This window comes from Anabas testudineus, chromosome 6 (assembly GCF_900324465.2).
Source record: "Anabas testudineus chromosome 6, fAnaTes1.2, whole genome shotgun sequence".
Lineage (NCBI taxonomy): Eukaryota > Metazoa > Chordata > Actinopteri > Anabantiformes > Anabantidae > Anabas > Anabas testudineus.
This window is the reverse complement of record NC_046615.1, coordinates 7,518,217-8,020,176: the sequence shown is the minus strand read 5'-3', so window position 1 is coordinate 8,020,176 and position 501,960 is coordinate 7,518,217. Positions and strand designations below refer to the sequence as shown.

Sequence of the window (501,960 nt, the reverse complement as noted above, 5' to 3'; positions counted from 1 at the left end):
GTGAACAGTCTCAGTTTGACCTCAGGGGTCAGGCTCTGCTCTCCAGCTATCTCTGTGTTCTCTGAAATAAACTGCCTAATATATTCACATGACGGACTGTTGTTTGAGAGGCATCTATATCTGTTTGTCTCTGTTAACACACTGAATATTGTTTTAACATAACGAGCACATTTTTGAGGTTTTAACCGCGACAACATGTTTGTAAAGTTATTTGGCAAATTGCAGGTTTCGGTTAACGTTAGCTGCTTAGCTAGCTAGCATTCTTGAATTAGCAACATAGACGCTTTCAGGAGCTGTTTTTAATGTTTGTCGCTGCACACGGTAATATACCAAGAAAAAGCTACATCTCTAAATATTACAAAGCCCATTCGTCTAATCTCCAAGCAGTTAAACAACTAACTCAGGGGGTGTTCAGCTGCCTATGGTCTGCCGGTGTTTCCACACGACTGAAAAATAGTGTCGGACAAAAGTTTCTTTGACCTCCTGAAAACGGGAAACACAACCTGCGTTCCGCTCAAAAGGTTCCTACATGGTGTGTTTAAATTTCACTTTACTATTTTATAAGGAAATAGAAAATCTATATATAACCAATACATATTTTAGAATTATGTGCACTGTAGAGATTAATATACAGTAAATTTTCACATTTTCCCTGGAAACATTTGTCTTCTTTTTATTAAAAGATCAATAGTATTACACACTAATTATAGCTATAACAGTAATAATGGCTACCATAATCCCTCAGAACAGTTTAACACATATTAAAGATTCACATTTCTTTATCATTACAATGTCACAAAATATTATATTATTTTCAACTGATTCCTATGTAAATGATTTCTACTTGATTTAATATCATGTTGTATAAATATGTAATCATTTAAAGAATTGAACTGAATATTGGACATGTTTGTTGGCAAAGACATAAAACAAAATACAAACAAATGTGTGTGTGACTGGAGCCTAACGTTGTAATCACAAGACTGATCTCATCACATACAAAGGTATTGCTTTTTGATGGAGGATGTGGAGGTGTCCTAATGAATAATTTCCTTCCTGTCATTGATGTTACCCAGAGCTGACCCCTGTGGCTTGGACCAGCACATTCACAAACCTGCTCAGAGATTGTTTTTATAAATGGTTACTGTCTGTCAGGGCCAATTGCTGTTGTTACTTGACTTCATGGGAATGGCAATTGCAACCTTGAGCCCCCTGGTGACCCCCTCTTCAATGTGGATGAGTGCAACAGTGTGTAGACCCTTTGCAGAAGATCAAATTCAGATACAGACCTTGGTCCTATATTATGCTGATTGTACTTCAGGCATCCTTTTATAGCGCCACATATGATTTGCTCATACCTCAGGCCTGAAATGTAACACTTCAAAAGTAATTTAAAGTTCAGGGCTGCTGAGACAGGAAGGTGACTATACTGAGCACATGAAAGTTGTGATTTAAACTAAATGACACATGACAGAAATGACACATGCAGAAGAAAAAAACAAAACAAAACAAACAAACAAAAAAACATTATGTTTTATGTCTTGCCCCTGCTACACACAATCAATGACATCAGCGAGGGAACTAATCTGCCACCCCCTTTACTCCAATGCATTTTCTCTGTGTCCTCTAGTTCTACATCCCACGGTTTACAGAAATGCAAACTGCAGAAACGAAGCACTCTATGTTCTATTTTAGTCTCTATCCACTTTCCCCTTTTAGAAAAAATAGTGCATTGGTTCGTCAAAATGTCGTCAGTAAGCCACTGGGACAAAGAGATAAAAATAATAGCGTTTTCACTTCTCTGTATTTTCCACAATAACCTTTAGAGGTCAGTGTTGTGAATCTTTTGTAAAGGAGCTCCCAGAATTAATGTAAATCAACAAATTAGCAAATAAACATGAAACCATGAAAACATGAAAACATCATGATCCATTTTTGGGAAACAGAATAAGAACGTGCAGCTGCACTTCTCTATGTTTTTTTCTCTAAACCTTAGATGGCTCATCACACTGTGTTTTTGATTCTTCCGAGAATGAACAACTCTCAAATTGACATGGAAGTATCTTCACAACATGATCATTCTTTCACAACATAAGAGTCATTCTCACTGGGTGATTTTTTTATTGTCAGAAGGTGAAAACTAATGATTTTCTCTTTGGGTTTTTGAATGAGATATTATTAGTAGTACTATTACTATTATTAGTACTAATCTACTGCTATTCTGTTAATAGAATATTCAAATCAAAATAGCAAAATCTATATCATAGGACTGTTTCTTATAAAATTGGCATGTTAATATCAGATTTCAAGAGATTTTAATTATATAATTATAGAAAAAAATACAGTATTTCCCTTTATAGTAGGAAGAATAGAATAATTAAGTAGAAATAGTAAATAGTATAACATAATTGAATTAAGTATTTCACAGTAATTAATTCTGTACCTCATAACACATTTTATTAGGCTAATCTGTACATGGATGTTTTTCATTCTCTGTATTACTTTGTGGCTGGTTTAGCATGATATAGTTTGTTGGAGCAGCTCTGTAACAGAAGTGTTTCTTCCAGGCTTGTGGGTGAATAATAACAAAGGAGGAAAACTTGATGTTTGTCTTTGAGGTTTTTCTGCGTTATGAGCAATATGATAATAAAAATTTAATCTGCGTACCTTCTCTTAGAGCCAGCAGGCATTTTACTGTCTGTGTATGTTGACTGGTTTCCGTTGAGTCTACAGTCACTCTTGCTTTTCCTGATTTCACCACTAGAGGATATTGTTGGTCATGAAACCTGAAGCTGCATCACAAGCTCAACCTCAGGCAAACACAAGGACTGCGCTCCTTCATTCACAGAGTGCTCACTATGATGGCAAATTTTATAATATGATTTTATATTATCTAGGCTACTATTCAACATGTAGACCTTAGACTAACTTCGCGTGATCTGTATGTTACCACAATATAAGATATTATAAGCGTTGTTGTAACTTGAGCATCAAACATAAAAGGCATTTACTATTTTGATGAGGCGTCCTGTTTTCACGCCCAGCAGCAAGCTTGGCTGTCAGGTTTGCTATGATATGATTAATTATGACACTGAGGTAGATCACTCCTACGATAGAGCTCTGTTTTTCTTCTTTCAATTTAAGGAAGACGGTAGATCTGCAATGTGACAGATAATCAGAGACTATTGAGAGAGGATTAGGGAGCAAAATGAGAACTATTCTTTTAACAGGGATGTATGATGGCTGTATCTGGATATACATACACACAACAACATGATGAATGTTCTTGAGACATGGAATGCACTGTGAAGTAGACATGACTATGCATTGGATGGATAATGTCTGTCTGTACAGTATGCCTATTGAATGCAGTAAAGGAGATTAATGCTGCCTAATGCTTGTTTGTATCCCACCTGTACCGGAGTAACAGTTTATTTTTCTACCACTCTCATTATATCCAACATGTAGATAACAAGACTCAAGGTTTTACATCAATGTCAAGACATAGCCTACTGCAGATGAATGTTTTCAGATTGCTGAAGGGGTTCAGGGACGCTGAAGCTTTTCTCCAGGCATTTATGGACACGCTGATCTTTATCATAGATGCAACATGAAAAATCTGTGTGTTAGCTGAGGAACAGCCATTGTTCATTTGTCAGAAGGCCGGAGCGCAGGAAGAGAAACATACTGGGTTCGAGAGATCAGGCTTTGGTGTGTTAATTCTTGTGCTGCACATGTTGAAATATATATGTGATGTATCAGGAATTGTTTTTTTAACGCTTATGCTAGAATTAATGCATACTTAATGAAAAGAAGAAGATATTGTCCTTGAACTGAAATGTACTGACGGGGAATCATAACAACTGTTTGTTTGTTGCCTGACAGTCAAACTCTAAGATAAGATAAAAACATCTGATGAATTTCAGGAACGGTGCAGCATTTTGGAAAATAGGCACTGGAAAGTCAATTTATTTTACAGGACTGTTATTCAATAATAAGGTTGTTTAGTTTGAAGAACTATATCATTTGATGGGAATGACAGGGGAAATGAAATACAAAGCTCAGAGGTACTTAATTGTGCTGAATTGTAAGCTAGACTGTCGATCTCCTGTGCGCAGACTTAAACACTTAAAGTGATGCCAACAATTTATTGGAATTAATTAAGTGCAGACTATAAATTGCATATTGTCTCCATATAACGTAGAATGAGAATGAAATTATACAGTTTTCAATTAAATCTTCTGTTATATTGCAGTTGAAGGAGAGGGAACCATGGGACCACTAAAGCAGTGTCTCCATATGAGTTATATGAGAAGGCTCATTACAGTTTCATCTCTGTGTGTTTCCACTGCAGAAATTGGATCACAGTGGAGATGTAGCTTTACTACAGTATTATTAGGAAATGATGGACATGTAAAATAAAGCCTGACTGTTTAATTTCCCAGCATTAGAGTCTAATCGCTGGCTGAAGGCTCCATACATACTGCCAGCAATACAATAAACCCAATGTCCATAGTGGTAGCTGCTGTCCTTGGTGACAGATGATGGTGTTGCACTAGCAAGCTGCAACTTAGATTAAACCTACATATGATGATGCCACACGGATGCATAAAGTACCACTTTTAAAGTCATTGTACTCCCATAAAACTTAGTTTTCCCTCTTGGTTTGAAGAAAGCATTTTCAGCTGGTCTCTGTTTGGCTCAGTTGACAAATATACACAACAGGGTTCTCGCACAAATACTTGCCAGGAAATTGAGAAAGCATAACTTATTTAGTGCGCTCACTCTTTGATTAATACAGATCAAAACAATGAGTTGTACTGAATTGATTTTCCTCCTTTTAATTATTACTGCATGCGACTGGGGGAAGAGCAAAATAATCAAACAATATGCTGAAGCTGGAACTGAAATGCATTTACAAGCATTACCACTGGACTGATTGTTTTCGCAGAATGACATGCTCCACTGTCAAAGAGGACTGATAAAGAATACAACAACACAATGGCATTGCTTTGCTGTGCTTGTATTACCAAAAACGTCCAGCTACGCATATACCCCAATTAATATGCTTCTGCAGGTTTCAGTTCAACAACATCCTCTGAAGAGGGAACAGTATATCTGTGTTATAAGAAACTCCCAGCACACCATCTCTCCCTGTTGATTTTGGAGACAAAGACTCACAGTAACAAGAAACAATTACTTGTGATTTTTGCAGATCTTTCTCTTGTATTGGTTGCTGTGTTTAAGTAATTTGCTAAAAATGTCCAATGTTTTGTTTGGCTAAAGTGTCAGCATGTGTGCAGTGGATGGCATGGAAACACGTTCATGAAAGAACGCGAAGTGCACGTGAGAACAAGGCGATCAGATCTGCTTTAAGGTGTAAAATACACTCTTTAAATAGATGTTTACATGCATGCTGTTGCGATGTGTGAGCTACGTGACATGTGGTGAAATAAGCATGAAATCTGCTCCGAATAGTAAATGTTTATAAATGATAGTTTATTTAATTCAGAAAAATTTAGATGCAGTTGTTTTTATTCTGTCTTGTTTGTATTATGGAAGTCATGGCAACCCCCCCCCCCCCCCCAAAAAAAAAAATAAATAAATAAATAAAATGAAAAGCACACTTGTCTAAATCAGGGGATTATTTTCTTTTTAAAGAAGGGAACCATGGGAACAGCACAAAATGATCGATTTTCACACACACGTCGCTGAATGCATGGCGTGTGGCAGCCCATGTGTTTGTGTCACTGCTTATGCCTCTGTCACACTGTCAGTCAAGTGACAGTTAGATCACAGCACTAAGTATTACAGTAAACAGGATGTAAGTCTCATTAAACGGGTCACAAGTGCTGATTGAAACAGGAATAAAGGAAGAAATAGCCCTTTTCATCCTAGCCCTTTCTCCTGCCACACAGCTGGCAGAAGAAACGTATCACTGATATCACTGATATATCAGTTTCAGTCAAATAGCGTCGTTTATACTGGCAAAGAAATTAACTGTCTTGGTCTTGTAGATTATCTCCAAAAACTAAATTAAAGTAGTGTCGTTCTCTAGTTTTTAATTCACAGCGTTGGACTGACTTGAAACCAGTCATAGACGGTGACTGTGTTTAAGTGGTCACACAGAGGCAGAGTCCCGGTGGAGCAGGGTGTGTGTGTGTGTGTGTGTGTGTGTGTGTGTGTGTGTGTGTGTGTGTGTGCGCGTGTGTGTGGCGAAGGCTTTGTAACATCAGCCACAGTGACACACAGCTTGCAGGGAAATGGAGAGAAATGAGACTAAACAGACAGAGTAGAGAGTGATAGAGAAGAGAGGGGAGTTTAAGAGTAGACACACACACACACACACACAAACACAGGGGAGTGTGTCTTTAGTCTTTAGTTCTTATCTGTGATATGAAAACCCACCTCCATTAGAAAGTTTTTGGCACAATACACCGAGCTGAAGCTACCACTCCCCTGAGAGCTGCACACTCATAAAAATGTCACTACAAAACAGAACAAAATAGGCCGTTTCTCCTGAAAATGCGTGTTTCAAAGGCAGTTCTGAGATGTGAAGCAGGAGGAGGCAGTAGGGCTCCCCGGTGGATAGCACTTACAGAAGATAAGGGGGGTTGGGGGTGGTGGGGGGGGCGGTTGGTGGAGACTGAAGATGGAGCACACATGCAGGCAGCACCGTCTCTAAATGCTCCTTATGTCAACCAGTTTGAGCCACCAGCAGGCGGCCATGTTTAACATCCCGGGGGAGCATTTGGAGAGCGGGTCACCGCTCAGTGCACTGCTTGATCTCAAAGGTTTCTTTGTACCGAAAGAGAAAATAAACAGAGCGCAGTGGGGAGGGTTTCCAGGTATTTCAAGGTTAAAGAGGTGCAGGTTTCTGTTGTGCTGCGACAAGAACCGTGGGCTGCCGAGAAAGCTGAGAGGATGTTGACGCTGTAATTAGAAACTCAGGGGAGAAATTTAATAGGGTTTTTTTATTTTAGACAAAATCATTAATCTCAATAACACACATTTCTCTTCACTTGTGTTTTTGACACCAACTGAAAATACGTTTCCAGTGGGTCTGAGATGATAAAGAACCATTTCCACCATGCAGCACGGAACCTATTCAAGAAGTGAGGAGCTCAGTTAGCTCGTTCCTCTGCAGAGAGGCACTGTGTTTTATCTCCATCTTCTGTGGCAGGTTTTGAAGCTCCTCTGCCGTGGAGATGTTGGCAGGGGATGATGTTTGCTTTACTTCTGTGAGAACTCTTCCTTTATTTCCTCCGGCATGCTGAGACACAGGGATTGTCTTAGAGATCTTTCTTTACCGAGACGCTTCCTGGAAGCAGACTTGCCGGAGGGCTTTAAGAGCTGCAGCACACACCACCAGACACCACACAATTTGTTACAAGGAGCTCTATTACGTTCACAGGATGACTTCAACCTTTGACCTGTCATCTATATCGGGGACAGTAAGTGGTTAAGATCAGAATGCTTTTCACCATTTTACCATCATTACACTGCATACACCTTCCTCACAGAACTGTGCTATATGCAGGTGTCACTTCTCCAAGATAACCGTGAACCTGTGTATCAACAAAGTTTAGCTCTCAATACATAACAGCCCTCTTTTCTGCGTGAGTCAGTACTTCATCTGTTATTGGTCTCTGTGCTGATGAGGCATAACAACATCATTTATAAGTGATGAGATCAAATAATTACACCAAATATATCGCTATATTCCAGATGACACCATATGTACATTAACACACAACTATTATGCGAAGACTAATTTACATCTGGGGCTGCTGATTCTGCACACATCCTGTTTTTTGTATTGCTCTGTAGAAAAAGTCGAATACAGTACATGATACATACAGTATAATCTAATGATTCCTAATGATTTTCTAGATCAATTTCATTTGTGTTATATGGAAGAATAGCACGAGATGTGCAGTCTGGGGATCTAACCCTAACATTAACATACTACATTCAGTGGCAACAAGAATCAGAACCTATTGAATGTAATTGCTGTTGAGAGCGAGCACCACTCAGCAGGTAGTACTAAATCTATTTTCCAGGAACTTGTGAGGGGGAAGGGGTGGATGTCACCTGTGATTGGTTAAAAGTTAAAAGCTGTCTACTCTCAAGCATTAGCATAAGAAACACAATGTGAGAACTCACATCACATGCATGTAAAGAGCAAGCAACACAAGAGAAACGCACAGCATCGTTTGCATAAAGTTGAGGTTTCTTCAGCTTTTTCTGCTCATGTTGCTGCGAGATTCTTTGTTTTATTCACGTCCACGGTGTCCGTGGACCAGCCATAGCATGGCGATAATGAAAATGCTCAGCTGAGCTAAGCTAAGGAGAACTGCTGTTGGATGATAATCCTCTGTTGGTTTGTTACTAGGCTGTATGATTGGACCCCTTCACATTACATTTAGTCACTTGATCCATTGTTAATATAAAAGTATTGATTTCATGGCTCCCATCAGACCACTTTCTCTGTGCTACAGAGAGACATATAGATATGTAACCTTAATACATAAGTTACTCTGCTTTAAAGATTTGCAGCCCTGCAGCCTCCTGCTCTGTTTTTTCGTTTACATTAATTATTACCATTCCCATCAAACTGCTCTCACAGCACAGAACGGATTACATTTATAAAGATTGTTTTTTCAGGTAGTTAGATTATTCCTGTGTGGTGTCCTTGTGATGATGAGCACTGTTATAATAGGTGTAATACTAATTAGGATTTATATTGGAGCAATCTATCCTGGGAACCTCTGAAGCCCTCAGAAAGGTAACACACAAACAGGGTTGTGTAAATGTGAATGATGCACTAGTGACAGGTTGATGCAGGACGGTGAGGGATGTGCAGGTTCTCATAGAGAAGATTAGGTTTTTCAACCTCGGAGTCCAGACAATGAAACCGTCAGTCTTTTAGACCTGTTGCAGATCCTCAGGTCTTTTCAGCACCGAAAGCAATGGCCAAATGACCAAATGTATCTTAGTAAGGGTCTTTTTTAAAGATCTTTTTTACCAGTTACTCAATACTGAGTCCAAATTGTGCAGTCGAGTGTCTCCATTAGTGAAGGAATGATGGATTTTTACAGCTTAAAAGGCTCAAACCTGGAGCACCAGAAGAAACTAACTAAAATACATCAACTCAGGATGCTCCAACCAGGCTGAACATTCATTTTTAACAGGATGTGAGGTTTGAATATTCAAGGTTTGGTCTTTTTTATTTTCAAATGGTTGTAACAATATTTGTCTGACCTGGTTCTTTAGGGATCAATCACTCAAAGCGTCTAAAGCTCAGAGCGTTGAAAAATGACATTTTAAACACTCAACAGTAGCGTGACTTTCTAGTTACTCAGGATAATTCACAATTCAAATCGTGAAAAGCGTAACACAGTCAATTATCCAGCCGAAATGAAATGAAATGAAAGATATGATACTGGATGCTCTTTGGATTAAAAAAGGATACGTCTTGTGTCGTCTCCTCCCTGAGGAGTCACCTTCACTGCTCATATCTGTACATCACTGGATGAATTATTCATTCATATGCCACATATATTGCCCACTAATACAATTCAAGTACAAATACTTAATTTGCTTTATTGCAGTACTCTAAATTTTGTGAATGATGTCTACAGGCATTAGCCATTATTGTATGTCTACTGTCAAGTGTTTGTTTCCTTGTTGTCTTTCATCAGATGTGTGTCAGCTTGATTATTGCTCTGTTTGTCATTATGTTGAGCACCAGCATCTCAGCTCGAACACTGACCTATGTTCTGCTGTGTATTTCTTACACTTTTCATTACTCTGCCTTTCGTTTGAAAATGTAGAGTTGAATTTGTGCTGCTTGTGGATGTAGTTGATACTTTATGGCTCCTGGTGTTGCATAGTTTAATTTTCAGTGAAAGTTATTTGTTCATTGTTTGTTAATGTCTATAAATAACTGGTCCCAGCACTCAGTGCAGGTCTTTGTAAAGACTTATTTTACTAAGATTTCCATAAAGCTGAAATAAACAAGGTTAAAAAAAAAAAAAACTTTCCTCCACTTTGGTCCCACAGCCATTTATAGTGGAAATACTTAAAACAGCAAGGGCGCACAGACTACATCTTTTTCAAGTTAAAAGTAGGTCATATACTTAATAATGATGGGAACTGAAAACATACACAAGGTTGATGTTGAAGGAGTTGTTGGAGATTTAGAAGGGTGAAGGATCCAAGGATACTTGGTCCCCAGGCTGGAAACGAGGCAGCAGTTGTCAGACATGACCGGACCAGACTGGCACCATGAACTGGTAAAATCTTGCAGAGCACGAGCCTCTTTACCCTTGACCACGTGTAGTGTTTGTGCTCTCCATCTGTGGTTTAAAGAAACTGGTTTAAGAAGGAACCGTCTGCCCAAGGTTCAGACAGACAGAGATTGATGGAGCCACACTCTTGTGCTATTTTGTCTCTCTCCTTGACTAAAGTACATTCATGAGCTAAACTGAAGCATTAACACACAATGTTTTTGTGCTTTAAGGTTGTTTAATTCACAGATAAGAGTCAACTGCTTTATGTTGCTAACACTCTTAAAAGAACATTTCTATTTTGAGCTTAAAGAAATAGTGGAATTTTCTTCCTTGCTTAGAAATTACAGCAGATCAAGTGTGTGAAACAGGGTCTTACACACCCTAATTAACACCAAGGTTCCTCCATGAATGTCAAAATCAAATACTGTGGATATCCAAACGACAAGCTGAAAATAAAAGAGAACTGACGTGGCGCAGCCAACATGCAGCAGATGTAGCCTGCATTGGTGCTGCAACTGCATGAGGTACAGTATGTGAGTTTATTTGACCTCAGTAATACCAGTAGCAGGTTTTAGTACCCTATTATTTTTTTTTATCCAGGCTAATGGGCAGCTTTCATGTCTTTTTTTTGTGCAGATATGTGTTTTAGTATTTATTCATTCACATGGATTTGGTGTCAGACCAGTGATTCTCAACAGTCACCCAAAGAAGAAAAAGTCCATAAATCTAACTACTGTATTTTCTTTTTATCTAAATGATATTATTAAAAAATACTGTACTATACAGTAAGTGTCCCTCCCCAAACAGTCAAACTATCACTTACTTCACACTTAACAAAAATAATATTGGTATTTAGAAACCTCATTCCTTTGAAAATAAATTTAAAGTAACGTGTTTTAAAATACATTCCATGCTCTATTTAGTTATTTATATTATATTCCTCAGATACAACCCCTCTAACATTTGGGAAATAAATAGAAGGTATTCTCTATATACCTTCCACCAGGAAACACGCATATTTGTCAGCGTGCTCTAGTGTTTTCTATTTCCAGATCTCGCCTGTATAATCTGTCTTTCCTGAAAAAGCCCCTTGCTCCTCTGCTAATGCTTCCTGGTTGTGAACGGTGTCCAGCTCTTGAGTGATCAGATTGCAGATATCCCATTAGACATGTCATCCCACTCCGCAAACCACGAATGTTAAGAGGTCTGGGCTCCAAGCAAAGAGGGGCAACACAATGTGGTAGCATAGCAACTGTTCAATATAGAAATGGAAAACAGGTATCTCCTTACTTATTTATTCTATGGGTGTGTGAAGAGACGATGCTCAGATGGAGAGTGCTTGGCCATTTCATGAGGCTGCTGGGTGTCTTAATCCTCCTTACGTCAAGTTACAGTGCCCATTTTATGACAATTAATGCAGAAACCCACTTTTTCTTGCCACTGTTTCATCCAAGCTTTGCGATTTGGTAATATGAAGAAAAAGCATCATCACTCTTGTTTATTACAACTGGTTTCCATATGTCCCGTCTGCAGGTCTTCCTGTCTTCGTTTCAGTACACTGAATTAGTGGCAAGCTTCTGCAATCATGAGGTTTTTCTGTGGACCAGCAGGTGGCCAGAGAGACTGGGTGGCTCTAATTGGGGTTGAGCAGCAGGGTTCCCCCTCCATCAAAGTCACAGCCACCCTGGTGGTGGGTCGCAAACTGGCATACTCTTCGTTACCCCGGACAAACCCTGAGGAGGCTGCTTGGCCACACAGGCCACAAAACAATTTAAGGGAAATGGGGAAGCAACAGCAACAAGAGGCTGGTGAGGACGTATCACTTTTTTTAGTGATTAGTTGATACAACCGATTTACATTGGATTTAATGCTGTGATAGCCTCTATTTCTGCATTGAGGATAAATTAAATGTGTGTGTATGAAGGGGGTTTATCTGTAGCAACAAACCCTCAGAGAATTACCATGTCATCACACTTTGTACTTCCCTTCAGCTTTTAGGAGTTTTCTGTGTCTTTTCACTCATCAGTTTAGTTTTGATTGAGTGTTTCTGAAACGCCACTGTAACTTAAAGGCAGACAAGATTAGAGATTAGCTTGTTAAACAGCGGCAGATGAAACCTCACATATTTCCCTGAGGAGTTGGAGGAGACCAAAGCGCACTTCAAAGACATGCTAATAAAATGCACATTCACCTTGCAATCATCAAGTGGCCAGTAACACAACTCAGAATGAATGATAATGCTGCTCCTTAAATAAATAAAATATATAAATACACTTTGCCAATACAGTGGTTGGATCAAGTCAGGTATAAGTCGGGTAAGCACAGTGTTAGATTCAGTTATTTCTGTTTTGGATGTAGGCTACAGATGTGTATGTATCCTGTGCAGACTCTTCTTTTGCCGCCCCACAAACACGGCTCTTAGTTTCATAAAGCATTGTTAGAATCATATTATCTCTGCACCACTTTATTTTCCACAGTTTTTGCCTTTCTTAGAACCAGACAACAGATTATATAAGATTAATAAGATACAAGATTTCCCGCTGTGGCAGCGTAACTCGGAGCTCTACTCGCAACATGAGCCTCCCTTTCAGTCAATTTTTGGTGGATCTTTGGTGTTTATCAAAATAATGGAAAGTCTTTCATGTGCTCCATGGCTGACACAGTCTGTATTCATCTTTCAGTGGCAATGAACAAGAGATTTGTTGTGGTTCTATCCATCTTTCCAAAACCCCTTTATGTTATTATATTGCTAAGGAAAGGGTCAAAGCCTGTCTGACCATACTGGATACTGTTTATCTGATGGACAGTTTCGTGAATTCATTATTTCCAGAGAATGAACGTCATGCTCAGCAAAAGATAAGGAAATGCAGGCCACTGTATTCTTCAGTTATTCTCTGCTTTTGTTCATGCAGGTTTACAGTGAATCTGAATTTAAAAAACCTATATTTGAAGAATATTATTGCTTTGAGCCATATTCGTGTCATCTTCTTTAAAAATCACTCATGAATGATCTCACACTGCCACCCTCTTGATGGCTGGATTACCCACTTTTGTTTCACAGTGAATAGCTTGTCAGGTTGTTTCCTGACATTGGGGTCAGTCGATAATGACGGAGCGCTGTGCTGGCCCTCCAATCAATGCTGTTTTCTTACATGTCCTCAGGGCGGGCTGATTTGATAACTCAAAGAGGTCGCATATTACATTGCTCTGTTAAATATAGCTGTCATGTTGTCAGATGGAGAGTGATGATATTTGTTTTTTTGTGCTCACTACACTGACTCTCCTCTTGTTGAATTTGTGATTCGGTGCACAGCTGAAACTCTGGAACACCAGAGGGAAGAACAAAATGATATTAAACTTTTTTTTCCCCCCCATAAAATCTCAATATTTCATTGCCTTTCTATTTCGGGGTACTTTGTAAATTCAGCACTCAGATTCACTCAGTTCACACCAAAGGCAGAATGGTGTTAAAGCTTAATGCTTTGCCTACAAGTCTGGACATATATTATTTGGCAATTTTCATCTCTCTAATGCAAATAATGTCCACCTTTTAATTTCTAAATGATGGCTTGTTTCACTTGCTTGCACTTTGTGTAAGCCAGTGAGGGACTTATCTTGCCAGCAGGCACAGGGCTCAGTCATCTTAATCACATTTTCACAAAGCCATGTGCACGAGCCAATGCCTTTTAGTATTTTATTTGAAATATATATATATATTTTCTTTTTTATTTCACAAGCTCTCCCATTTTAGACAAGACTGTTTTGTTTATCCCGTTACAGACAGGAGCCTGCTCAAAAATGTGATTTGTCCCGATAAGCCAATAAATGCTCTGATGATCAGTTTAGCGTTCAAATCCATTAAAGGAGCACTCTCCTTAGCAGAACAGAGGGGAAAAAAATGACTGAGTACAAACAGCATCTTGTAAGACATTCATTGATCTGGGGAATCTGAGAAATAAGCCCCTTCATCTCGTCTGAATGTTAGGGACTGAATCTCAAAAATGACAAAAATCAAATTTCAAGTTGTTTTTCTGCATGTTGAGAGAATGTATTTCACGCAGACAACTTCTTTTTCTTGCAACTTCAACGCTCAAGTTGCCAGTTTTGCGTGGAGGCATGTGAAACACAAGCAGACGTAGGCAGAGAGCATACTAATTAAATCACTATGGTGAACCCAACAGAGTGAACTGGTCTGGAAATACCTGTGATTCAAATCAACACAGGGATTTTGCAGGGTCTACCAGGTCTAAACTGCAGGGAGGCAGATGAGTAGATGGTTTACATTAATTAAATCTGCCATATGCCTGCACTCTCCTCACATCCTGGGCTGCACGTCCCACAGCACAGCAGATGGGACAAACTATCAATTGTTTTTTTTGAAATGAAATCTATCAGGACTTGAACATGAGAGAGTGGGCCAATCAGCCAATCGCTGCCTCTGTCCTCTTCCAGGCAGGTGTTGCAGCTTGGCATACATCACAGTCTCAAATCCAAATGCTTGTCATTGAGAGCCAGTAACATGTGGTCACCTGTCCTATATACTTATTGTTTTGATCTTTGCATTACAATATTGGGCCAAAGAGAAATTAAAAGTAATTAATCTTTTTTTTTTTTTAGAGGTTTGTTTTCCCGTTGGGGTGCTGAATGAAACCTTGAAGGCTACAGATCCATGAGCTGGATCAAAGATAACTTCAGATGGATTGTTACAGGTTTTAATTTGTTTCTGGGTGCAGTCATTTCATGTGTCTCACAGAAGCTACTTACAGTGGCATCAGGAGAGTCTTGATCTCTGCTGCTCTGCTCTCTCCAGCCTGGAAGGGAGATAATCTCCGCTGAGAGCGCCGTCGTCAAAGGAGTTTTTGAGGACTTTATTGCCATTAATTAGTTCATCGTCTTGAGAACCCCTGAAGGCCTTGTCAGTTTACTCTTTGTTGTGATTATCTGTGTGCGGAGTTTCTATTTTTTTAATCCTCCATAGTAAGTTTGCAGTTCGAGTGGAGGGACTGTGGGTGCTTTCGTCAATAGTATCCTCATAGAGTAAAGCTTAATGGGCCTTTGGATCAATAATTCCTCAAACTGCATCAACAGGGATTAACTACCCCTCTGAGGGAGCTTCTCAGGTCAAAGCTCGGCTCATTTAACAGCTAATTAGATGCTTTCTATTGAGCATATGGTTTTCAAGAAGCATCTGTTTCAGCAGAACATACAGTTAATGCTGATTTTGCACATGCTGGTCTTTGGGAATACTGCAGCTCTGTTTTGGCTAATAATGAGTAAGATTTATGCTTTCGAGCCTGTTTGCCTTCAGTCGTTTCGGAGTTCTCTGTTTTATTTTTGTTTTGATCAACTATGGCAGGTTGCCTGCAGCATATTAATTCACTTGAGTAATGTCAAATTGTCTAGTGGAGTTTTTAAACACAATTCCATTTTCAGATCACAGCAAATCACTATGGTGCCCGAGTGGCAAATCATTTGTCCCTCCACTACCCGATCAAACCAGCATGTCTCTGGTAACTTCCTCTTCCTATTAGACTTAGAGAAAAAGAGTGCAGCAGATTCTCTGTTCATTACTCGTTGGATGCGAAACTAACATCTTTCTGTGTGTTGCAGTAATCATGCCTGTGCTCCATGCAGACGGTGTCTGTTGTGTGTGGAATAATACACAGCCATGATGCAGAGGAGACCAGACTACAGGTCCCTTCATAACAGCCCCCTCTTATTATATTTATAAAATTGAATTACTCTGACACAGACAGATGGACTTGCTGTCAGTGGGGACGCTCGTCATTTGTTAGCATCAGTGGACATGTCAGCCCTGAGGTACTGATGGGACTGAGGCTGTGTGAGTGAAAACAAAAGAAAGGACGGAAAGAGAGAGAGAGAGAGAGGAGGATAGAGGGGGAGGAACGGTGATCTAGGTTTACAAGCTAGCTGTCATATTGTAGTCCTGAAGAGTCTGCAGCTATGTAAAGGAAAATGACTTTTTTTTTTTCTTTTTGAGAGTAAGACAGTCAATCTCACGCCTGTGTTGTACACAAAGCTGGAGTCAGGATGAGGTTAGTGCAGCTGGGCATAAAGACTGGAGGTAGGGGGATAAAGCTAGACTGACTGTTTATTAAATTATCATTAATTGTTAGAATTATATATAGACATGTTGTTGTTTTAGTTGATGTTGATGTGGCTTGTTTTAAACAAGCCACATCACAGCGAGTCATGTTTATTTTAATGAATGTTGTATCTGATAATGTTAATTAAACAAAAGCAAATTAAACAAATACAACATGGTGTTTAGTGAGCTTTATCTGGGGTGTGTTAGACTAACTAGCTAAGCTACCCGGCTGTTAACGGGAGCTTGAGATTTATCTCACCTACCACTTACCTTATCCTTAAGAGAAATAACTTATCTAACTTATCATCCTACTCAGTGAGCTAGTTAGGCTTCCATCTAATGAAAGAAGCCATTGAATTATGGGAATTGTAGGATTCAGCACACAGTAACTCATACTAAGGGCTAAAAGTAAGGATACCTTGTACTCTGGAGCACCAATTTCTTACCATTCTTCTTGTAATCTCCTAAACCTTATAGAAAAAACACCACTGACTGACTGATTAAATACACATTTAAGATGACCTATTCCAAATTAAATAAAGATTTTGCATGATTCGGAAAAGGCAGCTAATCGCCTTGTATCAGCAGCAGCCTCAGGACACCCAAAACTAGCTCCCAGCCATTCATGCTGATGTTTTTGAAGTCTGGGTCCATCTCCCTGCAGTCTCTGCTCCATCCTGTCTATTCCTTTTCCTTTTCAACATATTAAACTTGGACGTCTCTTATGCCGTTTCAATGAAAATGAAATCTATTCAAATTAAACTGAAAGGAAAAGATACAGGACTTGGGCCTTTAATCCAACTAGATGCTGCTCTATTCGGTGCCCTCTGTTGGTGAATTATGGATGAGTCTGAAAATTAAAGCTGGTTGGGAATTTATTAAGGAACTGCTGACAGTGTTGGTATACCTTTATCTAGACCGTGGGAGCTGTGGATGGTTGCAGGCGGGACAGTGTTTCAATGCAAAGTGTGTTAGGTAAAAGCTAGACAAAAGAAAACAGAAACCACATGAGCCTTTGTGTTTCAAACATATCCAAAAACCTTCAGCTGCTGCAAGCTGGGATGAGTGGGCTGGCAAAATGGAGGCCAAACCAAACTCACAGACCAGGGCTGAAAAGCATGACGTATGATCCGATGTGAGCCTGCAGGGTTGTGATCACACCTTCCTCCTACAGGCTCTGTGATACTGCAGCCCACGTCTCATACTGTGCTTTAGTGCTCCTTGTGTAAAAGACTTCCATAAGGGAGAAGAGAAAGTAAAATACAAATAAAAATCACGCCTACTGTTTTCTGAAAGTGGAGCTGGGAATGAAAGGAAGAAAGAAAGAGGACAAACAAGAGGGAGGAAGTGGCGGGAGATTGGAGGGATGTGGGGGAGGCAGAGATGGGGCAACAGACCAGTACCCACATCTAACACATCTGAGTGCTGCTCACTTGAAAAACATTTGGACTGGATTTTTGAAAACTGTTCCGGAAGAAAGACTCCTTGGGGTGAGATCCTTTGGAAGAGCTCAGGATCTGGCTGGTGAGGGGTGTGAAAGGGGTTTATGATTGAACCACAGATAAACTGATCTACTGTATTCTACGGAGAGCACCCCCGAGGAGACCAAAGAGAAACAGAACTATTGCATCGCTCCAAGCTACAGCATCAGCAGTGATCTCACCCACTATGTCGTCTCTTTTAAACATCATCTCGCTAATGGAGTCATAAAGTATTTGAACCAAATCTAGGTTTCAATTGTAAATACTGTAGTGTCCCGCAAGAAATAGGCATGTCAGGACACCCCTGGGTACCGTGGCGATGAGCCTGTGGACATTAAGCTACTGCTTATTTGCTTTTCGTGTCGGTTTGGGTGGAGCAGAGCAGACTGGATTTGAATCTCGTGCCAAGGCCAGCTTAAGATGTATGTTGTAGCTTTAAGTGGGATTTTAATATTAAGACTTGCTTGTAATGGCACATTTTTTACATTAGGGCATTTGTACTTCAGTTTAGTATCTGAATGATTTTTTCACTATTGCTATTTGAGCAGAGAAAGTCAGTTATACACCCACCGAGGAGCTGCAGCAGTGGTCTGTTGTTACTCGCCTCGTCATTTTGTTATCTCCATAGATGAACTCTTTCTTTTGCTTGCCACAGCTCCTGCCCCTGCTTCTTTGCGCATTGTGATAAAAAAAAAAAAAGGCTTAACATAGTCCTGGTGTTAAGATGTTTCCTAAAATTAAAAATATATATAATGCCTATTACCTCAGGTTGTAATATGCCTAATTACACTTTGCAGTATCACAGCAGTTTAGAAATCACCAGATGTCCTGGCTGACTGTGTTTTCCAGCCAATAGAGCAATAAAGGATGAGATCAATTGAGCATTTAATTGTTGTAAGGATGTAAATTCACGATTTAGATCCTGCTGACAGTTAAGAAAGAATCCCAATAATAAATGCATCTGTTGCTTCAAATGGGCTGTTGGAGCATATTCATCGGTACACAAAATAGTTGTTGTACAGGCTCAAGTGTTTGTGTGATACTGCTGACGGTGCTAAGTTTGACGGCGGCCTGATTGCATTTACCTTGAGGAGCTCTACCCAAGATGCAGCTCTGCCAGCTGCTCTTTTGATGTTCGCTGTGAAAGCCCCTTATTAGGATCAGTGGAAAACACAATAAATAATCTGGGAGCGAACTTCCACTGGAAACAATCACTGGGGAGAGATGTCATAAAAATGCAACTTTGATTTTTTCGTAAAAGGAGGCAAACATATTTCAGACAGCGTGAAAAGAGAGAGCAGAACAGAGAGAGACGGAGAAGTAAAGATGGTCAGTGCAGAAGCACATGGAGGGCTCGCGTGAGCTACTGTGCGCATGTGGGGAAATAACCATATTTGAATGATGGGTGTGACAGAGGCTGATGTTTGCTCAGGGCCTATGTGGCTCCAGTAATAAAGATACTGTGGCTCAAAGTGGTTTCATTCAGTCTTAAATGCTCCTTAATCTCACCATAAATGACATGTTTGGCTCCCAGTAAGTAGAGTGAAAAATGAAAACTGTTTGTGCCAGAGCCACTGGGATCTTAATGGTTGTGTCAATATAAAAATGGCTGCTGGGCTTAAATGTCAGGAGGGCTCAGTGTATTTTGTCATCGCTCTTAAACATTTTTGCATAAAAAACATCCAGCTGTGATACACTATACTTATAAGAGCCTGCAGAGGCTCTAAAAAGACTGGAAGAACTGGTGAAATGTAGTGTGCAGTGATGGTGACGCTTCTCCAGTTGTCAACACAACTTTTCACATGTCGTTTTAAGTAAACTGTCAATATCCTGTGTGTGTTCTGCCGTCACCAGACTCTGACCTTTCTTAAATCAATGCTTTTCTATGAGGAAGGAAGGCGGTTTACATGGCGAGAGCTGATTTTAACTGAAACTGACAGTAATGCTTAAAGGTGAGGAAGGTGCATCCTCAAAACATTCAGAGGTGTGTGTTTGATTTTTTTTTTTTCCCATCTAATTCATGTCAGGCGAAAGAAAAAGGACTCGTGTCTGTTGAGTGTGGGTCTAATAAACATCACTTTTCCCTGCAGGAAAACACTCTTTTTGCTTGCTGCGTTTCCCTCTGTAGATCAGAACGCAGCAAGCTTTGAACCTTAAACCACTCAACGTGAGGGTGATCGTCCTCCTCTTCCCTGCCAGCAAGCCAAGTTTATCGTGCTATTTGTCTGTGTTATGCTGATAGAAAGAAAAACAAAAAGAAAAAACATCTTCCAATTTAAAGTCAATCTCTCTCCATCCCTCTGTTATACACGCACACATGCATATCACCCAGTTCATCACCACCCAGCTGCTTTCATATTTCAAACCCTCAACACAAGCTGATGCAAGAGGAGCTCACGCTTACACATAAAAGAGAAAACACAAAAACAACTGAACAACTGAAAATAACTTTCACACTGAAACATGTTTGCCTGATACCAAAAAAAAAGCAAAAAGAAGAAAGTCAAAGTGCTGCCCTGCATGCTACCAGAGACCTGTCAGTGTGACCGATGTCTGCATGCCCCCACTCCACATGACCACAAACCATTTACAGAATAAAAATGGTTGCTATACATTTTAACATCCTGGCTTGAGCGTTGGTTTTATTGCAGAAATTGTGTATGTGCTCCTCTTGCACTATGATTTCTGCACCACGTCCAGACAGAACAGAATAGATCAGTATTTCTGACGAAAGAGGGTTACTGAACTTGAAGTATCTACGCACTGGGTCAGCTATAACAATAAACATGTTCACAGTGTGTGAAAACAGTTACCTAAAAATATTAGGTACATTAAAAAAGATAGATGAATAGACATATAGCTTACAATAATGGATAAATAGCTGAAGTAATTAACAAAATGAATCCATAAGCTGATAGTATAGATAATAGATAAGTAGAATTAGTATAAATAATGGATAAATAAATAATTGAATAAATGAAAAATGTAATTGACATGTAATGCTAAAATAACTTCAAGCACTGAAAAAACTGTTAATAAAAACATTATCTAAAAATAATGGATAATGGCGGAAATAAAGAGGGTACTTGAGTTCATCAGTAAGGGCTGTGGGACACACCTAACAATAAAGACTGAGAACCACTGGAGTAGATTAACTGTATGCTATTTTGCATTTCCCAATATCAGCATGCACCTCATATTTGTTACTACTATTGACAAAACCTAAACTTGTCAGCACAGTTAAGGAGACAAGAAAGGATTGCCAGTATTGAGTGCAAAGAAATGGGTAATTAGCTGACAGCTGACTCAGGCCACTTGCAGCTTTGTGTGTTAGGGTGGGGATGGAAAAACCGATGAAGCACATCTCCCTGGGTGTCATAAAGCTTTGCTTTATGGCCCGTTTGTGTAGCCTTGCAGATTAAGTTCAAAGGAAGACGGCCGCTCTTTTCTCCATGCATCTTAAATCCTGTTTCTCCTCAGCTGGGTGTAGATCAATTCTTTGGGCTGCACTGAGATATCCCTGGTGTCAGCAGCTATAGGACGGCTACAGGAAGGATGGGGAGGACTGGGTGTCTAAAAATACATTATTAAAGAGACAATTTCACCTCAGATTTAATAGTGCTCACAGAGCAGCATGACCGTTCCACTTAAATTGCAAACTTTGCTTCACTGTGGAGTGGCTTTCTTCGGCAGCATAAGTATTAAAGCTCATAGTTCCCAGCGGGCGACAATTGGAGTCTACATAGGAAGATGCAATGCGTGCATTTGAAAGGCAAGAAAATCACAGTCAATCAGCGGCTCAGCTGTGATTCATGCAATGAGTTCTTCCTCAGAAACTACTTGCAGCATTTATCTCAAGAGAGCAGCTCTACACGGAAATAAATGGGCTGGTGTCTGGAGATGACACACTTCCTTTCTCTGTTTAGACACAAAGGCCAATTTCAAATGGTGGAACTGGCAGAGAACCTGCAGCTGTCTGGTCTCTGACTATACTCCACTGCAGACAGATGGTACCGCTGAATGATCCTGGTGTTATTCTTCAGGTTCAAAGTTAAATCAGAATGAAACAGGGTGTGCAGCATGTGTTCTCTTGAGTCAAAAACATATCTGTTACTGCAGACACATCAGCAGGATTAAAATTTGACAGAAGGGGTAAAAAAAAAACAAATACAGAGGGATTACAACTTAAAAGACAATGAATTTGCACCATTTAGTGTTTTTCAGCACTAAAATTCAAACACATTTCCTCCAAGTCCAGGATTAAATTAAATCAAATCCACATTAAACAAATATGTTTGCGGTATGGCAGGTATTATATGAATATTTTATTTTAAAAAGTCTAAAAAAGATAAACAGTATAGGTATAATGACAAAATACTGACACATCCAGCACATGACATTTGGCACACTTGCATTGCAACAGATAATTGGAATTTATAGTATTTACTCTACTTATTTACAGTGAAGCCAAAACAAATATGTTCTCATATTCTCACCGTCCTCACACAGAAAACAGATCTGCTTTGTGGAGAATTGCACCAGAGGAGATTTTCTACCTACCACGTGTGACATTTTAATCCTTTTCCAAAACGCATTAGAGACACCTGGAAGACAAGCCCTATAATTTTTTGTTCTTCTTCTTTTTTAAACAAATAAATCCCCCTCACTTGTGTGTCTCACCTTCAGAAACATCACTTTTTGTCTGACTTAAGGTCAGATTTACTGTGAAACAGTACCTGGAGTTTTTAAGTGGTTTTTTCTTGTTTTAACTCTGTAAACATAAAAATTATGAAGAAATTCAAGCACGAAAAAAAGAAAAAAGAAAAACTGCATACTAATTTAATGCCATCAGTTTTCTATGAACACATACAACAGTATAAACTTTATTATGGATCATTATTTTTTCCAGCATCACATCATTTTGGCACTTGTAATGTCTCTAGCAAAACCACAACAAGTGAAAATACAAGTAATATTAAATAACTGTAGGCATTATTCAAAAACTGGATAAATTACATTCATTTTTATCATCAAGACAATGAAAATAAATAAATAAATTAATAAATGGTCTGGTCAAATCTGTGGTCTGTGTTCCACTAAACTATGGGACAAGTTTCTGAGTTCAGCTGCAGAGTGAACCTGCTTGTATCCCAGCAGTGCCAGCGTGTTATTACACAGATTCTGCACGGCCCTCACGATGTCGAAACCCAGACGAAGCCTCCAGCTCTCTGCTGTTGCTCTGGAGTCTCTGGTAGTTGAGTACCTGTAGTTCCACTCGGATGGAGACGACAAGTTTGTGTTGGTGTTCTTTGCGATCCACATCTGCACCCTGTCCTCCATCTCCAGCCCGACGAACTTGTAAATTTCTGTGGCCTTTTCCGTTGGGTTCAGTGCCAGGTCCTCATACCGGACCAGCAGGTAACGGCCCCGCAGCCAAACTGGTCTCTGCATACCTGTTTCCACAGATGCTGCCATGTCCTTACAGGTACTGGTGATCTGTGACAGGTCCACGTATCGAGGTTGCCGCCCTGTCGCATTCCATATTTTCCATGCGCGAAACTGATCCGAGAACGCCATCATGCGCGAGGCAAGGATGGCTCTGGGGTCCCTCACCAGGTGGATGATCTTCAGGTCCAACCGTGGATCTTCACTCAGCGTGCGCAGGTCCCTCACCTCAGGAACTCTCACAGTCTTTATGGCTACATGTCCTCTTGACAGACACGACACAGAGGCTAGGGTGAGGTTTAGAGCCCCACATTTCTTAGGACACCAGGTTTCATCAGGTTGATCAGAGGCTGCTCCATCCCCTCCCTCCAAGCACACAGGAGGGGAACACAGGGCGTGACTGGAGCTTCGGCGGAAAAAGGAGCTCGTTACATGGTCCTGGGGCTCTGGACGGATGTAATTCTCCATGAAGTGAAGGTCGCAAGTGTACAGATTGAGGAGGAGGTCCCTGTACGCTCCCAGCAGGGCGCGGCGGTCCAGGGTGCGACGCAGTCGTGTGCTGGAGTTAGTGAAGGCCTGCTGGACATGATAGAGAGGCTCGAACACGTAGAAGACACCTGAGTGCTGGTTGAGAAGCTGCCCAGTGAAAGACGAACCACTGCGAGTGGTGGCAAATAGCAGGATGTGCTTCCGAGGCGACTCGACAGGCACCCAACTATCATCACACAAGGCCCTCCACCTGGAGTCTTGACGAAAAACAAATCCATAAATGTCATGCTGAAAACAGCGTCATCATGGTTTCTAACGCTAAGTAAAGCATTAGACAATCCATTGTTTCCCAATTTTAGCTACTAGCACATAAGAGTTTTGTCCATTTATTTCAGACGAATTATTTCAGCTTGTAAAAGTGAAAGTCAGTTTTTCATCCTAACTTCTGTCCAGGAGAAAGTAAACTGAATCAAGCCAATAAAGCTTAAATAATTTAGAGGGTAAACATGCATGAGTAAGTTGCTTGTCTGCTGGTAGTTACTGAGGGGGCTTATGAAATGGTGGATCTCTAAATATAGCGCAAATAGCTAACGTGTAATTACTGCTGATGAGGAGTTGATTGCAAAGGGGATGTTACTTTTGTACACAGAAGCTCTGCGCCTGCGAGCTACAGCTGCACTATGAGAGAGGATTAATGGAGATAAATTGGAGGATAATTGTAAAATGAAATCACACATATTTTCATTTCTCCATCTTCCCCACTTCTTGGGAGTTCCCTCGTTTAATGAGCTGCAGCTTGATGCTTAATGCCTTCTCTTCTTTTACTGAGTCTCTTTGCATGAGGCTCTCCTCCAAACTGCTAAAATATAACTGATATTACGAATAAAGAATGGCGTATGCATTTGTGTATGCCCTCTGCAGGTGCTCCTGCTGTTCTTTCCATAAATGTAAGCATACTGCTTGTAGCGAGCCACACATTGTGTTTTCTTGTGATAGGGATTTGCATTATGTGGGACTGTTTGTTGTGGCTGTTCAGACGTACCTCTGTAGTGTCTCGTTTGGCAGCGGTAGGCTCCCTGACAGGGTCCAGACAACGAGTCCCTCAGGGTGCGGATTGCCGTGTACTGGACCCCTAGAGACGCACACACCAGCAGCAGCACCGTCTTCCAGGAGCACTCCATCCTGCCCCCACCTCTGGCTCTACATCCTTTACGCTGACGCCACCGGGGAGGCACAGAGACACACACAAAGTGAGATTTCATTTTGATGCATTTTTTACAGCTTTGTGCATGTGCACCTTTCAACACATGTATGCCTGCAGCCGTCTACTGATGGCCACTGATTAGCTCTTGCTGCAGCAGGTGGGAGTCTTGCTTTTCCCCATTCAGGCTTCACGTGACAGGGCAGAACCTTTGTCCTTCACATTGGTAAAAGCAGTTTTGGAAATAGGGCAACAGGCAGCTATGTCTATCTATAACAAATCATACGTCACTAAATAACAAAAAACATATAGAAAAATGTCTGTTTTTCCAGGCTTTGTGTTGAGCTAAGCTAACCACCTGCTGGCTGCTGCAATCAAAATGTCAATCTATTCCTTGAGCACACATACAGTTCAGTCCAGATTCCACAGATCAACAGGCAGCTCATTTCAACATAAGTAGTTGAAATACTTTGAAGAAGCTGTTTTAATGGTTCAGGATTTACAGCATCTACAGATGTTTTCAGCAGAAAGACGTGACTAAAAGGTCAGACCTTCGATGGAAAATGGTAGCAGTAATGCCCCCATCTACAATAGCTCCACTAGTCAAGATACTGCGCACACAGTTGCATAATTGCATTTCATTTTTGCTTTCCTCTCTTCTGGGTAATTAAGTCTCTAAGCCCAGCAGAGCTACATACCCAGATAAATATAGCTGTCCTCACATAGATGCAAAGTTTCCTTTGTATACTTCCAAGTTCTTTGCCACTGGGCATGACAGAGCAAAGGGAGCTGTGATTTTCCAAATGGATTTAAAAAAAAAAAAAAAGGTGCTGCCATCCATTTGTCCCTATGCGCCAAACTGATGGTGGGTAATCACATGAGATCCCTGGGCACAAAGTGTCTCTCCATCACTCAGTGGCTGTGCAGAGGCAATCATCATCAAAACCACAGGTAAATATACATCATATTACTGACAAAAATAAATATTGCATTCCTGTTTGCTTCCTTACACTCTTTCCACCACTCGGTCTCTCTCCAGTATGCCTCTTGTTCATTAATGATGTTTATGTGTCCCTGGCAGACTCATATCCTCAGGAATGTATCACACTGAGCCGAGATCGGCTTTTGATGTTCCATTAATCACAAACAGCGCAAAACCAAAGACATTTACTCTATGGATGATGGGAAAAGAAATCGAGCTGACATCATGAGCCATTCTGTTTGAATACAGCTAAAAACAGCAATGGCAGAATGAACTCATCAGGGGGAGAAACTTCTTTCTTACTGGTAGTTGCAGACAGGATGACAGAAATGGAGACAATGTGCTGTTTGTATCTTGTTTCAGAGGAACTTTAAAGCTGCTTGATCTGCTTTTAGATTTGTTGAAGGACATGGGATACAGTACAAAAGGCAGAGAAACATAAGCACAAATGACGACTGATAATGACAAACTTTGGCCAAGCTCTGACAAAGGAAGAAAGTCTGTCAATTTGACAGTCCTGCCATCCGTACTCGTACACGTTCGGCACAGCTGGCTGACCAAGGAACATCATATGATTCCACAGTGGCAGGTTTTGTTTTTCTTTCCTGCCATGATCAGGGCTCAGTGTTCCTCTGCTCCACACCCTGCTGCCCTCTGGAGAATGAAGACAGATGCTTCAGTGGATTAAAGCAATTTGATTTGCAAGTCCTCCGTTGTTTATGATTCCTCCTGCATCAAGACTCACACCAGGAATAATAGACACTCTGTCAACAGCTGGAAGAGGACTGCAGGCTTCAGATGGCCTCTGATTTTATATCCCTCATACAATAATAGTGCTTACGGGGGATAAAAGCCTGGGGGACAGGATCAACCAAAGATTACACTGTGTGGTGCATGCTCTTCAGGCAGGTTCGAGCTGTAAATTCAGTGAGCACAGGCATTGCTGCTGTTGAGATAACATAGCTAGCAGCAAAAGTGTTGGAGATAATGACATTTGTGCATGGTGCAGAAGAGGCAATTGCCTCTGTGGAAAATAAAGGCAACAAATAAGGTTAGAAGTTAGCGATGAGGGTGGGAGTCAGGGATTTGGGATGCAAGTGATTGAGGGATGTGACAGAGCTAAAGATTTTTCTATTAAAGCACCTCGGTGTGTTCGCAGGTCCTCCGAGTGAAGCTGTTTATTGGCAATGCCTCATGATCAATCCTGGAAAAACAGAGAGAGAGCAACAGTGGCAACAATCTTTCTCTCTCTACACCAACACACACATACACACACATGCAGAGTGCTACAGGCAGACAACAGAGGAGCTGCATCTGACCCCGGGGCTACAGAGGAGCTGCTCCTGTGATCGGAGAGAAGATGAATCTTGTCCTACATGACTCCACCAGCACACACACACACACACACACACACACACACACACACACACACACACACAGACGAAGCAGAACTACTGAGAGGAGAGGAAGGAAAGAAATGAAGAAAAAGGTCAAAGCTTGACTTGATCTTGTCCGTCGATGAATATCTGCTTTATGGGATGGCAGGTGCATATGAGTGTGTGTGGTTCATTCTCTAGCATTACAGAGAGACAGCGACTGAGGACAGTGCCATTGTTAAGGTTTAAGCACAGACCAGGACTGAGAAAAGTTTGATGAAGAGGAAATTTAGAAATAAATAATAAGATGCGTAGATCAGGTGAAGAAGAGCTGCAACTCCTGAGCTTGTCCCATCAATTTTCATCTGAATTAATACCATTACAATGTTGTTCAACACTTATATGCGTATGATAAATATTGGAAGAATAAATTAAGCAGATATCTCCACACAACTGAGTCCATGTGGCCGTAAAGTAGGACGAGATGACTATAAACTCACCACAGAGGACGGCAGACTCACTTAAAGTCGCTGTATAAAGAAGTCATTGTCGTATTTACAGATTTTTCTCCTCATACACTCGCTGTAATCTGCACAATGTCACACCTTGCTTGTTAGATAACAGCTCGTCTGCGGTTCGCTACGCGTAAAAAAGCCCAACAGATGAATATAAAATGTGTCCTTACCATCAACGCACTCGATCAGATGGGATTTCTCCGTCCGGTCCTCTGCGCTGCATTTGGAAAAAAAAAAAAAGTGTGTGTCCGCGCGTGTGCGTGTGTGAGAGTGTGTGAGTGTGAGTGTGTACGAGGCGGAGGGATGGAGCGCTGCCGCCGGGGTCCAGAGCCCGAAGTGGATTCAGAGCTGGAGACGCGCCATGGTTGGAGAGCAGCGAGAGGCTGAGAGAGGAGGCATGTCTCACCCCTCCTGAGACCACACAGGCTACTGGAACCGAGTCTCTAGATTGGATGCAGGATTGCCTTGCCAAGCATTGCGCTTTGGTGCCGTAGGGTGCGTTTCATTACGTCTTGGAAATGCATGTTCTCCTACAGGCAGCGAATGTGCTAGAACCCAGTGAGATCTAAACGCGACCCTGCCTGCACCGCCATCTGGAAGTTAATCTGTTTACAGGTGTAAGAGGAACAGAAAATGTTCTCATATTTCGTGCTGGCAAGTGGCATCAGCTATCACTTCATGAACGTGAGTGCCATACCTTCCTCTCTGTCACTGTCTCTGCAGGGATTCACACACCCTCAGATGGACGCACTACACTGATGGACGCACGCGTCCTCCACGAGATTACGGTCACACGGTGACCTCCATTTCTTTCAGGTCCCAGTGAGGATGACTGCTATCATCCTATGTGTGGCCCACACTCCCTCACTCTGCTGCTGACTCCCTCTGGTATGGAGGGATGGGTGCAATATCATTACCCCTAGGGGGTTACAGTGAGGTCAGATGTGACCAGTGGCAACTCCATTACTCCTGGGAATGGGGGTCAGCTCTGTTTGTGGTTCTGCAGACCTATCTCCCACTGTGACAGAGTTGTACGGTCTGTACAGAGATTCACATGGGGAGTGATGGAGCAACACTGCTGTCTTTAAAGTGTATCACTTGAACAATTTTCGATTAGTTGCCAAAACATCTAAAGCCTTAAACCCTCTATCATAAGTTGTTCCAGCTTTTCTGCCCTATATGTAACCTGTGCTTAAACCGTTCAGGCAGCACAAGTGAACACACCAAAACAAAAGGCGGGCAGAGTTTATCTCAGAATTGGGAACCAGAGGGCTGGAAGTCTACACAGATACAGAACAAGCTTCTTTTTTCTAGTGTTACAGACCTCAGACATAAAAACAGCAAAGGTTTTTTTTTTTTTTTTACCACACAAAGGAAGACAAGCTGCCAAGGATGCTCAGCGAGTGATACGAGAGTGTCCTGTCCTCCACGCCTCTGTGAGCTGATCCCTCGCTCTGCCTGCCTACAGCGCCGATTCCCTGGCTCTGAGCAGCCAAACGCCCCCACACGTTCTTGGTCGAGATGTGAAACACGCAATAAGAAAAAGTTGATTTTTCTATTAGCGGAAGCTGAACCCTCCGTGGGCCTCCCTGTTTAGGTGTACCCACACACCACGCACATATGCAAAGAGCACAGAATCACATGTGCTTTGGAGTTTCAAAGTGCTTTGTCTTTTTTTCTCTTCCAACCATCATCAGCAATCTTCGCTGTTTCTTCGCCATGATGTACCCCTTATCTGATCTTTAACATGACAGCACTGTTTCATCATAAAGTGGATGGAAATGACAGCTGAAATCTCTCCACCGTTGAAGATAACCTTGTCTCCTAAGCTCGCCGACTGATTTTCTATATCGGGGCTTGCTTGGCAACTTGTGCACCTTCCACTTTCTTTTAAAGATGCCAACCGTCAATCAGATTATCTGTCAGTCAGCTTGTCACAAGGGGAAAGCAGGTCTCACAAAGTTATCTAAGGGAGGAATTTTCTCTGTGCAGGAAAGCTGGTGTTTCTATTCATTTCTTCTCAATCATATGAGGGAGCGAGAGCAAAAAAGCAGTCCCTTTATTCAGCCCTCTCTCGCTACAAGTGCAATAAACAGGTGAAAAGAAATCTCATTTCACCCACTAGTATGCCAGGAGAGCGTGCTAAATTTAATTCAGCAAACAACCAGAGAGGGCACACCAGCACACTTTCTCTGTCTGGCATTGCACTGGCAGCATCTAAGAACTCCAAAGTTAATATTGTTCGGACGGTAATAACACCGTGCATGCACACAGTTTTGTATTTAAAAGACACAGTTTGACATTTTGGAAAATAATATAAGCAAAAATATGCTCATTTGCTTTCTTGAAAAGACTGGTGCCACTCTTGCTGAGAGAGCCAAAGTAAAGATTTTATTTGTGCTCTGGACGTAAGAAAAGTTCTTTAACATAACTACAGATCGTTGTGGAAGAGGCCAGTTTTGGATTAGATGGCCTAATATAACTTAGCGTAAAGACTAGAAACAGGGATAAACAGCTTTATTCACTGTGTTTAAATGTAACAAAATCCACCCAGTGGCATTTCTAATGTGCGTTTAGATGGAAAACAAAGCTAATGTTTCACCTTGTATTATTTGTGTGCAGTTTGGATTTATTTAGACCGACTGACTAAACTCAGTGTTGCCTTCGGTCATTGTCAGATTATCTGCTTGCATTTCAGCTCATACTAACTAGTGGCTAACTGCAGCTTTGCAATTCTAATATTATCCAAAAGGGAATAAGCATGCTCACCAGATTGTATATACAAAGCTCCAGATTATTTTTGTGTAGTCTTTTTTTAATTTAAACTGCAAAGCTCCATTAAAATAGGCTTTTATCTATTTTTACTAATAGATCTGAAGTTAGTTTCCTTTGACTCTTAATGGGAGGTCAAAAATGAATTCTTCAATGCTGACCCCAATCAGACTTTGTGTCTGAGTCCGTTTGATTGCTTGTTATCCTGAAGCTCACAGAACTCCTGACCCGGATAGCCTTGGATGTCGCTCTTCTGTCCTGTTCAGTGAGCCATTTATAGAGACGAGGAAGCAATAAATTTGTCTCACCCTTAGACAATCCCATCATTGGCTGCTTTCTATAAAAACCCCAAATTACAGAACCAAAGATTTCAGCTAACATTTACCCAGCCTTGGCGTTCCCACCTCGCTTGCCAATTTCACAAGGCTTCATTTATTAAATTTAGGCGGGACAGGTTGTGAGCCAAGGTGCTTTGCTCTGGCAGTGTGAGAGAAATCCGTTGAGTGACATGCAGGATGATGATGACAGGAAGGAGGAATATGGGACATGGGGGGATGAGAAAGACAGAGAAAGAGAGAGATTACAGCGGCGAGGAAGAGCGGGAGGGGGGAAAGGCAAAGTTTACATGTGCCATCTGTGCATCAAAGGTGTGGCTGTGCTGGCTCGTGTTCACATGGCACGTCTGCGTGATTGTTTTTGAACGAGCGATCTCTTGAATATAAATGGTCTAATTTTCGCTCCGCTGTTGACTGAGATCTCCCCTTTGTCGAAATTTCAGCTTTAATCTAACAGTATCTGCACATGAGTGAACAAGTCGGCTCGGCTGTTGTGTTGTTGAATCCTGCTTTGTGGGAAAAAAAAAAAAAAAAAATCTGCTTCAGAGCAAACACTTGTAATTATCTGCTGTATGCATGCGGGGATCTCATCCAGTGAAATTAAAACTTTTTCCTCTTTTTTTTTTTTTTTTCTAGCTTTAAAGTTTTTCTCCTGGCACCCATCAAGACTTTCACAGATGTCTCTTTCGCTTCTTACAAAGCAGAAGAGCCAATTACATGACTAATAATTTTCTAGTCTAACCAGTTGATAGCTCTTTTTGTTTGTGAGAAGATTCTCCTCGCAAAATGTTCCCTTATGATGCATCACGCCAATATACGAAAGTGTTAGATGCAGTCATTTTTGCTTGTACGCACCACCGAATAGGACACACGACCATTCCAGGAGATTAAAAACTGAATAATCACTTGTGAGGCTCCGCCTACTCGGTGACAGTTTTATTGGTCAGGACAGTGGAAGTTTTCTCTGACAGTGAGCAAGTATTGCAGCGTCTCGGCCTCACGCCCACAACTTTCTAGGTTATAGACTTCAAATCAAATCTACTCAAAGTCTTTGAGACTTCCAGGGGGAAGTCACTTTTATTGAGAGTGTTTGATTGGCCCTGGTCTCGCTTGGATTGCCCCTGTGAAAATAACAGACATAAATTCCTGCATGGCTGCGATCCAACCAGACACCTCCACATGTCTGGGTAGTGAGCAGACTGCTATTAGGAAAGAAAATCCCCCAGGGGCTCGTCTGCCTCCTGTTTCTAACTTTGTTTTTTTTTTTTTTTTTTTTTTTTATTTTGGGGTTTTTTTTTTTTCTCCACTATTGCTTTTGGACCAAAAGGCCTCCCTCTGCACCCCACCCTCCCTTCCCCCCAGCTTTTTCGAGAGTGCTCCCTGGTGCATAATTGGTGCCATTAGCACGACGCATCACACACTTTCAGACACTGTGGCTAGACGGCAGCAATAGCGAGATACCTTGCTCTCTCCCTCTCCCTCTCTCTCTCTCTCTCTCTCTCTCTGTACCACTCTTTCTCTTTATCCCACCAACTGTTTCACACTCGCAGGGCTCACAGCCATCACATTTGTGGGAGTAATGGGCCCGGAAAATTACGGCAGATCGGGCCTCAGCAGGCTCAGTCTGGTCGCCACCAGGGAGCACCGGGGGGACGTGCAGATTCTACAGAACATGGCCTCCTGACAGATCGAGGTGCCCTGGGAACAGAAGGATCATGTTAACACCCACCGGCTGTGATTTTGATTGTTGCACTGGTGAGAGAAATGGACCTGTGTGCGTACATGTGTGTGTGTGAGACAAACAGACAACTTTGGATAATCTTCAAATTGGGAGTCTAGTCACACGTCTTGGTGTGTTTTGCAGAGGTTGTACAAGTGCACACAAGAGACTTTGAGTAACAACATGTCTAAACACAATTTCCTGGCTGATTTAATTGATTATTTTTCCAATTTTAGTTCTGCTCTGTCACAGCGATGGCCTAAAATTTGCTTAAACACAAACGCACATGCAGCCCAGACCAAGACGTACATGCGCTCACAGCTCGAACACGCCCTCCCACACACGCAGATGGTCTGAGAGGTGCCTCGACGATTAAGCTCATCCATTTAAAGTCTCTCACTGTAACAAGCTGAAGGAAGCCTGCTGCTGGATCTTGCCGTTCTCCGAGGCATGGTGATTCCTCTGTGCTGTGGGGCCTCCAGGGGCCTTTCTCTGTGACCGTGCCTTTTCTTAATTACACCTGAGAGTGCCGAACAGCTGCTTCTTCTCTATATCCGTGTCTCCATCAGCCTGTGAAGGAGAGTATGTAAAGCCAACTGGCAAATATGAAAGGCTTTCTTTCCCTCAGCCTCCCGCCCTTCTCTTTTATTCACGGTAAAAACAAATGTCTGACAAAATCCTTGATCACATTAAATTGTGTTTCCTCTGGCAACACAGATCTTTGTCCTGAGAGTATTCATGATCACCGTTGTTAAAAGAAAAATAAATTTTAAAAAACAAAGCATGACCTCGAGGGCAGAAAGTCCAAATTCATCCTCTAACTCCGAACTATTGTGGTTAATTCATAGCTCAGCTCTGCAAATATGACACTTTTCATAAAATTGCCTGGTTTTTAGCCCATGTATTTTTAACATTTGCGATGCATTTTTAATGGAACTGTTTCATCCCAGGGTTTTAAAACTGAGCTAGGAGACAATGATAGCAAAGAGCACAGAGAAACAAGGTCAAGGAAAGACAAACATTGCAATTTGTCGATGGCTTTTTATAGAAACAAAAAGGGAACAGATAATATAATCAACAGTTAAATGACTGTTTAGGATTTTTCATTGTTTTCCACAAAGGCCACCTGTTCACTGCAGCTGCAGCACCAGAGATTGGCCCAACATCAAATTAAGAACAAGCCCTGACTAAAATGTAGTCTTTTACATAAATAAGCTTTCTTAAGAGACATCATATCTCTTCTTAGGATGTATTGGCACTGTGTGGAACATAAATATTTATCAGGGCTCCAAAAGGTTAGGTGTGTGGGAGTAATAGAATCTGGCAGCTGAAAATATTGCTGAGACCCAACATCTCCATCTCAAGATGGAGAGCTTCAGCGTGGCCTTTGCGTCACCAAACACCACTAACACGTGCCTGGTTTGTTTTTTGGTTGTTGTTGTTTGTTTGTTTTTTACTTGGCTCTTTGTGTCCAATATGTTGAATACAGTCAAAGAGCAAAGTAATCGATAAATAAAAAGCAGGTGTTTTAAAAGCAGGAAGCTGTTGTGTGTGTGTGTGGCACAGAAAAACAACACAGATGGAGGATGTGCAAACAAGATAGTGAGTGAGTTTCAATGAAATGTTGAAGCCAGAGTGCTTCAAGGCTGCTCGTGGCACAACTTCGCCACATATAATGCTGTTTTGTGTCGGTTTTAGAGCTGAGGATATTTTTGCACAATGCATGGTTTTTGCATGAAGCTACAGAAAAGTATTATTTAGTCAAGGTAGAAATGTTCTCTTATCAATATTTCAGCTTGTTGCTACTTCTGTGGTTGCATTTTGGGTATCCAGGAGTGCAGGCTGTGATTTGGCATCAGCTTCTCCCTCCCTGGATCCTCTGGACTTTGCCCCTCTGGGTTTTGGACATTAGTTACTTGTTTTCTGTGAGTTGTTTTCCTGCCATTGAGCAGTGGTTTTCTGTTGTACTGTGGTTTCTTGTTTTGTTACTTTGTCCTCGTGTCCTTTGACATCTCTCTTGGTTCCTCATTTTTGTGTTCTTTTCTATAATTAAATCTAGTTTCCGTTCATCCTAGCCTCGTCCCTTCCCCTACTTGTGACAGACCAGGGCCCATACTGTTTAAATGTGTTCAATAATTTGCTGCCTTAGTGAAAAATGTCCTGATTTTGAAAGCACGGTGGTGGAACAACTAGCACTGAAATTATTATTACATTATCTATAGAGATTTGTTAAATGTATAAAGGCTGAAGGCATATACATCATAAAAAACATGTTACAAACACAAAATTCATGAGACTCAGTCAATAAAAACCTTATGTCAGTATAAACCAAAATCTATTAGTTAGCAAAGTGCATTAAGATTCACTCTGTATGCAGGACTGTAGGTGATTCTGGAGACCTCATATTATATTGATTTGTGGAGTGCACTTGGTGTAATTAAAAATAATAAAATGAAGTTGTTGTTTTTTTTTATATTTCTGATGATGTCATGGACAGGTTTGTAGCATACATGATATACATACTCTATGTAAAACAGTGAACCATAGAGTACAGTGGCTAAGTATAGCGAGGGGATAAAAGAGTTTATCCTGTCGCCCGTGTTACTGAGAACCTGACGGAGAGCAGTCTTTCAGTGGCCTCACTGTGGAGGAGCTCAAGGCTTTCCTTCTGCAGCTAAACAACCTGCTGTTAACGGCAGCGAATTAACTTATCGATTAAACGGAAAATCACAGTCTAGTGAAAAGCAAGGATAAAAAACACGTCTCCTTCTAACTGAAGCATGTAGATTACATGCTGATAACCCATTTTCCAGATTGTTGGACTGTCAAAGCTGAAAATATCTGTTCAGGTTTTGAAAAAAAGAGACTTTAAGCTGCTCTTTGTGACAAGCTGACGCTGTGGCACGTGCTCATATTTTGTTAAAACATAAACTGTACATTCTTCTGTATATTATCAAGTATAATAAAATAACACAGTTGAATCAATACAAACACAGTCAGGTAGTCAATAACACATATAATTACTTTACATACTGTATCTCATTTTGTATTTTGCAAACATAAACTGCAATATTGGATCAATAGTGATTCACTCTGCTGCAGTGTGCTGCTAAACTTTCCCAGTACTCAGGAGCTACAGCAGATATTGATTCAGTATTGCAGTTTGTGTTGTGTTTGATGAGAGAGCCTAAGGTACCTTTTGATTGATCAAATATAGGAGAAGTTGTACACAGAAATCAGACATAATTGAACGTACGGATTGTGCATTGTTTGCCTTGCTGCTTGCTCTTCATAGCTGAAAATCCCATTTGAGCTTTTTGGAAACATCAAATAAGTGGTGACATCCTGTATCTGTTTTTTATTACATTGAATCTATTTGGTTTTTGGTTCACAAGAGATTTTTGCGATTTATTTAAAACAAAATCTTGTTTGGGAAGAGGTGTTCATCAACATATTTTTGCATTTGCTTGATTTGTGGAACTTTTGCAAACTGGGGTAATTTTGAATACAAATCTATCAACACACCTCCAGTAATGTGCACTTCGGTTTCACTGCTCTCATCAATCTTGTTTCTAGCTACAGCTGTTTTCAGCACAAAAGCTTTTCCACACTCTACACAACCCATTCAGCACCAAATGGCATATAAACAAAGTTCACAACTAACCAGTGAACACATTCGAATATTAAGCAGCTTAAGAACCATACTTTTCAGGAAGTGGTAGAGACCAAAGACTGAGCTAAAAGAGAGAGAATACTGACAGAGAAAATACTCATATTTATTTTTAGATATATTTATGAGTCTAGTGATGCCAGATGTCTAGTTGATAAGACCTTTATTCCATGATATTTAAATAAGCAACGTTTGGCTTACAGTCGTTCATGTGTTGTGCACTGTGCTTCATTAATGCACTTCAAAGCAGTTTTTATTACATTTCAAAACTATTAAAAACTTTCTAATGCCTCTTTTTGTTCTATTTACAGTTATGTAATATATTACATGCTTATGAGTGGCCAGGAGGACGCAAATTGTCTTACCCACTCAGCAAAACCATCAACCACACTAGTAAAGGAGATGTCGCAAGCCTTTATAATGTTTTATTAGAATAAGCAGCCAACTCTCATTAATGTATGGCTGCTAGACCTATTACCTTTCAAACTACTGCAGACATTCATTGGCAGTCAGCATGGTCACATCATTTCATCTAGAAATTTGGATCATCAAATGATTCACTTTAAATTTTAATAGATTTTATTTTGCATTTGAGATAATGGCAACTCGGGAACATTTATATATACATAATGTGCAATTGTCAAGATGTGAAAGATTTTTGGAGAATGGTTTGTGACAATCTCTCTGTTACTGTTGTTGTAAATGTATGTTGCTGTTGATTCAAGTGTACGACAAAAAAGAATAATAGCCTGTAGATGGAAACCACCATCATTCTTGGATATAGCGTCCCTTGAGGGTTTCACAGCAAAACATCATGCTGCAAAAAAATTAATGTAGAATTCTGGGCCCATAACTGAGGAACATTTTCTGACCCATGTTGCATTATCTATAAAAGGGACTTTTTGTCTCCTGCACTCTGCCTTCCTGGCACATAGCAATCTGTTGACAGGAGACAGGCTAGACTGGTTTTTAGTCATTTAAGTCACCGTGCAGTCAAACAACATTTCAGGCAATCAAAGTACAAATGAAGTATACAAAGCATACTGTCTAGTGTGTAAAATACAGACTTTATATTTAAAATGTATTAAAAAAACAACAACTTTGCAGCAGGGCTGAAGCGTATTGGTTTTTAAAAGCATTGATATTTTCAGCAACAAGCAAAATGAGGTTTAAAAGAAAGAAAGTACTTGTTATCAAATTTTATACAGTGTCATGAGCTTTTGTCATGGAGAGAAATGGCACGACTGTGAAACTGAAAGTATAAACGACCATTTCATAAAAACTAACTGATGAAAACAGACAGATAACTTCAGCAGATCATTTATGGACACATTTCTCAGAGTGGTTTATGTCTGTTGGGTATAAAATACCATGCTGCAATTTTACAAAAGCTGTTCTTCAACATTCATTAGTTAGCATCTTGGTGCTGGGATCATCTTTTTTTGTACTTCCGTCCTTCTGTGTATCCAGTTCATCAGATTTTCTCTGCCCTTGTGAGTTTTTTCTCTTCCTCTTTATAGCAATCACTATGACTATCACTACAATCAGTAGTACGACAATAACTGCCACAGCAGATCCAATAATGTGAGCAGCTGCTGGTGGGTTAGCTCTGGGTGAGGTTCCAGGTACTTGGTCTTTTACGATTAAAATGGTCCCTTGTTTAAAGATGCACCTCTCTGACTCACTCCAGTATTGGTCAACACTGAGGTCATCACCTCCAGTGGTGTCCTCAATATCAGTATACTCATCAACTGGATAGTTCTCCAGGATGTTCAGGTCTCGTAAAACAACACAAAAGTACTCCCCTGCATCATTCATCATCAAGTTGGAGATTTGCAGAGAGGAACCCTTCTTAGACGCAGTCAGCCTGTCGATCAGATCCTCTGGGATGGAAACCATAGGGTCACTTGAGTAATGGATAAGTTCTGTTATATGTTTCTTTGATTTTAGTCGTCGGTACCAGTGCACTGTTTGGTCCTCTTGGTCAACATCACAGTTTAACGAGAGGTTCCTGCCTTCAAACTCTGTTTTTTGGTGTGGTGAGGAGGTCTTTACGGGACAGAGAACAAGGTAGTACTGCATCTCACGTGAAGAGGAGATACACGAATATTCCCCAGTATATTCATCAGTGACCTTAGGAATTACCAGGGAGAAGTCTTTGTCCTCAGTTGTTATGTACACCTCATTTTGCATCTGGCTGCTACTGTTGAATTTCCCAAATGGTGTCTCCCAGTACTGATTATAACCCTCAGAGGAGCAATGTAGCACCATTCTTTCATCTTGTGAGGCAAAAACATCCCTATTCTCACTCCGATCTGGTAGATGCATGTTTTGCATAGTGAGGCAATTCTTACCTTTGAACACAAAGCAATAAAGATGCAGGTTATTTTTTAACACGCTGTTGTCAATCACAAGCAACGCCCCTTTGTCTTTGACCTTTACGAAACTCTGCAGTTCCTCCACCAGAGGCTCCAACGAAACACTGGTGTCCAAGAAGAGGGTGAGCTTATAATTTGGATACATTTCATGGTACCAGCGCACAGAGGTCCCCTCCAGTCTCATAGAAGGGCTGTTGCACAGAAGCTCAGTTCCTGCATCTTCTTCCTTCACAATGATCTCTTCAGATTCAATCTCCTCATTGCAAACAAAGAGCTGCTGTGTGAGCTGGCTGACTAGAGTCTGGTTCTGCCAGCACTCCTTCCTGTAAATGGCAGAGTCCATGGGTGTGAGGCCGTGGATCTGAAGCCCGAGCAAGAACTCTTGTTTGTTGATTTTTATGCGACCCTGCAAATCTGCAGGAGGAGTGACAGGTGTCGTGTCTGCAGAGGAGTTTCCAAGTAGTTGATCTCCCTCCGGAGAGGATCTATACACAACAATATAGTCCGCTCCAAAACAGTAGCCCATTTCAATAGTGTTGTCCTGTATTCTGAACACAGGCTCTGGCTTCTCACTGTAGACATGGTGGAAGAGCAGGAATAGCAAAAACTCAAGAGACCGAATGGAGGTCATGTCGCCTGACTGCACTGGTGAAAATGTTTGTTAGCCTCTGGGAAGAGTGATTACAGTAAGTCCTTTTTCACTGTGGCTTGTGACTTAGGTTCCGCCTCTAGCTAATATCAGTTTCACATTCGAAAGGCAAACTCTCAGCCCCAGTTGCAGAGAAAGGAAAACACATGCAAGCAAACATATCCACACTGGCATGCAGGGTTACCCGGGCACACACACTCACACACACACACACACACACACAGAAAAAAAGAAACACATGCCAAGTTATTCAGTGTGTGACAGAAGTGGGTGTAAAATCATTATAGTCATTCATTTAGCGAGGAGACGGGCTATAAAAATAAATACTGTGCCCAGGTGATACGGTAAGAGATGAGTTGTTGGACAGGTTTTCACCACGCTGTGGGTGTCATCCCACATCGAGCTAGGTTGCTTGACAACACTTAAAGGTGAGTTTGGTGCAAAAAATGTTTTCTCTATCACCATGATCTTGTTCAGCACAATAATTTGAACTACATCTAATAAGTATCAGGTAATCTGTTTTTGTTAGCTGGCAGCTATTGTATTATTTCACTTGTTGCTGTGATTCAATGCCAAATGTTCATTCAGTTCTGTGCTATCATTCATCATAGAAATGATAAAAATAAATATTCTTGCTCATCACTCTTTTTACCAGTGGTCTTGTAATTCTGAACTTTGCATTGTCATGAACAATTGAGTTATCTGATCAGTATGATGATTTTTAAATCACAACCTTCATTGTTAATTATTGATGTGCAATCTATTTTAATCACACAGCACAGTGGGGGGAGATGTGTGTAATCTGTTAATAATAAACTGCTCAGTTTCATGGTTAATAAGATTTTTGTTTGGCAGACCTTCTACCCAATGTGTCAATATGTCTACTATAAAACAACATGAAGCATGTTCTATGTTCCTTGGCATTTTACTCAAGTCTTTCACTTTACAAATTTTCATATTTTCAAGGTGACTGGTGCATCTAAATTACAAATAAGGAAATTGCAAAGTGGGAAAACACAAGGTTAAAGCTGTGGCATACAATGCAGCAAGGACAAAGACTATTAGCTGTTTGCTGTGGTATCAGGGTAACAGAGGACAATGGCTGGGAAATCTCCCTACTTTAGAAACCTGCGCAGTAAATGATTGAAATATTGGCTTGGGGTTATCTAGTTAAATATTTGTTAGATTAGATAATGTTCTTCCACGTAAAATAATAGACAATCAAATAGATGCACAATGGGATAACATCCTGTCTCTACCTGAAAGGAAGGTGGTGAGGATATGGAGCCAGTGTGTGCCAGTGCATGACACCTCTTAATGATGCAAGAGGCCAACTAAAACAACTTCTGCACATTATTACTGTGCACAGGGAATACTTGACCAGAGGCTCTATAGGAGGCGAAAAAAAGAGATATGATGTGTTCACAGTAAGAAACAAAATGAGCATACAGAGACAAACCAACTACACAGAGATAAAACAAAATTACCACAGACAAAAGGTTATCATAAAGAGGCATAATAAAGTACCATTAAGAGACACAAAACGAGCACAGAGCAAAGTGTTGTAGTAGCTGTTAGTAGCTGTATTATGCCTCTTTCAGTCTAAGGGTTGAGTGGTGTGGTGCCTTTTATGATCAGGGCCTTGGGGTAAGTTTCTTCTTAATCAGTCGATGTCTTCACACCTTTAAAACCACACCAAGAGTGTGAGCGTTTGCAAGAGATCTGTGAAATGTTGGACTGCGGCTCAATCTACTAGCAAAACTCTCTTCTATGTGACAGCCAAGTCAAGCCAAGTAGGAGGAGATGTTTCAGTCTCAAGTTATCAGTTTATTTAGCAATCAATTAATATAGTAAATCAATATTAGGACCAAAATGAATAAAGCATACAGAGCTCTGGGCCTAGGTCTTCTTATCCTTGACAAACAACAAGGTGTGTCAGTTCACAAAGTCTGACTGACTATCTGTCCCTGACCCAGTCCTTTTGTACAAAACAAGTGTTTGCATAGACATTTGCGCAATCTTCATCCTTGTTGGTCCGCAGATCTGACACGCTTTACTTTCACATCCATTGTTGCGTTATCCGGCTCCTTGACCTTCACCATCATTAGTCCAACTGCTGCTCTCCCATCCGTTGTTATCCAGTTCCATGTAGCTGTAGCCTTTCATCATCAGCTGCCAGTTCCCGTGATAAACCCTGGACTCTGAAAACACAATACAAGAGACACCTTGTGCCTAGCCCCCTCGGGACCATGTCACTCCCATGTTTTGTAGCTTAATTGTAACCATCCCTCTCGTAACATTCATCATATGCTTATCAGTTGTTTTTCACATTGTGGTTGTCTCTGCCCATCTCCATTGATGTGTCCTAAGTGCTTTTTCATTAACTCCGCTGTAAATAATGGTTAACAGTGAATCATACTTGTGCATACTACTCATGTCTTTATAAAACATGCTATTCAACTATTAATGCTAGATGAGTGCAAATGAAAGTATTAATCAACTACTACTGCTAAATGAGTACAAGTTAAAACATTGGTTAAGCATCACATCATATCATATATTTACAGAAACCTTCTGGAAATTTAGACTGCTCATTCTTTCCTTTTTCAGTTCGTTGCCTTTGTTACCGTTTTTGTGTCAACATCTTGTCACTCTCCATTTTGACTCCTGTTGATGCTGTTGTTCTGGTTTTGTTAGTTTTGGTTAGTGACTGTTGCTGCTTTAACATCTTTTCCCAAGAACAACATTAATGTGCAAACATAACAAACTTACTGTATGTACAGGATGGCAGTCTGACAATATGTGGCAGTATGTCAATGTTTCAAGTCTTGACAAGTTAAACCACCAGATGTTGGGTTACAGTACTATGCAGTTTAGGAGACTGGGGGTTGATGTTAATTCATATTCTATAGACATGTATAAAGCTACACACACCCACACACACACACACACACACACACACACACACACACATATATATATATATATATATATATATATATATATATATATATATATATATATTCAGGAATACATCTGTAGATATTCCTGAATTTCTCTTTGGGGTTTAATAAATCTTATTGCATGTTACTCCTCTTTGTTCAGTCTTTACTCATTTTGTCGTGCACATACCATAGACATACCAGTTTCTCAGTATTGCTTCTTTTTCTTTTTTTTTTTTTTTGCCTTGTAAGTTCCTCATTCTTGTAGGAAAGGGCAAACTGATTGCATGAGTTTGATAATGCTGTGACAAAAGCAGAGAAAAAAGTGGGTTGACTGCATATAGAAGAAGAGTGAAAGACACTGTTCACTCTGAAGGCACATATGTTGTTTTTTATCCGTGATCCTGCTTAAAGAAGGTTGTTTTCCATGAAACAGATTCGACTCACTGAAGAGTCCAACATATGTCCCTCTTTTCTGTATTTGTGCTTGGACGTGAAACATAAACCGTAACAAGATCAGTGCAGTCTAATGACCAGCTCACTCCCATCAACATTTGGTATATTTAAAAATAAAGAAACACCAACCTGTTTTCCTTTGGGGCATATCATCTGTTTACTAGTACATAGACTGTAATAAACGCAGCTACCCACTCAGCAGCAGCAGTTCCCGTACTGCTGAAGGAACAGCTTGCAGAGCTGGTGATCAAGCATCATGATTAAGCACCAACTGCGAGAAAACTCTCCGTGTGTTCGGTCCAATTCAGTCCTGCGCTGATTACACTCATCAGAGCCCCGTATGCTGCAGGGTTTGGAGGCACACGAACTGCTGTTTGAGATGCAGATTTTTGCCAAAATTATTTAATTACTGGACATATGGGCTGCAATAAAAGAGCAGGGCTTTGAAAATGGGGAGCCAATTGAGGCAAAGGGAGCATAAAATCAAATAACACTGCATTGTGAATGTAAATGTATTATTATCATTATTATTATTATATTTATAGTTTATTTATTTGCTACTAGGTTATCTAGGGTCATTTTAGTCTTTGTTTTGCAGTAGTCACCACTGCCTCTGCGTGTCGCTGTGGTAAACAAAACAAATAAACAGTAGAACAAGAGGGGCTTCAACATGACGTCACATCCGGTGACCGCTGCTGCAGGTAAATTATTATTTAACATTTACACGTGTTTTGTAAAATATATTATATATATTCACGCATAGTAATCTGACGATACGGGACAGTTATATCCAATCTAGGAGTTAAATTGCATGACGATGTCCAGTGAAGCGTGACTGCTTGTGTGTCTTTTTATCGGTTAGCTAGCACGCTTGAGGTAAATCCAGGGCGACCTTTATTTTGAAATGTTGTGCTGCATGTTATTTTAGCAGCCTGGGAAACATAAAAAGATGTTTTACTGCGTGGAGAATAAAATGATGCAAATACCGAAGAGGTGATTTATGTTGTTGCTTTTGAATGCGCTGTCTAAATGTGATTGACAGTTCGCCACTGACCGTGACAGATGTTTCGGTACATCGTTCATGTCGGCTCGTGTTTTTCCTCGTTCACCTATGAAACAGCTGTGCAGAAAAACTATTATCTGTCGTTAAGTGAGCTGTGTTGTGAAAACAACGCTGTGATGAGTGTCACCGCTCAACAAGTGGGTTAGTCCGTGAATCAAAGCTGGAAGTACAACAATAGAGTCAGTTTAGAAATAAACTAACATTTAAAGTGTTGCTGTTTTAAAATGCATCATCAATTTTGACATTTTTAAAACTTTCATGTAAATTGCAACATGCTCAGATTTGTATGTTTCATTGCTAAGTTAACAGGACGCTTCAGAAATATCCTCTTCCTGTGCACATTGTCAGGAACATGTTTACTAAATAACAATGTATGTGGCTAATAGAACAAACATTATAATGATGGGAATCCTGATGGTCCGTCTCTAACTTCCCTGGCTATGCTAGATCTCGGTCTTCATTGTCTGCTCTCTCTCTCTCACTCTCTGCTACTGCAGAAGTTTGCAATGTGATTTTAGTAACTACTTTTGTTAGCTATCTGCTTGCTTGTCACCCACTGCAGTTCCTTCTTTTCTCATTCCCATAGGTGATCAGCCTCATTTCACTTCACGCTGCCTCAATGTTGCGCTTGATAGCAGCATCCCTGTGCCTCCGGTGCCAACGTGTTGCAGCTTTACCTTTAAATCTCAGGCCGTGTTCAACACTGAACTCAGCAGAAAACCAGCAGACAGTGGAGGCTCTCTATGAGCTCTCTGTGGACATCCAGAAGATCCGGAAACTTAAGGGCTGGGTCCTCCATCGGAGTCCATCCTATACTAAAGAGGTAGCTGAGCTGCTGAAGGACATGGGGGCGTCGGGCTCCACAATTGCTCAGATATTTCTTGTTCATCCTGAGGCGGTTCTCTGTCACCCGGAGCAAATGCAGACTCAGAAGGAACTGTGGATGTCTGTATGTCCAAACCATAAACAACTGATTAGTATCATTGAGAAATTCCCAGCCTCCTTCTTCACCTGCTCCAGCTACCATGACAACCAACGGGACAACATCGCTTACTTTCAGAGCTTAAACCTCAACAAGCGAATCGTCACCAAACTCATGGCCAGCGCTCCCCAAAGCTTCAGCCGTCCAGTCGAGCAGGACGAGGTGATGGTGCGCACCCTCCAGCAGGCCTACCAGGAGCTTGGTGGGGAGGAGGCCAATATGAAAATCTGGCTTCAGAAACTACTGAGCCAGAACCCGTTTGTTCTCCTCAAGTCCCCTGATGTGCTGAGGGAGAACCTGTGCTTTCTGAAAGACAAGGGCTTCAGCACAGCAGAGCTCCTGCACCTTCTCTCCAAGCTCAGGGGCTTTGTTACCGAACTGAACCCGCACAGCATGAGCCGCACCTTGCAGTACTCCCAGGACACGATGGGCTGCTCTGAAACCCAGCTGCGGGACATCATCCTCAGATGTCCGGCCGTGCTTTACTACCCTGAATCTACGCTGGCCGAACGTTTCAAGGGCCTCCTCGGCGCAGGCATCAGCATGTCTCAAATCGTAGAGACTCCAACTGTCCTCGAGCTCACCACGCAGATAGTGAATTACCGCATCCAGCGACTGCGGGCGCTTGGTTATGACATCAGGAAAGGAAGTCTAGCCGTGTTAAATGGCACTAAGAAGGACTTTGAGGTGAGCTGTGGAAAACTACAGCTACGCAGGGAGAGGCCACTTTTTAACCCTGTTGCTCCTTTAAATGCAGATGACTGACAATGATATATGGGCTGTTACAAGTGCTTTAAAGTCTGTTGGGAAGCACTCCCTCCCTACAAACATGCTGCGGCCTTTTGTTGTAAAGGGGTTGAGATTGTTAAATATGTTGTTTGTTTTTTTAGGACACGATATTGTGTTTAGCATTAGAATGAAGTTTTTGTGGAAGAAGGCGGGTTTTGAAATTTGATTGGTTAGAGGATTTATGATGAAATCTAAGGTTAATTAAGATTACTATTGTAAGATCTACACATAATGTGTTTTTTTGAATGTTCAGTGTCTACACCAAAATGTTGAGTAATAAAATGAGACCACCATTCAACAATATATACATAGAAGCAGATTTATACGTTTATTACTTTATTGGACAACTTACAATCATAGCCGAACAGAAAACAGTCTCAAAATGCAAGATTGAATAGATGTAAAGACTGACCTAGGGGGTTGTTTCTTAACATGCTCAAAACTGGAGTGAGAAATCACACTCAGGCAGAGTGACTATCAAGAGAATTAGTTTTTCCCACGACCAAAATCCAACAAACTACACTACTTATGAGCAGCTGTATGTGACAAAGCTTTTCATGTCTCTGGTTTTTCATCATTTGTTAGAATCTTAACACTAAATGTAAAAATGTATCAAAGTGACAAGTCTGACTTGTAGAAACCTGTGATCACACCCTAAGGTTCAGTATTCAGCTGTGAGTCTAATGGTACCATCATGAAAAGCAGGACGCTTCAATCCAGGTGTTAATTCATGTCAGACAGAATGAGCACGGGCATGTAACGCCTTCCCAGAGCCACGTGCAAACTTTGGACAAATGTATCGGCATCTTTTACAGAAGATGAAGCCCCTCATCAGGCGAGAAATGCATTACATCTATTTACAAGTTATCACAATGACTTCACATAAAATGCCGCGTGACGTAAGTGTGCGATGACAGACGTGCTGACTCGTCTAACAAATATATTACTGAGTAAAAGTGAGGACAAACAAAGCTTTCCAAACCATTTTATTTACTGCCTGTGCAAGAGTCTCATTTTCACACAATGTTCTTGGCAGCACGACTGTTCCCCTCAGGGAGGAAATCTAACCGTGTCTCAGGTTTTTATTGTTACTTTACAGATGGAGACACTTTATTATAAGCTATTTCACTACTGCCATGCCACTTCATTATCATTTCAAATGAATTCAAATGTACCCACACAATGAGTTTTTTATAATAAAAAAAAAAAGGAGGGGAAATGAAGTTCCTTTGATTTGAGTTAGAAGTGGTTTATTTAAGCACACGCTGCAATCTTTATTCAAAAAGCAGTGAAGTTTCAGCCCATTTATGCAAAATTGATTTTCCATTATGATTGCTCCTTTTTAATAAGGTTTTCATGTCTGTGTGCATCACACGGAGGTAAAGAGGTTAGCGGCCACATTTATTTCAGTGTAAGCCACAAAATCAATATACAATCTTATTGAGCATTGTCTAAACCAAGAGAGGGCATTGTCAAATGTTCTCTTGCTTTCACTGTGCCTTATTGTTTGGAAGCCAGCAAAAGCCCTTAAAGCATGCTTAAGAGTAGCTTTTAATGGGACTGAGCTTCATCGCTAATGAAACCACGGCTTTATGCCTCGAGGGTCCCTCACTGTAGTAATGTGGACGACGGGGGTCACAACAAAGAGAGAGAGAGAGAGAGAGAGGACTAGTGTGTCCAGAGGGACGAAGAGGAGGAGGGGGAGGTATATACGTTAACAACTTCCACATCCCATCTGCTGCTGTCTGTATCACTCAGCATGGTCCCGTAGTCATGGCAATAGCCACTGGGCAGATGATGCAAATGCAAGTGCATCTGGTAATGAATTTGAGCTCAGCAGATGGATGCCTGACTAGAGTTCATTTTCCATTCACAACCTGGAACCCCAGAAGCACTACAGCCCTACCTCAAGTGCACTGCAGCTGGATGGGTTGCTAATCTTACACACGTGACGTTTTCCTTTAAGTCGTCATGTCGCAAGGCTGTGTCTTCTTCACCAGTTTCTCAGGAGGACTCAAGGTTGAAGCACACCAGACGAGGCCTCAGGTGTACTGAATAAGTGCAAGTCACCTCTATTTCTTAGAGTGTCCTCTTGTCCTCTGTTGACTTGCGCTGTGCTCTTGAATTACACAGACAAGCCAGAGAGGTTAATAAAAGGGAGCATAAATTGTCCCTTTTCATTTCAAACGCCACACTGGTTGATATTAGCCTAACATATTGCTTTTATGGGTCATACCTCAGCAGAAACCGACGACATGTGCAATTAAAAGCTATGATTTCCAGCTTGAAGGGAAGAGTGTGGACGACCACTGCTGCAGTAAATATTCCTTTTTTTTAGGTTAGTGTGAGTCAAGCTCAAGTTTAAAAGCACATCCTTCAAAAGCAGCTAATGTACTTGTAACTTAAATATTCCTTTTCTCCCCCTCAAATAATAAAAGAGATTCAGTGTGTTCACGGCAAGGAAGACCTAAAATTACAATAATTTTAAATCCATGCTTGGTTTTTCTACATACTAGTGTTATTCCACAAGCCACTTTCAGGCTTAAAATCATCTTTATCTACATTGCGAGTGGCTCTTGTCTCATTCAAAGTGTATGTGTGCACTCTCTTTCCGCCCACACCAAAAAGTTAGTTTCCTGTCATTACTTTGTCTCTGAAGCCAACTGGCACCCTGATGGCACAGCACAAACAATACTGTACATGCTGCAGGAGGCAAATAAATGTCACATTGATGGATGCCGGACGCACGAAAGGTAAATAACTTTCTGTATTGAACATTTCATCTGAGATTCACAGCGCTTAAACGTGGGCTCGTCTGTCATTACTTGTGATTTCACTTGTGGGGAAGCATGGCCTGCTGGGATTATAGCACGGGCTGTGTCATTCATTTATGACTGAGTTCATAACGTTATCAACCATTATAAGTGGTTTGTCAGCGTGCGTTGAGACTCAGGGTGCTGCTCCTTCTCAAATCTAATGTTTCAGGCTCCTTGATTTGAGTGTAGTGGCATGCTTCACCTACATTCAAAGACATTCTTATCATCCTTAATGGTATTATTCACACCCATATTTTATAGTATCTGCTGTGAGAACGGCCTCTTTGTGTCATCACTGGAGTGCACATTAAATGTTTATCCATTCCTCATTTGCACTAGATTTTTTACAGTGCATGTCTTTCTGTTTCAGTACGTTTGAAAATTAATGTTAATTAAAAATCTTTCCCATACACCTGCACACGCTGCCGTCTTCTCATGTCAAGGTTTAGCGGAGCTCCATGTAATAATAAGGACGCCTGTGCTCGAGAAACCCACTGAAATAGAGTGGGGATAGAACGTGAGTTGACAAGCACGCGTTTGTATGTCAGTTTCGGGCAGCCTGGCTGGAATGCAAAACAGCTCCACACCTTTTCCATGGGTTCAGATTTCACAGCATGCCCACTGACAAAAGTGAAAGTTGTCCATCCAGTTGTCTAAAGTCTATTAAAACCTGTTCTGGGGGAGAAAAGGGAGCCAGAGATTCAAATGAATCTCAGATTTAGTTCAGTGATTTGAAAGTAAAATTTATTTTGCAGTTGAACTGGATGGTGTTTTTTTTTTTTGTTATCTAACCACAGCAGTGCAAAGATAAAAAAAAAAAGACACATAAAACATCCTTAACATATTTCACTCTGTATGTTTCAGAGGTAAACTTTATTTCACTTAATGTTATTGTTCTAATATTTAGTCAGCGAATGTATCTGTAGAGCAAGTTTAACATGCACCTCATTACAGTGAGGTACAATTTTGTAGTGAGTGAACTTTTAATAAAGTTCCTTCCTTCCTTGCAGATCTGTCACTTTTCTTGTGTGTATTCTGGGTATAATTCTTTTAATTGTACTATTTTATATAATTTACATTTATCACAATTAGCCCACCTGTGTGTAATTGAAATGAAAATAAGCTTGTGGTAAAATGTGGGATAGGTTGCTGACGCTGGCAGCTAAAAAGCAGATTTTCTGCCCCTTCTTGTATTGTTGTTCCTCCATCTAGTGGTCAAATGCATCACATACAACAAATGAATAAAAATACTTTTATTGAAACAAAAGATTAATTCACAGAATATCAGTTTCTTTTTTTTTTTTTTTTATTTAAAAGCTGTTAAAAATGCAGAGTAAAGACCAAAATATGACAAACATGAGTCACAAATCAGTTAATATGTAACATTTCTCCATGTATTTAAAGACAAGATTTATTATAGCATCAAAGCAAACAAGTAGGATCATTACCTAATCATTTACTAAAGTGGAGTTTTCCATCTTGTCTTAGAAAAGAACCAGATTGTCTGTGATAGCACAGGCTGTCACTGATGTAGGCTGCTAACTGACTCACTGACAAGCATATTTTCTGTGCAGCTGCAATATTACTGAGGAGGAGGACAAGATGGGAACGCTGACAAGGAGACAGCGGATGGTGGCAGGAGAGTTTTTCCACCACAGCAGATCATAATATCTATCTATCAACGAGCTGCAATGGGAAAATAATGTAAATAAAGTCAGATCTAAATAAACACAAGAAGATTAATAAGACAGCTGTTAAAGTGTCCAGTGCTCACTGTGTTTTGGTTTTCATGGTATAAAAAAGAGTGTACGGGCCTATTTACCCGAGCTGGAATGCTCAATTTTATAAAGAGTGTTTGAAAGAGTTTTTTCCTCCACATTTCAAGTGTTTTCTGATAATGTCTCCATTTTCTTCGCCGTTTACACCGCGTCACCGATCTCCTTCTTGTATACTTGGAATTTGTACTTGATGCCGTTCTCCTCTTGAATTACACTTGGAACACCAGGAAACCTTGTTTGGAAAGAGTAGAAAAAAAAGATTTAGTGGGTTCATTAGAGGACAACAACTGCTGAATGTGAGAATTAAATGGAGAAACTTAAAAAAAAAATGAGAGGGGACATAGATGAGCTTGAGTGGTGGAAGGAAACATACAGACATACTGTAAACCAATAAAATGCCTTAAACAAGTGGACACTATTTACTATTCAAAGTTATTGTAATTAAAACAACGTTGGTCCTCAGTGTAATGACACAGACGCAGCAGACAGGCGATGGCTTCCTATCGTATTACTGACCAGTGAAGTCAGCAGATCCTTTTGTGCTGAATGACAACTCAGTCTGACAAACAGCGCTGATGTTTGCTTTTTAACAAAAAAACAAAGATCCCCGTCTCATGTTGCACCAGTGAGGCTGGATATGTTAAACACAACTCTGCATTTTAATAAAGGGACTTTAAAACCCAGATGTTTAGATATGGGGGAAACAGCCTCCAGGTAAGAGTGGCCAAACCACAATACCCTGAGGATAAGATCAACACGTACCTTTCTTGAACTTTGAATAGTTCTCTGTCAAACTCAGGGAAGAAAACGTTGCAGTCAAAGTCGGCCATGATGTCTGTGAGGTAAACCAAGTCGCACCATGGATGCTTCAACGCTTCCTGATCAAAAAGAAGAAGAAAGAAAGAAACATATTCTGGTCACATTAACAGTATTGTCAGCTGGAAGCTGTTGATGTGAGACTGAATTAAAGACTTATACTGCAGTATAGGAGGCTGTTGATCTGTCAGCAGGGGAGGTTCTGGACCCTTTTTAGGGGGACAAAGATTTTTGTCCATTAAAATAACATTGAAGTGATCACAAGCATAGTGTAGATATAGTTAATGTTGTAAATGGCTACCGTGGCTGTGAACAGCTGTTTTGTAAAGTAATATTTGCACAGGTGTACAGAGAGTCTTTATTGGCAAACATAAATCAACATAAAACAAATTAAGTTTGTTTGTTATGTTTGACATGTCAGAAATGATCAAGAAACCAAAGGTCTCCCACAACACTATGTACACCTTCTCAGCGCAGCACAAACTGGCTGTAAACGGAAAACGGAAAACAGAAAGAAAAGCGTGAAGCCCCGGGTCACAGGGTAAACACATTAGAGAGAAACAGATGCCTGTCAATTGGCCATAGCCAAGACTGGTCAATAACAAGATTAGATTAAGATGGAGACTGGGCAGGAGGAACACAATGGATAAAAACTAAAAAATAGTTCATTTATCTGTCACTAGAGGCATCCTTAACTTATCAGTCCAACAACACCTGCTTCAAATGAGCTGAACTAGTCAAGGTAGGTAAAGTACAGTACTAGTACAAGTGCTGAAGTAGACCATGACAGTAAAGTAGAATGACAATAGTAGCACCTAGAAACTCAATCAGCTAAATGGAGCTCAGCCATTCTGTAGTTTATTATTTACACCCTTACTACTGTCCTACTGTGACACAACATTTTGCCTTTGGTTCAAACTTTCAAGCATATTACATATTACATATGCAATGTCGCAATCAGTGATTCAGAGCAGTTCACACGTTGCCTTCACATGCTGGTCCAGAGTGGGAATACTGGTTTAATGACCACAGGTCAGGTTTCCCCGGGGGATCCCTAACTGGTTTATTTGGTCTTGATGTCTTATTTCAGTGAGACACTAAGACCAGCTCACCTGGTAGACCTGCGTTCCACCAACAATCCAAATGGTTTCTATTAAGTCTGCGAGGGGGGGCTCTGCAGCCAGGCGGACGGCGCTCTCAAAGTCTTGACACAAGAAGTGTGCATGATCTGGAACGGTGCTGTAGGAAAAGAGATGAAACTAGAAATGATTGATGGATCACCACAAAGTTATTGCTCTCTTTGTTGATGCTGAAGTTTGTGTATGTGTGGGAGAGACAGAGATACTCACTTCAGTGTGGTACTAAGTACCACATGTAGAACATTGGTCAAAGGAAACAAATTTTCTGGGTTGGAGTACCAGCACAGTTTGCCCCAGATCATCATGTTCATTTTTCCTGCAATAGACAGAATCTACATCTCAGCTGTGGTGGTGTTTGAGTGTGTGGGGGCCGGGCGGTGACACTTTATAATACTTTAGTACCAAATGAATTGTGTCAGCAGCACAGAATTTGAAAAACGACTTCCATCCTGGAGGCCTGGATAATGTAATTAATATTTATATCTTGAGATTTAGTACACGTTCTGAATATTCATTTGAGAAACTGTTGAGAAAACTTTTGGCTAATCCAGGGAGTTACCTTTCTGAAACATCACTAAGTGCATCATAGTTTTTAAAGTTTTGTGAATATCAAAGTCAGGAGGTGTCACTCTGAACTAGAAACCAAACACAGATGTGGTTTTGACATGAGCTATAAAAAGGTGTCAATGATACACAGCCCTATGTGATAGCTATAACGTGACATAATATTGGCGGTGAGGAAATACCTGGTCTCGACACCCTCGTCACCGTGTTCAGAAAGTACTGGAATTCAGACCTGTGGAAATCAAGCAAAAATCAGCTGGTATTACAAGCAGTAATTCATTAAGTACACTACTAACGGTTTCTACACGGGGCAAAGAATGTCCTAATGAATGATGACACTGTGTAGCTACATAACACATGAGAACACATGGTCTTTTCTTCTTATTCCCCTCCAGGCATCACTCTCATAACTCTTGCTCTCACTACTGTCTACTGCTTAGAGAATTAACTATTACTACTGCACCTAATGCAGCTGTGGCCACTGCTGCAACTTAATATGACTGGACATTTAACCAGATACTGCTAAAAGTGCTGCAACAAGTGCTACTGTAGCTGCTCTGACCCATTTAAAATCATTAAATAAACATTTATACACACTATAATGTAGTTATTGGTGTCCACAGAAGGAGTTATAGTTGTAAAATAGGTATTTATTAGTTTACAGGTACATTATAAACCAGCTTTTACTGATTCTACTGAATCAATAAGGGAATGTAAAATGTTTTATATACATTATACATAGATTGTTGAACCAGTTGATTCACTAAAAAATAATCCTTATTGGACTGAGAAAATACACAGATGAGCCACAACAAGTGCCAAGTAAATAGTTGGGAAATTTGAGGCAGGAGGTCGCTTCTTGAAGCTGATGTGTTGGAAGCATGAGAAACAAGAATCTGTGGGACTTTGACAGTGACCACATTTTGTGAGCTGTATTCTTGACTAGTTTTACTCTGTAATATGTCGACATGTAGACCTTCAAAATAAAAGTGCACTGGTGTGACACAAATGTAAGCTCAAATCCTCATAGTAATCTGGCAGTCGCCCACACAGTGGGCTCCCCTCATTGTTAACAGGTACAGCATTCATCTGTCCATACAAATGGGTTTGATCTCTTACGGTAAATGCCAGGGCAGCTTTCCATCTTTCCCGATCCCCATGTTATTGCAAACTGCTGCAATGAGGCGAACTGGTTTCTTCTTCTTCTGCGTCGTGATCCGGCTCTTTTCCATCTCCATCTCTAACAGAGGAACCAGGCGCAGGGAGCAGGAGCGCGATGTGCGGCAGGAGCCGGGGTCCGTGTGCCTGAGGTCCGAACCTATAACCGCCCACCGGCCGACGGCTGCGATTGGACGCAGGGGAGAGTCGGTGCATCCTGCATGTTGGAGCCTCCACCAGCTCCTCCACCCCCACCCCCACAGCCAGAGGCCGTCAAACAGCAACGTGACTCACGATTATAAGAGCGAAAACAGACCGCACTTTGATTTAGGCTGCGAAATGAATTACAGCAGGAACCATAGTTGAAGACAAATCCGTCCAATTCAAGCAGGAAAACCTCTGACATGGCACAAAATAAATAAATAAATAGATAAATTGAAACCAAGAAGGACTTGTCACCTTGTATAAGCGAATATTGGTAATAAATCAATAAAATGTGATGAATGTGTATAATTCTTATTAATAAAACGATTTGTTTACACATGTCGATCATTTTCTAATCTACTTTATAACAACTACCTCGAAGTATCTGCGTGTTTTGTGGAAACTAGATAAAAGGTTAAAACCTACTGATAATTAGGTCTATGTGATAAAGAGCACACTATCTCAAATTCTTAGGTTCAAAGTTCACAGCTGGGACACAGTGTCAATAAAAATGTAGCACCCCCCTGGACTTTTATTGTTTAATAGATTTCACACTGTACAATATTAGAAAACCAGATTAAGACCAGCTTGGCCATGTATTCACACCGTATTAATAGAGGGAAGACTTACACAGTGTTCACTATATTGCTGGTTTTCTTGAAGCGCGACTGTGAGCACCAGGATTATGTGGTATGAGGTGTTAGTCTTTGGACTTAGTGGAGCACCATGTTTTCAAAACTCAGCTGTAGGTTGGTTCAAGATTTTCTTTGAGGCCATGCAGATGAGAAACAAGTGAGATCACAACGGATTTCTGTGTTGGCCTTTGTTTCTGGCTCATATTGAATCGGTGAACTCAAAATGCCTCACACCAATGTAAAACCACTATTCCTATTTACAATAATTCCGCTTTCTCTTCTTCAGCAATTTAAATACCAGCCATGAGAAAGGTGTCTCACATACCACTGATAAATGCCATCAATCTGCAAAGGTGAGAATTTAATTCTAGTTGTGTTATGTTGCTAAGAACAATAAAGATTCAAAAAGGTTTTCATATTTTATTGTCATTTCAATACAGTTAAAATTTGTTATTCTTTATACAAAAATAATAGATTTATGATCACATGGGAGACAAAGCGCATGCGTTTACGGGAGAACTTTTGAGCTTTGGTAACACATTATTTACAAAAGCAGCTGTTCCAAATATACAAAAGTTGGAAATCAAAAACAATAAATATCTGCAAAATATGACTGTAGGAATGACAGTCATGCTCCTGATTTTTTTACTACCACACATCACACCTTTGTCATAAATCCTTGAAAAAAAAAAAAGTACATACATTATTGTACATGAATGAGAGTGTGACTTATCCTTGTTATGAAACATTTAGGGGCTTGTCCTTGAGTAAAGATAAATCGGTCGCCCATCCAGGTTAATGGATATCACAGGGTGAGCTGTACACGTTTCACAGTCTCTTCAGTGTGTTATGGGTTCCTGTCACTCAGATGGTGGAGTCCAGATTTTTTTCTTTTCACATTCAAGTTTGGAGACTGAAGCAGTAAAGGTATTAGAACACGGTTCACATCACCACTGACTGCTGAATGGACTGTGTTTTGCCTCCTTATAATTTTTTAACCCTGTGATGTGTGAGGGGAATAATCATGGTGATTTCATCACTTGTGCAGTGACATGCTGCAGTGGAAGACAACAGGTGGTTTCACAACACCCTGATGCGAAGACTTTGTTGATCAGCTCTTAAAGGGTTCATCCACTCAAATATGACCACCTTCTCTCATTTCCTTCTGTTCTTTCTGAGATGTGTGATGTGTCTAACAGTATCTGGAGACCAAGACTCGATACCAGCTCACTGTCTAGTCCAAATTCTGACAGTCTTCACTCATTACAAATATCATGTACTATAGAGAGATAGACAAACATCCAACAAGTTGGATCCAACATCCTGATCTTGTGTCCTCTGTGGTTATTAGAGTTATTTCTGTGTGTTAGCTGAGGGTGCTGCAGAAGAGGATGCTACCACACTGACTATAGACTGACTGAGGGACCCTTTGTATTTTGTCTTTTGCAGGCTACTTGCTCTGCCTCCAGCATTTAGAGCTGATTTCAGGTGGAGTGTCTTCATGGCGCCGCTTCTGCGTGGAATGCCTTTCTGCATAAAAATACACAGAACATACATCAATTTTATTTAGTATCAACTGGTGATGTTATGCTTCATAATAAAGCCCTAATAAAGCCCTACTATTCAGATACCAGTTCTCACACCCCAGATAAATCCCACTGGTCAATAATATCAAATATTGGATATCAAGCTGTCAGCTTAGTCAAATCTTATGGGAATTAATCTTAGCCATGACTGTGAAGACTTCAGTAAATAAAAAAGTATCTTGTCTGCATTGTACTAAAACATATGCAAAGATGCATACCGGTTCGAGGGGTTCCTTCTCTTATGGATGGGTCTTCAGAAGACCCTCCTGGACTTAGATGGGTCTCTGTGTTGACTCCTGCGACATTACCACAATTATTGGGGTTGGAAGGTACTGTTGCCAGCAGACCTAGAGAGAGAGCAAAAGCTTTTTAATTTACCCACAACATGAAACTCATTTGTGTAAATAATAAAGAAACATTCATTTCTTCTTTGACATTAAGTGAAAAAGGGTCTTTAGAGAAAAGACCCCAACACTGAAAGCATATAAAGTTGCTGATTGGTGGTAATGTTGTTGTGGTAATTATTGAAGAACCAAATCACTGCAATTTTCTGCACCAAGGTCAAGGAACGGTGCGACACCAATTAACACTGCGATATGTGAAAACTATTAATACACCATGCCAACATCAAGCTGTTATGAGTGGAGTGTGATCTAGTGAAGTTGACACAGATGCGTATGAATAATATTTGCAGAGGGCAGAATGTGACAATTACATTTCACATATTATTCTTACAAACTGTTTTAGACTTGTTCAGTTGCTAATGTGGTCAATAAAATATCAGCATTACTTCATGCATGTTGTCTGTCCCCTGCCAAATTTGAGTCAGTCACAGCAATGCAGTAGTGATTGATGTTCATAAGTTTGAAGGAAACAGAATGTGAGCCTTTTGTGTTGTATGAGGTTGGATCTAATTACACAGCCATCAAGGGGAATGTTGGCATTGATAAAAATATGTATATGGCAAAATAAAATAATTCATTAACAATATATTACAATTCTAGATATTAAAAATTAAGTTTTTATATAACTGTATTTATCTGGGTGTGTGTTGTATCAGTTTCTGGGCCATGTGCCTACCCAGTCCTCTGTAGCAAGAGAGCTGCTGGTAGATTTGCTTCATCCGCTCTATGTTGATGCGGCTGGCCTCAGCGTGGTTGGCCATAGGCTTGGGATAGTGGACACCTATTATACACTTGGCTGCCTTCTGCACTTCCTCCGGGGCATTCCATGGATCATAGATGTATCTGGCTGGAAAACCCCTCAATATGGGCAAATAACGACTAGAAACATAGAAAAATAATGGCATGATGTAAGTTACTACATAATAATATAGTACACTACACCAATATGTGAAAACCTTGTCTGAGATGTTACAGATGAATGTGCCTAATTAGATATGCTGGTGTTCAAATACCATTAAAAGTGTGAAATGCCCATTTTTTATTACTGTCACTAGAAATAAAGTTGCTCAGTTTTCATTGCTATTTACCATTTACCACACATGATCACATTTCACATTTAGGAAAGCCTCTGTGGTGTGACACAGATAGACTTTAAACAGAAGTTATCAAACAAAAACAAACAAACAAAAATGATACACAATTTTAAACAATTTGTTGATATTTTGGGATTTAAGGTGCAACTATGACAAAATAATTTCTACAAAATGAGGTTACAACAGAGCACAAGTTAACCATGACATAATATTTCCCCAATAGTGGGATCCTGAAAACCCAGTGTTTTTTATTTCGCTGACGGAGATATACACTGACTGACCGTATGTAGTCTCCGTTGGGGTCAGTGCGTCGTCCAAATCCCACTGGGCAATAGCAGTGGAAAAACTGCTGGAAAAATGAACTGCACGAGAGCCACATCCAGCTGCCAGCATTTACACTCCAGTCTGCATCCAACAGCAGTTCTTCAAAGACCTGTACGTTGGAAAGTTGCAACAATGCATGGAATTAATGGTAATATAAGTAAGAAGCATCTTGATGTGCACATATTTGACTGATTCTTTCTTTTCTTACCTTCATGCCCTCCTCCCAGCTGATCCAGAGGTCTCCTCTGGTGAGGAAACAGGCCACAGCATGCCTCGCCAAGTGATGGATCCAGCCTTCCTGTCTCAGCTGAGTCATAATGGCGTCTATCCAAGGGAACCCTGTCCGTCCCTCTGCCCACTTGGCCAATGCCTCTGGGTTTCGGTCCCAGGGGATCTGGACACACACAGGGTTTCCCTCCATCTTGTCAAAGCAGGGGTTGTTGGCAGCAGTCGTATAGAAGAATTCCCTCCACAACAGCTGGCCATACAAGGAAAGTGGTGGGGTGCTGTTCTTCTTGACCTGACAGAATAGAGCACACAAAGATAGCGGGATTACTCAACTTTATCATCTGCATGATAAACTTGACTTTGACTCCTTCACAATCACGCAATCTCCAACCATTAAAATTTAAACAGAAAAAAAATAGTTGTGGAGATCATGACATCAAAATTCAACGGACAAAGTCAATTAACTTGTATCATAGTGTACTGCATAGGCTTATGAATCAAACATAGATTTATAGATCTCAGCAAAACAAAACATAATGAAAAGTAAAATACCTCGTTCCAAATATACAGTAAATGGTTCATGTTGTGTGTATGGTTAATTATACCTTTCTGTACAGATCAGTGAGTTTGAAATAAAAGAGCCGACAGGAGAGACATCCAAAGCGCAGGTAGGGACTGAGGCCTGTGGGACTAGCCAACAGGGAGTTGGCGTTCATACGTGGGCGCTCAAAGTTTGCCACCCATGCCTGTAAAAAGATGGTCAGTTAGCATCAACTGTGATTGTTGAGAAACTGAATAAATGGTGAAGAAGCAGTCCATCACCTATTTCTGGAATAAACAGGGTCTCTGCAAATGTTGTTCTATTTTTAATCTATCTTTAGGTGTTTTGAGGTAGTATTTGAATTTCCACTGAACGCAGATAGTATGAAAGCAATTCGATGAATGGACCACAGCATTACAGCTAATAAACTGGCCTGGGTGTTTGTGGAGACAAAGCCAAAAGCAATTTTAACTTGATTTATTTATTGATTTGTTCATAAAAATTTCCTATCACCTTTCTCTCCAGGTGCCGCTCTAGTCTCATGAGGCCTTCTGTTTCTCCGCCTGGCCATACTGCTGTGGTCAGGCCCTCTGTCTCAAAACCTGAAAAGGCACAATATACAAATAGATATTCAAACATTCTTCAAATGTTGTGACTGCCACTCAAATATTCATTTCTTTTGTCTTTGGGATCTCTCTGATTTTAGCTTGATATTAAAGAAGTGGACAGCAGCTTAGTTAGACTGAAATTAGGTGATTGATTGGGTTAGTTGAAATATTCCACCTCTTTACTCTGAAAATCTCTACGGTTGCTGTGGGTGTATATAGCCACAACAACTGGAAGGATTTCATTACATCTGGACCATTATGTAAACTACAACATCACTGGTGAGAAGAGAAATACACCCGCCATGTAGTAATTCTGGTGATTCTAGACAATAAGAGTCTATATTTTACGTCAGACAACATTTGAGCTATACAAAAAAAACAGTAAACTAATGCAAATACACTACACACAACTTACCAAGCTCTTCCAAGGAGGGTACACCAAACTTCTCATCATGGTCTTCACTGATGGGTGTGGCACATGTTTTAAGGATTTCAGATGTGATTGTCTCTGCAGGCAGCTCAACGGCATCCATGCGGTTGATGAGTGCCTGGAAGTGCTTGTATGTAAGAGGAGGTTGCCCACCATTGAGTTCTATGATCCTTAGAGTAAAGAGAAGAGAAAAATGATTTACAGGCAATCAATACATGTCTACAGTAATACACTGACCAGGCAGTCACAATCCACAGAATCAGATTTGTTACTATGGGACATTAAGGGAAAGTATTGTCTCAACTAATGCCTTCACTCACTTGTCCAGATTGTAGAGGGTGTGTGAAATCCGCACCATGACCTCTACACCAGCCTCACTGGCTAGTTTTTGGATGGCAGCATCACGCTCCCTGCCAAATGGCTCAGAGTCATATTCATAAGATAAATGGGTGATTTGCCATTCCTGAAAAAGAATGCAATACACACACATTAGTGTATTATTCTGAACAGAAACATATATAAAAAGATGGCCCGACATGTCCATCTCCTATTAAAATGTTGTAAGCAACAAATTATAGTTATTAACGTAAAAGCATGTTCAGGACCATATGCAAGACCATACTGTGTCTATGTAACTGTAGTTACATATACAAGTTTGTTGGAGTATCAAAGTGCTGTTTTTCACTGTTTGTTAACCGATTTATATTCAAGCGCAGCGTAGCAAATGAAATTGTAAGATTTTATCTTCCATTTTATTTTAGCTTTCATACCTTAAAAAGACGAGGGAAGACATCTGTAGGCTGGCCTCTGATGACAAACAAGCGAGAGTTGAGTTTGCGCAGGCTGGCATCCAAATCCTCTAAACATTGCAACAAAAACCTGGAACAGACAGAAGGATCAACTAAGTGATTGTACATGCCAGATAAGCATGGTTAGATAAAATACAATCATGAGACCACTAATCATAGCCATAGCTAATCTGGTAACATGAAAGATGACAGGGATGTCTAAACTGCCACTGCTGCATCAAGCAAGAAAACAAGCGTTACATGGGTGACATATCACAAGACTCCCAGTTTAACAAGAAAAATAGAAATAGACTCCTAAAGTGTCTTAAAAACTAATAATTTTTATATTCTCCATTTTTTGCTGAAAGCTACCTGTCAGCAACTGCTCCACAATATTTGGCAGCTGTAACTATGGCTAAGTTTGGGAAGACGCAGACAGAATGCACTTCCTTAGTTTAAAATTTAATGCCCTATAACTTGCAGAATTATTGTTTTCACAACTAAAGTTTGCCGTGTTAATACCAACATATCAATTGTGCAAGTTTGGCAGGGGGCAGGATGATAATCCCTAATTGTTTGTTTTTTGTCTGCATATGTTTCAAGTTAGTGTGTGCTGTCAGCTGTTACTGATAGCTACAAGTGTGTCCATGTGAAAGACCCAGAGTTACGTGTCATGCACATACATAATAGTGCACATGCTTGCACATGTGTCACTAGTCCGCTGATGCACATACTATTATAATATAACATTACTGCGTACTCGCAGTAGCATATTAGTAATATGCTAAGAACCAACATAGAAGTGAAGGATGGGCAAAAGGTTTTTGTTTTTTTTTGTTTTTTTAAATCTAAAATGCAATTGTTAAAAAGGAATTCAAAGTGCTTCACATCTGCATAAATGCAAATTTTTCAGTATTATAAGACCACATCAACTACAATTAGCACAAAATGTCAAATGTGGACTTTGTCTTGGTGGACTTTACAAACCGCTCCACACCTACATCTTCCATGCTAAGACCCTCAAATCGGATAGGGACCATATTATTAATGAACAAAGTGCATGAATCAGAAAATTCAAGTTTGTTGAAAAGGAACAGGCAAAAATATGAAAAAATATGCCTTTTGAGCCTCTTAATGGCTCCTAAGTTTAGACTTTTTCTACTTTGCTTTAAAACTATAAGGTGCAGGTGTGGATAATAAGCTCCTGTCTCAAACACTGTGATGTTCTTATAATCAATACAACTGTTGCAAGAAAGGATTGTCTGATAATTAAACTCTGCATATTCCTGCAAAGGTTTTTTAGAATCCCCATCTGAAATCTAAATAAACTATCAAACTATAATTTGTATTTTCTTGTGTTATTTTCCAACATTTGTTATTATCCATGAACAATCTTTTGTTGTTTTGTTACAAATGTGATAATTCTACTCTTATTATGTTTATTACTGAGGTTATAGTTGGTGGTGGAGAAGTTGAGTGCAATATATTAGGGTGTGTTTCTAAAAACAAACACTTTGTAATATAATGTCTCTAATATGACTCTACCACCCACTTTGACCTCAATAATAAAGTTATTGTGAATGTAAGTGTCGCTATTGTACAGTATGTAAAAAACTGGGCGGTTATTTCGTCTAGCAGCTCACTTTAGAAAGCTGCAAAACAATATGGTATGTATGTAACGATCTACAAACGGTGTGTACATAGCAAATGAAATGTAACTGACTAAATGGGTGGGGTTGTGCAGTCTGGTGAGGGTGTGTGTTTAATGTAGGTCAAAGCTGTGAGGGGGTGTGATGTAATGGCCATAACACACTGACCCAATTTCTCAGGCTTCCATTCAGAGCTGAACAGTCGAGTTAGTAAGTGGGAAAAATGACCTATATATTTGTGGTGGTTAGATACCATGCTTGCTGCCGACAGCTTTTACGTGTCTTAACATCTTGCTTTCACTTTTGTGATTGGCATGATATACTGTACTGGATAATGATGTTTATTAGACATCTGAGCCTTTAAATCAGGATTTATGAGGCTAATCAAAACCATGAGAACATACGATGAAGGAATCCTGATTGTTTATGGGTGGATTTGCAAAATTATCTAGTAGTTAAGCAGTTGGCCCATAAGAAAACAGTCATTTTGTACTGCTTCTTTCCGTCTTTATCTGGATTTCCCATCATTTTTTCTATGTACAATAAAAATATATAAAATATATATATAAAATATACACTATATGAGCAGCGTTTCATGTCTAGGCCATTGATTCTGATATTTCTGTCTAATAAAGTAGATCAACCCCACAAGTAGAGATAAAGCAAAAGCAAACAAGTTCAATCATGCCTTATGGATGACGCTACATTGTGTGCATGGTTTTCAAACAACTAAAAACAGGCCACAGTCTAAAGCCTGAAGAACTGAAGGCATAATTCTCTGTACAGTGAAGTGAGTTTGGAAACCACAGATTATATAGTGATGGTTCAACAGTTTTTTTTTTTCAATTAGACGTACAATGGCAAGAAAAAAGTACATGAACCTTTTGGAATTTCATGTTTCTGTCATCTGTCAAAAAATGTGATTTGATCTTCATCTAAGTGAAAAGTATTAACAAATATAATGTACCTAAAATAATGACCAAAAAAAAAAATCTTATCTTTCATGCCTTTATTGAGAACAACCATAAAATAGTAATAGTGGAAAAACTATGTGAAGCCTTGGAATTAATAACCTGTGGATCCCCCTTGGCAGCAATAACCTCAACCAAGTGCTTTCTGTAGCTGTGGATCAGACCTGCACATTGTTCAGGAGGATTTTTTGTCCATTTTTCCTGCAGAACTGCTTTAGCTCTGTCATATTCTTTGTCTTATGTGTGGCTCTCTTAAAGTCTTCCATAGCATCTCTATTGGGGTTAGGTCTGGGCTCTTACTTGGCTGCTCCAGTGGGCAGATTTTGTTTTTCTGAAGCCATTCTGTTGTGTGTTTTGTGTCATTGTTCTGTTGCATCACCCAACTTCTACAGAGTTTCAGCTGACTTACAGACATTTTCACATTATACTGAAGGATTTTTTGATACACTTGGGAATTCATCTTTCTCTCAATCACTACAAGTTGGTCAGACCCTGATGCATCAAACCAGGCCCAAATCATGATATTTCCTCTACCTTACTTTATGATTGGGATGATGTTTTTGTGATGATGTGCATTGCCCCTTTTACACTAAATGTAGTGCTGTGGGTTCTTTCAAAATAGTTTAATATAGTTTCATCAGTCCACAAAACATTTTCCAGTACTGCAGTGAAGTGTAGCTTTGGCAAACTTTAGGCATGCAGCAATGTTCTTTTTAGTAAGCAACAACTTCCTTTATGTCTTTATGGTGTCCTTGTTGCATGTTTTTCCTACTGTAGACTCATGAACACAGATGTTAGCCAGTTCCAATGATGCTTTCAAATTTTTGGTTGTCACTCAGCGTTGCTTCTTTACCTCAAGAAGACCTTGTTGTGCTCGTGGGATCATTTTGACTGGCCGCCCACTTCTTGGTAGAGTAGCCACAGTCCCAAAGTGTCTCCATTTGTAGATTATTTGCCTAACTGTAGACTGGTGAATTTCTAGAGTCTTCGACATTACTTTGTAACCCATTCCAGCTTTTTGTAAATCAACTATTCTTAACCATAGATCCTCTGAAAGCTACTTTTGGTGAGGCATAATAACATAAGCGTATTCTTTTGTCAGTCAAAGTAGCTCTAGTCCACACTTCCAAACTAATTTTCCTAACTTATACCAACACCTGACTTCAATTCATTTGTATGAGGTCATTATTCAATGGGTTCACATTCTTTTTCCACTCACACTGTGAGTTTTTTTAATGGTTGTGTCAAAGACATGATAGATCAGATTTTAGTGTTATTCATTTAGGCACATTATTTTTGTTTATACCATTGAGTAAGATAAGGCTCAGATCAAATTTTCTGATAAATTATTGCAGAAAACCATGAAATTCACAGAGGTTCACACACTTTTTCTTGCCAGTGTGTATGGATTAAATAGATTTAGAATTGACAGCAGGTAATAATACACAGTCAGTTAATCCTGTCACGTCTTAGCACACACATGATCAACTTCTGACATCCCTTCCTTTCCCTTACCTCCACCTGTTGATGCCCACATTGGAGGATCCTGCGAACCAGGGGTCCAGGATGTAGATGCAGCGCAAGGTATCCGCTCCCCTGATAGAGTCCCTCAGAGACGGATTGTCGTGCAGTCGAAGTCCCTTCCTGAACCAGTGGATGGTGTTGACCACCATGTTTCCAGTCTTATTTATTTGTCCTAGTTGGAGTTGTTTTCCCAAAACAACAAAAGACGCCCTCTTACGTTGTTTTGGTAGCGAAAACAGTCAAGTGTCCATTTACATCCGAGTAGGCAGTAATGTTATCGTTGTACGGGGTTTCGTTGGGTTTCGTGAAGAGGTTTTCTGACCTTATCCCTGCTCCATGAATGTGTCCACAGAGTTTGGCGTCCTGAGCAGCGGTGACTGCATGTGTGGACAACAGATGACCACAGAAGACGAAAGATAATAACAACACAGCTCCTGCCTCGACGACTAACAACGATAAAGTCAACACATGTTGTGGAAATAAACCGATCACGTATCCGTTTCCTGTCAATACAGATAATTTAGCTCGGTTGTTTTGATTTTCGTCAGCGACCGCACGAGGCGCGGGTGAAGCCCGTGTTAGCTCGAGGAACGCACAATCCCGCAAATGGTTTCCGGTTTGTTTCCACGTGTAGCGTCAATCTACCCGGACACCTACACAAAGTAAACACACAGTGGACTCACCGGCGCCTTAAACCGTGCGTATGTTATGTAGTCGTCGGCCGTGCGAGCTGTTCTCTGCGTGTCTCCAGATCCTCCTCGAGTAACACTGGGGGAGGAGCGCGGCGCTCGGATTGGTCGGAGCCAGCTGTTATGAAACCGCGTCTCTGTCACGGTTCCGTAATGTGCCGTGTTTAGCTCGCTAACGCGTCGTCCACGGCCATTTAAAACGAGCCAAACGTCGATATTCTGCTGTATTCCCTCATAAACACACACCCGAGTTCGCTTTTCGGAGAGAATAAACCACAAAGTAGCATTAAAAAGTCTAATACAGGCAGCTAATCAGGGGCTTTGGATTGACTTACGTGGGACGCCTGCAAGTGCCCGGATGAGCACATGCACCGCGGCGAGGCGGGTCAAGGCGCGAGCTCTGCCTCTGGTCAGGTGTACCTGTGGTCAGCTCAGCCAAGCCCCGCCCCCCCCCGTCATCTGCAACCAATGACAGAAACACTAAGCTCCACTAATATATAACCACGCTGAGACTGCACGGTCACAGCACCACTAGAATATATGGTAGAGTTTAATCTGCTTTGTTCAATGTTGTTTTATTTACAGTAAAACGTCAACAGACTCACACATTATTATTAACATCTGCAGCTTTAAATGATGTTATCAGCTGAATTTGTGTCTGACTCCATGTTATCATTTATTTGTTAGAGACAATCCAGTGGAGCTTTATCTTAACAGGACCACAGATTGTAAACAGGGCGTTGTGCGTACAGGTTTCACACGATGGATGGAGTTTTGTGAGCTATTTATCTTCTTCATACAAACAGTGTGTGAGAGGGATTTGAGAGATATGAACTCTCCTGGGCTTCTGCAAGCAACAAGCTTGTCATAAGGAAGTCAAGTCTGTGACTGTGGTTATAGTAACTACTTGCATATTCATCAGATGGGTTCTTACACATTTCTAACCCTGACAGGCATTTTCAGCTGCTTTGGTAACTACCTCTGTGACTTCCTCTTCTCTGATCACATATTCTTCACTTCTGGAGTAAATTATAAAGGATGCACCAATAAACCCACAACACACAAGTAAAGTGATCCAAAATAGGAGGAGGTGATAGATTAAAATATGACTCACCTACTACCTGATGAATGTTTTCTGACACAATTGAACCTTTAGAAATAGTTTAAGGATTAATTTTTTGTCATGGTCTGTGTGAAGGACAACTTCAGTCTGGTTAATGTTAAACCTCTGTTACTGGTCATGGCAGTAAGAGCTGCGTTTGCATGTAACTTTATAAATGTACACCAGATGGCAGCCTTAACCAGGGGTTGTTTATAAAAAGCTTCCAAATCAACTAGACACATTTTTAACAGTTCCATTTTTATTAGTTTACTTTTAGAGTTTTCTGATATTTTACCAATGTTTTACTTTTCTTTATTTTGTGGCACCATAGCGTTGCGCGCGCATTAACTATGACACCAACTGCGGCTTTTAACGAATCGTTTTACTGTCCAATGTTGTTCAACATCCTATCCTCATGATAAATTAGAACTATTCTGATAAATGTTACAGTACATGTTTATAAAGCTATGTAAATATTAATAATAAGCAGTCTAACTGAGCAGAACAGGATATCCTCTGTCATTGATCAGCACCTTAATTTAGTGCCTTTGCATTGAAAACACTATTTGCACATGCCACAAAGTAGATACAGCTCAGATTGAGAGGAATGTCATTTATTTTGTTCACTTTAGCTAAATCTGACGTGGTGGTGTTAGACTACATGGTTTCAGGATCACCAAAATTATAAGAATGCAATGGGACAAATTTGAAATAAGACTAGTTGCAGTGTAGTGTGGTGCATTACACTAGTGCAGTATATTAGACCAACCAGGGTTTTAACGGGAAAAACACTTTTGCCACAAAGCACTTTTCTCTGTCTCATTCTGAGTTGTGCTCTTTCTGACATGTTGCTCTCCCCAAATTACATTTGATTAAAGCAGTCCCTCAGCTGGAAGGACTAATTTGCACCAAATGTAGATTTGAAGCTGTGATATTAAATTATCCTCCAGGATTACAAAAGACCTTCGAGACCTACCTGCTTCAGTGACAATGACTCCAAAGTTCTTGGCTTCCTAATTATTATAGGATTTTGTTTCTCAAAGGATTGAGCTGTCAAAGAGCAACCAGTGAGGTAACTGAGATAAATTAATGGGATTCATTTATTTTATAATTTAAACGGAGAGAGAGAGAGAGAGAGAGAGCTGCAAGTTTGACTTCACAACACCAGGGTTCACTGTTGCTCCAGAGATTCCTCCAACTGAACAAACTACAGTCTCACTGCATATGAGATGAAAACTCAGCTCCACTCAGCCAGATCAGTAAGCAATCGTCAGATGTTCAAGTAATTATTTTTACCAGCAGTTTAGATTATTTGCACCCCTCAGGGAATAAAAGACCTAAACGTTTCAGACTCATTTGCACTAAACTGGTTTTGTCAGTATTACAGTAAGACTGCAGTTATTTTAAGTTTCATTCAAATTAAACCACATACCTCACTTTTAAATTGCACTTGCTCATGTACATCTTGGCTTCAATTGAAATTATTGCAGCAAATGTGGACGAGGATTCATGCGGATCCCACAGAGCCAGAGGCTAAGGCTTTATAGGGAAAAACAAAACGGCTGTAGACCACGTGAGTGATCCCAGCAAATGACCTTGAAAGTAATTCAGATCTTTTCAATGACTTCTCCTCTGGTGGAACAGAGAAGGATACATTATGCATGCAATCTATTATTAATGGTCTTGAGTCATGTTACCATCAGACATGGGCCCTCAGAAAATATCTGAAAAGCATGATCTTCTGGAGTCCTGTAAACAAGGTTATGTAAACGCAGCTAATTCCACATGATGAGTGATTTATTATTTACAGTAATCTCTGTTTTTTTTTTTTACATAGCTTTACAGCACTTGAAGAAGTGATTCCAAAGTTCTGAGAAGTTTAGTTTTTCCAAACGAAGGTTATAGAGAATAAAAAAAAAAGCAGCATTGTGCTGTTCACTGTTTACATGACCTTTTATTAATAAGCCTTATGATGAGCGATACCATTGATTTTTATTGATTCACTGAAGCCATCCAATTAAAACTCCTTGCTGCTTCATCCCGAGAAGCCATTGGCTGACAGCTGCTCTCGGTTCACCTCAGCCCCACCTCCATCTGTCAGGCACTGCGCTTGCACGGCAGTGTGCGACTGTTGATGCGCTGTAGTGACACACTACTCTCTAACTTTATAGGACAACGTTGGATTTACTTTTCCTAAAAAAAAAAAACCTCTCTATTTATTAGCACTGCTCGTGCGAATACGCCACTGTTTTTTTAATATTTTCCTCCACTTTTCCCAAGCCCTCTTCTACAGTATGAAGTGCAGTTATGGCAAGGAGTAGCAAGTCAGCAGCGAGGACCCTGGAGGATTTGACGCTAGACTCTGGTTATGGTGGAGCCGCTGACTCCTTCAGGTCTTCCAGTGCGTCGCTGTGCTGCTCAGATGCACATGGAGCGAATTACTGGCATTTAACCGACTCGATGCACAGTCGACACAACAGTCTGGACACTGTTAACACGGTCCTGGTCGAAGACGCCGAGATCCTGGAGTGCACCGTGCAGTGCGCTAAACTACCCGAGCTAGAGGATGTGCCGTGGAGCCTCGGGGAAGTGGCGAGCGCACTGAGCAGGGACGAGGAGATGAGCATCCCGACAGCCCCGCAGGACGTCCTGCTGAGGCTCTCAGTGCTGGTCAGCAGGGCCCTAGTCAGGGTCGCCAAGGAGGCGCAGCGCCTGAGCCTGCGTTACGCCAAGTGCACCAAATATGAGATCCAAAGTGCCATAAAGATCGTCCTGTCCTGGACCGTCTCGATGAACTGCATCAGCGCGGCCCTCGGTGCCTTGTCCCTGTACAACATGAGCACGGAAGAGGACAAGTACAGCCGCGGCAAGTCGGTGCGTTGCGGGCTCACCTTCAACGTCGGGAAGTTCTTCAGGTGGATGGTCGACAGCAGGGTTGCGGTCAGGATCCACGAGCACGCCGCGATCTACCTGGCGGCGTGCATGGAGAGCATCTTCCGCGAGGTGTACGCGCGGGTGCTTCGTAGCGCGCTGCTGGAGCGGGATAACGGCATCCCCAAGTTCACTGTAGAGACCCTGGAGCAGGCTGTCAACAGCGACGCAGAGATATGGGGGTCTCTGCAGCCCTGGCAACACCTGATCTGTGGGAAAAATGCAGGCGGTGAGTTATGAATACTGTAAGTCACTGCAACAGGGTCGCTCCCCACTCCACATCCTTTCCTGGCATTCACTAAATTTCAACTGCTATGCTTAGTCCCTCACTTGTAGAGATCCCTTCTCCTATATCTCCTATTCACTCCTCAATTATAAACGAGCATCTCACCTGTTAGCAGGTCAGTTAAAGGTTACACCACAATCTCAGAATTGCTCTTTTGTTGACTAACTGTTTACTCTAAATGGAAGAAATCAACCAAAGAGCATTTCTGAAACTGAAATATCTGCAAAGAGCTGCAGGCAGGTGATGACTGACTGAGTAGATATTACCTCTTGGGTCTTCTGTGCAGTGCATATTGTCATCACTATTCTCTCACATTTGGCTTTCACTTCATTCTACACTGTATGTGGCTTTTTTTTAAATATACAAAATGGTGACGCAGGGCTTTATATCCCGAGGCTTAATGCCTCACCCTGAGAGCTTTCAGTGAAAGGAGCTCTCTCTGTAGGTTTCCTTCAATGGGCCTGAAGAGGTGAGTTTATTCTTTTCACCCAAAGAGGAGGGAGTCGTTCATTTCTGTGTCCATTTGCACATACGAGTATGGACAGTACCTCCCTGGTAGTTTTCACACTGGCTGCCCAAGTGCTAAGGAATACTTTTTGGGGTGTGCTTGTAATTGTATTCAGACTTCTCCACCGCTTAACCAGCAATAAATCACGAACCACTCCAACGCATGCTTGCCCCCTGTTTTGATGGATGTTGTAAAAGTGCTGCTGTGGCTCCTCTTGCAACAGGTTTACGTAATGAAAGGCCTTGGGGGACCTATGTGCTATCATGCATTATGCAGAGTGATGTGAATAAAACTGAGTTATAGAGTGAAGGAGAGAAAGCGAGACACAGAGAGAAAAAGTTAGTTAAGACTCTGCGACCGTATTGATGAATCACCAACAGAAGCCTGCCACCATGAGAAGAGCACTTCACATAACTGTAGCTCTTTGTTTCAGAGCTGCTGTGAAACCTTTTATTGAGCATACATGCCAGTTTGTTTACTCTCTCCATGCTTTTATTCTTAGAACACAGTATGATCGTAAGACTTCAGCTGCACAGTCAGAATCAAACGTGCACAAATGTGTTAACAGCATATGGTTTGCAATATGATCACATAGTGTGCTGTAATAAATGCCAATGTTCGGTCACTCTGCACACTCAGCCTGCTTGGTATGCAGTAAACTTCAGCTTCAGAAGAGGTGTGGTGAGTTTTTCAGTGGTGCGTTGGACCTGTCAATAGGAAGAGAAGCGAGAAAAACAGCTGGAGCATGTGGAATATTCATGTAATGCCGAAGGCTAGAAAATGAACTTGAGTCCATTTTGAGAAGTACAGTATAATGTTGTTCAATCATACTTGAGGAATGAGTAGTAGCTCCAAGCAAGACTTTTAAAGGGGCTATAATATTACTTAATACTGTATTACTCATAATATAAACATTATAGTGAAAATAGTGGGCTAAATGATGATATGTTTGAGTGTTGTTATGTGTTATTAGAAGGAAGTTTGTGGAAGATTTCATCCTCCACCACATTTCTTACTGTGACACTGCGGGACCTCTAAACCTCAAGATACCCTCTATCTGCAGCGACAGATAAGGCCAGGACACAAGCACATTATTTGATGTCTTCCCAGTGAAATCAAACAGTCAGTTAATCTGAGGGTGGGTTGACCTTAACCGAGCCTCCGCCCGCATCGCTCCATCCATCCTCTCTGCCAAGTCAGAGTAATTGAGGCGATTTTTCCATATTATATATACTAATGCTAGTAGCCCGGCTTTGTCAGGGACCCTTTATGAATATCCTTATTACATCTCCTCCATCACAGCTGATTTGCTTTTTGTAAACTTTATTGAACCTTTTAGCATCTACAGGATCCCTGAATAACAACTACAGTAAATAAATCTAAGGAGCTTTTTGGATTCCACAAAATATTAAAGCTATAATAATAGTTTTACATTTTTGGAGCAAGTTAGCTGAAAGGCCGATGCCAGTCTCATACCTGCATGTTAATTATAAAGGTACAGTATCAAGACTAATAGAAATATTTAGCCTGGCTCTGTCCAAAGAGAGACAAAATCTGCCCACCAGCACTGATAAAGATTACTAATTACCACGCTATGTCATGTCTGTTTCTTGTAAAAACATAGGGATAAAAACAACACTTGTAGTGTTACAGGGGATTATGTGCCAAACAATTTCTTGGCTGGGAGCTGAAGCATTCCAACTATTTCAAACAAGACCAGCTTTCAGGAAGTTATGGCCTCTGGTTAAGAAAGGTATAAGCTAATGCAGCTTCTCACCGTAGCCATAAATGTATCGTTCAGACATGAGTATCAGTCATTTAGTCATGTGACTTGCGTGGAGCCCTGGAGGGCAGAAAATGCTGAACACAATCATATAACTGCAGCACAGGTCTGTTAATTTTCCAGCTTTTCCAAGCAACAAAAATTTAGATCGTATATCAACAGAAGAAAAAAAAAAAAGATATGTGAATGAACTGCACTTGCGATATACAGCCCTATACCCACTGCAATATTTCAGACACAAAAAACTGCCAGGGCTTCACTTTCGCAGTGTCTAATGTTACACATGCGAGTCCCTCCCCCTTCTGCTGCTGCCAGGATGAAGTACAGGCAACTATATGTATTTTAATGTGAATGGGCTAATACTGCTGCCATTTGGCAGGTGAAGGACACACAGTACTGTGCAAAAGTCCTAGGCCACCATTACATTTATTTGATTTGGAAGTCCTTTTATAACTATATACATATTTATTTCTTAGTCTCTTTATTACAATACAATTAGAGCACATAGGAAACATGTACACAGTAATAAAAAACAGCTTCTGTAGGCTAAAGTGACAAATATTGAGTGTGACCTCTGTAGAGTAACCCGAAGAGGTCAATGACAAAAACAGGAGTGGAAGACCTGATAAGAAATGATGAGAATTATCTCAGAGTTTCTTTTTTGAGAGACCACATGAAATCCAGCAGGGACCTGGATCAGCATCTCGCTGCTTTATCTGGGCGCCAAGTTGATCCTTCCACAGTCTGAAGAAGCTCAAACAGGAATGTTTTTTTGTGGAAGGACAGCAGTCAACCATTTTTTGTGTTTCTAGTTGTTCTAATGTAAAAAAAAAACAACCACAGCTGATAAAGTGCCTAAGACTGTTGCACAGTGCTGTAAACCTTTACCCAGTGTCAGGTAAACCATTGCTACAGCTTAAATGACCCACCGCTGACAGTCTGGGTTACTGTGGAGACGATGGGCTGGGGATATTTAGTATCACTTGCATGTAATGGTTTGGAGAAGTGTGTTCACATGTAGTTCCCATAGACACGCTCTCTGAGAGTGATGCCATGTGAAAGCTATGATTTGGTAACAATCATAGATGGTAAATAAGTGATCTATGGCAATGCAAATAAGTATTTCCAAAACTGTTGCTTTAAGAAAAATCACAGAAGAGCAGTTCAATATGTACAGGAGGCTTTGCAGTTTTAGGTCTAAATATAGCATAGAGTGTGTGTTATGCATAGTGCATGGATTTATTTCATCAGTTTATTCAAACATTTGGAAAAAAGGCCCGTTGTTGCTTGTTTCGTTAACTGATATGTCAGTCCTCCAAACACAACAACACATCCCATGCTACATTTCCTATTCACGCCTACTGCAGCTCAGTTCGGCACTGGCACATCTAGCATATGGCAAGCCTCCCACACACACGCCCAACACACACACACACACACACATAGTCACTCACACATGCACATACTTCAAGATGTCAGGGGCTCCTTTCACCATGTCTGACTCAGTGTTATGTGCAGGTGGGTGTTGGGTTTCCCTTCCTCAACTATGGTATCCTGTCAGAACAGGAAACTACTCTACATGATGGAATATTTCTTATGGCTCCCACTAGACCCAGGAATACAGTGATTCTTTGATTTCCTTACATATGTATGTCTAGAGGAACATGATATCCAGTGCTCAAGGACTTATACCACCTTGAGGACAAGTTTCTAATCACACTTAGGTGTGAAATGACTTTCATGTCTGGGCAGAGCTGATTTGGATGAAAGATTTAAAGGAAATGGTTACCTTGAAGTCTGTTGTGGGTAATGTACATTGAAATTCAAGCCTAATTTTGTTTTGTGATGGTATTTTTTTTTCTTTTTAACATCATCAAGAAGCCAAACATGTATGACTTGATTCTGAAATATTTCCAATGCAGCTACAGATGACTTTCAGGACCTTTTTAGTAAAAGATCCACCATTTGGATAAGGTAATATGGTATTTGATTCTGATCAGATCAGTCATAAAGAGTTGTCGAGTCAATGAAGCCACAACTTACATCTTTGTGGTGCTGCTGCCAGTAACATTTTAAATAAGACACTGTTGAGGGATAATTTGAGATAATTTGAACAACTGGGCATTCTGCTCTGAGGCATTGTTCTCTCTTCTTACTCTTACCTTTTCTTGCTTGGAAAATATTCTTCACTATCACTGTCAGTAATCCACACCTCTTTTAGTCATGTCAAAAAACACTCTGGTAAATGTGGAAAATCACCAGCTGCACAGGCAAATTTGGGAAAAGTGCATACATAGAAATAGTAAATTACAGCAGTGTAACACATCCCCAGAGACCACTGCATTACACTGTGAAGTGTGTAACTGAGGTGGGATTTTCCATTTAAAGCCTTAAGTGTAAGGGCCAACCGTATCACATCACACTTTTGATTTAACATTCAGAAGTGAGAAATTGCTTTTCCCAGATACAGACATGATGTGTAAAAACCAGAACAAACCCTGCACTTGTTCAGAATATGATGTGTTTGCTATTACAACAGTGACACTTCACTGTTCTTGTACGACGTATCCTCGTGCTGTTATAGTAAGGCTGCACGGGGGGTGAGGGAGTGCAAATCCCATTCTGTTCTCAGGTCTTTTGTTCCTTAGATGATGTGTGAGGTCGGTGCCTGGTGCACACATGCTGTGGTGAAGGCAGACAGACAGGAATGACTGCCGCCTGCAGTGGTACCACTCTGCGCCGATGGAGAGCAGTCCCCATTATGTCTGGGAGCGGGAAAACAGCATAACTGTGTCAGGGAAACCCTTACACAGCAGTATACGCATTTAAAACAGGAATAGGCACATTCATGCCCACAGAGTCGGACAAAAGAAACAGTAGTGGTGGAGGGTAATGCTGATATGACATGGAACCTGGTCCAGCAGAAGAGCTCTAACAACGTCTACTGCTGTTGATTAAGACGAGACAGGTGATAGAAGTCTGTTAATTCTGCACGCAGCTGGCAGCACCTGTGATAGATCGGGTGTCTTTTCTTCTTGTGCAATCATCCTTTTTTCTTATCTTAACAGGCTTGTATAGAAAGTTTTAGTTACACTTACTTGTGTCGCTTGAGTTCTGCCATTCAGCTGCTGTGTATGTTGATAGATACAGTTGGTAGACGGGCATTAAGCTCCATATCATACCAGCTAGAGGGTGTGAGCATGAGTGCAGCCATAGTACATAGTAAAACTGACAAAAAAGTGATTCATGTTTAAGGCAGAATGGGTGAAAGTATCCCCTGTTATTTAAATATTTAAAGAAAAACAACAGAATATTAGCATCTGGGCCAGTTTAATCAATATTTATGAACTCTCTCTTCAAGGCTGAGCACCACAGCTCACTTCTGTGATGTCAGTGAAGAAAACACTGCTGGAGCTGCAGCTTGAACTAATTTAGTGGGTTTTTCTAATTTTCATGCTTGACCTTTTACACCATAATGAGATTTACTCCATTATAGACCTGACAGTGTCAACCCGGAGAGTGTGCCCTTATTGCTTTAAAATCACTCTGAATAATGTGTTTTACTTTACCATCAGTGGAACTGTTTCAATATTTTTATCTGTGGCTCACATTATCGAGGGAGCTGCAATTGCCTTATTTCTTTGGGAGAAAATTGTTTCTCTCTGGACAAAATCTTCTAGGTTATTTCTTAGGAGGTTTTTATAGAACACACATATTATATTCACCTTTACCGCTCTCAGTATTCTGTATTAGCCCTGGGTTAGGCAGCCTATAAGATGACAATATCTCCCGTTGGTAGACCAGAATAGGTTAACAATTAATCTGCACTATCCACTGAAGCCGTGGCTAAGAATGAATTGTTCATGATGTCAACTTTGGAAGAAAAGCAGAGGCAGAGAAAGAGGCACAGATGGCAGGGATCAAAACAGGAAAATCCATAAGAGAAGCTGCGGGTGACAGATGAGACCCAGACAAGCAATGTCTTATTCTTATTATAGAAGGAAGAGGAGTCTGAGCAAACAAGTACCAGCAAGTGGATTAGCTAGGTGAAGCATCAGTATTTACTGCACTGTTGTTTTTTTTTTTAATTTCAGCTCTGAAGCCCTGTTGTCATATAGGCGGTGGTTATCCTGCTTAAATAAGAGGCAGTCTGGCTGGAAATTATGAAGAATATACTGTTAAACAAGCTTTTGACTTGTTGACTTTGAAGTGAGCTGAGTGCTGGGCTCAATTCAAAGAACAGTGTTCTCACTATTAAGTGAGCTACGTGCAAAGCATGTGAATTTACAGTTGGTGATCTGTGAACTGAATTTCCTGAGTATTTTGCACCAACTTGTAGAGAAAGTTTCCACATTACCTAGAAAAAAGTCCTGGCACATTGTGGCCGGCACCAGTAACAAGGAGCAGTATGCTAATCCAGTTTGGCCTACACCGTCTACACCTGTTGTTTAATCACACTAATACAAAAATGACAGTCAAATGACGTGCCAGGGGCCACATCGCTAATAAGTTAATTACTTGTGAGAAAACCATCTGCAGTGACAGTTAGCCTCCTCTGGGTGTGTGTAATAATTCTCAGTTGATAATACTGTCATATCAGGAGATCATTTTCCCAAATCAACCAGCAGGCCAGCACCACGCGAAGCCAGTCAGTCAGTGAATCACGGTGCAGAAGAGCTCTTATCTGCCCAGAGCACCATTCAAGTCCTATTTGAGAACAGCTTAGATGAGTTCTTTGGGGTGCATGGAAGAGCTCCCAGTTTTCCTATTTTTTTGATAAACCAAACTGAAAATAAAAAAAATAAAAAAAATAAAAAAAACGTGCAGTGAAAGGGAATGAGTCACTTTGATTTCTTACTGAGATTGAGATGAGATTAAAACTACTCTTAAATTCATTATTGAAATTAAATTAAAGGACCACAGTAATCAAAAGACAAAAAATGAACATTTTCTGCCTTCAAACAGAGACAGTTGTTTCCCACTGTTTTGTTTCTTTATGCTGAGATAAGCGAACTGCAGCCTTATTTTTAACTGACAGACAAACCAGAGACAAGAAGAAGAACAAGTGTATTTTCCAAAATGTCAGCTACATCTTTAGGGATTATTAGTCATATTTTATCTCTTCCTTCTCGCTTGGTATCCTGAACATTCGCTGGGGATTAGTCAAGGTGAAGAAAAAAAAAAGTTCCCATTCTCTCTAAGCAGCAAATGTTAAACTTTCCTGCAGTTTCCTGCTATTGCTAGAGTACACTAATCTGCAGTTGCTGGGGAGGGGGGGGGGGGGGGGGGGTCGTATGGAGCTGAACTTCTATTATTTCCGTCTTCTGTAAACCACTTTGTGTGCGTTTTCCCAGCACATGACAAATGCAGAGCCATCAGCTGTATAAACGCAGAATAGATGCAGTTCATATGACAGAAATAAACACACTCGGTTTTTTACATGTCAGCATTCCCATGGACTAAACATATACTTCTACTGGAGGACATACAGTAATTATCCTTGAATATATGAATAGCCTATATACACTGGTATGTGCTGGTCACTGCTGCTGTCTGTTGTGCCACTACTGGCTGCTCTGTGGTTTGTGATTGTGTGTGGACGTTTTCAGTGTCAGAGGATTAAAAAAAAAACACCTGAAAAACATTATTACATTGATATGAATACGGCCACTTTGTCGCAGTCTGTCTCATTTCAGCCTGTTTTCCCACAGTGCCTTTCAGCAATCCTGTGGATGTGCTTGAACTTGTTTCTCTCAGTTGCACAGCCAACGATAAATGTGAAAAGCAATAGACCCAGTTTTTCTAGTGGAGGAAGCCTCAAGAGTCACACCTCCATCACATTTGACTTGTGGCTGCAGTGCATTCAGATCTGTTGAGGCGTATTTAGGTTTTAAAAAAAGGTATACGCAATAAACAACAAATACCGAGGCCTGTAGAAGTTCTCAGGTTCCAAATTCTCCACGTGCATTCAAGAAAACTTTAGTTTTCTGTATTTTCTGCAGGAAATCTTGCAAGTTTAGTGTTATAACTAATAAATATTATTACCATTAATGTTCAAAATAACTCATAAATAATAAAACATTAATTGCTCTGTAGTAGCTTTCAGTGGCCTGAACTTAATAAACCTTTTATACATTGGGCTACAGGTCCTGGAATCAGTAAAGAGGCAATGAAACGCTCACTACATGTATGTTTTGTAATGAGAATCCCCAAATGCCTGGAAACAAAAAGAAAGGATATGACCTTATAGATTTCTTCGTTTGATTTGAATCCTTCTAACAACTGTTATGTTTTAGATTGGATTTGTGTTTTTTATTACGTTTTGTGTAGGCTTTGCTTGTAAATGATGAAGCGACATAAAGGAAGGTGCTGGTGGGGCTTGGTAGATGCTCAAGGGCCTCGTGGATTTGCTGATTCAGTACTGATTCTGTTCCACTAGACCAATATCCCATTACCTCTCATGAGATCTCAGTGCACTGACCTTCGGACTGTGTGTGTGTGTCTGCATATATACCGTATGTATGTATGTTTGAGTGAAGTGAATGCGTTTCTCCTTCTATTTCCCAGTTGCCTTAATCAGAGTGCATGACCTTAAAGATTTTTCCAGATGATTCCAGTTGTCTCTCCTCGTTCCCCCACTGCCTTTGACCCTCATTTCACAGCTCTTTTTCTCTCCTCTGTTTCAGTCCAGCTTTTTTTTTTTAAATCCAAGCGCAGAAATAATGAGTTCATATTCTGCCTCTGCCGTGGGGGAGCGATCACCATTGTTCCTTCCGACATGTCTGGCAGGGCTCTAATAGTTCTGTCAAATCATACTTGGAAGGTCCCACTGGGGAGCCGCTGCTCATGTGTCCGTACCATGACAGATCTCTTTCAGCTTGAACCACAAATCTCTAACTGTACCGTGGAGTGGACGGGACTGCATGTGAGTGATGATGAGACATGCTACAGCCAACAGTGCTTTATTTTATGTTTATTTTAGCATTAGTATATAAATGAACATTGGACATCTTTAACTGACTGAGTCTGTTGAACCCCCAGCTGAACTAGGACCATATGGTACAGATTACTAAAGGAGAAGGTATATGTCCATTTTGTTCGTGACATGTTTTATTACTAACATATGCTGGTTCCTGCTTTACTTCCATTTCATTCTCAAAGTGGATCAGAGACTGGCAGCATAACAACTACTCTGTGAAAAGACAGATGGTGGCAGCGACTGCAACTTATGCCTTTCAGACATTTCACCATAGGTTTTGTTATGGCAGACATTAGCAGTGTACAGTAATTTAAGCTCAAAAGATAAATATCGTCTCACAGTAGTGTATGTTAATCAAAGCACTGGATATTGTATTCACCGTTCCTCTAACTTTCCTATAGGGAAAATTCCTTTATTGGCATATTCTGGTCCCAATTTTATCCAATTTTAAAAAAAGACTTTTACGATTTAAGTCTTCAAATGAGGTCAGTAAATAATGACACACTTGAATCAAGTAGATCTTTGCAAAATATGACTTACTTGAGATTTTGAGGAAACCTGAGTAGAAAAACATTAAAAGTTAAATATCCTTTTGGAAACTTCAACTGCCTTGTTAAATTTTATAAGTCCAAGTGTATCTACTTCTTAACTACATGGTATAATTAAATATTGGGTAATTTGAGACGAGCGTACACTGATATTGTTAGTATCACGTTTTTCTTATCATGTGCACAAGAATTACAGTGGGGAAATTAGATTACTGTACCACTTTGACATTTTAGATGTTTAGCTTTAGGTTGGTGTAATTTCTTTAACAACATGCTCCACAATGTGAAGGATATCACATCAAAGTCCAAGACTCCAGTTCCATTTTGGTCCTTGGTCACGTTGGCTCAACTATTTTACCAGGAGTGGATGTGGAGGATGTGAGTCATTTCAAAACTACCTGTGATTGATTATGTAGTGATGTCATCACTTTTGCTGAGTAATTTTAATTAGCAGTATGGACAACAAGTAAACAAAACCTTTTTTAGTTAGGAGTGAGTTGTCCACACTGTTAATTTCTAGGAAACACCTACACTTCTACCACACTACAATAGTGATGAAAAGCCACTATAAGTGACTCAGCCTTGTTATTATGCACCGGCTAATGTTTTTGTTCAGACACCATCTCTCTTTAAACAGATAGTCATTCAGAATGCTCCCTGAGTCACAGTATGAGGGGGGTTGAGAGGATGACACATTGTTGGTGAGACAGGTCTGTCTATCAGTTTTATACCTGACTTGATGTTGCATCAGCTCAGGAACTCAGCTCTGATCCACATAACGCCACTTACAGATGGAAGTCTGTTCACTTCCAGACCGTTTCCAAACCTTAAAAATAAATGAGGCAAAGAATAGTCTTCATTCTACACACTGCATGAATATTTTTATTCAAGGATATGCCTCCCACAAAATATTCTATTACTCTGATAAATGCTGATTTATTATGTGTCAGCTCTCATTTTCTGCTGGATGAGAGCCCAAGTTCTCTCCCCCACCATTAAAGGCCACGTGTTGTTCAGTGAGTCTGATTAACAAGTTCAGACCTTTATGTCTGGGGTAGGAAGAGACTCATCCAGCTGAGTCCAGGTGCACCACCGGTTGTCTGAGTGTACCACTATAATCATGAGCCTTCAATACAGAATATTTATAAAAGGAGGAGCAAGACACCGGAGAGGGGCAAAGTAAAGCGAGAGACTCACAAAGTCCCATCTCAGAAAATGTCAAACTCTAGCTCATTCTTCATCCGGGATATAAATTATTGATGGTCTCCTGGTAATGATGACTGATTGCAAAACGAGTTTCTGCTATTGTAACCTTTTGCACACCTGCAGAACCTAGTGAATGAAATGATATTCAATCTCTGCTGCACTCCCACAGCAACCCACGGTGTATTTGTGCAGCGTGTGCGATCACACACATACACACACACACACATACACACACACACACACCACGGACACACCACACACACACAAAGCGTTATTGAAAGTGAGAGGGAGAGAGGAGGAGAGAGCAGTGTATGAAAACAAGGTGAATAACGCGGGGTCTGAGAGCTTGAAAACAACAGCCTGGGCTTGTTTCAGTGAGTGTGTATGTGACAGATGAGAGAGGACCGAGCTGAGATCTGAAGTGAACTATTAGAGCTGGCTCTGCTGGCGGGGGGAAGCTGGATCCTTCTTATTTGGTCTGTTTGCCTGCCTGTCAATGACTCGAACCAAGTAGGCAAGGCAGCACCTAAAGCAGAGCTGCCACTGTGACTGTATAGTGTGAATGGCAACAGCTCAGTAAAGAGCCAGGAGGTGCAGCAGCACACACTGAACCACTGAGGAGTAGGGTCTTTGGGGGGGTTGGTAATCAAAGAGGGTTAGTCAAAAGAAGAACTTTTAAGCTTTTGGTAATTATAACCACGACACTAAGGTTATATTTTAGTTTTAGTTTTTCTTCCAAGAACTAGTAATTCAGTAATTAGTTGGAATAATGTTGGAATAAATAACACATTATGAGTATTTTTACTTTTTAATATTTTATCCTGTTTTGATGATTTTTACATCTTTCTATGATTTAATTTGAAAAACAGCATAATTCCTGACTTAAAATCTTAATCTTGGGGCTCTAGATCATCGCTGCACAGAAATGAGATAAACTTAATAGTCTTCTCCAAACTTCTCCTGCTTTCCTTTAAGCTTCTGTGTTGCTTGCCTGTGTTTCTATCGTGACTGATGATGCCTTCTGACACCCTAACTGCAGCTGCTGCTGGGTGACGCTTTAAGGCAGATTCCTCTGTAAAAATGGTTTGGGGGGCGTAAAGATAAAGACCCTGCCCTTTGCCCTCTCCCACCACTTTTGGCTGTTTGATAAGGACAACAGAGGCAAAAACAGGGTGCCTCTGGAGAGACGAATGATGTTGACCCAAGTGTCGCCCCTAATGGGGGCAGAAAGATTATCACTTGGACATCACAGTGTCTGTTTCTGCTGCTGCAGCTGAGTGGAGCTGGGAGGGATGTTGAGTAACTGAGGGAGCTTCAGGAAATGACAGAATCCATACAAACCAGAGCGTCAGTGGCAGTGCTCTCTGCTCCCGCGCTTCTTTGCTCTTTGCTGCCCCAAAGTGCAGAGCATACAATATAAAGCTAGCATTGATTTTCAGACTGATTTCAGGTTTAATGGATGAAATGATGAGGTCCGATTCAGCGTGATAAGAGGGCGACTGCATTCCTCATGTCACCTCTGGGAAGTTAGACAGAAGAGAGCGAAGAGAGTGGCACACCATATCTACTCATGTATTGAAATACATCATTATACATCTATAGCTGGGAGGTGAAATGTCCTCCTATCTGCCATGTTGTTTGCCGCAGTGGGGACGGCTAATCCCTGCCTCACAATGACTGATATGGGTGATAGCACAGCGCAGCATGTTGTTCTTACGACACACATTGGCACTGCTGCTCTAAAGTCGTACCATACAGTACATTGTGATAAGCCAAGGAGATAAAGCGCTCGAAGACGCTGCGGGATTTGATAGTCAAGAATGACTACTGGAGATTCAAAACAGATTGAAGATATTTGCATATTCATTCTGCCAGGATGAGAGCTGACCTGCCCCATCCAATCTATTTCCATCAAAAGGCCTATCGGTTTTCTGATTTGAGGGATAACACAATTGATTGTACTCAGATTCTTATTTAGGGGAGACATTGTGAAGGTTGAGAGTGAATGTGTGGAGGCTGACGTTCGACAGAGAAGGTCATTTGACAAATAATCTGAGTTGGGGAACCATGGGCTGTGAAATCTGTGTGCAGATATTTGAAACGTCTTTGTCTTTGTGATGGAAACTCAAGCAAATAAATCATATCTTGATTTATCACAAGAGGCATTCCTCTGAAGGCCTGATTGTCAGCAGGAGCAAAATGAGAATATAGCAAGGATGAGTTTGATCTGCTCTGGGACCCCCCGGGACAGATAAATCATTCAGTTACCTCTAGTTGACATAGTCACGTTTGCATGAGTTTTTGTTTTCCTTACTAGAAATCTTTACATTGGATAAGCAGCTCCAATATTAGCATGTGATTAGCTTTAATGATTAGCTCTAATGCAGATTTGAAGAGTTCAGTGTTGCTGAAATATCTTATGTATTGTTATGTAAACAGCTACGATGAGGGAATACCCACGGGAATCTTAGCTGTGAAACAAATGAGAACACAGGACAAGTTTTGATCTGTTCTTGTCTCGGGGAGAATCACCATAAAGGTGACATTGTGTTTATTTGGCTTTCACTCCTCTGTTTCAGAAAATCAAAGACAGTGGTAGACTCTTGGAAACTGTCAGTTTAATAATGAAACAAGTCATAGATGTTCATCAGGCTCCACTACTTTCCCTTTTATAGCTCATTCTCCTGGACAGTTTATGCATTAGAGGATACGATTCTGTTTTTCTGAGCTCTTTTATGTCTTTAGGGCACTTGCACCATTTTTCTCTCACCACTTGTATAAAATAAAAGCTTCTCCGTGCAGTTTGTCTCCAAAATCATACAAGATCCATAGATCATGAGCACAAATCTCACGTCACGGAGAAATGATTCAAGATATATTTATTGGATCTGTGAAGCTTTTTATTTTCTGTTGGATTCACTTTCCACTACTGGCAGAGCTTCAGTGGAATTTAAGCATCATTAAGGAATCATTAAGATATGCTTTGCTGTGACAAGCCAACCCGCTCTGTTTCTCTGCACATGGAAATTAGAAAATGTGGCTGGATCTCATGCTCGGCTTTGTTGTGCTTTGCTCATGTAACAGTGGAGCGTGTGTTGAACTGGAGCTGCTCTGACAGAAATTATGAAGTGTCTTGTTTGAGTGTGGTCTAATACTTGCTGTACGTTGTGTACGAAGCCAGCTGGATCTCAGTGGTGAAAATCCTCCCCAGTCAATGTGTGATACAAAAATTCAGCATATATTACAAAAAAAAAAGAAGACTGTAAAACAAGTGGACACAGGCACAAGGTCGCGTTTTACAGGGCATGTGTTCTCTAGTGCTGCTTTGCATTCAGTGGAAATGTTAGCTGAGCTTTATGCGGATTTACAAACTCACCGAATGTGCTTTTGATTTTGTAGTGGATAGCTCTGCAGCCTATAATGATGGGTTTTTAACAGTATGTAACAGCTCATCGCTGGGGGCCCAGACCACTACAGTGATATCACTGTGAACGCAGCTCAAGAGGAAGGAGATTTAAAGCACCCTCATTTTTACACAAGTGTGTCAAAGCAGATTATGTGATCAGTGTTTATGAAATGAACTCCTCTCAGTCATTTCCGCCATCCGCAGTGACATGCACACTCAGCTCCTCCTTCACAGTATCAACATGGGACAGTGTTCATTCATAATCATTGATTGCTCATCTGTGTCTGGACTTGCACGGATTTAACATATTCACAAGGAGCTTTGGTAATGAAAAGTACTCCATGACATCACGCCACACAGCGCCTCGGTGGACCTATTTGGATGATACAGCATGCTGAACAGGACCCACATGGTTGGGGCTGAGGATATGGTGGTTTTGGGGGTTTAAGGCCCATAGTGTAATGAAGGAAAGATGGCAGAGAGCCACATGAAGAAACATGAACATTCTCTGGTTTACAAGCAACAATCCCCCGAGCACACTTCACGAAGACAACATGCTGTTGTCATTTATTTCAGTCATTTTAGTGAGTTATCAAAATGTGTAAACAAACACATACAAAATAAAAATATTTCGTCAGGAGTTCAACACTTGCGCAACATGGAAATCCGTCTCATGTCTTATGGGAGACACATGCCTCTACAGTACAGGAAGATCTATGTGTTCTCCTCTTGCATTAAAGAAATAGTTTGACATTTTGGCATATACTATATATATTACCTGTTTTTTGTTATGTACAGATTGATATTAGTGTTATTGGACATATCTGTGAGTTATCATTGATGACTGTTTGCTTCTGTGTCTTGATACTAATAAAAGTCATGTCCAAATCCTTATATACAGACATGAGATGCAAATTTTCCAGCATACAGAACTGTAAGAACAAGGCTACAGCAAGCTTATATGTTGGTGCTGCTATTAAATAACATACAGTACATTTATGTTTAAGCTAAGCTGAGATCATGTAAGAGATCATACCATTTGCATAACTTACATATTGTATGAAATGGTGGTAGATCGGCCACCAAAACCCGTGCTGACACCTGCAAACTGAATTGTCACTCTAACCTGTTGTGTTCTGGTGGTGTCAGGTTCCCAGCGGAGAAGGAGATTAATATGTCATACTGTGTCTCTGATCCCTCGCCCTGTGTGCCCTCATTACAGTCTCTGCTGTCGCCTTTGCCCACATCCTCAGTCTGATCCAGCTTTTGACTGAACTCAGCAACCTCCGAACAGCCCTGAACAATAGCACTTTTCCATGTGCAAAGTAAAATCCCCACTGTTAGCTGTTACTTTACACTTTTTATCACTCTCATTGACAGTCTCCCCACCAACCTTGTTTGCGTCCCATGAGGGCATAATTTGGCTGACGCATCAGTGAGCAGTTTAGGATGAAAGAGGAATCAGTGAAAAAACACGGTTTGTTTGGTTGGAATCCATTGTTGCAGGAGGAGTTGTAGAAAAAAGAGAAACTCGGGGCTTATGGGAGACACATGCCTCTACAGTACAGGAAGATCTATGTGTTCTGAGGCCGCTGAACACCATCCAGATGGCTAATGGCTCCCTGTATCTCTCCTGCAATCGTGAACTGTCATCTCGTTAAACCACTGGCACAGCTGGTGGATAGCCAACACACTTCTGAATCCATAAAGAAAAAGTCAAACTAAAAAAATCCCATCCATGATTAACAGAGTCAAACTGTAGAAGTGGCTACACAGAGACGTTTGATCAGTGTGTGTCAGATCAGTGAGGGATCATCCTGTGAGTGTTCAGCTGTGAGGGGATCTGAACAATGATGACAGCATGCAGGCCACGTGACTCTCGAACTGAGTCAACGCTGGGACTACACGGATGCACCATGCACCATGCAGCGACACGGTAACACAAACCCTATACGACATAATAAAACCCAATACAACAACTTTAACCTCTGTGAGCTGAACTCCTCTGTGAATACCGCTCAAAAATAGCACGTGATAACCTTTGCAAAGGTGATATTTGTGTTATTATTTTCAGTTTTATTGCACAGTTGTTTTTGGTTTTGGGTTGACTCCCTGTGGAGACAGCTCTGTTTGCTTGTTGCAAGTGTCATTACAGATATAAGACAAGGAACAGAGCAAGAAGGGAAAGAAGAGGTACATTTCTTACCTATCACATAAAACACTCATTGTGTTGTATACAGCACTTCATCAGCCTTATAATTATTGTGAGAACATGGACATCATATGAAAACAGCACATATACTGTATCACTCGTTTGTATTCATGCCAGACAATGCAAAGAAGCAGCAAGAAGACACTTCTTCGATAATTATGCAAATCGTCCCTGATTATGTAAGCACGGTGAGGTGGGATTTTCAACAGTGAAGGTGAAAGCTCCCACCTGTCTCAAACATGCTGTATCATCCTGCCCTCTTCCACAGCCGAGGCCTGCAGGACATTTTTCCTTTTATGTTTGATTAAGGGCAAGAGCTGCTTTTTATGGACACCTGGACACCTGCGAGTCAGAAACCGTACACGCCTACAAAGAGAATCAGTGCGTAACCCCTTTGAACTGGTTTATTCCCCCCTCTGGTCGTCCACTGCTATCCCTTCTGCTCTGACTCTGTTATTGCTTTTTGTCTTTGCCAGTCTGAGCAAAAAAAACAAAACAAAAAAACCCCAGCCTGGCTGGCAGGTGTACCGGCCAGTATTAGATATCATTCTTCCTGCCAGATAGTTTAGACAAGCACTCAATTAATTTCACAGATAAAGAGTGAACATCCAACAGAAAGGTCATCTCTATTCTTTAACAGTAGCTGTTAAAGCAGCATTAACACCATCCTGTTGTCTGTAGCATTAACGTTGGCATTTGATTTCAAAATGAAACACAGGATTTGTGTTCTTTCCTTTTTTTTCTCGTGTGTTCGTGTGTGGAGAGATGAGAGGGAGAGATTTTTCCCAAGGTCTTTGTGGAAAAAAAAAAAAAAGATGGAGAGGGAGGGACTGCGCCCTGCAGTTCGCATGCTGTAGTCATTAGTTTGTGTGGTGGGGAACTTTTATTGCTTCCCACTCGTGTTAAGTCAATCCAACAATTTACTCTGCTGCCCTTGCTCCCTCTCCCCTGTCAGTTTCATGTACGACTGTTATGTCTATGGACGTCTCTGCTCAATCAGTGCAATGTTTTGGATGGGTGAGCCAGCGGTCTGTCAGCCTTCTGGTTGAGGCCTTTCAGTTCCTCGAGGCAACATGAGGGTGGGTGGAGATCTTCATCTTGGAGCCGTTAACCGGATGGCTGCAGGCCAGTGGCTAGGACAGCCTCCAGCTATTGATGTCATCATGGCTTTTCTGGTATCTACACCCTCAGGATGTGTGCTCAGCCATGGTTGTTTGTTTCTGTAGGACAACAGCAAGTCGCAGGATTTTTCAAGGCTTCCTTTGTTCCCGCGTATCTATTTTAGCCCATGTCTAGCTGCTACGTGCCAAACATAGGAGCAGCTAAACAGGCAACAAAAGCTATACGAACTGTAATACACAGATTACAGGGGTCGACAGCAAAGGCCTATTTTGGTGCTGTAAAAGTTGCTGACCTGGAGCTGACGGGGACGATTGTGTTTCACATGCTCCTGCGGGCGGTTCTGTCCTGCTCACACAGCCCGGGGGCAGACACACAATAACACTTTGCACCAAAGTGCATCTGCGACTGCACTCCAACCTTCACTTTGTATTTTTGTCTCTTCTACATCAGAGCCCGAGCATCGCAAGGTTATCGCAAGAGACGGCCGAAGCCTTTTTGCAGTTGATGGATAGCCACGTCTTGGCAGGTTGTGTCTCTGTAATATTTGATGACACGGGAAGTGACTGTCAGTTGCTGGCCATGTCAACTCAAAATCTGCTCAAGTCTATTGACTGTCCATCGCTGTCTCCCTGATTTCATTGATTTTCTCTTCCTGCACACAATTTGTCACTCTTCAGTGCCTTTGTTACATCTGTGTACATCTGTCTTTTGATCCTTGTGGACTCACTTGGTTTCCCAAAAGGTAAATATGTGTAATTGTCTAAGTGAGGTGAACAAAAAAAAAATCCTATTCTATCCTATTCTAACCACTCCAGCTTGTAAACTTTGTAAACTCAACTCTGCAATTATCTCTAAAATAATGTCAGGCATATCAATGTGAATAAACCCTTTAAAGGGGTATATGTGAATGTTATATAGAGCCTGTATCACATAATATTTATTAGCACTGGATGCTTTAATGTTTCATGGAACCATAGAGTCATTTTCATCCAGCCAGAGTGAATTATTAACAATTGTAGTTTTTTGTAGGAGAAAAAGCACAGATCTTTTTTTTTTTCTTGTCTGCAAATGCATGTTTTCTCACCTACACACACACACACACACACACATACACACACACACACATGCACAGACACGCACAGAACATGGAGCTTGAGTGCTGTCTGGTGCAAAGGCGTCTTCTGCGGAGTCAGATTACCTGTCATTCAGGGAGTTGCCACGTCTGATGAGTAGCTGAATCCTGCTTCAGTAGCAAATGAAAAAAACAAACAAAAAAAAAAAAACCAGAGTGCTATTTTCTGCTCACAGGCCTAAAGGTGTGCTGTGGTGACTTTATCAGTGATTTTCTTTTGTTTTGACGTAGAGTAAATAACTGCATCGCGATCACCACCCCCTCAGGAAGGATTTGAATGACTTGCCAGTCATTCTTTGGCAAATAGAAATTCTCTGGCAAATAGAAACTGCCTACAGGGGCCCAGTGGCACCGGTGTAGCACAAGCTGCTGTTCTGACATGTCCGCTGATTTCATATCTATTCCTAAGCTCAGTGTCCGCTTCATTCCTGGTATATTCAGTAAACCATTCATCTGTAGTTACTCTACGGGCCTCTCCTTTATTTGGGACACTCATACATGCGATGGGCCATTAAAATAGTGCTTTAAAGAGCAGACACTAGCACATTGTTCTCTAGTTAATTTAGGGTGCAAATGTAAAGCAGCATCGAAGTCTCACTTTAATTAACTTTATTGATCACAGGGATATTAGTTACGTATTTTCACACACCATGCTGTTTGGCCTCTTCAGTCACACAACTGGATAATTAACAATGTGGTTCTTTTTTTATCGGGTTTTTTTCCCCTTCTGTGCATGAGTATGTGTGTTTTCGTTTTCATTTCACCAAAATCGAAACTTAATTAAAAGCAAAGTGGCTCAGAGTTTTAGGAGCTCATGTTTTGCTTGTTTTTTCCCTTCTTCTTGATTAGTTAAATGTAAAGCATTAATGGACCAGCATTTACCCTCACTACGCTCCATCCATGATATGAAATCTAAATAAGTGATATGTAAAAATACATTGTTAATGACTTTGATACTTCTTTATATACTTGAATTGTGACTTTCGTCACATGTTGTACATAACTTATCGTCAGTGTTTAGGCAAGACATACACATACAGAGTGTGGCTAAAGAGACTGAAAATGATTTAGTCTTTTAGCGAATAGGAAAATTTTGTTTTAGCTTTAATATGAAAAAATGATGAGCAAGTATGAAATAATTTAAATATGACTCGCATAATTTATTATTTAAACAAACTGGAGCATCAGTTTTGTCCCTATTCCAGCATGTCTTGTTAGAACAAGGTTAAATCAACTTCTATTTTAAAAGTAAATATGTGAATAAAATTGTGCATCTTCTACACAACATAAAGGCTAAAAATATAAGGTGGCGAGGCCATTTCCACCAGCAAGTCAATCACACTTAATTCTGAATGCTCTGTCTTGTCTAAGATGTCTGTGTATCATTGCTGTGTGGCAGCATTATCAGTTTGGACAGAAGGAAAATAAATCAATAATTAATAATAATTTATTTTGTCGTTATTCAGAACCCAAGGGCTTTTCTCTTTGAATGACCAGAGGTGTTACTTTAAGGAAACAGTAGCTACATAACACAGATGTTATGTTAACAGCACAAAATGTACATACATTATTGTTCTTGATCCTAAAATGCTGGATTTGTCTAAAGAAACAAAAACTTTCTAATCTAATATCTCCTATCTCAGTTAACCCATCCAAGCAGCACAGTTAATTAGACACCAAGTTAATATTTGTAAGTGCAGGTATGTCACTGAAGGCAACAGTTGAGCTCCAGGTAAGCTATAAACTAGCTTTTATTTATCTAATAAACATTAAATTAACTTTAGTACAACAAAATGCATACTGTGTAAGTTAGTGAGGCAGAAACATCTATTGAGATTTGATTGCACCCACCAGCTGGAAGCCAAACCAGTCATCAGCTGAGGGACAAAACAACATGCATTGTGAAGTTAACATTTTTTTATCAATTTGAAAACAGACGTTGTTAAAGTTCCAGGTTTCCCAGTTTAAAACCTGGAGAAAAACACAATAACTACTTAGTAAGTGGCTTGTTTGTCTGCTCCAGGGAGGATTCATAATTCATTTTTAGTAAGTGTGCAGAAGAAAAACCTGAACATTTATTTCCTAAAGTGTTGAACTATTGATTTAAAGACTGATACAGTCACCTGCAAAGTAGTCTACACCCTGTGTGCTCTAATTTGCAATAACCAAACAACCCCAATGCAAACAACTTAATGCGTCACATTAAGGAACACACTGTACATCAACTACATATTATACTTTCAGACATTGCATAAGTGCTTCAGTCAAACAAGCCGCTCCTTTACTGTTTAACACAGAAATATCCCCTAGTCGACTTTAGCCTCCTGCAAGAACTGCTTGAAATCTCCTGCTGATCTGACACACGTCATCTGCTTTGACCTCCACTCGGGAGTTTCTAAGTCATCATCAGAGTTGACTTTGCAACAAACTGTTGCCATTCAGTTTTCAAGCCCCGCTGCTTTACCTCTGATGCACACTAACTATGCCTCAGCATTTTCCTTTCATACGCCTCATCTGCAGCATCCTCCCATCACACTGAGCTCCTCCAAATACGCAGCCTGTCGTGCTGTCTGACCACACCATCAAGTCTGACTTTGATTTTGATCAGACGTTCTACAGGAGGGGCAGCTGTCATAACACGCAGATTATCATTTTCCTGTTCACCAACATCCCTAATAAATCACTGCCTCCTTGAACCTTCATGAACAAAGTTATATATTTTTTCCTGTGGGCTAACAAATTAATTTTCTCTCATTCGTGGCTGCTCACAGTTATATTGCTTGGTGTAATGGGACAGACAAAATGCAGCATATCTAACTGTAGCTGCACAGCAACAGGCAAGTCCTCACCTACAGGACCTTACCACTGGGACATTGGAGTAAGTGGGCAATATACTGTATTTTATATTTAAAATGATTTATTGAAATGTACCTGTTTCACTGCACTGCATGTGTCTGCTGCTTACAGTATGAGTTTTGGTTTCTAGAAACAGGAAGTGAGAGTTTCCCTTACATGTAATTCACTTTCACTTGTGGGAACAAAAAACAGGAGGTGGAAAGATGATCTTCCTGTCTCAGCACTGTGGACACCACTCAGGTCACTTTGCATGTCTCAGGCCGTCTGTATCATTAACTGAAGGAAACAATCCTCTCACATTCAGAAGAGGTGGGAAAGTATCACCCACTGTTTAAAGCTTTTCCACCGTTTTGCCTGGTGCTTAATATTTTAACGTAGAGGATAGTATACAGTATAATGCACAGAGGATAGTATAGATGATTTTGTTTATCTAACTCTTAGCAAGAAAGCAAATAAACAAATGTCCTAAACGTTCATGCTCTTCCTATAAAGAGCCTGTATCGTACAAAACCCATTGTTAAGTGTTAATGGAGAATCTTGCACTGCTACCTGGACAAGGCAAATGGCTTCCTAAACAGCATCTCCCATAATCTCCTCAAAGGAAGGGCTCTTAAGTTTGAGAAATTTCAGTATGATTGTCAAGATGTGAGTGTGAGGCACTCAGTGTAATTTTGCTGTTTGTTTTGAAGGCGGCACTATGACTGTATTTAGATGCACTGCGGCTAAGGACAAATTTTTCTCTCTGTCTTCTGTATTTTGATTCCACGTCAATCTGTTTGGGCCAGACAGGTCCCTCCAGAGGTTCAGGATGAATCTCAAATAATGAAAAAAGAAAAAGAAGTTGAACAAATGTAGCGGAGCTCCAGTATGTAGGCGGACTTTTAGGGAAGCTGTGCTGAAGATATACTGAATTTGAGGGAGTGGGTTGAAGTCATTTCATTTCATAGCATTCTTATGTTATGTTTATTTATTTGTTTTTACCACTACCACAACATGTTTCTTGATTTTCTTATACCAATTCCTAACATAGAGTAAAGCTAAATGTACACACAGCAGGATATATCCGACCTCAACCATATTTTGCATCAGTGTAGAGGAGCTCCCTTGCAATGCTGTGGAAGCCTTGTCCTTCTACAATAGTGAAGGGTTTTAGGGGCACATGTGAGCAGTCTTGTTGGTAAGGTGAAACTTGTCCACCTCTGACATGTTACATTTCATAAAAGGGGTGATTTTCAGGTGAAGGCCATTCGACTCCAAGTCAGTCAAGGCTCTGGTAGTGTTATAGGTGGGTCACTTCACTCCGCGCTTCTCTGACTTCTCTGACTTCTCTGCCTTCGACTGAATGGTTTTATTTATCTATTTATTTTCCAGTGTTTTGGCAGCTGCATGTAAAGAGACAACAGAACCACTAGCTGTATGCTCAAAACAAAGAAAATAGCATTTAGTCATATTATAATATAATTATAGATAAAAACTGATTTATTGTTATTGTAATTCCCATCCAACCTGCTCTTATTGATTTTTTAAATTGTGAAATCGATTCCCATACAAATCAGGGAATCCCCCTGAAAATAACGCAGCCTCTGGTTTGAATGCTAACCTTTAATACCCTTTTTATTTTAGAAGAGAAGAGTCTGCTTTATGCTTCACCGTGTCCTTCAGATCAAACCGTCCAATTTACCACTGTCGGTTGTTTAGTGCAGTGACTCACACTCAGAATGAAATACATTTGCCTTCTTAGTTAGAAAATGATTTGATTTCATCCACATATATGGTGGAAAATTCTGTTGATGACTCCTGACATATTTAAAGGCTGCGTCGCTGTCATACATCCTTCATTTTGACGTGGCTTGGGGAACGGGGGGACAGCACGACCCAGCATGGAAAACATTAAGGTAGCTAATGTGACATGGCATAAACTGATTCATATAGACTACTAACACACTTTGGAATCATCATACATGAAAGGAGTTAAAGGACGATTAGCGACCTTGTGCACCGACGTGCAGCCTCGTGTCTAGCAAAGGCAGAAAACATCCACGCTTACAGAGGCAGCTCCTATGCTCTAAGGCACTTCATCGCCATGGCACGCTTTACTGTCGCTGAGCACAAACATGAGCTAATACCAAACATACACACAAGGGTCAGTCATGGGTAAACTCCTAGAGGGCCCATTTGGGAGATAAAAAGAAAATACGCAAAGACCAAAACTGTAATGGCCACACTGTAGCGTGAGCCAGAGCTTTAACTGGGATTGAGCCTCTGATTGGAACAGGCGTGTTTTGGAAAACTCTAGAAGGCAGATTTTACTCCGAGGCGTAGGCCCTCTTTTCATATAAATACCCTCCATCAAGAACTTGGCTGCAATACCCCTGGCAGCCTAGTCAGCATTATATAATGAGAGTGTCTATTGTGAAAAGAGAAGAGACTGCTCATAATGGCTTAAAGGCACTAAGTAACGCAAACAGAGAAAATCAATTATGGAAGGCATTACTTGCAAGCGAAGCCACAATAAGAAGAATGGATGGCAGTTCGAGCAAAAATCACAGGCCTATTAATACCAGTGTGGAAACTTTGCCACGAGACTGTTGACAGCATGATATTAAACTGCGACAGGTCTGTGGGTATTTGTGCTCTCATTTTGATGAACAAGACACAGGATTCATAAGCCTGGCACAAGGCTTATAACTCCTTGAATTCTCATGTCATTTGCCCACCCAGTGCAATTAATAATGACTGCCTAAAAGATTTCTTGGGCAATAGCAGTCAACCAGTCATGCATTGAATAATGCTGGTTTTTGGCGTCTTCTTGCTAATCTTGACTGAAACTCTCTGTACTTCACTTGCATTTATGCCCCACTGACTTTCGGGATCATAGAAGTTGGCCTCAAGTGGAGAACTGAGGCAAGCAGAACATTTGGAAAACAAGTTAACACTACACCCATTTGGCATCATAGGTTGCCATACTTAATGTGGAGCCTTCATTCATAACTTCTCAGAACTACCTTGAGACGGGTAAATGAACAGCAGTGGTTTAGAAAGCGACGTGCTCGCTTTACTTTAAAGTTACGACTACCATTTTTAAAGAAGCTCTCATGTATACAGAATATGTGACTTCGCTTTGAAGAGGTCTTTTTTTTCTTCTCTCTGTGATTGGCTAATTTCCAGCTGAGGCTATGCAGCCAAGTCCATTAAGCTGCACAGATGAAGTGCCACAGCCAACCAAGCAGAAAAACAACTTGTACTTGCTTCGGCTGGTTTGGGTGGGGCCAGCCTGGGTTAGATTTGGACTCCATAGCGCCCAGGGCAGTGTGGGACTTGGCCACCATTAATTACTGCTAATGAGTTGAGCATGAGTGACCTGATGATGATGGACTGTACATCCCCTTCACAGACCCGGGAGGGGATATGGGATGCAACGTTGTGATGGGACATGAAGCCATGTTGGTTAGAGGGGTGTAACAGCAATGATGCATTTTGATGTTGAAGATGATTCACTGAGGGAAGAAGGGTAAAAAACATGATGAGGAGAAGTGCTAGTTTCCTGATTTATTATGCTTGAAGGATCAAGAAGAGTTTCTCAAGAGATCTTTTTCTTTTTGAACGGACTGCGAGTGTGAGGTCAGAACACACACATCACCACACAGTTTGCATCTTGTGCCACTTGTGTCTCTGAAAGACTTGAGTATGTGTGTTCTGCTATTTTAAACTTTTAGGTGAACTCCACCTCGAGAACTGAGGAGAGAGTTGAACACTCAGCTTGGCCAAGTCAACAATGACTCTCTTTTTGCTTTTATATTCCTGGCTCGCACTGTGTATGAATCTCGCAACTCTGCAGCGTGAAACAGGAACAGAGGAAAGGAGGGATATTGCGTGCGCGCGTGTCTGTGGGTATGGTTGCATGTGCACATGCCACAGATGTGTATGGCCGTGTGTGAGCGTAGCGTGCATGTTCCAGTTTCATGTCATGTGTATTTGGATTTGAAGTGGCTGCTCCCTGCCAGCCAGTTTCCTCCACCCTCTGTGCTTCTCACAGCAGAACCAGTGTGTGCCTGAGGGAGAAGCTGGGAAAACATGTGGGGGAGAACCTGGAGGAGCTGGAGGGAGACCCAGTCTGCAGTACCTGCTGCTCGCAGCTGACTGGAGTCAGTTGGTGCAGGGCAGACTCCCAAAATATTATGCCCTCAGTATTTGCTTTGGCTTGGTTTGTGTGTTTCGTTAAAGGATGTACCGTTGGCGCAGGCTGCAACAGTTTGAACCTGCAATAACAATCCTGCTAACAGAACGAGTCCCTGTTTGAGACCTCGTATGTTGTATGGATTTTGTTTTGTTCATTTCTGTCTTTGATGCTTGCAACACTTAAATCACTCAACTTTGACGTGTTACAAGTGTACGAGGGCATGTTTTGAACGATGAGCCTGCATGACTAATTGTAGTGAGTTATACTGCAGATTGTTTCAATTACTGCTTGACCAGTGTTCACCCCTAAATATGAGAGCAATTGTTCACTCAGAGAACTTAACAAAGGATAGTGTGTTATTCAATAATTAGCAATACAGTTGAGGTCCCTTGGGTTGAATGATAACATTTCTGACACACGTGACAAGGCTATTTGCTAACAGACACCTTGAACAGTGAGGGTCATTCCCCTAGAGGAGGGGGCGGTGGGGTGTGAGGAGGGGCGGGATGGGATGCTACAGGGACACAGCCCCTCGCCTCATCACTCTCTGCCAGGCATGGCCCACTTCCAGTCAATGTCTGTGCTACAAGGAGCCACTTTGCAAAGTCAGAATGATAGATTGCACTAGGTGAGTTAAACAATTACGGAGCGATTTGGAGCTCTATGCCTCATAAATTTCTAGTCCTCCATCCTGAAGCAACTCGGGGAAGAGTAATGAATCAACATTCGGAAAAGAAACTCGGATAAGTCGCTCAAGCTCTTCTTTGATGTTAATAATAACAATATTCAGGTAAAGAATGGTGTTTTTACTGTCAAAGACGTGCTGCTGTGCTGTTTTGCCTTATCTACTTTTAGTATACTGAATGGTTTAAAAAAGGGGATTAGAAAGTAACAAACATGCATAATTAAGGACATGCACAGATGCATTAGGGCAGACATAAAGAGTAGGAAAATACACATTCACCTGACTTTGCAAACACACATACACAACACAGTGACATTCTGTTTTTATCCTCATATGAACAGGAGCGCGGTGAGGGGGGGTTTTAAACCGTGCTGCGTGTTATCATGCAGTTGACTGATAACTGACTCGTCTGCCTACAGTCGATGTAACAAACCAGCATTTAGAGAGTAAATGAGGTACGAGGGAGCGAGGCATGTGCTTGATGTGACTCTGTAGTGACGCACAAGACAGCGGGGCTCTGGCCTGTCTGCTGGGATGGTACCAGTTATCAGATTATTTCTGCCAGCTTGCAGACACGAGACTCCTGGGGGAGGCAGGGGGAAAATGGAGATACATTTTGTGACTAGCAATTAGGTGTCTGTGTATTAGATGGCTGTTACACATACAGTGTCTTACACGTGTGAAAGTGTAACATATAAAACCTAGGAGAAAGGGCAATTGAGGAAAAACATTAGAGTCTGGTGCAGGATTCAGATGAAAACCAGAAAGTGCTATTTTTTTGTAGACTGCCTGTGTGAATGGTTAGTGTGAATCACACCAGCCACAGGAAAACGCTGGACCTAAATGATGACCACATTTGAAAGGATTAGTCTGATTTGATTTTGTTTTTCTTATTATCAATAAAACCCATAAAAAACCCAAACCAACAATGCATTCGTCGGCCTCTCATTACTTTCCCACTTGTCTGTAGCACTCAAGTCCATTTGTTCCGTCTTAAGACAAATAAATAATTTCAGTTTTTTAAAAAGGCTGTTTCCTAAAACAAAGGGTTGTTTTTGCTAAATGTACAGAGCTGTCGCCCAGACTGTTATTGTGCTCTATTTTCAGCTGTGGATTAATAGACATTTGGTGCTTGAGCGAATATTTACAGCACAATGTCTGTGCTGCAGCTAGAGTTTGTCGCGATAAAGCAACATGTCACCAAATGGTAAGTAAGTATTTTAGATATCCTTCATGTTACACCAGCTCCACCAAACAGACCGAGCCGTGTATTACAAATTCCAGTGTCACCATTCATCATCGTTACTAACAACCAGCACTTTCTGAAATACTGTATTTAGATCTGAATACTTTGAATCATGCTCTGTTTCCCTTATTGCAAAGGTCTTCCTCCTCTTTTATGGTGAATCCTCCACTTTGAATACTGACATATACTCACATGACATTTGCAGTATCAATGCGAAGAGGAAAAAATACCAATAGTAGCAGCTGCGGTGTCGGTTTCCTCACAAGAAAATGTACTGCAGAGTCTATAGGGCGTAGATTCAGATAAATGTGCAGCACAGAAATATTCATTAAACTGCAGCTACTGTAAAAATGTTGGTAAACACTATTAATAGTGTATGAGTTGGGATTTGTTTTATTTTTGACCAGCAATTCAGATGCATGCCACTTCCTGGGAATACCTTCATCTGTCTCTCTCTCTTTCTCACACACACACGCAGATTTAGGAGACATTCAAACACGCACATATTGCACACAGGCAGTGACTGTACCTTTGCTGCCTTAAGGATTTACCGTCTTATCTACTTGCTTTGCTTCATATTTATGGTGCTGGGTTTTTATGTCCAAGAGCGTCTTCACTTAAAAGTTCCCTGTCTTTAGAAGCAGCTCGACATGACGTCACCCCTATAAAATGACCCGGAGGGAAATAATCCTATACAGCAAATCTCATTTTATGACATTAGTCATGTCCTCCAGCGCCCCCGGTGCTAAATGAGCAATTACTTCAGAACATTGTTCCTTTTTTCAGAGTTGTAATTCACAGCAACAGATCTCACTGAAACACAAAAAAACCACACACACCCACTTTGTACACTCTCCATATCTGATTATTAGATGAAATAATTGTAATGGAGAAAATACCGCAGCCCTGCTTCGACTATCCCAAAAAGCTCATAGAGAGGTAATGCAGGGTGAGCGGAGAGATTACGGCTCAGTGACTTCAGATTTTTCCCTGCTGCTGATGATCGCCAGTATTGTCTGGAAAGCATCCTGCGGGATGTGTGCAACTCATGGATATTACATGCAGACTTATTACCCTTGACAGAAGAAATGAGATGAAAAGAGAGAAATAATGGTGAGAGAGCTGCTTCCTCAGGGTGGAATAACACACAGCCTGCAGGAAAGCTGGTTTCCCTCTGATTTTAGAAGATTGCGTAATGCTAGTTGTGCCCTTGTTGTGCGTCGGTCACCCATCACAAGTCCTCCGTCTGTGTGTGTGTGTGTGTGTGTGTGTGCCTATTGTATGACGGGAACTTGTATAGTAAGTACTTGAGTGTGTGTTCTAGCTTGACTTATTTATGTCTGTCTCCTTTTTAGCCTTTAGTCCTTGTTCGTTGCTTTCACACATTTCCATCCATATGTCACAAATTGGGCCTTTAAAGCTGCCTTAATAGATTTGTTTTGCCCATTAGAGAGCAGCAGAAACAAGCTGCTAAATGCTCCTCTGCGTTCATGTAAGTTTACTGAAAACAACTTGAAATTTGCTTAGAGAGCGTGGTGTGACTGAAAACACAACATTAAAGTTCTGGGCCTTAAAACTGAAACCATAAATTAAAGGAGGCAAACAAGTTATGAAGAGGGATGGGGAGCTATTAAGTGAGCTGAGTTGTATGTTAGGAATTACCTGTAGCCATTCTAGCCACTGTTAATGTAAAAATATTGATTACTGCAGCTTTATGGAGCTATTTAATCAATTAGATAGGCAGTGCTGTAGAAAACAGTGCTTAACTATAATTAAGCCGCTTTGTAATCGAAGGGCTGCCAAACAAGGGCGATCGAAAACAGAATGGACTGAATGAGTATGGGAGCGCTGTCTGTTTGTTTCTTGATCTTTTCATTATCTAATGGGCTCGTTGAATGAACCTGAAATGTGCACCTGAAATAGAACAAAGCGAACCGCAACGTAGCAGAGGGCACCGACGTAATAAAATGATTGGCTTGATTGTGTGCCTACTGATGTGAGATAGTGATTTCCTGTCTGCCCTAAGTGACACTGTTCTGACCTCTGACCTCCATCTGGAAGACTAAGTATCCCATTCATACTGCAGAGCTCTCTGCAGAGCATGTCACACTTCAACTAGACAAGTGCCTGGGATTGAAACTTTTTAATTACTAATAATTAACTCTGTGCATCTGTTTTCTTTGGTGTTTCATGCGACTTGACTTGTTATTTACTTCTTCTTGACTGTATTTATGTGTGTCCATATGTTTGTGGTTCATCCAGTGTTCATGTCTTCCCCCTCTGCCATGCAGTTTCCTAATTCAACCAGACTTTTGCATGTGTACATGTATTTTCTCACTCACATGTTTTTCACCACATTTGTGGTTGCACAGTGTTTCTTTCTATCCCTGTCTCTGGCACAGGACTAACCCCTTAAAAACTTGTGGCTGCCTCAGACCATACTGTGGTCACCTGAGAACCCAAACTGAGATCGTACCTCTGGAGATTTACAGTCTACCGAGGCGCACCTTCGCTACATCTAAAAAAACACAGTTTCAAATTCACACCTCTACTTCTAGAACTGGACACACAGCGGAGATTATTCAGAATGAATAAAGTAGCCATTTACAGTTGGAAAGGCATTTAAACACATTTTAACACACGTCACTACTCCGTTTCCTGCTTTCCATCTCACTACGTCTCCCTCTATGATTATTCGCTTGGTATACATATGGCAGCCATCTGGCCTGGCAGAACAGAGCCGGAGCCTAGAGTGGGGCAGCACTACTGTGATCCATGTACAATAACAACATGATTAACCCTTTAGAGCCATAATGGCGCAAAAAAACAGTCACATATCTTGTGCTTTCTGCTGTTTTCTGCTTTAAGCATGTTTGCATCAAGCTGCTCATATTTTGCTTTGATTCTTTCAGTACCTGTTTGTGCAGTACATTTATGATTTGCCAACTGAAAGCTCGACTCTGCCGTCTCTGTATCTTATCTGTGTGAAACCCAAAGCCTGGATTACTGCAGTGTAGCAGTCTTTTTGGGGAAGCGCACATCTCTGGGTGTTTATCCGAAATAGATTTAAGTGCAGGGTAGGAGCCACAGCGAGGTCAGCATTCCTGCCCCACTGCTCTAGTTAACTTTGTGACAAGTAAGCGTGGATCCAAAGTACAGTAGCCCTCTGACAGACAGACGTGTAAAAGATAAATAAGGGACATTATAACGCTTGCTGATTCAAAATTAGACTAAAGCAAAAGTTTGATCAGCTTGAGGCTGCGGCAACAGCAAAGACTGCACAGTGGTCAAATAACTTTTCATCTGGCCAATATTATGTTTTATTTTTTGTTTTTGGTATGCAAATGATATATAAGATCATAATTAGTTGTTGTTGTTAAGTTGTAGAATATGTGTCCAGCAGCCTATACAGAATATGACTAAGGTGCATTTGGTGACGTCCTAATAGCAACTCCTGTACTCATTACTTGTCTTGCCCGGAGCATCATTCATCCTCTTTCGTCTACTACTCTGTTCTTGTCAACACTGAAAAGATGCTATACACAAAACATGGTGGTCCACTTAAAGAGAGCTGCCCAGTATCATCTCTTGCACTAAATGTCATATGGCTATCATTATTATGGCCAAATAATCAGCTCAAAACTATTTTCCAGTTGTTTTGTATGTGTACCTGAGAACATTGCATTTACTGGGAGATTTTTGGTGCAGCGCCAATCAAAAGGAAAATACAGACAGGAGTTATCATCACACACACACACACACACACACACACACACACACACACACACACACACACACACACACACACAGAAAGAGAAAGAAAGAGTGACTACACTCACTCGCTGGCTGGCTGGAATGTAAGAGTTCCATCAGCTCCTCCCTAAGGGAAGACAGTGCCTTGCATTAGGACACAGAGAGCCAGTGAGTCACCTTGCCTTGGTCCATCCTGAGAGCTGTCAGCTGGTCCTGTTAGTCCCTTGAACCAAGGTTAAGGAGCTGGAGAGTTAAAAGCTGATGTGTGACCATAAGGCCATTTCTATATAGATACTGTACCCAGTATATGTTGTATATCAAGCAATATTACCTAACAAATACATATGAGGTAAACACATGTTAATTTGATTATTAGGTTGACTGTGTTGCTCTATTTTTTACCTCAGTGATTAGATGAGTTTCATGATTGCAGTAACACCGCTAATGAACATATTAGGCGTGTTGCATTAAGCATGTGATTCATCAGAGGAAATGACATGTGAACTTTTGCTGGAAATAAAAATGTGGCGACAGCTTTGATGGCGCTAGACTCATCCTGAGCTCAGCATGATTTCACTGCAGATTATGTGGTTGCTGTGCAAAAAGGCATGTACTAAGTCCAGGGTAGCTACAAATAATTAATTAAGTTACAGCCACTATGCCACTTGCATAAAATGTACACAGCCCGTTCTTAATCTGCAGATACACATATCAATCCTGCTGCTGGATGATGGCCACAGAGATTTATTTAAGTCAAAATGAGTGAGCTACATTTAACATTTGTTGGTCAGAGTGAGAAAGTGAAAGCAGTGTGATCTTGCATCCTACATCCTACATTTCCTCTTATGTTACCGATGCTACTATGAGCCAGCATGAGCGATACAAGGGCCCTGAAACTGAAGCAGCTAAATGCAGTTCAGCCATCATTCATTCTATTATTTTTAACCTGAGCTTTTCCTACTGTGACATGTCCAAATATCTTCAATGAAAAAGCTATGTTACTCATCTTGGTAGTAGTTGCCTTTTTAAAATTTTATTATTATTATTATCATTATTTTGGTTTGTTTTCTTTTGTTTGCTGTTGTTTTTTAATAGATGGTTTTTAATTGAGGCTACATTTTTGCATGGAAAATTCAGATAACAACTGTAACCACATCCAACAGAAAATCTGGTGAAGTCAAATATATAAATAAATAAATGAGCAAAGCCTACGGAAAGTGATGACAGGGCCAGGTTTAAAGTTAAGGAGACATTTTTATTTTTTAGCCAATTATAAAAAATTATGGCGCCTGCAGTTCAATATTCTGCCAAATCACACCCGGGGGCCTTTGGTCTGGGCTCAGTAATAGAGGTGGATCATGAATCCTGTAGTCACACTTGAGTGGGCTATTTACTTTGGTATAGAACTGTTAGAGATGAAAGTGAGCCTGAGGTGCCAGGAAAGCCCTCCTGCTGCTTTAAATGGTTAAAGATGGATTTCCTGGAGTTTGCACAACTGCTCACAAAGGAGGAGACATTGTAAGCAGTAAAAGCAATAAAGAGGTGTTTTACAGTAATCCCTAAAGACAAATTCTTCAGAAACAAAACCAGCCTTTTCTTCATAACTGATCTTGCTGATTTTTCTGGGGCATTGGCTACAAATTGTGCTGGCTTTGGATCTGACAGTGTTGCAGGACGTGGTGTCTCCAGCTCTTAGTTCTGAGGTGGTGCAGGGCAGCTGTGACTGATCAAGAAATCTACTTCCAGATGTTTTTGGGTTGCATAAACTATACCTTCAGTCTCCTGAGGTACCTACTGAAAATCTGACATATCTTTTGTGTTTAAGGGCTACAAGTTTAAGATAAAAAAAATCCTCACTGTTAGAGGATAGGTGCTCCATTAGCCACTATTAGCATAACCCACAAACGTCTCCAACTTAAAGCTAAATTTGAATCTGGAATCTTTATAATGCAACTTAAGCTAATATAAATCAGTTCCCTCTGCTTTGCCCAGCTCCCCCTGTCCCTGCTCTGCCGTGCTCTGTTACTGTGTGCTGCACTCTGCCATGCTTTGCACAACCCTTTAGCTATTGATCATCAAATCACAATAAATAAGATGCTGTGAAATGATCTGACTGACTTGAAGGGTGAGCCTCACACAAAACCTTTTAGAAGTGAATATATCTGCAAACTAAAGCTGCGGAGTGTAGCCTTAATTGGTTGTGATATTGTGGGTAATTTAGGGGTCAGGTTTGACACAGCCCTCTTCCTTTTCTCCATCCCCCCTAATCATTTTTATACAGACCCTTAGTTTTGATTTCCCTTCGTCTCATTGGAGAAAATTGAAATGAATTGCCCTATAAGCAACCGTCTGCTCCCACAAGATGAATGAAAAGTGTCACCTTTGGCACGGGCAGCATGTGCATTAAATTAGCAGCACAGTGTAGCAGAAAAGCCATTAAAATCAAAGCTGCTTTTTAAAAATATTTCGATTAGGGGCCCTAAGCAGAGAGTCATCGCTTTCAACCATTTCATCAGTTGGCACCCTTCATACAGTAAAAGGGGTGCAGAGGAATAAGAAACTGTTAGCAGAGAGAAATGGAGAGCAGTCTGCCTCGTCACTCCCAGAGTGAGGAAGAGTAACTAAGACATATAGTCTGAAAAGAGAAAACACCTTTGAAATATTGCACTATATTACCATACTGTTATCATTTTCCTCACAACTATGACAAATATATGAAGGGAAACAATGAGAGATACTCATACTGAAATTTCAGAGTGAGTGAGTGAGTGTATATTTTTACTGTCCTCATGTCCTGTATTGACCAAACCGCATAAATAGTAAAATCTCTCTCGCCCTCCCTCTCAGGTGTGCTCAGCCTACCTGAGGGTCTGACTCTTCACAGGGATCAGCAGCAGCAGCAGCGAGCGGGGAAGAGCGGAGATGGAAACGCCTACAGTCAGTCTGAGCTGCGCTCCATTGAACAGTGTTTACTGGCCACAAGAGTGGGCAGCATCTCTGAACTCAGTGAGTCTTCTTTGTGTGTGTGTGTGTGTGTGTGTGTGTGTGTGTGTGTGTGTGTGTGTGTGCTGGCTGTTGGCCCCTGATGTAATCTTCACTTTAGTCAGTGTGCCCCTGAGCAAGGTAATTACCCACCCAGCTGCTCTGGACGAGCTGCTCACTGGTCACCGGTGTCTGTTGAGGGATACCCTTTCCTGTTTCAACATGACAGTGTCTTCATGCACAGAAGGAGCTCCACAGAAAATTGTTTTATTTGGTGTGGAAGAATTTGTGTGGCCTGCAAAACTGTAACTTCAAACTCATTCACCTTTGGGACGAAGGTGAACATGAGTGTGCGCCAGGTCTTATCGTCCACCACCAGCACAGTGTCTGGCCTCACTAATAGGCTCACAGGAGACATTTTGACTTGTCATAGCAGTAGAAGCACAGATGTAACTAATAATGTTCACAATAGCTCCGTTCTGTTACGTGACAATGTGACAGTGAGACTTTTCTTGAAAAAAGGTCCGTAGGTTGCTGTGTATGTTTTTGTGGATGGGAATGAAGTAGTGAGGCCAGGTTATAAAATCATGTGGAGGCTGTTATAGAAGCATATTAATGACTGTGTGAGGCAGGACACCACTTTTCAAAGACTTAAGTTTTGCTTTAGTGTTGTGTATTAGGGTTTGATCAATATGGCTGAAAGCTAGTGGCTGTACCTAAAGCCTGAAATCACTGACACCTGCTATTTTGGGCGGTTAATCAAGTGCTCAGCCATTTTAATGCCAAACATACTCCATGTTCAATACTTGGTGCTTCCAGTTGGAGTTTTTGGCTTAGACATCCTATTATTTTTGTTGTTTGTAACTCATCACCACTTATTATATATTTAGAGTGCTATTTAGTCATGTTAGCAACATGGCTCTAGAGATGGCAATGTCAGCCTGTCAGTTGATCTGTTGGTCGACCACTTTGGTTACGACTTAAAAAGACCGGCAATTTAATGAATTACAGTGAAATTTTGTTCAGATATTTATGTTCTGATGATGAATAATATTAACTTTGACAGCCCCTTTACTTTTCTTCTAGCACCAAATTGAATCTTTTCATTTATTATTCGTTTATGATCAAATACGTGGAACACCTGAAATTATCACCACCAACAGCACACATTGTTTGTTTACAACACATTTTCATTTACTTGTGTAGTGTTTCATTGTGCATTTACTTAAAAAAGCTCTCTATAAATACAGTTTCTGGTCAGCTGGAAGTCTCCTTCACATTTGAGTTGGATGACATTATTGGCTGATGTGATAAAGTGATGTTTAGTAACTCACAAATACTGTCCCACTTTATCAGTAAAATCACTGTATCATAATCCTGCTGTGCATGTGCCCATTTAAATGAGCATGAATTAGTGGGAGTTGCACTGTCAATGAGCATAATTCTAATGAGGCGTAGCTATTCATTAAAAAATCATTTTAGCTTATAAGTTTGCAAGCCCCCTAAATCTTAATTGAATGTCTGTCCACTCACAATGTACTCATTATTCAAAGAATAATTGGCGTCAGAATGATTTTCTGAATACATTTATACATTACGATGCTATTTACTTTAGGAGCCAGTTTTATATAATAATAATAGATTTTCTGCATCATTTCAGAAATCACATGCTGATTATGTCTTACCCTCTTGTCCTCACTCACAAAAAATTACAATACACAAAGCAAAGTTCAACATGAGTCCTTTCAGTGGCAAGCTGCGATGCAAACCACTGAGTACATAACTTCCCGTGTGACCCTACAACCCTCAACTTCTGGGTCTGTTTCTATTGTCATGACAACTGTATGTCAAGAGGAAGAAGAAGGAAACATATTTCCTGCAGCTTATATCTAGGGTAAACATTTATTATGTGAATAAACAGCAAACCAATTCTCCTCACTCTGTATTTTCACAGGACTGAGGTGGGAGGGGTGGGGCACAGTGCTGAGGCAAAGCGCCAGCAGCCTCCTCTCCGTGTTGAATTGATGAGGTCAAGCAAGGACTCATTCTGTTATGTTGACACTGTAAGCACACTCTGAGACAACAGAGCGGCAGATGGATAATAGAAGAGCTCAGTCCAGTGGTAATATAATCACCTCTGGTGAGATATTCTGTAGATAGCTATAGGATTTGCAAAGAGTCACACAAGCTGAAGATAAAAACAGGTAACTGAGAAAAGCAGGTTATTTGACGATAAAGTCACAGTTGAGCTGTCACATATGTGAAATAGAACATAAATGATAAAAGATGGAAGGATAGCGAGAAACCCAGATAAGGGTTTAACTGTCTAAAATAAATTTGACAGCTCCAGCGCAATAAAATTTGCACGGACATGCAGGGACTTTTTTTTTTTCCGCTGGCATTTAGACTCAGTTTTAGAGGTTTGCCGCTGATTTACCTCTTTGTATTTTCTCATTTTCTTTTCTGCCAAATGCCAAATTAGCATATTAGAAATGACAGCCCCTGAAATACTGCAATTATTAGGACCGTGTTATCATCACTCAGTCATGTTGGACAACATCCTGCTTCAAATATGTCGCACAGTCGCAGTGTTGTTTGTGTTACTCAGTATGTTACTGAATCTGTTCTTAGTAAAGCCATTGGATGGAGGTTATAAAATAGTTTAACTATTAACTGTAGCTGAAAAATAACATCATAACAAAAGGGAAACAAGGACAAATGACCCCAGCTTTATTCTTAGATTAGGGAGAGCATATGCAATATTCTGCTATTCTGTAGATTTAAAAACCATAAAGTATCAGAAAGTAAATTGAGGTCAAACGACATAACTGCCAGTTGTAACTTTAAAGGGATAGTTTGACATTTTGAGAAATGTGTATATGCAAAGAGAGTGCAAAATGCCCAACTATGGGTTTAATTTGGAAGATGTTTTAGGTGGAAGAACAATATTTTTCCATTTAAAATTTACAAACACTATTCTGCCATGAAATTATTACGCAGTTTCAATAAATTGCTACTGTTTTGTCTTTTATTGTTGTAGTGTATTCCCACTCAAAGCATCCCTCAGCCAAGCCTTGCTAAACCACAAAATGAAAAGAGCTGTTTTTACTCTGTAATACCTTTAAAATTTCATTTCCTGTCTCTGTGTCTGCTCTAATGGTTGGTCATTTGCAGCTGTATTTTAGACTTGACTGCTGTGTCACATTTATCATGGGCTTTTAACCTCTTTGCAAATTTCATTATCTTCAACAGGTATATTTAGCACTAAAATATTAATGCCACTATTAATAATTTATCTTTAGTCTTATGTTCCCCAGTGAGTACTTTGTCATACAATATTAGATATTAATGGTAAAAAAAAGCAAAAATCTAATCTTCAGATACTAAAAACACTTTTTTACACATTTACATTTAGTCAGTCATGTATTTTTATATGATGAAAGCAGTAATATTGTTAGTGTCTGTGTTTTTCTCAGTGTTGGTGGCTCAGTGGGTTTATATCATGAAATCCTTGTTAGACATCCTGCAAGAATTAGTACAATTTGCCTGTGTCTATGTGATTATTTTGCTTGTATTCGACAATAAAAGTCCTTTGTGTAACAGTGCGCTGAGAGCCAACATGTGCAATCTAACCAGTCGTGATTATTTAGCATTAGATAGAGCAGCGCCGTAAAGCCTCCATGTTATCTGATATGTGTGGTGGATGGTGGTTACAAGCTTGGCTGTTTTCAAATGGACAAAACTAATAGCAGGAAGAATAGCGTAGCATCTTGTTGAGTCAGGATGGCCACAGGCAGCCATTAAACGTAATCACAGCTGCATACTGTAGCAGCTAATAACTGAAACACACAGAAACAGCGATGATGGCAGCAGCTGCACGGTGCGGCAACAGCCCATTTATCAACACCCAAGGAAAAGCTGGTTACCGTGTATTTATTTCCCTATGAAAGCTTAAATATAATCGTTCCATCAGAATGAAAGTGGATTGCAACATTTCCAAAGAGTATAGTTTCTCTCGCACTATTAAACAGCATTCACATTTTCTAAAGTAATGACTAGATTGGTTGTTATGTGGCTGCTGCATTGTCGGTTACTGACCTTAAAGGTGCCACCACTCACAAATTCCCTTGTAAATCAAAGCAACACCATTAGACTTTGGAAACTGGACTGTTTGTGTGACTTTGTTTTTCTAAAGGCATTTTAAAGCTTTGAAAAAAGAAAGAGTGCATTACAGGAACTGCTAAAAGGTAATCGCTGAGATACCAGAGGAGCACGGTCTGCTGTGTGTGTCCTCTTCTTCCTAACATAAAGAATTGATTAAAGGCTCGAATCATATAACGAAAAGACGGCCGATGTTTAATGCGGCATCTCTCATCCAGTCTGTGCCCATATAGGGTCGCTGAGGAGACAATGAGGAGACACTTCAGCAGGTGTTTTCAGCAGCTATTTCTATACACACCCGCTGAAGCGGCAGCAGTAAGCTCCTGCTACATTACTGTTGCTCTCTTTGAGTGTTAGAAATAAGCTTCTTCCTCAGCACTGCCAGCCTCCTCTGCCAGCACAGGAAATGTCACCAGGCCAGTATAAATAAGACATGAGAACTGGCTGTTGCTGACCATCGCGGCTCCGCTCACCAAGCTGGAGAGGGCACTGTTACAAGCGTATCTGTATTCCCATTGGTACAATTAAAAGAAAGACGAAGGAGGAGCTACAGATAGCGACAGAGACACCTCTGACTTAATGTATGTAGAAGGGGTGGTCATTCCTGGCATAATGTTTCCTGCTTGTTGCATCAGTGGACGATGTGCAGCACATTTCTCTATCAGCACAGCGGCACTCTTCCCAAAGGACAGTCGAGAGATTGACTGTTTTATTGCATGAATGCTCTTCCCTCATTCAGGCGTCCTTTTCACAGTTGCCTCTCACATTGTTGAGGCTAAATTAAATCTTGGCAAGCACCAAATAGCACAATTTTGATGTTAAACAAACCCTTTTGTCCACGGGAATGTCTGTTTGTTCCCGCTCTGCATTTTACTGTACCATATTGTCCATTTAGACTGGGAAACTAAGTGCCATCATGTTCTCTTACTTTCTTTTTAAGTAGTATCCAATTGACCATACAATAACAATATGACACACTGTTTTCTTTTTGTTGTTTTTATGTTTTTTTAGGTTGACCACACTTCAGAATTTCATTACATTTTCTCATAGTGCTGTGGGTCTAGACAGGAAGGAGACACGACACAAACCTGACAGCATTCAGTGAAATGGGATTTGAGTCCATGCTGTAATAATAAAGGGTTGTTTTCAAGGAAGCACACTGCCACTCAATACAATAACTCAGATGACACATTTAAGATATTTTTGTGGAGCGGATGGCCTTCTTAATAATTTTGACTGGATGTGAAAGCGTCTTTCAATTCATCTTTCAGTCTTGGATTAACTGAAGTTGCTTCACTAAAAGTTAATCAGTCTTGTTTTTAAGAATAAAAAAAGGAGCCGAACATGCTTTTCCAAGAACTATTTAGCCACCCAGAGAATATTCAGATTTTCTTAGGAGTCCTTTTAAGCTTTGATTTCTTTTTAAATGAATGACTTTAAAGTACTGACAAATTATGTAGAAGAAATATCCTGGAGTAGCTAATATTTATGCATAAATATTCATTCTTTACACAGTTCAGTCCTGAGCATGCAAATTCTCCTTCCTGGGATGAACCCTGTCTCCTTCCTGACTGTGGTGCATAGAAACTCTCGATTTCCCCTGACAGAGTAAGCTCTAAGGGGGTCGGCAGAAATGAGGATGATTCCCCAACCTCTTCTGAAAGGCCGTGTGTTTAGAATATTCCTGTCTTTTCTCTTTTGTCACTGAGCACGGCTGCATATGAATCCCTTTCTCACTGCCCCTGTGTGTATTGCCATTCCCTGTACAGTATATGGTTCACGTGTGTTTATGTGCAGGTGACCTGGTGTCCCGAGCCATGCACCACCTACAGCCGCTGTATACGAAGAACCACAACAACGGAACGCCAATCCACCACAAGAGCTGTGTGATTCAGTGGTCGCCTGAGGCGATCTACACACTGTGTTACTTCATGCACTGCCCTCAGATGGAGTGGGAGAACCCCAATGTGGAGCCCTCCAAGGTTACCTTACAAACAGAGAGGTGAGAAACAATCATCATTTTTTATTGTATTTTATAGAGAAAGAAAATAATCAGTTGCAATTTCCAGATGTTTACTTGCACCTCACATCATATTTGAGCCGTGAACAATGTTTTGTGTTTTTATAGAGTGAGGCTTTTTATAACCAGCTTCCGAACAAGGCAAAGTAATAGAAGCATCCGATACTGATTAATCCATCAGACCTCTGCACCTCATTCTGTAATATGAGACAAAAAAAAAAACAGTGCACCTTTAATGTTCACCATGACAATAATAAAAAAAAGACACCATAAAACCACAGTGAGACAAAGTGGAAGCTCGCTTTACTTATCCACAATTTACACTCCTATTCTGTTGTGCTTTTCACCTCAGTATACGACTTTATAGACACAGTCCAGCGGTAATGTTCCTTCTGTAGAGATCATTCTGCTGTAACTGCACGCCTCTGGAGACTGTTTCTTTTCTTACAATTCTGGCTGTCTGCATCGCCCCTGAAATGGCACACCAGATGTTTTCTGGTGGAAAGAAAGTACAGTTTTATATAAGTCAACTGTCAACTTACTGGCTACTCAAGTGAGCCCTCTGGGTGACCTGAGCGTCAGCAGGAAGGGGCTGCTGGAGCAGGCATCCACAGGACCCAGTGAGTACTGATAATTACTGTCACTGACGTAGTGGGACATTCAGCGTTTAGCCAGCAGCTGTAGGACTTTGGTAGTGACTTATGTGTGAATGTCAGTAGGATTAGGCAATGTTTCCATGTTGCTAAGCCCCTAATACTTCATCTTGTAGTTTTTGAACATACATTCATACATTTCCCACACTTTGTTAAAGGAAAGCGTTTGGAAAACAGTCCACACAGTCTTTGCTGTTTTAACTCACAAAACACCTTTCCGCTGGATCTGTGAGCGATTTCTATTCATTTTTTAACTAATTTGTAGCATTAGTATGTTGAGCTGTTCAGTTTTTCCTATAATTTGGTGCAAACCACGTATAAAGCAAAACAGTTGAGCCTAAGCAGGCCTCATCTGGTGCGTCCACACTTTTCCGGCAGTGGAGAAAATTATCGGCTAATGTGCGTCCTAGGTGTTCTTAGCTCTAATGGCAATTTGTAAAGAAAATTACATTTATTCATGTTTGTTTTAGTTAATGTGTAAACACATTACTGGAGCCAATCTTAAAGAAAGCCCCGAGATTGCAGCAGCCTCCTCAGGAATGTCTGCACTCTTCTTCAAAGAGGTTCACATGGAAGCAGCAAGACCTTGAACTTCCTGTGAACTAATGTTTCTGCGGGGTTTGTGAGAGAACGCATTGCCACTATAGGTGCCCTGCCTCTCGACTGGGTGCTGTGTACTGACTTAATGAATCTGTGAACCCAATAATGTCACGTGGCTATAGGTCAGACTCCTTTTGAAGTGAGAAAAATAAGAGTGGTTTGCATTTCTCAGCAGATTAGACTGCTGATAAATGATTTTCCCATCAAGACAGAGTAGCTTTGATGAATGACTAATTCCAAATGAGTGACAGGTACGGACCGACGCGTGTGTGAAGGACAGTGCAGGTTAACATTAAGACACACTTGATGTGCTAGTGATGTGTTGAATGTAAATACCAGAACTAAATAATGTCTAATCCAGGAAACACAACTTATATATAAGATGTGACAGAATTTAATATTAATAATAATTGTTTTTATAATTACTGATCCACAGTATATATGAAAAGCTACAATCTTATGGATATCATGGTGCTTTTTTTATCTTTAAGGGTCAGAGCTTCTCAGTATGTATTTGTGACAGCTTATTGTTTAGTTTATATGAAGGTTTATATGCATAACGCGATGTCAGAACAGTGGTAGTGAAGGTCAAAGCGTAACATCATGCATATGTATATTCACGCGTATGGAATCATAGAAAACCTTTGCATTGTTTTTATTGCTACCGTCTGTGGCAGATACGCTTGCTCAGTTTAGAATTCCTCACATTCCTTTCAAATATCAAAATCTCTAAAATAACATATACAAATTTTCTATTAGGTTGATTTTTCTTGCAAGTGCCTGCACACACCGAGTACAGCAACCTATTCCTCTATCTCCCCCTACAGACCGTTTCTGGTGCTGCCTCCTCTGATGGAGTGGGTACGTGTGGCCGTGGTTCACACTGAACACAGGCGCAGCTTCTCCGTGGACAGCGATGATGTTCGGCAGGCTGCCAGACTGCTGCTGCCCGGAGTGGACTGTGAGCCCCGCCAGCTCCGGTACGGCTGTAAGCAGCGTACTTGCCTTCAGGCTGCAGAGAATGTGAACTCGCAGACAAGCACACACATCAGAGACACACGGAAGAAAAGTCCCCTAAACTCAGACCCTGTGTGGTGTTAAAAAATAAAACTCCCCAGGTGTTTAGGGAAAATATGGCACACTGCAAACGTTCCAAACAGTCACCTTGTGCTGTGAATCACTTTGTATGCTTTGTCCTTCAGAACGGATGACTGCTTCTGTGGCTCAAGGAAACTGGATGCTGCCTCTACTGAGGCAAAGTTCCTGCAGGACCTGGGTTTCCGTATGCTTAGCTGTGGACGAACAGACCTGGTGAAGCAGGCTGTCAGCCTGCTAGGGCCGGATGGTATCAACAGCATGAGCGAGCAGGTTAGAGACACAGTCAACATATTAAATAATGCATATGCAGGCACATTTACACTCTCACACACACGCACACACACACCAGCGCCGACACACACATACAGCACACAGCCTGTGGAGGAGAAAGTTTTGTTTGCTTGGTAAACTGCGGCTCTCTCACCTTTGAGTACTGTGCACTCCTGTGAGCAAAAAACAGTCATACATATTAAAGCTTATTCTGACGTATATTTCCTGCAGCTTGCCGATGAAGGAGCTCTTTATTATAGCATGACTAACCACTTACAGTACAGCAAATTAACAAGGGGACACTGCAAATGTAACTCATATGACTTGCCATGTGAGATCGACATTTAGTTTGGGGCCGAACTAAGCAGAAGTTATTGATTCATATAGTATCTTTCAAAACTCAGTAGTGCAACATTACGTTGTCAAATAAGTAAAGTATGAGTCATCCTGTTGTTTATGTTATTGGGTGCTTTAATGAAATGATGTATCTTTTGTAGGGGATGACCCCGCTGATGTACGCTTGTGTCCGTGGAGATGAGGCTATGGTACAGATGCTTCTGGATGCAGGAGCTGATATTAATAGGGAGGTCAGTGGTGATGAAGTTTCTTTTATTCTGTTGTCTAGAGTGAGGATAATTGTTGCAAAGACAAACAAACAACAGAATGGGGTCCTCGTTGCCTTTATCAGCGCATAATTTACTTTTTTTTTTTTTTAATTGCATCTTTCACAGTGCAATTTTATTTCAGAAGGATTTTAAAAGCATAGTCTTAGTATCATGTATCATTGTGTGTGTGTGTGTGTGTGTGTGTGTGTGTGTGTGTGTGTGTGTGTGTGTGTGTGTGTGTGTGTGTGTGTGTGTGTGCATTTAGGTAGCTTTTTGTGTCATTGAATTAGAGAAAAATGAACATGTCCAACCTCATCTCTCCCTCATCTGTTCTGACCTGTGTGTCATGTTGGTAAATGTATAAGATCTGAGGATCATGAGGCACTGACTGACCTGCCACCTTAGATGATTTGTAGCAGTATATAAACAGAGGGAAATAATGTGGTGAAGCTCACTTCTGTTTCAGTGTTTAGACAGTGTTTAAAACATGACGCAGACCTTTGTTTCTTTATCTGAACAAAAAAATGTTAATATGAGCAAACTGAATTTCTCAAAGTCTGCAGAGAATTGAGCTGGCGTCCTTTGACTCTGCAAAGACGTCAGAGAGGACGTTCAGTTAGAGTCTTGTGATCCTTGTCTTTGTTAGTCACCTCAGCAACAACATATCCCATCAGCCATTGTGTCAGAGTGGATTTGCTCTGCACCGTATTCATAACTTCTGGCCAAAGCACAAAGCACTGTCGACTAAAAAATAAAGCCCTTCAGATTTATTTTATGCATCTGTTGTGTTAGCAGATGATGGTATCTGCATGTGCACCTCTGACTCCCCTTTCCCCAAATCATCCTGAGAGAAAGGTATGCCTTGTGCTTTGTTTATGTGACTATGTCTCATGTATGTCGTGCTTCAATCTGGCTCATAGTTATTCATTGCAGCATAACCAGAGAGATGAGCATTAGAGAGGTCGGGTCAGAGCTCCATTAAAGAAAACCCACGGAGGAGGTTGAAGAGATTAGAGAGAAACTATTACAATGAGGCCTAACTAAACAGATCAATCTATTGTGTTCATTACAAGGCAAACACAGTAATCTGTCCCCACTCTCTCCTACTTGAAGCTGCTTGTCCTGTGCTCCGTAGGCCATGTAGAGGTTTTAATGGCTTCATATCTCTTTCCCTCACCCTTTCCTCCCTCCTACCTACCCATCCCACCTACCTGTGTCCCTTTCCCAGGTGCCAAACTCAGTGCACAAGCACCCCTCAGTCTTTCCCGAAACACGGCAGGCGACGTCCCTCACTTTCGCCGTGTTACACGGACATGTGCCTGTGGTGCAGGTAGTGACGTCCTTTCTCACCTGTGATTCTCTCATCGTGACCTCTCATTGTGCTTCACCTCATGGTTGGTCATCATTGTCATTTTTGTCATCAAAGCTTCTTGGTGGTGATGATGATAATGGTTCTCCACTATGAATTTTCACCTGTCTATCTTCTTTATTTTCATTTTTCTGAATTACTGAGATGCTATTTGTTTGATGTGCCACTTTAATCCTTGTATCATTAAAGGCGACATTTGCTCAGTCAATCTTTGGGTCTGAACATTTGCGTCGAACATGGCCTCTTCCTGTCAATTAACATTTTTGAGCAGATGGATCAGACTGCATTTAGGGATTAAAAAGTGGAAACACAGCAGCCTAATTGTTATCGAACTCATTTAACTAATTCAGTTTGCCCTCTAAATGCTCTGTCGATTGGATTTTGAATCATTAAATTCCACTGGTGATGATTCAGCCACTTCACAGTTTAATCTCTGAGGACATTAGATAAAAGACAGAATGAAGTCAAAAAGCTTACATTTGGAGTAGAAGTTATCAAGTGCATTGTCATTATGTCCTCATTCCCACTTTTGGCTTCCCAAGATATTCATTTGAAGTGCAAATAATTTTTCACCTTATTAGATGAGAGACCTTTGAGATTAACGAGCTTGTTGACATCATTCTCTCACTTACAGAAAATATTGTTCCCCAAAATATTTCTGGTGCATCATTTGTCAGTTAGAAATGTCTTTCTGCCAGAGGGTATGCAGTGTTACCATGTTAACTTTTGATATAAATAATAAATTAAACAGTCAAATAAATGAGTGAGACTGTTGATCTTGCTGTCAGATTGTTGCTCACAGTATCTTTTTTTGTTTAATCCTAATCCTACCTTCTCCCCCCTCCCCGTCCTGTGATGCCTTTCGCCGTCTCCATCTGAACTCTGCAGCTACTGTTGGATGCCAAAGCCAACGTAGAGGGGTCCCTGCAGGAAGGGATGGAGAACTACGCAGAGACCCCGCTGCAGCTGGCTGCTGCTGCAGGTACAGAGAAACACTGTAACTCCCCCATTGGCTTCCACCTGTCCAGCTTTAGTGTGCCATGCTGACAGCACCAGCTGCCCATCTTTAACTAGCTGATGACAACACCTGACTGTCAGCGTGGTCGCTGGATAACTCATGGCTTTAGAGTCGTAGTCTTCCTGGAAACTGTTAAAATAAAGGCAGATGCAAGACAAATGATTCTTGTTGTTGTCCTTCTCTCTGCTTAATCTTATTGGGTGTTTTCTGTATTTGAACTGGGCCAATTGTTTTTCATGCACAGGTAACTTTGAGCTGGTGAGTTTGCTGCTGGAGAGGGGGGCAGACCCCATGGTGGGAACCATGTACCGCAATGGCATCTCCACTGCGCCACAGGGAGACATGAACTCGTACAGCCTGGCAGCAGCTCACGGACACAGGTGGGTAATACGCACAGTCATGTTTAATCACAAATACACACATGGGTGAAAGAACATGATATGCACAAACAGCCCGGCCGGTTCAAACTGAGTATTCAGCAAATAATGTTGTTTATGCACAAACACACACTAAGCAGAGCATGTCCATGTCTAATTTTGATGTACTAGATAGTAGATTGTAAGCCTTTCAAGACAGGCAAGCATCTTTTCGCGCATAATAAGCTTTTTTCCTTTAGGCCTTTTTCGTTTGCAGCTATGCATATAACATTTCTTTATCCAACCATATCTGTAAATTAAAATCCCCCTTTATGCAGAAATAACTGTGAACTGTGATATACTTGCCAGTGGCAACTAATGATCATAACGCAAATGCTACTATACAAATGTATCTGTTTCCTCTAACATTGTAAAAGGAGAGGACTTTTATTTTCTATCTTGTGCTTCTTTCTTGTTTTTTCTTTTAGAAACGTGTTTCAAAAGCTGTTGTCCCATACCGAGAAGGGAAAAGCGGATGTCTTGTCCCTAGAGGAGATCCTGGCAGAAGGTTCAGAGCTGGAAGGTAGAAGTCCATCTCAGGTTGACCTGATTCGAACAGGGAAGGCCAAACTTAAGGCCCTGAAAGAAGCCATGTACCACAGTTCAGAACATGGACACGTAGACATCACCATAGATATAAGGAGCCTCGGTTAGTTGCTGTAAAAAATGTCTTAAACGCCACTTTATTTCTGCATGTTTGTATGTGTTTCATGCCTGGACTGTGTTTACGTCTCTCTCAGGGGTCCCCTGGACTTTGCACACATGGTTGGAGTCTCTGCGTACATGTTTCCATCAACACCGCCGGCCTCTGATCCAGGGTCTTCTAAAAGAGTTCAGCTGCATCGAGGAGGAGGAGTACACCGAGGAGCTCATCACACATGGGCTGCCTCTCATGTTCCAGATCCTCAGAGCCAGCAAGGTATCGCACTCTGTATCACCTGATAAATCACTTTGGTCTTTCATTTTTCTCATGTGTGACTTTAGTCCGGGTCATTGTTGCAAGATGAACGTTCATTGTGAGCTCTGTCTTCACAATGTTTACATCTTCATTCAGTACTTTAAAATACATCTGATTTGTTTACTGAGCTCCTTCGTGTGTGTCTGACATTAAATAGTCATGTTATCAGCTTCACAGACACTGACAGAGCCCCAGAGGCCTACTCAATATCAATTTCCTAAAATGATCATGATTTATGATATGCCCCCACTCTTCTCTGTTGCTTCTCATTAGATCAAGGCCGTGTCTCATTACTCAAGCTTACGATCCCCCAGCACATCATCGTCCCGTCTGGCACCTCTGTTTGTTTTGTCTTCTCTGCCTCGACTTAGCACTGCCTTGTCGGCATGTCAGCGCTGACATGAGAAATAAACACTCCAATAAAGTAGACCAGCAGAGACTGACATGCGTGTGCAGTTCCAAACGAAGTGTCCCCCTTGCTCACACACACACACACTTAGTCCATCCCAGCCTTCAGTGGATTGCTGCAGTGTCAGACTGTGTCACTGTCTTGGCTGATGTACAGTATAGTGGGGGGAGCGACCCTCATCTCTATATGGGCCTCAGGGATCCTCTGGTCACTGTTTTTGCCACCATGACATCAAGGTACCAGTCGTCCATCTTTCCTCTGCAACATAGTCTGCTAGCCTTGGCCTACTGAAACCTTCACTCAGCAATGTAGTTTATCTGTCTATCACACCTTGTGTCTGGCTAGTGAATGTGAAGGAAATTACACAAACATATATTTGTTCCTGGTGGAATAGGAAGCTGTTAAAGCTGGTTGTTGGCGTCATGCTTCACTGAAAGCCATCAGCCTGACTGCACATGTGGGGCTAATAGTGTTGCGCACCGCTGCTGCAGCCGAATGGCACTGCCGCTCCTTTCTGCTGTGGTTTTAGCAACATAAACACAAAAACACAAGTGGAAAGTTTGATGTGAGGGTAAGAAGCTTTCAGTCTTCTGTCTTTTTCCCCTTTTGTCACACTCCGGTAAGCTGTGGTCTGTTATAGTGTTGGTCTGTGTTGCCCATTGCATTAGTCTCTGAGGAACTGTGGGTGTAAGAAGTAAGATGCATCTGATTGCATTTCAAAAGAGTGAGATATTCATGAACATGTGGCTTAGTGGAACACGCTTCAATGCTAAACTTGATAAGAGTCTGCAGACGTTTAACCTCTCTCACTGTTCTCGTAATTGTGTTGGTCATGTTTGTGTAGGAGAGGAGTAAGTGCTTATGTTCTTGCATAACATGGAGTCCTGGCTGTTGGCTGAGCACTGCCCACCCAACCAGCTCTTCTCACCACCTAATGTCTTTTTGCTCTGTCTGTGTTTTGTCAGAATGAAGTGATCAGCCAGCAGCTCTCCGCAATCTTCACTCAGTGTTATGGCCCTTACCCCATCCCCAAACTGGCAGAGATCAAGAGGAAGCAGTCGTCACGCCTGGGTGAGGGGGGTGCCTTTGTCGTTTCGCTTTTGTTAATGAAAAATCTCACATTACGGCATTGCACAAATCACAGCACTGCACTGATGCGTATTTTTGATTCCACCGTGAGTAGTGCTGTATTCTCAATCTGCTGGGAAGAGCATGTGATGCCATCTAATGTTCAGGCGCTGCAATGGAAAAGGAAAAAAGTAAATTCCTGTGATGTGTAATTTAAATTCTGTCTGGAGTCGGTAGTAAGGTTACATTGTACACGCAGTTTGTATTTTGATGACAATCAGAAAAACATCAAGGTTTTCTGGCCATCTGTGATCTTTCAGATCCTCACTTCCTGAACAATAAAGAGATGTCAGATGTAACCTTTCTGGTGGAGGGGAAGCCGTTTTACGCCCACAAAGTCCTGCTCTTCACAGCTTCCAGCAGGTAATTGTACACGTCGACTTTCAAAATGCACAAGTACAAGAGATATGGATATACAGTAAATAGGACTCTGCTGGATGTGGTGACCTGTGGAGGGTCTGGATTGTGTAACTGGGCACATTTTAATAGGAGGAGGTATATAATTTATGCAAACCCATGTGTGTAGAGTTTCAGGTTTATCATAATCTATTTCAGTGTCAGTGTTGTGTTATTAAGATTTATTTCCATTGAACAATGTGAACATTTCCAATGTGAACAAAATACATAGGACTTATTCTTATCTCTGATGTGTTTGTATGACTTCTCTCTTTTCATGTACTTCTCTCTCTCAAGGTTCAAATCTCTTCTAGCAAACAGACCTTGTGGTGAAAACACATGCATTGAAATCAGCAATGTCAAATATCACATTTTTCAGGTAGCATAACTACTTTTATTAAGACAAACATTAAAATTACACTTAAATCACATAAACATTCTACATAATTCTGTTTATCCATTTCAGCTGGTTATGCAGTATCTCTACTGTGGAGGGACTGAAGCTCTGCACATCAGGAACACTGATGTTATGGAGGTAAAGTCCTGAAAGTTGCACTATATACTGTGAAAGAAGAAGCTCAAACTCTTTCTGCTATAACCCATTTCATGATCTCTAAGCTCACTGTGTAATCAATGTAACTTATAAGTTTTAATATTAGCTCATTAAAATGACTTGTGGTTTTGGTTGCAGCTTCTGTCTGCAGCCAAGTTCTTCCAGCTGGAGGCGCTACAGAGGCACTGCGAGATTATCTGCTCCAAGAACATCAACACAGAAACTTGTGTGGAGATCTACAGTCATGCCAAGGTCCAGGCAGAATTTAAAATCAATTTACAGAAAATGTATATGGAGCCTAGCTCCAAAGGTATACCATTATCAGCATACAAAAACAACAACTCTCACTGTTTCCTACAGTTTCTTGATGCTCCAGACCTGGCATCCTATATAGAGGGCTATTTCCTGAAGAACATGGTAATCCTGATCGAGTTGGAGCCGTTCAAGCAGCTGCTGTATGATGCACCTCCAGACAGCCCCAGCTGTGACATCCTGCAGGACCTGGAGAAAACCTTGGCCATCCGCATCCAGTCTATCCACTTGTCCTCCTCCAAGGGATCCATCGTCTGAGAAATGTCTGAAATTTCTGAACAAAGGCACAGAGAATATTTATCAGATGGCTATCAGGGACACGGCACTGTAATGAGATGTATCTGATTGACGGATTGTTTTAAGTAAAAGAAAAAGAAATAGGACTCATCAGCTGCAATCTTTGTCTCTGTGAAGCTCATCAGTTGCTAATATGCTTTGTGTTATCTGAGCACAGATGGGTACAAGTCTGTCTGTCTGCCTTGCTGTGTCGACTAGGAATTAACATACAATAACTGTCATAAGATAGTTGTATTATACCACAATTTGCCAATGACATATTGTAAATCACTGTAACAATGTCCCTTGTTCAGCGGGAATTCCTCAGCTAAGTAGTGCACTGTGTGTGTTAATCTGAAAAGATCAGGTGGGACTATGGAAGCTCAGAGGAATAGATGCAAGCACCTGCAGTCAGAGCATCTGACTTCAGATGCTTTATGTTATAAGCCATCAGTGCATCACTTCCTGGTTGTGAGAAAGAAGCGCTGCCTCATGTTGTGATTATTTGCTTAGACATATGGACTTGTACAGAGTAATGAATTTGTATAAATGTCAGTAACTTATAATTATCTGTGCTGATTACTCTTTAAAGCCAAACAACTGTCAAGAATCTATAATGTAAAACAGGGACTTTTGTCAGCTGACCTTCGACAACTGGCTGGGAAAAGACTTTTAATTTCTCCAGTACCATGTAAATATTGTTCATATAAAACAGAGCTATTGATAATGTAAGTTAATGTACATATATATATATATATATATATATATATAATATCCACAGATGTTTTCTCATGTGTCTTACTGTTGAGTATTGCTGTAAAAACAACAAGTTCATCTTTTAATATCTGTGTTGAATGTTGCATGTCAGAGGGGTGATGGTGTTTTGTTTTGGGTTTATCTTTCTTTTGATCTGTTGAAAGATTATGTTGAAAAGCTGCGTTCACGCTCTGTGAGACTAGTTTTGTCATCAGCATGGGTCACTATAAATGTGTAGCAGTCAAACGGTGTCGTCATTTCATGTGAGAGACTGTGAAACAACATAGCTTGTACTGGATATGTGTGTTGGGTATGCACTCACTGGCCACGTTATTAGGTACAGCTGTACAAGCTATGAATTCTACTGCAGACTGCAGTAGATTGTACAAATGAATATAAAGAGTTCTATGAATCCGCTCCCAGATTGTCCAGGTGCAGTCTCCAGCTCAAAAAGGCATCTATTATTCTGTTTCATATGAACTTTTGAAGGCCGTCCTGTTATTTTTTTGTTCTCTGCAGCTAAAAGGTTAGATCTCAGCTGGGAGGTGCTTTAATATGGCACCCAGCTGCTCACAAGCCAATACTGCGTTGGTTAAATAGCCTAAAATCACTGATAAAAGCAATTGAAGACGTACCTTATTCACAGCACACTCATTTTTGGAGGCCACAAACATGCTGTAGCCAAATCATTTTAATAGGCAAAAAGTTAACTCGCTTATTTTCATCTTCATCAATGGAAGTTTTGTGCTCTATAGAGTCATCCATGTTGGTCAATGCTAAAATGTTTTACTTACTCTTACAGTTTAAAGGGCAACATATCTTACAGTAAAGGAATAAGAAACATTAGGTCGACTAGTTGGAGAAAATTACCCTCAACTGTGCATCTACTGTAGCTGAACAGACAGGTTGTTGTTTGCTACTAATGTTTTCAGCTAAGCTAGTCTCAAATACCTCTAGATTACCAAATTACTCCAAAACCCTGGACCAATCAGTGCTCGGCATATGATTGAACACACCCATCTAAATGTGTGAGGACAAGAAAAGGAAAGATAAATTATAGCTGTGGCAAAAACCCTAATGAGTGCTAGTGTAAAGAAACAGGATGCAGTCCTATTGACCCTCAATTCTTCTTATTATTTACAGACATGCTGTGATGTATTTATGACTCGTCTCATTACTTTTTACTACATTTTGTCAGTAACTGTGTAAATTTAACAGATTATAGCAAATGTGGAATAAAGGCTTTTAAGTAAAAACCTATTGGTACGAGTAGAAAGACAGGATCAAAGCTGTGAACAGCTGAAGCCTTGTTCTGTTTTTTTTTTTTTTTATCGTCCACTCTTGAAAGAAGAAGGTAAAAGCAGAGCAGTGAGAACAATGTGTGCCGAACATCTGTACAGCTGCTGTCCATAAGACGCAGCTGATTCTTACTTTGTATCTGGTTAAAATAACCATTAGATGACATTTGATTTTGTTGTAGTCATTTTTGCCCCAGGATCAGTGACACTCAATTGCCAACATGATACTGATATAAATTTTTCTTGATGTGACTTTTGTAGATGTCAAATTAGTTAAAGTAAACAAACTAGCGCAGACATATTTTTGTAACTTTCAGGTTCTGAACTGAATTATTTCTTGTCTAATTGGTGATTATCCTCTTTTCCTCTTTGGTGTTGCACTATATGTTTCTCTCTTTGAATGTGCATGATATTTGCAGACTGTGTGTGTGTGTGTGTGTGTGTGTGTGTGTGTTGGGGCTGAGACATTACAATGGCCATAGACATGGTGACAGCAGTTGTTAAGGAGTCACTATGGTTACCGGCGCCCAGGAACAATGTTAAGCAGGGCATGCGTCGCTGTGTTAGAGGCTGAATGGAGTCCTGAGGTGCACATACATGTACATGCTCATACGCTGACACAATAAACACAAGATGTCGTAAATCCAGCGTTTACTCCTGAATGAGCAGCTGGGAAATTCTTATTTGGAGCGCAAATTATCCATCATCAGATTAGCTGTGTCAGACAAGAGACCATGTGATTAAGTCATGGACATGTCTCTGTTGCCTCTCTTTTCTAAAGCACTGCTGGGCATCTTAATTTACTGGGCTGTGAACTGCAAGTAGCACACCAAGAGAAGGTGTGAGGGGAGGTGTGCAGGGGGATGGTACACAAGCAGAAAGCAGCTGTTTGACACTGGACCTGATGGAATTTGTGGGTTTGTGGTCGTTTTATTTCTTGCTCTGAAGTGGAATTTCTAAACACATACGTTGTGTGTTGCCATGTGCACAGTTCTCTCAGTTTTGTGAGTGAATCAATGCGCGGTTTTGTGTTGTGGGAGAGCAAAGAGGAGGGTGAAAAAAGGGGGTTTGCCCTAGTAACTCTGTCCCCAGCTCGAGCCCCTTCGTCCTCCCCTTGTTGTCATGCACAGGCGTTCTTCCTTTTGGCACAACGTAGGCTGGCAGCACAAGAGCCATGTGTTTTAGCTCCACGCTTTGAAGGCCTCAAAAAAAAAAAAAACTTTTCAGAAACACAGCGTAAAGGGAGAGAGAGTAGGAAAAAAAAGGAGGACAGTGGGGGAGAAACAGAGTGCAAGTGTGAGGGAGAGAGAGAGCGAGAGGCAGAAGGGGCTGCAGACAAAAACAAGTTGTCTCCAATGTGGTGGTTTGATCTCAGTGGTTGAATGAGACCTTCGTTGAACAGTATTTAGAAGTTCTGCAAGAGACTCAGCACAACAACAGGTGAGTGTGGAAGGAGAAATATGTGAAAAGAAGCAGCGACAAAGAGAAAGATGGAGCTTCTCTTGGCTTTAGCAAATGAAAAAGGAGGGGGTTGTTTTTGTATCGCTGCAGGATGAGTAGTAGACTTTTTTGTTTTTTAGTTTAATGCACTTTCCATTGATTTTTCCTTCAGGTCTCATGTTGGAATACTCTATTCATGTGGAGATAATAATGTTGATTTCACTTGTTGCCCTCTTGTTACATCTTTTCCCTGTTTCCCAGTAGCTGTAATACCATCCCGAGTAAATCACCACCTGTTTCAGTGATGCAGCGTGAGGAACTATCAGCCAGAGAGGAGTTCACCTACAGCCACATGCCCACTCTGGAGAGGGATGGCGGGACCCTGGGACGACGGGGAGACAGGGGAGCAGAGAGAAAGCCAGACAGGGGGGAGCGGGATAGACCTGAGCGGGACAGCTACACAGTGGACGTGAGGGCCAGTGACCTGCAGCTGGCCCAGCCGGAGCCTCTAAAGCACCCATGCTTCAGCTACAGGGCCTGGCTCTACAGCGTCCTCATAGGGGTGAGAGGATAGATGATCAGGGAGAGTTTCAAAGGAGACACACTACAGGATTGACCTATTTTCATCCATAACACACAAATGAAAAGTTTGGGGTTATCCTCTTGTGATCAGAGGAGCATCCCAACCTTAAAAGTTTGAGTGCAATGGCAACAAGAAATCTTGATTTGTGTTTCCACATTTATGGGAAAGAAACCTGGTACAACTCCCAAAACTTTTAAAAGTACATAGGAATTCATCAGGAGTTTGTCTTTGAACATGCACATTGTGTTATATTTGAGACAGACTTAAGTATGAGAGTGAGGGAGATGGTGAAGGCATTCTTGTGCAGCCTTACCTGTTGAATGCATTTATGAATGTCTGTGTTGTATTTGCATATTTGCATGCATATCTGTGTGTGTGTGTGTGTGTGTGTGTGTGTTTGTGTGTGTGTTTGTGTGTGTGTGTGTGTGTGTGCGTTCAGGGGAGTCTGCTCATCACATCCGGCTTCTCTCTGTACCTGGGAAACCTGTTTCCTGTTGCCATGGACTACCTGCGCTGTGCCGCAGGCTCTGTAAGTGTCCATCATGTAAACAGTCACTTTCATATGCTGATACTGCCTCGCTACCTCACACATTACTTAGATTAAAATTAGATTACACTGTCATGTGAAGCACATAATTTTCAGATACCATCTGCCAGGCAGATCAGCGCAGCAGCTCATTTGTTGCCATTCTTCACAGGGCCTCCCTGCAGCGATCGCTAGCTTTGCCATTGCCAAGAACAGACAGGTTGCAGTGAGTAAACAGTGAACATGCTAGAGATGATTAAGATTATGTTTTAATTGATTTTTAATTAACGTTCTGTGAAGCAATTTTTGGCCAGGTTTGATACTAATGCAGGTGCCACGTTGTCTTGTTGCTTGTTTTTTTCAAGGTGTCAGATTTCCAGGTGGTGTACGTGTCCACGTTTGCTGTGACAACCACTTGCCTGGTTTGGTTTGGTTGTAAACTGGTCCTGAACCCTTCAGCCGTCAATGTAAACCGTTCCTATTAACACAATGAACAAATATGCAATATAAACAAATGCATGATAGCATATGATGAATTTTTCACAATTGATTTTCTCACACTGTAGCTCTGCTCGTCCTTCTGCTCTGTTTTCTCAGATCAACTTTAACCTCATCTTGATGATTTTGCTGGAGGTGCTGATGGCCAGCACTGTCATCCTGTCAGCCCGCTCCGCAGAGGATTGCTGCTGCCATAGAAAGGTGTGTGTATGTGCATGGCTGTGTGTGTGTGTGTGTGTGTGTACATGCATGAATGATTGATTGCTCTTGTTCCCTCAACTGCCCTCTTGCTCTCCCTCCAGCTTTCACTCTTCCATCCTAACTCACATCAATCTTTCCATCTGTCTTCCAGCCAGTGACGTATGACAGACCTGTGGTTATAACGCCCGCAGTCTTCCCAACTCGACTCCTCAAGGCATATTCTGTGAGTTGTTTTCTTTGCATACATTACACGCCCGTTCCAAAAGTGTCGAAATGTCACGTTCAATCATGAACGTCTCTAATAGGTCATAGAAGTGATTGTGGGAATCTCTGCTGTATTTGGAGGCATTATTGCCCTGAACATGGACGCTTTGCTACCTGGCCCCTACTTGTCTGTCACATTTTTCTGGATCCTCGTGGCTGTAAGTTTTTCTTCACTAAAACTCTTTCATCACAACAGAGATTGCACTTCAAAATGCTAACTTGGATTATGTTCATCACTGATCTGATCTTTAATCCTTTGCAGTGTTTTCCCAGTGCTATAGCAAGTCATGTGGTGTCAGAATACCCCAACAAATGTCTGGTGAGTGCCAAACAACAGTATAGCTGTTGTATAACCTGTACTACACAAAGAATATAGACTGTCAGTCTCCAATGATATCTTGATGTGTAATGCTCTCCAGTAGGTCTCTAAGGGTTTGTTGCCTTTTTCATAGACCGCTTTTCACATTGTAGTCTCTAAACCTTGAAATACTCTTGGATTTAAGTGGTCACTGTGGACTCAATCTGTTTAGCTTTTACTTTAAATACTAATCCCCATTAATTATAACCAAATCTCTCTGTTATAAAAGCTAAGTCTCTTTCCTTTTTCTTTCTGGCTCTAACAACCTTTTATCCTCTCCTCTCCGTTCCTCTGTTTTCTCTCTTCCTGGTGTCTCCCAGGTGGAGGTGCTGATTGCCATCAGCAGTGTGACGTCTCCCCTGCTCTTTTCTGCCTCCGGCTTCCTCTCTTGCAGTGTGATCAGCATTATTGAAATTTTTCTGCATGACGTGCCCACAGCCAAGGTGAGTCTAATTAAGTGAAAATGCACCGGTGATATGCAATGTGTTTGTTTTACCTCATTTAGCACAAATAATAAAGTTTGTATAATTTTGTGTAAAGAAATTTAACTTGGATTCATCTCATTTGATCTGTGTGGGGCTGTGTGTTCCAGCAATCCTACGACATCCTGTTGCTGATTCTGATGGTGCTGCTGCTTGTGCAGGCAGTTCTAACGTCAGCCACTGTGGTGCACTGTGCCTCCTACAAGAGTCAGCTCCGCATGGGGGCTCCAGAGTGCAATGACAGCATGCACAGCCATTTCTGTGAGGTAAGGCAGGTAGAGTTTTCCTCCGTTTGTCCGTCTCCCCACCTTTGAAGAAATAATTGTGAATATGGAAATCTGATAATTACTGTTCTGATTCAGGTGTTCACCTCATTAGCTATGCACACAAAAAATGGCATTTAAATAAAATGAATGACCGAGTCACGGATGCAAAAATGATGCTGAGCTGCTCATTCTTCACACATCATTTATTTCAAAATAGTCACCTTCATCCTCCCACATCCCTCTTCTTCTCCCCTTTCCTGTTTTACTTCCTCAGCAGCAAACACCCAATGGAACGCTGCAGGACTTCGACAAGGACAGAGCCTGGAAGGCAGTCGTGGTTCAAATGGCCCAATGAAAAGCCCTCGAGTACATTTAACAAAAAGTAGAAAAAGAAAGAGAAACAACTTTGGAAGCTGCAGAGACAGAGTGAGAACGTCAGATGAAATAAAAAGATGTATTCACAGGAAACAAGGGGGGGGGGATTGAAAGATAAGTAATCAATGAAAAAAACAAACAAAGACAATGTAAGAATATAATTTTTTTGTTTGTTTTTGTTTTAAATATTTGCATAGATAATGCTCCAAGCACTTTTCTTTGATGTACATGTTCTAGGTTTTTATAAATGTGGCCTACTTACTGTAGTCAGGAGCGATATATGAGTATATATTAATATATAAAGACACCATTACTGTAGTAGTGCAGTAATTGTACTGTTACTGTAGGTACAATCATCAGTGAATCATGTAATCCAGTGTTCAGTAATACACAAATGCTCTGAGCACTCAGAATAAACACAAAGGTTTATGGTGTGTCCAAATGTTTAACACAGTATATGCATACTGGTTTTAATAGATATTGCAAGTTGGTCAGCTATATTGTCAAAGTTGCACTGTAGCATTAAAAACAAATCATTTTGTATAGGATTACACCTACAGTATATCTAACTCAGTAGCCCCTATGAGCTGCAAAAAAATTGTCTAAAAAAAATAATAAATATATGTGCTACATAACTTACACGTGCTGTGTCGTGTCACCTGACTGTATTACAGTAGAAGGAAACATCTTCCTTAGATGTTAAAGGTCCTAAAACAGGAAGCATGTTTACATTTGCAGTACAGTTCTCATTAAGGGGATTATTTTATGCCCAAGATGCATATAGCCAGAGGCCCAAAGCTGGAGGTACACCTATGTTTGCATGTTAATTGCTAGTGAAATGTCTAGGTCGGTGTTCAATTGTCTTTTTTCTCTTTTTCAAAATGCTGCATTGAATGACTTAAAGTGTTGTGGAAATCTAAACTATCTGTTCTGGCATCCTACACCCAGTAAGTACACTGCCCCACGGTCTACAGTCTAATGTAATGCGAAAACAAATAATCTACCATCAAGTCTATTTTGATGCCTAACCTCTCTGTTTTTATACTGTCTTAAAACACAGGGACTTGAATGGAGTTTTATATATGTATGTATGGGCTATTATACAGTACACAGTATGTGTTTTTTTACACAGATGCTGTTGTACTGAACTGTATATGTAGTTATATGCATGAGTATTTCTAACAATCTGCTGACTTTATGCACAGTGGGTAACATTTCATTAAATTCACTACAACATTAACAACTAGAATAAAAACGGACCACTGGAAATTTATGGCAGAGCTGTTGTTTTGAAATGTATGTGTTTCTTTTGTCCTCCCCAAAGGCTGTTGCATTCTTTTGCATTTTTCATCCTGACAGGAGGCAGGAAGCTGCATCACATCTCATACATGAACATCACCAAGATCTCAGCAGCAAACAGAGAGAGAGAGAGAGAGAGAGAGAGAGAGAGAGAGAGAGAGAGAGAGAGAGACTATATTTGGAAACAAACGTAGTGAGGAGCGGTTTCCCTAACCGGCAGAAACCGGCTTGGGGAAAAACTGACTTGTCGGTCCAGCAGCTGACGAACATCGGGGGCGCGCTCACCGGGAGAGCCAGAGGGTGCTGGAGCCCACAGGCTGCAGCTCCATGCGCTGCTGTGATGATGAGAATCTGGGTCATTATCAGACAACACGTCTAACAACTGTAGAGAGTTATACTTTAATAAACCTAGTAATTTAGTCATGCTCTCTGTAATATACAAGTGCAATTAAAAGATGAGAGTTGTCGGTCTGTGTTGGGTTTATCATGCACCTGCTTTTTTTTTTTCCATGCTCATAAAAGTGAGCTCCGACGCTCACCACACCCACTGGGTTTAAATGTCATTCACTGGTAGCGTGTGTGTGGCCAGTCCCATTGATGGGCAGGCTGGATGAACCTATCAATGTGAAAGCAAAAGCCTCTCCGTGCCTCGTAGTTTGTTTGTAGACAGAAGGGAAAGGAGGATTTGATTAAAGATAGACGCTGTGTGGTTATTCACAAAAATCTTATAGACAACTCCCAAACAGTGGAGATAGTTCCTTAGATTTGGTGCAACAGCAAAATATTGTGTATTTCACCATCGCTGGAGCAAAACTGTAATTCATACAGGTCTAAATATGCAATATTTTAATGACAAACCTGCAGACATGCAAATGATATTCTTAATTCTTAATTTGGATACGTGCAGCATAACTCCCCCCCCGTCGAATAGCTGTGCCCTTGTGAGTCACGCTCCCAGTCCTGCGTTAACTCAGTTAACCGCAGGGAGAAGATGATGTGATGAACTAGAGAATCTCAATGTGTTATCTCATCTCTTGTTTCCGAGGAAGAGGCAGGCCAGGGAGGGGAGAGGAGGAGAGAGGAGAGGAGTTGAGTTGGGTGGAAGGGTGGGGGGGGGGGGGGGGTGGAGGCGGAACAAACCGGTGTTCTCGGATACATGCTGTAGCTGCTCGCCCGCACTGCAGATTAACTCTTCCTGTGCCGGCAGATGCAGCGAGACATGGTGAGTGAATTTCTGTCGTTTTACCCCTCTGCATGCTCGCATCTCCTTTATTTATTTAGCTTCCAGAGGAGGAAGAGTGCTGTTTGCAGCGTTAGTGTCGCCAACTGACAGCTGGTGCGGGTGCTGAGCATCTTAGAGGAGCTCCTTGTCGCTCCTGCACTGACACACACACACACACACAGACAGAGAGACACAGGGTAAAAGCACACACACTCATTCACTCAATCACTCTCTCTCTCTCACACACACACACACACACACACACACACACAGTCAGTCGTTTCACTTGCTGCTTAGCAGGTCGTCCCCGGCTGGCTACCCGGGAGCTATCCACTGCTCCGGTGCTGAAACGCGTCGTCTTGTGCAGGCAGCCGCGACTCACTGCATGGCAAATGAATCAGGAGTCTGATGGAAGTCCTCCCGGTTGCGATTCTCCCAGTGTCCTGGAGACAGCAGTGAGAAGTGTCTTAGCTCAAGAGAAGCTAACTAGGACATGATGATCTTCTCACCCTAACTAAATGTTCCTGCAGTGTCCCCACAGTGAGCTCGGATACTTATGTGAGAATGCACTGAAGACACTTGTTCTGCTGTCTAAGATAGTTCACTTGCTAATTCTGTCATTGGACTGTTGGTATCCAGTAAGATTTGTGCATGAACAAGAGGTATGTGCACTAAAAGTTCTCCCCTCCTCAGCCATTGTCTAATTCCTAATGAATGGGAAGAGCTCTTTCTGCTGTTGTCCAGGAGTCTACATCTTTGCAGCCAGCTACACTGGTCCCAGTCAAACAGGCTGCTGTTGTAGCCAAGGAATGTGGGATTCCCTCTCTAAATACCGGTAGCATAGCCCAGCTGAGAGGCATAATCTGTTAGACTGGAGCAGTGCCAGTACCTCACAGACAGCAGTGCAGCCTCAAACAAAAATGTGACGCTGCCCCTTTAAATTTGAATTATGCAAAGTTTATTTCCTCTCTGATCTATCCTGAAACAGTCCTTGACCATTTGGACAAAGTTACCCCGACTGACACCAGGCACTAGATCCAAAAACGAATAAAAGATCTGTGTATTTGTTGTAATCGCTCCCTTTTTCCTGTGCAGCCTCAATTACCCCGCTGTGTCAGTTTTAACATGTGTAGCCACTTTCTCACCACTTGAGTGGAGGAACTGCAACGCTCACCAGAACTCGCTAATTGCCCCCTGTACCGTTGAAAGCGCAGCCTCAAGGTTTCACTCTCTGCGATGTTAAGTATACTTTGCAGCCCTGGACTAGAAGGCTCGGCTTTTAAGGATTTAATAGATGAGCTGCATGTGTTTTTTGCGTAATGAGAGGAAACTGAGAGGAGGACAGAGGGAGTAATGGAGAGAGAAAGAGGAAGACAGAGAGCAGGAGGGTGAAGGGTTGTTGATGAGATGGGGTGATATATTCTTGCTGCTCATGAAGGACAACCACATAACCTTCAAGTGAAATAAGCATGCAGCTGCTGTTGATCCTCCCTGCACGATTACACTGCAAGCGTATGCATGTTATGTTAATGCACACACACACACACACACACACTCACACACACAGCAGTGTCTGTGTTCACCTGTCCTAGTGTGAACATGCTGGTCCACAGAGATAATGACCATCAGGTGTCCAGAGAGGAGGATCCCTGCCTAAAGGAATAAGGTTTTTATTTCTCAAGAGACGTAGAGCATGTGTTGAAATCATTGGAATACACTCCAGCTTTTATTCAATTTCTTTAAAGCCACATGACTGTATTATCAAGGACAATCGTTGGAAACAGGGAGCTTTTCCTCAGGAGGTGTGTGGTTTCTTTCTGAAAGACAGTTGCACTAATTATCTAGCATGTATACATGCTCTTGGATTACGTGTGTATTGGCCTAACTGCTTATTAATCTTTCAGGAAAGGACTGGCCAGAGCTTCTCCCGACTGAAGCTCACGTAACAACTATTCAGGCAGCAATCGCTCTCTCTGGGGATCACAAGGACGTCTCCTAAGCACAGCTCATTCCTCAACCTGCCACACAGTGTCGGGACTGAGGCCAGGCACTGTAGAGACGGAGGGGTGCACGCTTAAACCTTCAAAGAACACGAGCATCCAGTATGTCCCACTTCTTCGCCACACATGGTGACAGAGGCTGAAGTCGGCCACACATTTCATTGTGTGGAGGCTTGTGTTGAGGAGTGTTTAACTACAGCTGGGAGCGTCTGGCCTCCCCTCCATTCCAGAGGGGGGTTGTAGTGTGTCCTTTGTGTTCCGGATGCAGAACATCCTTGATCAAAACTTAGACATGGCCACAGCTCTACTTGCTGGCGAGAAGCTGAAGGAGCTCATCCTGCCGGGCTCCTCTCAGGATGAGAAGGGCGGGGCACTGGCCGGCCTTATGGTGCAGCTCAAACTGGAGCTGCCCTTTGATCGTGTTGTAACTATAGGGACAGTCATCATCCCCATCCTGCTGGTCACACTTGTCTTCACCAGGAACTTTGCAGGTGAGATACTCTGCCACTTAAAGAGGTTCATTGCCAGTGACAGATTTGTCTAAGTTACAGCAGCAGCAGGTATATTCTCATGTCATTTTGGACCAGAGTAGACCAAATGTCCGGTAAGGTTTTGAAAATTACACTACACCTCACTTAGGTTTTTTGGACAACAGCAAAACTCACTTCCGTGTGCTAAGAAGTGTAATTATGAAATTGGGTAATGTAGGAAAAGGAGCAGTGCGCTAAAGGAGCAAAAGAGAGATCTAGAAAGGGCTTAAGAGTGAGGGCGACATACTGGAGATGTGGAAGGATTTGAAGGGTGGAGGTTTGCGGGGGGAGTGTTTGGTTTGAAGGCAGAGTGGAAGCAATGGACAGGAGGAATAAATTGCTGAGTCAGACTCTCTGCAGAGCAGCAACTACCCAGCTGGGACTGAGTGTTTAACTTTAGCAGCAGAAAGACGTGGGTGTTTAGACAACTCGGATTAGTTTTTTTCTAATGATATCTAAGTGTGTTTGAATCAATCAATAGATGGTAAACCATAAGGCTAGTCTTAAAAGCTGAAACAGAGATGAGGAAAATATAAGATGTTACGTGGAGAATATAAAAAGATCTTTGCTTGTTCCACCATTGAAATGATACATACAAAAAGAAGTTCTGAAACTCTATTTATATTATAATGAAGCTATATTCCCTTAACGTCTGGCTTGGAAGAGATAATGTCAGGTATGTTGAACTATGCAGAATTACTGAATGGTTCAATTTTCAATAATCACAGAAGCTACAGTACTCCCATGTGTGTTCATGCTGTTTTGGATCTTTATGTTTTTTATTCACTTTTAAACAGGTGGTTTAGATAAATTGTCAAACAGTAATTTTTAAAGCAGGTTGTCCTTTTGCTCCCATGTTGTTCATAAAATTGGGCTGTTCAATAGTGCCTTGCAGAGTTTTTTCATTGATATTACTGGTCAGAAAATGAAGACTCAGCATGTAGCATTTAAGAATTTGTCTTTTAGCTACTACAGTGGCAAGAAAATAGTAATAATGACTGAATCTAAGCGGTTCTGTGGGGAAACAATGATTAAATTCCTCCTGGATGTTGTGCAGCTACTGGAGGTGTTTTCTTGAGGTTATTGCTGCAAAGGGTGGTTCAACTGGTTATTAAAACGCTGTTGCCATTACTTTTTCCACCATTACTCTGTGTGTTTAATGAGTCTATTAAATAAAGACCTGAAAGACTGTGACTGTTTCTGTTTTATCAGCTGCGTTTGTTGATATTTGTGACAATAGTGAAGATCAGATGACATTTCATAACTGATGAAGGTGTCTATGGAGAAAACCATGAAACAGTGCCTTTACATTTCCTTGCCACTGTATCGACATTACGAGATACAATCATCATAAGTATTAAAGTTAGGTTGGAACTGATGCTTTCTTTCTCTTCTTTCCTCAGAGGAGTCCATATACTGTTACACACCGCACAACTTCACCAGAGACCAGGCATTGTATGCAAGAGGCTACTGCTGGACAGAGCTGCGTGACGCCCTGCCTGGTGTGGAGCCACACCTCTGGCCGTCACTGTTTGAACACAAGTTTTTGCCCTATGCCCTGCTGGCCTTTGCTGGAATCATGTACATTCCTGCCTTGAGCTGGGAGTTCCTTGCCTCTACTCGGCTCACTTCAGAGCTCAATTTTCTACTTCAAGAGATTGATAACTGCTATCATCGAGCAGCTGAGGGGCGAGCCCCAAAGATCGAGAAGCAGATCCAATCCAAAGGACCTGGCATAACCGAGCGAGAGAGGAGAGAGATTATAGAGAACGCGGAGAAGGAGAAGAGCCCTGAGCAGAACCTCTTTGAGAAATATTTAGAGAGGCGAGGCCAGAGTAACTTTCTGGCTAAACTATACCTGGCACGCCACCTGGCTATTATCTGCCTCAGTTCCATTCCCATTTCCTACCTGAGCGCCTACTACGCCCGCCAAAGGCAGAATGAGTTCACCTGTGCGCTGGGTGAACCCCCAGACATCAGCAGCTATCAAGAGCTGAAGCTCAGGGTCAACTGTAAACTACCTGCTGTGCAGCTGCAGCGCATCATGGCAGCCGTGGATATATCTCTGCTCTGCACTGTGAACCTCATCATTCTGGTTAATTTGTTGCATTTGTTTGTGGTTCGAAAGTCCAACTTTGTTTTTGACAAACTGCATAAAGTTGGTATCAAAACACGCCGCCGCTGGCAGAAGTCTCAGTTCTGTGATATCAACATCCTGGCCATGTTCTGCAACGAGAACAGGGACCACATCAAGTCACTCAACCGGCTGGACTTCATCACTAATGAGAGTGACCTCATGTATGACAATGTGGTGAGGCAGTTGCTGGCGGCACTTGCACAGTCAAACCACGATGCTACACCCACTGTAAGGGACTCTGGGATACAAACAATTGATCCCAATATGGACCCGTCTGATCTAGGAGTAGGGGAGATAGGTGCGGAGCCACTGGTCATCAAACGGCCGCGCAAGAAGATTAAATGGATGCCAAGTTCAAATCCTCTTCCTCAGTCATTCAAGGTAAGGCTTTTACTCACAAATACTCGCTAAATTTTTCAACAGTACCAGTAACTACAGAAGCACATGTATCACGCTGAAATTGATGAATAAAGCGTCTTTCATTTAGCACTTCTTATAATATGTAGAAGTATTTCTTTGCTGCTTTAATTGTTGCTTTTTGCCACCTGGACTGTAGTTAAGCTATGATACAACTACCTGTTTTTGTGTCTGCTGTAAAGGAACCCCTTACTTTGACACGTCTGGAAAATAACACCAAGCCTGAAAAACCCAAACCACTCAGACGAAAGACAGTGGCTGACAGCTTCATGGCTCCACTTCTGGATAACAAAAGCACACAAAATCCTTCACCGAAAGGTATGAAAAATCACGAAGAGCAAGTCAAGCAAGACATGTTAAGAAACAAATTTTATTTTAGTGTAATTGAATTTATTTTTTATTGCTTTATTGTATTTGCTTTTCTCAGTGTAGTTTCCAATTGCAGACAAGATGCCCCAATAAACCCTTAGTAAGAAACAGCAAACAACAACAGTGAACAACAGTGAAGAATTCATCTAAATAGCCAGTTACACCGATCAGCCATAACACTGGTAGTTGTTGTGATAGACAGGGGTCAGCACGGAAAAAATTGATGCTGGCCATGATTGACAGCTGTCACACAGTACATTGCATTTTGCTGTGTATGTAACATCAAAACCACCAGATAAATTTAAGGTTGTGAAAAATCCACAGATGCACCAAAATCCACTACTCAGCCATACACACACACATACACACACACACACGCACACACACACACACACACACACACACACACACACACACACACACACCTGTGCACATCAGTGCTTTGATTTGCAATGCGAAACAACATACATCTGAATACAAAAGATACTGTAATAAGAAAAATAGAATTGGCTCAAAATACAAGCTTACATGTCACAGACAGTTAGGTTTGCACACATTGTGCATAAACTTGTGCATGGATCAATTGAAAGTAGTCCTGGGAGAAGTTGACATGTTTGCCCTGTGCCTGCATGGGTACAGTTTCCTCCCACAGTCCAAAGACATGCAGATTACTTGGCGATTCTTAATTGCCCTTCAGTGTGAATGTCAGTATGAATGGTTTTCTATGCGTCAGGCCTGTGACAGACTGGAGATCTGTCCATGATGTGCTCCTCCTCTTGCCAAAAGACAGCTGGGACTGGCTCCAGCCCCCCTGATCCTTATGGGCAGTAAGAGAGTGGATAGACTGATGGTTGGATGTGCTGTCACTTGCAGAATCTCTAGCCTGTTTGATCACAGTTACTGTCACTGTGAGATTTTCAAGTTCGGAGCATCCACTTAATTATAATGAATGTCATTGAAACCTGTTAACAAACCATATTGTAGGCACATCTCTTCAGATGATCCATTTTTAATAAGTGTATGCCAGTTATGTCAATGTACAGGTGGATGTCGACTCAAAGCAAACTTTTAAGTTCAAGTTCATTTAGAGCCCTTATTAACTGTTAAAAATAGCAGTGATAAATACAGCAAGTTTTTTTTCCGATTAAATAGAGCCTGATTTAATTAAGCTGGATTTGTTTACTATTCTCTCTATTTAGAATTACAGAAACAAACTGCTGATGTTTAAAACTATTAGATTAAGTGAATTTTCTTCCACATTTTTAATATTTACTTAAATAATTGCCTCAAGATCAAGCACAAATTTAGATGAATATATATTTTGTATAATGAATGTTTAATGTAATGTATACTTAACACTTATCTATTATACAGATAAGTGTTGTGTTCAGTGATGTTGTTGCTGCATCCAAGAAGCCTGTAATTCATTTCAGGTTGAGAAAAGACAAATCACTTTTCTGCTGTTTTAATTTAATTTGTGCCCCTTTTTAAACTGCAGATCTAAGTGGGATGGAGAAAAAGCACACTCGGAACTTCTCTCTCGATGTCCACCCGTACATGCTGACCATTCGTAAACCCAAGGTGGAGGCAACAACCGCAGAACCTCTCCAGTCAGAGCACAACATGGATACAGTGTACCTTGAGGGCACACACACTATTGTTCACGTGTCTGGTGCAATAACAGGTAGGCCCGACTACTTTTGACTATAGTCATTTTGTGATATGTGTTCAGTTGCCTGTGGCTAATGCTGCACACCTTTATTAATATACAAAAGGTGGAATCTGCTTAAATAGTTAGGTTATGTTTTAGAAAGGCAAATAGTAAAATGGAAAACACATGATTTTACCTTATAGCTGAATGTAAGGTGAGTTTTTTAGGCTACAAAATGAGACATGTCAAAGTGTAATTTCTGTTGAATACCTTTAACATAACACAAGATACTTTTTTTAAATGAACATAAAACATATATTTTTTCCTTTAGCTGATTTGATTTTATCTGTTGTTTCTCTCCTCTCTTCCTCTTTGCTCTCTGGTACTTCCTGCTTATTTTCTCAGAAACTAAGGTTTGCTCGCCAGAGTCAACCACCACTGCCTTTTCTAAAATGACCCTGCCCACCACTACGTATGTAAATGGTGTAAGCCCAAACCCACCATCCAGTGAGGATGCACTCAGTCCCAAGTCCTCTCCTCCTCCAGAGGAGCCTCTCACCCAGCCAGAAAACCCTGAGTCTCAGCCTCCACCCCTGACCAGAGCACCCACACACCAGCTGCTGAGTATACATCACACTCTGTTTGAGCAGGAGGAGGATGAGCAAAATCGTAGAGACAGACTGGCAGAGAGACCTGGGGAGCTCATCGCTGCTGGGGAATGCTGAAGAAGGGGAAGATGGGGGCTGAGATTCCTCTCGCTCAATCTCTACTTGACGCACATGACCACTATGTCAATCACCTCCTATCAACAGCCACCTCTAGTCTATCTTTGAACTAACTCCCACTTCTGTGTGTGAGTGGATTGGGCTGACTGACGAGTAGAAATGGGACAACAGGAAAACTACATGAAGAACTATTGTTCAACACAAAACAAAAAAAAAAAACAACCCTCGACTTTTAGATGTTGCTCAAGGAGGGAAAATATAGAAACTGTGTGTATTTGATTGTGTTGATCAGAGTATTACTGTAGGAAATGATGTCACATTCATGTCTCAGGATGACTGTGCACAGTAATTCACCCTCCAATGAAAACCAGCAGTGATATAATTCTACAGGGTGCTACAGAGCAGGGTCAAATAGCTAAATATCGATAAGGCATAACGAAAGTCTGAGAGATGAGTGAGTTTCTTTTAAAAATACATATTTGCAAAGAGGACTGCATTATGGCTTCAAACTAAATGTATCTTAAACACATATGATAATGCGTAGTCCCTTTATCCCAATAGCCAAGTAGAAAGGTAGCTCACATAATACAGTTGTTGAGATCTGCACAATTATTATGCAAAAGATCACAATATATTTGTGGCAATAATGTATGTGCTTACAGCATCATATTTCACAGGAAGCTATACATGTATAGACACTGTATATGACTCAGTGTTTGTGGGGTGCTTAAAGTATAACACATTTCATGGCTTTATCATTGCTTTTTCACCACTGATTAGGAAAGTGTATCAGATCTTGCCTCCACTATCTTTCCAGGACATTAATAATAAGTAAATTGGATTTTTTTTTTTATAAAGGAGTGGCATACTCTATGACAAAAGTGTGGTTTTGTGAGAGAACATCAAACACAAGCTACCAGTTCTAGTTTATATAATTAAGTGGATGCTCCAAACTTGTTGTTTTTCATGTTGGTTCCTGTGGAAAGAATGAAGCTGCACTCTAGGAAAATTATATGACTTTTGTGCATCTTCTTGCGAGAGTGCTGTAGTGTGAAGTGAAAGATGCACTGAGCAGATGTTAAATGGTTCCTCACTGGAAGGTTTACAACTCAGTAGCTGTAGGCCTTTGATTGTCATCTGCCCGTCTGACACAATCTAAATTTCTTTCAGTGGTTCCTCAGTCGGTCTCACATTGTGCAACACCCATCATGAGGCACACAAAGAAACCGATACAGTAGTTGCTCTGTTATTTCTTATAATCATCCATATGGGGCAAGTTAGCGCTTTTCACAGGAGAGAAGCCAGTGGACAAGGTGATGCCATAACCTCTACATTTCTTGCAGCTGCAAACATCACTACAGGACTACAGAGAATGAGCTTTCTGTATTAATATACCAACATGACATTTACTGTAGAACACTTTTATCCTTTGGCAGGGGCCCGCCTGTGTTATAAGTGGACCTATGCTGAGTACACTTTTCTTCTGGGGCATTCAAATAAACAAATAGTTCAAGACTTTTTCAACATCAGCACATCAGCTTCATAGTAGTCCATCTCACTGTCACGAACGTAGGCTCACAATCCCCTAGTTTGACTAGTCAAGCACACAAAACACATCTGAGAGCACTTTAAGACTAGTTGCACGAGTGTGTAGAGCATGTATATGTTGTAACACAGCTCTGCACACAGCCTTGAGTTTCTTTGTAGATTTTCACATTTAGACAGTCCTGGAGATGAATCTCTGAGTCTTAATGCTAATGAGAGAATCCAGACTTTGATTGTAATGTGTAAAATCATATAATGAAAACTGATTAAAAAACACTGTCTTTATAACAAATACATGTGCGTGTCCTAACCTTCACTTACTACATGTCCCACAATGCATCGCGGCTGTCAGTTTCAGTTGCTCTGCCGTACCGACGAAGAGCTCACCGACAGCGGGGCTGGCTTGTTCTGTGAGTTGACATTTGTTTTTAAACAACTAACGAGTATATTACTACACATGCTGCGTCTGAAAGAGGGAATATTTCCTGTTAAATTATTCAGTTTGAACGTGTGTGATTTTGCCAAATTCCTAAGGGGGTTTGCTAAGCTAGCCTACGTTAGCTTGGTTAGCCGTTGCTAGCCAAACTGATGAGTAAACGCATAGCAGCCCCGTGCCTGGAAGTAACGTCAGCTAGCCGATAGACCTGTCCCTGGTAAGTCACTTTTTCTCCAGCTGCGCAACTTGAGCCTCCAGTGTGGCAAAGCTTTAGTAGTAATGATGACCTCGTTAGATATAATTGTACCTAAAGCACTGGCAGTCGCTACTTTTTCCAGTAACGTTACAGAGTTTTAACTGTTAGCTGCGTTTGGACAAGTCAGCGCCGCGTCAACCCATAAATCAGCATAAGCAGGAGGTAGAAACGCTGCACTGTAGTGAGCTGTCAGTGAACGCCTCACGGTTCAGACTGTATGGTTTTAGCGGATTGTCTTTATTCTGCTCTCTGTCACAGCTCCCAGCGCTTCAGACATGGACCAAGACAACAAATCAGAGGTGTGAATACTCTTAATTTTGTGTCAGAGAGGAGGGTTGTTTTTTTTTTTTTTTTGAGTGATGCGTTGGCAGTACGTTAGTCTTGTGCAAAAACACATATGTTGTGCTGCTGTTAACTTCTTTAAGTTGTTCAACCACAGCGATTGTAATTTACCCTGTGGTCTTAAGATGTGAAATCACCCTGTCTTTCTCAAATTGGCTAGACGTGGTCAGACAGAAGGTTTATACTTCAATGCCTTCTGTCTGAGCTGTTGTTTGCTGTTTTGATGTCTGATAGGATGAGTCAGTCGGCCCATCAGAGGATCCTTCAGACGAGGAACTGCCATGCATACCCCCTGGGCTGGGTAAGCTGTTGTTTCTCATACACTTTGCTGTATTTTGGTAATGGTGCATTACCTCCTTTTTTTTTTTTTTTAAAGCACAGCCTAATAGTTTATTGCAATTTTCCATTTTTTTCTTTCTCCTTCTGCCGGATATAATAATAAAAACGTTTTTATTCTATAATGACATAATTGGGTTTATCCCAACCTTTTGTTGAGTACTTAATGTTGCTACCTAGAGCAGCCAGAGATCATCTCTACATTAACACCTCATACATTTGGAATGCAGTTTTCCGCATGCAGATTAATGTGTCAATGGTTTTGTTGCAGTTGCACAACAGTCACAGACTTTTTTGAAATATCTGCTAAACCCACACACCTTTCTTCTGTGTTCTCTGTATTTTTATCTAGTTCTTATTAAATTGCCATAATGTCATTAGTTTTCAGTTGAGATGTTTAGAAGAATTTTGTTTCTGTTGTTACTGTCTAGCGGATGGTGAAACAATGGAGCTCCTTTGGCAGTTGCGAGCTCAGCGGCGCCAATTATCCCCTGATCTGCCAGAGACGGTGACCCGCCTTACTGCCCCAGATGGCAGCATTCTGTACCTGGTGGGGACTGCCCACTTCAGTGACAGTAGCAAAAAGGATGTAGCCATGGTGAGCTATAGTTGCAAAAGCTAGTAATATCACTATTTACAATTTCCTGGTTTTCTGAATAAATTGGTCAAGACATGTGATCTCATCTTCAACAAGGAAGAGCTTCTTATTACTATGGATTAGACCTGCACAATGTCCAGGAGGAATTTTGGACCCTTCTTTTTTGCAGAACTCCTGTGGCCTTAAGATGTAAGATGTAAGATGTGAGATCATTCCACACCAGCTTGCTGTTGGGCTGACATCTGGGTTCTTACTGGGCCACTGGAGATGTTGTCCCATTCTGTAATAGATTTACTAAACTAAAGTGTTGAAGGTCATTGTCTTGCAGCATCACCCAAATTTAGTTTTTCTTCCATCCATCAATTTTTAATGAATGTATGAAATAAAGAGAGAAAGACCATGATTGTTTTTGTTTCATCAGCTTAGTTATATTGTGTTTGTTGATATCTGTGACTTGGATGAAGATTAGATCACATTTGGTAACATGCAGAAAATCAGAGAATTGCAACCAGTGTCATTATTTTTTCTTGAGATAGTAATGAGAATTTACAGCAGGTTTTGTACTGTGCGCAGTGCCGTTTACACCCTTTTAAGATGTGATACACTGTGAGCTATCTGTGAAATAATTGAGTTATTTTGCAAATATGGAAAAGAGCTGTAGAGTAGCACCTTGAAATGATGATGAGCTGGCTTGCCTCCATATAAAGAAATTACTGTAGATTGGCATTACTGTTTTGCCAAGCTTTTCTTGCTCTCCTTTTTATACATTGATTGTTTTGTCTTTGCTTCCCTCACTGCTCATTTACTGTTTGTCGTTTTCTTGCTTTCATGTGGTATCCTATTCCTTCTGTTTCCTATCGTATATACCCACTGCTCTTTCTTTCCTGCACACAGACAATCCGCGCTGTGCAACCAGATGTTGTGGTGGTGGAACTGTGCCAGTACAGGGTGTCTATGTTGAAGATGGATGAGAATACACTGCTGAGGGAAGCCAAAGACATCAACCTGGAGAAGGTTCAGCAGGCCATCAAACAGGTCAGGCTCTCAGAATGATGGGTATTAACAGTGGTAGTCATATGAAAGAGCCAAAGCAAGATCCACATATAGAAAGGAGGAGAAGGAGAGAGAAAGGAAGAAATGGAAAAAGTTATAATACCGTGACTGTGTAAGTGAGTATAAATATCACTGATGCATGCTGGTCAGACAGGAATAAATGTCAGTAAAAAGCTATTAGTCAGTTCTGTACTTTTTGTTTTCTTAATTTCTCTAAACTGTGATTATATAAATATCTTAAACTAAAACACTGGTAGTAATATAAATATAGTTAAATACTAAATAGTTTAAATAGTTTTATAAAATAAAAAAAGCGACCACTGAATGCATTTCTCTTTTTCTTCAATTTCTTACTTCTCCCCTTTGTGTTTGGCAGAATGGGCTGATGTCTGGCCTGATGCAGATTCTCTTGCTCAAAGTTTCAGCTCATATAACAGAGCAACTAGGCATGGCTCCTGGAGGAGAGTTCAGAGAGGCCTTCAAAGAGGTAATAGATACACAATAAAAGAGCTAAAGTTGACAGTAATTTCCTTTTTTTGTTTTCTTATTCTTGATTATTTGTATTTATTTATTTTTCACTCACAGGCTGGACGTGTGCCGTTCTGTAAATTTCACCTTGGGGACAGGCCTATTCCAGTGACTTTCAAGAGGGCCATTGCTGCTCTCAGTCTTTGGCAGAAGGCCCGTTTAGCCTGGGGTCTTTGTTTCCTGTCAGATCCAATCAGGTATAAATTCTTCGTAATAACTTTTTGTTGTGTTCCCTTGTCTATTATTATACACCATTGTTTGAAAAAGAATAGACACATGTTGTATTTATCTAGATTTGTGAAATGTAAATGATCCACTTCTACATCCCTGATTGAATTGCCACAAAATACTAGATATCAAAGGACTGTTATATTGGAAAATATTGTTTAAGCAGAGGAAAACATTTTAGAATTGCAATTACAGGGAAAATTAAATTATAGTATATGCAAGAGTATCATGGCTATCTGACTAACTGGTTGTTCTGTTTAGAACTAGGGAATGTGCGCCCACACATATTATCCAAAGTACATGCAACTCTGCCAATTTTAAAACTGTCACGGTCTGTGAGATCTGATTGGTAACTGTGTGATTGTATGTCCATCTTTCAGATTGAGCTTTAAAATTACCTTTCTGTTCTCTGGTGTATAAAATGCCAGTGCCCCAGTGGGACCTAATACATAATACAAAACATAATTCATACAAATACAAGTATGTTTTTAAAGCATTTTAAGACACTTACTACTCACAACAGCTGTCTTCCAATCCAGGAAATTATGGTTTGGCACAAAATAGGTATTTCTAGTATGAATATAGTTTGACAATGCTGTAGTGTTTAGTTAATACAACAATAATACAATAATTTTGTTTAATGCAACATGTCTGTTATATTACTATTACTAATAGTTATGCACACCTGAATACTACATTTTTAGTTGTTGTTTAAACAATTCCGTAGATTCTTAATTAAGATGATCAACACAAAGAGTGATTTTATTTATGGAGTAGAAAACAATATTGTTATTATTATTATTATTTATGGCTTATGTTTCAAAAACTTAAATGCAAAATGTTGTTATTTTAAAATGACTTGCAGATCTTATCAGACCATACACATTAGATCCTCTTTCTCAAGCCGGCTGTGTCATATTTCAGTAAGGAGGATGTTGAGAAGTGCAAACAGAAGGACCTACTGGAGCAGACCATGTCTGAGATGATCGGAGAGTTTCCAGCCCTTCACCAGACCATTGTGGCTGAAAGAGATATCTACCTCACACATACGCTCCGCCAGGCTACACGCTGTGTGGAAGCCCCCCCTGATGACCAGAGTATGTATTACAATGCACAGTAAACAAGAAAATGTTTTTGCTTTCTTGTAATTCACCATAATAATTTAATCTATCTATCTATTCTAATCTTCATATTTTATATATGTATATTATATTTAGGATGTATTTCATCACGTTATACTATTTTGTCTGTTTATTTTGTTTATACATAAAATAGTTAATTTTAAAATAATTTTGAACATTTAAATGATTGACTTGTTAAGTTTCCTTTAAGAAGTCCACACCCTTGTGTATCTGTCATCATATTTGTTGTTGTCTATGTTATTGCATAATAAATAGACCAGAAATGTGGTTTAAGTGCTACAGAGAATGAAAATGCTTAGTCATATTCAATGTGAACAGCATAAAATTTTGAATCATACTCCACAGAAATGGTACAGGAAAGTCTTTTCACGTTGTTTCTACACTTCTTTTTATCAACTACAATACACACGCACACATACAATATATATATATATATATATTATAGTAAAAGTTATAGTGTATTTGTATGCTGTTATAGTGTATTTGTATGTGTTGTTAAAGTGGCACTTAGTGGCGCTCAGTCTTACAAGATCTAACCTGTTGTTTCACATATGACAGTATAAATGTAAAGAATATGAGGTTATAGGATTGTTTACATAACAGAACCTTTCACACTGTTTTGTAGAAGTGCCTGCTGTGGTGGTAGGAGTTGTGGGGATGGGTCATGTCCCTGGCATAGAAAAAAACTGGGAGAAACAGCTCAACATTAATGAAATCATGAGGTATGTTTGTCTTGTTGTTTCTTACATATTATGGATAATTAGTAACAGAACATTTATACCCCCTGCTCTGTGTCTTTTCCATCTCTTTCTCAGTGTGGCCCCTCCTTCACGCTTTGGCTGGGTGCTGCGCATGGTTTTAAAGGGTGTCATGATGGGAATGCTGGGATATGCCTGCTACCGTGCTGGAGGGAGTTTAGGTAGAACCCTACTGTCTTTACCTACAGTCCAGTCTATACTGGAGACTCTGCGCCCCCCCCATGCTTGACCCCACTGGTGTTTTCTAAGCCATCAGTGACATGACCGTTGATTTATGAAAACAATGCATCACCAGTGGCCTTAAACCAGGAGGTGAGGCTGGAGGAAGGGGTTCTCCAGCCCTACAGTATGAACTAACAAGGACCTCAGGGGACTAAGAAGCCCCACCTCATATTGATGTCCCTGTAGTCACAGCAGGGCTGTACTGCCAAAGAAACCACGACAGTACGCTTCAATTGATTTAATATTTTGTGCAAATCATACATTTTGTAAGGTTTACAAATGCCAGTAATTCCTTTTGAATAGATTTACATTTCCCCTCCATTCCTTTTAATGACTCGGGCTAGATTCACACAGACATTTGCCCTACACATGTTGTTTCATGTACCAGTGAGAGATTATAATACAATACAAAGTCCAGTTGGATGAATGCATTCGTGTGTTTAAAGCTTATTAGACATCTAAACACAGCACAAGAGGTTGCAACTCAGGATTACACAACTCTTATCTTTGGTGGTGACCATCTTGAGCTAAACAGTAGAAATTCAGCTCTCACATTACAAAGTAATCCACTGGAAATGCAAACACTTGCTTATATGTGAATGCCCAACACAGAGCCTTGTTTGACAATGTTTTGTTGGGTTTCAGGAAAGGTTTAACCATACTTTTCTATTTTGGATGCCTCCATTGCTGCGTCAGTGCACCTCCCCCACTACCAGTGAATGACTGTGTTTTTCCACGCAGGGTGAACGTCTGTGTGAATGCAGCCGTACACACAGAGATTTTAAACATTGGAATTATCTTTGGTCAACTGTCCTGATATGACTGAGCCATTTTTCTGAGGCACACTTTTCTACTGCAGTCTCCTCATTCCTTTCTCCTTTCTGGTGCCAGCCAGTATTTTTTGGAAACTGGCACATTTCAAGTCCAGCACTTTATGAGAGACTAGAGGAGTCTTGCAGTCTGTAGGGAAGAGAAAGGAAAATATTAGGTCAACTATAACAAATAATCAAATTTGAAAAATATAATATATAGTGACCCTCATAGTATGAGGTAAATGTGAAGAGAGGAAAAAAAAAAGATTAACTACTAAATCCATTTAAAATGCATCTTCAAGACTCGTATATAGGATTAGAGGAGGCAACACTGGCATGCACAGTCTTGCCTGCATCAATAGAAGTGCCTCATTGCAGCTGTAAGGGCTAATGGTGAACTAAATGATAAGGCAAAAAAATGTGTTATATGCATCTTACACATACTGAAACCAAATGGTCAGTGCAACTTAAAATCTGAGACATATTTTATAAATACTGATTCCCCAAATATGGACATTTAATTAGCAATTTCCTGGTTTTAATTGAAATTGTATTTTATGGCCACTCACACATTCAGCTAAGGTTTAACAGGATAGATGTAAATGTGTCTCAGGATGAGCAATGCATTAATTAAGTGATTTGCGTATTTGATTGTATTTTGAATATGAGAATCTGTCATGTTTTGGCCATAACTGGTTCCATCTCTAAGTAAAGGTTCATACTTGATAGAAGAATATGCATCATATACAGAGAGCCATTTCTAAAAACATAGACAAGAGAACATTCAGCACAGCAGCTGTTTGTACTTTTATGATATATGCATTATCACTTCCCAGTCTGAACATAACATGGGAACAGGGATTAGGATGATTAAAAATGAAATTGGGGTGGTTTACCTCAAATTTAGGATTGAACTTTACTGTAATGATTTCCCAAGGGAGATTTGGTATAGACTTTTTGCTTATAGTAAAGTAAACTGACAGTTCGATCAGAGTTGGGAGGTAAAGCCTTACACTGCTCTCACTGCTGCCTTTCTAAATGGGTTCAGGTATGAACAACATTATTAAATGGTTACAAGGCTATAAAACATCACTGGTTTTCAGGTTTTCCAAGTCTTAACTTAATTTAAAGTAATTTATGTACAATATCTACATTATTTAGCTGTATTTCTAAGGATTGTGAAATGATCCAGTAAATTGATATGTGATTTGAGTAATTGAAACACTGTCTTGTCATTTTACAAACATAATTAGATCCCATGAAAATTTTCCACACATTCAACTATATCACATAATCAGTCTTCCAACTCAAATAAATTTTCTGAAGATGTATAACAGTAGTGAGAATACACAGGATATTAGTTACGTAGTCTTGCCTCTGACTCCATCAACAGTATAATACAGTCAAACATTGTGTTTTATGTCTCCTTCCTGCATAATTTCCAAAGATTTAATGTTTGCAAATTGCCAAGAAAATTGTATGACTCAAACTGTATTAGTTTCCCCACATCCTTTTGTTGTATTGTCATTGTTAACAATCCAAACAGTGAATCCTAAATTCTGTAATGAATTATAAAAACATATTAAGTAAAGATAAACTATATTTGCTTCAAACATGTTGTTTTCTTTCTGCTCTTTGGAAGCTGCAGAGATGTAAATGCGCATATCACTATGCTCTATTTTGCCCAGGAAAAAAATCAGTGTTATGAAAATGCTGGATGTAGCTAAATAATGAGTATTATTATCTTATTTAGATAACTGTTTGGGTTTCGGGCTATGTAGTTCCGTTGTTGTTTCCTGTCGGACACATAACGCTGTTACACTGCCAGTCTCGCAAACATCCGTTGTTGTATTGAGCAGGATTATGAAAGCATGAGTTGCAACTCTCGTCTAACTGGGCCACTGGACATTAGCAGACACATGGCCCTAGTTGAATGGCTTATTTAGGACCTCGGCTGGGATTGTCACGCATCTTTGTCCCCGGTGTGTCCGTGTCCAGACTTTTCGGCTCGGTCGGGATGGACGACATGGGTCTGGTTGTGAGTCGTTCTCCGCTAGAGCGACTCAAGTTTGACAACTTCGCCCTCAGGAAACTTCCCCTGGACCCGTCTGAGGACCCGGGGGTGCGGCTGGTCAAAGGCGCGTGTTTCTCCCGGGTGAAGCCGCAGCCGCTGACCGACCCCCGGTTCGTGGCTGTCTCGCATGAAGCCCTGACGCTGCTGGGGCTGGACGGAGAGGAGGTGGCGAACGATCCGCTCGGAGCGGAGTATCTCAGTGGCTCCAAAGTGATGCCTGGATCCGAGCCCGCCGCACACTGCTACTGTGGCCACCAGTTCGGCCAGTTTGCCGGTCAGCTGGGCGACGGGGCGGCCTGCTACCTGGGGGAGGTGAAGGTGCCACCTGGCCAAGACCCCGAGCTGCTGCGGGAAAACCCGAGCGGAAGGTGGGAGATACAGGTGAAAGGGGCGGGACTGACTCCTTATTCCAGGTAGGTACGTTTGTTTTTTTTGTTTTTTTGTGGCAGTAGCAAGTTTTTTTCCTCACTCATTTGAGTTAGATAAATAGTTAACCAGCTGCCAAAAAGACCTTTATAAGTTTTAGAAGAACTGCAATACAGTTGAGATGTGTATAAGTCAAAAACCATTTACTGCATGTGTTGCATGCTCTGTCCCCCACAGACAAGCTGATGGCCGCAAGGTTCTACGCTCCAGTATAAGAGAGTTCCTGTGCAGCGAGGCAATGTTCTTCCTGGGTGTGCCCACCACCAGAGCAGGCTCTGTAGTGACCTCGGACAGCAGGGTCATACGGGATATATACTATAGTGGGAACCCTCGCCATGAGAGATGCTCTGTGGTTCTCCGCATTGCTCCCACCTTCCTCAGGTGAGTCTCTACCACCAGAGCAGACTTTTTTCATCTGTCATGGTTCTCTGAGCTTCGTTTGTTTTGTGTACAGGTTTGGATCATTTGAAATCTTCAAGCAGGCAGATGAGTTCACAGGCCGTCAGGGTCCTAGTTATGGACGAGATGAGATCCGAGGCCAGATGATGGACTATGTCATTGAGATGTTTTACCCTGAGATCCAGCAGAATTACCCAGACCGAGTGGAAAGGAACGTGGCTTTCTTCAGAGAGGTCAGAGCACCTGAGTAACAATCTCCATCATTCCAATGTAAACCGAGAGCCAGTGAAACAGCACTTTGGCAATAACTGTACAACTACAGTGTACTAAAAAGTTTAGAGAGGTCAGCATGTAGCTGATTTAAGGTCTGGCATTACAGTTCAAAGCCAAGAACATTTGGATCCTCTTATCCTGTTAAGCTGTTGTAGATGGTTCAGTGCCTGCATGTGCTGAGTCACTGTGCCTTTTGCTTGATATGATCAGTAGACAGACCTTTGATGTTTCCTTCATCTAATCAGAAAGGGCTCATATCGTTCATATTGCTCGGGGCTTGTTTGTCAGATTCAGTAATTGTGAGTCTATGCTGTATACGTTTTCTCTCCCTGTTTGCAGGTGATGCTTCGTACTGCTCGGCTTGTTGCACAGTGGCAGTGTGTAGGTTTCTGTCATGGAGTCCTGAATACAGACAACATGAGCATTCTGGGACTCACACTAGACTATGGTCCATATGGCTTTATGGACAGGTGTGTTTATGACCAACTACTCAAAATGACCCCATACTCATTCTAAAGGGCCTGTATGGTTTCTTGTGTTCTGTTCTGGAGCATTTGCAACATTAGATTATACAAATCACATTTCTTTATCTTTTTAAGATTTGATCCAGATTTCATTTGCAATGCCTCCGACAACTCTGGCCGTTACTCCTACCAGGCCCAGCCGGCTATCTGCAAGTGGAACCTGGTGAAGCTAGCAGAGGCTCTTGCTCCAGAGCTGCCACCAGACAGGGCTAAGGCTGTTATGGACGAGTACTTAGGTCTATTCAATGGCTTCTACCTAGAGAACATGAGGAAGAAACTGGGCTTATTGAAGAAGGAGGAGCCTGAGGATGAAATCCTGATCACTGAGCTGCTGAAGACCATGCACAACACAGGTGGGGTGAGAGTCATTGAGCATTAATTGTCAGTGCTGAGAGCATTTTTTATATAAAAAACTGGAGGATACAACTTTTATATAAGTTACTGCTTATAAAACATGAACATTTCATGAATCACTTTTTCCCCCTCCTGCAGGTGCTGACTTTACCAACACATTCCGCAGTTTGAGTCAGATTTCCTGTTCCGCTGAGGCAGAAAGCGAGGAAGAAGAGGACCATGTCAAACAAGCCACAGACCTGCTGTTGGAGCAGTGTGCATCCTTAGAGGAACTCAAGGCTGCTAACAAACCCACTATGGATCCACGGTGAGCTAGTCAGCACTAGTGCTTGATGACCACCATAAGTTCTGGTGGACTGTTCATATTTTATACACAAACAGAGCTTAACCTTAACATCCTGGCTGGCCACCATTGTCAGATCCAAAATTTAAACATTAACATTTTGTTCCACGATAAGATACAGTTGCTATATTCTAACTGAACACAATGCTGTTTACTGCCACCCTGGGAACAAATGGGGTATTTATAGCAGGCCTCTTGTGAAGTAAAAACAAAATTGTTAATATTATGTTCAAACTGCCCCAACTTTTGTTTGTGTGTTTACCCTGTCAAAGTTTCTGGGTTCCACTATTTCATATAATATTTCATATTATTTGTGTTTTTTTTTTTTACTTGTTTTTATTTTTTGGACAGGAGAACAAGTTGTAAACAAAACACTGCAGACACTGTCATATAGTACCGGTAGTTTTAAGTTATGACAGAGACAGTGTCAGCAACTCATAGCAAACATGATGAATCCAACTGACATGGATGATGCATTCATGTGGTTTGTGTGTGGTTTCTGACCACCTAGTGATTTGTACGTCAGTCTGAGTCAAAGCAATAAAGTTGTGAGCCTCAAACCCTAAGAAAGAACTGAAAGATGATAAAAAAGCTCAGTACAGCTGAGTGGAACTACTATTTAGTTATGACTCAGTTACAGTCACAGTGAGGACAGTTGTTATTTTAAAACTATGAATAATTGAATAATATCTTGTAGGTATCTACCAATAATCTGACGGCCTTAAATAGGAAATACCAGTCAGCTGTAATGGCAAAGTCATATTTGTGAATCTGGGACATACTTCTAATTATATATGTTCCTGCTTTTTGAGGAGTATTTTAGAGGGGAAATCAGATAACATTTAAATTTAAACATGTTATCTGATAAATAAACTAAGCCAGTGGGAGCCATAAACATAATATCCGTCTGCTTTTTTTTTTTTATCTTGCTACATCATTTTCCCCATAAACAGTTTAACAAAATATAAAACCTAGATTGATTACACTGGCAGCACTGGTCCTCTGCTTTCTCCAACATGACAATGAAGATTATAACTGTTATTTTCCTGTCTTGTGTTGACAGTGAACTGGCAATGCTGCTCTCTATGGCTCAGAGCAACCCAGCACTGTTCCAGATGATCTCAGACAGGATGACATTAGCGAGGCAATTAGACAGACTCAACAGACTGAAAGACCTGATGGAGACCAGTCAGGAAATGCTGAAAGCTAAACATGCTGAGGAGTGGACCCAGTGGATCAAATGCTACAGGTGAGATAGAGGGAGAAAAGGTAAGAAATAAAAAGAATGAACTGTAATGTAAAACAAGAAGTGGGCTAGAAACAGCATAGACCGGATGTGAGATTTATTTTGGGCAGACGGTGATGGGTGGAAGTGTTGCTGATAAAAGGGGTGGACAGAGAGAAAGAGGAGGAAATGGGGTTGTTGGGTCTCACAATGTTCCATTACCGTAATGTTCTGACTGAGGGTTTGCGTTATCGCTGCCACAGGAAGCGTCTGGCTCGCGAGCTGGAGGCCCAGAGTGATGTGCAGGCCGTGCAGGAGGAGAGGGTGAGGGTGATGGACAGCAGCAACCCTCGCGTGGTGCTCAGGAACTACATTGCTCAGAACGCGATAGAGGCTGCAGAGAATGGAGACTTCTCTGAGGTCAGGATCTCATGCGCAGTGGCACATCTTGTGCTTTTTTTTTTTTTCATCCTTATTTTCCGTTATCCAATGTCAGTGTTTTTTTTGTTTTTTTTTGACTGCTGCACATCTTGGTGAGGAAAAAAAATCTAAATCTAACCTGAAAGTGTTTCCATAGCGCTGAGTTTTGCATTGAATCAATTCAAAATTAATATTAGAGAGTTGAACTCAATTCCTTTTTTGCCATCTTTAGCATTTTCCCTTCCACTTTCACTGTTTCCCCCTGCTCTCACTTCCCCTCTGCGCTGCAGGTCCAGCGGGTCCTCGAGGTTCTGAAGAAGCCTTATTCTTCGCAGCCGGGTCTGGAGCTTCCTGCATGGGTGGTTGGAGGTGGCACCACTGAACAGGGATTGAGAGATGAAGCGGAGGAGCAACAACAAGACGTCCCATCTACGTCTACAGCCAGAAACCCTGTCCCCTATGACAGCAAGCCCCCAGCTTGGGCCCACGAAATCTGTGTCACTTGATCTTCATAATGGCTTCCTGAGCGTTAGCTGACCTGCTTCAAATGATGAGAGAGTATACTGGTCTTATTGCGCACCTTTATCTCTCTTTTATTCAACGACTGTACAACTCTCCATCACTTTGGCAGGCAGCAACCAGGAAGACAGCATGAGGCTCGACATCCCACAGGCAACCTAACCAAAACAAAACAGACAAGGAACAAAATGAGTTTGATGGTAGAAAAACGTAGCGTGGCACGCATAATGATGCCATGTATGTTAAGAAGCTTGGAGCCGTGTGTGAAATGGTTTGACCTTTCCATCTCAATATTGGTTGTTAACATCAAGAGTGACTTGATGATTGGGTTTTCATTGAAGAGGGGTTAGTATTGTTACTCCTCAAATCCATGGGTGAAGATTATACACAAACTCAGTTAATTAAAAAACTTTTATTTCCTATGCAGCTTTGCAAGAGAGACCCTTGTTCTCTGTCTGTTTAGGGCCTGGTTAGCTATTAATGATGAGTCAGACAAAAAGTCCTTCACTGACCTGTCTGACTCTGACAAACTGTTGGATGTCACCTCATCATATACCAAATATTATTATATGTGTATGTGTGTTTGTGAGAGAGAGAGATAATGTTCTAGTCATGTTTGTGTGTGAAAGGCAGTGACTGCACTTGATCTAATAAGCCGCAGTAGATAAAAACGCACAATATATTCTCCTGTAAGGGAAAATGTCCTTTTGCAATGTCATGGAACCACTTTATATAATCACAGTGTCACAAGAATAACTTGTTTGTTTGTGTTATCTCATGTGCTCAGTAAGCATCCAGATGACGGTAGTAGTGGAGTAAAGAAGAGTGTGTGTGGGGGGAACTACAGTTTTGACTAGTTTAGTTTAGTTTAGACCAGGCGAACGCCTTTGCAGAAGTTTAAACTAGATTGTGTCATATTTGTGACACAATCAAGCTCGATTCTGTAGTAAAGGAGGAAAAAACATTCATACCCATTCATGAATTAGTTTGAACTGTGATGCCTCTTCATAGGATCAGCAGCATTCCTAACTTCCTCCATGTGACCCTGTCTCCTGAAAATGGTGTTTCTCTGCATCTGAACTGGAACCAAGATTCAGTTTCAGTTTGACACATCAATTCAGATTTAGTGTCAAATTTAAGCTTTAACAACTGGACTTCCAGAGAAAAACATGAAGTGAGATTATGTATCAGAGTTATATTTTTATGTGACAAATATGAAATATATTGTAGTCATAAATGATCCTAATAAACAGTCAAAAGCTAGTGTGTCTTTTGTATTTCGTTCCAAACGCATGCCTAACACAGCTGCCTTTTTATTTAAAGAGCTTCCGTTGACATTACGCTTACATGTCTCACAGACCGAGGTGACACAACGCAAAATTCCTGTTTGTATATTTAACTTCGGTTTCCTTGTTCAGTTTCCTGGAGACGTCACAGCATCTACCACTTCTCTAAGCGCAGTCTACCCTCAAGGTGCTGCAGGAACTATTTTCTTAACCGGTGTGCGTCAGTGACGCTCATGTCCCAGCAAGCCCCAGACATGTGCTTGCCCAACTCTTGCACTAAGTATGAAGGCACAATGCCGGAGCAAGCGCTCCACGGAGCTCATCCAGCGTGTGTAGCCCGGTTAAAGCGTTTTGCTCACTTTAAGACTGTCATCCAAATCATCCGCATCCACGAATTGCATTTTAAAGTCAGGTCACCTCGGCCGTACTTTCACATTTCACTCTCCTTTTCACCTTTCGTTGCATGGCTTCAGCAGAACTCGGGAGTGGCTTTGGTAACCTCAGGGTGCGTCCTGAGCGGCTGACACGCCAAGCTGCGCAATGATCGAGGGTGAGCGCATAGGTGGGATCTGGAACAATGGGTGTGTAGCGACGGAAGAGACAAAACAACCAAAGGACAACCTCTCCTGGACTTATATTATTCTTTAAATAGATAACATGTCTAAGCGAGGCAGACCCGGTTATTACCGTCAAGACATCAACAAAACCGCGTGGGAAGTACCGGAGCGGTACCGGGATCTGAAGCAGGTGGGAACCGGGGCGTACGGGACGGTATGGTAAGTAAAAAAAAAAAAAAAAAACACAAAACACACACACACACACGACACCCCGACGAGCCGTAACCCTGATCCCACCGCTGGGTTTTTAGCTGGAGCGCGGTGACAAAGGCGTCAGCGGGACAGATGGTGCCATAAACAAAAGAAAAGCAAAAAAACCCAAGTGTGTGCGCTCCGCTGAGCGCATGCTGCTTCACTTCCTCATACGGTATGATGGAGACACTTTCACGACACCTTCGCTTCGGCACAATCGTCCCCTGCTTTCATCAAATGCTTCCATTATAGAGAGCTGATGTGAGGTGGTGCGTGAGACGGGAGCGCTCACAGCCACGTTTGTGAAACACAGCAAAGAAATAAAATAAAACAAAACAAAAGAAAAGCACATTTATGGGTCCCGCAGCATGCGGCTCCTTTGTTATCACTGATTAACTCTGTAGGCGGGTACTGAAGTGCACCTTAAAACACTGCAACAACAAGTGGGATTGATAGGGCTCGGATACAAGGTGGAGATGGAGCTGCCTGCTACAGCAAGAGATAGTCTGCTGGATGTAGGAGATGATAAAAATAGATGAGTGTGTGTGTTTGTGTGTAAACATAGGGTTACACTTAGATTTCCAGTTACATCTGAGTCGGATCATTACATTTCCCTGAATCACAGGGAAGTTCCAGGACTAGATAAGGCTTTTATTTCCTTGTAGTGGTCATGTTACATTCAGGCTGACCTTCTTTACATGTTGACATAGTTTTTGTTACCCCGTCCTCCTGTAACGTGTCCTGTCTTACAGCTCTGCTGTGGACTACAGAACAGGAGTCAAAGTGGCAATCAAGAAACTCTACAGGCCTTTCCAGTCTGAGCTCTTTGCCAAGCGGGCGTACAGGGAGCTGAGGCTTCTCAAACACATGAAACATGAAAATGTAAGTCACAACAGGATCAGTGCATACAGTAGAGGGTCCAGGCCCTCGTAGGCTGTGGGACTGTTTCTTTCTGTTCAGATATTATAAGGATGAGATGTTATATTTCTGTGTGCTGCAGGTGATCGGTCTGTTAGATGCGTTCACGGCTGACCTCTCCCTGGACAGATTCCAGGATTTGTAAGTACAGTGCAGCATTAACTTCTTCAACTATGGAGTAATACTTTTATTATTAAAGTTGCAGTAAGTTTCCCCCTTTGCTGTTTTGTTGTTGTTTTTTTTTAAGTTATCTGGTGATGCCCTTCATGGGGACAGATTTAGGGAAGCTGATGAAGTTGCAGAGACTGTCTGAAGAGAAAGTTCAGTATTTGGTTTATCAGATGCTCAAAGGGCTTAAGGTAAAGAACTCCACTCTGATTATATTTATAATTTTATCACTTGGGTGGAATTGTTCCATTGAATAAATCACTGATATATTATTTTATTGTCTACAGTACATTCATTCTGCTGGTATAATTCATAGGGTAAGTTGTTTTTCTATGTGTATATTTATACTGTATTTCCACAATGTATGTGTGAGATAAATATTGTATTCACACGTTCGTATCTCATAGATAAAAACAGCTGGTGTTTCTTGCCTACCCTCCTAAAACACATTATGCTGTTATGACTGGGTTTTAGTTTTCCTCTTGCTGCAGACACTGTGTCATAATCATGGTTCCATCTACTACTATGAACTTTTGCAGGACCTGAAACCAGGAAATCTCGCTATCAACCAAGACTGTGAGCTCAAGGTACAGCTGAGCACACCCTGATAACTCAAACAAATACAACCCACCACGTGTCTTAGAGTAAAAAAAAAAAAAAACTGTAGTAGTAAAATCATTGTGGCGCTGCCCAGAGTTTCAGGGCCACTTCGATGTTTGTAGGTCATTTGCTGAATGCAGATTTGCACATTTTGCTTTGCTTAGCTGCACCCTGTTTCCTTTCATGTCCTGTCAGATCTTGGACTTTGGTTTGGCACGACAAGCAGACAGTGAGATGACGGGGTACGTTGTGACTCGCTGGTACAGAGCCCCAGAGGTCATCCTGAACTGGATGCACTACACTCAAACCGGTAATCGAGAGCTAATTGAAGGAAAAAATGTGTTAACTTACCCTCAGCTCAGGGCCCCAGCTTAAAGCTTAGACACGCTGAGTCTTGTTTCTGTCTTACATTTTTTGAAAATTTCTTGCACTTGTCTTGGAGTTGCAGGGCATTCTGAGTGCTTATTCCTCTCCTGTGACAGATTTCTATCTTTATTACCGTGAATGGTGGGTCTAGAAAGCAGAATAAAACACATAGAAAGACACCGTACACATGATAAATAAACAGAATGCCCAGAATTGTTGAACTAGGAGTCAAACAATGGTACAGTAGCCTACCAACCCGGTTCCAGTGATACCAGATGATAATGAGCATTGCACGCTGGGTTCGCTCCCTCACTGTAACAACTTGCTTTGTATCACAAATTTATAATATGTTGTGTTAATCAGCTGTATTATCTGTGTCTCTCCATCAGTGGACATTTGGTCTGTGGGCTGCATCATGGCAGAGATGCTACAAGGGAAACCTCTTTTTAAAGGCAGCGACCGTATCCTTTAACTGTCTGACTTTTTCCTTGAACAAGTTCAGGACATCTTCACAATGTGCTCTTAATCCATTTGAAAGAACTTCCCTGAGTATACGTGTTTTGACTCTTGACCCCTGCTGTTCAGACTTAGATCAGCTGACTGAGATCATGAAGGTCACAGGAACACCAACTCAGGAATTTATATCGAAACTAGAATCTGAGGATGTGAGTGCACAATATGCAACATACTGAAGAACTTAGAGATACACTCCTTGGTTTTGTTGTAGCGTTTTGATGTCCCTCCACATGCTCTAAGGTTTAGACACTGGAGGCACAATATGGCAAAACAGCAAAATCCATAAGTGTGTCTTGTATACCCCTTTCATACTACTGTGAAAATAATTTGTTCCAGAGTTAAAAGTACAGATTTTCTCTCTTAGGCCAAGAACTACATCAGAAGTCTTCCAAAAGTGGAAAAGAAAGACCTCCAGAAATTGTTTGCCACTACTAATCCACAAGGTAGAACATACTGAATATAGTCCTTTAACATTTACATTCCTCTTTATTTTTAGTGAAATGTTTACTTCCTGTTTCTGCCCTTTACTCATTCTGTTTTTCCTCCTCTCTCAGCTGTGTCAGTGCTCGAGCGTATGTTACTGCTGGATCCACAGAACAGGGTAACTGCTGCAGCGGCTCTCGAGTTGCCTTACTTCACCGAGTTCAGAGAACCAGAGGAGGAGACGGAAGCACAACCGTACGACCACTCACTAGAAAACACAGACCTGCCGCTGGACCAGTGGAAACGTAAGGAGGACACTGTGGTCAATAAATCATTGAGGGTGTAACGTGAGAAGGGAAAGTAGAAGACAGTATGATCATGTTTTATTGATCGGTGTCCTGCTGTGCTTCATTCTTCAGGTCACACCTTCACAGAGATCTTGACCTTCAAACCAGTTGTGGCAGAATCCAAGGAAACTTCACTGTAGCCGGCAAATAGTTGACTGTGCAGCCTCGAGCCAAAACAAACTGTGTCTTTGTATCTTGGTCTCAGCTGTGAAAGTTTTCAGTCACAAGACGAAACATTAGTCCATGACTTCCATCCTCTTAGGTACAAGCTGCTGTGTTTATGATGACCTCTCACTTGTGAATACGTTTTTGTCGTCACAAAAATTAGATTTACTTTTCTTTTTTTTTCGGGACACTTGATCCAGTAGCTTGCTTCTCGAATCTGGCATTAAGGCTTCTGAGCACTACCTGTAGTGATGAAGATGCCAGCTCAGAAACATAATTGATTTAAGTCCAGTAATAATAATATAATTGGATAAGTAACTGGGCGCTCAAGTTATTGCATTAAAAATGGGTTGTTTAGTTTGTTTAATTTAAGCATGTACTTCCTAAGTGCAGTTCAAGGAACGATAATTGACACATTTTACTGTAGAGGAAACTGAAATTCTGTAGTGACAATAATACTGAAATGGGTGACTTGCATTGTTTGAATTGTAGGCGTAATTTCTAACGGTGGTAACTGATGCATTATGCTGTGAAACAAACTATGTGTCTCTGAGACACATTTCAATACATTTATTGAGGCTTCCTTGTGTGTGTGTGGGTGTGTGGTTTGACCTTGTCAGTCTGTCACTCTGATGCCGAAATACCCCAGAAGGGTATGCACAAGCTTTCACATGTTAGTTTCAATCCAAGCCCACCAAATTTAGATTTTTTTTTTTTATAGAGTTGCACACAACACATTTTCTACATTTTCTATATTGATTTTTGAATTGTTTTTAAGACACTGATACAGTTTTATTAATAAAGAATCTCTGAAAATGATGCACATATATGTTTTTTTTTTACATTATTATCTTTTTTCTTTATCTTTATGTTGGTTATTTAGTTTATTAACACTTGTGCTGTGCAAACCAACTATTGCCTATTTTCCCTGTGTTCTTAAAGAGGCATTTTAGCAGTAATGTTGTGTATTTTAGTAAAGTTGGGGGATTTACAAGAGACTGACTTTTATGGCCAGTTTCAGGGATCTGTCAAGTTGTGAAAAGATAGATCCTACATGTCCCATAATGCAACAGAGTCAATAAACCGCAGGTGGGGGCATTTCTAGTTTGTCTTTCACCTGTAAACTAACACTAGGTGGCAGCATGTAAACAACAATCTCAACCACCTGACACATCTCTTCAGTCATCCATCTAATTGTCTGAATTAGTATTAGTATGAGATTTTATACCGACTTTTGTTCTTGTACAAGAGTAATAATATGAACTGGGTCAGAACTTCATGGTTATACTAGGTTTATGTTGCCTGCAGAACCAATAACTTTCTTGTCACACTGTGTTTGTGTCCAGTGTAAATTAGTAACGTTAGGATGATAATAAGCTAAACTATGGCGTTAGCATTTCATTTTTCTTTGTTTTTCTTTTGGAAAGTTAACCCCGTCACAGATGAGCTGCCATAGTGATGGTTGCAGTGCAAAAAGCACTGACAGCCTCACTTTTGTATTTAGCGTGATGGATGGCTTCTGCTAACGAATGTTTAAACATTCCTGCAGAACGCTGTTTGCTTTTAGATTCTGCTCATCCCTCCACACACAGGACATTCCCCACCGCTGGGTGTTGAATTTAACAAGCTTGTCTTGAGTAACCTCCAGATCCCTGACTCCCAGGGGCGACTCCCCCGAGGAAGAGCTTCCTTTCTGGTCCTGAGCTCCTATAAACCAAAACCAGGGTGTGTGTTGTGTCCTCGACTCTCTCTAACACACACACAAACACACAGACAGACATACAGGCGGAGGGGTCTGCTGGATAGTTCACTGAAAAGTCACCGAGTTCTGTTCCTGCTACGACAGGAAAACGGAGGGGAAAGCACATTTTTTACCCCACAACCCTCTCGCACACAAACAGCAGCAGCGAATGGACACCCTCCCTCTCCCTGTCTTGTTTGTTGACCCTGTGCTGAGATTTATTTTCAGAATGCATTGCATTCCTCTTATTTCCTAAGACACACACATACGGTAGAGTTTATTAGTGTGAATACGCCTCGTGTGTTTGATGCCCGCGCACACATCCATTTTAGATGATACCGTCTCAGGAGGGAGGACGTGTGGAATGGCAGTGATGCCCAAACACTGATCTGACCCCGTTCGCTCTCTTAAAGTGGAATATTAGTTATTACTGTGTTTATTTGAAATGTCAGTAGAAGGCACATCACTGTGGATCTCACCATGGTGAGAGGGTCAACACTGTCTTTGCCCTGATTCTCCATCTTGTACACTGCTCGGAGCTAATTTTTGTTCCTGTGAATGAGACATTGAACTTTTTGCCAGTGGTTGAGCCGGGGGAACTTTTCACTTTGTCTTATTTGTCTTAGCAGGATTTCTGAGAACTAATGAATTTGATAAGTAAGAGCCAACACTGCCAGTAAAGGGAAAAATATCTGGTCTTTATTTCCATCTAAGCTAATCAGTTATAATTGAAATCCACACCACCAGAGCATCATCGGTTACAGTGTTGATTCTCCAAACAGCTTGTGTTGTTACGTCCTTCCTGGAGATCAAATAAACAGGGTTTTTACCAGGAGGTGAAATAAAAATCTGTCAACTCCCGTAATGTCCTTGTCTTTGCAGGCACTTACATAGATTTCTATTTTTATTAAGGATTAAGTATTTCAACATGTGACTGTTTACTTGGTTCCAGATGTCAGTTTGGGTCTGTGCTGCTGCTGCTGCTGCTCCGTGGCAAGTTTACAGACTTCTGCTTTTCCTCATACATGGCTACACATGTCAGGGATGTTGTCACAGACAGAAGATGAATTCTGGAGGAGAGCAGCAACAGTCACATGTTTCTGCGTCTGTGTAACTGTGCACCAAATGTGGCTTTGGGTTCATTTTTTGGAGGGTTTGCACACACTACTGTTCAACAAGCCTATTAAAAAAAAATATTTTCCACATTTAAAAGAGAGGAAATTATGTTTAATCATTTCCCAAGGATGGTAAATTTATGTTTTCTATTAGTTTGCCTTAGTTCATGAATTCTTGTGTGTATACTTTTCCAGCTTCAGGATTATTTTGTTTGTGTATCTGCCCCAGGGTTTGTTGGTGCGTATGTACGTGTTTGAGGAGGTCAAACGGAACTCGCAATAAAGGGAGTCACGTGGCCCGTGTATTAGAGCTGAATGTCCTCTGTCTTGGTCTCTGTTTAACTTGTTTACCCTTATCCCCCTCATTTTTTTGCCTGTGCTGTATCTCTGCTGATCTTGACGTAGACAGAAGCACACAAGTCTGTGGGATCCTGCTGGTCAAACTACAGAGGAAATTCAACAGGCTTTCAAGGAGCTGGTGAATCCACTGGAGGGAGCAGGACTTCAGTGGTGGGTCAAAAAAAGGAGACTAGACCCGGGAACGGCAGGGAAGTGAAACAAAGTGAAGAACATGGAGATGTCAGATTAGAAGTGGAGAACAGGCAAGAAAAGATGGGTGGATGAAAGCAAAGGAAGGGAAGATGAAAAGATAGACAGAAAGAGATGCCGAGGGCTCAAGGGAGAGCAGGAAGGGCCAGTATAATTTACATTAGCTCATTCATTACCCGTCCACCCCTTGTTTAAAGACCTCTGTGGAATATGCAGAGTGCATGCCACAGATTGTGATCCCTCTCCCAGGACAACTCTGTGTCCATCTGTGATGTGTTGATGTATGTGGTGTTGGCGTGTCACGTTTAGAGAGGCTTTACACGGCCGAAGAGCACTCAAGCTCAGGAGCGATGGGAGCCAGCTGCTGATCCAAGACTTGTTTTAAACTGAACGTGTAGCCTATTAAAGGCTCCTGTGGATCTAACAAGCCCTGGATCTCCCATGCACGGCTCCCATATTTGAACACTTATCAAAAGAGACAATACACCTGACTTATCATGATTTAGATTGTATTATTTCATGCTGAAATGAAAAGCTGAAAAAAACAATGCAGATTAGATACAGTGCAAGCAGTAGTAAAGACACTGGCTTTGTGAGAACACAGCAGTTGAATTACTTATTACTACTACTATTACTTATTTTCCAGTTTCTTTTAGCACTTCCATTACCCATCAGTGTAGCGCACTCTTGACTTAAGCCATCCAACAACAATAGTCAACAGACTACACCGCAAACATAATGCTACAAGTACAACGTTTTAAACGATCAGCCCGTGTTGGCTTGAGACGTGACTGTTAGAAGTTTGTCGTTTCCTCGCAGGCAGAGAACAGCAGCTCGAATTCATTGTGCTGAACTGGTGACATGCTTTCATGATGGAAAAAAAATGTATCAAAACACCCACAGGAATTTCTCAAACATGTTGTATAATCCATTTCTGCTGTTAGTCTGCATGCTCAGTTTTGTCCTTTTTGCCTGCATGAGCTCGATAAAGTTATTCTCTTATTGTAAAAAAAAAAAAAAAAGTCCTTACAGTCCTGCAGGTGAGCTCGTCATGAGATGGCTTACGTAACCTTCAGACCAGACTCAACCTGAGATTAAAAGTCACGATTGATTTTATGGTCAAGTGGGTACATGACCTCAGCCATGACCTCACCACTGACTTCACTCGGGATTCACAGCTTCCTGAATGTTATCCTTCACTACGGGTGATAAACCAGGAAAGACGAGGGCTCTGGCTGAATCATGGGTAGGACCTGGCTCCTGGGTGAGAGATCACAGTATATCATAAGGCCTGTGTTTCTCTTTTTGTAGCCGAGGGAGTTGGTTTCTGTGTCTGGAGCAAGGTTAGAAGGAGCAGGAAATACAGAGGGAGCACGGAGAGCTGGAAAAAACAGGCAGGTTCCCACCTTGTTGCCTTGTATAACTTGAGTTTTACAATATAACACCTAATGCTATCCAGATTTCAATGACTGCATCTGCGAGCCGAGTACAAGTCAGATTGCTTTTATTGTGTTTGCCCCGCTAATGAAATGAAAATGAAAATTTTCCTCTAATCTCTTGTATGGATGAGGTGAAACACAGCCTGAAAAATGAACAGGCTTTATCGCGCAAGGGTGGATGAGAATGTACCCAGGAGTCAAAGCCCTTCAGTTCAGTTATATAAGCCTTCAGTATCTTCTGAGTCCCTCCAGCTTGATGTGTTTAGGGCTGATGATTGCTTTCAGTTGTACGGCCCTTACAGAGAAAGTGCGGCGAAACAGAATCGGTTGCATTTTTTCCTCACTAAAACCCATCCTGGCTCAATTAAGGGAACTCTTGCAGACACACATGCAGTGGTATGGCAGAGAACAGACCCGTTTTTTTTTTTTTCGAGTGAGGTTGATGGTGACGGTGAGGAATGTCAGCATCTGTGTTTGGGGGATATTTTCTTTTTTTTATAGCTGTTTTCTCAGAGATGCCAGTGAGTGCTGTGGTGAGAACACAGGGACTGGGCTGCAGTCCCAGTCTCTCCACCTCATGTCTGTCCACGTGGGCAGGAGATACCAAACCAGACATAGTTTCTAACTCCAGTCACCACAAGTTAATAAAAAAGACAGTATAGTTACATTTTCGTTGTGTTATTCTCAGGTTTCGTTTTGCTCCTACAGTATTCATGTTTCTGACTATGAGAAGTATGAACACATTGTGCAGTGGCTTTTCGAGTGCACTTTACTGACACAAACCACGGGGAATAAAAGCAGAGGAAACAGTGCGGTGAAAGAAGGACACTCTGAATTATGGAAAAGAATATGTTTTTCTGACCAGACTTGCTCTGTTTGCTGACACGGGCTGCAGTTTCAGACTTTCCCATGCAGCAGAGTGGATGCTCTCCTGGGAAAAAACACAGAGGAAGGTGTGTGGCAATTATGCAGGACTGTGACTTCAGTTGACCATACGTAGATATGATTCAAATACATAAAACCCTTGTGGCCTCTCCCTTTCATGATGAATGGGCTGGATTAGGCTTGACAGTTAAAACCACAACTAGCCTTTGCATTGTCTTATTGCACAACAAGTAAGGTTAATTAGTTCAAATCCCACATATCTCCAAATTACATGAACCTATTTAAATAAAATTATTCAAAAGATATTGAGGAATATGAGTATCCAGTGTCTTGCTGAGAATTTAATTCGATTAGATGCAGTTAAAAGAAAAAGCAAAGGCACTGTTTACAATTTCCTGGTTTTCTGCATACCTACTGTATGTGTAATCTTCACCAAAGTCACAAATATCAAGAAACATTGTGTTTCTAAGTGGATAAAACACAAATAGTCATGATCTGTCATCTTTATTGAACTCATGCATTAAAGGAAACCAAGAACCACCATCATCCTAAAGGTGAAGTAAGTAGATGGAGGATGATGACTTGTGGGGAAGTGAGTTCCCAGGTTTATCAATGACAATGTCAGCGTGGCTGTCTGAAAACTGAAGCTCAGTAGAAGTTGGGGAATGCATGAATGGTCTCAGAGACACATAATGTGCTTTTTAAAGTGAGGCAGTAGGAGCCCACGTCTCAGAGATGCTGACCTCAAGAGGCCTGTTCGCACCTGATGTCCCAAGAACATGAGTGAACTGAAGCACTTCTGTGAGGATGAATGGTCTAAATAACACCTGGATGCAGGTTCAGGAAGTATAAGTATATTGCTGCCAAAAGGTGTTCAATCACTTATTAAAACATTGTTGCCAATAATCTTTCCACCATCACTCTGTATGTTAAATAACACACACACACATACACACGCTCCGCGCTTCATCCAGCAGTCCAATGGAAAGCTACGCTTCACTTTTGTTTGCATGGGGTTTGGAGGGAGGGGACGAGAAAGGGGGTGTTCCCCTGTGTTCCCTCCTCCTGTGTGAAGAAACAACACTTGGCCACCCCCACACACACCCGTTCCCATTCCCATGGATCGTATTACGGGAGACTCCAGCTCCGAGACATCTGCTCCGCTGCTAACAACGGAGCGCGTCCCCGCGTCTCAGACCTACCACCGATCCCATCTCCCGCGGTGCCCCTTCCTCCTCCTCCTCCTCCTCCTCCTCCTCTTCTTGCCCTCTACCCCTCAGTGGTGATCTCTCCGTTATATGCGTTAACGCGGTGATTATGACGAGCCACGGTGCATGTGCCCTCCACGTTTTCCGGCTGTAGCTCCCCCCCCCCCCCCACCCCGGGTCCCTGCTCCATCACCCTCTCCCGTGCGTACGAGAGGCGAGTAGCGGCGGCGGAGAGCGCAGCGGTGCCACCGAGCGGCACATTTCTTTTTGTCCGTGCGCTCCGCAGGCTGCTGGCTGAGGGCTTTTGCGGCTTCGCATCCTCTCCGCTGCTGGCTGCGCTGTCGTGGGAGAGGACGACGGAGGGCGGACGATAGGAACGACGATCCCCATGACTCGCGTTTGAAAAGCCTTCAGTAGTCGGATATTTAATCGGTTTTTTTTTTTTTTTTTTTAATCTTTCCACGATCTTTGTTTGTTTGTTTTGACCCCATGGAGTCGGTGGAGAAAGAGTGCGGAGCGCTGGGTGGATTATTCCAGGCCATCGTGAACGATATGAAGGTAACACACGAATTAAAGTAGACAGGGCTTTTATCTGACCTTTGCGCTTTGTGCACAGTGTCTGATCAGACCAATATTTCTTTCTTTCCTTTTTTTTTTTTTTACTGCCTTTGTCTTTGACCGGGTCCACCCCCACTGAAAACACCGCTGCAGGACAAATTGAGAGATGAAACATGTTTCCCTTTGTGTTATTTGCATAATGTGCAGCAGGTCTATCAAGGCACTCCTCACATTCAGCAAGACTTAAGCCTTTGTGTCAGTGTGTATACCAACTGTTTACATGGAGATATAACCATTAGTTCCTTTATTAAAAATGTATTTTTTTTTAGTTGACAAACTCCAGGGATCAAAATCGAACCCCATTTCTCTAGAACTGCTTCATAAGAGCATAAAAAAGAAGAAATAACAATCAAAGATGGCAGGTACATTAACACTTGTACCATTGTCCCACTACACATCTTGTGTGCTGCCATTTGACCCCAAACAACTGTTCCTCTTTAATCCCATCTTGCAAGATTTTCTAGGTTAAATATCAGACACTGAAGAGTGCTCTAAAAGAAAATATCAGGCTCCAACACACTGGAAAACAAACAGAAAAGGTTATGGACTCTGCTTCTTGATGTTTGGCCTTGTGGCATGGACTCACTCTGTGTACACTACACATTAGATACACGCCTGACCTCACCTGGAACGGCCTTGTTTTGCAGCTTATGGAGTACAGAGCATGTTTGTTTTCCGTCTCTCGAGATAATTGATAATAATTTCTCATGCAGGAACTGGATGTCCTTCGTGTGTATGCTTTCTGTGTGTTGGGGGAGGGGGTCACGTCAAGGAAGTTGAGCCAGGGTGGTCTGTTGTTGTTCATGACAACAGATGGAAAGTGTGAACGTATTCATCAGGCCCGGAGGCAGCTCCCTGTCTTCTCATTGTTCAGGACGCTCATGCTACACTGCATTTCGTGCATCACGCTGCACTTTCCATCTAACAGATTTCTTATTGATCACCGGCTGTGGTGCCTTCGGAAAAGACTATTTATGGACTCTCATGTGCCAGGCTCCAATGAAATCAGCTCTCAGCTATTGCTAGTGTGGTTTCATCCTGCTCACGCTGAGGTCAGAGAGAGAGAGAGAGAGAGAGAGAGCTCTTAGAAAAAGCAGTCTATGTATTGATAAGCAGGACAGATGAATAAGGCTGAATCCCTGAGTCAGCACAGTGTCGATGTCCACTGTCTGAAACAGACATCTGACCTCATTCCTGCCGCCTGGCTTGGCCAGACCAGCTTTACCCCCCGGGAGCAACGCAGCAGCATGGATTTCCTGTGCTGATCTCACTGATTGTGAACAATGTTACAGTTTAGTGCACAGTTACCTACACGGTGCACTGTAAGCGGACTTAGGGAACTTAGCCTCTTGCAGGCAGCGCAGACACATTGCGTTGATACAAGTGGCACCTGTTGCTTATGTAACTGGCCGATGAAGCTAGAGGCAAGACATAAAAGAGTTGGTGGTGGTGGAGGGTGGAAGGAAATGGAGTGATTCAGCTGGATTAGATCAGCAATCAAGAATGAGATCAGCACAGAAAGATGTAGGCTGCAATTTCTGCGCTCAGTGTTTGGTAAAGCCTTGACCTCACCCTCCAGTGAATGGCGAGGTGTGGGTGGGAGGAAGAGCTTTTCTCTCCATCCTTCACTCCTTTCATCCAGCCTCAACCTCCCTGGGCGCTGCTGGGTGTGGATGAAGAGAGAAACGTACACCCCCACCGCCCCCCTTCGCCGTTTCCCTGCCCGCTTCTTCACCCTCCTCCCTCAGCTGTCTTGGCAGTGCATCCCTCCTGCCCTTGGGAGTCACAGGCCACACAAGCTAATTAGACACCTGTTGGAGTCAAGTGCAGACAGAGAGACTGGGAGCTTCAAGGCAAACATTTTTGTAAGGGATGATGGCTCCTCAATCCTCAATCACTTCTGAAGGATGTTGTTGTTAGAATTGAGATTGTACATCAGCAAGACTGTTTCCAGACAACATGTTGACCGTATTTAGTCAGGATGTAGGGTCACTTTTGGCTCCTCTTCATGAAAGAGGCACCTTTAGGTTATGCCCTTCCTCCCCTTTCACCGAGGCTCAAGCTCCTGCTCTAATGGGATCTAGCCTTCAATGTGTTTTATGTTTGGCTCCAGCTCCTATAGCTCAAGGCACAGTGTGATGGTCTCGGGGTAAATGTAGTCCAGATTTTTCAGAAACCATCTATGCTACCTTCCCTGTGCACTCATGGCAGATCATGCACGCACATGCACAGACAAGACAACATGTGAACACCACATACCTGCTCACAGCAAAGAACCGGACGAGAGAGCGTTTAGGCTGATTGAGGACAGCAATAACACAAGTGAAAACCTTTTTAAAAGCATGTCAGAGCACAGAGCTTATGCACCAACCGGCGTCTAACCTCGCAGTGAGAGGACATGCTTGCATGAGCTATTGCAGCCTTATTTTGAACTCACTCGCTATCTTCACAGCGCATTGACGGGGAATAAAGCTGGCATTGAAATTTTATCAAGCTGTCTACATTCTGTCCTGTTTGAGGGAACATTATGTCTAGTGCTTTGTTTGATGGGCTATGCTTGTGCACTTAAATGTGGTGATAAGTTTATTTAACTAATTTCTTTTCACTTCTTCTATCAGAGCTCTTACCCCATGTGGGAAGATTTCAGTGCCAAGGCCACGAAGCTGCACTCTCAACTCAGGTGAGAAGTAGTTGAACGGTGAATGTGGATGAAAATAAAATCTTGTGCAATATTTACAGACTCTTTAATGCAGACTTGACGCTGTGAACATGTGCCAATTTATTTACAGGACTACCATTCTGGCAGCAGTGGCCTTTTTAGATGCCTTTCAGAAGGTGGCAGACATGGCTACCAACTCTAGAGGTAAGGGGGATTTATGTGTGTCTTTCCACTACTTCGTAATCCATTTGTATCTAGTTAATGGCTACGACATCCACTGAAAGAGTCCCTCGTCATCTTAGACAGAAACAAGTAGTGGACGGACAATTGGAATGCACATTTCTGCCACAATATAATGACCAAAGTAGGCATAGCTGTGGGAGGAGGCGGCACGTAGAAGTGAAAATCTAAGCTTATTGTTTCTTTCATCTTAATGAGGTCTGCTGATCTGCTTTGTCGCCCTGCTAGTGGCAGCAGACAGGCTGGCCAGAGAGGCAGCTGATTAACACAGATTTCTTTGGAGTTGATCGTCGAGAGCAGTATGTAGGTCAAAAACCCCTGTAAACCCGAGAGAGCGTGCAAAGGCTCCTGACTTATGCACAAACAAGCGTAGAAACACGCGCGCACATACATACACAGATAGTCAAAGAGCGACAGCTGGTAGCCGACCACCTGACCTTACAGGTCACATACCAACATGCTTTAAACTGTTACTGCTACAGCCCTTCACTGGCCACTTAGTGCTGGAGAAAATAACTAAAGAGGCATTTCTTCAACAGTGTTCACACGTTGTCACCAGTTTTGCTGCCAAAGTCTCTCCAATAACAGCGGAGTGTATTGCCATGGTGATACATCAATTTTCCTTAAACCATTTCTGATGTGACTGTGCATGAGCTCCACAAAATGAAGCAAGGTGGCCTAGGGTCAACCAGTTAGCTGCTAACACCTGGCAGCCTGCTTCAGGACAGCATAGGTATAGAGCATGGCAGGGGAGGACTTCAAAGGAGAAGTGTGTGTGCAGTAAAAGTAGAGAAAACAGCAGAATGATGGATGGTCCAGAGAGAGATGAGAGAGAACAGCGAATTGAGTTTCACAGCTATAGATGCATCAAATCCCTGTAAGTGTGTCACTCATACACCCACTCAGTCCTCTGCTCCTCTCCCAGGGACATTAACTTTAGGATTGATGTCATCCTTCTCAGTCCACAGACTGTAGGAGGGAGGCAGGGCACGCTATCAGATGAGAGACAATTAAAAGGGAACTAATGCAACATGAGACTAATGTTAATGATCTGATGGGCAGAAGATTAACATCTTACACATCTGAAATATTAATATTTTTGCTTGAATCTTTTTATATGATTCAAAATCAGAATCAGTCTGGTTTCTAGCTACGGGGTTGCTCTGTGGATTTCAATGTTCCATCACATTGGTCCAGAATATCTGAAGAACTATTCTATGTACTGCCATGGAATTTATTACAGATATGCATCACATCCAGATGACGAATCCCAATAACTCTGGAGATCATCTCACTTTTTTTCCACCCTCATCAGGTCAAAGATTTCATGATTATTGTGACCTAATACCTGCAAAACAGACACTCTCATCAACCTAAACTGTGGTGTGTGTGTGTGTGTGTGTGTGTGTGTGTGTGTGTGTGTGTGTGTGTGTCTGTATACAGAAGTGGATGAAAAACAAACTAATCAACCTGTCCAGGACAAAAATGATCCCCTAGAAAGATGTTAAATAATTGGACCATAGGGACATGTTAAACAAAAGTGTATCCTGTAATTAGCATCACAGGTGTCTTCAAACTAAAGACAGAGTAAAAAAGAGGTAGAAGGTAAAGGCTGTAAGACCATCTCCAAGCAGCTTGATGTTCTGTGACTACAGTCGCACATATTAGGTTAGTTTAAGGTCCATAGGGCTGTAGCCAACCTCCCTGAACGTGGCCACAAGAGGACAGTGCAGAAGTCTCATTGACAGTTACAGAAGTCGTTCGATTGCAGCTATTGCCTCAAAAGGTTGTGCAACAAAATATTAAGTTAAGGGTATCGTCCAGGCCAGTTTCATTAGTTCTTTTCAGTCATTTTTATTTATTATTACTTTCGTCAGTGTCAGTCCCATTCCTGTGTTGCTTGCTCTTAACCATGGTCAATTATTGTACTGGGGGAATGTCGATATTTACTTCAGCTGGCTCCTGATGGACCTTGGGCTGAAGGTGGCACGGGCCTAGTTTAGAAGCTGCAATATTAAAAGTTAATGTGAAATTTATTGGCATCCATATTTTCCCCCTCCTCTTGGCTGTATATTTGCTAACTCCAGATTGTTCAACACGTGGTGCACAAATAGAATCCAGAGATGACTTGCTCACCATTTCGTAAGTCTCTATTTCTGTCCCTGTGGCTCGTTCTCTCTCTCTCTCTTTCTCGTTTTGTCTGTTTCTCATCATGAGTGTGTGGGTCTGTCTGCCTGCAGTGATCAAGTTTGCCTCAGCGTCTACACAGCCATATAGGGCTGATTACACCACAGGGGGCCAGCCCTTGGCTATGAACTGTTGACCGTCATTGCTGTCACCCCAGTTCCCCTCTCGTGTTCAGGGAAGAGCTGCAGCTGCTGGCACAGCTGGGTGTTTCATCACATTCTTCTTGTGCTTCCTTTAATCTACCTTTGACACACTCACCCTGTCACCCCTGTAACTCTTGCACACATTCCTCAGACTGTACATGTTTCCCTGCCGAGGAAAGCATCATCTCTCTTCTCGTCTAGGGTGAGAGGACAGTAAATGAAAGAGGATCCTTATGATTAGGATTCTTATGATACTGATGTTCGTGTTTGTTTTGTGTCTTTTACTTGCAGCTTTTTATGTAAACCAATAGTAATCATAATCACATCCCCCATTCTGTGCCCTCCTCTTTTATGTGTCAAACTGCCTTGCTCTGCGTTTGTGCTCAGGTTTCCTCTTGCCCATGTTGGCCATTTTTAGAGTTTATGGTCGCGATCGTGGCATCAGCGTCAGTGTTTTTATGAAGCAGCTGGATGAGTGGACTGCCAGGCCTTTTGGCACTATGTCTGACAGCGCTGTTTCTCTAAGCTGTGTTGATGGATCTGTGTCTGAAGGCATGTCTGTCTCAGCGAACAGGCGGCTCACATCTGGATTCAATGAAGGCCCCCCCCCCCCAACCACAAAGTCTACATTAGATGGATGTATTTGGAGAATTTTAGCCCTTTAAAGATAAATGTTTCACGTTTCAACACCCATCTTTCCTGGGACTTAGGTTGAGGCCCTGAAGCTCTCTGGTGGGCTTTACTGTTAAAATGGTCAGCCTAATGGTTTTTTGTATGTTGCATAGAAGTTTCTTTTGTCAGTCATTGACGTTAAATTGCGGTGTGATGCATTTAAGCGGTCCAGACTTATCTGAAGGCTCCATGTTTGGTGTTTTGTTGTTGCTAGGCTGGAGTGTTTTGGTGTGGAGTGTTTTTCCATTTTTGGACATGGTTGAATTAGATGGAGGTCAAAGAGCTGGTAGTGCGGGGTTCATCAGGGTATGCAATAGGAGCTCCATATTTTCACATGTGAGACGAGTCTAGTGGTGGGGCGGTTAGGCCTGGGTGGGGGTAGAGATTGCAGTGGGATTTCCACAGCTCTGGGTATCCAGGCTAGGCAGAGGCGTTTAGCTAATCCTCTTAGCCCCACTCTGTAACACACAGACTCAGGCTGCCTTCCCTTCCTGATCAGCCACCACTAGCTTTGAAAATTCACACTCTGGGTCCACCGGCCAGACTGCGATGCACTGCAAAGATATGTTAAACACAGATAACTCTCTTTACATCTGCGTGCCACAGCCTGTAGAGCAAACACACCGTTACATATAGACACATGCACAGACGTAATGCTCTAGTGGTTCGTTGCAAGTCCTGTTTGTCTGTCTGTCTGTCGTTCTTCTCTTTCTTACTCATACTGTTCATATTCAGCGGAGCTATGCTAGTAGATCAGTATGTCAGCAAAGCGGTAATCTGCTTGGCCGCTGTGCTTCTCTAGGTTGGCAGATGGGGTGGATATCCCTGCCCGCCATCTGGACAGCCTGGTATGAAGGAGATGTGGCCGTGGCCTAGTGCAGAGGGAGATCAGGGGATTACAGTCCTCCCCTCTATCCTAGCAGCGCAGCTATTTTTACGGACATGTCAAATAATGAGAGTGTGCCCATGTGACCAGCAGTGACATCCATCAAGCTTGTCATTTCATGTTCCAGCCTGGCATGAGCCTGTATTGTATTCGACCAGAAGGTTAGATCCGCCTGCTGTGATAAAATAAGTTTATAGGTTTGAAAAATATTTTAGACATACAAGTACAGTACACGCAGTCGGATTGATGATGCACTAAGGTCTGCTTTGTCATTCTGTTGTTTGTTTTCTGGGCTCCTCAGGAATTTCATGACCTATAGCAGAGAGGTCACAATAAGAATCGACAAGAGCATCTTATTTTTTCCTTGAGATGTTTGTCTTGTTTCTCAGATGGAACTAAACAGCTCTCTCTCTCTCTCTCTCTCTCTCTCTCTCTCTCTCTCTCTCTTTTTAAATTTCCTGAGTTTATATGCTTTAACCTCAAAACTCAAGTTGGTCTCCCCACAAATTAATGTTTTCCAGCTATTATAATGACTACATGCAAAAAGTAAAGGGTGAAGTGGCTGGAACAATGATGTGAAGAACAGATGAAGGGGGGGAATAATAATGGCAGAGAAAACAAACCTTTTGGCTCTGCCTTACTTAGAGTCTGAGGATGAATACCAAACTAAGTAGACAAACACGAGGCTCGAGGAGAACACTGTGTTCAGCTATATCCTGGACACGAAGCCGGCGTGGAAGGAGCTGGAGAGGGGAGGGAAAATACACACGAGAGAAAGCCTGATAGAGGAATGTAGGGGAGGACATTAAAAGAGGGAATGAAAGGGATACATGGATAGTTTTAATCGACTGAGGCAGACTGAGAACTGAAAACCTGCTGAGTTGAGTTTAATTCTGAATTTACTTAAGTTCATGTATTATTTTAAGCACAACTCTGACTATTTTAATCTGAACTTTGTTATTTTTCTTTTTGTGATATACCATTTTACTGATAATATGTGGCCCAAATGCCGTTGCATGCCTTCACAGATGGCAGCATTGGCATGAACATATAAACATAAAAAAAGTTGTGTGCCAAGTTTAGTGATTGGTTTAGAAAGTAGACCGAGTTGTGGCTAATGTTGAGTACTCTTTTAAGACTTTACACAGCTCCAGTAAAACGGTTTTGAGCAAAACATGAGTCATCCAACTCACACGGATGAAGCCGAGTTATTATGTGAACATAAATTATGTTTATATTTGTCTTCACTGATCCTACGCACACGTCAAGCAAAGTGCAGAGGACAATGGGGAGTGGTGGTAATGACTCATTACTCCCTTTTTGGACCGTCATTCTACCTTTTTTTTGTTGTTGTTGTTGTTTGGAGCTTGGATACATCTTGGGACTTTTCCCTTGCATATAGGATCATCCAATGTCTATTTCGCAGCTGCAGGTGAAGACAGTCCCCTGTGTGCTTTCTGTTCTTTCCATTAATTGCATGACGCGTCACTTCTCTCTCACCCTGTGTGGTACATCGTCTTGTTTTCTCTATGTGTGTCCCTTTTTCATCTCCAGTGAAAAGCACATCTGGACAAGGGGCAGTGTTTATTTTTAGCACCATTTATGTCCCGCAACAGGAAGCTCCACCGGCAGAAAAATATCACTTCCTCCTCCTCCTGGAGTCTCGTCTTAATGTACTACAGAACACGTTTACACCACATGAAGACAAGTCTGTCTGCGTCTGTGGGTGTTTCTGGTTGAGAGGTGAAACTTGCTGTGCGTACTGTGCGTCCAGACAACAATGGGATAAGTGTGTGTTTGACTCTGTGTGTGTCACCAAAACAATTGATCTCAAGGCCGTTTCCTCTGCCTTTCATTAGTGTTGTTGTTGGTAAGAAGAGACATCCCATATGTGAGGAAGTGGCACAAAGGCTCTGAATGCTGTTTTGACTTCTATTGCAGAAACACAGCTCCTATAGAACATACCTAACATTTTATTGTACATGTCAGATTAAACAAATAACTGAATAATCCAGAAAATCCCTTATTTTCATGAAACGTTGCGTTTGGGGGTTCTGGAAAGCTTGGGCCTACAAAAACATAATAACATAGTTTTATCATATGTCATGCCATGACTTTACCAAATTAACATTTTGAACGTATTACGGATTTAGTTAAGACTGCAGCTGTAAAACTATGATATCATTTTACAATCAAGATTTAAGTTGATTTAACTGATGGTTTTAAAATGAAATTTGCAACATGCACTCAGAAATCATTAGGTCAGAAATACACAAACCAAGCTTAATTATGAATTTTAAACATGAAGTAGTGGCGTCTATGGGACCCCAGAACAACGAGGTAAAGTAAACAGTAGTTGCATTTTCAGCATAACACAAGAGTAGAAGTAAATTTAGATTTTTGGAGCCAGAATTTGATGTGAAGATGTGTTTCAGACCAATATTTAATTTATATTATTATTATTAATATTTTTGAGCTGATAAAATATTGATAGGGCAACAGACTTTGTTTTGAATTACAGTGATTAACAAAGAAACTTTGTAAAAAAAAAAAAGCAGTTCATGAGGATGTAACTAAAGCCATATTTTAAATTAAATATTAGATTAAATTAGAGAGATATTGTAGAGAGAGAGATTTTCAAGACCTGCACATGTCGTGTCTGTAATTCCCAATTTATCTAACTTTAGTTAGATGTGTAACACTCTCTTGCTGCAGGCAGGCAGCTCTTCACTCTTGCTTCACAATCAATATCCACACGTGGCCGTTTTATCCACCACTCTTCGATCAGAGGCTATTGCTCCCCATCCAGCAGAACCAAGGGGATCCTGCTTTATTTATAATGCTGACTGCTCCCACTGGGCCACATCTCGGATCCAGAACCTCAGCTGTGTTTTGAAGTGAATGTTGCATGATGTGCATTGACGATGTATCGTCAGGTTTTGAATTCAGAAATCTCAGCTGTGTATTTGATCTATTAGTAACTAAACAAGACTAATGAAAGAAACAAAAATCAAAGTAAAAGCTCCTGGTTCCTTCTTTATTCTTTCCCTCACTTAACTTATATGGATGATATTTTGATCATATTGGAAAACATCACATAAATCTGTTCACTTGTATTTAATGGGTAATGTGGGAAACTTTGTCCCAGCAGCTCGTTTTGCACCTGCAGCAGCAAGAAAACACTTCCTCTGCCCCCCCTGACTGGCTGAACCCAGTCGGCATCTCTGCAGTGTATACCCTCTTTCATCCTCGCCTCTCCTCCCTTCTCACCCCACAGCACTTTTCATCCATCAGTGACCTTCGCTGTGTCCCTGCCAGTTCACGTTCTTCAACACTTAAAAGGGGTGAGCAAGGGTAAAGGCGGGCAGCTTAACTGTCTACGCCAGCTGCAGGCAGCTCCGCAGCCAAGGTGCCAACGTGAGGAATAACTGTTGTCTCACAGATGATGGAATTTCCTCGGCGCTGACTGTAGGAGAGCTTAACAAATAAAAGGGACCTCGTATTTCTGGAAGCATAACCGTGAGGATATTCTGTACCTTTTCGCTCTGTAGCCCATATAAACATGCTTTATTGACACAGAAAGCAAAGAGACAGAGCACCCACTTGTCTCAGGGGGACAGGATTCAACTTCAGTACCGGTTAAGTGTAACTGCTGCACTCCGGCTCAGTAGTCGTAAGTGCGAATGAAACTCGAGCTGAGGAGCAGGCTTTAAATGCTGAAAGAGGCAGATAGTTAAGCTAAGCTCTCATGTTGAAGACATCAGGGAATGAGGCTCCTGCCAGGAGCCGGGAGCCAGGCTCCTGGCAGGAGCCCCTTATAAAGAAGGCCTATTAAACTCTCCTCCTTCCCCTGAGGAGTCAGGGGAGTTAAACAAAACCAGAGCTCTGGATTGAACTACTCACTAAATGCTTCGACCAAAGTACACCGGTTGGGGATACTGCAGCTTTACAGTCCCAACAAAACTGAACTTGGGGACTTGACCTTCCCAACAACAAACCCATGTACAACTCTACAGCACAGCAGATCTGTATTTATGGTCAGGAGCATACAGTATATTGAAACAAGCACCAGGTGTTGCTGCACTGTTGGGTTGCTTCCAGTTGTTTGTTCCATGTACGAAGATATATGGCTGGGTTGCATAACTGCTCTCTTCCATCCTGGTCTGTATTTCACTTCCATTCATGCATGTGTGGGTGTCTGCTCCCTGTAAAGCCCCAGAGGTCCAGGCCAGCTTAATAATCACTTTCCCAGCTCTTACACACTTTTAGCCAATGAGCTACTACACAGCCAAACGTTCTAGATGGAGTTCAGTGATTTTTATTTATATAGCGCAAATCGACAAATTTATCCAAAAGAGACTAAATACGAAAAAGAAAATCCTCTTCCTGAGGAAGAAACCTCAGGAAGAGCAACCAAAAGTAACCCCTCTTCAAGGAGAGAGAGAGATTATGTAAACTCCAGTAAAACCTGTCTTTCTAGTCAGTCTAGGCCCTCCTGTCACCTTGTATATGTCACATGCCTGTGTGCATGCAGGGTGCTGTGGGAGTGAATCACTCCGTCCCTGTCCATCCGGTCGGGGCTAGAGGCCAGCAGGTCTCGTGGACATGGGCAGGAAGCCTCTAGACCTCCCCAGGATGTAGCTGTCAGCTGATCTCCCCTTTGGGAGGGGAAGGGAGGAGAGGAAGGGATATTGGCAGGTGTGGATGGGACAGGGGAGTAGGGGCCGACATTGACATTGGGAAAGTCTGTTATTGAGATAAAAGTCCCAACATCACACTCTCTCTGTCTCCTTCAGCCTGTGTCATGCTTTACTCGCAAGAGTCACAGCTGTGCACGCTTCCTGTCATGCTTTCAAGATTAGAAATAACCTGTGCACGTGTCCTTTGCCAACATCTGTATTTCTCATATTTCTTTTGCACTGGTTTATGAAGCACTAAACCAGTGTCAATAGAAGCACTTATAGGACAGTTACTCAACACCAGTCCTTTAAAGTCGCAGGCCTATTTTTTTATTTCTAGCAAAGCCTCAACGTATAGGTTCCACGTGTTAATTCGCTCACATCCTGCTGGTATTTTATGGCTGTATGTGATACAGCTGGATGACCTTTTACCTCTAACCCTTCCCTCAGAAACCTAGAAAATGCAGACACGGAACAACCCTCCCTTCCTCTCCCCATCACACAAACGCACTGAAGTTATTCTAAAGCTGACGAAAAAGGTCTCCGTGAGACGTAGTCCAGATCTGTTCCTTTGGTGTCTTTGAACTGTTTCAGCAGTCACTTAAGTTGACAGCCTAGAGGTGCAGTGAAATGGTCTTTGTCTGACAGTGTGACGTGATATTGACTGGAGACAGTAACCTAGTTTCTTTATGTGATATCTGGAAAAGAGCGCAGGTCTCAGCGGACAACCATCTGGAGCCTTCTTTACGTATTGTCTGATTTCATCGCCTGCCATATTAGTCATGTTGTTCTTCCTCTTTTATTCTGTACATCACTCTTTCTTTCTGCTTGTTTTGCAGTGCGGGTTAGAACCAGTTTCTCTTTCTTTCTTTCTCTCTCTCTCCCTGTCGGCCCAGCATGAATGGTGTTTATGACACAGAAAGAACAGGAAAGGCAGAGCAGGCAGGGAAGAATAGAGGGATATCCCCTTACAGGGTTCCCTCCTTTTCCCTCCAGGATAGAGGGGGTGAGAGCTTCGGAAAGGGTGGGGGTTTGGTAAATCACACCACCTGTCCAACCACACACGCACGAACACGCACACACACACACACTAACCTGTGCATCTCACTCGAAAAATCATTCATGGACACAAATACAGTCAGCAGCATTCATCAACTCTGTTAGGCCTGCTTAGAGCTGAGAGATGTCCTCTCTCCTTCCTCTTGTACAGTGTGTGTGTGTGTATGTGTGTGTATGTATGTGTGTGTGTGGCGAGACCCTCAGATTAGCCCTATGTGGCCCAGATTACAGCAGGATCAGTGCTGCCACATATTACACTGGCATGTGAACCGTCAGTGAGACAGGGCACCAGCCTGGGCTTTAGGGGCTTAAGACCCCATTTAATTACACTTCTGCAGAGAGGAAAAGTACAGTAACCAATTCCCACAAGCTGTTATTTACACTGTGATGGAGGATCTTGTGCGCATGTGTCACAGCGGAAGAAAACACACCTATTTTGTAAAGAGGGAAGAGAGGCGTCTAGGGTTTTAGTTAAGGGATTGACTTTAGTTTTAGTTTAGTTCCCCAAACACATTTGACATTTATGTGTTCCGTTTTAACAAGCAACACTTGTCCCTCTAGTGGCTGCAGCTGGGAACGCCTCTCCGGCAGTGGAGGGGGAAATATCCTCCTGATAAATCCATCTGACAGGAGAGAATTAGGCCTTTCAAAATCCTCTCCTAGATGTGTTATGTCTCGTTTTGGAAAACCATATTTTTCTCGACCAAGAGGCACGTCTGTGATTTGTAATGCCCGGCTCTTATATCGAAGGTGACAATTTGTTTGCTTTTCATATCCAAGGTGCCACCAGGGACATCGGCTCAGCACTGACAAGGATGTGTATGCGACACCGCAGCATTGAGGCAAAATTGCGCCACTTTACCAAGTAAGTGTCACCTGTGCTTTTTTTGTATTTTTCCCTCCACTGCAATTTTCTCTTTTCCATTACTTTGATGCCATTATTGTGTTTGCAGTTCCCATTCACTTTCTGCCGACCTCTCTCTCATTCCTCTGTTCTTCTCTGAGTGTTTTGCATGTGGTGGACACTAAGCTCTCTCTCTCTCGCTCTGTGCTCTCATGTCGTGTCTCCTTGTCACTGCAGTGTTCTTATGGAAGGCCTAGTTACGCCACTCCAGGAGAAAATAGAGGAATGGAAGAAGACGGCTAATCAGCTGGACAAAGACCATGCCAAAGGTGAACATCCAGGAATCACCAGTTTTATATTGAATGCACATTGGACAGATATCGATATCTCTGTGGCTTTGATTTGTTCTCCACAGAATACAAGCGGTCTCGTCAGGAAATCAAAAGGAAGTCGCTGGATACGATAAAACTACAGAAAAAAGCAAGAAAAGGTGAGAGAACTTGTTGATGTAAGAGCCTGGGATCATTATAGAGCTGATCATAATGAAGTCTGCTGGGCTGCAGGCCCTTTAGCTGTAGCACTGGTTCAGATTGAGCTGGCACCATCTAGAGGAAAAGCTGTAAATAACAGCTCATTCAATAATGTCTGACACACTTATAAAGGCTCTTTTCCAACTTTGGGTGATCTGTCAGCTTCTACCTTTATAAATCAAAGGAATGATCATCTTGCTTGCATTAGCCCCCACTGCTGGCTGTAATCAAACTCCTGTTCACACACAGGACTTACAACAGTAGTACGGGCTAGTCTCAAACTTGCAATGTGCTTGATTTGATACAGCTAACAGTGCCTGTGTTTCTGTCCCCCCCCCCCCCCCCCCCCCCCGCCTGTTGCATCCCCTCCTCTATTTCTTTCTGGCTATTTCCCATGGCTGTAGAGCTTCTAGGTATGTCTGCTCTGTTTTGCTCTGAATGAAAACATCACTTCATCTTTACATCCAACTGCCAGTCAAAGATTTTGCCAATCTAGATATGAAGTTCCAGCAGCATGTTTAAGCGAAACAGTAGCGGATAAATGACCTGCTGCTGTTGCTTTTTACCCCTTTTTTCAGTTTTTGTGTTGAGCTAAGCTGACTGGTTGCGAACGCTGACATTATATAAGGTGGACAGATGTGGTAACGTTGTCAGTCTCAATTTATAACTCTCAAAACAGGGAGTAAGTGTATTTCACAAAATCTGTATCTGTTTAAACTAGTACTACTTTACTGTGCCTTTATTGTAAATATCCTCGTATTAAAGAATGTGAAGTTAATAGGCCTTTATTTTAATGATGCCGCTGTTCTATACAAACCTCGCAGTAATCTGTGACAGTGAGTCGGCAGAGCTCCTGTTGTGAAATCTCAGATGACTTCTAACAAATGCTTATTGATAGCACATAACACAAATGCTACTGTGTATTTTTCTGACATTTGTTCACAGAGCACATTAGTCATTTGCAGACCTGTTTCGCAGTTTGCCAAATGCAGCCTTTCCATTTTATACTGATAAGAAACTGTCAATTTATTTGGCAACTTTGTTTGGCTACCAAGAGTCAGTCTTTGATTCCTTCTGTCAGGATCTATGGTCAGATCCTAATAGAGCTCATAGTTTAATTACTGCCTTGCTTTAGATATGTAGGAATATTAACAGTATTAGGATTATTTAAAATGTGATGTCCATTATAGGCAACACAGTGCTCATATAATAAGTAAATGCAAACATAGCAAGTCACAAATTACATTTGAAATACAGTAAATGCAGAGAGCGCATTGCTTGTGAATGAAAATAAACTGCTCACATTCAGTATAACTCAGGGGATTGGGAAACATTTTACTGGCAGTGTCTGTTAATCATGTATTCATAGCAACAGTCAGTGTTTGTCTTCATCTCATCCTGCTTCCATTCTTTTGCCTTCTTGCATCTGTCATCTAGTTTCATCGTGGTATGCAGTCTTGACTGACCCGTGATATCTTGTGCAGTGCTATTTGTGTAATCACATCCATTTCAGGACCTCCAAGTCACCACCAGCTGCTTTGCATCAACTCATGATCGATGACATTCTTCGATGTTCTGTCATTCCCATGAACATGATCCATGAGTGTAATGTTTGTCAGTGTATTGACCTCTAGTACGCAAGCAGTTTATCATTTTGTGTTCTAATTATCTCTCATTTTTACTCTGTCCCTCCTCCCTGCGCTTTGCATTATCACCCTCCCTTCCGATTCTCAACATCCTTTCACTCCTCCTCCTTTCCCCTACACATCTCCGTCCTTTCTCGTTGTGCCATCCCTCTCCTGTGTCCCTGCACCCTTGCTTTGCCTTGCACAGGCCGGGGAAACCTGCGTCCTCAGTTGGACAGTGCCATGCAGGATGTCAGTGACTTGTACCTGCTCATGGAGGAGACGGAGAAGCAGGCAGTGCGCAGAGCCCTCCTGGAGGAGAGAGGGCGCTACTGTACATTCATTAACCTACTGCAGCCTGTGGTGGTGAGGAACAGTTAGACTTTGTACACCTGAGAATTGTAAAACAAGTGAACCCAGATAGCATTGATGGGACAAAGAACACTCTCATCATTGATGGGGTGGCTTCTTAATTTGATCCACCCTATTTCTTTCTTCCAGAATGTAGAGATTGCCATGCTGGGAGAAATAACACATTTACAACCTATTGTTGATGACCTTACTGTGTTAACCGAAGACCCACACAAGTTGCCACCAGCTAGTGAGCAGGTAACAGGTTTAATTGCTATTTATCCACAGTCCAAAAATTGTTAAACAACTGCTAACATCCGATCCTTCTCCAATTCACCATCCTGCTGCTATAATACTCCCTAAAGAGTTTACTTCCCACAAAAGCACACCGTTTACTTCCATTAATTAGAAATGACAGAGCCCTGCTGTTTAAGAAAACATGTACCTTTTTTCTAAAAATGATTTGTTGTCTAAACTGATCAATTTATAAATCATGACCATTTTTTAAAGATTTATCTCAGATTCAGTGGAAGAATTTCGGGGTTTGAGACTAAAAATTCTTGTGATGAAGCTTGTTGTCAAATGTGTTTTTTTTCAACAAAGTGAACCAGATCAATTTCAGAATATATCCAGCCACGTGTCCCTTGAAAAAAACAAAACAAAACAAACCAACATTCTTTGGGGAATGACAGGACAAACCATAGTTAGCAGTAATTTATTATAATCTATTCCATTATGTCTCGTCACAGGTGATCAGAGACCTGAAAGGCTCAGACTACAGCTGGTCCTACCAGACCCCTCCCTCCTCCCCCAGCAGCACCAGCTCCAGGAAGAGCAGCATGTGCAGGTGTGCTCTCCGTGCGCACACACACACACACACACACACACACACACACACACACACACACACACACACACACACACACACACACACACAGAGTTTTGTGCAATGTTGTGCAGTGTTCATACACAAACATGTCATATGTGTGTTGTGTTCAATGTCAACGTGTTAATTTCAAACCACTTATTCACACAATAGCAAAGGAATGAAATATCAATAAGCTAACGGTTACGGTTGACATGCACTACATGGGATATCTTTTGAGCTTCTCAGCTCTTGCTCCTGGCAGATGACTAGCCTACACGAGAAGCAAAATCCACATATTCTAAAGCTAATGGTGAAATTGGTTTTAACAATTTATTTAAAAATATGCTTAAAAAAAAGATTGTGAACATTTATTATAGCCTATTTTTAGATTTTCTTGGCCTGTATTTATTCACATAACACCAATTGACTATATGTCATTATAGAAAAAAACATGACCGTGTACTTCTATAAAGACACCGAGGGACGTGAAAACGTGTTGTACTTGTAAAGGATCACATTGTTTAATTTGTCATTTTTAATTTAGTATTCCCCTTTAATGTTCATCCTAGATAAAATGATAACTTCAGATATATTCCAGGGGGAGATTGGGAGGGAGGAGTGGGAGAGCAGTGTAGAAGGAGTCTGAGAAGTACAAGCGGCGCATTTTAAAATGTGTGGGTGACAAAGAGAAGCGATGCTGAGTGAGAATGACAGAGCAGAAGACGAAAAGCACAAAGACAGCTGTTAATGTTCAGAGGGAAAGAAAAATCAAAGAAGGAATAACTTTTTAATGCTCTTTGATGCCCCAAAATTAAAAGAATAGCATCATTTAGAATTTTCACATCACACTGCCTTCATGTTCACAGCTTTTGTGATCAATTTTTCATTTAGATTTTTTTTTTTTACCATGGGCTCTACTTAAATTCTCCTAAAAAACAAGATTCAGGACAAAACAAGAGACAAAAAAAAAAAAAAAAAAAAAACTGTGCTAGAATCTTGATCACAGTCCTGTTTTATATTCATATTGTATGCTGAGTTTTGTACTGTACTGATGTGATATCCTGTCTACAGTCTCCTCCAGATGCCCTCTGCAGGAGCCCATAGGCTCAGCAGCGTCTCCTCCCACGACTCGGGCTTCGTCTCCCAGGACGCCAACACCCACTCTAAGCCCCCATCGCCCATGCCCTCTGACATCACCAGCCAGGTAACAGTCTCGACAACAACACAACACTTTTGTTGGTTTGTTGTTCGTCTTCTTTGATGAGAGGAAATAAGTAATTTTATCACAACCGGGAAGAATAGCAGACGTGCAAGCTCCAGGGATTCCTGCAGCAGGGCAAAAGGACACAGTAACAACACACTTTCTTATCAGCGTAGCTTCATAATAATTCTCTGCTTTTAAAAACAATCCATTTCTGTCTGACATGTCTAGTCTGGTGTGAAATACATATATATTTCTGTTTGCATTTCACACATAACCCCATAGTTGTAATAAGATGTTGACAGTCAAACTCCGACAGCTTTCTTGAGTGATTTTTTTTTGCTGCAATAGAGCTTTATCCGTTGCAAATGTTGAATCCTTATCCCAGTGGACTGATAAAGTTATTCAGACTCCCACAGCTTCATCAGATTGCAGTGTACGGCAGCACACCAACTGATGCAATGCTCCTTTTCTGAATAAATGATCTCACAGGCTACTTTATTTTCGATCTAAGCTGTGGTTCATAGATCTCCTCGGAAAGGAAACTACCTACCTCTTTCTAAAGCTCATCAACACTATTCTAAAACTTTCACCCTATTCCTATGCATTTCTCATCTCTAACACCTGCCTCTCACTCCCCCCCCCCCCCCCCCCCTGCCATTTCCCCTTCCCCTCCACTGTCTTTACTGCATCTTCCCTTTCCCAGAAATCTACAAGCTCAGCCTCCTCTGAGGCCTCAGAAACCTGCCAGTCTGTCAGCGAGTGCAACTCTCCTACAGCGGTTAGTACTGCATGCATCTCAGCAATCTATTTGCTTTATTGGACACACACACACACACACACACAGACAATGTGCAGTGCATTTCACTCATTACTATCTATAGCTTAAAGAGCGCTGGGGGTTCTTGACAGCCGCAGTGCGGTTTGACGTGGACTATTCATGGATGTTGAGCACTCTGACTCAGACTTGTCTGTCCGTTTCGCAGTTTGGCTCATGCTCATCCTTCGGTACCTTCCGCCCTGCTTTCTCACACACTGGCACCATCAGGCCTCTTTCTGTCATACTTCCTGCGTCCCCCACATTTAACCACCCCCCTGGATCCAACACTCCCTCACCCACATCAAAGGTTCCTAGCTGGAAGGTTTGTTTTCATTTGCAAATTTACTTTTGTTGTTTTTTTTTTCCTCTGTTTAAACTTTGTTGCTTCTTTGCTTCTTGTGTTTAATTGCCTTCATGCACATTAATCAGCATAAAGATTAACCTTGCTATCATCGTTTTGCTGTTGCTCGTTAAGTTCAGTTTTGCAATCTTTCCTCACAACACTGACATAGCCTACTCTAGTCTTTCCATATCTTACTTGGCCTCTAACTAGTTCATGAGCCGAATCAGTGGCATCCATGTTGACACGACTGTTGGAAAACTCTGGTGATGCTCAGTTGGAAGACGGCCTCAGTCTCATTGTTGCATCTCCTACTGCAGGACTGGGCCAAACTGAGTTCCTGTGAGCCAGCTTTGGCCAGCACTCTGCAGCGTAGGAGGGGGTCTGTGGATAGGATGAGAGAATTGGAGGCTCCACCTAGTCCACAGGGGTATTCTGGTATTCAACCCGATGATCTGCATCGAGCGAGAATTGGCCCAGGAAACATTGCAGCCAAGGTAAGGAGTCCTAAGGGAGGAAAATGTATATGCCACTTAATCCATTTGTATGCAGTGGGAATTGTAGTGTGTTGAATAGTATATGCAAATATGTGCAAATCTTCATGCATCTCCTACCTGACTGTATCACTTTGTGTGCTGCAGCATGGTGAGCCCCTCTCTTCAGCAGCCAGTACTCTAGCCATGGTTCTAACCAGAGGCTTGAGCATGGAGCAGCAGAAGAGCAGCAGGGACTCTTTGCAATATTCCAGTGGCTACAGTACCCAGACCAACACCCCCTCCTGCTCGGAGGACACCATACCCTCACAAGGTAACACTCACTCTTCAGTACACATATACAACACAGAAGAGAGTTTTCCTGTTGTTTATCCATGTAATTGATGTAAATTATGATGTAAAAAATCATCTCCAAAATGACGTTTCACTGCATTGTTGTCAGTATTTTTATGTTTTATCGTATTCACTACTCACTGTCCCTTCTAGGTTCAGATTATGAATGCTACTCTCTCAATGGGGATGCTGACAGTGAAGGGCAGGCAGACTTTGACAAGTCCTCCACCATTCCACGCCACAGTAACATTGGCCAGAGCTACCGCCGCATGATTCAAACCAAAAGACCTGCTAGCACTGCAGGTCTGCCCGGAGGTAAGACTCTGCAGGGAATCCCAAATGATGTAGGGGGAAGTGGCTCTGGAGCCATTGCCTCGGGAACAGCCACCATTCGCAGGACTCCATCATCCAAAACTGGTGTGAGACGCACGCCATCCACATCTGGCCCCATCCCCATCCGGCCCCCGATCGTGCCAGTAAAGACCCCCTCAGTACCAGACTCTCCGGGGTACGCCAGCCCATCCCCACATCATGCATGTACTGAGGAGTTTTTGTATGGCGATGACCCATCTGCTCCTGACTACATGAGGGCTTCTCCAAAGCGGATGAGCCTCCCTGACACAACCTGGGGATGTGGCGGAGGTGGGGTGGACAGGGCTGTGTATGCCCAGCAGACCCCCGGCATGGCCGCCCACGGTGCGGAGGAAGACCCTCTGCTCGCTGCCAACCGCCACAGCCTGGTGGAGAAGATAGGAGAGCTGGCAGCCAGCGCCCACGCCCTCGGTGAGGGTCAGTTCCCCTTCCCCAGCTCACTGCCAGAGGATCCAGCTCAGTTCACCCCCCAGGAGCTATCCTCTGCGACCCAGGATGATGTAGATATGCTGGTGTCGATACGACGGGGGGTGAGGCTCCGCAAGACAGTAACTGATGACCGATCGGGTCCGAGGATCCTGCGGTAGCTGAGGGAGAGGAGGGCTGTGACGAAGCAGCTGGTGTCCCTTTGATTAACTGAAACTTTGTAGTGAAATGCAACAGCACTCATGTCATACATGAACAAAGGCACAGCAACACGTAACAAACAGGATGTAACATGTGGTGAATGAAGGCCAGTTGATTAGTGAGTGACCATGGACAATGTCAAGTCATTTCATGTTATGTATGTATCGCATACATACAAAGTAACCCATATATTTTGGTTTTTATTCTTCCGTTTCGTTTGTTTTGTTTGCGTCTCTGTGTGTGAGCTCTGTGGCTGTGCATTACTGCTCCCCGTGTGACCAGGTGTTTCAGCCCAGTTTGTCCCTTTTAGACCCAGTGATGAGCCATCACTCGCGTGGGGATCAAACGCTCTGCGTCCTTGTTCTTGCTCTTATGATTAGTATAATATTGTGCATCTCTAAATTAACGCAGCCACCTGTCCGTGGAAAGCGATGGGCGTGTCTGTATGTTGTGTTTTTCCTCATTTCTGTACATGTACCGTATTACTGTTTGGTTTCATAAAGCTGTGCAGCTGTGTAAGTCATGTAAAATAGAAGCAATATGGCAGTGTTTTTATTGCTGTACTGTATTGTCAATATATTCTGCAATTAAACACGCTTTTTACTGTTAAATGGATTGATGGTCTTTGTCAGAAAATGTAGTGTCCTTATTAATTAATAGACAATTCTACATCAGTACTGCCAGGGAATAAAATCTATTGCATTTGTCAGCGTATATGTCGTTGACATGTAGTCTGTTGCTACAGTCGCAGTAGCAACTGGTGCCTGTACCAAGATTTGTAATATCTAATATGATCTTCAGCTATTTTCCTCTACCATTTGATGTTTCATTTCGCCTTTTTTTGTTTTATTAAATTGTAGTTTGTAGTTTTCCGTCAATATTTGGCTATTACAGGTTTTACAGCGGTTTATGTGCTGAAAACCAATTTAAAGTTGGACTATTTTGCGTGGAAGAGTTAGTTTTCTATAACGGTCCTACGATTGTCTACAGCGTTGCAGTCCCCTAAAGTGACAGAGGAGGGCGCCAAAGGCCCTTCACTGTGGCTGAGCGGACTCTGTGGTCAGTAAATATGTTTATAGGACAATAAAGAGGAGAAGAAGGTAAGGACAGCATCCATGTTGTGCAAAAGAAAGAATCAAAACATTTGCCAGCCTACATCTATCTAGTGTTACATGGGAAAAAACAACAACAACAGCAACAAAACAGCTACTGCTTCTTTTTCTCCTGAATAAAAATGACTATAATGTAACTAATGTCACATAAGCTGTTGAGTTAGTTTTTCAGCAGCGTACGGGGTACAATATTTACAGTTCGTTAAATCTAGTCTGTAGCTTCACTATATTTTGGCTCCTAACAAAGTGCTGTGGCTGTGGCTGTGTGAAATTTATGTTTGTGGGAGCTGGTGAAAATCCCTCTCATTATTCTTTAACTTATCGCTCCTGCTGGAAAACAACTCCTAAACTGACTGTATAAAGCCTTTTCCCTCTTGCACAACAAGATGATAAACCGCAGGTTTTGCCTGCACATGGGACCTCTATTGCAAGCCACAATATGATAAATGAGCATGAAGTCCATTTAGAGCTACTTTTATTAAGAGGCCACTTAACAGTGTACCCTGGAAAGAAAATAGGAACAATAGCGTTCATATTAGTAGAAGTCAGGGGGATGAGGCAGGGTTGAGTGTGGTTTGGAGACAGACATGAATTGTGCAGATCTATTTTGTTCCCTGACACTGAGTCATCGCTGATATTCTCAATGATGTGAAAAGAAAATGGAGACTGAATGAAGGCCTGAGAGAAGATCAGACAGCCGTGATTAAACTAGGGGGTGATCGTCTTTGGGTACGGCCACATGTGTAAATCATGTGAAATGCTGCAGGACCACCACGAATGCAGAAATAATTAGTCCTGCGCAGCTCAGGAAGCCTTCTGTGTTTTTCATACTCTCCCCAAATGGGTCCCTCATAATCCTCTCAGCTTCATAAATAGCACATTATTGAATTTGCACTATTAGTTCATAGCCTTGAACTGGTCGAGTAATAGAAACCTGCCTAATGGCTGGGTCTTGCTGGGATAATTAACTGAGAAAAAGAACTGAGCAGTTTCATTGTGCATCCGAGGTAATGTTCTCACTGTCTAAACTGTGCTTCACAGGGAACATTATAACTGCTTGCTTCTTAAGTCCCACCTCTTAGTTAGGCAGAGTGAGAGAGGACACAGAGTTGTGCTCATTTTCATTTTCTTTTATTTTCCAATTACTATCTCCTGTGTCTTTTGATGATGTGAGAAGTCTTTCACTGTGGAAGTCGTGATTGTTCGCGGCTACACCGATATACCGTTCAAATCAATGCTCTTTTCTCACTGTGCTAATCACTGAGGCAACCCCGGGCTCCTCTAATCACAATGTAGATATAATAAAAGCGCTCCTCAGACAAGATGTGGCCCTGAAGTTGCGCGTTTTGTTTATATCAAAACAACAGGCCTTGCATTAATCATGAAATTATTTTGGGCATTTTCATTTCAAAGTGGATGTTGTTGTTGTTTTCATTTTATTATACTTATTGAATCTTTCAGTGAACAAAACATGAGTTTTAGGCGCCTTCTGAGCAAGAAGGCTAAACAGATGCACGCTAATGAGATGGTTTTGCTGCTTTTTTTTTTTTTTTTTCTTTATTTCTGGCACAACTGATGTTTTTAAGATGGTACCTCCACTGCATGGTTATTGGAGAAAGGTAAATTCTGAATTGCAAGCGTTGCTCCATAATAAAAACCTCTATTAATAAACTGTTATGGTTTCTACAGCACAGCTTAAATACTACAGTACGTGGTGGAAGCCTTAAGGGGATCACAGATCAAATCTAATTAGCTGTACCTAACACACGAGGGAAATGTCTTTATATTTATCCAGCTCCTCTCTGCTTTTTGCCTTCAGGGTTGTGATGAGGGAAAATGTCCTGAGGGGACCATAGATGCAGGAACACTACAATGAAAGGTGCTACAGAGCTGCTGCTCCTGTCAAGTGTCATGGTGTTTCCAGAAATGGCTCTTTGCAGCTTCCAGGGAATCGTAGGGTAGGGGTTTCCATAAATCTTCCCTGTTAATATTCACACATGAATAGGAACCGGAGAGCTGGATGCTTAGTCATCTCTTTTAATTGTCCTGTCATCCTTTAATAAACTTGTGCGTTTCAGCCAATTATTTTATTGACTTTGGTTTATTTTAAGACATTTTAAACACTCTACTTACTCCGTGGCATAAACTGCCTATTAACTGATGTTACTGCCTAGTCCTAAAATTACCCTCCGTAATTTCCTGTTTTTAAACTAGCTTTTCCAGGAAGAATAATAGACAAGCTGCAACTCACAGGATGTCTATTATTGCTCAAGTGACATTATGGGAACTCCACTCCCATCATTTCTTGTCTCTGAGGGGCACAGAAGCAAACGTACAATGGTTTAAATGTTACAAGGCTACAACCTCTGCCTACTGAAGCTGCGTCTGGCTCTGTTTGAGTGAAGGGAATGGATTCAGTCAATTATTCATTAAATGAGCATGAAGCTTTCTAATGTTTGTCGGCTGCTTTCTTCACTGGGATTCTTTTTCCTTTAATGCCCTGCAGCTCTCGGTTATTTGTTGGAGAGGAAGGATGATGAGACGATTTCATGATTTTCTTTTTTTCCAATTCATTACAGTGCTGTTTTTTACTTGGTGTACGTTGGCGTTTCATCTCTGTAGATTACTGCTGCAACCTTCAAGTAAGCTATCCCTCACACTCTGGCCTGGGCCCGTGATTGAATTAGCCTTTGCTATAGCTATCTCCCATGCTGGCAGTCACAGTGAATTTCACCATGTGAGACAACATGATAAAAGACAGGGTTTGATTTGCATTCATGAAGCACTTAGGAAGTTCAAAGAGAAGTTACAGAGCAGAATGGAGCGTGCAGGGTCCCCTCAGACAGTTCAGACAGTGTCTGTTTTAGATATCACGGTTTCACCTTAAATGACAACGTCACATGAGGTCACTTTCTATCAATTACCTCCCTGTCATGTTTTGGTCGTGCTTAATTTTAAAATGCCCGCCTCAGGTCAGAGATTGTAGAAACCCTCGTGTGAGTGCGGGACGGCTCATGTGTCCTGGTGACGCAGTCCTCAGCTTGTGCCACGGAAAGGAATGCAGCCATCAACCAATATGAGCTCTGGACTCCAGCTGCAGGCTGCGTTTCAAAATTGTCTTGGGGCTCACTGCCAGTTACCAGAGTTATTGCCTGAAAAGAACAGTTTACTGCAGAGAGTGGATTCAGATAAAATTGCAGTGATGGATTGTGGTTCCAAATTGATACGGATCTGTCAGCGGGACCTTTGATGAATTTTCAAAGTGAATACGGATGTAGCCTACAGTATGCATGGATAGATAAAGAACATCACATCCCATCGACTTATATATCCACCATAAGATTGAGCAGCCAACAAAACATATGAATATTGATCCAAGCAAGTAAATAAAGGTGTAAAACTCAACAGAGCGTACAACCGTGCTCTCCTGCCCATTATTCCCTCATCTCTTTGACAATTCAGAGCCTTTCGTTACATGTAATATTTAGTCTTCTGTCTTGACACATACAGAGAGGTGAGGGCGGTTGGGAAGTGTGCAGTGTGTGGCAATTAGCAGTAGCCACCTCCAGATTATGTTTGGAGAGTTCTGGGTGCTTGGCATGCTATCAGAGTGGGAAGGGAAAAGGAAGAGCAGTCAGGGTGTTAATTTGAACCCTGGTGTGCATATTCCACTGCCTGCAAAGACATATGGAAGGATGCGGTGTAGGCTGGTTTAAATCATCATGTTTACCCAGTTTAACAGCTCAGATCCCTGCATTTGCATTTATATTGGTGAAGTTTTGTAGTTTCTTCAAGATATGAATGAAACATGATTTTGTGGGCACCGTATTGCAGAAATGCAGTGCATTATAGGAGGTGTGAGCTGAAGTTTAGGTAGGAGAGAATACGGTTCCTAAGGCAGACAGAGAGATGGTGAGTGCAGTGCATGCGTGATCCCTGCTTCAGCAGCCGTGAAAGTGTTCATGTCTAACTGCTTCACCGGCGCCACTACTGTGGAGACTCTCTTCCAGACACAGCAATGCTTGGAAGAGGCGCATATGTGTTCGCTCGACTTTCTCTGGAGAGATAGGATGAGTGATTTTCAATCCACCAGCACCCGCTTACGCCGAGAGCTCAGGGAGGCTGTCGCTGCGTGTGCACACGCTCAGCGGGGACCTTCCTCTGACCATCACACAGGGTGGGGTTCACTGTGGAGCTCCGTCCCCGTGCGCCGCCACGCCCCCGCGCTTGGCGCTGTCCGGTGCTCTGGTGCTGAACGCCGGGTACGAATACAGCCAGCTGCCTGCAGCGCTGTGGTCTGCCCGCACACAGACGTGCTGCATGGAGCCAAGAGAGGATCTCCAAGGATGAAAACGGCTAAAGTTCAGAGAGGTCTCCTGGAAGGAACACGCCGCGGATAACCATGAGGGAAATGTTTCTCAAGTGCTTCGCTTTTCTTTTTTAATGCGTTTCTACCTGAGTTGCTTGGAGCTACAGAACTTGCCACCAACATGATTTGGGGTGTTTTGTTATGCTGCCTTCTGAGGCTGTCTGATGGATCTCAAACGCAGGAGCGGCTGCCTTTCTTTCACGGGCATGTTTTTGAGAACTCGCCGACGGCTTCCAAAGTAAGCGGACTGAGCATTCCGGTGAGGCGCATCAACGCGCAAAAATGGTGCCCAGTCACCGGGATGCACTTCAAACTGTACGGGAACGGCAGCGAAGATTTTCGCGCCTTAGCCCACCACAAACGGGGGAATATATTGTTAAAAACTTCCAGGGTTTTAGACAGAGAGGCTCGCTCAGAATACCTGCTGAGCGTCGGTCTGTGCTGCAAGACCTGCTCGTCGGAGTCGTTCGTCTTCGAGGTGGCCTCGGTAAAAGTGGACGTTTTGGACACCAACGACCACGAGCCGACTTTTCGCAGTGCAGACGCGGTTCACATAACTTTAGATGACACCACTGCTCTCCGTAGTGTGGTTTACAGGCTGGAGGCTGCTGACGCAGACAGCGGCAAGAACGCAGAGTTGACATATATTTCTGTCCCCAAAAATGGCAGTTTCTATGTTGTCCCCAAAACAGGAGAAGTTCTGCTGGTTGACTCCATCCTGGGGCTGCCCTCTAAAGTCAAATTCAGTGTTTTTGCCAGGGACCACGGCTGGCCCCCTTTGACCAGTAAAGGTGTAGTGGTCACTATTGCTCCACAGCGGTGGGCCGTGCGTCCTGCTGAGTTAGCGGGGCCAAGAAGGGCAGGGCGGTCTCCGAGAGCTTTACTTGACCCTGGCACCGTGGTTAACCTCAACGTGTCTGAAGACGCCAGCATCGGATCGGTCATCACGAGCCTGAGTCCCGCCAGATTTCAGTCACCCGCCTACGAGTTGATTTACCCGGAGTCGGAGAGCTCTCCAGTCGCCGTGGGGCGCGACAGTGGCGACATCACGATAACCAGGAGGCTGGACAGGGAGACGGAGCCTTTCGTCGAGCTCACCGTTAAGATTCAGGACAAGCAAGGTGTGTAGAAAATAATGAAATCTACGAATCTGCACTTAAGTAGGGTCAAGTCCCCCCTCATCCTCCTCCTCCCTCCCCCCCAGGCATTATTTGCATTGTGGCGATCGTGCCCTATTTTAATGGATTGCTGCACATTGTAAAACTGTGCTGCCATCTGGACACTTCACCCTTCATCAGTGGAGCCCCACAACAGGCCTGGCATACCCATCACATTCATATAAGGCCGCTGGTGTAGCCCTAGAGGATTGGCTCATTCCACAGGTGTGCCTGCATCATCATCATCATCATCATCATCATCTGTCCACATACCTGAAACATATTCCCAGCTGTGAAACATCCAGTGGGGAGATTTTTAATGTACTCTGATATTTGCCCAATTTATTATGATATGCATGAGATATTTCAATTATGACTGGATGTTACAAGCTTGTGTGCAGCAGGGAGAAGATGAATTTTCCAGTTTATTTTTTAAGGGTCTTTGTGAAGTGCTTGAATTATGTCCTTGATTGACATAGTTTTCGACTGTGAAGTTGTTTTCAGAGCTAATCCTTGCAGAGTGGCAAACCACTGCGACCCTTTCTCTCTCATCTACTGGCATTACCCCTCTAATCCTCCTCTCATTCACTCTCTAGTCACAGGGATTTGAAGTAGCACTGTCACATTCTGGCAACCCCTCAGTTTTGCAGAGGAAAAAGGTGACGCTCCTGTGTAGCACTTGTTCAAGTTTTGTTTTTGCTCCTCCAAAAGTTCAAGTTCAAGCGTGGAAACAGAGGGAAAATAAATCTAAATGATTTGCTTTGTAATTGAGCTGCATGGTGCGCAGGAAGCAGCGTGTGTTGTTCTCAGCTGAATTTCCTGCCGCTGTTACATTGCACAGCATGTTCTAGATTGTAATTGCGCACCTGATTGGGGCACGTTCTTGCAAAGGGGTGTCTGGATGGTTTTTCTTTTTTTCCAGAGAGAGCAAAAATAGTCAGAATTCTGACATTTTTCTTTTTTCCGCACAGATGCGAAGCAGAAATAAGCTGCTCTACCCTGACAGATATTCAGATACCTTCCTCCATTTTACCTCTCTCACCTGTAAAACTCTCCTCTCCTGATCAAAGGCATGGCATGTCCTTTATCCTGTGACTAGAGCTTTCCAGACAGAATCCTGACGGGAGTCTGGGAGGACAGGCCTTTCTTCTGCTTGTCTAATTCCCAATCCTTACGTACACGTCTCTGTGAGTGAAGGAGTCAATTTGAGTTGGGGTTCTTTTTTTTTTTTTTTTGAGATTTTACCTAATCTCTCATGTGAATTTGCTTCCTGCCGTTGCATGTGGGTTTGCTCGAATGTTGCAATAAATTTGTGGTCTGTCTCGCAGATAAAGCTCACAGACACACTGGAGGAGGAGAAAGGATGAATGAGATGCTTTGTATGTGTGCATCTGCCTTTGTAGGTGTTTGCATGCAAGTGCGAGACTGCGTGCTCCTGAAAGCTGACCCCAGGTACAATAACAACAGTTTTAATAAGGCCCAATGTGTTGCCACGTCTTTCCTTATTTTACCACGGTGAACTCTCTGTAGCACAGAGCTGTCCGTGGTGCTGACAGTCACCTGCTGAATGTCAAACAGAAACCACTGCCAGGCAACTGTCTACCAGCAGTTCAAAGAACACTCAAGTCAGCAGCATGCAGAGCTAGGCTTGAAAGTATTTACTACATTATTCACAAACACGGGGTGGACAAAATAATAGGCGTGCTCAAGCACAATCCAGTGTGACAGCATGACAAAGCAAAAACCAGTAGCAGAGATAGTTACAAAGGTACAGTACTTCCTGTCCCTTTGTAATAGTACAGGTTGTTCTTATTGCAGCATCACTGTACACCTTTTGAATTTCCTTTCATTTCGTCGGCACTGTCTGCTCAATGGGTCTGTCACTTTCATTTTAACACTGAGTTACCATTTGCTGATAAAAGTCTGGCTTCAGATCGTCTTCTTCTACTACACTAATATTGCTGCTACCCATACTTGCACTGTGCATACTGAACTGCTATTAGCACTATTACTATACAGCCACGACTTCCAGCTTACATGTGAATGTGTAATTACACATCAGTTTTCTGCACAACTCAAGGTTTGCTCTCCTACATGTTTTCAAGGATATGTTCATATTCATTACAGTCTATGTGGAAGAGAAGTCACATGTGCCTATTAACTAGTAAATGCACTAAGTGTGCAGTGAAAATGTTCATTAACTGATTAATGCAGGGCTGCAGTGGCTATCACGCTGTTGCAAGGCTTTCTCATGTTAATATATTTGCTATGGGTACAGCGTTATGATTAGAGCCATCAGAGAAGCTGTTATTTGTGCTGTTCAAAATGGAGATTAAAAAGTCTAGTTTGACACTCAGATATCTCAGATAAATTATTTTGGCACACTGCAGATAAGGGGGAGAAGGAACAGCAGTCTTGGATTACTCTCAGCATGGGGTCCATCCTCATTGACATACTTACCTGAAAGAAATCCTCTGTTCTCCCCCCATGACTCCAAGACGTGACATGTTTGAATACCGTCTTTGCAGTCTCTTGTAGACAATGTTTGTAAAGGTTTATTTTTTTTTATGTGGTAAATGTGGAATAATAAAATCCTAATTTGTATGTGTCAATAAGATATTTTACTATAGTGCTGTTGAGCAACAGTAGTTCGGACAGTTTAGACAAAGGAAATGCACCATGTTTGATCCAAACACATAGGCCAACATTCACTATGCACACACCATAATTTACCATAACTCTTATATCTGCTGCTGCTGATTTCATTAGTTACTGTTGCGAATTTCAGCATTAAAATAGAAATTGATCCTTAATGTAATTATGCAACATACTGTCACATATCACTGCTCAGCGTTATCCATTCGATTATTTAACCAGTTTGGGTTTATTCGTCTCTGCTCTTACTAATTTCTGTAGTTATATTCCTATATTACATTCTGACATTGTACCACTGTGATGCATTACTCTCCTTGCTTTTTAATTTCAACCCAAAAGTTAGGAATTACTTTTTGTTTTGCAAACACTAAATAAAGATTTCACCTCATTTCTTTCGGTTCTTCTCTATCCAATATTTTGTTCAGTTTGATGAGGAAATTAGGTTGTGTAACTCTTCATCACAATGTAGGAAAGATTATTTTTACATAGCAGTATCTACACTGAGATCATAATAAGGCATGTGGGGAGATTGGGATCTAATTAGGACTTTACTGCATGTACATAATTTTAGGACCCCTGACAAGCTTTGACACTGTTCCTGCATCAGATTTAGCACACAGTCGTCTCACCTTGTTTATCTAAGGAGTCTGTTCTTGCTCAGGACCCTGTGAAAGCATTCCTCCCTTCTCCTTGACTAGATCCCCTGGTAATGTTGGAGAAATATTTACCTTCCAAACTATATTCAGTACACCAGAAATCCCCAGAGAAAACAACGAAGTGATATTTTTCTGACATAGCCTCTGTGTATCAAACCAGCAGTATAAGAAAAAAAAAAGGTAAAAAGCAATGGAAGTAGGCCATGACTCATGACTCACAGAAACTGGTTATGTGGTGTTGTTTTGAGGAGAGGGAGTGAGGGACCTCTGAATTGCTTCCTGTAAAGGATTTTCACTGGCCCACAGAGGACGTCAGTTTAGATTTGTATAGGTGGGGAATTTTTCGCTCTTGGTTGTCCCACTCAAAGAATCCTTTTCTCTGCACCCGAGTAAGAATCTGTTAATGTTATTTGGCGGGTTAGAAGGAGTATTGAGCACGTGGTGCAGCCCTTTGTGAATTGATATCGGAGTGGTTTCTCTCTGTCTTTTAGGTATCTGTGGGCAGGATGGTATTCAGCTTGTGCTAATCACCTCTTCCCAGCCTGTTTTGTCAGGCAACCTTCTTCTGCTCTCTCTCCCGATACTCCTCTCTCTTCCTTACTCTGTCTTGTAGTCAGCATCTTGCCTCATGCTGTCTTTAATCCAATTTCCCCTTTCCTACTCATTTTTTTTTCCCCCACACTATGTTTGCATATTCCCCTTGTGATGTGAAATGAATTGAGAAGAGACCCGATCTCATTTTTGTTTGTAATTTGTGACTGTGGGGCTGTTAGCTTAAGTAGAAAACAATTTAACGAAAAGCTGTCTGCATTTATTCAATTTAGTAAAAAATGTGCCTGTGGTGATTAAGCTTTATCTTCTGCGTGATAGTGAGCATGCGTGCATGCATGTGTTTTTACTTTTCCATCCCATCCTTGTTGAAGTCTGTGCATGTGTTAAGCATTTTTTTCCTTTCAATATCCAGATTCCCCATGGCAGATTTTCAAATGTGTTGCTTCTGACTACATGCTAAGAAACTGTAACATGCTGCAGCATTTTGATTTCTGCTCTGTGGTCTCACAGATATCACATTGATGCTTCTATGCAACATCCCCGCAGTCCCCTCTTCTCTAGAGTCCTAATATGTATCTGATGGCACGGAGGTGGGTGGAGTGTTTGCCACAGCTTTTAAAGATTGGATTGAGAGAACGAGAACAAGAAGAAGACAGACAGTGTCTCTCTTGTACGTGAAGAAGAGATATTTAAAATGGATATGAGACACTACTATCAGGGGCACAGAATGGTCAGGATAATCGGTGTGGTCACAGAGTGTGGCTTTAAGATCCAGAGGGTTAAGTGAGGCAAAGGTAAGAAACCTGAGGAGGAATGAAAAAAGACAGGGAAGGATGAAGTTAGTCAAAGATGGGAGGAATGCATTAATGCATGTCTGCGTGTGAAATATTTTTTCCCTGCTAAGCTTTACTGAGATAAGTAAAGGGCAGCTAGATCAGAGGTATGGAGTAGTAGACTGCTGATGAGAGGTCAGCCAGCTGAAGCATAATTGTTAGATGGTTAGAGGGCAAAAGTGAGAAACTATAGGGGTGGCAGGAGGGGAATAAGGTGTGCGTGTACTCTAGCCTGTAGTGCAGAGTGGATGTCTACAGGTCACAAGGGGGTGGGAAGAAATATAGCACCATACAGCTGTGTAAAGGGCAGTCTGCGCAAGTATTTGTCTGAAGACTGTTGGGGGGCAAATGGAGGGAAGATGATAAAAATGTATGACCTGCCCTTTGGAATGAAGGCAGAAAACAAGAAAGATTGAAAGCAGAATAGCGCGCGTCATCCAGCACATTGGGACGTAACCATCCGATTCTTCTCTCTCAATATCAATTCAGATACTGTAACTCAGGGTGCTTGCCGATCATGAGTATTGATCCGAGCTGTCTTTTTTTTTTTTTTCGATTGCACCTAACTTCTACTGAGCTTCAGCTACTGGACAGTAACCCCGACATCATCCAGTAGGACAGTATGATACGTTGATAAACTGGGAAATTCATCATGGGGGGGGAAAAATGTCCCCCCATGATAACAGGCTGTGCATCTCTGAGGCAGCTTTTTCCCCTTGAATATAAACCTGTGTTGTTAAGAACGCATGCTGCAGTCGCCAGACACTGTTGTGGCACAAAAAAAAAAAAAACAGAGTTGACTTAACAAATAGAACTGATAGCAGAAAAAACATCATAACAACATAATAGTGTCAATTGCAGAAATTGCACTTACTCTGACCAATAATCCGCTTTATCGTGTCATTATTGGCGCTGATATCACATCACTGCTTTCCCATTACCAGAACAAGAAGGAGTGAGTGGGAAGGAAGATATTTGTTTGTGTATTCTGTATAAGTTCACTTAATTTGCCAAAAAAAAAAAAAAAACATAATTACGGAGTTGAAGTATGAGTGAGAATGTGTGGATCTGTCATTCTGTTTACTCGGCTGTGTATACAGCACCTCATTACAGCAGAAACATCAACACTTGACCCACATACTGTAAATTACCCAAGTGTCTTGTGTGAGGTGCAGTGGAAGATGTGAGTGCTGCATTTGGCATAGTGCTGTGAGGACAGTCATGGCGACAGGGAGTTTTTATCTGGCCAAGGGTCTGCATTATTGATGCCCATTACCACAGACATTGTCAACTCCAGACATTGCACGGAGGCAGGCACTGTCAGGTAAATGTCTCGCTGACCTCCAACTGCAGAGTTTCCCAGAATTCCTCTGTGCAGCCTGGTGTCTGCTTGTGTGATAAATGAACACGGCTCGTACATTGTACAAGGAGCTTATCACCAGTGGAGAAGGTTTTGTTTTATTAAATCTAATCCGTGATGCACTGACACCAGCTTAGTGGGAGGCACGTGTTCGAGTTTCACTGTTTTGTTGACATAATTAAATTTCCTGCTGTTGCGTTTGCTGTGATTACCTACGTTTGGAATGCTTTGTCCTTTGCACACCTGCCACTTTCCCACCCCCCCATCCATCTGAAACTTTTCTTTCTGCTCCACCTTTGCATGCTGGATAGCCTCTCTGTGGCATTTCCCCAGTGAGAGCAGAATTGATTTTGTGCTATTGATTAACCAGGAGCTGTTTTGCTCCCAGTCACAAAACATCACTTTAAACAACAATTTATATGTCGCAGAATAGACTGTGACAGACTGTTGCTGATAGTTTACAAACTCACAGAGAGGTAGGTGTGTGATTGAGTCCATTGGCTGATAGAGCGGTCCTGAAGCACTCTAATGAATTAGCCTTTCAGACAAGCCAGTCTGTAGGCTAGACTGAGCAAGGGAAAATTGGAGCTAGTGCCTGGATATGTTGTGGGAATTCAGTGGTTGTGCTTATTTATCTATTTGGTCTTGAATTTCTCAACCTTTTGTACCCAGAGGTCCAATTAACTGAGCATAAGAATGGTTGCGGCTTCACTCTCGGTGGCCCAAGAAGGCACTGATAAACACACAGGACACAGACAGCTTTGAAAGCTTTGCTGACTGAACTGTGAACAAGGAGATTTTTAATGCAGGAAAAAAGATCTCATGGTTGGCCAAGTTGCCTAGTGAGATATTTTGACATGCCATGAACTTTGCTTTGGAGTAAAGTGCAGAAATTGTAGAAATTGCAGTAATTGCGCAAGACCAATTTGCACAGCAAGAGTGCAGCTTTTGTTGAAAAGATGAAAATGACTGCCATGCAAAAAAAAAAAAAAAAAGATGGTGGAATGAAGAAAAAAGGACTTTTACTAAATTCTAGTTTGACTTGTGATCAAAAAGGCTACGTAGAGGGCAAATGGAGCTCAGATTAGAGAATGTGTTTGAAGATGATGTGCCGCTCGTGGTTCAGTTATTTAATAATAATTAATTCTAGGAAACAGAGAGATAGTCTCCGACTACAACAGCCAGAGTTTGGGTGATTACAGTGGCTGATGAGCATCTGGAAATAACATGGGAAACATGTTGAAATTTGAGTTTGGGTGTGTTTTTGTGTAAGAGAGCAGCAGATATATATATATATAGACATATGCAAACAGAGGATCTAAACAGCACAAAGGAGGACGTACAAAAGGACGGTTTTGTTCCTGCTTGTCTTGTGATCTGGATTGACGGTCTCTTGTATGCTTTTGTTACGTTCATCCCATCTGTATTTGGGCATTTCTATTATGTCTGTTCCAAGCTTGGCTCATGTGCATGTGGAGCATGTGTGTGAATGTTTTTTTTTTTTTGTTTTTGTTTTCCAGCTACCAGTTTGTGTCTGTGTCTCAGTCGCCATGTATGGCTTTCTTTCTGTCTTTTTATCTCTGTCTCTCTGCCTCGAAAGTGTAGGGCTTAATTCTGCGGACTAATCACACCATATGGTCTCCACAGTCTTATGATGTGCTGAGAAGGATGGGATAGGGATGCTGCTGTGTTGTTAGTAGTGCCGACCTTGCTTGGAAACACACAGCCACGGACCACTGCCACACATTCAGGATCAATACACGGAACCGAGAGATCAGAGTTTCCTGCAGCCCTCATAACCCTTTTTTAAACAAAGGAAATGAAAGAAAGTAGTGCATTGAAAAGTGAGAACTGAAAGTTTTTCTTGTCCTTTAGCGCGTGAACCGCATACCGAATTTGTAGACGAGCCTCTGTCCACAGCTTTGCATTTCTCATTTTCATTATTATTGACTCATAATTACTGCTGCCCTTTCTGCCCCAACACCACAGCTGCTATTTAAGCGAGTCATTTTTAATAATTAATTGTGTGAGTGTGTTAACTTGGTTTTGATGGATATCTCTGACTGAGAAATGGCCATGTCTGTCAAACACTAAATGGAGGATCTTTCCCTAAACGTTTGGTTAGCGCCTGGAATAATTGTGCCTGCAAAGTTACAAATATGTCACTCAGCTTGAATTTGGATTGAGTGTGAGATCACCATATATTTACACTAAATCCTACTGATGGAGCTGTACTTTCTAAAACATTAATATGAGATCATGTTGATCAGATTTGGGGCATTAAAGTTGATTAATATTGCTTTTTACTACATATGTTAAATATAATCATAGATTTCGGATCTTAACGTTGCAGTGATAGCAGCTTTAGCAATAAACCGTGATGAGGTTGGGGAGTTTAACACTTGGTTTCTCTTGAACGCAGTGGGTGATAAACATTGATCTTGTTTAATCTTGCCGGCCTGCTGCTAATGACGGGAGATGATGGTCCACACAGGACAGACTGCTCACTGGATTAGATATCTAAATGAGGTCTTTATCCTCATCCTCTCTTCCTCTTCCCCCATCACCAATAAGCCAAACTGCAGTCACATGCTGCGTTACAGTTTAATGCATCTGCTTGTGTAGTGTGTTTTGTGTGTGTGTGTGTGTGTGTGTGTGTGTGCGGTGCAGTGCAGACAATGGCCGAACTATGTCAATGTGTGTTTTGTCAGTGTAAATTTATGCGAGCGGGCAGCATTTGCATTGGAGGAACACTCTCTGTGCTCGACTCCATCCTCACACTGGTGCTCCATACTAATCTGCCATACTTCTGTGGGAATACATTTGCATTCTAAGGCATTATTCTTCCGTTGGACAACAACAGATAGTGATAGGGTGTTCCCCGAATGCCTCCCTCTCTGGTGTGCTAAACAAATACAGACCCAGGTTCTGGTTTCAGTGATAGATTAATGTTGTCTCACCCACACACTGTGGCTTGTTTTCCCATTAAACCTGCGTGGCTCCCTCTGTTGCTTCTGCCTGGCCCTGGTATGTGTTTGTGTTTGTTGGCATCTCCAGCCGTGCATGGGCTGTGTCTGTTTGCCTATATATGTGTTTCTATGGAAGGATATCGAAAGGGCTCTGTGGACAACCCACATCAATCACCAACTCAGAAGGAAATGAGGAGAAGGATGTAGGATGGAAAGAGAGATGGAGGTCGCCACGGGAAGCAGCATTTGGAGAAGAGGAGAGGGGGAGACAGAGCAAAAGTGGATGAATGGATGGAGCAGTCCGGGCTGGCTCTGATTGAGCTGGGTAGTGTAGTTTATATCCTTTAGAGATAAGGCCAAGGAGCACTGCTCAGCAGCTTCCTCCCCCTGTAGCTTGAACTGAGCGTGATAATAAGAAAGCGTGAATGGGGCAAATTGAATTAATGCCGCGGCACACCATAAAAGCCCTAACTATAATGCATTTTAAAATCCTATAATGAGCAGAGAGCTAAAATAATTTCACAGTCCAGTGAAGAAGATGGCCCTCTAACAGATTTTTGGGCGCAGCTTACACTGCCAGGGCTTTTGTCATTTAATGTGACTCTAGGTGCTATGGCGAATGATAGTTACTCTTACTTCCTGGGGCACAACAGTGTGGGGCAAACTTAGCAAACAAGCCATTCAAATTCCCAAAGCGCATGCAGAGCTTAATCGGAGAATGGGGTGGCTGCTTGCCTGCTGGTCCCCTGCTTGGGTCAGTTTTAGTGTCTCAGGGTAAAAAACACAGTGGCAGAAAGGGCACATCTGCCATGAAAGTACTCCCTCATTACTCTCCATTTACAGCCCATTCAGTGATGGGGACAGCGGCAGGAGTTGGATCCCATTCCACTTGTATCCACGAATGTGGGCACGCTTACACGCATGCGTGTACACAAAGAGCGACAGGGAGAGAAAAAACATATCCTGTGCTTTTGTATGTACACAGTCAGAAACCCTTTTTTTTTTTTTTTATCCCTGCCCTCACATGCTCTCATCTCTCCCATCCTCGTCATTAGAGTCTTACCATCATAAAGCTGAAATTACCTTGCTATCATCAAACCAGGAAAAGGGAGAAAGATAGCTCTCTGACACACACACCCACACTAACACTAACAGACGGGCGCTGATAGAGACTAATGACCAAATGAAAGGCTCTGGTATGAACAATACACCTTTGGCTTGAATGGAAAAGAGCAATGTGGTATCAACTCTTATTTCCTCTTCTAAAATCGAATTGAATCGAACTGAATCTAATCGAACCGGACAAACCCAACGCTGCTTCTTCAAGAATACTTTATTTTTGGAGAGACACTGGGTTTCGTGGAATGTCTTACATTTTCGCCTTAACCCCAGGCAACAAGTGAGCTTTAGGGATGCAGAGAACCATCATCTTCTGTCGACTGAAAACACGTGTGCACAGCTACTGTTTTACATTAGTAACAAACAACACACTGAACATCACATCCACGCATGCACACTGTTCAATAAAACTTCAATACACACAAATGAGAGGCTGTACACACCACATGTTCTCTGCCGTTGGCAGGGAAAACGAAAACCCTAGAAAGAGGCGCGAGGAAGGGGAGCGAGAGGCCAAACAACAATTTATATCTGTACGTTAGATCCTCTTACTAAGAGATTGGACTGGAATATTTCATCTTGCAATGTCACTTAGATTAACTCTCCTTGTCGCCTTTCCAAAAGACTGGCGTTTGCTGTGTGATAGGGCGCGCATGTGTCCTGTTGTGGTGTAGCGGGTTGGTGAGTGAGAAGACGGACGAGTGCCTCGTATGCTTCAAATATGCTTATCCAAGTGCATCATTTTTCTACTTAAGATGCCTGTTTTGTATAGCAGGGACATCAGGAATTTGAGAACAGAAAGCACACTTCACACACTAATCATGCAGGATATCACAGATAGTTGCGAAGGTACAATACTTGACTGCTAATGTAGTGCTTATGTAAATGAAAGCTAATACCTGCCTGTACGGTTATTTCACCCTAGTTTAATTTGAGAAGAATAAAGGAATCCCACACGCTGTCAATCACCAGGAGTCACTTTAATTTCATTTTGAAATTTCCACCCACAAAGCTCCAATTGTTTGTGTGTTTTTTTGTTTGTTTTTTACCTGCCCATAAAAAAACTCCAAGAAAACACACAGACCTTCACAGAACAGAGAGCTGCTGTAGCTCAATGCCCATTTTAGCTACTTATGTTGCCTTACAATCAATTCTTAAGCTTTAAGATCTTATTCTTACACAACAAATGGGCCGTCTCCAGCCTTTGTTACAGAGCTTTTAACTCTGGGTCCTCAGTAATCTTGCAGAATACCTTCTGATAACGCTGTGTTGTTTAGACTGTTTCAAAGCCAAGATAAGAGACTAAAGGCGATCAAGCATTTTTTTAATCAGGGACTTGAAACTTTGAAGTCACTTGCCTTAAGAAGTGGAAACATCAACATGTCTTCTTTTTAACAGCGGAGAATTGTATTATCCTGCATGCAACAGTCAACCTGTTACTGGCCTCGTTCTGCTGTAGGACTAATATTGATTTGTTGGGAACAATGAGCCATGGTAGCTGCAGACATGAGTATTTAGAGGTATTTAGCATTTGCGGAAATGTTTGTAACTCCTTTGTTGTGTGGTTCTTGATGTGAAAGCGTAGTTTTTGCTAATATTGTTTGTTTGGCAGCAATTTTATTATCTGACTTAAATCAGTTATACACTGATTTACACTGTGGGGAAATTAATATCCACATGTTCTTATTTGGGCAAATAAGAATGTCAACACATGTAGGCTACATACTGTACATGTATATGCATATATACCCATATCATATCATCAAGGATAGGCATGCTGAATTCAGGGATGTGTGTTGTTGTCTTAGCACAAAGGCTGTGGAAAACACAGCTTTTCAAAAGCTTTATATCCTCAACAGGTGTAGGAACAAAAAATGAGTCATTGTGGTTCAAGGAGATGTTAGCCTATAGTATTAACGTCCTACTGAAGCTGCCAGCGTTTTACAACATCATAAACCAAATCAAACTCAGCTACATGTTGGACGATGGACCACAGATGACTAACTTGTTGTCTAAAAAGCTAGGGTATGTTTAAATGAGAAAATATATGATCTGTTGGAAAGCAAATTATCTATTTTGCTTTCTTTATTGCTTCCAGGCTCAAGCTAATGTCCATAAGCATTCTGTGGATGAACTGGGATGAAAATCCTGACACCATCACACTCTACATAATGTAACAAACACATACATCCACTCATGGAGCGAGTTTAAGCTGCAACTAAGCACTTATTGAACAGTTCAGTCCCTACATTTACCATTGTGGTTCATTCTCACTGCTGTTTTAGTCATTGTCAGTTAAGACAGGCAGGTGTTTTCAGTGAAGACCCCTGTGTACACCAAACACAGAGGAGAATTTGGCAGATAAAGAGACAGATTTTCCCCCTGAGGAGTTGGTAAAAATAAAAAAACAGAGCTAAATGTAAGTGAATAATGGACCAAGGCTCCATCTGAAAGCGAGCATTTCCACCGTCGTGACTGACTGTTCGTAAGTGGCTACTGCTATCTTCATACTTGTCTAGTACAAGTTAGATAATAATTCTTTTCTCTGCAAAAAGAACCCATTCACACCCTTGAGTTGTTTTAAAAAACAATGTATGTCTAATATCAGACAACAGGGTACATTTAGTGTTTTTTATTTTCCGCCAGCGATCCCACAATGCAACGTGCCTAGTTTAACAGAATGAAAATTATAATCTGACAATACATCTGTATTAATTGCAATAAAACAGTGTAATAAATCTTAGTTTTGTGTTCACTATAGAGTCAACTGTGTATCATCAGTTAAGATGGAGTGCACAGTTTTTCTGGACACATGGCGCATCTACCTGTGAAAAAATCCTTTTACATTTCCTCTGGGTGGAGAACACTGCATTCAACTACTCAGTAAATAATAAAGCAATGAAAGGCAGAACATAAGAGTACATAAAGTACACACAGCCTGTTTCTACTTTCAGTAATTTGATGGACATCTCTCTGAGTCAGAATCTTCAAATCAGTCTGGCTACAGCATCGAACGCCGCGTACACAGTCATGTATCACTAATCATGAGCTAATAATGATGTATGACAGACAGAGTTTGTTTGTCTAGCAAGGCCTTTTTTCTAACAGAGCATTGTTTTACATGGAAGTGTGGGTACATTTACTCAACTAGAAGAATAAAATAGGGTTTCATCCACCTCTGTCTAAAGCAAGCAATAATATTAGTCCATGAGTTTTACAGTTAAATATCTTATATCTTTAACCAGGAGCTAAATGTATAACAGTAATCAAGAAGTAATTCTCTGTGGTTTTGCTGGTTTCTGAGAGCATTTCCTTTCCATCTTTCTTCATGCACCTGTTCTGATAAGTGTGAGATAAAACTAATATATGCTTGGTCGATCAACACTCTTGAAGTTTTCCTCCGGTGATGCAAATGATTTTTATTTTAAGTAGAAAGGGGCATACCAGGAGAGTGCAATAACTGCTGCCACACACACATGTGATTTTTATTTTATTTTATTTTTTATGTGGTTTGCAAAGTCAAGGACCATTAAGGAATTGTTCTGAGAAATATGACACCCTCAAATATAAAATTAGATTTTATTTTAAAACATTTAGCTGCTCGTCCGTGAGTGGAAATGACAGCTCTCGTATGGAAGATGCTGCCAGCTGTGTGATTAATCATCTCTCTTTATTGCAGTGTGTGGCCATGGCAAACGTGGGATGAGGTGCTAAAGTAACCTTTAGGCAAATGTCAGGGGCGTTGAGTGACAAAGCAGAATTTAAGCCTAATGTTTGTACCTTGAAGTTTGTGTGTCAAGGGAAATGTGATCACTCGTGTAAAAGCAAAGGGGGCTTGCTTATACTGTGGGTTTGAAGAAAAGACCTTTGTTTGGGAGCTGGTGTGAAGGTTAGAAGTGTGTTTTCCTTGGAGGGAATTCAGTGAATAAGTATTTGTGAAAAAAACAATTAGTCCCATTGTAGGCTTTCAGACCTAATCAGGCCTTTTTCAGCCTTATATTGATGATCTGGAATCAAAGAATCAATAGTGTCGTACGAAGGACGCGAAAAAGAGGGCGAGAAAGAGTTTAATTTCTAAGAGAGCAAATAAAACTTCAGGCATTAAATCATTCAGCACTTTTTTTTACCAATAAAAAAAATATTATATTTGAATCCTGTCAACAAAAAAATCAACCATAACAACAAAAGTAACCATGGATATTCTCATGGCACTGACTCCTTTGTGTGTTGGACTTTGCTGTGTGACGAATATAACAACATGACTAAAAAGATCCAAGACAGGATGACTCATTTTCCTTTTAAAATCAAGCCAAGCATTTTGGTGGGATGGAAATTGGAACTGCCTCAATTGACAGCTATTGACTTGAAAGTCATCTCGCCCCTTTAAATAAATAACTATTTGAAGATTGTACATCAGAAACGTAAACAGATTTTTAGGAGATGGTATGAAATTTTTATCTCACAGGTGCAGAATATAAGATTGCCTGCCTCACAGCACAAAATACCCTTAAACTATCAGAAGGGGGTTGGTAGAGTTTCTGATCAATTCAGATGATTCAGTCATACTTCTTGAAGATTTCTGCCTGTCGAAACTCATTTTCAACCTGTACATAGATTAGATACAGGTACTGTAGGGCTCCATGACTCCTAGACTGACACCATTGATGGACTGGATTGCATGTATTATTTTGCATAGACACCCCTACAGAATCATACAGTATAGTCATTTATTACAACAAACATTGGATGAGTAATATCATATGTTTTATTAATTATTTTTTTATTTTTTAACCTAAGCACAATTTCAGTGCTTTGAGATTGATTTAATGATTTTATATGATAATAATTCAGTGCTTGTAAAATAGACTAATTTTAATATAGATATACGTTATTAGATATTTCCAATTTTCTGATTTTTAATTCGCTTACATTTAGCTTTTCAACCTCAAATTGATACATCATTTGTTTACACTCTTAGTAGCTGTCTGTGCTATAATAATTTGGCTGAGGGATGCTGAGCTAAAACCTGAAAAGTTTCAACACAAAAAGGAAGTTTTTTTTTTGTTTTTCAGTTCAGATATGACATTTTGATTACCCCAGTTGAGCAAATTTGTATCCTCATCTTTATGGCTAGCAGGGGTTTGATGAGTCACTTTCAAAGTGACTAACATTTCCGTCATGAATGTATTTTTTGCTTTTCCTTCTGTCAGTTCATGTTCAAATGATGTCTGGTTAGCATGTTGCTGCAGCAAGTCACAACTTAGAAGCTTAATATCACACAATCTCTGTGTTGGTAGTAAGTAAAGCAGTGCTTGTTCTAATGCGTGTTTTGTTCAGAATGCAAATGCTACATCGTAATTTTCACACAGTAGACTCTTGTCACAGCATTGACATTTTTGGCTTGACACAACAAGAAAATAAAAAATGAATAATGATGTAATTACATTTACTGTAAGTGAATCCGTTTCAGGGCTTATTGGGAGTGTTGAAATGGAACCATCATAATTGTTATTATTTACTTGCATTTCCTCTTTGACAAGTCCAAATGTCTGCTTTGACCATCTATTCACTGTAAAGACCCATTTAACTTCAAATGCATCAACAGAAACACTCAGTGTCAGAATGGAGCTAAAGCTGTATGGTACAAACTATTTAAAGCAACCTTTCAAATCAACAAGGGGTCAGTGTTTCAAAGTCATAAGATTTATTTATTTTTATATATTTTTTTTACAGTGTTTTGTTTTGGATCCAGTCGATATTTGACACTAGAGACAGTCATGAAACTGAGAGACGGGGAGAAGGATGACAAGCGGTAAAGGTGCCTAGTTGGAGTCAAAGGAACGCTGCAGTTATACAGCATCAGCCTTAAACCGCAAGGGTGCCCCCAGGATTTTTCTTTAACGCATTTTTTTCTTTAACATCACTTTTGCCTGAACTCAAAGTTCCTGCACGTATGGGGTAGGGTAACTGTGTGTGTGTGTGTGTGTGTGTGTGTGTGTGAGCAGTGCATGCAGTGCACAATCTTACTGGGACCCTGGAGTTATGGAGGATGAGAGAAGACAATAATGCACATGCTCCAAGTTGTTGTAGCTGCTTGTCTGGCCTTGTCTCGTGGAGAACTGTAAGCTAAGATGTGGGAGGAGGTGGAGGTGGGGGTGGGGTAGTGGGGGGGATAATACGGTGCTGTAGCTCTGCAGTTAAAAAACAACACCCAGGCACTGGCAGTTATTGATTTCAAATCATTGGTCAACTGTTTGAGCCAATAACAAACATGTTTTTTCACGACTAGCTATTTTCATTAATTGATTGACGGTTGTGATTCAACACAGAGCAAAGTTGTTGCATTAACTATTGAATGTGTGGGAAAAATGATGGGAAATATCTCACAGATATGAAAGCGTGCGGCAGAAGTGAATATACTTTAACTATTTAACATGTCAACATTTTGACAAGTGAAGCAAAATAGTAAATCATAGGTCGGAGTTGTTTTAAAGGGAATTTCAACTATTTCAACTAAATGTAACTTTTATTTTCTTTCTCTTCAGCCTGTTCAGTACCAGCATAGTATCTCCATTCAACACTCGCTCCTCTCTAAATCCTCTTTCATGTGAGTGAATAGAAGTGAATAGGGCACATTTTTCTCTGCTCAAAGCAATAAAACAAAAGGGATTGAATGAGTTTTGTAATTCCTTCGTCTGAACCACAAAGAAATAGGAGCCCACCAGAAAAAGAGGCTGCTGCTGTCCACGCTCTGTTGGGAAATAGCCATCCTAACCATACTGGGTCATACGGGGTTTAAGCATACTTTTGCAAAAAACAGTTAATTCTGTAAATACCATAGTGTGAAGACCAGAGTTTAGGGCTTATTGTAGATGTACAACAGAAATCAGCGCTGCTTATTCTCTGTTCCCTTCTTGGCTCCCTGTTGCCAATTGGAGGCTTTGCTTCTTGTGGAATCATGAGTCACACAGTCATCTATACATGGATTATCTACATCTCCCTGCATTTTGATATCTCACTGCTGTGGAGGTACAGTAGTTGGTGAGTCACTAGCACAGTGGAGGTGGGGTGGTCTTCAGGTGAGATTGAAGTTCATGGCACTTAAACAGTCTGTGTGAAAGGAAATATTTCTGTTCAGAGAATCCAGAGTTGGATTGAACTGAGGAACTAAAATTTCTAACTGAGCAGACTGAGGCTTCTCATATGAAAAGATAAAGTGTTGAACATTTAGGTTTTTCTCATGTGTTGGAATCCATTTTGAAAATTGTTCTATCTAATACATAAAAAATTAAAACAAGCAATGTTTGGTGGCTGAAATGGCTGCATGCTAAGATGACGGACTCAAATGGCTCCTCTGTAATGTGTGTGGTCACGCCTTCCTATCTGTCTTTTTTAAAGTGTGTATTACGCGCAGCTATATGCTTTTACAGATATACCGTAGCTGTTACAAGCAACCAACAAAAAAACGACTTCATTGAATATTTTAAAGTGAATTCTGTGCAGCGGTGCAGATTTGATGTGAAAAATTGTGCAGAACTTAAAAACATCCACCATTTGTAATTGTTCTGGGCTGAAAATGCCAGCTTGTGTGTTTGCATGGTTAGTGTGTCAGCCATTCTGAGCCTCCGGAGAATCCAAGGTGCGTGGTGTTTGGATCCTTGAGTTAATAGATTTTTGCTCCCAGTGCTCTTAGCATGTTGATCTCCTGCTGACGGCTTCACACTCTGATTTAAGCACAGAGATGTGGGGTGGGCGGCTTAGAATAGAGCCTCTTTAACACTGCAAACATTTGGCTAATGTACCTTATTACACCCCCATTGAGCTGATTTTCACTTTCCATTCACTTGCAGCAAAAAAAAAAAGCACCCCTGAAATTCCATGTCTCACACGGGCCATTGAGATTTATGCTTGCAGACACAATTTGTTTAATTCCACACAGAAATATTTGTATCTTAATTTCCTTCCTCAGAAGATGTGGGAGGAACAAGGGATCCATAAGAAAAACCCAGTGTTATTAATTATACTGTGTGTTCTATGATCTTAATTGTCTCCTCTTGTGGTCTGCATTCTGCTACTGTATGTTTTCTTTCCAAACACGAATACTCGACGCATCGACTGATGTGCTACGCTGTTTGCCGTGCTTCCCTTGCGCTCTTGTGTCTGTAATGTTATTTCACGTTCTCTGCTAAGCATCACACAATACTCTCTTTTCCACGCTGCCTGCCTCTTCCACCTCTCTGTCTCTCTCCCTCCCTCTGTAGATATTTGCGTTTCCGTATCTGTGCCTCTCTCCTTCACTTCCTTTCCTCTCATCCCCTTCCCACACACACACACACACACACGCGAGTGTCCTTGTACTGTGGGCAGTGTATATGTGCACAGAAGCACTTGAGACAACTTTTTTTTTTTTTTTCTCGAGCCACTTAGCAGCTTTATATAGCAACTACCCAAGGAGAGGATTAACAGCAGGAAACATCAACAGAATGGCTTGCAGTGATATAGAACACACACTCATGCACAACTGGCACACACGCACATGCACACATGCAAATGCACCACACTCATTGTACTCACTGAGCCTTGGCCAACCACACAGTGCACCCCTGTCATCCACCTTTTTATGACACATTATTATGTTAGTCATCCGGCAGATGCTCTTATCCTTACGGGATTGTAGCATAGAGTATAGACCAGCTTTTCATCACACACAGCACAGAAAGCATATTTAACTTTTCACCCAGTGGAACCTGTGAGCTTCTGCCTTGCCCAGTTATCTGATCTCTCCTTTTGTCTCGGTCAGGTGAGGCAAGTTGTGTCAGTCTGGCGCTCGTGGAGCTTCTCCCGCAGCTGCTCTCTACTTAAGTCACCGCATCTGAGAGAAACCGTGCACGCTTGCAGCCTCAGAACACGCCGGGCGCACTCTCGCTTGCCAGCGCACGCAAGCGGCCTCTCACCTCACAAACATGCACACGCACATTAGTACATTCTTCATTATCATTCCAGAGCTGATAGGCTCTAATTATCTGCCTTGGCTCTGATTAGTCTCTATGTAACAAGCTAATTAGATGGAGCCTTGTAAAATCATCACCACCATTACCACAGAGACATGGCTGGGAAAGACACCAACAAGCAGGAGGCAGGGAATGTGTCTTGCACCACACCCCGCAAAGATTTGATAATCAACCAAATGTTAAGTGCTGGAGCTCTGATTTCTTTTTGATTAAGTGCCTTTTAAACCCCTCTACTTTGCAATAGAATCTTTATCCTTTCTCATTATTCATCACGAAAGGATTGTTCCGTCTTGCAGAGCAGGATGAGCTGGCTTAAACTGCATAAACTGCTGCTGTCGACATTTTAGGAGATAGCATCTTAACATTGATTAGTTTCTCTGCCCCCACGATACAGTGGCTATTTATCCAAAACGAAATATCGTCAGATCCGAGTCAGAACTTTGCTCTCCGCAGAGCAACTTTAAAGCCTGAGCAGAAAGCTAGATTAATTCTCTCTCCTAGCTTCTTCCTCCCTGTGTTATTATCCTTCTAACAATCCTTTTAGGAGCTGTCACACACTTTATAGCTATTGTGTTTCAGTTGTGAACACTCCAGAGCCAGTCTGGAATGCAAGACTTTGTATTTTCCATCAATATGCATCTTAAGTATAAACCAGTTAAAAAAGAAATAGAAATTGTGATCTCAGCATCTGTTGTCTGCATTCCAGTTCATTTGAGCGAACACAAGGTGCTGCAAGAGATTTATTACAGCATTTCATACAGTTTGAAGACTTTATACCATTTGCTGTACGCATGTATTGTTCATTACTAATGTATAGTTTTCCATTATCAGCTATAATCGACTTTAGAGAGACATTATGTTGCTGAATATTAGGGAAACCAGCAAAGTAGAACTGTTTTTTACAGAACATCTGTTGAGTTAGCCCTCGGGTAGTGAAAGGATGCATCGCAAACTCCTGCTGCTTTTGTCTTGGATTAAAAAGTACATATATAGCCTGGGGTCACACGCAGGATACCTTACCGTAATGGGATTTGAAATCTATAGTTACTTTTAGCCCTTAGGTAGCTCCCCTCTCTGCGTTACTGTGCGCTGGCGTGTGTCTTGTGTGTGTAAAAGAAACAGAAAGACAGAAGAAGACATGTTGACGTCAACTACGTCAAGTGTGCAATCAAGTGTCTGGGGTGCAGTGGGATAACTTGCCTGCGTCTCAGATCTTTGTGCTCGTGTTCATATCAGTCCGTGCATGTGTTTGTGTGTGTGTGTGTGTGTTTGTCCTGGCAGGGGGCTCTTCTTCTCTGGGGTGAGGCAGATGGCCTCTGTGGATCGCAGCCTGCTGAACTGGTTGGCAGCTCTTCTGACATTCCTTCATGCCACGTTGACACAAGATCACAGCCAATATTTGTGGAAATAGTGTCTTAGCGCACAATTCTGTTACTTGCTCTACTTTGCAGGAATATATTCTGCACAAGAAGCTGCCCTAGATTGGGCCTGTGACAGTGTCAGGAGTTTTTTGTGCACATTGTTTCCAGATTGTGTCATGGCACTTAATGTGGATAATGATCCGCTACTATCAGTTCCAGCAAAAGGCGCGTTATGCTCCTGTCATAAAGACAGCAACGCACTTACACGCCTTATGTCTCCTTGGGCACTACTGTGCACTCTTGCTGTCTGCCCCGGCTCAGGGTGAGCGAGTTAGTAATTGGATTCCTGGAATCTTCTTATTCACTCCAGTGAGGCAGTGTGCAGGCGACAGAATGCCTGCAGCCATGAGGCCTCATCCGTAGGCCCCCTTAGGGAAGATCAAGGTAGCTTTACGCACACTTGGTAGATGAGACTGTGGCTGAGACTTTTTCTCATGGGAACGTGGGTGTCTCGAAGCCTGGCTGCAAGCCCTGATGGGCTGAATGGATGGATGACATCACATCCACCATGGGCCCAAACAGCCCTCTTGACATCCACTTACAACAATCTCCCAAACCCAGTAGCTATTGCACGGCCCAAAGAAGTGGAAAGATAGTGGTGAAATTGACACATTATAGATTGGCTTTGACCACAACTCGAGTGGAATCAAGACTGTATTGATATCACTTACACTGTAGAATCCCTGAGATTGCTTTACGTTTTTACCCATCTACCTGAGAAGATTTATGTCTTACATACCTTTACCCTTAGTTGACTCGCAGCTTGGCGTTGCTTCAGATTCCCTGGCTGCTTGTCTCTTCTCTACACACATACTTACATGACAGCTGTCACTTTCAGTAACCACAGCTCCGTCACTATCTCTGCACTATCCCCCAGGCCAAGACTGGTACCTGAACAAGGTGAAGCTGAAGATCACTGATGTCAACGACAACGTTCCTGAGTGGAATATGAAGCCGTACCCATACCTGGCTGTAGTGTCCCCCGAGGCCCCGGCGGGAACGTTTGTCTACCAGCTCCAAGCTCACGATGGGGATGAGGGCAAAAGCGGAGAGGTGGAATACTTTTTGTCAGACGGTAAGCTTCCTGCTGTTCATACACACACACACACACTACGCACACTAGGTGTATAGGAAGGAAGCGGTATTAAAATAGGTTGTGCTGTTAAAATAGGTTGACAGGCTATAAAGCCTCGGAAATAAACACAACTAGTCGGACACCAGCACATTTGCTCAGACAGACAGCCACAGGCATTCACACATTCATTCATGCATTCATACACTGTTTAGGTGTCCATTAGTTTCTCTGTCTCTCTGTCACCCTGTCTCTCTCTGCCTCTGTCTCCCTGTCCTCCTCTCTCTCTGTCCTACACACACACATACACACCATCACTCACACAGCCAGAGGCTTTCACACGTTTGTTTATGCACTTATCGTGCACTCTTGTCTATCTGTCTGCTTCTCTCTTTTTCATACACACACAGAATCATGCAAACATACACACACACACACAGAAACACTTACAGTGGGCTGTAGGAAGTCTGCCAGAGTAGTAGACCCCCTGGTGGTTGAGGGGATAGAGGTTTGTTGGCATGTCAGAGATGGCGGGGCTGTGCTAATCTTGCCACTGGGGTTTTACAAAACACTAAAGACTTCCCTCTGACTTGCATCAGTCCATCCCACAGCTCCCTGATGTGAGTTAAACCACAGTTACCTCAAGGTACCTATAGTCTATGTGACCATACCAGGAACTCAGGCACAGACTAAATAGTTTCCATTTAAAGTAATCAAGACCCAATTTCAAGATTTCCAATGCATTAAACAACCCCCGTATTCTGCTCAACTTTTAAGAGGATGAGAATAGTTACCCTTTTGATGAACCAGGTCAGTCGGTCTGACCCAATTTTTTTTTAGAAGTGGAAAATTTATTTTGATCTTTTATTTAAAAGTGCCCTGTGGAGTATTCTTATAAAGCAAAGTTAGTGTCAAACAAAAGTGTAAAGTGCATTTCCTTTCTTATTAAACATTTACAAAACTCTTTCAGAACCCTGTATTGTTTAAATTCAAGTAAATCACTATTTATAATTATAGTAACTATAGTTTTTTGACTTTATAGTTTTATAAAACTGTGTTTTATTCTCTGCATTTTGAATTTTGTTGTTCATGGTGCAATGACGATAAAGATATTCTGATTATGATCATGATTAAGACGCGTGCCAGCAGACATGTCCTTCAATGGTTGCACAACAGAAACTCGTAAAATTGGCTTCATATAACTCCTAAATATTATGGTCTCATTTGAACTCACATGTACAGTAAATTTACTTTATTCCACGAAAAGCTCCTAAAGTCCTGTAAGATGGAGTATCAAAAGTAACAGTATTGTATATAACTGTACCGCGTTCAAAAGTAAATCTTGTGTCTGACAGTTAACCACATTGTGCACAGTTTATACGTTTCAGATGGTTTATGATAGACACTTCATATAAAAGGAGGATTATTACAAAGAGGACTTTGTTGGAGGTCACAGTCATAGAGTTCAAAGGCACAATACAATCCTTCCTGTCTTGTCTGAATAGTTAAGTGAATAATCCTTACACATATGACCTTCCTTTTTCTACAAGCTTTTTGCATTAAGTAAAAATGTTTTATAGTTTAAAGCACATGTATATATATTTATATTATTCTGTACACAACAGCCCCAGCTTCTCTGGATTTTCTATATCCAGTTATATGCTCACATTTCTCTTACCACTACTACACTATGCTGATGATGCCCAGCTATTTTGTTATTCTCACCAGGCAACCTCACTTGTAGCTGTATATCTTAAAATAGAAAAACGAATACGCCACATTAAACTTGCGCTCTCCAAGTCTGCACTCATTGGGAGATCTGCCACTTTTTGAGTTCAGCACATTTGTAGTATCCTGTTGTTGTGCCTTGTCTTCTCTGGAAATCTGGCCATCATGACTGATGAACAACTAACTTTCTCTGAGCATGTTACTTATTCCTGTTGTATCGCTATACTGTATAACACCAGGGAGACTACATCCCTATTTTTCCAGCACTTGGGATGTCCAACCTCAAAATAAAACAGGTAGCTTTAGACATATAATCTTAAAAATTAAATATTTGTCCATTTGCTTGTAAAATAAAATTATATACGCCCAAAAGATATTTCACCTCAACTACTACATATACAGTACTACACTTATTGGGTGAAATATGGACCTAACCTTTAAGTCACTTATTCTCCTCCTTCTCCTTGATCTGCTGGGGCTAAGATTGTACCTAATTTGTATGTCCCTTTGGACAAAAGCATCTGCCAAAAGGAAGAAATGTAAATTCAGCTTTAAGTCACTGTTGAAGGTCTATCATTCTGCCTGCATAGCAATTAAAGTGTCATTTTTAATATGCAGTAGCTGCTTTAAATGTCTTAAGCCATTTAGTGTTATATCAAAGTCTGTATTAGAATGATAACAGCTGGGTGAAAATTGATCAAACTATCAAGACACTCTGATTGTAGCAAAAACTATTACTGTATCTTCTGAATAAAAGCTGTTGCCTTGTGGCACAAAACTGAACATTTTGTTTAAACTCGCCCAGTGTGTTTGAGAGTTCCTATGTCCATGTGAGTCTTTATGTGTTGTGGCCCTTGACTTAACAAACCCATTTTGGTTTTTGAATTTGTATTCAAACCAGGATTTTCAGTGTGAGAATATAATATCATTCTATTCCCCCCTGTAGGCGGTGACGGCTGCTTTGCAGTGGACAAGAAGACAGGCCAGGTGGTGACCACAGGGCTAGTGCTTCAGAGGGACAGAGAGTACTTGTTAAGCGTGGTGGCCCTTGATGGCCTGGGCAGCAGAAGTGCCCCTGCCATGCTCTCTGTGGTAGCAGGAGCCAGAGCGCCGCAGTTCACCAACACTAGCTACACCATCTCCATACCTGAGAACACGCCTGAAGGACAAGCGTGAGTAGTGCATGTCTTGACTTCCACTCAGAAATACATATGCAGGAAAAAAGTAGGGCCGTGCGATGCATGCAAAACATCACTACATATACACTCACTGGCCATTTTATTAGATACACCTGTACAATCTAATGCAATCCACAGGTGTGCCTAATAAAGTAGCCAGCGAGTATAGATTTTGTTTGTATTTCTAACATTGTGTGGCTGTATGAGTAGAAATTACATTCATGTAATATCTATCTGAAGTCTTTTCTTTTATTCAAATGTCTACTCTAATGCAGCTATAACCAAACACTGTCAGATTCTCTATTATTTCCTCAATAGGTATAATTGCCTGATTACAGAATAAGCATACCATATCATAAAGTACAGTGCAACAAATACAATAGTATTGAAAAGGTGTTATCAGGTGTTATCTCATATCTGTAAAAAAAACACTAGGACACATGCATGCATGTTATTCACTTATTCCCTAAAGTACACACACAAGGAGAGTTATGCAAATATGACACAGTGTAACAATAAAAAAACTGAAATCCAAACACAAACAGTGCATCTCAGCAAAAACAAATGCTACATCAACTAATGTGGGCATGCATAAAAAGACACACTTGTCCAGGGTGTAGATTTACAAACACTACCTGTGAAGACCTGTGTTGATGAATATTAATTTTGTCACACCAGCGCACTCAAGCATAAATTGACGCATCATCATCATCACACACCATTAGAGAACACAAACTCCCTTAACCATAAAAAACAAACATTGATATCTGCATAATAGTATTACATTATTACACAGAAGTGACAAGTACTGATTGACCGCGGTTATGCACATAGTCAATGGACCATACAGTAATTGATTGCATTACACCACAATGCTGATGTGGGCAAAGAGGATTTCGATTTTAATTCAACATGTGTGCAGCTCAAATCGAACAGTAAATACTGTTTTTCCTTTTCTTTTAATAACTCTCTCTTTATTCTACAGCTTCCTGGTGGTGTTTGCCATTTCCTTCCAGAGGCAGCCAATCAGCTACAGCCTGCTGATTAATCCCAGTAGCCTTTTCAACATAAGGCAGGAGACAGGGGAGATTAGTCTAACCAGGACACTGGATTATGAGAGTGACCAGCGACGCTACCTGTTGATGGTGCGCGCCAGCGAGGAGCCCGGCAGCCTCAGCACCGCCACAGAGGTGGGTTTAATTAGAGAGCGATACACAGGCAAACATGAGTCATGTAGGAGTTCATGCACTCAGGTCAACTAATCCCAAACTTGACGTCTACTGTGATGTTTTATTATTGCATCTGTCACACAAGCACTTACTTTTACTGCTGAATTAAACTGAAATATATCATTGCTGAGATTTGCTGCCTTGTGCTCTCCCACTGGACTTTTAGGCAGACCAGTTTTCACCTAAATATTATGGCTCATATCGGCCGATTGAGGCTGCATTAACAGCAATGACCTGATCTCAACGCCGACCTATTGACATCAGACCGCTTGGAGATAACCACAAAGGAGAAAAGCTGAGTTTGTGTTTGTCTACAGCACTGCCATGGTTGAACAATTTTGAAATGTTAACAAGTGAACTGTGTGGCCCAAGTGTTTTTTTTTTTTTTTTTTGTTATTTTTCTACGGTTTGTTTCACGCTTTTGTTTCTGAGGCTCAGTAAGTGCCTTTTTTTTTTTTTTTAAAGAGTGTGATCTGAAAATGAACTGTGTAAAATATAGAACACACTGTGATTCACTTGGCGTAAGAACTCAAAATCCCCAAACTTAATCTACAAACGAATATTTCTCCATAAACTATTCATGAATTCAGTATCATTTAAATTATTAATTCCAAGATTTTGTTACCTAATTATCATGTCAGGCGCTCACTTCATGCCACAGATTTAGCAGGCAAAATCTCCTTCTGCTCAGCTGCATGTTGTGGAGTACGAGATGGAGACTGGGAAAACCTATCCCAGCTATTTCAGGACTATTACTCAGCTGTCACTTCACACTTTACACACAGTGGTGACATGGAGCTTGTAGGGCGCAGGGCGGCTAAGGGCCTTTGTTGAAAACACACAGTGAGGCACACACATGCTCAGAACGTTTCTATTTTTGACTCAGGAAAATCATGAAGTGGAAGATAAAGGATGTGTTGAACTGGCAACTTGAGAAACTATAAAATGCAATTTAGATTAAGTTTTGAGGTCAGCTTCCTGTACTGGGAATTTCATACTGTATGGTTGTCTCCTGCATTTGAGAGTTATCAAAGAGAGGCTAATTTTGTATACTTCTACACTGATTTTGTCTCTCCTCTCCTCTCCTCTCCTCTCCTCTCCTCTCCTCTCCTCTCCTCTCCTCTCCTCTCCTCTCCTCTCCTCTTGCTGGTCCTAATCAGGTTCAGGTGTTGATAACGGATGAGAACGATTGTGTCCCAGAGTTCCTCCAGTCCATCTACAGTGTGGATGGAGTCCCTGAGACTGTAACCACGGCAACGTCTCTGCTACAGGGTGAGACTCCCTGACCCCGTATTTCACATCCATCTGTTTCTTTTTGAAGTAGGGAGAGAAGCTATCAAAAAGTCACTTTTTTCACAGGAAAACAACAGATGTATTTTGTGAGGAAGCCAAAATTGCAGTTCAGACCTCGAGTCATTGTTTTGCTTATACATCCATAATGCTCCCAGTGTTGCTGAGCTAAGAGCTCTTTCTACAGTCATAATCTCAGTTGTAGTGAACCAAAGAAGCTGCTGCTAAGACACAACTCCTGATGTGTTCATATATGATATGCTGTATACTTCATGGCATGCCAGTTGCTCTATCGCTGGAGGCCACCTTATAATGAACAGTTATGAGGCTGAAGGTGTATCTATTGCCTTCACCATCACCACCTAACCTAGGTGAAAATGCACAACCAATTAAAAGAATGTTTTGGCAATATGATTCCTCACTTAAGGAATTTGTAGTCATTGAATGTACTGTGTCTTTTAATTAGGTCTAGATGTTTGTTTTATAATGTGGGATAAATAAAACCACTGACATTTTTTTGGCATTTGCTACTTATAAAAAATTACCCTCCCGATCACACTCATGAGATTCAGGTTTGTTAAGGCTGTACTTTAGAGATCTCTTTGCTATTTCTAGCTACACTCTTAGAAAGAAAAGCACCTCAGCAGGGTTTTATCATTTGCCACAGTCTGTTAGACCCATGAATTAACAGGTGCTCAAGGAAACATGTTCTTAAGAGTTCAAATAATAGACATTAAATACAGCAAATACTCCATTAATTAACTTTTTGTTGTGGTTATTTATCTGTTAAACTTCTGTCAAATCTATCTGCACATGTGGAACTTTTGCCCCTGCTGGGTTATGAAAGGCGATTTGTGAAAATCTCTGCCTGCACACTTTTTTTCTTTCAATTTTTTTTTTTCTGTACATTCTGGCTGAAAAAATGGAACAAATTTAATCTGAAAACATTCAAATACACAGCCTGGAGGGGTAGAAATTGTTGGCACAGCAGAGGCAACTCTAGAAGAAAATGGCAAACCAAAATATCAACAAGAAATAAGACAACCAGTGTGGAAGGAAAAACTCAGCAGAGGTGGGATCAAAGGACCGAGCTGCCAATGGGAAAGTTACATCTTTATGCTACAAATGGAATATAGCTGATACACCATGCAAATATATACGTTTATTATAAAATAAAATCGTCCAACGACAGTCCAGAAGCCACCGAAAATTTGGGTTAATGGGCCAAAAAAAATCAGAAACAAGAGTAAAAAGAGTTCATCTGGTGTCAAAGTTGTGACACATCAAGGGCGTGAAATTCTCTTTACACCATCACACTTTACTTCTACTGGGCAAAGACACAGATTAATACTTAACAGCGAGGCTAGTACTTGAATTTCACACACTGAGGTTGATGGTAAAAAAGGCATAAACTGCAACATTAGTGACTCTAAGATTTAAGCAAAAGTTACTTCTTCAGATTTCTAAAACATTTAATGGGTTTGGCAGATCATACAGGATACACAAAGAGTGTATAGCAAATTGCCAAGTTTTAAATAAATTCCCTTGAAATGGAAGAAGAATGAAACACTGGGACGTGTGTGCTGCTAGTGATGCTTGACACCAAGGAAATAAACACATCAAAAGAATATGTAAGTGCTCAAAGTTTGAGGGGCTGTGGATGAAACGAATTGAAGTTACATTTACCCAACATTAAAGCAAAGATGTATAGATGGAGCATAAGAAACAAATCTATAGTTCTTTATGTAATTACCTCAGAATAAAGTTATCACAAAACACTACTGAATATACAACTCATTCATTTCACTGGGTCCATTTTTGCAAATAATGGGGATCATTCTGAATGAGGCACTGTGCAGTCTGTGTGCTAGTAATTGTGGCTGTCTGAGCTTATGATCTATTACATGTTTAGCCTCATCGACTCATTTCGGTTAACTGTTAATTAATGCCCATTATGTGTTGTTTTCCCTCCTGTCAGTTTTGGCCACGGATTGTGACTCGGGATTAAACGCTGAGCTCACCTATTACACTCTCAGCCCGGACTTCAGCATTTCAGCCCATGGGACCGTTTTCCCTGCAGGGCGGCTGGACTATGAGAGACCCAACCATCTGTATGAATTTGTGGTGATGGCAGTGGACAGCGGCGATGAGCCTCACTCCGGCACTGCCACAGTCCGTGTGAGGATGGCAAATGTCAACGATGAGGCACCTGAATTCTCCCAGCTTGTGTGAGCAGCTTTATCACTAATTCCCTTCACGTCATTCTTGCAGTATACTGCTATTTACTCCATCGTCATATTTTTGTTCGTTTGTTTTTCTCCATTTTGCACCAAAGAGCTATGGTTTACCATAAAACATACCCTTAAAAATGTTGTTTCCTCAACATGAAATCCTGACCAAGTTGTGAACTTTAAGAGAAAGTTGATATTGATAATAGTACATGCTTACTGCGCACTCAGTTATTGGAATTAAAAACTGTGCAAGGCCAAGACACAAACATGCTTTGAGTAGATCAATAATCCATTACAAAAACTATTCAGTGTGTGCCTTTGTGCGTGTGAATGATTCTGAAAACACAACAATGTGCCTATTTGCACCAAAGATGCCCAAGGTGCTACACTAGTTAAGCTATATACATTGTTACTTCTGGCATTCAAGTGGAAAAAAAGTAAAAATCGGAGTTTTAGCCATGACCAGCGTTCAGCTGCAAAGATCAAAGTTTGTCACCACGATGACAAGTTTAAATAATGTTCCTCCTGCTGGCACTGTTTTAACTCTGATCCACCAGCTGATCACATTTCATTATATTGAAGCTTTGCTCTTTGAACAGACAAGGTAGTTGCATCATAAATATATAGGTCGTTACATCACACATCACAGCCCTGCCTTCCTTCGGGCTATTCATCACAGTAATATTTGATGCTGGGAGTCCTGCCATGAATAGTGGCCAACTTGCATCAACACTGCTGTAGTAAAACCTCTACCAATGAAACAAACTCAATATATTTTACTAAGACTGTTAATCACAACCACCTCGTATGGGTTGCTTAATCTCACTTCTCATGGATTAAGCACAAAATATGGCATTGTCGCTGTCATAGCTTGTTCTTAAGGTTTGCTTAAAGTGTTCTTTTTTTCAGTACTGTGGTAAAATGGAGCATTCACACCGCACTCTCTGAGGGTTATTTTTGGCCTTCTCTGAAGGTATGCAGTAAACTGTCATACAGACGCAGTCCAGTGTGAGTCCTCGACCACCATTTTGGCAAAGCCGTGTGAGTGGGTGGGCCAAAACTGTCACTATTGCTCTGCTGCATTTATTCCCCCAAATGAGTAAGAGGCTTGTTCTGTCAGTCATGTTTCAGTGACCTTCACAGAAGACTGTTGCAGACCTTTGTTACCCGCTCTTGTTGCATTGTCAGGTGTCAGTCTCGGTGGGTGGCTAGACACTGAGCCAAACAAACAGGCGGGCAGAGAGGTTGAGATGTTGGCAGACAAACATAAAACTGAGGAGGAAAACACACACTGAAACATGGTTGCAGGGCAAGCAAGTAGAGAATACCAAAACATACACGGCAAATAGACAGGAGACAACCAGTCAGATATGCAGATAAACAGAGAAGCCTGGCGGCACTCAGACAAATATTCTTGCCAGACCAGCAGACAGATAGAAATTCAGGCATCTTGCCAGGTAGGGTACGTTGGGCGCTTCGCCATACTTTGGTTTACTGCTACTACGAGGTGCAGAAGAGGACAGAGTGTCCATAAACAGCATTTAGACAAACATGCACTGTCGAGGTAGACTGATTCATACGTTGACATTTATTAAATTAGTTTTGAATCTGTCTAATTTAGATACTTGGATGTGTGATTGGACGGGCTGATGTTCCCTGGCATGTCCTCTCACTTCACATCTGAATGAGTTGTAGAGAGGCTAAAAGTGATTGAAGTGTGGGACGGACAGGCAAAGAGCTTACGGAAATGCAAATAGCCAGACTTGCAGTCCAGCAGACAGACAGGCGTACTCTGTTTGAGTATAACTTCACAGTTCAGTGAGATGCAGGGAGATGCTTGAAGAAGAAAAGCCGAGGGAGTGTATATGTCTCATCCCACAGAGCTGCAGAGAGGTGGCCTCTGAGCCGGGTGACAGATTACAGGTCACTCATGTTGCCACGGAGACTGCCGCGTCTGGCGGAGATGAATCACCCATCAGCGTTCTTCTGTAAACCATCAATCACCTCTGACTTCTCACCATAGACACTGACACCCCCTCACAGGCACACATACTTGCACACGCACATTAGAAGAGGATACAGCAGAAAATCTCACCGGGGATGAGTTCTGCTGACGAATCAACTCAAACTCTGAGAGAACACCGCCCCCTGTTATATCCTGCGCCTCTCTGTCTATGAGCCGTCTGCTTTTCCTCATGCGCTTCTCTCTCTCTCTCTCTCGCTCCCACATATCAGTTCACCTGTCATTGCAGTGCCAGCCTTCCTTTTTGTCACCTGCTCCTCTCTCACTTGTTTGGCTCTTTTTTTTCCATTTCTCTTCATCTCCGTGTCGTACAAGTCACGCAGTTCATCTCCGCCCCATTGTGCGGTGTACCACAGTGGTACATCAGTCTCTTGTGTCTTGCAGGGCAACTTGCTGCCCAGCACCACAGAGCAAGCAAATCACTGTTGACATTTTAAAAGGCACCGGATCAAATGGCCCACAGTGGGCTGGCTATGTGGAAGCTCCATTTGTTCAATGACTTCAACATCCCCATAGACATTATCATTTGTCTCTGGTCTGGCCAGTAGGAGGACAGGTTAAATCATAGCGACAAGCAAAAGCCACAACCATACGTCTAATCAGCCTGCTGATGCTTTGGACTGTTGAAATGATTCATATCTCCGGTCTGAGAGTGTTTCCATCATTGACCTGTGACTTCCGAGTGTCTAGTCTTGCTTTCTCACACTTGTTCAACTTTGCAGATATCGAACCTTTGTTTCCGAGGATGCAGGACCCAACACCCTCGTCGCCACTGTTCTGGCCAAGGACCCAGATGGTGACGGTATAATCTACTCCATAACGGCGGGCAATGAGGAAGGAAACTTCGTCATTGACAGCCAGAAAGGTGATATATCTTAATTTTCCGACCAGGCCTTGCAGTTGTAGCTCTTGCTCTAATTGACAGGCTTTCGGTCAAATCACACATTCAATTTTCTCTAACACATTCCTGCCACAGTGGTGTGCGCTGAACACCCATTGCTTTCAAAGTCAATGTGGAATTATAGTGAAAGTTGATATTAAAAGGTGTAATTTCAATATGAGTGGCACTTTTTCTTTGTCGTAAGTATAAATGATGACATTATTTCGGAAGTTTTCACACACGGTTTTATATTTGCAAATACAAAAAGAGGAATGTTCCCCATCTTTCTGAGCTTTCTAGAAGTAGTGACTGCACAGTTTATCTTTTTTATTTACCCTTTGATCCGAAACCAGTGGCAATCGCTGTGACATTTGTCACCCAACCCTTTCAATTCAATTTCACAACAACTGCTCTATCATAGCTGACAATCTTCAGGCTGCGCTCCACCGGCTCCTCTTTCTTTTGTGTCATCTTTTTCTATTCCTTTCCACCCTTTCTGTGTATTCTCAGAGCAAGAAAATGCTAAAGCTGATACGCAGGGGGAAACACTATGCAGCTTCCTATTTACTGTATATGCAAAGCTCATTGAATAGCTGCTGGAGCTCTTGTCACATGTGTAAACAAGGTTGACATTTAAGCTGGAAGAATTACCGTGTACATCCCACAGTTCACTTATTTTAATGTAGTGCTGCGGTGCTGTCAACATCACACATTGCTATTAGGAGCTAGGACCCTCCTCTGCTCTGTGGGCATCCAGGCTCCCAAGTAAATTGGGAAAGAGGAAAGCCAGGCACTCACATCTGTGTGTATCAGCATGCTGTGTTGTCTTTAATCAAGAGCATTGAAAGAGATGAATAGAAACGCAACAAGAAAACAAAAACCCTCCCCATGCTCACACTTCAATGAGTTTCCCCCACATCACAAGGTTCTTGCTTGTCCTGCAACCTCAGATTTTTTGTAATGCTGTTGACGAGAAAGATGTTGACTCAGATGCTGCATCCTTTTATCCCACCTTTTATCTTGACTGTTACATGAAAGCAGACAAAGGGGAAGAGAGGAACAGCTAATAGGCATCTGCTGAGCTTGGTTAACTTCTAACCTGAGTCACTTACCACCTTATGTTTTTGCACAAGCACTTGAGCTGGATGGGCATCTTTATATAGGAGCGCATGAAACTATTAGATTAGAAAAATGAGAAAATCGCCACTGTGAAATTGTTTTTAAAATTTTTGTCTGCATATCAGAGTTTTACCTTGCTGTGGACTTCTGAGGTGAATATCTTCCACTAGAACAATAACATGCAGTATTGCATTTTCTTCTTTGTTTTATTAATAGCACATCCTTCACCATGCAAGGCCACACTGGCAGTAACATCCTGCTTCATAATGAAATGGTTGTACTTGCTCTGTTAGGACCAGCCATGTTTTATAATGTGTAATATAATAGGAGTGTGTTCTTTGTAGGTTTGATTCGACTCCGCTCGACTCCCCTGCCTAAGCTTCAAGGCCTGGAATACATCCTGAACGTAACGGCCACAGACGACAATGCATCAGGCGGGCCACAGCCTCTCTCTTCCACCGCTCTGGTCATTGTTGGGGTTGATGATGTCAACAACAACAAACCTGTATTTGAGGAGGTGAGGATTGTTTTTAAGGAAGACTACTACTAGTCAACCTGGATCATGGTAGCTAATCATGGGGAATGCTATATGTGTTTAGTTTTCAGTCAGTGCAGTTCAAAGGCTTTGGGATGTCTTGTTTTTTGCAGCAGTGGTTACAAACTTAGTAATTCATTTTCCAAATGAAAACATTAACTATCCAAATGGACTGTTATTGTCCAAATGAATTATGAAAATAACACTCAAGTTTAAAAGAAATTGGATTAATTAGAGTTAGTTTTAAAGGCATGGTCTGTCATTTGAGTATTATTTTCTCACTAAGGGTTAGATAAGACGACTAATACTACTCCTAATATCTGCATAAAGAAATGGTGGAAAAGAAACTCTTAATGCTAAGCTATGCTAACTAACTACTTCCTCTAAGCACACTTTTCGAGTTGCTGTAGTGTTATCAATCTTCTCATCTAATCATCAGCAAAAGAGTGCAGCAGTGTGTTTGCAAAAGCTCTAAACTATTCTTTCAAGAGCTATTTCTTTTGTTGTTGTTTCAATCAATCTTTCCTAATTGATGTAATAGCTGACGATCAATCATTTGTCTTCTAATCAAAGAAATGTGTTCACACAATATTGTTACATTTTCATCTCTTCTACCTCGTCTGTCTCCTCCTCTCAGTGCTCTTCAGTTATTCCTCTGTCTATCACTCCTTCTTCCCTCACCAGCTCTTTTTTTTTTTGCCCCGGCTTTCTCATTTCCCTGGCCTCCATCTCTTTCCGTTCTGTTTTCCCGCGAGTTCTGATTAGCCCGCACACCCACTCTATCTTTAGGCGCTCCATGGGGATTTCAATTAATTTATGAAAAAAAGTGCAATATCATCACAATATACTATACCTGTTTAATTAACTTCCACCTTAATTAGGAATGACTTGAACTCCAGCACATACATACTCCTGAGGTCTTTCGGGTTGGCTGGAAGTTTTGGTAACTAGACGTTGAAGTTACACCTCAGAACCATCTGGGCTACCGTGACCTTATGTTTGATATTATGGGATTTTTATGAACAGCTACCTACAGGCCATACTGTCTGTGTTATCATGTTTCATGAATCCTTGCATTATTCTTCTGCCTATCGCTCCCTCACATCCTTTCATCCATCTCCCTCCTTCTGATTCACTCCTATTCCTCCTTGTCTGTTTTTCTATTGTCATTCTGTTGAAATAATATATCTGATTACAAAAAAGAAAGACTCCAGAGAGCGGCTCTTTATCTGGGGCATATGTTCATTAGGAGGAATGGGTTGAATTCACGGCTACAGCAAAGCTGTTGCTGTCTGTACAAAAGAAATCAGTTCAAGTGTTTTTGTTTCCATAAACGTACTCTACTGTATCTGTGCATTCTGCTTCATGCACGTACTTCCCTGTGCGCGTGTAGTGACCATCTACTTAATGAGTCTATTTTCTTTGATCCTTGTGTTCTCATTAATGTAATATATTCTGACAATATATCCTCATATATGAGAATTGCTTTTTGTATTTGTGTGTCTCCTTTCTTTCTCTCCCTCTTCTTCCCTCTATCTCAGTGCCAGCAATATCGTGAGCAGGCTTCAGTGCTGGAGAACCAGCCAACGGGGACTTTTGTGTTGCAAGTGCATGCTGTGGATGCAGATGAGGGAGCAAATGGAAAAGTCAAATATGGCTTAATGCACAGAGACAGCGCCATGCCTGCCTTCAGAATTCATCCAGACACAGGTAGTGCAGTCACAGATTGTCGGGGATAAACTAGGTCTCAATCAGATATAGAGCAGAGAGTTTACTATTTTAAATGGTAATTCACATCTATAATAGTGACTGCAGTTAAACTGTGATCTGAGAGGAGAGGAAATGTTTCTACAGATATTTCAAATAGCTGTTCTCAGGAATAAATGCCAAACCTGTCTGTGATCATCATTTCATTTATTCTGGCAAAACTCAGTGTGACCACTCAGTGTAAAGAGGTAGAGAACACTAAGCTCAACCAAAGACAAAAGGATACTGCATATAAAACTGATTCTACATAATAAAGGGAAAAGCAAAAAAGCCGTCCTGAAATCCTAACATGTGTAGTCAATATGATATTCTATCAGTCATTTTTAGTCAGGCTTGCGTTTTATCTTCTTCATCTCAAGATTTAATAACAAAGTCACTGCACTTGAAAGGAAGGCTCAGCTTACGGTGCTTAAAATACATTTATGATTCCTTACTCATTAAGATGTAGAGATAGAAGTATGGATAGGTGGATTGGATTCTTGCTGAATATATTAATCGATGTATTCGTGTGTGTGTGTCTTTGGTGGGGTTCAGAGAGTGGGTTAACTATTGTTATGTATTTACAGGAGTGATTGTGACAGCGAGACGATTCGACAGGGAGCGGCAGAGAGAATATTCGGTTACGGTAACAGCGACTGATTGGGCAGAGGAGCCGCTCATCGGCATCTGTCAGCTCACCGTGCAAATACTGGACCAGAATGATAACAGCCCCAAGTTTGAGAATTTGCGCTATGAGTGTAAGTGGTGTCAAAAAAATATACAGGTATATGCTGGAATCCAAATGAAATGAATGAAGCCGGCCATAATCAGGACCTGTAAAAAAAGTTAACAGGGGGAGATGGAGTTGCAGAGAGTTTTTTTTTTTGTAATTTAATTTAATTGAGGATGTTTTTGAATGTTAATGCAACAAATATGTCTTTAGACTGAGTTTAATTAAAAAAAAATGTGAAATGCCATTAATTCCCCTGCTTGATTTACTGCTTCTTGATAGAAAATTGGAAACAGGCATTAAAAATACTTTGGTGTCCCCAATGGTAATAACCTAAATTATTTTTGCATTATAACAATTCAGAACATCCATCATATTTGACCTTTACCATCCTTTGCTTTCAGCCTTATTTATTTTCCCTTTGACCAACAACCAACTGAGTACACATACTTTATTTCTATCCTCTGTAGACTTTCTAAGAGAAGACACTTTGGTTGGCACAAGTTTCCTGCGCGTTGCAGCTCACGATGATGACTTCGGCACTAATGCGGCTATCACTTACTCCATGTCCCTGGAGCAGCCAGAGTATCTGCGTGTCAACCCTGTGACTGGATGGGTCTACGTTAACCAGCCTATATCACAGGTCAGTCAGCAGTTTTTATCAGGTTCTCTGTCAGGTAGCACGCACACACACACACACACAGATGTACACACGCAGAGGTACACACTCAGTCAGTATCAAATGGCAGCCTGTGGGTCTATGTCAACAAAGTTAATGAATGAGCCACCTTAAAGTGCCTCTGTCTGCTACTTCTAATCTGAGCTATGTGTACTCCCAGCGGTGCTGCATTTGGAAAGACCACAGAGAGAGAAGATGGAAGGTCTAATTCAGGCTAAACAAATTATTAAAATAGATTTTAGCAGCTTTGGATTCCTGTGGTTATATTTGATGACTAGAGATTTGTTTATTGGTCTGTTACTAAAGGCTATCCTTTAAATGTGCATTAGAATACTGTCAACCAACCTGCAGTAGCTGTCACAGAAGACGTGCTGTTTTTAAATGGAGGGCACAGGCTTTGAAGAATATAATTATCACAAAGCAAGAGATGTGTTGGATTCAAGAGCTTTTATTTTATTACTGTCGATTGACAGTATGCAAGCACATAAGATGAGCCCTGCATTTTGAGGCTATTAACAGAAATATTGTATCGATAGCTCAAGGTTACTTCAGCGCTAACAGCTTCTCAAAAAGTCAAATGCTCAGCCATATGCTGGGGAAGAGAGATACAAAGATCGTTTCCTTCAAGATAAATGAACCATATTTTTTTTTTAAGGTGAATTATTTTACAACTATCTGTAAGGATTAGCTGCTCTTCACCAGTTGATGTCTGGTAACTAATTGATGTTCTGTAATTGATTTACCGATGCTGAAGTTTGGCTGGAGACTAGTGATCGCTCTATAGAGCCATTTATTATTTAGCTTTTACTTTTTAGCATGCTGGTGTTAGACGTCTCGGGCAATTTTGCTGCTAAGTTCATGCAAAATTGAAAATGTTAAATTCAAACCTCGCTGAACAAAGCTGTTGCATATTTCAGAATGGTTTCAGAAGCTATCTGAATCTTCCACAATCTTTGCGATGTAACTAAGATGATAAAAGGCCTTTATTAAATGTTAAATGTGTTGACTGGTGTGAGACATTGTTCTGTTCTGTTACGATTTTCACCATCTCTGATTACGTTAAACAAGTATTAAGGCCAGATTTTCAAACCACACTGCACGGTAAAAGATGCAGCCCAGCACCCAGCTGACATCCAGCATTTGAGTGGAGCGTGAGGCAAATAGTCCATTGAACAACAGCAGATATTCCCGTGCAAGACAGTTCAGCCAGTGCCAAACTCATGCAGTGCCAAGACACTGTACAGCAAAGCTTTGTGGAAAATTAAGTAGAGAAGATGGGAAAAAGGTTGCTGTGACCGTATCCGGAAGATTTTATGGATATTTCTTGCTGTGGATATGACACTATTATTTCAAATCTAATTTTAAACCTTGGTTTGATGTTACACAAAAGCAGTCAGTCACTCGTTTTTTTTTTTGTAAAAGCAGCTACTGCTGGGTGCAGATTTGACATCACAGACTGCAATTTTTGTTCTGTGGTTTCAAGCTTTGGAAAAGAATTCATAAATACTAATTGAATTGTCCCAGGAATAGAAGATGTAATTTTGAAGTTAAGTGAGATTTCTTTTTATCTGGCTACTGCAGCACAATAATGGGTCACTAGGCCATGATTTGCATTGATAGAGTAATGCAGCTGGTGGGTGAAATGTTACATCTGAACAATTGAATTCTTATTTGAGCAATTTTTTCATTAACAAAGTGGTATAACAAAGATTTACATTATGTTTTACTGAGAGTGCTTAGAATGAAATAAATTACCTTGTGTGGGTGAAAAGAGGCCTTTTAGAGGATGTTATTTAATTCACTCTGGTGCGTGTAATGTTGATTTTACACATTGTCTAATTTAGATAAACAGAATCAAACACTTTAATGACCTCTTAAGGAGATTTTCAGCTTTCCCATCAGTGTAGACTTTGATGAAACGCAGTTTGCTAGTCAAATTTACCCCCTCATTTCCTACTGTAGCTGTTCAATTATAGCACAATAACAAAAAGTAGAGGAGCTTTTTTGCAACTTAAATTAAAGCTTAAATCATCTTTGTAAAGCTCACATTGCTCCGTCTGTTGTTCTTGGCCTAATTAAATCATTTCCTCCATGGAGTTCATAGAACAACTTTAGGTTCATGCAGAAGATGAAAAAGGAGAAAAAGACAAACATGAAGTCGCTACTGCCAGTCAGCCGATCATGAGCTGATTACTCTGAGCTTCAGATGCTCACCTATTCACATAACGGAGAGCTCTATTTGGACACACGTTTAAGAGAGTTGTTATCAGCCAGTTTCCATCAGCTCACTGCAGGAAAGACACTGAAGCTATATTAAGATGATTCAAGGACGTTTAGTCAGTTGTATTGACACAAGAGTTTGTGTATACTGTATTTTTTTACTCACTACTCAGTAAAGTGAATGTTTGAAATTAATTGTTTTGTCTCACTGGGGGTCTAATTAGCCAAAAATATTTATATTTAATGTTACTCGAATTTCAGGCAAGGAAAAACAGCCATTTCTCACTTTTGAAAACAGAAATGAATTTATGCTGGGCCTTTTTTTTTATTAAAAAAAAAAAAAAAAAGATTTATTAAAATGGTGTTCTCTGTGGGTCTTCCAACAACAAGCAGCGAGATCAGATGCTTCCCAGATCAAGGACATCAAACATTTTGAAATGGAAAAGACTGGAGCGCACTGACAATTTTACAGTTTTTAATGGTTAGATTAGACAACAGTGCAGATTTTTTGTCTGTGAATGAAATAATTGAGTAATCATTCAATCAACTATTTGTGGCAGCGCTGTCGTGACACATTCACTAACTGAACTGCTACTGTTCACCACAGAGGACCTATATCACACGAGACATCATAGCAACTGACGGAGGAAACCGAAGCACGTCTGTGGAGCTGGCGGTCACCATCACCAACGTGAAGAACCAACCTCCGCAGTGGGAGAAGGAGAGCTACAGCGTTGTCATCCCTGAGAACACTGCCAGGGATGCACCGATAGTGGTATGTGTGCATGTTACTATAAATGCAGTTACCATATACCATAACATCCTATATACACCATGCTGTTTCTCTACTGTAGGAAAATCAGCTCAATGTTTGTTTGCTTACTTCTCCGGATTAGTGCACTGTATGAATGTTATTCTGACACTGTGTTCTCTTTGTGCTCAAAATACACCTTTGAAAGCTTGTCAGTGTGCTGACAAATCTATAAATGTGTTTTAGTTTGATGTTGTAGGTGAAAGCTGACATTGGATCTCATGCGCTAAGCAAGTTTAATAACCACAGACTAATTAAATCCCTTCAAATAGTCTTCTTGGGTATGAAAATGATAAGCCATCCATGTGAAGAGCAAAACATTTTTCCCAAGGTCTTCACAAGGGGGTTCACTTTGAGAAAAGACATTTTTTTTCAGGGCTCAAAGAACAGGTTGGATTTTTAATCTGCACAGGTTCTCACTTAAATTATCAATGATCACATCAATCAAAATGTGACCTGTGCTTCATTCAGACTGGTAAAACTCTTGTCAGAGCAATAGTTTGAGATTTCTGGAAAATACACTTAGCTGCTTTCACCAAAATTTAAATAAGAAGATTGATGGCGCTCTGAAATCTAGACATTAATTATGAAGCTGTTAGCAACAGTCTGTTAGATTAATTCAGCATCAAGGCTGGAAGCAGGGAGAAACAACTGGCTTGCCTCTTTCTGAATTTTTAAAAACATGCCCTGTAGCAGCAGAGTTCACTAGTTAACATGTTGCCAAACACAATTTGTTTTGCCAAACTATTTTTGCATTTCCATTTTTGCAGATGCTAAGCTAAGCTAATCGTCCCGTAGGTCTTGCCTTTCATTTAGGACAGTGATAAGCAAAATAAGCAAATTCCCTCCCTGTAAAACCATTTATTTGTGCCAAGAATAAAAAACCTTCTTTTTGGTGGGTTAGTTTGAATCAAAGGCCAGAAGATGTCTAGCATAGACACTTGACACTTGAAAATCATGATGTAATTTCTCATCTCATCCTATTCAGACAATCAAAGCCACATCTCATTTGGGTGACCCGAGGGTGACATACAACCTGGAGGATGGGATGGTCCCCGAAACCAACATGCCGGTTCGTTTCTATCTGTCCCCCAACCGTGAAGATGGCTCTGCGTCCATCCTGGTGTCTGAGCCTCTGGACTATGAGACAACACCCTTTTTTTCTCTCCGGGTCCGAGCGCAGAACGTGGCCGCAGTTCCTCTTGCAGCTTTCACTACAGTATATGTGAATATTACCGGTAAGATTTGTACTTTTGCCTCTTTTAACTATTTTCATTCTTTGACAGCATATTGACATCAACATGCAGCACTTAATTAATCCATTAGCAGGTTTTATTAATGTTTTTAATGTTTTAGCATGTTTTCAGCTTTGTGTCTTTTTTTTAATTTTCAGTTGTATTTTATCTAGAAGTAATTATATAATTACATGTAGCAAGTGATAATTAAATGTTGGGTATTAAAATGATGAGTCAATAGTAGCTGGTTGAAATGGTAAGAAAATATGTGTATGTATGAATGTTTTTAGCCATTAATTTTAGTTTGAGTTTAAGTGTAGGTGGGGAATTCCTTACTATTATTATTATTATAATTACTATGCAGAATTTAACGCATTATCAATGTGCTTCTAATTCTCTTCTTGCTCCTAAAGATGTGAACGACAACGTGCCCTTTTTCACTTCTTCCATCTACGAGGCCTCAGTAACCGAAGGAGCAGAGATAGGGACACTAGTTCTCCAAGTGTCTGCTCATGACAAGGACCTGGGCCTTAACGGAGAGGTTTGTGCTGATCTACAGTGCATTCAGAAAGTGCTCAGACGCCCTTCACTTTTTCGACTTTGTTATGTTGTAGGCACTCTTCCATAAAGCCCAGATTGGTGGAGGGTGGAGGGCTGCAGTGATGGGTGTCCTCCAGGGTCTCTGGAGCTCAGTCAGAATGACCATTGGGTTCTTGCTCACCTCTCGTACTAAGGCCCTTCTCCCACGATTGCTCATCGTGACTGGGTGACCAGCTCTTAGAAGAGTCCTGGTTCTAATAAACTTCCTCCATTTGAGAATTATGAAGGCCGCTGTGCTTGTGGGAACATTCAGTGCAGAAGAAAGTTTATTTTTCTGTGCCTTTGTCATTATGGGGTACTTAATAAGATCAATGAATTTAAACAATTAATATCATGCTTCAACATAACAAAACTGAAAGAAAGTGAAGGGGGTCTGAACACTTTATGAGTGCTGCACTTTTGTGGTTTTGCTTGTTATACCGTCCATGTAATGCTAGAAAGAGGATGTTGTAACATCACACCACGAGTGTGTGTAGTGTGGAAGGTTTTTGTCAACTTGTGGTGGAGAAAGTCTTGGGAACCATTCCACCGCAGCTGTGTGATTGACTGTGACAATATTGGTGGGGCAGAGTATATCGATCTGGGTTTGCCTGTAATGAGACGATACACTCTGGGAGTGTAATAGAGAAGTCTTGACATTTTCAGCTCCAAAGCCTTTAATTTTTACTGTTTCTTTAGGTTATTGCTTAAAATAGTAACTTCATTTTTAAATCCCCTGTGCTCAACAGATCACTTACTCTCTGCTGAGTGACAGCAGTGGCGATCACCGTCTGTTCCGCATTGATCCCGAACTTGGAATCATCTACTCTGAAGCTGTGTTTGATCGTGAGGCTCGCAGCTCCTATTTGTTGGAAGTTCAGTCAGAAGATGGCCAGGAGTCCGCCCGACCCGGCAAGAACAAACAGCCCAACTCAGGCAAGAATTAGGAGTTTAATGTTGACATAAGATACTGATCATGATTTTATATGCTGCTTCATTTCATTTGCAGTATTTTGGCCCCATGTTAGACTCATTAATGTTCAGTTATCTGAGTGAGTGTCTTCAGATTTAGTGTTTTCTTGATAGGTAGAGTTATATTCCATTGTTATTCGTCTTTAATGAACTATATAAGTTAGCTGAGTTAACTTGAAAGTGACCTCTGCCCTGGTGCAGTGTCCTATTCATAAAAATCAGCACTGTTCTTTCTCTGTAAGTCTATAGGGCAATATTGAAAACTCAACAATGAGGAGTGCTTCCACTGTGCTCTGTGTTTTAAACAGACTGCATTGGCATTACATTATATCGTTTACACGTTGGGATTGACTTTGTAAAGTGAATCTTAATTTGATTTATTCCTCTGCCATGACCAGACAGCTTCAATCTCTTCCATGTGAAAATAGCTCAGAGATTTCTTGGCAATCTTTTTTTTTGTTACAACCCCTTTTTTTCTCTGTTTTGAATTGTCATTGTTCAATATTTAACCAGTACGGCCTGTGCTTGTTTACCATGCTCTCTTTGTGACATTTTGGCAGTCATAATGCCTTGTTATATATCTAGAGCTATGGGATATGACGTATGTGTACAGAAATTAGTCTTTTTCTAATGTTTGTGGAAGACGTATTAGGGGTAAAGAGTGATGTTTGGGAGCAACAAAGCCTTCTCTCCAGGGTTGCCAGGGATGCTTAGCATTTACAATGAGCCTTTGCTGTGTCTTGCAAAGCATATCTCCCACATCCAGAAGGGCATCATCTCCTCTGCAAACATTACCTGTCTCTTTGCGTCTCCCTTGGGAAACACCAAGGGGAGGAGGAAAATGTAAAAACAAGCCACGAAAGTAGGGCCACCTTCCACCACCATCATCTCTTACTGCTGCAGCTTGAAATTAACATGTCACCCATGCATTCTGGGAGCAGATAATTTACTCTTTCTAACTAAAGAAATAAACAGTATAATGAGGGGGGCACAGATAAGACACAAACACTTGTCATCTTATAAATATTTAACCTTCCCAGTAGAGAGGTTCTTTATCTAGTCTCAGCAAAAAAAAAAAGCAGCTTGTTGAAGAGGTTTAGCCCCATTGCCGTTGTTCTTTTTGTCGAAAACTGTTACCACAGTTAAACCAATAAACTCCTGACAAAATGAATAATTTATGTAATTTACTGCACTTCTTTGTGAATAATGTTTTGTCTGATTTCCATGTCAATGAGGCACATTGCGTCGGGTTAAGTGCCTCTTCCTCACTAAACAATGACAATGAATTGTAGAATCAATAAACAGATGGAAGGAGAATGCACCCATACAGTGTTCAACTGACTGCGTGTGTTTGTGTGCTTTTGTTGCTTAATCGTCTGCCACTCTGTCATTCTTGCAGACACAGCCTATGTGAGGGTTTTCATCAGCGACGTTAACGACAACAAGCCAGTCTTTGCTCAGCGGCTCTATGAAGTCGGTGTCGACGAGAATGCAGATGTGGGCCTGGCTGTTGTCACCGTTAGCGCTAATGATGAGGATGAAGGTGCGTTTGATGAGGCAGTACACTGAGCAGATCCCAAAGAGATTTTACTGATGGCACTTTCTAGAAATAAAGGTCAAAGAAGCTAGCCAACCAGAACCAATATAAAGTTTCTGTGATGTACTTTGAAACTTTCCAGCACATATTGTAGGCAAATTGTAACCGTCTACAACTCATTCTTCCAAGCAGTGAGTTGTGTGCCAAGTAGACACTTTTTTGCAAGATGGCATGCATTTGTAGCAGTATGCATAAAGTGACCCTGTGGGCAGTCTTTCCCAATCTGGGCTGAGCAGCTCTGCCGAAACCATGCAGTGTGCTAGATTTAGCAGTAGCCATTTGAGTGCTTAGTAATGCACTGTAGCACATATGTTCCAAAAAGAGTGACACGCTCCCACACAGTAGGTGGGCGGGATTTAAGCAATAAAGCAGTTGCTCATCCTGTGTTCAGCAGTAGTCTAAGATCTCTTCATCAGACATGTTTAGGTCCGTTAATCAAGTATTTATGTTGAGAGGGGGTGCAGCTTAAAGGCCGAGTTGCAGCACTAATGATGAATAGCACCAACCCCCAACATTAAAGTTACAATACTGTTGCACTTGTGCCTGAGAGGCCACGCTCAATCTGTCTTGTTTAAAAAAACTCCACCCAGGGCTTGACTGCTGTAAGCCTACCAGATCTCAGTGGGAGGTAGAGAGCACTTTGTCAGCAAGGGCTGTGTTAATAGTACAGATTAGTGTATTTAAATGGGATTGTAGCTACTTTAACCCAACAGTACGATTGAAAGCAAACTGTAGATTCCAGGAGATTATCTTATCTATTCCAATGTTAAACCACTAGATTGGATGGTCTCCATGGAGACACAGTAGATACATTCAGATATTGACTTCCCCTCCACTCAGCTTCATCCCCCATCTTCTCTTAGACCTCAAAATCATTCCCTTGAGAGCACTATCAGAGTGAATTTTGCTCTCTTCACTCTCACTCTCCCTTTTACTTTATTGGTATGCTTTTTTTTTTAATTAGTATCTGATTAAAGCCAAGGTACCAAAGTTTCCTTATAATTAAGTAATCAGAACAAGAAAGGGATACTTGAAAACCTTCTAATGCTCAGGTCTTGGAGGAAATGAGGCGTTTTACCCCTGTGTTTATGTCCTGCTGTTGTTGTTGGAATTGTGGTACTGCTGCTAAAAGTAAGAAGGGGATAATATTGAAGTATTTAGGATACAGTTATTGAAGGAATGAAGTCTGTTACACTTAATGCTTACATTTACATTTCAGTAATCTCATCTGAAAACTGTCATTTGCAGAGCCAGGTCTGTTTTATCACATTCCCAATTATGCAATTTGTTTTTCCTCTAACAGGAGCCAATGCCAAGCTACGCTACCAGATAACATCTGGCAACAAGGGTGGTGTTTTTGATATTGAGCCAGAGGTGGGAACGATCTTTATTGCGCAGCCACTAGATTATGAGCAGCAAAAGAGATACAAGCTATTGGTCCTTGCTTCTGATGGGAAATGGGAAGACTACGCCGCTGTGGTAGTTACTGTGGTTAATAAGAATGATGAGGCACCTGTGTTCTCCATGAATGAATACTATGGATCTGTCACAGAAGAGCTTGATGGGTCGCCCGTGTTTGTACTACAGGTGAGAGTCTCAAAGAAGTTCTACCCAGCAGCTTTTCAGTAATGACAGTAATTATGTCTAGATAGTACTTTTTTAGTCAATGTCTTAGATGTAATGTGTGTTTAAGTATTGCTTATATAACATAGCATATTTTTTTCTCCATCTACTGTATCTACTGTTGGTTATTAATTGTACAGTTTCACAGTTTGAAAGATTATAGAATTATCATTCCAGTGAGACGGTAGAGATGAATCTCAGCAGGCAGGCTGTCAGATCCAGTCTTAGGCCAGATGCAAGAAACATGCCTGATCAGACATCATTGCTTTAATGTAGGTGGTCAGGAAAAAAGTGCTTAAATGAGCTCTCTAAGTAAAAAAAGAAAAAAGACTGACAACTGAAAAAAAAAAAAAAAGAATACGTAAAGGTGGGTTTGACTGGATGAATGGGTGTCCATTTTATTTATTTATTGTCACCTGGCAGGTGACAGCCACTGACCCAGACAAAGATGCAGACCAGGGTGCCATCCGGTATTCCATTCATGGCCAAGGTGCAGAGTCACACTTCATGATCAACGACATCACGGGAGAGATGTATGCTCAGCGCACCATGGACAGAGAAGAGCGTGCCGTCTGGCGCTTTGTTGTGATGGCAACAGACGAGGAAGGCGAGGGACTGACTGGCTTTACAGATGTTATTATCAATGTGTGGGACATCAATGACAATGCCCCCACCTTCTCGTGTGCGCCTGATAATTGTCATAGTAACGTGGTGGAGAACTCCCCTCCTGGGACATTTGTAGTGGAAATGACAGCAGTAGACCTTGACGATGCAGCTGTAGGTCAGAACGCAATCCTTACCTACCAAATTACTGAGAATGTGCAGAACGTAAACAATGCAGACCTTTTTACTATTGACTCCAGCACGGGCACCATATCTGTGGCAGCAGAGGGACTCGATCGGGAGTTTGCTGACAACCACCGGCTGGTAGTGGAGGCCCGGGACGGTGGGGGTATGACAGGAACCGCTACTGTCACTATAGTAGTGACAGACATCAACGACCACGTCCCAAAGTTTAGAACAGACCGGTGTGGGGCTCGTGTACCAGAGAACACTAATGAAGATGCTACAATTCTGGAGTTGAGTGCTGTGGATCCTGATACTGGCACATATGGACAGCTGACCTTCAATGTAGTGGCAGGAGACCCGCAGCAACAGTTCTACATGGTCAGCCGCCGACTGAACCAGACGGGCACTCTGAGACTAAAGAAGAAGCTGGACTTTGAGAAGCCAGGGGAACAGCGGTTCAACCTTACCATCAAGGTGGAGGACTCCGATTTCTCCAGCCTTATCCACTGTGTGGTTCTAGTAGAAGATGAGAATGATAATGCCCCCGTATTTTCCCCAATCTCCCACATGCTCTCCGCTTTGCCTGAGGACATACCTGCAGGAACCAGCGTCATTCAGGTTGTGGCAACTGACTCTGACTCAGGCTTGAATGGGGACATTGTGTACAGCATCCTCCCTCAGTCTGACCCATATGGACATTTTACAGTCAGCCAAGCTGGTGTGGTCACAGTTGCCAGGCCGCTGGACAGAGAGACAGTGGCGGGTTATGAACTGGTCGTCATGGCGATAGACCGGGGTACCCCAGCACTGACTGGCAGTGTCACGGTTCACTTGCCACTGCTAGACATGAATGACAATGGGCCAGAGCTGGAGACAGCCTATACCCCTCTGCTATGGGAAAACAGTCCAGCACCTCAGGTGGTTTGGCTCAACAGGAGCTCAACTCTGCTTCACGTTGTGGACAGAGACTCCCCAGAGCACGGGCCTCCTTTCTTTCTCTCCTTGCCCTCAATTTACTCCATTGACTTCCACCTGCAGGATCATGGGAACAGCTCTGCTACACTTACTGCCCTGCGGAGATTCGACAGGGAAAGGCAGCGCGAGTTCCACCTGCCGGTGATTATGAGTGACAGTGGCAATCCGCCAATGACAGCCACAAACACACTCACCATAACCATCGGCGACCAGAATGACAACGCCCATCAGGCGGGAGAGAAAGATGTCTATGTGCAAAACCACAAGGGTGAGTTTGTGGCTTCCCCTTATTTAATTCTTTTGCTCCCCTGTTGCTGCAACAGAGCTTTTCACTGCAGGCAGAGCTTGAGTGAAGATGGAAAGCTGAGACTACAGCTGAGGGGAAAAGTTTTCACTCCCGTACCTGCTCAGTGGAGTCTGGAATTCATAATTGCGCTCTTCCTATTGCATTTTAACACTGTTTTCTTATGGTAATATTGTTGTCAAATCCTTTCTCAAGCCCTCAGCACAGTCTTCCTTTGCCAGCTGTACGCCTGTAGCTCATCTAAACATTATGATAGAGATCACGATTTTTTCTTTTTTCTTTCATTTTATCCTCCAGGTAAGTTGGTTAGGCATGTTGGCTTGTTAGTGTTTTGATTGCGCACGACACGTTTGGTAATTGTTGAAAACAGGAGCGCTGTGACTCATCTAGGCTGCCATTGTTTACCCAGCTGCAGTACTCTGGCACTGCAGGTCGATAATAACATAATCCATACTGAGATAGCCTTGCTTCCTTAAGCTCCATGCTGTCTGAAGTAGAGCACTGAGAGCCTATTCATTCCAGCAGTGGGGCTACACAGTTATGAGCATAATAAGTAGAACAGAACACAAGAATGCAAGATAAGGAGAAGAGAGGGACGAAAAGATAAGTGTTGGCATCAGCAGATTCGGTCCAGACGGAATCAATGTGCGTTTGTGTGTCTGCGCATGGGTGTGTGTTTGTGTGCGCGCATGTGTGTGTGTGTGTGTTTTCCTTGAACAGGAAGGATGGCAAATGCAGCACTGGGAAAGGTGTATGCCCCAGATCCCGATGACTGGGACAACAAGACCTACACTCTGGAGACAAGTGCAGCCAAGTAAGAGCTCACTGTGTAATGCATATAACTTTAGCATAATTCATGCAGATCTCCAAATGTGCAGCAAAGGTACAGTACCATTCCTAAAGCAAGACCGTACCAGAAGAACTGCCAACAGTGTGGAATTTGAAAAAGAAAGGGGATATGGCTATACCTCTGTAGCAAGGCTTGCAACATGTCCAACAGGTACTTCACGTAAGAGCACATCTGACTCCAACGGAGACCTTGTGCAGCTATTCAGTATTCACATCGACAAGATCAGATTAGAAATACCAATTGCACATTTGTTTTATTCATATAATAAATTCTGACAGTTGCCATGACAACTATCAAGATCTTTTAGGAGCTTTTTTAGAGCAAAATAATTTTTTTTCATGTTCTTGCTCTTTGTGGCATTTTTTGTGTTTGTGTTTCTTGCTTTTCAAAATTAATTTCCATCCACCTCCTGCCAGAGGAAAAGCAGGTACTGCTGACCATTTCTCCACCATCTGTCAGTTATTCCTCCTCTGAACAAGAGCTCAGAAACAAAAGCAGATAGTTGTCATCTCTTTTTTTTTTTTATTCGCTCATCTTCCTGCTCAGCCGTCCTCTCCTACCTAACGCCTCCTCTGCTTTTCCTTTTTAGATACTTCAGCCTGAACCAGAGCACAGGTGTGCTGACTGTCCGACAGAACACTCCAGCAGGCAGCTACTGGTTGAGGGTCTGGGTGTCAGATGGGGTGTGGCCCGATGTGATGTCAGGTGTCAGAGTTCATGTCCGCGAGCTGGAGGATAAGGCCATCTGGTCATCCGCCTCACTGCGTTTGAAAGGTAATTCTAATAGAATTACTGACTCACCTAATGACATAACCACTGTTAATTTTGAATCGCAGAGGGGGCAATAATCATCCACCTCTCTACAGGTGGATGTTTATTTCTGTGAATCCCTTTACCATTTATGTTTCTACATGACCCACAGAACTATTAGTTAAAATGTTTAGTAAAATAGTTTTTCAATCAGATTCCCTGTCTCAGTCATCCTCCACACACTCGAAAGCTCTTTGTTTCTGCTGTTGTTGTTTAAATCCTTTTTAAAGCTAATGTTGAAAGAGACAGCATCTGCCACAGGCATGAATAAATTGGTACTTTTCATTGAATGATTATCAGGTTGTCAATCCAGTTAATGCTGAAATAATGGGCTGTCAGGAGAATTTTTTTTTACGTGCATTATTTAACATTTCTAAGCATTGTAAAGCAGCTATTCACACTGCATATTGGTAATAGTTTCCTTTTTGTTATTATTCTTCAACCCTCTGAAGTTTGTGTTAGAGTGTTCATTTTTCTGTCAGTCTTTCAGAGCAAATCAGAGACATAAAGGTCAATTTGGAAGTGTCAGGTAAAGTCCTTGACATTTAAAAAGTCGTTCGGCGAACACAGTCGAAGGCTATTATGGAAGCCTCTGACTGCAAGTCATTATCATTTTGAAGATTAAAGATGAATACTCACCTTCTTCAGATGTTATTGGGAGGTGGCACCACAAATGTGATTGATTTCCCCCTCATTAAAATATTTTGTAGAAGGCAGTTCCTCAAGACCTCTAACTTTATTTCAGTTAAGAAATAAAAGATTTTTATTCAACTATATTACGTCGTGGATGATTCAGTAAGGACATGGATCAATAGGGGGAGATGTTAGATTACCTCGTGGGCTAATGCAATGAGGAGCTCGGTAGACTTTGATCAACTCTGTAGTTGTCATTGACGAGTCAGTAGTTCTTACTGCACGAACCCCTGCTCTCTTTGTCTCCTGAAGGCATTACCGCAGGAGATTTTATCGACTCGAGCGTTGAAGGGAAGAGTCGGCTGGAGACGTTCTGGGACTTCCTGTCTGAAACCTTGTCTGTCAGACCAGGGAGTATCAACATTTTCAGCATAGCAGATAGAGAGGAGAAAACAGTGGACATCCATTTCTATGTGCTAACTGATAATGGCTACCTGCGCCCAGAGAAACTGCACGGCGTCCTCGCTGAACATAAAAAAAAGGTAAATGCACCATTGTCTGATAGATAGAAATCAATGCTCATATATTACATGATACACTTGGGAGCTTAAGGGGAAGCGATAAGAGAGCTTTTTATCTGCCCTTTTATTTTCACACCAACTTGTGCCTGTTTACTGCCTGGCCCTGTCATGTCTTTTTGTCTCTCCCATTCATTAGTTGTCTATGTCCCTTCCCCTCTTTTTTTTAGTTCCTTTCTTCCATGTTTTAATTGCAAATCATTTTGAATCATCCGTCATGATGAACACTGGATCTCACTCACTTTTCAGTTAGAAATTTGAAAGTATTTATGTAGATTAGGCCTTGCCTTCCTCTTTTGCATTACTTGTTTTTCTCTTTCAAACATCTCTGTTTACCCCCGTGTACTGTATCGTCACTGACAGTTATTGTAATTTGTATTTTTGTCTCCCTCATCTCCTCCCTTCTTCCCTTTTCTGATTCTCTGCAGCTGCAGTCATTGCTGCGTGTGAATGTGAGCCAGGTGCAGATAGATGAGTGTATGCACACAGACTGCAAGACATCCGGTGGCTGCTTCACTCAGTTAAGCATCGGTGACTCGCCCACACTGGCAGACTCAGGTGTTTTATCCTTGGTCTCAGTAAAGGTGACATCCTTGGCTGTGTGTGGTTGTGCTGCCAGGGAAATGACCCACCACCTCTGCTCCTCCTACCCCAGTAACCCCTGCCTTAATGGGGGGACCTGTGTCGACACCCAGAATGGATACAGGTAAGAGAAGCGCATGTGGATGTTCAGGACTAGAGTTAGAAAATAAACCAAAACTCTTCTTAGAGTCACTGTACAAGTGAAATCAATAAAAATATCCTTCACCTTGAACTTCAGCTAACCTGCCAGAGCTCAGCTTAGTTTTCAGCTGAATATCGAGTACTGGTCTTTAGAACCAACCTACGTGTGTGTGTGTATCTTCCCCAAATTTTTCAATTAGGGCTACAGGTTTAAAATTTTAAAGTCCTGGTGCTGTTTGCAGAACAGTGCATAATACAGCAGATAATGTGCACAGCCTTTAAACATTACTTTCAACATTAACCTATCAATAAATGTCTGGAGCCAAAATGAAGGCCTTCACCACCAAATGATTAGGTCCCTGCAGGATTCACCCAAGAAACAGCATGCAGTTTTTTTTCAAGCACATACTAATGCCCAGATTAAACAAATATAGGGCAAGGGGATTAGTACAACTCTGGCCCCCCTCTATGCTCACAACGTCTCAAAATCTAGTTTAATGCCGTTTACATGAACATGCAAGTTTGTCAAAAGCATAGTCTCCAGCAAGAGGATGTAGAAGACTTGTTTTTTTTTTTTCACTTTTATCTTTTAAATTGTCTCAGCAGAAGTTGATCTGCACACTGCTGGGCGAATCTCTTGCTCTGTGAGAAGAATATCTCCCCATATATGCCATATGTGCCTCCATGTGAATGCATACAACAACCATAAAGAATTCAATTTTTGGTTCTTTCCTCTGTTGAAGAAGCTTAACAGGCAACCTCAGACAGCAGTTAATCAGATGTTGTCAGTCAGAAGTGAGAAAAACATGCCCTGCACTGCTTGATTTGGATTGGCATTGCTCTCATGAATCACATGAAAGAGTGGTGAAGGAGTGAGGTGTTATGCTTGTCACATACATGCATATGTATGCATAAGGCTGTACTGAGGCTAAGCCGTCCCTTTTGCAGTGTATAGATCAGTATTCCTGACATGTGTTGCCCCTCTGCAGAATAAACAGCAATGGGGAGAAACAGCCCCTAACAGCCTCAGTACACACACCGTTCCTCATACACTGCATGAAAATAGATGGCTTTGACATTATCAGGAAAGCCAGCTTGTCTCACATGTCTGCAGTGGAGGGGACTGGTTGAGATCAACCGGTCCTTTCCATCCTCGCCATTCCAGTGATTGAACGGGCTCTTTTTCATCTCTGCTTGTATCCGTGTTTTATGCAGTTTTTGTATGATTATTAATATTTACGATTATGGTCTCATACACAAGCGCTCTGAGTAGAGCTATGAAAAACATTTAATTTTCAGTCCCTAAAAGAGCAATGATCCTTAACACTCAAGCTCTAATCAAAGTAGATAAGTACAAGAGGAGGCAGTTGCAAAGATTTCAACTAGAGTGTGTAATACCTTAAGAATGAGAAAGGGGGTGGGTGGGGATAATTGAGAAAACGTCCAGGAAATCAGCAGTGGTGCAGCACATAGAAAAGTGAGAGGAATAGAATTAATTAAAGCCTAACAAAGGAGATGTAATGTGTAGAGCAGAAACAGTCTCCAGAGGGTTCAGCTTGGGCAGCTGTGATAGATAAAGAATAGACAGGAGCAATGTTGTGTTCGTAGCTAATTGATTTCATGTAAAACTGAAAATTCTGGGTTTCGTGGCTCATGGAAGTAGCTGATTGATAAAAGCATTTTCCTAGCAGTCCATTGAAAGCTGGTGTGTCAGGAACATAGTCCAACACTGTCACATTTGCCGGAGAAAAATCCCCATGCACAGATTCAAAGACTGAACAGTGTGAAGATTTGTCAAAGCACAAAACATGAACAACACTGATTGGTCCTGTCCCCATGTTTTGCTTTCATTTCCCTCACTTTTCCCCCCTCTGTGCTACAGGTGCCACTGCCCTCCACAGCTTGAGGGGCCAGACTGTCAGCAAACGAGACTTAGTTTCCTTGGTAACGGCTATGCCTGGTTTCCCCCCATAAGGCCGTGCTTTGATAGCCATCTTTCACTGGAGTTTATGACAGAGGAAGATGACGGACTGCTTCTGTATGCCGGCCCATTGGCCACTCTTCTGCCTGGGGACACTGAGGACTACATGGCCATTGGTAAAGAACAAGTCTGGATAATTAGATGTGCACCAAGGGGCCTCTGTGCCTTTATTGCACTAAAACCTGGAACTTAATTTTGTGTGTTTAATTACTAGGTGGTAGCTAATCAGATATATGAGGCAAATTTCTGTTCGTTAGTGTAGTCCTGAGGGATGTGAGCACTCGTGGTACTGCGTTATACAGTAAGTACTTAATGTGGTGCTACATGAGCAACCCAGCTTTAATGTTTAATGTGTATGTAATACTTTATGGTGTGCCAGAAGGAATTCAGTTTTTGCTTACCCCATATTTCAGTGTCAGAGCTTCTTAACAGACTGGATAGTAGATAGTCAGTGTCTTTCTCAAAAACACATGAGCAGGCTTCACTCTCGCTGATACAAAGGTTTGAAGGACAGTAGTTAAATTGGTGATTGTGTAGTTTCATACTTTCAATATATGTACGTATGAATAGTAAATGAGTGTTATGAGGATAAGATTATTTAAAATCAAATTCAATCTTGAGAATCTCTATCTCTCTCCAGAATGAGTCGTGTTACTAATTTAACCAAATACCATCTGTTTCTCTGGGAAATGACTAGAAGAAAATCTGTGTTGAAACAATGGCCATATGATGATGAAGATGAAATAATGGGATTTTTATGGTCTGTGTTAATTCACATAGAAACCATTCACAATAATGTGTGTTTCGGTGATTGTAGTGTAGCTATCCTGGTCTCAAGCTGTCAGACACACTTCTACGTACATACAGTACAGTTTCCAATTACCATTCTATTTACTGAAGTGACACAAATATGTATTTCTAATTTATCACTATCTAGTCACGCAGATGCTCTTAATTATTTGTTCAGATTTTGCGATATCTGTGTACCCAAATATGATAAAGATGAATTCAGTGTTGTTTGTGGGGCTCTGTACACAGTACTGAACCGCTAACTTAATGATTTGCATTGATCATCATCACATGTAACTGTTTTCTGTCACCTTGTTTCTGGTGTTGTTCAGATTCCCAGCTACAATCCGACAGAGCTGTAGTCCCATATTGTGTTTTTTGTTCATACTGTGTATTTGTTTTGAGGTGAGATGTTTTAGTTTGTCCCTTGGGTTTTCTCCCATGTGTACACAAAGCAGTTATTTGCATCTTGCCAGTTTTTGCTTCTTTTGCAATGCATTTCATCACCGTTGTTTTTCCCCTTGCCTACACATTTTTTTTTCTATGCAAGCAAGACAAGCAGTTTTTTCTCTGTACACCTCTTTAGGACTTGTCCTAACAATTTTCTTTTAACAACATCTTATTTCAGTCTAATAACATTTTTTCTCTTTTCCTCAGAACTGATTGGTGGGACACCTAGTCTGAAAATCAACCATGGCTCTGGGACACTGGTTCTCCAGTTAACAAATAATGTTGGGGTGGCTGACAGACGCTGGCATCGCCTCGATGTGAGGAGCAACAGCAAAGTAAGAGCAGTGCATAGTAGCTTTGCATGCCATTGTTTCTTTCTCTCTGGGTATGAAGAGGATACAGCATACTTGCACATTCACACATGCAGCAGTACTGACCTCTCTCTCCACCCGCTCCCAATTTAAAGGAAGTGCGCTTCATTCTCGATCAATGCTCCACTGCAATTGTAATGGAGACAGAAGGCGTGGACTCATGGGCAATGACAGAGGACCGCTCGTCCTGTGAAATCCGAGGGGTCACACCCAACAGAGACAAGTAAGTTGAATAATGTAATGATCTGAGTCTGACAAAGACTTATGAAAGAAACAAGCAGCCCTTGATTCTCTGAATCCTAAAGGAAGCCAGAGAGCTAGTGAGCCCTCTAGTACTAAATCACATTATAAATATTACATTTTATGTGTTATATTTTATTAAAATATAAATAAATTAACATAAAAAAATAAATGTGGCTACATATTCTAAAGAACCCCATACAAGTGGCAAGAAAAAGTGTGTGGAATTTCATGGTTTTCTGCATTAATTTGTCAGAAATGGTGATCTGATCTTCATCTAGGTCAAAAGTATTAACAATTACAATGTGCCTAAAATAAGAACCCCCCCGAAAATTCTGATCTTTTATGCCTACATTGCGAACAACCATAAAAACTGCATAGTGCTAGTGGAAAAAGTATGTGAACCCTTAGAATTAATAACCGGTTGACCCCCTTTGGCAGCAATAACTTCAACCAGACACTTTCTGTAGCTGTGGATCAGACCTGCACATTGTCCAGGAGGAATTTTAGTCCATTCTTCCTGCAGAACTGCTTTAGCTCTTTCATATTTCATTGGATGTCTCGCGTGTGACCCTCTTCAAGTTGTTCCATGGCATCTCTTTTGGTTTGAGGTCTGGGCTCTGATTTGACCACTCCAAAAGCAGATTTTGTTTTTCTGAAGCTATTCAGTTGTGTTCTTGCTCTGGCGTTTTATGCCAGATGTAGTGTTGTGTGTTCTTTCCAAAGTTCCATCCTAGTTTCATCAGTCCACAAAACATTTTGCCAATACTTCAGTAGAGTGTCAATGTGCTCTTTGGCAAACTTCAGGCGTGTAGCAATGTTGTTTTTAGTAAGCAGCAACTTCCTTTGTGGTGTCCTGTCATAGACACCCTGCTTGTTCAATGTTTTACTTACTGTAGACTTATGAACATGGATGTTAGCCAGTTCCAATGATGCCTTCAAATCTTTGGCTGTCACTCAGGGTTGTTTGTTTACCTCATTAATGAGTGTTTGTTGTGCTTATTTTGACTATCTGCCCACTTCTTGGTAGAGTAGCCACAGTCAAGTGTCTCCACTTGTTGACTGTTTGTCTAACTGTAGACTGGTGAGTCTTTGATATCAATTTGTAACGCTGTCCAGCTTCATGTCACTCAGCTATTCTTGATTTACAGAAATTTCTCTCAAAGCTTCTTTTGGTGAGGTATGGCTCACATAAAGACTTCTTCTTGTCCAGTTAGTTAGTTAGTTTCGAAAACTAATAGCAAGCATGGCCCATAGGACAGTGTCCTAAATGCCCTGTGCTCCCACAGGAGTGAACAATCCTCCATAGAGCAGAAAATCAGTAGACAGAGTAACAGCTCCCCCAGCACAAAACAAAACACACCGGTATATTACAGGAAAGTGCATAGTCTGATAGTTCATGTTCAGTAAATAGTCTCTCAAATGGTGTTTATGTAGAAGTTGCGTCATTTATCAAAATCACATCAGAGTGACTCAGGCTGTGTTAGGCTCAGACTGTTCAGTTTCTTTATGTACCAGTCTGTCCGCTCTTGAGGGAGGAAACTGTTGATCAAATTGTAAGATATAAAACACCAACTAATCTTTTTGACTATGAGTCTGTGCATAATCAGATTTAGCTTTGCCGCAACTGAGATTGTTTTCCCTCACTGAGGGTTAGACTTGCCACTTTGGTCATTGTCCTATGCTGGTTAGTTAAGCTATGACTTCAGTTCATTACATTTCTAATGGTGTTACCACTATTATTATCTGGAAAAAAAAAATTACAAATAACCTGTTACTGTATTTGAGTGTTGTAGCTAAATTAAGTGTATTGTAATTAAACAACTAGTTAACAAGCTAAAAGTAGCACTGGCTGCCATTCTGTGATTCATCTCCTGCTGTCTAGACAGTTTCAGTTTTGACAATATAAGAGTTGCTATGCTGGATCCGTATATGTTTTGGTGATTTCAATTTTACCCATCATGCATATATTTTCAAGATAAATTGAAAAGAACAAGAATAAAATGCCATATTTGTTGTCAGGAGGCTGTAAAATGATGACATCCTGACCAGGAAAAGAATGAAGCTATGAATTTTTAACCTCAACATCTCATATGGTGGATGTGGATGTGTGTTCCCTTTCTTATGCTTTCATTCTGGGTTTCTTTATAGTGAGAGGTCTGTTTTGAATTGTGACCTTGAGAACTTACATGGTGCCTGCTTCCTTTTCTTCTTTTCGCATTCTTCTCTGTTTTTGTTGTATATTGAAAGTTACTTTTCTTTCCCAGGTATCTGAATGGAAGTCATGTATTGCAGCTCGGAGGCGTCAACGAGAACATATCATATGAATACCCACAGCTGCAGCACAAACACTATACTGGATGTATAAGGAACTTACATGTGGACAGCAAGGTATGGAGCAAGCTGTGTTTTGCCAAGTTTTACTTCCATGCTCACCGCACTTGCTAGCGACCTCTTTTTCTTCTCATTGTTCACTGCATTTTGTTGTAGCTTCACTTTGTTCTCTGACTGACACCTGATTTAGGTGGAACTATGTAAAACCTCTGAGAGCAATGGGTATTCTCACACAATCTTGTGCATCCTTGTCCTCAGGCACCTGTACCAGACAAACAGAATGGGCACCCACTTGTAAAAGCACAGCACCAGCTACAGGGTAGTAGTTTGGGAGTGGGAGTAATATCACTATCACCAAAACATTCTTGAGTTACAAAAGTACTTATTAAGCAGCAGAATAGTATCTGTTACATCTATTGTATTATGTGTATAACTGACACATAGGAGAGTTTCCGAGGAAGGGTTTGCTGCAGTATGTTACAATATGTAAGCATCTTCTTGGAGTCACAGCTTACCCTTGATTTGTGGAAATCTACACAGAAGTCTTTTGTACATATTTTTAGATTTAGACAAGACTTGCACTACCCAAAGATATAAAATCTCTAATGTTCATCATGAATAGATGCACAAACCTGCACAGAAAAACAAACCACTCTCCTTATAATGCCAGATATTGCCTGACAATGCAGTGTCTAACATTTTTACATTTTCTTTAGCATCAACGTGAGGAAGTGATAATTGTGTACGTCCGTAGATACACTGTAAATGAGAACAGCTAAAATTGTAGCTACTAGATGTGGATAGTTGAGTCATTTTACAAAAATATAACAGTGAGTCTTTATTCAGCAAGTAACTCTTCTTTTTTTACTATGCTCCAAAAATCTTATTGTGGAAATGTGTTCATGCAACAATGCTGCCAGGAGTCAGAGATATTCACTTTTACAGTTTCTTTCTCGCGTCTTATTTTTGCATGATTAGTATGTTTTGGAGCATTATCATCTGTTGTAATTTCATAATGACGACTACCTAAAGCACACAGCGGCGGGGCGTAGAGCATGGAGAGGGAACGCTGGGCAGAGCAGATTGGTTTCGATTGATTTCTCTTGCTAGTGCGGGCTTAAGTTAATTTCTATCATATTGCTGTCAGTATTTTTTGGCAGTGGTGTTGGTGTGGGGTGGGAGTCAAACCCCTATCTAACAATATAAAGCTAGATTTAATCTATAACAGTATACATTTTCTAAACTTATAATGATGCTACCTACCTGTTACCTTTTGTAACCTTAAGGCTTATGAAGACCGGCCGCTCAATACCACAATTTTGTATTTCTTTGGTACAGCTTACCGCAGTTATTTTGTGACATTATTTGTGTTTCAAAAATACCCAGTCAATATACCTATTTAATGGTGTATGGATATTTTTTTAGATTGTGTTTCTTAGTTTGTACTTTGTTGTTGTTGCACTTCCCTTTGTGGGAAAGTTATTTAAGTTTAAGTTTAAGTTATTACGTTGCAGTAAAAGTTGTATTTTTCAGAAAGCATAAGTGCTGATGATATGATTAAACAATGGGACGTAAATTTATAGTATTTTACATTTCATGGAAAGATGCTATTCTCTGTAATCAAATTTCCTTTCCTCCTGATAACAAGGGCAGAGACGAACAGTCTTTCATTTTCCTCACATCGCTGAGGTCATATTTTTTGTGATGTTTTTTCTTCTTCTTTCATTCAGCTCTATGACCTTGGTTCCCCAGCTGAATCCTCCAACACTGTGCCAGGTTGTTCTTTTGTTGATGGCCAGTGTACCAACATGGAGCAGCTCCCTTCCTGTGGCAAAAGGGGTCACTGTCATGGCGAGTGGGGCTCTTTCAGTTGCACGTGTCAACCCGGCTTTGTAGGGCCACAGTGTGATCAAGGTAAACCTATAAAATCGCTTGTACTTAGCTATGACGTTTTCAGTACAGTGAGATCTCTGCGGAGCATGGGATGTCAAGGTTCACAAAGTGCAGACCAAATGGTAAATTATATGTTCCAAAAGATGGCTTTTCTTCATCTGCTTTATCTCCTGTAGGAAGATAAGTTTGCCTTACATAATTTGCTTTGACAGAACAGTACGCCCTCTCTGTGATAGCCCCGTGTGTTTCCCATATGACAGCTGAATTAATTGAACTGTGTTTTCGATTGACAAGTGGCTCCAGAGTTCTCCTTTGACGGGCGGAGTCACATTCAGTTCCAGCTCTTGTGGTCCCTTCCTGCACGACAAACGAGAATCCAAGTCGGAGTTCGGACGCGCGCCGCCACAGGTGTGATCCTCGGCCTGCTCTCCCAGGAGCAGAATGAATACCTGCGTTTGGAGGTGAGTCATCGCTGGTCGCTCCCCTCCACCTTGACAGCGCTGATTGTATTGTTTATGAGCCTTAAAATGATGATAAGGGCCAAGACAATGATTGCTGCAAATGCCTGTCAAGAAGAGAGTGAGTAATATTAGGGTTGGAGACACATGGGTGGATACTGAGTGGGCTGGTGATTGACACATGTATGTTCTCGACAAGGTCTTTCAGTAAGTCTGCACATTGTTGCTATTGAGAGGCAGCTATTTAAAAATTAGGCATCTTTTATTCAAGGTTATTTCTATCTTTGGTTGGTGTTTCAAGCAAAGTTCAGTATGGCAAGATAGCAAATGTGTGCATGGTAATTCAAGGGCAGAGTGCTCTTAAGTGAAGGTCAGATCCCCTGGTCTGCACTTGAGGGTTTTGACACAGCTTGCTCCAAGTGGTGAGCTCAAACTCACATCTGCATGCATGCTGCTCGCTTGGCAGCAGCTGGGGTGGAGTGGTGCTCACGCAGCGCATTTCTTCAGGAGACAAGTCTACTTCACTTTCCCAGACCTCCATAATAGCACGCCTCTTCTGCCCCGACACATTCGCGAGTGGATATGAAGCTAGTGTTTCTTGTCAAAGGCTTTCATCTCAATGACAGACAGACCGAGAGAGAGCAGCACCTGGAAGTGAATGTCTCTGTTCGGACTGTCACTATTGGCTAACTCACGGGTCAGCTTTGCGGTGAACCTGTCTCCGTTGTGGTATATTCCACGCCACTGGTCTGTCTTTGAAAACATATTGTCTCTGCTTGTGCTTGTTATTTGTTAGACAGCACTGTTTAAAGCATCACCCTCGATTCTTGTTCTTCTTTGGGTCTTTAGACAACATGAGGAAAAACAATGTTGTCCTCTTCTCTTGTTGCAACCCCACAGTGACAGTAAAAGGAAAAGGCTGTAGCCTTCACTGTATGTGGGCCGCGAAGCTCCTCTCTGTGAAAACCTCTCTGGAGCTGAGTTGGTGAGCTGTATAAAACATCTGATGTCTGTTTGCAGCAGCACGCTGAAGCATTTTCAGCCTGGTTGTCTCAAAGCTCTTAGAAACACTTGAGCACAAGCATGGTGTGTTTGGCGACAACAAGCCCTAATTTAAAGGGCTGTCTCTCTCCCCCTTTTTTCTTAGGAGTAGATACGGGATAGAGTGCACACTGAATAAATAACCACACTTTCACACAAAGGTTACCAGGGGCTAGCTGGGTATAAACAGCATGCTGCTCTCCAAGGAGTATGGTGTATCTGTAAAGAAAACATTTATCTAATACAGCCTATGAAGGATTCTTTCATGGAACGACTGTCAGACACCACTTTGTCAAAAACCACTAACCCTTAAGAGCAGTGAAAGTAAAAACAAAGCTTTTCATTTTAATCTTTTATATTAAATGTTAGTTGAGTTTGAAAAATATGCTTGAACATTTTGTGCTTAATGGTGACTGTGTCAATCTCTAGGGAAACTGCAGAAATTCCATATAATCAGATTTTTTTAAGAGTATTGATTAAGTCTTTGTCCTTCGTTCATTTTTGTTGTGGACTTCAGGGCAGGCTGAGGGTGAGAGCACAGTCAGCTTTTACTGTATGTGTGTGCGTGTGTGTGTGCGTGTGTGTGTGCGCACGCGCTTGCCCTGTGTTTGAGACGCATTTAAGATGCCCATGCTGAGGGAGCAATAGTTAACACAAGCTGGGCTGAACGTGAATTATCTTGCCCCACTGTTTCCAATTAAGCTTTGGACATGTACAAGCTGCAGTTATGAGGGTCCCTCACTGGTTGAATCCATTGTGTTCTCTCATCCTTAACTGCTAAAGATAATTGTTGTTTCCACTATACCTTCCCTTCGGGATGACTCCGGCTACAGCCACACGGTGCTGTGTACGGCATCGTCGCAAAGCGCCAACTGCTGAATTAATTTTTATCACTGAAATTGTCGTGTCATTTTCTGGCGGGTTCACCTCAGATATTTTTTCCCCTGTAGTTAGATTTTACAGTTCTTGCATGGCCCAACCTTTGCTGCCTTTTCTCCACCATGGGATCTGGCCTACTTCTTATAATGTTGTTATGCTCAAGATCTGTTTGCTCATCAACACAGCACAATATGGTAGGAGTTGAGGTTTATCAGTGTAGAATGTGTGTCACCTCCTTTTATCCAGACAACTACTAGTATGGTGTTACTGCATCTAATGGCAACCTGGTTTACCACAGTGCATTCCTCTTCTGTTTGAATGTTTTCATTTCAAACATGTTAAGCCCAACTACATATCTCAGGTTATTCAGGGTCTGCTGGCTGTTTTCTACAACCTTGGCGATGGTGACTACAACATCACACTGCCCCACTATCGCCTTGATGATGGAGATTGGCACGAGGTGGAGCTGGATCGTTACGGCAGAGAGTTCACCCTGCGACTGGACGGCGGTGGAGGATGGCGAGAGGTTACAGCCTCTCCCGGCCAGAGTCAGGAGATCATTATTGACCCCTCAGTGGTGATGCTTGGAAACTCTTTTCCGCCAGGGCTCAACCAGAGCTTCCTCGGTAGGTGGCTGTTTATGTATTTTTGTCAGGATGTGCGTGAATGAATATATTAACTTAAGATGAGTGAAAGGATAAATTGTAGAGTAGCAAAAAGAAACAGGGTAAATTATTATTTAGGTCAATTTAAAAATAGACTGTCAAATTGTCAAACACACAAGTGGACATATACTGTAAATGATTCAGTGCTCTTCTTCTTCACTTACTGGTAGGTTTGCATTTCTCAAGCTGACCTAAAGGTGTTTTTGATCCCTTAGTTTCAAGCAGATGAGAGAAAGTGAGTCATTAGAGCTGATTGGTATTTACATGACGTGTTACGCCTCATGCTTCCCGCAGAGTGAGCAAAATAACCAGTAGAGAAATATCCTGTAAAAAAAACGGTCAGTCCATGCTGACAGCTTAGCCTCAGGCTATTTGTGTATTGGGTGCAGGGGAGCTTGCATGTGCATTGGTCTGCAAGTGACTCCGTTTGTGTGTGTCAATTCATACGTCTCTCTTCTTGAGTATCCACCCCTGCCGTGGCATAAATGTGTCCATAAAAGATTTTGCCTGAGGACTGGTGTCTTAGTGCATCTTCTGGCATTATGGCAAGTTTTTTTTCATATTCCTCTTCCTCTTCTCTCTCTGTACCAGGTTGTTTGCGGGATGTAAGGTTTAACAGCCGCGCTATCCACCTGGATCTGGAACAGACTTCAGAGGGGCTTCAGGTGGTCACTTCTCAAGGTGTCTCTGTTGGCTGCTCCTCCGAAGCCTGCAGGAAACATCATTGCTCCCCTCCCTTGGTCTGTGTGGACCTCTGGAGACATCACGAGTGCAGGTGCTGCAAATATACAGAATAAATAACCCAGGAAGTTAATGAGGCCTTACAGTTGGCAGGCACATTCTGTATATATTTGCACGCGTACATCCTGAGACAAGAAATGCATACCACAGCTCTGCTTATAATAAACTTAACAACACCAGCACCCAGTTCACAAATTGCATTAGCAAATAATGTCAAGAAGAGCACATTGCTATTTTGCAGGTTTATTGCAGAGGTTAATAATACAATAAAATCATTTATCCAGCCTAAGGTTAACAAAAGGTTGAATATAAATCACCTGTTAAATGTGCAGGTTTTCAAAGAAACATGACACAAAACAAATTCAACAGAGACAAATCATCTCTGACCAAAGTGCAGGTGCACTGGACCAAAAAAAAACCTTAAAAAACTGACATAATCTTTTAAGTACTTTATTTTATGTTGTCTTTTATACACGAAATGCTGCCCAAAGTTACAAGACATCATAATATAATAGTCAACAACTTTACTTCAGGAGTAATAGGATGAAACAGTCAACAATGATTAGTTATTTAAAGGAGAACTCTGTAGTTCACCATTACTCAGTTTACATTTGTGATTAAATGATTTGAGCTTTATACTGAGTTTCAGCCCATTGTTCACTCTTGCTGCTCTTTTGTTGTTTTCAGCTACAGCAGGCAGTTTGTTTTTAGTTTTTTAGAAAAGGCTGTAAAAACCCACTGAGTGCTACCTGCTCAGCATTAAATGGCAAACAAACAGCTGACTAGTTGGTGAACATAATGGGGCATTAAGCAGAGAAAAGGACCAGATATTTCCCCTATGAGTCCAAATGCAGAGCTAAAGGAGAGTGAATGTTGAATTTACATTTGCAAGATAATCATAAATGTGACTGAAAATGATTTTTGCTCTTTTTTGTAAAACGAGCATTTGCATCATAACTATTTCGCCAACATCAACTTAAATGCCGATGAAATGTAAATATTGTGTTCCCACTGCCCTGAAGTGGCCATAAAATCAGTGATTGGTTCAAATAAAGTTTTATACTCCTCTAATAATGTATTATATGTTGTAAGTAAGACTTTAACTGTAACTGTTCATCAATAAGAACTTTGATTCAATGCAGTACTACTGATCAGTTAAGCGTTAGTAAGCATATTATGTAATTTACTAATAATGTAGTCATATAGTTTAGGTTTCAAATTATAAAACCAACTGGTGTCTTATTAAGAGATTGTACTTAGATATACCATGATTTTTACATTACAGTACATTCCAATTTAAAAAAGGGTGCAAAAGATGAAAAATGGAATAACTTTATATTGACTGATTCATAAAGGTGTCTACCAGATGGCAGCTAGGCTGAGTTTACCCAAATGCTTAACACTGTGTCAAGCTGAGTGAAATGCGAGGACCAGCAGCGATTGTCAGCGCTTCGGTTGCCCCTTTAAACTCTGCAGGACAGCTAACTTTCCTGGTTGTTATTTCAGCACTCAGAACCTGTGTGGGACTTTTGAATGCGGCCGAATATCCATATTCTGTGATTGCAGCACAGCCTCAGGATACAAAGCACTGAGAGAAGCAGGGGCAGGGGTGAATAATATTCAGGGGATATTTTGTACAAATATACTAAGGGACTGCTGCTGCAAAGTCAATCTCGGCTCATTGGTTTCTTTTTCAGTGTTTTCTTGCAATACAGTCGACACCATATAACCTTCAAAGAGCGTATCTTTGAATTTGATATAAGAGGTGTAACTCCGGAGAGATTTATTTTTACACTGTCAGCTTTGGTTTCATAGCTCTGTAGAATTCAGCGTTCCTTTTTATCTAACAGTTTCCCAAGTGTCTCTCGTCTGTGGTTTACAGTACAGTCTCTCCTCTGCACAGGTGCCCTCCAGGCCATCTGACCAAAGAGAGCTCTTTGGGCAAAGTGTGTGTCTACACTCTGTGCGCCAGCCGGCCATGTCGCCACGGCACCTGCGTGGCGCACTCTCCGTCTCGCTACTCGTGCCACTGCAGCGAGGGCTACCGAGGACGGCACTGTGAGGTGACACTCGCCATGTTCCACAATGAGGAGAGCAACAGCCTCAGCATGAGCTCCATGTTCGCCATCAGCATCTGTGTCATGGCCTTTTTAGGTAGCTATGTCGACTATGTCATCTTTTATCTGTGGTAACAGCGCCGTCATCATCTTTTCTTGTGTTTCTTTATGCCTTTTTGATGTTTTTGTCTCACGATTTGTTTTGTTTTTTTCTTATTTAATACATTGATGTTCATCTTGTTTATTTATTTTTGTTTGTTGTCATCTTCATGGCATAATTCTCCATTATGTTTGGTTTTATCTGTTTCATCCAGGATTTGTATTTGCTTTCCGCCCATGTTTGCTTCTGTGAAATCTATTCATACACATCTCTTGTAGCTGTATTGATCTCTTGAGTTGTGCCAGGATGTGATTTCTCCATGGGAGGCTGGTGAAAGCGTGAAACAAATATTTGCAATGGAACAAAAAAGCAGGGAGGGAGACATTGTATGTCTTAATTTGTGATTCACATGGAAGCTGTAAAAGTCCCTTGGGAAATGGGGAGTTTCTTTATGTGTTTTTCTATATTTCTCATTATGTTTGTGTCCCCTGTCTCTTCCAATGTTACGCTCTGACTTCAGAAGTCAATTTCACTCTCTGCCTTATTTTTTATCTGTCCAACTTATTTTATATCCCACCATCCACTCATTTTACTCCCTTGATGTGTTTTTTCCTTCCGTTTCTGTGTACATTTCAAGTCTCCCAAATGTGTCCATATTGTGCACTTTAGTGTTATGTGCAGTTTGAAAAACTGTACATCACACACATCTGAAAAAAAACCTCCAAGGTACGGACAGGTAATTCCGAGTTTATTGTTACTAAAGGTTATTTTAGGTTCAGAGGTTTCATTAAGTATTTTTATCATAATCACTTTCAGAGTAAAGTTAGGGCGTAAACAGTTATAACTAAGAGTTTGTATATTAAGTGGATGGTTTTGATTTGACCCCAGAGTTATGAGTTACTCTGTCATAGTAACAGAGATGCATTGAAATACACTGATTGCTGGATTGTAGTGATCAGCATGCAAGAAAAGACAAGACAACAGTCTTCTTGAAGTAAATTTTGTGCCAAAATGCAAGATCTTAGACGGTTTAACCACTTGCGACAACAAACACAATTTGAAAGCGTGATCGCTGAAGCTCTGCTCATGTATTTAATGTTGAGGTGTTTTAAAATTAAATCACATTAATGCTTTACATATCTTTTGAGTAAATGTACAACCAACCACAATCTCACAGAACATTCCCATTTATAGGTCAACGTTCAGTCAGCACTATAGAGAGTTGGCTGCACAGCTTGAGTGTATGGTTTGTTTGGTCAGTTCGTGTTATAAATTATGAAGGCTGACTAGTGAAAATATTATATCATAATTGTAGCATAGGGATTTGATGAAAAGTATATTTGTTTATTCAGAAGAGCTTGTTTTTATAATGAATTTTTGTCATGTACTCATGAATCAAGAAATATTTAAATGCAGATTTATTCAGTAATATTGGTAGGATAGTGTGCAAAATAGAACTGGCATTAAACAGATATAAATAAAAACAACATAAGATTCAATTAGTAATTCAGCTCACATGAGTTTTATATGAGATAAAAAAAAGTTAGATACAATACAAGTGAGGTTTTATATTTATTATATGTATTCTAAAAGTAAAAATCGAATTGCCAAGTCTTGGTATGGGATTCTGAGGACCTTCACTGGCTTTGAAGACTTTGACTTGTCAGTTCATCTAAGCCTGCACTCTGACATATGAGAGGTCATAAGTTCAGAAATGTATACCAGAGCCCCACTGCTGGCTGCTTTGTAGGTGAAGAATACAATCTTAAAATCAATAAGTTTAAGATTTATCTAGGCTCTCTGGTTTCTTCTTTGTGCCTGTTGAGAGTACAGCTGCTGAATTTTGAAGTTGTTTTGACTAATGCCTGAATACATAGTATTACTAAAGCAAGAAGGTATTAATGCATGGATGGCCTTTCCCAAGTATGTAGTAGAAAAATATTAGGATATACTCATATACTGAGGATATCAGACTGATGAGACCAGTTGCCATGGTGTAACGTTCAGATTAGCATACAGGGTGTTTCTCAACTGAAAAAGCATGCTTTTTTATTTTTTTATGTGTCAAATTTTATTAAACATGTCAATGTAAATTGACATAGCAGGGACAATATTTCTGCAATGAAGAAAGAATTTGTGAGTCAAAAGGTTTTGCTGTTGTTTAGGTGCACTAAACACCAACAGCTACAGCTTCTGTGATAAAATAAGAATAAATGTCCCAGCTCTAAACCTGATTTGAGAAGATAATCTACTAGTGTAAATGTGTACACACTTAATAAAGAAAACAGGGTTGGGTGTGTGACAGGCTTTGTTAATATTTAATGGCATCAATATTCAATATAAAGTACACACTTCACACACAAAAACAACTCAAATCATGGTCAGACATGCAGGTTCTGTTTATTTGGACGACTGTAGTTTTATAACTGTGTCATCTTTTTCTCTAGCCATATGTATGTGTATGTCTGTGTGTGTATGTGTGCACATGCATGTTGTTGCACTCACTACCCTCAGTAGGGCCACATCGCTGTTTATGAGTCTTTCTGTCAGAGACAGGCTTATAAAATGCTTGGGCAATTCAATACACTGTCCCTGCCTCTATAACTGACTCAACATTCCCTCCAGGGCATGTGGCTAGTATTGGGACATCATTTATTCTGACACTTGAGAGTGAAACATATAAAGCGGTCTTCAATATTTGATAATGAATTCAAAGATGATAAAGTATGGCCTTGGCATCATTCATGAAAATGTATGTGTTGTTTGCATGCTAACTAAAAGAAAGTGCAGTCTATTTGAAGTGGCTTTCCTACCTTCACAGTCACAAATGAGGTATTTATATTCAAGGCTCAAACCTTTCACCTCAACAAGAATCACACGCTATAATACAGATTAAAAGAGCATTCTATTACAGTATTTATACTAAACTGTATTATATATACTGTATTTTTACTTCTTGAACGTTTTAGTAAATCTTTTTTTTTTTTTTTTGCTTAAAGCAAAAAGAAAAACAGGTTTTGCCTCATGATGAACAGTCCTGAATGTAGAAATAAAACAAGTCTAGTGGTTGGGTTTTATGAAAGATCCATTATTCACTATACAGTTGTTCAACAGTGACCCTCATCACCACAGGAACGACTACCATAAATACACACTCACACTCTGCACACTCACTGCACCAAGCAAGACTACTGGCTGGGTGCTAAATTAAAGGGGGACTCCGACTCTGCCTCAAAGTGCATTAAAAGTTAAAACGATCATCCATTATTAAGTTTTACATAAGCCATCACAGGCCGACTAGTCTGTGAGTTCAGCGCACGTTATTGACAGAGCCAGATGAGCTGGTGTCTGACCAAGCTTCATTAGTCCAGCATCAAATCTGGCATCTTGTTTTTGAAGAATTGGGGGGAAAAAAAAAAATAGCTTCCCCATATGGGCTCGTAGATGCCAGGCGATCATGTAAAGTGCCTGTTCTTTTTATTCCCTAAGAGATTTATAAATAAATAATTTCTTCAACTCTTCCCCATCTCTCACCTGTCTCATTTCCTTCTGCTCGTTTGTCTTCTTCTCTGCCAAATCTCGTTTCATCCATCTCACGGCTCATTTTTTCTCATTAACTTCAGACTGGAGCTACAGTTGAAGGGTTAAGTGTTTTGATCAAGTTATGTTGTAGTTGTTTACTTGACAACTCATTCATAATGCACCGTCTGGCCCAGGCTAACAACATAATACCCTGTTTACAGTAACAGTTAGAGGGCAAAGAGGTAGCAGCATTATGGATTGATGAATCACTACGATGTTTGTTCTCCACCCAGAGTGATATTGATCTCAGTGGAACATAGGTGCACACACATGCACATACACACACACACACACACACACACAGAGACAACTCCAGGCACCAGTGGCTGCAGGTGTAAGGGGCAACCACTGTGCACAAGTATGTGTTTACTTGTGGCTGATGTGATTGTGGTGGTGGTGGGGGTTGTGCATCAGCCCCACTGTGATGCGTATCGAACTCCTCCCCTGCCAAGATGTGTTTTATACCAGCTCAGGTGATGTTGAGGGGCGAGGTGATTGTGGTGCTTCAGGCACCAACTCAGAGTAGGTCATTCTGGAGGAGGGGGAGGGGGTGGGGGTCATCGGGTAGGTGCAGGGCCTCATCGAGATTCTGGTGTTTTCTGTGAGGGCTCTCGGGTGCAGTAGTGAAGGAGCGGGGTCAGCTGATCAATATATCTCTCCCCCCCTGCCCCATGCCGAGGACAGCCGGCTGAGAAGCGAGGAGGAGGGAGCTTACAATCCCTGTTTTTTTCCATACGATATGAGAGCAGCATAGAAATGTGCAGGAGCTGATGTGTTAAAGATGTTCCAGACACTTAATAAAGACGTAATGATTGCTAATTGTGATGTTGCTTTTTTAGCAGGATTAGCTTCCGGGGAGTTGTTTTTCTGTTTTTGTTTATGAATATATGCCTGTTAGTGTGACCCCAAAGAGCTCTTGGCGCATTAGTCGCTTTCGAAGCAATTACTTTAAAACTCCAGACTAATGTGATTTGCCCACATTTCTCAGAAGATTTCCAATTAAACTAATACTTAGAAAATAACATATCAACTATTCTGGTTGAAATGGATCCTATCTGGTGTGAGAAATAAAAGCGGGGGCCAGACAGGGGCCAGAGACAGACTGAAAAATAGGAACAGTCGGTGGCTTAATGAGTGAGGAAGAGAAGAGAAAAGACACAGTTCCAGTATATGGAGACAAGAAAAAAAAGAATTACAAAGATAAAATAAAGAGAGTCAAAGTGTGAACTAGTAAAAACAGATAGTGAGGAAGAGAAAAAGAGAAACAGGGATGGCAGATGGAAAAAAAAAATATTGGTGGAGATTAATGGACTTTAAAGGTCAGTCCAGCATGTTGTATAATTCAGCACACAATAGCTGTGATTGATGTCTATGCTTTAGGACCTTTCCTGTTCTGCTCCTGCAGCATTCCTCTCCACGCTCATCCGAGCCACTAAGGCATTGAGTTTAAGCTGGGTGGAGTACAAATTCTGTTAATAGGTTTCCAAGGAACTGTGGCCTTTGATAAGACAGGAAACAGAGGCAACATCAAAGGGAATAGGTGGAAAGTTGGTGCCTCAGTTTCCATGTATGTTCCATTAGTGTGTCTTAAGTGTACAGTCAGTGCAACTAACAGGACTTCCAGGACCAATCAGTGTGATGGAAAATCCATTAACAGTTAAATACTATAAGCATTTAGAAGGATGTTGGGTCTTGTGTTACATCTGATGAAAACTACATACAGTATATTCACAGTGCAGTTACATCATCAGTTTCTGCTCACGTTGTCAGTTTTATTTACACCCAAAGAAATGTTGTTTTTCTGCTCAGAATCTCATTTTAATTACGTGAAAGTGCTCCTGCTGTGTTAACATGCTCTCTGGCACCCCTCAGTGTTGATGCTGGGCCTGTTTCTCTACTCCTGCTGGAGGAGACACAAGGGGCTGAAGGAGGGAGTGTACCATGTGTCTGCGCACCACGGCGAGTGGGAGGATATCCGAGAAAACGTGCTCAACTACGACGAGGAAGGAGGAGGGGAGCAGGACCAGGTAAACATGCACACGGTGATTGTCAGGCAGGCACTGAAAGACAACGTGACACGGCTTTTAGTTCTCATTTCCGTGATTGTGCATTTAAAATGTCATCGCGCAATACTCAAGGATCTTTTTAAAAACCATACAAACAAGCAGGCTACAAAAAGGTACAGACATTAACATTTGATTGAGAGCAGTGTTTGTTGGTACCTTGAAATGAAAACCAAATATCAGTTCCCTGGAGATCCACGGTGTGAGTCAATTAGCTGAAATTAGGCAAGCAGACAGCAATTGCTCTTAATGTCTCTGTTGTAATAGTGCTGGAAATAGCAGACCCCACAGCAATCAGATAATTAATTACTTGGGTAATCAATAGTGTTGTTGTTGCCACATCTCTTCCTGCGTGGTTGGATGTGTTGGCCTGAAGAACAGCTCCATTGGCTATAGCAGAGCCATTAGCTGAGCTACACTGCTCTGAGCACAGATTGGTGTCATGTGGTAATGTTGTTTTTCATTATCTCCTAAATCCAAAAAAAGATTACACAGGACTTCTCTTCTGTCCTTTCATTCCCTGCTCCTCTGTGCCTCTCTCTCTCTGTTGGTTTCTCAGAATGCCTTTAATATGGTGGAGCTGCAGCGTTCCCTTCAGCCCAGCCCGGCACAGTCTCTGCGCTACAGCTATCCTCAAAGCATGATCTCCTACCCGCAGACTAAGCTTCCCCAGGACGACAATAAGAAGCCGGCGTCTAATGGAAACGGCAGTGCAGCCATCGCCCTGCGCCTGGCCATCCCCCCCTCAGAAACAGAAACCCTGCCGTCTCCTCTGACCTTCCGCCGCTCCCAGAAAACTCTTTCCTTCTCCAGCCAGGACTTGGCCCGCTACTTGTGTGAGGTCATCAGGGACATGGAGCAGCCAGGGGAGCCTGTTGGCACCATGACCACGCCACGGCGTTCCTCTGAAAAGGAGCGTGGCCTGACAGCGGTGCACTCCCTCAGCTCCCTCAGTGGATCTCAGGGTTCAGAGGTCAGGCTTCAGGGGGCCCAGAACACCCGGCTGGACAGGTTCAAAACCCTCCGAGCTGTGGTGAGCGATTTAAGAGGAGACTCCAAGGCTCCAGAGGACCAGAGAGACAAACTGAAGGAGAGCAGAGGGCCGCTGAACTGCAAGAAGAGTGGGTGAAGCCGCTCAGAGAAACAGAACTGAAGGTTGCAGAAAAGCAACACTAATCAGAAGACGGCGGAGGAATTCCAAAGGGAGATCATTAAATGTGAAATACTCTGAGACTGGGAGATTCCCAGGGTGTATGTGAAGTCTGCTCTAAATGTACTGTATTGATAAAACTTTGAACATTTAAGTTCTTTGATATAAAAGATGTTTACCAATGAATGACCAGATGTGACGTATTGTTTACTTGACATTGCACTGTACAGTATTTAATCCACAGAAAGCGCTTTTTTTGGAAACGCTCTGTGTCACAACTACTCGTGTCATAAAACTCTGCAAGTAGGACAGCAAATGAGTTTCCTGTGAGCGAAGTGGATTTTCTTTTCTGGTAATGACTCATGAAACCATTTATGTGACATAATTATTTTGTTTCATTTGTATTATCTATTTCCTTTTAAATAAATTAATATCTTTGATAATATTTCGAGCTTGATCTTGTTCAAACACCAGTCCACATTAGTGATCATCAAATCTCCCACTTTTGATGTTCAAGCCAACTTTCATCATCAAATGTTGCCCAAGCTGTTTTTTTTTTGTTTTTTTTTTTCTGGTCAGCAGTCACAAAGAAAAGATGTCTTTCTTATTACCTTCACATGAATAATCCTGGCTGTGTAGTTCCATTTTATCTGTCTTCATTTATTTCTGGCAGTGATTAGGATGAATCGTGACTCAGAAATAAACTGGAACATCTGTTCTTGTTTTATTCAGCTAACTATTACCAGCAACAATGCTCTGATGTGAAGAACAAAGTCAATTTCAGGATTAATCATTCATGTCCAGAGCCTGTAGCCCTCTGACCGGAGCTTCTGGGAGTCTGCAGTATGAACTTAGAAGTGTGGGGGCCCCAGCAGGCCGCCCTACACTACACTTAATTGGACGGCATTACTGGAGTTAAACAGCTGTGACACTGGAGTGAGCCGCTGGGGAAGCACACGCTGTTGCTGCACGTGCAGCTGATGGTCCTGATGCTGGCGTCTGGCCCATCTACACACCCACGTGAAAAGCAAAACGGATGGTTTCACCTTTCTTTATTTTTTATTTTATTTTTTTTCTAAGGATTTTCTATTCCTGGGTCTTGAGTAGTGAACAAGGGTCCAAAGATCTTCAACACAGCAATGTTACATCTCTATATCTGATTCTCTCCTCGTCCTCCTCAGTGAGCTCTGAGGTCATCTTTACATGAATGCACACTGCCACCTATTGACGAGATGTTTGCACTACATTTGAGACAAACAACTGCTCATTATTTCAGTTCAGCTCTGCAGCACAAGAGGGATTTCCAATGGTGGGATAATGTATTACAATTTATCTCAGATATTATTACATTTATTAAAAGTAGAGCAAGTGCTGTATACACGATTAGTGTGAACTTAAAATGCAAATTCCTATACTGCTATATTTACTACCAAATTACAGTGCAAGCATTTGCGTCAATTTAAAGTCAATCTAAATTTGAATTGAAAAATTGAAGCTGAAATAAAATTGTAAATGAACACCGTGTGCTGCATGCAAATCTGTTTCCAAGTATTTAGCTTCATAAAAACATTACTTGAAATCCTGGATCAAGACTCTGACCCCCAGCTGTGTGGCTGGAGGTCGTCCAGGTCAGGATACTCTTTAAAAACAGTAGTACTCAACAAAACTACCATAAAGAAACAGAGATATTTTATGTAGAAGGATGTAGTTTACTTTGTAGCCATCAGAGGTCACTGTAAGTCTGCAAACATGCCATTCCATCACAGGAACAACCTGAATAAATGAGAGGACTTAAGCTCAGTGGGTGTTTTAATTAGTGCAAAAATGTTGTGAATCATATGCCAGAAGTCACCAGAAGTCAACCTAACTGAACACCCACAGGCTTTGGAGCAACTTGTTTGACACTGCTGTCCCCCACACCAACATCAAAACATCAAACGTGTTCAGATCTTTTAATACAGCAATAAAAGCACCAACACTGCCACGTAAAGATGTAGTTTCTGTATGTTATTATTCAATATAAGATTAATAAGACTTTTAAATTCTATATTACTGTAGCTGGTGGTGGCTTTATGTTTTTTTTTTAAATGTCAGTCTAGTGTTTTGCAACCCTCACTAGCCTTCAGGAGTGGAAAGTGTTTCACAAATCTCTACTTAACACGTCTAAATTTTTCTTTTATAGATTTTGTGAAATATTGGATAATTGTACTACTTTGAAGTTTGACCTTTGTGCTTCACCACAAATGAGACCATCTGTGAAGTCTAAAAGGAAAAATCATTCTTTGATGGAACAGAACAAAACCAATCATCTTTAACATTGTACACTATGTGTGTGTTAACTAGTAAAATAAATGTTTTTTTTTTTTTGTACTTTTGCTCCACTATATTGTACTTACAATACTTTTCTACAACACTACTACTATACTACAGTTACCTGAGAGCTTTATGCCAGTTACTTTACGTTTAGAAATCCAGATGGACAACATTTGTGAAGAACTTGAAATCAACTCTTAAACTTTTGCAGGCTCAATAACCACAACAGTAAAATGCATAAAATTAAGAAAATCTCATGAAACAGGCCACAAAACAGTCACAGGGAGCATTTGATCAGCGTCAGATCTTTTTTTATGATACGTAAAATCTGATTATAAAGTACCAACATGCTTCTATTAAAATCTGTTCTGTTAAAAATGTAAAAATACAGAACTTTACTTATAATTAAGTACATTATAGTACTTTTACTTAAATACAGGATCTAAATACTTTCTTCGCCTGTGTCTTTCATCATATGTAGTGTAGTGAAACCTTAAAAGATACAGAATGCAATGGTCTGGAATTCACTAAAGCCTTTTTTCACTAAGACTTTTTTCCCCAAATATCTTCTTATTTTGAATTTAATTCCAGCGAAACATTACAGCTAACTGGGGCAGGCACGTGTTTACCAGGATGTTGCATCACCTCTGTGAGGGTTTGGGAACTGAGGAGAACGATTGCTTTAGTTTTTTAAAGCAAATGTTTTTCCATCCATTTTCCAGCTGCCCAACAGTTTAAGCTCTCCTTAGTCATCTCCTTTCACTTCATAATGTTTTAATGAGTGACAGGTCTGGAATGCATCAGGCCAGTTTAGCACCGGGACTCTACGGAGCCACGCTGTTGGAATATGCGTCCAGTGTGGTTTGGCATTGTCACGCTGAAACAAGCAAGGCCTTTTCCTGATTGCTTCAAAACCTGTAAATACATATCAATGGCGTCCTCACTGATGTGCAAGCAGCTCATTTTGTGCGCTCTAATGCACCCACCACCATCATGTAAAGTCAGTCCCTTCAGATAAACCTATGAAAATCACAAACACGCTTATCAAACCTTATTCAAAGATTGTTTTCAGGTCGTCATCAGTGTACCACCCTGAAGAAGGGTGGGTCTTATTTGACCTACATTGGTCTGCACCTGACAGTGTGTCCATCGTCAAAAGAAAGACACTCCCTACTCTTCACGACATCTGAGTTGTTGAATTATATTTAAAGATGACACAGACGTGTTGATCATTAGCTAAAGCTGTGAGATGTTCTAGCAGTTGGCTGTTTTTAGCATTGCACAACTTTCTCAGATTTTGCCCCTGACAAACATGTTGCTGGCATCTAAGCAAGTGAAGTAAATAGAGGAAAGTAAAAAGCAATAGACCATTAGAAATTGTACAAGGTAATTTTCCATCACTGCTAAACACCACACAATGGCATGTGCCATTCATTCTCTCAGTGGGGCTCTGTGAGTAGTATTTTATAGTATAGTGTGATCACTATTTTCAAGATTTTAAACATAACAGAATAAACCTAATGAAATCACATTTACACGGGAACCGTCAGGACGACACTGAGTCTTGTGTCTTTCTTCATGAGAGGATACATTTGATGAAATCTCAGTACAGAGGATGGGGGTATAAGAAGGTGGTGGTGGTGGTGGTTGGGGTTGAGTCTAGAGGCAGAGCAACACAGGAGCAGAGTGTTTGATGTGACAGCTGGAGATTGTAGGAATGAGGGGTGACACAGAGCTGCAGCATCCTCAGCCCTGGCCGGTCATCCAGTCAGGCTGTCAGTCAGTCACTCTCTGAGATTCCAGCTCTGTTTACTCTTGTGTTATTAATGTGTGTGTGTGTGTGTGTGTGTGTGTGTGTGTGTGTGTGTGTGTGTGTCCATGTTTATCCTCAGGCAATAGATCTGGGAGAAGTGACAGTGTGGTGTGGCCCTCTGTCAGTCGCCCAGCAAAGTGGCATGCATGTCAGCTCTCCTGACAGGCGCTCTCATCCTGCTGGTCAACGATGGCGGTTGCAAATGTGGGACATGTCTTGTGACAGAGCGACACAGCATACACGACAACTCAGCGTGCAGACAGGACACGAGCAGTCAAGTTTGATGCGAGGAGAGGGGGGGTCACCGCAGAGGGCCCGGGCTCTCGGGGGTGAGTGAAAGCTGCCGTGATCTCTGCACAGCTGGAGATACAGCAACTGCGCTACACCTCGCCAACAGTCCTGGGTGTAAGACAAACCTGTATTTGTCAGAGATGAGCTGACGTGGTCCCTAAATGCACCACATGCAGCATGTTAACGTTAATATGTCTATTCAGCATGTCCTGGGACTTTACAGCTAACACTTAAGTCCATCGCTGGGAGAATTGGCAGCCTCTACCTGTCTCCACACTCTATGTGAATGTGGGATTTCCTTTACATTATGAGATTAGTGGTTTAGTGCACACAACAGAATTTACATGCAAAGGGAATTAAAACTTTTAGAGATTCTCACAAGGACAGATGGTGTCTCCAACACAGGGAGCCAAAGTGTTTGACTATAGTTTTCGTTTTGTATATGTTTATTGTATCATGGGACAAATAACAACCACACAAACAAGCACATCACATTTATAATAGTAGCAACAATGACCTCACTGGTAAATGAAAAAAATCCATTTGTGCAATTTCCACATGTATTAGAGAGGAAACTACTTAAATTACTCACTTTGTGGACTGGCAACAATTACAAAGAGGACAGAAAAGCAAAGATGTCCCTTGAGTATGATCAAACTACCACTAGAGGTAGAAGGGAGTTTTTGTCTAACAAATTGAATTACATTTGGCAGAACTACATTTTTTCAACTGAGGGGGGATGAGAACAGTTCACACAACACAAAGTTTAAAGCTACAGTGGGTCATAAAAGTGTTTTATGCAGCCATATGTAACTGGCTCCAGTCCTGCTCTTTGACCTTCCTCTGCATCATTACAGTTTAAATCATGTGATATGTAACACGGCTCCAGACAAACTACTAAATACATGTAGACCTCTCCATTGCTGCTTCAATAAAGGACTTTAAATCTCAGCGGTAGAAGCAGTTTTTGGATGTGACTACTGCCGACTGTGATTTTCTTTCAGTTGATGTCATCCACCCACAGATGGCACTGTTCGCCACACCTGGGCTCTTATCACACCACTGCTCTGTGCTCACATCAAGATCCTCAGGTTTCTTTTCAGACAGTTAGATACTTTATCCTCTTCCTGTGTGGTTCAGCACTCCGACTCCGCTCTTCAAGGATGCCACCCACCCCCTTCCAGAAATGTGTGGGCTCCACTTTATCATTGACTGTATTGGGAGCATTTAATGGCACAATCGTGATGGATTCTGTGAGTAGTTGACTTATTGATCACTGTCCTGGGCTGTGAATACTCAAATAGTTACCAATCACCTCCAGAAATCACCTTCCCACACAGTTCAAAAGTTGTAAATGGTTGTTGTTCTCCGCCACAGGTGACTTTGAGACAATAATTGATCAAATATCTGAGGGGGATTACATAACAGCAAGTGAACCTGGGAGGTGTTTTTGTGTTGAATGTGGCCATTCGAGGCTGTCAAGGACTGTATCCATCCATCACTGAGGAAGAGGAGGGTTGAGCTGAACAGCAGTAGTGGGGAGGAAGCGGGGAGAAACAGAGGGCACCTGACAGATGGGCTTAGTGAGTGAATCATTGACAGGGGCCTGCTAACGGATGCTGGCTCCATCAATAGCTCGAGCCCATGTGATGAATTACTGCAGACAAACAATGCTGAGTAAGCAAATGTGTTTTTAACAAAGCCAGGTGAAAATATTACAGCTTCTTTTATAGGGCTTCAGACATTAAAATAGCATCTTTATTCCTGTGCATATCTTTTTTTTTTTTTTTTTCAGGTATAAGTGGACACACAGCCAAGAAATAGCATAGTATGCAGCAGCATCATTTAAATATTGACTTTACATAAACAAATATTATTATATTTCTATCATATTATTATTATATTTCTTATTTAATTGTTAATTTTTATGTTTATTCTAAATGAATACATTTAAGCACAGCTTGAAATCAGTGCCACCCTGCACTTCACTGCACAGTTTCTAGTAGCTATTAAAAGTTATCTTTAGGTTTAATGTATTTCTTTTTTTTTTAGTTTTTGGACTTCTTTTTACATAAGGATATGATTTAAAGTATACCATAAAGATACAGTTTGTCTGTCTAAGTAGTATCAGGGGATGCACACTTGCATCTATAGTCAATGTAATTTACTTTTTCATTTAACTTAATGTTACATTATAATAATAACGATAATAGCAGTAACTATCATCATTATCGACAACAGCATCATCATAATTATAATGATTTGAATACAATTTCAACTTGTCAAGTTAAAATGTACTTGTTTAACTTCACTTCACTAATCTTTACTGTATATGTATTCTATGTATTTAATTCATTCATCCATTCATTCATTCATCATTGGTGGACTGACAGAGCTGATGAAGCCTTCTGGGTAGAAAGTGAAATGTCTATATATATATATATATATATATATATATATATATATATGCAAATGTACACATATAGAACTACAAAATCAGAGTGCACTAATAAAATGTATCTGAACTACCAAAGCAGTCAACTAATATTAAAACTTTTGTTTCCAGTTTTCTGCTACTTAAAAAGAATAGCCTAGAAACCGTTAACACCCTTTCCAAAATAATCCTCTCCCCTCTTTGTGTCGCCTCCTCCCCATTACTGCAGACAGAACTCCACCAGGTGCTGCTGGAAACAATGGCTGGCCCATACAGGGATCAATGCCAGGCCACTGATGGGCTCTCATTCCTTCACCAGCAGACGTGATAAATGACATGGCCCATATGTTTCAGCAGCCCAGACTCTAGCCGCCAGCCTCCTTTGTCTCTACATCTAAAGGGAGTTATGCTGTGAAAAATGTAGTGCACACACACACACACACACACACACAAACAAAGCACACACACACAAACAAACCTCACTTATACACACGTGGTTTTGTCGAAAGCCAGGTTATGCTGTATTAACTGTACTGTGTGTCTTTGTTTAGACAAGAATTGATGACAAAGACTCACTAATTGGAGACAAATCCCTATTGTTTATAATAATAGATTTGAGCTGCTCCACTATGTGATCCTTTATGTGCGTGTCCAGTATATGTGTCTCTCTTTCCTCCTCCTCCTCCTCCTCCTCCCACCACTCTTCTTTCTTCTCTTTTCCTTGGCAGCAGTAAATCCTGATGTCTATACAGGTAGCAGTGCTCTGGCCCCTGCCTGCCGAGTCCCAGGTGTCTTGTCAGCTGTCAGAGACGTCCGACAGCAGACAGGGATGGCATGACCAGCGGGCCGGGCCGTGTTGGACGGGTCAGCCGTCAGCATCGTGGACAGACAGGCATGTGGCAGTGATCTCCCTGTGACAGGCTGTCAGTGCCGCCGGAGAGCCACCAACCAGCACTCGCCCCCTGTCATCCCACCTGACTACAGACAGAGGGGAAGCACTGAATTCTCAACTTGGCATCCGGACTCCACTGCTTCCTCCCCCCTCCGCTGTACAGTACTTCCATTGTGGCTTCTAAATTCAGTAGGCTTCGTTATCTGTGAAATGCACTGGCTCAGTAATAGTGTTGCTCTGTATTAGATATTCCAATTAAACGGTTACTCAAAGGTTGATTCAGTGCAAGCGCTTCAACCTGCTTCGCTTCTTGAGAATGTATCCCTGCAGGAGAGATGTAGGGAGGTAGACAAAGGCCTATAGGAGGAAGAAACGCGAGCCTGTCAAATGATGTAATTTCCACTTTATAACAAGAGACTTCTCCGCAGTTTGTGATCGTTCACTGTGATAGTAGTGTATGCTTGAGACTTTGTGTTTACCCCAAACCACTCTCTGCCCCCCTTTCTCTGTGCTCCTGTGTGACAGGTGACATTTGGAGCAGTTCGGGAGATGTATGTGCCATTTGTATCCATGGCAAGGTCAGAGCATGTTACATGACCTGCAGGACAGAGAGCTAGAAAAAAGATACTAATCTCGCCCGAGGATCAATACAGCACAGGGAGGCTCTGATAATTGAGTGCTGTCAATCAATCAATGCTGTGTTTGTGCAGCCAATAAATGTCTCTGTGGACCGACGAGATACTGTTAGTCAACTGAGGAAAACCTTAAAGAATAAAAGCTTGGAACTTTTTTATCTCAACATTTATGGTGTCAGAGTCTGCAGTGGTGAGGGGATGTATTCAGATCCCTTACTGAATTACAAGCAGAAATACTGATACATAAAGCTATTCCATTACAATGAGTCCTGCACAGAAAATGTTATGTAAGTAAAAGTTGTATTAGTAACAAAATGTATATAAAGTAAAATAAGTTAAAGTACTCATCATGCAGAAAAATTACCCATGTGAGTGTTATAATTGGATCATTGGATTATTAGAGTTAGAGTCATTTGTAAATAGCATTTAGCTGTTTTATTTTAATTATTATAATTAAACTTTCTCTTTTACTTTTATTTTTATTGTATATTTTCTTCTTTTTCATTTCTATCACAGAAAACGTAATGCATCTGTGGCTTGAAAAGGCACGTGCAATTTATAGCTTTTCTCAAGGAAATCTCACTTCTGTTGTCACTGTACACGTGTTGTGAAAGAGTCGCAGTAAAACATCAGTAGTTCAGTTGAAAACAAGATTTTTAACACTTCAAATCCTCTGTAACTTGCACTGGGAATTTTACAAAACAGTTACAGCAGTCTTGGGTTTTTCTAAACACCATTTTTCACTGTTGGATTTGGTGACATTGTGTAGGACAGAATCTCAATCGGGGGCAGGGGGGGGTCATCGCTAATTATCTGAGGAAAGATGCTGCATATACACTCTGCAATCATGAAGGCATTAGTTATATAAACAAGAGTATTTCCATAAACATGTCTGTGACAAGAGTAATTGAACACCACTCTGTTAGAGCTAGCATGTCTGCACGACTGTGTTAATGGGTGGTGTAGTTAGCTGCATGAGGAGTGGTGGTGCACCACAGAAGCACAGAGAACATACACATATGTAGACTGCACAACTATAAATGTATGCACGTGGACATGCACACACAATCAGGCACACACACACACACACACACCAGAGACATAGAGTACAAATGCATGTGATGTTCAGAGAGGAGGTGACATCAGAATATGCAAAAAAGACTTTGCCGCAGGCCAAAGATTTTTAATGATGAATCCATTCATTATAGAATAAGGTCATTATGCTTTTGTTGTCATGAAATGTACACATTCATCATCGGTCCACCCAGGACCGAGTCCATTGTCCCTCTTCTGCGGACGACCTTGGATGGAAAATTTATAAAGTGAAAAAAATAAATAAATAACAAACACACACAAATACAAACACAGGCTGGCGCAAACAGGCATACTAGTGCACACACCGACATCCCCAAGGACAGCAAACATACACACCGTGAAATATTTTCTCTGAACCGTGTTCATTTCATTGCATTTATAAAGCGAGAGTGGAAATGCAGCAAAACGATGCTTTTTTTTTTTTTTTTTTTTTGGTGCGTGTTGTTCAGCTGTTTCATATCCTAACCAGAGACTCAACCAGATATATGAGCCTGTAATGAAACATTTTATGCTAATTGTATTTGTTTATGAGCAAATTAATGGCAGCCGTGCAAAACGGATGATGATGTGAGCACATACACAACATGATAGGATTCCTGAGGAATTCATTAGCTGTTTGCAGGTAATTAGAGGAAATAATTAAGGTGATTAGAGTGCGTCACGTGCGCGCGCACACACACAAACACACACTAACACACTGGTACAGTATACATCAAAAGATCTCCCCTACCGCCCTCCCTGGTTTCCTGCAACTCTTTGTGGAAAGTGCTGACAGTGCTGTCTAGAATAACCCAGTCACTGACTACAGAGAGATTTTGATCCCTTTTTCTCCCCTCATCTTCTTCATTCTCATAGGTCTCCTGTTAGCAGGGTCCCCCTCCAGTCACAAATCCCTCATAGCAAGCCTGGCCACAATCTGACACATGCAGAGGTGGCATATTGGTGCACCACATATACAATCAAGAAGAGAGCTCAGGCAACAGAATGCAGGAGTGATAAATCAACAAGCTGGAGCTCCTCAATATAGACAGCACAGCATCACAGACAATAGCACAGAGACAATGCGCACGCATACATAGAAATATAAATGCATCCCCCCCCAGCTCACGCACGTCCTGCAAAAATCAAATGTTCATGTGTGTAGCAGGAGCTGTAACATGGAGGGTAAAACCCGCTGATTATCTGAGTGTAATAAGCAAGCGGCCTCGTTCTCCAGTGTAATTGGTCTGCAGTGGATCTGCAGCCGAAGCTCGTTAGTGTCACAGCAGAAATAATCACGCAGTAAAAACCCCTCCTGTGACTGATCACCATATATCATGCACATACACACATACAGATGCATGAATGATTCCCACACACACACACACACACACACACACACACACACACACACACGCAAACTCTTGATAGGTGGAGCTTTCTGTTATAATGCACATTTGTGCATTAATGCAGGATCTAGAGAGGGAGCATAATAGGTTGTCATGTGGATTGGAGGCGCTTTTGATTTATTTGGACAAATCTCTGTTGCCATTTTGTGTTACAAAATACTGTAGTTTAAAATGTCTGCTCTGCGTCTATCTTCTTGGATCTAAAACAGCAGAAACGTGCCCGTGCAAATTGTAATTTTCCATCTCGTCTTTTTCATCTTCTCCTAATAATATACTGTACATATGATTCTCGGAAAACGTTCCAATCAAATATCATCCGTCATTCAAATCATTCAAGTTCAGGAATATGAGATTTTGTTGATGTATGACTTGACACAGCCACATTTTACACCAAAACAAAGATTTATTTCTGTGACGTGTCTCTTTTTTTTTTAACTTTCTTTCAAATTCTTATTCTCAGTGGGAAAACCATTTTGGCGTGGCCGTGTTGTTTATGAATATCATTTATATCTGTAAGAAGGAGAATGATACATATGCAAGTCATGTATGATTGGTTTTAGAGAAATCCATTCCAATAAGATTATTTTTTATTTCTTTTCTTACATCTCAAATGAAAGAAAATAAATAATGTGTTATGGGGTTATGAGTGATAATCCTACTGTATATGTGTGTTGTGTCTGCAGGTTGATCAAGATATGGGAACAATAAGAAAAAGCCCCAGTGATTTCAGTACTAGAGACATTTGCAGAAAATATGACTGAAGCCACTGATGTGCCTTAGAGAGAGAGAAGCAGTTCAACACGACTCCCGCTATGAGGAGAAATACTGAGTAGATGGCACTGGGACTATTACAGTTAAAGAGCAGAGTGTTTCATTGTTTAAGATGAAGGTGAAAAGCAGTGTGATTGTACGTGCGCGCGCGTGTCTGTGTGTGTGTGTGTATATGTGTGGGTGGTGACTGATGATCCCGATTCAGAAAGGGGACCTACACACTGTCTGAAACAGAATCAAACTCTGACACCCAGGTATACACCACCTGCACCAGAAGTCATTTAAATGTCCTCCTGGGCCATCGTAACATCAGGAAAATTCAATCACCCTGTCTGCTGTTGGATGGGGGACAACGTTCTCTGAGATTACTTGCAAAGAAACTTAATAGCTAAGAGCATTAAATGCTGGTTGTTGCTAGCTCTGCTGCCAATAGTGAATAAATGATTTTGGCAGTGTATACAGACGGGGAAATCAATACCAGAGGGTTTTATGTGGTGCTGGTCTTCTGTATTCATGTAAACATGGGAAGTGGTTTTCTTCACACCTCAGAGCAAGATTACCTCTCACCACTGGAGGCCTGCCTGGGTGCAGAGGAAGAGGCAGCTTGAGTCTGTCACTGGCAGGAAGATGATATTTGAACATCACCCAATCCAATATGATACACACATAGGCAATCTTTTTTGTTTGTTTTTTTTTTTTTTTGGGTGGCCCACGCTACATGTCAATGCAGGAAAAATCTCTGCTTTGATGAGCGAGTGCTCAAGCAGAATAACTGTTGCGCATTTAGTGGCAGTCGAGTAGAGGGCTTGAAATCGTGTGATCAGTGATAAGCTGAGGCAATATTTCATGAAATGTCTTGTTGTGTTTAGGCTAAACTGTCTACATTTTTGCTCTTTTGCTGTCCCGTCCCCTGTCGTGACCCCCCCCCCCCCCCCCCCCTCCCTCCATATCGGCATCCAGACTTCAGTTAGGGGGCAAATAGAGAGACGGAGACGGGAGACTCAGACTGGAGGGGAGGAGGCGCTGGTGTGAGAGGGCTACTGCTCAGCCATAGTGACCGGGTGAAAAGGCAGTGCAGATGTAATTTGTCCTCAATGGCTGTTTGGGAAGAGTAATTGTGGTGACATTGGCGGGTCGATAGTATGGATTTTTTGTTTGGAGTGCCCTGTGTGTGTGGTGCTAAGGGGAGGCCAGGAAATATAACACTGCTGCTCAAATACAATAAAAATGGATCGAGGGTGTGGTGGTTGTTTGCAGAGCTAGTAGCCATCGTTTGGCTGTGGATGTCATACTGTAGCTGCTGTGGTTATCAAATACACCCCGCCGTTCTGCCCTATTAACACCAAATGTTCAAGCTTTCAAACAGGTCTTTGAAACAGCTTTAAATGCTGGAACAAGACCATCAGTTAAGAGGTGTTTCACTGGAGCAAATATGTGTCCAACTAAACTGTAGTAAAGAGCGGCCATGTGGTGAAACAAAAAACACATTTTTTATGGTTTTAATAATACTACTAATTCTCAAAAACAATTACAAATAAAAAAAAATGCTAAGGTATGTTGCATTTTACTGCTAATGTACAGAACAATATGTTGATTTTCAAGGGGGTTGGGTTTGGTTTGGACTGACCCTTGTCCAAGTGATTGTACAGTGGCAGTGGGGGATTAAAAAAACAGAAGCCTCAGGGAGAGGCCAGTGGACGCCAGCTCTGGTGCCCCGGTCAACACTAACGTGATCAGGCAATGGTGTGTGAGCACGATGTGTTTTGTCCACCCTATGAAATGTAATGAGGGAGAACAAAAGGGGTTATGACGTGGTGAAAAGACATGTAGTATCTGTCTGGCTTTAGGTGCTGCATGGATGCTGTCTTAAAGACCTCAAAGCTGAGATGAACATGCAGGTTCATCAAGTCTGTTTGAGTCTCTGTTTTCGAAGTGAGGTATAGCCTATAATCACATACTAAATGTTCAACAATCTGTGCCACTGCCTGTACATGTGCAGGGTACGTTTGTGTGTGATCAGCCTGGTGCACGTGTGGTAATATGACTGTACCTCTCTGTTGCCTTCTTAATGCCCTTTGTCCGAGGTGTCAGAAACACATACGCACATGCACAAACACGCCATTTCTTTGGCGTTCTTCCTGGAATCTTCTGTCCACCACGCTGATAATGAACAGCGTGTCCCGTCGTTCACCGTGCCAGGGCCACCTCATCGAACGCAGCCAGGCTCTGTCTGTGTCACCCCTGTCATCACACATCATCTCCCGTTTCACTCCAAAGCGGTGCTCTTTGGGTAAAACCATTAACAGAGTCAACAGACACAAACAGGACCACATTTTGACACTCTGCCGCCACCCTGACGTAACGGAGCACGACATCTGACGTGGGGAAAAGGTCACAAGACTCGTCAAAGAGACAGGGGTGCCTCTGATGGAGGACGCGAGGACTCCAAAATGGACGCCTCCCGACGGTGATGATGGACACATGGCTGAAACATGGCCTTCTGGGAGCGGTGGTAGGAGTGGACGTCCTGCCGGGAACTGTCCCTTCCGGTTCCTCCTTCCCGCTGACGATTAGTGTCCTCGCCGATCTCACATGATGAGGCTCACGCTAAGAAGGCAAATCAAATGTGGTTAAGTGTGAACAGTTTCACATGTAATCAGGGCAGGCGTGACTTTAGTGCTGGATGATGTTTTAGTAAATGTTCACGTGTTGTTTTTTGTTTGTTTGTTTTTTGAGTGGATGGATTTTGAGTTTTAGAATATTCGGATACTTTTACCATACAGTATTGTTTTTAATGTTGTTCTGCCTAGGACAGGACTCACTCCAGGTCCACTGTATTAATGTTGGTTAGCTTAATGCAAACACTGGAAATGAAAAGCCTGGTTCTGTCCGAAGGTAAGTTAACCCACCTGCGAGCACCTGTGCAGCTCACAGATTATTAAACCAGCCTGGCTGTTACCCCCTGTTGCACGTTATTGTGCTAAATTATCCCGTTTGTAGTGATACCTTTAAACTTTGGGTAACGTACAAGGAAAAGAGTATGAAGCAAAACATTTTCTTAAAATATCAAACAGTTCCTATCTTTATCCAAGTCATGATAAAGTCTGACTCTTGCTAGAATGTAAAAAATATTTCACTCTAGTTGTCTTAGATGAAACTTGGATTGAAATTATAGTCTTGTCGTGGTGGCACCTGTGCAGGTGGACTTTTCACTTGCGTAATTTACACATGTGACAGTAGATTTGCAATGTGTAGTAGGAGCAGAATGCCAGGGGCAGAAAGACACGGATAGATAGAGATTGGCTATAGAGAGCCAGTGAGGCAGGAAAAGAAAAAGGGAGAGGGCGAAAAAGAGATAGAGAGTCTCTGGGGCCCCATTAGAGGCAGTTCTGAGGGCCTGTGACATCTGACTGGATCAGTGTTGTTCAGTCAGAGGCTCTCCTCTTATCCACTCCTCTACTGGAGTCAATAAACACATCACCTACGCACAAACACATACACACACAGTAACAGAGCCTCTAGGGTGAACACCAGATTAGTTCATTTAGAGAGGGTTTGATTCTTTCTCCTTGAAGGTACACAGCTTACTAAGGACCTAATGAGACTGTCAGTGCTGTTGCATATACAGTAAGTTCTGCACTTGCACACAAACTGGACATTTTAAAGACACAGTCTCTGTGGAAAGTGATGTCATTTCTTCACTTTCTGGTCTACAAAACAGATCTGTTTGTGTGCTGTAGAGGATGTAAATTTTTTTTTCAAGGAATCGAAAACTTTTTAGTGTGAAGAAGAGGCTGTTATCATGGCCAACTTGACAGAAAAACCGACTGACTAGCCGTAAACACTTTTCTCTCCACACTGCCAGCGCGGTGGCACCAAGCAGGGCGAAACTTTGAAAGTCAAGCGGTCCTTTATCCATCCCTGCTCTGACCTTTCTGCTAGGCTGCCCTGTATTCACTGGCTGTCAGTGTGAGTTTGTCAGGAGCCATCCGTCTCTGTCCACCTCCACCCCCATCCCCAAATCCCTGCCGACCCATTAGCTGGTAGGATCCGGGGGAGCGGCGGCATGGCCAGCCTATGGGGGCCTTTCCTCCCTCCCTCCTGCCTCCCCCTCAGTCCTGGTATCCACATTGCACACAGCTCATCCAGGTACCCAAGAGAGGCAGAGCTAGCTGGCTATATATATATAAAAATATATATATAAATATATACAGTATGTAGCAAAAGCATCAACACAGCACTACTGTCTGACGTGTGGCCCATGGGAGCTGCAGCGAGGCTGATAGCTGCTGGGACAGAAGGAGAGCTGGTGGCATCACTGAAGGGGTAATGCTGCTGCTCCACACTGATCTGTAGAGTTTCAACCAAGGACTGTATGGTCTCAGCTCCGACAGTTTGAATGTTTATGGACCTGGAGCTAGATGCTTTTTAAGCCTAGTTGTACTGTCTCAACGAGTTGACTAAATTAAAAGTAGACAGCTGTTATGAAATGTTTAGACCTAAAACGTGCCAGGTGTAGGCTCATTGTTGTGTAACAAACTGGCAAAGCTAACATTAGATTAGATGAAATCCATCCCAAAATGGACATAAATAGGGCGACCAAAACATTGAAAACCCCTCCTGCCATAATGGACTCCAGTTCGACTCCACCAGCTGCTATTAAAAATTTAGTACAGTTATCACCTCTCTGACAGTTCCAACAAAAACTGAGAAATGATAACCTAGTAAAAGTAGAATTCCAAGCAGAGCTGTTGGATTGCATTAAATTATACAGGAGTACCTAATAAAGTGGTTGGTGAGTTTATGTCTGTTTTGGTACCATTCCCTGGAAAAAGTGTGGCAGGCTATCCAGAGGTACCTGTTCAGGTTTATCCACTCTGAGGTCATCTAGCACAGCTAGTCCAGGATGTGAGCTTGGAGAAGGAAGGTAACAGACTCACAACTGCAAACAGAGAAGGTGGGAGAGGTGGCCCAGCGCCCACCGATGGAAATAACATCAATGCTAGTTCTCGTTACATTAGAATCCACAGACCTGTTGGCTATAGCTGAGTCTTGTAGTGTGTCTGCACCTGCTGAACGACCATCCTCGTTAAACGCTCTCCATAAATGGGGCAAGAAAGTTAAGGATAAAATGACATGTGCGTGAAAGAAAGTAGTCAGCTGATGGTAGTAAACAACAACCAGATAAATCAATGATCACAATATCAATAATAATGCTGATTTCTTTATGGGCTGGCCTATGGGCCCGTCCATGTACCAACAAATTACTCATAAAATGAATGTTTGGGACATTTCATCCTGCAACCAGTGAACCAAAATCCAAACTATTTGCCTCACAAATCACAAGTTTACACTGGCTAGTAGTCACTAAGAACTCATTTCGTAGATTTACAAAATGCTAGTGCAGCCCAAACCTACAGAAGAGAACACTCTTGTTTACGCTGTATGCATTTCATATGTGAAAAATCTTTTTCTTACGCAACCAACCACAATCTGACAATCAAATCTGTTTTGGTGTCAAGACTTCAAGAATAGGGAGTGAGTGGCAAATTTGAGACAAACAACGCCCCAATAGGATGATTGAGAGGGGGCGTGAGAGAGGGAAAGCAAGCAAGAGTTTGGAAAAAGTGATGCAATTGTGAACGATAGAAGGATGGATGATAGCTGAGAGATGAGGGAGGAGTAGAAAGGTGGAGGGAGGAGAAATACACAGTTGAGAGAGGGAGGGAGGAGGCAGTAACGTGATTAATGGACGAGTGGTAGTGGAGAGGTTGAGGCAGACTGGGAGAGAGCAGAGTGACAGTAATAAAGTGAACCTGCCTCCCATTCATCTCCCTCAACACGTCTCCCGTCTGACTGGTAGGGCTTTACACACTCTGACTAATGCCACGCTCTGCATGCGGGCACAGACAGGAGTGCCACACACTGCTTTTGGCTGCTATACGCCACCACATAAATGAACACGCACCTTCTCATGGCCTCCCGTTGTCGGCTTCATGCCCGTCCGGAGCTCAATCATTCATCAGCAGCGATAGCTGTCTGAGAGATCAACACTACCTCATCTCTTTTTATGGCTTCTAAATCATATTGTGTATCAGACTCATCTGGCGTGAAACAATTGCCAGCAACGCTTTAACAACAGGTCAAACATGGTGGTCGTGTTCGCCGTGGGACAAAAACACACGACCTTTTCCAAGTGCAACGCGAGCTTTCACTATCCGAGTCATTCCACAACAATGCGATGATTTGCTGGTGTTTTGGTACACGTTGCCCTGCTTTTCAAAGATGACTCTGTTCAGCAGTGAGCTACCGTAAACAGTAGTGTTTAGTGACCTTCCCTCTGGCTGTCATAATGAGATGTATATCCCAAATGTAGCCTCATTAACCTGTCCTGAGCTGTTTCAGGTCACGTGTTTTGCACTGGGGAAATGTAACCCCTCTGTGATAAGGTTATGTTAGGGTTGTTACCTCTGCTCATAACACACTGCCTTCACTCAGACTTTCTGTAATTATAATAAATTAAACATGGCTCACAGTGGAGAAGATGAACCTAAATATTCATCCTTCTGGGATTGTGCATTGCATTTAAAGTGAACCTTCCCTGACCTTGCTAGTGAGTCAAGAGCCTCAAACCTCCCTCCCCTTCCCAAATGAATATCTTATTAGAGTCACTCCTGCATATGTGCAGGTGAATGTGCTGTTGAAATAACTTGTAGATGAGCGATCGTTCATCTTTTAGTCAACTTTCGCTGTGCACCAGTAAATCACAGTGTTTGAAACTCTGAAGCCTGCAGCAAAAATAAAATGTATGACTAAATTGGCTTAAATTACTTTGGCACTGACTTGATAAAAGACCCTCTGTGTTATTTCAATCATTAGTGGTTTTAATTGCTCCAAGGTATAATGAACACATTACTAATTGATAAGGAAACCAGTAACAGTAAAAATCCCTCTCCAATGCGCCCCACCTGCATGGGGTAAATCTGTCTTCATATCAGCCACATGACTTTTGCCCGGGCAGACAATAGATTAAACAATGAATGAATGATTTATTAGCTGTCGTTGTCATGCTATTTAGATGGATGGGTGTACACGCGGCATGACCTCACTTCCTTGTATTCTGCCTTGTATTCGAGGGTATGAAGAGAGGAGGGGGGTGGACGGGGTGATGTTGGCAGGGCGGGGTGGGTCAGGCACACCACTGGCCAGTGACAGGACCCAGCCACTTGATCAATGATCCCTGGATTCAATGTTGTGCCGAGGTGTGAGGCAGCTGAGTCTGAACTTCAAACACATATGGAGGGACAAAGGTGTGTGTCTGTACACTGTATCTGTCTTTGTGTTTCTGAGTGTGTGTGTGTGTGCATGTGGGATGGAGTGCAAAGCCAGAAAAGTAACTACCTTTACTCTCTCCAACCTTACCTCCTCTCTCTTCCTCTTTCTCCCTCTCTCAAATGGGTTATTCTGGCGATGGCCCTGACAGGCCATGGTTTGGATTTTGATTTATGTTCCTGTGAAGCTCAAATCAAAGATTCCATCTACTGCTGCTTTATGGCAGCTGGGATGATGAATGGTGCAGTCTCTCGGTCAAACCAAGCCTCTGTGTCTTTGCCCCACATTTTAATTGCTAAAGTAGCCAGTCATCGCTCAGCCCTCCTACCCTCTCCCTGCCTCTCAACCTCATCCTTTCTCTGCTTTTCAGCCCATTGTCTCTCACCCTCTCTCTTATTCACACTCAATAATGCACCTTTATCTCCTCAAAATGTCTGGATGGCATAACTTTTCTTGATAAAACATCAAATTAGCATCTAGAGAGTGGCCGTGATTAAGAAAAAACTAATAATAATAACATTTATAATCACTCCCAGGTTATCCAGTTATTTAACCAATGAAGTCTTTCAGATGTATCCCGTAATATTTCAAAACAGAATCTGTCATTTCATTTCTCCCACATTATCTTACACCTCCAGCTTTAGTACATGATATACAGCAAACAAGTCTGATGAAGGAGAAAATTCATTCCTGCATCAACATAAAAAGCCACTTTATTTGGAGGAAGAATGCGTAGATGTCAAGCTCTGATAGAGTTTATGTTTTCTCACTATTTTTCAAAAGTAAACACATTCTGCGGTACATGACATTACTAAGTAGGTTAAGCATAGCCCCGGGCCATCATCCATCAGTACAGAATGAAGCGAGCATATTCTGCTCGATGAGAGGTGAAAGTTTTCCACTGTGCCACGATGACATTTAATTTTTCACATCTCCTGCGTGTTCCTGGGATGAATTTTGGCAGACCTGGTGCAATTTAGCTGCTTGGCAGTTTGAAATTGGGCGATGAATCACAACGTGGATTCAATGGGAGCCAGTCAGTGTACAATATTTTCTCTGTGTCAGAATGGAAAGAGAGAGAGTGAGATACAGAGAAAAAACACAGAGAGAAGGAGGGAGTGGGAGCTGCTGAGGCTTTAGATTGTGTTCTCCAATCATCTTCCGCTCACACGGCCTATCATCCCTTCCTCCTCCTCCCCCCCCTTCAAAAAACAAAGTACTGGAGTCGACCATTAGAAGAGGAGTCGTGTGTGGCTTCAGATGTCGAGCGATGGTGGAGGTCTTTAAGGTCCGCAGTTGGATATTTTGACAAAGAGCAGTGAAGAAAGAAATCAATAAAGTCAGGACTTTGCCAGTCACTGAGCAGAGTGGCAGAGAATGCAAAGCTCCTCTCCAACCCCCAGACAAACTCAAAATGAGCAACCAATAGACTGACACTGCCTCTGACATAAGCCATTTATTAGCCTGGCAGCAGAATATGGTGGATTGCGCAGCTGATGGTCTGTATCTGGGAGGACCACACCTGAAGAGGAGATGCGTGTGGCAGCACCGGACTACTGTCAAACTGAGCTATAACACAGTGCATACGGCGTCTAAAGGAGATTTTAGATCTACTGCATAACGTATATTACTAAGCACGGCTACGCACTATATCCTCTGACATGCTGAATTGTGTTGAGGCCCCATGTTTGCATCATCTGCTTCGCTGAGCACTGAAAAATTACCACCTCTAGTGGCGCTGCTGTGTGTGCACTTTGACCTCCCTGTGGAAAGGGCGAGAAAAAGCAGCAGACCTTTTCTCCAGTGATCACAGCTATTTGAATGTTCCTCTGCCACATGCCAGAGATGTTGAGAGAAAAAACAAACAACTAATGTATAACTGAAATAACATTTTTTCAGTTAAAACTTTAAAGCAAATTTTTATTCCTCATTGTGAGAATAGCCAAGATAATCCCTCTTAAAAACTAGCTAGACGCTTTATTACTTCCTGTGTCACTGTAAGCATAGTTTTCATGCAACTATATTTAGTACATACATTTTAAGTGGGATATATTTAAACTACAACAGTTGCAAATGTTGCTCAGGTGTTTGCTGATGTTGGATACTGTCAGACCTGAACTGCACAGACCTGATGAAGCAAGTTTTTTTTTAGTGATAAAAAATTATTCTCATGTAGATTTCAGACGCGAGTTGTCTTTCTGACTAAATGCCCTCTACTGTGATCCAGTTAATATTTACTTCTTTCAGTAACTCAAATGGACGTGCAGTTTTTTACTTATTTCCTAAACCAAACATTAAACTGGCTTATTAAATTCTGTTTGAAGACATTAGTATTACTTTTTGCATGCCTCTCAAAGAGCGTCATATATAAGGTAACCACAGTACGTATGGGGCTAGACCCCACTGTTATGCTGGCCTGTCTTCTCAACTCACTGATCCCCCCCATCCTGGATGTGCGAGAGCCTCCACTTCCACTGTGTAAAATCACATTACCCTAAAGGGGAAGGCAAATGAAAGGATAGTGTCGCCGAATGGCCATAGACCAGTGAGTCGTCAAAACCATTTATGTTTGGGCGGGAAAGACAGAAAGGGTGAGTGAATAATGGAGCGAGGAGCGAGGAGTGCAGAGTGTGGTGTCTTTCTGCCTTACAGATGTGGCCATCTTTTCGATTCACCTGCCTCTTTTTCCCTCCTTTGAGTGCTTGCGTAATGATTGACGAACAAGTCATGTCCCCCCTCTTACAAAGTGACCCCGTGTCTCCTCTTCACCTCTTGTATTTGCATACTTTATTTGACGCCGGGCTGGAAAATGTGAAGTGAAATCTCTGCTCGCGTGCGTGTGTGCTTGGATGTGTTTGTGCGTGTCATTGTGCGTACACGTTCGAGGCGTGAGGCTGATTCAAAGTGCCATTCAGTTGTGTGAGGACAGCCTTCACATACACACTCGTCATGCAGAAGATGTTGTCATCCTCCGCCTCATTGTTTGTGTACGGGATGTCTCCAGTCACCATCAAACACGTGGAGGTTTCACCCTCCCTCTGTCACTCGCGTTCTCTGCCTTCTCCTCCGATTGAACAAATTGTCCCATCGTCCTTCTGCTCCTGCAGACTCCCATCTCTTTTATCTCCGCTCAAGAGGTTCAGCTCAAAGGGACTCGCAGATAGAAACAAATACAGAAAAACAGTGATGTACAGTATGCCAGACCATTAGTTTCAATCTTTTTCTGACAAATGCCTGCTCTGAGAGGCCTGCAAAAACTGAGATTACTTGGGCTGCGACTCCTGATGACAGACATTCACAAGTACAGTCCACTTCATGCACGTTTGGATTACAGAATGAGACAAAGGTGAACAAATGACACACAGAAATACATGTCCTGAAGTTCACGTGTGGTTATTTATACAAAAAACACACGGTACCTTTAGAATTTCCTTATTTTCTGCATCAATATATAGAAAATGTCATCAGATTTCTTAAACAAGATAAAAGGAATTTTCATTTTATTTATTGCGGAAATGTATCCAATCATTCATATTTGTTGGTGGCGGAAGTATGTGAAGCCATGTTTTTAGTGAATGTTTGTGAAAAGCTTTTGATCACATTCATGCAGAAACAGAGAAAATCCACATAACGTTCCCAACCTTTAAGCACCACTGTAGAAGAAACTGAATAAACTGAAGGAATGAGTGATTTGACAAGAATAAAAAAGGATTATAAATGTTTCTTAACGGTTTTTAACTTGGATTTAACATTTTAAATACTACTGTTAGTCGTAAAATGTGACTAAGCGTGTTTATTCAAGTGTGTAAATACAATTTTGAAGGGGCTTTAGTAGCCCGTGGAATCAAAAAAACAATCTGATGGGAAGCATATTTACATGCATTTGGAATAAGCATATGCCTTTTGTTGTCCTCCTACAACTCTGGGGTCTCGGTGAGGCCTAATAATGAAAAGATCAACAAAAGATCTGAGGGTCGTGTTGTGAGCAGTGTCTGGGAACATCAGCCTAATTACTAAAGAAGAAAACACTTGTTATTTATTAGCTGTCAGTGATGACAGTTAATAAATAACAAGTGTTTTAAAAGTAAAACCAAAAGATTGAAACGGTTCCCGCGCCTCTGCTCCTTTTTCTTTTGTGTGTGTGTGTAACTTAACTTTTATGTAAAAATATTTAAAGTGTATTCAAACTTTTGGAGTTTGCGCCACACAAGAAGAGCCATGCCAAAAGGAACTTTCAGAGAATTTAAGATCAAGAATTGTTGATTTACAAAAAGCTGGAAAGGGTTGCAAAGTGACACATACATATATTTTGGACATATGTAAACTATTTTTTGGAAGTTATTTATTATATAGGATATTTATAGGATAGTTAAAAACATATTATGTCACTGAAAAATGACCTCCCCATAATGCTGTCACACATTCCTCTTTTCCATGTGATGGTGGGAAAATGATTTTCGAAAAATAATATAAAAATCTCCGTCTTGTGCCTTCGTGTGGTTGGGCAAACCTGATGTTTCAAAAGGCTTAGGTACGGCTGTCATGTGATCTCAGACGCTTGACTGTCATGTGATCTGTTGCTGAAAATCTTGCTGGCGTTTTGAAAGCTGCTTGGTAAGGCTTGGCTGAAGCTATTTGCTCAAATGGCCTGTGTGTGTGTGTCCAACAGAGGAGATTTGAGCATTTGTTTGACGTGTTGACATTTTGATGTGAATGGCAAAATTCAAGGTAACATTTTGGAGATACAAGCGTGAGCGGCAAAACTTTTGACACATAAACAGTGGTTTTAAAAAGCATCTGCATTAGTGCGAACATGGCCTTTGACACCTTCAAATGGGACTAAAGTTAATTGGCATTGCAAACACATTTGCAGCAAAAGAGGAAAAACATTCCAGTTGCATGCTGTTGATTTTCACTGTAGCTGTTTTGAATCTCTGTATAGGTGAGTACTCCATTAGTGCTGTCTCTAGCTGTTATAATGGAGCCAGTGAAGGCTTTTGGCAGGCCCATTACAGCACCAGTCCCCCACCTCTCCACACCCCACCACCCAAATATCTCTTCTCATTACCTGATCGACCTGTTAGCATTCGTTACCAAAAGATGTAGCCGTTCCCCACAGAGTACTTCAGATAGATTTCCCATTTTAGATCACAGCAAAGTGGAGTCAGCTTCGATTGGAGCCGACATCGGAGGAGTTCTTCAGGGCAAACCAGCTGTGACTGGGCTGATGTGTAGCTGTCACTGTGTCGTGACATGATATAATATGAAATGATATTGAACAACGCCGGTTTGGCACTAAATTGTTAGCAGGGCTTCAGGTCTGACAGCAGCCAGTTTATGGCTTTAATCCCAAGGTCCTTTAAACCTTGTTTGACATAAATTGAGTTTGTCTTCTTGACTGTGGAAAAAAGAGCAATGACAGAGAAAACACTTTCCGTTCTTCTGTCTTGTTTGGTTCAATTGGAAAGTTTCTGTGCCTGTGAAGTTCCTCTGACGCCTGGGCCGCAGTAAATAAAAATGTTAATGTCAGAGCAGCGCAGCGGAGGATTGAGTAATTTTGACACTATTTTCTACACCATATAGTTATCATTAAACTGAAACCACCTCACAGAGCACGTGCTCGCAGCCGCGGACTGAATCATCAAGGCCTTAAATTACAATACTCCACCTAAACAGCTTTAGGCGGTCATCTCATCTCATTGTTAGGACGTTGACATCAGCTAGTGATCTGTGATAAATCTGCAATGTAAAGCGCAATGAAAACCCTGAACACAGGTCTGAGGCACCTGTTACCATGACTAATGCCCTGACTGACAGCGAAAGATAAGAGTCATCCTTCACCTCAGTCGAGCCCATTTCTCAGCAATAATGTTCATAATGGAGTGCTCTGCTGTCGTTACTGTGTGAATAATTTAAATGGTGATTTAGGTTATTGGGCACTGAGGTCACAGCCATAACACCTACCAGATTCTGCCTGATCCATTCGAGATCCAGCTTTACTGTGCACTTCTGAGAGACACTCTCTGATACGGAAGCAAAATGGCTGGTAATGACCGAGAGGTGACAATTTGATGTGTTGCTTAATTAGATGTTCTGGCGACATCTGTTTTTAAGAAGAAACTGCAACTCTGGCACATTAATTTACTTTGTAATGAATGACTGAATGTCAGCGCAGGCCGTGAAATCACCAAGAGGGAAGTATGTGTGTGTGCAACACAGTGATGCTTTTCCATCTGTTTGGCAAAAACATTTTCCCTCCAACACTGGCACCGTCACTGCGCAGTAGCCAGAACGAGGAGGGATTCAAGATGGCCTAACGCTGATTGGAATGCCTTTTGAACGGAAAAAATGAAACAAAGATGGAGTGGACATCGTGCTGCTGAATCTTAGTTAAGGACCCTTTACAAGTGTGTGACAGTGCCATTAATCTCGTGAAATTACAGACAGAGAAACCGATACAACAGAATCACAGGCTGTTAGCAGAAGATGTACATAGAAAGATCCACTTTTTGCTGTATTGAAGTCATGTAAAAATGCGTTCACAGAAGGACGCACAGTACATAGCACAAGCGGAGACATATTAGTGTAGAACAGTCTTTTTACATTGCCAAAAAAAAGTTTTCTGTGCTAAAATCTGGTAAACTCCACTAAATATCCATTTCTGTCTTCCAGATGGAACTAATGGAACTAACCATGTTTTTCTCTCCAGCAGGATAAAAATGGGATGCTGCTTTCTCCCTGCGAGTGACTGACTGCAGTCCAAGGAGACCACTTGGCACCTGGAGTGACAGGCTGCCATCAGCGTGTAAAGATGCTAATATGAATTCTGATCACTCACTCATACAGTCAAGGGAATTACTGCCCATCACCAGCGTCTAGTGATTCTCCACACATGGCAAAGTCAAGGGGCATGCTGTAAAACCCAGGCAAATGGAGTTGGCACGACAGTCAAAGCCAGATTCAGCTTGACACTTCTTTCCTAAGTGATAGTGCTACAAGATGTGCTCTATAATGTAATAAATTGGGAGCTCTGCCCTCAAGATTTCAGACTGATGAGAAATTTCTATGACAAATCCATCGCTTAAACTATCTCTGTCCTTCAATCTTCACGCCTGCACGAGCCCAGGGGGGTCAAAGGCTAATTACCAAACAGGATAAGAGGCAGAGCAAGAGAAAGACAGAACATTCACATTTTTAAAAGGTGTAAATTTATGCAGATTATTTCTGAAGCCGGAATGTCTTTCAGCTGAAATTCAAGAAGAATAGGCACCTCACCGAATATGTTCACAGATATGTTCAAGTTTGCCTGTTTTGGCACTTATCTTTGGTTTATCTCATGGAATGAACGGATAAAACAAAGACGAATTGTTCCCTAAGAGGTGTGTTTTTGCCAGGGGTTAGGTGTTTATATGTAAGGCTACAGTCATCAGCCAGTTGCTGCTTAATGCCTGGCAAGGTCATAATGATGACATGACTTCAGGAAATCACTGCACCCAGCCAAGAAAGAGTCCAGCACATAACCTCTTATGTGTTTTTTATGCTTTTTTTCTGTAGTGTTATTACAATAACTAGATGTAACTAGATATAGCTTTAGAGGTGCCGCTAACTAGATTAGTTACCTTTGTATAAAACTGTAATAGCACATAAAGCACATAAATCATCAGCATCATTACCAATTTTACTTTGGTTTTATCCAAAGTAAAACAAAAAAAAAAACTGCTGCTGTTTAAAATTACACATGGAATAGCCGTTACAAGTTAAAACTAATGCAATACTACATACTGCCAGAACTCTCCAGATTAGGAGAAAGAGCTTGATGATAAAGAAAAAAAAAGGCCAACCTGACAGAAAAGTCAGGCCAACATGGCTGAGACGTCGCCCGCTCTGCACCACTGTCCCTCCACTTCTCTCCTCCCCTGCGAATTCTTGCTTCTCTCGGGAGAGTGATGATACTGTCTACTCTGCTAAGACTCCCCCTGCTTGACATCCCGACATGAGGAGAAGGATGTTCCTGTCTGTCTCGTCACATCACAGCCGTGCTGATTCGGATCCCTCCCATCCAACACCCTGTGATGCTTCTCTTTAAAAAGCTGCCCGTCCATCATAAACATCCTCCCTTTTATGTTCCCCGCCTGAGAAGGAAGGGGAAAGAGAGAAATCAGCCTTCTCTCAAACACAAGCTGACAGCACTAAGCAGACTGACGTGACATCAGAGGAGCAATGTGCCAGACGTAGCTTTGAATTTCCATAACAAGGTAACGCCACAATTATTAGTCACTCAGAGACCACAGCTCATAAAACTTATTGAAATATCCCTGAATTTGCTCAGAATTGCACATGTGACCAAAGCCCAGCATACTCACACTGATCCTGTGTTAAACTTTTTTTCTGTAAAAAAGAGTTAATCATATAAATCACTGTTCTTTCATCAGTCTTTGACTAAATATTCTGAGCAGTTCTGCGAGAGTCTTAAATTAAATCTCTCACCTTGACTCCATATAAATGTAATTCTGTCAATAAAGGAGATAAAAATAGATAGGGGTGTAACCATTCATAATCTACCTGAATATTTAAAAAGGGTCTTTTGGGCAATGAGGAAGGGAAAAGAGAAGAACAGAGAGAGACTTGATCAATCGTCTGAGTTCTGCCTCTACAATCAGAAGTGTGCTAATTGAAACAGCGTGGACTCATCTACCACCCCTAAAAAATGAACCTTATCAGATTTCTCATAATAATTTACTTCTAAATCTAACTTCATCTCACATACTGACTGCTTCTCCTCTCCTGTGCGGACAGTGATTGAGAAAAGAGAAAGTGCTTGTTGGCTGTCAGGGGAGATGCCCTAAGAAATGTTAAGGAGACCTTTTCTGTCTGACCCACTCAGTTTGTGAATGTTAATGTTTTTTTAATGAAGACACAAAGTGAAAACTGAACTATACAGCTTGATAACAAGGGAGAGGGTTGAAAACCGAGGGGAGAGTGACAACATTGCAGCCGAAAAGTCATTATTTACTGTGAGCAGCTGGTGCTTTAGGGCACAAATGGCCCAAAAGAGAAATATGTAGCACGTCAAAGGTTTAAAGAAAGATCATCAGTGTTTAAGGTGGAGTGCTGGACATATTTTAAAGGTGCTTACTCTCAGACTTCATCACATGTCCACCTTTCCTTGAGCTTTTCTATTTTCAGTTTGAAGCTAATGAATTGGGATGTGGAAAAGGTTTCTCTGCAGGCTCACAATGAGAAATGATAAGAGATTATTTTAGAATGAAGATCAATGACAAAGTGCAAACGGTATGAGGAGCAGCAGCAGAGGGAGGAGGAAGGAACAGGAGAAGTGCTGTATGTGCCCTAATGTAAGATGAGTGTAATGTGCAACCCAAGGCCAAAGGCAAGAACTTCATCTCGCCAATTCTCTTTACAGGAGTGGAAATTACTGGGTGCCATACATAGCTGATTTACACAAATTAATCACCTGGGTTATTAATAGGCAGAGATGCATATATTAAACACTATGAGTAAAGGTAGCTTTAATTATGCATTCTTTATAAAACCTGTTTGACTTCAGAGTCTGGCGTGTAGGTGCATTTTCAAAATTAATCCCTTTTTTGAATAATGAGAGTTAATATAGCAATTGGGCCTCCTTTCCCCTTCTGAATCATCATTTGTGTCTGATATATGTCTTCTGCACTCTTTAAACAGCGACGATACATTAAGAAAATGTGTATTCAAACAGATAATAGAAAAAGAGTTGGACATTATTTATTTTTATGGCTTGATTTAGCTGCATTGTCAGCCAATGCACTCGCATTGGTCTTTTTTATTTTCACATTATTTTCAGGGAAGATATTCTTTGAGCTTCGCTGTGGATATTCACACGAACGCTGTTCACTTCTGGCTGGACACTTTGGGGCCACCATATAAGCGAGAGTTCCTGCCCTGCCCCTTCTGTTGTCCGAGGGGACCGCTGCACTGACAATGGTGTCACCTCTCCCCTGGGGGGGGTGAGAGAGGGGGGACACCTCAGAGTGATTTGTGGTTGGGGAAGACTGATGAACTGCTATTGCCACCCTGTTTCTTTGCAAGATCAATTCTACATGTAGGAGTGTGCTTTATGAATGATGGAGACCTCCTCAAGCCATCCATACAGCTGCCCAAAGCCACGGCCCCGGCCCCCATAGCACCTACAAGGCAGGAATAAAGCAATCACTCTTCTCAACAGGGCCATGCATTACACACCCACTCCCACACATGAACATACCCACATGAATACACAGATAAGTCAACAAAGCATGCACACAGACACCCGCGTGTTTCTGTATGCAGGAAATAAATGGAAACCCTGTTCAAAGTCATTTCACTGTGTTTTGCGTTTTATTCTGAAGTATTTTCAACAAAGCAGCGAAACTTTGCCGTATAATGGAAGACCGGTCCGTAGATTGGAGCAAAGAGGTGCGGAGTGGGACTCTCGTGAGAAAAGAACTGTCAGTTTGCACTCTGACACTGTTGTGTTGCTTTTCTGGACAGGCCCATAACTGGTATCATGCCAATAAGAGCGATCTGATGGTATTGAGGGATCACTTGCAGCACACATCTGAAGGCTGAATAGCATCATGAATAGGAGCAGCATACATAGATGTCATGAGTCCTGCCTCCCGCAGAGAGGTTGAAAGCGAAAAGTAGAGCGCAATGAATACTTGAGTGTTCTGGAGGCTATGAAATTGAAAGGCCTCTCTCTTTTTGCCAAAAGATTTCAATAGAAAAATAGAAGCAGCTCGCGCTTTTTAATCGCAACTTTGAGATTGATTGGGCGAACTTGTGTGCAAATCAATGCAGGCTTGACAGACGTACCTCTTTTATGATAATCCTGGTGTCAAGAGCAAGAAGAAGGGAATAATGCAGCATGGCTACCTGACATAAGAGAAAATCACACATAGTCCTGTACTGAAAAGAATCTGAATATATTTTTTTTAATATGCACACTTCCTGTATCAAATTGCATATTTTAAAACAGTGGCATAATACAGTCTGTAAAAATTGTGGGCTCAAAAACTTCACATTCTACTTTCATCACAACAATAATTTTAAAGCGCTACAAGCATGCATGATATAGTTTGCAATTAACTAATGATATGCATAAGATGCTATTTTCATCATGTACTAAACAGCCAAACATGTTTGACGCAGTCTCTAGATATCAGGGTTTTAATGCACGCAGGGAAGCAAGACACAGCTGAGACAACTTCCATTTACAGTGTAAGCCTGGGAGAGACACAGTGTAGAGGCCATATACTGTTTATGGGTTAATCGATACAGTAGCTGGATGACACCATGTCCCTGCTACTTTCTGTCACGATGATGGCTCACTAATTTTGGAATGGCTTCTTTCTCCTCCTGGCTTCTGAAGACTGCAAGACGGTTTAATTTGGCTGTAAAAACGCCAATCACCTGGTTACTTCTTGTTCCTTGGGGGAGGTCATGATGGGGGCAAGTCCATAGGAGGAAATATATTCACATAGTTGTCTTAGAGACATGGCTAACCCCTGACATTCCATTTGGGTTGTAATTTCAAGTTGTTAAAATGACAGGGGACAGAGCCTCTGTGCTCTTAGAAACAGGGAAGCAGGGGCGAGTCCAGATCAGGAAGGCCTTTAATACTGATGATCGTGCATATGTGCAAATGTGTGTGTGTGTGTGTGTGTGTGTGTGTGTGTGTGTCTGAGTGAAAGAGACAGACGGAGAAAAGGGGTGTATGTATGTTACCATTTGTGTGCAGTCTTTGGGATTTCTGAGAGAGTGAGGCTGAATACTCGCCTCTTCATTTGTGTGCGTGCTGAACTTGTGTGTGTGGCATCAAGCACCCACACACAACATGTTTTGCTATTGGTATGTATCGTTTCGCTGGCAGGGGTCAGCACACATCAGAGGCACAATGGGAGACCCGGGACCGTCCCAGTCTGCAGAGATAGCCTACCGCCGGCTGGAGAAAAAAAAGAGAGACAAATGGTGAAAAAACCACCTCGGCACTAAGACTTAATGCTCCTTCCTTGAACTGGCTTTGATCTCTACCTAATGTGGATATACGGGAGAATTGATGCTTTTACTGTGATGAAAGCTAACGTTTAACTGCTCACATTAAATTAGCATCAGGCATGTTTGCATTTTCGGGGTAGTGAGGAGGGGGGATTGCTGAGTAGATTTTTACATCACTTATAAGCTTTATGCTGTAGCCAACCTGAGCATATATTTCTAATGAAAACACGTTTTTGGAAACGTGTAAAGGCCACTGGCTCCAGGGCTCACTGTGTTTTACTTTTTCACTTCCTGGTACATACATGTACATTACATTTAGCACACTGTATTTCACTCAACCGTGTTCAACTGTACATTTTTCTCATTTAAATTATATAATTATATTACTAAGGTTGCTGTAAGTACTACATACAACATAATCTGTCTGCGTGTGTGTGTTTATTTGTTTGTTTTTGTTAATACATTACATTTGACAAACACTGCCCCTTTTGGTTTGTTGTTCATTTCCCACCTTTGTTTATCTTAAACATATATAAAAATCTATATCAACTTTCTAAAATGAGAGTTAAGCTGAATCTAATGTGATGTAATATTATATAAAGAGGATATAGAAAAGAAAAAGGTTTATTATTAGAAGTTTGATAATAAGTACAATGTTAAGTCCAATAGATCTGTAAGAAATACTGTTCTATAGTAGTTTCAGAGACTCGGTGAAATCTAATTATAATCATGAATCTAAAAAGCTTTAAGAAGAGTTCGTTTTATCAAAAATGATTATGAGTTGTTATTTTATGTAGTTTATTTACATATTAAAACAAAAAAAAAAGTGTTTTTTCACTATACCAATCACGATCTCTAAAAAAAATGTAAGGATCGCGGGTAAAACTCAAATAATACAGAGAAAGATCAAACTCACTGACGATGAATCCACACACACACACACACACACACACACACGACACATATCCGATGACATTATCGGAATAGGATTCCAAGACGCTTTGTGGTTTGTTTTTTTTGTTCTTTTGTGTGTGTGTGGCTGGTAATGATCACCCTACAGTGTGTAATAATCAACTAATAGCGCATGAGCCGTGACTCATGTGAGAGCGGAGGTGGGAGGACACTCGGAGTGCGGCGTCTGCCCCTCTCCGACGCCTAAAGAGTTAACGGAGCGGTGGGTTTGCCCATTCTCCTGCTGTGAGTGACGCGATCATCTCTCTTATCCCTCAACTTTGCCTGTTGCCAGACCAGGCAGCCGAGGTGGACGCTGGCTCTCACCGCTGACATTCTTAACGCGATCACACACACACACACACACACACACACATATAAACACGCGCGCAGACACACACACACAAGAAAAACATTTTGCCCCCACCTCGCTTATTTATTTTTCCGCTGACTTTTCACCGCATGCTGCTGCTCTGTAACGATGATTTTGAGTTTTTCCTTCCATCGGACTCCCCGATGTTGTGCAGTCTACTACACGAAGGCGTGAATCTGTTTTTTTTTTTTGTGTGTGTGTGTGTGTGTGTGTGAGTAGAGGTGGATCTTCCCGGATACGGCGAGGGAGTATATGAAATAAAAAAAAAAAAAAGAAAAAGAAGAAGACTTTCGCGGAAATTCCCACAAATTAAAAAATGCCACGAAGGAAACAGGAGGCACCCAAGCGCGCAGCAGGTACGTGTGTGTGTGTGTGTTCGCGGATGTAACCAGAATGTGCGTAAAAAGCAGCTTTAGTGGCACAAAGCTGCGGATGTTACCTTTTGTTTTGTAAAGCTCACTTTACAGTCACTGCATTTCCGTTTCCACTTTGTGTTTGCTAACGATGCGCTTTGTCACTCTTGTGTTCCCCCCCCCCCCCTCATAGAAACTGTTACCTTCTTTCCCCCTTTTCTCGTGTTGTGTTCAATGACCTGCTCTCTTGGTGTTTTCGCTCTCCACGCCACAATCGGATGAGTTGGCCGCTGTAAACTTTCACTTCCTATTATTCCCAAATTGAAATCCCTGATAGTTTACGGTTCCTAAATGGCATCCGCGTTTGCTCGTTGACAGTAAACTCTCTAGAAATAAGCTGTGTTTTCGTAATGGTGAGCGCCCCGAGGCGTACGTCCCATAAAGTGTGTGTGTGTGTGTGGGGGGGGGGCACAAGGGCTTTGTGCGCATTTGATCCGAGCGCATAACTTCTTTGCACAAGCGGCAAAAAAAAAGCCTTACCTCTGAGCTTTTTTTCTTTTCTTTTCTTGGGATTAGATAAACAATTTGAGAGCAGACAATGGGGTTTCGTGGGCTGGAAGGAGCCATAATCGACAGTTGCCATGTCTGATTTGACGGTTGATTGATTGGCTGTCATGCGGCTTTGATCTGATCCTTCCCGATTTGCATCAGAAAATCACTTCCCACCATGTGCTGCAGGCACCTGACGTCACGTTTAAACCACTTTGAAAGGCCCTGTGTACTTTTTAACACACACACACACACATTTACACACTCTTCCTGTCTCACTCTGATGGTCAACTGACTCACCAAAAAGTGAAAGAAGGAGAGACAAAGTGCTTTCACAGTGAGGCATCACACACACACATATACACACACACACGTCCAGTAGAGAACATCACACTTCCATGTGCACATGCTCACTTGTTCACTTTGCACACACACACACACACACACACACACTCTCTGTGGCTAGAGGAGGTGGGAGGAGTGGGTTAGGGGTTGTAAAAGGAGCCGTGTGCTATGTAATGGAGGGGAGGAATGGGTTTGCTCTGTCAGACCGGGCCGTCACAACGGCTTTGTTTCATGTTTGATTTAATTGTCTCTCCCCTGACAGGCCCATTCATCAATGGCTTTAATGGTCAATCAGAGACAGGCTGAGTGAGTGCTCCCATTCTGTTTAGCCATAAGCTGGCCTGGGCTTTTATTTCATCAAAATGCCCCAGCCTAATGTACATGCTCACTGGCTCAGAGTGGCCGCGGGGAGCACATAAAGAATGACTGAAAGCTTTCTGATTTCAGATCAGTGAGAAGGATGTTTCTTTTTTTTTTTTCCCTTCTTCTTCTTTTCCCATCTCCTCCTCTTCTCTCTCCTCCCTGCTACACTGCTGTTTCTCTGTTGACGAAAGGGAATAAAAGGCTGTAATATAGATCGTTTTGTGTTTTTAGAAAACAACTTTTTCTCCCTGAAAACCACGCTTCTTTGTTCATTCATTCATCTATTCATTTCTTCATTTTTTCATGCTCCCCTTCCACCCCTGTCAGTCAGCTTGTGCAGCTGCAAGTTATAAAGTTGTCAACTGTTCAGTGGCACACAAAGGGTGATGATGAATTGATTGCAGCACAGAGCATGGTGATAGAGAGAGCAAAGAAAAGGATGACAGATGATGGGCCTTGATTAGGGACTTAGGGGGAGAGTCGGCCCACTGCAACCTTGAGACTTGCATGAAAAATCTACCCCCCCACACACACATACACACACCCACCCCACTTTGCTCTCTCATTGTCTCTCAAACACACAGTCTCTCCGCTTCTCGCTCTCTTTCTTTCCTTCCTCTGTCTGAGAGGGTTCCTCTCTCCACAGTAGAAAACTTGTTTTGCCTGCTTCATTAGCGTTGGTCCAATTAGCCGTGAGGCTGATGGAGTCCTGACAGGCTCTGTGATTGGAGATGACAAGCTCGGGGTGCCCAGCCCAATGAGGTTTGCCACCACTTTGATGTAATCAACTTGATATTACACAGAGCCGCCCGCCTTTGGTTGTGCTGTAACTCAATTTTCCGCTGCAGGTGACAAATGGGCCTGCGTACCTGGGTCAGGTCTGAGTGCTCTTAACAACCAAGGGCAGCTGGCCACGTAAACAGCCGAGCAAACATGAGAGAGAGAGACTCTCCCAGCTGTGGAAATACAGACCTCCTTCCTATGGGGCTGCTGATTAACTTTACCACAAGCCCGAGGCCTGGAGCGGTTGAAATGGCAGCAGAAAGTTGAAATACTCGACTACTTAACAGAGAGTCTGCGTTGGCTTTACAGCATGTGGGCAGTGACGCGGCTATTTCACTGGAACGTCTAAACTGTACAGCATGTCCGCAGAAGGGTGTCAGCGTATTTACAGTATCCAGAGCGTTGCATGTGGAGTGCACTTGCAGGCCACACTAGAGAAAGACACTCACTCCCTTTAACTTGTAGTTTGCCATTTGTACATGAGTGTGTACGAGAGAGTCTGACACAGAAGGAGACGAGTGGGGGAGTCTTATTTGGACCAGGCTCCGCAGCAACAGTTTCTTCTTTCTGCAGGGTCAGGATTATAGCTGCCAGACTGGCAGCCATCACTCATGTCGTGCATTGGTGCGTGTGTGTGTGTGTGTGTGTGTGCGCGCGCGCACGCTCAGATTAGATTGGGTAAGCACTGATTTGTTGGGTTGGAGTGTGTATGTGCGGTTTAGCTTGTGATAGTGATGAAAGAAGCTGTAACTGTAGACCACCTGCTGGGTCAGGCCATACACGTAATTCCCTGAGCCCTGTAGTTTCTTCTTCTCTTCCCTTCCCTTCTCTCTGTCTTCACACATTGCCGCATACTGTATACTGTATGCCAACTCAGAATCACAACATATAGTACACAGGCAGGCACTGTTGATGCTAGTAAAGATACGAGCGTTCGCGGCACACATTGCAGACACATGTACACATATTGTGACTGGGCTATAAAAGCAGCACGTTAAATGAATGTAAGCTGTTTTTCTTTTATATATATATATATATATATATATATATATATATATATACATATCTGTCTGCCTTCCTGTTGTTTATGTGTGAAAAGCATGCCCTTACGGAAGCAGCAGGGGAGCACGAGCAGGGACTTAATTGTTCTACCGACATGCGGACTGACAGCGTTAGCGAGAATTAACAACAACACGCCTCCACTAGTGCTGTTTTCAGGTGTGAGTGCGGCGAATGTTTTGGCCCTCGCAGGCCCCGTTGCTAATGAAAGTTCTGTGGCAGGATTCCGGTGAGGTTGAGTCACGTCTGTGATCTATGTGTCTGATAAGTGCATACCTAATGAGGCTGTGAGCACCAGTGGAAGGAGGAGGAGGAAAGCTGACAGAGTGTTTCCCACAGGTATTGACAGATGCCTTTTTGTTTTTGCCATAGGCCCTGACTCCATAAATCCTGCCTGTGTAAAGATAACAGTGCCACCCTGCCAGCAAGTGAGTGAAAGAGAGAGTGTAAGAGAAGAGAAAGAGGGCAGAGGAGGAGGAAGAGGAGGTGGTGCTGGTGGTGGGGATGATGAGGAGTAGAAGCGCGGGGGCGGTGAAATGGGCCTTCTTTTCTTTTTAACACACACTTGGCAGATGTCAAGCCACAGGGTTGGGCTTCAGGAGAAAAAGAGGAGTGTAAGTGCTGTAGTAGTGTCACACACTGAAAACCGCCATCCACTCTTCCCTTTCAGCTCTCGGTGTGCTCACAGCCGGGACTGCTGTCTGGGCACTGAGTCGGAGGCTTTGTAAAAATAGTCCCATCGCTGTTGTGATAGATCCAGCTGCACTGTGGCGACAATTGGGACAGACTGGATCCCTCCAACCCCACCTCCCATCCACCCTCTCCCTCAGTCTCCCACCCCTCCCAGAGGCAGAGAGCGTCAGAGCCTAGTGGGATGTGTGCTCTTTTCGGGGGAAACTGAGCCGCTCCGGTCTTCAGGGGTCCTGAAACCCAATCCAGGAGGAGAATAGCCCAGCCATGCCAGAGAGCCGATTTCCTTTTCAACAGAGTCATTTATCACTGACCCACCCTTCGCTTCTGACACGGTGACGTGTGTCATTTATCAAAGAGGCTTTACCAGACACACAGAGAAGGGAGGTGGATAGGGGGCAGAGAGGAAGAGAAAGAGAGAGTGAAAGAGGGGAAAACAAGGCAGAAAGTGGACTGAGAGAAACAAAGAGGAGGACAGAAATGGAGTAGACAGAGAAAGAGAGAGGCAGAGAAAAGAGACGGTCATCCTTAGTGTCTGGGTGAGAGAGAGAGTTTTTCCAGGGAAGAGTGAGTTTTCCTGAAACCCTTAAGGAGAAGTGTTTGGGTGGGGAGATTTTTTCGAGATGACAGGGAGGATTGAGTTACACTGACTTGTGTTTTGATGAGTGACAGAATGTTCTTCCGTGGCACGTCTCTAGATGTCTGAATGAAGAGAAGGGGAGAAATATGCTTTGTGAGTATACAAGTCCGACAAGTGTGTTGGTGTTGGTGCACTCATGATGTATGCGCAAGGAAAATGCATAGACACCATGGAGACGTGTGTACTACACATGTGCACACATGGGTGGCCATATGGCGTCAATGTTTAATATGTGTGTGTGTGTGTGTGTGTGTGTGAGCTACTCCCTGATGAACAGGGCTGACAGGTATCACTCATGTAGCAGCCTGGCCTTTAAATGAACCCGAGCTGCTCTGCTCTCCCGTGGCCCTAACAGGCTCTCTCCAAGATGGATGCTTCTTTAAAAATCAGATTAATGATGGATACCAGGCTTATAGTGCCATTTATCATGAAGAATATTATTTAGGCCGGCCATGTATGGCTGTAACTGGAGAGCCAGGACGAGAAGAAGCAGGGTGGAAAGCCTTAGACAGACACTCACTGTGTGATGGATGACTGAGCGCTCTCTCTGAGTGTTACTAGACACCAGTGCCGCAGCAGTAGGCCATAATCAGATAGCCCAGGGATGTTTATGCCACAACTACACTACCCAGATTGCCTTGCCTGAAGGGTTACTTTATGAAAGGTGTAGTGTGTCATTATTATCATCTTCAAAAAAAGTTAGTGGAATCGTGAAAGGCTCTAGACACTTAAGGGCATGTGAAAGACAGCACAGCTTATTTTAGATTATTTAAAAAATATCTATTGGATCCAACATAACTGCCTGTAATGATTACCTAGAAGTTTCCATTTAGCTTTGCCCAAAAGAATCTCCAACCTTGCATCATCCCCCCCCAAATCATGATAAAAGAGTACAGTGAGAGGTCAAGGCAAGGCCAGATGTGCCTGTGCTACAGAAAAGTGAACAAACTGTTGTTTTGTTTTTGTCCTCGTCTCGGTCCCTCTATCTGTCTCCAACCTCCTCCTCCTCCTACACACTACTGTGATTTATGGTGGCCATCCATCTTCAGGCTGCGTCCATCACCTCTTCGTTGCTAGGCAATCATGGCAGCAGCTGTGCATTGTGAGTAGGGTTTGGTTGTCCCACTCCTAGCCCCGACTTTATTAGACCCGATATCAGACCTGTCCTGTGTTGTAGGCAACTTACAGGAATTGTAAAAAAAAAAGAAAAAGACAGCAGCAGCAGAAATGTACCCAGCTACACGGCCAACATGATAGTAACTGAGTCAGCTTTACTATTAAGTTCATGTAGCAAAGAAACGCTAAGTGGCTCAGACGAGGTTTTACATTCAAACTGGAGCTGAACAGATATATGAACATTCACATTATTACTTGAGCTGGCTGTTGAATCGAATCTGTTTAATCTGTTCTTCCTACCATAGTTTTAGTGCATGCCGTTTTCGCAAGACAGTGATAAGGACAGTCTGATGGATTCCTAAATAGTTTAGTTGAGATTAAATTTGAAATGTTCAAAATCACTTTCAGACTTCTGTCCTCCTGTTGAGCCTCCCTCATGGAACCTGGTGACCTTTTAACATCACTGTCATTTGAGGCCTAAACAGTTAAAGGAATGGGAAAATAAACAGTGGTTCTGCTTCACGGAGCTTCGTTTGAGAAATGCTCGAGTAAGACCTGTAGAGAGAAAGACGAAAACAAAGAGGCAGAGATGAGGGATAGGGAAGTTTGACTGACTACATATCATCAGATGAGACGGGCTTGATGTGGTCGTCAAACTGGAACATCGCCTTCCCGCGGACTCCTGATCCTTATTACTGCCCTTGGATCTGCACCTGTGGAAAAGTTCTTCATTTAGTTTGTTTCCATTATGTTTATCACTTATTGTGGCTGCATCAAGTTTCAAACCAACACTTTATGAGATCGGTCGCCTGGTGTCAGCGTTAGTAACACACGCATGTGTTCGTGTCTCATGTGAGATAAACAAGATGAATTTTCAATTCCTGAAGGTCTCTATGTGCAGCTGGCAGCTTTGAGGTCCAGTCATAACAGCGCAATCGGACGAGAGTTGAATCTATTGAGTGCCTGCTTGTTTTTCCGTGTTCCTCCTCTCTCAGCCTCTTTCTCGTTGCTTTTCTATCCGAGTCTCTCTCCTCTTCATATGTGCATTGACAAGGTTCAGCCCTAAGCTTTGCCTGGGGCCAGAATGACCTCTCTGTTTTTCCCATCTCCCATATCACACATCCTGTACTACAATCGGCGGACACAATGTATTCACAATACCATCAGGGGGTAGAGAACACACACAAATAAAATCTGACAAAGACGTCCATGATGTTTGTAACGTGATAGGTTGTATGAGAATAATGTGCTAGCACCGTTTGGTATTTAAGAAATGGAATGTGAGCAGCGCTTGATAGCTGTCTCTGGTCAAGAGCGACTTATGTCAGGACTTGTTAATTTTTCAAATGGCCACAGATCACCTGTTACATATTTTCTCGTGGGACTTTAAGCCAGCCTGCAAGGATCAAAGGCAAAGGAGGGAGAGAACTCAGTTTGATTGAGTGTGTTACATTGACAAATGCGTACAACAGAAAAGCATTTTAGGTATGTTACTGATCTGCTGCTATTTTGACAGAATGGGGCTGTTTTGGACTAAATTATTCTAATCTATTTAAAGAGTTTAAGGCGGCTGGGAAACTTGAGAGCATGAGTGGAAGTTGAGGGTTTGGGTTTTTTTTTTTTTTTTTGATTGAGACTGAGGTGACTTCCTGTGCTGTAGTGTTCTGAAGTTCTTTCCTGCCTGTAAGAGACCCCTGCTGAGGGGCTGTGTTGGTTTAAGGGCACTGGTGAAATACTGTACACATCTTAGGTTTAACACTCTCCTCTCAGAGCCATGCTGTCGGATCACCAATTAACTGTATGATCAAAAGTCATCTTTCCTCTGCTCCTCTCCTGCAAAATAATAATAATAAACTTTCTTTAGGTGTCGTCTTTTATACAAGAACTGCAGCAGAGTGTGTATTAGTTCTTAAGTGTCTACAGAATAAAATCACACAGTCATACATAGTTTTAGAATTTATGAAACCAGTAACAATCTAATCAAAAATCTTTTTCTGTTTCTGTTTGATTTATGTTCCCTTTGAACGATGTAGTAAAACTCTTCCTGTAATCTTTACAGCAAGCTATAAGGGACCACCCATATGGGCTACTTCCTCTGTCCTCCCTGGACTCCATTGGTGTCTTTGTGCACAGTACAATTCTCTTTGTTTACGCAATAAAGTTATTCATATTAAGGTGATCAAACATATTTAACTCCATATAAATATCACACTAATTAAGCATCCTTGTTTCTTGTTTCTATGTGCATAATAAACTAAAATGTTCACACTAAATTTACATTTTACATTACGTCGGTCTATGCAGATTATTTCACATTCAAGCATTTGTCTGTAAATGTACACGTCTTCTTCTTCTTTATATCTTTGCACATCAATTTTTCAAAACACATTTTTCTCCAATATACAAATATTTTCAGCACAGATTAAATATTGTGCTCATTATGACCCAACAAAAGACCCCCCCTTTTTTTTTAAATCACAGTGCCTGTGGCAAGGTTACAGTCATATGAGGGTCAGACTCAGGTAGGGTTTTTAATGACACATCCTGTTTACCCTGCTGCTGCTGGGTGTGATCTGACTCCCAGTCTGTTTCCCCAGCTGCGGAGGCCAGACTAGGAATATGCACTTTGGTTATCAAGGGACTGATTTAAGTAAAGGAAAAGGATTTAGTTGTGACTTGATAAAGAGGTACTGGGCTGCATTTTGACAAATTTGCTAAAACACATTCAAATTTATACAGTGATCCAATTGGTTGCTCGTCTCGACTTTGATAATCTTGCAACAAGTTCAAAGATTTCTGTTTGAAAAATGGATGATTGATTTATTCTTTAATTTTTTTTATTTATTTTTTTTGGTCTTTCTATTATAACTCATGCATATGAGGCCTATTTAAAACACAGCTTCAAAAAACAGACGGTGGCTTCAGCAGCACTTGAAGAGAAATAACCCATGGGACAGAGGAAAAGAGACAGAGAGAAAGACACTGAAAGGCTCTGCTTTAGAGGCAGCCACAGTACCTTCCTGCTTAATCACCCCCTGTCCCTGCCCTGTCTGTTGTTCCTGATCGTCAGAGCAGCACTGCAGTATTTCTATCAGATGATCTCTCCCTCCTCGTCTGCGGCCCTTATGTTTATGAAAATGATACTCCACAGAAATGCCTTCCTGCATGCCAAGATGTCACTGTCTTTCCTCATCGCTTGCATCTATCTGTGTGTACGAGTGTTTGTGTGGGGAGTGCTGACTGACTAGCTTTATTTATAATTATGTGGGGGTGTTTTTGGAGGTTGTGTATCTTAAGGTGAAATGTGTGTTTCTGCACACGAGACTTGTCTTTTTCTGCAGTCCTTTGTGTTTGTGTAAATGTTTTATTGCCGTTCCTGTGTGATCCGTGACTGACATGTTAAAAGTGTACCTTCTATCCGTCTTGTCCACCCCCCCGCACCCTCCACCCCCCCAACCCAAAAGAATCATTAATGGAACCTAATGATTCTTGTCATTCCTCCACATGGCAAGCTCACTTTATCAGTACAAGAACACACGCACTTTCCGTCTCTCTCTTTCACACACACTAGGAGAACTCATACATTAGCCCTATGCCATATGCTTAGATATTAGTTAAGACTGCATCCAAGAGTATTGTTGTATTCATAATCATCTTCTTTTTTTTTATTCTAAGGGAGCCTCTATACTCCCATCACCTTTTATTAGCTTGATAAATCACCTCTGTTGTCAGTCAAGCCAGGGAGAATAATTGGATGTGGTTGTCGCCCTGTGTGATGGATTATCAGTCATTGGGGATTAAATTAACAGATAGTGCTCAGACATAATGGTTTTTGTTTTGCATTTTAAATTGCCTGGGAGCAGGGCTAGACTCTGTAGGTTTTATAGCTGGTCCTCTTGGACTACCCCTCCTCTCTATGCTATCTAGTCTTAATGACAAATGAACAATAACCTAAAGGGCCACAGATCTATTAGTATGAAATGTAAAACATTTACTACCGAGTTAAGGCACAGAGAGAGGCCTTAGAGGGCCTATGAATGTGACATGAAATTTGATATAACAATAGTTTGCTGAAATGGCTAGACAATGTGAAGAAAAATGTGGAATATTTTCTTGTTGAGGAAGAGAAACGTGACCTGACAACTTGGTCAAGTGGTGTTCCAGGCACGCCTGATGCAAGCTGACATCTGTGACCAGCTAGTCAGGACACAAACACATTAACTACCTCATCCTGGATGGATTTCCTCTTTCAAATGAGAATCCGACACGAATACCTTCCAGAGGAAAGTAAAGCAAAAGGAAAGAGGGTGTGGGCAATCGCTTCAGCACTGGTAGCAGCGAGATATCTCCCTTTGCGTGTTTGCCCGAGTGTGAGCGATTTACCTCCTCACCCCCTTCTCCATCCTTCCAGACCCCTCCCTCCCCTCCCTTCCACGTCCACATTATCATAATTGTGTCCAGAACATGAGGGGCCGGGGAAGTGATCATGTCATTTTATTTACACCCTGCTTGGCCCTTTTTACAAACGACATGCCACTGACTGCCAAGCGGACTGGGGCCCGACGACATCTTTTGATCAGGGCTGTCTGGGCCTATCAGCGGAGAATGGCAGGTAATGGATACCCAGTGACAAACCAAATCTCCGGGAGGACAGAGAGTGGGCCGCACCTGCCAGGTCTCCATTAGGCTGGCCTCTCAGTGGGGCTGCCTGCTGACTGTGCCCCCAGGGCCCAAATCAGACCAGCGCCAGCCGCATGGCTGCCTAGAGATTGGCTGTTAGCACTGGAAATGAGAGTTATTTCAGCTATGACATTTTTGTTTAGACTGGACGTGTATGTGTGGGGCGATGTTGGGAATGAAGGATTTAGTCACAGCATGTGTGTATGTGTGCGTGTGTTTGCGTCCACGTGCACAAGCTCAACTGTGTGAATACAAAAACCTTTAAAGCCTATACCTACAGCTTCTTTCTTTGGCATTTGTCTTAGTTTACAATATTGTCCAAATGGCCTAAGACCTGTCCACAGGCCATCCACTATTTTCAGAGTTTATTTGCTTTTCCCTAAGTTGAGCGGTTTAGTGAGTGAGGTGGACAGGAAATGAGGGAGGAGGGCATAGTGACACTGTGGAAGAAGGGGGTGAGTGGTGGGTGAGCTGGTGTTGAGTGTGTAGGCTCAGTGCCACAGCAGAAATAGGAGTTTGTGTATGGGTATATTTGAAGGCCAGTAGGACACATATATGCAAACACATGTACACACACACACACACACTTATCATCGCTCTCCATGTGAGCAGTGGGTGCCAGTATGCAAAGTGACAGGTCGCTTATGCATCGTAATCATGACTATCTTCAATCTCACCTCATCGTCTTTCGCCTCTGTCTCATTTTATTCGTCTCTTTATTTAGTTCATGTCTTTTTTGTTTCTTTTTTTTGATGTGTGAAATGTTCGCATGAGATTTAACACCTGTTTGCACTGGTTTCCTTTTAAGAATGCAGCTTCTTCTTTCACCTACAGTATCAGTGGATTCAGTGCCGATGACAGTGTGACATGTCAATCTAACAAGTCAAAATTTCATCAACAAAATTCTCACATCCCTTTTCTTGAATTTTTTTCAACATAGGCTCTGTCTGTGTTCATGTGTGTCTCTATGTATGTGTGTGTGTGTGTGTGTAATCAGAGAAGAGGCAGATGAAGAGGCGTCAGACATATTAACTGACAGATGGAGGTTGATCCAACTCATTTATTACCCCAGAGGAGAATGCCACAGTGAGATTGGGCTTCATTAATTTCAGATTTAGTTTTCATTTCAAGCTGTTGCGCCCTGAGATAAATAAAATGGTGCATTATGTTTTTGCCAAGATATTTCTTTTTTGTTTTCCTCCAATAGAAGGAGTTAAAAGAGGGGAGGCATAAGTTCCGTGTGGCTGGGGTAGTATATAAATACAGGCTCGCCTAGAGGAAAATAACACCTCAACGGTTGATGAGGTGAAATGGGATGACTGTAATTTCTCAGCTCAGCTTTAAAGGCTCCCACACAGATGGCTCATTTATCCCTGGGAGTCCTCGGGCACACATAGCAGGGAAACTTTTTCTCCAGTTATTCTAACATAGCATGTTCTTTCCCTGCAATTTAACTCATCTCTTTCTTTCTCTCTTTGTCTCCATTCTCCTTGCAGCCTATTCTCCCAAGGAGCTGACAGATCACACTGTGGAGGATGAGGAGGTGGAAGCGGACGACCTGCCCTCAGCCCCTCAGGATGACCTATCCATGAAAGATGAGTTTGTTGAGCAAAACACAGTGCCTGCCAAGGAGCAGTCATGTGACCAGGAATCAGCTGGGGCCGTAGAGCTCTCGGGACAGGAGATGGACAGTGAGTCGCATGTGAGTGAGACCAGTGACCGTCTGTCGGACTTTGAGAGCCCTTCCAGAAAAGCTGAGGGCAACTTGGTCACAGGAACTCTGAATGGTGGCACTAAGACACCTCCCATATGCATGGACACCTTAGAACAAATGAAGGCTATCTACTCCAGCTTTCTAACCAGCCCCTTGTGGTCACCGCTGAACTATAATTCCACACCGCCACAGGCACAGTCGTCGGCTTCTACAGAGAAGCCAAGTCGCAGCAACAGCACCAGTAGCAGTAGCAGCTGCAGCAGCAGTAGCTACGACTGGCACCAGTCTGCAGTGGCAAAGACACTACAACAGCATCCTCCCCAGAGCCGTCACCCTGCTCCGTCTGAGCCCAGCCTCTTTAGTACAGTCCAGCTCCACAGGCAAAACCCAAAGCTGTTTGGCTCAATCTTCACGGGGGCCAGTAAATTCCGCTGTAAGGGCTGTAGTGCTGCTTATGACACCCTGGTGGAGCTGACAGTTCACATGAATGATACGGGCCACTACCGCGATGACAACCAAGATAGGGCAGGTGGTGGAGCAAAGCGCTGGTCAAAACCACGTAAACGGTCCCTATTGGAGATGGAGGGGAAGGAAGATGCCCAGAAAGTTTTGAAGTGCATGTATTGTGGCCACTCCTTTGAATCCCTCCAGGACCTCAGTGTCCACATGATTAAGACCAAACATTACCAGAAAGTGCCTCTAAAGGAGCCCATGGCTCCCGTGGCAACCAAAATCATGTCTGCTAAGAAAAGAGGACTGGCGGGGTTGGACCTTAGTTCTTATCCACGTTCAAGAGAAGGAACCCCGAAAGCTAAGCACCTACAGGCAGACCTGAGTGAACCCTCGCAGAAACCTTCTTCCAGTCCCTATACCACCCCTAATAACCGCTATGGCCACCAGAATGGTGCTAGCTATGCTTGGCAGTTTGAATCCAACAAATTCCAGATCCTGAAGTGTATGGAGTGTGGGAGTTCCCATAATACACTGCAAGAGTTGAGAACCCACATGATGGTGACAGGACACTTCCTCAGGGTGACCAGCTCTGTGGGAAAGAGAATCAAAACACTTCCTGAGGCCACCTCTCCCAATCCTGGGAGGGTCACCACACCTACTGAACAGAGGGTTCAGTCTGTCCCACTGGCACCCTCCACTTTCTCTCCTCCACCTCTTCAAACTACCACAACTCCACCCTCCACCTCACCTCCTCTAAAAGAGATAAAGAAGGAGGAGGTTGAGGAGGAGTGCACCAAGCAAGAGGCTGTGGGGAATGAAAAGCAAGTCGCAGTTTCTGTCGAAGGGGAGGAGGACGATGAGGAGGAAAAATATGACATCTCAAAGTATACCTATCTTACTGAAGAGGACCTAAAGGAGAGCCCTAAAGGGGGGTTGGATATTCTCAAATCACTGGAAAACACTGTGACATCAGCCATCAACAAGGCACAGAGTGGGAATCCAAGTTGGGGGGGCTATCCCAGCATCCATGCAGCCTACCAGTTCCCCAGTGCCCTCAAGCTCCAGCAAGGCAGCATGGAAAAGAATTCACCAATGAAGTTCTTGTACAATGGAGTCGATGGAGCACTGTGCTCCCTCCCAAAGAACCAGCCACTGATTTCCCCGCCACTTAGTCAGTCCTCCCCCTTCCCCACCAACAACTTCCAGGCAATGGAGGACTTAGTGAAAAAAGTGACTGAGAAAGTAGCAAAAGTAGAGCAAAGTGTTAAGCAGCTGTCTCCTAAGAGGGAGAACCATCTGTCCCCCTGTAGTAGTGAAGCTGGAGAATCACATAGGGGAGGAGAGGCTGACTCACCTCGGGAATGGAGGGCAGTGACCCCAGCCAATAGTGACAGGGGAAGCCATAGTGACAGAGCATCCCCAGCAACAGAACCCAAGAGAGAGACAGCAGTCAAATCCCCGCTCGCCTCTACACTGAGATGCAGCACCGCCATTATCACTGGCCATACTCCTCTAGAGCAGCCCTTTGTCAACCCTCTAAGTGCTCTTCAGTCAGTAATGAACGTTCATTTGGGGAAAGCAGCCAAGCCCTCCTTGCCAAACCAAGATCCCCTGAGCCTGCTCTCCAGGCTCAGCCAGAACATGGCTGAGAGGGCTGCTGTGGCCGCTCCTCCCTCACAAACCAAAAAGATAGAAAGTGTAGTTGATAATAATTTTTGCCAGCCCAGTGATGACCAGCCTATGGACCTCACAAAAGGGAAAAGTGAAAGAGGAGGCTCTTTGGGATCAGCCCCCCTTACACCTTCGTCCACTGCCTCCTCCATCTCCCCTTCCTCTCTTGTTTCTCCTGCAAAGCTAACAGTGGTCTCTCCCTACACATCCAGCAGCCCTCTACATGAAAATGCATTGTCTGATATCTCAGACATGCTGAGGAACCTGACTCAGTCTCACCATGTCCCAAAACCTGCCACGCGGTCCCGGGTCACAGATAAAGCTGAGGTTGTGGGATCTACTCATGAAGATGACGACACGTCCCTGTACAGCCACAAACGCAAAGGACGTCACTCCAACTGGAACCCCCAGCATCTCCTTCTTCTTCAGGCCCAGTTCGCCTCAAGCCTGAGGCAGACATCAGAGGGGAAGTATATCATTCATGACCTCAGCCCGCAGGAAAGAATGCATATATCTCGTTTCACAGGCCTCTCTATGACCACCATCAGCCACTGGCTGGCTAATGTCAAGTACCAGCTAAGGAGAACAGGGAGAACCAAGTTCCTAAAGAATCTGGACTCCGGTCAGCCTATATTCTTCTGTAGTGACTGTGCCTCACAGATCCGAACCCCAGCAGCGTATGTATGCCACCTGGAAGCCCACCTAGGGTTCAGAATCAGAGACCTGGCCAAGCTGTCCCCCAAACAGACTGTCAGAGACTCCCACACTCTCACTGAGAAACTAGTGCCCTTGGAGTCCCTCCTTTCTCCACAAGATGACTGCAGTAGTAATGGGGCGGTGTACCGCTGCCAGCTCTGTGTCCGTAAATTTGCCACTAAGCACGCAATCAAGCTTCACCTCAGCAAGAGCCATGGAAAATCTCCTGAGGACCATCTGCTATATGTGTGCGAGCTAGATAAACACTAAATTACTCCCAGCAGGAGATATACTGGAAAACATATGTAAAATGACTGTTAAAAACAAAAACAGAAAAAATGTTAAAAGAATATTTGAAAAAAAGTGGTGATGCACAAAGATGCAACGAACTCCTGTTAAAAAAAAGTGTCAGCACAACGTCTTTACATCTTTTTGGCCTGTAAACATTTCTGATTTCTCTGTCTTTCAAAAGGCATTAATTTCACATTAAAACATAGTGTAGGTCAAAGATATTCAGCCTGATTTGTTGTGTCCCACCTCTGTAGACCCCTTTGGTAGCAGGCAGCAGAGGATGGATTAATTCATGATCATGACGAGAGTCTAGAAGGTCAGCTAATAACTTGAAATATGTTAACTTTAATGTATTTATTTTGTATTTTTGTGAGTCTTGTTTTGATTTGCTAGTAGACTGCATGTACAACCAGTTTTACTGTTACGTTTGTAAAGTCCTGACCTGTCCAGATTTTAAAATGCCCTTTCAAACTGGTCATTTTTTAACACCTTAAAACAGCCAAATGCCTGGGAAAGCTCCTTAAAAGTATGTTTTTCTTTTCTAATTTTCTCTGTACAGCCTGTTGATTTTCTCGCTGATTGTAGCTGCCTTGTTCTTTATCACTGAGTAAGGGGCACTTAACATCCAGGTTTGTGTAAAAATGTACATATAGTGTATAAGCTTACAACTTGCTGTTTAAATTATGCATACTTGTTATATTTCCTAATTTAAGAGGACTACGACTATCCACTGGTGCAGAGCCTTTGAAGAAGATTAAAAGGACATTGTTTTGCACAATAGTTTTATAAATGTTATTTGATAAAAAAAAAAAAATACAAATATGTTAATGCCTTGTGCTTCTATGATTAAATTGAATTAACTGCTGCAAAAAAAAAAGAATTTGTTTTCTTTCATTTGTAGATCAAGGTGCATTATGAAACTCAAATTTGAAAAAGCAATATTTCAACAAGCGACATCTCAAAGCAGTTTGTTAATAAGAGGAGGTGACACATCACAGTTTTGCCGAAAATGTAATTTCTACACTGTTATCTAATTTTCACCTGCCTTGCTGGAAAATCATGCATCTTAGGAAAAAAAAACTCCCCCCTGCCAATTGTCCTACATTGTAATGACTAAGCATTTACAAATCAGCTGACAGATTGCTCAGATCTGATTACATCTGCACAAAACCTGGACACAACTTATAAACCTCTACATTTTACTCTGCAGTCGTCTTCACAATTTGTCTACATATTCCTGGTGATTTCTGTGTCGTTGCATTGTTGTGGGGCGGACCCCGAGAGGTGCGAGCAGTGCCACTGCCTGCAAGGCGTCTGGCAGGTGGTGTGTGCTGCATGTAAACCACCAGATGTTTCTGAAACGAGCCACTGGAGGAGGAGGAGGAGGCAGGCGGGCTGCAACAGCAGGCAGAGTGGGCTGATTACCACGGGGGCTTGGATGCCATCAGGAGCCCTGGGCAGAGACAGCAGATCTGGCACACACCTGGACTCCAAGACTGTCCCTTGGAAAAAATAAAGCGGATCCTATATATGCGTGCTGAGACAAGCTGACAGTGGTGCAGAATGCACAGACAGGTGCTATTCCCTCAAAGCAGGCTTTTGGATCTAACAACGTTACTGGCAGGTGTTGATGCTATCAGAGTAGTCACAATTCAGGCTCAGTGCCATGTAATGAGAAAGTTTTTTTTAGTTTTTTTGTTTTTCGGTATGCATGATAAAGGCACACATACAGACACTACACACACACACACACACACACACACACACACACACACACATTTGCTACTTAGATTTTCAAACATCTACCTTTGTCTAATTTGAAGATGCCTGGGGACACAATGTTCTTTCTGTTTGATGTTCCCAGGCTTTGCTTGTCATGACTGACTGACTGAGTGACTTGGGGCTGGGGAAGTTATCTGGTTACTATGGTGACGGCCATTTGCCCAGCCTCTAACCCTGCTCACTCACTCAACAGAGGACAGCTCGAGTGCAGCACACCCATTTACTCTCTTAAATCTCATCATCTCGCTTCAGTTCCTCCCACCCGGGAACAGATTAATTAACACACACACACTGTGTCCTGACCCCGTCTTCTCACACAAACTCATTACCGCCTCAGACTTGCTCCCGGCCCTCTGACGTTTAGGATACATTGGTCTAACGTTGTGGGAGAACCCAGTGATGACTCACATCTGACAAGCAGAATAAAGCCCTTAACAAAGGATGATAATTGAAAGATGGGATTCAGACCGGTAGCCATTGATAATGCAAATGAAAAAGGCTGTGCTGCCTTATTGAATATCTTGTGACTTTTCCAAACTTACAGAGTACTTGCAGATGTAAAATTAGCCCTCAGACATGATCAATTTTTTTCAACACTATATGTGTGGAATGCTTTAGGCTTGGTGCTGGACTCAGGGTGACGATGGTTGGGGCGTTAATGGGATAGTTGACACTTTGGGGGTTAATGAGGAGCTGCAGGGAGAGGGCTAAATGATTGGACTTCTGCTTGGATGAGCATTATAGTGGCTGCTAGAGGAAAGCAATGGTGAAACTGTGGATCTGCTGTGGCTAATTATTTAGCATGATAAACACAAAACTCCTCTCAGTTGTATTTTTCGGCAGTAATAAAGAGGAGATTAGATGCTTTATCCATTGTTCTTTTGTCTTGACTATCCTTGAGGGTTGGGTAGTTATAGACGCCGATGCGCCTCAATGCTCCTAAAACAAAGTCAGCAGTGAAGGGGGAAGAAAGGAGGCGGACAGGACAGGGATAGGATAGGAGGAGAATGAGTCCCCCCACTCCTCCACTCCACAGATCTCCCATCAGCTCTTGTCATCCCTCTAATGAATATCAGTTAAATTGCTCTGTGGATCTGAGGAGTTTGGATGTCAATGTGATTTGTGTGAGTGTGGCGGATGGAGGGGCCCAGACTAATGAAAGGCGAGCCTAGCCTGACAGAGTGATGAGCATCAAGCCCATCAGACCAATCACACAAGAGTGGCTGACAGCACCGACAGATAGACAGCTGAGGAGGAGAGGGTATGTATTTAGGAAAACAAAATGGCTGCCAAAATAATGGTGGATGTCTAAAGAACATTGATATATATCCTTCCTGTCTTAGTGTGTGATTTACCAAAACCAGCTCTTGTGTTTCGGTGCTGTGTGTGTTATTCAAAGAAAGTCTTAAAAATATCAACAGGTTATGATGATAAAATAGGTGAACAGCTTTTCAAAAGGACCTGCAAATCAAATGCGAAAAAGTGTCTCCGGCCTGACATGACAACTTGATAAATAACCATGTCGTTGGCTACAAATAAGCCTTGAGTCTCCGAAAATCCCTGCATGCAACCTCCATACCAACGTTGACATGATGTCTTCTGACAGCAGTGCAGGAGTCACGAGCAGAGCCAAGTTAGCTTCACCTTCGACCTCTAACCCCTGTCCATCTAATGTATGGTATAATATAGAGGTCATTGGCCCTTCTCCATTTGTGCCCAAAGGAAATACTGGCCCTAATTTCTACAACATCAACTAAAATACTATTTACAGTTTTACCAAAACTTTAGTCTAACAATATCCTGCAGAGATTTGTGAGAGAGAGAGAAGGTGCGAAAGAGATGGAGACGGAGACAGCAAGAGAAAGAGAGTTGAGTTTAAGGTGGTATGATTTCTAAATGTGCCTTCACTACTGGGTGAAGGTTTTCATGCTGCTGTGTTGCAGTGTGCTGCTGCTGCTGCTGCCTGAGATAGCTGTCAGAGGTATTTTGGTGTGATATCTGACAGATTTGCTAAAGACACTCGTCTCAGGGCACTACTCTATATATCGTTAGTTTAATGCACAATGACATGACCAATTATAGCGAGCTCCATGCTCAAATAGCATGTCAAAACCTGTGTATCAATCCATTAGATCCTGTCTCCCATCACATTAAGTGGTACCTTTAGCTATCTGTTCGGCACGTAAAGAAAAATGCTGACGAAATGGAAAATCTGCCTGTGCTGTTCACAGAGCTGATGTATTTTGGAGAAGGAGGCTGTCTCTCTCTCTCTCTCTCTCTCTCTCTCTCTCTTTCTCTTTCTCTCTCTCTCTCTCTCTCTCTCCTTTGTCTTTCTGTCTCTTTCATTGCTGCTCTCCTACTCACTTGCTCATCCCAGCCACGGAGCGCAAAATGCATAAACAATACATCTAGATAATGGCCTGCATTGTTTACTTAGCTCTGAAAATGTATTTGTGCAAAACTCTAAAAAGCATTTAGGAGGAATCATTCACTCTGTGTAAAGCCTTGTTGACATTGGGGTGCTCTCAAAAGCAGGAGAAATGTCACAACAGTATCGTAGATCACTGTATCAACTGGAATAGGAGGATGTGATGTGTATTACTCGGAACAAACCAGTAGGTTTGACCAGTAGCTGCTCACCCAGCGTTTCTGCATCACCCTGTTTGTCGGCCATGACAGTGGGTGGGAGGAGGTATATGATTTAGTGCAGTTGGTCCTAACGACCTCTCTGTCCTTGTGACGAGGACAAACAGCCTCAGGGCGCTGGCATGGAGGATGTGCCTTGGACCACCTGGCACCTCGCCTGGCACCACGCATGGCAACACGTCCACACTCTGCCACCCTTCTGATGGATTGGCCTGTCTCTGGTGCCACCTTCATGAAATCACTTTTTGATTTGTTGTCATGTTTTTCTCCTTTTTTTTTTCTTGCTACTTGAGTTTTTCACGGGTAAGAACACCCTCTGGTCAGGTATTACAAGAATGATTAAATTAACCTTCAATAAATCAGCATAATAGAGCATTACCTGTGAGTACGTGTGTGTTCGTGACTGCCCAGCGGTATGAAAGTGTGCGATCAGGAGGTCAACATCAAATGTCCATCTATGACTACTTTATGAAACACAGTTGCCCTGTGGCTGAAGCTGCTCTTTCCAATGTGCCATATCACAGGAAACACATCAATAAGGCGCGATTACAAGGCTGACAAAATTAATCTCAACTGTCATTTCACAGAGCTTGGGTTTGAGAGTGCTCTGATCAAGTTACATTAGTGGGAAGCTACTGAATGATTTGGACTGGAATCAAAATGCATTTGACTTCCCTTCTGTTTGGCTAAGGCTTATTATCATCAAGAACCATTTCTTATCAGATTCAAATGACATTCATGAGTACATTTTAATCTAGGTTCCTGAATTTAATACATATAAAGCTACAACTACAGAGTGTTGTTTTATTAGCAGATAGTGTAGGAAGTGACATTTGAAACAGAGGACTATTAGTATGACTCTTCCAATCAATAGTGTGAACAAGTCTGCAATACAATAAGATGTTTGTCCTTTAAGCAGAGGTGGAAGAAATAATAAAAGCTAAGTAAACGTAGCAATACCACTAAATACTAAATACTAAATACTTAATTTATAATCCTTCAGCTTCTTGTTAAACCAAACCCCATTTGTAATACTAGTCAGTATGTTTTTCTGTCATTCAATGTATATACATTATTTAATGTACCAATAAAAGGTTTTCAAAGTAAACAGTGTATCCAAGTAATCCAGTGTTACTGTTGTATTTCAGATAATGTACTTTAGCCGCTCAGAGAGGTTAGAAGGCCCTCAGACAGCCTTTGTCATCATGGTTATGATCTTAAACATAGTGATTGTGAAACAGGAAACTAGCAGAAGTCACCAGTGTTTTTATTAATGCGGACTTTCTCACACTACACTGTATATTACATCACCTGACTTCCTCCTTTGGTCCCATCATGATTACTGCAGCTGCCTGAAGTCACCTAACAATAAAACATACCCATATGGTAATAAGCCACTTGTAAAGATGACCTAGGGAATTGTCTTTTACCGGAGGACAGCCTCATTAATACTGAACCATTTACATATAAGCAGCGTTTAAATGTTGCGGCAGGAGGAGCCAGTTTTTAGGAGGTTTCATAGAATTTGTGTAGTTTTATCTTTAACAGCAGCAACAGCTGCGAACAAATAAGTGTTGAACAGTTACAGAGTGAATAAACTTTGTGTCATATATAAAATCTCAGTTTTATCTAACAGAGAGAATATTTCTGGGTTTTCTACAGACAAGATTGTGTATAACTATAGACTAAGGTACAGTAGGTGACTGACTTTATTAAGAAAGCAAGACTTTGTTTCATACACAAAGAATATTTTAAGTTAAGCTGATGTGTTAAGTTGAATAAATTAAGAAACAGACACAGAAGGTATGTTACTCATCATAAAACTCATTCCTGACCGAGAAACAAGGCAAACATGAAACAACTCATTCATTCTTTCCTTCTGCGCTGTCTTCAGTGTCCTTCACGAGCAATTCTTGACAGCTCAATCCAGAGGAGGAAGTCAAACTCAGGACATCTGCTTCTCTGCTTCACAGAGACATGGCAGGGATTTTGACACAGGGTGTCAGGGTAATCTGACAAGACAAGCCTCATGTTTTATCGGAGCGTTCAAAAAATGCGCCGCCGTCGCTCTGGCTTGTGTCTTCCGTACATCATTCTGTCTTTTCCTTGACTGCTGTGCACTGCGTAGGTGGCATTGAAATGGAATGTCCTGTAAAACAGTCGAAAGAGGGGAGAGAAGGGAAGAGAAGGAGAGAGAGCGAGAGAGAAATCGGAGTCAGACCCATGACCTCTTCGGCCGTGCGATGTGTCTAGAGCTGGCAGGGGACGCAATTGAGAGTGACACTCCTGGTTGGAGCTGCCAAACTGCCACTTCCTGTCCTCTTTATTCACACATAGCAGGAGTTTAAGCTGGACGTTTGAAGAGCAGAGAACAGACATGTGTCTCTTTGTACGGCCATCGCTTTTGACTGTCATTACTGTGGTTCACAGTCACTCCCTCAAAATCACCATCCAGCACCCATCTTCCAAACAAGGACAGAGAAATTGTGAAAATTAAAGAAAAGCAGTATAATGGGTCAAGATCCGAAATTGTCTTTTCTTGGTAATTGACTGAAATATGAAACTTTCTTTGCCATCATTGTTATCTTTGTTCAACTCCTTATGTCTCCTCTGGTGTATCATTGGATTTGGAAGTCCTCAGTGGCTCAGCATGATCAAATTGCTCTAGAATTGGAGAAATTGGACTCATAATTTTGATGTTTTGTGTTGAATAACCCTTTAACTTTGTTAGGATCAAGTTTGTCACTCTTTCTCTTCTGCTCTCTCCTTTAATGGCTTTGTTTTTCTCCTTCCCAGCATCCCTAATAGTGCTTGTACCTGAGATGGGTCACTTTCACCAATACAAATAAGATTCAAAGTCACATGTCCAGCTGCATGTTTTCATTGAATTCTGTCCCCTGAGGTCAAGTTTGTTTTATTTCTCTGATATTCCTGTCTTTCCTGCCTTTGTCTTACTAGTATATCCATCTCTGTTCCTGCTCTTTTCTCTTTTTTTTCTAGCTCTGTCTGCACAGACACACTCTCTCTGACACACACACACATACACACACACATTATCCTTGGGCTATTACCAGGATAAGTCAATTTGATCCATCCAAGGCAGTGGATGTCATTTTATTCATATATTTTCAAGCCTAGTGACTTTATTAAAGGCTACTGCTTCAATCTATCCTCAATGGATGAATGCACCCACTGATGAAACACAGGAAAAAATGAGGCCCACACAGCCTGAAATGACCACAGCCAATCAGTCTGTCATTTTCAAACATGTTCTCAAATTCTGTGTTTTATATGCAATCAAAAACAGCTTGGTGAGTCTGAAGCTTTTGGCACAATGTTTTCTATTCATATGTGAGTGAAGAGACAGAGAGCTGCCTGCCCGCCTTCCAATGACAAGAGAATGGCTGTTGAGACTTCCAGCTTGGGGGAAAAAATGAGATGTTACAGTCAGTGGAGGCACGGAGCAGAGAAAGTTGGAGACAAGACAAAAATGTGTCTATTCATGCCAACTGGTGTCCTGACCCTCCTCCAGGCTGCCATTGCCGTCTGTCAGGAGAAGGAATTAAAGGGCCATTCACCAGACATGAAGACTTCCACTTCTTTCCAACCAGGCCTCCTCCAGTCGCTCTTACCCTGCTATTGCTGTTTTCAGGTCAGCTCTGCTACCTGCCTAGGTGCTGACAGAAGAAACTTCCCAATGAGGTTCATTCAGAAAATGTAGGTCCTGTCTCTTTAAGGTGAATATGGAAATGCCAGAGTGCACACAGCCAACCAGTCTTCCAGAGTAGAGGGGAAGGTCATTTAGAGTTCAGAGTGAGAGTGATAAGTAATGGCTCAAGAGGGACTCTGATATCTACTGGTGCACCTCAAAGACCAGGCTTCAGTGGCTGTGAACAAGCCATGCAGAGCTGAGATCGGACCAAGGACAGCCAGGGCTGAACGTAAGTCACAGTGCTTTGAGACGGCCATTAACTGGATCAACAACTTATAGAAAGCCATTTGTTTCTTTCCTCCTCTGCCGAGACTCGTCTCAAAAACACAGATGACATCCTAGCCTCCAACAGTCAATCAGCTTTTTCATCCTGCTTTCAGCTGAAGGGATGCCAATTTTCTAAATTAAACTTCTGACTCTAGAAATGAATTGAGCACTGCAATACACACATTTTACATCAAAACTTTACTCCTGATGAATGGACTTGCTAATGCAAAATGTGTTACATGAGATAAACAACAAAGTATCTGCAAGACTTCAAGTCAGCTGGCAGTGGAACTAAACATGCATGATACTGAGCATAAATGAGGCACCTATTACCACTACTACTACTTAAGTATCCCATAAGTTGTAATAGGGAGTTTTGCTGTGTTTGCTTTTGTGGCTAATAGCTCTGCAAAGTTATCTAAATATGGATAGGTTGGACAATTGTGTATGTATCCCTTTAAAAAGGATGTACTACAGTCTGCATTTAATAAATCTTTACGACAGAGGTGGTGAAATGATAAAAATGTTTGGAGGAAAATCTTAGGGGCAAGCATGAAAACATCTTGTATAAGGAAATAAAAAGTTTTTAAAATGATGTATATTAAGTGATTGATTTGTACGGTTCTTTATGAGCACCTTCACTGTACTGTTTATAATTTAATCCTCTGGCTACAAGATTATAAATTCGAAAGTTCATCAACTACAACATTTGTTGGAAGTGGAGGAACATCACAAGCTGTATCTTGCAAAGGTGACCAAGATCAAGCTTCGACAACATCCTGTGGAGTTCTCGGAGCTTTCTGTTTGACTTAACCACACCAAATGATAAACCAGAGACTCCCACAGCCGTAGTGAAGAGAGATATATCTGAGCGTATGTGTGTGACAGTTACAGAATCTAAATTCATCCCCTTTTGCCTCCGAAAGCCTCCTGCAGCCCTCCACCGCCCCTTCCACCCTTCTTAACTATCAGAGCTGTATCGTTTTGCAAACCTCTGCGGTGATGTTGTCAGGCTTCTTTCTGTGAAGTGGCCCCAGCCATAAAACAACAGTGACGTGAGTGATTGATCCAGCAATGAGGATGGCAATACTCCTCTGCATCAATATGAAGGCAGCCTGCGGGACTGGAGCCCTTTCAGACAGCTCTCTGTTTCTCCTCAGAGGAAAAATCCATACACAATTGATGGCAGTTCAAAGAGAGGCTTTATTGTAGGATATCAAATAAAACATCAGAGAACACAGAGAATGGGAGAGAGAGATAGAATGAAAGAGTGCATGAGAGGGAGAGAGTATGGGTGTGAAAGAGGGAGAGGCAGAAAGAGCGATCTGCATTTCGCTTTATCTCCTTTTTGCACCTGAATGGTAATGAACTGGCTTAGATGAAATGGAGAGACTTCCTCGTTTCCAGAGGACTTGCAAACAGCATGTGGATGTCAACAGTATGTATGGCACAATTACACTATACGATCCTACACAAAAGCGGTATGCAGATACAGGGAACAGGTGATTGTGTGCGAACGAAGACAACCTAGATAGGCCAGAAAAGGTGTTAAGTATTTATAGGGTTATTTCAGGGTATAACAGAGAAGTGTAAGTAAGAGGGAGAGATATCAGTCGTTTCCTGTCTGTTCTCTGCAGCCTGGCCTCCGGCAAACCCTCTTATGATTTCATCAGCCCTGCTTCTAATCCACTTACTTAATGAAATACATAATTAACACAGCTTAATTGTGGTAGGGACAGTTTTGACTGAAATCATTTCCTGTGGCCACTGTTGCCATAATTGAATGTGTTCTTCACATCGGCTCAAGACCTTTGGGCTGAAGCAGAGATTTTTTTTTTCTCTCTTAATGAGTTTTCTTGTTTGGATAAATTAGAAATTCTTTGTTGGGCTCTGATTGTTTCCATCCAATTGCCACATGGACACAAAGAAAGCACACTGCGACGGCTATTGAGTCGTCACATGACATGAAATTGTTTCATGTCATGTGATTTCATGCTGATCAGCTTTTGACCAGATTTAAAAACATTCACTGGTGCAGACACAACCTGGAAAACAAAGAAAACATATTTAGTCATAATTGTCTCAGCTTCATTCGTAGGACATATAATATTCAGCGCTGCCTTGATTTGTTTTCATTGTGACTGATCCTCTCCTGCTTTCTCTGTCTCTCTGGCTCTTTGGTCGTGATTGATCGATGTGTCAGGTATGATGGGACATCATGGCGTTAGAGAGGGTTTGCAGCTTAGTCATGTGACCGCAGCAGATGGCACAGCTGAGTATTAGAGTGGGTTCACCTGCTGTTTGCTCTCCTGCTTCCTGCTTTACTGCTATCAAATACCACCAAGGGAGAGTGAAGGAGAGAGGGAAGGAGCAGAGGAGGAGGGAAGGATGTGAAGGAAACGTTGCAACGCAGGAGCGAGAGAGGGGGACAAACCAGAGGGGTGGATAAAGTAGATGAAAAGAGGGAGGTGAGCTGAAGAGAACATGGGTTAGGATGAAGTAGGTCCTGTACGTGTGATTGTGTATAACAGTGTAAAAATGAATGTATTCTCTCGGTTGTTCTCTCTCTCTCATCCTCTCTCAGTAGGGCTGAGATCATAAGCTCATAATGATGGGATGTGGTCGAGGATCCATTTAACACCCGTTCCAGACCAGTGGATGAGTACAGATGGAGGGACTTAAGAGACACACAAAGTAACAATGACTGATTGCTGAGCCTGGTGACTCCAAGGGACATCCTCTATGTAATTCTCTTAGTGTAGCATAATATCATTTATCCCACAAATAGACATATGACCCTGCAGTCCCTGTGTCACTCAGAGTTCAAGACTCGGGGAGTGCACTCAAAGGACAGGACACGCACTCATAATTACACACAGTGTGTTTAGTGCTGACACATATACATACATTACATTTCCACACGCGCCTGTGCTTTTCACTTGTGGTGCTGTGCACATAGACACATAAATAAAGAAAGATCGTCCACACAGAAACACACATGCTCATTACATATGCATAACCAGCATACAGCTTTGAGGGCATTGCTGACTAATAGAAGCACTCAATGCGGCCTGCAAACATAAGCGTATTATCAGTGATGAATTCCACCACACCTACCCACCTTGACAGCAGTCCAACCGACAGCCTCCTCGGCTGCTATCTGCCCTCTACAGCCCTGCTCCTGGGCTGTTTGGGAATGAGTGGCAGGTGTGTGTAAATGCTGGTGCCGATATGTCACAGGCACCAATCTGCAGTCCCCAGGGATTCTACTGGGAGTTCAGCCTGAGTATCACACCGCGGAGAAAACAATTTCTGCTGCCAATACTCCCGCGCAGATGAGAAATGTTTTAATATTTGCTGCTGCTTTATGGCCACGGCTGTGACAGTGATGGAGAAAATGTCAGCTTTTTCCACCCTTAAATGCCACTCTTTGTCTCAGTCTGTTTCTTTTCATTGATCCCTGCCTCTGCCTCGGAATCAATAAGGTCCACCAAACAGTCGCTTGTCTGAGAATGCATTGCCGTTTTCCACTCTCAAACCTTTCAGCGCTACAAGATTTCACACTTTACTTTCTTTGCCTAATTAGTTATCCAATATGGCCAAAGCCTGTGTAAGGCAACATGTACAAAAGGAGAAGTAGCATTGTAATTCCACAGCTGATTTAGTTGTCAGTCACTGGAAACAATGTGTGGCCCCCCCACCCGAGCAGCACCATAGAATATACTAATACAGATATAGTGTTTGGAAAATGTGCTCACTTTCTTTTCTTTGGCTTTGAGCTGTAGTTGTGTTTTGTCTAACCGCAGTAACATTTAGCCCAATAATAGCAGTACACACACAAAAAAAAGACAATACATCCCTTCTTCCCTCCAGCTACTCCAGAGCTCAGCAGAGACTTGTCGATAGCAAGTGACCCAAACTTGCACCCTCACAGGGTGAAGGGTAATTCAGTCAGTGTTGTCACTCAGCTGCAGTCCCTCTTCAGCTCTCCCCTCTGGTGCTGCCACAAAGAGAGGGGCGGGGGGTGGGGGGACAAAAGAGATAGAGCATTAGCAGTTTAAGGTTTGACCAAGATGGTGGATGTTCTTCATCGACCGTGACCCTTAGGAGTAGACTGCTACTGGAGCCTGTGTCAATCCCGATCGGATATCTGTGATGTCAGTTAAATAGACACAGGACGTGATTTCAATAGATCCTTTTTTTTTTCTCTTAAGTCCCGCAGATATTTCATCAGATGACGGAAAGGTTAAGATTAAAATGTGAGCAACAATAGGTCCATTTAGCTGAATCATTGATTCTGGGGTCATTCAGAGGACGTCAGGAAGAGTGATGACATAATATAACGCATCACTTCCCTTACATGTCGACAGGGAAGACAATTAAAGGTTTGTTCTCACAAGAAATGTCCATACCTGAGGGTTGGAGGCAGAGGAGGAAGGGGAGGGGACGTGAAACTGATCCCTCTTAAGTCTTACTGGACATTGTATTATGGACACATGCTGATGCAAGGACACAGCTCCCATGAACAAAGGAAACAGATGTACAGTGTCTAAAAGCTCCGAAACCTATGCATGCTGCAGGCAGTTACAGGTTAATGTTTAGAGCAAACGCACCACTTAAAAGGGGTTTGTAACTCACTTTAACAATTCACATGTTTTCCCTATGGCCTACTACAGTTCAATCAATATTTACAACATGAGCAGCTGTCTTCCAAATCCGGTTTCTGACCTTCCATCTTACCCTGACAGTCGCAGTACAAGTAAACAAGTTGTTCACCTACAATGAACACAGAACTTTAAAGCAGTGAATGACAGACTGGTTTCAGGGACCCGGAGAGACTCAGTGAGGTTTTTATACGCAATTAACTTTGTTTTAACTCCCGTTCCGCATTCGGGGAAATAAAAAATCTATGTCCCTTCGGAAGTGATGAGGATTTATAGGCTTGGCTTAATGTAAACTCACAAAAGAAAAACTAAAGCTCACGAATGTACATGTATTAACTCTCTATGTTCGAATGATCCATATGACATGGGGTGCTGGACTTATTTTAGCAAAGTGGATTTTCTGGCTTCTTGTACCTGGATTAATAGAGTTATAGAGTTGGATCTAACGTCCGGCGTCTCATAGACACTGACACAGATGTGGACTTTTTTGAAAAAACAGCTCATAGTGTGACTCAATCTACCACAACACCACCATTACTGGTCATCACTGGTTGAGTAATGACCACACAGTTAAGGCAGAGCTTCTCTGAACTTCAAAACCCTATTATTAATTTTTACCATGTAATAATATCTGGTGTCTTGTCTGCCCTGCAAATCTTCAAGAGTTGCACTTCGTGCATTCATTGATATAAAAATGCTTCACTTATAATTGAAATCACATTATAATCATCAATTATATTTTCTAACAGGACTCAATAAGTAAAGACACTGTGATTTTCTGTGACACTCACCCACACAGAGGGAAACTCTACATCAGGCAGGTCCTCAAGAAAACATGAGTAAGAGAAGCCGATGGTGTGTGTACACGAAGTCTTCAGAACACTTCAGCTGAGGTGCTACAGCGTGTCAAAGCAGCCCAGTGTCAGGTGACAAGGCATCACGCCGCCTCCGACAGAAATGGCCCAGTAATGTCTCAGCCGATGAACCACGGGCCACAGCTTTGTCCTTCCATCACAGCTGAGTCCAAACAGCAGTCTGCTGCTGTCACTGTCTGTTAATGTGTCTCCATATAAACACCTGCTTTAACTGCATCACTGCTTCACTTTCATGTGACCCGTTATTGTTATTGCTTTGTTTCAGTGTACTCTGGCTTTTGATTTTAAATTCGGGCTGGCAAGCGAGAATGGAATAATCTGACATGGTCTCGGGGTCTAATTCTGATGTGTCAATAGAAATAGTAGAAATAAGGGATAGTTTAGTTTAGTCTTTCTTTGTTGACTGCCGACTTGATTTGAGTTACAGTGCATCACCAGATCAAGTATGAGGCTGGCAACTGGAGCTGTGTTAGGCATCCTGCACTGTGCCAAAAGGCTCATGGTAGCAAATTGTCTGTCCACTGTTTGTAGTTACTGTGTAGTGTCCGAAAATGATTTGGACATCAATTTGCTGTATTTGTACAGTGGAGCCAATGTTACATTTTGCCTTTTTCCCTTTTGTTTTATCTTTTCTCACCTCTTTTAATAAAAAAAAATACTTTTGACGTTGGTTATTCTTCTGGGCAAAGTGAAAAAATCTTAAACCTGTGTCCTGTGTATGTGTGTCTTTCTGCTGTCTCGCTGTTTCTTTCCTGCTTCCCGCGGTTTCTATCACTGGGTAAGAAACATGAACAGTCACATGATCACACAGGCTATAATCAAATCCCCAGGTTCCTCAAATGTGTTGTATTTGGAAGAGACAATGAAAAGGAATTGCAAAATGATTAATCAAACCTTAATCAGATCGCTAATTCGTCATATTTGTGTGCTCTCAGTTTTTATGTGCACCCAACAGATAATCTTACTCAAGCGTTGGCTTGTTCGCAGCCCGTCTGATTGTCTGACCATTAATGTTTTCAGTCCTGTCTTATTTCATGGCAGCAATGTTGGCGCATTGCAATATCTTAGCAATTATATCAGTGAGTATAACATTATCACACAACTGAGAGAAAGAACTATGAAAAGGAGAAGATGTTAAAAACTAAGAACAACTCTGTGTGGGTGGTCTTCCTGTAAATCATAAAATAGTTTCAGTCTGTTTGCTTGACAGTGTCAGATTATGACCAAATATAGTCCCCATCTCTGACTTGTAATCGTCTCTCCCATCCTCATTGGCTTCTACTTGACTGTGAACAATGACATTTTTCTTTGATGGTTACAGTCATAACAAAAGTAAACAATGGCTAAATATAGTTTAATCTGTCTGAGCAAGCAAATCATCTCTCAGAGAAAATACGGGCTGAATAGCATTTGAATGCTGATATTGTACAACATGCCTTCCTCTGCCACACATCTTCACAGTGTTCTGCCAAATCCTTTTTTCCACAGTCTAGTCTGAAAAAGGGTCTTTCACTCTGTGGCCTAAGGGACATGAATAATTGTTGTTACAGAGGCTGTTTCATAAACTCCTACCACTGTGATCACACTCTAACAGATGTAGGCCTACTACACACACACAAAGGCGCACGGATTTAACCCCCTCTTTATTTTCTCACTGACTCACTGCCCATATCAGCACGGTGACTGTAGCTCGGTCCAGCCTACATCAGCAGCCCCGCATTCTCAATAAACAAAGAGTGACGTGTGACGACAGGCTGGATATGGTCGTAAACTAGTGTGTTTTACAAAGTAATGGTCCCCAGATGCTGACCACAATGCACTGCTGCGAAAACAAACCTCGCCTTTGGTTTCAAGATTAAACAAATCCTAGAGTATAGTTTTTCCGTATGAAGTTTTGGACGTCGTGAAGTCGTTTTAATCTTTACACCTCCTGAAACTTCACAAATTCTGTTGCCCCAGTGGATCAGGAAGTGACTGACATTTGACCAAATGCAGAACAATAGCTTACAGTTTAACCTTTTATCCCTCGCTAAGTGGCAGTATCCTGGTATAGATTCTGAGACGATGAAGCATGAATAGTAATTGTTTACCTGCAGTTGGTACAATGTCAACAGACTAATCCATCACATGAACCCTGTCCACTTACTTATAGACAGGTGGAATAAATCAGGCGAGTGGATGAAAGTTGAAAAGACAAACACAAGGACACAAATAGGAACCCGATAGATAATCCTTTACCCATTTTTAATCAAGATGTCAGCAACAGGAAAGATGAATGAAGCATCCATCTATCTGTAATTAAACTTGTGCATCATCTTAATGTAGGTATAATGTGATAAACAGCCTGAAGGTGATATACTGATACTAATAGTGCAGTGAGTGATTTGAGCTTCATAATTGCTTGAAGTTTGCATTGTAATATTGAAGGTAAATGATTTAAGCTATATTGTAATTATGGGTTTACATTGTAAAACCTGGTGCTGAATGATGTGAACTGTATATCTCTTACTCACTTGCTCCAGTAAAGTGAATTATTTCAATTATCATTATAATATTAACTTTCTGATGCAGCCCAAGGAGAGAGCTTCTGTAAATGGGACAGATGCAGATTCAAACTAAGGTATCAAATACACTCTTAATACTAATGAGTGATCTCTTTCTTTCTTTTTTTTCTTTTTATTTTAGTTAGTCATCTGACTACATCATCTGACCAGTGGGACTCAAAGGAAGACAGTGTCATAAAACCTTCCCAGGATTCCACAGAAATGCAAAGTAATTTCAAGGAAAGTCTGTGTGCAATATGTTTTTCTTGTGGTACCTTGACCAGCGTTGTTTCCGCTGTTCACAATACAGATGGCTGTTGATCATTTTCCGGGGAAATTCACCCTTGTTTGTTTAAAAAACAAGTTAAGACAACGCTGCAAGTACTTAGGAGGAAATGAGGAAACATCAATATTTTTCATAAGCCTCATTTAGAAACTTGAGAGCCTCATTTTGAAAGTGCTCTGTGTCACTCGTTTTGATTCCCTCGTACACTTTGTAAAGTCTTTTGCATCAAATTCAGGGAACCGAAGATGGCACAACACCTTCAGACAGTCAGGACATCCAGTGTGACGGCTGGAGAAGGAATGCAAAGAGACAGGGAAATAAATAATAAATAAATAAACAACACTGTTAATATCTGAAAGTGTGTTTCCTTTAATGCCAGATAGTGGAGATTTGAGCTGAAGGGTCTAATTCTGCTCCATAAACCCCGGGTACTATTCTAACTTTCAATGTCATTGGACTTGTCGGTGTGTTAGGAGAAGGGCGGCATAGGGGTGGAGGTGTGGGTGGGGGCTGAGATTACAGTGAATGTCACCCTGCCTCCTCTCTCAATCATCCACTTTCAATCCAGCGCCGTCCCGGGGTTTGCGAGACAGCTTGGCGATGATGCCGGTAAAATGGGATCAATAGCAGAGGGAAAAACAGACCAGACAATCTTTTACCCCTTGAACTTCTGTGCCCATGATTGATTTGTCCCCTGCCACGGGAGAGGAGACATTAGAGACAACACACGTGTGTGGTCGCACACATATGTGTGTGTGTGTGTGTGTGTGTGTGTGCACCTGTGTACGTGTGTTGAAAGCATGTTTTTGTACAAGTGTGATCCCTGCATATGTGTGTGTGTGTGTGTGTGTGTGTGCTTGTGCTCAGTGATTGATGATCTGAAGCGCATACACATCATCAGCAAGGCATTTGCGAGGTGTGTGAGTCAGGAGCTGTCATCCCCCTCAGTCTCCCCAAGCAGAGGCCTCGGCTGCTGATTTATAGTAAATCATTAAAATCTGCTTATTATTGCAGCAGCTCATCACCCTCCCCCTCCCTCTGTCCCCATAACCAGCCCCTCCCCCTGAAAACTTGCCACACCACTGCAGAGACACACGGAGAGAATATCATCTGACCAGCCCAGCGACTCATACACACAGAGTGATGGTCAGCAGGTTCTGGCACATTAAATCCATTTCTGACGTGTGTTTGAAAATAAATACCCCAGATGTCTTGTTTCATAAACAGCGGCTGAAGAAGCCAATGAAAGAACCTGGCTGTGTTCCTGAACAACAGCTGGTGCACAGTGGACATATCTACCCACAAAAAAAAAAAAAAAAAAGGAGAAACTTTCTTATGGGCGCTCATGCTCACATGTGCATAAACACACACATCCTCTCTCTCACACACACACACACACCTGCACACCTCTGCTGTCTTCTGTCTATGAAACTGAAAATGTGATGTGACTTGAACAATGACAGGTGTGTTTGTCAAGGATGTGGCTGTCACTTCAAATCAATGGACGGGAGCATCTTCCCAGGGAGACTTTCCACTTCTTAGGGTTTGACTGGTTACATTGCGCTTCAGTGCAGGTTAGAGAACAGTAAGTTGTCAAAATGGCATTCAGGCAGCCAAGCTTGAGTGTCACCGGCTCAACAAAAAAAAAAAAAAAAATCCAAATGAAACTCATTTTTGCTTTTATTTCATCAGTGTGTGGCTTCCATTGGCCATTATATACTGACTCTCCTAGTGAAAAAGAAAATCATTATCTGGGCATCTATCCATCTGAAGATCGTTAGCATGAACAAACCCGGGAATCACTGTTTTACAGACGTACCATTCAAGCAAGTTGTGTAGGGGCACGGACTAAAATGATGATAATCATTTCCACTGAATAACTCAAGTGAGAATCACAGCTTGTCTATTGCTGCTTTGCAGTGCGTGGTTTGTCAAATGCTTTTCAATTACAGCCTTTAACTTGAGGCACTATCACATCCCCATGAAGTGATTTTAATGGAGTTTGGTGCAATTGTTTGTTATGCGAGACAGGTCTTTTCAGCAGAGAGCGAGAAGGGAGAGAGAGAGAGAGCACACAAAAAAAAAAAAGTGGAGGCTTAAAACTCAAATGAACTTTGGTCGATAACGCGACACAAGCAGCTGAACAGGGGAGTAGCTCTGGGCTTAAATCTAGTCACTTCCTGTCACTGGTATTTAACTGTGTATTGTACAGTACTCAGGGGGGCTACTCTCCTACATCTACGCCTAAAACTCAACACACAGGTGCTGGCAACTGATTTGGCAGATACAGCCCTCTGAATCAGATGGTCCTGCCCCACTTTTCTCCTCCACCTCTCCCTGCCTTCCTCTTTTTTTTTCTCCCTCCCCAACACATACAGTACTACAGCCTCCTCTCCATTCTACCTCTAAAGCTCCTGGATCCTCGGAGCACAGGTGCAGGACTGCAGGGCTACAGCCCACAGGCCCTGGATGCTGAAACAGGAGAGGCGAGCCGGCACACATGCAGAATTACAACGCCTCCATTTCTCACACTGACATAATCCCCATGTTTTATTTGTCCCCTTGTAATTCTTTTTATATCTTGGGCTTATGTTCTTTGGCATCCATTCAATCCCAGCCTCGGGACACAGGGCTCTACCAGGCCCATATGTGTGCCTTGCTCCAGTTAACGCATATTAGTTCCTTTGTAACTGTGACTAAACTGGCACGTCTCAGATGGGAGATGTGCCGGCTTTGACTGACAGCCCATGTCTGGATCCTGTACTTTGAGTCTCACGCAGACTTGTCAAACACGGGCTCTGTCAAAGCATCCCTCACTCTGCTGTCAAGCACAGGAGAGCTGCAGAGGGTTCTGACCACATGCCTCTGAATTACCTTACACTCTATATGTGTGTGTGTGAGTGTGTGTGTGAAAGAGAGGCTGAATATTATCTCACACGCCGCTATTCCCCCGTGTTGTTTCTACCAAAACTGAGTCTCAGAAGCATGTTCGAGGCATGTTCCTTATTTTCCTCGGCAGAGAAAAATCCTAGGGGAGAAACTAAATGAAACATTTTTCATGCCTGCATTTTGGCAAAAATTGCCTGCGAGAAAGAAAAAACAAAGAGAGACTTGTATACCCTGATCAGATCAGTCACTAAAATTACATTGAGAAAGCTTTTCCAATAACAGCTTGATATTAGGACTTCAGTGCGGTGTTGATGTATGTTGTCGGCGGAGAAAATCTGTTAAGTCTGTGCCATGTGATGCCAACAGTCTTAAATATTGTTTTCACAAGTGTGCTAGCTAATTACCTTTAATTTTTCATCTGTGCTCCAAGGGTTGTAAGAGACTGTGATTAGTGATTCATTACTTCTCATTACCTGGCCTGTCAAACTGTTTCCTTTACTTATTCAGGCTGATTAGCTGTACATGGCCCGCCTCTCTCAATGAGGCTGAGAAAGAGACCTCAAACATGGTCTGCGGATAAGCAACTGTAAATTGTTATAATGATGGGAAAGATAATAATGAGGGGACAAGCATAACCAAAAAGGTAAACAGGAAGAAAAAGATGATGGTGTGATAAACCAGACTGTCTATAGCTAATTAGTGTGTTTCAAATGTATACTTTCACATCAACATCCCACTTAACTTCAACTAATAATGACACAATTCTGATCTGAGGTCACTGGATGAACCTCACGCAGGCAGTCTGAGATGGCATGTCTGCCTTTCCTCCAGAGACGGGTTATTTATAGGTGTCAGAGAATGAGGATTGATTTACTGCAGGTAAACAGAATGTCATTCTTAGCGAAAGGTCAAGGTGAGCTAAAGCTTAGACAGTTGAAATACAGGAATTGGGCATCTGTGTATTTCACTTAGCTGTCAATCAGACTGTGACAGCGTGATTGAACTTGATAACGTGGAAGCTGCCTTTTTTAGATAAATGATGACATCACATGATCGGTCCTCAGCGAGGAGCTACGATGGCGCTGCGCGTTAAAAAGGTGAGCCCTAACAAACATTGTATGATACTATGGCAGAGAGACGTTAACTAAAACATTTATCACCATTAGAAGTAATTAACAAACTTCCAGGGCATTAATTAAAGGGCCCTGCTTTAAGGGAAACTGTACTTAATTAGGAAGTTTGACAGGATGAGGCCTTAGGGATGTTCCATATCCGGAGGGCTGTTGGAGGGATATAAAGGACGAGTTTCTACAATGCAGTGAGATTTTGGGGCGTTTCCTTCCTTAACCACAAACCCCCGTGCCCTCCGTTAACTCACAATATGGGCTGGTCTGGTCGTAATCTGACGCAGCATGGCTGTGAAAATGTATTGACAGGTATGACAGGCCTCTGATTAGCCAGTCAGCTGGAGGCCCAGACCTTGTCACCTGTCAGGTAGAGAGATGAAGGGTGAGTGAGCAGGAGGAGGAGAAAGAGGGCGGAGAGAAATTTAGGGGGAAAAGGAGAGGAGAGAAAGGATTAGTGACAGTGGCATTCAGCACTGACAGGGTACACACAAATACAAGAAGCAGTTCTAAAAACAACATGTATATCAGGCCTGAGCCTCCTGCAGAAGTGCTGGTGAAGCACTCCATTACAACAACCACAGAGTTTGAGGATGACAAATGTGTACCCAAAGAATCTGTGATTGGATCGGGGATTAAGGGGCTGCCGTGTCTCTGATGGGAAACAGACAGGAGACAGACAGAGAGTGGAAGAAAGAGAAAGCGACTGAAAGCAAAGGTAGGGTGGAAGGAGGACAGTAAACGAATGTCAGACTGCCCAGGCAGGGAGACAGAGTGGCAGAGTGGGTGGGCTTTGACAGACACATCTCACACAGGCTGACAGCTCCGTCAATAGCCCCAGGATGGCCGCCCTGATTGACAGCTAGCAGGTGGCGCATGAATGGAGTTGTCAGGCCGACTGTCAGTCAAAGTCACATCACTGTGGCTACGAGGCCCTGGCTGAACAGGCGCACAGCTGCCCAAGGTGATCTCTGGGTGTGCGGGCGGACTACTGGCACGGGAGGCTGAAGCAGCTCACATTCAGATCATTCTAAAATTATCATACATGGCAGCAGCGGCACACAATAGCTGATTGGGTCTATTTGACATCAGTGGGCCGATCTGGTATATACAGTACTGTACACACATGGGTGGTTCCACTCGATTTAAATAAAAGTAGGAGAAAAAAAAGGACTTGAATGTACAATAATAGAATCACTGCAGTTTTTCCATTTCCTTGGTTCCCCTTAATTGAGCATTGTTCCAGCACGAGGGCATGAAGCATAGGAGTTAATGGGCAATAATTATATGTGAGAGAGGCTTTCTCCCTGGAGTGGAATCCAGAACAAATGGAAGCTTCGATGTGCAACATTCTACTTCATTACATCTGCCGCGATTAAAGCCCGAACATCTGGCACCATATCCTGACAGATAGACAAGATTTCTGGACTGGAAGGGAAATGGAGTGATATTTACAAAAACGTAGCACTAGATATTTACTGGATGAAAGAACAAGTGCTTTGGGCAGGCATGGTACATTCTCCCTTTCAGACAAGTGTTGAACTGATAGATGCATGTAAACACAAGTAAATCGTTTGGACACTTTTGACAAAATGAACGGCACTAAATACCCCCGCTACACTTTCACATCACAAGGGACTTTATTATTATAGGCAGCTTCTTTTGCTACAGATAAATACGTACTGTGGCTCTTCAAGTAAACACTGGAATGTATATCAAGGTTGTTGTTAACGTTTTCTTATTCTGTTTTTTTTTTTTTTTTGTCTTTTTTTTCTTAAACAATCTCAATCATCCTAACCCTTTCGAGGTGAAGCTAAAACAATAATCATAACTGTCTGTATCTGCTGTTGCCATGACAACATCAAGTCCCACAGAGTGATGTCATGCCAATCTGGTCTCTCCCTGGCGCATGGTTGTCCCCCGTGATGCTCTGAGGCAATCTGGAGGGCCTCTGGGGCGTGTGTGAGCGTCGGAGGCGGCGGTCAGGGTACAGGCTGTTGTCGAAGGGCTTGCGGTGGACACACAGGACGTGGGTCTTCAGGTTGCCCTTCTGGGAGGCGCTGTAGGAGCAGTATCTGCACTGGAACGGCTTCCGAGCTGGAAAAAAAAAGGCAGGAGATGCGGAAAACAAACTTAATACAGATGCTAATATAGTTTACAGCAACTTAACCTGCAAAGTGTTCATATAACTAAGAATCCACTTTGGCTGGATGACAAACAAGGATGAGATTCATTTCTGTGAATGTATATCGAATGTAATAATTGACACTTTTCCAGTATTCTAGACCAGATACAGACAGGAAGGAAGGAAGTTCTGACACTGAGCCTTTAAAATCCACATCACACTCGTATAGTTTACATGTTTCAATGGGGCTCAAAAATGTCCTCCATTAGCTACAGAGTGCTAAAGTATGTGCGGGTTTGTAGGAAAATGTAAAAATAAAACAGTCTAAACACTGATTTGGCCTCATAATAACAACTTTCGCTCGCTAACACCCTAACTTTATCAAACACTGTGGCACTTCATAGGCTGGAATTCTTTTTTTTTTTCCTTCTAATTCACTGTAACACATTTCCTGCTCGCAACACAAATACACACCCGCACACACAGACACATAAATAAACACGCGCACAAGTGTTGAGCTGAGGAATGACAGACGTCTGCAGCTGGGAGGCGAGGCACGCCAAAACTTCCTGTCTGTCACTCTCTTTAGCGGCCACTTCATAACTCCACTACAAATATTGTGAACCTACATGACACAGAGTGTCCCTACCTTTAAAATACACAAACAACAAAGCGCATCATTAATAGCTTCCAGGGGGTTTACCTGACCTCAGGAAAAAATCTGTATGACACCAAAGCCTGAAGGTGTTGCTTAGATCAAAAACAAAAAACGGCGCTGGATGACTCATTTACCTTTCTACCTAGACAGTCATGTGTCCTTGTTCAGTGCTGTGCTATTTTTGAGATGTTACCTCATATAATGACTTTCTCTTTTCCCCCCCTGTCTAACACTTCAATGTGTTTTTCTGTGATTCATGGTTACAGTAAACCATTATGTGCTGATGTCATTTGACATCACTTCCCAAAAACTGAGGGCTGTCTCAGCCCTTTCACCCCACCCTCGCCTCTTCCTCTCTATCATGCTCCTCATCAGAGCTGAGACAGCTGCATGCAGCTGAGTACTTGCTTTCACATCTACATAAAAAAGGTGTTTTTTGGGGGGGAAAGTGGGAAAACTCACAGAAGGTGTGAGCAATAAAAGGTAATGCTCCATCTGTTGGTGTATAATAACCTGATGGCCGTAAAGGACACACACACACACACACACACACACACACACACACACACACACACACTCACAGACTAGTCAGAGAGAGGATAAGGTCTGACACATCTGAATATCATCAGGATGGCACAGAGGGGTTTGTGTGTGAGTGTGTGTGAGAGGGAGAGAGTTAGAGAGAGGGAGGGAGGGGGTAGCAGTCTAGGAGAAAAAACTTGCCATATAAACCTATAGAGCAGCTTGTGGTGCACGTTAGACTCCACCTATCCCACGTTACCTTTACAAAGTGGAATAACAGGACATGAGCGGCAGAGGAAAACATAACCATCCATGATTTCTTAAATCATGTGCTGAAATTTCAATGTCACTCCATTGCGTGTAGAAAACTATAACACTGTCACCGCACGTCGCCATTTTTTTCCACATCCCTTGTGACTTGAGAGACTGAACAAATTTCCCTCTTGGTGAAAACTTGCAAATTCACTCAGACTAAACAATGAGACAAGATAATGTCGGTTAAGAAGTAGTCAAAAGGCCTCATGTCTACATCAGTTGCTTCTTATTCTCAGCCTCCATCGCCTCCCTTTTACTCCCTCCTCCTCGTCTTCCTGGGTCTGCTGTTCTTTCTTTACTCCCACCAGAGGAGAGGGGAGGTCCAAGAGAGGGCAACCTCCAAATAAGTTCCATTAATCACAGGCCAGAGTCTAATGTAACTAATATTTTACAATTAGAGGAGACAGCAGCAGGCTCAGAGCCATCCATCTCTTCACCACATGATCCTCCATTCATAGGCTGCTCTGGCCACAGCTTCAGACCAGACACACACCCACTCACACGAATACACAGACATGCGCGCGCGCACACACACACACACACACACACACACACACACACACACACACACACACACACACACACACACACGCACAGGCACATGCATACACTCGTATACATGTACACATGCACAAATGCTGGACAGGAAATGAGAGGGGTGGGATTATGAGGTGTTAACAGAAAGACTGAAGACGTGCCAATAGTTGAAGAAAAATGTGAATACTGACTTTGACTCTGTAGAATACTGACACTGAAGTGAATTAAAGGATTATTCCACTTTATTACAAGTTTCAGTTATTGGCCTTCATTCCCTTTGGTAGCGTTAACAGGTTTTGCTGTAACAAGTAACATATACTGCATAAATACAAGACAAGAGTAGGACAGAGCGGTTTAGCCTGATGATCTAAACTATCCAACTAGAATGTAAACCTGAACGAGAGCACACCTGAAATAATAATTGTTCATCTCATGTGTGCACACACGTTTTTGCTGGGGCAAATATGAATCAGGAAGTCAGACTATAACCTGGGATGAATGTTTATTACCATTGTGGGGTCAAAATTTCCTTCACTTTCTGTCTTTCAAAAAGACTGACCTGGGGCTATGTTGAAAATCTGTCTGATTGTGTGACCACTTGTGTTTCTTGCCTACTCAGACAACTTTCCAGCAAAGTCACCTCACTCGCCAAGAACATTCGAGCACATAACTCTCCATAAAACCACAACTCTCTGCTTTTACATTTTGGTTTTTGCACAAATTAAACAAATGAGGTAAAACGTCTTCATTAGTGAGATTCGGAGGTGCTGATAGACAGATTTTGTTATCTTTGGCGAGAACCAGGCTAACTGTTTGGCTAGAGGTTTATAATTAGGTATGGCTGAAATCGTATTGACTATAATGTCCACAGTTTGACTATCCAATAAATGTCCAATGAGATTTTTTTTTATTCTGCAAATGTTTTCATTCAATTATTTAAATAATAATTGTATGCTATTCCTGTAAAAATGTCCAACTCAAGTTTAGACAGGCTGTGACACAAAAACTATTTTTCTCATATCCTCACATCTCTGAAAGTACAAGAAACAAAAACTTAACTCAAAGCATACCTTGTCCATATACACACATATGTATGCATGTATTCCTGTGTGTGTGTGCATGGGTTTGTGTGCATGCGTGTAAGTCATGTGGTTCGAGTGTGTTGTGTGTCACAGGCTGAGATAATGACCATGATGACAGTGGCGGGGCCGACGGGGGCCAGAGGAGCTGAATGGTGACGGATGACACAAGCCTGAGCTCTGATGGCACACAGACAGTGAGTGATGACTGCACATCCTTCCCAGTGCTCCACCCTTCATTATCTCTATGGGGAGAAACGCAGCACAAAGGCAGGCCGCGCTGCCCTCTCGCTGCCCTCAAACGACATCTGCTCATGGAGACGGCCGCACTACCGCTCTTCTTTCACCTCGCTGTCGCTCCATCTATCTCCATCTATGGTGATCTTTCTCTTCCCTTTTCTCTCTCTTTCTGTCAGCCTCTCTGCAGAGGGTATACAGAGGTCAGACAATGAGATAATGACTTACCCCTTTCAACCTTTCAAATCAGGGCCTTTTCTTTCTCTCTGTCCTCCATGTTCTTTCATTCTTAATCCTTTCTTTATCGATCTTCTCATATTCACTTGTTCTCATGCATCTGAGATGGCTGATGTAATGTCAAAGAAGAGATGGTTTGGTAAACTGGTTAACTGGTTTACAGGGAGCTGATACTCTAATAATGAAGGCACCTGCGTGCTGCATGACTCTAATACTGAAATATGAATTCATGCCTTAATACCTGGTAAAGAAATATTTACAAGCTACACAGCACCTCAGCTGTTAGAGTGGTAAATGTTGCCATCTAGTGGTTCATTCTGAGCAGTGCAGTGCTGAGAGTTTCTGTTTAAAACGCAAGGGAGGGCTCAGTGAGACTAATGAGCATGCAGACAGGTTCAACCAGAGGTCACCATCTGGCCAATTACCACTGTTGGCACATTGGAGCCGACCTGAACTGTCATCACAAACACATCACTCCATGTCCAAACTGCCCGGCAATATGTCACCGTGCCACTCGATGTGCCATACAGTATGGAGAGGATGGGGGCAACAGGAGACAGCCCCATGACAAAGCCACCTGGTCAGAACTGCAGATAGGACAGGCTGCCGGACCACCTGCTTAGTTCAGTTTTAGAGGACACTCAATGGACTCTCAATGTCAGCTACCCATCTCAATGTCCAGTTTGACTGACAGGTGTTTATAGTGTCAACGATGTCTACTTCCTCAGGGAGAGAAAAAAATATGGCGGATCAATCTGCGGCAATGAAAAGGAAAGGGATGCTTTAAATAACTCCTCGCAGCTAGCGATAAATTGATCAGATTGCGGAAGGGCACAAGCAACAGTTAGACTAAAAGGTGCTGCATTCGAGAGAAATGATGCCCATTGTTTTATGAAGAAAATAGCTCAAAAGACAACTGAAAAGTGCCAGATTTTCTAAATCCTATCTAATTTTTCAATCCAAACAGCATTATACACTATAAAAGCAAGAAAGAAACATGAGCAGTGTGACAGCTATGACAGGAGTTGAAGGGGAGGGGGGTGCTTTTTTGGAATATTATAATAACCATCTGTACAATCAAATAGAAAACTACATCTTGCTGTTAGAATCATAAAGAAAGGGAACAGATGTTAATCCCTAATGGAGTTGACAGGCACTTTCCTGTCTTTCACATGAACATATTGAGTTTCTGAATAAGAGGGGGATCAGAGGGAAGGTGTATCATGTTGCACTCATAATACATGCATATCAAAGACCCCAGCTGTTGGATTCCCTCTCTTGAGAGACAGCATTATTAAACCTGCACTCAGCAAGCATATCACACCAGCACAAGAGCTTACGCCTCTCCATCAGTGGGATCCATTGGTTTGGGCGATTTGTAACCTATCACACAAGGAGATTATATCATCCTTTAAAGTAGGGGTAATCAGTGCCACACACCTGTGTCTTCTTTAGCCCTTATTTGAGATCAGAGATAGGATCCGGCAAGAGAAAAAAACTAAAGCGCTATAAGGGAAGTGTCTTGTTCGTAATTGGCATGATTCATTCGCACACTCACACTCACTCTTCACGCATCCACTGTCAGGTGATAAGGGCTGAGATATTGCCAAAAACTTTTTTTGGGGTTTCTATAGCAGCGGCAATAAGGCTGACAGTGTCACGCACTGGTACAAAACGTGCAGCAAGTATGCAAGTTAGTCAACTGTATATAGAATGAAGCGAACTAAGTGTAATATCATATCATTGACATCATCTGCTGTCACGTTTTAGATGGGGTGGTAAAAAAAAGCACGTGAAAGGACTTAACACGGTGAAGAAAGTGAAAGACAGGTCTTTGTCCACTAGGTGGCAATACATCCTTTCAAATATGCAGACAGTGGCAACATCTTGATAACAGGGACAACAACATTTAACATATATGATATATATAAGCTGATGCTCACCTGATGGAACATCTTTCTCCATATTCCCTCCACCATTCAGACTGGCTTTGTGCGTGCTGGCAGGTGCGCTGCTCAGGTTCCCCTGGGATCTGAGGAAGGAGATCAGGCCGGCCTGGTGCTGAATTGGATCAGCCTGTCCCGGAGTCAAGTTCTCCAGAGAAGAGATGGGAGATTCTGTCACAGCTCTGTCCCACTGTCCCCCAATGTCTTGCGTCTTCTCTCCAGGACCCTGGAATTCAGCGGTGACCTGTTCAAACTCCTCCGGCTCCAGAACACTACTTTTCTGCATCTTCCAATTTGCAGCCTCGTCATTTCCGTCCTCTCTCCCTTGCTCGGATTTCTCCAATTCAGTTTCACCGTTGTGACACGTGGAGCTCGCATTCTGTGTGTTCATCTCTTCTTTTGTTCCCTGCACCAAAAGGTCACAGTGATATCCAGGTTCCACACTGAGTTCAGCTGCGGCACTGGAGAAACTTTGTAGCCGGCGGGTAATGGAGGAGGAGAGCCCGTTACTAAAAACACCAGACATCTGTACAAGTGCAGCAGGAGACATGGCTGAATGAGACGTGACAGACTCTGGTCTGACAGACAAATCTAAAGGCTCATACTGGGACTTCCTGGTTTGAGCGGCCAAAGAGCCTTCTACACCTGCATCTTTGTCAGCGAGGTCTGACTGCTTGATGAGCAGAGCGTTGTCACTGTGGTTCTCCACACTAAGGTACTGACCTACAACTGGGCTCCAGTCTTCCCTGGATCTGGGTCTGGGCTTAGAGTTGGGGCTGGAGCTGCTGCTGCTGCTGGTGGGCTGCAGTGGAGAAGAAAGATCCCTGCTGCTCTGCCAGTGGGGGAAGTGGTAGCGATCCAGATGGAAGCCAAGGGAGGCTGTGTGTGCCGCGGTGTACTCGCTGGATGGTGGACACCTGTAGGCTTTCTCACCTAACACAGACAACAACAGCAGAACTATAATGCAATCCAAATCAAATTAGGAAACTATGTGTATATGAGACATACTGAGCATTTTTTGTTCTGAGAGTAGTATGTACCAACAACTGTTGTCTAAACATGAAAAATGTTGCAATCCCGCACCAGGCTGAGTTGAATGATTTAAGCGCTGCCCTGCAGTAAATCAAGCTTGTAATCAGCTTTCAGCTCCAGTGATCCATCATTTTACAGTATGGACGCCACCACCATGTGCAATAAATACACCCAAAGATGTTAACACCAAACGAGATTCTTCCAGAAATAATAAACAGTGAAATTGTAAAGCAACCAGAACAAGGCACATGTGGCAGACAAGAACCTCATTCCATCAAAACCAGTAAGTGGGTTTCCCAGTCAAAAATAACGAAGTCCAACATGTGAGCGGTTCTGATTAACCGCATACTGTAGCTGAGTTTATTTTTGCTTCATACTTGAAAAATGGTGTGATGGGAACATAATTCAAAAAGTACAAAGTGTATTATTGTGGAGAATGACAATGGGTAATTTTTTTCCCTTTTAGCCGGTGAATAATATTCATCTGGATACAATATTTGATCCTGCACGCCATAACTTTTAATTATGGGTAATTTTAATGTCTTCTTCTCTCTGTTTACCTACAGTTTAATCCTTACAGCTATCACAGAAACACCCTTCAGGGTTAAACACACTCTCTGTGACCATTTTGAGTTAGTGATTGTCTGAGACCTTAGCCTTGCACTGTCTTTAAACAGCCCAGCTGTTTCGCTGCCATTCCAATTACAGTAAAAGTCATCCGACGCCATTAAGCCACAAATATTGGCAGTTTATTGCCCAACACTCTCCTGGCATTTGAAGGTCAGGTCATACATTATACTGTGTCTTTTAGGGATGCGTCTGGAATAGGGAGATAAACCCACCACCATTAATTTAATTCTATGCATATTGATGCCTTATTGTTCTTCTTTAATGGACTAATATCTGAGTTACAACAGTGATTCATGCCCGCCAGAGAAATATCAATTTCATACACCTCAAGATCTGACCCTGAGGTAATTCTCTGAGGTAAATCTAAATCTAATGATCTGTAGTTGTTACTTTACTTTGTTTCCAACTTTAATAGAAAAACCACCATTGTGAGCTGAATTGAAGTAAAAGGTGGCTGTTTTTTATCATTTCAAAAGTACAAAACTGGAAATAACACCCACGTATTCTTCAAATAGAGCTGAACCTAATGAAATTGAAAAAAGAAAAAGGAAAATCGTAGCTGAAATGGCACGTTCTTGTCCTTGAACTAAAGGCAGCAACTCCTGTTTCTCCTATATACTGTATACGTTTGTGAGTGTCTGCAGTGTTTGATTTGTGTTTGATTTAACGTCTGCGTACATTACATGTGCGTGGCGACGTGTGTGGGTGTGCAAGAGCGGGAAAGACACTTCAACAGCGCCACACCCTTGTCTCCAGTAACAGACAAAAAAATCTAAACAGCTTAATGGAACTCTTTCAGACATGCTATATATCTCAATTATTCTGTGGCTTAAATTACGATGACATTACCGGCCAGCTCCAAATGCAGAAAACACATATATCTGACCTCATCTTTCAGCGTGGACCTTCCTAAACCCATTTGCCAGCCTACATGAGAGCGGTAAAACAACACAAAGACTGAAGAGTCTGCCTTTTTTTCTCCTCCTTTGGATGGGTGCCATCTTTGTGATTGCCTGGTTCATGCTAACTTAATCAGTTTAAGATTTACTTACACTGCCGAGGCTCACATTATGTGAGGGGAGTAATTTTAGAGCTTAGATTTATCAACCAAAACTCCAATTACTGCATCATTACAAACCCCAGCCTCTCTCACCTAACACAGAGCATCTAATGAAGTGATGCGTATGAGTTATCCGCCCTTACTGGATGTGCAAGGCGGAGGAAAAAAGTAAATAAATAAATAAATAAATAAATGCCTCCAGTGAGCCGTGTCTATGGAAAAAGCATGCAGCTGGGTTTGGACAAGTGATTCATTTCATATGGAAATAGACTTTAAGATTTACAACCATACATCACCGTCAACGCAATCGCAGGCTCACATACTACATGCTTACACAGGCATTTGGCAGCTATATTGTAGATATCAAACTCTACATACAGTGGAGCTCTGGCTCTTTCTATATACGCAATCAAGCACCTGAAATGCAAAACAGAGATACATGTTGGCTGGTTTGGTTTAAGATGAAACAGAGTGAGAGCGAGAGTCACACACAAGACGGGTGAGAAAAACAGGGGCACCAGATGTTCTTTGATGTTTATAATAGCATATATTATTAATATTAATTAGACCACATAGTCAATGACGCATTTGGGACGTTTCCAAGTCAATTAAGCCAAATGGCATTCAGGAGACGGTGGAACAATATTTCAAGGCAGGTGTTCAGAACTCCCTGGGTAAATCTTTTTATCTGCATGCTAGGAAAACAAGCATTTTGAGCTTAATTTGAGCCTCATATCTGCAATAATAATTAAAAAGAGGATTAAAAGACAGAAGTGAGAGGGAGACAGAAAAGCCAACAGGTAATCAGTGTAGACAAACCAGTCAGACTGACTCTGATCTCTGAATAAGAAGAATTTGTGAATCCCAATACAGGACTGAGTTAGATAAGGACCCCGTTTAGTTAAAAGATGCTATTACTGTCAGCTATTACAAAGAATGGGCTGATGTAACTTTAACAGCCAAATGAAAAGTGATCTGCAGTACAGCAGCCTGCTTTATCTGTGTTTCTGGGTAAACCGCAGCTCATGTTACCATTCACAGTTTTACAGACACTTATCATTTCAGGCCGTCTTTGCTCTTACAGGAAAAGTAGCGTAAAAAGCATGGAATGAGGGACAAAACACATGTAGGGACAACATCATTACATGGTGTCTGCTCATTGACCTTGAGGTTAAGAGTATTGAATGGGACTAATTAATAACTGTCAGAGCATTTTATGTTTGTCGGGCATGCTTTTTATATGGAGCTGGAATCTAACTGGTCCAATGTAGGTCAGAGGCCTGAAGCATGCACCCTTCATTAGTTTATCATTTTAAGAAGGGTCATTATTCTTAATCTCAGATTATAATTAAAGTCAAAGTGCATTTTGAAATATGTCCTGATTAGATATTGAGAAAACTAATTCGTAACACACGCCTTCTATTGAAGTCAAAGCAGGATTTCTAATTTTAAGATGCCGAAAATTTGTAGTTAAAAATCTAAATCCAGCACTGTATCTGGATGTATCAAGCAAAGAAGCCGCCTCTCGCTCTGACAGCCATGACTGTACTATATTTGCTATCCATATTGAGAACATCAATAACTTCATGGCCACCATAGGCTGACTATGAATAATTCAGCCAGTAATTCTGGACTAATCAATGTTCCTCAAGCTGAACATCTGGCAGTGGTAATTCTTCCTCAGCATCTCTGCACTCCTGAATTAGAAAACACTCACTCTCTCCCTCTCTCGTCCTCCACGTCCAACCATCGACGCAGACAGACTTGATCAGTTACAACCCCCCACCTCCGAAAAAACTTATCCCTGTTATTAAACCCTCATCAAGTGGTGCGTGTTCTCCATATGTGTAGGATTTACCTATCTGTCCCGCAGCAGACCTGTGTGTTGAGCCAGGGCCAGCAGCGTGTGATTGTGTTAATTAATCTGTCATTGTGAGCGCAGGGAGCAGCTGCAGAGGTCTCTGGGATATATTGTCAGAGCTAAACAATGCGGTGCTAAGCCCCCAGAGTGAGTCTACCATTACACAGGACTAAGAACAGAGAGGAGAGGAGGAGAGGAGGAGAGGGGGGGGGGGGGAGAGAGAGAGCCTGCCGGATCCATCACTGACTAAAGCAATGACGCCTGACCTTTACAATGAATTAGTTTCCATGCTTAATATTGACTGAAATTAGAGTCTGATACTGAATGTGCCATCCCAGAACTGTGTGCACTCAAATCCTCAGCTAGCCAGCTATCATAAATGTTTCTGGAAGTGACACCGTATGGTCTCAGAGATAGGGGAGAAGAGGGAAAGTAAAAACAACAGAGCCTGAATATGTTTCTTAAAGAGCAACCAGAGAGGGATTTGGCCATAAACTGTCATATGTAAGTATTCAGATACCAGTATGTGTGTACAATATGGAAACAAAACATCTAATGAGATTAGACCTGATCCATTTATCTCTGCTATACGGCCATCATTTACGAGGATACTGGATCCAATTCCACAAGAGCGCATCAGACTTAGCTGTACATAACAACAGTGCTCTAGCACTAGGAGAAAAATAATCATAGTCATAAACTGTGAAAAAAAGAGAACAAAAGTTTGGATTTATATTTCTTCTCTTCTCTTAAAAACAATGTTGTAGCAGTAATTTAGGCTCATGATAACATGTTAGCAGGATGCCATGACAAGAAAGGCATTTACCCAGAGAGCCGAATCATCCAAATCACCAGGTGGAACAGAAGACTATCAATAAAAATACCAGGTGGTAGATCAAATCATAAAAATCACTAGGTGGTATATATCAAATCATTAAAAACACCAGATGGCATGCATTAACATCTTGTGCCCCCGTAGGCAAGGGGTGGGGATGTGACGGATATAAAATAGAGGGTACTAATTATCCCTACGATTCAACATGATGTCATTATCTTTAAAAGGAAGACAAAGTCTTGTGGATGACAGTAATATCTGTGGATGCGTTGCTGACCCTGTGCTACATGTCCACCTACAGCAAGTCGACACATAAAGGCAAGGCCACAGCTGTCATCTGGATATTATATTTTTTAAAAAGGAAAAAATATTATACAAAAAAATATATATATAGTGTACTAATTCAGATCCTTTGTTATGTTATTCTATACAGATTCCTAATGCACAAATGACATCTGTTTGCTTCTTGCAGATGTCATTTTGATTCTCATACTAGAAACAAACAGATCAGCAAAACAAAGACAATTCACTAGCAATTCACGATTGTCGCTTTGATAAAGAATGGAAAAAGATGATAACCATATAAACGTGTGAATGTTATAATGTTGATCGTAAGTAATCCAGCCAGGACCTTTGTTTTTGTTTCTCTGTCTCTCTACTGCGTTTATTTCCTGCATGCTTCTCTGCTTTATACAGTCAGATACAAAAGCAAAAATGTCAGAATAGCATATTTAAAAAAAAAAAAACTGAAGCATCAGAGTGCGAGATATTTTGGTCCCTAGTGCGAAAAAATACGATTTATAATAAGATTAAAATAACCTTTGGAAAGCTCCCCTCAGAGCTGTTTTCACAAGCTGAGCAGTACTTCTCGTGTTGAGTAAACTGAACTTAATGTGTAAAATCTGAGAAGGGCAACAACAACAAGATCTTAAAATAGCTTTCAGAAGAAACTAGCTTTCCGTGACTGAATTACCCGTACCTGGAGAAGAAGATTGTGGTTGATGGTCCAGGATACTGCCAGAATGGGAGTTTCCCGCCTCTGTGATGATCTCTGTTGGCCCATGATGACTCATGCTGCATGGGCTACCAGGTCTGCTGACGACCTTGGTGTCCGGGTCACCGAGACACATTTTCCCGTCGTCTAGAGGGAGACGTCTCTCGGGTATGTAGGAGGAGCACTGCTGCTGGTCTTTAGGATTGAACATTTGTCGCTCAACAGGCAACCCCGGTGTCATGATCTGCCAGCCCGGGTAGCTGCTGCTGCTGTTCTGTGTCTCTCTATTAGAGATGACTTTCTGCAGATATTCCATGCTAGTGGCGCTTAGCGGAGGGTGGAGATGATTTAAACTCAACAATGCTGAGCTCTCGACATCTGTCAGAGGGCCCGGACCTGAGGTCATCATCCTCCCTAACATCTCCCTAACCTTTATGTCAACGCTTGCGGTGGCGAGTATCTGGTTGTAATCTGGCTGTTCAGCTCTCTCAGCTGCGAGGAATCTGTTGTGAATGCGGGACATGTACTGCGAGTACATGTTGCTCTGATGGTCTTGGGTTAAGCTACTCATGTTGACAGGGGTGTCGTGTTCAACAGGAAGATTACTCTTAGCAGCCAGTTTGTTGAGGTGGACCTTCATGTGGTTCTTGAGAAACCAGGGTTCTTTGAAACGGCGGCCACAGATTTGACAGCAGTGCTCAAAAGAGTCCTTGTGTTTCCTCATGTGACCCTTCAGGAACCAGGCCTGACTGAAGGTCTGGCCACACACCTCGCAGGGGAATTCACCAACAGGTTTCTCCTTGTCACCGGACCCCACAGCAGGCTTCTGTCCCGAGCCTGAATCAGCAGTTATATGTGTTGTCTCAACGTGGCCGATGAGCTCCTCCTCATGCGAAGCGGCGAACTCACACAGGGTGCATTTGTAGGGTTTGTGTAGGATCCTGATGTGGCGCTCAAGTTCCTGCTGCTTCCTGAACTTTCCCTTGCAGAATGAGCAGCGGAACCCCGTGGATTGAGGATGAATGGCCTCATCATGGATGGTAGTCACCTTGGGAGAGGATGCATGCGGCTGGCTCTCTGCTGACTCAGAGCTGCCTAAAAACTGAGGTTGTGACAAAACAGTCTGCAGCTGGGGCTTCTGAAGTTGATTTATTTTAGATGTTTGCTGATGGCTAACGTGGCTGGCTCGCATCTGCCGGTCCCTTAGTATGGCCCTTTCCTCAAGCTCATGAAGCAACCTGTTCTCCTCTCTAATCCTCCCACGGCCTTTGCCCAGAATGCCTTGCTTGTGAGTGCGGAGGTGTATCTTCAGGTTGCCCTTCTGTGCAGCCCTGTGGTCGCAGTATGGGCATTTGAAGGGCTTCTCGCCAGTGTGTGTGCGCATGTGGAGGGAAAGGATGCTGTTGAAGCGAAAGCGCTTTCCACACAGCGGGCAGGGGTACTTTCTGTTTTTGCGGTTGTCATCCTGGGCTGAATTCACCTGGGAGACAATACTTTGATTGGAGACTCTCAAAAATTGGGAAAGCTCCACTCTCCCGTTCATACTGCTGAGAATCCTTGCATCCATAATTTGATTGGCCAGAAGCGCCATCTGGCTCCTAATTGGGTGGGTGGATGGGGTAATGAAGCTGTCCTTTCAGGGACTGGCTGATTTTACAGTATGGTGGTCGGGAGTGTCTGCGTGGGACAGTCCAGAGGTTAGCAGTGAACCGTATGCTGACTTCTTGCACTTATTCACTTCAAACAGGATGTTGATTCATGCTGTTCAGATGAAATGACTGTTTGTTGTAGCTCAGACCTAAAGAGGAAACAGAAGTAGCATTAGGTGAATTCAAATTCTGCCAAAACAAAGAAAGTATTTAAAGACACTCACTTTGAACTCCGAAAGGCCAAGACCAGGTGAGTAAACTGTTAGTAAGGTTATGTTCTGTCAATTAGGTGGGTAAGTCTGTACTTTTGCAGCTGCTATATAATGCCAGTGATGCACCACAAATAGGTCAGGAAATAGAGCAAAGTAGGTTCTGACTCTTCTCATCCTGTGTTAAGTATACCTGTGGTTTTTGATTATTGTTGGAGACTGTAAAAATGCTGATTAAGTAAAACCACAAAGGCTTCCTCAACAAATATCTCATCTTTACTAAAGGTTAAGGTGAACATCTTTGTCTAGATCTCCGTTTGTACTGAGGCGAAATACTAAGACAGCACTGACATCAAAGGTTGTCTCCTTCTACCTGCTCTTTGCATTTCACAAATCAGTGAAATGCTTGAAAAAAATGATTAAAGTGAAAGAGTTAAGCTTTTTCAGCAGGTTTATTGCATATTTGAATAAAAACTTTACCAGGATAATTATGTCACAGGAGTACTAAGGAAAATAAACAACTTAATGATGCAAAAATGCAAACTAACGTTGAAGGAAAAATATCCAAATGGAAAGCTAAAGTATGCTTCATTCCTCCCCCTGCCCAGCTCCCATTTTTATTCAACTGTAGCAACAAAACAAAGCTTCAAATTCACATCGTGCTACAATGGTAGAGGTCACATAAGCGAGCCCTGCACAGCTTTAGTGCAGCACCAAAGGGCACAGAACAAAGCCTGCACTGTCCACAATGAATTAACACAGGCTTACATCATCCTGGACTGCAACCTCAGTCAGTCATGAAAATGATGTACACAAAACCACACAGATAAAGAGCTGGCAGGCTGGCAGCAGTGGTTGGTGCAAGCAGGATATCTGCTGTAAGCTGCAGATCAGAAATCAATATGGTAGATCAACCATATACTGTAGAACTGACTGAATCATATCTGCAAGAAAAGTGATAAAATTATCCAATTATTATTAGAATACAGTAGACTCACTTCATTCTGTACTTTTAAACCAGTTATTTCTTTACAATTAGATTTTCTACCCACCTCCCACCCACTTTCAAGGATTACAGTCATTTAAACTATTATTGCATTTGCCTCTATTAATGTCATTACCGTACTGTAGCCTTGGATGTGTAATTGTGTACAGAGTATCCATTTTGAAGTCATTCAATCAATAATGATTGATCAAACTCAACTTAATGGCTAATGGCTTCTGCAGAATTTAATGACATCACTTTGACTACTGTATATATATATATTTATATTTCTTTTACTAAGCAAGGAATACACCTGTCTGGCTGTCACATCTACAAGGCTGAACGCGTGAGTGAGGTGAGTAAACTTAGCACAACCTTATTCAAAACCAAGACACTGAATTAATGTAACTAAAGGCCATCCAAATAAAATGTCTGACAGCGGGTCTGAGCCACCTGCTGCTGCTACTGTCTATAGTCCATAGCAACCTCAGTCAGTCATGAAAACGCTGTACACAAAACCACACAGATAAAGAGCTGGCGTGCTTGCAGCCATAGTCGGTGTGAACAGCGTGTCTTCTCTGAGCTGAGATCAATGTAAGGCCTGTCCTAATCATATCTGACAGGGAGAAAGTGAGCGAACGATATTAGCATACACTAGGTGCACTTCATATTTGCTAAAGTGGTATTCCTCTGATTAACTAAGCATAGCAAGCAGGCATGAAGCCTTCTGTGTGTTCGCCGGTGCACGTGTAGGTTTATGTAGGAACTAGTGGAGATAGGGAGCAGCATGCAGGGCCATCAGGTGTTTTCCCTGTCAGAGTGGATTAGGCTCTTTTGGTGCAGATTGAGAGAGTGCTTGATTGTTATTAAGCATCGTGTCACAGTAGCGCCTCTTAGGTGTGGCCGCGCAGAGACAAACAAGGAGCAGGTGTGATTTAGCAGAGGCAATAAAAGAAGAAAAAAAAAAGTGACACATACACATTTAAACCAGTCATGGGAGCTGTGCATTTTGGAAGATTTTAGATCTGACGTTAGATTTACTTTCACTGCTGTCAGGCCAAGGAATGTGAATTTCAGCATTTAATCTACAAGAAGAAAGATATATTATTGGTTTACTTTGTAGTTGCAGCATATTGTCAGCTATGATGGATGGATAATATTGTAAATCCACAGTGAGGTGATACTGGAATGAAACACATGGATACAATTTATAGATAGGAACCGCATACTTCATATTTCTCTTTAACAGCATTTAAAATCATTCACGTTATGTTGACGGCTGAGCCGAAAACTGCAAACCTGAAGCGGTAGTAGTAAACAAACTCGATACTTTTAAAAGTGAAAAAATGGAAACGAAAATTTAGAGTAATGAATAAAAAATAAGGAATGTAGATGTCTGTTGCCTGGAGAACAAAAAAAACAGCACATGGGGTAAAGGTGGAGCTGATTTTAACCACCTTATGTACTGACAGGTGGTGAATCCATAATAATATGTCATAATTTATTAGCTGATAATATTTATGTGCATAAAGTAACAACTAAGTGAAGCGGTAAAACTGTAAAAAGTGCAAGTACCTCAAAATTGTACTTTATTAGTTGGAGTTTGAAAGTGTGTGTGCAGCATACATGCTCTGGGTCTGTTTATATGAACTTGTGGAATTTGAATACCGCTATGCAGACTGAGGCTATGGTGGTATGCACGACACAATAATAAAACTGTTATACATTCATGCATACAACTATCAAAGTGATGGCATTACATTGTGATGCTTAACTATGATACACTCTCCTACAGATATCCATGCCTCACATACACAAACCAACAACACAGTGTGATCTGTTGATGCCCCGCATTCTTTGTAACGTGCCTCTGCATACTTCAAAATCATACATAACAAGAGATCACAGCTTTCCAAATTCCTGGAATTCCGACTTTCCCTGCATGCAGCAAACAATTGTTTTATTCATTATTACAGAGCAGGATTATGTGCAGACAGTAAAACCTTGTGCTGTACATTTGGCCCCCCTTGTGTCTCTCTTTCCCCAGCCACCATGTCAGCCAGCCAAACATCCTGTGGACTGCCCTGTCAGGGGATGAAGAGCCAGTACAAGGAAGAGGGCAGTGGTAGCACAGCTGCCCACCCTGACCTGTACAAAAGATAGCACCCATATACTTTCTGACAGCCAGATTAATGAAACCCTATAGGAGCTTCTCTGTAGGCCCCCCAAAAGCCTGACGGAGACAGAATAGTCTAACCAGCACCATTCATTACTGTGGGACTACAGAGCACAGAAAGAGCACACACAGCACTGACAAACTAGCTCCTTGTGAGTAATAGCTAAAGAACTCATAAAGGAATACATACACATTTGTTGTGGATGCAGTAAATCTATGCCACTTCTTTTACAACTATCAAAAATCTGGCTTGTGTCCTGTAAAAATAAATCTGGCGTACATCTGGTGCAGTGGTGATGTGCAGATATTTGGGAGTCAGCTCTTTCACATGTTCACTGAAAGGAGGCTTTCGATTAATTTTGTTTGTCTCATACAGTAATGCAGATTAGTGGCCTTGAGTGTAGCAGAGAGAAAGCGGTTTCCTTTGGCAACATACTTATAGATACAGTGTGCAACAACTGCAAATTGTGACTGACAACAGTTTTGCTTAGTGGTGACCAGGTGTGTTTGTACCTGTATGAATCAGTAGAGAAACTTCCACTTGAATGGAAAAAACACTGATTTGCTTCAAGTATTTTACAAACTGTTCACAAATCACATGTGTTCATAAGGACAACATGTGAATATGACAAGCATATGCAGTATCATGACCTGATTACAGTGTGTATGTGTGTCATATTTAAACTTTGCATTCATGAGCTTCCTCTTATGCTTTCAACGGCGCTCACAGACGGCACAGAACAAGGGCATATAAACACTGTCTCCTCCACTCTCTCATGCTGCCTCTCTCATGCACACACGCACACGCCCGCAGACGGGCACGTGCATATAGAATGTATTTTAAATCACTAATGTGTAAACAGTTGCTCTTGTTTGCACAGACCACCTGTTCTTTCTGGACACAAACAAAGCTTTGGCGTAGGATGGGGTGTGTTAACAGTGTGGGGTGCGTAGGGGATGCCTTCCACAAGAGAAGCCTATCCACATGGTGTAGGCTGCATCAGATGGTTGGGCCCTGCAGGACGGCAGCCAGCTCCAACAGAACTCACACAGATCTCAAAGAACGGAGCTTCTTCAGTCTGCAACATACTGACATGTTTTGCTTTCTTGAAAAGTACAACTTCCCCCCAGTGCAAGGAGAGCCGGTGCAAACTGTTGTCTGTATATCATTTAAAGGGACAGGATGCTTTTGTTTTTAACGTCATATTCGCATGTTGTGTCACAAAATCTTTGCAAAACCGCAAAGGGGTGGCAAAAAAAAAAAAAAAAAAAAAAAGGAGAGAAAACTAGATGTGTCTACTTTCAGTTTGCTAAAGCACTTGAAGGCACTAAAACAAAAGTCATTAAACGAGTCATCACAAAATCACAGCAGGAGTCTGGTAATGCCACTTACAGTATCTCATTAAGCTATGGCATCTACAGGAAAAAACTGACAAACAAAGAGCATAATCCAAGGCACATTAACTGGGCTGATAATTCAATGAAGTCTCATTTGGCAGCCATCTTGCCCTTGTGATGGTCGTTTTTCAGCCGCAGCAACAGAGCACAGACCCCTCATAAAGTTCTCTCTCTCTCTCTCTTACCGCTCTCTGTCTCTATCTCACACACACACACACACACACACACACACACACATCTTTCTCCTCTCAATCCCTCTCTTTCGCTCTCTCCCGCGCTCTCTAAAACAACAAAACATCCACCATTAGACAACGGGGTACCAGCGTAATTAGAAAATGACTTCCTTTGCAATCCTAGCTAAGTAGTTTACACACTGTAATTACAGGGACAAAATCATCTTTTCATCATTTCACTGATTGAGCTCATCAACCCAGTGGGATCCCAGGACTGTGCTCAAGCAACATCTGGGCTAAGAGAATTAGCCCTTAGTTTAGCAGGCCCTACACAGTGGCAAGCAACTCTGTAGGAACACCGGACATGGCCGTGACACACATGTCTAACTGAGACGGTGTTCTGGATTTTGCATTAGACTGGGCCGTTGGATCACAAGATATCATGAAGCCCATGATAAGCCAAATGTTCAGAGTTTACTTATTTTAATGCAACAGGATACAATTCAGGAGGAGGGCAAGGTCACCGCACGGTAACTATCTCTATTTCCCACACTTCCAAAAATGCCATATCAAATTTTTACTCCCCTTCAGCGAACTGCTGCACTTGTGAATTGAAGCACTGAAGATTGACCTTGGTGCACAACAAAATGCCTTTTCATGGGACCCTCTGTTTACTCTAATTCTCTGTGTGCCCTGAGCCTTGACTTTCTAACAAACACATGTGGTCCTGGAGTTGAAGGTGAAGTGCTTTCGTTCGTCTCTGTCCTGTGGAAGGGCTCTGCCTCTGTGTGTTGGCAACAGAGGCAAGTGTTTAATGTGGCAGCTGTTAGCCTCGTGGATTTTCACTAATCACTCTCTCCTGATTACTCTGATGAGTGTATGATGCTCTTAAATAATCAACCCGCAATGAAAAAAAAAAAAGAAAAATAATTATCATCATCTCCCTAAGTAGTGCAGCTGCACCCGCCTGCAATAATTACAACTAGAACAGGGCGCCTTCTCTCGTCACTTACAACCACTTATTATTAAAGATAACGCTAATTGGTGCGGTGGTGGGCGACAATTCTTCATGGGGTTCATCGTAAAAAGCCAAACCTTGAAAGTTATGGCACATTAGAGGTCTTAAAGCCAAGGTATGGTATTAAACATTGCATGCTGAGACGCGCCGATAATCTGAGCCAGGGGAGTAGTAGACGTCCTATCAGTAGCCCCTTGGTTTCCTCACTGCCTTGCCCTCACTCCACCCTTCCCCCACTCCTGGTATCAGCCTGGCAGACACAATTAACATTTTCATAAAAACAATTCCCTGCCTCCAATAGTCCAATGTAATTTGTTTTCCATCTCTGTTCATTAATCATTGTTTAAATCGGTGAGCCATCCCCTCCACTCTGCCATCTGCACTCAGCTGTGTTACAGATATGACACCTTCTCCCTTAATGGGAGCTGACAGCCAAGAGAGGAGGCCTGTGGAAAATAGCTTCCTGCATGTGCACTTCCACCTCACATACTGCCAGCAGGTGAGAGAGGGGTATTTAATGGGTTTTGATTAATCTCAAAGGCAAACAACATTACACTACAATATTATACAGGATGCGGCGTATTCACATAGAACTCTGCAGTACAGAAAGTGCTCCAAAAAGCTACAGCGACTGGAAGAACTACACCAAAACTCATGCAGAATATGTTTTATAACAACGGCAATGCATTCCACATTTTCTTGAAGTTGTCGACTGTTTTTTTTTTTTCCTCTCCTCTAGTTAAATTAGCGCAGTGTTCCTACAATATGCTATTGTTTTCCTGGAATTGGGAGCAAGGTTATTAATTATTCACTGTTGTGTTCTCATATGAGGGGGCTATGCTTTTCACTGTATTGCCTCATAGCTCAAATACTTAGGGCCATGGTACTCGGGCAAATTTCATGAGGCAATATCACAGAGATATTATTATCACAAGGCAGACACTTAAGAGATTAAAAGTTTCCTGAAGAGTTTGAATGACTGGAAAGGTTCAGATTTCCCTCTGACAGAATTTCAAAGTTCCAGGATTTCTAAAGTCCACATGGGAAAGACAAATCAAATAACTTTTGCCTCGCTTTTTTCCCCCTTTCAAGTGATTTTAAGCCTAAGTCTAAATAGCTTAGGCATTTTTGGGGGGAAGAAAATCCTACTCAATGTGGTAGTAAGAAGGTGCCAAAAAGTTCATCTGGCCTGTTGATTTCAGCATGGATTACAGATATTCAAATCATGTGCCTCATGTTCAAACAAGTGCTTCTATCAGGGGAGAAAGTTGCCAAGCAGAGCTTTGTCATGTAATCTGCATGAATTTACTGCAGCATAATGAGAAAATGGCAGTGGCACTACATTTAATACAGTTTCATCCACTCACCCTCCCTCTCTCTAATTTCCTCTCAGTTATGATGATAATAATTTCAAATAGCCCTCCAGTCTCCATACAAGCTATAGTTTTACATTAAAAAAAAAAAAAAGATGGGAGTCACTTAAACACACCCAGGCTCAGTCTTTCATCAGGATTTGTGTCACAGCATACACATGGTCGCAGTTACGAAACGCTTTAGACAAACGCCCCAACTCTTTTTGGAGTGTTTCTAACAAGGACAGCAGCAGCAGCAGCAGTAAATGATGTGTATATTCAAAGCTGAATATTTCATGTTGATTGATCGTACTGACTGCTATCCACCTGCTCCTCCTCCTGTCCCACCGGAGCTGGCATGAGGAGAATTCAGTAATTGAGAAGAGCAGAGCATGGTCTCTCTTTGCTCACATATGACAGATGGGGCATCATCGCTTCAAAGGAGAGCATTTGGAAACAGGAGCAATGGGGGGCAGAGGGTGAGGGTGGCGTTCAAAGTAGCTGTGCCACTCTGTACAGGTGACAATAAAAGGTTACAATATCTACAGCACGGCATCTTTAATAACTGTTTTAATAAACACCAGGCTGTAAAGAATAGATTGTGATGTGCAGATACCCTGCATCATTATTGTCAGTCACAACCACGCAACTTCATTAGTATGTATTTTGGTGTCTAGTGTATCAAATATTTTACATTATTCAGCTTTAGGATTTATATTTTTAAATTAAAATCAATAGACATCAATGTGTCATTTTTTAAAATCGCTCCATCTTCACATGATGCGATGTGATGGAAGGTCGTCATCCAACATTATGGAACATGTTCATGGTCTGCACCAAGCTTAACCCAAAGACACATGTAACATATAAATGCACATTAAACACGTTTGCTCTATTCTACATCCTTCTGAAGAGATGTTGATCTGTATGGTTGGATTGTTATTAATGTTTGCAATAACAAATTGAGCTGAATCCCATGGTCACCTCTCAGCCCTCGCTCTTACTTACTTTTACACCCCCCCTTCAAAAAAAAAAAAAAAAACAGTGGCAGCAGTGGGAAACGCGTCTATCACAATCCGACTCGTAGGAAACTTAAACTCTTTCACTTTACGTTTTGAAGAATCGCAGTGATTTGCTCTTACCTTGGCAGCGCGCGGAGACGCGGAGGACACGAGGTGACAGCTGGAGTTGAGCGGAGAGTGATGTTGAGCTGGATGACTGACTGCTGACTGACGCTTCACACGCTTTATCACAAACGCCTTGTCGGACCCAGAGTTCCCCTTGAACTGCTGTTTCCTCTCTAACAAGAAAGAAAAAACAAAAAAAAAAAAAACAACAACAACACAACAACCTTTAAAAGCTTTCGCCAGACGAAGGCAGTAGTGCGCTTTGGTCTGTCGTATTTCCAGTTGTAGAAAGAGGTAATGAAATCTTATCAAAAAATTACTCGGGATACTTCGACATGTCCACAAGCCGTATGTCTCCCTCATCTGGCCACTGGTGTGTAAGTGTAACAGACTGGCGCCGTGCGTAAAATGTGCTCTGGTGTCTCCAGGACGCAGACATCGTCAATGCCCCCCCCCCCCCCCCCCCCCCCCCCCAAGAGATAAATTCAAGTATTATGTGGTATTATGCGTGTCACATTTGGTAAGGAGATTACCTGCAGGTGTTGGACTTTAATGTGCTTTAAAAAAAACTTGTGAAAGTGTGATGGCTTCGTCCGTCATGAGCTTTAAACTCGCTTTTTTTTTTTTTTTTTTTACGTAGACTGACACTGTGTGTTGTGTTGTGTTGTGTTGACCCTTATGTGTTGCACAGCAGCTGCGTCTTGCTGTATGTGCCCCAAACTGTTTGTTGGCATCAAGGGGGAATAAAGGATGTCTATACCTCGGTGATTCAGCATTATAGTTGGTAAATGGCTCTATTAAGGAAGCTTAATTGGATGCTTGTTACATCTATCACACTTCCACCGTTCATGTGACCTTCACTGTAGATTATCCTCCAGGAAAGTGAGGAACAGCCACCTTACTTCAAAAAAAATGAAGGCATTCCAACAATCTAGTCTCAGACAAAAAAATCTTAGATATACCCAGAAGCCTCTAAATGAAGTAGAAGTCATAGCAGGTGCTCTTTTTTTCTTGTATTGAAAGTTAAAGCATCTATAGGTTTTTTTTGTTTGTTTGTTTGTTTGAATGGAAGTGGGCTAATTATTAAAGCTGCAAGTGATTGCTATTTAAATATAAGTGATTTTCTCATCTAACACATCAATTGTTGTGAGTTTGTCTGAAAACTGTAAAGCCACAACAGATTTTAAGAGAATGTTTGTTTGTTTGGCTGGTTTGGTCAACCCCAGTGACACAGGATTTGGAACAAGGTAAGACAAGACAGCAAATCCCATTTGAGAAGCTGGAACATGACAATGTTTGATATTTGAGCCGATAAAATTACAAGATGGTGGAAAAAGACTACAACTCCAAACGTGAAAAGATGGAAGAAAACAGGAAATCGACTCACAGTTAACCAAAAGATAGATTTTGAGTGATGAAGAATTGTTATTAGAATACTTGCCATATGCCATTGTTGAATTCTCTTGAAAGAAATGTGATTGAAAAACCTATGCATGCATATAAAGTATGTACAGTACTGTGGAAATGTCTTAGGGCCACCAGTTGATTTGTTTTTTAGTTAATGCCAGAGAGGCGTTGGGTGAACTACATGGAGCTATCAGCGACGTGCAGAACGCCCAACCTGACGGCCTGGTCATCATTGCCGGAGATTTCAACCATGTAAATCTCAAGTTAGTGCTCCCTAAACTCCATCAGCATGTGGACTTTGCGACGAGGGGGGAGAACGCGCTGGATCGTGTTTACACCAACATCCCCGGCGCGTACCGAGCGGAGCCCCGCCCCCACCTCGGATACTCAGACCACATCTCTGTTATGCTAATTCCAGCATACAGACCACTTGTCCGACGCTCCCAACCGGTTCTGAAGCAGGTAAAGACCTGGCCAGCAGGAGCCATCTCTGCTCTTCAGGACTGCTTTGAGTGCACCGACTGGGACATGTTCAGGGAGGCTGCAACCACCGGTGATTCCGTCAACTTGGAGGAGTACACATCATCAGTGACCAGCTACATCAGCAAGTGTGTTGATGATGTGACCATCTCCAAGACCGTCACTACACGCTCCAACCAGAAACCGTGGATGACTGCTAGGGTGCGTGAGCTGCTGAAGTCGAGGGACTCCGCCTTCAGAGCAGGAGACATGACGGCCTTAAGAACAGCAAGGGCTGAACTGTCCCGAGCCATCAGAGAGGCGAAGCGCGCGCACGCCAGGAGGATCCACGGCCACTTTGAGGACAGCGGAGACAGCCGGCGCATGTGGCAGGGCATCCAGGCGATCACTAACTACAAGACAACTCCACCCGTCTGTGTTAGCGATGCCTCCCTCCCAGATGTGCTGAACGACTTCTACGCCCGATTTGAGGTACAGGTAAAGAATAACACGGTAGCTAGGAAATCCACCCTTCCCTCAAATGATCAGGTGCTCTGTCTCTCCACAGCCGACGTGAGGAAGACTCTACGCAGAATCAACCCACGGAAGGCTGCTGGTCCTGACAACGTTCCTGGCAGGGTCCTCAGGGAATGCGCAGATCAGCTCGTGGATGTCTTCACTGACATCTTCAACATCTCCCTGAGCAGCGCCGTTGTTCCTACATGCCTCAAGTCAACGACCATCGTGCCGGTGCCGAAGACGTCTACTGTCTCCTGCCTCAACGACTACCGCCCTGTTGCACTCACACCCATCATCATGAAGTGCTTCGAGAGGCTGGTCATGAGGCACATCAAGTCCCAGCTTCCACCCTCACTGGACCCGCTGCAGTTTGCGTATCGTCCAAACCGTTCCACGGACGATGCCATCACCACTACTCTCCACCTGGCTCTCAGCCATCTGGACAACAAAGACTCATATGTTCGAATGCTGTTCATAGACTTCAGCTCAGCATTCAACACCATCATTCCCCAGCAGCTGATTGGGAAGCTGAGCCGACTGGGTCTGACCACCTCCCTCTGCAACTGGATCCTGGACTTCCTGACTGGGAGACCCCAGTCAGTCCGGATCGGGAACAGCATCTCCAGCACCACCATGCTGAGCACTGGGGCCCCACAGGGCTGTGTGCTCAGTCCACTGCTGTTCACTTTGCTGACTCACGACTGTGTAGCGATGCACAGCTCGAATCAGATCATCAAGTTCGCTGATGACACGACTGTGGTGGGTCTCATCAGCAAGAACGACGAGTCAGCGTACAGAGAGGAGGTACATCAGCTCTCAGCCTGGTGCAAGGCCAACAACCTGTCTCTGAACGTTGGGAAAACTAAAGAGATGGTTGTTGACTTTAGAAGAGCAAAGAGTGACCACTCTCCACTGAACATCGATGGAGCGTCAGTGGAGATCGTCAAGAGCACCAAATTTCTTGGTGTCCATCTGGAGGAGAACCTCACCTGGTCACTCAACACCCGCTCCATCAGCAAAAAGGCCCAGCAGCGTCTCTACTTCCTGAGGAAGCTGAGGAAAGCCCATCTGCCGCCCCCCATTTTGACTACATTTTACAGGGGAACCATTGAGAGCATCCTGAGCGGCTGCATCACTGCCTGGTTTGGGAACTGCACCGTTTCGGATCGCAAGGCCCTACAACGGATAGTGAGGACAGCTGAAAAGATCATTGGAGTCTCTCTCCCCTCCATCACGGACATTTACACCACACGCTGCATCCGCAAGGCTACCTGCATTGTGGACGACCCCACCCACCCCTCACACCCAATCTTCACACTTCTGCCATCAGGGAAGAGGTTCCGGAGCATTCGGGCCCTCACAACCAGACTTTTGAACAGTTTCTTCCCCAAGCCATCAGGCTCCTCAACACACACACAACAAACTGAACTGAGCACACATACTCGCTAGATTCGACATGTTTCCATCCTTCAATTGTAATTGTATCATTCCGCTACTGGTGCCTGTTTGTGTTTGTGTCTTTTTGCACTGTTTCTGACGTCTTCTGCACTTTTCTTGGTTCTGCCTGTTGCACTAGGTTGCACAGGATGCTTTAGGTTTGCTGAAACTGCTCTCGCCCATGTTTCGTTTTTGCCGTTTATGTAGCACATGGTTCTGGAGAACGTTGTCTCATTTCACTATGTACTGCTTCTTATGGTGTGGAACAAAAGTGACTTGACTTGACTTGACTAGCTATGCTATGATGATCATCCATCCATTTTCTTAACCGCTTGTCCACTGTAGGTTCACAGGATTGCTGGAGCCATTCCCAGCTGTCATCTGGCAAGAGGCGGGGTACACCCTGGACAGGTTGCCAGTCCATCGCAGAGCCGACATGCAGAGACAGACAACCTTTCACACTCACATTCACACCTACGGGCAATTTAGAGTCACCAAATATCCTAACATGTGTGTCTTTGGAGGTGGGAGGAAGCCGGAGTACTGGGAGAGAGCCCACACAGACCATGCAAACTCCACACAGAAAGGGACCCTGCCCGTGGATTCTGGCTGTGAAGCGACAGCGCTAAGCACTACGACTGCCGCCGTGTGATGATCATATCTATTCATTTTTCAGTTTATACATTGGAACAAATAAAAACACAAATAGTGGTTTCTTGGCTTCTCTCCTTTCATAAAGATCCCGATCAAGCTTCTGCTGACTATAAAAGGATCAACTTGGCATGAGCCGAGAAAATTTCTACTATATTTGTGGCTTTTAATACAATGTACATATTTCCTACATTTTCTAGTTATGTTGTAATAAAAAAGACTAAGAAATAAATATACAAATGTCATAATAGGCATAGGCAAAACAACAAATTTAATAGTGGCCTAGGACTGTAGCCTGTATGTTTTTATAGGTATGCTATTATGAATACATAATAATATATACTGTACAATGTGTGCATGTAGAACCTTCAAATATAAAAATGTAAATATGTTAGAAGTACAAACTATGGCGTTTTCTAACAATGATTATTTAATTTCTACTTGTGACTATTTGCTGTAAATCACCAAAACATACATCTACATTATATTTTTAATTTGTTGAACTCTCCGTGACTTTTAGGAAATTTAAGAAGTGCAAAGATCAAAGCTCTGACATCGCTGTGGATGACCTCAATGATTGTTTCTCACTTCTAATGTCTACCTGACGTTCCTTAGTGGAATACACAAGGAACAAATAAACAGTTCTCAGAAGAGTTCCTCAGACCTTCAGTGTATTAATATCATATGTTCAAAAAGCAGAGAAGTAGATATACGAGCCGCTGTTTAATCCATTCACCTGACATTTGGAGCTAAGTGCAACTCTTCCTCTCCCCCAAATACCTGTCTGGACAACAATACCCGCTGGAATCCTTCATCATACAACTCTTAAAATCCCTCTTAATCCCTGAAATGTAGATCTCACGTGTGCTTTAGCCCATTACATCGTTTGTATCCTAGATTTCTTTGAAATGTAGTTCTGCTATGTTCAAGCATATACCTGCACAGCTTAACCCACATAAGTCCATTGATCAGTGTCTCACCAACACAACACTAGCATGTTAAGCATTGCCTAATCTGTCTCATGCTACCTGGATTTTCATACTGGAGAAATAATCCTGATGAAGGGGAGGAGGGGGGGCAGAGTCACCTCAGGACCTGTTTAAAAGCTTCTTATCAGAGACCTGCACTCCCACCATTTAACTAAAAGGGGAGTGATAGCCTTTCAACTCACAAGCTGCAGCTTTAATTAAAGCTGCTTGGGGGAGAGATGAAGTACAGTGATGTGTATGAGTTGCCCCACACAAAAGAAATCAAGATTATTCTCAAAACAATACAGTTCAGATGGTGTTTTTAAGTCAGCTACAAGGAGAGCAGGTTCTCTCACATGACTCTAAACATATTAATCTGGGCTAAAAATTAGAGTTGTGAATAACTCCAAACATTTATAGGCTACACCAAATGGTCAGTGGCCAAATAAAGAAAAGTGAGAGAATAACATAATTTTTAAAATAATAAAATGCATAAATTAAAACTGCATTTTCTTTACTACTTGATTTGTTCAGTTAACTAGCTACATAATATTGGTGGTATATATAAATACATTCACACAAGTACAGTGTTATGGAACACGTACTTCAGTATTTCCATCTTCTACTCCACTACATACGGGACGGAAATGTGATCTAACAGGAGTTGTTTACAGATGTTGTCAGTTCTAGGTTCCACATGTCTCAACAGGAACTAATTAATTACTGAAGATCAGCACGTGTGAGGAAAAACCACAAACAAGTGGATGTACTTCAGGCAGGAAATCAGGACCAACTCCGCTCGCTCGTCACCCTGGTGACAGCGAGGCGGTGAAAAAGTTTCACAGTGGTGAAAGGCCTGCAGGAGAAGTTCTGAGGAAGGCACCTGCTGGAGTGTCTGATATTATTATAGGATCAAGGTGTGGTCACAGACCATGTCCAGGCTCAGTGGAAGCACTGAGGCCTCACAGCAATGCTTACCTAATTTACGTTTGCTATAAGTAAAAGGGTTTTGAATAAATAACTTTTCCTTCGGAATATTTTTGCACTGTTGCACTTGAACTTCCTTTACACCTTCGATGAAATGTTACTGCTCCCTGGGATGGTTTGGTGGCAATTTGGGTTGATGCTTTACTTAGCTCTTCAAATCTTAATGCGCAACAGGAAATTCAGTACGAGTAACAATAATCCACAAAATAACATATTAGCTCAGTCAGTGTCTGGTAATGGCAGTTTAAAGACTGAAACACCAGGTGTCAAAAGGAGAAATGTATTATTACACATTATTAGGATTCAGTCTAACAAGCACTTAAAAAAAGAGTTTCTAAGATATTCATATGAGAAATAAAGACGTGGCCGAACTTAGACGAAAAAAAAAAGATCAATTCATATTTTCTTTCAAGGCAGAAAAACGAAAACAAAACCTATAGCCAAAATCATTTATTTTCCTTTTAGTTTCCATCAATATTACTTTTTGTCTTTACATAAAGCTGGTCACAAAGGGATACATACATTCATTTCGCAGGTCAAGAGAAAAAAAAAAAAAAAAAAAAAAACGCGGGCCAGTGGGAACGGGATTCTGTTGAAAGATCAATATTTGAAAAAGAAACAAAACAAGGCAAATCAATCTATCTGGCACAGCCTAGAATCATACCTAAACCGGCAACAGCGTGGATCAACAGAAAAGCAGCAGACAAGCAAATGACAAACAAGTCTCACAGAAAGATGGGCTATTTTTAAGTGTCACACTGTAGGAGTATCTAAGGAAGAAAAAAAAAACTACAGTTACCAGTAAAAGTTAAAATTCAGAGTTATACACAAGGCTGACTTGTTAACATTGCTACTGTACTTTTCCTCACTTAAGAGTCATAACGGAAATGACAGAAACCCTGTACAGTTAGAAGAATGGAGGCGACAGGATGGTTCGCACTTGTCCAGTTCATTGTTGTAGAAACGAAGAAAAAACGAGTTATTGTGAAATGTGGATGTGAGTCGGCTCATTAACAGTCACTTCTGCAGCAGCCTGGCAGCTTTGAACTTCGACACCCTTTTCGGGGCCTGCTGGGGGGGCGAGATGTCCGGAGCGACCTCCTCCTGTTTCCTTTCCAGTATGGTGGGCAGAGCTGGCGGAATAATGGTCAGATGGGGGACAGCTGAGGGCATCGGGTCCTTTTCTATTACTGTACCTGAAAAGGCCTGAAGAAATAAGAGAGAGACACATGTTTCCATGCTGTGTTTTCTTGCCAACTGAGATTCAACTTTAGACAAAGTGAAACTGGGTCTTTTACCTCAAATCGGCTGGTGGGGTGCAGCGGGACTGCTGTGGGGCTGTCCTCCTCTGTGATGCCGTCGCTGTTGTCACTGTGCGTCCCCTCGTCGTGGCTAAAGCTGCGGCCAATCATGCGGCGCTCTTCGAAGTCCGCTGCGCTGCTCTCGCTCGTGTCGCTGCACACGCTGTTCTCTCTGCTCCGTGACTTCAGGATGGACTTTCTGGGGATGGGTTCTCCATTCCTCACGTCCACAAACAACCTGACAAAAACAACAATGAGCGCGTGTCGCCATCTAACTCAACAGTAAAGCAGCAAGTCAGTTTTACAAGGCAGCGACTGTGTGGGTTTTCAACCTGTAAATGTCTGCTGGTGTCGTGATCTTGTGAAGTTCGTGATGGCCGTGTCCGTTACTGTGGCCGTTCTTCTTTTTCCTCTTTGAATGTTCCTTCTGCTCTTTTCTTTCACTGAACTTCAACGTGGTGTTTTTTCCTGTGTTGATTCTCACCTGCAGCACAAGACAGAGGCAGGAAAAGGGTAAAACCAAGGTGCAGTTGTGCCTTAAACTGCAGAATTAATAGACATGGACAAAGGAAACACAAATCCTAAATCAGTCTGACCTTCTTAGGTTCGACTGTGTGAGAGAAGAAGATGGTAGGCAAAGAGTTGCCATCCTCTTCCTCGTTATCTTCCTCTGCTTTCCTCTCTCCATTGGGTGGTTCTTTGCTTTGAGGAACAGAGGTCCAGTTTGACTTCAAACTCAGTCCATTTACAGGAGGCGCAGTCTCCTTCTCCTCTTCTGAGGAAGAGGATGATGTGTCCTCCCCGTTCATGTCGGCATTATCAGATAACCTGCAGAAAAAATGGCAACGGGTCAATTTCTGTTTTTCGAAGTTATAAATACAAACACATATTCTTTGAATGTGTTCATGTACCTGTCCTGCTCGTCTTGCAGCTCCTCCAGTTTCTCCAGTTCATCCAGCCTAGCCCACAGCTCCTCCTCAGTCATGATGCCTTTTCTGCTCCCTCCGTCTATTCCTTCCCCCTTATTGTCCTCTTCATCTTCCCCTTTTAGATCAAACACCACATCCATCTTGGGCTTAGAGTTCGGTTTGTGAGCTATTCTTTGCCTTCCTGTTAAAGCAGACAAAATGGAAAGGAAACGTCTCTTGCAGCCTGAATGTCATGTTGAACGTGGTGCAGAATTAGGCAATGGTTTAAAAGGTTTCATAACACTTGAAAGATTACAAGTCAAATGAGGGCAGGAAAAAAAGCTGACAAAGATACCTTTTGTGACAGCAGAGCCATTGTTTCCGACTTCTTCTCTGATGTCAACATAGTCATCATTAAACTAAAGAACAAGCAAAGTTAAAACACTCGTCTCCATTTTATGCTTTATGCAATATGTGATCTGTGAGACGTGCAACCTACAGCTGATGCGGTTTCCAAATCCTTCGTAAACTCAACTCTGGTTTCAAAGTTTTTCATCGTTTTCGATAGATCATCAAGTTCACGCTTTACATCTGCAGAAGGAAAAAAAACAAACAAACCATTGAATAGGAGCCAGACTGACAAGAACCTGCTGTGTAACAGAGGTTGTCAATAAAACGTTTAACATAACAACGACACCCAGCTGTGGAAGAGTTAAAATCCGAAACAAGTTGGGGGGGAAATTTGGAAAAATGATGACACAAACAGTTCATAATATCTTCTGCCCTGAATACTACTCTGGATCATTAAATCTTCACAACAATTAAGCCCTTTTACTAATAGCAGCAGAGGGCCCTTGTTTCCATGGCGATCGGGAGCCCCTCCAGTCAGTGCATCAACTGGAAAGTGAAGAAAGGTCAAACACAGAAGGCCTGACAACTCAGCCGCTGTCTGACACGTTTCAGCCAGCTATGTTTGTATTACAGCACTTAGCTCTGTAATAACGGGGTGGGCAGGGTCAGGAGATAGGAGGGGAAGGGTGGGGGTTGGGGGGGTTCAGACGGCTGCGGATGGGCTGCAGCAGCACATTTCTGCTTCACTAAACATTCTAATAATGTTCACATCAGAGATTGTTACTTGGGCCCATTTGACTTGATATGAGATTTTCAGACCTAAAATGAGCAGCAGGGGGAAAAAAAACACAGGAAAATATAGCAACACAAAAAGTACAATATGTCATAGACGGGGCTTGATTTGACTTGGAGATAGAGATTCATGCCTTTCTTCTCCTATCATAATATTTATAAGAGATGCGGTGACAGCGGTGACCTTTTATGTATCAATGCAGGAACCTCACAGTGAAGAGTGTGCTGCCAATGTGCTCTGCAGCTTGTAACAATTTAGCCCCGTGAAATAAAGTGTGCTTTATATGTCAAAAATCATGCCACCCTTCAGCTACTACATTGTTACAATTACAGTATACAGCGTCCATAGCACTGACACCAAGTTTCATCTGCAGTCCTGTGCTGCTCTGTCACTCCAGTGTTCAGACAAGCGTTCAGATTTGATGCACCAACACCCTCTGCTGGATGAAGATCGACAGTGTCGAGCGATCGCACCAAAATGAAAACCAAGCCAGAGGCAGAACAGGAAGGAGTCGTTTCAAAAGCACACTCACGTTTCATCCTGTGGTCGACAATTTTCTGGGCCTGCTTGGCAGAGCACTTGGCGAACCAGTTGTCACCGAGCAACACCGTGACCTCGTTGGTGTGCACCAGCTTCCCAGGCATGAAGGCCAGAGAGCCGAACGGCACCTGTTTATGGGATGGTGGGCAGATCAAGAGCAGAACAAAAGAAAAATGAAGCAGGTGTGGACATGAAAGTAGGTGTGAGCAGTAAAGAAAATAAAATGGTTCATAAATTGAGGGGGGGGGGGCTGATGATTCTGATGAAAAAAGTTCAAATAAAGGCACAATAAACAAGTTGTGTAACTCTGTGTGTGTGTGTGTGTGTGTGTGTGTGTTTTAAACAAGGTTAGCACTCACCATGATGTCATAAGACAGTTGATCAGGAAGAGTTTGAAGGCGGTCATTCAGGGCTTCATAGTCACCTGACACCTTTTTCCTGCACAGTTATGGATTTACAGTGACATTAGGCCATCAAATACTGACACACTTTTTATTTATCTGATTTGAAGACCGAGCTGTTCTCTGAAGTCTGTGCCACCCTGCTCGTTTTATTTGACTTATTTTGGGATATGTCAAATTGAGAACAGTGATACTCCATTATTGCCAATTTGATATGGGGGAATTAATCATAACATTAAAAAGCAATGTTTTACATCTTCCAAAGGGGTGGGAAAGATTTAATGTGCCAGATTTAGAGCTGTATCTTTTTTCTACATGAACATTTTACTTTTACTTTAGAGTCTAAATCACAACAGAGGAGCAATGGATTAATATTTAGAAATGCACAAATCTATCCTCAAAACCTTGTTTCATAAAACTGTTAAATATGAAATATTTAGTGATTCTGAGCAAACCAATATCACTAGAAACATTTAAGGTTAACAAGGTTTCCGACATGGAAAACAATTTTGGCATGTTGAATGCAGAAGTATGTTCAACTCACAAGTCTAATTTTATCTTTTCATTTAAATTAATTTAAGAATTGTGAGGAAATTATATCTGATTCAGAAACAGCTGACGAGCTAACAGCGAAACTGTATAGAAACACGCATAAGTAATGCTTTGGATTTGTTAAACACTTTAAATCCAAATGTGGAACCAAGATAGAAGGGGATTAATGAGTTTAAGATGGAGGGAATGTTGGAACATAAGGACAGATATTACAGTGCATGATAAATTCAAAATAATGAAATTCATTCATGCATTTTGGTTTTGTAGCTAAATTCAAAACATTTGGTTTGTTATAGCACCCGTCCTATTAAATATATTGTATATAAGCATGCTGGGGGTGAAGTTTAATGTGAATACGGACTTGTCCAATGCTCTGATAGAGTTATAAGAAACAGACAATAAACAATGATCATTTTTCTCTTAAGCTGCATCATATTCAAAATTGATGTTGTTATTGAAAATAAACGATACCATAAGAGATAAGATACCATATATTGTATTTGAAGATTTAATGGACATTACATTAAAGTTAGAGTTACTTTCTTTTGCTTGGTTTGTAGGCATTTCCTTTATGGATGATACAGAAGTGTTTTAATGGGAACAATGGGAAGCAAACTGCAACTGTGAAGTAAATGGGAAGTACCAGAGGAGACTGGAAGCAACCAGAAGAAGTTGTATAGTCTATATATATATATATATACATTTATAAAGTTTTAAAGTATTGCTCCTTGCAGTATTCCAATACCTCTTTGACCATAAAATGTTAGATATAAAATAAAATGATAGCTAGATGAAAGCAGTCTGCATCCAAAAGAATTTATATCAACAACACCTCTTAAATTTCCTAATGGTTTGACCTATTGTCATGTGGTTGTTCCTCTCTCTGTATTAAACTGTATTAAACCAGCAACATTTCAGTTGTTTATGTATGTCATAAGCATTGAACAAAGAGGGAGAATGTCCCAAATTTGTGTCAAACCCTCAAACACACATATTTAACATGTTGGAAAAGCACAGCTATAAATCATATTTTAAATCATGGCTGAATTCTATTAAGTTAATTCACTTTCAGTGTCCTAATACTGCTCAGGTGTGCTCACACTGCCACCGTTTACAGGGACACTTTAACAGAATGAATTTCCCTCTTACAATGACAAAGTGAAACTGACGGTTAGTATTGACCAAATGTGTTCTACGTATTATAAAACAGACTATAGGTGCATTGTTTGTGGGTTGTTTGCCGACAAACTGGATGTTTGGCCCCGCAGTGCCATAATCTGGACTCATAACACCTGAAACTGCACACTGGCAGAAAAAGCCTAGTAGCTGCCCTTTTCTGAGCTGAAGACGGTCACCACTCAGGTTACCTGTACACCTTTACTAAGGTCCTTCCTACCAACGCTAACTGAATTTTTGCAGATTTAATTATGTTATCCTGAAGTAGTGCCAGCGTGGCGTTTCTGCTTTATCAACCTGATTAGGACACCTTTATCATTATTATATAATTTCTTTTACAAGCAGGCCGATTGTCATGGCTTAATGCTGCACTCAGCACATAGCTTTTCTCCAACTACAACCTGAGAAGACGTCTAGTGGTGTCCACAAAGTGGAAAACTGTCTTTTGTCCAACCAGCAGTTCATAACATGAAAGCCACTGTGTGGGTGTGTGAGCACCACAGGGTTGCTTGTGTGCTGAAAATGCTCCTCCTTGCCACTGGAGCCGAGTTCGGCAATCAGGAATAAGCAGGCTAAGTATGGCATACTTGAAACAAACGTCTCTGATTGGTCAGGGCGGGCCTTGTATTTGTTGAGTTAGTCCAGAGCTGGCACTCCAAATGTAAAACATCAGTGCTGAACAGAATCATGCCTGATTAATTGTGGAAGCCAAACTCAGTTATTATAACAACATGAATGAGCAAACGAAACTCTACTGACATTAAAGGAGAGCAGATAATAGGAGTACCCTCATTTCAGAGAGAAATTTTCATTTAATTTCCTTTTCAGATTGGTTGTATTCTTAAATATGGATCGCACAAGAGCCGTTGCTGGCCCTGCAACAGCTTGGCTGTGACGTAATCTATGTTGAATTGGTGGACTTTGTGCATAATAAGAGAGAAAAATGTAATGTTTGAACGTTAAACAACACAATTCTAAAGATAAAGCAAAACCGCATATTAGTGGCAGCTCTGCTGAAATAGCACATATGACCTTCTTGATGCTTACCAGTGCTGAATCCGACTTTCACAGTCTTTCACCACCTGTTTAAGGACAAATAATTTCGGGATCAATCACACTGTATATCTATGCAATGTACACAGTCTTGCCAAGGATTTAATAACCTGAAGGGTTTAGGAGGATAGGGCAGCTCTGATTATTGCCACAAGCAGATTCAATTCAGACACATGTTTGTTTAGACTTGTGCTTTCATTTGACTGGCTCTGCAAATATTAGTGTCACAAACTGTAATTATTATGTCTAAAGTAAAACAAAAAAACATCACACATAGGGAAAACAGACAAAACACCCAGCTAAAATGAAGGAAGGTGGAAAGTGAAAAGCTTAAACCACAGTTTGACATATGCAAACCAGTGGTTTCCAAACTTTAGTGCAGTGTGTCTGCAGTGTGCAATTACAAATATCCAATATCCAATATCTGGCCATTGGACAGTAACAGTACGGAAGTTTCCTTTACTTGTGTTTTAATCAAGGATACATGAGACCATCCTTGTCAGATGTCTTAGACTGAATGAAGAAGGTGTCAGATTAAACGTGTTTAAATTATTAAGCTAATAACGTGTGACTACAAATCAATATAACGACACTCTGGATTAATCAATATTATCAATAAAAGTAATGCAAATAGTAATAAGCATTTATATAATTAAAAATCAGGAGAACATGACACACCCAGCCTCTGAGTATTAAAGTCTAAATTAATAATGACTTGAGGACAATAAAATAATGCTGGTGTTCATTAATGAGATGTGCAGGAGGTGGTTACTGTACGTCCTCGTTAATATTAGCACAGAAGGATTTTAGCCAACTAAAAACTTTAGTCAAACAAAAGTGGCCACAGTAAATTTCTGAATTCAGATTCATATTTATATAAACATAAATATGAACCTCTATATAATATTTTTTTATAATTTGTTTTAGCAGCAGTGAAGAAGCCATCTGTGCAGGAAGTCACAATTACTCACAACCCATGAGGCTGGAGGCAGATTAATTAAATAAAATGCTGTTTTATTCTCAGTTGTTAAAAAGCAACACGGGTGATCTGTGTTTATGGCTTAACTTGCATAAGACACAGGTATTTCCCATCATATGAATTTAAATACGTGTTAAACACAGTCACGTCGGGTTGCTAACATAAATGCAAAACATTAATCAGTCAAATCACACAGGGAGAGAAAAGAAACACAAGGCATATATTTCGATTACTGATTTGGCAGATACAGGGCTGAAACATCTGTGCAGAGGATATTTTGGGGATGTGATAAATTTCTCACTTATCAGCCTAATCTGAGAGAAGTTATTCATCATTAATGTTTATTTCTACTAATAGTAGAAAAAACATCTGATCTGTGAGAAACGCTGAATGTATTCAGCTTCTCTGACATTTCCTCTGTAATAAAAAAAACAATCTTCATAGAGAAATCAAAAGTAAAAGCAGAAACGTTTCTATAAAACCAAATGGTGTTGATCCAACACCTGAACCCATAAGATGTCAGATCAGGTGAGAATCAGGTGTTTCCCGTGCACGACAGGTCAGGGGTCAACTGGGTCATGCACTCTGTGAACAGGACTTCCTCGTTTCCTCTCTCCTCGTATCTTTTCCTTGCATCTGTGCATGCATCCTTAGTGTCAGGGACACTAAGGATGCATGCAAGAACCAACCCAAACTCTCAAATGAGGGGAAACGTGGATGCAATTAAGTGAATTGGCATCGACCCCCTGTGTCGTGGTGTTAACTTGAATCATCTGACACTTCCTGGTTGAGTGTGTATCTGATTTGCTTTGGAGGTGCTGGCATGGCAAGAATTAACCTTAATTAACAGTAGTGAGCGTCAGCTCAACTTCGGTTAGACATCGGGTTAAAGTGTTGAGGAGGGAGAGGAGGGTGTGCACAAGGAGTCCGACAAGTGTAGAAGGAAAGTTAGCAGCAGGAGCAGAGAAGTGCAAAGACACGAAACCAAACACGCCTCCATGCAACATTTAAACAAGGACTGCAACATGTGAGCGGCTGCACAGAGAGGAAGCTCCGAGGAGCTGGACAAGTGAAAACAAGCCACAAACAAACACGGTACAACTAGTGCACAGACGTCTGTACGTGCAAATAAAAACCAAAAACACCTGGGACCCGTTGGTCGCCCACAGATCCTTCTGGTCCACCGCGTGGCCAGCTCGGCTAACACTAGCCAGCCCAACATTTCCTGTCAACAGGGAACTTTACCTTCTTGTGTTCCTCTCTCAGCCTGACAAGTCCGCCGAGTTGCTCTATATCGGGTTTACCTTCCTCGGTCATTGTCATCCCACTCGCACAAAAGCAATCCGAGGTGTTATCTGCCCCCCCCCCCCAAAAAACAAAGCTCAGTTGTTGTGAGTCCTAAAGAAATGTTTATGAATGCAGCAGCAGCGATTCCTGAGAGCCGTCCTGCTCGTGTTCATCAATGGGGCAGCGATGGTTATCCACACTTTGGCAAACGGTCTCATCTCACACTCTCATTTCAGGATTTCTGCATGATTTCCGAAAAATATCCACGGTTTTAATATCCCAAGATTAGCAACTACTCCTCGTCACTCTCGCTGCGCCATGCACCTCGGTTGCACGCCAAGATGCCCGGAATAACAAAGGAAGTTCTGCTCAAAAACATTCAAAATAAAAGCCAAAGTTTCTAAAAATGATGCTCTTAGCATGGTCAAATGAAGACGTTTGGACGGCTGGGCCCCCACTTTGTGTGCTTATTCCAACTCAAAAGTACAATTTAGTAGATACCACTTTTCTTGTTTGTTTACTGTATTCCTGCATCCCATTCTTATTGTTGGTGCCTATACTGTGTATAAAGCAGTTTAGTAGTACGCCAAAGAAGAGTCTTAATAAATATGCAGTATGAAGCATGAAGTACCGCATGTAGGAAGGTGATTTTGTTTAAGTACGAATTAATCCCAAATTTCTTGCACACTTCCTTCAGTTCCCTTTCATACTTTTATTTTGAAGACAGAACATTGTACCTTCCGTTTCTCAGTGATTTGACGCGAGCTTGACTCAGCTGCGTTTCCTCTTCTCCCGGTGTACTCTGGGTAACTGTGGACGCACAAATGTAAACAGTAGACATACTGTACAGCGACAAATGCTGCTGTAGCGATCAGCACGCAGTAGAATAAGACCAAGCACAAACAAAGAGGAATCTATTAGAAAAGTAGCTGTAGATTAAAACATCTTCCTTTGACGCCCGGATCCGCCTTAGTAATATACAGATAATAACACACCACACACACACACACACACAAAGCATTAAGTAATCAGCAGGTATACATTAAAATAAAGAGGTGAGACACGATGAACAAGTTTAGTTTCAGAAAACGATATAATACACCCTAATACTCCCTTATTGTTAAACGCTTATTGGTTTTCTCTGTTGCTTTTAATTACTGTCGGAAATAAAACCTCAGCGTTTTCCTGGAGAAATTGAACACGACACGAATAATAATCAATTTAAGGTGCGGCTAAATTATTATCCAAACACCAAACTGTTTTGGTTCATTCGTTAAAACTAAACTTCATTGAAACCAGTTCAATAAAAATGCCTGTACATTTTAAATCATGATCATTCAAATGATTATCCTCTTTCTCAATGTCCTACCTATCAAATCAGTAAGAAATAGTGTAACAAATTTATAATGAAAACTGTAATAGTGATGTACGATCAACTGACATAGGAGAGACAACACTAAAGTCAAACTATGCTGAGTGTAAAGTGCAGCCACTGGTTGTTTTTCGACCAAATGTGGAGAATTTGGGATTGGCCGACTGTCTCTGAACGCGGCTTGTTGTTGTTCCCAGAAAGCATTGCGGCCAAACTCATGCAAGCCCAGAAATCAGGAGTCGCCGGGTGAATAGATTATGATGTTAGCTAGTTAAAATCACACCAATATCAAATAAAACAACTAACTCCGAGAATTTATGCCAATTTAATAACAAAGCAAGGTACGTTTGTCACGTCTATCGCGTCTATTACAGCAGATGTTGCCTCACACTGAATGTCTATTAATATTTTGTAGTAAGGCACTGTGATCACGTTATCTTTCCAGTTTACTTGTGACTATGCTAACTGGTGACTGACATTAGAGCCAATGCTCGAAATACAAAATGTATTTTATTTCTTTTTATTGTCTTATATTATCTGTTGTAATTTCTCAACATGGGTTAACACAGTTCTCCTAATTATCTAATCGAATGGTTTTGTTTGTGATTTTATTGCTAGTATCTTATCACCTCCAGCTATTTAGTTGAATTTAGCTTAAAGAATTAAAAACCAGGGGGTTATAGCATCTAGCATGGCATTTATTTCCCCCCAGGGGGCGTTTCGAATACAATGAAATTGGTTTTCACACAGTTTTTTTTTCCTTTTGTGAATTTAAAAGCTTCACATGTTTAGTTGGTTAAAGTACTAAACGTTGAAAATCAATGAGGTAGCTTTCCTGTGACAGTCAAATGAAAAACAGACAATGAGGACTTCACGAGAACATCTGTCGTAACTGTGAACAGCCTCAGACACAGTGGTCGCACGTTCACTAGTTAACATGGTCACCGTCCGACCCGAAACACCTATAGTGACGCTTTCTGATGCAACCGTGTGTGTTAAAGACTGTCACTGCATATGACTGAGGGCCATAGGACTCATGACATGTTGTGTTTTGTTTCCTCCTCTATGTTTTACTTAGTGCATAGCAGTGTTGTCATTTTGTCAATGACTGGTTTGTAAATAGCTAATAACAAATATGTATTGAAACTCTGTCTTGTACTGTGTAATTATTTTATCTGGAATCTGATCCACAGTATGTGTCATCGAATCGATGATGTTATGAAGCTGTGTTGTGAGTTATCTGCCAATCAGCAAATCCAGACAACAGTGAAGGGCTCAGGGAAGGGGGCAGCAGCGGCCGGGGGACTGGCCTTTGCTGGAGGGTTGATCGGGGGCCCTCTTGGTATTGCAGTGGGTAAGTGGAAACATGCAACCACTCCTCTAACACGTATAGACATATTTACAGTCTTTTCAACTCATTTTTGACTGAATGTAAACTGAAACCTCACAATTTTGAACCCCTCATCCACTCTAGGCGGTGCTGTCGGAGGCCTCTTGGGATGCTGGCTGACCAGTGGGCAGTTCAAACCGCTGCCTCAGATCATCATGGAGCTCTCTCCTCAGCAGCAGCAGAAGCTGTATGATGATCTCATGGTGATCCTTGGAGACATTCAGTGGACAGATGTCGTCCAGTTAACTACTCTGGTGATGAGCAGCGCGAGTCTGAAGCAGCAGCTCACAGCTGCTCTTATTGGGTATGTCACCAAGGAGTTACAGGCAGAGGTGCATTACGTGGATTAGATGCTGTGGAAAATCTGGCTCGGAGGACAAGTTGCTCAGGAAGATGGAGCCTTTTTAAAACAATATGAACTGTTAACCTAAAACCACATATTGTTAAACTGCACAGACACCATCACAGTGCTGGTAACAGTGTACACTGGATACTAGGATGTTGTGACATGAATGGGAATTTAAACACCTGTTAGCTGGATTAATTTATTATGGGTGCTTTAAGTGCAATTATCAGTTGAAGGAATTATTTATTCATTTGGCCTCTAAAGGTAATGATAATCATGTCTAGCTTTAAAAGTTGAACCTAAATGAAGATCTGACATCATGGGGCTGTATGAAGGTACGGCACTCTCAAAACGTCATATTTAAACAAAGGTACAAGTACTGATTGAGCGCCAGCTGTACAATGTGAAATACTGTATTTTGATTTGATTTGAGCTTATCAAGTCAAATATTTTAATCCTTTAAATGACTTCAATAAAAAAATTGAAAACCTTTGTTTTTTGTCTCACCTACTCTTGCTAATGTCATAACTGGAATAGAAGTGTCCTATTTTCTCTTTGACACTAACCAAATGTAAAAAAATAAAAAAGGGTGTGACCATCATCGACATGCTACAGAGGAAACCTCGTCTGAATTCCGGTGTAGCTGTGCAGTGGTCAAGACTCATGTCAATGTCAAAACATATTGTAGATGCTTAACGCACACATCATTAACACAATGTGGTTAAATCTTGCCAATATTCTTCCGGGCCAGAATGTAGTCCACAAACCTGAAGAATAGTGCATCTAGGTACCCCTTACAAAGGGACCAACAGTAGGTCTACACAAATATACTAGGACTCATGCTTGTTTACCATCATTCATAACCTGCGTAAAGCCTCTCATAATGATTCACCTGTTGCAGTTGTAGATTATTTCAGCATTTTTGGTTCTGTTGTAGACACATACTTTTCAGCTTTGTTGTGCACTATAACTTTTTGAAACATTTGCGTTACGTGTTGTTTCCAAAATGACACACACACGTAAACACACTACCGTGCTCAATGTGGTAGAAAAGTAGTGTGAAATCTATTGTAACATATTAAGTATTTGAGGAAAAAAAATCACAATGGGAAAAGATAAAAGTGAAATGATCCATTAAGTCAATAATAGAGTTGGAAATATCTCTTTATTAGTAAATACACCCCTCTTTCACATAGCTAAAATACATATTACAGAAAGAAACTCAGACAGAGATTCAGTATTTATCCAACAATGACTGTTTCATCATCAGGGAATTCATAGTAAGGAACCTCGAGATTCAAGGGAGCAGGTCCCTTTCTTATTCTTCCTGAAGCATCATAGTGGGAGCCATGGCAGGGACAGTAGTACCCTCCGAAATCTCCTGCGTTGGCGATGGGCACACAGCCCAGATGAGTGCACACACCAAGAACGATAACCCACTTGGGGTTGATCACTCTATCCTTGTCATGCTCTGGGTCACGCAGCTCAGCGATATTCACAGCCGCCTCGGTAGTGATTTCCTTCTCTGTGCGGTGACGGACAAACAGGGGCTTTCCTCTCCATTTGAAGGTCATGTTTTTGCCTTCAGGGATGTCACTGAGCTTGATCTCAATCTTGGACAAGGCCAGGACATCAGCTGAAGCGCTCATGGAAGAGACAAACTGGGTGACCGCCGTCTTAGCTGCGTAGACGCTCACCACAGCGGTCGCTCCAGTGACAAGGTAGGAGAAAGCCCTTCTTGAGTCACTGCTCTCCTGGGAAGACTTGCTGGGGTTGACAACATCAGGGCGACGGTAATCTGTGAAATCGGGAATCTTGATGTCTGTGTGAGAATGGCGGATTCCTGCAGGAGCTGAAAACAAAACATATGAGGCAGTGTTTAAAGAAAGTTAACAGTAACAGTAAACAGTGTGGTGTTTTGTTATAGCTTAATATTTGGTATTTGTAACACACAGTTAACACAGTTCTCCTTCAATATGTTACAAAGCATAGTTGGAATTTCTGTGTTCATCTTTAATAAAAGATGAACACAGAATAATGACCAATATTAATGCGCTCATGTGACCTTGGAAATTGAATAATTTCTCTTTAGCATCATAGAAAATATGAAACTTAAATACTATATACTGTCTAGCCAGGATCATGGCGTCTGATATACATTGTTGCAGCATCTGTTTCTTTAAGCATTTCTGAAATACTGTGCTATCACAAAGTTGAAAAAGAAATGTCATTTTACATAAAACTGTATGCAGGCGTGATCTTTTCTTTGGTGTAGTACAAGATAAAGTTGCAACTATGTGATGTGGGTGTAACTATTTTTTTTCCTACTGATATATTTCATGTTGAGAACCATTTGTCATAATAGATTACATGGACAAATCAAAAGATTTTAAAAAGAAACATCATGCCAGACCCCTATTTGCATTTTAAAGACTTTTACAATTATTCGAGGGTCAAACATGTTGCAATTTTTTCCCACGGATGGAGCAGTTTCAGTTATAACAGGAAGTAAACAAACTTTACTTAGACAAAGACTATTTGTACTTTTTTCCCTTCCCTCTCTGTACCAACAACTACACAGGGTACAGGGTTACACATTTCGATTAGTGTCATAGCAGGTCGACTGGTGAATAGTAGTTTAAATAGGTCTGGCGAGCTCTTATTACCTCTCTTTATAGTCTATTAATCCACCAGGCTGTTCTCTAACCCAGCTATTGTTGACCGTCGACGAGTCATTAGGCATAGATTAGTTCGCAGACAGCAACGTTAGTCTAAAGTAAAGATATACCAAATCTCCATGTGGACTAAACAGGACATTTTAACTCATCGGGAAGATGTCGGTCAACTCAAGTTTTATGGTTAAGGTCTATCACGCAGTTCAGTACTGCCTGTCTAACCTCTGTTGTTCAGCCTTACCAGCAGCAGCAGGCACCAACTCTTTAGCTCCGGGGAGCGCCAGGCCTTGAACCGTGTGTTTTGATGCCTGCAAGTACGGGAGAAAGAGCCCCGCATCGAGCGGCAATGGACATCATGTTTGCCCAAAATAAGAAACCTCCACCCGGCAGCTGGGGACGCGACCTTGCGTGTACAAATTTACGGTGCACCCCTCTGATCTGCCTTACCAGAAACGCGCACCGCCTCTGCAACGTTCCGCGTCAGATGAGGTCTGACACAGGTGCTCTGTGCGTCTCCTTTTAATATATCGCTTCATGACTACGTAATTATTAGGTTTACTGTTATTGAGCAATACTAATATCATACATTTAACTATATATATTTAGTGTTGACATATAATTTGCCGGGAAGTAATGAAAAAAAAAACATACATTTCGAATAGCGACCAATTTAGCACAGGCATTTTTGTAAGTCAGCTGGATCCAGGGGTCCTTGTGATGTAAACATGGGACCTTTCATAAAATAAGCAGACGAGCTACACAATGGTAACCTGACAAAAACAAATAAAATGAAAATGAAAATACCAAAAAGAAAGCTATTCCTTCTTATTATTTTTTTATACGTGGCATTTTCACTTTATGCCGCGTATAATGTCTTCTTTAGCTCTAAAGTAATCTCCCGCGTTCACAGGGTAGTGAAGAAAGAGACAGGAGCACCCTTGGGTAATTTCACTTAACATCACAGTTAGCTGTCATAAATTGGTATTTTAAGGCTTGTGTCTTTTTTTCTATTAAGCTGATGTAAATGTGTGTGTCTGTTAAACTGCTTGGGATTGGTGTGTTGTGTTTGCAGGAGGTGTCAGAGATGGCGGTGCTGTTGCTCCGTTTGTAGCAGACGAGTGGAATCCGTGGGAGGACGAGCAGGTGGAGTACAACTCAGCTCTGAACAAAAAGAGAGAGGCCTTCAAACAGCATCTAGACCGAATCGACAAGAACAAATCCAAAAGATACAAGGTGCAAATCTGGGGGAAAGCTGCCATAGGCAAGTCATGCTTGTTATTATTAAATATCATTCATATTTTATCTCATACCTGAAACACAACTATACAGGCAAACTAAATGAGATGCAGGAAACTATACAATCATAATCCAAATGTATCAGAAGATGCATCAGCACAAAAACTATTGTTTTGTGAGTACAACAGCACATGGTGCATACAAATTATAACCAAATACTGCCAATGCAGAGGAGAACAGACTCAAGAAAGACCTGCAGCATGAACCCACATTAGGCAGCTGCACATTGTTGAACTTTGCAGAACTTTGCAGGTAAATGCATCCTAGCCAGAATTGTAATATTAAGCTGGACGACATATGGAGAAGACAAGATTCAAAATAATGTTGTATTTATTGTACAGCAACTTAGCTGCTGTACATCTTTTTGACCTTGAGCTGCATTTATATAGCAGTCACAGTTAGTTGAACTGTGTTTAGATTATTTGTAGTCTAAAAATGCTTGATTATTGAATTTAACAACATTAAATCTTCAGCAAGTGGGATTATATTGTTGCAATATTTATGAGGAAATTACATGTTTTTTGTCTGCTTTTATAACTGTAAGGAAGGCTTCAAATAAACAGATTGAGATTCAGAAACAAATTGCTATAATTTAAAATCAGATAATTTACTGTAAATGTGTAATATGTTTTTATTATATATAAATGCATAATATGCATAATTAGTAAAATTGTTCTACATTGATGCTTGTTTTTGCATGCTTTCATACTCCCTACATACTCCCATACACCCTTCAATATTAAGATCAGTAAATGCATGTACTGCATACACACACTTATTGTACCAAGGCCAGGACATCAGTGTAAACTAAATAAGATACTGCATAAATACTACATAAAACTGATTTCATGTTCTGATGTGGTAGCCAAGCAACATATGAGTTATAACAAAATGGTATTGCTCATGTTTGAATTCCAGTAGCAAATTGCACCTAACCTTTTTTTTGTCCCTCAGGGCTTTATCTTTGGGAACATATTTTAGAAGGACCCCTCAACCCCACTGACAAGGTAGCACAATGGAGAGAGGGGGAGCTGCAGTCAGGAAAGATTGATTTCAGGTAGCAACTCGCACAAGACAGGATGTTTAAAAACACAAATTATAACAACCTCTAAAGAAGCTGTAACATCAAATTGATTTATTCTTATTTCCTCCACTCTTGCCTCCCCATCTTTAGTTTCTACACAGGCCCTGCTGTGGTCCAAGGTCATGTCCCTCTGGATATGAACAGCCTGGTAGTGGTTCTGAATGGACGGGAGCAGCAGAAGGTCTCTTACTCTACACGGTGGCTGGAGCATGTCCAGGCTCTTGTACACTCCCACACTGTGTCACATGTAGCTGTGGTCTTGCTGGGCAATGAGCAGTGCAACAACGGCTGGATTGGCCCATATTTAAAGAGAAATGGTGGTTTTGTGGATCTGCTGTTTCTAGTGTATGACAGCCCCTGGGTCAATGACAAGGATGTCTTCCAATGGCCTCTGGGTGTTGCAACGTATGTCTTCCTCTAATAGTCTGATATGTGCATGTCTTTAGTCATCAGCACCAATACAATAAATCTGCAGGTTATCTCTTTAAATGAATGAAGTAGTCATGCTTCTTTCTGTTTTCTCTATGCAGATACAGGCAGTTTCCCATGATCAGGCCGAATGCCCAGCTTATTACCTCCAACAGGCCATACCTCTGTAATTTTCTAGGTACTGTTTACAAAAATTCATCTAGAGAAACACTCATGCAGGTGCTGAAACAATCTGGCCTCGAAAAGGAATGTATCACCACTGCCAGGGAGAAGTAAGTCTTTTTCTTAGACATAGTCTGTTTTGGCTATCCAAACATGGACTCTCAGTTTTCATTCATAAATGTATCCAATATATATTGCATATTTACAGTATCACTAACCTAAACTGTTGGCTGAAGTATCCTTTCCTCTCTCCTTGCCACAGGTGGCTCCCTCAGGAGACAGCAGACAGTCTGACACGCTATCAGACAGCTCTGGCCCAGAGTGAGCTCACTCTCTGCCCAGTTGGAATCAACACAGAGTGCTACCGTATCTATGAGGCCTGCTCTTATGGCTCAGTGCCCGTGGTAGAAGATGTAATGACAACTGGCACATGTGCGGCAGGGCCCAGCTCCCCGCTACGTCTTCTAAAAGCTGCAGGAGCGCCCTTCATCTTCATCAGTGACTGGAAGGAACTGCCGGCCATCTTGGAGAGGGAGCGAGGAATAAGCCAGGAGCAGAGGGTGGACAGGAGGAGGAGACTGTTGGAGTGGTATGCAAGCTTCCGTCAGCAGATGAAGGAGAGGTTCACTGAGGTCATCGAGGAGACTTTCTTCAAAGGTGGCTGACTGTGGTGCGTAATTAAAGAACCTGTCAGAGATTCACTACGGTCAAATTTTACTTTACTTTGATGTAGTTTGTGGTGTATGGAGAAATGTGATGTACTACTGGCATAGTAAACATGGTGATGTGAAGTGTAATATTCTCATGCAGGTTATTATAAGCAAAAAATTGCATATGTACTGAAGTTATAAGCCTGCCAATACAATTGCAGTTCAGTGTAAGTCCTGCAAAGGGCCTTGTGGCATCACTGTGTACTTATCATCTAAATGTTTTACAATTGTGGAATGACAAGCTGCCTTTGCATTTCAAAGTCATGCTGTTATTTAAAGTATGTTTTATATCTCTGTTTGTACCTACTTGTTGTTGTGATTTCTAGGAAACTCTAAGCTTTAGGTGTGGAATGAGAAGACAATGCATTTTTAGGCCTTGTTTAAAAATGGCACATAAATCTATTTTCTATTGTAAGCACCTCGAAAATAGATGTTGGTTGGTCAAAACAGTAACAACAACAAATTTTGTTCTATTTATTTCAGTGCTGTGCAGCATGGATTTTTTAGATGGTGCAATAAAAATGTGTCATAATGACAAATCAGTAAAATGAGCTTGATTTATTCATTTCCCCCTCCTGCAGATGGCACTGTGGACCAGTTCATTTTCAGTGCATACATATGCATGAGGCAAAAGCTCTCTGTAGTTGACAAAAATTCAAGGGCTTAAAACCCTGTCCAGTGTTATAATGGAGGAAAAAGACAGTGGGAAATTAGAATATTAAAAAAAAAGAACATTTAGTTTATTTACTGTTTGTTTGGAACAATGACTTTATAATAACTAACTTGAAACTAAGTGTAATGGAAGTTTGGAACTTTTGAGACACCTACACACATATGGCTGCATGGGTGTAGATAATAAAAATAGATGGTGCCCAAATTAACTTTGTATACACTTTGTACGTGCACTAGTTATTCCACCTGATTTAGCAGGTGATTTGTTAGAGCTGTCTTTTTGTGAAATAAGGGTTGAGGTAATTGTAAATGTTGCAACTACAGTATCTCTGTGTGCAAAGTCTTTAATAGATGTATCATGTTTAAGTGTAAGTATGTCTGTATGACATGTAAGAAATGTTTTTTTCTTTTGCAATATGGGCCTACTAAGGAGAACTATTACTAAAAGCAGAAGCTTTTAGTCACCTTAACTGTTAAGAGTGTGTGATCCAGCTCAGACTAATGTAATGTCCACTAGCTGTGCGTGTGCAGGTCCCTCCCTCCCTCTCCTTCCTCTCCATGCCTGGCTCCAGCTGCTGTGTGCTGCAGTCGGCCTGCCCTGTCTGCCTCGGAGCCTGCTGGGAGCAGGGGAGGGGGGAGAAACGAGAGAGAGAGAGAGAGAGAGAGAGAGAGAGAGTGCGTGTCTGTGCGTTGGGAGTCCCAAACTGGAAACCCCTACCAGAAAGCGCGCACGCATACGGTCGGACTGGACTTGGGACGCGGATTGCTGGCACCAGTTTCCAGGTAGCTGTGGAAAACCCGCCTCGGAGATCCCGAAAGTTGCGTGACTCTCTCTCTCTCTTCTTCTTCTGTCGTGGCAGCAGCAGCGGGGCTGTTGCGCCGCGCCGACGGCTCCGATAGTTGAGTGGATTCATTGGTTGGAGCAGGGTTGCGCATTGGCCCTGCTGTATATCCGCCGCTTACCCAAGGAGGGACGAGGGGGAACAATGAAGGACTAAACGCCTTCTTCTTGCTCCAAGCCGAGCTCGTTGCAGAGTTGAACCCTCTCCGAGTGTAATTGTTGTCTCGCGTTTGCCTTCTCGCGTTTCTCGTCACCCCTGCGGGATGCCTCGGCTCCTCTAGGATCCCGCTTGTTGACAAAACAGTTTTCGCAAGAAGTTTCCGACAAGCTGCGGACACGAGAAGGCAGAAAATGTCCACGCCGAGGTTCAAAAAGGATAAAGAGATCATCACGGAGTACGAGAGTCAAGTCAAAGGTAAGCGTGAGGGAAATGTTGGCGCTGGGGACGCGCACGTTGGAGCAGCTGAGCGGTGGAGAAGACCCGACTGGGAAAGGTTACCGGGCTGTGTCTTCACCAGCTCCACATGTGAAGCATCAAATAGCATCTTGTTGGAGTCGATTGCACCAAAGCCCCGCATCTAAACACAGCTTGGAATAATGTCCAGTGACTTAGTGAGTCTCGGACGCTGAGGTGGTGTATTTGCCACATTGAAACGAGATAATTAGAAAAATAAAAAGGTGGACGAGGGGTGCTTGAAGTCTTTTTGTTTGTTTTGTTTTGCAGTAGCCAAACGCAAGTAGGTACTTCACCACTGAAGAGATCACTATCTTCCACAGGTTTGGCCCATTAAGTTATCTATTAAACCCAGGCTGTCCAGTCAGGTCACAGGCTTCATCAGCTGACACATTTTACCAGAACTGGTCCGATGTGTTGTTTTTTATTATACCGAGGTGTTTAACAGCTGTTACTGTTGTGTCTGTAGTGACTGCGCTTCTATCAGCGTGTTTCAGAGTTGGTGTGAGACTTGTAGATACGTCGTTGTTCCCATTTCATTACAGCAGGATTATGCAACTGAACAGAGGGAGTGCACAAGTTCAGAAAGCACACCCGTGTTAAGAGTCAGTGTTTGGCTCAGGGGCACTTCAGAAGAGCTGGTGGCTTGCCATCAGATCTTGTTTTTTTTTTAATTTAAATATGATATATTCTCTCTGTTTCCAGCTGACTGTGAGAAGCCCACACACTCACACAGATGCTACGTGCACTGCATGATGTAGAGGTGCGCAAGACTCTGTAATGATGCCACCCTAACTTATCTTGTGTCCTCTTCCAGCCGACCTCCCCCCCCCCCATGTGCATGCAGAACAGAGGTAGTTTATTCCCAGACAGAGCAGCACAGGAAAGAGGCAGTTGCTGCTCCAGGGTAACCATGGGGATTTGGCCCCCAGCCAACCAGCTCTGTTCCTCAGCACTGTCAGCATGCTGAAATACCTCCTATTCACGTCCCCGTATCCAACCTTAAATCCAGAGAAAGGAGGGGAGGTTAGCAGGGGTCGTGAGTTTAGAGGAGGGGGGGGGGGGGGTGTGAGTAGAGACAAGAAGGGAATCGTGCTGCTTGAGCAATTACAAGACTGCATGTGGCTGAGCACCAGCTCTTATTTGCAAGGAATGCTCAGCAGCCTTTCTTCTCCTCCTGAAGATGACTCAGGGCTTTCAGCTTATAATAGAGGATGATGCACAGTCATAGGGGATGCTGAGCGGGAGATGACGAAGCCTCCCATTTGTCATGCAGAATCCAGCAGGGCAACAACAACAACCTGATGCTGCTGAGAATTAGCTGTTGCTTGATGCAACTACTGTAGCCTCTGTAAATGAATGTTCAGGTGAATTGTTTTGTAAAAGACACAGTGGGTGATGCACTGAGGCTTGTCTTGCAGTATCAATTGTAAATATTCTTGTGAGGCTAATTTTTGTTTAGGTGGAATTAGCATCACAGTTAGCACCAAGCTATTTATTTCAGGCTTTTATTTTTGTGTTGCAAATCACTGTGGTAGTTTTAAAAGGACTCATCAGATTTATTATCTAGAAAAAGATATATTTGGAGCATGTGTGAGGATCATCGATTGTGTTACATTCATCACGGATAACGCTAAATGTAACGCACCCTAATTAAAAATTAACACTACGTGCTGCTTAAATTTACAGCATAGTGTATCATCTCTGCAGCCGTAATGTAATATGTAATGTGTAATGCGGTGTTTGAAGTCGGTCGACATTAAATATTCTGTTTTGGAGCCGTTCCTGACTTTGCAGTTGTAAAGCATTTTATGAGTTAAGAGTTTTGCAGTGATAATGAGCGGGATCACATCTGCAGTGTAGCTGTGATAGCCACAGGCGGATTCTGGTGAACAGACATTGATTACTCAAGAAGTCGAAAAAGCAAGCAGCTCAGAAAGCAGCTGGAGCTGATGTTTGATCCTTTGCTCTGCATCCTTGTTGCCTCACGATGTCTGGTTCTCACAATATTATAACTAATGCCTGTCGGAGAGTTTTGCATCGTCTTACATAACTGCATTGATCCTTAGCCTGGAGCCCCGTGTTCTGATTTTAGGATATGTTGATTGTTGTCTTCTGCTGTTATTTATTCATCCAGCAGCATTGTCTTCTGTGAATCATCATTTTTGATACCCATACAGTTCTGGGATTCCTCAAAGTCATGACAGCAGCTGTGTGTTGAGTCAACTTAGAAGATGTGAGGTATTTAGTGTGGTTTTCTATGAAGACTGTCTGAAAGCCTCTTGATGCTAGCTGACACTACTGTTCTCAGGCCCGACTTGTCATTCAGCTGACATTCATTTCTTAAGTACCTTCCAACAGAAGAAATGAAAGTGGATTTTGGCAAGTCAAGGGAATTATCTTTTTATTGAAAAAGCTCTGGAGCATGGGAATTGAATTTTTTTTGCTAATTGACAAAATTGGCATCTACATCAAGACTCGACTCGTTGTGGGGAAAAAAAAAATAACATTAAGCAGATTGGGTTAAGTGCAGTCAGTGTAAGTCGTTTTAAACCAACTGGGGGGGAGGCTGTGGGTGCATTGGTATTCTCTCTGTGTGCCTCTGTTTCTGTGGACTCTGGGATCGGGATGTAGCTACACTACGGTGTTTTCACCTGAGCAGAGTGTTGGTGTGATGTCAGATTGTGGCTTGCCGTTTGTGGCCTGGGGGTCGTGACTCCGATGGGAGGACTACTCGAGACTCTGACAGGCGACCTCTCCTGTATCATTAAGGCATGCCGCCTTTGACCTGCCTCTGCTGTTTGAAATCAGTGCCCTGCCCCTCTGTATGCTTAAAGAGGGCAATTTGCCCATATTTGTATGCAGAAGGATTAAAAGCAGGAAACCGCTCTGAGGTTGTTTAGTTGGGATTGTTTTTCAAGTTAATGGGATTTGTTTTGAGGTTAAAAGTCATTAGTTTATTTAGATTAGTCCAAATTGGGCAAATATCTGTTAGAATATATATATATATATATATATATATATATATATATATATATATATATATATATATATATATATATATATATATATATATATATATATATATATATACAGTTCATCACTGTACGTTATGCAATACAGATGACATGTAGAGTCTAAATAATGCTTCAAATAGTTTTTTGGTGAAAATAAATCCTGTGTCACCAAAACGTGAGCATGTGATGATGTGGAGAGTATGGTGTGCTGAAGCCTCCTGCTCTTTATTTAGAACAGTTCTTCGGGCTCATCTTGCTCAAAAAGACTCTTTTTAGATTCTAAAACAGTGGGAGTGCTTCAGAGTACTTTAGCAAATACTCTCTTCAGGGGAAGAAATACAAACATTCACTCGCAGAGTGCTTTTAGAGAATGTGGAGCCAGAATATGCCCTTGATTCCCTTTTCCTTTCTTTCTTTTATTCATACCAACAGTGCATCAAGTGTTTTACACAAAGCACAACAGCCAATAGCCATTTTATGTCAGGCATTTTTAGGACAGGTAAAATATCTCTTACATTCACCACAGGCACTACATATTTATACATATTTATTTATTTATTATATTTTTTTAAGAGTTGATTATTGAGATTCTTGTTGATTATTGTAACAAACTACATAAACACTAAATGCCCATCACATTGTAACCCCCAGTACTTTGACCAGCTGGCTTTTTTACTTTATTCTAATTTTTGTTAATAATGAATTGATGAATCAATGGTTGCACCCATGTGGTGCTTTTTAATGATACACACTTTAGGTGCATCTTTATGAAAGACACTTAATACTATAGGATAACTAGTGAGTTACAATTTGAGATCTGTTACTGTGGTGGCCTGTAAAGCTGCAACAGTGTGAAGCATGGAAGGTACTGAGTTATCTAAATAAACTGTGCTTGAACATGTCAGTGGCTGCCATTTGAAATAATAAACTAAAAAGATAAAGGAAATCATTTTACCTGTACTTTTAACACTACATTTCGCTCAGTTCATTGTTCATTACTGAATCAAAATAGCCTTGATTTGCCGTTTCAAGTAGCAGATAATGACACTGTTGGACATGCAGCTGCACATTTGCTGTAGCAGTGAAGTTGCAGCTAATACTCCTCAGTGGATGCTGGTGGACCTGTGAGGTTAATGGAGGTTAGAGGTTGAAAGACTAATGGAATCCTAACACCTCCCGGAGAAGTTCTGCACAGCATCACACATTAATTCACACACTTACCATCTGTTTTTACTACCCCTCCTTCTATAACTGTGTGTAATAGAGGGAGGGGTCTCCCTGCCCCCCACCCACACACACATAACACCAACCCTCACCTCGCCCTTTGAAAAAGATGTAATCTGATTTCAAACAAGGCTGTTCTACCTGTGAATTGATGACACAGAGAGTGAAAACACAGAGAAGCATCCCTGTGTGACACCAGTGTGTCTCTTTTTGTACATCGCTGTTTGTAGCTGCATTACTATTAGCTAATAGGAGGTACTGGGTTATACTGTTTCAATGAATTGGACCATGCTTACCAAAAGGAAAAAAACTGAGAAAGTGGGGAAAAAAGACGGATTGAAGAGGGATTTAGCTACTTTCTGGATAACTTTAATTCCTTTGAACCACTGCTGAGACCCAGCAGATGGACAGACAGGAAGGCAGACACACACAGTTTGACCATCAGGTCATGCTGCTGCCTGCCGCCCTGCACGGCCAGATTAGGAGGAAGGAGGCTGGGGGATGGGAAGGGACGGTATGAGGTCAGTGTAGGAATAAGTGAAGGCGGCGGTCATAAGCTCTGACTTGGTTGACTTGTTTTAATCTGTGTTTTCACCCGATTTATCCGGCAGATGTAAGCCGTTTATGTGTTTTATTAGTGGCGAAAGCTTTATAAGATGAGTGCTAACGTGTTGTAAGCGAGGCCTGTTGTTCCTGTGTTCACTTAAACAGTGGAGCACCTGCCACTTTGGCTTCCTCTTTTCTGTGTCAAAGGTTTAAGTGACCATGGCAGCCTCTCCACAAGCTGTGACATGCTGCTTCATTCAGGTATGCCTTGCTGCCTCCCTGGGCGAGGCTTTGTGGAGTAGGACTGCTCCTGGTTTCGTTACATTTGGATATTTGTGGATGGGTTGATAGTTTTTTCCCCTGTAACTCTCAGGCTCAGCACGTCATTGCTAAGGGATGTAAACTGACAGTCATCAAGTCATCAGATCAACTATTGTTCTGAGAGGAGCAGAGTCACAAGTAGATGGAACTTGCTGCATTTACACCTGCTCTACTACAGTAATCTGCTAATCAGGTTACGCTGCTCTCATTAGATTTGTAAATGTGCATTGCGCTAAGTAAATAACTACATGTAAAGTCTGTTTTTGTGTGCATGCAATTCAGGGATAGGAGTTCTAACATAACTAACTGTAGATTCAGTGGCCTTGTATTTAGATTATGAGAACGGTTCCCTTTATTCTGTTTTTTTCCAAGGTCCTATGTAATATTTTGACTTCATAAGAGCAGTCAGACATAAGCAAGCTGAAATCCAAATGGATTAAAATGCTTTATTTAAGCACTAAAAGATCTCCAGTCTCGCGGTGCTGTGTTCACCTTCATCTAATCCCGAGGCTTCACTTGTACCTGTACACCGTTTACTTCAATCTGTCTTCAGCTGGCCGCCTTCCCAGCTTTCCTGAAGTAATGCAATTGAACACTTTTAAATGTTTGGCAGGAATGGCAACCAAGAGGCTTTTATTGTGCTGAAAAGTCACACCCTGTCTACGCTCAGCAATTGGCTAGTCATATAACATCCACCTGACAAAGACAGGCCAAATTACAATTAACACTTTGATGTATAAGAAAAATGCTCTTATTGTTCCTATTATTTGTTTGTTGGAATAGGCATTTCATTTTTGATTATTATATTCACAATTTAAATTTTAATTGCGTGTTTAAATGTGGATATACATTCTACAGTACAGTATCTCAGCTTGGGTGCCTGACATCCATCTCAACCACAGCTGCGAATTTGGGGCAGCTTTAATATGCTGGTATGTGTGCAACTTATTAATATAATCAATCTATGGTGCAGCCAGTCCAGTTTCTTCTTCACTATTTGTTTGAGAGATTTGTCATCTATGTAAACACTGTGTATTTTGGGTTAGAGTGTATTTTGTCAATCAAACACAGAGAAAATCTGCACATTGCATTATCAAGTCTTTTTTTTGCAGGAAAGTCAAGAACACAAAAAATAAAGACAGGATTTTTTTTTGCTTGATAAAAGTGAGGTTAGTAAATGAAGTTTACATGAAGTGTAAACTAAGTGTAAAGTTTCTACTATTCTCCACCCTTAACACAGATGAACATAGGTTTAATATACTGACATCTCCATGGCCCCCTCCCCCCTTTTGCTTTCTTTTACCATGACCTCATGACCTGAGGAAAGCAGGCGTTGAGCCAGCTCCCCTTCTGATCAATAGCCAGAGACCACCCCTTGAGGAAAGATTGCCATGTTGAGCTGCTGCCCTGAGGGGAAATGGCATTATAAAAAGAAGTGGTCAATGAAATGTCAACCAAAGGATTCATCTTCTTTGTGTCTGTTATTCTGATTGATTATAGCTTAAAGCCACGAAGCCAACCCTCTGTCTTTTATTTGGAAATATAATGCAGTGTCGCTGCTGCGGACTCCCCGAAATGTGGATGCTGTTTAATGTGGTCACCTCTCCCTCCAGAGCTCTGTTTTTTTTGTAGTGCATTGAGAAAAAAAGTTTCCCATAGTCTCAGCTTATCACCCTGACAATAAAGGCTCATTGTGGGCTGCAGCAGGAGGAGGCCGGAGTTGAGTATTCAGCACAGGCTGGTGTCTGAGCAGCCCCAGGCACATCTTGTGAGCTCTGGCCTGGACTTTCTTCCACTCCCCCCTCGAGATGGAAACTGGAGCCATAGCTGTGGTTTCAGCCACGGATATGTGGGGTGCTTGGAAATAAAAAAAGAGCCATTTACGGATAAAGATCACTGCTCATTGCGCCACACTGTCAGTGGCTTCACATGGGGAAAGTCTCGGTCCTCTTTTGACTCAGTTTCTAAGTTTCAAAGAGAGTTTCTCTATGACTAAGAGCTAATGTTGGACACTAAAATAAACTAAAGGTGATAGATGAGGATGAAGTAGCTGTGTTTTGTGATGCTTTTACAATCCTAGAAAAACTTTCCAAGTAATGCTTTTCTGCGCCATGCTGGTCAGATTCTCTTCTATAAATAACACAATGATTTTATTGTCAGGAGACCTTGCATCATAGTTATTATGCAATTGATGAAATAGCTGACATTTCCTCAGTATTTCATTGGCTTACAGATGAAAGAAAATATTGTAACAGTTTCTAGTGTGCTTACACATTAGCATGTGCTAACGTGCCTTAGCAGTCTCATTAATAGCAGAAGTTGTTGAGAAGTCAAATCTTACCGACATGCAGCTTATCTGGTATTAAGTTTCCGCCTGTCTTTCCCTTTGTCTTTGTCCTCTCACTGAACTTCTACTGGCGGCCTTTTGTCCATTAGAACTTCACCCTCTGATCAAGAAACCACTGACCTCTGCCCTCTGACCTTAAGCCTCAAACCTCAGCTCTGCCAAATCTGTTCAGTTGGATGGACGTGCATGTTGTGTTGCCATTAGGGATACAAGTCTCCAACTCAAACAAGAATTAATGGGTAGTCAGTCTCGTGTTTTTTGTTGTTGTTGTTGTTGTTGTTTTTAAGTTATACTTTATTTGTAACTGAATTTGTGTTTCCACTGCATCTTGAGAATCGAGTAGAGTAGGTAAATTAGTGTGACAGCACATAAAACAAATGCTGACAATCATGTGGCTCCTGTGGCATGGCTCTGAAGTTTGGGTGAATGCAGTGAACAGATGCTTGACTGTGATGAAACGATCAGCTGTTATAGTTTGTTTTGTTCACTTGTTAACTCTCTCAGTCACTGCTCCTTCTCTCTCACGTGCACATGATCTCAGCTCGTTTGCAAACACATGCTCTATTTATCAATGTCTGTCTCTAGACAACATAAGTTTGTTACATACACTTTACAAGATATGTTAGTGTTGTCGCAATTGTAATTTTCATTCCGTCCACACGTTTGCATTGATGCTGTTGGCAGCAGCAGCTTGTTTACTGTGTGAATGAAGCAGTTGTAGCAGCCACTACTTTAGTGTTTGTCCAGTCAGCTGTGCTGCAAATTTGGCTCCTTCAATTCTGAGAAAACGTTGGAAAGTGGTATCACCAGAGCAGGAACTAAATAATGCAGTTACAAAGTCAGTATAGAATAGAATATAGAAAGTTGCAGTGTGCACAGCCATTCGAAGGCGAGGCATCCAACAGAACGTGGGGTGTGGTTCACAGGTCAACAGTCAATCGTTTCGCTTTGTCACTCAAAGAAATAGGTTCGATGCTCAGTGTGCAGAGTAAACAGTGGCCCCCAGGTCATGCTGCTCATTAGCTTTGTGTTTCTTCAAGTCTGATCACATTTGTTCAACCGGAGACTTAAGTCTATTAGAGAAAAGCGGCAACTGTGTGCTTGGATAAAATGTGTGATGATGATGATAATGTGCGTGTAAGTAAAGTATTGAGAGGGTGTCTTGGTGCTTATTGAATCGTATGTAACAGTCACTTGCTGTTACGTAAGCAACTGGAAAATACAGAGTGCTGTTGTGTAGTGTGTGAGGGGTGAGGGGTGAGGGGTGAGGGGTGGTGGAGCGTCTGATGAGTTCCCAGTAAATCTCAAATAGCATTTTAGCTTGAAATGCTCATTCCTACTGAAAACTTCCTACAGCAGCTGTTAGTCACATTTCCCTTTTCTTATTGTTTTAATGATGACTATGTGAGGAAATGCTGTGAATGAACCAACCTGACGCACTGTAGCACTGCCGGTGGCTGCTACTCAGTTCTTGGAAAAACTTGTCATGTCATTTCTTTTTCTGGCTCTTTTTTTTGTGTGTGTGTGTTAATGACGTGGGCGCATTGCTCTCTGCAAGACGTCCCTGTAGACTCCTGACGGACAATGGTAATTATGTTTTAATAGTCGTAGCATCAGCTGCAAAGCAAAGTTAGTTTTTTAGATCAGACTCGCCTGGAAATAGAATAAGCATGGTCTTGCCTTGACCTTTTTTTCTCATAGCCTTAAGTAGAGCAGAGCTTGTCTCACACAAATAATCATGAGAAACATAGTATAGAGAACACGTTTACTTCCCCTTAATTATATATTCCGATCTGCTCTTGGCGGAGGATGACAGAATTTGCTAAGAAACCATTAAGGCCGGGGAATTGTTTAGAACAATTCACAAATGTCTGCACAGTTTGTGTGTATGCTCGCACACGCTTGTGTGTGTCTGCATACAGTTGCTCGCTCAGCTGCCCAGCATGGGCACACACACTGTAGACATGCCTCATATATCTTGCTTTTTAATCAGGCGGTGTGGAGGATGCTACCATCTCCCCTGGAGTCCTGTGATTTGTCCTGGTTAATGGCGTGTCAGAGGAGTGTGATACATGGCAACCTGGCTGGGTGTGTGGCACATGCATGACTGGACAGTGGTGTCAAACACACACTGAGAAAAGGGTGGCGTCCAACTCTTGGCTCTGTGGGAGACAGAAAAGAGAAAGCCCCAGTCTTACTTGCTTTAGTGTGGAGAAACAAAGAGCAGTGAAAGCTGATCTGTCTGTTCTTTTCTTCTTTTCCCCTCTTTGTCCTTCGCTCTCGCACTTTGTGCAGCTGCCCTGAGGTCAATCATATTCTCCGACCGTGCCGGTCTCAGATCTCATGTGGTAATCCAGGAGCACTGGGTGGATCTGTGTGGCGTTGCCTCCTACAGGCAGAACTAGCATATGATTTCACCAGTCCAGTTTAGTGAAGTTTGTGTTCGTACAGCGAAGATGACAAAAGCGTTTAATGAAATTATCTGATGGACATGTTTCAGTGGAAGATATGTCATCTCAGTCCCAGAGAGCAAGATTAAGAACCTGCTCTCTGTGTCAGCCATCGGTGTTTAAAGAAAGTGGGAGGGGATTGGCAGTTAAAGCCTCCCTCAGGGTAGGTCGCAGAAGATAACAGCATGTAACTCGGTCTCTCCTCCATATTGGCTTCCACTATAATTATCTAGAAATGAGGTCTTTCTGAAGCGTCTTCATTCTCTCGTCTTATATATATGTGTGTGTGTATTTGTGTAGGATCAGGTTAGCCATTACTCTGCCTTTGCCTTTGCCTTTGCCTTTGAAGCTCTGTGAGAAAGGGGGATGTCATTGTGGACTTCCTCATTCTCCACGGCTTGCTTTCACAGTAGACGCCTTGTGAGAAATCAGTTCCTGCTGGCTTTGACTTGGACTGTGACAAGGGGACTGATTGAGCCTTAAACCATCCAGCGATGTCCAGTAGTCGCTGAGACATGCCACTAAAACCCCAAAATGTTCCCAATCATTGTAGTAAATGTTCGTAGAACAGAGAGTTTATCCTGGGAAATTGGTTGCTTTTGTCTTTCAGTGCGCAGTCCTCAATCTGACATAAGCGTGTAATTATCCTGCCTGGTTTCCCCCTTCTTCATAAGGTTCCCTTGTCAGGTGAGGGTCTCTAAAGTTGATCTGGGATGAGGAATGTGGAGGAAATATTTATCCGTGCCTCAGGTTAAACCACTAAACTCAACTAAGCTGCAATGAGCTGTCTTGATCAAGGCAGCCTCATTATTATGCCCTTGCAGCATGTCTTTGGTCTTACAGATGTTGTTGCATCAGACTGAGAGCAAAAAAAGTTAAAATCCTCCAGTACAACATAAATTCCCTCTTTCTGCTAAAGTTTCACTTTGAGGTGTCAGTTTAGTTGCAACTCAAGAAACATGGACTCATTCATAATTTTGTTTGATTTTTGGGAACCTTTGAAACTTTCATGATACTAAAATGCTAATGATTAGACTTAACATGGTCCCTCTTACTTGGGCTCCGTTAAGTCATTCAGAGCCCCTAAACTGCCATTAATAATACATGTGTGCATATTTAGTTGAAACGTGAAAAGTGTCTCGTATCAGCATAATAATCACTTTGATTTTAGATTATACTTTTTCTTTAAATTTTGGCTCTTGGCAAAATTTCTGTGGCATTTTTCCTGTAGCTGTCGGAAAAGACCCTCCACAAATGGCTGTGTTGGTAGGAATCAGCTGAAATATTTTGGTTGTTCGGTTTTCATTTATGGTCAGACACTGCTAATTAAAGCAGCCTATAAGTAAATAAAGTGATGCTATGCTTACATGTGTGTATATATAGAGCAGTCTGTCCGTTTTGGCTGCGTACACAAGTTAAAGTGAAATGATTCTTGTTCTACTTAAACCCCTAGCTCTTACGCAAAAGCTCCCTGTCCTGCTATCCTCCACCTGCCCTTAATTCTCTACCCTCAATCTTCAATCCCAGCTTTAGCTTACCCATCCATGCACCTCATTATTCTAACCCCCAACATGCCCCTCTTAGCCCCCACGCCGGTGCCCTCAATTCCAACCCTGTGACTGTCCAAGACCCAAGTCATACCGATGCTCTTCTTGTGACTTTCAAACTGAGTTGAGATCACACAGCGTATCAGACAAACTGTGGTCATTATTAATGCCGAGGTTCCCTCTCTAACCCTGCTGTTTTTTTTTTTTTCATCCTAACCTATTTTATATATGAAATGACAAATGTAGCATTGCAGGTAAATGAGCATTAGTTGATCTTGTTTGTAATCAGACTTTTAGACCAAACTCATTTCTTCCAACGATGCAGTTATAGAGTGGAATTTCCTCTTTTTAATTGATAATTAGAGACTGAAGACAACATTCTTCCTCAGCCTCTCTTGGTTTTGGGGACTAGCTATCCGATTGGGCTCACGGGACCTCTCCTGTTCTGAAATATCAGGTGTGAGATCTGAGTTTGATCTGCTCCTCATGTTTCAATGCACAGAGAAGGCCATTTTACTCACACTCCATCACTGTAGAAAGAGTTTAGTTTAGGACATAAGGTAGCTAGGCCAACAGGTGTCATTTCAAATCATCTGGTGGACAGTGGGTTAAATGTTGTGCAGCTGACTAAGGTGTTTCATTTGAACAGCATGAGCACTAGCGGACAGAATCTAACCTTGAGAGACTATTAAGTTTTAATGAATTGCATTACATTTCAACACACCTATTAATGTTCTCAGTGTACTGATAATCATCTGTGGCAGTTTGCTTCATTATATTCAGTAATAAAATATATTCTCCCCCCAGTCATCTCAAACACTCTGAGGAGTTTAATGAAGAGTGTGTATTACAGCACTGTTGAAGGACAACTCTTAAATCACTCTACCTTTTCCTGCCAGAGCTCAGACTCCACATTCCCCAAAGTGAGTATGTTTACACGAGGCCGAAGTCGTCTCCACGAGTGGATTATTTCAGCTGTCACAGCTCTCAGCACCAGGTGGAAAAAGATGAACAGTTTTTTTTTCTCAGAGAGGTTTGAGGGAAACCGTCTGCCTTTTGCACAATGTTTCACCTCATCCACACCGATGAAAGGTCTTAAAATAGTAGGATAAACCTTTCTTGGTTGTTAATAATGCAGTGCAAACATCTCATAATTTTTCCTAACAAGCATTAATAAATTCTATCAACACAAAACTAATGCACAAGTGTGTTGAGCCCAAGTTACAGGCATTACCCCAGTAGTCAATACTGCCTGTGTGTGGACACGGTGGGGTTTGTAAAAGTATTTTTAGAGTAGGCTGAATGGACGTGTGTGTGTGTGTCTGTGTGCAGAGTGTGTATCATCGTACAAACGTTCAGCTGTGCTTTGTCTCAGCCAGCTGCTACTTTGCAGATAAGATGTATTATACACTGTTTTTGACCTTGAAACTAGTCTTGTCTCTTTAGAACTTGTCCCAGGAACATCTAAACAGTAAGTTTGAAAGTCTCCTTCGTGGGATCCATTTTTGGGGGGGGGGGAACGGTTTCAGAAACTTTAGTTTGAAGTGTGACAAAGGCAAGAAGAGGCAAAACACTACTCTGAAAAAAAGAAAAAAGGAATCGAAAAAGAGCAACAGATGGGAGCTTTTGGGAACAATCGAGAAAAGGCGCCATTGTTTGTTGTGGAGTGAACATTGTCATGTGCAGCTCTGCTAACTTTCTCTTTCGCAGCACACTCTGCGGGGCCCTTTTTTTTTTTTTTTTTTTTACATTTTCAGCTAATAGCCAGCCTTCTACCATTTCTGCCTCATTTCTCGGTTTCTTTTGCTTCCCCTCTCTGCCCGGCAGGCTTGCAGACATTTCCTTGCCTCTGGAATTACAGGCCTGGTCTTGAATAGTAGGGTTGTTCCTCCTTGGCTCCAGCAGCTCCTCTGCTGACTTAACCCTATCAAAGTCCCAGAAACCACACATCCTGCGAGGTGCCGTTTTTTGTGGTGGGGCGAGGCCCAGAGGGCTGGTCAGTCACAAGAAAGAAAACACATGAGTAGAGGATGATGTTTCTTTTTGCTGTTCAGTGCAGCACAAATCACGAAGGAATGGCCTATGTTTCCCATGTGGGTTTTATGCTTTGAATTCAGGTTATTTGTGCACCCCTCTGATGTTAGCCCTTATGTACTCTGCCATGCAAGTTTGAGGCTGGCCGTCTCTCGAAGACACACGTTCCGGCTCGGCTCTCCTCAAGGTGTCATCAATCACTGTTCCAACCAGAAATGACTAGGAATCAAACAACATGTCAGTCTCTTCTCCTCCCAGCTGAAGGAAAGTAACCACAGACACTTTGTATTTGACAGTGACTGACTTTTCGTTCTCTTCGCATTTGCCATGGAAGAAATCTTCAATTAAATTACAGCAGTTGAGGTAAACTTCGGTGGTTCTTCACTGGCTGGCTTCATGACTCAAACCTGACTGAAGCCAAAGTGCCGGCTTGTATTTTGTAATAATTATGCAGTCAGATGACTGTAGAAGGTTGTCATCTACAGAGATCCTAATGTCATCGACAGCTAAAAGGACATTATTGAATTCTAGCACTGGCCTGAAATCTGGCCAAGTTGTTTTTATGTAGAGTCTTATTTTTGAAACTGCATTAATATATTTTTAAGTGCACAGCCTCATTTCATGATCTATTCTTGGACTCATGCAAACACAACATAAACTAATTATGGGCCAGTCCTTTTGGTGGTGTTTGTGTTCATTATGTTGAAAGATCAAACATTTGAGAAAAATAATGAAGAATAGTTCCCAGGTGTGTTTTCCCTGTCCTCTGCTGCAGTAATGTGTTGACTCCATTTAGGAGAGCTGTCCACTAAAACTGCATTAAGGACCTCAGCCTTTCTGAAGAGTCTGGAGGGACACATAGTCAGGTCTTTATGAAGATGGAGTGTGTAATAAGTGCGATCGGGAGAATTTAACTGAGACCTCTGTCTATGAGACTGTGAGTTGCGACTTGTGGCCCTGAGTGAGCAGGTTGTTGTAAACTAGATGCAAGAAAGCACTAAACAGTGAAACAGTCGCGATACAATAGTAATAATATAGTAGTTTTCATAGTTTCTTCACCGACATCCATCAAGTGGAAGTGCATGTCCTTGAATGACAAGATGCAGATTTCACTGGGTCAAAGTAGGAATGGCAGCATGCCCTCACACAACTCTCAAAGAAGATGACTACGCTTGTATCCAGTGAATGTTGCCCAGTGTATGACAACAAGATGAGAGCTTGTCGCAGCAAATTAAGATGTTTCTCACAAGCTGAATAAATTACCAAGTGCCTTCCTCTTCTTTTTGGTTTTATGTTGGTTGAGTGGGTGGTCCGGCTTTGTCAGTGACACCTCAGCCGTAGCTGTGTGCAGTCTTCTCCTCTTCTCCCCTATACTTTTCTCTGGCCCAATGGTGCCTCTGTGTCCCGACTGTGGGAGCACGTTGCCAACTCAAGCTGGCAGTGGTTCCAGCCAGATCCAGGTCATGGAGTCCCTGCCCAGCTCTGGTGTCTCCGCATTGCTGTGTGGGAAGACAAAAGAGCAGGCCTTTTAAAGTAGAGGTGTGCATACTGTGAAGGAAGGCAGATGTACGAACCCTTAAAGTGAATAGACAGCTGGAGAGGGAGACGGACGGACAGATGGCATAGAAAGGCAGCTATAGGCAGCTATATTGTCAACAGATGGATGGACAATAGAGGCAGGTAGGCAAACAGGTTGTCAGTGTAAAGATTGTATGAATCTGTATAATAATTTAATAATCATTTAACATAAGTCACTTTTTCACATTGATTTCTTGATTCATTATTTAAATCATTTGAGAATATCCTACTTTCTGCTTTTCTTTAACAATGTAAAGTAAATATGTTTAGGTTTTGGGCTGTTGTGTGTTTTTTTTTTTTAAACGTTTCTGTATTAATGCAAAGTTTAAAACACAGGACACTGAGCAGTGATAAAAAATAATCTGAACGACACATTTTATGCAACTGAATTTCATCAAGGTAAATGAACAGATCAGCTCACTTTCAGATTCATCCACAGGCAGAAAACAACTAGTAGCTCTGGAGGGAAGACCTTGGCAGCATTGGGTGCTAAGTGGTGCTGCTGACAAAACCTGAACTGACACCAAACTGTCCAGTGTGCAGTGGAGGGAGATGAGTGGAGAGTAGAGGTCAGGAGATACACCGGGCCGTGGAGAACTGAGAGGAAATAACTTGTAGGTGACAGAGGAGCGCTGTCACATTTATTCACCCAGTCTGCCGCTCCTTCTGTCTGTATACCTGCACTGGAGCCCCACACAGGTGTGCCCACCCCACCTATTTGTGTGTGTTTAGAGCATATGCAGGTGGGCGGATTAGGAGTGATTATTCATGTATAGGCTCTGACTCTCTCTTTATCTCCCTGCCACCTCTGTAGGGCCCAATATGAGGGAATATAACCACAGTGTCTTAGAAACAAACCTTCACATGCTTAGCACCGCAGGCCTTGTAACCGCGCTGCCATTCTTTAGGTTCATCTTTCAGAGTTTGTATTATTCAAGTCCCAGCCAGCATGCTTCAGTTTCCATTTGTTTACTGTGAGGGGAAGTAAATATTTCTACAGATAAAAGCTTTTGTGCCTCCATTCCAGGTGTTTCTCATTTGACACCATTTTTACAGCCATTTATCTCTTCGGCTGTCTGACCGCAGAATTTTCATAGTATTGTTACCCCAAACAAACATCCCAACTGTAAGAGCCGCAGACCTGCCCAGCCAAGTCTTTTGCCTCAGGTTAGCCATTTTAAGAATGAAAGGTACACTGACTTCCTTGACAAGTGAGCTGCAGGCCCATTATCACTCCCATCTCTAATATTGCTCATTTCATGATTCATACACATTCACTGTTCACTGTTCTTTGGTTGTGTAAAGCTGCTTTGTGACAATGTCAATTGTAAAAAGCGCTCTACAAATAAAATTGAATTGAATTGAATTGAATTGAATTAATATTCTCAAACAAAATCAACGGGACAGGCCAGATGCAACGAGAAGTCTCATTTTCATGAGGAAAAATGGATAAAGTCAGTACATCTGATGTTTAGATGCTGTTTGTCCGGAGTAGTTTTTAAAAGGCCAGAGTATGGACTGGAACCAACACTGGTTTTCATTATATGTATGTATCTCGTTCTTTCAAACACGAGCACCCACATTGGAGTCTTTAGGGCAGCAGACACAGCAGCTGGGTATGGTCTAGCTATGAATGAGCAAACTTGGCCAAGAGACTGAAAGAGATCAGTGTATTTCTCACAGATTTGGTTTTCTCTGATGTTGAGCCACACAAATGTAACTGCTTCTCCACCTCAGCGGTACCCGTGCACGTTCTTCACATTCTCAGCCTGAAGCATTAAAGCGAGGCAGAGTGCATCACTTTGTCCCTTGTTCTGTTATGCACAGTCTGTGTTTTGAGTATCACACTCCCACCTCCTCCCGGCTTTCAAAGGTGTCTTCAAAAACTTTGGAGCGTGCTTCTTTGCTGAGACTAGTCACTGTAGTCTGTTTTTATCCACAGCCATTATAATAGGCTCAACTGTGACTCCCAATTGCAGTAAAAAGTAGAATGTCCATAGCACGTTTTCCTACAGCTTCTGCAAGCAGGATAAAACATTTAAAATGTAAGCATTGTGGTAAAGTCAATTCATTTGGATGGATCCTCCAGGATCAGTGGGTTCTCTCACACAAAGTAAATCCATGCAATTTAGTTAAATACCCTACTTCTTGCTGAGCTTTGAAGCTATGAGGAGGTGATAACATAGATACCACAGGGCAAGCAGTGTAGAAAACTGGAATATACTGAACATACAGGTTGACAGTAGAGAAGTGGATTGTACTACATAATAGGCACGAGAGGGTTCATTGGACATCATTTCACTGACTATTTTGGAGTATATGTGAGTCGTCTTTGGAACCCAATGCTCTGCATACAGTCATTATACAAGGGGGACTATAAAAAAAGTTTTGGTGGGCAATTACTTCAAGGACTTACAAAAATAAAAATGCATGCATGTATCAATCAGTCAAACAAACCTCAGGTGGTCCATGTGACTACTCAGACACACCAGACCAGTGTCCAGATCAAACAGACTGTCTAGATGATAACCAGCAGCTGAACAAACAGCCCAGCCTCTAAAGTGTGCTTACTTCTCCCAGCATTCATCTCCTCACTCTCTTATTTTGTTTGGATCAAAACAATTGGTCCTTACAGGCCACTGTAATGTCAGCAGTGATTGATCTCTCTCCTGCTTGCTGTAGGCCTCCCATCTGCGTGGGTGTTGCCTTAGCAACTGTGGCTTTTTGGCTCATGCCATTTGCACAGCTGAATCTAATTGGCTGAGATTATTACATTGAAGTTATTGAAATTACACATTTAAATATTACTCCGCTGAACGGGACTGACACACGGTCAAAGTGTTTATTTTTTACTGTTAGAGTCTTCTAGTCTGACATCTGTTTTTCAACTGCTGGAGTGTATTGTGTTCAAACAGTAAGCACAGTTAGTTGACACGACTGAGAAGTTTCTGAATCAGACTTATGAACCTGAGCTCTCTGCTTCTACTGCCCACTCCACCCTCCAAGCCCAGGAGAAAGCACAAGAACTGAAATCACAGCTACTGCCGCGTTTCCTGCGTACATGGAGAAGGAGTGGCTGCGTCCTCTCTTCTGAAGTATGGATGTGGCAGAAGTGACCAACAAACAAAGCTGCTGGTGCAGATGAGGTGCTGTTAAGCATCCCCTTTGGAAGTGACTTCACAACAGTAGTACCATACTTCTGCTGGATCTTAAATTGTCCCAGAGGACACTGAGCTCACAGGGGTTGAAAGAAGTCGAGTAGTATGGGCCGGACTCTTTTCCACTGTGATTCAGCTGTCATTCTCTGGATCACAGTAGCCTATAGTACTTCCTCTGGAGCTCTCTCTGTGGTTTTGGAAGCAGCTAACATGTCAATCAGATGTTGTAATGCGGCCCACGTTACAGTTCTGTAATATTTTAAGATAAAATGGTTAAGCGAAGCTGGCGGCGTGTTTTGTATAGTTTGGCTCTGCTTTCAGTGATCTCAGATGAGCTATTTATAATGGGCTTTGCTGGCAGGTCTTTAGTAGTTCAGACAAATGTTCCTGTTTCTCAAGTTGTGACCGTGTTCTTGACAGCTCTGCTTTATTAAACGCACAGCAGGTATGACACATGTTGGTCAGAAGGGTGAGACCTGGATACTAGTAATGTAATCTCAGTAGTGATGTAATCTGAGATAACCACACAGGAATCAGTGACTCTCGAGTAGTCATGCCCTGAAGTAAGACAGAGAGAGCCCAACAATGTTTGACATACCAGGCCTATGATGAATTTCTTCCCGGCCCCACCAGCTTAGTGAAGTCATTATACTGATCTTCCCTCACAAGGCGGTCACTCTGTAACTTTACTCATGTCACAGTGTTTTGTTTTTACAAGTGTACTGTGTGCAGCTCACTGGTTGTTGACTTGTTAGCCCCAATCAGTATATCAGTTGTAATGTCGTCTCCCATAAGGGTGACTTTTGAGACTAGCACCACCACGATGAGGGTCAGGTGACCAGTGGGCGTAAACTAATCAACTCAGGTCTCACAGACTTCCTCTTCCTTTACAATACAAGAAGGGTACCTATAAGCCACAATTAATCTCCATGAATCACATGACACTTGAAGGAATGCTTGTTTTAAAAGTCCTCAAGTGTCTCTCCATCTAGTCCAGAGTATGGTGCACTATTTCTTGTTTGTGAACTGTTAAAGTATCCCTCATTATCCCTCCGCCCTGTTGTGAAGAGACAGGGCAGAGGGTGTTTTAATTGGGGAAAGAGAACGAGAGATAAAAGACCGAACGATTTAGACCAAGAGTTACACTAGAGTATTGTACATGTAGGTTCGAACATCAGACTGAGAAGTGGGGGGGGATCTGTTAAACATTAACTATGCAGATAATGCTGGTAGCTTCATTGCCACAGGTGTGTGCCATATGTCCCCATGAACCTCAGTCTAATTTTAATTTCAACCACCTTCCAATTTTTCCTTTACACAGTGTTTTCCTGGATTGTTTTTCACTTGCTAAAAAGTAACCTTAACATGGCATTGCCATATGATTTACATTGATTATTCAAAGCAGCAATAATGCACTGGCCAAATCAGAGTATAGTCTCTTGTTCTAGAAGCCCCTAACAAAATGTGCACAGCCATTAGAAGTTAAACCAGACCCAACAACAGATCTCTGCTTATTACATGACACATAACATAAAAAACATGCTTTATAGGTCTTAAAAGGTATTTTCTGCCATGTGGTATGAAAAGAAGCAAGAAGATGACTGATAGGCCTGCTGTAATTAAGAGTGGCAGTATTGCTTTGTTGAAATATTAGAAAACTTTTAAAAGTCAGAAGATGATCTACTGCAGATATTCAGCTCTCTTGCCGTGTGATCCCACTCTAGCTGTAATTGAAATCTTGTGCTCAGTTAAAAACTGATCAGCCATTTCGTAATGCCCTTTGATGGTATTTATCCTGTCTTGTATCCAGCCTCCAGAAGAGGCATAAATAACTCCCCCAGTCCCAAACCCTAGATCTGAAGCAGATGGTGGGGCTGGGCACCCTCCTATATTGTCCCTCCCCAGGCTTCAGCTGCTATTTCAGGTGCTGCTGATGAGCCACTATGCACGTGGAAGTGCAGCTATGGGACTGATGTGGTACGGCATGTCCCAGATAGCTGTTGGTTGCAAACTGTAATCAACTAAGAGAAATTGTTGAAACTGTGAGATTTTTCAGACAGATTGATTTATAACTAAGTTAATTGGGAGCAACAGTGGGAAGCATACTGTTGGGCTCGAGTAAAACACAAAAACTTTCTCTCTCTAGCCCTCTCTGACAGTGGGTGAGTTGTTTTTACTGAAGCCCAGTTCCTCTCTCTGAAGGTCAACAGTGTGGGTCAGTACACAATCCGCTTACAAGGCAGTTTCTTTGACAATACAACTGGCCTATCTGGCAAATCAGAAGCCATTCTGAACTGCAACTTGGACATATCTGTCACCGTGAATGGGGTTATGGGAAGTATGTGATGCGGCCTCCAAAGGAGCAGTTGGATAACATCCAGCTCAGAAACAAAGGGGCTTTGGTCGAAACGGACCAAACAGTGCTCTCTCATTCTTTATATCGACAGCCTGTGCATTCTAGGCCACATTGGCTGGATTTCCATCAGTCAGCTGGATTTGTTGCTGACAGCTTTATAGGCCCTGTTTTAATCCTGCAGGCTGCTCGTGTTAATGTGTATCTGAATACAAATACCAAAACATTTCTTAAAATGTCTAAAATCTGTATCTTGCAGTGTCCTTTCTCAACACAGTGCCCAGGTGCTCTCATCTCTTCTCAGCTCCCCAGTTTGAAAGGATTCACAGAGGGCTTTGATGCCCCCTCCACACACTCAAACCCCTCGGCGCAGAGGCCTCCACATGTGTTTACCATACAAATGACCTCAGAATAGCCGGAATGCACCATGTAATAGTAGAGGAACACTTGGCGTGGCAGGAAGATGGATCCAGATTGAGAAAACGTTTGATTACAGTGGTTGGATCTTTGAAGATGTTCAACATCCTGTGTGTCATTCACTGCTTGTTGTGTTAGTTTTGTAAGAAACCATCAGATTGCTGATGTTGCCCACAGCCAGGGATTTAAATGAAACATCAGCATGATCAAAGGAAGCAGCTTATGTCTCCTCAAATTACTAAAGTAACTTATTCAATTCAAATATTGACCTTTTGGACTTTCTCTCACTCTCTTCTGTAATTGTCTTATCATAGTCAGAGGTTGTTTAGTACTAAGTTGCCAAAAATGCTGTTTTCACGTGGACACACTTTTGTCCATACTGGCTAATTTCCAATTACTAATTTCTAGCGGTTGACGGGGAGTCCAGGTGTGGTGAGACTATACCAGTTTGTGACTGTATAGTGTTACATGTTACCCTTGGGTTGTTAAACCTTCAGGAGTGAATATCTCTGCACTACACAGTGAGTCTGGGTCACATGAGGCTTTGACAGCATCTATTTGCTTTAAAATATGTTTTGAAGCATATTACTACTAAGTGTCTTTCATGGCTACAAAATACATTAGAAGGGTTTAAGTTGCCTACTGATTAAAAAGTACTGATTTAGAGTTGGAAAAGCTTGACGTATACAGGATAAGAAGGATAAAGTAGGTGGACGCTGCATTTTCTTGATAAAGAAAACACATCCTACTATAGTTTCAGGAAGTTTCAGACCTGTAATTTTCTCCGTCAGCTGGTTGCCTTTTAACATTAAGTCCCTCATACTTCAGCTTGGTACTGCACCCTCAATGGCCAATGTTTCACTTGGAAAATGAATGATTTAATGAGTTTCCATGTGCAGTCATGAAGGTAATTGTGTTAAATGATCCAGTAAGCTCCTTTGTGTCAGTGCCACGGTAGCTTTGTTTTAATCCCTACATCCTCTGGAGATGGAAGCATTTGCAAGATTTACCCATTAATCAAAAAGGCCCAGTGGACTTTCATGTAGTCACATTTAAAACTAACCTCCTACTTCATGCTCAGTAGTGGTCCCCTACTTGTATTAGTGGCCTGGGGTTCTTCATGTTGAAGTTTTTAGTTTTGATTGATCGATTGTTCGCTCCTATCCTATGCTATTGCGCTTGTTGACGACATTCATGGGACACTATGGTTGATAGTTTTAACTGCTGTAATAAGCATCCATATAGATTTAATATTGCATATTGCTCTCCTTATATCCAGTCCGTCTCAAAGTCATTTATTTCCTTATGAGTGCCAAAAGGAAATAAAACGTTATGTGGAAATGCAAAAACAATCAACAGTTTCTAATAGATTTGATGTAAACAGTCAATTTATTAAGGTTGTGAGAGGATTTAATGCTGATGAATGGAGCTGAGCCTTTTGGTAATTTGATTACTGCATTAAGACACATGCCCATGCTCGTCTACACATACACACCAATTCAGCTCTCAACCCTCTTTCACTGGGCACTTTGTAATTGAGTCAGCAGTGACTGGCCATTAAGTAGCTTGATGTATTGATCTATTGATGGTCTCCTATAAAGGCTTTTAGAAATCTTTTTTTTGAGTTTTGCTAAGACTTTAATCAAAATTCACTTTAATTTCATATAATTTATTTTTTAATATTGCAGTAACACAAGTAAATCACAATTACAATGACTAACACAAACAGTTATACACTGTAACTTGGAAAGAGTGTAGATGTTAAACAAAACTATATACTATATACTGTATTTCTCATTGTGTTGACCATCCTTGGTTAAAATGTTTCCATGTCCCAGGAGAACAGTACCCCTCTGCTGAACAACATCAAGATCTGAAAACTAAACATCCTGGTTAAAGTAAAGTACTTGATCTTAATTATCAATATGTCATTAACAGTAAGTGGGGTTACAGTAATGCTCTTGTCTTTGTAATGGCACCCAGTCAAGTGATTTGTACAAACAATTTGTGAAAGCATGTTGCAGCCTCTGTGTTTTCTACCTTTACCGCAGGTTTAAGATAAGGAATCACTCTGTGCTTTTTCTGTTGGTGTCTGTGTGGCTTTAAATCACCTCATTAATCTGTTTCCTCCGTTGAAGATGTCTGGCCCAGGCCACCTTCCATTAGGAGAAATCCATTATACATATGGCCCTGGCCAGACAGGACACGCAGAGGAGACAAATTCAGTGTGTGTGCGCGTGTGTGTGTTATGCCAGTTACCCTATTGAGGATATAGATGTAAATGAGGGCCACTTTGACAGGCGTGATTCCTCAGAAGAGACATCAGGGGGTAATTTACCTGCGCATACAACATGTTTAAGTGACGCCTGCTGTCGGCCCTCTGCTTTCTTAAGTGGGTTGCAGTTTCAGTCACTGACACTGATCGGGGGGGCGTGTGTGTGTGTGTGTCTGTGTGTGTGCGCGTTGCCTGCTCTGTGCAGTAACTCTGGGTGTAATGGGAATCAGATTGCATTCATCCTGGAGTTATTTTCAACCTTAATGAAACACCTGAGACCAGTGCTGCCAACATCCCGTCTCTACAAACATTCAGAAGACCCATAACTAAGAGATAATAAGCCACATTAGACCGTTCTGTACTACTGATGTGTACATGTGCTGTAGTGGAGCTGCACTGCTGATTCTTTGGCCTTTTTGCAAGTAATAGCAACAGTGGAGGTTGCCAGCTGTAATCATAATGAGCACAATCATCTATCTAATTAATTCACAAGTTGACCAAACTAGAAGTTGAAACTCTTGCATGTTTTCTGGTTGTAGTAGTTTCTGAATATTGACATATTAATATCTGAATGGTTGTACATTTTATTTGTACCATGCATAGAATATGTAAAGCCCTGTTTTCTAATCTTGACCTGTGCATGCATCTCCTCTTCCCTCAGAAATCCGGGCCCAGTTAGTGGAGCAGCAGAAATGTCTGGACCAGCAAACAGAGATGAGGGTCCAGCTGCTGCAGGACCTCCAGGACTTCTTCAGGAAGAAGGCAGAGATTGAGATGGAATACTCCAGAAACCTTGAGAAACTGGCTGAACGCTTCATGGCAAAGACTCGTAGCACCAAGGATCACCAGCAGTACAAGTGAGTTTGTTTGTGTTATGTGGGTTCATTTATGGGCCTAAGAATCAGAATGAAAATTTGTATTCTTAGTCTGCTGGTTTAAAGTTATCTGAATGTGGCTGGCTGACCAAATAATCACAAATTCTACAAATTGTTAGGCTGATGAGCTGTTTAAATGTAAACGGAAAAAAACATGAGAAAGACATACTTCCTTAAAATAAGAATGTGCAGACTTTTCACACCTACGCAAAAATACCCACTCTCTTTCAAAAGTATCACACAAAGAAATCAAACCTTCCTGTGTTCTTATAAATAACCATATTAGATTTTATTTCAATGAACTCTTCATATTGAACTATCCTTTCTCGCTCTGTCTCCTTTATTTCTCTCTGTTTTAATGGGGCATTGCAGTTGGACTCAGGACTTGACACCCTTACTGTAAGTGCGCTGTAGTTTTTGGCCTTATTACACTGCAGGAGTCTGCTCTTGGAAGAAGCAGACATTAGCATATTGTTTGAACTCGTGGTGGGAGCAAAAATAAAACACGTGTTTGTCTGTAAATAGCCCCTGCTCTGTGTCTGAGGCTCCAGTGGCTCTAACAGCTGTGTGTGCCTATAACTGGTGTAATTGGTGAGAGAGCTCTGGTATGGCACTCTGTGGTTTTCATCGCGTGATGTACAGTCTGGTCACTTCATTCACAAGGTAAACAATTGGCAAGTGCCTAGGAGCATATTTCTTAAGTAAATACAAGGCGTCCGAATAACATTAAAAATTCCTCCTGTGGGTTTCAAATCATGTGGCCTATATTTTTATATTCACATAAACAACACACATACAGTTAGGCTGTGTTCTCCATATTCTCCGGGTTATTTTCATTGGACACGTTGGTCCGTGATGTGTCTGTAACTTTAAGCTAGTTTTTTTTTTTATATGACAGCTTGGCAGAGCAGCATAATGCTAAAGTAGCATTAAAATGAGCAGCTACAATTTGAGTAATTAGTCTAGACACGCTTTATTGAAAAGGGGGCCACTGCCGTCATTGGAGCCGCACTTTTTAAATCCAGTTTACATAACTGATGTTGAGAGGAGTTGACAGGACTTTATTCTTTCATTTAAGGACTGGATTAATGTGCAGTATTTGTGACATGTTGAGTTTATTTGGAAGACAATTTTCCACGCTGATTTTGAAAAATGCACCGCCAAGGGCCTTCTCTCGACACTTATGGAGTATTTGTTTCAGCTGTCGATAATAAACATGAGGTCTTGAAACAGGCAGTAAGATCTTTTTGGCGTTAAAGCTACAAAGACGTGATCCCACACCAGCTTCCCACTCAGCCATAAATGTTGTCAACTGTGTTCACTGCCTACCAAGCTGGAGTTGTTATATGCAACACTATACTGTATGCTCAGGTCTGTTAGCCCCTTGCATCACCAAGCCCATGATCCTCTTCAGTGAAATGAAGTTGGTATTTCTCAGAGAGCCCAGGCCTGGTGCCACCTGTGGGAGTAAGGCCCCAGCTCGCTGCTGAAGAGGAATCTGTCTTGCTTCAGGGGAAGTGCCATGTGTACTACTACTGCAGCTGGTGTAAGCAGCAGGGGAAGATGGATGACACGGACTCTCAAATAAAGATTTTAACACATATAGACATTGAAACTGGGTTATAACAACATTAAGTCCCGTAACACATTTGATACTGTAACTCCATTCCCAAACGTTATTGCCATGTCGACATTGCTGATTGAAATTAGTTTTTACAGTCTACCAAGAAATACATCTTTTTTTGTTGAACTGTTAACAACAATGCTTTTTTTCTAAATGGTAATTGTAGCTCTATCAAGATTTTTAGGACAGTATGAATGTGTACTTTGGCCCCTGAACTTTTATGATATAGGAGGTACCAATGTAAACAGCTATTTCCTTGACACTTTTGACTATTAGAGGCTGAAAACTACACTTAGTGTACTAAAAGACCTTTGTGTGTTTGGAAAATTAGCTTTTCGTATTCATTACCACCAGTAGTAAATGCAGTTTTCAGTAGTGGGAGAAAAAAAAAGTGTCTTCATGAGGAAACAAAACAACAGACCCACATTAGTGTCCAGTCTTTGGTAGAGCCATTCAATCCTGTCTGCCAAGTCCATTTGTGTTTCACTGGCTGTTTGCAGAACACACACAAACACAAAAGAACAAATATAGGCAAACACTCTCCTCCGTCTCTCTCGTTCTTTTACACACTCTCATGCACACATGCGTGCACACAGCCAGCCTATTTATTGTGCATAGTTTGTTCAGGGAGGGACGCAGAGATGGTGAGCAGAGGAACCACTGAATTATTGATATTGCCACAACCACAGCTGGGCTTGTCTTAAATAGGCTGCTTTTATCCAGAATTAACTTCATGCTTAACTGACTTCCTGTCCTCTGTGAGAATGAAAAAGTTGTAGAACATGTTGCATCATTCTAATACGACATTTTACCTCCATTGGTGTTAGTATAGGCAGCATTCACAGGACAACTACAGAATAATTAAGAATGCTTCCTTCCTCTCTTGCATACTCTTAGATTTCTTCTTTTATATAGGGCTTGCAGTGTGCACTGTGCTTTGGTAGCAGCTGCAGCTACATTGCAGGTGAACATCACTCACTGTGCTGCAGATATAACGGCAGCTACCACAGTTTGTTAATGAAAGATGTTATCAGTAAGGCACTAGAGGACTTTGCCATTTTGCTTTTGCTGCTGATAAGGGCTGCTGTTTCAATACAGTGCACACTGAAGCGAGTAATGATCCTTCATTGCCAGCTGCAAGCTACTTTATGAACACTTTTTGAATGCTACACTTTTTGAATGTTGACACTGACCCAGTGACTTGGATTTAGACATGGCATGAATGGACCGAACATAAATATTTACACACACTGGTAGGAGGCAGTATTTTGCTAATGTGTTGCCTGTTTTAATTCATTTCCCTTTCTCCACTGATGAAATTAGCTTTCCCCTGTTCATACCTGCGTTTGAGGCCCTGCTTGCTATATATTTATCTTAGTCTGGCTGAACCAGTTCCTGCCCTGGTTGAGAGGGAAATGATGACGTTGAGAGATTTTCCTGCCATTATATGGGGCGAGCATCTCCTAGAGGTTATGCTTTCATCACAGTCTGTGTTAGTCCCCCTCTTGTTGTTCAGTCCTCTGTTCACAGGAGGCCTTCAGCTTGAATTAGCAGGTCGACCTATTGACAAACATCAAGGTGCTTATGTAACTGCTGATGTGATGGTTTATTTATTGATGACTTCCCACAGAGATTGGTTTATAAGACAGGAACATGTATTATGTGATCTCAGCTATGATCTTTAATTCTTGTTCTCATAGCAATGAGATCTGCCATGCTTTAAGCCATTAGATAAGTTGAAAGAAGGAGTAAAACAGATCAGACAATTCTTCAAAAATGATCACAGACAGAAATACTGAGAAAATATCTGAGGCTTGTGATGCAGCGTTTTCAGCCACATGGTGTACTGTGCATCTGCATGTGCAAAGTCACTATGAATTAATAAACACACTCGCGCACACACGTGCTGTCTTCACATGTCTAGGTTCAGTGCCACGGAATCTAAGTATTGCACTCTGCTGATACATAATGCAGAAAGGATTTATGTTAATTGCTCTTTGACAGAGAGTGTGTGTGATGCTGTCCAGCAGTCCTGCTGCTGTACTTCTGGGACGGTTACAGTTTTTCTAGCTTTTTCTTCTTCGCACGTGTCATGTGGACATGTGGCACCGGTACATCAGTCAGCTTTTAGCTAAATCAGTTTTTTTTTTTGTCATTCACTGTTTCTGGTGTCTTTGAGAACTGGCCGTGCTCTGGAATGCTCTCATATGTTTTTCATGTCAGCGTGTTTGGCCCTGCCTTTATCAAATGTAGTTTGCTTCCTGTTTTTGCAGTCTCAGGGAACATTTCAGCTGGTTGAAATGTTTGTGTCCGTTATTCGTATTCAGATGCTTCGTCTTTTTTGCTCCTGCAGCAGATGTGTTGCCAGTTCTGAAGGCTAGTTCAGGGCTAGGTCACTTGCCGGGAGCAGAGCTTCACCTGTTGTGTTGACAAGTGCTGCCTGTCTATGCAAACTAACTTCATGAGGGAAGTACAGAGGCGAGGGTCCATATGGTTCCTGCAAGACTTGACCCCAACCTTAGAACCGCTCCCCAGCACACACGCAAAGGCATACACATTTCTACTCCTGTTGCTTTTTAGCAGGCAGGCAGAATGTCATAGATTAACCCAGAGGAAATCAGCCTTCAGGCAGGGTGCCTGTTTGCTCTGGCCTGGACAGTGTCCTAAAGTTGACTTGGAAGCTGCCGGCACATAGCACAGGAAACAGCTCTAGGGCTCCACTAATTTCTTACTGTTGCTGCTTAGCTGTTTTGCGCTCATATCCCTGTATTTTGCACTTTCTCAGACTTCTCTTCCGTTCCCTGTCTGTCTTCTTCCATCACAGTTCATATATAATTCTACTTTTCGGCTTCACTTAAAATAAAACCACCCTGCTTCATTCCAACTGTCTTTAAACACCGTGGCACACTCTTCCCTGGTTGGAGAAAGCCAGCTTGGCTTGCAGCATTTTTAAGAGCTCTGCCCCAGAAATGTCACAGATACAAAGTATTTCCAACTTAACTGTGTAGTCCTTGTAGTAATATTGTAATATATGTAGAGCTTTTTAGGCCTAGAACTGGCAGTATATGGGACATGTAACACCAAGGGAAACCTCTTCTGCTTTGGTAACATGCTCCTAGATGCTCCTGCTGGTTGAGGAACTGTCACAATCTTGTGAAATGTACAGATATTTTCTACAAAATTGGGGCTGCGACACTAGCATCACCACAGACACACAGGAACACTGGGATGAAGTCTGTGACAGGTTGCATACTTGCATCTTATAAGACAAGTTCAGTCATTAAAGCATCCTACACAGCCACTTTCCCTTTCTGATTCTGTAAACACCAGGCCACTAGTTGATTCCCCACATGATTCTCTCGCAACTCATGTGACAGCTGAATGTTTTCTCCGGTCCATTCAGGAAAGACCAGAACCTACTGTCTCCAGTTAACTGCTGGTACCTTCTGCTGAACCAGGTGAGGAGGGAGAGTAAGGACCACGCCACACTGAGCGACATCTACCTCAACAATGTCATCATGAGGTTCATGCAGATCAGCGAGGACTCCACACGGCTACTCAAGAAGGTGAGGTCATAAAATGATTACTCTTAGCCCTAACACACATTTTGGTCAGAGAAGGAAATGACAGCCGCTTTCTCATTTCTACCACAACAGCAGCAACACAATAGACAATTAGTACTGTCAAAACAGATGCAGATAAATAGGTAAAACAGATACAGACAGTGAACATAATGGAAAGATATCAGTCCATGTTTTACATACAATAACTGACAACAACAGATTTGCACAGGAAGTCATGGAAAATGTGCAAGATAACGGGGTACAGGAAGGTAGATAGTGTCTTTGGGCTAAAATTAAACATCGCTACTTTTACAGGCCTTGTCCACCTTGGGACTTTGTATACCAACACACCAACACCTCCCTGAAGTCTCCCTTTGACTGCTACAACTTGCTTTCTACTGTACTGATGTTTGACCTCTACTGTAAGAGTTCAGACGTCATTTTTCCTATCAACAAAACACGACGTTTGAGTTCACCGCTAACACAATCCAGATTTTTCAGAGTGGTCAGATTGGGCAGCAGTGTCTCTAGTCATGTTATAATAACATCTTTCACTTTCATTTAACCCATTTGTTTGACAACACAGGGCTGTGTATGTAGTTGCATGATATTCAACATATATGTTTATATTCAGCTTTGAGTTTGCTGGAGTGAAGCTCTGCTGGGTTCCTGTGGTTCACTTATGTGAAATAGAGTAATGCAATGGAACCCTGGTCGCCACAATTTCAGACCAGTAGGCCTTTACTCTCTTGTTTGAAGACTGTGGCTTTGTGACCGAAAACCGGGCCTTTGCTTTTTGCCTTCTCCACCACAAAGACGACAACTCCCTTGCAGATTATGAGATCCTTTGCTGCAGCAGTCACATGAACTCACCACAGGCCTAAATTACAAAGTGTCTTTTCTCCAGAGGAGTGTCTTTGTGTCAGTTTAAGTTTTCTCCTCGCTTTCTTTTTTTCTATCCACTTGACTTTAAGCTCTGTTATATATAAATATATTACATGTATATAAAAATATCCAAAAGGAAAATATATTTTATTCATTTCAGAGCTCATAATAGTTGTGGTTCCATCCATTGAATGGGGGCGTGGTGCTTAAATACTCAAACCCCCACCCCCGATACACAAACAGGAAGCTGCAGCAGTCATTTCCTTTTAATGGTGTTTAAAGGCTTTTGGTTGTACTAATGAGGCCAGATGTGAAACAGCTATGTTTAGTGGATCTGTGTGAGGACACGCTGCCAAATCCTTCAGGGTGGGGTACCACCGCTCCACTCCTACTATTGCTCCACCTGCACCATTATTGCACTGAAGAATCTGCAGTATCTAACCTCATGCCGTAATAGTTGTTCGTTTAAAGTTTGTTATGCAGTTTCTCAGGGGATCCAGGTGACGTTGCGCAGACAAACAGCAGCCTAGTGGGAGGTCCCGGTTCACAGGACACCTGAGACACAGCTCGCCCTCTAATTAGAGCTTCAGTGAGCCTTTGATCTCAGCAGAGCTTTAGTAACAAGGCACAAAGAACAGCCAAGTCCCCCATGTTGGGCTCCCCTGGTTTCGCGGAGACATCTGTACTGTCATCCGTCCAGCACATCAAAGACTTGTTTTTATTTCCTTGTATGTTCTGCTCTCAAGCTGTGAGGTTGCACAGCAGAGGAGGACCCCAGAGTAGCCCTGGTGTCTCTGTCAACATCCTCTGGCGGACCTGTTTGTCGTGTGCTATGTGCCTATTTTTTTTTTAGTTCTGCATTGTTACCAGTTTTTAAACCATCTGCAGCCACAAACTCTTTCTAGAAAGATCCACTTTCTTTTTTCTTTTTTTTTTGTTCGGCTTTGTTCTTTACGCTTTGACAGATATTGATATATTTAGTTTTTATTTATTCATACACCCGGCTCTTTGTTTCACTCTGCTATGTTTAGGTGGAAGGTAGATTTCCTGGAGCCTGATGCAGTTTTTAACCTTTTCACAGGCAAAAGCATGTTCTGCAGAGTGGTTAGTTTCACATAAGACATTTGAAATGTCACAGTATAGATGTTTTATATATATATAAACGTAACAAAAATTTAATTCCACATAGATACTTTACAACAATTTCCCCAAGTGGATCAACAAAGTATGTAATTATCATTATTATTAATATTATTATTATCATTATTATTAATATTATTATTAGTTTCAAAGTTCTGCTCTTGCGTATGCTATGCCACTGTCACTGTCATGGTTTTCTGGACCACTTGACTCATGTCCTCTATAAAAACGCTTTTTTTGTTGTCTTGTTTTGTTTTTTGTAATATAAATATTATACATATATAATAACAGCTGATGCTAAGAGCATTGCTAATTCAAACAGGCATTGATTTACTGCATATAATTAGTTTACAAGGCTGTATAAGTCCTTGCTGCTAAATACAGCTTTTCTCAATGGATTTTAATCAACCTCTTGGAACTACGCATGATGCATATATCACTTGATCTGCTATTGTTTTTGGCCCCTCAGTGTTACAACATTACGATCTGCAGGGCTCTGAGACTGTCTAAAAGCCAATTCGTATTATTCAATGTGTTCCAAAGGAAATTTGGTCACGCGTACAAAGGTCCATGCTGGTCCTGTGTGGATGTCCACAGCAGCCCAGAAATTATCATCATCCAGTCATTTAATGCACCTGATGTACTGCTAACAGCAAACTTAGAGTTTTCTTTCTTCAGGCAGGCATCAAGTTGTCTAGTGGTCATGTGTGTCCGTGTACTCATACCCTTGATTGAAGGTTAAATAGAAGTAAATCTGTGAGCAAGTCAAAAACTTGTGCATCATTGTTGTTTGTTGTTGTTTTCCCCTTTTTCTATTCTAAATACTAAAGTGTTGTCAGTGTTAAAGTGACAAGATTTTTTAGATTTACACAGCAACACAACACAAACCCAGTGGGTATGAAACTGCCACGTTTATAACATGATTAATGTCAGTGGCACTGTGAAACGAACCGCTCCCCAAAGGCTGACTTGGTTTTCTCCTCTCTCGGGTTGTTTCATCTTTCCAGTGTGGCTGGAACCCAGATTAAAAAGGGAAACCCTTTGTAGGATGGTTTTTAAGGAATTAAACCAAATTGGAAACCTTCCCATGTGAGGTTCCTTTAAAGCGAAGAGGAGCAAGCTGTGCATAGTAAATCAGAGGCATCACATATACAACACAGCATTTAGTAAACAAACATCATCGCCTGCAGTTTGACGTATATGCATGTTACATTTAGTGACAGTTTGAAAGGAGCAATTATTTCAGTTCATAGCTTTTCATGAGATTTTCTGGTAAAAGCACTTTAAACGTGTCTCGAATGTGATGTCCTTTTACTTTCATTTGTATTTTTTACCTCTTTGATTCTCACACACACACTCTGTTGCAGTGCATGTGACCCCAAGAAGGCTTTTCATTGAGCTATGGATCATTTCCCAGCCTGCTGCCAAGTGTTAGATCTGACTGATAGTCAAAGGTTGTGTCCGAACTGATGGTTCCTAATGGATTTTCCCACAGGAGAGGTGTCTTCATGATCTTTCTGATTTGCAAGACCTCACAGTTAATAGGCAGCTTACTTAAAATATCGTACTGTCATCTGTTGCAAGGTAAAATTACAGATCCACCAGGAATTCACTGACTAAATTATCCTATAATTTAGCAAAAAGTCAAGACCATTCTCAAACATGCCTGAGGTTTCCACTTGTCAAGTTTGGCCCAAAGCTCTGGTTAACCATGCTTACAGATTGTTGCCCTCTGATTAGCGAAGATCTGCGAATCAGTGAACTGACAGACCTAGTGGTGCTTACAGAGTTGTTGCCGGGCGGCCAGGTCAACCTAACACGACAATCCGATTTCAGACACCAGCCTGGCAGCTAGTGACTGTGCGTCTAATCCTCTTTGCTTTCCATTCACATGCTTGGATGTTGTGCGGTTTTACCTGTGAGAGGCTTGTGAAAAACAAGAGGGAGAGTTGGAGGCTGTGTGTTTACATGATACTGCCTCTCTCTGTTTAGCGCGCACACAGGGCATGCCTTTTTCTAGGTCGGGTTAAACATATTTGCAAACTCACCTGGATCAGTAGGATGTATGACCCTAATATAGCCTCTTACATGAGGCGGCATGAGTGACTAATCTAATCTCAAGCTTGAGAATCCCATTCGTTGCTCAATGTATAAAGTTGTGAGTATTTAGTTCTGGTGGCTTACTTCATCTTATCTCCGCATATCTACTGGACTCTGCAGTACATACATCATGCTATTATTAAAACATGGCTTTCATTCTGAATATTATATGTTTGGTGCATATTTTCTAAAATTGGCAGTGTTGGTAAATGTATACTGCTATAATCAGGATGCAACTTTATAACATGATACATTCTGTTGAAAACAGTCATTTTACATGCTCAGAGTACATTTGCTAGTTTGCGGTAATCTTCTCCCACGCTGATTGTTACTGATACCACCTGTCGACAGCGTAATAGCTTGACACCAGCAGTAAGAATGCATATCGTGTAGTGACACATTTCCATGGTACATAACAGGGGCCCATCCATAGAACAATTACTTCATAGTGCTACCAATGGTCATGGCTCTTTTAACTGACCATTTATTTCTGACCATGATAACGCTCTTTCTTGATCAGAAGTAAATAATGTCTCCATTCCCCTACCCTTGGTGGTTCGATTCCCTCTCAGGCTCCCAGAATGAGATTTGTCTGAGTATAATTGGGTTAGAGAAAGACCTGGAGTGTGGGCCAAGTTTGAAACATCATCCAGGTAGCAGCACACGGTATCGACTGCGGTGGAGAGATCAAAGATTCATTGTCATGACTCATAATCTCATAAACATGTGATACAGTGTATGAGGCAGCGTGAAGGAAATATGGGAGCTTCACAGTTAAATTAATAGTAAAAGCCTTGCTAAATCCATCATAGTATCACTGGTAAACTGTATCCCACAACCGTGAGATGCATTAATGTGGGAGTGTGTGCGATAGTATTACTGAGTCAGCCTTGTGGCACGGCTGATTGAGTTAACATATCTGGGAAAAATCTTTCACATTCAGGCGTGGAAGCCAGCTAATGCGTTGAGCATGTGGACATTGAAACTCAAGCTGTGTTTTACGATTTAAAGTGGAAAAGCCGCTGTGACGGTTAAACCACTTTTCACACTTACACCATGTATTTCACACAGGATGATAAATGCGCTGTTTTTTGTTTTTGTGTTTGTATCATGCAAACCAAAGATGATCGAAGGCCAATGTCTGGTCGCTGTCAACCATTCATAGGAAATCTAACATACACTAAAACAGTGTGTGTTTGTTGAACAGGCCCATCGAGTCTCAGGTCATTGAAAGTGGCTGCTGCAGTGTTTGTAATGGAAATTCAACAGATTTTTGTGTCAGCGTGTCTGCCATTATAAAAAGGGTATTAACTATAATTTAGTTTGGGACAAATCCTTTTGCACATTTTAGTGTGTTAGATTAGAGGTCGTCTCATTGTTTTTCCTTCTGTGTCTCTTTTTCAGAGTAAGGAAATAGCCTTTCAGCTCCAGGAAGACTTAATGAAGGTCCTAAATGAGCTATACACAGTAAGTATGTTTTATTAAACTAATACACTTAAGTACTTTGGTGTTTGCTGTTGTTAAGGCTGGTTTATAGCACCATGCAAACTAACCTCTATTTTTAACAGCTTGTTGTCTTTAGCCTGGTGGCTCAGGGATGTTTGAGAGATCCTGCATTAAACATTCAAACAAATAGACTGCCACCAAAAACTCAGGCAGTGAAGAAAATCTCTCATTTCTCTACAGCTCTAAATCCCTTTTACCCTCATGAACCAGCTATTCAAACTTAGTTTGCCTAAGTCATTAGTGTGCATATTCTTTGTTTTAGTAGATCTTATCTGCTGTGTTTTCCAAACACTCCATGGGTTGGAGCCTAATAGCTACAACTTTTCCATATATATTTTCTTTTATTTCTTTTATTTTCTTTATTTGATTGTATTATAGATTATTGACAGTAGAGACAGTTATTACATGAGGGGAGAGAGAAAAGCATTTTACCACCATTTCACAGCAAGGCCCTCCGTTTATATTTTTAGAAATAGAAATGTGGGTTCAGACCTTTAAACCCAGAGGTTAATTTCCTCTGTGCCTTACTAACATTTCACCAGACCATCAAACAAGCTGCATCAAACAAGCTGCACATCTGCAGCCTTGTTTCTTAGCAGTTCCTCTGTGCTGGTCACAGCCTTTGCCGTAAGTATTTCTCTGTGTGGCACTCTGACCTTGACAGAGCGAGGTACTTAAATCATGAATCAATAGGTAATTCCACTGCTTTAATTGTCACAATCAGCCCTGGTAAACTTGTAGCTTAGCTTAATGCTTCACACATGTTGCTGGGCAATTAGCTAGCAGAGCTTAGATAGGACAACTAGTAGAAATCAAGCTTTGAGTTTTATTACATACTCTCTGTTTACGTAGGAGTGCTGTTCCTTTTGTACTGTAGGTCACTACTCACAAGCACCAAAGAGTACTAAATCAAAATAGATTCTCTCTAAATGCAAGGTATTAAAGAACAAACAAGACTGAATATAAACAGAATTCTACTCATGTTATTTATCATAAGCAGTGAATTACGTTGGTTACCCCATAATTGATTGTCATGGTAACCTGGGATGTACACAACTGGAGATACAGGCTGAGGCAGTTGTTGTTTCTTCCCATGAGATGAGGAGAAAAGTATTTCAGTTTGCTTTTAGAGTTTCAAGTTACTCAATATAGAAGACTTCACTGGTTTCACTTCCAAACTCAACGTGTTAATCCAAACTCAATTTATTTCACTCTCACCACACTCCACACTTTAGATTTGACCTGGTTTAGCCCCTGTGGGAGGACTCACACACACACACACACACGCACACACAAACACTGGGTAGCTACTGCTTCAGAAAGCCACAGTCCCAATGTTGGCCTCCTCCAATGAAATAACAGGTCTGCTCCGTCTCTAAATATGTCCCTCTAAAAGAAGGACCAAAGTAAACACAGCGGCAGCAGACTCCAGACCAGTAAGTGAGGAGTATAGGGCCCAAGGTCAGTCACCCATCGCTAAACTGGTTCCAATTGGTCCAAACCATACCAAAGGCAGAGGAATCCAGGGAAATCAAGTTTTGCTCTGTGTTTCCACCCATACAGAAATAACTCGGCTTGGTTTAAAGATGTTTAGATTTTGAGATGGATGAGTCTGTTTGAACTGACATTAAGGTTTTGTGCAGACAACTGTGTTGCATACAGAAGTTGTGGAGCTGTAATTTGCTGGAGTTGGTTCATTCCAGGTTAAACCACTGGCGCTCTATATTCCTTCTTTCTCCTGGGCGTTTGAACACAAATGACACCAAGTTAGAAACACAATTATACATCAAGATTCACAGCATATAGTTTATTTGATGTATTTGATAGTAACAAAAGTTTCTACACAAACATGCGAAGACATTTTTTTTTTTTCTCCCCCTTTTGTTTTTTGTGGTGGGTTGATCGTAAAGATGCTGTTATGCATCTGTGAGAGTTATTTTCTTTTGTTCTATCCGTCGTCAAGTGTCTCTGCCATCTTGGCACTTCAAGAACTCATTGTTTGTACTTCATGGTTTACCTGCTACTTAACGTTTGAGTCACTGCTTAATGCGTGTGTACAGTGTGAGCAATGCTCACACTTCAATGTCTTTTAAGGATGATGACTCAGACCTTAGGAAGCAGCGTAAATCAACAGGTCACAACCAAGGTATTTCTTTTTCCTTTTCCTAAATACTGTATCTGCAGTGATGACTTAAGGGGCAGAAGTCGACAGATTTTTCATGAAGCATACACTACATATTTAACGGCCATAAATATCAACTGCAGAGTGCAAATCAGGAGCAATTTCCTCTCAGTAACCAAATTTCAAAGTGATTGTTTTTCTTTTTTCTTTCAAACTCGGAGCAATGAAGGCAGCACATTAGATTTAGCTAAAGTGATTTGTTGTGGTCGTGTGAGCAACTCATATGAATAGGCACAGAAGGAATCTGTGTCTGGTTTGTGGCATAGAGAGAGGACGTGCCTGCTGTGAGACGACTTAAATCCATTTGTGATTAATAAGCAGGTCAACTGCAGCTGTGGATTCAGAAGGACGACGGCTTATTTCGACCTTGACTTTACAGAAACTGACCTAAAGCCGAAACATCTCCTGTCTAAGACAGCACTGTGCCAGTCTGAGGTTAACGATTCTTTTATTAATTCACCCTGTTGTCCCATCTGTGTGTGTTCAGGTGATGAAGACCTACCACATGTACCACGCCGAGAGCATCAGTGCTGAGAGCAAGCTGAAGGAGGCAGAGAAACAAGAGGAGAAGCAGATCAGCAGGGCGGATCCTGTCTTCAGCATCCGAATGGAGGACAAATACCAGAAGCGCAGCTCTGTGAAGAAGATCGAGAAGATGAAAGAAAAGGTAGAACACCACAGATTCACAGTGTTGTGACAATTGCATTCAAACCTGAAAGCAGTTAGTAGTCATTAGGCATCTTATATTCACGTCGCTGGTTTGGGTTAAAGCGAGGCTGTTCTCTGAGGTCCTGACGACCCAAGCTAAGAAAAACACTGTCTTCTCAGAAGAGGCCTGTTTCCTCTTAAATCTCTGGGATAGACAATTAAAGTTCATGGGGATTGTTTTTTTTTTTTGTTTTTTTTTCACAGGACCTTTTGTGGAATGCATTTGGGAAGTGTTAAAATATGGATGATGTGGAAGTGTGTGAGTCAGGGGCTATTGGTCAGTTGGTGGTGACTAACAGCCTTCTGTTTGTCTGGTGGAGAGGAAGTGTAGGAGTGGAGCACTGGCTCAGACTGAGGTGTTGTAGTCAAAGTGAAAGACGCAGGCTGTTTTAGTTTAGTTTTTTTATTCCTCTCTTGCTATTTTTAACAGAATTATTATTTCTCCTCAACTGTTTACTGAAACTGTTGTTTTGCCAGTAATCCAGCCTCAGCTCCGTGCGTGCAGAGAGATAAAAGCACAATCACTTGTCAAAACAGCAATTCCCGACTCATTAAATTCATCCTCTATTGCTCCCTCTGTTGTTGTCTGTTTCTAATTCATGCCTCTAATTCCCTCATCAGCGTCAAGCCAAGTACTCTGAGAACAAGCTGAAGTCGATCAAAGCGCGGAACGAGTACCTACTGACACTGGAAGCGACAAACTCCACCGTTTTCAAATACTACATCCACGACTTGTCAGATTTAATTGATGTGAGTATAAAACCACGTGTTTGTCTGCCTCGTTCTGAGACAACTTCATTTTCAGCACAGGGTGGAAAATAGTTTGAGCTGAGGATATCCTTGCATAAGCAAAACACACACACACTTTACAGCAGTTCTTGTGATGGATAAAGTCGAATTTGTGTGCTCCTTTGTGCTTCGCAGGCAGATGAACCATTAATAATCACATGTGTTTTGACTGACCTTTAGAGGAGATCTAAAATCCTGATCAGAGGAGACACTGATGACTTTAGCAGCCTGTGCCTGATACTGTATAAAGGAGATGTTAGGACACCAGACTGTGGGATGGAAAACTCTTCTTTATTCTTTACCTCCTGTGTGTCCCAACGTATTCACGTACATACTGTGTTGTTCCGTCATCCTGTCACTGTTTTAAAAGAAGTCTGTGTCATCTAAATGGTCTGAAAGCAGAATGGGAGTGGCTTTTATCCAACAAACCTACTCTATATAAATGTTTTTGTCATTTACGGGTGATCGCTCCATTCACTACAGGACACGTCTTCCTGCTCAGCCCTGTGAGCTGATTGGTTTAACCTTTTGCTGCTATACTTATAAATATGAGTTATTTATAATGTGGATCTCCTGAGGTATTATTATTGTTTTCTAAGAAAAAAAAAAAAGTACTGCACCATTTTCTTTAGCGTTTCTAAGGAAACTGGAGAAGGGGTTTTATATTCCAGACAGGGCTGAAGGAGAAATGCAACCTCTGCTCAGCGGCATGCTGAGCGCTGAAATTACCCCTCTCCCCACTTTGCTCACAAGCCTTCACATCTCACCAGGGTGTGTGTTTGTGTGTATCTGCATGCTTTTTCTGTGGCAGACATCACTGCCTGAGCTGTATATGCATATGCCTCACACACAGTTGTCTATTGATGGGGAGTTTAGATGGTCTACAACAAAGTGTACAAGCTTTTTAGTTATGCTTATCACTCAGGCCATGTCAGATTTTTGTGTGTGTGTGTGGGTGTCTGTATTTGTTGGTACCTGGGGCTGTTGTCTTACCAGCAGAGACCTTTGCCAGTGTTCTAAAAAAATCAGCATTAGATTCTGGATGTAATGGTCATATTGTGCAACACAGATGCAACACTGCTAGCTCGGAAAGTGCTGGACTGTTTTGGGACTGGGAATATTGTCTTATCCCTGAGTCGTTCCCAATTAGATAAGTATTTTGTTTTTCAGCTGATCATAAGAATGTATTCCTATTTTCTTTCTTTCTTTTTACAAACCTGACTTTCTGTAAAAAAAAAAAAAAAAGTTAAACAGCACCAGAAAACAACTTCATTCATTCTTTTTAGATTTCAATTTGTTTTTTGTTTGTTTTTGTATTTTTTACACAAGATGATCATTAATAATCAAAAATAAAATCAAAAATACTTAATTAATTAAACAGTTAATTGCAGCTCTGTTGTTAGTTGCACTGTAAATAATAAGACCTGCAGGACAAATGTTGGCACTGTTTTGAATTTTGATATTAGGTCACCCTTTTTGTTTATGTACAGTATGTATGACAGGTTTTGCCTTTAAGCTTTGACATGAAACAGCTTATATTTTCTTTTCCTACATGTATATGTGTGTCCTGAGTTTGTTTTAATATGAATTACAATCACTTATTTTCCTGATTAGCTTATTATGTCCAAGCTGACGTTCATTCTCTTCTGTTCTTCACCCACAGTGCTGTGATCTAGGCTACCATGCCAGCTTGAATCGAGCCCTGCGGACATACTTGTCAGCCGAATACAACCTTGAGACGTCGCGCCATGAGGGTCTTGACATCATTGAAAATGCCGTGGACAGTCTGGACCCACGAAGCGACCGACAGAGGTTCATGGAAATGTATCCCACGGCCTTCTGCCCACCTACAAAGTTCGAGTTCCAGTCTCACATGGGAGACGAGGTGCATAGTTCAGTTTATAGTTTCATCAGATAGCAGTGGTATAGCTCCTACTTGTTGTTGCTGTATTTCACTCCAAAAATAAACTATATCCTGATTTTTTAAGTGTTTTTTTTTTTATAAGTGTGTACATGCACAATGCAGTTAAATTGAACAACACAGAAATTAATTTGGAGTAGATTAAAAAAAGTATCAGATATAATGAGGTCTGATTTTCAGTAGCTTAAGTACTTTTTCCTTTTATTGCGTCTGGGCTGTCGGATCTGGTTTTATTGGGCACTGAAATTGACAAATAATTTGTTATTCCTCCCCCTGCAGCCATGTAGCTGAACGTGTGTTAAGAGTTTTATTGTTTGGCTGGCAATACCGCTGATATCATGTCTGTTTACTAGATGTTGTTGTGTGGACGTCTGCAGTCATTTGGCAAGTCACTGCACTCCGCAGTTAGGGAAGAATCTAAATATCTACATCTTGTTTAAAGGTTATGTAGCCTGCTTGTTCTTTGAGTAGGTTGTACTTCCAGATACCTGATATCTGATTGTATTTTTCTTTGTATTTTTCAGGTGTGTCAGATCTCAGTGCAGCCGCCAGTGAACGGAGAGCTCATCCTGAGGTTCCAGCAGCTGCAGTCCCGTTTGGCTACTCTAAAGATTGAAAATGAAGAGGTAAAATGGTGCAAACGCCAATAAAACTCACTATCTGGCTGCAGTGACGCGTGAAAAGATAGGAACCCTTTAGCATTGTCTCTATATTCTTTTATCCACCTGCCCTTAAGCAAGCTGTAGATGCCCAGCAATGTTCGGTTTGGAGAGTAGTGGCTTTCCTTGTGATTCTGCCATTCACATGATTGTTGTTCAGTGTTCCCCTGATGGTGGACTCATGATATTAGCCACTGGCCATTAGTTTCTGAGATGTTGAGATAATTCCTTATGACCTAAATGAAAAAGTGTTGTTTTTTTGTTGTTGTTTGATTTGTTTATCTAGTATAGGACTAAGAAAACAAGATCACATTTTAGCTCATATTTATGCAGAGAAAGGGAAAAAGTACCACCCTATTTGTGGCGTAATGGGCTGTAGACATGTCAAATATGTCAAAACTATTCTGTGCTGCTCCAGTTTTGTTGTCTGCCGGGGATCTGGAGTTTCGTTATGCTGCTGTCTGTTGGTTACAACATTCACAGTGTTGCTGAATATTAAAGCTACTAAAGAAAAGTTCACTTTAGCCAGGAGTCATCCAAGGTGAGGCAGAGAAGAGCTGATGATGATAGCTGCGGAAATCAAAGTTTTTGTTGCATATACACACACCACACACAGACACACACATACACATACTCTGTATTTTCCTCTCTCTTATGCCCTGCAGGTAGCCATCAAACTCTCTCTGTGAAGCCTACATTTTTGCTCCCATCGGTGGAATTCACTTTCTCACTTCCACTGCGCAATCCTCTCCCATGCTACTCTGTTTGACATTGGAGATGCATCTCTGCTTAAGTAACTCAATATTTTTTATAAAGCAAACATCAATAGTGAAGAAGTTCTGTGACTGCTGCTAATTCTCACAGTGCAGCTGTGTCAGATTTGTTTTTGCATCACGTCTGACCTGCTTCCACTCTGAGCTCTCACTGCTACTATTTTTTCTTCCACCCCCTGCATTGGTGCAGTTTTTCTAATCCTCCTTTTAGAGCATGTCAATTAACTTTATCTACATTCAGTGTTGCGTCATTCCTATTATTCATTTGGGGGTGATTAGTAATAGGGATTGTCATATTCAGATGATTAATTATTGTATACAGTAAGTTTTATAAAGTTTTAATCTATGAGATTTAAGTCCTATTATAGAAATCCAAAATTAAAATGTTATGACACACATTCGCTGTGGTATCTACTGGTTTCGATAACCTTCTGCAATGTCACAACACTTATTCGTGTCCAGATGATGATGTGAGAGTCGGACCGCTGCACAAATTCTTCTCCAGCACATCCCAAAGATTCTCAATGAGGTTAGGGGCTGGACTCTGTGTTGGACAATCCATGAGTAAAAATGATGCATCATACTCCCCTCTCATTCACAATTTGAGCCTGTTGAATCCTGACATTGTCATCTTGGAATATGCCCGTACCATTAGGGAAGAAAAAATCCATTGATGTAAAAACCTTCAGTTATTTCAGGAAGTCAGCTGACCTCATTCTTTGTTCTCATAATGTTGCTGAATCTAGACTTGACCAACTGCAGCAACCCCGTATCATAGCACTGCCCCCATAGGCTTTTGGAGTAGACACTGCACATGATGGGTGCATCACTTCACCCGCCTGTCTTCTTACCCTAAAGTGACCATCACTGTTTTCTTTGCTTGATTCATGTCAATAATTTGACCCTTCTGAAACAGATTAACACCTTCTCTACGACCACAGGATGTTTCTTCCGACATGGATGTTTAAGAAATGAAAAGCTACTCGCTGCATCAAGTAGAGTTAAATGGCTTGTTGGCAGTGGGAGGCTCTTATTTACTTGCTTAGTTAAATCAAGGTGGTGACGTTTCTTTCCACTTCCTGACTTACTGTTTCCAGGAATCGTTGGATCAGATCAGATCAGTATTGGGCATTGGTCAATAGACAAAGCTCATGTATCTGTATCAGGACTCAAAGAGTCAGATCAGTGTATAGAGTTCACACCGTCTGCAGGGTTACAGTTATTCTGCAACTGGGCACATAACCTTATATGTGTTTAAGGTGTGTGTGTTTGTGTGTGAGTGTATGATGACAAGCTTTGGTTGCTCCGTGTCCTTGTCCGCCTGCGTCTCTAAAGCGGATGTCCTGATGGGTCAGAATTGGAGGGCGCTGCTGCCGTGTGTTAGGATCACCAGATGGCCTCTTTTTCCTGGGCACAGCGTGCCAGATACATCCTTGAAAAATGAACTTTCGAAGGGCTGTGACGAGCTACAAACAGGACTGTCAAACGAACACGAGAGAAAAAGAGCCTTTCTTTATCCGGCCAGGAAAAGCTGCAGGGCAGTCCTTAATAGATGTGCAGCTGTTTCCTCACACTGACTCCTGTGAAATGTGAAAGAAAACATTTGCAGAATAATTTACCCTGCATCCGTGGTGGGTGGGGAGGAAGACTCTGGAGCTCACTCTTCCTCTTGGGTTGGAGTTAACATAGCCCTGTTGTCTGTAGCAGGAGTTCCAATTTCATTTTGTTTTTCAATTTAAAAAAATGAGTCGTTCCTTTCAGCTCGTCATCCAGCATGGTTCATTTCTTCTTCAGATTTAATGATCTGACCATTTAGATCTCATTTGCCTCTGAGCTCACACTGATTTTACACCTCTGCTCTCTTTTGTCTTCTCGCCACACATACAAGCCCCCTTAACTGTTATTCTCAAGATGTTTCACACTAAACCCTGGCAATTTAATACCATCCCCTTCACGGGGGAGTGTTTGTTTTCATCCCAGGGAAGCACATCAAAGCGCTTTGTGTGTGTGTAGTGGGGGTGTGAGGGGTCTGTTGAAAGCTATGGACAGCGTTTCGCCGTTTGAGACGTGACGACAGATGTTGAAATGAGTGCTAGCAATGTTGTGCAGATGCTGGGCAGAATCTTTTTTTTTTCTTATTGCAATTAGTTGAATTAGTTGAGTTTTTAACTGGAAAATACCTTAGTCATGGTTCTTTCTTTTAAATAAACAAACAAAACTCAATAATCTTGTGCAGCTACAGGTACTAATGAGCATGTCCACTGAGTCTTTCTTAGAGCTCCGTTGTTGTAATTGAGCCCGGCAGTGAACACTGGTAACTGTTCGTCTGCTGAATAATGAATAAAGTCAACAGCTTTTTCACTGGGAGCCATTCTCACGCATGCATGGGTCCTGCCTTCATGATGACAGCTGGGCCTCTCACCCCATTGGGCCCACCCAGGATAAGACTGCCTGGGACATGGTGACAGGGAGACCAAGCACTTCCAGAACAGAGAAAGTTTCTTTTTCCAGTTATCTAGCATGGGTTGAACTAAATTACAGACAAGTAAAAAGATTTAGTGACCTGTGCTCAATTAGCTGGTTAATAATCTGGTATTGGAAATCATCCCCTCGATGACCAAGTGACATTTACTGTTGTCACAAGAAAGGATGATGTTTCTAAGACGTTTTATCATTTTAATATCACCGTTTCCTTTTATTTGCTGTTATTTGCCGTGTTTCAACATGCAGTAGGTTTGTATTTTATGATTGAATGACACTGACTACATTCACATTGCGTGCTCCAGCATGAGTGTCAGCGCTCTAATCCACCACAGTAAAACATGAAAGTCCACTTCTCCTTTCAGGTGGCTTGTGTTCTTTTTTTGAAAGCCAAATGAGTCAAGCAGATTAAAGGAACAATTTCTAATTCACCTCTGTCTCTGTTTTTATAATTGTTACACCTGGAATCCACCTTGTTCTTTTATTAGGGCTAAGGCCAAGCTGACTTAATAAAAAAAATGGGGTCACTACCTTTGACTTGGGGTCTTTCAGACCATTAAGCATAATTAGGAGGACTTCCAGCTGTGTTACACTCAAAGCTGTAAGATGAGGGGCCCCACCTTTTAAAAGCACATTCAGCTGAACTGCCAGAGCGTCTCTGCTGAAAGCACCGGAGCATATTGCTAAATGTTTCCTGAGAGGTGGTTATTGGTGTTTCTAGATCAGCTGAGCCTTTCATCTGCAGCTTTTGCTCATGATTTATTTTTTGAGAATGACATTTGCAGTTCTGACAATTACATAATTCATTAATTAAATAAAACACTGTTATGGCAAGTACCACTTAAGCATGTTTCATGGTGGGGCATTTTCAGCCCAGTCCTGGTGTTTATAAGATCCAAGAGAAACGAATGAATGAATGAATCCTAAAAGTGTACCGCACCATCTCTAGCCGACACTGTTCACTTCCCGTTCAACTGGGTGTGTAAATTGAGAGCTTTGGGTTAAAGTCAGGGGCTCGTGGATTTTTGGTACCATGCAGAAAACAGAAGTTCAGAAAACAAGTGCCATGGAGTAGAGAATGAGATATTTTGGGGGTGTGACGTGAAGCCACTGAGTATGCTGTGATAGCAACATAAAGATAGTGAAGAGATGACGTCTACCTTTCAAGCAGGTAGCACTTATCTGTGCCACATTGTTCAGTCCCAAATCATTCCCCCTCCTTTCCTTCTGTAACTAGATCAAAAAAACATCAGAGGCCACCCTGACCACCATCCAGGACATGGTGACCATCGAGGACTACGACGTGTCTGAGTGCTTCCACCATAGCCGGTCCACCGAGTCGGTCAAGTCCACCGTGTCGGAGACCTACCTCAGCAAACCCAGCATTGCTAAGAGGAGGGCCAACCAGCAGGAGACAGAGCAGTTCTACTTCATGGTGTGTGTAGAAAGGAGAGTGTGTGGGTAGAATACAAGTTAACAAATACAAAGAGAAAAGGCTTCAGACATGTTCTTCCTGTTCTGTAAGAAGATAGACATAAATCTCTCTTATAGAGCTCTTTGATCTAGTTGCTTTTTTGCTCACTTGAAAATGCTAGATTTCTCTCATCTGTTTATACTGTTTACTCTGTTTAATAGCTGCTTTAGAAATCTTGAAAATAACTCTTAGCTTTTATGTAGACTTTAATGTGCTTAATATGTGCATTGCAATTCTGTTGGACTTTAAATCTTAAGTACCAAGCCCCTTTGATCAGCTGACAGAGGAGTAGCTCTTCCAAAATGTTCTCATGTCTGATCAACTGCTATCCTGTTTCAGTCTAAAGATGGACATGCTCTGATAAAAGCTTTGAAAAGACTCTCAGTTTGTCCTTTGCCCGTAGCTGTCTGATCATAGATGGCTGTCCTGAGAGCGGACGCTCAGGCTGGCACTCAGGGCCGCCTTGTAATTACTCCCAATTCTCCACAGAAATTTCGGGAGTTTCTGGAGGGCAGTAATCTCATCACCAAACTGCAGGCCAAACACGACTTGCTGAAGAGGACGCTTGGCGAAGGTACACCCACAGCCCCTTTTACTTACCTTCTTCCTGTATCTGTGAATGCTAGTTCATTTCATTTCAGTATTCCTCCAGCTAAAGTGACAACATATTAGCCACAATCTGTGTCCAAACAAAAATGTTTTATCATTTATAACATTTTTGCATGGAAAACCTATTTTTGTAGTCTGTTTTCACGACCAAAGCTCCTACAGATGGTAATCTGGGTTTTAGTAAAACAAGCCAGAGCTGGAGGGGCTGTGAGCTTGTATTATCCATCTTAGTGAATAACTTTCTCTAAACATAATAGACCGCTGTGCGTTAAAAGGGTGGCGGTCATTATAGTACACTCTCCTTGTACTACATTGGTGGGTTTTCCTCAAGACCTTGGCTAATCTGCCTTCAACCCAGACAGTATTTGTCAGCCATTGTTCTAAGCAGCAGTCTAGGTGGTCTTCATCAGACTCCACACTTAATGAGTGATGGCGCTGTGTACTAATGAGGAAGAGAAAACTCTCCTGCTTCTCATACATGCTCTTTAATCATATTGTTGTCAATGAGCTGAAGTAATGTATGAGTCATTCAGACACACAGGCAGGTCATATCCTGTTCATGGGAACAGATGGCCACGCAAATGAAGCTACTCCGGTTCTCCAATGCTGTTTGGAAGCAAGTTCAAACCTGTAGCACTGTGTATTCTTATAATGATTAGTCTCTGCATATGTAAGTTGTAAACATTCAACAGTGTACCTTATGGATGTTTGTTTCTATGCTGAAGTGTTGTCTGTAGAAGTGTCTGTGCAGGCTTTGAGCCAATGTGCCTGCATGGGTTTTGTTTGTGCTGCTGGAGAGGCCAGCGGTTGCGGACAGACGGCAGGCTTCAAATGCCTCACTAGACATATGCACAATGCACCGCAGGGACCTCAGAAACAGGTCCTGGCATGTCCACATATCTAATTTTCCCTCACATGTCTTCTCTTTTCTCTATTTTACCCACAGGCCACAGAGCTGAATACATGACCACAAGGTAAAGTACACATTCACACACTTCAGGTTCTGTGGATATTCAAGATACACATTCACATCTCTTTCAACAGCCACAGAAACCTTTGTGACATGTTGCAGCTCATAGAGATAAGGACGTTTTGCCTCAGGAAGTTCCCATGTGAAGTCCTTTGTGACCATATTAGTAGCGGAATCCATGACACAAAACACAAAACCGGTGGAGAGCACAGAGCAGAGGTGTTGGCCTCCACATCTATAAAGCCCCACCTGGTATCATGTGTCACAGACCTTCCAGGTCCAGCCACGCTGTTTGTTGGGGCTGTAAAGAGAAGGGGAGGTGGTAAAGTGTAGATTGTGTAACCTAAGAAACCATTCAGAGAGCAAGAGAGGAGCAGAATAAAAGAAAAAGTTTTAGGATCAAACATACAACAAAAGAGGAGCAACATTACTGGAATGAAGTAGCTTTAAAATGACTCTGAAGTTATTGATTTGATTAAATTCTCACTAATTTAGTTTTAGTACTTTTAGTAACTTAGTTACTTTTACTATACAATAACTCCCAACTTAATTATACAGTTATTAATTACCTTAATTAGTAGTAATTTTTAAGCAAAGCATTCCCAAGTTTTGAAGAACTCATATTTTATATTGTTTTAGTCAAAAAAGCCATTCAGAGATCAGATTCTCACTATTTTCTAACATTTTAGGAATAAAAAAATCAAACGAGAAAACCTATGCTCAGATTAAATAATAATAATAATAATGATTATCATCTTTTATTTTGGCATGAATTTATTTTAAAGAAATATTATGATGCATTATGATTGAGCAGCTTTCCCAGTCCTGGACATTTCATCTGCGGATCACAAGAGGCCATTTATACACACACATCCACACGCATATCACTCACTTGTCCATGATCACGAGTGCCAATATTTTGGCAACCTGAACAAGTTATAGGGAATCGGGCTCACAGAGGTAAAGCGCTCTGAAATGAAAACATGTACTAACTGATTGCTTATTCTAAAACCTCTTTGTATTCTAGACATCCCAATGGGCCGCACAAAACACACACGGGCACCCGGCGGCCTAGACCTCGCTCTGTTTTTAATGTTAGGTTATTTAATGGCAATTTGGAGTCATTTATCAAGGTACTAATTAGCAGTCTGACTGCTTGACCTCGCTCCTCCCGCTGTCTATTTTCTGTCTTGCTCTGGCTTTCTGATCATGTTGGTGGGTTCCCCCTAAGCATCTTCACGTGTATTAATCTCTTACCAAACAAAAACCAACAACATATGTGTGCTGAGATGGATTCTGCATAGCTTCCTCATGAGTGGGTGAGCTCTGGCAGTCGAAGGGGTGGCACTGATGGATCTGGACGGCTGCAGGAGGAGAGGAATGGCAGTTGAAGGGATAAATGTTTGTCTCCCTCGGCTCCCCTGACTCACTGCTGACCTGGTATCGCTGAGCTGCTCTGGCAGAGACGTTCTCCTCCAGAGCGAGCACAGAGGCCAGTGAAAGCAGCAGGATAAATAGCAGTGAGGGAGTGGATGCCAGGCAGCAAATGTGTGCTGCCTCTCTCCTCCGGCCTTTCACCACCTCTCTCTGGTGGCCGCCCTGGTCCAGTTCCAGCGGTTTTCTATTGGGTTTGATACCAGAATACTGTGGAATGAGGGTGTGCTCTTAGCAACAGCTTTGGTGGGCAGCTGCTGTGGTCCTAATCTGGGTCTTGCATTTCTCTCACTTTCTGTCTGTATCTCTCCATCTCTGGCTCTTGTTACATTTCTCTGTAGCCGCGGACGACGGAACTCACATGCTCGACATCAGGTAGACATCCTTTATCTGTCCAAACCTAAACATTTTCACTTTGTGGTGTTTTTGCCTATACCTCATACTCATTAACTAACTTCTATAGACTCAGACAGACTGAAATTGAAAACAATTTGTTCAACAAGATTACTAGATGACTTTGCAGGAAATGTTTAGCTTACATTTTCTTTAGAAATTCCTAAATGTAAACCACTTCCAACATTAATATTGGCATTGATTTCATGGGATAAAGCAATCTTCCCCTGTTTCAGGCAGCCAAAGAGATAGCATTACATAATACTGCAGCACTAGAGCCCCCACTCCAGTGATAGGTAGTCAATTTTGGCATGGTCGGTCAGTTTGGCCTGTGTATTTACCCCTGAGGGTTGTAAACAGATCCACTGTATCATTAAAAGCATGTACTGACCCTGTCCAGCACTGAGCTGCACTCCTGCCCTCAGCACCATATCGAGTATGTGGCTCTTCAGATAAGCTTTTGTCAATTTAAACACAGGGTGCGCTTGATTGCTAACATAACAAGACAAAATATATTTAGCTACACTGGAATCCAGTTGAAATGTGCTTGCACATGACTGTTGTTGAAGCTAGTCTCTAGTGTTTTTTTTACACTTAAAATAATATTTCATAATCATTATAGAAGGATAATGAAATCAACTCATTCTGTCTTAGTCAGACCTCATCAAAATGATCCTCTGTCTGTCTTCTCTTACAGTGGGTGTGCATGTTTCTGTATCTGTAACATTTTATTGACCATTTGCTGTTAGAGCCCAACCGATACTGTTTTATTCTGAATGTTTGCACACACAGATATCGTGGCAATTAAATGCAGTAATACAGTTTTTGTATTTTAAATATTTTTGAAATTTAAGTTTAATAAACAGTAGTTTTCTGTCATGTTTATAATTTATAGTTATTTGCCAGAAAAACTGTATATTATTCACAGAGATCAGTATGGGTTGGGCTCTTGCCTTTGTAGATATGTATTAGACATAATCTGACATGTGAGTGTTTATATTTATTCTGCCTTCAAAGGATTCTGGACAAGCTATTCCCCGTGTGGTTGAAAGCTGTATTCGCTACATAAATTTATATGGTGAGTAGCTTGTTGTTGTGTTTAGACGTTTTGTTTTTGGTCTACTGTTAAATAATCACAAATATATTACTGTGTTTTATTTTCTGTGATAAATTCCTCTAAACCAACTACAACCTTTTTCATTTCTGGGTTTAGTTGTTTAGTGCAGACTAATTATGCTTCCTCCTGACCCTTAAACTCTCCGTCCCCTTATTAAGTCCTAATTCCAGCTGAAAGACGTTTTCCTAAAGCTTGATTGCAGTCTCCCTGACTCATTAATTATCCTTAATTAGGAAAGTGAAGGGGCTTAAAGGACTGAGTGTTCCTTTTAGGTCCAACCAAATAAGCTTTTAGCTGCAGAGTATGGGAGCGACTTCCTATGGCAGTTCTCTTGCCTTCTGTTTCTCTTCCTTCCTTACCCCCTTTCTTTATGTTTTTCTCTGTGCAGGCCTCCAACATCAGGGAATATTCCGTGTACCTGGCTCCCAGCTGGAAGTCAATGACATCAAGAACTCATTTGAGAGAGGTATAGGATGTTTCTTAAACTATATTCGCTAAACATTATCACCTGGATAATATTTAGCCAGTAAGGATTTTAGTTACATTGCACACATAATAATATTTTTCTTGTCCGTGTGTCAGGAAATGACCCACTGACGGATGATGAGAACAATCATGATATCAACTCAGTGGCTGGCGTCCTCAAACTTTATTTCCGTGGTCTGGAGAACCCTCTTTTCCCCAAAGAGAGGTTCAATGATCTGCTCTCCTGCATCAGTAAGAACATAGACATTTTTGTGCTGGTCTTTGTTCATGACCTAACATAGTGTTTGTTTGATTGCTTTATCCAAAATTGAATTGTCATTCATCATATGAAGCATCATACAGTTCTTCTCCGCTATACCGTGCAATAGTCTGCATTAATGTTGTTGGATTTGTTCTGAAGTTATGATATTAAAAGTATGATATTAAACTTAAATGGCTACTGTACGCTGTCAGTTCTGTAGATGAATGCCTGTTAGTGCTTGTGGTGGATATTGTTTAATCTTTGGTTGATGTATTTTCTCAACTTTCACTGGAATTTTCAAGGCTCTTGTTTCTTATTTTGACATTGCTTGAATACTCCTTTGTGGTATTTGATTACTGAGTGGAATTTAAAGTAACATAAGTGGCTGTAACTGTAGGATGGTGGTGAAATGTGTAATTAGTGTTTGAGTCCAGAGCTTAATCTACAGTCCTCACAAATATAGTCACATTGTCATCTCAGTGTGAGTCAGTCAACTCTTTGTGTGGCTTTTTCTGATCTTTTAAGACATGACACTGTGTGCATTGTGGCTCTGTTAAAGAACAATTGCAACATACACAGTCACATGGACACAGCATGTGCTGTAATGCCTTGTGCTGTCACTTGTGTTTTGATGTTGGTGCAGGCCCTTGTGTACCCACAAGTGTACAAAGTGTGTCTGTATGTGTTTCCTGAGCATACGTGTTGCACATTTGTGCAGGATGAGTGATGGGGATCCCCTGTTCACATTCTCCAGCTCAACATGCCAGTGATGGCAGTGGTGGGCTGAACGCCCACCAGGCTCCATATTTAAAATTGCTTATTCTACATGGAACAGCTCTGACCAGCCCCAGAATCACTTTTCCATTTAACTGTTCTCCGGTGTATAGTGCAGCTCCTGATATCTTTCATTTTGGAATTAGCAGTCGGGGTGTTTTGCACGGCTGTGCTCCCAGTACACATTAGTTGGTGATGTAAAAGTGTGCATTGGAATACATCTTTAAATAGTAGCTTCTGAAGTGCTCAGGAGCCTTGCACAGTCCTTGTTAGGTATTCATAAAAAATGAAATACATCACACTATGCCAGAAGCCCAATTCCCAGATGGCACAGAGTGGCTGGAGGGTGACAGGGCTATTTTTAGCAGCCAGCACAGCCCAAGCTAAGCCAAATAAAATAGACTGCTTCAAGTGTCACGGAGAACAAACGAGATAGTAATAAAAAAACGTAAAGTTGGAATCCCCCAGCATCTTTATAAAACAACACAAGAAATATTTTGTTATGTTAAAGTTATGATGACAGAAAAGGGAGGGGGAACAGTCAATATTTAAATAATTATTTTGATCATTATTATTTTTTTAATTTTAATTGTAAAAGGAAAAGACGTGACAAAATAGATACTGTTTTCGTTCAGAGCAGGAAGTACTCTTTGGCCTTATCAGTTGCTATTGAAGAAGGATAACTTCCTCTTCCTCTGTGGTGTCAGATAGATGATTGTTTTTTTATGTATGGCTATACAAGGTGGTGCATTTAACCTGAGAGGTTAATGGACAAAATTAGACTGCAGATGTCAGTCCTGCCCCTGAAGTGACTCTAAGCAGAACGGCTTAATTTGACAGTATTTTTCTTATTGTATTAGAGCATTTGACTTTCTTAGCATCAGATCCTTTCTGATTATTATTTTTGTTGATGTAGGAATAGACAACCTGTATGAGAGAGCGCTGTACATCCGTAAGATCCTGCTGACTATTCCCAGATCAGTCCTCATCGTGATGCGCTACCTCTTCGCCTTTCTCAACCAGTAAGTTTATAGACACTCACCAGTAAGTGAGTGATTTGTCCTTAAATACTGTCCCAGTGCTACAGTATGTCTTTATCGTTAAACCCTTGTTTGAACTCCTTTCTCATTCGCTCTTTTCTTAACTACCTCCATCCTTTTCTCCCCTCTGCAGCCTGTCCCAGTACAGTGACGAGAACATGATGGACCCATACAACCTGGCCATATGCTTTGGCCCCACACTCATGCCCACACCTGACAGCCAGGACCAGGTCTCCTGCCAGGCCCACGTCAACGAGATCGTCAAAACCATCATCATCCACCACGAAACCATCTTTCCTGATGCCAAAGAACTGGATGGACCAATTTATGAGAAATGCATGGCCGGAGGAGACTATTGGTGAGAAAGGAGAAAATATACGAACAAAAAGCCTTTCGCTGGATTCAGTATGTTGCATCTTGCTCTAACAGCAAACACTGTCTAGCTACTAGGCCACCGTGCCACTAGTGTCTGATTCCAGGATTATAAGCAAAGAAAGAAAGAAAGATTATGCACATGAGGTCATTTCATGCAGCTGCACAGATTTCTTTAATGAGAAGTAGGTTTCAGACTTGGATAAATGCTGGTGGTTTTCCCCATTTCATTTTTTAAAAATCGCGAATGGAGCGAAGGCACTCAGCCAAACCTGCTTCATTAGACACTCACCGTGTAGGTATGCGTGTTTTTCTGTGTCAGTAGTATGTCGGAAGAGTTGATGTGAATAATTACAGTCACCAATTAGGTGTCTGTGGTTAAGTAACATGACAAGGTAGTGCATGTTTCAGAGCTGACTTTACATGGTGGACTGCTTTCAAGGTGAGACAGACTGAAACAATCACTTTAATTGCCATCATCACAGCAAGAGGAAAAAGAAAGAGGTCACCTGGCAGGGAGAGGATGATTAGTGAATTGCAGCACGCACTGGACTCAAAATGATCAAATCTAGGACTGTTTGCCAACTCCAGGGCTTATCGGTTGTTTCTTCCTCTTTTTATCTGTCTCTATTTCTCATTTGCGATGCCCCCACACCAGCAAAAAAAACTGAGAGGAATGTATCCCCAGCTAGAGCTAATCACACATCTCAGCATGACCGTGTTCCCACAGTGAGGCTCGTGAAGCCCTGGAGAGATTTGTTGTCTTGGCTGCCTCCCTGTCTAGCAGACGAGGAGGCAGCTAGTGACATGTAGCATGGGAGAAGACAGTCAGTTCCTGGCATGGTGATCCGTGGAAGTGTGTGTCTGTGTATGTGATGGTTGGTGGGTGTGTGTATTTATTATTTATTATGAGGATACTGACAATGACCGATTTTTAAACTTACTGTAGGACTCTTTTCCCCATTGTCATTATTACTTAGTGTACAAACTGAGTTAAAGTGTCTTCAGATTAGATTTTTTTTAGATGATAATAGAAAGATACAAAAGATATGCACAAAGAAATCCAATGCTGTTCCCTGTTTTAAAATTGTCCTTCAATAGCTCACCCTTCAGCCCCCTTGCAACCGTGGTCCTGATGGTTTGCATGTTGTGTCCACAGTGAGAGCCCCTACAGTGAGCATGGAGCCTTGGACGAAATAGACAATGAAGGAGGTACAGAGACGCACACCAGCGAGGACGGTGAGTGAAAATACAAGTACATGGATGTAGTATGAAATGTATTAGACTTGGATGTTTGATACACACAAATAACATACACACACACGCACGAATAAAATACTGTACTGTCCCATCTATGTGATGTGGCTGTACTTATGTTTTCCCCTCTGTCTGTGGAGTCGTAAGGGTTAAACCCAGATTTCTGCACGTCTCTGCAGCTAATCCTGTCTTTCAGCTTCTTAATGCAGTAACCTTGAAGTGCCAGGGAACTGGACTCTCATAGTTATGGGCCGCCATTCATATTCTAATGGTTCTGCTTCTCCCCTGGAGGCTTGGGATCGCCATGTCCAGCTTTTACAAATCCCATAGTGGTCCTCACTCATTGGAGAAAACGGGAGAGAAATGTATAATTATGTGGGTTAAAGGGTCTTGAGATAACATTTCTTAGTTTCTTTTAATGTTTTCATTGGTTTGTGTAAAATCTGTGTTTGAGTAATTTGTAAAACATAAAAGAATAGAAAATTTGCAAATCTATGGAGTAAGTGTGAGATTTGAATAGTTATTCAGAAATTATACAGTCTGTGTATTCTTTAGGTTTCACGAAATCTCCATGTGTCCAAGTGAAATATGAAGAAATAGAAAAACACCAGGCTCTTGTAGATACAAAGGAAATGGTAGACTTGTCTCAGACATGGTGGGATCTGTTCAGGTTGTGTGATCATACCTAGGGTTCTTTGTTTGAGTGAAATGGACACCAATTGGTGAGGTCCAAATAAAACAGTGAGTGAACTGACTGAGCTGAAACCAAAATATCAGACAGGGTCAGACGTTAGTATTGAACGTTCAGTGAAAAACTGAAAAGGGCAATAAAAGTACAGCTCATTAAAAAGTGATAGATATCCCTGATGGAGACCCGACCAGATGTAAAACTAACAAACTAAAGTATATCTAAGTTTTTATATCTTACCTTAGTAACAGACTTCCCCAAACCTGTTTCCATGGTGACAAAAACTGCCTGTCTCCTCACAGCCAAGGAGCATTTTTCTGGGGCTCCCCATCATCATTAATCTACTGTCTGATCGATCTCTTCTTATTATATCAGCTGTTAATCACTCAACCTTCCAATTAAAGCCTGTAAGTAAACAGGACAAGTGATTCCACAGAGAAACCTCTGCATGTGAGGAGTCCCACTGTAAAACACAGATGGCAATGATCAGCTCTTGGAGTAAATAATGGAAGATTATGTTTTCCAGAAATCCCTTGGCTACCACAGATTTGTTCCAAAAGCTTTTCTGAGCTGACGAGAGGATGTCCTCACTGACTGAGTCCTTCCCTGCAGAGTCCTGAACTGTGATCTAGCTAATGTCATAAGTTATTTTTAAGCCTCGGCTCACCCCAGCTGGATTTCAGACACAAAAGCAAACATCTCGCTTGAATCACTAGCACTCGATCCTGATTGGTGGTGAAGATGTTATTGTCTTGTAAAAATGTTATTGTCAGTCATATCACTTTATATGGATATGATGGGTTTAAAATAATTTTACCATGTAGGAGACACAAGTTTTATTTATCAAGAACGTTTGAGAAATCCTGTTGGATTCTGGAAAAACCTTCAGAATAGTGTTGTTAAACGTCATTCTGGGCTTCAAACTGATGATCAGGTAGATATGTTTGAGATTAAAATAAACAATGCTAGGCTATATACCATAAAGCATTACACCACCATTCACAAAATAATCATCGTCTGAACTTCTGTACACAGGATTAAAGTGATAATCATATGTGAGAGCTACAGTATATAAAGCCATACATGGTCTCGGTCGAATTCTGCTCATGCTGGACACATGACTAATGTGTGTCTCAAGGAGTGTGGCTGTCACGCAGAGAGATTTACTGCCTGCTTTTAGAGCGGCACTTCTCTTGCACCGTCAATACATTGATGTCCTATCTGCTGGTAAATTTCCTACAAGGTCAGAGGTGAACTAACTGACACATTGATTGTATCTCATTTGGAGGAATGCAGCAGAATGTCCTTGTTGTCAAGTGTCTAGTAAAGGGAAGTGGATTTTCTGCACAGAGAGGGTCATCACTGTTCCCCATGTTTAATGCTTAAGTCCAGCTTACAGGGTCCCTGCTTAGTGTGCAGCTTTGTAGCAAGCACTTAAGATGAATATTTGCCAAGGGAAGATGGTAGAAAAGAAGAAGGATTTTATATATTCTTCTATTGCATCAATCTAAACTGTATCTCATGCCTGGCTATTCCCCCCTTCTTCTGTGTATTAACATGGATGTAGAGCAGCATTCCCACACTGGCTTTGCTCCACTGGCTTGTGTAAGACATCTGACAGTCTGTATCTCTTACACCACAGGCCTCTAGCTCTCACAGTTCAACTTTTCTCTAACTCCAGTCTCCAGTCTTTCAGTGTGAGACAGTGTGGGTTTAACCTCGGGTGGTCAGGTCTGAAGCTATTCTCAGTTATAATTGCACAACTTGGCAGGGGGAATCCTTAGCTGCACCGAGATTACTACTGTTTTCAGCCACAGCCACGTCACTGCGGACAAACATTAGAGACAAAAGGCCGATGGGTGGGTGGGTGTTTATGTGGATTGATTGCAAAGAAAGGCACACTGAAAATAAAGAAGGAAATAGAAGTGCTCTGCACCAGTGAGGGTGCCGTCAACTTTATTAACAGCCTTGTCTGCTGCAGTGCAGTCCCGGTTAATTTAGACAGTAAATTCCTGCTTGTCACAATTCATTGCAGCCACGTCACATCCACGTTGTCACTCCTGATAACCCAGCGAAGCAAGGAAGGTAGCAAGTTAAAGTTCGGGGGGCGGGGAAAGAATAAAAATAGGTTAATAATGAGGACTCAGAGGAAAATGAAGAAACCTCATTTCTGCTCAGAATTACAACTGTATTTCCTCCTCGCGTGGCCTTTCTGCTCATCTGGGAATTACTTTTAAGCGCATGTGAAGGATATATCGTGATGGTCTTTCACAGCCAATACAAGCTTTAGCCATTTACTCTCCCTTCCATGATATCTAGAGAGCCTTTGTTAGGAAGGGCTTCGTCTGTCTAGGGACACCCTGTCTGACTTAAAGTGAGAAAGCAAGATGGAAGGAGGGTAGAGGTAGGAGCGAGGGAGGAATAAAGGAGCTATTTTTAGACTAGTGTTGCTGTAGTGCATGCATATTTGCTTGGAGACGTGTACCTGTCGAATAAGGGAGTCATCTGCACTATAACTGTTGTTGAAACCACATATGTTTTCTGCAGGATGGATATTAACAATGGTCTAACCTATATTACAACTTTTCCCGGTCTTCCCCCTGCTAGTCTTCTATGTACAGAGTATAATTTGTACAGTTATTTAGTAGTTATTGGCTCAATCAAATGCTCCATACAGTGAGTGACAAGCCCTGAGCCATACTGATCTCCTCTCACCAGCTGCTATAAATATCCTGCTAAAGCTCCTCAGGGCTTGTTGTGGCCCTGGTCCGGTGTTGTAGAGCTGGGCTACTATTGACTACAACTAAAATAACCAACTTGAACTCCATGTGTGCCAAGTCTGCATCCATGTGTGCAAACATGCCAGTTAGACTGTCCTGCAACAAGGCCAACATGTATTTAAGTGCATGTGTCCAGATTTAGATTTTATTTTATGTCCTACGACTGTGAACACTTAAAGATGTCATTAAAAATGTCTGCACATGTAATAATAGCCTGACATACCTGACCTGTCTAGTCCTCTTTCTGTTGACAGAGGGCGAGCCCATTGAAGCCATTGCCAAATTCGACTATGTTGGGCGCTCTTCCCGAGAATTGTCCTTCAAAAAGGGCGCCTCCCTGCTGCTGTATCAGCGGGCTTCTGAGGACTGGTGGGAGGGACGGCACAATGGTATCGATGGCTTGGTGCCACATCAGTACATTGTAGTCCAAGACATGTAAGTGTTTCTACACACACACTCACACACACACACACACACACAAAATCAAGCAGAGCACAATTAATCGTAGGAATTTAAGCAGATTGCATTAGGATGTGCATTTCCCTGCAGTTTTGTTTCTTAATTTGATAATTGCCCTTGAAGGTGAATAGAAGAAAAACATCTCTATCTGCATGCTTAATATAAAGATAGAAAGCTAGACAACTATCACATGGTCGCCTTAGCACAAAAACTGGAAACTGCTAGTCTGGGACTGTCTAAAGGTGACAAATATTTGCCTGCCTTCATCTCTAAATCTCACATTATATCTTGTTTGTTCAGTCTCAGACGTCCAGAAATATTGAACTATTCCTTTAAGGTTTAACCAATAGATTTTGAAAGACATGAATAAAATATGGCACTACAGAGTATTACATATGCATAGTGTGTGTAATTGTGAGAATGTTGTATTTTCTAAGCAAAATGTATAAAGTCAACATACATGTGGTGCTCTGAGGAAATCTTGCTTTCTGCTCTGTAACAGCTTATTTGTCCTGCGGCTGCTAATAGTACGAGCTTCATTGTTTTAAAGAATTATCCTGCACCTCTCCCTGATGGTATCCCTGTGGTTAAACAACACACTTGCCCTTGTCGACTTTGCTCTTTACGAGGGTGCAGACCATCATTATACTATAGGGTCGTGCATGGAGGGCCTTCAGCCTTGTTTGTCAGGTCCAGCACTGTCGTTCCCACTCAGCTGTGGAGTATCTGCCATCTCCAGGGTCCTTAACCAGCCCTCCTGTCACTGTACTGTGCTGTCAGCACTAACAAGCATATCCACCGCCATGGCGAGTGTTGGTGCGTAATGGACTGGATTCACTGTCTCGTTAGGACCGGAAGAGAATCCCTCCTATCATTTAGCAGCTGGCTGACAAAATGGCCATTTAGTATTCCTTCCTCTCTTTCCTCTTCTGCTCTTTCCTGTGCCGCTGTCCCCGTCAGTGTGCCTCCATCAATAATTTACCAGGAGGGGCACTGCTGATGGGGTGTCTTTTTAGCTAATGAAGGAGCAGGGGAATTTACATTTGTACAGGTTGTCCCTGAGCGCAGTAACATCCTGCTCCCTACTTAAACAGAGCCGGCCGAGTAGTGTTAAGAGCACACAGGGTTGTGATCTTCATTTGCACCATAAAAGAGCCTAGAATAAAACATTCAGGGAGACGCCTCTGAGACCAATTTAGCACAGGATGTCACCTCAAACATCCTGGGGTGCTTGAACTTTCTTGTGTCTGTCTGTAAATTCTGTTTACAGCCGATTCTGCTTTAGAGAAGGGCTTGTCCTTGTGCTGCCTCTGTGTGAATTCCCGCGAATACACTAAACAAGCGACTGTGCTTTATATCCGGTAATATGCATCATCAGAGGCAGCAGTGCAGCTTATTTCAGCTCTGATTACTGACACCTGACAGGCACCAACTGTACCCGGTATCCAGTCACACACCTCACTGAAACCCATACAGCTGGCTTCTGCATGGTACTGTGTGTGTATGTGTATGTCACCACCACAGTGCTTCACCAGAATACAAAGAGGCTGGGGAATATGACTCATGTGACTCTCCTGGGGTGGAGGGAGACATGCTGACTCAAAGGAAACTGATACCAAATCCTGTGTTTGAAGAACGCAAATATGAATGTTTGGCTTGGTTGCTGATTTTATATTTTTATTTTTTGTCTGTCATGTCTTGCTGCTCGCTCCACTCTGTCTGTATGTCCCAGAGATGACAACTTCTCAGACACTCTGAGTCAAAAGGCTGACAGTGAGGCCAGCAGCGGTCACGCTGGAGAGGATAAATGTTCAGCAAAAGACATTGGCTCGCCCACAGACACCAGGATCTCTGAGGCCTACATCACCAGGTCGGTTTTCACTCTGCTGTAAAGCTGCGGCAGTATATTGGACTGCAATATTAAAGCCTCTCCTAATTGATGATCTAAATGTGGAATCTGCTATTTTAAATTTTCAACATTGTCCACTGTATTTTTAAACACTCAGTGCTGGTTAGATTCTGTCCATGGAAAAGTCTTTTAGCTTCGAAATGACAGGTTTTAGGTGCCAGTCTGTTATACAGCAGCAATAATTAATAATAAATAATAAATATTATGAGAAGTAACTCATGAACCTAATTGCCTAAATATGTCATAATAGGTGACAAGATTTTAACACACGTCAGGTCATGATTAAAAACAAATCTGTATTCAGGGTTGCTTCACATTTGATTTATGTGATGAGAGACATTCCAGTAACCTGTAGTCTAGCTGCAGTTCTGCAACAACCTCCGTGAGTCTAATTGGCACTGAAGAAATACATTTCTCTCTTTCTATTTTTATCTAGAGTAAGTTACCTCCTATTGTAAAGTATGAGTAATAAATAACCGTTGCACTCTTGTACACTAGAATACACATATGCAGTCATGCGGGTTTTTTTTTTGCGGGTTCCTCTTTTTATTGCATTTCTTGTGGCAAGGTAAGTGACCTTGAAGCGTCTGTTACTAGCTCTTGCCAAACACGTGAACAAATGCTATTTTATTCAGAGCCACGCTCAGTCTCTCTACCTCACTGTTAAAATGTTGATGATTCACTTTAGAGGCAACGTTTACACCACTGCAGGTATTTGTATGCAGATGAAGAACATATCTGAATGAATCATCTTTGTCACATCAGCCTTAATGAACCTGCTCTCTCTAGACAGACATCTACACCTGTCCCCAGACCCCAGGCAATCCCCACCTCTTTCTACATCTCTTGATTCTACCCCGCATTCGCTTTTCTGCTTTTCCATTCAGCGTGTTGAATCATTTATATCCTTATCTGTATTTAGATATACTTCTCTCTCTGCGTACTCAATCAACAACACCAGATGGACCTCTGGTAGGAGTCTGGCATCAGCAAGTCTGTAAACAAGATGTTTACGATGAGAAGTTATATTAAGGTCTCTTTTTAGTGTAGAAGATGCACATTGATGTGATCATAGCATCTGCTGTGTATTCTGATTTACATTATTAGCCAGGGCAATAGTAAACAGGGAGTGAGCAATGTGTGGTGAGACAGCTCACAAAGTTCCAGTTGCCCCTGTAGTACACTCCCTCTCAGAGGACTGCTATTATAAATATAGACAGCACCACCTGCAGGTTATCAGGAGTTCCTGCAGTTATTTACTATATTAACCTCTCACTGCAGTCATTATATACGCTGCCCGTCTTTATCTTTGATTACAGCACGCATTCACAGTGGCATTGTTTCAATAAGCTTCTGTAATGTTGCAACATTTATTCTCGTCCAGAGTTGCATTAATTTTTCTCCAAGATCTTGTATTGATGATGAGAGAGTCGGACCGCTGCACATTCTTCTCCAGCACAACCCAAAGATTCTCAGTGGGGTTAAGGTCTGAACTCTGTGGTGGACAATCCATGTGTGAAAACGATGTGTCATGATCCCTGAACCACTCTTTTACAATTTGAGCCTGATGAATCCCCGGCAATGACACCATTAATTGTTGAGTGTATGCAGGAGCACACTTCGACAGTGTTCGTTAGGCAAACATGAATTCACAAATGAACCCATTTGATTTGGAGAAGTAAAATGAGTAATGAGTATGATGCTGAATTTCTTAACTTAAAGGCACCTGTCAGTTTAGTGCTGTTGTAGCTTCCCACAAACGTTATCTGCACATTATTGTCATTACTATTACCACTATAATTGTTATTGGTAATAGCAGTAGTAGTAGTAGTAGTAGTAGTAGTAGTGGTAGTAGTAGTAGTAGTAGTAGTATATAATAATGTGTTAAGTCCTATCTTAATTCCTGTTTGTTTATCCTTCCATACTAATGCAGACTATTTAAATATGATAGTATTTTAGTCTTTAAATGTGAACAGAAAAAGTGACTAAATAATAATAATACAATCTTACTATTTATTCTTATTACTTTTTTTTTACCTAACTTTGATCTTGATATAGGAGTTGTCATAAAATAAACATTATGTAACTACAGATGACATCAGTGACAGCTGCCTTGATTAAACATTACTGCTCTGACTAGTGCTGGTAGTCATGAATATGCAGAGTAGAGCTAATATTAAGGACGATGCTATATTCTATGTAACAAAACTGTTAGAGGGAGTAGATGTCACTGTGGTGAATTGTGCATAACTTAGAAGGCAGAAATCTGTGTGAGTATGAGATGCGGTGTGTCTAATCAGACACATGTATGTGCTTCAGAGAAGGTGTATGTGTTACTGTGCTGGTCCAGTTTCAGATAGAGGAGAGGCAGCTGTAGCTTCTCCCCAGGACTCTGTTTCAGTGTTCTGATGAATCACAGGTCTTCTGCCTCTGACGGACAGTCAAGTCCACTCAACCTGCTCTCCAACATATTGGATACACTGATTATCAGTATAATCACAGTACAGCCTTTCATGTCCAAAGCATCAATTTATTCAATAATTTAGTGGTTTAAATTATTGAATACACAGCAGTCTATCCAAAAACTGTTTCCCTAAGCTACTAAACAGGTTACAATGTGTCACAACAGCGGTAATAAGAAATGTTTTTAAAAAATGATAATTGGGTGTTATTCCAGAAGAAACTTGTTTTTGTTGTTGTGACAGCTGCAGTGCCATAAACAAATAGTTCTAATTGCGCTTTTCTCTGGCTCTTCTACCCCAGCAGGCACAGGAAAAGATCAGACCCGCCATCTCGGCGGCCCCCTGCCTGTCCCAGTGATGTCCACTGCATGGTGCATGCATCCCAGCAGGGTCATGGTGGACATGGAGGCACCCCAGAGATGGGCTCCCCAGTGCTAGGCCACTTCAGTCCCCGGGACATGCTGCGGACTCGCAATCACATGCCCACAGACAGCCCAGAGCGACGGCGTCGGACTGGCCATGGCAGTCTGACTAACATCAGCCGTCATGAATCCCTGAAGAAGATGGAGAGCCCCCCGATCCGCCGCTCCACCTCCTCGGGCCAGTACACAGGCTTCACTGATGCTCACCACCACCACCACCACCATCACAGCGGCAAGCCCCTGGACCCGGAGACCATCGCACAGGTCAGCGTGGGACGAGCGGCGACCCGACCGCAGCTCCCTCCACCATGAAAGCCCTGCCCTGCCCTGTAAAAACATAGTCAGTCCCTGTCTTCTGCTTCCTCTGGCTGCAACTGTGTCTGTGTGCTAAATGCACGCAAAAGACTAGCTTCACAGGCAGACAGCAGGGAGCATAGCCTGATATTGGGACGCATTTTTAGTGAAATCTTACCAAAAAGCATCCAAAAAAATTAATCAGACTTTTGTCACAACTCTAATTCCAAAAAAGTTAGGAGGCTGTGTAAATTCTCCAAAAGAGACTCCAAGAGTCTCGAATCCTTGCATTCAGTTTTTATGAAGATTTTTCCGGTGTTCCAACTTTTTTTGGAATTGGGGGTTGGAGCCATAAATGATGTCTGATACTATAAGAACCACAGCAGAGGTCACAGAGAGCACTTGAAACTGTGCTGGGCTGTCTGTCTGCCTACCAGGAGCATGCTCAGATGAACAGATTGTCATCTCTGCATCTCCTTCGATATCCAGTGTAATTAAGCATGTAGAGGGAGTGGCACCGCTGCAAAGTAATACTCTCTACTAACTCTCTATATGTATAATGCATGTTTGGTGTTTTCTTGATAAACTCACTGTGGTCCTCGCTTAACATTTGTAACTCTTCCTTCTTCTGTCTTTCACATCTTCTCTGTTTATTTCACCGTTTCTTATTCCTTCTCATTTTCTCTCCTTTTTAATCTCAACCTTCCTGTTTCCTGCGCATGCCTCTCCGTCCATATCCACATCCAGTATTCATCCGTGTTCTCCTTCCTCTCTCACACACCCTTTCTTTGCCTCCTGCAGGACATAGAAGAAACCATGAACACCGCTCTGAATGAGCTGCGTGAGCTGGAGCGGCAGAGCTCAGCCAAACACGCTCCTGATGTGGTGCTGGACACCCTGGAGCAGCGGCAGACCTCCGGCAGCAGCGGTGGGGGTCCCACACCGGCGAGCTCCAGCGAGTCCCTCAGCCCCATCCATGGCGTTATGCTGAGGTCTACCGCCAACACTGAGCCACCCATCCGCCGCAGCACCAGCTCCTCCAGCGACACTATGAGCACCTTCAAACCTGTTGTAGCACCCCGCATGGGGGTGCAGCTCAAACCCCCTGCCTTGAGGCCCAAGCCCATGGTCTTACCCAAGTCTAGCCAGGCGCCACAGCCTCCTGCTACATCCTCTCAGGATCCTCTGGACAAATCCTGCACAATGTAACATCTGGAATAGGAACAGAAGTGCTGCGAGCGTCTAGACTTTATATACATTCTAAAAGTATCTAAGAGCTTGTAAAATACATGAGCTAAAAGACTATGTGAGGTGTTTGTTTTTGAAGTTAGAAATGAGATTATAAAGAGGAGAGACTGGTGCAGGAGACTTCTGTCTCAATGTGCACATGTCATGTGTTGATATTTTTAGGTTAATATTATCTAAAATCTTCTCTTTTTAAAAAATAAATAAATTCAAACAACAAATCACGAAGGCTTCCTTCAAGGTTTTAGAAAATGTATACTACTTGCAGTAGTTTAGTTTACAGACATTCATGGACTCAGTAATTTTGAACAAAACATAGTGCAGCATGTAGCTCCTCTTTTTACCACTGAACCTGAAACAGAGCTTGTAGTGACCACAGTGGTATCCTCACTCATTGAACTAGAAAAAGTATTTTTTGCTCTTACCTAGGAGGGTCCCTGAAGGCATTGTGAACTGCTTCAAAAACCTTCCTTACTTTGAGATGTAACTAATTTCAGATATTGCATATTATAGAGGTACTGTGACTACATGGACAGTGGTTTGACATCTAACCTGATAACTTAAGGTACTCTGTTAAAAAGGTTATAGTGTTAGGATCTAAAAAACTGTTTGTTTGGCAAGGCATACCATCAGTTGTGTCTCAGAAAAACTGTTATTTTACCATATTTCCACATTGCCTGGAATGACAGATGATTATTGGGTAAAACCACTATTTCACTATGAACTTCGTTTTTAACATTTCAATACATCCTTGAATTCCTGCATGGGTAACTCTTGGTGAAGGGTGAATAATATGCCTAATAACTTATGCCTTTTGCATCTGTGTTGCCTGTGGAGAGCAGCGTGTGAAACCATAGTGACAAATCATCTCCTACCTACCATATGGATTAACACACATATGTAAAATCATGGCGTGGAACACATGCCATAGCTTCTTTTATGCCTTGCTTGGCTTTATCTACCCAAAGATGACTGTATAAGTTAAAGCATGGATGTTGACCCTCCGTAAATATATATATGATGTAGGCATCCTTCATATTGACTGATGTGTATAGACTCGAGGCAGCGCCCTGTGGGAGTGCTGCCGGTAGCCATGGACCTAATGACTGTTAGTGTAAAAGCTTCCTAATACATCAGCGTTGGCTTTTGTCTTTGTCCCAGTCTCTGAAAACAGCAGCTTGTGACTAGAGCCCCTCTAGTCTGTTTTTTATGTTTGCATCGCTCTATGACTGACACTGATGCCTTCCACATGGACTTGCTGCATATGTGGATGAGGACATTTAGTCTAAGTGTCAGTCAGCTCAGAAGTGTCCAGGTCAAGTAATAATTTCAAAATGCAATAGCTCCATACACTTGTATGTCTTAGTAAGAGTGTGACGGCACCCCTCTCTCTTTTCGTAAGCAACCTCTGTACTGTGGAAATAACAACTGGGTGCATGTCCTGGCTAGCATAATAACACTCCTAAAAGAGTTGGTTTGAAATGAATAAGCAATGCTCTCTAACAGCAGGTTTACACCATCTTTTGAATTGACAGTGTGTGTAACTAATTGCAGAATTACTAACTTCCATTATTTTTATAATCTCTTTTATTGTCTTTGTTGTTTTCTGGGTAAAAAATGGCTGAAATTTAGAACAAATGATGTAGGATAAATATCTAGATGAAGATGTCCCATACCGTATGAAGCCAGTTGTATAAAATGTTCTGTCAACAGTAGGACTCAGTTATGCCATCTGTAGGAATTACGCTTCTCTGTGATGTTCTGTACATTTGTAGTATGTACTTGTGAAAGTGCCTTTAAAATGTTTTAGAGGAACTTCAGACATTCTGTCCTGTTGCATTTTCATGTCAGATGCTTTTGAAAAAAAATGCAGTGCAGGAAGAAGACACATGAATAAGTAATGATGCCATTTTGCAAACTGTTATGAAAGAATTAATAATAAATACACAGCTTACCCATTGTGACATTTTACTTTTATGTATATACAGTAATTGTATATATGACACAAACCATCATAATATTATGTTAGAGTTCTTTGAGGCCTTATACCTCCAAGGATTTCTAGCTAATAAAGGAAATAATTTGTTGAGGCTGAGGTGAATTTTTCCACACAGTACATATGAAGTAACTTCAGTTCATTTATGCTCACTGCTGTAAGTATTCAGATAAGTAAAGATAAAGTAAACAATTACCAAATTGTAAAAATATACCTACAAGTCCTCCATTCAAAACTTACTTAAGTTGATATAATATCAACATTTAACAAGAACTAAAATGTTATGATGCTGCAGTACTTAAGTAAATATCCTTAGTTACATTAATCCACTTATCAGCAGTGCAACGTCACCTGAGCAGTTTCTGCACACTTTTTAACGTAGTATGCACACAGAGTGTAAGTAAAATGATCCCAAACATGATGTTCACAGAGAAAACAGACTGAAGATTTATTAGATTTTGGTTGTTGTTGTTTGTGTAACAATATACACAATTAAAGATTGGATTGAGTACATTGTAATAATGGTACAGCACTAAAGAGACAATAGACAATCTGGCTACTTTTACTGATCTATATAATCTACGGTATGTTTCATTTTTTAAAATCACGCATGGTAAAAATCTTCCAAGGACAAATCGAAGGTACAAGTGGAGAAAATCTAAGTCTTGATAAGGACGGAGTTCTACACTGACAGTCCACTGTTTTCTGTCTAAATTTCATACAAACTTATCAAATTGTTAAGAGACATCATAAGATGTCGGAGAGCTGATATATTTTTTGTTTCCTCATCGTCACCTCAATTAATACACATTTTATGCCGTATTCTCGAACGAACCAGTTTGGTTTTCCAATCCTGTGTGTTCTGCTACAGTATATACGGGAGCTTGACTGGCAGTTGGTGATCTGCAGACCTCACTCCAGCTGCAGCACTGTTTGCAGGAGTAAAAGTGGCTCTCTGTGTGTTCCAGGCCTTAGTGTGGGTCTTCAAGGCCATCTGGTGAAAACGGAACAGAGAGAGCCCTTTGTTTTAGATACTGTCACACAACAGGGCTTTTCCATCTCCATTTTAATCATTCTGCCGCATGCTGTGATATGATTAAAAGGGAAGAGAAGACACTGCACTTCAAAATCTCATGCCATTTTTATTTAATTCTTTTTTACCTCAGCAATCGCAACCTTCCTCTCCCAAGTGTGAATGCTCTGCTTCAGCTTCCTATGTTTGTCCTTGACATGAATGTACTCGGTGATATCAGGAGCCTGATAATCTGTCATCTGGCGACGCAGGTGTTGGTTGAGGGCCTCTGCCTTTAAACGCTCCTAATGAGAGAGAGAAAGGGAAGTGATTGTAACAGCAGGAAATAATATAGGTGCCACTCAATAAATAAGTAATACTTAAAACTTACTTAGGTGTTTTTGCCTGTCCTAACTAATTTAATAATAATTCATGTCTTTGATACCTAGTGGAAGAATTCCTAAACTTGCTTTGAGCAGTGTCATAGAAATCTGAAATAAACTCAGGGTGAGAAACTTGTGTTTGTTAAGTTTATTGTATTTTATAATTCATGTAATTAATTAAGCTTTAGATGGAGAAGGAGGACACGATTCTATCTTTTAGTCCAAAAGAGAAACGGTTCCTTCATTTTTTCTCAGGCAATGCTTAAGTTCTACTTAAGTAAAACATAAAAAATGATATTATACCAACCACACAGAGCTTAAAGTTGGTTTCTTAAGATGAGCCTAACTTCTGGACTAAGAACAAACCTCCTCAGCATACTGTATCTCCTCCTCAATTTTTGCCAGCATCAGCTTCCTGTTGGTGATGTCATTACTCAACTCTGCAGACTCCAGTGTCACACTCCGTAGTTTCTCCTGTTCACACACACAAACATGCAGGATGAACATAATCTTTACTTCAACGTTTAGATAAGTTTAATACATTTACATTAAATGACACTGAAAACCATAAAAGCCTAAATGTAAATGTCTCAAACTAATTTAGAAGAAGTTACCTTGTGTGAACTGAGGATACGTTGAACTTTCAAACTGTTGACTTGAATTTCATCCAGATTTTTGTCAATTCTCTGCTCATCATAGTCCAGGAAAATTTCCTATGTCCAGCAGATAACAACATACATAGTTGCTTACTAACTACTAGGTCATAATTAATAAAAGTGCCCCCTTTCCCAGCGTTGTCAGCCTTGTGTTTACCCACACTTTCATTCTCTACCTCATACTCAGCTTTTCCCATCTCTTTCTTCTGCTGAAGCTGCTGCTGGAGCTTCTTCTCCTGGACCTTCAGCATCTGGTTCTTCATATTAAACTTCTCCAACTGGGTGATCTGTTTAAGTTAATGTGTGCGTGTACAATATGTGTGTATGTAAACAGTATCGGTACAAAGAAATTAATATACCATTAAAAAAAAGTTATTTTCAGTATGAATTTATTGAATTCATACTTTCATGATATATTTTTACCTTCAACTTGTCTTCAATGTAATGGAGCACCTTCTCTGGCTCTTTCATTTCCATTTTGTTGTCCTTCATAGGTTTGAGCAGTCTGCGTTCAAACTCATTCTTGGCTTTCCTGATTTCTGATAAACGCAACTCTGCCTCTTTCACAGCAGCCTGGAAAGACGAGCAGAGTCAGGAAAAATGTCCTAGAAATGTGCTTTCGCTTCCTCTTATGTTTGCTGTGTTTTCATATGCTGTGTTGTGACCTTGTAGCTGTCCTGGATCATCTCATATCTCTGTCTGACTTTCTCCCGTTCTTGTTGTGTCTCTGTTATTTCTCTCTTTGCCACATAAAGTTTTTGTTCCAAGGTCAGTTGTTGGAGTCGGTCAGATATGAAGGAACGGGACCTCCGCCTCCATCCATGACCCTGATAGGGAAAACACACACACACACACACACACACACACATTCTCAAAATGATGCAGTTATGCAATTATGAGTTTTGTGTGTAGGTGTTTCTGTGTTTCTGTGTGCACAGTAAATAGCCTGTTCTCCTTCTAGAGTAAATGTGTCTTGTCCCTGGAAATCACTGACCCCTGCCTCCAGCTGGGAGGCTCCTGTTGCCCCCGGGCCTTCTCCCCCAGCCTGAGACACCAGATCCTGTGGATCCAAGCGGCTGATGAACCGTTCAAACATGTCATTCTCTGCCAGGATGGCTGCATTGGAACATCTGGAGCGCAGTTGAACAACAAATGTTTAAAGTGAATTCAGTGTATTTTTGCAAATTATACCGAGACTTCAAATCTAACAGGACCTGATTAGTTTCAGTAGCTAGCACGACATGCAACTCCTCGCTAAACCTACAACTTTCAGACAAGGGTTGACGGACAAAGTTACGTTTTAGTAGCTAACCGCTGGTTTGTCCTCTTTAATACTGATTTCTCTTACTTTAGTTCCTCTGCCCGGCTGTAGAGGAGCTCTTTCTGTTCTTCTGTGATGTCCGTGTCTTTCTCCTCAGTCAGCTCGTCCTCCATGGTTACTAAGGTACACTGAATGTCTGCAGTGGTTGCTATGGGCTCATGCTGCCTTTACGTGGTTAAACAAAACTCCGTAAACTTGGCAAGGATCGTGAAAGAAAGTGTTCAATTGCATTTTATTTATTTCAGGGCCTTATTTTTATGTAATAATAATAATAATAATAATAATAATAATAATAATAATAATAATGTTTTTTATTGTTATTTAAAGAATAAAGACTTATAAATTAACTTGTTTTATGAGTACGTCTTGCACTCTTTTATTTGGAACCACTTCAGGTTCAGTTTCGTTTCCCGACAAACGGGCGTCGCTGCTCTCTGAGCTGAGCTGAGCTGAGTTTGGTTTCACTCGGTCCAAAACAAGGCAGAACAGTGTCAGGATGAGCTCGACGCTTTCCAAATTCATCCTCAAAACCCTGTGTGACAACCAGGGTTTTCTGGACTTCGAGCGTCTGGACAAAACCATCTCGCAAAACTTTACTGTGGCAGAGTCCGTGCTGCGGAGCGTCCTCTTTGACGACGGCCACATCGCCATCCAGCAAGGCAGGAAGAGGACCGGGGCTGCTCAGCTGATCTGCTCCGACAGTCGGGTAGTGGCCAAGACCAGTGTGAGGATATGTCAGAAGAAACCCGGAGAGTGTCCGCAGTGCGATGCTCTACACCTGTGCAAGTATTATGTTTGCGGAAATTGCACGTTCGGGTGAGTGGCTTTATAATAAACGTGTGGGCTTCGTGATTACGGTGATATGTCAGTACAGTAAAAGAAAAAACGAATAAATAAATAAAATATTTATATATCCAAAAGGTTTAAGTGCAAAGCGACAAAATTAAGATGCAGGAAATGTAAGAACCTTTCACCTTTAAATACACACACACACACACACACACACACACAGGTGTCTCCACCTCTATTGTCTGATCTATTTACCTGCCCTCTCGCTGCATACGTGCTAAAACTTTTATCTCGTTGACTCGTTTGCTGACGATCATGTAAAGCCACAAGTGATAACACGGCATAAGAGAGCAGACTGTGAACATTTAATTCCCCTCAGTGTAAAGGATCAGCTGTATGTTGATCAGCTGTATGTTGATCAGCTGTATGTTGATCAGCTGTGCGTTGATCAGCTGTGCGTTGATCCTTTATTAAGATTTGGCTGTGTTTGGCCAGTAGATGGCAGTAATGCATCATTCCACTACGTGTTTTGACTTGTCATTGGCTCATCACAGGTGTTAAACATTAAATGATTTGTTTTTTTTTCTTTATCAAAGATTATTCACCTCCATAAAGTGAGGTAAGCAAACTGTGCCAGCGTGTCACCCTGCACAGTACAAGGCTTCTGGAAAATGACTGCGTTACACTGAGTTGAACTGGTATTAATGTAACTAAGAGTATGTTACCTGCTCTGACATGCCAAAATGTCTGTGGACATGGAGATGGTTAATTCACATCATATTTAATGACCTTGATTGTTATTTTCATGTGTGCACAGTGGGAGTGTAACTGATGCCCTCTGCACACTGTAGATGGCTGTGGCTACATTACACATGTTAACTTTCATTAAATAATAGAAACATCAGTACCAAAGACTGTCCCAAAATCAGGCACGCCTTATTTCACCGAGTTAAATGTGAAACTCTTAAAACTCTTACCTGACATATTATTTTTGTCACCTTCAGAAACAAGTGTAAAAGCTCCCACAGCCTGGCTTCTCCGTACAATGCAGAGATTTTAAAGAGGTACAGTCTTCACGACCTGACAGAGAAACAGCTGTTCCAGCTGTTACTGCAGAATGATCCTTATCTGCTTCCTGAGGTTTGTTCGACAGAGATGGAAAATGGAAGAGATGGAAATTCCAAATGTTTTGATATTGTACATTTTCTGAGTGAATCATAACATTTGTGTAATGAGATTGTTTCCCTCCTCTTCACCGCTGTCTAGATCTGTTCACATTACAACAAGGGCAATAGTTTGCACGGTTCGTGCAAGTTCACCACTTCCTGCACCAAACTTCACGTCTGCCTGCACCACTTCCAGGGCGACTGCAAGTTTGGATCGTCATGTAAGAGAACCCATGATATCGATACACAAGGATTGACGCTTTTCAAAGGATTCAGTGAGGAGAACATGAGAAACCTTCATGAAGTCTACAGAAATAAATTAATCATCACGGGTCAACAAGCGCCTGCGGTTCCTGGTAAAGACTCACTCTAGTAGAAATATTACTTTGAGCTTCCTGTCATGATTGATAAGGTGTATTATGTGTTTTCTGCAGTGCTGCCAGAGGTAATAAGCCCCAAAAAGGAGCCCTCCCACAGTAAACCTGTATCCCCCACTAGTGCTTGTCCACCTAAACCCCTGAGTGATGCAGAGAGGAATGAAATCTGCCTTTACTTCATTCGTATGCACTGCAGCTTCAAAGGTAACTCCTCAACGCATGTGTAGGTATTGTATCAAGAAAAGAATTACTTGATTAGGTATTCATATACAGACTTTAATATTGAATTCATACTGGAGTACATTATGTTCATTTTTATTATTAATTAATCATTTATTTAAATAGGGTGGCCATTATATTGGAAACACCAACAACGACTGTGATCCCGAAAGGGAACATATCACCTTTCCAACTGTTTCAGCAAAAACTATTAGAATATAGAAATAGGCCTTTGTGTTCTTTTTTTCCCCCCAGACAAATGTGCTCGTGTCCACTGGCACCTACCGTACAGGTGGCAGGTCTTGGACAGTGATGGTGTGACCTGGAAGGACCTGCAGAATATGGAGGACATTGAGAAAGCGTACTGTGACCCACAGCACGATACCAGCTGCATGGACCCGCCAACTTCCACCTCAGGGATATTTACTTTCTTTGGTTTACAAAGGTGCATGATGAAATCTGAGACCACAGAGATGCCCACAGTCTTTTAGTTCATATAGTGTATGAGAAGACGAATAAGTACATGTGCAGTAATGTTATTACTCACAGTTTTTTAGTACTGTATCTACTCCCCTCGAGGAAATATGCTAATTTAATGTCCACACACTGCTTGCTTTCAGCTCTGCATCCCTCTACTGTGCAGTCCGTTGACTTCATGACCATGACATATGGTGGGTCTTCAGTTCGACGCTTGTCCACTGCCTCGTCTGTCTCGAAGCCACCTCACTACATTCTTACAACACAGTGGCTTTGGTACTGGAAAGATGAGAATGGAAAATGGCTGGAGTATGGCCGGGTAAGACAAACAAGCACAAATACGACAGCTGTGGGTATTTGAGCCTGTGATCCTAAAACACGTTTTCACTCTTTATTTTTTATTTTTCCCCATTTGAACACAGACATATTTGTAATGTTATCTTTGGTGGACTGTTCTCTGCTTTTTGTGCTGCCTTTAGGGAGATGGTGATACACCAGCCTCCGTCACTTCTCAAACTCTGGAGAATGTGTACCAGGCAGACAGAGATGCAGCGATTCCTTTCAGTGCTGGCAAACAGCAGTATATTCTCAATTTTAAGGGAGAGACGAAAACCCTGCCGATGTATCAGCAGAATGTAAAATACAAAACCATTAGAGAGGTCAGACGAAGGCCTCTCTTTGTGTCCGCTCATGATGTGAAGATCAAGGGGAACAGGTAGATTTTGCGTTATCCTCGAAGAGGTTTGTGTTTCGCGTGACTTCACTAAAAAGACAATTCTTACTAGATGTTTCTTCTCTCCTGCAGCACCTCTTCTGTAGCACAAAGCTCTTCCACAGCTGAAAGTGTCCCATCGCACTGGGACAAGAGTGCCCTACCTGATTTTGGATACAAGGTACATTTTTTAGCACGTATCACTGTTTTTTTAAGTTTTGTCCCCTTTTCAGCATCAAATACAGTGAACATTTACACCTTTTGTTAATTACATGTTGTCTTTACTTTTATCTTTCAGCTTGTGCCTCTTTCCAAATCTGTGAAGGATTTTACTTTGATTACAACACTCTTCAAGCGCACCATGCCAAACCGTACAATTAACAGCATCCAGAGGATCCAGAACCCGTCTCTGTGGAAAGTCTTTCAATGGTAAATCACAAACGAGCTTTGTTTGGCTTTTATGAGGAGACTTCAGATCTAGACCTGCACTTTTCCTGTACACAGAAATTATAACAACCTAAGCTGCTGATTGTAGCCTAGACATAAGTAGTACAATAAAGTGAATAAGCATTATCTCAAATGCCAATTTCCCACCAAAACAACTCATTACATTAGGTTTTTGTCTGTGTTGCGTATTCAGGCAGAAAGCGCAGATGAAGGAAAGGAATGGAGGGAAACCTGTGATTGAGCAGTATTTGTTCCACGGGACAGACCAGTCCTTGATTGAGGCCATTTGTGAGCAAAACTTTGACTGGAGGATGTGTGGTGTCCATGGTACAGCCTACGGCAAAGGTACAGTAAAGCAGCCTCAGTGGCCATTTTGTATTGACAAGAATAAATGTCTTTTCTTGAAAATGACTATGTTTGGTTGTGGAGCAGTAAAGTTAAAAAGCAGTTTAGGATGAAATGTAAACAATCTTAGTTTTTTTTTTACTTTTTAGGGAGCTATTTTGCCAGAGATGCATCTTACTCAGACAGATATTCCATGGCCAAAGTAACTAAGAACAAAATCATGTTTGTTGCGCTGGTCCTGGTGGGGGAATACACCAAAGGAAGCAGCAGCTATGTCCGACCGCCGCCGAAAGGAAAGAGCAGAACACTCTATGACAGCTGTGTTGACTGTGAGAGAAATCCCAGCATCTATGTTGTCTTTGAAAAACAACAGATATATCCAGAGTACCTTATTGATTACTCATAAGTAATCATGCTGTGGTTCCCGTTTCTGCTCTTGGCAGCAAGTGTCTGTAATACAGCTTTGTGTAGTTGTATAGTTGTGCAATAAGTAACAAAGAATTTAGTTTCTCGAGTTAAGTACTTTGCAGCATTGTCGTTCCATTTGAGTGTGTGGGTATTATATATTAAATCATTTGATTAGTATTACTAATGCACTGATGATTAACAAGCATTTTGTGTTGCAACAGCTTGAGCTGGAACTCATTCTAACTACTTCCTATACTGTATGTTACAATACTTCTTCTGCAATGGACTAAAAAAATTAAAAATACAAGAGTAAATTTTCTGTAAGGGTTCTTACAGTCATTCTGTTCTTACATGAATTTCCAGTGTGTGGGAAGGTACTTATTTTAGCACTGTGGAATATATAATGCATAAACAAACCTTAGTAGGCTAAGGAACTGTGGTGGGATAATTAACAAATGCTGCGGACAACAAAATGATGTGGTGGTCAGATCTGAAATGAAACTCACTTGTATTTATGTAATAAAAATGTTGTCATCAAAATGTCATCAATAGTTTCTGTATTTATTCATTTTATTTTTACAGTGCATCCAACAAAAGGAAATATGATGTTCCTTTAATTATAGCAAAACAAACACATTTGAATTATTAGAAATGTAATATTCAGTCACCTCTCTCTAATCATCTTTGATTACTGAAATATGCACAGTTTCACAGAAACATCTGAATAATGATTAGTTGGTAAATCGTATTTAGTCCATTTTAGAAAGGTAAAGCAGGAATGACTCCAAAGTATTTACCCTACCTACATAAGAAATCGTTCTACTGTATATTATCCTTTTACACACTGTTCTACTAGTGCTCTGCTCTACAATGTCTTGACATTTTGTCAAGTTAATTATTCCCATCACTTTACAAAGCAATTCTGTCACTTCTAAGACATCAGCTTTTAGTTGAGGTGGTTAAATGATGCAGGAATACAACAACACTGCCTCAACTATTGTGAATATACATTCAGGTGTCATCAGTAACACCTAAAACATCACTATGCCAAGTGATTTCCTGTTTGTACTCTACGAATCTAGAAATGTACAAAGTTATTTTTCTATCTCCTGCATGCATCATATTTTAAGACAAACCAGCGTGCAGAGAGATGGAAGCCTTGTTGGGAACCGTACTGTATGTACACCAAGTAAATAAACAGAGAGTGTGGACGCAGTAGTGCTGATGGTTTGTTACTGCAGAAACTTGTGGAGACGTTGCAGGTAAACAGAAGTAAATTATTAAAACAGTTAGTAAAAGGCTTTGTAATTGTAATGCCACAGTTGAAAACCGGTGGGTTGTAACCACTCTACCATGTATGCGATGAACTCACTGTTTTATCTTCTTACATGGTTGGTGAAGAATCCCTTTGTCTCTTCTTGTGATTTTGACAAATATGCCATTTTTAGGTCCTAAAGTGCTCGATGACTTTAGTTCAAGAGGAACCTAATACAAGCAAAGAGCAGAGTACAAAATGTAAGAGAAACACCCACCATTCATGTACATGTTTTTTTCAAAGTAATGACCAAATATGGAAATAGGATAGATGCACGTTAAATCTGGCCTAGTACATTATTAGTCCAGTAAGTAATTTTGTTGCAAATGATGAATAAAAAAATGCAGTAAAAAAAAAAAAAGCTGTACAAGCTGTAGCCTTTTGTGAAAAAGTAACTTTAAATCTAATAACTGCAATCAGGCAATAACTGGCAAAGAGCTGCTACTAATAGTGACCAGCATTATTTTGGTAAACCATATAGATTTATCTTGCTGCAGTGTCTAGACATTACATTCAAGTCATTACTGAAAATCTAAATGATCTGCAGCAGAGTCTAAAGTCTTATACTCACCTTTGTGTCGGAGCAAGCCACAATGTTAAACGTGGAGAAAAGATGAACTAGAGCCATTTTGATTTCCAGCTGAGCGAGCCTCATTCCCACACAGTTACGGGGGCCTGCCCCAAATGGCAGGTATACAAACGGATGTCGACTGGACTTGGCCTCTGGTGTGAATCTGGAGGTCAACCACAAGTTTTAGTATGGGATGGGAACTTAAAAAGAGTAGAGATTTGGTGACTTAACGCTCTCTGTATTTAACACCTAGTGTGCTTAACTACAGCCTTCTACCTCTCAGGGATAAACCGCTCAGGCTCTGGCCAGTGCTCAGGGTCATAATGGAGGAATCCTGCTGGGATCTCCAACGTTGCTCCTTTAGGGAGGAACTGTCCATTTACTATGCAGTCATGCTCAATGTCTCGGGCAAATCTGTGTGAGACAAAGTGCAATGACATGCAAAAAAGGGATTCTGTATGACGAACTAAAAATGTGCTGTATGTATGTGTATAAACAACTTGTTTGTGACGTCGCTAAATTTTATGAAAAGGCACTTATTTAATGCTCTTAATTTACCTGAATCCAGGAGGGTAGAGACGCAATGCTTCACATATGACCATTTCTAAATACTTGAGCTCCTGGATGTTTGTATAATCTGGTGACTCCTACAACAGAAAGATTAATGATTATTCAGTAAAAGTATTAAACATGAAAATGAAAAAAAAACCTGTGTGCAATGAATTTGTCTTTTCATGGTAATAAAACCACCATCTGTCCTACTGTAATGTGAATAGATAAATAAGATCAGAAAATGACTCACATGCCTTGTGAAGAACTCATCCACCTCTTCCTGTATTTTGCGTTGACATTCAGGGTGTATGGCAAGGAGGTAGCATGTAAAGGCCAGCGTGTTGCTGCTGGTTTCGTAGCCTGCCAGTAGGAAAACAAAAGCCTGACCTACAATCTCATCTTCCGTCATCATCTTTTTCTGTGGACGCCTGGTGTGTGCCTCCTGCGGCTGAAGGTGGTCGCTGTCCTGATCTAAAGCCTGCGCCTGTGTGCGCTGGTTCACGTGATCGAGTTCACTGCCGTGGTTCGCTGTCTCAAAATTTTCCACAGACACAGACTCCTTGCTGGTTCGCGCATCCAACATCAGCTGAAGAAAATCTCTGCGTCTCTACAAACAATTCAACAGAAAAGACACATTTTTGGAAGACTCCTCTAAAACTAATGAAATGAACAAAATGGTCTGAGCTAATTAAATTTAATGATGAATAATATCAAATGAAATAAGTTCCACCTGTTCAGGAGGCTGCTCCTCTCTTTGCTCAATGATCTTCTGAATGGTGCTAATAAAGAACTGGTTCATCTGGTCTCGTCTTTTGTTGGGGATGAGTCCCGCCAGAGGAGCCACAATGGAAGGAAAAGCAACTGGACACACAAACCACATTTGTTCATGTATTCAAACGTGAAATGCAAACCTCGTTGTACATGGAAAGTGTCTGTTTGTATGTTCGTATGTTTGTATGTATAACTCATATGAAAATATTAACACAAATACACTGAACTGACTGAAAAAAAGCATGATGGGCCTAAAGAAAGAAAAGGAGAAGAACATCTGAGCATGGCGGACAAACGGGTCATCTGGGTTGTTCTGAGAGTCCACCTGAGTAGCAAAGGCCACACTGGCGATAACATCCATGGTGAAGCAGCCAAAACACCTGCACAACATGCACACGATCAAAAATATGAGCGAGGACAGAGATAAGAAAATAAGACAATCATTCTAATTCTTCATTGTGTTGTGATTACTTGTGGATGTCAAAGGCCTCTCCTGACTCAGCATACACATTCAGGTTCTTCATCAGGGCGTCTGTGGCTGTGTTGATGAGCGGGACCATCTACAGGAAAAAGGAAAAGACAATGGCAATCATAACTACAGAGACCTATGGGCTGCATGTACATGTGCATACTGGGAAACTGATTTAATTTTTACTTCAGTTAAAGGCTTAGGGTGGCACCACCATAAGTGAATAAGACATAGTTACCATAAGTTAATATTATCAGTGCATATAGATCTGTGACATTTGCAGAACAAAACATTTTATGATCTGCTTTTCCAACTAGCAGATTTAAACACCAAGAAATAATCAAAATCTGTTACTTTCCAAGCAGCATTCATTCAATGAAAGCATTCCTGTCTCACCTCTTTCATCCTTGCAGCACTGAATGATGGGGTCAGGATGCTGCGCACTCTCTTCCAGTGCTCATTCCTCAACATTAACAGACAGTCAGACATTGGCTTAGTGGCAAAGCGAAGAGTCTGCACAGACGAATGGAAAAGCACAGGCCAGAATTCTATTATCATCACTTCATCCAAACTTAGGCTGAAGTCATGAGTATAATGTATACTGTATATGCATGTTGTGGGTAACGTCCTCACCATTCTGTTTGGAAAGCTGTTGAAGTCCCTCACCATCACTTGTCTGAGCATGTCAGGGTCCGCTACCACCACCACTGGTTTCCGGCCCAAGTAGTACCTTAATACAGAACAAGTGGTGCCTCAGTCAAATCAAAAGATCTTTATCTAGTAGGAACCCAGGTCATTTCACAATGAGGACGACATTAACTCTTGGAAATGTCTGGATTATCATTTCATCAAACTTTCGTAAAGTAAAAAAAAGGTTTCTTTTTACTTACCCACAAACACGGCCATGTGTCTTTATGAGATCATTGATTGGGTTAAAAAAACCCTGAAAAGGTGACAGAAAAATGTTGACTTAATAAAACAAATTCAATTAAGAAATTTTTTAATTGTGTTTACCCAAAGACAAATCAAATGTGACCTGCTTCCTTTGAACATACTGCCCCTTGCTTGCAAACTGTCCATAGTGGGATCTGCAAGGGCATGATCAGCTGTGCACACATCTGTTTGCCATCAGTCTATGAAATCATTCAGACTGACAGTATATTGAAAAGTAAGATTTAGATTAAGATTATGATTAAGAAAGTTTATTCTTCTTTGGGGTGGCTGTGGCTCAATAGGTAGAGCAGTAATCTCCCAAACATAGGATTGGTGGTTCGATTCTCATGTCACATGCCAAAGTGCCTTGGGCAAGATACTGAACCCCAAGTTGCCCCCGGTGAGTCAGATCAGCTGCATAGCAGTCCTGCCATCTGTGTGTGTGCTTGTGTGTGTGAATGGGTGAATGAGACGCAGTGTAAAGTGCTTTTAGTACCAGTTAGGTAGAAAAGCGCTGTGCATAAATGTGCATACATTTACCATTCTTCTCTAACTGTGCTAAATATGTAAACTTGTAGAAAACTGTAATGAAACTGAAGCTGATTTTCCCGTCATACAGCATCTTACCTGGCGAAACATGAATATATTGCCAAAGAAAGGCACTGGCTTTGGATGTCTGATGCCACATCGAGACAGAACAGAAAACGGGTAAATTGAATACCTAGAAAACAGAGCACACAGATGTGTCAACAGGTGCTAAATAAAGTGAACAAAAAAATACGGACACATATTTCCCAAAGGATTGTGTTTGGTTGATTTAGTTAGTTTTTTATCAGCTCTATTAACCATGATTATGTTACAAGTAATGTAAGGGCAAACATTCACTCACCAGTAGAGAAGACCTAGAAAGACGAGGAAAAGGCTCAGTGTCACAGACAGTCCACTGCTCCTGATGTTAAATGCATTTAGCAGCTCAGCTACAGCCTCCATGGTGGAAAAACACTCATCAGTTCAGCACTGCCTGCATAAGATGATGGTGTTAATCAACTTAGATAATGCTGGAAGTGTTTTAACTACAAATTAATAAACAAATACATTACTATAGTTATGAAATGTGACCCAAAGAGCAGACTACACACATCTCAGATGGTTGGTTTCCTGCCACTGATTTGCTTCAGCAGCTTTGTGTAAAATTTTGACAGGACTCCTCTTTTCGTGGCTGCTTCCCTTTCTTTTCTTTACAAGTGGGGTTATGTCCCTCTTCACCGACGATAACTCTAATTTGTGTTCAGCACACATGCTACACGGCCAAACCACGTTTGTGATGCTAGGCTACTAGCTAGCTGACAAGATAGCATGTAGCTCGTTAAATGTCTACTCGTTGATCTCTTTGCTGCACCTCGAGTAACGTTTTCTCTGTAGGGAAAGTTCATAATATAACGTTAAACATATGACAAACAAACAAAAAAAAACAAAAACGTGTATACACTCACCTCAATCTCACAATGTCAATATTATTGTCGGGTCTTCTTCTGCTTTAATTTGCTCGTACAACAATGGGAAGCTGAGTTGACACTGACACCTACTGTACCGGAGGAAAACAACGACACCCGGCTCAGTGGAAATAAGGAAATGCAGAAATCTTCAACATAACTACTTTAAGTATACTATCAGTGGATGATTGACATGATCAACAACCAAAACAACAACAACAACAAAACCACCTTAGCACTCCTGCATGTTTTCCAATTACTGATCCTCAGGAACAGATCGTAAGGCTTGCGCTGCAGCATTGGGATCAGTTGAGAGGATTAAGGGTTTGCGTTTTTTTCTCTGAAGAACCAGCACCCTCAACTTCTGGCTTCCGCCCCTCCACAAAAAAGTGCAGAGAGAAGAGCCGGGTGGAAGGGTTAGGAGGCCAGGAAGGTTTATGAGGGAGATTTCAGGGCGAAGCACAAAACTTCAAATCTGTCAACATCTGGTTTCGGCTCTTCCATAAAAAAAGAGCAATGAAGAAAACAGTGAGCAGGTCACTGCCAAGAGGCAGAGGAGGAGCGGCACAGTAAACCTGAGGGATGCAGTGAGGAATGACTTCTGCCCATCGCTTCAGTTCTTGGAGATCACTGACCAGAGCGATCCATGCTGGTCAAAATTGCCAGATTTATATCAAATCTTAAATTCAGACCTTCGCATCTGGCAGGCAGAGCTTTTGTAACCCTGAATGCTTTAGATCTTGCTGGATAGGTTATGCCTGAGGTATCCTTAGCATCTAGTGGGGCTGGAGCATCGAGCACCAGGACCTGGATTCAGGGCCAGTATGTAAATTAAACTGATAGTTCCATAAAAAAAAAGGTTTTGTAATAAAACCACAGTTGGCTATAAATCATCACTGAAAGGCAGCGATGTTAGTGATCATTGGTTATAAGAATTTTACTACGAGTTTCTCACACTTTACTGTGAATCACAGTGCCCACATGCACAAATCTGCCTATTTAAATGATTTATCAAAGTTTAGTTAACCATACACGACAATACAGATCAACATAGCTGTTTGCACATGCTGTATGTTTTGTGTGATATATGTGTGTATTTGAACCCTTCAGATCTAAATAAAAGAGTTCTTGAAATGAATTCTTAATAAGTCTGAACTGAAGCTCTATTTTATAGATAAATACATTTTCACTCTTCCTCTCGTCCACAAGGGAGGAGAAGCCAGTTCTCTTCACCTGAAGTAAATACCCACTAGACAAAGACAAATGTGCACAAGGAGAGGAAATTTTTAGGGCACAAGAGAAAACTAGATTTGAATAACGGCAGAGCACTCTGTGTGATGTGTCGTGTCTGATGCTTCATGAGTCCAGGTAAACTGTTCGCTGTAAGAAAAGGGCAAAGGAGCTAATGAAATCCCTTCCACCCAGCCTTAAGAAACTCTTACTGCACCTCAAAATACACATTTGCTCCCAGATGTCAAACCAGCACAAATCACAAGGGTAGATTTTTTTATGTATTAATATACCATTGGGTGAGCACAACACTAAAAAGGAAAAAACAAACAAAAGAAAAAATATTTAAAAGATTTTTTTTAGCATTTTTTATCATGTTTAGCATTTGTATATGTTAAACATGTTATTTGATTCATATTGGCATTGAACAGGATACTGTACCAGTCATAAATATGACATCTACAATAAAACTAAATTTGCACTGCACTTCCTTGAATTGCCAGTGGAGAGCGCTCACACACCATATTAAATACATACAGATGATTTTCCAGGCTACAGAGATGGGTAACAATAGCACTGCAGCTTCAGTAAGTATCTGCAAGGTGCCATTTATTCCACTAAAGAGCAGAGCTGATTTAAAAAAATCCCATCAATTCTACCATCAGTTTAAAACACCTTAGTAGCTTTTCACACCAGTGCCTGTGGACCATTTAAATCCAGATGACATAGTGCCCTAATCATGCAGACTCGATGACAGATACTTATCCAAATCCCCTGAGGTGTTAAACTAAGCAGAATCCACAAGCTTACATTATGTGTTTATGTAGTTTAATACCACGAGACGTGTGTAATCAATCAATCTTCCTTCATAATGAGACATGGAATAGGATGTGAAAAGACCTTTGTGCTGAATTGTGAACAGTGACTCTTTAACTAATAAGTTAATACGCACGCCCGAGGTCTCCAACAGGGATAAACACTCCACATGCAAGTGAATCGGTGCAATTTGTTGAGCAGCATTCGTGCTCATGAGAAGGCATGCTGTTTACCTTTGGCCTCAGTGATCAAGACCACAGAGCGACTGACAGAAGGTTAAATGCATTAACAAAGCCAAAGAAAGTTATAGAACAAAAGAGGAGAACATCTGCATTCAGAGGAGGCTTTCTCTCAAAGTTTTTTCTCCTAAAGCAAAGATACACACAATGTTTCTGGTCTGATAAACATGCAACATCCTTTGCACAGCAAGCAGTCAGGCAGGAATAACAATGGGAGCTGGAGCAGCACTAAGCTATTAATGGAGAGACTAGCTGAAGAAGAAATAAGGAGTTGGTTGAACCTCGCCTGCTCTGAGGACCGCCAGAGGGCACTGGCAGCCTGAAATGAAACACGGTAAAGATCCCTTTCCCCCCCTCCTCTGCTAATCTACTACCGCTCAGACTGCATAAAGCCACTGGGTGTCAAAGTTTGGCATATGGGTGAATGCAATCTGAAAGCAATAGGATACAGTTAATGCTACATATAAGCATACAGACAACCTGCTATTTAACCATTCTTTACAGTAGGTGTTGACTTGCATTCTTTCTTCAATGCTCCGTGAAAACATGTGAACCTTTCCTGAGACCTTCACACTCCTTTAAACCATTCAAAATCATTGCACAGTCTCCATCAGCGCACAGTTAGTAGGACAACCTTTAAAAGGGCAAAACACCTGCAGGAGGCCTTCCATCATACAGAAACACAGCCTGCTGTTACATCACCCTGCTCTTTTATTGCCTGCTCCCATCTTTTTTTTTAAAAAAAAGAAAAGAAAAATGTTATTCTAAATTTGCAATTCAGACAATGCATGTCAAAGTTGTCTCTAAACAAGTCTGCAAAGTAACCTCTGAAGACCACACAGTTCGTGGAGTTGTACATTAAACTGCTCAAAACAGAAATATATTTGCGCAACCAGCACTTTAAAGACATTTTTATAAAATCTGTATGTCCAAGCATCACATTAAACATCAGGAGTGCTCAAATTTATAATTCATGAGAAATGGAGTAGCCTCAGAGCTATTTGTGTGTTTTTTAGCATACTGGCTGTTCATGTCCATAAATACTGACTGATTCAAGCCCACTGGAATAGAACATGTGAATGCTATTTTAAGGTGGAATTTCCCTGCAGGCAGAACAGAGAAGGAAAACTGATTTTAGACAATTTGAACCCTTCAGATTGCAATAAAAGAGGTCTAAAATGAATTCTTAATAAGTCTGAATTTAAGCTATATTTTATAGATAAATACATTTTCACTCTTCCACTCATCCACAAGGGAGGAGAAGCCTGAAGTAAATACTCGCTTTAAAGACAAATGTGCACCATCAACAGAAGAGGAAATTTTTAGGGCACAGGAGAAAGCTAGATTTGGCAGGTCATTCAGAGAGGGCAGACCTCGGTGTAGTTACAGCCCGGATACTGGCAGAGCACTCTGTCTGATGTGTCGCGCCTGATGCTTCACGAGTCCAGGTAAACTGTTCGCTGGCAAAGGAGCTAATGAAATCCCTTCCACCCAGCCTTAAGACACTCTTACCGCACCTCAAAATAAACATTTACTGCCAGATGTCAAATAATGCCTACCAGCACTAACCACAAATGTTACAATAGCATTAAAAATTCACAGAAATGTTGTGAATACTTCACCCAACTTCAAGATGCCCCAATTGTGCCAAATCAGAGCTTTACAATGCTTCTATATCAGCGAATATGAACTTCTATAAAATGACTTGAAGTAATGAAACCATTAAGAAAAACCCAGGAAGCAGGTCAATCTGGTATCAGTGATCTGCCTCCTAAATAGCCACTGTGTCCTTATTTACATTTAATTTCGGGTTAGTTTATCAACGGGCTTCATTTGATGGAGACAAAAACAACTAATTACTGTGCAAATAATGTCACCTGCGTTGGCCCTTCTTTTCATGCCTGATTTGTCTTTGCGGTCGAGGATGCATGTTCCTTTGTCCTCCCTCCTGTTCCAGTTAATGCTTGCCTGGTTTCCTGGCCCTGGCTGCTCCCACTGTAGTCTCATCATAGCTTATTTACATTACATTACATAATATTTGAATGAGGCCTGCTGAGAGATTAGTAGAGACATAGACACATACACGCACACACAGTGCAAAGTAAGGCTCTCACATCCATAGCAACTATTGCTGTATTGCTGCTGTGGTTACTGGTTCACATGTTGAAACAGCTGGGGACGTGCTGAAACACAAATATAATGATTATCAGGAAAAGTTGACAGGGATCAGAAACTTTCACAATCACACATGACTATTGCAAAAAAAAAAAAAAAAAAAAAAACCTGACATTGACCACATTCACTGTGTAACAGATAACTATGGCCCACATTACATCATCATGGGTAATCCTGAAAGTTGTATAGCAAGAGAATAATCTCCCAACACTGTAGTTCTCCCCAGCTTTATGAAGCATTTTACTATTTTTAAAAGATAATGATATGTCAGTTTTATGTTTCCAGTAATAAAACAACTTATATTAAGTTATCATGTTATATTAACTATGTTATTTAAAGTAGAGTTAAAGCTGTGTGCTAGTCCTGTTTTGAATGTTTTATTGTCCATTGGCAAGAGTCAAGAGAAAGAAGCTCTGACAAAACATAATCAGTCGCTTTAGGTTGTTTGTCCAGGGTCACTAGGTAACCAGGCTTAAGCCATTCAATTCAGTTCAAAGGATTTCAGATTAGGATTTGAATGACAAAACCACCAAGGTACCTGTCTGCCATACAGCACAAATAACGCCACATTTGCCTATCAGGCCATATGCCGGGAGCAGGGGGAAACAAAGAACAGTAGATGAGAGTTGCTCTGGGAGGATCAATGAATGGGAAAAAAATGAAAAAGAGGGAGATACATGGTTCTGTTGAGACTAATTTATGCAAACATTTATTCATAGACATTCACTGCCTCTCATGTACACCCACATAATGTCCTCATGAAGGCAAAAGAGTGGAGATTTGTTGAAGGCTTGCACAGCGGCGCTAAGGAAAGAATTTTCAGAATCCATTAGCAACTCAGGGTCAAGTCTTTACTGATTTGAAATGTAAAAAAGTGACATGGAGAGAAAGTGAGAGCGGGACGAGCAAAGCTAAATTCACACATGCCTGGTCGCACACCACACGAACGAACGGCTCTCTCCTTCACAATGAGTTTTGATGGGACGGTTCTCTCCCTGTTCATTATCCAATAAGGCCACTGAACACGGGTCATCATCCTGTATCAGAAAATTACCATTTCAATTACCATGTTAGCGGAGACAGCTGAAGGCTGCAGCATACATCCATCAGATGCCTTTCTGCCCAGCCCCACATTTATATACAGTAAGCCAAGGATTGTGGGAATGGATGGGGGAAGAAACGACATGGGTAATGAATAACTATTACACGAGGACCGAAAGTTCTTTTCACTGCAGCAGATATCAAAAATAAAAAAAAGTGGAAGGAAAACAAATTGACTATATGTGATGATGTGGTATGTATAGTGTCCTGCTGTGAGAACCCAATTATTAATGAGCAATAATCAATGTCTGACAACAGAGCTAATGCATCATAAAAGATTAAATAAATGCGACTAGTAGTGTACGTGTATTCAAATTAAACACAGTTTTACATTAAGTAATTTAGTCAAGCACATTCTTTGGCCCGCACGATGTGGGATATGTGGCCGTGTTACTGATCTTGGCTCATTATCCCTGCACTTTTCAATCTTGAGTACATGAATGCGATGTGCATCAGCAACACAAATGAATCACAGCATAGTCTTCAAGGCTCTTTCAGAGTAGGTCTTTGTGTGTGCAAGCTATAGGAGAGCTGCAGGGAAATCACTGTCATCAAGGGGGAGAAAGTTAATAGAAGAACATCACAATTAACTATGCATGAGGAAAAAAAATGCACACAATATAAGAGATGAGGGATCCATCTTGTATATTGCCAACCTTTATTGCCTCTTAACGACATAGGGAAACACTGTATTTCGTTCAGCATTCATGTATTCAAGAGTGCTCATGTTTGTGTTTGCATGCAGTTTAACTTCCCGAGGGTTCAGTGTAGAAAAGAAGGCTTATCTAACAATGTGTGCCGCATGACAGCTGTTGACATTCAAAACATCACTCAGAAATCCACTGCTGAATAACTCGACATTATGTGTAGGGCCATTTAAGCCAAGCATATTAAAGAGCGGTTCTGTTTTGCCCACAAGTTCTTTTTCGAAATCCTTCCCCCATCAGGGTAGTTTTATTTTTGTCATTATTTGATATGGAGATCGTACAATGTAGTCATAAAGTACGACAAAAACATACATTTTAACAAGGTGCTGGTTCTTTTTCTTTCCAAAATAACAACATCCCAAGTCACCGTACTGCAAATCAGCAGTATTAATCAAAAAAAGGTGAAGCCAGAGCTTTTGTGTGCTTTTTGTGTCAGCCACTGAGCCAGGGGTGATGGATGCTTTGCCCCGCCGAGATAAAATCTGTCTAGGTTGATGTTGCGTGTGTGAATAATGTATTAGAGATGATGACCCCTCCTTGACCAGGAGATGGACAGAAATAACACTGACGTCAGCCCCGAGTGTCATGGTACCAGACGGCACGGAGAGAGGATATAGAGGGGATATTAAGCCTGCAGTGCTTTTCAGGGATCAGCTACACCTCTCAATCTACCCTTCTCTCTGTCAGGGGAAATGCATCTGTGTCAAGCTCCCTCTTTCTTGTCTTTTCATAGTGACGTGACAGGCATCTGTGAGCGGAGAGGAGAGGAGAGGCCAGTAACTGGGATGAGATGGGACTATGGATAGATATATTTTTGCAATGTCTACATGTGCACACACACAAGCACACACACACACACACACACACACACACACACACACACACACACACACACACACACACACACACACACACACACACACACACACACACACATATTGTTATTTCCAATAACACAGCACATTTTTAGGTAGATAAGCCTGGTGTCATGTCATAAATTTCATCAAATTATAAAATGACTTTAACTTTATTAAAGTAAGTATTAAATTGATATATTTTTTGTCACTAATTATTTTTGTCAGTCACTTCTGTATTCATTTAACCATTTCCCTTTTTACTTCTTTTTCCTCTCTCTGGCTATAAGTTTATTATGTGCACTGGGGTCAGTATGGGAGGTCTACAATTAGAGCCTCACTTTGCAGTTCTTCTCCAGTCTCCTGTCCAAATGATCAGAGCCTGGGCTTCTCACTAATATCTGCAAGAAAACCCACAGGAGGTTCTCTGCTCTGCTACCCCTTGCTTTCTTTCATGTATGGAGTCGTGTAGGCCTATGGTGACACTGCATGTTCACAACTTATTTCACAGCAGTGGACGATGGCAGCATACTAACCAGCTGGTCAGTCGACAAATCAGTGATCCTGTGAGTAGTCAGTGTCCCGCCATCCTAACAAATCAACCAGCTGGTTGTTATTTTATTCTAATGTGCGAGCAACAAACTGAAGATTATCTTTAAAAAAAATCAACTGAAGTAAGAACATTCACGTAAGAAGCGGTTTATTAGTAATTCTGTAGCACACAAACCAACATGGCAATATCTAATGACAATTCAAAGACTGAATTGTATAAGAAATATAACTATAAGAAGAATCTTTTCACCCAACTCAGAGCATAGATACAGGTCAGAGGTCAAGGACTATTGCAGAGAGCTGCTTAACATTCTGTCAGATTCACTGGAGGATTACTGAGGTTCATTAAGGAAAATGTGTGTCTAAAAATATCAACAAGAACGATCTCTCTTCTGCTATAACCCTTTAACAGAAAGTGTGGTCATTTAAACCAAACAGGTAAGATGTATCTGCGGTCATGTTAAAGGCAAAAATATGTTCTACATTTCTCTCTCTCTCTACTGTATCATTCCTACTTTCATTACCATCACCAAGCTTTTTTCTTTTACGGAAATAGTTTCTTTGTTAATGAGAACATTCAAATTTTACACCTCTTCTTTTAGGCTACTAATTCAGCATAATTAATTTCTGCACCATTTGAAGTCTAGCAGACTTCCACTATCATAATTTGTTATCAAGGACTTTACATCATGTGTAAATCTTTGTGATGTAAATGACTGATACTGTATGCATCACAGTGTGTGGCATCAAAGTCATCCACTTCTTAATAGTTGACTGATCTGTGTGTCCACACTTTTTGCAACGCTGCAGTAGTAGGCTGTGTGTTCTGTACTTTCTTTATCTTTCTCTCGTCTGCTCTACAGAAATCCTTAGCAGCGTTCCAGAAAGATAAACCAAATACAGAGAAGAACTAGCACCATCACTTCGGCAGATCTACCTATAAAGATGTCCGTAAACATTCAGAGGACTTCAGACAGGTGGAAGGTGAACTCACACATATACAACTGCATGTCACAGACTCTAAGGTTTTGTTGGACCGCTGTTATCTTTGATTCGGGCACACATTCACTGTGGGATCCTTTCAATAAACTTGCAATGTTACAACATTTATTCCCTTCCAGAGTTGCATTAATGTTTTTGCGAAGATCTTGTATTGATGATGGGAGAGTCAGACCGCTGCACAAAGCCTTCTCAAACACATCCTAAAGATTTTCAATGGGCTTAGGGTCTGGACTCTGTGGTGGTTAATCCGTGAGTAAAAATTATGTATTATACTCCTTGAAACTCTCTTTCACAATTTGTGGCCGATGAATCCTTGCATTGTCATATTAGAATGTGTCTGTACCATCAGGAAAGAAAAAAATCGATGGAATCACATATCGACCATTGATGGAATAACCTGGTCATCCAGTATATTCAGGTAGTCAGCTGACCTCATTCTTTGGACACATAACATTGTTGAACCTAGACCTGATCAACTGCAGCAACCCCAGATCATAGCACTTCCCCACAGGCTTGTACAGTAGACACTAGGCATGATGGGTGCATTGCTTCACCTGCCTCTCTTCTTACCCTGATGCACCCATCACTGTGGAACAGGGTAAATCTGGACTCATCAGACCACATGACCTTCTTCAACTGAACAGTTCTTAACCCAGTTCTAGTAGTTTCATCAATCTCCTTAGATTTTCTTTGCTTGATTCATGTCAAAAATTTGACCCTTCTGAAACAGATTAACATCTTCTCCACGACCCGGGATGTGTCTTCTGTCATGCATCAGTTATTCATCACTGCATCAGTTAGGAATAAATAACTTGTTGCCAGCTGAAACATAATCATCCATGCAGTAATTATCCAATGGGAGGCTCTTACGTAATTGCTTAGTTAAATCCAGGTGGTGTTTTTTTTGGATGTGCAGTGTATAACACATGTATTTTGATCTTTCCTAGTTCTCAAGGCTGTGAAACAGAGAGTAGTGAAGGACAAAGTCTGCTGGAGGAGGGCGTGAATTGCTGACCTTTATAAACAAGGTAGACACGGTCAGATTTTTATTTTTTAGTTGCTATTATCCATAGACATTCACTTCTTCTCAGAAAAGGATTAGTTTCTATTTACCATTCCTTCCATAATAGTCTCATTGCGTTATTGTATCAGTTTACTTTAAATATTGCTGGCAAAGAGACAAACAAACAGCTACTAGTTAATTTCCTCACACAGGAAAATGTTTATACAAAGCTATTTATTGTCACTGTGCAATGCAGTCTGCAGGAGCCATGAAATCTCTTGAGAAAATAGCAGAAATAAACACAAATATTTACTCTGTCCTACATCAGGGAGAAGAAATGCATATAAAACTGAAATTGCATAACTAGGTTTATCTTTATCTGTAATTCAATCGGGGACAAATCGGTTAAAGCAGGTGAAAAAGAGAGTGACGCAGAGAGAGTTCACTCAGAAAGCCCTCTTTGTGGAGACACTGTCTCCTGTGTGTGGAGAAAATGAAGCATTAGAGTGTGCGCTGGCATGGCAGAGAAGAGATGAAAGAGCGTCTGATTCCAGTCACTGAGATCTCCCCCTCCTGTGTTTGATCCTGCCTTCCGGTCGGCTGGCTGCCCGAGACCAGCGTAGAAAGCCAAGGCTTTGGTCAGGGCATTAGCATGGAGGAGAGGACAGAATGGCTTTCATAAGTTACAAACACATCCCCAAAGGTGCACACAGAAGCACACACTCACTCAGACATACAGGGGCAGTGATATATGTTGGAGGGGTTGCTTATCTGATTCAAGGAACTGGGGACATATGATGCTGCGTGATGTTCAGATTCTAAAGCCCCATGCAAATGGGTGATGTGCAAAATTTAAATACACACAAACACACATACTGTACACACACACAAACTCTGTAATCTGCTGGTCAGAGTGAGGAAGCACAGCAGAGAGGAGGTTATTACAGTGCAGCACGGGTACAGTATTTTTTTTTTTTTATGACAGGAACTGGAACATTAGTAGCTATCTGCACTCAGAAGCTCATCAGCAGAGGCGCCTGAGCTAATGACACAGTGGCAACAACCACAAAACTGTCACAGACAATTATAAAGGAAAGAGTGAGACTATAATGAGGAACCGGGTTTTCTATTCACCTCAAATCTGGGTGCGTATCCATGCTTACAGCTTATTTTAGTGTTACAGCACATTGACAGCCAAAACATAAAAAATCCCCATTCATTATTAAACAAATCGTCTCTGAATGCTCAGATGTTTGACTGTGTATTTGCCCCTGACTTATCTTGCCAGAAAAAATTTGCAACATTAAATGTGAGTATTTCTAGCGTTTATGGTGGGAAAATGTAGTAATCTGCTGTTTTGCCAAAGGCTTTGACTCTAACGCGGTGAAGGAACTGATGTCGGGGCCACTAAAATCAGTGCTGTATTACATTTCTGTATTCCTTCATTTACTGTGGGAATTGTTGGTTTAGTGTGTGAATAACAGAAGTCAAATTAATTTAATTTTGTGTTTCCTGGTGCTATTTTCAGCTGTCACCTAAGGAAAATTGATTATGAGTTGTACTCTATTTATCTTCCATAGTTACTCTTCATATTTTCAATTGCCAACCTTCTGCAGTTATCACTGCAGTTGTGAATGTGTTTGTTTTACTGTGTTTTCTGATGCTTTCCTTGCAAACTATCACGTTGTTCTCTCGACAGCATCAAATACTGTGAAGGAAATCAAAAGTAAAGTGATAGTGAAGTGATAAATGCTCTCACAAGTGAGACTGTGTTTTTAAAGGGTTTAAAATCGAGGCCTGTGGTTTACAGATTGCTCTGCCATTTACATTTAGGAATGCAATGACCAGTAAAACCAGAGCGGTGCGTTTAGTGTCTTTCTTCACTTCTTGAGCAGCCTGCGAGATCACCTGAGGGCATCAAAACAGTTTAAACTGAGACGTGTGAAATAAAAATACACCATTTACACAGTCAATCAAAACAGCATTAAACTGTAGCACAATTCTGCCTCAATGGTGCTTAATAGAAAAGTTGATTTAGTGTGATCCCACAGTATGTAACAACCTCGTGCTGGAGAGAAAAATAAAAGACATAATCTTTGAGCAATGAAGGATCAGCTTCTCTGCTCTCCTCCGTTTGAGGAGCGCAGGATGCATGCATACCAGAAAACTACAGCAGCTAAATCAATTAAAATCCCATTAAAATGAGCACCATTATTGAGGTCATTACCAAGATGGGGGTGGGTGGGTGGTGACGGTGGGGCTGTCTGATGATGATGGTGGATCAAACAAGATCTAATTAATTCATTTATTCATTAACACACGGCACTCGTGCAAGCGTGGCTAGTACAGTGTAATGGAAATGGAGAGAGAGAGAGAGAGAGAGAGAGTCAGACGTCAAGTGCAGAGTCTCTGCAGAAACATCAAAACTTGACATGAGACGGAAAATATGAATCTGAAATGTGAACACAACATCAAAGGCGACTTATTGCCAGTGCAGGGTATTGGCTGCTTTTCAAAGGACAGTAAAACACATGGACATTTTCTGGTGCCACAAAGCCTGTTTTCAGCTGGGTTACACACACACACACACACACACACTCTAGGTGTCAGTCTGGTTGCAGAGAAGGACAGAGAGCAATAGGGAGTCGAGGGAGGAGTGAAAGTGCAAGTAAAACAGAGGAAAAGAGGCAAGAAAGCAAGAACTTCACAGTCGGATTCTCTACTTCATCTCCCATCAGTGGAGCTGTGATTAGGGAGCAGCAGACATTAACGCTGGGTATTGATCCCTTCTTAGATGGCTCGGGGACCAGAAGCTGAAGAAATGACAGAAACATGCTATGCTGCTTCCTCAGCCTGAAGTCGTGGAGGCTGGTGGATGAGTAAGTGTTAAGTAAAATAGGTAAAATATGAAAGAGAGATGAAAATGACGAAGAAAGAGGAGGAGAAGAGACGGGAAGAGTTTGTTTATATGTAGACTCTGACTAGTCACAGGCCAACACCTCTTCTCACTATCTCCCCTTCAGCTCCACACTGTCTGGCAATCAATACATGTTGAATCTAGTGAAAGGTGAGATTGTTACACTGGTGGGCAAGATTCAACACTGCGTTTAGTTTCTACAGCCGACAGTCGCATCCCTAACAGAATCACATTCATTGCTGTGATCGGAGACAATAACATTCCTTGACATCAAGAAGGATTTGGCTCAAAGTTAAGCTGAGACGTAGGAGCCGAGTGCATCTAGGCGGAGGGTGGATGCCAGGTCAGGGGCTGAGGCTGGCTGAAAGGGCGTGTAAGTGCTCCTGCACGGGCATTCTGTGTTTCTGGTGTTATGGGTTTATGGTGCAGATGGTTTGTCTGTGTTTTAAAATGGTTATATGAACACGGAGTTTGAGTTCCAATGTAAATATCACAATATGTGATTTGCTGTAATGTAATGTGCACTAAACTCATCGACCTGGTTAAGGGAGATTAAGATGTGAAGTAGTGTGTCTGGCGAGACTCTACTTAGAGATTTAGGAAGATCTCCAACATGATGCGCAGATGACTCCTATGAGGCTCTGCTATATTGTACTCAAAGTAGAAGTTGGCTCACAAATACAGTTCTCACGGTGAGACTAAGGAATCGGAGAAAGCAAGCATTAAACGCCGGTTCCAAAGAACCGACCTGTGTCTGTGTTGTCGTGGAGAGAGCTACAGGGCGGATAGATGAAGACAAACAGATAAGCTGATTGAACGTGATAGGAGCAGTGTCCCCCTCCTCTGCAGCACCCAGTGTCCCAAATGGAAATCTATATGGCAAGACGCTGGCAGCTGACCTTCATGGTCCAGCGTAGACTACGGGTCAGTCAAACGTTGTTCCACCATGTGCATACATGCAAGGAAACATGCACACAATCACACATGCATAAATATGGACACGCATATGCAATACACAACCAAACTGAGTATATTGTGTGTACCATCAAAATGATTTTGAAGCTGTTATTTAAAGTGAAAATGTTCCAGAATCCATCTCAGTTTTTAGCCCATGCTTCAATATTTTCAAGGTTAGCCCTCGTGTTAGCCCCTCCTCTGCTCTTTTAGTCTACTCACACACTGCAATTAGCTTTCTCAGCATTTTAAACTGGTTCCTTCTAATATTAATCTTTCCACTGAGGCACGTTCGTGACATTGAATTAGGATCAGCTCTGCCGCCTGTTGTGCAGGGAGTTTCTTTCATCTGGCTTCAAGACGTCCGGACTCAGGACCACTTTTCTTATTCCACTGGTCACTGCAACGTCACGTGACCAAAAACAGCCTATTTTTATTTATTATTAAAGAATATACGCTTCATCCTGATTTACTGTAACGTCACATGTTTTTAGAAAGCTGACCTCTTTTTCTCATCCTGTATGTTCATTGAATTGCTTGCTAATGCGATATGCTTGATTAACTCATCAATCATATGATTGGGGATGGCAGAACCTTGTATTAGTCCTTCCACTAATAGCTGTTTGTTAGCTGGCCCTGCAGTTCCCAGCACACATTGAGATTACAGCAGGTCCTCATTTACTGTACCAGGTATGTCAGCAAAGCTTTTACCTCCCACTTGGAATTATCCCGTAGACCACACAGGTAGTCTAAATTTATCCATCTACTCTATTAACTTCACCATGAAAATGAATGTTTGAAGCATTGCATTGTGTATTATTAAAATACACCCTTATAGTTTTCTTTTTGAACTGACTCAGAATCTTTAACGAGACATTGTAAGAACTGTAAGAACATTTATGTTTAGCAGCCGAATGGTTATTCTGTATGCAAGAGTCCAGCTGGAGACTTTTATTGCATGTCACACCCTTTCTCTCCCCATGTTTCCTGTTTCCTTCTCAATTAAAGTCTAAAAAAAAAAATCACCTTCAAAGAAGTTTATTTTTCTTGTTAGCTGATTTTAAATCGCTATGGACTGATGCCTTGTGTCTTATTACCTAATAAGACAAACATGCCGGCACAGAGTCACACCAAAGGATGCTGCATTTAGCTACAGCCATTTGGCACGACTTTGCAAAGCTCATATGTTTGCCACTGGAAGGAAAAACTACCTAGTGTAACACTGTAGCTCCACACAGTCCTAACCGCTGGCCGCTCCATTTGGCACCGCAAACACAGCAAGCAAGCATGAAGCAGTAAACAGAAACACTGCTGGCCAACGAGATAACATTTGTGAGAGTTAAATATGTTTGTTTGGCAGATTCTGTAAGGTCCATTTAAGATGCTTTTTATAACCACACCAGATCGTTGGCGCTGAAATCAGTCTCCCATGTTAAAACTTGGACTAGTGATTTGTGTGTGTGTGTGTGTGTTTGTGAAAGAGAGAGAAGAAGAAACAGAGGCAGACACGAGCGTGTGTGTTTCGGCCAAAGGCGCAGAGTATGACATCATATAGCGAGATGTAATTGGTGGTCTCATTAATCCGCTGCACAGAGTGTGAAGTGAACAAAAGACTGTAGCACTACAGATACAGCACACAAACGTGCACTCACCACTGACCACGAGCCTCAGCCCCACAAAAACATGTTTATGCAATGAAGAAATGCTATCTCCTTCATGCAAAGCCAAATCAGTAAACAGTGATTAGCTCTTATTGAACTGACAGTATTTGTGTTGTGCGGCGCTCCCTGCCTGCCCTCTTTCTTTTATGAGCTATTTTTCCATGGCATGAATCACACGTACAGCCCTCAACTAAGGCCCTCTTCCCCAGGAGCTAAAACGCACACATTTACACACACAGCTGTGTGCTGAATGTGGGAAATAGAAGCGAGTGTTTGCTTGATACGGTTTAAACAGAAACTAAGTGAGGACACAAGGACACTTTGTCCACAAGTTACTTGTGTATGACTCACAAGTGACGTGAGAGGAGGAGGCAGCTGAGGAGAAACTAAAACTTTGGGTCAGTGTGGGACCGACACTACTGTGACTCTGTGGACGTCTGACTCTCTTTGTCTCCCCTTTGTCACACAAACACACACACCCATGCGCACACACACAGCCTACACAGTCAGGCCAAGACTAACGGTGGCTAAGGTTGCTATGGTGACATCCCACCAGAAAGGTAATTACAATTAACATCCCATCTAAATGACCGCCTCTCTCTCCTCTCACCCTGCATCTCTTGGGTCATTACAGATTTCTGCTCTGCTCTATGGATGGCCTCTTTTTTTATTTTATAGCTAAATAATCCTATCTGGCAATAACAGAGGCAAAATTATAATAATAATAAATAAATACTTTTCTCCAAGTCCAAAAGGCTGTTTCATTACAAATTGATGTAACGTGTTATGTGTTATGAATATAATATGAACAAGATGATATATAAATATTAACTGAACCACCCATTGTGTTCTACCTGCGAAACGAAAGAGCAGCTCAAATGCTGAGTCACAAAGGTGTCACGGCGTCGCTGCCACTTATCGCTCTATCGCAGAGGGGTGAAAAAAGAGAAAAACAAAAGTGAAGGAGGAAAACTATGAGTGCTACAAAAGCACAGAGAGTAATAGACTCTCGCTGTTTTGTTCCAGGCTAAAAATGACTCTTGTCAAAAGGCATTTCAGTCATGGCATCACAATCCATGCAGCAGTCAAGGAGAAAGTGGGAGTGAGATGATGCAACACGAAACACAGAGTGGCAAAGGAATGGGTGCTGCAATTTAAAACGTCTAATTTGAGACACGTATGTAACCCCGTAAAGTTCGGCTTGTGTTGAAACAGACGCACACCCAGGTACAGTGGGACGTTCGGGTTGACCACCACACAGCTCAAATAAAAAAAAATTAGGAAATGTCAAGAACCAATCCATCATGCAGGAAACAATCAAAGCAAGAAAGGCGGCGAGAAACATCTGCAGTAGATGCACAGTAACTGGACATGAGAGATAAACATACGACGAGCATGTGGACGTGCATACGAGAATCACATTAGTAAAATAAATGGCAGATGGATGAATATTTATGGATGTCGCTGAGCTGAGAGCAGATGAAAGGAATGACTACGGGAGGGTTTGGAGTGACTCTCGTGAGGGTAAAGAAGACCAGACCCACATAAAGCGGTTGAAAACAAAAGGCTTCAGTGAGAGGAAGGAGCAAGGAAGTGGTTGAGAGGTTAGAAAAAGGGTGGAGAAACTGAGAAGGTGGGATGTAGAGAAAAAGCCAGCAGTGCTCCTTTCATCCTGGAGGATGGGATGAGGCCGCTCCGGGACATTTTCCTCTTCCTAATTGTGTCCACATTACACGAGAGAATCAGATCCCCGAGAAGTAGAGAAACAGCCATCCTGTCCACACCTCCTCCCACCCCATCACACCTCAGCTGACCCCCGGCGTCACCCCAATCCTCCACTGACAGGTCTCCGGGTCATTATTTCATTCCGCAGCTCCAGCACCCCAGACGGTCAAATCATCTCAACAATAGATGGAGGAGTCAGAGAGTCTGTCCTGTTGTGTTATTTCGGTTCATTCCACTGAATGTGTTCACGGCTAAGCCTTCAATCCCTACATCCCTGGATCTCGGAGACAGGAATATTACAGGAGAGAAGAACTTTGGAGGAATACAGACAACATAACAGCCCCTGGTCTCTGCACAGAGTTGGCTTTAATATGAATCCATAGGGTATTACACTGGTGAGTGTGTTCATATGCACACTTCAGGTGTCTTGGTTTTGACCAGTTGAATATGGCAGTTATATATTTGTACATGTTAGAAATGTCTTTTTGGGTTTTTGTGTGTTCAAATGTCGTGCAGCACCACTACAGTAAAACTATCCAGGGCCCAACCTTTATAAAGTGGGGTGGAGCAAGGGAATGGTGGTTAGACAGGTGGCAGCTGAGCATGTAGCATTACTGACTTGATGAAATTTCTCTTATATTGCATGTTATATGCATACATACATGTAATTAAATAGAGATATTGTATTTTATATTGTACTTGTATTGCTCCTGTTGTTCACGATGAATTAATTCATGAAAAAAACCCCATCACAGAGCAAAATGTATCTGTGAAGCCACAAACTAAACTGGGTTCATCCTCAGCTGCACTGTAGTGACCTAATGAAAACAGTAATGACAGAATAGCTGAGTGCTGAAGACATATCTGCATAAACACATATGATCATCAGTGGGGTTAATTTGAGATAATGGATTTGACTAATCAGGGTTGTTTGATGGGGACAACCAGGGTTCCCTATATTCCAATCATCATGCCCCTAATATTATCAGGACTCAAAACTCTGCTGCCAGTGTGCGTGAATAGAAATGTCACGTTAACTGTGCTTACTATTATAGCACACTCACATCACTGTATCACTATAGGAAATCCTGTAATAACGTCTGGTAGCCGCATAGAATAAATACACAGGAGAGTCTATAAACAGCACACTATCAAATAAAGCTGTTTGTCAAGCTGCTTTCCCATTCTGTGTAACTCTAGTTGAATTTGACAACCGCAGAAGTAAAGCACAGAGAGGGCACATTTTATTTCAACAGTACAGTGACTCTACTCACTCGACTTAACAAAATTGTGTTGTGCCAGTTTACACGACGGCCAGTGGGGAATTCAATATTTTAGTAATTCCACTAAAGCTTTACTGGTCTCTTAATGCTGCTGTCTAATTCTGTCAGGCGACTTCAGAGAGGCAGCAACCTACCAAAGTGTGGAAACAGCCCAGAAACATCAAATGTCGTCCACACATCGCGCACTTAATCAAATGTTCTATGGCTAAAAAGAGTCCTGTGCATGCCCACACTCCACAGGCCCAAATGTGCTGCACCCTTTAAGAAGCTTCACCCCGCAGCTTCCAGCTCCTGGAGAGTTTCATTTACCGGGAAACGTTATAGCAAATGAAAGCAGATCCTTCCCTGCACAATACCAGCTTAAAGCACAGTTGATTCATTTCAGGTAAAATGTCAAAACAGGTCTGAGTCCTGAGCGTGTGCCTGTGTGCTCTGAAAACAAAGCACCGGGGCCAAACAGAGTTTCTAAAGTGAATTGATTTTTCCTCCAGCCTGCTTCATCCCCCTTTGACATTTCACAGACACTGTACAGCCCAGAGCCAATATACAAGATGATGAAAGCCAGGGTGGCCTTGTGACCTCTGAACCCTGTCTGATGCATGTCTCAGTCTATCATTAGCCGCGACTGCGGCACTGCGGGATACTGAGCTGTCTTAATCTCTCCTCTGCAGTGCCTAGATCTCCTCTGCTTTGCATTTGCATCTCACTAAAGAATGATTTACTCTTATCTGACCCTTAGTTTAATTTGACTTTTACCCGGTTTCTATCTGATACCTTGTACTATGTTGTGCTCTGCTCAAACTTTTCTTCCATCCATCTCTTCTCTCCAACCCCCTTTGTTTCTTCACGCTCCGTTCCCTGCCCTCTTCCCTCTGTACACTGCTCCCCTGCATTAGGTTCAGCTGTGGGATCTGAGGATGAGGACACTAAAGCCCCAAAGATTGTTCTGGAATCACAGAGCGTGAACTTGTGCAGAAAACACACATCACCCTTTTACAATGCAAAGACACACACACACACACACACACACACACACACACACACACACACACACGATACCCCTTGGCTTTAAAAGAAATGTTGGAGAGGGGTTTCATTTGGGATTGTATGAGAAAATAAGGCAGTGATACTTCGGGGCCTTTAAGTAAAATTCATTTCTGAGAGGAATATGTTTTTGCACCCTTCCAAATCCGATGGCTCCATGTGGCTTATGACCACATTCAATTAGATATTTCTTCATGGATCATTTAAAGACTGTCATTAAATATATAACCAGATGTTGCAAGAGTGAAACTGTGAAACTGATGATGGTGACGATTTCAGTTTTACCACTTCCTCGTGTTTTAGCTCTCGAGATCTCATTTGGTCTGGATTGTAATAACTCAGTAAGGAGTTCATGGATTTCAAATACATTTTGTATGAACGTGCCTGCTCCACAGAGGATGAATCCCAGTGACTTTGATGGCCCTCTGACTTTTTATGTAGCAGCATTCAATTAACACTTTATTATTAGATACACATAATTTGTGTTATGTTTATTTTCTTATTAGCTTGTATTGTAATAACATTGGTGATTCCTCCACATTGAGTTAACATCATGATCACATTTTATTTCTCAATAGCTTTGAGATATAAAACTAAGAGGTTTAACATTTCTAGCAGCCTTTACCTAAGTGTTGTTGCAAATGCTACTATAGTCAAGCTATGCAAAAAACAAACAAAAAAACAAACAAACAAACTGTAGATTTAATGGCTGTGAATCACTGGACCAACTCCAACTTATACCCAATTAAAATGTGTGGCTATTGGAGAATCGGAGAGCTACTCTGTGATTTGTTTTAAACTTGAACAGAGAGCTGATATTTTGTGCTGAGCTTCAGTTTCTGTATTTGTCATCTTCATGATCAAGAAACTGGAAAAATCCCCTGCTTCTGGTGAAGGGTGAGGTTTTTGAAATGGCTTATTGACCATTCTGGTTACACACATGAACTTAGGAATAAATGATAAAATGATAAAAATAACATTTTATATGAAAAATGGTGTAGTTTGTTCCAGCAAAAAGGAAAGAAGGATTACTCTTTTAATAAATACTACATTCATTCTGCATGAAAAACTAGAGCAAAACTGAAATGTGGCGGTAATTTAAAAAACAAATGTATTGCTTAAGTGTTAATTTGATATGAAGATAATTTGTGGTAACAATTAGGTAGAAGTGATGATAGGTGGTGTGAAGATACCAAGTGACGACTCCAGGGATTTCAGAAAATGTTTTGAGGAAATGCTCAGCAATAGATACATTGCAGAGGCCTTCAGAGGCTAAAACGCTCTTCTGCTGTCTGTGCACGCTTTGCATTCACACTTAGAGAAGAGCAGTGAGGCTGTCAGTACTGATTTAGACAACCATGTTCATCCTGAGGCCCCCTGCAGCCTCTGCCCTCTAACCACTGGTGGGCCACACACTCAAACCTGTACACACACTCACACACACACATTCAAATTATGAATCAGGAGTTCTACTTCTGCAAAGAACTGACAGCTCTCAGAGCTTTTAGGTCCTGTGGACACAGAAATACAAGGGATGCACACAAAGTTGCCTTGAGTTTACTTTATAAATGTGAGTCAGCAGCTCTTGAACAAAGCAATATTGGCATCAGAGTTTATGACTACAGGTATCATGATCCTGCTCCTTGGGTTTGTGTTGAAATAGGAACTGATGTATGATCTAATGGAGAGTTTGTTCTTTCCAGAACTGGGTTTTCATCATACAGTAGTTTCCCCGCTGTAGCAGACGTAGTAGTGGAGATTACCAGCCCCCACCGATTATGTAGAGTTTAAATCAAAGCAAATCTCGCCTCAGCTCTTATAAATTAGAATTCCTCCAAACTTTTTTTGAAAGAGTTGGAAAAAAAAAGAGTCTGTGAATGCTTCATCCTCACAGTTTATACACAAATAAGTTCAATAAAGATGTCAGGAGCTTCTCTCGCTGTGAAAAGAAGAGGAAATACACAGCGAAGTGGTGGATTACGTTCACTGAAAGCTGTAGTAATTTATTTTGGCACATATCCCTGAATTCTGACTTAGTTCGTCCGGTCTTGGCATCAAATCCAGCCATGGCAAACCCAATTTGCTCCGCTTATTCCTCCCAACCTTGCTTTCTTTCCTGTTTTCTTTCTTCAGTCTCGGCAGAGTGTGGAAGGAAGGAAGCGAGCAGGCCTGGTCGCTTTGATGTGTTCTTAAGAAAGAAATCTGCCTTTCATAAGCCCCCCCGTCTTATCAGCCCAGGGCTGATCAGGCGAGGCATCGGAGAGCGTGGCACTTTAGCGCCGGCGTCCCCACTGGGAAGCTGTCGTGGTGGGGTGCAACTTATGATACACTCTGATACCTGTCAAGTATTCTGAGGGCAAACAGACGATTGTGTACATAACATTCAGTCACATCTTCATTCATTAGGTCAGGTGAGGTTCTCAATCTTTCCATTTATTCTTTTATAAGTAGTAATAAATGAATCCAGTGAGTAACAGCAAACATTGCTCACCTTACTAATATTCATCTCAGCACACACTGACAGAAAATAAATCAATACAATGTTTACACTGCAACTGTGCTTATGGACTGTAAACAGATTGACATTTCCATTCAAATGAGTTCAGGGTCTTTCCTTGATGAAACAAACTAAGATCATATTGCCTTTTGCCCACATTATGTTCTATATCTCTTAGGTCATAGGTCTCTAATTTGTCCATTCAGTGTTATTTTCTTAGGATTGATTTAACTGGAAAAAAATGGCTATAAAATGCATAATGCAAAACCGAAATACAGTGACAAGAAAAAGATTTTAAAATTTTGTGGTTTTCTGCATTCATTTGTCCTAAAATGTGATATTTGATCTTCATCTAAGTCAAGAGTATTAACAAATATAATGTGCCTAAAGCAATAACACAAAATAAATTATGATCTTTCATGTCTTTATTGAGAACAACCATAAAAGCCCCATAGTGCTAGTGGAAAGTGTACCCTTGGAATTAATAACTGGTTGACCCCCCCTTGGCAGCAATAACTTCAACCAGACGCTTCCTGTAGCTGTGGATCAGACCTGCACATCGTTCAGGAGGAATTTTAGCCCATTCTTCCTGCAGAGCTGCTTTAGCTCTGTCGTATTCTTGGGAGGTCTCGTGTGTGGCTCTCTTCAAGTCGCTCCTTTGCATTTCTATTAGGCTGAGGTCTGAGCTCTGACTTGGCAGATTTAGTTTTTCTAAAGCTATTCTGTTATGTTTTGAGGTCATTCTCACATTATCCTAAAGAATTCTTTTAACAAAACAGGCCCAAATCATGATGTTCCCTCCACCATACTTTACGATTGGGATGATGTTTTCATGATATGCTGTGACCTTTTTATACCAGATGTAGTGCTGTGTGTTCTTTCCACAGTTCAATCTTAGTTTCATCAGTCTATAAAACATTTTGCCAATACTGCTGTGGAGTGTCAATGTGCTCTTTGGCAAACTTCAGGCATGTACCAATGTTGTTTTTAGTAAGCAGCAACTTCCTTCGTGGGTTCCTGTCATAGACACCCTGCTTGTTCAGTGTTTTACTTACTGTAGACTTATGAACATAGATGTTAGCCAGTTTCAATGATGCCTTCAAATCTTTGGCTGTCACTAGGTTTCTTCTTTACCTCATTAATGAATGTTTGTTGTGCTCTTGGGATAAAGAAAATCAAGTCTTTGAAATCACTTTGTAACGCTTTCCAGCTTTTTGTAAATCAATCAATTCTTGATCCTAGATCCTCTGAAAGCTCCTTTTGGTGAGGCATGGCTCACATAAATGTATTCTTCTTGTGCTGAGCAAACTTAACAAAAAAGTTGTAGTGGTTTTTGTCAGTCAAAGTAGCTGTAGTCCAGACAAATTTTCTTAACCTATGCTAACGTCTGATTCCAGTTAGTTTTTCTGAGGTCATTATTCCAAGGGTTCACATACTTTGCCACTAGGAGTAAGAGGTGTTTATGGTTATTCTGAATAAAGACACGAAAGATCAAAATTGTTCTTGTGTTATTATTTTGAGCACATCATATTTGTTAATACTAAGATGAAGATCAGATCACATTTTATGACAAACTAAAGCAGAAAACCACGAAATTCCAAAAGCTTCACACACTTTTTCTTGCCACTGTACAAAGAGAACCTTAAATAGTTTAATGAGCAATAAACCAATTGCTTTACTTTTTTCAGTAGATATTATTAAGAGTAAATGCTAAATTAAGCACAGAGGGATTTAAAATATAACTGATTTGTGCAACTGCACATCTGCTATGTGTCAGCAAAGGTGTGTTGTTGAAGTATTGGCTGTGTAACGTTGAGACTCCCAGGGAATTGATGGCCTAATGAAATATACAGCAAAATACCATCTATGCAGACAGCCGGCAAGCTAGTCAGAAAAGAGCAGCTTATCAATCAGCCTCCCAGTCAGTCAGTGAAATACTAGCTAAAATAACCAGCCTGCCAGACCTCCCTGCAGACATGCATTTAGTCAATAAGTCTGCTGACTGGCTGACCACCACAGACCCAGTTCGTCATATTGCTAGACGCCAGCCAGAAACTCAAGGTCAGGCAGCCAACGAGCCTGAAGGAGCCAGCAGGTCCAAATTTAATAATCCCACTTGCTCTCATCGCAGATCATCGTGTGCTCTCAGCAGAATATATCAAGCCTGACCCCTGTGCTTCTGCTCCTGCAGAGCTGTGAGTTTTGAACGATTCTGTACAGTATGTGCGCATCACATAATCATGTACTGTAGCACACCTGCAATACAAAAACATATGTGTGACTTACAGAGAAAATACAAATCTGCTGTATTCACTGGACATGTAGCTCAGAATAATGTGTTTTTTTTTTCTCCTTGAAACATAATAGAAGGTGTAGGACTGTGTGCAAGCTCAATATAAATTTAATGATAATGGACCATGACTATCAGAACTGCTGATCTCATGTGGTAGACTTGAATTCTCTCAACCAGCGCCTTCATTTTAATCCTAATTGCAAAATGCTTAATTTATTTTAAAGCAGTGATTAATTCCATCCCAGGCCACTAGAGGTCAGTGGCTAGTCAAGTTCTGAGGGGAACAGAACTGCTGCGCTTTGCATGAAGAGGCAGTGGTTTGACCTTCTCAGAGATAAGAACAGATCACCAAAAAACTGATGGTACACTGTAAAAGCAAACAGTCAGATTCTGGTCAACTCTGACTTAGTGCTGAGTACAGCTAAGTTAAGTATATTTGTAAGGAGTCTCTCATTTGCTATTTAAAACCTAAAGTTCATTTCCATCCTGCATTTGATGCAGAAAATTCTCAATCAGGCTTCAGTTAGCTACAGATTAGAACCACAGTTCTTAACGGGTACGTGTCCATCTCATAGAGCAGAGACGAGAGAGGAGCTCCTTGGGCTCCACGGGTCCCCGTTGAATAGGCTCCGCCGGCTCACAAAGGAGCGTTTGTCTGCTAAGGTGCTTAGAAAGCGTTCAGGTCGTTGATATGCAAGGCGACGGGGCAGCCCGCAGCTTGCCTGCTTTAGAGTTAATTAAGCTGCAGACCCAGTTGGCAGGATGCCCCCCTCCCTCCTCTCCCGCCTCTCCCCTGCACTGCTGAGCTCTGACACCAGCATTCCTACAGGCCGAACACCACAATTCAGACACCGACTGTACAACCAAGTGTCCTACATGGCCTCATACTGCAGTGCATCACCCAAAATAATGATTTAATGATCTATTTGATTTCTTCTTTATATTCTCTCGCTGAGTCCCAAGAGGTGTGCACCCACTATTAAAATCCCCTCCAATGCATCACCCCAAAACCAAGTCTCTCTGCACCCCTTTGTTGTTCAACCCTTTCTTTTGTCTGCAACGTCACCGAGCATCTTGGCAATCTGTATCACCTCTATCTTAATTTCGTCTCTTTCTTTCTTTCTTTGCTGCTGTCACGCAAGAAGTAGCTCCTGCCTGCCACAGCTGTTACACACACAAACACACACACACACACATGCACTTACAGCTCTCTCCGTCCTGCTTAATGTTTCATCCACATACTGTAGCAGTGAAGGCAAAGAGGGCAGGCTCAATCAAACAGAGGACAGACTCCCCAGCGGCCTGCCATGGCTCTAATTGTGGATTCATCACAGACAGAGCAGATCAATACGGCACTCTTGACTCTGCGCAACGCGGAATGATCTGAAGTTTGTCCTATCGGAATTTCTTTTACCAAGGGGGATTAGACACTTCCATTTGTGTTTGAGGATGGCGAGACCTCGCTCTCAGCCACATTTGGGGCAAGAGAAAATGGGAGAGAGTTAGAGAGAGGGAGAAAAAAAAAAAAAAGCTCACCCCTTTTTGCTGTTTCCCTGCTAATGACTCCGCTCTGCCTTTGTAGTCAGAGGCGCACACAAATGCACAAACGCACACAGACACACACACACACATGGAGGCTGCTGTGCTCTAATGTGACCTTGGTGCTCCTGGAGTATGGGATGAACCAGCAAGGTGGTGAGAGACGTCCACACCATTAAACCTGTGGGGGCTTACAGTAACACTCAGCTTTCCATAGCTGTTCTCTGGAACTGGAACTGTAATAGTAGCTCTCTAGCTAATGTACTGCTGGGTATTCAGGGAACAGACGGGGCGGTGGTGCTGGGTTATAAACGGAGTCAACCCACACTACAAAAAATATCCATCCCCATAAGTAATTTAGCCTCCTAATCAGTCCTAACATCAGATGATTCTGCTAAATCTGGCAATGTGCCGTACATGTAAATTGACTTGATTTTGCCTGAATTTGCATGAAACAATATCTCCTTGTGGTATAAAGATGACGTCACGTCATTTGCATCAGAAAGAACCTCAGTCAAATGAAAGTGTTTTGTTGTCACACCTATTTTGTTTGATGATCAGAAAGAATTACAAGAAGGCTGCTTGAGATTATGGCTGCATTTCAACGCTGTTTGTTCTTCTTTCAGCACCATTTGATCTGTATCTTTCAAGAAATAAGTCGAACTGAATCCTTTCCCATAAAGGCCAGATGGATGGGTTATATTTTTTCTCTATGTGATAGACTTAGAAATTGCAGAGGAGCAGCAGCAACACCTTCTCAGTCTGTCACAGCCACAGCTTTTCTTTGCCATCACGCAGCACGAGGGCTCCACTGTTGTGTTTTGCCAAACCCACTGCCAACACGACTCCTTGATTCATTGCCTTTTATTCACTTTGTTCAGAACTCCAGGTCGTAGCTTTTTTATTTCGATTTTCTATTTGCATGTGTCTGTGCAAAAAGCATGTGACAAAAACAAAGGCAAAGAGCTCCAGGAGCGCACAGGCTGTGAAAGGACAAACTGTGTAAGAAGCGCAGGATTTCTTTAGGCTCTGGTCTCGTTAGCAGTCACAGTGTTGGGAGGACAAGAGGTTTATTTGACCGAGCGTCTGACTTTTGTCTGTGGCTTTCTAATAATGGACCAGGAGAAATCATTCGCGAAAGACATTCACTTAAAGTAATATGTAAGGAAGTCGCAGCAAATAGAGACACAACTCTAAACTATTTGTCAATAAAGTTTTGTTTTTCCATGTTTTGTATTGAACGAGTGGTGGAAAAAGTGGTTTGAATTTCTCCGACATTCATGTCAAACACAAAAAATAAAATTAGATATAATGTGCAATGAATTTACGATCAGCAAATTAATAAAAAGAAAACAAACGCAGTGACTTTAATTTTAGAAAATGCATAAAGATTAAAATTATAATTCCAAAGGTTCACATACTTAAAGGGGATTTAACTGGATCTTATTTGAAATTGTGTTCAAGCACAAGGGTCTTCCTTCATGTGGGATTAATGCACTGTGTCTGATGTGATATTTACTTTACATCATTATTAGATCAGGTTTTTTTTTTACCATGTCACTGAACTGGCAAGCTTGGAGTTTAAAATGCCGTCAAAATCCTTGAACTGTATAAAAAGCTACTTAACGTCTTGCTGAAGATGATGTAAACTGACTTTTTCTCCATTGTTATTTATAATTGCAGTTGTCTGTTTTGTCGCGTGTTTAATCAGTATATATTAGTATAGTAGTTTTCTTTCCTACTGAATCTTCTTCTTTGCTGTGGAACTTTTATGTAATGTAAGCATATACTATACATATATCCATACATATATGTGTGTATCATTGTCATCCACAGTAGTTGTCTTCCTCTGTTATTGTCTTTTTTTCATAGCTGTTGCAATAAAGATGCTGAAAATTATTCATCCAGTGGAGCCACATTTTCTGCATCCAAGATGATAATCCCCTTCAGTAAAACACAAAGTGCTAAAAATCTCGGTGTCTTTGTCACCGAGACGGGATCGAGGCTGAGACGAAATCAAACGTTATTAATTCTGAGATATTAAACACACCCACTCTCCTTTTCCACTTTTTACATATTCATCATGAAACTAATGCAATTATCAATAGTGTAATCTATTTGGCAGTCACATGATGCAAAAAAAGTCATTAGTTGTGAGCCTTCTTTAATGAACAAATCTAATGAAGTGCAGTAATATGTTAGAAGCAAGATTTCTCTCACCTTAGGGGGTGATATGAGCGTGTGTGTGCGTGTGTGTGTGTGTGTGTGTGTGTGTGTGTGTGTGTGTGTGTGTGTGTGTGTGTGTGTGTTTGTGTTTCACTCAAGGACTTAAGAGGTTTTGACATGGGTGAAATGCTTTACCAAAGACAAAAGAAAATACAGCCAGAGGAAAAACATGGACGCAAAAGTTGGCTGGAAATGTGGAGCAGATGTTACAGATTATATCAAACCTTCCTCAGTCTAATCCTACCTGCGGAAAAATGGATGTGTTGCCAAAAGAAAGTTGATGCTTGGGATTTTTGATTCCGTATTGTAAAAGGGCTGCAGAAGGGAAAGACTGAATACCTAAAGGAAGAGGTGCAGGGGTTGTCCTGATGAATGGTACACAAATGCCAGTAAAGGGAGAAATTCCATCTAATATTACCACATCTAATCTCCTGGATAGCATCTCCTCACCTAAGCATCATGACACCTGATGGATTAATTTGCTCAGGGGAATGTAAACCCCCCAAAGACTCCTAAAACCCCTTATTATCCATTATTCATATACACTACATCAGTGTATGTATTCATACAGTATACCCTGTTTTTGCTGACATGCAAGTCCTTGGACGTGCACGGAGGAATTCTGTGCAGGACTTTGTTTAAGGGGCATTATGGGATGTGGCAGGACATTATTCATTCATGTAATGTGTCTTGTCTGTCTGGTGTTCGCTCTGCAGCTTTCTTATGAATTCAACAGAGAGAAAGAAAGAACTAAAGAAAGACGGGGTTCAGTGGTGGAGCGCAGCAGCAGCAGCGGCAGCGGCAGCGGTGGATGTCTTGACCGATGAAAGGCCAATTACTGGATGAGTTTCCTCACTGTGTGCTGGGAGGAACAGCGCATTGATGGCATTTACAGACAGCAAATAGAGCTGTTAGGGTAAAGATACTGTACAGACACCAGCTGCTACACAAGAACACACAAAAAGGCACTTACAACAGCAGAAAAAAAGTGTAATATCAGATTAGATTTATCATCAAGTCTCATATAAGAGCACTTTCCCATATCACAACTTACTGAAAATCACAAAAAAGGGCACAGCAGCTACAAAAAAAAAAAAAAAAAACACTCTACATTAAATGACAGTACTCATCTACAGCAGCATCAACCCCCTGAGCCCTCTCTGATTCGAAAATCTAAAATAGCTTTTACTGTCACCACCAACCACTCCATCCCTTAATCTCTTCAAGGAGATCCATTACCATATTAATAATGAGATGTGAACCGGTCATAGATTAAACCCGGCAATAAAGCAGCCTGCCAGGCACTCACACTGAGTCATTTTAATGACAGTGTGATAATTATAACTGCATGTGTCAGAATTGACAGACACGGCTCCTGCATATATCATATACACACACAGACACTGGGTCCTCCTCTATATCATCTCTCACATGTTAAATATAGGCTTTGGTCTTAATCAACTTGGCTGCATTATAAATAGGTTTCAATATAACTAATTGCCTTACTCACTTGCTAAGTGGCACTGAGACAAGGGCCAATGTGTCAGAACAAGTGGCGAGGAAGGTGATGTAGATGCTGCTGGTAGCGGATTAGATCTGTTGACCTCATATACAGAACCTGTAGGTAACAGTAAACAGGATGTCCCGAATAATGTAAAAAAAAAAAAACTAAATAATGTGTTGATATAAACAGAATTTGCTATAGAATATTCTCAATAAGTGTGTTCATTATTAAGCTGTAAAATCCCACATGTAATAGTTTACTGTCGCTCTCTGTCTGACACTAAGCTGCTATTGTGTTCAGTAGGTTGTATTCAGTGGCTTTGAGTGACACAGCGGTTGGCGTCTAATGCGAGTGCAAGTGCCACAGACTGTGTGAGCAATGATGTTTGTTTCCCTTGTTGCTGTGGCGTAGGGGTCTGTATATGTGTGTGAACGTGTGTTTTTGTGTGTGTGTGAGAGAGAGAGAGAGTGCGAGAGACGCCTTGTTTTCTTGATTCCATCATGTGCCATGCTTGATTCGGATTTGAGAAAATCAAGTAATGTGAGGTCACAGAAACAGCTTGCCTTGTGTGTGACGTGAAAATATCAATTGTAGACGTGTAAAGATGGTACTGCTCATACTGTGTTTATTGGATAATAACAGCAAGTTCAAATCAGGTTAGGTGAAAACACACATTATGGTTCCCTCTGTAACTAACACTCATGCAGCTCACACAGACTCAGCGGACATGAGGTAATATAAGTGCTACAGAGCCCTGTGCGGCGATGTTTGTATGTGCTCGACTGCGTCTGACTGACTGACTGAATAGAGCAGATGGTAGTGTTATCGTCAAGACGGTCTCAGTGGAGACCTCTCTGTGCAGCATGTGGCTAAAACCCTTGCTTTAGGATTTCGAATGACAAAATCCAAAACTAATCCATACCACTGATGATCAACAACTGTCAAGTTACCTATACTGTTGCTCCACAGGGGTTACATAAACACACAGAGACAGGAATGTTTTTTCTTTCTTTTGTGTAGCAACAACAACAACAACTCATCCTTCTAATAATGTTACAACACTCATCAGATCAGCAGCGGCGGATTAGTAAAAAGGTAAAAGGAGAGAAGAAAGAGATGTTGATTATGGATTTGAAAAGTAGTAAAGCAGTAAAGCAGGCCCAAATGATGACACTGCTACCACCATGTTTCACATGTCGGATAAGGATCTTAAGCTGGATAGTAGTGTTTGGTCAAGTGCTAGAATGAATATAGTAAAAATATTTTTAGTTTGATGGCATCTATATAAAAATAGAACATATATACATGTAAAACATTTTATTTTATTTTAAATTTTTATTTTATTTTTGACGTGCCCTCACCAGTGGTTGTCAGGTGCTGGTGGTACGAGAGGCAGATGTAGAAAAGGTAAAAGAACAGTGGCAGAGAGAGGATGGTGCTAGACAGCACTAGTTGGGATCACTTCACCTGCTTTGTGTCTCAAATACTTTAACTCAAAGTCTTAATGTTACTGGGCAAATGAGCAATTGGCAGGATCACAGGTTTACAGGCTGTAGCATCAGAGAAGTCAATATTTTAACTTCTCTGATGACATGATCATTTAATAATTTAGTATAGTAAATGTATTATCTATTATCTATTAGCTACTCATTGAATGATAGACTTGGAGAAACTTACTCTGTAGTTTTAAACTCTGCAATGTAATGTAAAATAAAAACAAAACACATGAGTGTAAGAGGAGTTTAAACTTCGAATTCCTTTTTTCATTATTTTAAGATTTCACATCCAGTGATTCAATACAAGCATCAGTCAGACAAGTTTGTGCAAGGCAAGTGCAATCTCTGCAGGCTTCTGTCTTTGAAATCTCAGCTAGAATTGAACAGACACATATAAAGAAAACACTGGTGTCTTATTATAACCTGTGGAAATTGCAATTACTGCTCTTGTACTGACCTGTGTGTGTGTGTGCGTGTGCATCTGTATTTAGTAGTGTGTGCATTTGGGGAGGAGGGGGGAGTGTTGTTTTTTACTGTGTGAGTCATTGTCAGACTCTGAGCTGGTTCTGCTGAACAGAGGCAGGAACGCAGGCAGGTAAACCAATATGTGCTGTGCTCTCATTAACCGCCTGTGGATACACAGTGAGCGAGGGAAAAAGAAAGGGAGAGCGCTCCTGTAACAGAGAGAGGAAGGAAGAATAGAAAAGAAAAAAAGACAGATGAAGATTTTAGCTCCTAATCCTGTAAATAAGGAAAAGGAGGAAAAGTTTGTCTTCTCCGTTTGTGAGCCTGTGTCAAGAAGAAGAGGACTGAACAACCTGCAAACGGCGCTGTGCTGGTTGATCAGCAACTGTGTGTGTGTGTGTGTGTGTGTGTGCGTGCACATATGCATCCCAGCCCATCTGTACGTCTTTATGGAGGGGAGTAATTGAGTGGTAGAGGACAGGGCTCAGCACCACGGGGAGCCAGCTGGAGTTATTGAGGGATGAGCAGTCTGCCTCTGGGAGCCAGCATCTCTCTTTCTCTCCCTCAAAACAAGGCAACTGGGGTGGTGGGGGTGGAGAGACAGAGTGAGTGCGAAAGAGAGAGAGAGAGAGAGAGAGAGAGAGAGAGATTCATTTCTTAGAGAGGAGGATGAGCAACATACCTCTGTGGGAGATGCGTCTCCCGCACTCCTGCACAAAGCACGAGGAAAGGAGGAGGGGGTGGAAGGACGAGGCAAGATGTGGGGAAGAGTCCTCTGGGAGCTGCATCGACTCCTTTAGAACAATACACTTAGAGGTGGTGTAAGCCCATATAAACTTAGGTTAACTGCCTTTATGGAATACACAGAAATAGAGTTATACATATGTCCATCATTCCTGTTTGTGTTGTTTGCCTTAATAACCACAAGTCCCTCCACATATAGAATTTTATATGTTTCTATTTTGCCATAGACAGTTTAGGCACAGTACGTCCATTAAGTCGGAAGTTTTATTTATAATTGGAGTTGTGCAAAGAGTTGAAAGGATTAGGGAAGGTGCATAATGTGTACACATGCTAAAAGGACATGACAGTGTAGTACCGAATAGGACAGAGGGGGAGAAGGAGTATGGCAAGCCGAACTGTGCATGAAGACAGAGAAGAGGCAGGTGATAGATAGGGTTAGTGGAAAGGGAGGGAGAGAAAGATGAAGAGGTGTGGTTACATGATGCGTGAGGAGGGGCTAGGGGATGTCACACACATGCACATGCACACGCAGACACGTGGCACAGTACACAGAATCAAGTACAAAGTACATAAACAATACAAAATCTATTAAAATGATGGCAGAAGCAAGGTGAGACAGCTAGGTGAGACATGTGCAACACTGTAACTACAGGTGATTTTGTGAGTAGGTGTTTGTATGATGAAGCTACAGTACAGCTGTCGTGTGTTTTCTCAGATTGTAGCTGAGGTCGGATCAGTCTGGAATCGGGATGCAGGGCCCGTATAAAGGATATGTAGTAGAAACATGCCAGCTGTGTGTAATACTGTCTAGCCGAGTCTGATCGGAAGAGGACTCTTGCGACATGTTAGTGAGGATGTAAACTCGATGAGGCAATGGAGCTAATTTAGGAAAATGTGGAGAGTAACCACATACTGGACTAAAGCTCCTAAAACTTTGCCAAATGATGCCATTTAATAATGATGTCATTTCTTCTGTAATCTAACTGAACCTTATCATAACTGACGTTTAACTGCATCATCTGTCCATTACTGTCCATTACGTTACAAAGCATCTGTTTACTGTCCACCTCATTTTATTTATCTTTAGATTTTTCCTGAAGTATTTTGTTGTATTTTAAGTTTTTGCATTTGTGTTTCTGTGTTTCTTTCCTGCTGGATTTTTCACTTTTCTTTTCTTTTTGAACAGATATCAGAAGTAACAAGGAATTGGACTAATCACTTTTTTTGAATCTTGAATCCAAAACCAAATTTTTTTAAATTAAAAAAATGCTGAAAAACAAATCAATTTCTTTAAGAGGTTTTTCAGACAAATATGTTTGATCTTATGACAATTACCATCATCATAAACTGAATTAAATTAGAAGCTTACATATAATGTATGCATACAGTATATACATAGCAGTAATCATGCTGCGTCCCCTTCCTGAGGGAGCTCAGATTGTGTGAAGGGCTCTTGGATCAGATTACAACAGATGGGTTGAGCTTCACAGATAAGATTGGCACAGACATTTCAGGTTTAGTAGATCAAATGTGTCCTTGCAGTTTACTGGAGTCTTATGTTGCAAATGAAGCAAGCTGTTGCTGAAAATGTGGGCAATGAGTTGCACTCAGTGGTAAATATTGTTGCTCTCTTGCACTGTACACTTTATGGCATGCATCATCAGTAAGACCACGGTGTATATTCCTCCTTGTTTTCTCTTGTCATTACATTTAAGGCAAATCATCACCATTTTACAGAGTCACAGATTGTAGTCCTTTTGCCTAAGGTGACAAAGGCTACTTTCAAACTCATGCACATCCAAATAACTAGTCTGCAACACAGTATGTATAAGACACAATCCACAGTGCTGCACAAATCCAACACCAGAACCTGTGGAAGAAAACGCAATTTCTGTAGCCCTGTGTGAAGAAGTGATGAGAGAAAGCTAGCCAGTAATTTAGGATCACATTTCAGTCACTAAGGTCAATTAACTGAGTACTGAGTACACAGCTCCATCATAATCATAAATCACACACTTCCTCTGTTGTACAATCTTGAGCTGCAGCCAGAGTTAGTGTGATGCTTCTAAACAGATTAATTGCCAACATCCAACTTCTACACTTGTGTAAACTTTGAAGCTCTAAGTCACTGTTTGTGTAATATGTGCTGAGTTGCTCCATATTTAGCATACACAGCAACACAATAGTGAATTACAAGTTAATATAAAGTGACATACCAAACTACACAGGATACATATTTGCCTAAATACTGATTCATATAATAATTTACAGAATTCATCTGAAAGTAAATTAAGTTCGTTTATTCGTAGCAAATTAGAATAATCTGTACACTTATGAAAAAAACTCACCCGCCCACACCAAAACAATGTATAAGGAACATGAAATGCAACGAAGTTAAGACTGACAGTGCGCTGCGATCAGAACGGATGGCCTGGCAAATGTTCCACAAACAAAAGTTTTCATCAAATGGAGTTTTGCTGCTGTCATGTAAGTTTTGTATCTTAGTCGCCCACGTAAGGCCATTTTGAGGTGCTGTATAATTACACTCAGTTCAAAGTAATTCT

The 501,960-nt window shown here is 41.7% G+C and overlaps 24 protein-coding genes and 1 long non-coding RNA gene across 40 annotated transcripts in view; 15 read left to right on the top strand and 10 right to left on the bottom strand.

Moving 5' to 3' along the window:
* Window positions 1-435, bottom strand: part of etfbkmt (electron transfer flavoprotein subunit beta lysine methyltransferase) — a 3,564-nt gene extending 3,129 nt beyond the window's left edge. Inside the window, exon 1 of the mRNA XM_026364707.1 lies at window positions 1-435. This exon is cut by the window's left edge and continues 96 nt beyond it. Coding sequence (XP_026220492.1) covers window positions 1-197 — 197 coding nt within the window. The 5' untranslated portion in view covers window positions 198-435.
* A 21,794-nt stretch (window positions 436-22,229) lies between these two features.
* si:ch73-62b13.1 (uncharacterized protein LOC100002270 homolog) lies at window positions 22,230-25,081 on the bottom strand. The gene is made up of 2 exons (XM_026366014.1): window positions 24,862-25,081; window positions 22,230-24,076 (listed from the first exon to the last, which is right to left on the bottom strand). Exons 1-2 carry the CDS (start codon window positions 25,079-25,081, stop codon window positions 22,959-22,961), a joined length of 1,338 nt encoding a protein of 445 aa, XP_026221799.1. The 3' UTR covers window positions 22,230-22,958.
* An 18,388-nt stretch (window positions 25,082-43,469) lies between these two features.
* mterf2 (mitochondrial transcription termination factor 2) lies at window positions 43,470-45,952 on the top strand. Of its 2 annotated transcripts, none has more exons than XM_026364676.1 (2): window positions 43,470-43,516; window positions 44,465-45,952. In XM_026364676.1, the coding sequence occupies exon 2, from the start codon at window positions 44,498-44,500 to the stop codon at window positions 45,623-45,625; it is 1,128 nt and encodes a 375-aa protein (XP_026220461.1). In that variant the 5' UTR covers window positions 43,470-43,516; window positions 44,465-44,497; the 3' UTR covers window positions 45,626-45,952. The 2 variants fall into 2 exon arrangements, with proteins under 2 accessions (XP_026220461.1, XP_026220462.1); XM_026364677.1 differs by lacking the exon at window positions 43,470-43,516 and adding an exon at window positions 43,733-43,808.
* A 2,324-nt stretch (window positions 45,953-48,276) lies between these two features.
* LOC113166080 (homeobox protein Hox-A10-like) lies at window positions 48,277-54,252 on the top strand. 2 transcript variants are annotated; one of them, XR_003299144.1, is made up of 2 exons: window positions 48,277-48,402; window positions 50,040-50,126. XR_003299144.1 is itself a non-coding variant. In XM_026366016.1 (2 exons), exons 1-2 carry the CDS (start codon window positions 48,385-48,387, stop codon window positions 54,220-54,222), a joined length of 231 nt encoding a protein of 76 aa, XP_026221801.1. In that variant the 5' UTR covers window positions 48,277-48,384; the 3' UTR covers window positions 54,223-54,252. The 2 variants fall into 2 exon arrangements, 1 of the variants encoding a protein (XP_026221801.1); XM_026366016.1 differs by lacking the exon at window positions 50,040-50,126 and adding an exon at window positions 54,010-54,252.
* zgc:153031 (dihydrofolate reductase) lies at window positions 50,356-54,031 on the bottom strand. Its single transcript, XM_026366015.1, has 6 exons — window positions 53,882-54,031; window positions 52,945-52,994; window positions 52,409-52,514; window positions 52,172-52,298; window positions 51,006-51,121; window positions 50,356-50,475 (listed from the first exon to the last, which is right to left on the bottom strand). Exons 1-6 carry the CDS (start codon window positions 53,998-54,000, stop codon window positions 50,385-50,387), a joined length of 609 nt encoding a protein of 202 aa, XP_026221800.1. The 5' UTR covers window positions 54,001-54,031; the 3' UTR covers window positions 50,356-50,384.
* A 907-nt stretch (window positions 54,253-55,159) lies between the features above and the next one.
* On the bottom strand, window positions 55,160-65,958 carry cry1b (cryptochrome circadian regulator 1b). Its single transcript, XM_026365726.2, has 11 exons — window positions 64,898-65,958; window positions 60,745-60,853; window positions 60,295-60,437; window positions 59,960-60,144; window positions 59,450-59,538; window positions 59,001-59,141; window positions 58,376-58,687; window positions 58,125-58,276; window positions 57,426-57,628; window positions 56,564-56,692; window positions 55,160-56,289 (listed from the first exon to the last, which is right to left on the bottom strand). Exons 1-11 carry the CDS (start codon window positions 65,053-65,055, stop codon window positions 56,210-56,212), a joined length of 1,701 nt encoding a protein of 566 aa, XP_026221511.1. The 5' UTR covers window positions 65,056-65,958; the 3' UTR covers window positions 55,160-56,209.
* Window positions 65,959-68,832: 2,874 nt separating this feature from the next.
* Window positions 68,833-121,881, top strand: btbd11b (BTB (POZ) domain containing 11b). 2 transcript variants are annotated; one of them, XM_026365918.1, is made up of 17 exons: window positions 68,833-69,857; window positions 104,378-104,536; window positions 110,471-110,675; window positions 112,774-112,926; window positions 113,149-113,314; window positions 113,812-113,901; window positions 115,148-115,249; window positions 116,177-116,270; window positions 116,551-116,686; window positions 117,151-117,371; window positions 117,463-117,641; window positions 119,055-119,160; window positions 119,478-119,580; window positions 119,911-119,992; window positions 120,080-120,148; window positions 120,305-120,418; window positions 120,527-121,881. In XM_026365918.1, the coding sequence occupies exons 1-17, from the start codon at window positions 69,005-69,007 to the stop codon at window positions 120,734-120,736; spliced, it is 3,042 nt and encodes a 1,013-aa protein (XP_026221703.1). In that variant the 5' UTR covers window positions 68,833-69,004; the 3' UTR covers window positions 120,737-121,881. The 2 variants fall into 2 exon arrangements, with proteins under 2 accessions (XP_026221703.1, XP_026221704.1); XM_026365919.1 differs by having other exon boundaries at window positions 69,765-69,873; window positions 120,527-121,879.
* Window positions 121,882-123,584: 1,703 nt separating this feature from the next.
* On the top strand, window positions 123,585-127,852 carry mlc1 (modulator of VRAC current 1). Of its 4 annotated transcripts, none has more exons than XM_026365922.1 (12): window positions 123,585-124,248; window positions 124,513-124,810; window positions 125,271-125,360; window positions 125,530-125,583; window positions 125,723-125,824; window positions 125,955-126,056; window positions 126,208-126,279; window positions 126,362-126,478; window positions 126,583-126,639; window positions 126,999-127,121; window positions 127,271-127,426; window positions 127,701-127,852. In XM_026365922.1, the coding sequence occupies exons 2-12, from the start codon at window positions 124,553-124,555 to the stop codon at window positions 127,779-127,781; spliced, it is 1,212 nt and encodes a 403-aa protein (XP_026221707.1). In that variant the 5' UTR covers window positions 123,585-124,248; window positions 124,513-124,552; the 3' UTR covers window positions 127,782-127,852. The 4 variants fall into 4 exon arrangements, with proteins under 4 accessions (XP_026221707.1, XP_026221706.1, XP_026221709.1 ...); XM_026365921.1 differs by having other exon boundaries at window positions 124,510-124,810; XM_026365924.1 differs by having other exon boundaries at window positions 123,585-124,810; window positions 127,704-127,852.
* Window positions 127,853-132,584: 4,732 nt separating this feature from the next.
* panx2 (pannexin 2) lies at window positions 132,585-138,151 on the top strand. Its single transcript, XM_026366275.1, has 5 exons — window positions 132,585-132,813; window positions 134,256-135,370; window positions 135,589-135,724; window positions 137,274-137,459; window positions 137,832-138,151. The coding sequence occupies exons 1-5, from the start codon at window positions 132,585-132,587 to the stop codon at window positions 138,149-138,151; spliced, it is 1,986 nt and encodes a 661-aa protein (XP_026222060.1).
* A 1,882-nt stretch (window positions 138,152-140,033) lies between these two features.
* On the top strand, window positions 140,034-148,020 carry trabd (TraB domain containing). Of its 2 annotated transcripts, none has more exons than XM_026365183.1 (10): window positions 140,034-140,106; window positions 140,647-140,687; window positions 140,965-141,031; window positions 141,498-141,664; window positions 142,559-142,699; window positions 143,094-143,204; window positions 143,303-143,442; window positions 144,398-144,570; window positions 145,241-145,337; window positions 145,431-148,020. In XM_026365183.1, the coding sequence occupies exons 2-10, from the start codon at window positions 140,664-140,666 to the stop codon at window positions 145,600-145,602; spliced, it is 1,092 nt and encodes a 363-aa protein (XP_026220968.1). In that variant the 5' UTR covers window positions 140,034-140,106; window positions 140,647-140,663; the 3' UTR covers window positions 145,603-148,020. The 2 variants fall into 2 exon arrangements, with proteins under 2 accessions (XP_026220968.1, XP_026220967.1); XM_026365182.1 differs by lacking the exon at window positions 140,034-140,106 and adding an exon at window positions 140,115-140,349 and having other exon boundaries at window positions 145,431-145,602.
* Window positions 148,021-148,340: 320 nt separating this feature from the next.
* selenoo1 (selenoprotein O1) lies at window positions 148,341-154,227 on the top strand. The gene is made up of 9 exons (XM_026365181.1): window positions 148,341-148,894; window positions 149,085-149,288; window positions 149,362-149,539; window positions 149,919-150,049; window positions 150,179-150,456; window positions 150,596-150,764; window positions 151,864-152,049; window positions 152,289-152,445; window positions 152,736-154,227. Exons 1-9 carry the CDS (start codon window positions 148,341-148,343, stop codon window positions 152,958-152,960), a joined length of 2,082 nt encoding a protein of 693 aa, XP_026220966.1. The 3' UTR covers window positions 152,961-154,227.
* Window positions 154,228-154,527: 300 nt separating this feature from the next.
* Window positions 154,528-159,145, top strand: mapk12a (mitogen-activated protein kinase 12a). The gene is made up of 12 exons (XM_026365997.1): window positions 154,528-155,026; window positions 155,812-155,941; window positions 156,060-156,118; window positions 156,225-156,336; window positions 156,433-156,462; window positions 156,685-156,732; window positions 156,941-157,055; window positions 157,501-157,572; window positions 157,697-157,776; window positions 157,992-158,070; window positions 158,182-158,355; window positions 158,470-159,145. Exons 1-12 carry the CDS (start codon window positions 154,908-154,910, stop codon window positions 158,535-158,537), a joined length of 1,086 nt encoding a protein of 361 aa, XP_026221782.1. The 5' UTR covers window positions 154,528-154,907; the 3' UTR covers window positions 158,538-159,145.
* Window positions 159,146-165,409: 6,264 nt separating this feature from the next.
* On the top strand, window positions 165,410-187,658 carry mtss1la (MTSS I-BAR domain containing 2a). Of its 2 annotated transcripts, XM_026365577.1 has the most exons (15): window positions 165,410-166,057; window positions 168,736-168,797; window positions 168,907-168,980; window positions 179,423-179,507; window positions 179,724-179,815; window positions 179,902-179,976; window positions 181,850-182,007; window positions 182,143-182,250; window positions 182,742-182,839; window positions 183,932-184,064; window positions 184,768-184,842; window positions 185,048-185,203; window positions 185,542-185,718; window positions 185,863-186,028; window positions 186,202-187,658. In XM_026365577.1, the coding sequence occupies exons 1-15, from the start codon at window positions 165,989-165,991 to the stop codon at window positions 187,005-187,007; spliced, it is 2,334 nt and encodes a 777-aa protein (XP_026221362.1). In that variant the 5' UTR covers window positions 165,410-165,988; the 3' UTR covers window positions 187,008-187,658. The 2 variants fall into 2 exon arrangements, with proteins under 2 accessions (XP_026221362.1, XP_026221363.1); XM_026365578.1 differs by lacking the exon at window positions 185,048-185,203 and having other exon boundaries at window positions 186,202-187,007.
* A 4,991-nt stretch (window positions 187,659-192,649) lies between these two features.
* On the top strand, window positions 192,650-266,562 carry LOC113166035 (neural-cadherin-like). The gene is made up of 33 exons (XM_026365952.1): window positions 192,650-193,649; window positions 215,139-215,336; window positions 218,008-218,233; window positions 219,225-219,429; window positions 220,629-220,740; window positions 222,737-222,986; window positions 225,735-225,877; window positions 227,356-227,528; window positions 229,088-229,256; window positions 229,880-230,050; window positions 230,493-230,665; window positions 233,529-233,696; window positions 234,721-234,970; window positions 235,381-235,508; window positions 236,296-236,482; window positions 237,918-238,061; window positions 239,419-239,702; window positions 240,162-241,770; window positions 242,527-242,620; window positions 243,246-243,430; window positions 244,412-244,641; window positions 245,106-245,383; window positions 247,283-247,497; window positions 248,828-248,955; window positions 249,087-249,214; window positions 251,499-251,622; window positions 253,296-253,479; window positions 253,753-253,919; window positions 256,198-256,462; window positions 257,093-257,276; window positions 259,146-259,396; window positions 264,854-265,008; window positions 265,604-266,562. The coding sequence occupies exons 1-33, from the start codon at window positions 192,650-192,652 to the stop codon at window positions 266,171-266,173; spliced, it is 8,748 nt and encodes a 2,915-aa protein (XP_026221737.1). The 3' UTR covers window positions 266,174-266,562.
* Window positions 266,563-296,100: 29,538 nt separating this feature from the next.
* Window positions 296,101-298,655, bottom strand: LOC117152867. The gene is made up of 2 exons (XR_004463382.1): window positions 298,567-298,655; window positions 296,101-297,135 (listed from the first exon to the last, which is right to left on the bottom strand). It is a non-coding gene; the product is annotated as an uncharacterized LOC117152867 (long non-coding RNA).
* Window positions 298,342-314,777, top strand: tshz3a (teashirt zinc finger homeobox 3a). Of its 2 annotated transcripts, XM_026366258.1 has the most exons (3): window positions 298,794-298,868; window positions 302,337-302,392; window positions 310,587-314,777. In XM_026366258.1, exon 3 carries the CDS (start codon window positions 310,679-310,681, stop codon window positions 313,892-313,894), a length of 3,216 nt encoding a protein of 1,071 aa, XP_026222043.1. In that variant the 5' UTR covers window positions 298,794-298,868; window positions 302,337-302,392; window positions 310,587-310,678; the 3' UTR covers window positions 313,895-314,777. The 2 variants fall into 2 exon arrangements, with proteins under 2 accessions (XP_026222042.1, XP_026222043.1); XM_026366257.1 differs by lacking the exon at window positions 302,337-302,392 and having other exon boundaries at window positions 298,342-298,868.
* A 21,724-nt stretch (window positions 314,778-336,501) lies between these two features.
* LOC113165672 lies at window positions 336,502-359,221 on the bottom strand. Its single transcript, XM_026365365.1, has 5 exons — window positions 359,179-359,221; window positions 358,874-359,031; window positions 348,757-350,404; window positions 342,357-343,292; window positions 336,502-336,800 (listed from the first exon to the last, which is right to left on the bottom strand). The coding sequence occupies exons 1-5, from the start codon at window positions 359,219-359,221 to the stop codon at window positions 336,565-336,567; spliced, it is 3,021 nt and encodes a 1,006-aa protein (XP_026221150.1). The 3' UTR covers window positions 336,502-336,564.
* Window positions 359,222-365,731: 6,510 nt separating this feature from the next.
* uri1 (URI1 prefoldin like chaperone) lies at window positions 365,732-374,967 on the bottom strand. Its single transcript, XM_026365811.1, has 11 exons — window positions 374,586-374,967; window positions 372,356-372,390; window positions 369,539-369,617; window positions 369,172-369,307; window positions 367,995-368,086; window positions 367,851-367,914; window positions 367,499-367,697; window positions 367,184-367,415; window positions 366,920-367,071; window positions 366,585-366,825; window positions 365,732-366,492 (listed from the first exon to the last, which is right to left on the bottom strand). The coding sequence occupies exons 1-11, from the start codon at window positions 374,661-374,663 to the stop codon at window positions 366,304-366,306; spliced, it is 1,497 nt and encodes a 498-aa protein (XP_026221596.1). The 5' UTR covers window positions 374,664-374,967; the 3' UTR covers window positions 365,732-366,303.
* A 1,239-nt stretch (window positions 374,968-376,206) lies between these two features.
* Window positions 376,207-378,218, top strand: zgc:112052 (protein C19orf12 homolog). Its single transcript, XM_026365878.1, has 3 exons — window positions 376,207-376,340; window positions 377,193-377,353; window positions 377,474-378,218. Exons 2-3 carry the CDS (start codon window positions 377,194-377,196, stop codon window positions 377,737-377,739), a joined length of 426 nt encoding a protein of 141 aa, XP_026221663.1. The 5' UTR covers window positions 376,207-376,340; window position 377,193; the 3' UTR covers window positions 377,740-378,218.
* A 663-nt stretch (window positions 378,219-378,881) lies between these two features.
* Window positions 378,882-380,864, bottom strand: LOC113166360 (cytochrome b-c1 complex subunit Rieske, mitochondrial-like). Its single transcript, XM_026366455.1, is given in 3 exon segments — window positions 378,882-379,587; window positions 380,652-380,730; window positions 380,732-380,864. Coding segments are annotated over 3 exon segments (726 nt in total). The 5' UTR covers window positions 380,768-380,864; the 3' UTR covers window positions 378,882-378,976.
* Window positions 380,865-380,937: 73 nt separating this feature from the next.
* On the top strand, window positions 380,938-384,628 carry rxylt1 (ribitol xylosyltransferase 1). The gene is made up of 6 exons (XM_026366454.1): window positions 380,938-381,352; window positions 381,483-381,671; window positions 382,661-382,763; window positions 382,881-383,195; window positions 383,321-383,491; window positions 383,644-384,628. Exons 1-6 carry the CDS (start codon window positions 381,199-381,201, stop codon window positions 384,044-384,046), a joined length of 1,335 nt encoding a protein of 444 aa, XP_026222239.1. The 5' UTR covers window positions 380,938-381,198; the 3' UTR covers window positions 384,047-384,628.
* A 736-nt stretch (window positions 384,629-385,364) lies between these two features.
* Window positions 385,365-451,257, top strand: srgap1a (SLIT-ROBO Rho GTPase activating protein 1a). 5 transcript variants are annotated; one of them, XM_026366416.1, is made up of 22 exons: window positions 385,365-386,019; window positions 409,987-410,182; window positions 415,228-415,390; window positions 420,917-420,979; window positions 423,688-423,867; window positions 424,530-424,658; window positions 426,361-426,582; window positions 427,143-427,244; window positions 431,769-431,966; window positions 432,495-432,579; window positions 433,561-433,588; window positions 434,612-434,717; window positions 436,429-436,489; window positions 436,917-436,994; window positions 437,111-437,245; window positions 438,946-439,051; window positions 439,203-439,427; window positions 440,601-440,680; window positions 444,421-444,601; window positions 446,358-446,495; window positions 449,301-449,682; window positions 450,514-451,257. In XM_026366416.1, the coding sequence occupies exons 1-22, from the start codon at window positions 385,956-385,958 to the stop codon at window positions 450,919-450,921; spliced, it is 3,330 nt and encodes a 1,109-aa protein (XP_026222201.1). In that variant the 5' UTR covers window positions 385,365-385,955; the 3' UTR covers window positions 450,922-451,257. The 5 variants fall into 5 exon arrangements, with proteins under 5 accessions (XP_026222201.1, XP_026222203.1, XP_026222202.1 ...); XM_026366418.1 differs by lacking the exon at window positions 434,612-434,717 and adding an exon at window positions 435,360-435,393 and having other exon boundaries at window positions 385,366-386,019; XM_026366417.1 differs by lacking the exon at window positions 434,612-434,717 and adding an exon at window positions 435,360-435,393 and having other exon boundaries at window positions 385,366-386,019; window positions 449,298-449,682.
* Window positions 451,258-451,383: 126 nt separating this feature from the next.
* Window positions 451,384-458,172, bottom strand: ccdc113 (coiled-coil domain containing 113). 2 transcript variants are annotated; one of them, XM_026366423.1, is made up of 9 exons: window positions 458,092-458,172; window positions 455,999-456,134; window positions 455,670-455,831; window positions 455,428-455,577; window positions 455,181-455,291; window positions 454,963-455,061; window positions 454,715-454,822; window positions 454,115-454,270; window positions 451,384-453,947 (listed from the first exon to the last, which is right to left on the bottom strand). In XM_026366423.1, exons 2-9 carry the CDS (start codon window positions 456,098-456,100, stop codon window positions 453,819-453,821), a joined length of 1,017 nt encoding a protein of 338 aa, XP_026222208.1. In that variant the 5' UTR covers window positions 456,101-456,134; window positions 458,092-458,172; the 3' UTR covers window positions 451,384-453,818. The 2 variants fall into 2 exon arrangements, with proteins under 2 accessions (XP_026222208.1, XP_026222207.1); XM_026366422.1 differs by lacking the exon at window positions 458,092-458,172 and adding an exon at window positions 456,353-456,574.
* On the top strand, window positions 456,697-461,610 carry parp12a (poly (ADP-ribose) polymerase family, member 12a). Its single transcript, XM_026366425.1, has 11 exons — window positions 456,697-457,141; window positions 458,119-458,254; window positions 458,381-458,636; window positions 458,715-458,861; window positions 459,132-459,323; window positions 459,497-459,672; window positions 459,833-460,068; window positions 460,159-460,246; window positions 460,364-460,494; window positions 460,706-460,857; window positions 461,007-461,610. The coding sequence occupies exons 1-11, from the start codon at window positions 456,822-456,824 to the stop codon at window positions 461,261-461,263; spliced, it is 2,091 nt and encodes a 696-aa protein (XP_026222210.1). The 5' UTR covers window positions 456,697-456,821; the 3' UTR covers window positions 461,264-461,610.
* Window positions 461,611-461,805: 195 nt separating this feature from the next.
* On the bottom strand, window positions 461,806-467,475 carry tbxas1 (thromboxane A synthase 1 (platelet)). Of its 2 annotated transcripts, none has more exons than XM_026366420.1 (14): window positions 467,370-467,475; window positions 466,766-466,897; window positions 466,504-466,597; window positions 465,834-465,886; window positions 465,577-465,673; window positions 465,340-465,456; window positions 464,946-465,034; window positions 464,706-464,854; window positions 464,434-464,564; window positions 463,954-464,310; window positions 463,710-463,798; window positions 463,428-463,565; window positions 463,152-463,314; window positions 461,806-462,750 (listed from the first exon to the last, which is right to left on the bottom strand). In XM_026366420.1, the coding sequence occupies exons 2-14, from the start codon at window positions 466,864-466,866 to the stop codon at window positions 462,634-462,636; spliced, it is 1,695 nt and encodes a 564-aa protein (XP_026222205.1). In that variant the 5' UTR covers window positions 466,867-466,897; window positions 467,370-467,475; the 3' UTR covers window positions 461,806-462,633. The 2 variants fall into 2 exon arrangements, with proteins under 2 accessions (XP_026222205.1, XP_026222206.1); XM_026366421.1 differs by having other exon boundaries at window positions 466,766-466,893; window positions 467,370-467,448.
* Window positions 467,476-501,960: the final 34,485 nt, after the last annotated feature.

Bases quoted from the DNA above. Each gene is read 5' to 3' on its own strand.
- si:ch73-62b13.1 (XM_026366014.1), bottom strand. From the start codon at position 25,081: ATGAAATCTCACTTTGTGTGTGTCTCTGTGCCTCCCCGGTGGCGTCAG. The intron at 24,077-24,861 runs GTACGTCTGAAC...TTTTTCGTCAAG, and splicing joins CCAAACGAGACACTACAGAG to ACTCCAGGTGGAGGGCCTTG.
- mterf2 (XM_026364676.1), top strand. From the start codon at position 44,498: ATGTTGCGCTTGATAGCAGCATCCCTGTGCCTCCGGTGCCAACGTGTT.
- zgc:153031 (XM_026366015.1), bottom strand. From the start codon at position 54,000: ATGGAGATGGAAAAGAGCCGGATCACGACGCAGAAGAAGAAGAAACCA. The intron at 52,995-53,881 runs GTAAGAGATCAA...TGATTTCCACAG, and splicing joins AAGCTGCCCTGGCATTTACC to GTCTGAATTCCAGTACTTTC. The intron at 51,122-52,171 runs GTGAGCTGGTCT...CTTTTTGATCAG, and splicing joins GTGGAACGCAGGTCTACCAG to GAAGCGTTGAAGCATCCATG.
- cry1b (XM_026365726.2), bottom strand. From the start codon at position 65,055: ATGGTGGTCAACACCATCCACTGGTTCAGGAAGGGACTTCGACTGCAC. The intron at 60,438-60,744 runs GTATGAAAGCTA...ATTCTTTTTCAG, and splicing joins TCTTCCCTCGTCTTTTTAAG to GAATGGCAAATCACCCATTT. The intron at 57,629-58,124 runs GTCAGTCAGTGT...CTATGTTTCTAG, and splicing joins CCCAACGGAGACTACATACG to TCGTTATTTGCCCATATTGA.
- btbd11b (XM_026365918.1), top strand. From the start codon at position 69,005: ATGGCAAGGAGTAGCAAGTCAGCAGCGAGGACCCTGGAGGATTTGACG. The intron at 119,581-119,910 runs GTAATTGTACAC...CTCTCTCTCAAG, and splicing joins CTCTTCACAGCTTCCAGCAG to GTTCAAATCTCTTCTAGCAA. The intron at 120,149-120,304 runs GTAAAGTCCTGA...TTTTGGTTGCAG, and splicing joins GGAACACTGATGTTATGGAG to CTTCTGTCTGCAGCCAAGTT.
- mlc1 (XM_026365922.1), top strand. From the start codon at position 124,553: ATGCAGCGTGAGGAACTATCAGCCAGAGAGGAGTTCACCTACAGCCAC. The intron at 126,057-126,207 runs GTGTGTGTATGT...TCTGTCTTCCAG, and splicing joins ATTGCTGCTGCCATAGAAAG to CCAGTGACGTATGACAGACC. The intron at 126,280-126,361 runs GTGAGTTGTTTT...CGTCTCTAATAG, and splicing joins GACTCCTCAAGGCATATTCT to GTCATAGAAGTGATTGTGGG.
- panx2 (XM_026366275.1), top strand. From the start codon at position 132,585: ATGCAGAACATCCTTGATCAAAACTTAGACATGGCCACAGCTCTACTT. The intron at 135,371-135,588 runs GTAAGGCTTTTA...TCTGCTGTAAAG, and splicing joins CTCTTCCTCAGTCATTCAAG to GAACCCCTTACTTTGACACG. The intron at 135,725-137,273 runs GTATGAAAAATC...TTTAAACTGCAG, and splicing joins ACAAAATCCTTCACCGAAAG to ATCTAAGTGGGATGGAGAAA.
- trabd (XM_026365183.1), top strand. From the start codon at position 140,664: ATGGACCAAGACAACAAATCAGAG. The intron at 141,032-141,497 runs GTAAGCTGTTGT...GTTACTGTCTAG, and splicing joins ATGCATACCCCCTGGGCTGG to CGGATGGTGAAACAATGGAG. The intron at 142,700-143,093 runs GTCAGGCTCTCA...TGTGTTTGGCAG, and splicing joins TTCAGCAGGCCATCAAACAG to AATGGGCTGATGTCTGGCCT.
- mapk12a (XM_026365997.1), top strand. From the start codon at position 154,908: ATGTCTAAGCGAGGCAGACCCGGTTATTACCGTCAAGACATCAACAAA. The intron at 156,337-156,432 runs GTAAAGAACTCC...TATTGTCTACAG, and splicing joins AGATGCTCAAAGGGCTTAAG to TACATTCATTCTGCTGGTAT. The intron at 157,573-157,696 runs GTATCCTTTAAC...CCTGCTGTTCAG, and splicing joins TCTTTTTAAAGGCAGCGACC to ACTTAGATCAGCTGACTGAG.
- mtss1la (XM_026365577.1), top strand. From the start codon at position 165,989: ATGGAGTCGGTGGAGAAAGAGTGCGGAGCGCTGGGTGGATTATTCCAG. The intron at 168,798-168,906 runs GTGAGAAGTAGT...ATTTATTTACAG, and splicing joins AAGCTGCACTCTCAACTCAG to GACTACCATTCTGGCAGCAG. The intron at 182,251-182,741 runs GTAACAGGTTTA...GTCTCGTCACAG, and splicing joins TGCCACCAGCTAGTGAGCAG to GTGATCAGAGACCTGAAAGG.
- LOC113166035 (XM_026365952.1), top strand. From the start codon at position 192,650: ATGATTTGGGGTGTTTTGTTATGCTGCCTTCTGAGGCTGTCTGATGGA. The intron at 241,771-242,526 runs GTGAGTTTGTGG...TTCCTTGAACAG, and splicing joins CTATGTGCAAAACCACAAGG to GAAGGATGGCAAATGCAGCA. The intron at 242,621-243,245 runs GTAAGAGCTCAC...TTTCCTTTTTAG, and splicing joins CTGGAGACAAGTGCAGCCAA to ATACTTCAGCCTGAACCAGA.
- tshz3a (XM_026366257.1), top strand. From the start codon at position 298,829: ATGCCACGAAGGAAACAGGAGGCACCCAAGCGCGCAGCAG. The intron at 298,869-310,586 runs GTACGTGTGTGT...TTCTCCTTGCAG, and splicing joins GGCACCCAAGCGCGCAGCAG to CCTATTCTCCCAAGGAGCTG.
- LOC113165672 (XM_026365365.1), bottom strand. From the start codon at position 359,221: ATGAGGGAGACATACGGCTTGTGGACATGTCGAAGTATCCCGA. The intron at 343,293-348,756 runs GTACGGGTAATT...TGTCTGTGTTAG, and splicing joins ACCACAATCTTCTTCTCCAG to GTGAGAAAGCCTACAGGTGT. The intron at 336,801-342,356 runs GTGAGCATCAGC...TTTTTTTTCCAG, and splicing joins GGAGAAAGATGTTCCATCAG to CTCGGAAGCCGTTCCAGTGC.
- uri1 (XM_026365811.1), bottom strand. From the start codon at position 374,663: ATGACAATGACCGAGGAAGGTAAACCCGATATAGAGCAACTCGGCGGA. The intron at 367,915-367,994 runs GTAGGTTGCACG...CTTGTTCTTTAG, and splicing joins ATTTGGAAACCGCATCAGCT to TTTAATGATGACTATGTTGA. The intron at 367,072-367,183 runs GTCAGACTGATT...CTTGTGCTGCAG, and splicing joins ACACAGTCGAACCTAAGAAG to GTGAGAATCAACACAGGAAA.
- zgc:112052 (XM_026365878.1), top strand. From the start codon at position 377,194: ATGTGTCATCGAATCGATGATGTTATGAAGCTGTGTTGTGAGTTATCT. The intron at 377,354-377,473 runs GTAAGTGGAAAC...CATCCACTCTAG, and splicing joins CCCTCTTGGTATTGCAGTGG to GCGGTGCTGTCGGAGGCCTC.
- rxylt1 (XM_026366454.1), top strand. From the start codon at position 381,199: ATGAAAATGAAAATACCAAAAAGAAAGCTATTCCTTCTTATTATTTTT. The intron at 382,764-382,880 runs GTAGCAACTCGC...CCCCATCTTTAG, and splicing joins TCAGGAAAGATTGATTTCAG to TTTCTACACAGGCCCTGCTG. The intron at 383,492-383,643 runs GTAAGTCTTTTT...TCCTTGCCACAG, and splicing joins ATCACCACTGCCAGGGAGAA to GTGGCTCCCTCAGGAGACAG.
- srgap1a (XM_026366415.1), top strand. From the start codon at position 385,956: ATGTCCACGCCGAGGTTCAAAAAGGATAAAGAGATCATCACGGAGTAC. The intron at 423,868-424,529 runs GTAGAACACCAC...TTCCCTCATCAG, and splicing joins TCGAGAAGATGAAAGAAAAG to CGTCAAGCCAAGTACTCTGA. The intron at 436,490-436,916 runs GTGAGTAGCTTG...TTCTCTGTGCAG, and splicing joins TCGCTACATAAATTTATATG to GCCTCCAACATCAGGGAATA.
- ccdc113 (XM_026366422.1), bottom strand. From the start codon at position 456,438: ATGGAGGACGAGCTGACTGAGGAGAAAGACACGGACATCACAGAAGAA. The intron at 455,062-455,180 runs GTAGAGAATGAA...TGCTGGACATAG, and splicing joins TGGGAAAAGCTGAGTATGAG to GAAATTTTCCTGGACTATGA. The intron at 453,948-454,114 runs GTAAAAAAGAAT...CGTTTTCACCAG, and splicing joins GGAAGGTTGCGATTGCTGAG to ATGGCCTTGAAGACCCACAC.
- parp12a (XM_026366425.1), top strand. From the start codon at position 456,822: ATGAGCTCGACGCTTTCCAAATTCATCCTCAAAACCCTGTGTGACAAC. The intron at 458,637-458,714 runs GTAAAGACTCAC...TGTTTTCTGCAG, and splicing joins ACAAGCGCCTGCGGTTCCTG to TGCTGCCAGAGGTAATAAGC. The intron at 459,324-459,496 runs GCATGATGAAAT...GCTTGCTTTCAG, and splicing joins TTTCTTTGGTTTACAAAGGT to CTCTGCATCCCTCTACTGTG.
- tbxas1 (XM_026366420.1), bottom strand. From the start codon at position 466,866: ATGGAGGCTGTAGCTGAGCTGCTAAATGCATTTAACATCAGGAGCAGT. The intron at 464,855-464,945 runs GTAATCACAACA...CATGTTGTGCAG, and splicing joins GAGGCCTTTGACATCCACAA to GTGTTTTGGCTGCTTCACCA. The intron at 464,565-464,705 runs GTCAGTTCAGTG...TTGTGTGTCCAG, and splicing joins GCCCATCATGCTTTTTTTCA to TTGCTTTTCCTTCCATTGTG.